The 530,189-nt window shown below is 32.9% G+C and overlaps 8 protein-coding genes and 2 long non-coding RNA genes across 12 annotated transcripts; 5 read left to right on the forward strand and 5 right to left on the reverse strand.

Moving 5' to 3' along the window:
- Nucleotides 1-538: 538 nt before the first annotated feature.
- Nucleotides 539-455,759, reverse strand: LOC126736891 (unc-112-related protein-like). Of its 2 annotated transcripts, none has more exons than XM_050441511.1 (10): nt 455,755-455,759; nt 43,792-43,954; nt 43,510-43,730; nt 43,333-43,451; nt 34,259-34,464; nt 33,791-34,207; nt 23,012-23,249; nt 22,740-22,952; nt 22,357-22,683; nt 539-1,140 (listed from the first exon to the last, which is right to left on the reverse strand). In XM_050441511.1, exons 2-10 carry the CDS (start codon nt 43,944-43,946, stop codon nt 1,030-1,032), a joined length of 2,007 nt encoding a protein of 668 aa, XP_050297468.1. In that variant the 5' UTR covers nt 43,947-43,954; nt 455,755-455,759; the 3' UTR covers nt 539-1,029. The 2 variants fall into 2 exon arrangements, with proteins under 2 accessions (XP_050297468.1, XP_050297467.1); XM_050441510.1 differs by lacking the exon at nt 455,755-455,759 and adding an exon at nt 159,867-160,199.
- On the forward strand, nt 169,807-170,740 carry LOC126736140 (uncharacterized). Its single transcript, XM_050440370.1, has 3 exons — nt 169,807-169,813; nt 169,891-170,031; nt 170,250-170,740. The coding sequence occupies exons 1-3, from the start codon at nt 169,807-169,809 to the stop codon at nt 170,738-170,740; spliced, it is 639 nt and encodes a 212-aa protein (XP_050296327.1).
- On the reverse strand, nt 187,185-243,260 carry LOC126736894 (protein farnesyltransferase subunit beta). Its single transcript, XM_050441516.1, has 9 exons — nt 243,071-243,260; nt 226,290-226,433; nt 226,119-226,231; nt 225,901-226,026; nt 203,355-203,525; nt 188,011-188,140; nt 187,829-187,958; nt 187,566-187,774; nt 187,185-187,509 (listed from the first exon to the last, which is right to left on the reverse strand). Exons 1-9 carry the CDS (start codon nt 243,239-243,241, stop codon nt 187,417-187,419), a joined length of 1,287 nt encoding a protein of 428 aa, XP_050297473.1. The 5' UTR covers nt 243,242-243,260; the 3' UTR covers nt 187,185-187,416.
- Nucleotides 188,133-210,246, forward strand: LOC126736912 (uncharacterized). The gene is made up of 2 exons (XR_007660827.1): nt 188,133-188,284; nt 209,960-210,246. It is a non-coding gene; the product is annotated as an uncharacterized LOC126736912 (long non-coding RNA).
- Nucleotides 251,610-369,882, forward strand: LOC126736889 (serine/threonine-protein kinase D3). Its single transcript, XM_050441507.1, has 15 exons — nt 251,610-251,657; nt 252,083-252,261; nt 252,315-252,459; nt 267,432-267,569; nt 267,628-267,821; nt 288,056-288,323; nt 288,381-288,561; nt 288,615-288,750; nt 301,104-301,431; nt 308,333-308,484; nt 310,580-310,810; nt 324,867-325,233; nt 325,294-325,379; nt 343,282-343,373; nt 355,279-369,882. Exons 2-15 carry the CDS (start codon nt 252,130-252,132, stop codon nt 355,295-355,297), a joined length of 2,469 nt encoding a protein of 822 aa, XP_050297464.1. The 5' UTR covers nt 251,610-251,657; nt 252,083-252,129; the 3' UTR covers nt 355,298-369,882.
- LOC126736904 (uncharacterized) lies at nt 256,055-257,605 on the reverse strand. The gene is made up of 2 exons (XM_050441535.1): nt 257,078-257,605; nt 256,055-257,010 (listed from the first exon to the last, which is right to left on the reverse strand). The coding sequence occupies exons 1-2, from the start codon at nt 257,442-257,444 to the stop codon at nt 256,511-256,513; spliced, it is 867 nt and encodes a 288-aa protein (XP_050297492.1). The 5' UTR covers nt 257,445-257,605; the 3' UTR covers nt 256,055-256,510.
- On the reverse strand, nt 370,330-449,712 carry LOC126736890 (cullin-1-like). The gene is made up of 17 exons (XM_050441508.1): nt 449,335-449,712; nt 448,563-448,924; nt 439,361-439,438; nt 439,153-439,293; nt 438,840-439,094; nt 431,560-431,770; nt 420,170-420,252; nt 420,008-420,115; nt 419,799-419,954; nt 419,678-419,734; nt 404,300-404,492; nt 404,159-404,238; nt 394,413-394,652; nt 379,262-379,362; nt 379,066-379,204; nt 378,927-379,007; nt 370,330-370,531 (listed from the first exon to the last, which is right to left on the reverse strand). The coding sequence occupies exons 2-17, from the start codon at nt 448,890-448,892 to the stop codon at nt 370,451-370,453; spliced, it is 2,334 nt and encodes a 777-aa protein (XP_050297465.1). The 5' UTR covers nt 448,893-448,924; nt 449,335-449,712; the 3' UTR covers nt 370,330-370,450.
- Nucleotides 423,167-424,304, forward strand: LOC126736910 (uncharacterized). The gene is made up of 2 exons (XR_007660825.1): nt 423,167-423,468; nt 423,555-424,304. It is a non-coding gene; the product is annotated as an uncharacterized LOC126736910 (long non-coding RNA).
- An 8,942-nt stretch (nt 455,760-464,701) lies between the features above and the next one.
- Nucleotides 464,702-465,919, reverse strand: LOC126736160 (endonuclease III-like protein 1). Its single transcript, XM_050440389.1, has one exon. The coding sequence runs from the start codon at nt 465,793-465,795 to the stop codon at nt 464,860-464,862; it is 936 nt and encodes a 311-aa protein (XP_050296346.1). The 5' UTR covers nt 465,796-465,919; the 3' UTR covers nt 464,702-464,859.
- A 14,373-nt stretch (nt 465,920-480,292) lies between these two features.
- On the forward strand, nt 480,293-506,782 carry LOC126736490 (flap endonuclease 1). 2 transcript variants are annotated; one of them, XM_050440865.1, is made up of 7 exons: nt 480,293-480,529; nt 492,847-493,091; nt 498,376-498,546; nt 498,602-498,769; nt 498,826-499,044; nt 506,265-506,349; nt 506,401-506,782. In XM_050440865.1, the coding sequence occupies exons 1-7, from the start codon at nt 480,448-480,450 to the stop codon at nt 506,580-506,582; spliced, it is 1,152 nt and encodes a 383-aa protein (XP_050296822.1). In that variant the 5' UTR covers nt 480,293-480,447; the 3' UTR covers nt 506,583-506,782. The 2 variants fall into 2 exon arrangements, with proteins under 2 accessions (XP_050296822.1, XP_050296824.1); XM_050440867.1 differs by lacking the exon at nt 480,293-480,529 and adding an exon at nt 480,716-480,834.
- The last annotated feature ends 23,407 nt before the right edge of the window (nt 506,783-530,189 follow it).

Consider the following 530,189-nt stretch of genomic DNA (forward strand, 5'->3'; position numbering starts at 1 on the left):
GTTTTAAATTCTTTCATAGACTAAATACTAATGATAGTGCTTGCATCTGCCATGCAATGATTCTTTTTTTTTTGGAAGTTTTTATATGGAATTATTTAGAAATATTTAGCTGTTTTGTTTGTTATGTATAGGATAGTTCAAATATGCTTTCCTTTGTAAGGAGCATGTGAAGCGGTTTTTTTATAATCGATGAACTGTCCTTTTTGTCATACTTTTTTTTTCATAAAATGTATTCTTTTTTTTTTATTTTGACAAATTAACGATTTTGTATTTTTATTTTATTTTTCTTTTGACAAGTATAGTCTTGACTTGCACGTTTCTTTTAGCAGTTTTAGGAGTTCTCTCAAATTCATTAGTAACTCGTGACTTTAACATGTTTCTTTAAATTAATTTGTAACATTGATTTATGCCTTTTTTATTTATTTATTCTAGCTTAAGTTGTATTAATATTAGTATCTTTTGTATAATTTTATTTTTGTAAAATTGGCGTATACGTTAATAAATAAATAAAAGATCAAAAATAATCAAACAACAGAAATTGTTAATAGTACATTTCTTTAATAATAAAACAATTTTACAATGACATAATATCAATAATTTTATAAAATATTTATATATAAATATAAGAAGGCATCTAATAGAAGTATAGTATTTTTAACAGAAGACACATTTAGTAAAAGTAATATTTCTTAAACGTGACAAAAATATAAAGAAGACATAAGATTGAAATATCAAAAAATATGAGGTAAATAGTTTAATATATAAAGCAATTTATCATTTAAGCGTTAATAATTATTAATAGTCTTAATAAGTTAAACATACATTTGTGCGACATAAATTTTCCTGTCTACAAACAAGACAAAAAAACACTTTATTAACAATATAAGTTCTATATACAAATAAACATTATCAATAAACCAAACACGATATTTGGTTAGTAAATCATCACTGTTACATATTTCGTCAGATTTTTCTTATACAATACTCAACAACAAATAAAGGCACTTTTATTGAAACAATTCCTTTAAATTATGACCATCCTCCTGTTAATTTATGGAAAAGCTCTTCATTTAATGTCTGGCTGGCATCTTTGGATCTGGTTGATAAAAAGATGTAACCACCGATAAATTCATGAACAACCTGCAAAAAAACATAAAATTAAAGGGTGTCACTTGTAGTAAGCTAATAATCAAGATGTAATTAATTCTTTGGGTTATTTTCTGAGAAAGAATGATTATAAATTGATTTTGATTTAATCAACGCGTTTTTTTTTTGTAATTTTCGGTCTATTGATGTTTTTAATTGAGCGAAACATGTAATATATATACACATCAAAATGGTCTAGGGAACACATACAAATATGTTAATATTTTTGAGAAGATTGGAAAAAAGTTAATTATTGCAATTTTTTTACATTATTCGAATAAAATAACAATAGAATTATTAACTTTTTTTGTAGATTATAATTTACTCATAATTTAGGGCCCAAATAAAAATAAAGAACAAGATCCCGTTTATTAAAAAAAATTATAAAAATAAAAATTTACCAAATACAAATTAAACTAGTAACCAGATGGTCCACCTCTATTATTAATAACACTTTGGCATCGCCTAGGCATACTTAAAATTAAATTATTAATTAATTCTTGGGGCAACTCCTCCCAAACATATGTCACAGCAAGACGAAGCTCCAGAGCGCTTTGAAAAAAGTCAAATCGTTGAAGAAGTTGCCTTTTTAACCAATCTCAAACATGCTCAATTGGATTAAGGTCCGATGAGGTAGAGGGCCAGGGTAGAAGATTGATTTGATTTTCCTCAATAGCGATTCGTACAAGCCGTGCTCGATGTGGTAGGTCATTATCTTGTTGTAGTAACGAATTTGGGGCCATTTCGCGTAAATATGGAACAATTACAAGTAGTAGTTTATTATCTCTATAACTTATTCCAGTCATGTATTTTCCACAAAAATGAGGTTCGTTTTTCCATCAAGTCTAATGCCACCCCAAAACATTAGTGATCCACCACGTTGCCTTACTACTTCCCGGGCATGACGCAAAAGACTTTCATTTCCTTCCTCTCTCCAGACGCGAATTCTACCAGAATCAGGATAAAATGAAAATCGAGACTCATCCGTAAAAAGAACTGTGGCCCATCTTTCTTGATTCCAATTAACATGTCTGGAGCTCTGCACCCAAGCATAGTTTAAAGCTGCTAGATTCTATACAGAAGAGAGCTATTCGTCTTATCGACAAACCAGAACTGACAAAGAGTCTGGATAGTCTGGAGCACAGGAGAAAGGTGGCTGATCTCTGTTTATTCTACCGTTATTATCACGGTAAGTGCTCCTCTGAGCTGGCAGGCCTGATTCCACCCAGGGCTGTTCCGGCAAGAAGGACGCGTCTAGCAGTTGCGGCTCATCAACATCGAGTCCACCTGCCTACCCCAAGGACGTCGCTGTATCGGGACTCATTCATCTGGAGAACATCTTCTTTGTGGAATGGGCTTCCACCTCACATATTTCCCGACGCATACAACCTGCAGCGATTTAAGATAAATGCCCACAAATATCTTCGCGCAAGCACCACTCCAAGAGTGACATAGGACTTTCCTCTTGTGCTTGTGTTTACCATAAAAAAAAAAAAAAAATGTTCTTGGCACCACGTTAATCTTGCACCTCGATTTTCTAAAGTTAACCGAGGAACCCTTAGGGGTCTTCTCGCATGAAGTCCTCTCTCATGCAAACGGTTTCTAATAGTTTGACCTGAAACTTCGACGTTATGCACTCGTGAGAGCTGCTGAACCAAAACAGAGGCTGTTACCGTGGGATTTCTTTGAGCTTGCAAAGTTATAAAACGGTCTTGGGCAGGTGTGGTAACTCGCGACGGGCCTTGATGCCGTTCTCTAACATCATTTGTCTCTCTATATCTCGTCCACAAACGGTTAATACGGTACACTGATTGATGTATCCAAAGCTCTTGCAACGTCTCTTTAACTTGTTCCTGCCTCAAGTATTCCGACTGCTCTTAGCATTTCCTCTCGAGTTAAATGTCGTCTTTCCTTTTTTATTGAATAAAAACTAAATCACAGTTGTTCGGTTGGAACCACAGAAAATGCGATATTGCATTAGAATTTAAAATTTATAATCTGCGTTATTTCGACAAAGTAGCAAAAAACGCTGTTCTGGCTTGAATTTTTGTACCCAAATATTTATTTTACTTCGTTGGTATCTTAATATGAAAGGTAGTATCTATTCCGTATGAAAATATAAATATATAAAAATTTATAAGACGATAAAAACTATTTTTCTAAGTATTCCTTAGACCATTTTGATGTGTATATATCTCTTTTTTTATATTGCTTTCTGAGACTATAGCTAACATCAATCATTCATCGTAGAGGCTTCGTAATAGGGCTTTAAATAAATTTATAAACTCGAAAGAACAAGCAGATTGGAATAGTTCTGGACGAATTTTAAATTGTGTTTGTTAAAAACAATTTATTATTATTACTTAACAAGAATAAATGAGACCAGTTGACTAACGTCCCTAGTAATTGAGATTCGACCTTCCACCCAATGGTGAGATGGTGCAAGCTGCGCCAGCATTGCAACTGCAAGCAAACACGGTACCCGACGCGGAAATACGACTCCAAATCTGATTTGCTCAGGTGGTGGAGAGCGCTTTTAACGGTACCTGAACTGGTGCTTCAAATGTTTGATGCTAAAAACATGATGACGGCCTGTGACTTTCGCGACGGAAGATATTTAACTGTAGCAACAATATTTAGAGGAAGAATGACCACAGTCCGAACTGTCATTATATCGGTGTAGTGTTTGCATGCCAATTGCCCTTTTTAGGTAATTTAAAAATCGCAAAAAAGCCCCTAAAAGACGCAATGTATTGTATTTTAGTACTATTATATGTTTTGAGGTTCATATAAGTTAATAACGCTACACGATGTAGATTTTTATTTTACATATTATATTTTTTTTTGTACATGAAGCTATTAATAATAAGTCACAAGTAAAATCTGTATTCTTGTGACGAATTCATATTGAGTTACTTATTTTATTGGGTATTACGTCACTTATAGCAAAAAACAATTTAGAAATTACTGTCTCACACGCTCAAACATTGAAAAAAAGAAAATAGACTTATTCACGTATTTAAAAGAAATATGAACTCAAATCTGTAATGATACCGTTCGATATACTTAATTTAATTTAAGTTCAATAAGTTTTAAATACAAGCATTTACTTGAGCTATAATAGATTTTTTTATATACCTAAGAGCTGAGGTTTGATCTATTAATCTCTGAGCTCGTTTCTTCTTTTCAATATCCTATCGAACTTTGTTATGAATATTAAAATTAAAAAACGATAAAAACAACGAGAAGACCTACTTTTTAAAAAGTACCTAATTTGAACCAACGTTTCGATAGTTGTATCTACTACCGTTATTAAGTAATTAAAGTATTTAAGTTATTAAGTAATTAACTCCTTCCTAATTCGACAATACTTTAAATATTTTTTTTTATACAGTGCATCCCAAAAGTTATGTCTAAATTCATTTAAAATTCAGGGGTGTGTTCGAAAAAAAAACGCTCGGACCCGTCGATTTTTATTTCAAGTTGCGCATTTTTGTACGTGAAGTTTGTATATACAGGGTTGCTCCAAAATAAATTACGACCATCAACTTCATTTTTTCAAATAAAAGCACCTTTTTTTATTTCATCTTTGAATTTCGCGTGGAATTCTACGTATGTGCATGCATCATGTCCTATACCTAAAGTCAACAGTTATCGAAAAATAGACGATTCATGTAACAAATAAAAAAAAAAAACAAAAATTAAGTTAAATGTTCAAAATGGTTGCCATTCACGGCTTGACAATATCGAAGGCGATCAATAAAGTCTCGTAGCACATTTTCAATCATTTCCGGAGTTATGGCGCGCACTTCTCTGCGAATTCTCTCTTTCAAGTCGTCTAGATTATTTGGCCTATTAACAAATACCTACGACTTGAGGTATCCCCACAAAAAAAGTCCACTGGTGTTAGGTCAGGCGACCTAGCAGGCCATTCTCCTTCCTATCCACCGATTGGGAAAGGTTTCATCCGAAAATGTACGTACAGTGGCAGCATAGTGCGGAGGAGCGTCATCTTGCTGGAAAATTAGTTCTTCGTCAGGATAGTCTGGGTCCAATGGATTTGGAAGTAATGCTGGAACTAATTCAAATTGGAGAAAATCGAAACACACTTGTCCCATTAAAGTCTGTTCAAAGAAAAAGGGACCTATTACTCTTCCACGCACTATTCCACATCACACATTTAGTTTTTGAGGGTACTGGGTGTTTACCTCCATCATCCAATGCGGATTTTCTGTTGCCCAATATCGACAATTTTGTCCGTTCACACTACCATTCAAACAGAACGTGGCTTCATCAGAAAAAATAATATTTGTTACTAAATTATTATTTAGATTGCACATGTTTTGTAAGCGATCACAAAACTCATTTCGCCTATCGAAATCGTCATCAAATAACTCTTGCACAGGAATAACTTTGTAGGGGTGATATTTGTGCTTTTTAACTATTCGGTGAACTATAGATTTCGCCATGTGTAAATTTGCTCCAATCTGCGACAGAGGAGTGCATGGATTTTCTTCCAAAGAAAGCAAAACGTCAAGTTGTTCATTTTCATCTCGAGCAGGACGACCAGTATTCGGCAGATCTCTAACATGACCGAATTCTCTAAATTTAGCCTCTATTCTACTCACCTTTTGAAATGTGGTTAAAAGTAAACATCGTCAAATGCATGTCAAATGCTCGCGCGACCGTAAAGTTAAAGTTTCTTACGTCTTGCTATTTAAAAAAACGGAAAAGTTGGTGATAGAATCGAGAATATTTTGGTGAAGCCCTGGAAGTGTTTGTGGCTTTGGTAATGCAGAACAAGTAACAACTGATAATATATGCCGATTTTTATTAACGAACGGCTTGCCGGTTTTTCATAACCTACAACAATAACCAGTGTCATTTATCAAGAGTGCATCTAACCACATAATTTTTAATTTTTATTTTTCTCTGTGCATTAAACCTTAAGTAGTGTTGGACTGCAATATCGACACAGTTTTTCCTCCCATGATCAAGTGGCGTTTTCCACTTGCCTTAGTGGTGTGAGTAGAGCTGGGCGAGGGTACCGATATCGCAATGTCTGGCTCTTGCACTAAGTGTAAAACTGCAGTTACTTGCGGAGAACCTAAAAGAAATGGGGAGGTTTTTGGTTACCCTTGCGACCATTGTAGAAGCATGGTCTGTCAAAGCTGCAGTGATTTGAGTGCTACTGAAATCAGGGCAGTGGTGTTAAGCAAGAGATCTATGCCCTTCTACTGTAAAGAGTGTAAGCACTAAGACGCTTCCTAAGGGAAGCGTCAAGCAGCTGCTGGGACTGATCGATCGTGTAGGAGTACTTGAAAGGGATGTTGGAGTGCTGAAGACTGAAATATCTAAACTGCCTGTTGTACTGGATAAACTTGAAAGGGTCAGGACAAAGTTGGATGCATTACAGGTGGAGGTTACCTCATCTAAGATGCCATTGGCTTCCAATGGCAAGTCTCAACAACCACCACTTACTCAATCAAACGCCGAGGCTAGTAATGTTGTGTTCCGGGAAATTATGGAGAGGCAAAAACGTAACTGCAATTTAATGCTTTTTAACCTTAAGTCCGAGTCGTCTGAAGATCCGACTTTCACAACAGACATCTCTACTCTGCTTAACGATGTGTGTGGCCGTAATATTCCTATATCCAAGGCGTCTAGATTTGGAAAACCCAACTGTAATGGCTGCAGACCAGTTAAGATCACACTGGTGAACCATGGGGATGTCGGATTGCTACTGAAGAACAGGAGTAAGTTCTCAGGAAGAAAGATATACATTGAGGCTGACCTTACCCCAGCTCAGTTGGAACATCTTAATAAAGTCAAGGAAGAACTAAGGCTGCGCAGGGACCGTGGTGAGGATAACTTCTTCATTAATTATAGCAATCGTATTCCCTTAATAGCGGCAAAAAACCAAGGGCAACCAGATCCCACTTCTTAAAAAATCTAGTTTCTTGCTATTACCAGAACACCCGCGGCCTGCGCTCCAAGACCAATCGTTCTTTAGTGCTGCGTCTACTTCAGGCTATGATATTATCTCCATCACAGAAACTTGGCTACAAAATGATATACTTGATGGTGAAATCCTTCCCAACTGATATACGTAATGTACCGTTCTGACAGAAGAACTGACCTTGTTGCTGCTTCAAGGGGTGGTGGTGTTCTACTGGGGATTCTGAACCACCTCTCCTCGGAAGCCCTCGACCTCTCTGCGATCAGCCAAGAAATACAGGAAATCGACCTGGTAAGATGTAGAGTCAAATTTAATCATTTCATACTGTATATTTTTGTATTGTACGTTCCTCCTACCATCGACTTCGTGCAATTAGAACGCTCTCTCGAAGCCTTTTCCATGGTTAATGTAATCTATTCTGAACATGTGATTATCCTGGGAGACTTTAATGTCCCCACTTATATTGAACACTCGGTATCTCCCAATAGTAAACGTCAACTTCTAAGTAATTTTTTTGATTTCCTAAACTATAAGAAATTCAATAACGTGGTAAATAACAATCTTCGCTGTTTGCTTATCTCTCTCAATACCCTACTTCTTAATAAAGCTGAAATAAAGGAAATTAATTTTAGAAAGGCTAATTTTCCGCTTTTGTATCAGCTGCTGCTAGATACTGATTGGTCGCCTGTCATGGTGCAGCAGGACATCAACTCTGCATGTGATATACTGAACAACACTTTCGCTAGAGCGGTACCCTTCAAGGTAAAACGTAAAAGACGTTTCCCTCCCTGGTTTTCGGGGGACATAATTCGTAATATATATAAAAAGGAAAGAGCATTTCGTGATTTTAAGATTTCTAAGAAGTCTAATCATCATCCAGAGATATTTAGATCTCTGCGCAAGGCAATTAAAGCTCTAACTGCATAAGCCTACAAAATGTCAATCTATAGTATTGAGAACAAAATAACCTCCGATCCGAGTGAATTTTGGTCTTTTATTCGAAGCAAACGTAATCAGTCTCAAATCCCCGGCTCAATGAAGCTTTCTAACCAATCATACAATACGCCTGACAGCATTGTGTCCGCTTTTGGAGATTATTTCAGGAGTGTATACACGAACTCACTTCCCAGCGATCATCCTGTCGTCTCTGAACCTCCCTTAACTTGCATAGACGTCGTCGCGCTCACGGCTACCGACATTATAATGGCGAGCAAGTGTCTCAAAAGCAAAATGACCTCTGGCCCAGATCTAATTCCTAGTTTTTTAGCTAAGGACTGCTCTGTTGCACTTACAGACCCTCTGCTCCACATTTTTAATCTGATCTTTAACACAGGTATTTTTCCCAATATCTGGAAGCAAACCAAAGTTTGCCCTATCTTTAAAAAGGGCGATGCTGGAACAATAGAGAATTACCGCCCTATATCCATTCTGTGCAATTTCTCAAATTTATTCGAGTTAGCTCTTTATAAATTAATTTTTCCCAAGGTTAGGTCCATGCTGGCCAACGATCAACATGGCTTTTGGCCAACACAGTTTCTGGCCGCTCATGTACTACAAACCTAGCATTCTTCTCTCAGTTTGTGTGCGAAGCATTTAATGTTGCGATTAGTTTAAGTGAGAGAGGTCAAATCGATGTTATCTAGACAGACTTTCAAAAGGCTTTTGACCAGATTGACCACTTCATCCTATTAAATAAGCTTGAACGCCAGTTTGGATTCTCCGATCGATTGATAAAGCTCCTTAACTCCTATTTAGTTGACCGCTCTCAGTTTGTAGTGGTTGAAGGCTTTAGATCTGCTTGTTTTTCACCCACCTCTGGAGTTCCTCAGGGCTCTAACTTGGGCCCCCTTCTTTTTAACGTTTTCGCTAATAACTTGATTTCCACCCTCAACTGCTCTCGGTTAGCATATGCTGATGACCTAAAGCTTTTCCATAGGATTGACTCTATAGCAGATTGTGGTCAACTGCAAGAGAACATCAATACTGTACACCATTGGTGCACTTTGAACCGGCTTAACCTTAATGTTTCCCAGTGTAATGTGGCCAGTTACTTTCGAATCAAAAGTCCAGTTGTCTTTAATTACTCAGTTAATGGAGAGTCTCTGGCAAGGTCTACCTGTTTAAAGGATCTTGGAGTCACCTTTGATTAAAAATTGTCTTTTATCCCTCACATCGAAGATACTGTTTCTAGAGCTACTCGCATGCTGGGCTTTATTATTAGAAATTGCAAACTTTTTTCGAACACTGCCACTGCCAAAACTCTCTACTATGCATTTGTTAGATCCAGGCTGGACTACAGCTCCCTCATTTGGTCTCCCATTTGCAACCAGCACATTCACCTATTAGAATCAGTCCAACGGCGATTCCTTAAATGTTTGGCATTTAAGGATGATGGAGTCTGTCCTCCAAGGGGTTTTGACCATAACCTGCTGCTCTCTAGATATACTGAACGGTCACTCGGCACGGCGAAGAGAAGAGAAATGCATTCGGTGAAATTCTTGTTTAATTTACTTAACCATAAAATTGACTGCCCATCCCTTTTGCAAAGGATTTGCTTTCATATACCACACATAGGATCTAGACAGTATCCAGGTTTTAACTTGGACACAGCCAGGTCCAACATTCTGTACCAGAGTCCTATTCACTTTATGTGTCAAAACTTTAACACTATTGCTGATTCCTGTGACATTCACCATGACAATTTGGCACTTATTTTGAGTCACCTGCGTATGGTCGGTGGGAGAGGCTAGGTTATTTAGTTTTTAGTTTGAATACATTTATTTACTCATTTTTTTTCTGCTCTTTTGATTCAAATTAATTCTTGATTCTTATCCTAATTTAGTGTTGATTTTTTATTATTTATTTTCTCAAACTCACAATTTTTTTTTTATTATATAGCAATTCCTTTATAATTTAGTTGCAGGAATCTAATACAGTTCATGCATTCGTACTTGTAAATTTATATATTTAATTGATTCTCCTGTAACTGGGTATATGTTATCTGTTGGAAATAAAGCTTATTATTATTATTATATCGGAGAACTATCAGGATGGATTTCATTAAATAATTGAGCAGCTTCTCTTTGAGTACGTGTTTTATCACCAAACCCAACCATGCACAGAATTTCTATTTTTTCTCGTTCCGTTAACTTTACCATTGTGAAAACCGCAACTTTGCTCGTACACTTCACACTTGACCATCTGTTTGGCGCACAACTGTCATACAGTTTCTATGAAAATACACGGTCACCAGCCAACGATAAAAAAACACGAATAAATGGAATTTTGCTCTGTATTAAAATTCTCAGAGATAAGGTGACTCGTAAGGTGAAAATCAATAATAATGTTTGGTCGTCTTTTTTTCGATAACTGTTGACTTTAGGTATAGGACATGATGCATGAAACATACGTAGAATTCCACGCGAAATTCAAAAATGAAATAAAAAAAAGGAGTTTCACGTACAAAAATGCGCAACTTGAAATAAAAATCGGCGGGTCCAAGCATTTTTTTTTCGAACACACCCCTGAATTTTAAATGAATTTAAACATAACTTTTAAGATGCATGACTGTATAATTTCACGGTTTATTAAGAGTTTGACAAACTGTTTTGAAAGATAACAAGAAATTCAAAGGCTACTTCTTTAAAATTAAAGGGGTGTGATCTTAATGTAAATTAATGATAGAAAATACATGAATATCAAATATTTTAAATTATTAATTAATTTTGAGAATACCCTGTTCTACCTCTCTTCTTAGCAAAGGAATCCATGTATTATTATAATTAACCGAATAAGTAGCTAAGCATTTATCCCTTTAATTTTAACCTTTAATTTTAAAGAAGTAACCTTTGAATTTTTTGTTATCTTTCAAAACAGTTTGTCAAACTATTAATGAACTTGAATTAGGAAGGAGGTATTATATAGCAGAAAATTTGAGAGATAAGTATATTTTGTTTATATTTTTAATTTAATTTTACTTTAAATACCTTGATAACGGTAGTAGATGTAACTACCGAAACGTTGGTTCAAATTAGGTATTTTTTTTAAAGTAGGTCTTGTCGTTGTTTTTATTGTTTTTTTTTTAAATTTTAATATTCATAACAAAGTTAGGTAGGATATTAAAAAGAAGAAACGAACTCAGAGATTAATAGATTAAACCTCAGCTCCAAGGTATATAAAAAAAATTAATCTATTATACCTCAAGTAAATTATTGTATTTAAAACTTATTGAACTTAAATTAAATTAAGTATATCAAACGGTATCATTATACAGATATGATCATTCTAACTTCGCCTATAGAAATTATATATCGCGGTAGGTCTGGCAACGTTGTGGCCACATGCTGGAAGACTGGCGGCTACCTCCACCAATTCCATTCTAAATCCGTGGCTTCCGCATGCGCCGAAAGTGAAGTTTCCTAACTTCGAAATGTATCGCATGTTTTTATTGTTTTTGGATTGTTTACGTTTTGACTTTGACTTGTGTGTGTTTATTTTTCATACCTTCGTTTTTTTTTCTCTATTTTTTATGTTGCATTTTCTAATTAAATTAAAATTAAAATTAATATTAACAACAATTTTTTAAATGATTTTTAAAATGTCTCAAATGTGTAAAATGTTTCTGACAATGATGACATTCATAGTTATACTGCTTGTGGCTAGTAAGTTCGTCCACTTGATCTAAAATAAACACATAGGTGTCAAATATAAATTAAATTTTAAATTAAGTTGATAAAAATATTTTATGAAATATTTTACCTGGATGGTAGTTTTTAACATGTTTCATTAGATTCGAATATTGAACAAATGTTTTACTGCAGGCGTTACATACGGCCGCACATTTAAATATTTTTTTAGGGGCCAAATTTTCCAATTGATCTAAAAGCACTCACTTATTTATAGATAGGCATAGAACAAATAAATGGTAGATTTTACCCGGATGAAATTTTTTAATGTGCTCTTAAATTAGCCATTTTACTATAGCTTCTATTGCAAATACTGCATATTATATTGTTGTCGGTATCTCATTTTGATATAAATTTAATCAAATTTAATTAGGATGCAGATGCACAAAAAGAAAAATAAAGGAAGGTAATATGAAAAATAAACACAAGTCAAAACGTAACGTAAACAATCCAAAAACATGCGATTTATTTCGAGGTTAGGAAACTTCACTTTCGGCGCATGCGGAAGCCACGGATTTAGAATGGAATTGGTGGAGGTAGCCGCCAGTTGCTGGAAGCAGCGGACCCCGCCGAAGCCCGAAAACAAGTGTCTACGTAATACGTAACAACTTTTCCGATGGAGCGCCCCGTCGCCTGATCGCCCCGTGGCCCCGTCGATTCATTTAAATATGTACTTGCACTTTATATTATCCTGTATTGATTGTATTTAGATATTAGGTTTTTGAAGCCGAACGGAATGGTTCTTTTGATTTTAATATATTTAATTATACTGATGACACGTTATTGAGTTATTTTACCAGGAGGATATACCAGGGTAGTAATAAAATATGTTTTGTTTTATTACTACATGCCTACCTTATAAGGGGTTTCAATTTTTTTTAAAGTCTAGTCGGACCCGTCGATTTTTGTTTTGAGAGTGTGGTATTTACCTTCATACTCTTTGGGACAGTATTTTGTCTTTTGAAAAATCTACAACTTCCTGAGAGGAAAAACAAACTTGTACTAAAATTCCAACAGTTTATTGAAAGCGCAGATACTGCCAAAGAAGTGGACGAAATAGAAAAAACATTGGTGGCATTGGATCCTACATTGCGAGCTATTAGTATTAAAGAGAGCCAAATAAGGAAAAGAAAAAATATTCCATTTAAATCTACTGCTCACCCTAATAAGAATATAAAGCCACAAAGCGGCTGTTTAAAACGAGCAAACCCAAAAAACGAAAGCCCGCAAATTTAGCTGCTCCCTTTACGGAGGATATGGATAATACGGCTTTGCATCAAGTTTCCCTTGTTAATTCCGCAGATAAAGATGTCAAAATTATGTTAGAACTCGAATTCATTTCAACTTAACATATCGAAAACAAGTGTTTTTTATTTTTGCATTTTTTAAAGTATTTTTTATTCAAAGTAAGTATTATTTATATTTGCATCTATTTTTTGACTTTGACGTTGTCATAATTTTAGGTTGGAATGATTGTTGAGTAAACCAAAAAGAAAACGAAAGTTGATCCAAAAAAAATCCTAAATAACATAAAAATTTCTATTATATTGCCTGTTGTTTACGTTGACTCTATATACTTATAGGTATCTGAACAAGATTTTTTCCGGGCATGAATTGTGCAGCGGCCTTAAGAGTGTAATCCAATTCAGCCAAGAAAATTTTAAAAATAGTACAGAAGGGTTCAAAGTAGTACAGAAGGGGTGACGTTTAGTACGATCGATTATCGATTAGCAATCACTCAACGATATTAGAATTAAGCCGGTAAAAACTGCGTTGAAAGCCTTTTCTGGATAGATGAGATCTAAGAAACTAGCGCTTTTTTAATATAATTTTTTTATAAAATTGTTAGTTAATGGATTAATCTAGACATCTGTAGAATCAATTTTTTTAAATTTAAATTCTAAACAGCTAAAATATAGCGTTGAAAATTACCTTAGTTTTCTGTATGTTTAAGCATTGTTTTTTATATGATTTTAGGCCTAATTAAAAAAAAAATAAAACTACAGAAGTCTAGTTTTGTCCTTTCTGAACAAATATTTTAAAACCCCATATCAAAAAACCTTTTAGATTCTTAGATCTCATCTATCCAGAAAAGCCCTTTTTTGGCCGATTTTCGCAGGCGTATGAAGCCTCTTTTTTTGGGCGACTCTCTGTTTGTAAGGTTGGCGCATCAGCTATAATTTTTTTTGGCGAATGTGCACCTCACGTTATTTTAATAAATTGTTAAAAGTTGATCCAGAGGTCATAATTTTATTTAGAAATACTACCTACATATTTAATGTATCAATACCAAAAGTAGATTAGTATACTTTATTTTCTGGTTTTCTGGCTTGTCTTTTAATTAGCATTTTATTACTTCTATGACTGCACAATTTCACCTGGCCGAATGAAACCTTTAAAACGAGGTATTTTATTAAATTTGTCCTTATTTTAATTTAAAATCGTAAAGCTATCTCCTCCCTCTATTAAGGTACCTACCTAGGGGTTGCTGGTTGCCGATGCCGGGTTAATTCCATAAGGTTGGTGAATATAATAATATTGTATTGTCATAAGACAAGAACCCAATGTTTGTGTAAAATTTTGGTACAATCGGTTAAGTAGAAGTAGTTCAAAAGTCAAAAAGTTAGTGCAATATTTGAAACAATCAAAATGTATATATATTTTAGATACGGGCCAAAGATGAATAAAACTCTTAAAAAACAGATTTTATTAATACTAATATACCTAAAATAACTCAAAACATGTCACCAGTAAATCTATCTAAATCAAAACAACCATTTCAGCTTTCACCCTCGAAAAACGTTTTATTTATTATACAGGTAATACAATTTCAGCGATGGCTTGACGGGGCCACGGGGCGATAAGGCCACGGGGCAATACCAGTGCGCTCTATCTGAAAAGTTGTTACGCAGACTCTTGTGCCCGAAACTCTTTCAGTATTCTTAAAGCGTTCAAGCGGTGATGCACTGCTCTGTGGCAAATAAAAAAAAAGTTTTGTTTCGTTTGTCCTAACAACAAAAAATAAACTAAAAACCGATTGCAATAATGTTGTAAACATAAATTAACTAAATATTGGACAGGAAATAAAAAAAATAATTCAAAATAAAGCAAAAAATTTATTTAATTTGATAATAATAAATAAAAATTAAAACTATCTTATGTCAGGTTCACCCTGTCAAAAGCCACCCTGTTTAGCAGTACACTGTGTCACATTTTGGATGAGACTGCAGGGTATCTCTGTCATTTTTTAAGATAGAGCTTTGCGGTTTTCGCGACCCTGTATCACTTTTTTGTAAAACTTTTAAAGCCACAAACAGAAATATTCTAACTACTTTTGTTCCTGAAATACAGGGCGAAAACGAAAATGTTCACTTTTGGAGATGTTATTATTTCTCAGGCCCTGTATAAGATAGAATAAAAATGAAAACTGCTTATAATAGATATTTTTACATAAAAGTCAGTGGCGTATTTAATTTTTTTTCCTAATGCACTGTTTTTAAGATTGGGCACAAACTTGGTATTTTTTAAATGGAATACCCTGTATATTTTAATGTCAAATTTTTGCATTTTTTTTTCTGAATACATTGATGTATCACAACCTATTCTTTAGTAAATTTTAGCTTCAAAAATCAGAAAAATCCATATTTATTTTTGTTTTTAATAGTAGGCCATGAATTCTTACACACATGCATTTTTAAAACGCCATGTGATTTAAACCTGTTTATTTAACTATATTTTAAACATTAACTTAAAATATTAATACAAACATAAAAATGTTAAAAACAAAAAAAATATATCGGACCAGGTTTAACATTAAAAACTAATTAGTAATTACAAGAATCAAATTAGAAAATTAATTACAAAAACCAAAAAAAAAAACAACAAATATAAATTTAATAAAACTGTTCAAACTGCTGTCCATTTTGTCTTATACAAAAACCACATACAGTCTGTATTCGTCTTAAGGCATTTAAAATTATAAAGGGTTGCCTTTGTAAGTTTATGAATGCTTCTTCAGTTGTCGCTCGGAGTTCAATTATATTATTATGCCGATTTGCATAAATTTTATTTTTTAAGTACGACCATACAAAAAAGTCCAAAACACTTAAGTCCGGTGACCTCGGGGGCCATCTGATTGGCCCGTGTGTGCCAATCCAACGTCTATCAAAATGGGCACTTAAATATTCTTTAACTACCCTTGAATTATGAGCGGGCGCTCCATCTTGCTGGAAATATATTTGATGTCGCTGGGCTAAAGGTATGTCCTTTAGCAACTCTGGCAAATTATTTTGCAATATATTCAGATATCGTTGGGCAGTTAAGCTACCCTCAAAAATTGTATATACAATTTTAGTGCCCAATACAAAACAGGAAACACTAAATCCAAATCGGCCTTGTTGCTGTCGTTCAAAAGTAATATGTTGGTTTTCTTGATACCAATGTCTGGTATTTTGCCTATTAAATATGCCACTACTGCTTATATGGGATTCGTCAGACCATATTACCTTTTTTACAAAATCCGGATCTTCATTAGTTTTGGTTAAAAACCAATTAGAAAATTCCAGTCGTTTAAACGGATCGTCAGGATGCAATTCTTGAATAATATTTATCTTATACGGTTTAAATTTATGCTTTTTAAAAATTTTTTGCACTTTTGTTTTGGAAACTCCTATCTCTTCCTCTATCTTTCTACAGGAAATTTGGGGTCTTGTTTCCACACACGCAAAAACATTAACTTCGCCAGCTTCATTTCTATCAACATGGGGTTGCCTAGGTTTTGAATAGCAGCCATAATTTAAAAGATTAGATTTTAACCGGAATACCGTAGCCCGAGATGGCTGACGTCTTTCTGGAAACCTAATAAGATCTTTTTTATTTTTTGAATTTTGTAACAAAATAAAATAAGCTAGAGCTTTACCTATTTAAATATAATTGCTGCGCCGCGTCGACATTTTCGTTAGAAAGGTTTAAACATTTTATAATATCATACTTTTCAAAATTTTGGAATTCCATATTTTCACCGTCAGCCATTATTATTGATATGTATTGAGTCTGTTTGTGACTTAGTTTCCATGAATGCAATAAACAAAACATTTTTTTATGCATGTGTCAAAGAATTCATGGCCTACTATTTATCAAAGATTAGGTTGTGATACATCAATGTATTCAGAAAAAAAAATGCAAAAATTTGACGTTAAAATATACAGGGTGTTCCATTTAAAAAATACCAAGTTTGTGCCCAATCTTAAAAACAGTGCATTGGGAAAAAAAAAATTAAATACGCCACTGACTTTTATGTAAAAATATCTATTATAAGCAGTTTTCATTTTTATTCTATCTTATACAGGGCCTGAGAAATAACATCTCCAAAAGTGAACATTTTCGTTTTCGCCCTGTATTTCAGGAACAAAAGTAGTTAGAATATTTCTGTTTGTGGCTTTAAAAGTTTTACAAAAAAGTGATACAGGGTCGCGAAAACCGCAAAGCTCTATCTTAAAAAATGACAGAGATACCCTGCAGTCTCATCTAAAATGGGACACAGATCGATCATAAAATGACCTTCTCGTGTTCGACAACATTTCAATGGAGATGCTATTAAATGCTTGCCAAATTTTAACACAAAGCTCTTCTAAATTAGTAGCCCGTTTATTTTCGTGCCTATAAATTTGTTCTTTTAGGTGTCCCCAAAGAAAAAAAAAACATTGGGGGCTAAATCGGGGCTTCTGGCGAGCCATTTAATAGTACCGTTTGCACTGACTGTTCAACCAGGGAAAGACATTTCGAGAAATTGACGTACAACTAATGCGTTATGAGCGGGACAACCATCCTGTTGAAACCAAACTTGTTCTAAATTGATATTAAGCCCTCGAATTCGAAGACCTTCATCCCTTAAAAGATTAAGGTATTTGTTGGCATTAAGGTTTCCATCAATAAAAAAGGGCCTCTAATTGAATCATCTAAAATGCCAGCTCATACATTAACCTTTTGAGGGTATTGTGTACGCGTTGGTATGCTTATGTGCTTATGTTCCCTCGAATAATCCACTGTAATGGACGGATTATGTTTACCACAAATAGAGAAAGAGGACTCATCTAAGAACAAAATGTTACTATACGACGAATGAAGACATGAACTCAGACGTTTTCGAGGACTATTTTGGTGAAATGATAAAATTTCTTCCGGCTAATTCGGTGGTGGTTATGGATAACGCAAGCTATCATTCACGGCGAATAGAGAAGACGCCAACTTCAAGTTGGTGAAAGCAAGAAATTATCGATTGGCTGACTGCAAAAGGTATTGCGTTTGAAGCAAATTTGATAAAAAAAGAACTGCTGGCAATAGCAAACTTACACAAAACTCGTTTCATGAAATACGCCGTGGAAGATATAGCCGAAAAATATAATATAACTCTACTGCGCTTACCGCCATATCATTGCGAACTAAATCCTATAGAACTGATATGGGCGCAGGTAAAAGGATTTGAAGCAAGACAAAACACGACTTTTAAAATGAAAGATGTTAAGCTACTGTTTGATCAAGCCATTACGGAAGCGACACCAGAGAATTGGCGAAAAGCAGTCCAGCATGTAATTAAGCAAGAGGACAAAATGTGGGATCTTGACAACATCATCGATCAGACAGTCGATCCTTTAATTATAATGTCAAGAGGTGATGACAGTTCGTCAGATGACGAAGAAGACTACAATCTATTATAATTTAAAATTGTTATACACTGTTCAAAAAGTGCCAGATCCAAAAGTGACATTTTTAACTGTTTTACTCTACATATTATGTTCAATAAATTTGTGAAAAAAATATATTATTCCATTTAAACAAAAGTAACTTTCTAAAATAAAATAGCATTTAAGTACATTAATTATAAGGTAAAAAACAAGTCCTAGTTGCACGCCTTTGGCGAACCGTTTTCAATGTTTATCAGTGGGTAACAATGGGCAAAACTCATAAATTGACCCAAAACCGGGTGGCACTACCTGCAATCAACGAAAAGAAAGAATTTTACATTGAAACTAATACCCAACTAAGGTAGTGGCATAAAATATTGGTGGATCACCAGGTACCACTTTTGCATACCTAATGAGGTTTTATTGCTCTACACACTTCTGAAATAGAGTATAATAACCAATTCGTCCCGATTTGCCCTTTCCAATACTTCATGGTAAAATTCCATCCTCATGGTCCTGTGGGAAAATTGCATGGGTTTTTTGCAACTTATAGCACTTGTACTTATTTCTTTTTTAAAATTCTTCTAACTCTTAAAGGCTCAATACGCGTTTCTTTGGCAATGGTTGTACTATTGCAAGGATAGTTCCGCAACAGCACAACCATTAACCTCTCGAAGCTCCCTTTCTTCGCCTAGCGGTCTAACAACAGGTGGTTGCTCATTTGCGAAGCATTTCCTGCAACTTTGCAAGCACCCAAAATTGTGCTGCGTACAGGAATGGGCCGATTTTCGAACGTGAATGCAATTCTGCCTGATATTTCATCGACAGAACTGCCGGCGTAATACCACTTAATAATTTGCTTTTTTTCCTCGAGAGAACACATTTTAACAAGAAAATAATGAGCGGTTTTAAACTTAATCTTTGCTGATTAAGCAGGAAGCTAGGAATAAAAATAACGTTAAACGTTTAAATTGCAATCTCATATTGGCGGTGCAGTGTGGTGGGGATAATAATTGTCTCGTTTTTCGATGAACGAGCGGAGAGCCGTGCGGCAGAAATATCAGTGTTGCCAAACGTATTAATTTGGAAACGGCATGTATTGTGCCCTCTGTCTGTCTCATGCGGACTCCATATGTCCCCTCTCGCTTACGCTCATAGACTATTTTCTATAGGCGAGGTTTGAATTATATAATTATATCTGTAGATTTAAAATCATATTTCTTTTAAATAGGTAAATAAGTCTATTTTCTTCTTCATTTCAATTTTTGAGCGTGTGAGATAGTAATTTCTAGATTGATTTTTGCTATAAGTGACGTAATACCCAATAAAATAAGTAACTCATTATGAATTCGTCACAATAATACAGATTTTACATGTGGTTTCAACAAGGCGGCTGCCCGGCCCACTATGTTCCTCCAGTTAGGGAATTTCTGGAAGGCGAATGCCTGAACTTGTGGATAGGGCGGGGTGGAACAATGGCGTGGCCGCCACGTTCACCCGATTTAAATCCTTTGGATCTCATTTATTGAGGAGCAATAAAAGACAAAGTCAACAACAATCCCATAGAAGACTGAACTGCGGCGAAAAATCGAGGCAGCCGCCTGAACAGACCAACAATGGAAGATTTGCCCGATTAATAACGTTATCTTTTCTAAAAAGGTGTAGAATGTGTATTAGGAATGAGGGCAAACAATTTGAGCATTTTTTGTGACTCTATAAAGTTTTATTTCATTTACTTCGATTTTTTTTCATTTATTTATTATGACTGTACAATTATTAACTTAGCTTAGAGTAGCGACGTATATTTGAGTATGTACTAAAAAAATACACCCCTATTCAACCAATATAGTTAGAAAAGTTTATAAAGAACCGGTGACATCAACAGGCGGCAAAATCCGCGCATCTCGTTATTCTATCGATCGGGTCAGATGACTATGTCGAGGTCTGAAGACAGTGGAGTCGCCACACTTGTTGAAATTATTAATATTTATTTGTACTAGAGTTTAAATAGCCCTAGATTTTTAGTAGGTATAGCTAGCGATATTATAAGTGCGTTTGATTTAGTTGAAATGCCAACAAATGATGCATATATTTGAATTTAATTGCTCCGAGATTCGTTTAAAAAAATGTAGATAAATTAAAATTATATTTTTTAGCATTGTGATGTGCCCATAAAAATCTATTAAAAAATAGTTTTACTTACAGAAGGATGCAGTTCGCTAATTATTTTTAAAACAGGACTTTAAATAGGTAGCTGAAAATTATTCTTTATTCACATTTTTTTTAAGGATTAGGTATTTTAAACGACTTGTGTAAAGAAACAAATTGGTATAAGCTTAAAGTTTTATTTAATTATTTTACATATCATATATTTTTATTCACTATCAGATAGTGTATTACAACCTAAATCAGATTCATCCGATGAAGACCATTCGATCTCTTCATCAGATGAGCCTGTATGCCTGCTGGAACAGGAAGGGATATTTTCTATATCTTCTGACTCTTGGACCACTCTTCTGTAAGTAAGAGACTGGGATACTCGAGTGGCAGCTAACGTACGTTGTCTAAAATAATTATATACTATTATTGTAAGTTATCAATACAATAAAAATAAAAAAATTTAAAAACACTCTAATATAATATATGAATTTATATTGTTCACTTACGTAACATTTTTCAAAGGAATAGTAATACCTTGCTCTGCTTCTTTTTTCATAAAAGCTGCCACGTTAGAAATAATCTCTCTCCCTTGGCAGTGAATTATTTGTCCTTGTTTGCCTACTTTCTTAGGTGACATCTAAAAAAAATAGAAAGTAAAAAAATTAATATACACATGCACACTCTAGGCTGTACATATATACCTACAAGTTAAATACCTATTATTTTGTCACTTAAAATCAAAGTATATTGTAAATAATATAATTTTTAACAGTAATTAATTTTTTTTTTAAATTACTAGACAATTGAATAATTTAAACCAATTTTACTTACCTTTTACAATAAAAATCGGATAGTCTAACTAAAAAAACTATAGTCTATTTCACTATTATCCTTTAAAAAAAACACACAACAGATTTTAAATGCCTTATAACACGATTAACTCACTTCCCGTACGAGACGACACTGAGTAGGCCTTCAGGCTACGTCATAGGCTTTAAATCCCCGGCAGGTACAAAGAAACGAAGTACGGCGGCTGCTTTGTTCTTGCGGTTTGTTTAATAAGAAGCGAGAGAAAATATATTGCGGTCGTCTTTTCTCTCTGCCACCGGATTTTCTATCGATTTTGTGTTGAAAAATGGGATTGTGCGCATATTGAGCAGCCGGTTCTTTATTAACTTTTCTACCTATAATCTAGCAAATTTCTTACGATTTTGAAATCATTAGATACGCCAACTTTTGAAATCACTTGCCAAATAGTGAAGTAATTTTCTTTTCCAGGACAGTTAGTTAAAGTTGGGAAATGATGGTCAAAAGATACAACTTGAGCAAAAATCTGATAAATTCTTAAAAATGTTGAACAGTTGTGTTTGAATTTACTTTTGTAATTTATCGAAAGATTATTCAGGGTTACATTAAAATTGTTAACCAATTAAAAAATATGTAACCATAGTACTAAAAAGATCAACAGGGAGTGTAAATTTTTTTCGGTTTTCTATACATGCCTATAATATTAAAAGTACTCAAGAGAATTTTTTAAATATTTTTTTGAATCCCTAAACATCTGGTCTATGGTCCGTTTTCGGCTTGTCATTGATTTTTGGGATACCCTGTATATTTATAATAAATCTTTAAAAAATGTTTGCATTTCACACTTTTTTTTTCTAATAACCCGACCAACGGTATCCTGAAATATTCGCATATAATTTTCAGTTCTTAAACATACCTTGCAATCAGCTGACAAACTGCTAAAAACAATATTGCCCTCTTCAAATTGCACCATCATATGCTTGATTTCCCAGTTGATATTCCAGGCCTTCATCGTGTTAAATCGCCACGTTTTTTGATGATCCCCGGTATGTATGTCCATTTTCATGATCCTGTTGTATGCCACACCTAACAACTCTTCTTTTTTACAATCCATAAACTTAACAACAAACAACGTTATGCCAAAATCAGGCAACAACTGCCACGCTTTTATATAATTTATTTTGGCTTCCATTAAGGGTAAGTCTTTAACGTTTGTGTGGGCCTCCAAAATCCTTTGGGTCAACTAAAAATATGTAACCGAATAATGTACAGTATAATAAACAAATTTTTTAAACCTACTTTGCCTTTTGATTTTTTTAAATACTTGGGCGAAATGTAGTCTTCCACTTGTATGTCCAAGCTACTCGGGTTAATTACTGGTTGCTCAGCCCGCCTTTGGAGATTCAAGAAATCCAAAATGGTTTGTTTCTCTGTTTCGTAAGAACTATCAGCCAATGATCTTCCTTTGGCTGCTAAACGACAACAAGCCATCCATCTGGAATATTGAGTTTCCTGAAAAAAGACCATATTTTATACAGACAATCATAATTGTCTCAACGTTAAAAACTTACATCGTCGCACCTTATATACATTTCAGTCATACCATCTGTAGATGGTACCTCCAGTTTAATAACGTACTTATTCTGACTTAAATGAACGTCCGGCGTAACCTCGCAACCCTTAAGGTTAATGTTCATAACGCAATTGATGTTATGAACCATATCCTCCCGAGTTTTAAACATGTACAAATGCAAGTCTCTACACGTAAACCAGTATTTTTTGTAGGCTTTCAGTGTGAACCGTTTTGGCCTAAAAATTTCAAATACATTATTTATGTATAAATCAGCGGCTTCAAATATCTTACATACTAAATTACTAATAAAGTAAAAGTAAAATAATATTACATAGAAAATATTTGATAACTCCTTCACACAGATTATTTATTTATTTAAGCCTTTATTGCCAACAGGCAACTTGCCCAATAATGAAAAATTGTTTACAAATCGTTTACATGTTAATGATGAAAATAATTAAACTAAACTTAACCAAAACACAAGGAAGAAAAGAAAAAACTCAGTATAAAAACCAACATTTGGGTCATTATCAAAGAAAAGCAACTTTGCTGTCCCTAACGATTTTTCGCGAACTCAATATAAATATTTTTTTAAGAGTTCAATTATAATTAAGAACTAATCGTAACAAAGCACTAAATCCAGAAAAAAATCGGATAAATAATATATTCTTAGTTTTTTTTTATCCCAAAGCACCAAAAAATTACCTCCGTTATCGTCCCTTTCCTAACCTAGAAATATGTTTTTATAACTTAAACACAATTAAAAAATAAATATACCACAATTATCATATACTTATACTACTCATGTTTATATCAATCAGAAATAATCAATAATTAAAATGTTTAGAAATTTTCAGGATTTTACTGTTGTTTAAATGTTTGTGCTTACTTTAACTGTCACCTCCATCATCAACAAAATAAAATCTCTTCTGTTTAGAAGAGATTAGATCTGAAAGTTCTGTTTAGTGTAGCCCTCCCCTATATATTTGTGTTCTGTAGTGTAGCCTAAGTCAAAGTTTACAGAATAGAATACAAGTTGGGTCACTCCGGTCGGCCGTCAAACCCGCAGTTTCCCGTCTGCCCGATGCACCAGGTCTGGTGCACATTTATTTATCGATGTATACCAAGCGCACCAAGCTCATTTCAGTATTACTCACGTTTCGGTGTATAGGGTGGCGTTTAAAGAAATAGCTGTGGATTTTATTGATTGTGTGGAGAATAAAATGTCTAATCGAAATATATTTTCAGTGGATGCTTGTGAAAGTCAAATGACAGATCAGATATCGTTTTTTAAGTGCCCTAAAGATGAAGGAAGGTATGTATCAAATATAGATTTTATTAAATAAGTTTTAATTATCTTTATATTACTTTAACTCAACCTTCTATTTAATCCTTTACAAGGCATTAATATTAGTAAATGAATATTGCAAATATAATAATTATTTATTTAACCACCCAACTAACATTTAAAGTAACTTGTATAAAAAAAATAATAAAAAATTATGATATATTATGCAGTCTTAAATGAAACAATTTTTTTTTTTTATTTTTTAAATTAAAAACTTTTTGGGTTTATGAATAGCCAAGATAATACTTGTCTTTTTTTATATGAAATTCATGCTTAATTTTTTTATATATTAAAATTTTGGAAAAAAATAGGTGGTAACGGAAGTGACAGGATTGATATCGAAGTGGACAATTAAGTAATTTATAAAAAAAAATACAAAACCTATTATGAGAAATAAACTGAAACTTCTATCAAACTTTGGAGATGATATTGATAAAAGCCTTTTAGTAAACCTTTTTACCAATTTTCCATTCACCAACCTAACTAGATCTCTTTTCTTCTTCGCCGATTTTATGGTTTTAAAATTTTCTTTAAGCTGTTTAGCTATGTCTTCCCCAAAAAATAATTTTCGCTAAACCTCTTTTATCGCATCTCGTGAATCTTTCAAAAGTTTATTGTATCTTTATCTTTGCGTATCTTTTTTTATATTTTTCTACTTTTTTTGTTAGCTCCTTCGCTTTTTCTTGCAATTCTCTGTTTTCTGTTTTAAGCTTCTTTCGATTTTTCGGGCTACAACTTTACTAGTTACATTTTGTCTACTTGGAGTAGCTTGCTGACCAGCTTCTACAATTCTAACGGCCCACAGTGGTCAATTTTTGGAAATTAGCAGGAAAAAAAGATTTGTGAGAATTATTTGGCATAAAATGATAATACATGATTGCAACAGGTTTTGTACGATAATTTAATAAAAATTAACATCCAAATAATAAAAAAAAAATCCTCCACAAGGTGTTTTAAAAAATAAAGCTAAAAATAAAATGTTTAATTTTTTAATTTTTACAAAATTAGTGTTTTTTTAGTTTCAAATTAATTTGAAAAACCTATACTTAACCTAAATAATTAACCTAAAGTCATAAACACAAGTACATAATATCTATATACAGGGTGATTCGTTATTTCATCAATGACTAACATTTTAATTTAAAGATATAGATCCTTCGTTTTAATCTAAAAGGTTTTTAATTTTCTATGCTGCCAAAAAATCCCGTAGCAAAAAATCAGTTGAACGACGCGATTTCAATTGTTCTTGTTTAAATTTGTCTTTTGTTATTATTTTGCATTTTGATAAGTTATTTTTGAAATTTTGATATGCAAACTCTATATATTTGAAATCAGGAATAATTTGCAGAAGTAACTGCATAATGTATTTCTAATTTTTTGATTAAAAAGACATTATGCAGGGTATTCCATTTAAAAAAAAACTTCATACTTTAATATATTGAAATCGTTACTATTATTACCTTACTTTATTATATTTATTACATCACTATTATTATCGATACTATTATTTCTCATAATAGGTTTTGTACTGTTTTTAAAAAAAAAAATTTTTTCGAGAATATGCCCCTAGTTTAATAATGGCTCATTTAAGTTTTAAACACAACCAACCATAATATGCCCTAATCAAATAAACTATATTGATTATAGCACCAACAATCAGGTAGCGTCTTTAACAGCTCCATTCCAAGTCCCAATTCCTTTTAAGACGTTATTGCAACAATTTGCAACAAAGTCATTTGCAACAAAAAAGTCGTATAACATTTTTTCGAAAAGTTGTTAGTTCTTCTGGCATTTAACATTTTTTGATTTTATCAAATTTCTTTGTTTTTTTCATATAAACAGGAATATCTCCGTTATTCTTACCACCACATAAAATTTAGATATGCCATCTGAAAGAGAATTACATTTGCTATAAGATGTGTATATTTAAGTTTTTGAGTAATTTTTTATACCGGGTGTAATCAGAAGTTAAATGTAACATTTGGGAAATGTGCAAAATTAGTGGTATCTTCTTCGTTGTCGTTTTTCTAAAATTTGGTAAACAGGGACATGTTTTTTTTCAGCAAAAACTACTGCATTTAATATGCTTTCCAATGATATACTTACTTTTGCGATAGCTAATTTTTTTTTTTGAGAACAAGCATATATTTTTGAAAATAAAGTTTACAATTCAATTTTACAAACTTAACTTTTTCACAGCAATATCATGGGCAAAAGAAAGAAAACCACAAAAATTGAAAATTTTCAAATTTTATACGAGGTCTGGCTATTAAATAACGAGACTGCGTGCTTAGAGGGCGCCCTAGACGGTTGGGAAAAAAACAAGTAGTGCGTTGGGTATCTAGATATCTTGTCTATGCACGTACCAAAACACGTTTTCGTCACTATTATAGTATTCGTGCAGTAGCGGTTTGAAACGAACGTGTTTTTTTTCTTGTGCCGAAAACCATGTGTGACGAAAAACAAGACCAACGCATCAATCTTAAATTTCTCATTAAATTGAAAAAAACTCCGACTGACTGCTATAAATTGTTGCAAGAGGCCTATGGAGAAAATTCTCTCTCTCGTGCGCGTGTTGTAAGCGCTTTAGTAAGGGCCGAGAGAGCACTGAAGATGACCAGCGCTCAGGTCGCCCTGTCACTGTTTCAACTCCGGAAACAGTGACCAAAATCAACCAAATTGTGCGTGCAGATCGTCGAATGAGCACCCGGATGATTGCCGAGGCTGTAAACGCCGATAAAGAAACGGTTAGAAAAATTTTACACGAGGAATTACACATGACAAAAGTCTGTGAAGAGAATAAAAAAAGCAAGGATGTCCAAATCAAAATTCAAGGCAATGTTGATCGTTTTTTTCGACATTAACGGTATCGTGATGACTGAATGGGTTCCAGAGGGTGAGACTGTCAACCAGACTTACTATTTGTCAGTTTTGGCAACACTGCGAGAACGAGTTCGTAAGAAACGGCCCGAGTTGTGGAAAAACAACTCGTGGATTTTGCACCAGGACAACGCACCTGCCCATAACGCGTTATCTGTGAAGCAGTATTTGGCCGGTAAGCGCACTCCAGTGCTCGAACACGCGCCGTATTCGCCAGATTTGGCCCCGTGTGACTATTTTTTGTTTCCGAAGATAAAATCTGCTTTGAAAGGAACCCGATTTGAGTCGATGGAAGCAGTAAAGCAAAAACCGGCAGAGCGCCTAAAGGCCCTCACCAAAGCAGACTTCCGTCATTGCTTCGATCAATGGAAAAAATGTATGAAAGATGTGTGGTGAGTGGAGTATATTAAAGGGGAGCATTCGAATGTATAATAATTTTTATAATAAAACCCTTTTTTGTAACCCGTCTCGTTATTTAATAGCCAGACCTCGTATTTCTTGATTGACCAAAATTAAAAAATCAACATTTCATTAAACAAACCTAAAATTATAACAACTGTTCAAAATGTCTTCCCTCTTATTCAATACATTTGATGCATCTTCTTCTGACACTAGCAACAACCCGTTCAAGTTCAACGCGTTTTTGTCACTGCATTTCATTGCAACACGCACTAATTCGATTAATTAGTTCGTCTCGAGTATTAATGTTAATACTATAAACATTAGATTTTAATGTGCCCCAGACATAAAAGTCAAGGGGCGTAAGGTCAGGGCTTCTGGGCGGCCATCTTACCGGACCGGATCTTCCGATCCATTTCTCCCCAAAGCACTGATTCAAGGAATTTTGCACAATTCTGACATTATGGGCTGGGCCTCCGTCCATTCAAAACCAAAGTTCCTGTCTAGTGGCTAAGGGGATTTCTTCCAGAAAGTCAACAAGGCCATTATTTAATAAATTTGAAAACTCATTGGAAATGATGAACAAATTACGAATACGAAACAAATTAATTAACATACCAACAAAATATAGTCAACAATCCTATTAAGAGATTTTGGAAAATCGGTATATATAACATCAACCTGAGACTGGGCATTAATGGATTTACAAGTATGATTGGAAAGGTAAGACAAATTAGTAATGCAAGATCGGCGTCACACGCTGATTAAAGGAATTAAGACTTTTGACATGGTCGAAGAAAAACAGATTCAATTTCAAATATTTTTGAAAAATTGCAGACAAAGGAAATTGGCCTGTAGTTGGGTACCTGGTCAGAATCTTCTTTTTTTTAATATAGAATGGAAATAATGGAATTTGTCCTGTAGATAGGATTAAGTTAAATCTGTGAGTCAATGGATTGGCCAGAACACAAAAATAATGCTTAGCTAAAAGACTATTCCATCGACCCGATGTTAACTTATTCTTAAGTCTTCTAGGTACCAACGGAAACTACCTGGGAAACTTTAATCCTGGATATATGTCTAAAAGTTATTACAAGTTCAAGAAATGCTATACAGGGTGATCCAGTTTAAACGTCATTAATTTAAATACGTGATAGAGAATTTAAAAAGAAATAGACTTTCATTATAAATTTTTTTTCAGAAATGTTTAATAACAAAGATGTAGGGCGTTAAAATTAAGAATAATTATTTGTTTTTTCAATTTTAATTAAATTTCGTATGCAGGTTATTGTAGTAAGTTGTCAATTACTGGATGAAGCCAATTTTTAAAAAAATTGCACTGTTGATGTTACATCATACTATTTTCTTACACAAGTTCTTCTTTTAAATTCATTGTAATTCCTCACTGTTCATATTTGTTATTAATTGTATATTCCTCATTGTTCCTAAGGAAAATGGTTTCAATTAACCATTAATTAAATCATTTAACAATTAACTAACTATTTTTTTAATGATTTTTTTTGGTATAACAATGCATGAGCATGGACTATTATTAAAATAAAATAATAGGTAATTATTATACGAAAATTATCTCTTATTTAGCCAATTTAAGTCAATTTAAAAGTCATAAGCCCATAGTGATATATGTATGAGCAATTTTTCTATTTAAAAATAGGTTTATCTTTTATCTGAAAATCCTAAATTATTACAACAAAACATAATATATATTCGTGTTCTACGGAAAATACCTCATTAAAACCATTTTTAACTTTTTCAATATATTAAATAATAACGGAGATACAAGAGGGCTCCCAAAATCCAAAATTTTCAAAATCATTCTGTAGATTCAAACCTATGACAGCTGTCAAATTTTTGATAATGGCATATTTCGTTTTATAAAAAAGTATTATAGTAAAGCGAAAACCGCAATGCTCTATCTCCTGTAGCAATCAAAATAAACTACAAAAGTGTCCAAATTTGGACAATTCCCTGTACACTGAGTCCTGAAACATCCTATTTAAATTAAATCTTCTTTTTAAATCGAGATACCTTTTTTTTTGTTACTTTGAGACTTTTTTACTTAGTTATAAACGTCAATATTTTGTGGATTTTAGAAATTATTTCGACTATACTCTATTTCAGAAATGTGTAGAGTAATAAACTGGGGAATCCCGTTCTGTTTGGCTAAATTTCGTGGTCGTTCATAGGGGTAGGTACTTATAATATTAATTATTAATTTAATTTTCATGGATTAAATGCCTTTATTTTGAAAGAGATTAAATACTAATTTAATACTTTTAATCCTTTTGTATAGGTACCTCTTAACGCTTTGTAGCATGCAAAAATGGGGACAGGTATATACGGAAATATATACGGAATATAAATACTTTTAAGTCATATTTTAAACGTCAGCATTCACTGCTACGCTGTAATGTAATCAGAATATTATTATAACAATATTTAAAAAAATTGAGGTATTCAGTCCAACGAAAACATGTTCTAATAATTCTCCACTATCACTGAGTGAAAAAGTTATTATTTTATATATACATGATTGCATAAAACACGATTATCCTAGTTTTACTGTGCAAGAAATTGTTGAAAGATGTTCTCGAATGACTGGAACTGGAAAGTCCACCATTTTCAAATTGTTGCAGGAAAGAAAAGTAGAAGGTCAAGTGGAATCTCCCAAGCAAAAGCCAGCAGACAACCAACAAAAGTCCTTGTTAATTCGAAGAAAAGTTCACTCTTTTTATTTTAAAAAGCAAATACCCACCCTAGACAAAAATTTGATGGAGCTTGGCCGAGATGACAGTATTCCGTTGATAAGTAGAAAACTTTAAAGAATATGGATTTTGCCTGGGAAAAGCATAACCGCAAAGCACTTTTACTGGAGAGCGACGAAATTGTTTGCTGGAGACGAAAATAGTTGAGAAGTATCAAGCAGTACCGCAGGGAGCAAAAGAAAGTTTTTTTTTATCTTGATGAGATGTGGAATTAACGAAGGTTATATAGTCCAAAATATGTGGAATTATAGAAAAATAATCAGCATCACTTAGGAGTCACATAGAGGTTATTTTGTTTAATGAAAAGTTGTCAAAACTTGAAGACTTCTGAGTCCTCAATTTTTTAATTGTGAAACACTTGGAGATTTGATGACTTTTTGATTTGATGAGATCTAATGTACAGGGTGACCCAATAAGACTGTTCCTCGGCCATATCTCGGGAACTGATCGTAAAAAAAATTAAAAAAAAAAAAATTATTAGGTAAATCGGTCATGAAAAATCGTTGGAAAATATTTTCAAGTTCTAAAAATTACCACCAGAGGGCGTAATTGCCATCTTAAATTTTAAAATTGCATTTTTCTTTAAATTTCGCATAACAACCAAATTTTTTTTTTACATTTTTAAAGAGAACCAGGTTATCTATGATTTTCGTAAAATAAAAAAATCAGCCATTTCAAAAACAAAGATGGTGGAGCGCGTTCAGTTGTTTTTGCAATAACTTGCTTTAACTTCTTAACGGTTTGACCGATTTTAACAAATTTGGTATCGTTGAAAAGAGCATTCCTTGGGCAATAAGAATCAACCAAAATATAGTTGATTTAGTTGAATCCTTTTCCGCCTGGGGGCTAGCTTTGACACCATCACCCAAAATCCTAAAAAAATCAAAAAAATCAAATGGAATGATATGACTTTTTCTTTATGAAAAAGTAGCCAAATAACATCCAAAGAGGCCAGTGAAAACCGTTTGTCAAAATGTCTTTCCTAACCGCAAATATTGGGAAAATAAGGAAAAAAACGCATCCCGAACGTAATAAGTCACTTTAATATTATAGGTAGGCCTTGGAAAATGAAACAAATGAAACATGATGCATTATAAAATAATAACAGCTGTCATTTGCTGTGTTGTTGTCATTGTTATTGTCATTATTCTGCTGTGTTACATTCAGAAAGTGTAGTTATTTGAATTTTGAATCTTTTCTGCAATGCCGATTTCTAACCAAGAAGCATTTAATATGCTGGCGATATATTTTGAGTGTTTGCAAAATGCGACCATCGCTGCCCGCGCCTTCTATTTGCGCTATCCGAATCGACCACGATACCATCGCCGCGTGTTTGTGCGTTTGGCCCAGCGCCTGTTAACAACAGGTAGCATCCATAGACCTGCCATGATTAGAAATAGGCAAAATAACGAACAAAATGTAGTTAATGTCCTGGCATCTGTAGAAATCAATCCCCAAATTAGTACTAGAGAGATTTCTCGAGACTTGGGTATTCCTCAAAGTACGGTTCACCGCATTCTTCGAACCCATAGGTATGTAACCTGCTAAATATCATATCTTAGGGTTTTTTTTTACATTTCTTGCTATTTTAGGCTACATCCCTACCATATCAACTTACACCAAGCCCTTTCTCCTCCGGATTTCGACCAAAGGCTAGATTTTTGCCACTGGCTATTAAGCATGATAGCAGAAAATCCTCAATTTCTTTCAACTGTGTTGTGGACTGACGAAGCCACCTTCAATAACAATAGGCACTTAAACTTACATAATATGCACTTTTGGGCCCGAAATAATCCGCGCTGGCTTGGACAAGTTCAGAATCAAGGGAGATATAGTGTAAATGTTTGGTGTGGGATAATTGGAGGGCGGGTTGTTGGTCCATATATTTTGGACGGCGCATTAAATGGTCTAACATACCTACATTTCTTAGAAAATGTTCTTCCAATTTTAATGGAAGATATTGCGCTGAACGTCCGCCAAAATATGTTTTTCCAGCATGATGGTTGCCCCGCCCATTATGCTCTTGCTGTTCGCCAGTATTTAGATGCCACCTTCCCTGACCGTTGGATCGGAAGAGGAAGCCTATCCCCTTGGGCGCCAAGGCAAGTATTTAACACAAGAATCTTTAGACGTTGCCTATTTGGAATGATTCTGTTTATAATTGCACACGTATTAAAACTTAATGAATATTTCTAGGTCTCCCGATTTAACCTGCCTTGATTTTTATCTCTGGGGAAGGTTTAAGGGAAGGATTAGGTGGATTGGAAGAGGAAGCCTGTTTCCATGGCCTCCGCGATCCCCAGACTTAAACTGTCTTGATTTCTATTTATGGGGGCGGTTAAAGGACATTGTATTTCATTTTCCTACGACTAGAGAAGATATGAAAAATCGCATTCGTAATGCAATACATACCATACCAAGAGCCGAAATTGAAGCTGCAGTTCTATCTACCCATGAGAGGCTTCAGCAATGCATAGAGCGTGATGGTCAGCATTTCGAGCATTTACGGGGGCATTAAAACCCTTTCTTTTTAAAATCGGTCCTTTATAGGGCCACAACTTACATTATAAAAGAAATTCGAAATAAATTATTTTGTAGTTTTTATAAATATTAAGGGATTTCCATATAAAATTTTCTTTGGCCTAAATTTTAGGTTAGGATGAAGATATTAAGATACGGTTTTCGCAAGCATATTTAGGCGTCATTAAGCTATTTTTTTGTATAAAAAAATTTATACCATTGCATTTAAGTTTTTTGAGAAAATTAGTCATTTGTGTCAGAAAGCCGAAAAAAGCCCTCTAGCGGCGAGATGTAAAACTAAAAAAACATGAAATATAATAATATTCGTAGCTTAATAATAACTCTTTTCAACTAGCCCAAGTTTGATAAAATCGGCTAAGGCGTTTTTAGTATACAGGGTGTATTTTAAGCCAACTTTTGAACACCCCCCACCACTTTATTTTTAGAGATACAGCAAAACTATTCAAATAAAAAAGGTTCGGATTAGTCTCTACTTTAATAATCAGCTATTTTTTTGTTAGGTTAATTCAGCAAAATTTACAGAAACATCAGTTTTCTAGATTCAAGATTGCAGTTGCGCCCCCTAGCGGCCATTTTAGAAACTTGAAAATATTTTCCAGGTCATTCTCTTGGCCATTTTAGTAATAAATTTTTTTATCGCAAGCTTCTACGATGAATAGTTTCCCAGATACAGTACCTCACATTCTTATTTGGCCACCCTGTACCTACTTAGATTATTATTATTTTCAACTCTTTATATTGTTTTTGATTTTTTTTTAAAATCTTATCAACCCTAACAATAAAGCCCATGTCACTGGACAATATTCTGAATATTACAACTTACTTCAAGAATCTCAGCTGGTCCTTAAGTTCAGGAACGGAGGTAATATCATTCGCATGAGTGCTAATAGTAGATCCTTCCAAGGTGGTTTGCAAGTTATTTAAGGCAGCATCAATGTCGTCATCTAGCGGCGAAACTGGTGTAGCTCCATTACTCTCTATCGACGATTGAAGCTGCTGAGGTTGACTAGCTTGAAGGTTTATTTGAAGCTGTAGCGCCGCAAACATTAACATTTCTTCCTCGGTACAATCGATTTCTTCGTTTAAAATTTGCCACTTTGCCTGCTCGTATATCTGATTTATCCTGATCGCGTCGTACTTGGGATTCAGATCGTAGAACGAGTAAAATTTGAATTTAAGGCATAGAGTGTCGTGCTCCCTTACTCCTTGTTCCATAATTGATAAGGAGGAATCTAACCATCTATAAAGATCAGCTATGAAGTTTAGGAAGGTGTTTAAAACTGTTACTTACCCAACATTCATTCTGGCTTTTTCAATCAAAGATTTTGGCCTAAGTAAATGTCTTCTGGCTTCTGGGGAAGGAGTCGGCGGAGTGTGGGCTAAACTGCTGTCAAATCCACTACCGTTTAAGTATTCTAAACTGAGGTTGGTCACGTTCGGCGAATAACTAGCAGAACCATTTAGGTCCGGGGTAAATCCGTTTTTCTTCCAAGTACCCTACACAAGATAATAATTTTGTTTAATAACAATTTGTTCAAATGGTAGGTAAAACATACAATACAATTAGAGTATAGAGTAAAAGTGTGATTAAGGAAACGGTAAGGTGATATAAACTAATTATAAAACTTAAATTTCGAGAGTCTCTCTACTGAGCACGACTGTGAAGTTATTTTAAGTTTTAAGGCATTTTGTTAAAGAAATCATCATCACTGTATATCGTACACCAGATGGTGATTTAGATAGATTCTTTAATGTAATGAGAAATATAAAAAAAAGTATGTACATAAATCTCTTATCGTAACAGGAGATTTTAATGTTCATCGTAATGAAAGAGATACTAGAGCAGTAAAACTTTGTAATTTTTTACAGGGTTTTAGACTTAAAAAACTAGTCACATGAGAGATGTCTGGATAATACCTTCTTTCCTTAATTTACTAATCCACTTGATGTCACTCATACCTCAGACTACAAAAGTATTTGTTTCAAACCCAATATTTATCCACAAATTCTCAAACCAAATCTGTTATAGACTAATAACAGAAGATGAAATCAATAATCTATAACAAAACATGCCAAACTTGTTTTATTAATACAATGTTCATTTAATCAATAGTAATCATAAGTATTTTGATAGTAATTTGAATAAAAGAGATCCTAGTGCTATGCCAAAGAGTAACGTAATAGAATATTTAAAAAAAAAACAGAAAATCTGTTGGACCTGCAAAAAAAGCAAACTTATAAACAAATTTACAAAAATCTCGTAACCCTCAACAAGCTAGGTGGAAGCTTATCGATAACAAAACAAAAAATGATACATTTAACCAAAATTCAAAACTTAATGTAAATAGTTTTAATAAACACTTTTGTTCAACCGCTGAAAATGTGACGAATAAACTTGATAATTCTCAAAAGACACTTACACACTACCTAAATTCTATTTCAATAAAAAACAGACTAAGAGATAAAAAATAGCAGCAGCAAAGATCCAGACGGTAAAAAATATAGTAGTTTAACCTCCTGCTGTATTAATAAACCAAGCCTGCAATACATTCCCAAAGTTTTCAAAACTGCAAAGAATCTCTTCAAGAATAAGGGCTTAGTTGATGACTGCAACCGTTATCGTCTCATATCTCTGTTGCCAATATTGTCAAATGTTTATGTACGTATTTAAAAAAAATCAAATTAACAAACATTTTGAGTCTAACAAACTGTTCCATAAATCAATTTGGATTCCGGAAAAACAACTGTATAACTCTTCTTGACTCGCATCTCTCTCATCAAGAGTGGATGAGGCGATTGATCTGGGAATTACTTATGATGCGAAATTTCGCGAAAGTTTCGCCAAGCATGTAGCAAAAATAGTTTCTGACTCTGCCAAATTGTTGGGTTTTATTTATCGAAACTATCGGCACTTTGAAAATATTAATACTTTAAAACTACTTTTCTTCTCTTACATACGCTCAAAAATAGAATATGGATCTCTAATTTGGTACCCAGCTACCTGATGATATTGAGCGCATTTAGCGCAATTTTATGAAGTATCTCTGGTTTAGAGAGAAAGCTGTCTTTCCAGCAAGAGGTTTGGATAGTCAATTATACTTAAATAAATTTAATATTATACTCTTAACAAAAAGAAGAGAAATTCTTTCCATAAAATTCTTATGTAACCTTATTCATAACAAGATTGACTGTCCCACCCTATTGGCTGGTTTAAATTTTTGGGTACCAAGAATAACTCTAGGCATTTTAGATTATTTTATGTAAATCCCGCTAGGACTAATATTTTGTTTAAATCACCTATTAATATAATGTGTTGTATGTATATAGATAGTCTGCTTAAGTACATAGAATGTTAAGCATTTTGATTTTTAATTTTTATACATATTTTAGTAATTTTTTTTTATTATTCTTTCCAGTAATTGGGTAACAAACCTGTTGGAAATGAATGCCTCTTTTCTTTTTTTTTTATCAAGATCAAGATGTCCATTTCAAGTTGATAAACTTAAATACACAACTTTAGGAAAATATCAATTTCAATGGCTTTTAGCAAATCAAAAGTGGGAAGTGGCTGTGTAGCTCGCAGGATAGTACTAAATAATCAAAGCAGATATATTCAGAGCAAAAGATTTCAAAAAGAGAAAATCTTTTGATCTAAATATATCTGGTTTTATTATTTCGTTTTAGCAAATAGCTTTCTTTTGTGATTTTGAACTGTTAGGAACAATGAAGTTGTACATGATTCCTTGCCTGAATGTCGAATGGGAGCTAAATTTTTGGTCGTAAATTTGGATGCTTTAATTTCTAAGACTATTTAATAAATTTTATTTATATTATTAAAATAACTAAAATAAAAAATTTTCATCACGACAAAATTAGAGCAAATTAATATTTTTTCCAAATTAAACTGTACACAGAACTACAAAAATCAATATTTTATCTACCAGTACCCATTGTTCCTAATGACTTCATCTCATCTTTTCGACATTGAAGTTTCCAGATTGCTTCATCTCTGGAATTCCATGCTAAAAGGAATTCTTCAAACAATTGATCAGCATTATGTATTTGTGATCGACGAACACGTTTTTCCAATATTTTCCATAGATTTTTTATGGAATTTAGGTCTGGGGATTGCGGTGACCGTTTTAAAACACTAATTTTTTGCTTAGTAAACCACTCTTTTACAATTTTAGCAGTATTATGCTCCTAATTCTGTAAATAGGACCTATTCCATAAGTCGAAAAGCAGCCCACACCATAATATTGCCGCCACCATGTTTTACAGTAGTAGCAACGTACAACCCTTTTTTCCTGCAGGACGTCTTACAAATTGTCTTTTGTCATTTGGAAATATAAAAAATTGAGATTCATCAGAAAAAAATACTTTTTTCCAATCGTGGGTTGTCCAGTTTTGATGAAACCTAGCAATAACATCCTTGCGTACCTATTTTTCTTAGATATGAAGGGTTTTTTGGGTGGTTTTCTCGCTGCTAATGCGAAATCCAATAAACGACTGAATAGTCCTGGAAGACACGTTAACGTCACCAACTAAAATCTGATTTGAAGACATTCCTGGTTCATTTATACTAAGTCGTTTAATGCGCCTGTCCATTTTCGTGGTTTTTCTTGGTCGACCACCACGCTTAAAGGTCGTCTTTTCGAACTCCAAATGTAGGAGATATATACAGTGAAACCTCTCTTGTGCGGACACTCATGGGACCTTCAAAAAGTGTCCGCTCAACGGAGGTATCCGTCCAGGGCAAAAAGGCCACACAGAAGCAAAATTAAACAGCATGTTATTTTTTTAAACAAGTTTAATATCAATTATTTAATGACAATAAGTATATAATTAGGGTTACAAAATAATTATAATTATGCACAAAAAATAAACTTAAAAAACAAAACAAAACAAAAACTTATGAAATAACAAACCGAAAATAAACTAAACTAGTACATACATACATATAAAGATTTTTGTAAGAAATAATATGTAAATATTTTGTAACACATGTACAAATTAAGATCATTGTTTATGTTTAAAATATTCTAATAAAGACGTTTGTCGATTTTTTTTGTTGAGCAAAGTATCTTGGAAATGAAGATCAAGCTTAGATAGTAAATCTAGAGCAGATAGGTCACCCCTAGCCTGAGTGAAGCATTTTAACTGTTGCGTCATATTAAAAGCCTGTTGATAGGTAGTCAATTCCTCTTCTTCCTCAACGTATTCCTCTTCTGACTCATCGGATACCACTACTTCCTCTTGATTCGAAACCTCGAGAGGAAGGTCATCAATTTGCTCCAATATTAAATCATTATCTACATTAAAAAACTCGTTGATATCCGTTTCTTGATTCATTGAACCGTTTTCTTCGTCACTTGGTCCTATGCAATGTTTATAAAGTAAATTGCATCTAGGACGTGTATTTTTATGGCTAATTCTTGGGCTGATTCAGCAGTATTTATGGCTAAGTTTTTTAATAATGATTGTCCTATAAAATGTTTTAAAACTCTTAATAATGCCCTGATTTTAAGGCTGTACAATAGAAGTGCAGTTTTGAGGCAAAAAAATCAATTTAATATTTTTCAATCTTATATCCTTTGGGTGACAACATGCATTGTCGAGAAATAATAAAATTTCTCGTTTTTGACGCATCATTTTTTTATCAAATTGATTTAACCATTCGGCCATTAGTTCACCGGTCATCCAAGCTTTTTTATTCCACCTATAAGTAACTGGCAATTATTTCACATTAATATTTTTTAAATGCTCTTGGTTTGGCCGTTTTTCCGATCACTAAAGGTTTTTCTTGTCTATAATGTCTATAATGCTGACGAGACTCAACTATTTTTCCGAGCAGTGCCAAACAGGACTCATTTGAAGCGAGAAAGATGTATTAGAGGTAAATTTGACATCGGCAGAGTTCACACTTGCGGCCTCCCCACTGATAGTTCTAAAAGCAATGTTGTGCCGGGTACGAAACTTTTGCAGCCAACCTTCTGATGCACTGAAAGTTCTATACCCCAAACCATCAGCGATTTCTTCAGCTTTCGTTCTAACAATTGTACCTAAAAAGATAATAGGCACATGTAAAATATACAGTAATATGTGTAATAATTGAAGTATGTTACCTGATAATGGAATATTTTTGCTTCGAGCTCTAATGAACCACTCATAGCACTGTCTGTCAATATTTCTGCCCTCTTCTCTTAGGAAGCTTCTTTTTTCATTCACATTTATATTTGAGTGGAACTTACTTAATAAAACATCCTTAATTTTAATAATCTCAGCTGCTTGTGTTTTTCCTATTCCAAACCGTTTTGCTAAGTCGCGTACGCTTAGTTTGTCTTTATTAAAAATCTCAATTATGTCAACTTTTTCTTTAAGAGTTAGCACTTTACGTTTCGATGACATATCGGTTGTTACGCTAATAACGCTAGAAGATACGACAATAAACTAAAGCCAAATGCATTAACAAAACAGTCAAAACACAAAAACATCCCGACAAACCGGCGCCATGCGAGGAGTGCCATCGTATCGGGGAAAACCCAGGCTCTGGCGCCAATGCAACCCCCGATTACGTGTTTAAATTTTTTCTGTGTCCGCTCAAGAGAAGGTTTAGCGGTTCTTCGGACTACTTTTAGGTGTCCGCGTCTGCCCGAGAGTGTCCGTTAAAGCATATGGGAATTTAGTGTATTTTCAATGGGACCCAAAAAAATGTCCGCTCAAGGGAGTTGTCCGTCTATTGGAGGTGTCCGTATCGGGAGGTTTCACTGTTTTTGCTTTTTCCCAGATAAATAGACATCAATAATTTTTTGTTTTAGATCCAGCTAATAATGCACACCACGCGACATATTTTAAATAAAAACCTCACACTTTACAGTTTCACATACAATACTAAAACCAGTTTGCTTTTAATTTGCTCTAAATTTGTCGCAGTTGTTTTTGTGATCTTTTTTTATCTCAATTTTGAAGCACCAAAAAAACTGTACAGTAAACAAACAACATTCTTGCCTGGCAAACAAACATATTTTTATAAAACATTTTGTAGGGAATTCAACATAAACAATTTATGCAAATATTTTAAAAGTTGTTTTAATTTTGTCCGATACTGTACGTCTAAGCTAGAACTAAAGCAAAAAATTTGATGTATGATGATTGATGAATTTTTAATCAATAAAGATATTGATTGATTAATTTGTAAGAAAATTATATTTACTGATTTTTTAGAATCGATTCAGAGGAATTTAGAGTTTAAATACTAAATGGTTTTTGTTAGGGAAATTAGAAATAAAAAAATACATCTTTAAAAAAATAATGGTAAAAATAATAGTTATATCAGGTTTATCTCGCTATGAATCCTCTGTCTGAAATACCGCTTGTTGAACAATGAAGTCGGAAGAGTTAACCACTTTTATTATACATGGATAAGTTTAATATTGGAGGGCTATACAAAGTGTAACTAGGACAAATGCAGAAGATCCTGAAAAATTCTCTGCTTTTATAGGCATGTAGAGTGAGGTTGACAAGAGAGATGAGAAACTAGAGCGAGTGACTTTAAATTAAGAGTCAAAGTACAAAAAAAATGTATGAAATGTTTACTTTTGAATTTACCGCCAAATTCAGTCTTAGCTTTGGACAACATCATGCCATAATGTACAAGTAAAAAAGAATATTACCTCAGGAAGTAAGAAACAACTCATGATTGATTGGCTTATGGAGCATAATTTAGAACCTGACGAAAAAGTGACAAAAATTGAACGTTATGAAATAATTCTTCGCCATTCCGCCCAGAATTGAACCCCATTGAAAAAATCTGCACCACTCTTAAAAACTTTGTGGGTAGCAGAAGTACAACTTTTAAGTTGTATAAGCTTTGACGAGGCAAAAATTTGTCTCGTCATAGTATCTATTATATATCTAGCATTTGTGAGCACATCAATAAAATTGAAGTAAAATATATAAAAGATCATAAGCTATTTGATGAAACTTTAAATTCCTTAAAATTTACTGTAAATAGTAGTTCATCAGATGAAGGTCTGGAAATGAGTTCCGACGAATCAATGACCAGCACTTTGGACATTTTATCGGATAGTGACTAATTTAATAATATGAGTATTGTTGTGGAAAATTCCACAACAAATAATTTAATTTTTAATTTAAAAGATTATTTTTAAACAGGCGGAATTCATCACTTTACTGAGAATAGAAGAATTTTTCTTTACTTCAGAGAATTTTCCCCCGGCACCAAATGCATTCGGATCGATGATCGATGATCAGAGTCAGAGAGAGTACAGGGTTCGCATTCTCCACTATTTTTTTGGCCCAACAGCGGCGTACTGGTATTTTTGAATGATTCTGAATTTGTGTTTGTTGAAATATCACTTATTACTAAAATAAATACAGTCCACTCATACAATAAATTGTGTGCCAACAACTGGCCCATGTATTATATCCCATATTATGTAGGATTTTATGAGCAATAAAATCTATATACCCGTAATATAACTCCAAATCAGGGAGTTATATTACGGGTTACAATTATTGCATTCGTTTAATAAGCCTAATGAATAAAATTGCAGCAATTGCTTTTCCTTATAAAATCAGTATTTGCTTGAAAAGCAATGAATAAAACCTAAAGTAATTAATTGCTTTTGCCTCCAGCAATTGCTGAAAAGGTCAGAAAATGATTCTAGTCAAAGCTTTTTCTTAAATATTAGAAGCAATTACTAGGGGTGCAAAAACTCTCAGGCAAATGCTTAATTTAAACAAAAACCGAACAAAAACTGTCAGAACAGTTTATTTATAAGATAATTAAAAAAACAATTGGCAAAGAAAATACTTTATATTGTAGATGTCCAGAAATATTTCTTCAAATTCATTGATTAGCTTTTTTAAATAGAATGTATGATCAATGACAATCACTATATCTACTACTTGATCACGAAGATATAAAAGAGCGCCACGACTTAAAAATTGAATTAGATTATAAGAATCTTCTACAATACAAGGTTGGTTAAAGGTAAGATTTTTTTTACAAAAATCGAACTTTTTTTAAAAGTGATATAGCAGCAATATCCACTCAAATAAGTTATACCTGCAACTCATGTTTTATAGTTTCTGAGTCTTCAATTACGATTTTGAATAACACACTATTAATCTGGTCAGAATAAGTAGAGAGAAGAAGAGTATCTGCGGACTGAAAATCACCCAGAGTCACACAATCAGGTTCAAAAAAATTGTTTGTGTCAATATTTCCTTAATGCTTAGATTTTAGTGATAATATAGATTGAATTCTAAGCCTCGTCTCTGATTCATGTAGCTGATAAACAGGGATATGTTAATGCCCACCAGCTAAATGCCTATGTTTTCCAAAACGCACTTCCAATGGATCTGATGTTTGAAATTTGCCTAATAATACATAATCCCAATCTAACTCAATTAAACAGTATTTAGCAACTTGTGAAGTCTGACTTAATGCTTTGTGTGTTTGTCAACTTAAGGTATTTGGAAAATTTTATGCACTCCAAGTATCTAGCCAATTTTGCATATTTTGTAAAAAACCAAATTTAGGATCATCATTCGAGGCTGTTAATATTATTTTGGTGAAAGGTTCTTGGTACTTATCTAATAAATATTTTCCCTTAATACATTTACATTTTCTACCATATAATTCCAATAAAATCTGCTGTATCTTATGAAAAAGACAGAGTCGTAGAAACAATTTTGATTTATAAAATTATTAATAATTTAATAGACAGCCCTTTCTGTCTGGAAAATTTACATATCAATGTTAATCCTTATATTTTGCGTAATAGATCGACCTTTAGCATCTCAAGATATTCTTCAAACTATTTGTCTTACTCTTCATTATATTTTGTGCTTTCCTGTTATTGGATTGATTAGTCTATCTGTAGGAGAGCCATGTACTTAAATAAATAAATAGTGCTTGCAACAGAGAAATCTTATTAGAAACGAACATAATTGCATTCATGATTTGGTAGCAACAATGAGGACTGTATAACTGTATATGCGATTGCCTTATTATCGCCAGATGTCAAACACCATCCTTAAAACTAAAATATTGTACTAAAGTGAGAAAATTTTAATTCAGTCAAACTTACTTAACATATACAAATACAAACTTTAAAAAGATTAATCTTCAAGCTACACCGAAATGAAAAAAATTTACAGGGACTCTGCCAAATGAAATTAATATTAATGCTCCTATGAAAAATTCTACTCCTATACGAGCTAATTGATAGATATATACCAAAAAATAAGTCGGCACCATCAAAAAAATAACCACTTGACATCGCTATGCATACATCAATGCTTACTGCCGGGTACATTTCATAAATTCAAACTTACATTTGTCGCTGGACTGCTAATCGGTGTAGATGAAGGTGGCATTCTAGATGGAGTCACAGGAGCACACATAATCGGTGTATGTTCTAAACTACCCGTACTACCTGCAGGGCTGCTATTTGCTAAGAAATAAATACCAATATTTAGGTGCAAGCCGAAACTTCATCAAATATTTATTACCTATAAATGTATTTGTATCTGCCGGCAAGTGTCCATTCTTATTCACACCATTCTCATGATGTTTCTTCTTGGGCATATCTTTGTAGTTGTACTTCAAATGATTCGGTTCTAGCGGTTTACAAAAAGATAGCTCTTCTGGATACCTTATCCCTAACTCTTTACATACGTGCACCACGGCCGAAAATGTTTTTATTGAAAAGTCTACTCGCATATCAAGGTACCTGCAAGAAACCAATATTAACGAAATTGAAGCTTGATTTACATCGAATGTGAATGACTTACCTTAAATCGGGAAGTTGCACCTTCAAATTTTTGTGCATTGGTGTGAAGTGAAGGAGGGCATCCGCGTGGACGCCACACTGGTCCAGAGTGGATCTGGTTCTGGTTAACCAAATGTTTTCTTTGGGCCACCATAGCGCATGGTCTGACCAGTCCATTGAAATTTCTGAATTAAACATCGGGAATTAGATTAGAATGAAATTGGAAAAGTTTATATTGAACAAGGTTTTAAAAGTTCGACGTACAAAAAGTTTTTGAATGCGTTTAAAGAGTAATAATCTTTTAAGGGCTAATAAGCTTTGTATAACAATAATATAAACATTACATAAAAACAAAGTCCATTTTTATAAGTGAAGTATTGTTTTTTGTCCTAAGAAAAGCTTGAGATTTTAGGAATAATTAATTGGGTTGTTTTGGATTTAAATTTACAGAAAAAAGGTTCAAATGATGTTCGCTTAAAAATGAATTGTGACATCAACAATTTTAAATCGCTGTCATGTAGGGTTGAGTTAAGTTGTTATGAAAAATGATCATCAATAAATGATAATCGTCGGCTCAACAACAAATTATACGAAGAACGATTAGATGCAATATCTACAAAAGAATTGCTCACAAAGTTTTGGCTCGTGACTACGCATTTTATAAATAAATAAATAAATAAATAAATAAAAACGACTTTTATTAACCTTTATAAGTTACAAAAAAATAAGATACTTAAGTACAATGGAAACAAAGAAAAAGTTTGTGTACACTTAAAGGGCGAAGTCTAGCAAGCTGCTATTCTCACTTAACCCATTTAAGATTCACCTAAGATAAAATATTAATGATTTTGACATTGTGAGGCTTAAGGGCGAAAGGGTATCACAAAAAGTGTAATTTGTTGCCAATATTCCTACGTTGCCAGAATGTTACGGTAGCAAGCATTACGATACTATTTACGATGTTTGTATAAACACAATGTATCTTGTAGATAAAAAATCTTTCAATATCGAGGACTTTTTTGTAAAAAAACTATTTTTCTCTTTTTATGATTTATTGTTTCGTAATTTAGTTATATCATACATAATGTAATTCGATTTCTACCTTGATGGGATAATTCAGATTAAAAATCAGATTGATATTTCGATTATAAAAATAATAGGTAGCATCCGATTAAGGAAAAATAATTCGATTATTTTGAACGAGTGATGGAAAAATTAAAAGATGCAATATAATGGTCATACGTCTTGTTTAGTCACAAGTCGGTAGTCAGTGCTTCGGTTTTCGGTGCAAACCTTCTTATTGGTCAATTTAGCTTTGTTATGGGAGTATGGACTAAATCTGCGGAAGCGAGAATTTCAACTGCGTTGCCATTTTTTTTCATTTTCACTCAATAGTATAAGATTTTTAATAATAAAAAAATTGTTTTTGTATGTTTAATAATAAATATTATGCTGGTTTATTTTTTTGTTATTAATTAAAGTAGGGCTTAGGACGAAGGTATGCGATTTTAGATTGTAATTTAACTGAAAGTAAATATTAAATAATTAATTCTTTTGGTTTCTTGAAGTCTGTTTTTTTAATAGAAATTAAAAACATGAATTCAGAAAAATTATGGAATCTATATTTTTTGGTAATAATAAAAATTTAACAAAAATATAAAAAATACAAAACTAATTATTTGTCACGAATTGATCAGCTGATAAAAGGTGTTATCTCTTGTGATTTGCGATGTTGCGCGATATACACACGAGTAATTTTTAATTCGAACTATAATTCGATTATTGGAATCATTCATAACCTAATAATCCGATTATCGAAATAATGCGATTTTTTCCATCACTAATTTTTCCTTCTCGTTCGTGCACTTATCTAAAGCAATACTTTTCCTTATACAACGGGCAAGAGGACAAAACGATGTGGTTGATTTTCGAATTTGGGTGTAATACTTACCGTAATTACTGTTATTTTTCTTAAATTTGTCTAAAACTATTTATGTGTTTTTAGTGTTTTTGTCTTTTCTAGCGGTAGCTTTACATCACAGCTACGAACTTGATATTTATACCTGAACTGCTAATACAAATGGCCACCATGACCAAAAATAACTGCTACTTGGTGGCCGCCATTTTTATATTGGTTGTGTCCTTTTGATGTTGGTCATTATGAACATTTTCAGTGTTGCCAACAAAAGATATATTAAATAAAGGTAATGAAGGTGACAACGCTGACGTTTGACAGTTGATTTGTCATGAACTTGAAGTATAAAAAGTCGTTACTGGTGCAGTGTCGTGCACTTTCTCCACTAGTAAATAATGAATCATAATATATATTATATAAAAATCATAGTTCAAAAATTAATGAAGGTGCCTTAGGTTTAAAATGCCTTAAATTTATATCTCTAAAACAGAACTGCAGAAGGATATTGTTCATGTTCTGGAAAGTTTTCAACTAAGGAGTTAGAAATAGAAATTTTGAAACATCTATACCACTTCTTTTCTATATTTACCTCTTCCCCGTCCAGTCCAGTTGTTCTATTGAGTTGTTGTTTATAACATTTAATAATAATATATAATAATTTAATAAACGTTTATTTAGCACTTGGCTAGCTTAAAGCTATTACATAGTAATGATACCTATATTTAATGTAATTATAATTAATAGTTAGTTCCTTAAATACACCATAAGATTTTTATTAAAACTCTTTAGTGAATCTGCGTTTTTCACCCACTCGGGCAAGGAATTATATGATTGAATTCCACTGTAAAACAATGATTTTTGTAAAGCTGTCGTCCTTATCCTGGGGATGTTAAATTGATTATTTGACCTCAAATTATGATCATGAAAGTTCTCTCTAGTTATTAGATCAGACTTTAAATAGGCTGGTTGTAAGTTGTTCACAATTTTACAGATTAAAATATAATTTGCCTTTTTAATGCATTGCTTAACATCTAGCCAGCCTAAAGTAGTCAATATGCTTTGAATAGATGTATATTTATTACAATTTACTAAAATGCCCATAACTTTATTTTATTGTAGTGGTAACCTATGAATATCTTCTTTTGTGCAAGAAATTAACAAAGAACTTGCATATGAAAAATGGGGAAAAATAATAGTGTTATAAACTAACATTTTGGTCCATGGAGACAGAGATTTTGAAATACGATAGAAAAATCCATTTTTTTTGCCAATTTTTTTACACGTATAATCAACATGATTACTGAATGTTAGTTGTGGGTCTAACATTACACCTACTTAATACCAAACACAAAAGCAATATCCTCTCCATTTATATTAATCTTGGTACCAAGTATTTCTTTAAATTGCCCCAGTTATTTATTGAAAAATCTAAAAATAAGGCCAAGTAAAGATGGCACGCTTAAAAATATTGATGAGAATTAGATTTGTCAAAAGCCCTTGAAATAAGCAACATTGCATTTAACAAGCATGAAAAAACCATTCATTTTGGACATTTTGAAGAGTTTTATGTCAAGTTTGCTTCATTTAAGCTTCCAAAAGATTGGTTGTCTATTAAAAGTTTGTGTCAAGGCAGTGGCAGTGAAAATTGACCATTGTTAAAATTGGATATAAACCTGGCCCATGCGTTAGTTGGACAATTGTTTTGAATTGATTGATACCTTCTTGTATAGCGAGTCAGTTTGCATTTTCAGTACATCAAACTTTAATACACCGTTTATTTCAAATAGCTTGAAAGATATGTACGGATAATACTTGATGCCATAGATTAAACTGATATTATTAACCCAGCTTTAGAGGAAAATATTACCGACAATGACAGCCCCAATTAAAATTTTCATAACAATGCCATTCCTGATTTTGATGACATATTTCGAGTTAGACCCTAAGATTGAGTTGAAAAATATTCCGGAGTTAAAACAGCCTCCCGTTCGGATCTGTAATTTATGAGGTCTGAACACGAACATAAACGCCGTGCACCAATGTTTGCAAACAAGCAGACCTCACATTTTAGCATTAGCAGAGACGGAAGTGAACTCGAAAACAACAAGGTTTATATGTATCCTGGATACAACCTCCACACCCGATGTAGGTACAACTTCGGACTCGTCGTCTTCATTAGGGGCGATATATCTTGTCAAAAAGGCGTTGGGAAAAAGCTCTGGAATCCCCAAAGTTCGATGTCCTATGATTCAAACTAACAACCGAAAGATTTACAAAGTAATTCTGCTTCCTCTACAGAAGTCTTTTCTCCGATGTCGTCCGAAAGTCGATGATCTGCAAGCAAATCATCCATGTGCAGACATTGTTATTGCGCAAGATTTTAACATTCACAATGTAACTGTGATTAACCGGAGGACTTTGCAATTAGTCACGGCCTAACGCAGCTTATACGGGAACCAACTAGAATCCCTGATAGACAGGGAAACTTTGCTAGCCTCGTGACGGATACTGACTCGTACAATATTATCGTACATGCAATAAAAGTAATAACTGAACTAGAAAAGAAAACTCAAAATCCACCAATGACACGTACTGCAACTGACAGCCAATGATCCTTCAGAACGTGCGAGCGAGATTTCAGAGGTGCTTTTGGAAGATATGGAGGCTATAGCTGAGTACCTTGAAAATCTCTTCAGCTGACACCCAGTGCCATAGGCGTCGCCAGGTAACAAGTATTAATGCCGAACTTAACATCATTTTGGAGTTTAAATCAATCTGATTTACTCAGCTGCTGTATTTACAAAGGCTGCTTCTGCCGCCGCAAGCCTCATTATGCTCGGACTTACTTTGCCGTTCGTTAGGTGTGGAGATTGGAAGCAATATGTCTTGGCATGAACATCTAGTGGGAATAGGTGAAGCAGCTTCTCGAAAACTTGGGACTCTCTTTAAAACGAAACCCTTTACACAACTCAGATTACGAAACTTAGATTCGTCCATCTATTGAGTATTGCTCTCACATAGAGAGCTCTACACCGAAACACGCCTTGAAGCTGTTGGATTCCATCCAGAAAAGGGCCATACGTCTTATAAGAGATCCAGAGATAACTGGAAGCTTAGACAGTTTGGCGCATAGAAGAAGGGTGGCGGACCTCACTGTTTTATATAGAAGTGTTTTCTGTAGAAGGCTCAATTGCGTCTGAAGCACTTACGAATAGTACACAGCGTCACCTAGCTTATGAATGATCACTTCTCTCATATATGATTATGGTTATTTGAATTTTAAAAACTGAGATTACTATTCTATGAATAACTTTTTGGCTCTATTCCCTGAGAACAGGAGTTTGATACAAAGAACGTTAATAATAATAATAATAATAATAATAATAATAATAATAATAATAATAATAATAATAATAATAATAATAATAATAATAATAATAATAATAATAATAATAACGTTTATTAATTCCCAATACAATTAACAATTCAATATTTACATTGCTGTATTTGTGCGGGATTAAATTGCCTAATTTTCAGCATCCCAACAATTACGTAAAGGCTGTTGAATGATGATTTAAAAATTTCCTTAAGATGTCTTGGAATGTCAACAAGATATCTTTGTCTTAGGTTTACATGATGTGCTAAAGTTCTTAGCTTAATTTTATTAAAGAGGTAGTGAGGGGTGCAATTTTTTAAAATTTTATAATAAAAAGAAACTGAATGTAGCTCTCTACGTGTTGCCATATCTAACCATTTTACATCTTTAAGCTTATAAGTAATACTGTTGCATCTTCGTATACCAAAAATAAATCTTAGAAGGAGTTTTGAACAACTTGAATTCGACGTTTTGTTTCATTATCCAGGCATGGGCCATAAATTGAGTCACAAAAGTTAAAGTGAGATAAGACTAAGAATTCGCATAATGTTTTTTTTGTTGTTTGATTTAAATAATGTCTGTGTGGATAAAGCATTTTTAGGGTTAAATAGGCTATTTTAAGTTTTGTAGTGATGTGTTCTTTAAATCGTAATTTATAATCTATAATTAGACCCACGTTTTTTGCACCATCTTTAATTGTTATCTTTTCACTTCCTATTTTTAAGTGTAGATCATTAACTATATTCTTTTGGTTAATGTCACTGGCAAACACAATTCCTACGGATTTGGCTGGATTAAGTTTAAGCTGCATATTTGTCGATATTTCGTATAAATACTGAAGATCACTATTTATTTTAAATAGGCTTCCTCAGTACCAGGAACAGTAAAGCTATAAATTAATTGGGTACCATCAGCATATACATATGGTGATCACAGTATTGAAGACATTTGTAGATGTTACAAGTGTAAATAGAATATAAGAGGGCCCAGAATGCTTCCTTGAGGAACACCAGCTGTTATTTTTGCACTACTTGAAACAGAGTCACCGATGCAAACTCTTTGAAACCTATCTGTTAAATATGATTTAATTAGCATTAATGCCATGTCAGACAACCCAATATACTGCAGTACTGCCTACAACAGTTCATAGTTTAAAGTGTCAACTATTTTTATAGTGTTATTTACTATGGTCTTGTAAGGTTTGTTCCAGTTAAGCATTATAAATCCTCTAAATTTCCTCCCTGCTTCAGTCGTGAATTACAAAAATTAATCGTAGAGAAAAAACAGCACATAAAAAATATAAGACTTCCAAACTTAAAATGGATTACATAGTATTTTCCATTTTAAGAAGTAGGTGCAAGGTTATAAGCGATAATTGCTATAGATCCTATATTATGACGTGACGCAAAATTCAAATAATTTTGAAAACATGTAAACAATTTACAAAATCAAACTCCTATCCCAATAGTATGCAGCTGAATGGCAGATTTGTTGAAGGCGGTCAGGATATAGTTAATTTGTTTGCTCTTCATTTTTCAGCAATATGAAGGGACAGTCCCATATTACAATTTTGGTTAAAATCTTAATTTTGATTCTATGAACATATATCTTACTGATGTTTTCAAAGTGATTGAAGGCCTCAAAACTAAATATTCTTATGGACCTGATGCCATACTATCACTCTTATTAAAAAATTGTATTCCCTAACCAAACTCCTACATTATCTGTTTTGCCTTTCGTTTGATTCAGGTTGTTTACGGGATTACTGGATAACAAGTTTCTTGACTCCGATATATGAGTGGGGATAGAAATGACATTGCCAACTACAGGGGTGTAAGCATTAAATCTGAAATCTCCAAAATTATTGACAGCCTTTTTACTAGAGAGCCCTGATGGCGTTGTCGGAACATAATTATACATCAGCAACCCGGTTTTTCTGGGCCTAAATCTAACATAACTAATTGGCTTACATATCAGCAGTACCTTTTGGATGATTTTGGGAACCGTAGTCAGGTGTATAGTATTTACACTGACTTCTCGAAGGCGTTTGCCATGAACATCTCATTCAGAAGTTGCGTGCGATGGGTCTGGGCGATAGTCTTTTGAAGTAGATTGATGGATTTTTGTCGAATCGTATTATAATTATATTTATTAATGACCTTTGTTTTGTTATACGTCACTCGGAATTTTTATTATTTGCCGACGACCTAAAATTGTACAGGGTGATAAAATCCGCAATTTATGCACAACTTTTGCAAGCTGATGTTGATAGTGGTTTTCTATGATCAGTAAATAATGGTTTGGACCTTTTAACGATTTCTTTTGGTCGTTTTCTAAGATTAGCTGTGCATCATCATTATAAAATAATGGCTTGGTTATCAAATCTGCTACTACTGTTAGAGACTTGGGTGTGTTACTGGACACTAAATTGACATTTGTGCCTCATTACGATAAGATTGTCAGTAAGGGTATGCGTAATCTTGGTTTTGTGGTGCGCACCTCTGGTAAAGTCTGTCTTTTGTTTCAAGATGCACTACTATTCAATTGTTCGTTCTGGGCTGGCCTCACATGTATGGTCACCTTTTTATTCTAACCATGTGGAAGCAATTGAAACCGTTCAAAAAGTTTTTCTTCGTTCCCTAGCCTTTAAGGCTGACATTAAAATTTACCAGAATTTTTATCTTAATTATAAGATAATAGAGGATATATTTAACATCGATAGTCGGTCAGATTTACTCACATTTTATAAAATATTAAATATAATTTTTTGTTGCGGATTACGGATTCTTTTCTCCAATCAGCAGAATGATGAGAGCATTTAATGAGCCTAATCTTGACCCCTTCGTAGGTAGGTCTGTTAATTCGTTTAAATTAAGACTTAAAAAACTAAAGGGCTGAAATTGTCTATAGGGTTATGTTTTAGGTTTTTTTTGCTTTTTTGTTTTTTATTTTTTTTTCGATAGTTACGTTTATTTTCATATTTTTGATTATTGTTATATTCTTTGCCACTTATTGTTATTGTTATGTATTTTAATATAGTCTTGTAAATTGGCTGTGCCATTAAAAAAATAAATAAATGCTCTTCCGAACTGGCCCATATCATTCCACCTCATGAATATCGAGTGCCTCCGCAGTCGCCTAGAATTTCGCTATACCGGAACCCCTTTTTCTGTGGAGAAGTACAAGTCTGGATAATGAACTCCTAATGCACGTATTTCTCGAACATTAAAACTTGCAGAACTTTAAGAAAAATATCCACAGACACCTTCGAAACACTGGTGCTGCTCGTGATACTCGAATAGCACCAGTGCTTGCACATAGGGTTTGCCCAGTGTATTTCGTAAACAAAAATTGAACGAAACACAGGTTTTGATGAATTTAACAATTGTTTATTTTCTTATAAATTTGATATATTAAGGATTTCGTAACCTTGGGTATATTCAAATTCTAATAGTAATTTTTATAATATACCGAAACTTGATACGAGAAGATCAAAATGGCATAGGAGGGGAAGGTGGATTTTATATAAAAAGTCTTTACAGTTTTCTCAAATAACATTTGACAGGGTCGATTCTTTTGAACATTGACATTTTGAACATATGGTTTGAATGGAATTCATTTGCATTAAAAGTAAGAAATCTTCAAAATGTTCTTAATATCTTCAACCTAAAACTACACACTAAAATTTTTTAACAAACAGTGCAAGTCTTATTGAGCTAATTGGGTCAAGAACTTTCTACATCATAACAATAAATTTCCCAAAAATACAAAAAGAAAGTACGATTTTTTAAATATTGTAGTTATAAAAATATTAATTTTAATTATTTTCGCAGGGATGCTGAGCAAATAGTGTGGAATAGCATTCATGTTACAATCAATATTGATACATCATCATCATATTATATTTAATAAACAAACATGCTCCACGACAAAAACTAGTTGAAGAGTATGCCCCGTATAACTGACAATATAAAACAGTGATAAAGGGATAAGGCACAATCCTAAGAAATAGTTAAAAGTATCCAATATATATATTTTTCTTAAGTAATTTAGAATATTATAGGCAGTTAAGAAATTTTACAAAACATGTATTGCGCGGGAAAAAATTACTTGTTTTATTCAATTTTATTCAAAAAAGGTAAATATTTCTGGAATAATGCTTAAAAAATTAATATTTCTTCTAAAGACAGTTGAACTTTCAGATGAATTATGTGATCTAAATAATATCACCATTTTTTTGTTTACTTTTCAAGCTTCTATAATAACTTCATTTGAAGATCATAATGAATTTCACTTTAAAACTACCCAAAAATTGTATTGTGTTGAAAGAAGATTTCTTGATTCTTCGAATAAAATAATGTGTCTTAAATATTTTCGAAACGGTGAAAAAAAGTAAAATTTGGAAATCAATTATTTAATTTCAAAAATTACCACGAGTATAGTTATGCGATAGTGTTAAAACTTTTGATTAGAGGAGTGAAGAATTATCGAAATATTACAGAAGTTTGGCATCACCCCACCTTTCTGAAACATCCTGTATAGGTATGTAACTTCAGTTCTCTAAATGCCGTTTGCAAAAACAAAACAAAAATCATGGCGCCATATTGTCACGGTCGCCTTTTTATCCGGTGCGGTGGTATAATGCACATTGCGTTTTATTCATTTATTGTTTATCCGAATAATCCGACCGTGCCTTGCATTTTTCGATTTACAATTATTGTTTGCCATTCAATTGCTCTGTTCATGAATAAATCCAATAAGGCACGTGCCATGTTTATTTAGGTTATGTTAATTGCTTTATTACATATCATATTTAATTTTTCCAATGATCTCTTTTATTTTAAAACCAATTTCTCATTTACATAATGTCCTTTAAACTAAGTAGGCTTGGCAAAAATGCAAGCAAGTAATGTTTATTAATAAATAACGCAGAAACAGCTGAAACAGATGGTTATTTCAGTTGTTTTACTTAGAAGTAGAGAGTTTTGGCATGTATAAGAAATAAATATTTTTTATTGAGTTTTAAGCATCTTTAATTAAAATGACATTGGTATTAAGTATTCTACAGGCGCCTATTCATTGAGTTTAACGAAATACGGTACTACTCATAATAGGTGATTGCCTTGATTTGAACTTGTACATTTTCGTTTAATATCAAAATGCAATTAATTAAAGTTTGAAAACAAGAGAGAAACTGTTGAGTCATACTTCGGAACTTAAAAAATTAGGTTAAACTAAAATAATCTCCTAATTTAGCATCGTCGATACTCACATAAACACGAATGTTTAAATTAGCTATTTTGAGATATTCAACTTTAAATGATTTATTTGACTGCGAAAAATCCGCTAATGGCTTTTATTGGTAGTATTTTAATATAGACTTATATTTTAATTTAAGAGTAATATAGAAAATCTAAAATATTAATTAATATTTTTTAAATAAAAGGTAAGTCACAGTGAATATGGAATTGACTTTTTTTTCAAATGTGCGCATCCCAAGCAATATATCATATATTATTATCGTTAAATATATACAATGTATTCAACGATTTTTTAGTAAATTTTTGGTTTTGCTATATTTACCAACCGTATATGGTCAAGGTATATTTATTAAGCTATCTCATATATCATATGCTTTTCTGTTTACAAAAGGGAGAAAATTTCAGTATTTAAAAAAATTGACACAAATTTTATATATCTAATTTTTAAACTCGATTTCTACACCTCAAATATTTGATGAAATGACCCCCATATCAGATATATGCCACTGTGTAGCATACTATATACTTTTCATACATGTACAGGGTGTCCCAAATTCGAGGGTGACCATTAGGATCTCGGAAACCGTAAGAGTTACGGGGTCGGTTAAATGGAGGCAAAGTTGCGCAATTTGAAGCTTAATAAAATGACGTTTAAAAATGTTAAAATTCCAGATACTTCCGGAGATATTCAAAATAAAAACGAAATTTGTCAAAATCGATTTTACCTTCTACCGACTTTATTTAAAGAGATATCGGCAAACTAAAAACAGTTTTTCATTGCCACTTTTTATGTCCTACAACATGACGCAAAAAAAAATTAATCCGACGTTTCGTTTTTTTTTTCGATCATCATCAACTTTATTTTTTCTTATAGGCGCCATATTGGATTTTCTCATTTTTAAAAAGTATTTTTAATTGCCTTTAAAATGAGGTATCGCACTTGCATGTCCGATTACTCCTAGTACTTCCCTTAAGAATTCCATGAGTGCAAGAGAGAAAGATATATCAATGGGATTTCCAAATAAATTGGTTTTATATAAATTGAAGCTATAAAAAATTCTGTATTTAATATAGTTTTTTTTAAACCAATTCAATGAAAATGTATGCTTTTATTTTATTAAGTTTAACCGGCTAATGTCATTTTGTCATGGCCTACTATATAAATAAAAAAAAACAAAATATTAGGTTAGGAAAGGATACATTTTCATTGAATTGGTTTAAAAAAAAATAAAGCCTATAAGAAAAAATAAAGTTGATGATCGAAAAAAAAAACGAAACGTCGGATTAATTTTTTTTTTGCGTCATGTTATAGGATATAAAAACTGGCAATGATAAACTGTTTTTAGTTTGCCGATGTCTCTTTAAATAAAGTCAGTAGAAAGTAAAAACGATTCTGACAATGTTCGATCTTTTTCGGATAACTCCAGAAGTATCCGGAATTTGAATTTTTTTTTAAATGTCATTTTATAAAGCTCCAAATTGCGCAAATTTGCCTCTATTTAATCGACCCTGTAATTAACTTACGGTTTCCGAGATTCCAATGGTCACCCTCAAATTTGGGACGCCCTGTACAGATAATGTATTACTTATAGTGTAATAATGGAATAACATACATAGGGAAATATAGAAAAAAGTGGGATATGCATTTATGTGTATGAAACACAATAATTATGCCAAATAAGATATACAAATAAAAAAACTCAAGAATGCAAGTTTCATCAAAACTAAACAAAGATTTAAAAAATAAAATTTATTTTAGAAAAATTCAGTGGTGTACTTTCTTTTTATTAAAAAATATTTTCAATAAACCCCTTATTATAGGACGTCACTGGTAAAAACTAATTTTTTTCTTATACGTCGGAAAATTCCTCCTGATGCATAAAACACATCAGCAAATTTCAAAAATATATATTTATAAAGGTAGTAAAGTTTAAAAAAAAAACTTTTTTTAAAATTTAAACACCCTGTATATTCGAAAGTAAGACGTTTAGAACATACATTCATACAAACATTTTTTCTTACTTTTTGTTAGAGAATCACCCTGTAAAGTTTGTCGGTAGAGTTCTTGGTTAAAGTTTAAAAGTTGTGTACTGATTTTCTATAACTAAATATTCAACGTTTTGTTGATGGTAAGTATGTTTGTTTAGAAGCTCATTCCATTAAACGCATTTTGTAAACGTCTTTAAATAGTATATAATATACGATCATTTACGTTTAACTTTTATGAAATAATAATTGTATTCTATCAAATGTACACATGGTGTAAACCAAAAATAAATGTTTACTTGACTATCGGGTGTTGCTTGGGATAGGTAAAATAAATAAAGACAGTTCTTTTGATTGAATTTGTTGTTTTAATTGATTTGATTGAATTTTATTTCAACAGTGATTTAAAAAGACATTAAAGTCTTGTGTTAAATGTTCGCTTTATTTGGGCTTTGGGAAATTATCTCAAAAACCCCTTGCCGACTTTTAAACATTAGTAAAAATAATGGTACATCTTCAAAATAATCCTTGCACATTTTTTAAAAATCTTTATTTAGCAATCGCAACTTGCTATCGCAAGTTTTTCTAAGCCAACCTCTGTTGGTCGTCCACGATATTTAAATTTGTAAATGTTTACATCATCGGTCCTTTTTGGGTTCGTGAAATTAAAATCTTTAAATATCCATCTGTACTTTTTACTGCGGACGAATATTCAGCATTGCACTCTTTGTTTGGAACAGTTTGTGCATAATAAAAATATTCAGTGTAGAATCAAGTACTTTTAGTTACTAGATGACTTAAAGAAATGATATTGGACGGTTGAGAATGAGAGAATATATTCACGAATAAAATTCGTATATTTTTTTCAGTTTGTTGTGTGGCACATGTTTTCCACCTTTACCAATATACCCCTTGAGGAAATCTTTTTTTTAACTCTCGCATAATGCATATATCACGTGCACATAAAAGAAAAAGCACAGCGAACTAACTTTTTTTCCGTTGAACGTAAAAGTGCAATTCATGGTAAATGATTTTGTAGAATTTCCAATCTGTCTGGTGTATTTAATAATCAATATGTGTATTTAAGGAAGTATGCGCATCATCAAGTGACATCATTTGATGAATTTTTCCATAAATTTTACCTTCGTCAGATAATAAATAATCCCTTAAAAGGCATTTAGAGAGTACGAAGAATCACTTTCATTTCAAACTATGTTACCATCGATCATTGGTTTGCCATCATTAGAAGAGCCTAAAATATCTATGAATAATTTTGAACAATGTAATAATATGACAAAATTAATTTGTACATATTGCGTTTCTTGTAGCTTCATCAGAAATAGAACATATACTCGGTACGTCCGGATCATTTGTATTACCTATGCCTCTTATATAATTGTGTTTGTGAAAGTGGTAGATATTGGAAATGAAGTAGTCTAATTTTCTATCTTCCATTGTCTTTATTTTGAATTATGTTTAATTAGTTGTGAAACCTGCCAAATTCATGTTGAGCATTATCCAGCCACTACTTATACTCTTTTCGTCAAGCGACTAACGTTCAAGCCACTAACGTTAGCTAACCGATAACTAGTAAGTTTTGATGTTGAGAGTCTTTATACAAATGTGCGAAGAATTGAAGAACCCCTTAAGATCAGCAGGGAAAGACTCACAGGAAAAACAGGACAACACACTCGCAGAACGAATTGGTTCTCCACTGGAGGAAAGGATGAGCCTTTTGGAAGTTTATTTTCGTAACTCCTACCTTTAATTCAAAGATAGATCTAACGCCCAGGATGAAGGATTTCCAACGGGCAATAAGACATTCATTTATGTTTTAAGCATTTTCCCAGATTTTTGCAATGTTACTTATCAATAATATTGGTCGATAATTAGTCGGATCCGTTCGATCGCATTTTTTAAATACAGGGGTTATAAGAAATGATTTCCACTCGTCTGAAATTTGACCAGAGGAAAAGGTATGTTTTAGCGGTTTCAGTGAGCATAAATGCGAGTTTTTTATTGATTAACTTATTATTATTGATCTTCTCCGGGACCCGAATAAGTTTTTTAGGAATGGATAGAATCAATGATTTCTGTATCGTTAATTGGGCTAAGAAAGAAAGAAGTACCATTTGTAGTGTTTTAATTTTTTTTAGAGGAGTTTTGTAATGAACCTCAGAGCCTTTCTTTAGAGCCCAAAAACGCGGAACGAATGTGACGAACCACTCCACGCCAAAATAACATATGTCTTATTGTGGAAAACCGGAAAATATGCAATTACATTCCATTACATTTCTTAAAACATACCCAGACCTAAGTGTATCACCCAACCCTACAACCTGAGGCTTCCTAATCAATCATGAATCCATATTCACTAAGGAAATCTGATAGGTTCACATTGATCACCACGAAACCAGTCTCCCACAGTTTTCCGAGCCTCCAATACAATTCTTCTCTACATCTTGCACAGCCTCACCACGAACTCCAACAGCTTGCATCGTCTGCGCAGAACACACATTTGGCACCCTGTAAGCTAAGCAGAAGAAAATCAGGAAAAGAATTGAGCCAAAGACCTAATCGAGGAGTTTTTGAGGTACAAGAAACATCCATATGAAATGAATAGCTAAATCTTTGTGTTCCGTCAAAGCGGAATGGTTACTTATTTATATATATATTTTTTTCTTTATTGGGTCTTGTGTTTAAATATAATTAACATGAGCTTTATTGGTTTTAAATTCTAATCTTATTCTAATTACTTTTGCGGCCTTTTATCGCGTCATAGTAAGACAGCCTTATTCTTTGACCGAGAAGAGTCGCACGCATCACCAGGTAGTACTGCACCGAATTTGATGCAGTCAGGAGAAGCGCATAAACCTTGAACAAAATAGGTTGCTCTCAATATACACACATATTTTTCGCGAGTGAATTCCAAAGACATTAAGTGCCGGCACGTCTTTAAGCAAAACAACCCTCCGGAGGTGAACCTGTGGGACAAGCAGTTTGAATTGGATAGAAAAAGAAGCGACAGCAAGGTAGGCCACCACTTTAATAGGGTTGTCTTAACCGTCGTTATATTTCATTCCACCTATAAAAATACAGTCCACTATTCTAATTTTATATTTCTCCAACATTTTTGGTCCTTCGAGCCGGATTTGGATTTAAGATTTATTGCATATATTTAGCTAAAAATTACATCCAAAACGTGTCGTCAATAAATAACTAATGCATAAAAAACTCATGGTCAAACTGCTATCTTATCGGTAAACCTCATGTTAGAACTTTTTTTGGTAAAAGATTGGAAATTCCGTTCTCGGGTCAATCTGATCATACCGTCTACCTGTCTCTCTCCTCACATCTAGCGTCTCGACGTTTCGCGTCGCGTTGCGCGTCAAGTACACCACGCACGGTGACGTCCGCTGTAGCGCCGCTGTCGATCGTCCGTCTTTTATATTGCTAGTGTCACGATTTTTATACAGAGTGAAATCAAGTCGGTTTCGTTGGCTTTACTTATTCATTTTCATACTCTTCGCGCGGACTTATAATTTGGTTTTCATTGTTGCCTCTTATAGTACTCTTACTTTATAGTTATACATCACCCTTTATTATATTTATATTAATATTTTATGACTTTTCGGTGAAAGATTTGGTAATTAATCTTATTACCCCCAAATATTAAGCCCCCTGGTTTGCCAAATCTTCTCTCTCTCTCTTTCTCTCTTTGTGATACTCATAGGCGATATTTGCCTCTCCCTTCTTATATATGGTATTATTTGTAATATTACTCATAATATCTCGCATAACTCCCTCAATTGTTTTGATTATATATTGTGACAGTTTCTCTCTATTTGCTATACCTTCTCAGAAATTTGTTGCAATTTAGTGTATCAAAACAATTTCCTTTATATGGTCTCATCCATCTCTCCTTCTCTTTAATGCTCATAATATCTCTTGATCTCTCTATATCTCTGCTCTTGCGTGAACAATTTTATAACTAATTTAATCAACTATACCCTTCACGCTTAACGTATAAAATAAATATACAAAAATAAATCCATTTTTTTTGAATCTCTGAGTTTATAGCTCTATATCAATAGGTATAAGTAGCTTGGTTAATTTCACCTCATTAAGCATTTTTTACTGTTTAATCAAAATAAGAAAAATAATAAAACCTCTTTCTCATTTTGTCTAAAACTTTGTTTTTTGCTCAGTATTGCTTTATCTCGGATTAAAATATTTAAATCCAAATTTAATTTTTCTTCTTTCGCTCAAGTTAATATGGCTGATAAAAAGCTAAGAGGCCTTATTGCTCAACGCGATAGTGCTGTTAGCCGCTTAGAAGAAATCAAAGTAGTTGCTGATAATGCCATTAATAATGTACGCCTTCATACACAGTTAAAAATTCGGGTCAAACACCTTGAAGGGATTGTTACTGAATTCAATAATCATCACGCCTCCATTTTAAATATTGTCGCTCAGGGTGATGATGATGATTTGGCGAATCAACAGGCTATTCGAAAACATTTTGATGAAAATTTTTATTCAATCCAAGCAACTTGCGCTGAATTGTTTGATAATACAGAGCAAGGGGCAGAAAGGGCAACCCCCAGTCATGTTAAATTACCTAAGCTGGAACTTAAAAAATTTAATGGCACTATAAAAAATTGGAAGACGTTTATTGACCTCTATGATTCTATTATTCACAATAATTCAAGTCTTTCCAATGTAGAAAAATTTACATATCTTTTAAATTCCTTAGAAGGACCCCCACTAAGCATTGTTCAGTGTACTCCTTTAACTGATAATAATTATAACATAGCTTATAATACATTGAAGGGTAGATATGAAAATAATCGATTAATTTCGGTTAGTCACTGGCGTGAGATTGAAAAGACTGTGAAGCTTTCTGATGAGCATGATGCAAAATCTCTTCAAACTCTATTAGATACATTTACTGAACACTTAACTGCAATTGAAAATATGGGTCACCCTGTCTCACAATGGGATTTCGTTTTATTTTACATGCTATTTGATCGCCTTGATTCAAGCACAGCCACAAGGTTCGAACTTGAGTGTGGTAAATCTCTAGACGAAATTCAAAATAAACACAAGCATTTTGAAATTTTATTAGACTTTCTTAAGAAGCAGTGTATCGCATTAGATACCGTCTCAAGCTCTTTTAAAGATGTAAAGCCTAGTACTTCTAAATATATAAAACAAACAGCAATGCCAAAGAGAACTTTTGTTGTTAGTGCTGCGTCATGTTACTTTTGCCACAAAAATAATCACTCAATTTATAAATGTTCAGAGTTCTTAAGTAAAAATTCCCACGAAAGATATAAAATTGCAAAAACTAATAAATGGTGCACCAATTGCTTAGGTTTAAAACATAACTCGTTTAATTGCTCATCTCGTCGCCGCTGCGAAAAATGCTCCAAGCCTCATCATACCCTTTTGCACCATGACTCCTTTGAAGCTTCTCAGCCACCTGCCGTTGAGCAGGAATCTTCTACAAACTGTGAAAACAGATCTCAACCTATTGCCTTGACCAATATCAAACCATACAAAAATACTGAAAGCTTTGTTTTATTGGCCACGGCACAGATTCGGGTTCTGGATTCCCAGGGTCAATTTATCAATGCGCGAATCTTGTTGGACAGCGCAAGTCAAGTGAATTTTATTACAAACAAATTATGTAAACGTTTGGGCCTAGTCAAACGACCTCTTTCTCTGTTTGTTAAGGGCTTAGGTGATACTGTCTCAAATGTCTCTCATGAAGTGACATGCACCTTCACTCCTAAAGGTTTCACGAACCACAGGTTTTCTCTCGAATTTGCTGTAATTCCTAAAATTTGCGAAAATCTCCCTTCTTCTGATTTACCCACAGACTGCTTTCCTCAGTTTTCTCATCTCGAGCTGGCAGATGAAAGTTTTAATGTTTCGGGTACTATTGACATGTTGGTTGGAGGTGATGTTTTTGGTTTTCTTGTTAAAGAAGGTCAAATATCGCAATCGATTAATAAACCTGTTGCTCTAAATACTCAACTAGGGTGGATAATTATGGGTCGTGTGTCTTACCAGGACTCTATTTCTCGTTCAACCCCTAATAGCCTTTGCGCTACTGTCAGCTCCACTCTTCTAGATATTGTTAAAAGGTTTTGGCAGCTGGAACAAGTCCCTAATTACCATGTTCATTCCCCTGATGAAGTTGCTGCAGAGGAATTTTTCCAGAGGACACATACTCGAAATTCCTCAGGAAGATATATTCTTCAACTTCCTTTCAAAAATTTGGAACTACCAGTTTTTGAAAATACTCGAGATATTGTTCTGCGCAGATTTTATTCTCTTGAGCGGCGTCTGGAGTCTAATCCCGAGCTCCATGATGAATATCGCGCTTTTATGCAGGATTTTCTTGACACTGGACATATGGAAATCCTACCCTTAAATATAGATATAAAAAACTCTTATTATATACCCCATCACTGTATTCTTCGTCCGGAAAGTTCAACCACAAAACTTCGTGTTGTTTTCGACGCCTCCGCGAAGGCTGCAAATAATATTTCTCTCAATGACACTTTGTTAGTCGGCCCCAAGCTTCAACAGGATATATTTCACTTGCTGTTAAAATTTCGCATCCATGCTGTTGCATTCACTGCTGATATTAAGCAGATGTTTCGACAAATTCTCATAGATCAACCCTGTAGAAACTTTCAAAGAATTTTATGGAGGTTTTCAAAGTCTGATCCTGTGAGAGACTATCAACTAAATACCGTAACCTACGGTGTAGCTTCTTCACCATACCAAGCTATTAGAACTCTCACTCAACTTGCTAGGGATTATAAGTTTAAATTTCCTAGGGCATCTGAAATCTTAGAAAATGAAATATTCGTGGATGACGTAGTTAGCGGTACTGATTCTATCGAATCAGCTCTTGCCCTTCAGCAAGAACTAATTTCGTTGCTTTCTCTTGGTGGCTTTGAATTGCGAAAATGGGCGAGTAATACGCCTTTATTAATATCTCATTTAGACACCTCTTTGACACAGTTGAACCCCCTTTCCTTTGATAAAGAGACTGATTCCATAGTCAAGATTTTAGGCTTGCAATGGAATCCTCTTAGTGATTCTTTTGTCTTTAAAATAGAATCTATAGTAAAACCATGTACAAAAAGAAACATTTTATCTGATTTGGCTCGTATTTTTGACCCTTTAGGATTTCTTTCCCCTGTTACTGTCTCTTTGAAAATAATTATTCAACAATTATGGTCATCTGGACTAGACTGGGACCAACCTGCTCCTAACTCTATTAAAGAATACTGGTCTTTATTTAAAGAAGGTATTTCTACCCTATCGAGCCTTTTATTACCTCGAAAGATTATCCCTTCCCAGATGAAATTGTGTGAGATGCACGGCTTCTGCGATAGCTCGGAAAAGGCGTATGCAGCTGTGGTCTATTTTCGCATAATTACTTATGATGATAACGTTCAGACGTATTTACTATGTTCTAAGAGTAGAGTAGCTCCTCTTAAGACAATCTCGATTCCAAGGCTAGAGTTGTGCTCGGCTGTCTTATTGGCAGATTTAATGTCTTCAGTTAAAGAAGCGTTTGCCGATTCTATAAATATTTCGTCATTGTTTGCATGGACTGATTCCACCGTAGCTTTAAGCTGGATAAAGTCTTCTCCCCATAAATGGACTACTTTTGTAAGTAACCGCGTATCGTATATTCAGGAAAAATTATCTGCGGATTGCTGGGCTCATGTTAGGTCGGAAAATAATCCTGCTGACTCTGCAACCAGAGGTCTTCTTCCCTCCGAGTTACTTCACCTCGAAAAATGGTGGACCGGACCCGGTTTTCTAACATCTTGTCTCACTAAATGGGTTAACGATTCTTACACGTCTGACGATAATATGGACCTTGAAAAAAGGAAGATTGTATTATTAGCCTCAACTCCAGTGGTTGACTTATGGAATAATTTTATCTCAAGATTCTCCTCTTTATCCAAAATTATTCGTGTTTTTGCATATGTTTTACGGTTTTGTGCATATGTAAAGGCTCCAAAACTCTTTAACAATAAAGGTCATGTAACATTGGCAGAATTGGATAGAGCTCTCTTACTTTTAATCCGAGAAGTTCAGAAAGTTTCATTTGCTCAAGAAATGGCAGAACTTTCGAAATCCAATCCTAATCTAAGAGTATTACCGAAATATATTCGAAAGCTATCTCCCTTTTTAGATAAGGATGGTGTCCTCAGGGTGGGCGGACGATTGAAACACGCTTCACTTTCTTATAATCATAAACACCCCTGTCTATTGCCCAGTGATCATCGAATTACCTCTCTCATCATTGAACAAACTCACATTAAATATATGCACCCTGGTTTACAAACTACCCAATTCCTACTCAGTCAACGCTTTTGGATTCCTTCTTCAAGAAGAATTATTAAAAAGGTTTTGTCTTCCTGCATGCGTTGCTTTAGGTGTAACCCTTCATCACAAATTCCTCTTATGGGTGATTTACCGTCCTTCAGAGTAAATCAAGTAAAATGTTTCACCAAAAGTGGTGTGGATTTTGGAGGGCCATACTTAATCACTATGGGCAAGCATCGTGGCAGCAAAACTTGTAAGGCTTATATTTGCCTTTTTGTCTGCTTGTGCACAAAGGCTCTTCACCTGGAACTGGTTACAGAGCTATCAAGCGATGCCTTTCTGGCCGCATTAAGGCGCTTTGTTTCTCGCCGAGGTCGTGTCACAGACATGTTTAGCGATTGTGGGACGAATTTTGTGGGTGCGTCAAAAGAGTTGATGCAAAATATGCGTAATGCATCGATCCACGAAGGCATAGTGTGGCATTTCAACCCCCCTTCAGCCCCAAATTTTGGTGGAATTTGGGAAGCTGGAATTAAGGCCGTAAAGGGCCACCTACATCGCGTAGTTGGTTCGCACATCCTCACCTATGAGGAGTTTAATACTGTCTTGACCTCAATAGAGGCAATCCTAAATTCTCGACCTCTCTGTTCATTGAGTAGCGACCCTAATGACTTAAACCCTTTGACCCCTAGTCATTTTTTGAATTTTGAACCCTTAAATACCTTCGTTGAATCCGACCTAACAGAGATTAAATTGGGTCGTCTTTCGCGCTGGCAACTTATTCAACGTATCCACCAGGATTTTTGGAAGAGGTGGCATAATGAATATTTACACACCCTTAATCAGAGGTCGAAGTGGTATGATACAAGTAAAGCCATTGAAGTTGATTCGTTGGTATTAATAAAGGAGGATAATGCTCCACCCCTTTCGTGGTTGTTGGGTCGTGTAATAGAATGTTTTCCAGGCAGGGATGGCATTACGCGTGTTGTAGCGGTAAAGACGCATAAGGGGATACTGCGCCGTCCTGTCTCGAAGTTATGTTCATTACCGAACAATTAGTTTTTCCTGCGGAAAATTTATATTTCGCGTTAGAATTCATGCTTTTTTTTATTTTTGCTCTTTTTTTTTACTTAAAATGTGGGACATTTTAGGTGGGCGGTATGTTCCGTCAAAGCGGAATGGTTACTTATTTATATATATATTTTTTTCTTTATTGGGTCTTGTGTTTAAATATAATTAACATGAGCTTTATTGGTTTTAAATTCTAATCTTATTCTAATTACTTTTGCGGCCTTTTATCGCGTCATAGTAAGACAGCCTTATTCTTTGACCGAGAAGAGTCGCACGCATCACCAGGTAGTACTGCACCGAATTTGATGCAGTCAGGAGAAGCGCATAAACCTTGAACAAAATAGGTTGCTCTCAATATACACACATATTTTTCGCGAGTGAATTCCAAAGACATTAAGTGCCGGCACGTCTTTAAGCAAAACAACCCTCCGGAGGTGAACCTGTGGGACAAGCAGTTTGAATTGGATAGAAAAAGAAGCGACAGCAAGGTAGGCCACCACTTTAATAGGGTTGTCTTAACCGTCGTTATATTTCATTCCACCTATAAAAATACAGTCCACTATTCTAATTTTATATTTCTCCAACACTTTGATTTAAATGTAAGGTAATAGTAGGGGATTTAAACATGATTGACATATACATCCCCTGCCATTGCAGATATGCAACTATGTTATGGTCGCCCCCTGACATAATTTATTTTGGATATCTGTCATGACTACGCTACTTATATTGTTTCTTACGTTCTGAGGCAGGTTCAAGCAGGTCTTGAGACATATGACCAAAATAAATTATGGCTGACGGTGCCTATATTATGGGCCTGAGACTAATATATCTAATACTAATTTTATCGATTTGACTGAGAATATTGATAATAGTTATATGACTGCTCTTAGTATACATAACACAAACGTTCCTTTAAATTTTCAAGAAATAAGCAATATAAACGAAAAAACCTAAATAAGCTAACAGTTTATTATAAAAATTGTAGGGGCATTAAAACCAAGTTACAAACATTAAAACTTAATTTACCGAATAATAATAGTGACATAATTACCCTGACTGAAACCTGGTTGAATGATTCTGTTCTGCCAGGACTTCAATACTGATAGAGTAATATTCAGAATTGACAGAAACCAAGTACTGAGAGGCAAAAGACAAGGTGGAGGGGTATTAATTGCATTAAGCAAAAAATTTACAGCACAGAAATATGATATATTTGAGAAAGATATTGAAGCACAGCCATTTACACATGAAGCTTTCGACCTGCTGGTTTCTGCTGAATCGCTGCCCTCCAAACTCTTCTTTCAGAGGCCCGAACAAGTAGAAATGACAGGGAGAAAGGTCCAGACTGTAGGGAGGGTGTTCCAAAGTAGTCTACCCCAATTTAAGTATATTTTGTTGTGTTATTTTGGCAGTGTGCGGTCTGGCGTTATCTTGGAGTAAGAGCACGTTTTTTACACTGCAACCACGTCTCTTTGTTCGGAAAGACTGTCGCATTTTTTCAAGAAGGTCGGAATAGTAGGCTGCATTGATCGTTTTCCGATCGTGAAGGAAGTCGATATGGAGGATTCCTGTATAATCCCAAAAGACGGTCGCCATTATCTTACCGGCCGAAGGTTGCGTTTTTGCTTTTACGGGACAAGGTTCATTTGTTCTCCGCCACTCCATTGCCACTCTTTTTGACTCTGGAGTGTAGTGATGGCACCAGATTTCATCGACAGTCATTACGCGTTGCAAAAAATCAACTTCTTCATTTTTGTATCGAGCCAAAAGACGCTCACATACTTGGAGCCGATAATTTTTCTTTTCCGCAGTAAACCTTGGAACCCACCTAGCAGAAATTTTTCAAAAACCCAAGGAATTTTTGATGATTGACTGGACGCTTTCATAACTGATTCCAAGATTTTGACAGATTTCCTGCACTGTAGTACGGCGGTTTTTCAAAATAAACTTCTCGACAGCGGCTACGTTCAAATTTGTGATGCTTGTCCGTGGGCGTCGTGGGTGGGAGCTGTTTTCAACGTTGAGACGGCCTTCCCGAATTTTTTTGTGCCATACTTTCACTTGAGTTTTTGAGAGAGTCGATTCCCCAAACTGAGAGTTCAATCTATTCCAAATTTTGGATGGGCCCGACATTTTCTTTCGCAAGAAACTTGACAATAATGCGTTGCGCAACACGCGGATGGACTTTCTGTTCACTCATCGCAAAGGAGACTAAATTACTGAGAAGTAACAGTAACAGTCGGTATTGCAGAAAAGTTCCTTAGGCTTCCAGCCAACACTACACGAGTTGGCATTTCAATCAATGACATACATAAATTATAGTGACTAAAGGTCGGTTAATATTTGATCCACCCTCGTAATTGCTTATTTTGTACCTCATTGAAGTGTGAATATTTACCAAAGATTTTATCATTTTGTTGAGAAAAACCTTTTAGACTGTAAGTGTATAATTTTAGGTGATTTTAATATTCGCGAACTTATCCATAATGTGAAAAATGTTTCTATATGTGATTTTAAAAGTTTTTTATCTTTTACTAATTTTACACAAATTAATAGGGTACGTAATATTTATAATGTACTACTAGATCTAGTTATTGTTAGCTCCCATTTACAGAGCTCTTTAGTAAACATTAATGATGACCCATTGTTGCCTATTAATAGGCATCATCCCGTTCTTTCAATTAAAGTAAATATCAATAATAATTTTGTAAACAAGTCAACAATACAAAATTTAATTTAAAAAAAGCGAATATTGACCTTATGTACACATTGTTTAAAAACAGAAATTGGGATAATGTGTATAAATGCTGTGATGTTACTAATGCTGTGAAGGAGTTTTATAGCATAATGAATGAAATTTTTGAAGAGTGTGTTCCTAAGTCAAGCCAAGTGGGAAAGACTTTACCTGTATGGTACAATGGCGAGATCATTAAAATGATCAAAACCAAGGAAAGGTTTTTAAACAAATTTAGAAAATCAAAAATAAGATTTTGGTGGGATAAGTACAGACAAAAAAGGCAAAAAATTAAAATTAAACTAAAAAATGTATATAATGATCATTTAAGTAGAGTAGTAGCAGGTTTATTTAGGGATCCCAGGTTTTTCTGGTCCCATGTTCGTAATCAAAGTAAAGAGTCTGATTTTCCATCTCAGGTCTCCTATAAGGATATGCCCATATTTGGCACAAAAAATATTGCTAATATCTTTGCAACATATTTTGGTTCAGTTTTTGAAAATGAATTACCTGTGCATCAGTGTAAAGTTCGTTCCAAAGCATACTTTTGTAGAAAGAAATTTTCTGCAGAAGAAGATAGGGATTCCATTAAAAAACTTAAAGGGAACCGATCTGTTGGTCCTGATGGACTGCCTGGTTATATAATAAAGGGCTGTGGTGATTTTTTGGTACTACCTTTTTTATTTATTTTTAACCTTAACAACATCAACTTATCCTGATGAGTGGCGTATCAGTAAGGTAATTCCATTGCACAAAAAAGGGGCTAAGCAGGAGGTGATAAACTATAGACCTGTTACCATTCTGAATGCTGTTTCTAAAGAATTTGAGATAAATTTATTTCATAGATTATATGCTGAAGTCAGTCATAATATATCCGAATACCAACATGGATTTTTGCCTAATAAATCAACATTAACTAATTTGATTACATTTTGTCAATTTGTTCATTTTGAATAATAAAAAAACAGGTTGATGTTATATATACCGACATGGAGAAAGCATTTGATAAGATTCGACATTCCATATTATTAACATATCTTTATGAAAATAATGTAACTACAGATTTAATTCAGTCAATTTCTTCCTATTTAGAAAATAGGCAACAGTATGTAGAGGTTTAGGGCGCCAGGTCTGATGTTTACACTATTACCTCAGGAGTTACCCAAGATTCCAATTGTCCAATTTGGGACCTCCGTTATTTTTGGTTGCCATACATAAAGTTGCTTCTGTTTCTAATGATTCAAAAAAACTACTTTTTGCAGATGATTTTAAGATTTACATGGAAATTACCTTTCTAGGTGATTGCATCTCTCTGCATGATTTAGATAGGGTTGTTGATTGGTGTAATGCAAATCATTTCATTTCAATAATAAAAAATGTTCAGCAATGTCGCTGACACATAAAGAACATATAATTAATTATAATTACAATATTAGCGGTACCCAGCTTGAACATTCCAGCAATGAATATGATTTATCAACACAGTTAATGAAGCACACAAAATAATGGGTTTCGTTATTAGAACTGCCAAAAATTTTAATGTTGAGTGTTGTTTAAAACTGTTTGATAGTCTGGTTTTACCAAGGTTAGAATATGGAAGCATAATTTGGTCTCTACAATATGACGTCTGGATTAAAACCATAGAGCGTGTACACCGCAAATTTTTAAAATATATGTTTTTTAAGAGATTTGGATATTATCCCGAACAAGGTTATAACCATAATTTGCTTCTGAAAATATTTAACAGATTATCCCTAGAAAATCGGCGCATTAAGACATTCCTAGTGTACATTTATAAAATTTTGACAAATAAGATTGATGCTCCTCAAATTATGGCAATGTTGCCATTCTTCATTAATGTTGGTAATATCAGATAAAGAAAAATGTTTCATCTTGATTGTATTAGAACAAATATATACAAGAACTCACCAATATATAGAATGTGTGATTATTTTAATATTTATACCTCTGCCTTGATATTGCTATTACAGATTTAGGACATTTTACAAAAATTATTGACATTAGACTTTTTAGTCTCAGGCCTGATATGTGATAATATGAATATGTATTTTTTTTCCTAAATGTGGGTAGTTGTAAATACTTAAATATATTATAGATTATAAGAAATATTTTAAACTTTTTATTAGGTGCATTGTACATTTATATGCTAATTTTATATTTCGATTTAATTTATAAGTACATATTATAGGTGGAATCTGTAATTAGCCTCTATGGCTGTTGATACTATAATTCAACAAATTAGAATTTAGATACCACCAAGTAGCAAAACAAAAGGCATATATGCCAGCAAACGTTAATCACAAAAGACTAATGTATTTTTTTTTGTCAGATTCAGTCGTCAGAATCAGCAGTGCAACTGGACAGCCTCAACTAAATCCCTTGAGAGTCTGTTGAATGTCTGGCCCTTGTACCTTGGCATACAATTCTAGCAGTATACATTCATGAGGACTGCGTGCAGGCTACATGTCCTTGGTGAACTATACTGTGAGTACTTCAAACAGAAATATCCTGCCCTTCATATATGGAAGTGGCAGGATTCTCAGCAGGGTCTACTCGCTAGGGAAGCATGCTACTGTTTTCCAAGCTGAAGTATTCGCTATGTGAAAATGCGGTCAAAAAATTGTGGACACGAAACATCAGCCCATAAGAGTCCAGTCATCTGCTCGGACACCAGATGCACACGCCATTAAGGCATCATGGAAAAACAGCCAGATATCACGTATAGGTCAATAAAGTTCCATTAATTTATTAATGCATTTCACGTTCACACCCATTCTGCAATATCATGAGATACCTTCAAGAAATTCTGTTCCATCTTAATCTTAAAAATTCCATTTTGCAAAAAAAAATTAGATAAAGCTAGGGATTGAGAGAATTTAAAATATTATTTCTTGAACTTAAAATAACCAACATGTAAGTAAAACGATTACTAAGAATAATTATTATTTACTGGAAATTCTATTTTTGTTGTCACTAAGTATTCCCAGCTATTTCTAGAATAATGGCAATGGATACTGCAAAATGTACCATATCAGTTGAAAAAAAACAAGGTCACCAGATCTATTAAAAATTTATGAAGAATGTAGATATTGTAAAGAAAAACATTATATTAATTTAATTGAGCAAAAACCATTTATGCTTATCAGATTTACATTAATATTAATAAAAATGTATTGTTGATTTTTTTGTGTTTAATGTATTTTTAATTATTTTATAAGCTACATCAGAGGCGGATACAGAGCGATCGGTATACACATAGTCAAAGATTCTTTATTATCTTTTTATTATAAGAACAATAGCAAGGTTGTTGTCTAAATGCATATGCAAAAAAAAACCAGACCAGTGAGTTTTTCTTTAGACATGCTAGCACGCAACCAAGTTATCAAACAAGGGAGTGTTCAAAAACTTCTTTTAGCAGAAGCATTACTTATTGGAAGCCTGACGAGAATTCTGATCAGCGCATTTGATGGAAAAGTACATAATCCTTTAAAACTTTAGCTACAGATTGAGGCATTAATTTTTTGTTATGCTGATCAGACCAGCATTCTGACCAACACTTCCTTTTATAAATGATTTACTCGTATACCACTCTGCAAGAGCTTTGACTAGTTTTTTGGACGTTTTTTTTCTTAGGAGAAATATCTTTAACAATACGCGATGGCATTATCAAATTAATATTAAAAACTCCTAATGTATTTTTCGGAAGATGGCCTTCAAGATCGAGAATGAAAGGAAAGAAATTAAAATTTAGTTAAATTAGTTCTCCGAAAGTACTAGCGTATGAAGTACTCAGCGTAATTTGCGGTTTTCTCGCAAAGCGAAGAAAAAAAAATGTCAAAGTCTAATTTTTCTAGTAAAAAAGTAGTTTTTGCAGATGAGAATACAATTTCTGCTTCAGACTATTCTTAACTAACTATTCTTCAATGCCTCAGAAGTCTGATTAAAATCGATCGATAGAGTTTGAAGAAGTAAAGTGAAAGATCGTGTCTCTGACAATACCTTGCGCAAACAAATTATCAAAATTGAAATTTCTGTGTCGCAAACAGATTTCAAAGTGGAACGAACTTCTGATCTCGTTTTTAGAATCTTGCCAGGTTGATCAGAGGTTGTTAGTTGTTTGAAAATGTCAACAATTTTTATTATATTATTTTAGAACTGTATGCTGCCATCATGTTTTTCACACTAAAGAGGTGTGAAATATGTTTATGTTTAAGTTATGTTTTTCACATAATCCAATTAATGACCCCTTGAGATGTTTTTGAAAAAGTTTAAATCAATCTCTCGTTCATGAAACCTTCAATGTTTTCGCGAGTGAGTTATTCAAAGCGTGGTTGAAGCAACGACAATGACTTGCATTAGTACATTTATAAGTTCCTTTACAGCTCCTTTGAATTCCGATACCAACGCAATATTCAAAACAAAGCTTGAATTTTTCAAGAACATCTAGTTTTATGTGAGCTAATGCTATTCCAGATACTCTTTTTCAATGTCTTCTTCTCGAAGAAATTCATAAGCATCAACAAAAGTTAAAAAAACGTCTTTTATTTCCATCATGCAAATACTCCATTGTTCTATATGACCAGAATCTGTAGTTTCGTCAAACCCGGTGGCAAAAAATTAGCTCTTTTGACACTTTTTATTACAATCCTGAATTTCGTTTCATTTTGAGATGTTTTGCTAATGTATGTTGCATTAAAGTGTGAACTATTCAAGAGTACTTCTAGCTCACGATTAGATTAGATTTCACCATCTAATTTAATAGTGACCGTTCCTGTCATCCCACAGGATTATTAAGTTCAAGCTGGATAGCATTAAATACAATCTAACTAATCACCCGGGAGGAGAGTCCCAGGAAAAGCAGACTGGGAACTAGACAACAACAATATAGAAAACAACTTAAACCATCTAAGCTTAAATGGGAAACACCATCTAGAGCAGGACTGATAAGCTGTCACACGTGCAATAAATGAGGCCTTTGACTGAAGCTGCCCAGTGACTATTGAAAGACCCCTCAAAGACACACCATGGTGGAATACACACCTGCCAAATTCAGTTCAAAAGTTCGTCAACTTTTCAATACAGCGAAAAAGACGGAAACTTGCATGTATATACTGAAGTGCTTAGTCTACATATCAAAGAAATAAGGAAAACAAAAAGACAACCTTTTGTGAGGAAATCACTCCAACTGCTGCTAGACTGCACAAAGCAATGGCTAAAGGAGGCACATACCCAATAATGGCCCTCCAAAAGCCAGATGGTACCTACACGAAGGGAGAAGAGAAGCAAGCCATCCTATTACTTCAAACACACTTTCCATAGTGCGAAGGAACGGTCCTAATAAATTACACCAATCCCAAAAAAGAGAACTGGGAAATTACAAGAACTATCTTTACAGCAGAAAGGATGAAATGGGCAATAAATACCTTTCAAGTGTAGCGGGGTTCGACGGCATTTGTGAAGCATATTGACAAACCATCGACAGACATTATAAAGTGTATTTTTTGTTGCCATTGGTATACAAGCATTTGGCATCCTTGCATCAGAGATGTTGCAAGGAAACAAATTGCCCATAGTTCCATGCCAATGCTAATTCTAGTTTTTCAATGTTCTAAGGCTGATAACATCGTCATTATCGTCAAAGGGATGTACGAGAGCACATTGTACGACCTCAAATAAAGAAGCCATTATGGAAAAATGGACTACCTTATGGGATGTGCATAAATTCGCCAAAAACTACCATTGTACCATTCACTCGTAAAAGGAAAATGCAACCCCATCAGCAATATCTACCTGGGCGGACAACTTGTACATACATTAAATGAAGTAAAATATCTGGAAGTGACACTGGATAGCAAACTTAGTTGGAATAAACATCTAGAAATTACAGTAAAGCCACTAAAGCCAGTGCGGAAAGACTGGGGATGTTCCCTAAAATACTGCGATGTATGCACAGAATGATGGTAAAACCCATAAACATTCATAAGACTCGCATGCGTATGCATCACAGGAGCTATAAAAACATGGCCCACAGCAGCACTGAAACTTATAGTTGACATAGAACCTCTTCATATGGCGTAGAGGACGCTGCTAAAATGTTTAGATTAGCCAGGGATAGAACGAACAGCAAGAAGATCGATCAGAGAGCCCGGATATCCCAAACAAGATCTATTCCCAAGGACGATATAACTACAGAATATCACTTTGTTAGGAATTTCACTACAAAAATAGTCAGCAAAAATAACTGGAAAAGTCACTCAATCACTTAAATCGAATACGATCAAATGATTTACAGATGGGTCAAAAACCAAAAAAGAAACAGGAGATGGAGTATGCGAGCCTGGCACCAAATACCCAAAGTCGCTGGGTAAACACCAGCGTCTTTCAAGCAGAAATACACCCTATAAAAAGGTGCGCTCGATTAATCCTGAACAGACACTATCTCAAGCAGAACATCGCAATCTTTACCGTCGGTCAAGTGGCCAAAGCATCATCGAGCTTACATGTCATCAGTTATACAAAGATAAGAGACTGTTTAGGGAAACTTAATGAGCTAGTAATGAAAAATATACAATATTTTGGGTACCTGGGCACACAGGCGTGCAGGGCAACGAAGAAACCAATATTTTGGCAAGAAAGGGTTTCCGGCCATCAGTATGTGGGACCGTAACCTTTATGCTTCCTAGTCAAAAGTACTTACCTATATGAGCTTTCAAAAATAGAAGAATAACTCAGAGACCTTCTCTGAGATGTTCATCCGGGGTTGAGACAATCCAAAATTTTCCTTGGAACTATCGGCCCAAAAAGATCTAAAGCTCTAGGAAGTTAAACCGGAAAGAAGGAAACTAAAACTAAACTACGTATTCTCACAGGTTTTTTAATGGGGCATTGTCACCTTTAAGAACGCCGCAGGTAATTAAAACTTGAACAGAAAAGTGAATATGGATTCAAATGGATTCAATATGGCGCACAATATATCTTATAGGTCGCAGTGTAACTTCACCCCTTTTTTAATCTAATCTAGCTCACATAAATATATATATGAATACATACATTTTTACATAAATATATATACGAGTACATATCAAGTCATTTTATACAAAGAAATGAAAAGAAATAGTAACGTCATGCGGTATTTTCTTGTTTTAATATTTGAATCGCACCTTCGTGCTACATTATAATTGGAGTCTATAAACTAATTAAAAATAAATCAAGTGTACTACGAACGCTTTTTTGACCTACTGTATGTTGAAAGCTCTCGCAGTTAAACCTTCGCTAGTTTATCGATTTTACGTTTATTTGAACAGCTTTATATTTGATTTTTATATCAATTCTCGCTGGTCCCATTTTCAGTGCTAAAAATACCTCTGTGGCGAATTCCAGATGTTGGGCGTAATCCCTCATAAACTAGGTCGATTATTAGATTAATGTTTTTTTTTGTAGCACATGTCAGTTTTGTGTCGTTACTTTTATAAAGCTTGAAATAGATTGAAAATTGATTATTTTATTTTTTAAATATACAAAAAAATTAAGCAAATACTTTTCAAATTGTGCATATAATCCTTAAGCATCTTATCGAATTTTATCCTGAAGTGTTTTGGTTTGAAATCAAATAGTTTACACATCAATGATTCAGAAAAAAAAATTATATCATGTCATATCGACAGGTAAAGTGTTGGCACTTCTAAATATCTATTTCCAGTCCTATTTTAACTACTTGCGGTGGTAAAAACTATTTTTAGGTCTAGTATGGTTTATAATTTTATTCTACAACTATTGCACGCACCGTCGCGGTTTCAATCGTTTTACAACAGATATATTGGTATTTTAAAAGCGTTTGTTCCAGAATTTATAAATAAACCGTACAAATTTTGCTTATTGTAATGAGCAGAAATATTGATGTCTCATGTTACAAACTTTTTTCAGTTTTGTGACTGTTAACTGTTTAACGTTGGTTATAAATGACAATTAAGACAGGTTTAAATTGCAAATTTTAAAAGTCAATAGTAAATATGTCAACTCAAGCATTAATTTATAGAGCTGTAAAATATTACAGTAATTATAACCTATTATTTAACTTATCCATTTAGACTTGTGTGGGAGTCTTGGAGTGACAGTCAGTCTGGCTTAATGGCGAGTCGAAAATTCGGCTTTATATGAGGTTGCTCTATTCGGGGGCCTTGAAGAATGTATAATTTAATACACTCTGATTTTTCCAAGCCTTCTGGCAGAAAAAAATTCACTATTCTGATAGCTAACTGGCAGCTCTAGGATTTCCTCCCAGTTTGGTGGCTTGGTTAAAAAGTTTTCTCAATGGAACCACTGTGTTAGGCCAATTTGATGTATCATTTGCACAAGAATTTCATTATGCTCCGTTTCTATTTATGAATGCTAGCCAAATTGCTGTTTGCATTTGGGTGGATTGTTTGTATCGCATTTGTTTGCTGTCTGCATTTGAGTGGATATTTTCTGGAATTTAGAAATACCAAAAGATCTAAAGAATAAAGGATTAAAGTTTTCTTCTGTATCCTTCAAATAAAGATATTTATTTTTATGGGACTGCTGTGGTTTGTTGTTTCCAGATCGCCACCAGGAATAAACTAAATCTAAATAAACAGTAAACATAACCTACGAATCTTCTGTCAGTTCACAAAACACTGTCATTATTATTCTTCACTTCTTTTTTAACGGTGGTCCTTTCTGTGATCTGAAGGCTGATTTACGGAATTTTGCATTTCAAGAAATTACGTCATGTCTAAATTTCAATGCGTTACTTGTACTCATATTTTATCTTTCCTGCAAGATGAAATATACATTTAAAAATAGTGAAATCTTTATAAATCTCAAGAAGGAAGTTTTTGACATTTGTTTACTACATTAACAGAAAAATCCGCTAACCAGCTTCAACAAAGAGCAATGGAGTGAACGAACCAAAGCCATTGATATAGAAACACGTATTACTGAGTTCAAGTGGTAAAGGGTAGGGCATGTGGCTCAACAGAATCAATCAAAATGGACGTGTAAATTGACACCGACGACCAAGACAGACAAAATAAAGCATGGCAAGAATAGACAGAAGATAGCTCGATGATATCAAGCAACAAACTGGCAATGGGTGGTTTTACTTGGCACAGGCAGAACAGCGTGGACAAAGATGAAGGAGGCTCACATCCAAGAATGGTCAGCAGAAAATGGCTAAGAGGAAGAATAACTTGTAATCAGACCAATGAAGGAGTGCCACTATTATGTGATATGTGCAAAGCACAATTAAGCAAAGAGTGCTTTGGCCTGTCTGCCCAAGAAGTAAGGTGTGCTTTTACAAAGATAGGTGCTACTATAAAAACTATATCAATAGTACGATATAAGGCTAGATATACAGGGTGTTTCAGGAGAAAAGGGAAATATTTCGGAAACATTCCTGTTTCCTGAGCATTTGCAAAAACTGTCTGAAAAACTTTTCGATTAGGAATTCTTCGATTTGAAAAACAACGTCGAAAATTGAAACACTCTAATCAATCAAACTGACAACCATGCTTGTCAAAACTACTAGTCAATAAAACAATGATGAAATACTCGCAACGTGAGTTAAAAATACAGAGAACGTAATTATTCCAAAAATGTACAAAAAAAAAACTTTAGAGCCGATTATTTCAGAAACGGTTAATTTATCTTATTTTGACCTTCTGAATATGTTCCCAAAATATTTCCATTTCCTCCCGAAACACCCTGTATAGGTCGACAAAGTTATCTGAAGCTTAGGGGATAGGTGAGACGGGATGTTAATATGGCCGCTCCATTGGCGTACTTTTTTTTATTTTGCAAAAAATATAAATAACCTCAATTTCATAGCCTCATAAACACGTCTAGCACAAAACAAATAATAAATATGACCACGGCAAACAGAGGGGCTTCCTAAAAAACCTGACGATGACGTAAAACACCTACGCCTCAAGCACATCTGGGCCACTCAGTTTAAAAATTGGCTCGGCGCGAAATGTCCCTGATTTTGTTGTTGTAGTAACCGAGCCACTCAGATAATCTGTGGATCGCGTGCCGCACCTCTACTATGCTATGTTGTCATATTGGGTTTATTTTAATAGATATGCGGAAATAGTTTTATGCAGCATTGGTTTAATCCAAATGATTGCCAATCTAATACTATATTTTTTTTATTCAAATTGAATAAGATTGAACCTACAAAAAGGTTGTTTTTTTTTTTAATTTTTAGAGAATTAATTAGCATATACAATGATAATTGTATTAAATTACTAAAATATGCAATTTTTAGGGGATTAATATGACAACTTTGCTGTAAAACTTTTAATAGATAAGTCACGCCCCATAAATTCCTTTTCGAGACACAGATAAATTTGTCGATGAATAGTTAGGCTAGAAAATAAAGTAAAACAAGGCGATTTGACCTCAGGTGCAGAAGGTTTGTGTGAGAAGCTTGTAAATGAAATGATATGATGCTTCATCTTTCACTTTTAAGAATTGATGAGGCACCAGTAAATTATCCATCTTTCATAGCAATTTGTTGGAGCAACTTGTTTTAAGGCTTAAACTATTAGTACAAAAACTCTTTTACGGACTTTTGTAGGATCGGATACTGCAACATTCCAGCTTTAGATACAGCTTACAAGATAGCCAACAACAAAAATCCTAATATGTCTACCAAATCTGACTCATATGCGTTAGAATGTGGAACAGAAGAGCCATCAAGTCAGTTTAAAGGAGTATCGTTTAAACGTCAAAACAAAAAAAATATGGTTTTATATTGGTAGGATAATAAACTCTGTTACAAGTGACATTATAGTTGACTTCATGAGGGAAAAAGCTAAGGTATTTGATCCTCAGGTGGTAGTTAAATCTTTGAAAGCCTTCGTATAAGTATACAGTGAGTGTCAGCCAATAATTTAGCTAATAAATAGATAAGAGCGTGTTGGAAAAAACGCTCGAACACGTCGATTGGTTTTTATAGTTGGGCATTTTTTTTCATAAAATTTTTTTATACAGGGTGTATCAGATAACGGTGGTCAATACCAACTTGCTTAGTTTAAACATAACACCCTGTATGTTAGATTACTAAGTTATGTTAGATTACTAGTATGTTTAGATTCCTCAGATCATTTTAGACATAGTTTGTATACAATGTCCTATACCTATCTTTGACTGTTTCGGAAATATTAAGTAAAATTCAAAAAATAACATTTAGAAAAGAAAATTATTTATTTTTCAAGATTCTTTACAACTCACTTAATACTTCTTGCCCATTTAGGTCTTGGTAATGATAAAGCAAGCAAAAACTATTTCAGCATTCCTTTTTATTGATATGAGAATAAAAAAAAACTAGAAATTGTTGTTTACTTTGGTTTAAAATTCCAGACTTAATGAAGACGATTTTGACAGGAGAATGTATTTTTGTGAACAAATGATGGCAATGTTAGACAGCAATGTGATCCAATTAGAACATGTTATGTTTTCTGATGAGTGCATCTTTACTCTTCACGGTCACGCTAATCGTCAAAATTGCCGCTATTGGTCCAGGGAAAATCCTCGCTGGACGAGAGAAGACAATACTCAATACCCTGAAAAGGTCAACGTGTGGTCAGGAATTATTGAAGATCAGATCATAGGTCCCTTTTTTATTGAGGGCAATTTGAATGGCGATAATTATTTAGAATTGCTTCAAAATAATGTAGTGCCAACGTTGGCCAATTTGTATTCTGATACAGGAAACCCACAAGTTCCAGCGAATATGATATGGGTTTAACAAGATGGAGCACCACCCCACTACCAAATAAATGTCCGGCAGTACCTTAACCAAATATTTCCAGATCGGTGGATAGGGAGGCGAGGATCGATGGAATGGCCAGCACGGTCTCCCGATCTGACGCCATTAGACTTTTTCTTATGGAGAGATGTGAAAACTATTGTATACAAAACTAAACCCACTGACTTAGCTGACTTACGAAGACGAATAACCCTGGCAATTAGATCGATCACATCTGAGATGTTGAGTAACGTTAGAAGAAATTTCTATTTATAGTAGGTAGGTATGGTAGGTAGGGTAGGGTGTTGCCAAGTCATTTGTGGCGAGCATTTTGAACATCTCCTACATTGACATTATTGTTTAGATTTGTATTATGCATAAGTTTTTGAATATGTTGTAACAATTTTCGGCAAATAAATAATTTTCTTTTCTAAATGTTATTTTTTGAATTTTACTTAATATTTCCGAAACAGTCAAAGATAGGTATAGGACATTGTATACAAAATATGTCTAAAATGATCTGAGGAATCTAAAAATTAATTAACATACAGGGTGTTATGTTTAAACTAAACAAGTTGGTATTGTACACCCTTATCTGATACTCCCTGTATAATAAGTTTTTATGAAAAAAAAGCGAAACTATAAAAACCAATCGACGTGTTCGAGCATTTTTTCCAACATGCTCCCGTCTATTTATTAGCAAATTTATTCCATTTGGCTGACACACACTGTATAGTTCCTCCATATAAGTAGTATAGTTCTTTTAGAGTTGGCGTTAGTGAACAACATGAACGCAAACTTAACTAAAGTAGTTTCTGGCCATCAAATGTTATATGTTTAGAAAATTTACTTTTGAAAGACCTACAAATTGGAATTGGAATACACAATCGTAGGGCTTGGAGAGGTCACTGAAGGTGATGCTGATATTTATTTTGTCACTAATATTTGTCTCACAAAAAAAATAAATTTCACTTTCACTTAGGATCGGAAGGAGAATAGGAAGTATGTTGATTCGCTATTTATAAATAAAATGAAACTGCAACAGTTGTGATCCAAAAAAATTTAATAATTGTAAAAACAACTATTATTCAATTCCATCTTTTCTCTCAGATACAAGTCAGTGTACAGGATGTCTTATTACAATTTGCTTTTTTTAGGAACAGCAATATATTTACTTTTCCTTTAACAAATACAAAGGAAGTTAACTAACGCGTTAGGTCCGGATAAAACTTCCTCAATAGGTCTGAAGTATTGAGCCCCGTTTATTGACTTGTAATTTAACACATAGTATAAATGGTTGTATCGAAGTAAGTTGTGCAAACCTTTTTAATTGGAGAATATATTCGGGTGTAGCTTCATAATGAAAGTGGACTGTATGTTTTAAGGATGCGCTGGAGTCCGTAGAAAAGACACTACATGGTTCAAGAAACTTTCTATTATACACGAGTTACACCTATAAATATTTAATGTACAGTAGTGGCCAAAATGATAGCAACAAATCTGAATTTTACTAATATTTAATAATAACTATTATATGTATGTTTTAATCGTAAAAGTACGCCACTGGTTTAGATGGCCTCTTAATATTTAAACAAAATTTCTCATTCAAATAAAAAAAAGCCTACCGGTTTTTTTGCTGACAATAAATATTTGTAATTGCAAATATTTCACCTGGTCATAATTATAGCAACATTTGAAATTTAGTGCTCTTTCAATCTGTTGAAGTGCAATATTGAAACAATTTATATTGTGATTTCTTGGTAGTTATTAACTTATTTAAATAACAGTATGAGTCGTGGTAAAACCGTGTCTGTTGAAGTGAGGCAACTTATAATTAATCAGTATAAGTCAGGCATCAAACAGTCATCCATTGCAAAAAATTTTGCTCTTCACAGATCAGTTGTATCACGTATAGTGAAAAGATACAATAACACAGGGCTGGTAGTACCCAAAAAAAAATCGGGACGTCCCCGGAAAACTTCAAAAAAAAGTGACAAAATGATTGTTCGGATTTCCAGGCAAAACCCATTTTTGTCCTCTTCAAAAATTAAAGGGCTTTTGGATGGCAGTGGGTGTTCCGATCTTAGTGAACGATCCATAAGGCGGCGTCTATTTGAAAATAAGTTGTTTGGACGCAGACCAGCAAAAAAGCCTCTTCTTTCCAAGAAGAACGTGAAGGCCCGACTTGAATTTGCTCGAGAACACCAGGGCTGGACTATTGATCAGTGGCGCAGAGTTATTTTTAGCGATGAATCAAAATTCAATTTATTTAAAAGTGATGGTGCTGCATACGTTCGACGTCCTGTAGGCAAAAGATTTAATACTCGGTACACTTCTCCTACAGTTAAGCATGGTGGTGGTTCAGTTTTAGTGTGGGGCTGTTTTTCGGGGTATGGTATGGGACCTCTTCACAGAATAGAAGGGATTATGGATCGATTTATGTACAAGGATATATTAAAGAATGTTATGTTACCCTATTCTGAAGAAAATATGCCGCTGTTATATCAATTTCAACATGACAATGATCCAAAACATTCTTCAAGGCTAATAAAAGAGTTTCTCCATGATGAAAAAATTAATGTTATGAAGTGGCCCTCCCAATCTCCGGATTTAAATCCAATAGAAAATCTTTGGGAAATTGTGGATAACAGGTGTAGAACCAGGAATTTCAAAAATGCTGGAGAACTTTTCGAAGCTCTTCAGGATACTTGGTTGTCAATCGATCATGATGTTATAAACAAACTTATTTTATCCATGCCAAAAAGATGCATTGCTGTTATAAGGGCTAAAGGGTACTATACTAAATACTGAAGAATATTATTGTATTGTAATCTTATTTTGACTTTGGAGAATAAATAAATTGATTTTTCTAAAATGTGTTGCTATAATTTTGTCCAACCCGTTTCCTAAAAAAAAATCCCATTTTTTATTTCTTTTATAAAGTAACAAAAAAATAAATATAAATAAAAAGCTTTGTAGAAAATACATCATAATATATACCAGTTTTTTTTCTAATCTACCACATCATATAATTTGAAGGAAAAATGTACTTGTTGCTATAATTATGGCCACTACTGTATGTACAATGAGTAACATTTTTGCTTTAAATTTAAAATTTGAGGAAACATGAAGTACACGCCTCACCGACTGTCAAAGATGCACTAACTGGAAAATTCTTCTCGAGCGGTTAACTCACGATTGTTGGTCAAAATGTCATTGTCTCATTCCACACTGTCAAAACACTGGCGTGGCGTTTTATCATAGGCGTGCATGAATATTACATTAAGTTAAATATGATATTTTAATTAAAATGTTACATACAACATTACACAAATAAAAGGTTGTTGGATTTCTTTCCAACATAATTTATGAAATGTTACGAAAACTTTAATAGGAAAAGCTCTGTCTAAAACTTTTACTCATGCTTCTCTCACTCTTAATGATCTTCTATAGTATTTCGCCTGCAGTCTCTAACATTTTTGAACGAATTCTTTATTATCAGATGTCGAATTGTTGTATATCTAATCATATAAAACCAAATACGCGATGTAGCATTAGAAAACATTCATACATTGCATAAAACTAATATATTTAGAGCCTGGAATAAATGCATGGCATATTGTTGTGATTGGATTTCTCTAAAACGTTTCACACCATCGAAAAAAATTAATTTTCGGTGAAAAAATTCGATACGGGGAGATATACCCGAAAAATGAAAAAAAAAAAACAAATTTCGAAGGCTGATATCTCGGCTTCTATAAGCACTATCATAAAAATTCCAACGGTTTTGTCTTAGTTTCGTCATTCTGAATTCAACGAGATCATCCGCGAGGTCGTAGCTCTTATATTAGCTAAGATATCGCATTTTTTTGAGCCCATTTTTGGCATCAAAAACGAGGTCGAAAAATGACTTTTTCCGAATTTTCAAAGTGCTCTCATTCGGTTAGTTCTGCTCGAGTCCCATTATAACCCCGTATTTCGTGATATGGGTGATAAGAGGAAGACGATGGTATAGTTAGTTCGATTTCGAAAAAAATCATTTTTTGGTGAAAAAATTATTTAATTATGATATTCAATTATTCAATTATGATAGACTAACTATACTCTATTTCAGAAGTGTGTAGAGCAATAAAACCTCATTAGGTATGCAAAAGTGGTACCTGGTGATCCACCAATATTTTATGCCACTACCTTAGTTGGGTATTAGTTTCAATGTAAAATTCTTTCTTTTCGTTGATTGCAGGTAGTGCCACCCGGTTTTGGGTCAATTTATGAGTTTTGCCCATTGTTACCCACTGATAAACATTGAAAACGGTTCGCCAAAGGCGTGCAACTGGGACTTGTTTTTTACCTTATAATTAATGTACTTAAATGCTATTTTATTTTAGAAAGTTACTTTTGTTTAAATGGAATAATATATTTTTTTCACAAATTTATTGAACATAATATGTAGAGTAAAACAGTTGAAAATGTCACTTTTGGATCTGGCACTTTTTGAACAGTGTATAACAATTTTAAATTATAATAGATTGTAGTCTTCTTCGTCATCTGACGAACTGTCATCACCTCTTGACATTATAATTAAAGGATCGACTGTCTGATCGATGAGGTTGTCAAGATCCCACATTTTGTCCTCTTGCTTAATTACATGCTAGACTGCTTTTCGCCAATTCTCTGGTGTCGCTTCCGTAATGGCTTGATCAAACAGTAGCTTAACATCTTTCATTTTAAAAGTCGTGTTTTGTCTTGCTACAAATCCTTTTACCTGCGCCCATATCAGTTCTATAGGATTTAGTTCGCAATGATATGGCGGTAAGCGCAGTACAGTTATATTATATTTTTCGGCTATATCTTCCACGGCGTATTTCATGAAACGAGTTTTGTGTAAGTTTGCTATTGTCAGCAGTTCTTTTTTTATCAAATTTGCTTCAAACGCAATACCTTTTGCAGTCAGCCAATCGATAATTTCTTGCTTTCTCCAACTTGAAGTTGGCGTCTTCTCTATTCGCCGTGAATGATAGCTTGCGTTATCCATAACTACCACCAAATTAGCCGGAAGAAATTTTATCATTTCACCAAAATAGTCCTCTGAGTTCATGTCTTCATGGTAATCTCCTGTGCGAGTCGACTCAAAGGTTAGCAGACCTTCTTTTAAAAATCCCTCTTCGCTTCCAATATGTGTGATTATAAGTCTTTTTCCTTTTCCCGAAGGTACTTTAATACCCGTAGACAGGCCTTCTATGAAAGCTTGGCGAGCACTGGTTATATTTTTGTCTTGCCACATTTTTTGGACTATATAACCTTCGTTAATCCACGTCTCAAGATAAAAAACTTTCTTTTGCTCCCTGCGGTACTGCTTGATACTTCTCAAGTATTGTCGTCTCCAACAAACAATTTCGTCGCTCTCCAGTAAAAGTGCTTTGCGGTTATGCTTTTCCCAGGCAAAATCCATATTTTTTAAAGTTTTCCATAAAAGTTTTCTACTTATTAACGGAATACTGTCATCTCGGCCAAGCTCCATTAAAATTTTGTCTAGGGTGGGTATTTCCTTTTTAAAATAAAAAGAGTGAACTTTTCTTCGAATTATACATTTAGCATTTTCATCAAGGACTTTTGTAGGTCGTCCTGGCTTTTGCTTGGGAGATTCCACTTGACCTGCTACTTTTCTTTCCCGCAACAATTTGAAAATGGTGGACTTTCCAATTCCACTCATTCGAGAACATTTTTCAACAATTTCTTACACAGTAAAACTAGGGTAATCGTGTTTTATGCAATCATGTACATTTAAAATAATAACTTTTTCACTCAGCGATAGTGGAGAATTTTTAGTACATCTTTTCGTTGAACTGAATACCTCCATTTTTTAAATATTGGGATAATAATATTGTGATTACACTACAGCGTAGCAGTGACTACTAACGTTTAAAATATGATTTAAAAGTATTTATAGTCTGTATATATTACCTGACCCCATTTTTGCATGTTACAAAGCGTTAAAAGTATTTATTTAGTATTTAATCTCTTTCAAAATAAAGGCATTTAATCCGTGAAAATTAAATTCATAAATATTATAAGTACCTGCGCCTATGAACTACCACGAAATGTAGCCAAACAGAACGGAATTCCCCAGTTTATTGCTCTATACACTTCTGAAATAGAGTATAGTAGAAACACTCTATATAGAGAATTAAATATACCAAAACTTAATGTGATTCTAGAATTAGAACAAACTAAATTAATATATAAAATATTAAACTGAAAACAAAGAACTAATGTAGATACAATTATAAAAACAAATGATGTACATAACTAATACTAGAGCTCAATTTAATATTTACCAAAGCACAGTGAGAACTAATGCAGGTCTAAGAAATCCTTTGTATCAGGCTTGCAAAGTATATAATGAAGTTCCAGAAGAAATTAAAAATATTAAGAGGTTTCAAAAAATTGTATACGAAATTAAGCTTTGTTTAGAAATAAGTAGGTCAGGTAATTTAGTATTGTAATGTTTATGTTTAAGGCGCTGTAATATAGATTAAGGTTCTTAAGACCAGTGCTTAAAGCACTGTTTAGAGAATATGTTTATTTAAGTTTAACAATGTAATTTATTGCCGAAATATATAACTGTTTTTTAAAAAAAAATCTGGTGAAAATATACTCGAAATATTTAATCTGGAAAGAAAGACAAAAAAACTGAATTACCCAATTGTATAATTGTATTGGTTGCGACCTCAATGTTCAAGGAACGACACATATAAAGCTCACGACAATGCCTGAAATTTAAGGAAAATTATTTCAATTTTCTGGAAAATTTTTGGGATATTCGAAAACCTATAAAATTAATTTTCATCCAAATAAAACGTCTATTTTTTATATCTTTTAGAAGTTTTATCGTACGTATTTTTTTGTCTTTAAGGCACTTTATGGTATCAGAGATTTTGGTGCAACACCCAATATCCCTGGAATATGCCATCTATATCTCATTTGACCAAATATATGGTAAAATGCCTGTAAAATACTCCAGTAAGTTATTAAAAATTAAAATATATTTTTTTTTATTTCAGATGAAGTATATATTTAATTTTCAAAATTTCATTTAAAACGTTGGGGTGGCGATGCTTAGGGATAATTCACTTCTTAATTATGGTAATTCTAGTTTTTTGTGCTGTATAGGTTAATGAATAATAAAGTCCTATTAAAAAATTACAACAATATAGTTGTGTTCAAGGCTTAAATACTACGGTTTTAATATTGGTTCATGTTTGCTTTTAAAATAATATTTATCAAATTTTAATAGATATCAAACAAATTTTTCCGATAACAGGCAGCCTGAACAACTAAGTATTGCTTGCGGTGTCCCGCAAGGTTCTATTTTGGAACCTTTACTCTTTAAAATTTATACTACAGATATTTTAAATTCGCTTAAATTAGTTAAGGTGATTGCTGACGATAGGCACTACTATTCTTTTGATTACCACGACTATAATAAAGCCGAATAACATATGAATGAGGATCTAGAAACACTGAGAATGAATTCAAAGAATCATACTTTAAAACTAAATCCTTCCAACAAGTCCCAGCTTATGATATTTGACAACAAAAATCAAAAAGTTTTGAAATCCAATATAAATTTAATATTGATTATACGAGATATGTAAGTTTTGCCAAAAACTTGAGATTTGTTTTAGAGATTTAAGGAAGGAAGAAATTTAGCAACCTTCGATCAATCTCTATCCTTCCTTGCTTATCTAAGATTTTAGAAAAAGTAATGGAGACTCAGATTAGCACTTTTGTAAATTCTAACAATATTTTACCCCATTAAACAATCCGGATTTAGACAGGGGCATAGTTGTGAGACAACTCTTGCTGAGGTCACTGATTCAATATTTAAATCATTAGATTTGAAAAATGCATCTGTTCTTATTATGCTCTAAAGCATTTGACACTTTAAACCATGAACTGTTGTTGGCAGTACTGCAGTATATTGGGTTGTCTGACATGACATTAAGACTAATTAAATCATATTTAACAGATAGGTTTCAAAGGATTTGCATCGGTGACTCTGTTTCAAGTAGTGTAAAAATAACTAGTGCTAAATAGCTAGTTCTCAGGCTTAGCTTAGCAGTTTCTCAAGGAAGCATTCTGGGCCCTCTCTTACATTCTATTTACACTTGTAACATCTACAAATGTCTTCAATACTGTGATCACCATATGTATGCTGATGATACCCAATTAATTTACAGCTTCACTGGTCCTAGTACTGAGGAAGCCAATTAAAAAATAAATAGTGACCTTCAGTATTTATACGAAAAATCGACAAATATGCAGCTTAAACTTAATCCAGCCAAATCCGTAGCAATTGTCTTTGCCAGCGACATTCACCGAACGAATATAGTTAATGAGTGTAGAACTTATAATAAGTGTAGAACTTAAAAATAGGAAATGAAAAGATAACAATTAAAGATAGTGCAAAAAACTTGGGTCTAATTATAGATCATAAATTACAATTTAAAGAACGCATCACTACAAAACTTAAAATAGCCTATTCAACCCTAAAAATGCTTTATCCACACAGACATTATTTAAATCAAACAACAAAAAAAAACATTATGCGAGTCCTTAGTCTTATCTCACTTTAACTTTTGTGACTCAATGTATGGTCCATGCCTGCATTGATTATGAAACAAAACGTCGAATTCAAGTTGTTCAAAACTCCTGTCTAAGATTTATTTTTGGTATACAAAGACGCAACAACATTACTCATAAGCTTAAAGATGTAAAATTGTTAGATATGGCAACACGTAGAGAGCTACATTCAGTTTCTTTATATTATAAAATTTTAAAAAATCGCACTCCTCACTATCTCTTTAATAAAATTAAACTAAGAACTTCAGCACATGTAAACCTAAGACAAAGATCTTGTTGACATTTCAAGACATCATGAAGAAATGTTTAAATAATCTTTTTCCTATAATGCTGCCAAGCTGATGTATAAAATTAGTGATTTAATATTATCAGTCCGCTCATTTAGAAATTCAATTTGGAAAAAAATGTTTGATTAATATGTAACCTATTTAATTATACAATATGTCACGTAGCGCTGCGTTTATAGAGTCATCTCTTCTTTACGCCTTCTTTTCTTTCGATCTCTCTCTCTTTCTCCCTCTTTATTTTGTAAATATATTCTTATACTTATATAATTATAAAAAAATAAATAAATAAATAAATAAACAGTTTACTTCGTGGCTTCAACAGCCCCTACGTAATTGTTAGGATGTTGAAAATTAGGCCATTTAATCCCGCACAATTATATTATTATTATTTCTTTTACAGCAATGTAAATATTGAATTGTTAATTGTATTGGGAATTAATAAACGTTATTATTATTATTATTTTTAAAGAACATATTAAGAAAATTTTTCAAAGAACTTTTGCCATTAGAAAATTTTATTTATGGAATTCGAAAACTTGATCATGTCTCATTATTACGAGGTTATTAAATGTATAAAAACGGACATGCACAGAATCTTTCATTTTGCTGTATTTTTAATAGCTTTTTTCGCGCTGACAGTTCTGAATGCATCCCGGATCAGTCAGAAACTCTTCATCCTTTAACAATATGCGCATGCGTGATTCAAAACCGGTTCGGAATTTATTTCAGCCACGAACTGCGTCTAAATTTGTGTGAGTCAGTATAGCTTAGATTTGTGTTTTGTGTAGTATACTTTATGTTTTTCGATTGTTTTGTTTAGGAAGGAGTTTTTTTTCCTTTAAACAGTAAATACTTAAAGCAGAGAAATGGCTCAGAAATTCTGTAATAAATTTTAATGGAGTTATTTTTTCTGAGTCTCCTTCCTGCTTTTTATAATATGGGGATAGAGCAAATCGATCTGCCAGTTCATCAGTCAAATACAAAACACAATAGTTATCAATTTGTGGAACAATGTTTTTCAAATATCCAACATTTTTGGGAACTTCGGTAACTTCTAAGACGTTCTCCAAGTCCTCATCACTGGAACTTAATCAATGACTTTTAATTTTACAAAAATCAACAACAATCTAGAGAGAAAAGACAACTAATCTAGATCAAAATCAATTTATTTAGAGCAGGAATTGCTACTTAAGCAATAAACTATCCATAAAACTAATAAAAAACAGTAGGGCAAGCAATAATTATTTGTAACAGAACTATTACTGGTTTTAAATTTAAAAATTAAATAAAATAAGCACCACTTATCAGAAAACACAAAAAAAATAAATAATGGATATACATGAAATATGTCATAAAAAATCTACTGCGCAAGTCCAGAACTCAAAATTCTAATGAGAGTCCAAGGACCGATTGAACTAGTTACAGATCGATCCTGAACAAGTAACAAAACATCCGCGAATGGCAGGATTTCGAACTAGAAGTTCAGGACTGGTCACCGCGAACGCTCTTTTTAACAATGCGCATGCGAAGTAATTCTGAACTTGTGCGGGACTGTTACCGCGAATAAAGCTAATAAAAATAGTTAGAGATCCTATTTTTTACAAGTTTTATCTTTTTTACAGCGCTGTTTTACATTTGTGTTGAAAATAAAAGGCATTATTTATTTCTTTATTTTTTTTTATTTACTTATGTATTTTCTTCCTAAAAGCACCAACCATGCACTCCATCCCCAAGACAACCAGAACTGATAAATAGGTTATTGTTTCAAAACATTCACAGACGTATGATTTAAAAAAAAAACGAGTTAAATTAAGAAAATATATAAATTGTTTGAAATCTTCCTGTTCATAAACTCCTAAAATTTTATTTATAAAATATTGCCTTTGTTAACAGGGATCTAAGTAAAAGCATACCTTCGACACGTGTTAATACTACATTAAAAAAACTAAAGTCATTATTTTCATATAAACATAAACGTCTCATATTGAAAAAGAGAAGGCACGCACCAAGTAATCTTTATAGCTTTCTGCTAAGATCAAAGAAAAGCACGCCGACGACGAAGGGGTCTTTGGAATTCGGTTTTAAAATATTTTATGTCTATTATTATAAAATAAGCATTGTAACTCGATTATAAATTGAAAATTGTACAGAATTTTTCAGCCAGATAAAATTGTGAGTTTTAAAAGAACTCAACTTTCAGTCGAGCTTAAACAATGAAAGATTATTAACTCACTGAATTGTGGAAAAACTACTCTGGGCATTTACTTTGACCTTAGTAAAGCTTTTAACCTGATGAACTATACAATTTTATTAACAAAACTTGTTAATAAAATTGGATGTTCTTGAAATATGTAAAATCTTTTCCTGAAAATTGAATCAGGCAGTTTACATAGGGAAGAGAAAGATAACTCATAATTCATACTAATTTCCTCAGAGATCACTACTATCGCCTTGTCTTATCTGGAAATTGCGATGGATGGTGCATATGGTTTATTGATTCAGTTTGCCGATGACACACCCATGATAGCATCAAACAAAGTAATAAAAATATGGTTGTGGATTTGACAAAATTCGGGTCTGCTTACTGCTCTACTGCTGATCGTGTTGTCATATATTAGAAAGAATTGGTGCATTCCTAGATACCCAACTACTCGGCTCGAAACAGATCCTCACTTTATGCCCATTAAGGTATTAATGCACTACCTCTGGACCTTAGAGAATCTCTATAGATTCTTTTTATTATAAATTCTTTTTCAAGAGTTATCCGTTTTATTTAACTGACGAATATTTTACGCATGGGTGGATTAGAAATAGTACTAGTAATAGTAGTAATGTTTGCGTTCACTGTAGGAGAGTTACTTAAGGATATTAAACATTGACCCATAAAATCAAAAAAAAAAAAAAAGTTTAAGGCTTAAGTTTTTTTCTTCTTTTATTATTAATGTATGCTTTTTTTTTTAAATCTTTTGTAGCATAGCATAATATTTTAATGTATCATAATAAACTTAGTGACGAACCAATGTAATGTAACATTTTATGATGTTATGGTAATATACATATAGTAATGTAATATAATATAATATACATGTAACATAGATGTGATTTTCTCGCGTTGGGCGCCAAAACTAAAAACGCGATTAAAGTTTAATTTATGTTTTAAACCCCCACGACAGAGTTGGTGTCTAGACGTCACAAAAATAGTGATTTACTAAATGGGAAATTTGCCAGAAACAACGCTGCACTTGACGCTAGTTTATTTATGAAAACCGTTTGAAATTTGAAAAATAAACATCTGAAAGTTAATTCACGTCGGCGCCAAGAGAAAACTCTCTTCCTGTGACTCACTGATGATGAGATGGTATGAGCTATAAATCTATTTGATCAATCAATAAATAAATCTGGGTATTCTTAAATCGATCGATAAATATATTTACCACTGTTTTCCATTATACGTAGTCTTTGATAAATATCTTTGAGCACACAATGAACCGTAACATAAATTAAACTTAGCAGACGAGAGAATCAAGAGTTTGAACAAACACTGTGAAATATAAATAAATATGAAATATAAATGGAATGTGAAATATAAAAGAAAGTATATAAGCTAATTTTTGTCAAAAAACGTAAAAACCATCTTATATTTTTACCTAAGTCACTTTTTCCCCCTTTGAAATTTCTTTTCACAGAAAACTACAAGGGGGTTAAGAAAATTTAAGAACTTTTTTAATTAAAGAACCTTAGAACATTAAATGCCTAGAATAAGTTTAACTTAATATATTTTTAATGTGTTGTATTTTGTAACAGCTAAAAAATATACCCTTTAAAATGTTATTTTTTTTGCTACCTAATAATATATACCCTGAAACTAATCAACAAACTTTTAAAAATAAAAAAATATTCTTAACAGAAAAGTTAATGAAAAAAAAAGCAACTTGGCAACATAGAATACCTCATATGTTTACAATGCAAGTATCCGTTGTTGCCACTTTGTGTTGTCTTTCTAGATATTTTTGCACGTGTGTAGCTAGTGTCCGATCGATATCCAGTAACCAAAATCGAGAACGAAGCATATGTCGTTTGCCAGCAACCTATTTATAGTCCGACCCCGCTGTTATTTAATCGATTTAATGTCCGTATCTCCTGAAATTCCCAAGGAATTTAATAATTTGTTGTCCAGATATTAATAATGAACAACTTAATTAATTTATGATGACTACAAACTAAGGTTCTTTTATAAAAATTAATTAAGTCAAATGTTAAAAAAATTAAAAAGGCTTTAACTCCCAAAACTCCTAAGGGATAAAACTTTTTTTTAGAATATACAGGGTGTCCCAAAAGTCGACGATCAAACTTAAAGGGGAGAAGGGGGCGGTCATTTTGAATTAAAATAACTATATATGTTGTTATCCAATTGTTGACAGTTAAAAAGTTATTTAATATTTTGTACTTTTTATTAAAATTAAATGCTGGCAACAATAAAAAAGTTATGCAAAATAAACGAATTATTCTACTGATTTGTTTTTAGTCGTGTTTAATTCTTAAGTGTCCTTTTAATTTTAAAATAGTTTCAAAAACTCTGTTCTCTTCTAGTCAAGAAAAATATGATCTTAAAAACAAGTTTTGTTTTCAAAAAATATGAATAATTTTTTTTAATGGATGCAGATTCAATGAAATTAACCTTTAAAAAACTGACCCGTCCTTAGAAAATCTTGAGAAATTAATGTACAACTCGCCCTTATCGAAATGGCCTTTGAGATGCGGGAAGAAAGAGTGAGAGAGTCAGTGTGCGATGAAGACAGAAAATGATCAACCAACGGCCTAAAATGGGCTTTCGAGGATTTTGCCACTGCGCACCCAAATTTCACTGGCCATTTCGATATTTCCGAGCTGTAGTTTCATAACATAATTAAAGACTTGAATACAGATTTGTCTTACCCAATTTCTAATGGAAAATACTTTATTTGTACCATTGCCACATTTTTCAAAAATACAAGAAATTGTAAAAATATTTTTTTATTTAATTATTAATAAGGTATTAACTACATTAAATCTTCAAAATGTCTGCCGCCTACCCTTACACATAATCTACATCGTCGAATAAAATTTCTTTTTAACCGTTGCAATCCCCGCTGGTTGTTATTGATCACTCTGATCGCTTCTTCTATTTTTTGACGCAATTCCTGTTCAGTGCGACTTTCTGTAGCGTAAACTAATTCTTTAAAATAACCCCACAAAAAGAAGTTCAATGGGTTAAGGTCGGGGGACCGCGGTGGCCAGCGGATAGTCCCACCCCTTCCAAACCAACGATTTGAAAACTGTTGGTTGATATAAACTCTCACTACTCGAGCGTAGTGTGGAGGAGCTCCATCATGCTGCAGCCACATGTTTCGACGTATTTCTAAGGATACGTCTTCTAGTAAGCCATTTAAATGATTTTGTAAAAAATTGAGGCAGCTTTCGCCATTGAATCGTCTTGGTAATTCAAAAGGGCCAATTAACTTACCCTCAATTATTCCAGCACACATGTTTATTCCAAATTGATGTTGGAAACGGGAAGCGCGCACAATTCTAGTGTTAACATATTCCCAATGATGTAAATTGTGAATATTAAATATTTCTATCCTTTGAATCAATGATTCGTCGCTCCACAAAATTCTTTGGAAAAACTGAGGGTCGGTTCTGTTGCGACGTAACATATCCCTGCGTACTCTTGTGGCGTAGTCTCCGGGTAACAATGCTTGCACTCGTTGCACATGATATGGATCTAACAGAGATCTTCTCAAAATACGATGCACCGATGAAGATGATAATCCCAAACGCCTTGCTATACGACGAATACTAATGGTCGGATTTTCTGCTACCATATTTATTATCTCATCTTCACCAATATCAACTCTAGGCCTTCCTTCTCTGGGCAAATGCTGGCCAGGAATTTGACCATTCACGTATATCCTATGAACATTTTGAAACACTCTGTAATCAGGATAATGTGCTCTGTTAGGAAATCGTGCCCTATACTCTCTAGCAGCAGCAGCATTTCTGCATATTCCTGTAGTGCATAAGGCATCTTTAATAGTTGAACTAAGAAATAAAAAAAAAGTAGGTACTTATTAATCGCAAAGGTCGAAATGTAATAGCCCAGTATGGAGGAAAGCGTACTGATTTGAAAAATACCAAATCGTTTGTTATTTTTATCTCAACAAAAAAGGACAATGCAAAATATTCAAAATATTTTTAAACTGAACTTTAACGTTTACCTTAAATTTAAGAATAGGTAAATGGTAAATTCCTACCTTAATAATATTGGTAATAAATAAAAACCTTTAAAAGTTTTTGTGATTTTTAAAAGAATGAAAAGTGGTACAAGTAAAGTATTTTCCATTAGAAATTGGGTAAAGCAAATCTGTTTTTATTATTTATTATTATGTTAAGAATCTACAATAATTTCAGTCGAGTCAGTTTTTTAAAGAGTAATTTCTTTTTATCACCATCCATTAAAAAAACTTACTAAGATTTTTTGAAATCAAAACTTGTTTTTAAACATTTTTTTTGGACTAGAAACATTAGAGTTTTTGAAACTATTTTAAAATTAAAAGGACATCTCTAAGAATTTAACATAATCAAAAATAAAACAGTAGTTTACCGCGTTTATTTTGCATAACTCTTTTATTGTTCGCAGTATTTAATTTTAATAAAAAATACAAAAAGGTGAATAACTTTTTACCCATCAATATTTTGATAACCACATATATAGATATTTAGATTCTAAATGACCTCCTCCTTCCCCTCCTTAAGTTTGATCGTCGACTTCTGGGACACCCTGTATATTTCTAAGTCGATTTGACATGATTGCAAACATCTACAAACAAAAGCTTTTTGGTAAAAAATGATTAAGTTGTTAGATGTTAAAAAATATAAACAGTATAACGAAAAGTTTTCGTTATAGCTGTTTATATTTTTTAACAATTCAATAATTTTTTACCAAAAAACTTACGTTTATAGAGGTTTGCTTGTTTTTTTAATCTGAAATCCGTTTAGATATTTATTATGTAGAATTGTAGAAAAAAGTTTTATCCAAATCGTTTGGGAGTCTATTTCACTTCTTTAACAGTTGACCTTTTAATTTTCACAAAAAAAACCTTAGTTTGTAGAGGTTTGTAATCACCATAAATTGATTTCGTTATTCATTGTTAATATCTGGACAAAAAATTATTAAAATCCCTTGGGAATTTCAGGAGATTACATTAAATCGAAAACAGCGGGCGCGGACTATAAATAGGTTGTTTGCAAACGACATATGCTGCATTCTCAATTTGATCGCTGGATACGATCGGACGCTACTTCACACGCATTGTTTTGCGGCGTTTACTGGTTAAAATAAGTGAAAAATTTGCCAGATTATAACAATATATTTAATTACACATTTTTATTAATATTTCCCTAAAAAATTGAACAGAAAAAGCTTAATTTCGGTGAGAGAATATCTCCTGGCGAAATTTACAGCGTTGCCGTTCTGTGTAGAAATTTGGCAATTTAAAGAAGCTAAATTAAAAAAAAAACTAATTATTATTGATAATTAGTATAAATATAGTACAAAATAGTTTTGGTTTATTAAACGGATTCCAATCATTCTTTTTTCCATTATAATAAAGAATGCCAGTCAGTTTCTGCAAATTACAATAATTTAATATCACTTTATTTCCTTCTGTAAAAATTAAGTAATCACTGGCAACATTGAATAGTAAGTATGTTTATCAACAAGGACACTGCAGATGGTGCGCTCAATACAAAAGCTCCAATGTTTATTCTAGCGTATTCAATGTTCTAAGTAAAGAACCCTTTGTCAGCACAGATCGTGGGATTGGAAGAGGTACCAAATGTAATCTCCTCGAAAAACATAATACATCAACTTACGCAGCAGTACTTCATGATTGAAACAACCAAAAGCCTGAGTCAGGCCACAAAACACTGCCGCGCCGACACCCCTCTCATTGAGACTGAAGTAAAGCTACCTTAAGAAAGAAAACATGGCATCATTTGTGTTTTTTTTTCCTTTGGAAGCCGAACTGACAACATCTTTGATGTTGAGATATTTATACAAATGTTCCCATCTTATAATTCCTTAAAATCAACAGGAAAAGACTCAGACTGGACGAGAACTTGCTTTGCTCCACTAGAGGAAGTGATGGACCTTTTGGAGGTTTGTCTTTGTAACTGCTAGTTTCCATTCAAAGATAGTTTTAGGTCCAAGACGAAGGACTTCCAATGGGCTCGGCGTTATCTCCAGTGGTAGCCAACATATGCATGGAGTGGTTCGAGGAGCTCGTTATAAGGGCAGTTCAATCCAAACCCAAAGTCCCAAAGTGTGGCTTTGTCGACACATTTATTATTTGGAACAAATGCGATACAGAGCTAGCAAACTTTAATGTACAGAAAGTTTGCTAGCTCTGTATCGCATTTGTCCCAAATAATAAATATGTCGACAAAGCCACACTTTGGGTTTGTCGTTGTTGGGTTGTCCAGCAGGAAACAACCAGGCTGACCTTAGCAGGGAAATAGAAAACATCATTAAAGACTTACAGCAGAACAGGTATCCAAGCAGACTAATAAAGACAACTATTAGGAAAGTAGTAGAGATAACAAGGAAAGAGCCACAACAACTGAAGGATCCTACAGAATTATTAACGATTCTGATAAAGCGACCACTGGAAGTCTGGACAAAAGAACACCGAAAGTGGACCCAAATAGGAGATATTTCCAGATCCGGAATAGCAGAACACGCTTGTCCAATGGCCGCAACATACATTGGACAGAAAAAAAGATTTTGTGCAAGGAGCAACATGAGATTTCTTGAAACAACTTACATAACGCAAAACAGGGTTGATATTCGCTTGATAGCTGGGACCTTCTACTGTCAGGATACTGCAAGATCTAATACGCTTCACGCATGATCAGACGTCATACACCTCTGCACACATACAGTTGATAACATATTTCTATTTTTCTACTTTACCAATGTCTACCACTTTCAAAAACAGATCAGACGACTCTTTACTAATCTTTTGATCATTTCGGGTTTCAGAAGGTTGAAAACAATACAGTCTGTATCTAAAATTATATTATGCCTCTGGCGATCTAAATGCAATTAAGAAGAGGCTCGGAACTACAGACACCAGAACCTCCAGTGTTGTGTCAGACAGAATAAGAAATTTTTGTACAGTGAATTAGTCATATTTAGGCGATTCTTTTGGAGATTCCAAATGCACTCTCGACTAGATAAAAAAAAAGTGAAACTAGGATACTACGTTTTCACTGTTTCAATTATCTTGATTCTTTAATTAAAATCCTGTGGCAATTAATTGAAGATCTTAAGAATGTTAAACTATTAACATTTCTAATGGTTTTTTGAAAAGTATGCGGTATTAGAACTAGGTCATCGCAATATAATCCTACAATCAAACACGTGTTATATCTTGTTTATTAGAATAGATCGTGCGCCAAGAATTGGCTTTTATTACAACAAACAACCTCCGGGTCTATTTTATAACGCATTTAAATGAAGCCTATTAAAATTAATTTTGTTTACACTTTTGAACTTGCCGTGGCCCCCTATAAATTAATTTTAATTATTCAGCGTTCAACCTCTGTTTGTGTTTCTATAGAAGAGATAATAATTTCAATTAGTTTTTTTTCTCGATAATCCTAATCATCAGACGAAAATTTGGGGATAAATGTTACGTGCTAATAGAACTATGTGGATATCAAAAATACACTGATAAAATCGAAAGGGGAACCACTAGCATGTTATTTAAAAAAAAACACAGTTCAACCGTAACAAAAAACGTGAATCATAGGAAGCAGATGCGACGAGGCAGAAAAAAATATGTATGCTCAAAACGTTTGCCATTATTGGTAACAAAACAATAAAATGTGTTTTATAATTCTTCTTGAACTTTGGCGTAAGCTTGTGTGATAATACCTCGGCGTTTGAAAATTTGTCGGTGGAGTTCTTGATACTTGATACATGTAATCGATAAGGGAAACGCTGAAGCGACTGTGTTAAAACTACACATAAAAAAATTCTACTACATTTAAAACTAAAGCCACTCTCGAAAAAATTATCTTGAAATAACTGTAATTATATTTAAATCTAATGTAACAACATTGAGATAAGAACACCTTAATCTTATTTTCAAACGTATATGCTTGTCTTAAAATTTAAAGCAAATTTTATTTTAAATCAAAATAAATTTGTAATGGTTCAAAAACAAGCTATATTAGAAAAAATATTGCAGTTAAATCAACTGTAAGTTCCTGTTATTATAATTACATATAATGTTCTCACACATATAATTTCTTGTGCCGTCATAGAAATATTTATTTTTCTTAAATCAAGAATTAAATTTTTTCTACTGTTCTTACTTGTTCTCTGTTTAAGCCGGGAACAATTTACCTTTCTTGAAATGCACAACAGATTAATTAAATTATATCTTCATTCGTTCGTTCGATATTTGCTATACCTGGATCCAGTTAAAGGTACCACGAAAACATCACGTGGTAACACTTGCTTCGAACTTCGACCAATAGCAGAAGCGAGTAAATTTCATTTAGGCTCGACTTGATAGCTTCTCATTTTTCTTTTCAAATTGTTTGTTTAATGATTTACCTTAAACGCAGTTTGTGAGTTCCACGAGTGTTATTTGATCCCATCAATGCAATTGATCGTTCAATGTACGTGATAAAAATTAACCCAGTTTTGATTTCTCCGTTTACATTATTCTGGTTCTCTGTGCAAAGTGCTTAGTGTTGCATCGCTGCAATTGCTCACAATCAAAATGGAGGATATTTTAATAGCAATTGTAAAGGTACTATTTTTTTGATAAAATCAGTTTGTTGGAAAAATACCGGGTGTTCTGGAATTTTAAATAATATTTGTTTTGGAATTTAAATTCTTTCTTAGTTGGAAAATTGTTAATTGGAAAAAATTGTTTATTTAATTTTTTTTTGTTGCATGTAAATGCCTCATTCTCAGAACCCTAGAATAGAATAACATTTTGTTTGTTAGAATTATTCGGTCCACATAAATTATATGGTATACCTACTGTATAAAAAAGAATAAATATTTTTTTTATGTTAATATGAGTTTTTGTTACCTAGACTTACGTTGTTATATGCTTTTATTCCATAATGAAATAAAAGCTTGACCTGTAGGTTATTATATTAATGTAACATATATAATTAATGTATATTAACGGATGGGGACCAAATTATAGGGTAAAATTATAAATTACGCCTAACGTTATCATTTGTATTAATAATCTGTTGACAAAAAAACTTAAATAAATGCCATAAGATTTGAGTTACTTTTACCTAACCTAATTCATTAATCAATTTATGGAAGAACTGTTGAAAATTAGCTAGTCGGCGAAAATATCTTTTCTTTTTTTAAATGATATCGCATTTTTCAACTTTGACGATACAGCAAATTTTATATTCTTATTAAAATATACAAGCGTAACTATTCTTTGTAATAAAAACCCTAGCGTTTTGTTTGAAGATGCGTATTTCAAATTCAAAATTGTAGTTCCATTCTACTTAAGAATAGCACATTATTAATAAAGTATAAGCTATACTTATTTCAAGTTTAGTTATTTTTCACTAACAATACAATTAAAAAATTGTATCAAAAGATTATTATTCTTAAATAAAGCTTTTATCTTATTGTAATAATATTGGCAAACGTGTTCTGCCGAGTATTGCTATACTAAGACAAAGATTATTAATATTTAAATAAAATGTAATTTTTGCATTGGATTAACACCAATACGTTTCATGGAATAAAATTAGTTGTCATTGCGGATATATGAATCTAAGCTTATCTTTAGTCAAAATTATTAGCCTTAGTTATAGTGGAGTTTTTTTTCCGTGTAAATAGGTGGTTAACAAATATTTTCGATTATGCGGTGAATAATGAGTTAAAAATTAACGCAAATAAGTCGCAGTTATGTATTTTAGACCAAAACGTGAGAGGGCTTCTACTAGTAACAATCTTCATATTAGAATTGATGGGAGTAAAATAAAAACTGTCAAGGAATTAAAAAATTTAGGCTTAATTCTAGATCAAGAACTTCGGTTTAGGTCCCAGATAGGTAAAACTATGCATAACTGTTACATGTCTTTGAGACATCTGTATAAAAGCAGACACTTCTTAAACATGAATTTAAAGATACAACTTTGTGAAACGCTGGTTTTATCTACCTGTATTTATTGTAATTTTATTTATTACCCGTTTTTGGACGTGATTGATAAAAAAAAGTATCAAAGAATTTAAAACTCTTGCATTCGTTTTGTGTATGGCTTAAGACTGCGTGACCACGTTAGCGACAAACTTTCGGAGCTGAAGTGGCTTAACATGGAAGGCAGGGTAAACCTTCACTTTGCGCCTACATATATTTATGAAAAACTAATAACTAGAACTATTATCCATGATCGCAGCACACGTTTTTGTGAAAATTTTCAAATTCCTCAACACAAAACCGCCTTGTTCCAGCGTACATTTAGCTCCGAAACTTTTAAACGCCATTTGTTTGGAAGATTTGGTTTGAACGTGTCTTTACAGACATTTAAAAAAATATATAAAAACATGCAGAAATGTTCTTAATTTAAACTTGTTTTCTTAATAATTAGGCTTCTAGGCTTTCTTCTTACCTTTCCTTTTAGCAGATTTTTTTAGTTATTAATGAATCTTGTTATACAATAGAAAATTATATTTTTGAGAATTTCGTAAATACTACATATAGATAATTTTTAGGTTCAACTGTGTTTACATAATATGTTACATCATAGGCCAAACAGCTATGCTGAACTTCGCCCAGTATAAAATAAAGGCCATTTATTATTATTATTAAAAATCCACAGAGGGAACAATAAATAAATGAATAAATAAATAAATATGTCTTTATTTGGTATCGAATGCACATTACATTACATTTGCCCAAAAAGGCGAAGATTAGCTAAAGCTACTTTTATTTGTTAACCCTAATAATAATAATAATTACAAATGTTTTGACAAACAAGCAGTAATGGTAATACAAAAATTAGCCAAAGAACAAATTGAGAGAAAAAAAAATTATTAAATACATTTGTAAATCCGCAGAGAACAAAAACTAATTGTGCAATTGTTCCTCCAAGAACAAAGTTTTATAATCATTTTTAAAGCGAGATATTGGAATTGAAAAATTAGGTCTAAATCGATTAAATTTTTACGGCAATGTAAGTATAACTAATACGTGAGAAAAGAGGAATTAATTTCTCTAACAGATATTTTGGCTTTTGGTTTTTATAGAGCCGATACATAAATGTAAGAAAATTAAACTTAAAAAGAAATGACATTTTTAGCCACTGCAATCGATAGATATAAATGGACACATGATCAAATTTTCTTAAATTACACACAAATTGACAACACGTATTTTGTACACGTTGCAGTTTCTGCTGGGTTATTTTATCAAGACAAGGATAGTAAACGATAAACAGTAATTTAAAATGGATAACACTAACGATACTGAGAGTTTTTTTCTTGTCTTAAAATTTATAGAGTAAACGGATACGCAAATAGCACCTCTGCAAGACGGCACTAATATGTCCTTGGCATCTTAAAGAAGAATCAATAGTTAAACCTAGAATCTTGACGCTCTCAGCAAAATGCCAAGGGGTTATTATCATATTGAATGTATATATTTTTTTCAACGTTAGCACGACGATTTTATTGGCAAAAAGTAAAACGTTAGTCTTATTGACATTTATATTAAGATTGTGTTCTTTCGAGTAGCTCAAGATTAAGTTTAGGTCTCTATTTATACTTTCAGAACCCTCTTCTATGTCATCTGGATCGAAATAATGAATTAACTGAGTATCGTCAGCGTACTGGTACACCTCAGAGCTCTTTACGACTAAAGGAAGATCCGAAGTATATAGCAAGAATAAAAGAGGTCCCAGAATCGATCCTTGAGGAACTCCAGAAATTTTGTGTTTCGAATCGGAGTAATACTAAATGGATCTATTTCTTTACAACAATGATCAATAAGTATGTAGTTAGTTCGAAATAGATGACTTGTATCTTTAACGGTGTCCAATCACTCCCATGTAAATTATTTTAAATTGGACACCCCGCATTTGATTTATTTACGAATTAAAATTAACAGAATATCAATATTAGATGCAGTGTAAATGGACTTAGACAGATTTTAAATTCATTTACAACCAACAAGAATTGCCACACTTGATGTATTTTTTCCAAGAAAAAAAATAAGAAAAGATAATTCCCCTCTTTTATTTTGATCACTATATATAATAAACCTACTAAACTAGAGCCTAAATCATAGTAGATAATTAAATCCTAATTTTATGGTACGACTTAAAATTTCATAAACGGATTTCCGGTATATGGTATGCATTTGTATCATCTTATAGCGTAACCGCCTAATAATGACTTTTAAAACATTTGCGTTCTCATACAGAAGATATTAAGGTATAATCTAAACAGTTAACTTTAATAAACGCCACCTTATTCATTTATTATGAGATGATGTTTTTCTTGATAATGTCCATTGCTTATTCCATCCCATTATAGTCGACCTTCAAACAGATGCTAAACAGTCATCGTGAATGTTTTTTGTTTCAGTTTCATTTTCATTGGGTTTTGGCCGGGCGGACGCTCATTTGTCTTAATTAATTGATTTGTTTAGCAGTCCATAAAGTCAGCCATAATAGCACTTGTTGACGTACCAGTCGACACGACAATATTCGAAATAAAAATTAAATACAATTAGACAATATTTAAATTATAGACAGATATAGTGGCGGGAAAAAGTATGGAAACTTTTTAGGACGACGAGTGTACGAGGGTCGTTCAATTCAATCCTTAGAAAAAGTTTAAGAAAATGTTTTTTTTTTGTAAATTTCATTATAATCTCTCCTTAGCTTTTTACATTTTCGAGCCGTTTTTCCAAATTTTGTATACCTTTCAAAAAATAGGTTCTATAGAACATTGAAAGGCTAAAATTAGTAAATAACAACTTTGTTTGAATTCAACATGTGCACAGGGGCAAGGGGCTGTTTTGTTTAAAAACATATTGATCGATTCTCTGTTGTCAAGTTTACACGAATTTTCAAAAGAGGAAATTTCAGCTATATACCAGCACATATAATAATGTTAATTTAACTTTGAAATTACTTAACATTTCAAATTTACTAAAGCAGCACTATGTCATGTTTTTGACATACGTGGGGCTTCTTATAGCCCCACATATCTAATAGAAAATGGTTTTTCGTACAGCCATTCATAGCCGTGAACTAAGGTGTCAAGGTCATCTCACCATGCCTCAACATTATACAGCATTATTTCAAAGATGTTTTACTTATAATTCTGTTATATTGTATAATTACTTAGATCAAAATTAAAAAAAAATTAGAGTGCTTTCTCTTTTTTTTTTAGCTTTCTTTCTTGTCTTAAAAGTTCTGCTTTTTTATTTATATGCTAGTTGGTAGAATCAAATGATTAAATGTAAGACTAGCCTAAGCAAACTTCGCCTTTTTCTTCTGGTTTATTACCAATGACTATTTATTATTTTTATTATTATTATTATTACATACAAACAAAAGTTGAATCGCCAATAAATGACACTACGTAACGATTGAAGGTGAAACTTCGACATCTTTCTAGATAATAGTGCTGTCAGCCAAGAGACAGTTACACTTATTGAACGACCCTCCTATACAGGCCCGGATGCATATTTGTAAACGACGTCCATGATCGCGATTCGGTTCTAGTCTGAACTTCTTTTGTAAACAGCATACGATATCGCAAATCCGTCTAGTAAATAGCATCCGTGATTACAAATTTTAAGGCTCTCGTAAACGGCGGACGATATATCGAAATTTGTTGATGGGCTGCTCGTAATCAGCATTTAGGATCGCAAAACTTGCAAGTAATGCAGTTATATTCGTTATCCTCGCTCCATAAGTACATTAAAGGTGTTGTGTCGTCGTTTTCAATATTGTAATTTTACAAAAAATAATGAATTTGCCCCCAAACTACAAGTATAAATTAATAGATGAAGATGGAAAAAGTATTAGAACACCATTCAGTAAAAAGAAAGAAATTGAAGTAAGTTATTAAAAAGTTATAATATTTGAGACACATAAAATAGGGTTATGTTTACAAAAATATTAGGATGGGGAAGTACATATAGGGGTGTCTTACTATGGTCGATAGTAAGACACCCCTTTAGACAAATACTATAATTAGACAAAAATTATAATTATCTTGACTTAAAACATTTGTTATTTTAGGTTTTGTAATGTATGATGCATGTACAAAAAGTGATGTCTAAACATTCCTGGGGGGGCTAATTACGCCCATTAGCCCTCCTCCCGTATTTGCGCCCCTGTTAAAAAAGTAAATTTATTTTTTGAAATTGTAGGCAAAGTATAGAGATTCAAAAATTAAATAAATTTTAGAAAAAAAACTAGCATTGCACAAATTTTGTAAAAAAATCAAATGGTGGTATTATTTGTTAAATCGGAAAGAGTAGTTGCTGTAGAGTAGTAGGAAGTAGTTTTGTGAATAATTTATTCGGGGTTGGTTTTTTCATATTTTAGGTATATTTTTCGAAAACACAGGTTCGGAAACTCTTGTTGTAAGTCGTGTTGTAGAGCAAGGGTTTTCAAAAAAATTGGAAAGGGATGACCCGATTGAACTCCTAGAAGGGGTGAAAAGGGTAGTTTTTGCATCTCGAAAATGGTAATATCTAGAGACATATGGTTTTCAGTGTTAGATAGCTAAGGAAAATCTAAAATAATTTGCCAAAAAAATATCATCCCTTAAGCAGGAGAAATGAGTAGTTTCTGTATTTTGAAGACCCTGTACCAAACGACCATTAAATATCAATTATAGTAAAGCAATTTTTATTTAAGACTAGCCTTAGGAAATTTCACATGCTACGGAATTTAGAAAAAAAATTATCAAAAACATTTTAAAAGCCATTTTTTTCTTGTATTTAAATAAATATTTTTTTACAGAAATGGATGTCAGATTAGCAAAGACTTACCAAAACGGCTTGGAGCATACAAAAAACCATTTAAAATCCATTAAAGACAGCAAAGAAGAATTTGGTTAAACGGTATTATTATTGCCGCTTTAACACCCGAGAAACCAAACTCTCCGAAACTGATCGAAAGAAGGCTCTCAGAAGGCATCGCGAAACACAAATTGTCCTGCTAAAATTATTGTCTCTGTTAATCGTGTTCCTCCCTAATATTCTCGAGCAAATCAGCCCAACACCATTGCAGAATCCTGGCCATGTTTAATTGTGTTTACAAATGATCACAATCATACAATTGACAGCGCGGCTGCTTTATCAAAGAGACCTATTGCAAATGAAACCATTCAAGAAATTCTTCAGTATTTTGACAGAGGCCACTCGGTGTCGTCGGCTTACCACAATTTCTGTTTCTCAAAAATGGAAATATTTGGCAATGGTTACCATGAAATGATGCCCGACAGGCATTATTTTCCAACAAAAAGTGATTTTTCCAATATATGGAAAAAGTATTTCAAAGAATCATTTGGTGCTCGATGCGTTGAATAAAAATTTATCCTCTACTGAAACTTTGTTTAAAATCCAAGAAGTTTCACAGCACTACACGGTTTCTCTATGTACACCCATGATGCAAAGAGCAGCCAACTTATTAACTCAAACCTCTGAAATATTATTTGTGGATGCCACCGGAAATTGTGATGTGGAAAATCACAAGATATTTTTTTTAACGCGGTCTTCGGTAGGAGGTATTCCGGTTGGGTGTGTCATTACGACTTCTGAAAAAACTGAGGTGTTTGATGTAGCAGTAAAGAATTTAATAGAAAGCATGCCAACGGAAATAAGTCCCTCTGTTATTATAACTGACGATGATTTAAAAGAGCGTAAAGTACTTCAGATATATTGGCCACAGGCAACGTTGCTACTCTGCACATTTCATGTGTTAAAATCGGTTTAGAAATGGATTTGTACAACTAGCAACAACATTACGCTTAGGCCCGGATTTACAAAAAATGCCGCCCTTTTTTTTAGGTGATTTTATCTTGCAAAGTTAGGGTAGGTAAAATCGTATCCTGAGGCTTGTTATTTGTTGCTGGTCAACTGATTTATTTTGTACATTTACGTTTATATCACAGATACATATTATTGTGTTTTGTGGAAAACAGGAATAGCAATAACCAGTAAAAAGTGACAAGATTATATTTGTGGCCTGTGAACTATGCCTTATCAATAACGATCTAGAACTAGCAAATTCTATTCAAGTTCCTACAGATAAAAATACTTGTATGTAAATAAACTTATATTTTATCGTTCGATATATCTCTTGCTTCATACGATCTGTAATAAGCTGAATGAATAATTTTTTTATTCCATCTTTTTTTTACACTTTTAAGAGTTAAACGTTCCTTTTTTAACCTAAGTTAACTTTGAGGAAAAACTAACATAACTTTTGAAGAACTTGAAAGAAGAACTCACAAATCTGTAACACTACTTATATAATAACGTGCCGTACTACTGTAGTTGAAGGAAAACTGTATCTGACTTTTATGGTAATACAACATCCTAGCTTATTATTCTTTTTTTTTAAGGTATTACATATAGGGTGTCCCAAAAGTGATGGATCAAACTCAAACAGGAGATAGAGGGAGTCATTTACAATCAAAATCACCCCCTATGTTGTTATGCAATTGTGAATAGGTTAAAAGTTATAGCCATATATGTGTATTTTTTTAATTCCAGCACCTTTGTCAAATAAAAGCTTTTAAAAAATTATACAGTTGATTAAACAATCTGTTTTTTTTTTATTGTACCTAGAAATGATGTGCCTCTCCAACAAAAATATGTTTCTTAAACATTACTTTTTAAGAGCACTAGAAAAACAATTTTTTTGGACTTTTTACAACTTTAAAAATAAGTACTTAACTTTGATGCCATTTTTTTGCCAAGAAAATATAAGACATGCGAGTGACCCTGAACCTTAAAAACTTCTTTAAATCATACTGATTCCAGCAAAGTACAACTTGAATAGATTATTAAAATTTCTTATTGTCTAATTAAATTTTTATTTTTTTAAGAAATAAGCAAAAAAAAATATTCCATGGCTAAATCAATATTTTGCTTTATTATTTTACGAAAAAATAATAAAATTGAGATAGTAAAGTGTCTCAAAAATGTTTAAAAATACATAAGTATGTCGACTTCTAATACTGATCAATTTATCTGCGGTTATTTTGAAGAATGTTGATTTGTCGTGTTTTTTGTCGTAAACAAAATTTAAAAATAATTTAAAATAGGTAGTGTTGTGTTATCCAGGTACTGGCTAAGTACATACAATTTTGTATTATTTATACAACTGAACACATAATGCCTTATACCATCCGTGAGTATGCAGAAATGCATTATGTTTATGGATTTTGTAATGGAAACGCTCGAGCGGCTGAAAGGGAATATCGTGAACGATTTCCTGATCGTGAACGATATCCTGACTACAGGGTGTTTCAACGAGTGCATAACGCATACGTGGAGGGGCAGATTCCTGGAAATCCTCGCAGAATAGGAAGACCTGATGAAAATGTTGAGGCAGAAGATGACATCATTGAAATGGCATTAGAGGAACCTTCAACTAGTGTTCGCCGCATATCAAGACGGTCTGGAATTCCGAATACAACAGTACCGCATTCTACGAAGAAACCAGTTGCATCCCTATCATGTACAACGGGTTCAAGATCTATTACCGGGTAATTATAATAATAATAATAATAAGCCTTTATTTCCAACAGGCAACTTGCCCAATAACAGGAAACAGTTGCAAAACAATGAAAAATATAGTTAAAAAAAAACACACAAACAAACCTAAAAGAATGAAAAGAAAAGAAAAAGAGTAAAGTAAAGTCACATTCTCAAAAGTTATCCAAAGAATTAGAACAAATAACTATTAATATGATATAAAAACCCAATTATAAAAGTTTAACAAGATAATCACATATTCAACAAAATTAAATTAAATTAAATTAACTGCAATATACCTACTAACTATAACTTAAACACATGGGTCTTAATCCCAAGAGTAATGATCCACCAAGATATCGACAATCACATGAACCGGAGAGAAATTTATATCGCACGTGACAGATCCGATTAAATATAGCGCATGACAAGAGGGTGGAATTTTGTAGAGAAATGCTTCATCGTAATAGGCAGGATCCACAATTTTTTAACAAAATTTTATGGTCAGACGAATCTAGTTTTCAGAGGGCGGGAATATTTAATATTCACAATTTACACCACTGGGCATATTTTAACCCCAGAATTGTTAGAAATGACCGCTTTCAACATCAATTTAGTGTGAACATGTGGAGTGGCTTTCTTAACGGTTCATTAATTGGGCCGTTTGAACTACCAGCCAGATTAAATGGTGAAATCTATAGGAGATTTTTGAAAGAAAACTTACCTGTTTTACTTCAGGATATTCCATTAAATATTCGTCAATCAATGTGGCCGCAGCACGATGGAGCGCCCGCCCATTACAGCCTTCGGGTGAGACAGTTTTTAAATGAGGCCTACCTTGGTCGTTGGATTGGACGGGGAGGTACAAATCGTTGGCCACCGCGCTCCCCCGACCTCAATCCAATTGATTTTTTTTATGGGGGTACTTTAGGGAGTTGGTATACGCCAGAGAAAATCGTAATGAGGAAGAGCTACGCCACCAAATAATTACAGCAACTAGATTAATTACCCAAAATGAACGTTCATTCAGAATGATTAAGAGAAATTTTATACGCCGATGATATGCATTAGATTTCGCGGCAGACATTTTGAACACTTATTGTAAATGTTAGCAAAACTATCATGTAAAACAATAAACCATTTTCTAATGTTTTTTGTACCTTATTGCAATCCACCAACCCAACAAAACACAATTATTTATTTTAAAAAATTGGTAAATATTGATTTAGCCATAAAATTCTTTTTTGAAAAACTCAGAATTTAATTAGCCAATAAGAAATAATGTATGTCATGCCTTGCTGGAATCGGTATGAAACGTAGAAGTTTTTAAGCTACAGGGTCACTCTTATGTCTTACATTTTTGAGAAAAAAATGGCATCAAAGTTGTAAATTATATATACTTATTTTTAAAGTTGTAAAAAGTCCAAAAAGAAATTTTTTTTAGCTCTTTCGAAAAGTAATATTTAAAAAAATATTTTTATTAGAAAGGTACATCACTTCTAGGTAAAAACAAACAAAAAAACGCATTGTTTAATCCACTGTATAATTTTTTTATAAGCTTTTATTTGACAGTGTGCTTGAATTTAAAAAATACATAAAAATGGCTATAACTTTTAAACTATTCACAATTGCATAACAACATAAGGGGTGATTTTGATTGAACATGACTCCCTCTATCCTCTGTTTGAGTTTGATCCATCAATTTAGGGACACCCTGTATATTGTAACGAAATTCGGGAACACACTTTTATTGTCAACGTCAAAAACACTAATCTAACTTAACTTGCCTTGACTGTCGTTTAATTGTTTCCAAGGTAAAAACTGACTAAACAATTAAAACTGAATGAATTGTCACGAAGCGCGTTCTTTTTTAAAACCCGATGGAACAGTTTCGAAATATTTAGAATTATCTTCATTGTTTTTGCCCAAAGAGACCAATAATTTTAGGAGAATACTGACAGTCAAAGCAAGCAAGTATACAAATTCTAGAAAATTAGAACTACAGGGATTTACAATAATATAACCTAAATAAACTAAATTGGGGCCAAAATGGGGCTCTCGAACAAGATGAACTACTTAAAAACTAAACACTATAGATAAAAGTAATAAACCAAACGGAAGTAGAACCCTAAAGAAACCCTACGAATCAACTTTAACTACAGAATACTAATAAAATTGTACAAAAACTAGGAGAATAATTAACGTATTTACATTTTCATAATAATATGTTTTATTGTCCTGACGAGTGCAGTTGCTAGATCAATTTGAATATTAGATTGCATATTATCTAAAACTATCATATTGAAATACTAGTAAAATCCTTATTTTAGAAATTAATTTGTATCCAATTAAATATAATTTGCTTTCGTCTTTTTTTTATGACGAAGGGAGGTTAAGACAAAAAATATATAAAATAACAGGACAAAAATACTTTTTATTAAGAATTGAAAGATGTAAAATATTCTGTTATTTAATACAATTGCAAAATGGAGACGAATTTACAGACTTGTTTGATCATGTAGACAATGAAAATATTATTAACTGTTTCGAAAAACGATCTGACAGCTATAGAAATCTAAAGATGTATATGAGCGTGTCGTTTTCATCGAAAGACGCCTCTGACTTTTTATGTTGCAAACTGTCCGATGATATCTTCGCAATTACTTTATTAAAGCAAATTTTACTCTTAATATTTGACATGTAAACATTCCCCATGGTAATTTATAAGTATAACCGTTGAAAATATTTTCTTTTCTTTCTTGAGATTTGCCGCCCCTCAAAATTCTGCCGCCCTGGGCACTTGCCTCCACTGCCCCTAGTGTAAATCTAGGACTGCTCCTATACGTACTGGTTCAATTAGCTTTATTTCCATTACCTTCTGATATTGCCTTCCAAAAAGTCGTCAAAGTAACAAACGAACAAATAGCATTCAGGAATTAGGAAACATAATAGTTTATTCCAAGCAACATTTTAATCTAATATACCAGCTTACAAACGTAAGTAAAACAGTTGGTTATATGGTTATATTATATTATAGCCCTATATTAATTAAAGCTAGCCGTAACATAAAAAGTCATTATCTACTATATGTATAGAAGCTCGTTATGTTGGACTCAATCAGGAAGTCAGGTCATGAAGGAAATGGCGATAGTTAAAATAGAAAACGGCTCTATAAATTTAAGACCTTTGCTGACCTCATTTTCACGATGTATTTTTAAATGTCAAAGATAATATTTAGTAGCGAATTTGTGAAGAAAGCATTGCATATACAGACTCAAAAAACATGTCATTAAATATATGATAATTATATGTTAAAAATTACAGGATATATAGGGTGTTAATAAAGTATGTAAAAAAAACTTTAACTTGGTCCTTGGTCAATTTGAAGCCGAAATGCGTTCATATGAACATGAGTCCGCACAGATTTGCTTTGAAGTAGGAACATATCAGCACAAAAAAAAATTTTGATATTGTTCGACAGAATTGTAAAAGAATGGAACGTATTTTATTTTAAATACGTATGCCATGTGATGAATACCCTAACACAACACACCTACAAACAAATTACACCTGAACAGGTGTAGTAAAGAAAATAAAAATGCGAAAAATAAGATTTTGAAAGGCTCCCAATGGGGATGAGCTAGGGGCCAAAAAGTAGTAGGTTAATTTAGGTCGCTAATGTGTGCAGGTGTGTAGGTTGATAATGTGCCAAATTTCAAATTTTTATGGGTGTCCGGAAGCTAGATGCAATCCTTTAAGGTGGTGATAGCTGAATTTTTGCATTTTTCTCAAGAAATACCAAAATTTCACACTTAAACGGTAATAGAGCGCAAGTTACAATTGCATCGGAGTTTCAAAGTTTATTTTGTTTTGTCTAATGTGTATTAATAAAAATACGATCAATTCCAAGCTTCTGTGTAAACTTATAGAAAAAATAGAGACATTGAAAATTTATTTTTAGATATCACTCATGCCGATGCCTGGCCAATTCTCAGAGTTATGGCCTCTTTTGTGCGGCATGTAAACAAAAATTATTAGACTGAGATCTCTCATAAGCCTACTAATCATTAGAGCCCCGATTGTGGGGTTATTTTAGGTTTTAATGTTAAATAACACACAATTTTGTTTAAACTATTTATTGTTCATGTTCAAAATGCAATCCATTATTTCTAATACAGGCACGAGCCTTTTTTGTTACTTCGGTGGTGGTTACTCTTATGGTCATATCTTCTTTCATCCTGTCAAATGCTTCATTTATTTTGCGAATCAACTCTTCTCTTGTTCTTATTTCGGTGGTGTATACAAGCTCCTTTGCCCGGCCCCATATGAAAAAATCCAACGGAGTTAGGTCAGTCGATCAAGGAGGCCAAGGAAAGGTTCCGCCTCTACCGATCCAACAGTCCAGAAAACAGTCGTCTAAGTAATTCCTGACAGCCAAGGACCAATGCGCTGGACAACCATCTTGCTGAAAGATTATTGGTCTTTCTCGTTCCAATAATCCAGCTTCGTCTAGAAGAACGGGGATATCATTTTGTAGAAAATCTAAATAGTTGGCACCATTTAAATTCTCTGGCAGAAAATGTGGCCCAATAATAGTCCTGCCTATTACTCCGGCCCACACATTGACCGAAAATCTGTTCTGAAATGATTTTTGTTTTTTCCAGGGCGGATTTGCATCTTTGGCAGCCCATTCGTGGAGGTTGTGGAAATTGGTAATACCCTCCCTGGAAAAATTGGACTCGTCTGTCCACAATATACTTCTTAAGAATAACGGGTCCTCGATGTCCATGTTCAATAAAAAGCGGCAGAACTAAATTCGTCTTGCAGGGTCTTCTTCTTGTAAGCCCTGCACCCCCGTACCATGAAAGGGATACTGTCCATCTTTCTTCATGGTCGTCCACACCTTCCATCTAGAAAGCCCAAGGTCTTCAGCTACTTTTCTGATGCTTACAGTAGGGTCTGCGGTAAAAGCTTCCAGTATTTGCTGCTCAATCTTTACATTATTATGGCCAGGGTTGACTCCACGTGCCGGATTATTCCCAATGCCAACTTCAGTAAGACGGCGAAAGCATTTTCATAACAATTATTTAAACATAAAACAAAGCATTTTTATTTTAACTCCATATTTATTTTTTACGTTTCAATATCTCTATTTTTTCTAATTTCTAAGACAAAACAAAAACTTTGTAACCTCTATACTAATTGTAACTTGCGCTCTATTACCGTTTAAGTGTGAAATTTTGGTATTTTTTGAGAAAAATGCAAAAATTGCCATAAAAAATTTATAAACAAATTTCGACCTACACATATTTAGCTTAAAATGTTTGAAATTAGGTCAGCTATCACCCCCTTAAAGGATTGCATCTAGCTTCCGGACACCCTTTATAAACGTATTTAGAAGATAAGAGAGCGGGGAAGACAATTATTCGTAGATCCGAAAGTTTCCTGTTAACTAGAGTTGAATTACGAGTTATAACGCACAATATGAAAAGCCATTCTTAAAATTGACAAGTGATATTAACCGTAAATTAAAGGTAATTAAAAACGCATAAAAGCAATTTAAGGTTAATAGGTAACGAGGAATTTTCTAATTACAATAATTACTAATAAAAGTAGGTAACGTAACGTCGAGTCAATTGAGTCGCATATCGGACTAATGAGAAAAACTGGAAAATAACCGTTGAAAGGCTTAAACCAATTGGAGAAAAAAACGGTTTAGGGCTATAGTATACAGTGTCCAAGAAAATCTTGAAAAATAAATTTATAAGCCAAAAACGGACGAATACAACAAATTTAAGGAGGACATTTATTGACAGAAATTGCGTTTCTGTGACGTCATTCCCTCAACCCCCAGAGCCTCTGTGTCACTTTTTCTAAATAGCAATAGGGGTCAAGTGATACCTTGACTTAAAGGTAATTTTATTCTCTACATACACCTATTTTTATTTTTCTATTTCATCAATTCGTTAAGAAATATAAATAAATGTGGGAAAAAAATAAACCTTTATTTTAAATCAAGAAAAAAATAAAAAGTATCTAACACCTAGTTTATTAAATGTTGAAAATGATCTCGATTGAGCTCCATACAAAAATACAATTGTGGTTTAAAACATTTTTTAAGTCCTTCTGACAATTTGACAGTTCTCTATTGGATGTTCGAAAAATATTGTCGTTATGTACAGTTACTTCCGAAAGGCTTTCATTGGGGGATGGTCAATATACTGTATACAAGCACTGAAATTGATAGCAAAATATTCATCACTCCTTGTACGTTTGAAGCATCATCAAAATTGTTTTTTACCAGCAATCAATTATTGTCATAGAGGGATAAGGCAACTTAGCAAAGATGTCGTTTAAAATGTAATACACGAAAATAAAAATATTAATTATGATCCCCAGGTTAGAGTTGAATTATGCATGAGAACTACTGCAAAATGACAAGAATAACCAATGCTGTGTATAATTTTACAGTTCCACCATTAGATTCAGAATAAGTTTACGGATTATCTCAAGTACAAATGCATACAATAATATTTTTAATAATTTGCATTAAAACAATTAGTTCAAACTCATCTACGTTTCAAAAATAGTTAAGTGCCTTCAGAAATTGGTAAGCAAATAAGAGCAAATGCAACGTTTTGCTCGCCTATGTTTAAGTTTCGCTGCTATTCGAATGACTTCAAGTATACCAAGATCTTTATGCCACAAGGGCACCGATCTTAAACCTAAGAGCCTCTGGTCGGAAGGCTACTTATCTATTAATTCAAAAGCATATGCGTACATCTATTAATATCTGGCAAATAGCGGTTATATCACATTAACTCATTATTGTATCTACAATATGACTATTACAGAATCCGAAAATTTCATTTAAATTTAAAATCTCTATTCAAACACTCAACCTAAAGCGTTAAAAAGTCAAAATACAGAATAGTTCTGACATTCTAAACGATATTGCAAGAAAACAATAGAAACGAAACAGAAATTATTATTATTGAAAAATTGAAAAACCTAATCTGGCTAAAAAAATTTCAGACAAATAAAATTATTATTGTTCATTGCTTAATTAAAGCAAGAGTCAACAAGATACCAACCAAAAAATTGTAAAGTTGTTTCTAGATTTTGCATATTCTAGTTACTGACCAGTACAGTTACTGTGTTAAGTTAGAAACCAGTTTTCGTACCTGGTACAAAAATATATAAAATATACGATTTACAATTGTTGGTGGAGGCAAAAAATTCATCAAACACCAAATAATTCATTAGCTGCATATTGCAGAAGGCAAAAAATGGATTCTTGTAACTAACCCTTCAATGGAGGCAGCTTTATCTAGGCGAGCACTATTTAGTATATTTGAGTACCGGCCATAGTGTTCTTTCTCTTTCCGCTGTAGTTAAAATGTTGAGAGAGAGTACTCTCAACACTGCTCGCAGCTATATTCTCCTTTGTTTAGTTTTAGCGATTTAGCGATGTAGGATTCTTATCTAAATTTTTAACTGCCTGGTGTAAGAGAGAGTGAATGCTTGATTGCATAAGTTCTATTTGCTTTTTTTGTCTAACTAGCATGTCTGTAATTCCTCTGCCTTCTCTGTTGCAAGGTAGGTGGAATCTCTTGTTACATGCTTCAGAATGGTATTTTCTATATTCGGCATACCCTAACCGTTCTGTTTACGTCTTTAAGCTCCGACCTGGACCAGTTAAGCACGCCAAACCTGTATGCTGAAATAGGAATAGTGTAGTATTTATTGCAATTGTAGTGTTTTGTAAATAGAGTATTGTTTTAAGTATAGCTGTAGTTTAGAGGGTTAGGAAGTGCGGAAAGACTTTTCTCCACAAATGAAAATGCCAATCTTTTTGTTATGAGTAATGCATTTCGATGAGTTCACTCACATAGGTCTAATATTTACATGAAAACAATGATTATAGCCACTCCACTCTAAGAATGGACTTCTACTTACAAATAGCTGTAATTCTATTTTTCAGCTTCTCTTTCAGTTGCTCTGTTACCTCCAGTTCCTCATACCACGTCGCGACTTCGAAAACCTCAGATATTTATAGGTATGATCCTTTTGTATGTAGGAGATCGTTCTACCGCCTGGTGCAAAGGTAAACTCATAGTCATCCATATCAATTTTGCTTTTCGGATGCTGTTAGTTTTGTATTCATCTATTCCAAACTTGATCCTAATTTGAGATGTTTTCAATGCAATGCAGTGCCCTGTTTAGACCTTTCTCCGTTGACCAGAATAAATTTATCACTCATGTAATCTGTAACGTAAATGTATCGTTGATTTCGTATTCGTTTTTCCTTGAGAGCAGTGGATAGTGTATTTATGGCAATGCAAAACAAGACCGCGCTTAAAGCGCCTCCCTGGAATATTCCCCGTAGTATTTTGACTTTAATGCTCTTACCACACTTAGCTTCAACTGTTACTTCAGTTTCCCATTGACTCATCATTTTCAGTCAATACACTTTGTACATGGATAGACAATGCATAAGTCAGAAGTAAGGGACACTGTTAAACGCCTTTTGGTAGTCAATAAAGCCCGTTTATAGATTGCTTTTTTTTTATAAGGAATGTTTTGTTACCGTGTTGTCTATTATAAGTTGTGCTCTACATTCTTGCGCTTTTTTCCTGCATCCCTTTTGTTCTTCTGCTAGAAGATTGTAGTATGTCATATGTTTGTAGATTTTATTACAAATAATATAACTTTTTTATAGTGTTGGGAGACAAGAGTATTAGAAGTAATTGGTCTATATTTGGATAGGATAATCTAATCTTATCTAATATTAGGTTGATTAATTTAGGATAATCTAATCTAATATTAGGTTGTTTAAAAGTTTCAGTTTAAAAGTCTTAGGTCTAATGCTGGTAGTAAGTAGTTTGTACAAAAAGTTCTGAATCTTATCAGGACCCGGAGCTTCTAGTTAAAGATACTATTAGCATTTCATATTATTATTATTATCCTTTTCCTTCCCAAAATGTTTCTGAATATTTCACCATTTAAACGGACTTATGTTGTCAAGTTAAAACATTTTTTATTGTCGTAGAAATGATCAAACAATATTACAAGTTTTTAGGATGACTGTCTTCTGAATTTGATGATGGATATATAGATTAAGTTTTAAATCTATTAGATGTCAAAACAAAGGTAAGAACACAAAGTCACGGTCTCATCAAATCCATATAATTTTTTTAAGCATCATCAGGCCTAAAAAGATATTTTTCACAAAAAGAACGCTTTTAAATTATGATAAAACTCATTACCTAGACCTACACAGATCACATTACAACTAACAACAAAAGAAAAGCTAGATTAAGTTAACAATTCCCACCATAGATGTATGCTTAAAAAAATTAAAAAGTAAAAATGTAAAATGTCACCAGTGGGGAACGATCCAGCAACCTTTAGAATCACAGGCGCGCGTCTAACCCATAGGCCACCAAGTAACATAATCAAACATGGGGAACAATCCAAAGTATATTAATAAGTGTGAATATAAGTAAACAATCTTAACAATAAAAACTAAAAATATATAAAATCGAAAAGGTAAAGACTTTTTAAAATTCTTTGAGAGAGGTTGTTATAAATGAGGTGAGGTTCAAACGTGAAAATATCGTTCACACACACATCACACAAGGACAGGCTCTTCTTAGCTTTAGTTATTTCCATTTTTTCCAACAAGTCCAGTTTTTTGCCTTTTGAGCACTCATGCAAAATATCCGCTCCCCGAGTTAAAGAAAAACCATGTGAGGAGGCCAATAAATGATTTGCAAACGCCGATTTATCTATCCCTATACCTGTCCACCAAACTTGTATGTTCCTTTATTCTGGTGGAAATTTTTCTCCCCGATTGCCCTATGTAAAAGGCATTACAGTCATTACATCTTAATGAATATACCCCTGATTTTGATGTTGAAAAGGCGATAGAAAAAGGGAATTAAAAGAGGCAAATTTGTAGGAATAAGGGGAGTTTGAGGAGTATTGGATGACATTGTCCGTAGTGGTGGGTTTGCGGTAAATCTCAAATTCAAGTTTGTTGGTATTTTTTGAAACAAGCACATCAAGAAAAGGCAACCTTCCATCTCTTTCTTATTCAATGGTAAACGAGATATTTGCGTGAAGGAAGTTTATAGAAGTGAGGAAATCCGCCAATTCTAGATCATTTCCATTCCATACCACAAAAATATCATCCACGTATCTCCTATATACAGTGAGAAAAGCACCAAACTTCCCATTGACAATCCTTTTCTCCAAATGGTGCATAAAAATCTCACTCAGAAGAGGAGAGAGGCAAGACCCCATTGCTAGTCCAGTAACTTGTCTAAAAAACCTGTTGTTGAAAACGAAAAAATTCTGATTAAGTACTAGCTTAAGGAGTGTTAAAAGATCATCAAAAATAAATCTGTCAAGCGGTGACATAAGCAAAAGGGACCTGACTAGATCAAGGCAATCACCAGGTGGAATGCTTGGAAATAAGTTCTTAACGTCCAGAGAAATTAGTTTTGAACCCTCTGGTATGCAGATATTTTTTTAAAAATTTGTAAACTCTACTGAATTTTTTGTGGAATAAGTACTTCTGAAACCAGTTACACCTCTGAGTGTGGTATTTAACCAGGCTGACAAGTTGTAAAGGTGAGTTTACAAACGATACTACTGGCCTAATAGGGATATTGGGTTTATGGATTTTAGGAAGGCCGTAGAGGAGAGGAGTTCTGGGATTCATAGGGCATAATTTTTCTTTCCTTTTTCCTCTTTTTTTTCCTAGTATGAAAAAATTCTAAAGTCAGATTACACCTATCAAGGGTTTGTTTAACCTCTTCTTTGCGTCTTTGTTAACAAAGTCACCGGAACCCAAAAAATCCAAAACCTTTATATTATATTTATTATTTATAATTTATTTTAAACTGATCTCAACGGTTTAGCTGATTGGTGCATTAAGAATTGTCTAAAGTTTAATATTGGGTGATTAAGAATTCCATCATTTTATTCTATTAACGATCTATAATTACAAACTAATGACGTTACAAAGGATCTGGCAATACTGTTTGATTCTCCGTTAACTTTCAATGATCAAATAGACCATATGGCTGTTAAGGTAAATAGAATATTGGGGGAATCATCAGGTTTCGTGGTGGAAAATTTTGAAATCAACATCCTATATAGGCATTCTATTACTCTCTTGTGGCTAAGGAATAAAATGCAATAGTGCATTAGCATGACATAAAAAAATTATCTGACTCCATCACTAAAAATCTGCTTATACGTTATCGTCTTTCTGATATCACCATAATTGCAAAAGTAAAAGCTCGCTGATAAACTGCTATAAAGACGTTCATTCATGCCTGAGGTCACTCACATTTACTATGAAAAAACGCAAACCCTCTAAAACAAATAATTACTAATATATTGCATTATTATTACTGTATATGGTATGATATTTATTTGAAAACTTGTGTTAATTTTTTAGGTTAAGTATACAAACATTAAAACTTATACATACCTTAGAACATTGAATACACTTAAATAAACATTGGCTGTTTTCGAGTAAGCGCAACATCTACACAGGAGATATTTTCTTGCCCGGAAATATTCTCTCGATAAAGGCATTTGGCAACTGCGCTAGTTGTTTACATTTAGATGGTGTACCTTTCGTATAGTATTAGAAGTTCTAGTATTAAAAGGATATTAATAATAAAATTAAAAACTTCCTTTTTGCTGAAAAATGATAACGAAATCTGAAGTGAGTCACATATATTGGGAAAAAGGAAATTCAAATCGTTCCTTCCACAGGTAAGTTACGTGTCATCCTTAAAGGTTATAATACCTTCTATAAAAGACGACATTTTGTGAACTATCTACTGAGTATTGGATACTAAAATTAAGCTGTTTCCCTTAATTTTTTTTAGGAAAATATTAATAAAAATGTGTAATTAAGTATATTGTTATAATCTGGAATAAGAACGCAGTATATGTCGTTTGCCAGCAACCTATTTATAGTCCGCGCCCGCTGTTATTTAATCAATATAATGCCCATATCTCCTGGAATTCCAAAAGAATTTTAATAATTCTTGGTCCAGATATTAACAATGAATAATAAATATAAAATACATGTATGGTGGTTACAAACCTCTACAAACTAAGGTTTTTCGTGAAAACTAATTAAAAAGTCAGTCAGAATAGGTGAGAATAATGTAACGATATTGACAACACCGCGAATACAGAGTTGTTCTACGTAATCATAGCGGTGGCGCAAGCGGGCACACTGCACGACTTGGACATCTCTGGAGACAATTGGCAAGTTAGAGAATATAAGGAGCCCTTGCCGCTAGCAAGCCTGTTTAAGTCGGAATATTGGCAGAACTTTTAAATCTACATAAATAATAGTAAATCTAGTAGTCTTACGTGATCTAGTGTATAAAAAATAGTTGTTGTGCATAGAGTGTTTTAATCTTAGAACATTGAAAGGCTAGAATTAGCATTGCCCTGGAACTTTGGGCAGTTTGTTTGCTTGCAACATCTCTGATGCAATGATGCCAAGTGCTTATGTAGAAATGGCAAAAAAACACACTTTATAATATCATCAAAATTTGTCACTTATTTTGACAGGCCCAAAACGATACTACTCCTCTTTAATAAAATATGAAGCATTTTTTTCCATAAAATATCATAAGATACTCTATAAAGAAGTGAACATTCAAAGTTAAATGAATATAGATAACGCATATTAGAGAAAAAGGCAACAACATCGCAACGCCGCTCGATCCCATGGTTGATTCCACCGACACAAGTAATCTTTACCAGTGACGTCGTCAAAAAATATTTACACGATAAGTACTTGTTTATTATTAATTTATTATGGCTTTAAATTATAAGCAATATTACCGTTTATGAACTCTTTATGCGTTTTTTTAACGTACTTGGTTAGAGTAAAGGTACTTATCTAATAAAAAGCATTTTTATGGAAATTTTATATTTATTATAGATTTCTTAATAAGTTTTTATTATTCTACGTTTATAACGACGGTTGTCCCTTGATATGATGTTATAACAATATCGGTATTTAATTGTGAAAAATTCGGTTAAATCGCATTTTTCCTATGGTGCGGAATAAACGGCACAAGTTTTTATTATCGTAACAGTTCACAAAAACACTGAAATGAATCAACCTTTTTCCTTTTTTAACCAAAAACTAAAGAAAAAACACAGAACTTCACAAATGCCGGATGTAAACACAAAGCAGTTTGTCAAGATGACATTTCGCAAGATGAAATCAGATTTTGCCTATGTGGAGTTGCCATTTCAAATTTTTTAGAAGGCGTTTTAAGAATAAGATTGTTAATACATTTTTGTAAATTTGTAAACAATAAAAAGGGCAACAGTGCAGTCCCTCAAGAGATATTGTACGAAAACGTTAAATAATGCTCTTCTGGTATTGATATTAGTCAATCTGTTCTCTAAGTATTCTTCTGAAATGTATAGCAATGCACTACCTAACTGGAACGATTCAGTATCTGTAAATCGAATTATACAAATAATAGTTACAAATAATTTGAATCATTCTAAGTTAAGCATAACAATCTCTGAAATTTATTCTGAGCTGACTACATTGGATGCTTGCAAGGGTCCTGGCTCCAATGGGTTGCCTCCTATCTTCTTAAAGCATTGCAGCTTTATTATCTCAAGAACTTTGTTTATATTATTCAATTTATTCCTAAAGACAGGTGTTTTTCCTGAAAATTTCCTGGAAATTAACCTTTGTGATGCCCATTTTAAAGTCTGGTCACAGCACTCAGGTCAAGAATTATAGACCAATAAGTATCCAAAGCTTTTTGAGAGGATTGCTTATGGCTTTTTGGTGCGTCATCTTGGTGTTGTAATTAATGACAGACAATTTGGTTTTATGTCAGGGCGGTCTACTGAGCTGAATGTTCTCACTTTTACTGAGTTTGTTATCCAGTCTTTTGAGGAGGGTTGTCATGTACATGCAGGAAGGAGGAGCATTGGAAGTTATTTCATAAATAGCTACTATCTGATATTTGCGGTGGTAGAGTCTCAAATTTGGATGATTGCCTCAAACTTCAGCTTGACTCAAATAGGCTTGCTGGTTGATACACCGCTAATAATATGCTATTGAATACCAGTAAATGTCATTGAATACTTTTCCCTCAAGGTACAAGCCAGCTTAATCATATTTATACTATTAATGGCACTCCTATCTAGTGTAAAAGACCTTGGTATAACTTTGGACTCCCAGTAAATTTTTTCTCTTCATTTCACAACAACTGTATTAAAGGCTATGCAAATGCTGGGTTTTATTAAGAGGTGCACCAGAGATTTCCAGGACATTGCGTCTATTAACCTTCTTTACTGTGCACTAGTTCGTCCTCACCTAGAGTATGGTTCATGTATTTGGTCACCTCATTATCACAATCACATTTAGATGCTTGAACAGGTTCAGCACAAATTTTTAAGATACATTGCGTCCAAAAGGAGTGTTCCTCTTCCTATTATCTACCACGGGTTTGAGTCTGAACCTAATATCCATACTGTCCAAACCCGTCGTAAACATCGTGACCTGTCAGTCTCCATTCTGGATCTTGCTGCCCAGATATAGTCGGTAAAATTGTCTACATGTTCCTTATAGGCAGACCCGTCAGACACCCTCATTCCCACCGAACCAATTATGGAAATAATTCCTTTGTTACCAGGGCAGGCAACCTGGCTAACCAGTACTCATATCAGTTGGATTGTTTCACTAATAGAATGGAATTTTTAAGACTGTTGAATGTTCTGTGAATTTGTTTTGTTATGTGAAAATATTTAAGTCAAATTATGCCCTATCTATTCTTAAGGTTTTTATCAGGTATTATTATGATTTTTGTGCAATGTGAAGTGTAGGTTAGGTTTTTCTTCTCTTGTAAAATATTTTATATTGTCCACACTCCCTTGCCTCTGTGCACATGTTAAACTCAAACAAAGTTGTTGTTTACTAATTCTAGCCTTTCAATGTTCTAAGGTTTTAATTCACAGCTTAACGAACAGTAAAAACGCAACAATAAATAACATCTTGAGTGACTCTCGAACGATCCATTTAGGCATCCCGCAGGGCACTGTTCTGGGTCCACTCCTATTCGTCTGTGTCATAGGTGTCATAATTGATTAAAACTTGAAATGGTCTAATTAATTGATAGTTTATTATTAGGTTACATAAACTGATGAACAAAAAACTGCTACTTCGTTGAATGTGGAACAAAATTATATTTTATTCCACATTCAGAGGTTCGATTCAGAGATTTTATTACCTACATATTTCAGAAAGATAACAGTTTTCCTACTGAACAGCTTTACGAGGATCTATACTTTTTTAACATTTGCTGTTTCTTTACAATAACAAGGACTGACAAAAGTTGAATATACATACCAAACTAGACAAGTATCCAACAAGAATGGAATTGTTTATTTTTATAGAAAGGCTGACAATTAATTAAAGATTTATTAAAAAGCTTGTCTCCGAAAATATACAATTCCTTTGAAAAATGCACAAAAATAATAGTGTAAATTAAAAATTTAGATAATAGCGTTTTAAAACTATTATAGTACTAAAGGTCAGTGAAAGATAAAGTGAGAGCTCATTATACTGATTGATTGTGACAAATTCCAAATTATAGTGGACAAAATATGTCCACTATACCTGAAAGTGCCAAAGAACCTGAATTGCGACAAATTATTAATTATCTATTATGTAACTGTTTCTTATCCCTTACAAGTATACTTACTTATTCTTCTGGGTAAGTTTTTTATTAATTAATTAGGAAGTTTATATTGTAACGAAATTCGGGAACACACTTTTCTTGGCAACGTCAAAAACACTAACTCAACTCGTTTTGACTGTCGTTTAATTGTTTCCAAGGTAAAAACTGACTAAACAATTAAAACTGAATAAAATGTCACGAAGCGCGTCCTTTTTAAAGCCCGATGGAACAGTTTCGAAATATTTAGAATTTCTTCATTGTTTTTGCCGAAAGAGACCAATAATTTTAGGACAATATTGACAGTCAAAGCAAGCAAGCATACAAATTCTAGAAAATTTAAAATACAAGGATTTACAATAATATAATTTAAGTAACCCAAATTGGGGGCCTCAAACAAGATGAACTATTTAAAAACTAGACACTATGATGAAAATGTTAAACCAAACGTAAGTAGAACCCTAAATAAACTCTACAAATCAACATTAACTACAAAATACGAATAAAATAGTACAAAAACTAGGAGAATAATTAACGTATTTACATTTTCATAATAATATTATAAGAAATTATTAAGTAAAACTAACTTAACTCTCTTAAATTTTGTTAATACTGCCAACATTGCTTACAAAAAATACGTAATATAAGTTACTGAATTAGCTCAAAATAACTTCAAATTTAAATTTACTGAAGCCTAGACCATAAATATAGAATAGAGAAAAATAAATAAGGATAAAAGATAAATTATTTGCTCGTTTTATTACTCGTCTGTATATTCTTCTATATTCAGGTAGTATGTGTTTTGTCATAAGGGTCTATTTGTTTAACAACACCAAAACCTGTGGGTTCTCCTGCTCAATAAGCTTTAATTTGCGAAAAAAATTACAATTTAATGCGTCTGTTAGTGAATTAATAACACATTTAAACTATTAAGTCTACATCAACATAAACAATATTGAGAGAGAGAAAGATTATAAGAGAAGGTTATTCCTATGTTTTTAATGGAGCAGTAGTTTACCCAATAGTTTTAGAGTTAGTGTGGGATACGGCATTTAATAAAATAACCCTTTGTGATCTTAATTTTTCGCGCCAATAAATAAAGTTTTAATTTAAAAATTGTGTCTTGCAAAACAACCGTCGTGTCGTCGGCATAAAACAAATGGCAGAAGGATATTTAAACACTCCTTTTAAGGTCTGTTTACATGTTACCGACCGCTTTCTATTGCCTGGTTGACAGCCTACGATACTCGTTGAATAGAATTTACGTTTTTCATGCATTTATAAAGTAATGTAAGGGTTAAATCCACCATAATTTAAATAAGTGGCACGCAGGTGTGGCTCATTAAATTCACCAATTGAGTAACTCCCGTTTATTTTTAGAGATTATTTTTGCGTCTGGCGTCTGCATCCTTAAAGACGAAATTACATACTTATTTATTTCTAAATTTACCCGTCCGTTATGAACCTCTTCTGTTGGTTCGAGTTTACGTTAATTTTCTTAGGAAAATTTGTCATGCGTTAAAACAATCCTGAGATTGGAAATTAAACAGAAAAAGTAGCCGCCAACGCACAATAACCTTTTCTGACAAACCTACTTAATATAAAACAAACCAGGACTCTCAAGTTGGTACCAAATATGAATAATGTATAAATATGGTTGCGCTGGTATACTTAAGCCAAATAAGGTAAAGTTTTATATCGGGCTTCGCATTTCTCCTACATGTTTACTCAACCAGTTTTCAATTTCTCTAGTGCAATGGAAATGTCTTGGTTTCATTTTAAAAACAAATATTGAAAGGTCAGTGCACTGTATGCGATTTTTATTATATAAGCTTAAAGTATATTTTAACTATTTCTTACAATAAAATTGCCCTAAACTACATAATAAATATCATTATTTAAGTGGGTAGGTTTTGGATCCATTTTAATATGAAAACTTTATGAAATAATAGAATTTTCTTAGTAATAATAATTTTTTTAGCACTCACTTTTAGATGCAAGTTTGATAAAGTTCCCATTAGTGAGTGAACCAAATATTTACTTCCAAATAAACCAATGCTGATAACTAACATATATAAGGTAAATTGAGATTCATTTGTTTCAATTGAGACTAATATAACAGATCATTACCCTATTTATCTAGAGATTTTCTCCAAGCTAGACTACCTTAATGATAATACTAAGAACCTAAAAACTCATTATACAATTTTGGAAAAGCAAAAGTTTATAAAACTTATACAAAATCAAACCTGGCAGGAAATATATGAAATAAAAAACTCAATCTTGGCATATCAAAACTTCATAAACATTTTTAGTTCCATAAAAAATAAATGTACAATAAATAAGATATACAACAAAAAAAACACAAAAATTAAACCCTGGACAACTGAAGGTATTATTACATCAATTAAAAAAAGAGACCAAATGAAGAAAAAGTTATTAAAAAATAAAAATAATGACACACTGAAACTTGAATAATAAACTTATAGAAATAATTTACAGAAATCAATAACTACTAAAAATAACTACATATTATACAGTGCTTTCATTTCAAAACGATCCATCCCTAATAACTTTCTTAAAAAAAAAAAAAAAAAAAAAAAAAAAAACACGTCAAATTAGATATACAGGGGGACGTTTAATTATGCATTTACTAAAGTTCTGTCAATCACCTCCTCCCTCCAGCTAACCTCACTTTAATATGTCAAATGGGAACCCCCATCGTGTGATACATCATAGTAAGCAGCGTAAAATTCTCTATTCAACGGTACCAAAAAAAATGAAATCGGTAAATGTGTAAGCAAATAGTTAGCGAAAATGTCTAGAAATAATGAATATTTTATTTACGCCAAACTTTGGTATGTCAAATGGCTACCCCATGGTGTGATATATTATTTTAAAGGGCATTCATTATGCTATCAATGGTTGTAAAAAAAAATAAAATTGATTGACCAAGAAGCAATTAAAGTGTAAATCGGTAGGAAATAATTTTCCTTTATGGAGCTCAAGATCGGTGTGCTCGCAGAACCGCGAGAGCATTTAATGAAAGGTATCAAGATAAAAACGTGAGCCATAAATACGTATTAGAATTCATTTATAGCTTTATTGAACCACATTTGAGGTACCTTATAGTATGTTGGGGAAATGTTCCAAATTATTTATTAAATAAAATACAACGAGTGCAAAATAAAGCAGTTAAATTAGTTTAATCTTTAGATTATTACACACCAAGTGATATAATTTATAAAAATACTGGTATTTTAAACATTAATCAATTAAGAACCTATGAACAAATTAAATTTATAAAATGTATACAGTTAAATAATATTAAGACTAGTTTAAAGGGAAAATTATTACAAATTAAAGACTGTCAAAAGTATCAGCTAAGAAATAAAAACATGTTGAGAAATGCATTGGTGCGAACAAAAAAATGTCAGGACTCTCCATTACATAGTGCAATAAGTGTCTTCAATAAAATTCCAGAAACTATTGTGAATCTAAAAAGCTACAAAAATATGTGTAAAAGACTAAAACAATACCTTAAGGTAAACTAAATAAATATATTAAATATGTAAGGCTGTAAGCCATAATCTCTATATTAATCAAGTAATATTGTACTAAATTTATTTAGAATTATGTTCCTAATTTTGTTGTATTTTTTTTTTTTGTTAAGTTTTAGGCCCTGGTGCCAGTTTGTAAACTGTTTTTGGGTCATAAATAAAGTTATTTAAAAAAAAAAAAAATACGAAAATTTGAAGAGACGGGATCGATTTGCAATAAGAAAAAATATGAAAATAGAGTTGTCGATGAAGCATGCCAAGTTGAAGTACTAGGACAATTTGCTATGGATCCAACTTTGTCTATACCAAAGGCCGCAAAACTAACAAATATTTCCACTGGTTCCGTACATAAAGTTTAAAAAAAAAAAGTTCTTTCCTTATAAAATTCATATTCTTCATGAACTCGGAGAAGATGATTTTGATAGGAGAATTCAATTTTGTGAAGTGATGTGCCAGCGAATTGACGACGATCCCCATTTATTGAAGAACATTTGCTTCAGTGACGAATCGACCTTTTTTTTAAATGGCCTGGTGAACAGACATAAGTGTAGATACTGGGATAATGAAAATCCGCATGTTTTTCGGGAAGGCCATACCCAATATCCCCAAAAAAATTAATGTTTGGGCAGGAATTTATGGGAATGAAATAATCGGGCCATTTTTTTGGAAGAAAATTTGACTGGCGAAATTTATTTAAACCTTTTAGAAAATATAATATACCCTTCCATCATCCAATCTATGGAAAATCAAGTAGATCAACATGGTGCTATATTATTGAATGAAAATAATATAAATTTTCAGCAGGATGGACCTCCCGCGCACTACACTTTGGTAGTTCGAGAGTGGCTTGATGAAAATTTTCGAGAAAAGTGGATTGGCAGACGTGGTGCAATCGAATGGCCTGCGCGGTCTCCGGACCTAACCCCACTAGACTTTTTTCTTTGTGGCTACTTAAAAAGCAAAGTTTATAAAACCTCACCTCAGAGTATTGAGAATTTAAAAAATAGAATATTTCAAGAATGCAGAGAAATTAGCAGGTAGACCCTTGCCAATGTTCGTAAGGAGTTTGAAAATAGGTTTTTTTATTGTCTTGCTAATAACGTCGCGCATTTTGAACATTTAATAAAATAAATTTGTTAAACTAATTAAATTTGTTTTTCTACCCTACCGATTTACACTTTAATTGCTTCTTGGTCAATCAATTTTATTTTTTTGTATAACCATTAATAGCATAATGAATGCCCTTTAAAATAATGTATCACACCATGGGGTAGCCATTTGACATACCAAAGTTTGATATGTCAAATATCCCCAAAACCAAAGTTTGGCGTAAGTAAAATATTCATTATTTCTAGACATTTTCGCTAACTATTTGCTTACACATTTACCGATCTAATTTTTTTTGGCACCGTTGAATAGAGAATTTTACGCTGTTTACTATGATGTATCACACGATGGGGGTTCCCATTTGACATATTAAAGTGAGGTTAGCTGGAGGTGAGGAGGTGATTGACAGAACTTCAGTAAATGCATAATTAAACGTCCCCCTGTATATATATCTAATTTGAGGTGTTTTTTTTTTTTTTTTTTTTTTTTTTTAAGAAAGTTATTAAGGGTGGATTGTTTTGAAATGAAAGCACTGTATAAACAAACTACAAGATAGAAAACATGATATTAAAAAGATGTATGAAATTCTGAGTGACGCTTCTAATGAACCTAAAGTTAAATCTAACCGAGACATTTATATAAAAGATCTAAATCAGTGTTACTCAAACTTTTTTCGTGACGGAACCCTTTTAAAAAACTAAATTTTTAACGAAACCCTACACTCTAAACTAAAAGCAAAAGCAGTTATACGTGAATTGTTTATTAATAATTATACAAAAAAGGTAGATACAGTAAGTAGTGAGTTAGTAAGCAAATGATAACACTAAGTTCATTTAATACGAGGCATGTAATTGTTTTTTATTCCTCATCAACTGGGTAATGTCAGGCTTGATAGAAGAAAGTTGAATTCTCATGTCAGGTTCGGCATCCAGTCTATTGCGGTATTTTGTTTTTATAGCTGTATATATGCTGAATATCCCGTTTCACACAAATACATTGTTGGGAACGGCAGAAGAACACTCAAAACTTCTGTGGCAAGTTGTGGATATTCATCACGAACCCTGCACCAAAAATCATTTAGGGAAATTGTTTTGAACAATGATTCCATGCTTGTATCCGATGTCATTTCTAGAAATGATTCATAGATCTGATAGATATAGATATAGATCTATATTTTCAGGCTTCTGCAATTTAGATGAAAAAGGGTTTTGAATCCATGAGTTTATTTTCAGTTTTGTATTCTGTTCTTCAGGAAAGTAAGATTCAAAAGTCCCTTGCAGATCATTGAGATATTGCACCAATTTAACAAATATTTTATTTTGAAATATTTCTGTATCACTAAGAATATGGTGACTAAGGAACTCACTTGGCAATAAGCTTAGCTTTCGATTTCTCTCTTACCAAAACAAGTAATCCAAAAATCTAATTTTCTTTTAAAGGCAGTTATTTTGTTGTTAGCATTGAAAACTGTTTTCTGTTTTCTTTGTAGTGATAGGTTTAATTCGTTAAGTTTTCCAAACATGTCTGCTAAAAATGCTAGTCTAAATAACAAGCTTTTATCGGACAAACGGTCTTTTAAATTAAAAGGAACATCTGTAACAAAAGCTTCTAATTCTGTTCTTGGTTAAAAAGCCTTGTCAAAGTTTTACCCCGAGACAACCATCTCACTTCAGTATGAAGCAATAGTGTTTTATGATCGCTACCATAATCTTCACATAATATTGAGAACAATCGGGATTATAGTGGACGTGACTTGACAAAATTTGCGTCTGTAAAATATAATTCCTTGTTGGGCTAAATGTAATCATGTCAGTTTTTTTCTCATTTAAAACTAAGTTGTATGTATCAGGCATAAGAGCAATTTCATTAAGGTCTCAATTTATTTTAAGAGCAGCATTTATATAATAATCTTTAGAAAAAGTATAGTAAATTTGAGCGTCGTCAACTTATTGATGTATTGGACAGACAACTCATTGAAAACAATGAAAACAATAAAAAAAGAAAAAAAAAAAAAAATAAAAGCATCATTTAAACCAATAAATTTAAACTTTTTACATAGAATATAATACTGAAGGGTGTCAAAAGCTTTGCTAAAATCAAGTAATATCAAACACTTACAACTAAAAAATAAGCAATAGGATTTGAACAAATCCCAAAACTGAATTTACATTAGTTATAATTCTGTCTATATCGTTTTGGAGATAAAGACGGATGGTATAGCCAACAGAAGGCACAGATCCAAGCACCTTTATGACGTCTGCAAACATAAGAAATTTGCATCATAATCATCCCCATCATATCATTGCCAGGCCATATAATATCTCATTTTACCATTAATAAAAACAAAATGATTTACTTCCTAGCATAAAATGAAGTTATTTTTGTATGGCGGTTTACGATAACTATGGCGCTTGTCATAGATAACAACACCCATTGTTCGATATTTTCCTGTTTTATGTTAAAAATACATTTTATTAAAAGCCGCGGCGCTACGACTGTTGATTTTCCACGGCATACATAATGTATGCTCATTACAATTCTTTGTCTTTCTCCCATTTTTTTAAAATTCCTCGTTTACAATAACAGTAGTGATACGGAGGCGCAATGTTTTATTATTTAAGCGTTACATTTTGCCGTCTTAAATAAACAAAACGCCTTTAAATAGATTTTTATATGAATTTTTATTTTTGCATGGGAAAGCTTTACCGATTAAATTTTGGAACAATATTCAACTTTCTCCGGCAGGCAAATACCCATCCCTCATTTTCTCTCCTAAAATAACAAGTTCGAATGTAAAAATAAATAGAAAAAACATCTGTAAAAATAGCCAGAAAGAGGAATTTATATGTATTTCCGAATACTTCTGTTAAGCATTGAAACGAAAAACGAAGTTGTTTATGCTTTCTGTTAATAAAATAAATAAGTGGGTTGTAGACCTTTTTTTTAAATAAATACCATCTAATTCACGGGCATAGTATATAGTAGGGGGAGAACATTGCCAAAGCAGATACAAAGGGAATATATACTTCACATTTTATGTCCTCACACAAAGACTTAACTTAATATAATTTTTTATAGGGGATGTTACTTTACACGTAGGTTCGCAGCAAAAAATCCATATTCCTTTTCGAAATTCCATAAATTTCAAGTATATGGCTTATAAGACTCTAATTAAACTTACTTCATCTTTAATTTTATTACAACGGACTCGCGTCTGTGTGACGGCCTAATACTGGTCTTGCCTTCCTATACGAATTTCTCTGAGCCTATTAGATTGGGTTGTGTGATTTCAGTGTAACAATTTTCCCTTCTGCTAGTTTGTCTGCCATTCCGTTGCCTCTGTTTTCTGTATGACTAGAAATCCAACTTAATTTTATATCCGTAGCTTGTCTGTTAAATAGTCCTTATTCTTGTTAACTCTAAGGTTTGTTAAGCACTGTATGCCGCTTAGGGGGTCGGGGTTAACTAATAATTAATTTGCTTGTCCTGTGAGACTTCTTACTGCCTCCCTGATTATAAGGATTTCTCCTGTGCAGATACAGTCGAAACAGAAAGTCTTCTGCCCCTTTTCATTTGTGGGTTTTTACAATATATTCCTATTCCATGTTTTTATTATTGGGTCAACTGAAGTATCAGCATTTACTATAGTGTGCTTATAGTATGTTTAGAAGGATGGTTTTTATAAATTCTATAGCTTTCATTTAGATGTCTGACCTGCGCATTTGAAGTTTTCCCTTAAACAAATTCGCTTTAGAATTAATTCTTAGAATATTGAAAGGCTTTCACTGTTCTAAGAGTGAATTTTATTCAAATGTATATTTTTCTTAATTCCAATAAGGTGTTCCATGCTTTTGAGAATAAAGCTCTTATTGGTATGGAGCTCATCAATCCAAGGGAAACCAAATTGCCATCTATTGGATTCTGTTTCGATGTCTTAATTCTATTCTCTTCTCTTCTAGTGATCCATAGTCTAAGTGAGTTCTTATAATAATTGCTTTATATGTTGTAAGGAGGGTTTTCGGATCATTACCCCACTAAACCCTTGTTAAGTTTTTCATCACATTAATGCCTTTTACGGTTTTGTTGGTTGTGCCTCGATATGTTTGTTCTATTTTAGTTTGTTGTCTAAAATTATACTTAGGTATTTGTAGTGTGTCGTCCATTATGTTTTTTCTATTAATTGTCAGTTCATTTAGTTGTCTTTCCTTTTCACAACCATCATTGGTTTCATTTTTTGTTTTGATGGCCTTCATGCCATAGACTTATCCAATTCAGGTGATTTTGTATCAGTTATAGATTCCATATTAAGTTCACTAAGGGTCTTCATGTGCGTGTTAAAAAGAAGGGGACTCATTGGTTCTCCTTGCATCAGACCTTTACAAGTGAATCTAAAGCCAATGAGTTTTGCTGTTGTTGATGATTTAATTGATATTTTCTTCTTCCTTCTAAGAGTTCTTCCATGAATTTTATTTTTTTCTTGATTTCTAACTGATCCGAAGACATTGTCGTATGCTGCTGACAGAGGCATGTTTAAGACCAAGAGGCATGATACTGGTGTTGCTCGAACCGTAAGAACGGTCGAATTTGAAGAAGAGGTGCTTCAGCGAGTTGCCGATGAACCATCAAATAGCACACATGACGTCGCTAAGAATATGAATACGAGCGACGCTTCTGTCTGGCGGGTACTACACGAGCAACAACTCCATCCTTGCACAACCAAATTTTTTACGATATGTTTTGTGGACCGATGAAGCTTCTTTCACAAGAGACGGTATTTTTAATAGTAGGAATAGCCATGTTTGGGACGAAAGAAAATCCTGCAATTTTTCCAAGAAAACATCAGAATCGTTGGTCTGTCAACGTATGGGCAGGCATTGTTGATGATTATTTAATTGGGCCATACCTTCTACCGGAACGGTTAACAGGACCTATTTATCTGCGTTTCTTGGAGGAAGTTCTCCCAGAACTCCTTGAAAATGTTCCACTAAACGTTAGACAGCAAATGTGGTTTCAACATGATGGAGCGCCAGCTCACTTTGCTGTACAAGTATACGCGAGTATTTGGCTCAGCGGTTTGGGCACCGTTGGATTGCCAGAGGTGGAGCAGTTTTTTGGCCTCCTAGGTCACCCGATTTAACGTCGCTCGATTTTTTCTTGTGGGGACATGTAAGGTCTTTAGTCTACGAAACTACAGTAGAATCAGAGCTAGACTTAATTGGACGAATAACAGCAGCATTTGAAATCATTCAAAACGAGGATCAAATTTTTAGTGTAGTCCGCCGAAATCATGTGCGGCGTTTAAATCGGTGTATTGCGGTTTGAGGAAGACATTTTGAACAATTGTTGTGATGGTATCATATACAAAAGGTAAAAATAAATGCATCAGATCCTATTTAGGTAATTAATATTTTTTCTAAATTTAAACGCGTCTTAGGGCCGTAGTGGCGTAGTGACACATTTCCGGACATGGGTTCCTATACTCAAATGGATTCTACTGTTGCACTGAACAACCCCTAGAAGTTTGAGCCCATAGTTCTGAAATACCCTGTATTTATAAACACTACTATAACTTTCTTATTCTTAGAGAATGCTTTGTACATTTCTGTGGTTAAGTAGACTCCATTGTCCATAGTCCCTATTCCTGTTCTAAAACCATTTTGTAATTGATGAAAGGGTTTTTTTGTTTCCAACATATAATCTAGTCTCATTAAAATTATGTATGTAATAAAATTATTCAATTAATTTATAATTACTCCATCCTAATATAAATGGTATGTAGCTGTGGCCTTTGTATAGTCTTTTCCTCCTTTATGAAAAGTATTATGATTTGAATTTTCCAATCCTCATGTATGTTAATATTCCCGTCCAATATTGAATATGGCTGTTAACATAGTTTATTTTATTCCCTATACTTGATAGTACTTAATTTTTTGTTATTGGTTAGGATTCTGTTATATTTTGGTAGTCATCTCTTCTTAGGATGTCCATCATATTGTCAGAGTCTGTATAATTTTGGATTAAGGCAATGTTACTCAATATGCTTTAGGAAGTGTAGGGAACCTTGGAATCACTCATATTTCATAAGTGATACTACGCTGGAATCTGTTAATCAAATCAGAGATCTGGGGGTTTTGCTTGACAGCAGTCTGAGCTTCATTCCACATATTTCAAATGTAGTAACTAAATGGTTCCAGGTGCTTGGCTCTATTGAGAGGTGTTTTCGGGATTTTCACGATATTACTTCCCTCCGTTTGCTATACTGTTCACTGGTACGTTCACATCTTGAATACAGTTCTTGTGTCCTCTTACTATAGGGAACATATTCATAAAATTGAAAGTGTGCAAAAAAGCTCTAAGATAAGATGGCTTTCAAACAGAATGGACTGCTTCTTAATTATCCAGGTGAGTTTAATTACCAACAATAATTATAGTTATCTCTAAATTTAAAATCTCGAAACGTTTTGATGATAGATGTGATATATTTTATGATATTCTTCATTGTATAAACTTTTGCCCTTTACTTTTACATAATATAGGTCTTCACTCTACTGTTACTGTTCTACATATCGCATGAACTCTGATCACAATTCTTTTTTAATAATTGTTGTATTATGTTGCCAAATCATCATTCTCATGAAGTGGACTGCTTTGGGAGTTGGGCAGACTTCAGGAAAGGTTTAAATTATATTATTACCTAAACTACTTTACCTCATCATTAACCCTGTCTAACTTTATAAACCTTATCTATGAATCTCTGTAATATTGTGATACTTATGTTTCTTTGTAAAGATTTAGTAATGTGATATATAAGTTATGGGTTAGGTTTAATGCATCTTGTATTTCTTTTATCTTTTTTGAACAATTCTTTTTGTAATATTGCGTTAAGCCCATTGATAAATAAATATTTGTTTTTTAATTACTGAATAATAAAGACTTTTATTTCAATAAATATACATTATAAATACAAGATTTTAAAGTAATGCCGAAGTCTAGCCCTAAGGGCTACTCTAACTTAACCACAAAAAGAAAAAATAACATGATTTTTTTTTTAATTACATAAACTAAGAATAAGAAAATTAAGATTCTATTTCTATTAATATATTTATAGAGTCTTGCCGAGAGTCAACAAAATAATACGTATTTTAATATAATATTAAGAACATATAAGGTTATAAATGCAGGAGCCCATTTAAAATTAAATATGATTAAACAATAAATTGTATAAAATAATAAGAATCTTGTTGGTTCAGATAAAATCTAAGTCTAAAGGACTGTATGTACAATGTACATGATGGCATGCTCTCCTACGGTTGTTTTTGAAATAGATATTCCCTAAATTTATTTACATTTAAAAGTTTAAACTCATTAGGTATATTATTATATAATCCAATAGCATTAAACAGAAAAGATCTTTTGTAAAAAGTAGATTTAAATGTAGGCATGGTGAAGAATCCTTTATTTCTTATGTTCAAATTATGTACTTTACCCCTAGGGATAAACTTATTTTTTAGTTTTATTATTGAAGAAGTTGATACTGGTACTGTAACAATCTTGTGTACAAAATTTGCTAAATGAAGCTTGCACCTATTTGACATATTAAGCCATTTAGTTTCTTTTATTTTATGTGATATATGGTCATTCCTTTTAATACCATATATTAATCTTTTAATACCATATATTAATCTGCAACAAGAATTTTGCATTTCTTGGATTCTTTCCTTTTCTAAAGGGTGATTCAAATTGAGTTTCCACATTACAATTTTTTTTTTTTGAAACGCTACTGAATTTGTCAACGGCAACGTGACATTTCTAACGTCAAAATATAAACAAAACAGTCATGGAGCAATATACGACCGAACAACGTGTTAAAATTATCCAAGCCTATTATGAAAACGGCCGATCAAGGAAAAATACATTTCGTGCTTTACGTGAATTTTTTGGCGCACAAAATCGGCCTTGTGAGAAGACAATTTGGAATTTGGTACAAAAATTCGAGCAAACTGGATCCGTCGCTAATATCAAAACTCCTAGGCATGCTCGTAGAGGTCGGTCGGAACACAATATTGCTATTGTTGCCGAAAGTGTGAACGGAAATCCAGAACGATTCATCATCGATCGCAGCAACTGGACCTTACATATTCCACTACACAGCGGATTTTAACAAAATATTTGCAGTTACACCCATACAGAGTCCAAATAACGCAGGAATTGAAGCCTAGGGACCATCAACAGCGCCGTGTATTTGCCGAATGGATAAGAGAACAAGGGGCAAATTTTCCAATGAAAATAATCTTTAGCGATGAGGCACATTTTCATCTTGGGGGCTTCGTAAATACTCACAATTGCCGTATTTGGGGATTAGAAAATCCAAGACAGATTGTTGAAGTGAAAATGCATCCTCAAAAGGTGACTGTTTGGTGTGCCTTTTGGTCCGGAGGCGTAATTGGTCCATTTTTCTTCGAGGATCATGCGGAGAACGCTGTTACGGTTAATGGCGTTCGCTAGCGGAACATCATAACAGAATTTTTCTGGGAACAGTTGGAAGATATGGACATCGAAGATCTCTGGTTTCAACAGCACGGTGCCACCTGTCACACATCAGGAGAAACGATCCAAGTACTGCGCGGCAAGTTTCCAGGTCGCGTTATTTCACGTAACGGTGATATCAATTGGCCGCCGCGATCCTGTGATTTAACTCCCTTAGATTATTTTCTATGGGGGTATCTTAAGAGCAAAGTCTACAAGAATAACCCGAACACTATTGCGGAGCTGAAACAAGAGATTAGACGCGAAATTACCAACATAGGTCCTGATTTGTGCCACAGAGTAGTCGAAAATTTCTCCAAACGGATTACATCATGCCACATGAGCCGCGGCGGTCATTTACATGATGTCATCTTTCATACATAATTGTAATTAACTACCTTCAAGGGGAAAATAAATATTTTTCTATAATTTTCAATTTCTTCTTTTTTTTTAAATATTTTTAATGTGGAAGCTGAATTTGAATCACCCATTACTAATCTAAGATATGGCATGTATATAAAATCACAGTACGAATAATGGCTCAGGACGAGACTATCACACGGTATTTTTTTTATTTAAATAAAGTTCTAGTAAAACATCCTAATTATCCAATCTTTTCTTGTAAAAAAAGTATTCTGAGTAAATGTCGAGCTGAGAATCCGTTTATTAGATATTATAAACGTAAATTGTTTTTTTTATAAACTAATGTTAAATTACTCATTATATAAATTACTCATTATAATAAAAATCATAGAATAATGACCCAAAATTATTTGTTCTATGTGACCTCCATTCATTTGTATACACATATGAGTCCTCTTTATTAAAGAAAATCTAAGGCTTTGAAAAATTTTTGGTTTCAACCTAAATTGCTCTCGAGCTGCAATGATTCTTTCCCTTAAATGATCCTCGTTTAAAATCGGAACCATATCACAAAGTCTTTCATACATCCCCAGACTGAGAAATCCAAAGGTGTAAGGTCAAGCAAACGGGGTGGCCACGGAACAGGAGCATTTCGACCCGGGGCAATCCAGCGATTATGAAATACTTGATGTAAATAGTTCCTAACATTTATAACAAACTGAGCCGGAACACCGTCAAAAAAACACCGTAAATTTAGAGGCAAAGCATCAAGCAAATCGGGCAGTATCGGAAATCCTTTCCAATCGACTTACCACGTTATACTGACGCATCACAGCCTTCTGCTTCTTCTGCAGTCCGTTACTTGCCGCACATAAAACGCATTTCCTGCACCAGTCCCTTACGACTCCCATGCTATTGACCTAGTAAAATCTTTTCCTCCCTTGCCTTTGGCCTTTGTTATTCCAAGGTGTCGTCTAACACACCTGTACAGATTGCCTCTTGCAACTTCGAAATCCGACATTTAGACATTTGCCTTCTTTTCTGTTCATCATCCAAAATTAAGGAGTTGTGCCCATAAAATATGACTTGACATTGGGAGAATACTTGGCAACTTCTTTGCAAGTTGGATTCCTCCCTTCCTTTATCCAGGTTAGAACTATCTGATATCGGGTCCCTCCTCTTGGTCTCTTATAATATTTCTATTAACCAAGTATCATCGACGATGATGGTTCTTAACACCTGAGCATCTTAACAACTGGCAGTATTTCTTATAGAAACAACAGAAATGAATCACCAGTCAAATTACCTGATAAATGACAGGTCTAAAAGAAAGTTATCTACAACACCTGCCCACACATTGACTTTAAAATTCACTTGATGGTGTGTCTCAACTATGGCTCTAGGAATCTCAGTCCATCTGTGTGCGTTATGGATATTTGTCATGCCGTGTCTCGTGAACGTGGCTTCGTCAGTACAGAATCGCTCTTATAAAATCCATATTTCTATTTATTTCACATAACCATCTACAAAAAGCAAGTCTTGCCTCGGGATCGTCGGGCAAAAGACCCTGACATTTTGAAGATGAAATGGGTAAAGTTGTTGACTCCGTAAAATATTATGTGTCTCGGTTTTCTCAATATTTGTGATCCGTTCAGCCAAAACCCTAGTACTTATGTTTGGTGATTCTTCAACAATTCTTAAAATTTCTTCCTCTTGCCCTGGTTGAACCGCACGAGGTCGGCCGCAATTACCCTTCCGTCTTTCGCTGAAACTTCCCTTAGGCGATTAATCAAATTTAAAAAATATTTTCTTTTGGGATGAAATCGGTTTGGAAATCTCTGAGCATAGCGTCTAACGGCTAAACTAGGATTGGAGTCACATTTTCCTAATTGAGAATTGACACGTATTTACTGTTTACAATAATATTTAAAACTTACCGCCATTTCGGAAAGGGGTACATTTCTTGGTCTATTAGCCATTATGGTTTTATAATTTGTAAGAAAACACTACATACAACTATGTAATTAAAAAATTTTGATTTATTTTAGGAGTTATTGAGAAGCTTGTTAAAACCGTCAGAAGCGTTTAAATTTGTCATTTTGACAGTACGTAAAAAGTTACTGGTGCCCGAGGTCAGCCAATTTGTTTAGAAAGAAGCATCTAAATTTTAAAATTAAGATATCTAATAAACGGTTTACAGTTTTTACAGTTTTCCATACTTGTGATATTGGAGTGTTACTATTTAAGTCATTATAAAAGTTTTTGAACTGTTTCTTTTTAAGAATCGCCTTAATTGGACTGCTATCTTTTTGTAGGTTTATTTCGTTTGGCAGGTTCTTGTATATTTTAAAAGCTTTTTTCTCTTTGCTACTTAGCCATCACAGCTTCTGTTCCCTCACATTGGATTACTATAAGTTAATTTATTTTTGTTTGCTTGTACATATTGTTTTCTTTGGAATGGTCGACTCTAGAATTGACGAAGATTCGAAGTGTTAGATTCTAGGGTTATGTTTTTGTAATAGATTTTTCGTAGTAATTTACTGAATTCACCATACTGTGACAATGTAATAGATTGCGTCACTTGTATGCTATAATTGATTATCAGTGCTAGCTATACATTCGCATCTTAATGCTCAGAGGGTGAGGTCTCTTGATTAGTATACAAATTTTCAAAAGAGGGCTATTTGTGTAAAGATGCTCTGCGGTTTTCCGTTGTTTCCGTTATAGTAGAGTTGTCCTTTTGACCAGTAAAAAAATTGTAATTTTGTTTTGGTTTATAATTTCTATATTTATGAAACTGTATGTATTATTGTAAAAAAATAATCTGGAATTTTAATTTTAATGATTTTAACCTGTTCGCGTTTTTTGTGGTCATAGTCCTAATGATGGCCTACGGCCGAAACACTAGGCAGATATTAGTATACTCCTTATGCTAAATACGTGTTTTTTATTTTATTTTGACTTTCTCGATAATTTTTTTATATTTAATCCAATCTGCATATTTATAGTGTTCCACTTTGTTTGTGGTTATGGCTGTTTATTGTTGAGTATTAATATTACTGGAATGTGGTTGCTATTAGCTTGATCCTCATACGAATCCAATTTGTATTTATTTGCTATATCCGCTAATCGTATAGATATATCTGGAGAACTATTTCCTTCTGCACTAATTAAACTTAAATTGTTTGTTGGGATTGGATGACTTTAAAGTCGTTGAGTAAAACTAAGACCATTTCAATGTCGTCATCAGCTCTGTCGTGATCTGCTCCTATTTTCTGCAGGGTTTGTCACATCCTTAAATGATGCTGGAGAAAAATGAAATCTATCTGATGGTGGTACCGTGAACTTAAGGTTCTATTAAAAAACCGTAAAGAATCATAAAATTACAAAGTTAATGAACTGAAAAACTCAATAAAACCCTTCCCACGTAACGATTCTTCGCCCACAGCGTTGCCTACTTACTTTGTCAATGCACGAAACCTGTCGTAATGCGCTAATTGAAAACGCCACTCTTGCTATCATAGGTTTTTCCGAATTTTCAATGTATCTGGGCCGTATTCCAATTTTCGACGCCCCCGTCCCTTTCGTCACAGAAGCAGAATGCATGCCGCGAATCGGATCGGGTATATCCCACGTATTGTGGGTTTGGCGAATTAGGAGAGTTTTTGCCCTGATATCATTTAATAGCGTCGATCTTCCCAAGCAAAAAAAAAAAATGACCACCCGTAACTGTCATGTCATAAATAAATGTAATCACAGTTTCGACCCTGACACTGACCTGCCTTAGGCCGCACCTGTCAAATTGTAAAAAAGAAAAACAGTTAAATTACGACCCTTAGGCACGGCAAGAGCTCAAAATCTCTGCTAGAAATCAAAGGGTGCGGTCGCCCACGTGAAAGTCAAGTGGCCCTTGAAGGTTAATTTTTATGAGAATTATCCTTTTTGTTCTCTGCAGTGGGTGAAAGTTCTTAGGGTTTAAATTATTTTTTATAAAGATTGTAAATTCAAATTTAAACAGTGTAGGTATATTCAATGTCAAATTCATGTCGTTATCGACTATTTTATCCATAGGTAAATAGTAGGTACTTATGTAACGTCGGTATCAATGTATTATGTTGTAAAAAAATAGTCTATTCATAAATTTTATGAATGGAAAATGGCCATTGATGAAGGAAGTTCATGTAGTTTAGCATTAATACTGCACCCTTTTTGTATTTAAACAGTTTAAAAAAAAAGTAGAATGATGATAGCAAAAGATAAGTGGAGAGGTTACCATGAATTGCAATATCTCAAATTGTATATTTTTCAATCTACTTTTTTCTATTAAAAAATCAGGGTTTTTTACCATTTAGTGGGTTGGTTACCTATTGTGCCTATTGTTAATTTAAATTTATAATAAAAAAATAATAATAAAAATTTTCTGATTATCGGCAGTCCAATTAAATGTTCTATTAATTTCTTTAGATCGCTGTAAGTATCTCAAAAATCATATACAAAAATCCGTGGTTATTTTCAATCCAACAAAATCTCCTTCAGAATATATTACAATTGATGAACAATTGGTTGGTTTTAGATGGCGATGTCCTTTTAAAATGTACATCTCTTCAAAGCCCAATAAATACGGAATCAAAATTGTGCTGTCCTGTGATGCCAAAACAGCTTTTGCACTTAATGCTGAAATTTATATAGGAAAAGGTTCCACACCAACTGATGTTCCTGTAGCTCAGTATTACTGTAATAAACTAACCAGTTCTATCCAAGGAACAAATAGGAACTTGAACTGGGTTTACTTCTATTAAGACCGCAAAACATCTTTTGGAGAGGAAAATTACCATTGTTGGTACTGTGAGAAGAAATAAAAAAGAAATTCCTGAGTCGTTTTTGGAACTCAAAGAAAGGAATCAAAATTCTGCCATGTTTTGCTACAGTGGACATCTGACACTATTATCATACTGTCCACCCAAGAGTGCTAAAAAAGCAGTAATTATACTTTCGACAATGCACGAAAAAGGTGATGAGCCATTTACGACCAAGTTACCAGAAATTATTCAATTTTATAATTCTACAAAAGGAGGAGTGGATACTTTAGACCAATTGTGCCACACTTATTCTACTGGTAGAAAAACACGTCGCTGGCCATTATGTCTGTTCCATAATTTGTTGGATATTCTGGGATATAATTCAATGATTCTCTTGCGTGGCTCTGGTGAAGTGAATAAAGAAATTGTAAAGCACAGGAGAGAATACCTCAAGAAGCTTGCCCTTGACCTGGTCAGACCGCACATGATGAGTCGTTTGGAAGCTCCAACTTTGAGGCGCGAACTCCGTGAAACTATATGTAGGGTCCTCAAGATAACCACTTCAAAAGAAGTACCTACTAGGCTTACAACAACAGTGGGTAGGTGTGTGCTTTGTCCCAGAAGAGAGGATCGAAAATCGAGAGTAAGCTGTGCTGTATGCAAAAAGTTCGTGTATTTGCAACATCAAAAAAAATATGCTCAGTGTGTGCCGCATGAACATTTTATTATGGATGTGCGTTAAAAGTGTTCTTAGAGACTCGGTTTAAGTTATTATTTTTCTATAAGTGAATAAATTTTTCGTTTTTCTGAAATACGACGTGTTTTATTTGGGGTACGGTTGTACCCATGTGTAGCAGATGCAGGCAGAGTCGGAAATAAGTGTAGCATTCCAGGGTTAACGGAGCCGTAAAAAGTTGTGCCATTTGTGCTCCCCCCCTGGGAAGAAGGCGATTTAAGCCGATGTTCTCACAAGTAAATAGTAAATACCGATATTGTCATAACATCATATCAAGGGACAACCGATGTCATAATCGTAGAATAATAAAAACTTATAAGAAATATAAAAGGAGTTATGGTTAAAATTAAAAATTAACCATAACTCCTCTTAGTTTTAATATACTTATTTAATTTGTTTTTAATGTATTTTAATTGGTGATAATTTTTTTTTTGACCACTGTATAATATACCGTTTTGTCTTGTCTATAAATGGTTTTACTATGTTTTTTTTGTTTTAATTTTGTAGTGCCCCGAAGAAGGCCTAATGTAGGCCAATTTGAAGAGCTTGGATTTTTTTTGACCATTTATCCAACTAAACCCTTAAAAATTAAAAAAATTGGACTGGGTCACTAAAACAACACACAAAATTATTTTTTTAGTTAAGTTTTGTTGTTTTTTTCTCTATTTCTGTTAATTGTTTAGTCTTGTTTTCTTTTCTTTGTATGTAGTTATGCTGCCAGGTTTTGGTGAATTATGTTAAATCAATAAATATTTATTTAGGTTGTATTATTAATTATATATAACATATTATAAACTTAATTTTTAAAACTGGTGTAGTGCCAAGTCATTTTAAAGTATCTGTGGTGAGTCCAGTTTTTAAGTCCGGAAGTAAGGAATTGATGGATAATTATAGACCAATAAGTGTCATCTCTAACCTGGGAAAAGTCTTCGAAAAATGCTTTAAGGATAGACTGTTATGTTATTTTGACCAAAATAATGTACTATCAAAAAATCAATTTGGTTTTACTCGAGGAGTCAGTACAATAGATGCTATATATGAGCTTGTTAGTGATATAACTAAAAGTATGGACAAAAATAAAAAGTGCCTTGCGGTGTTTCTCGACCTAACAAAAGCATTCGATACAGTGTCACACCAAATATTATTACAAACATTAGAAAAATATGGTATCAGAGGCAAAGTATTACAACTTTTACAGAGTTATCTATCAAACAGAATGCAATACACCAAGATAAAAAGTAACCTTAGCGATCCTGATATCATTAAAATTGGAATACCGCAGGGCACTGTACTAGGACCCCTACTTTTCAATGTTTATATAAATGCAGTGAATGATATAAAAACTCCTGGCAAAGTAATATCCTATGCAGATGATACAGGAATTATATTTATTGGAGACACATGGCAAGAGGCAAAAGTTAAGTTTCAAGAAGGTCTATCATTAATCAAAAATTTTTTCGACACCTTTAAATTGTCACTAAATCCAAAAAAATCTAAATATATAGCATTTTCCATAAACAGTTTAAATAGACCAAACTTTCAAAATATTATTGTAAACAATATTAATGAACCAATTGCACAGGTAAACTCTATAAAATATTTGGGAGTCCATATAGACAAACATCTAAAATGGGATATACACATTGATTATTTAACAAAAAAGATAAAGGCACTCTTACATAAATTTTATTTACTAAGGGAAATTTTGTGCAGAAAACTGATTGTGTTGATCTATAAAGCTCTCGTGGAACCCCTATTAAGGTATGGGATATTGATTTGGGGTGGGGCATATGAAAACAGTCTAAAAAATCTTAAAACAATACAAAACTCAATAGTAAAGATAATGTTAAAGAGACCTAGGTTGTTTTCAACAAAGCAATTATATAATTCTGAAATACAAGATTTTAAAACTCTTTTTATAACAACCTGTTGCTCTTATGTTCATAAATTCTATGGTAAACAAAGTATAATAAACCATAGACACCAAACCCGAGCTAATAAACACCAGCAAATTGTACTACCTTATATGATTCGAGATTTTGGTCAACATTCGGCAGTATTTTTAGCTCCAAAATTTTATAACCTTCTCCCAGAAAATGTCAAACAACAGAAATACTACAAAAAGTTTAATGAGCATGCCCTAAGTTATATATTAGGAAACAAAAGACAATTTTGTTGATTGATCATAAGTGCTTGTATCAATATTCTGCTTTTCACCAAACTTTTTATTTTCTTACTCGATAGCAATCACAACATAAATACATAAGGGAAAAAGAAAAAAATCTCAGTATGGACATTTATTCAATTATTTATTTTGTTTCAAATATTATAGGTTTTAGGTACCAAAGACTAGAAAATTCTGTAAAATACTACATAATACCTTTGTAGTTAAAATGTATATGTGTATATAGTATATGAATCTTTTTTTTTTCTCTTTTTCTCATTTTTATTGTCTGGTTTTTGATTTTTGTTATGTAGTTTTGGGTAAACTTATTTAAAATGTTAAATATTGTGAACTAATTTATATAACGGCTGGCCTGCTAAGGGTAACAACATTGATATATTAGAATTTTTAAATTGTTTCTACCATAGCACATACAGATACTCTGGTATCTAGGTGCTTTATATTCTTAGAATTGTAATATTTTATATTGAAGTTGAATATATTGAATTGAATTGAATTTATTTGCATGTATTGTAGCTTATACGAAAAAAGAGGAAGGCTAAGTCACTGATTCAAATACATTGTCAACTAAATTTTATATTTTTAAACAAACAAAAAGAACTTTTGAATTTATTTATTTATTGATGGGAAAACTCCATTAACTGTTATAAAAACAATAGTGCAATAATAGGTTAGATTGTTATATCTGTAACCAAACTAAAATAGGTATATTCTATTAAACTTAAAATTTCAAAAATCTCAGCTCATGTTTACCAAGTCAACAATTTAATGTTAATTAATAGTATTAATAATCAAAAATAGCAACAAAAATAAAAAAAAACAATTCTAAAGAGCTATCTTAAAACTAAGTAAAGGAGAGAAATATAATATTGATCACATCAGGTATCTCTATCTCAGGTATTCAGGTATCTCTTAAGTTGATTTAAACTTAAATTAAATAAATCGATCGACCTATATATTCCAAAAGATTAGGGAAATCTAACATACCATTTTATCAACTTATATAAATAAATTATTTCAAACCTCTCCCTATACCTAAATGCTAAGAGGAGTCAATGACAATTCCTGTTCAATTTCGCTATAATTATGGTTTGTTATTCTAATCTCACTCTTAAAAGCACTTACTCTTAGAAATTTGTGCTGTATCCTTTCTATATAAATCATGTGGTTTTAAAAATAAGGCAACCAAACTATTGAACAATACTCTAAGCATGACTTAACTAAAGAACAATAAACAATCCTTATAGCATCCACTGAAAAGTATTGGCAATTTCTCAGAACGAACCAAACATTTTGCTACTTTTAACTACAACTAAATTAATGTGATTTACAAAGGTTAATTTCTCATAAAAAATCACGCCAAATGGTAGTTACATATTGAAGTGATTCATTGTCAATATAATACATAGAATGGAATTTGTTTAATTTTCGTGTAAAACTAATAAAACAGCATTTCTTCACATTAAGTTCTAGCTTATTAACTTTACACCACTCAAATAGTTGGTTTAAATCCTCTTGTAAAAGCAGTTGATCAATGATGTTTTCCACAATTCTCTCCAAAATTTCAAATCATCCGCAAATTTTAAGCATTTACTATTTACCAATATCATTAACAATATCATCTTCACAATATCACCTCCACAATATCAGTAACAAATAAATTAAATAAAATTGGTGAAAAATTTCCACCTTGAAAGGACACAGATGTTACAAAAATTGTTTCAGAAAGATAACTACCGATTTTAATATATTGAATCCTTCTAGTCAAAGAACTGTGAAACTGTGAGACAGTTTGAAGATTAAAACCGACTCTTTGCAACCTACTCAACAGAATCCGATGGTCCACCCTATCAAAGGCCTTCGAAAAGACCACATTAGTAACTTACCAGGCCAAGCCTGATATTAAAGTGGATTTATTTTGACAAAACCCATGTTGTTGCTTGGACATTAAGCCTTTGCAGAGCCAACTAAGTTGTTTGCCAATTATAGAATCAAAAAGCTTCAGAATTGAGGACTCAATACACACACTACGATAGTTCCCAATATTCTCCCTTTGACCATTTTTAAAAATTGGAACAACAAAGCTAACTTTCCATGCATCAGGAAAAACCGCTTATTGAAGGGATTTATTAGACAGAATGGACAAAAGTAAAACTATTGTACATACACAGCGCTTAGAAAGTAATCAGGTATTCCATTGGGTCCCTTTGAAAGCTTATCTGGCAGTTTACTTATACTATAAAATATATCCCTCACAGTGATTTCCTGACAAATAATATTTTTACCAATATTTTCATCCACAACTGTATCAAGTGGAAAAGACAAAACATGGTCATTTGCATACACAGTTTGAAAAAACTCCTTAAATAAATTAGCAATAACCTGCTCATTTGATGCAGACTGACCATCATAATAAAGTGCGCTTGGAAGACTACGACTTGATCTTTTGTTTTGAATAAACCTCCAAAAAGACTTAGGATTGTTCTGCAGTTTCATATCAAAACACCTGATATAGTTCGAGAAGCAAATGTCAGAAAGCCTTTTACACTGTGCTCGAAAATCTGAGAACTTTTTGTAATTACTATACATACAATCATTCAGAAAAATTGAGTGCGCCTTTTTTTTCTCTAGAGTTAATTTCCTTAGATCAGCATTAAACCATTTTGGGAAAAAAGTTTTATATTTTTTTAATAAGCTACACTTGTGGCAAGCAGTTCATAAAAAATATTTATAGCTAAATTTACATCATTACTACTCAAAATGCTACACCACTCCCATGAAGCTAGGAAGTTATTAAGTTCCCTATAGTTTGCATTTCGGAAGTCATAATAATATTCATCATAGACTAAACTACTAGTTTTTGATGAAGTAACCACAGGCAAAGAACATTCCTACCCAAAATGATGAAGGCTGCTTTGAAACAGTTCGTCTGGCACCTTTCTAACTAATACATTTTTTATACTACTAAAGACTAAATCTAAAAATACATTTCTACTATTAGGAATACAATTAGTCTGAAAAAGCTTAAGGTATCCAAAAGTTTCTGCCACCTGAAGTGCTGAGTCCTCTATTGGACACTGTACCAATACTCCAAATTAATCATTTGACCATTCAGCATTCGGCAAATTATAGTCACCAAAAATTTAAATATTATCGGAAGCATAGTGTTGACATATATATTCTACTGAATCACGATATCAGTTATACAACTCTCTAGATGATTGGGGTGGTAAATAAACACCGGCAATTTTAAACTTTTTGCCATCTACTTGGCACAAAAAATAAAGAGTTGTTTCACCCTAGTTTCGGGAATATTAATTCTTTGTATGAGATGTTCTACCTTATTATTTTATATTTTTAAACAAATAAAGCACTTTTGAATTTGAAATAAATTTGTATGATGAGCCCTATGTATGTCATGTATTGTGACTAAATGAATTGAAGAGTCTTAGTGACTGCATTAACTAACTTAAGGGCTTGACTATATATATTATTCTTTATTCAGCCCAAAGACATAATATTACAATGTTACATACAATAATCGTAACATTACAAAACCCCAGATGGGATATGGACCCTGTCCTAAAATATTAGCTATAATAACTTAGAAAAATTTTAAACTTTGCAAAAAAAAAAAATACATTTAAATAAATAAAATAGATAATGACAATTACAATTTCAAAACATTATTGACAGCAATACAACCACAAACAGAACAGAATAAAAACTGAAACTGAATCTACAGTAAGCCTATTCTAGATCTATACTTAGTGCTTCATGCATGTTACCATCCTGAAAGAACTCATCAATACTGTAGTATGCCCCGGCCCCCCAAAAATGCCCTGAGCCTACAAACAAGCTTATTGGGAGGTAACTGCCTAAAGGAAGGAGGGAGTACATTCCAGATCTTTAGAATGTTAAAGACAATGTTTTTTTGTACAAATGTAAAGTTTGGTTTCTCAATTATTAGATTGCCCTTAAACCTGGTTTCATATTGATGTTGTCTTTTTCTATCAGAAAAAAAATGAAATGTTATTAATTAGAAACTTAATAGATTCCAGAATATAAAGACTGTACATTGTAAGAATGCCAGTATCTTTAAATACCCCTCTACAGTTATCATGATAGTCCATACCAAACACAATACGGATGCACCTCTTTTGCAAAATAAAAATTCTGTTCGAATCCACAGAGTTGCCCCAGAATATTATTCCATGTTCTTGTTTCCCACCATAATAGACAACAAGTAGTGGTAGACAGCAGCAGATCAGAAATTCAGGCTAATGAAATAGGTATACCACAAGGGAGTATTTTGGGGCCTTTTTTGTTCATTGTCTTTATAAATGACTTGCCTTTAAAAATTATTAATAATAGTCAAACAGTATGCAATACCCTAACAATATTTGCAGACACAAATTTATGAGTGGCGTCTTCGAACATCTCTGAGCTATGCCTGAATGGAGATCTACTGTTTAAAAAAACCAAAGATTGGTTTAATAAAAATAAGCTTATATTGAATGAACAAAAAACGCACATTCTAATTTTTAAAACAAAACAAGGAAGTAACCCCAAAAGAAGTAAACTTCAACAATATTGAGGTTGAAGTGCAGGCAACTAAATTTCTGGGTGTACATATTGATGAATTCTTGGGCTTTTCAGATCACATTGAATATTTACAAATTAAGCTGAATAGAGTTTGTTTTTGTTTCTGTACAGTTCTAAAATATCTAAATGAATGGGCTAGAAGAGCCTTGTATTTTGCGAACTTTGAGTCTTCAGCTAGGTATGGCATCATTTTCTGGGCGGCCAACTCTAAGATACAAAGTATATTTGTCATTCAAAAAAGGGTAATTAGAATAATGTTTGGGATGCAATACTTGGAATCATGTAGAGGTATTTTTAGATCTAAGAGAATACTAACTGTATATGCATTGTATATATTTGAAGCAGTGATGTTTTTATTTAAAAATAGAGATAAGTTTCCTAATTCTGTTCATCATAGGTTTAATACTCGCACATGTATTATTAACTGCCCTATACATAGGCTTTCATTGTTTGAAAAGAGTCTCTACTATATGTGCATAAAGTTATTTAATAAACTTCCGCATGAAATAAAAACTAGAATAGGAAATCAAAACAGATTTAAACAAAAGGTGAAAAACTTACTACTTACTTTAGAACCGTATAGTCTGAATGATTACTTAGGTATGTAAAGTTATATTCATACTATGAAACAAGTTAATTTTTTTAATAGTTAATACCTACAAGCTAACCAAAATAAAAACACATATTTTATTTATAAGTTCATCCAAATAAACATTAAATTGTCTACAGGGATCACCTTCCAAGTTCTTTTATAGACAATGCTTAGAAATTTGTGAAAAATTTTGAAAACACAGGGATATAGAGAATAAATTTATTCTACTCCTTTTTTTTATTTACTATCAAGTTTTTTAATAGCTAATATCAATTAAGTGATAGATCATTAAAGTATAGACAAATGTTTTCAATAATTTCTTTAAAAATAGAGCAAAGTGTATTTATAAAAATTTTGACATATATAGGTTATGTAATGTTATCTTTCTTTTCAGTATAGAACCACCGAACAATAACAAGACTGTTATTGTTCGGTGATAGAACAAAGCGGCAAAATTAAAGGCATAAAAAAAGTATTACTTAAAAATCTAAATTACAGAATAAAACAACGCATTTATGTGATTTGTGTGAATTCTGTACACTAAAATAACAAAATCAATTTAAAACAAATTAACTATATTTTATTTCACTTGTTACAAGTTGTTAAAAATAGACTGAAGTTAAGTCTGAACTCCTCAAGTGAGTATATTATATGTCCAAGATATCAGAAAATGTTGGGAAACTAGGAAATAGATAAGAAATAGAACATTATTAAAGAAGAAAAAGCAAAGTTTCCAAGTGCTATATCGTCAAATGCCTGGAGGATACATTATAGTGAGAAGGATAATGCTAAAAAAAAGAAAGGCGAAGAGGCAAAACTAAAAAAAGAAGAAAAATTAAAAGCGAAAACAGAAAAGGAAAAATTGAATGCAAAAAAAAAAGGACTACAAGTTAAAAGAAAAGACAAAAAACCTAAAAATGATGAAGAAATGAGTGATGATACCAAGACAAACAATGAAGCTGAACCAGTCAAATGTTCTGCTTGTAATAATGATCTCATTAGCGATGTCGAGGACAATGATGAAAAAATATTGGATGCGATGAATGTCCCAGATGGTACCATAACTACCATATGAAATGCACAGAATTCTATGCATCAACAAAAGACTATATTTGTTTTATTTGTTCCTAAATACCCAAGTTCGTTATTAATTTTATTTCTCTGTTTTAATACTTTTAAGCAAGTAAATTTTTATTATTATTTGTTTTGTGTAGGTACACTTACAGAATTATTTTTTATTATTTTATACCTATGTATATATAATTATATTTTTTTTTAAGTTTATTTTATTTTTTTTCTCATTGAGAAGATATGATAAGGTTTATTTGAAAAGGATAAAGATTTTCGACTTCCGTGGTCGAAAACAGATCCCTTTTTCGCCCATGCTGGTCGAAATCAGGAATACTTTGAATATATGGTCAAAAACAGGTAAAAAGTGACGTTTTCATTTACAGTAAAACTCCTCTAATTCGAACTTCTTTATCTCGAAATATTCCCTAATTCGAATATTTTATACTACCAAAAAAGGTATCAAGTTTATATTTCTAAGTTTATATTTTTTTTGAATTTCTCTATCTCGAATTTTTCTATAAGTCGAAATAACGTTTAACGCATTGCCGATGGCCGATCGAATTTTGCGGGGAAGTACAGACATTTTTCTAGGAAAAAATCTGTTTGTTACATGGATTTGCTATTGCATCATTTTTCTTTTTTTTTCTCTTTTTATCTTAGAAACAGCTACTCTTATTCATAAATGTCCTAAACCTCCCTCTAACACTGGTCATATGACTCGCCAGGTTAACGATTTTCCCTTACCAATCCCTACATCCTCCCTCAACAAGAACTCACTTATATATCTTAGCAAAAAAATTTACAACCATGTTCCTCTATGTATCAGACAAATTTTAGAAGTTAAGAGATTCAAAAAGGAATTAAAATCACTTTTATTATCCAGGGCATATTATAGCCTTGACGATTTTTTTAATGATAACTTTTAACCTGTGCTCTGACATCATTTTAGTGTTTTAGTTTTGTTTCCTGTTAAATAATTTAATTTACTTCTTCTAAATTCTGTTTTATTGACAGCTTTACTTATTTTTTAATGAAATTTATCAAAAAGAATCTTTTTTTTTTCTCAATCTGTTTTGTTATGATTAATTTTGGTAATGTGTGTAAATTTTATGGTAAAGTGTTTTAGATGTTATGTTTGTTTGAAATTTAAAGTGAATTTGGAATTTTTTAGTTTTTAGGATGCTTGTACACAAGATTTTGTTGTCTTACGTAATATAGCACATTTTCTTTCTTTTTATTAGTTCAAACGGAAAAAGGCTCTCATCGCGACGTGGCGGTTTTGTTGTTACAGTTTTTTGGTGTGTATGCGAATTAAGACAATTTGTTATTATTAAAAATAATTATGGCTAAGAGAAATTTAAATTGCTTACCATTATGTGAGAAATTGAAATTAATTGCTGAAGTGGAAAAAGGTGAAAAGAAAAAGAAGGATATTGCCGAACAGTTTGGGATACCACCCAATACTCTGTCAAAGATCCTAAAAAACAAGGATAGACTTTTAGAAAAAAAAGATGATTATGCTGCAAACTGTAAGAGGAGAACGCTTACACCTTGTGTGAATGAAGATATTGATGAAGCAATGCTTAAGTGGGTTACTACGGCACGAAGTAAAAATCTCCCTCTATCTGGAACTCTTATAAGAGAAAAAGCTAAGGAGTTTGCAACTGCTTTAGGGCGGGACGATTTTGCAGCTAGCATAGGATGGTTAGATAAGTTTAAAACTAGGCATAACATCGTTCAAATGTCTTTATGTGGTGAAAGTGCTTCTGCAGATTTGGCATCTTGTGAAGAATGGCAAAAGAATGTATTGCCCACTCTGATCGGTCAATATGATAAGGATGACATTTTTAATGCTGATGAAACAGGAGTTTTCTTTAAATGTTTACCCAACAAAACACTAGCATTTAAAGGACAAAAATGCCATGGTGGCAAAAACAGCAAGGAACAAATTACAGTTATGGTTGGAAGTAATATGAGTGGGACTGAAAAGCTTAGGTTGCAAACAATTTTTAAGTCAAAGAATCCACATTGTTTTAAGGGCATTAAATCATTTGCAGTGGACTATGAGTTTAATAAAAAAGCATGGATGACAAGTGAGATTTATGAAAAATGGCTATTAAAGCTTGATAAGAAATTTGCAGCCCAAAGAAGAAAAGTTTTACTATTCGTTGATGATTGTCCTGCACATCCCAAGTCTGTTGAATCTAAGTTAAAAAATATTAAACTTGAATATTTTCCGCCTAACCTTACGTCAATCTTACAACCCATGGATCAAGGAATTATAAAAAATTTGAAGCAACATTATAGGAAGCGGATTGTTATGAAAGTTTTAGCCCATATGGAAGTGGCAACTCCTACAACTGTGACGTTACTTGACGCAATTCAAGATCTTAATAAAATGTGGACTCTGGACGTAAAAGAACAAGCCATTGCTAATTGCTTTAGAAAAGCAGGATTTGTTAAAGATAAAGTTCAACAAGATGCTGATAACTGGAACGAGGATGACCTTGTTCCATTATCTGAATTAAAAACCCTGTGGACCTCATACAGAAGGGCGATAAACATGAGTGATGTTTCATTTGAAGACTATGTGACGATTGATGATAATATACAAACAACAGGTTTTCCAACTGATGAAGAGATCCTAGAAAGCGTAATAGAAAATCTTGTTCCAAATAAAAAAGGTAGGCTAGTCTAGATTATGCCTTTTTAGATTGTAAGAATTGTTTTGTATTGTTTCAGACCCTGAAGAAAATGAAGATGATGGCCAAAGTGAAGGTGAGACTGTACTGACACTTACAATTGACAAGACGATTTCTGCTATTGAAAAGATAAGATGTTTTATTTTATCCAGAGAAAATATTCCATATGAAATACACAATTCTTTAAATTTATTAGAAGATTTGATAGATAAGGAAAAATGGACCAATTTCACACAAAAAAAAAAACTGACTTCTTTAAAAAAAATTTATAAACATATTGATATGCATACATATTATGTAACACATATGACATACAAAATTTTAGTTTTATATGAAGAAAATACTTTTTTTGGTACTAATAAACAATAACCCCTTAATTAGGCATTTTTTTCTGTAAGTCGATTTTTCCATAAGTCGAATTTTTTAGTCTGTCCCTTGAAGATTCGAGTTAGAGAAGTTTCACTGTATTTCGATTAAATAAAATTTCCAGTAAATAAATCGAAAACCAATATATTAACTTATTATTAAATGAAAATCCAAAGTATTCTATTTAAAAAGATTCATTAGAAAAGAAAAAAAACATGTACAAATGATAGCTTCTCAAAATTGAAAAATCCGTTAAATGGTCGAAAACCGGCGCAGGTACCCTATTTTAGTTGTTTTGTTGTTTTTTTTTTTAATTGTGTAGTAATTTTTTTTCATTTCTTTACATGACCCTGTCAGGTGCTTGTATGTTAAAAAAATTATATTTATTTAGGTTGTACTATTAACTTTATTTACATGTATTGTATCTTATAGAGAATGATTCAAATGCATTGTCAATTAAATTTTATATTTTTAAACAAATAAAATACTTTTGAGTTTGAAATAAATTTGTATGATGAGCCCTATGTCACGTATTGTGACTAAATGAACTGAATCAAGAGCCATTAACTGACTGCATTATCGGGGACTAAAACCTGGACCTGACATTAATCATGCAACAAACTTAAGGGCTTCACTATATATTGATCTCAATCATAATATGAATGAAAACTATGAAAAAAACTATAGAAAAAAGTAGACTAAGAATACAAAACTAAGAACTAATCGAAGTGACGACACAGCTTTAGACAAGTAACTTAATGAGAAAATCGGATATCAACAACAATCGGATATATTACATATAAGCTTTTACAAAGTATGTGTAATAAAATCCAATAATTATAATCTATCTCAGTACATTTTTAGGTGCACCTAGGTAACCAAATACCTGTATGTGCAAAAAAATCAAAAACAATTTTATAAAAATAAATATGTAAACAAAATATGTCCCATCCACTAACTATTGCAAAGTTTCCATTTAACACCCAATAAATAATTAAACATTAGAAAACAAAAACCCTTCACGATCATGTATGAATGCCTAAAGCTATGAAATATGAAAATTAATTAACAGTAAGTAGTTTTTTAAATACATGTAAATGATCATAAATGTAATCCCCAGATATTTTACAAAATTTTTTGACAGCTTTTGTAATCTAATAATGGTGGTAATAAGTTGTACAGTTTGGGTGCGTGGTAAAAAATTGATTTTAATTTCATAGTAGTGGCAACAGTTGGAATTGATAAGTGTCTATTTACATTTAATCTAATAATAATAATAATATCCTTTATTTGCCAACAAAATCGTATACAGGACGACAAAGCAACGTCATACAAAGGAGGATCTAGCTCCCATGGGGTACATTAATTTTTCTTATCTAGAATTCATAGAGTCAATATACTTATATAAACAAAATAACAAAATTTAAAATAAATATTCTAAATATCTAACACAAGTTAAAATTATTATTCAAAAGTAAAATTATAAAAACATTTAATCTGCAACCAGTGGTAAACAGCTTTTTTAAATTGGACTGTAGATTCAATGCTTCTAATATCAGCAGGTAGCATTCTATAAGCCCTGATGGCCATATAATGAGAACCTCTTTCATAGTAAGCTGAATTATGCAATGGAATACGGAGATCGCTTCTATGTCGTGTAATCATAGTCACATCCTCAGCGTACGTTTCCCTATTCTCAACAAACAAATGATTGTGTCTCTTCACAAATAACACCAAGGAAGAAAAGTATAGGGAGGGAAGGGTGAGTATTTTTAGTTTGCAGAAGTAAGGCCTACAGGAAGTTCTACATCCCTTAATCTTCTAATCAATCCGCACAAGCTAGCTAATCTGGAATAAAGGTTTTTAATATGTTTCTCCCAATTTAAATTGGGGTCAATGTGTATTCCTAAGAATTTAATACTATTGGCCACAGGGATTGACTGCCCACCAGACCACACAAGTAGAGATTCTGAGACAATATTGGCCTTCGAAAAATTAATCAACCCCGTTTTACCAGAGTTCAAAGACAACTTACTGTCCAGACACCAGGTCCTCATGCGCTCCACTGCGGATGAGCAGCCCCGTGAAAGATCTGCCACTGTCTTCCTGGCAACTATAACTGATGTGTCGTCGGCGAATTGACAAATCATATCAGAAGGGAACAGCTCAGGCAAGCCATTGACATATAATAGGAAGAGCACAGGTCCCAAGATTGAGCCCTGAGGCACACCTCTTCCTATAATTTGGGGGCGGGAAAACGTTGGTGAGCCGGAATGTGTCACACAAACTATTTGTTCTCTTTGCTCTAGATATGAACTGAGTAATTTAGATGCTGCACCCCTGATGCCATACCGTTTCAGGATGTCCAGCAGTAAAGAATGGTCAACCGTGTCAAACGCCTTAGACAAATCGAAATACAGTCCAGCCACACTGGCCTTTCTCTCAAGATTCTCCATAATATATTGTATTGCACTATAAATGGCCATTTCCGTCGATCTTTTGGGAACGAATCCGTATTGGTGTTTATTTATTATTTGATGGTGAGTTAAATAATTCATAACTATTTGATAGATAACCTTTCAAATACCTTCGATATGGATGGTAATACGGATACTGGCCGATAGTTGGCAATATTCGTTTTTTCTCCCTTCTTAAAAACAGGCACACTTGCCCGCTTAAGAGCAGAAGGAAAAAATTTGGGTAGAAAGACTCTCATTGATCACATTGGAAATGGGTCCGGCTAAGTGAATTCCAACAAACTTTAAGACGAAAACCGGAATTTCATCCAAGCCAGAGGAAAATTTATTTGGAAGGTTCATCAATATCTTAAAGATATCCTGAGAATTAACAGGATTGAGAAATATGGTTGGATAATCATTATGCAAGTCATGTATATTGGAGTTACAGCTTTGTTGATGGTCAAGAGTAAAATGTTTAGCAAATAATTCGGTGATTAAAGCTGGGTTTTCAATGGACTGACCATCTTCCCTTAAAACAATATTGTTGTTAGTTTTATTTTTACCTGACTCAGATTTTATGATTGACCATGCTGATTTTATCTTGTTTTTTGAATTTTGGATTTTGTTATCATTTATAGACTTTTTATAAGAGGAGATGTAACGTTGATATTGTTTTCTTTCATGTTTGTATGTAACGTAGTGTTCCCTAGAATTAGTATATTTGTACCAAACATAGAGATCTTTTATGTAGTTTGAATATCTTTTTATCTCTGGTGTAATCCAGGTTGGCTTCTTATTTTTCAACCTAGTCGTACATATTGGAAAAGCCAAATCAAAATAATAGAAGAGAATACGAAAGAAAGTATTATATTTTCCTTCAACTCCTTCAGCAGAATAGACCTCCTCCCATGCCTCCGACATCAGCATATTGTAAAATCGATTCATGTTGTGTGTTGAGAAGTCTGATACTGATGATTAACAAAGTTCTTAAATTTATTCGACTTGTGAATATATATACAGAGCGACCAACAGTATAATGTGCGTACATCAAAAATATTTCTGGAATAAAGTAATGCAGTAGAAAATCTTTTGTTTTTTTTGAAAATAACTTTTAAAATGTAGTTTTGGGTTACATTTAAAGAAGTCAATGTGTTTTGGTATATCCCACCCCAAAGAATTAGACCATACCTTAGTAGTGATTCCACAATTGCTTTATAAATCGAAATCAAAAGTTGTTTATTTAATATTTCCCTGAGCACATAAAACTTGTATATTAGTTTTCGAATATTTTTTGATAGTCTAAGGATGTGGTGGTCCCACTTTAAGTGTTTGTCAATATAGATTCCAAGATGTTTTGTAGAGTGGACTTCATGAAGTTTATCCATAAGACTATCTATGTAAATACTATTAAATGATGGACGGTTTGCAGCTGTGAGGGAAAATGCTATATAAATAGTTTTAGTGATATTTAATGATAATTTAAATGAGTCTAGCCAGTGTTTTATTTTCTTTATACCGTTTATAGCATGATCCTTCACCAAATCCCATGTTTCCCCATAGAAAGTTACTGCTGTGTCGTCAGCATAAGAGATAGTACTACCATTTATATGAAAGGAGGTAATTTTTTCAATAATCTCTACAAGACAACCAAAATAAAAACAGATATTTTATTTATAAGATAATCCAAATAAACATTAGACCGCCCACACGGATCACCTTACAAGTTCCTTTATAGGTTAGAGCCACAGCTTTACCCATTTTACACCTTTTTTTATGACCAAATAATTCGTTTATTTTTAAGATGACGTCATTCGAAAGGTGACAACATCGTACATCGTAACATACTTGTTTTTCCATCCTCCTAATTACCAGAATTTTACGGCGATTGCTGTAAAAATTGCTCAGATACAGGAAATGATGTATGTATATGAAGTCCTGCCGTGCAGATGGCCGTATTTAACAGTAAAAACTGGTTTCCGAAAGGGTTATTTATAGATTAATAGACACTTACCAAGGTCTTCAACCAGCCGCAGCATAACTCCACCGATGTGAACATCTCCTTTTACCCTGATTTGCCTTTCAGTTTGTAAATCTGTAACGAAAACCCTTAGGTCCCAGCTTCCGTCGCCAACTACGTGCCCGTTCGCAATCATTTTTTTTTTTAATTTAATACACTGGTTTTACTGTTTTTAACACCAAAAATTGATAAAATCCCTTAAGCGGTTTAACTATTTATCACTAGACGGTCATCTTCCGGAAATTCGCGCGAACATTTACGTAGAAACTCCAAAGAAAACGGCACCGTGCGACGGCCTTTCCACAGCTAACACGATGACACAATAATAAGAAAAATAAGAATCGACGGTCGGCCGTGTGCCAGATTGTCGAAATGCACGCGGTACGATTGGTAGGATTCTTCGTGAAGAAGCGGCAACGTGGTGAATGTCGGTCATGAGACGTTTGTGTGTAAGAGAGAGATAGACGAAGAGCTTTAAGAATGTTTGTTATATTGAAGTGCCGATAAACTGCGCGCCGCAAATTAGGGACTCAAGATAAAGTCGAGTAAAATTAAAAATTACTAGGTATGATTTTTTTTTCATTTTTTATTCACATACCGGGTGGTGCGTCGCTGACCGGAACATAGGAAAACCCATGTAAATTTTAAGGGGATCAGAGGAAAAGCCAGATTTATTTTGTATTTCTGAACTCCAGCATAACTTTATGGAACTGTTTAGCCTAAATAATTATTTGATGCTAAATTACTCTTTAAGGACTGAGTCTAGGGGAGGAGGAACTGCAATTTTTATTAGAAATAAATTATCTCCTGTCTTAAAGATAAGCAAAATTCAAACGGAAATAAATATTGTAGAAAAAGATTTTGAGTACACAGGTTCACAGGTCTTAATTAAGGATAAGTTTTTTATAATTATATGTATCTATAGATCTCCAAATGGTAATTTTGAAGTTTTTTTGTCTAAACTAAATGATCTTTTGACAGTAACATACTCAGCAAAGAAACATTATTTAATTTGTGGTGATTTTAATGTAAACTTTTTGGTAAATAATGAAAATTCTTTTTTGCTATCACAATTAATGCTGAGCTTTGGCCTTAAATCGCAAGTTCATAGGGTAACTAGGCCTGACTCAGGTACACAGCTCGATAATATTTTTAGTAATTTGGATCAGTCAGTATCTGAAATTTTTGTAACTCATGTCTCAGATCACTATGGGCAAATCATGTCATATCAATATGATAAGCCTATTACAAAGGCTTTATATATTAAAAAACGATTTTTTACACCTTCTAATATACAAAGTTTTGTAGGTTATCTCAAAGAGGAAAAATGGGACGATATCCTAACTATAAACGATCCAAACAGGAAATATGAAAGTTTTTATAATACACTCTATTACTACTTTGATAAATAATTTCCTCTTTGTACTTCCAAAAAAAAGACAGAAGACAAATCTTGGATTAATTCTAATATAAAAAACTATGGTAAGTATATTAAAGATCTATATGTATGGTCAAAAATGACAAATTGTGAAAGGCATAAACAATTATTTAAAACTGAAAAGAAAAATTATCGCAAATATCTACAAAATTATAAAACCACAATAAATGAAAATAAAATTGCTATTTCTGTGATAAAACAAAAGTTGCTTGGACCATTTTTAATCAAGAGTGCAATAAAAACATAAAAAACAATAAAACAATTAAAATATCTCGTAATGGAAATATAACTGAAGATCCACAAACAATCGCGGATTTGTTTATAAATCAATTTGATATCCCAACTGTCTACCCTTCAAGTCATAAACCTTTAAAAAACCCCATAACTCAAACCATATTTTTAGATCCTGTAGATAGCTTGGAAACTTTTCGTATCATAATCAACTTGCCAAATAAATTTTCTGTAGGTCTAGATGAAATTCCAACTATAATTTTGAAACATTCAGCCAAATTCATAGCTAAACCAATATCAAGCATAGTAAACCTTTGTTTTCAAACAGGTACATTTCCCTATGCCCTTAAGGCTGCAAGAATTGTGCCGGTACATAAAAAGGGAGATGCCCAGGTACTAGAGAATTACAGACCTGTATCTCTTCTGTCTTCATTGTCCAAGGTTTTTGAAAGAGCTATATATAGCCGATTAATGACCTTCTTAGATCAGTATAATATACTTTCTGATAAACAGTATGGCTTTAGACCTAATCGATCAACACAATTGGCAATATTCACAACAATAAATCATATAATAAACAATGTTGACTGTAACAGGAGGGTGGCTGGGCTTTTTTTTTATCTTTCTAAGGCCTTTGACACCATTGATCATGGGATGTTGTTGCATAGATTGGAACACTATGGTTTGAGAGGATTGTCTGGTGCTTTACTGGGGTCTTATCTGGAGGAAAGAAAACAAATTGTGTGTATCTCAAAGGACAATAGAAATTATTATTCTAAGCCAGTTATTGTTTCGCAAGGTGTACCTCAGGGCTCGATTCTCGGTCCTGTGCTGTTTCTATTGTATGTGAATTCACTTTCAGATGAGGTGGCTGCGGGACTCCTCTGCCAGTATGCTGATGATACATCGGCTGTCGTGGTGGGGCAGGATTTTGGGAGCCTGGCTAACGAGTGCTCATGTGCAGCGGGGACAATGCAGGATTGGTGTGATGAGGCAGGATTAATTCTGAACTGCGAAAAGACTGGTCTAATGCTATTTCAGAAAAATCCCAAATTAACAGAGTCTGTTTATTTGAAAATGCGAGGCAAATCAGTGCCTGTGGAAAACACAGTTAAATTTTTAGGGGTCACCTTGGACACTGCTCTTGGCTGGGAGGAACATGTGAGGGTGCTCCAATCTAAACTAAATATCTTTTGTGCATTAGTGCGAAGACTAAAATATTCATTAACAGTAAATTCCATAAGACAGTTTTATTTTGCAGGGGTGCAGTCATTGATTGCCTATAGTGTGATGTTTTGGGGATCATCCTCTGTGGCTCCTCAAATTTTTGTAGTTCAGAAAAGGATCATCAGAGCTATGCTGGGGTTGCGCTCTGGAACATCATGCAAACCACATTTTGAATCATTGAACATAATGACTGTGCCTTCAATCTACTTTATGTCCTTAGTGATGTTTGTCAAAAGGCACCCACACCTTTTTTCAGTAAACAGTGACCATTATGGCACTGATATTGCAGTAATCACAAGGGGGAGGGAAGATCTTCGGGCACCAGCCCATGGTTCAGCGTTTTTTGAAAGGGGTCCTTATTATATGGCTGTTAAAGCATATGGGTTATTACCACCAGAAATAAAATCCATTAATAATAGTGTTAAATTTAGGAAAGCCACTAGTCAGTTTCTTTTAGATAAGTGCTTTTATGATTTTAAATTTAGATTTTGATGTGCCAGACCTGTGAACCTGTTACACATATGTACATATTCTATATATTTTGAACTTCATTTATTGATATTGTAATTTTAACTTTGTAGTTGCTGTTTTGACTTTTACTGTTTGTTAGTCTATCTCATTTTATTCTATATGTATTTGATTGTATCATGTTACTTATTATATGCAATATTCATCGTGAATCTATTTTAGGGAATTCACCATTTCTGCTTGACGTTGCTTTGTCAAATTTATTTTGATTTTGTTGGCAATAAAGGAAATATTATTATTATTATTATTATTATAATTATTGGCTTCCCTGTACATTTTATAGAAAAAATGTAAGATAACTTTTTGAAGAGACCAATCTGGCAAACCCTCGTGCAAAGTTTCAAAAAATTTTAATAAGCGAATCTTGAATTATTCAATTAAATGTAATTTCAAAATTAGCAAATTTTCGGTTCAGGTAAAACCTGAGCCCCAAACGGGCACCAGTAAAATGGATATTGTCACTGACGTGAGGAAAAGTGTCAGTAAATCAGTGACAGTCGATATTTGAAAAAAAGTATGGATTATTCAATCGACGAAAAAATAGCCATAATTAAGTGACATTATGCGGGAAACAGTTTTAGAGCAGTATCTGAAATATTTTCAGTTTATTTCCCCACCAAGTCCATCCGTCCATTTCAATTATTAAACGTATTGTCAATAAGTTCGAGTCCAAAGGTACCGTAATAAATAATTGTAAATGTTCAACTCACGATATTGTAAATAGAGCCAAAGAAACTAAGAAAGAGAGAATAGAGATCTTAACCCTACAATGCATCATGTAGCATATCTGCTACATATAAAATATTGAAGAATTCTATTTTCATTAAATGTTTTATAATACACCTAAATGCATAGTGTAGCATACTATATACACACTTTAAATCGGGTTTCGCTTTGCTGGCAATAGATGTCGCAGCAAGTACAGAATTTTAATTCTAATGTCAGCTGTGTTGTTTTGGCGGTTGGTGTGTGTGTCTGACGTAGTAAATGAACAGTTTTTATTTATATAATTAATTATGTTACGCCACTGTTATGTTTAATCGTCATCTATCGTAGATAGACATTGACATTTCGTAGCTTACTACGGCTCGGCACTCGAAGGGAGAAGCGACCGTCGTCACTTCAACAATCTCCACGCGCTCTATGTGTAAGAGTGAAAGAAAAAATAATATTGCGTTGTTCACGCGTTCAGCTCAACGGCGCCGTCGCGATTGGGAGGGTTTTCTACCTTCGATCTCTCTCTGTTACAGTCCACTATAACATAAACTTAACCATCACATTAAAGTTGTAAAATTGAACTTTTTGTGTTTTAATCCACCCGCAAGTAGAAAGATCCTGCCAAGCCTATTTGGAACAAAGGGAATTCTGCACTTTCATATGGTCCTTAAAGCCGGATATTACCCTATTTATCAAGCAAGCCGTTTGCAAGCCGCTACTTTGTATAACCGAAGCCGACGCCATCGCCACCTGGTGCGTTTTTATACGTTTAAATACGTGTTCTCGAGTACTTGAAGCTACCCATGCATTAGTGCCCATGGAGTGAACTGGATTTTGTATTGCACACCTACTGCAATGTCAGGTCAGTCCTTTCCAAATCATTTTATACTAATAAATCCTATGAGATTTTAATGCTGCTGTCACTTGAACAATTCCGGTGATATTTAATGATATTTCAAACCTTTATTAGCGTATTTTTAACCAATATTCTATATAATTTTCTTTATTATACCGATTGTTCAGCATTTAAAAAATTAATTTATGAGTGGCTAATAGTAAAATCACACAGTAAATTACTGCATGTTCTATTTTATTGCTATTTTGGTGTGATTTTTATGCATTTTTATGCAAATACTAACCAATTTTGTCATTTTAACATCATATATTTAAAATAAAAAACTGCCCTTGGGTGTGTTATTCGATTTTTTTATCCTTTAAACCCTATACGACTCCTTCAAAATGCCCAAACGAAACACTAAGCAGGTAAATGCTAACTCTAGTAAAAATGATTCTGAACAAGCCGAGCTCAAACGTCAAGTCGATCTTTATAATAATCTAGTGGCTCGCCGTGATGCCATAACTAACCAAATTAACCGTTTTCACAGTTTTTTGGAAACCAAGTGCTTAACCCTAAATGACCCACGTCTAAAAATTGACCTAAGCGCCCGACTTAACAGAATTGTATCTTTAAATACCGATTTTGAATCTATTCAGCTTGATATTGAGCAACTCTGCCTTAAAAATCAGTTTGACGAAGCGAATGAGCAGGGCCAGGAAAGAGAGGAATTTAAAAATTTATATTTTGACAATATTTCTCAAGGTAAATTAATTCTAGAGAAAATTATTGCCGCGCAAACACCAAATTCGGACGAATACGCGAATTCTAGTTCCCCTGTGCATTCACCATTTTTTCTATCTGGTACCCAGTATGGCCCACGCCTACCTCCTATCCCTTTACCAAAATTTAGTGGTTCATACGAAACGTGGACCAACTTTAAGGACACGTTTATCTCGCTTATCGAGAAAAATTCACAAATTAATAACATAGAAAAATTTTACTATTTTCAATCGAGTTTGCAGGGCGAGGCTGCTCAACTTATTAACTCTTTAGCTACCACCGAAAGTAATTACAACACCGCCTGGTCTCTATTACAAGAGCGCTTTGAAAATAAAAAGGCTATAATACATTCACATATTAAATGAATCTTTGATCTTAACCAAGTAAGGGACGAATCTCACGTAAGTCTTAGAAAACTCTTAGATGGTTTTTAAAGCAATTACAAATCCTTACAAAACTTGGGAGAACCTGTTGACCAGTGGTGTAGCCTAATAATTTATTTACTTACCATGAAACTAGACTTCAATAGTCGTAAGGAATGGGAATTATTTTCACGTAGTATTGACAAACCTAAAACTAGTGATTTCATAAACTTTTTATCACAACGTTGCCGATTCCTCGAATCTTTTGATTTTAAATTAAGCAATAAAAAACTCCAAAAACCTGAAAAATATGAATCTAAATACGAACGTAAAACTTTACTTATTTCAAATAATTACCCTACTTGTGTCTTATGTAAAGAAAATCATTTCATATACTCCTGCCGAAAATTTCATGACTTACCAGTAGCCAATAGATTTTCGGAAGCTAAGCGTGCCAACCTGTGCACCAACTGTCTACGTCCTGGACACCGTCAAGGTGACTGTAAGTCTTCATATTATTGTCGAGTCTGCAAAGGTAAGCACCATTCATTGCTACACATGCAAACTAAACTCGCACATTCTTAAGACACACAACCTACTGCTCAATGCAATACTCAACCTCAGTCTAATACTCAACCTAACACCGCCTACTCAAGACCTTCTACTTCTACAAATACCGCATTTACCCAGCCAATTGACGATGATCATATCGATTTAACTAATTCATCTATTACCACAAATAACTCTCAAAATCTTTATTGTTCAAATGCAAGCCAAACTCATTTATTCTGCTTTCTACAGCCCTCGTAGAAGTTTTCGATAAAAACAACGAACCTATAAAATGCAAGGCTATCCTAGATAATGGAAGTCAATCCAATTTATTAACTCAAAACCTATTTAATAAACTAAACTTACCTTATTATCCTATTAACATGTCCGTCACTGGAATAAGCCAAAACCAAACCACTATTTCTAAACGAACCCAAATTAAAATAAAGGCTCTTCCTAATAATTTTACTTTCAAGGTATCTGCCTTAGTTATACCTAAAATAACCCAACCAATCCCTCAATTATCAATCAATGCTTCCAACCTAAATATCCCAAGTGATCTTATTCTTGCTGATCAAGAATTTTTAAATCCTGCCTCTATTGACCTACTTTTAGGTGCAGAAATTTTCTATAGCCTACTTAAACCTAGCCAAATTAAACTGGGCAAATACAAACCTATCTTACAAGACACCAAACTTGGATGGGTTGTAAGTGGACCTATTCCTATATCATTATTTAACTTAAATCTTCAACCTCAGACTTCAAATGCTTTAACCTGCACCACCTCCGATAATGCTCTTCAGAAATGTCTAGAACTTTTTTGGAACTCTGAAGAAACCACCGAACAACTTCAAATCAATAATAAATATTCTCTGGAGGAAACAGAGTGTGAAAACCATTTTCAGTCTACCACACGCCGGGATCCTGCAGGAAGATTTATTTTAAATCTACCTCTTAACTCCAATGTGTTTATACGTGGAGACTCTTTACAAACCGCACTAAAGCGTTTTAACAGCCTAGAACAAAAACTTGCTAAAAACCCTGAAATAAAAAAATCTTACTCTGATTTTATCTCTGAATACGTTTCTCTCGGACATATGTCCGAAATTAACCCGATAAATGATACTCACCTTTCTTATCCAGCCTATTACTTACCTCACCACTGCGTTGAAAAGTCCGATAGCCTCACTACACGGCTCCGAGTTGTGTTTGATGGCTCATCTGCTTCTTCTTCCGGTTTCGCTATTAATGATTGCCTCAAAATTGGACCCACTGTTCAAAATGATCTATTTACCATCCTACTGCGTTTTCGAGAACACAACTATGTTTTAACTGGAGACATCGCCAAGATGTACCGGCAATTTTTAATTGATCCTAACCAACGATGCCTTCAACGCATTTTATGGCGCAATGAACCTCAAAAACCACTTCTCCATTATGAATTAAATACTATAACCTACGGCATGTCAAGCAGTGCCTTTCTAGCCACACGTTGCTTAAAGCAAATTTCATACGATATCTCTGAGTCATATCCAATTGAAAGCAACATCATTAAAAATGACTTTTACGTCGATGACGGAATAACCGGCTCATCTACTGAAGAATCCCTTTTAAATATCCGTAACAACCTTGTAAGTATTTTTAAATCCTATGGTCTAGATTTAAGGAAATTCTATTCAAACTCTAAGATAATCTTATCTGACATGGATGACCCTGTAAATAATGTAAATAAATCCCTTGCTTTAGATGCAACCCATCATCACAAAACTCTAGGCATATCCTGGAATCCAGAACAAGATACCTTTATCTATAATTCTACCATTAACCTAAATACCAATATTGTAACCAAGCGTGTGATCCTTTCACTGATTTCTCAAATATTTGACCCTCTCGGTCTCCTTGGACCTATGATCTTGCAAGTAAAACTTCTTTTGCAGAAGCTTTGGCTTCTTAAACTTGGCTGGGATGATCCCGTACCTGTAGACATTTTTAGAATATGGAAAAATTTTACTTACCACTTGTCACTCGTTGAGTATTTCAAAATTCCACGCCAAGTAACCATTAAAAATTATACTTACCTGGAACTCCATGGTTTCAGTGATTCTTCGATAAATGCCTTTGGCACATGTGTTTATGTCCGTACCCTGGACTCAGTAGGAAATATTTCCGTCAACTTACTTTCTGCCAAAAGTCGCGTAGCTCCTTTAAAGGCTGTATCATTGCCGCGCCTTGAGCTATACGGAGCTTTACTTCTCTCCAGGCTAATGGACAAAATCCTAAAATCTCTGAATTGTAAGCCAAACAAGGTGTACTACTACACTGACTCCGCAATTGTATTATGCTGGCTTTCCCTACAACCAAGGCAACTAAAAACATATTTTTGTAACCGTGTATCTGAACTTCAGAAAACTACTGATATAGATGATTGGCATCACATCACATCGAATCAAAACCCTGCTGATATAATATCAAGAGGTATGAGTCCTCAAGAGCTTAAATATTGTACTTTGTGGTGGCAAGGTCCATCATTTTTATGTCAACCCGCAGAATATTGGCCCACAGATACTCATATTTCCAACTACTCACGCAAGGTTTTCGACAATGACACCCTCGAAATGAATCCTAAGTCAATCATACTTGCTTCAACTGTGCCTAAATTTTCTATTTTTGAACTATTTTCGAATTATAATAAACTTATAAATGTAGTCGCTTATTGCTTTAGATTTTATCAGAACCTAACCCTACACGTCAGATAGGACAATTAACGTTATTTGAACGTAATCATGCCTTAACCATTTTAGTAATCATAACTCAAGAAGAAGAATTTGCTTCTGACCTACGAGATTTAAAGAATAAAAATCGTTTGCGTTCTCAAAGTAAATTAAAGGCTTTAAATCCATTTATTGATAAAAACGGAATACTAAGAGTAGGAGGACGGCTCGAATACTCTTCTCTCGACTATGAGTCCAAACATCCTATACTCTTACCAAAAAGACACCCATTTACTCGTTTAATCATCCTTCATACTCATGAGAAAAATTTCCATGCTGGTACACAGGCCACATTGTCTTTCGTGAGACAAACATTTTGGCCCATTCAAGGAAAATCTGCTGTGAAAACTGTAATTCACAAATGCATTACTTGTTATAAACAAAATCCTAAACCTTTAAGTACCCTGCTGGGAGACCTACCTAAACCTCGAGTAACTCCTTCTAGACCATTCACGCATACCGGCATGGATGGGTATGCGTGAATGGCAATACCATGCTGGGTATTTCATGATAAAAGATTCAAAATTTCGAAACCGAAAATTTATAAAAGCCTACTTATGTATATTTGTTTGTTTAGCCACCAAGGCTGTCCATCTAGAGTTGGTGTCAGATTTGACTACTCGCGGTTTTCTGGCCATGCTCAGGCGTTTCGTTTCTCGCCGTGGCTTATGTCAGCACCTGTATTGTGACAATGGCACAAATTTCGTTGGGGCTAATGGTGAGTTACAGGAAATTTATAAGCTTAGTCAATCCCCCGAGTTTGAAGAATATGCTAGAAATAATATGATTCAGTTTCATTTTAACCCTGCTGTTTCTCCGCATTTTGGGGGGTTATGGGAAAGTGTGGTGTAATCGTTTAAGCATCACCTCCGGCGGGTAATATAATAATATAAAATGACAATCCCCTCACTTATGAGGAGTTTTACACTTTCATAGTTCAGGTGGAAGCAGTGTTGAACTCACGTCCCCTTTTACCTCTTACTAATGATCCCAATGATTTTGAATCCCTGACTCCCGGACACTTCCTTGTCGGCCATCCTTTAAACCTAGTACCTGATATTGATTTGGAGACTACGCCAATCAACAGATTGAACCGGTACCACATGCTGCAATCTTTAGCGCAACATTTCTGGCGCAGATGGTCAGAGCAGTACTTACATACCCTCCACGAGCGATCAAAATGGCGCTTTAAGACCGACCCTGGAAGCCTCCAAGACTCTCTTGTTTTACTGAAGGAAGAGAACAGCCCACCTTCCAAATGGACCCTTGCAAGAATTGTCAATCTTCATCCCGGGAAGGACGGTATAACACGTGTTGTTAGTGTTCGTGTTGCAAACGGGAATATTTTTAAACGCAGTATCGTTAAGATCTGTCCTCTACCTATTTCAGATGAGCCTTGCGAATTCAAGGCTTTTAAAATGACTTAGAATTTTACTTGATTTTATAAGCAAATCAATGACACTTTATTTTTTATTTACTTAAGTTAATTAGTTAAAATATTTGTATCAATTTTTAATTACCTCACGGTAATTTTTTGTTAGTAATGTAAGTTATTTATTTTGTAACCTCTTTGTTTTAAGTTGCGTGACTTTTCTCCTTTCTTTAATCAACCAAGTTGTTGAAAGATACCTTAGTACTTGTTAGCGGCGGTATGAACAGTTTTTATTTATATAATTAATTGTGTTACGCCACTGTTATGTTTAATCGTCATCTATCGTAGATAGACATTGACATTTCGTAGCTTACTACGGCTCGGCACTCGAAGGGAGAAGCGACCGTCGTCACTTCAACAATCTCCACGCGCTCTATGTGTAAGAGTGAAAGAAAAAATAATATTGCGTTGTTCACGCGTTCAGCTCAACGGAGCCGTCGCGATTGGGAGGGTTTTCTACCTTCGATCTCTCTCTGTTACAGTCCACTATAACATAAACTTAACCATCACATTAAAGTTGTAAAATTGAACTTTTTGTGTTTTAATCGGGTGGCAAGTAGAAAGATCCTGCCAAGCCTATTTGGAACAAAGGGAATTCTGCACTTGATAAATTTGTGTTTTTTTGAACATTTGAAGCGGTTTTGGCAGACAAACTCGATAAATTTGGTAAATTAGGTAAGTATTCAAACTATTTGTTAAATCAGTGCGTATCCAGAATTCATAAAAATAAATTACAGGGTATTCTAATAAAATGTAGCAAATATGCTACAACATGCATTTTATGATTTTTTTTTAAATCTTAGGGCGATGGACAAAAAAAGGGATTTTCGAAAACCTTTGACAATCCAGGAGTTGGAAAAGTTGGCAGAACTTTTTTTTAAAAGTGACGATGATCTGGAAGAATTGGACGAAGATAATTTAAGTGAAAACGTTGATAATTGCTTAGAATTGGCTGCTCAAAAGTTTCAAGATCCTGTGGATTACGCCAATTTGGACGTTGAAAATACTCCAATTATTTTTGAGCATGAACTAGATGGTGTAGAACTAACCAATTCGAACGTTGAAAATAATAATGAGGCAGATATTGTCGACGAAATAATACCTGAGAATGAAGACGCGAACGGTACAGAAGAAAATATATTTACACTGAATAAAGATGTATTCAAATCTATTTGCTGGAAGCAAGCATCTTTTGAATAAAATGTTTAAGGTACAACATTTAGAGGTGATGAAAATCTTCCAACAAATATAATGGAGTTATCAACACCCTATCAGTTCTTCAGGTAAAACCTAATAAGTCAATTATTCTATGTTGTGAGCTATTGAGTTGAATATCTATTGAATATCTATTGATGAGCTATTTGAGAAAATCACTGAAGAATCGAACCTCTACAGCAATCAAAAAAATATTTCGAAACCGGCAAATATAACGACTGGAGAAATAAAGAAGTACATTGGTATCTGCATTTATATGTCGGTAATAAATATGTCAAATATCAGAAGATACTGGTCTGAGGAATATGGATTCGAAAAAATAAAAAACCATTCGTATCAATCGATTTGAAAAAATTCGTGAAATGCTACACTTCAATGATAACACGAAAATGCTTCCCAAAGATCATGCGGATCATGATCGTCTGCATAAATTGAGGCCAGTTATCGACTCTTTGAACAAAACGTTCCAAACTGTTCCATTTGAAAAGTGTCTATCTGTAGATGAGCAAATGTGTGCAACAAAGGCCCGACACTACATGAAACAGTACATGCCACTAAAGCCTCACAAGTGGGGCTATAAATTATATGTTTTATCTGGTGTTACAGGATATGCGTACCAATTTGAAATATACTCGGGCCAAGAAAATTCTGAGAAATACCGTTTTCCAAATGAGCCTGACCTTGGGGCTTCAGCAAACGTTGTTATACGCTTGTGCCGGTCAATTCCCAAAAACTGCAAGTACATTGTCTATTTTGATAATTATTATACAGGAATTTCTCTGATGTCATATTTATTCTCAAATGGCATTCTTTCGCTAGGAACAGTGAGAAGGAATCGTATGCCCAACTGCAAATTTTCTAGTGATACTGTTTTCAAAAAAAAAACGCGAGGTTCTTTCGAAGAATATGTAACTTCTTTTCAAAATACTCCTTTTGCCTCAGTTTTATGGCTGGATAATAAAGCAGTCACATTACTTTCTACATACATGGGTTCTTCTCCAGTTCAAGAAGTGAAAAGGTTTGATAAAAAAGAGAAAAAACGAGTGGAAGTACCATGTCCAAACTTAGTGTTAGAATATAACAAACATATGGGCGGAGTGGATCTTTTAGATAGTATTTTAGGGCGTTCCAAAATCTCAATGAGAACCAGAAAATGGTACTGCAGAATTTTTTATCATTTAGTTGACATTACCATCATCAACGCATGGCTTCTCTATCGGAGGGTAGAGAGGCAAATAGGAACCACAGCCACAATGTCAATGCAAAAATTTCGTGCTGAAATCGCCAATTGTCTGTGCAACGTTAGGCAGAATGATTCAAAAAAGAGGGGAAGGCCATCTTCTTCACTTGACCGAAATTTAGAACAGAAAAAGAAAAAATCATCTTCAACCGCAATTCCTCCAAAAGATGTAAGAACTGACAACTTTGGTCACATTCCGAACTGGAGTAATACCAGGCAACGATGTAAAATACCCGGCTGCAAAGGATTTTCTTTTATTTTTTGTGAAAAATGCAAAGTTCACCTATGTTTGAATAAAAATAAAAATTGTTTTGGTAACTTCCATCAATAAACTGTTAAGACCATTTTTCCTTTTTTTTATATCACAAGTGCGTGTTGTAGCATATGTGATACATTTAAACAAAATTAAAAAAATATATAATAAAAAAACAAAAGATTTTTTTAAATATTTTTTACCCATTCACAGGACTAATACCTAACCAAAAATATTTTTTTGAAATAAATTTAAAAAATCATGCATTGTAGGGTTAATATTCTACTGAGTGTGGAGGAAAAGAAGATGGTTAGTACGAGGGTTCTTGGACAAGAGGTAAATAAACATCATACAACGGTATTGCGCACTTTAAAAAAACACAAATATTATTCGTATAAATTCGAAAAACATCAAGAGCTGCAGGAAGGAGATAAAGAGCGAAGAATGGCATTTTGTTTTGAAATAATGGAAAGAGCAAATAATGATAGGATTTTTTTAAGAAATAATTGTTTTACCGATGAATGTACATTTACCCTCAACAATGAACCAAATGTTCAGAATTGGCGGTACTGAAGCCAAGAAAATAAACATCGCTTTGTTCATACTCGGACACAATATCCCCAAAAAACAAATGTATTCGTGGGAATTATCGGACACCATATCATTGGACCCTTTTTTATGGACTATAAGCTAACAGCTGAAACCTATTTGGACTTATTTCAAAATCAAATTGAACCCGCCTTGGAAGAAGTTCAGGAAGATCAAATGATCTGGTACCAAATGGATGGTTGCCCGGCCCATAATGCCCGTATGGTTAGAGAGTGCTTGGAAAACGCTTTTAACGGCAATATTATTGGTCCACGGTACCGGATACTTTGGCCAGCTAGGTCACCTGATCTTTCACCGAATGACTTTTTTTTGCTGGGGTCATTTAAAAGGTGTTATTTATCAAAGTGTATAATTTGAGAATCTAAACCAGTTACAAAACGCTATTTCGTTAGAATGTAATAAAATTTCCCAATATCAACTTAGTAACGTTAGAAATGAATTTTATGATCGGTTAGGATATTGTTTAGCTGTTAATGGAGGGTTTTTTAAACATTTGATTAATGGATGTTTTTATGTAATTCTCCATTATTTTTAAAAAAGTTATTGTATTTTATTTTGTTTTATTTTATTTTATTTTTCCACACTTAGTAAAATATTAGGAGTTCTGTTCTCTCTTTTTTCGGATCGATTTTCGATGTTCTGAGTTAAACATTTACAATTATTTATTGCAATGTCTTTGGACTCGAATTTACTAACAATAGGTTTAATGGTTGAAATAAACCAGATAGGCTTGATGGGAAAATAAATTGAAAATATTTCAGATACTGCTATTGGTTTAATTAAATTCTAAGTATGATAAAATTATTTTTTTAATAATCGATAATAATAATTGTCATTGGTTTAACTTCATCGTTATATTAAATAAAAGTTTAGATAAAAAAGTAATGTTAACGTGTCTTACTTTGAATGTATGGTTGTGAGATTGATAAAACGAAAGAAAAAACATTTCTTGTATTCGGCTGTACGTCAGATTTGACAAAGCCTTATAACAAATTATTTGCTGGTGGCTGAAATTTGGTAATTTTGCAATTACATTTAATTGAATAATTCAAGATTCGCTTATTCAAATTTTTTGAAACTTTGCACGAGGGTTTGCCAGATTGGTCTCTTCAAAAAGTTATCTTACATTTTTTCTGTAAAAAGTACAGGGAAGCCAATAATTGACCCTCTTAAAATTTACATGGAATTTCCTATGTTCCGCTCGGCAACGCACCACCCGGTATACAAAAATGTTAAACTTAATAAACACAATATTCTTTAAACAGTGCTTTTAAATCAATGATTAAAATTAGACTGGTCATAATTAAAATCTTAGCCTATATTAGTCAATACATTTAGTGCCCCCTAAATAAAAAATATATATGAGGGCAGGCCCGTTCCTGGGGTGTCAAGCGCCTGCGTGCATAATATAATTTGGCGCCCATTATATTTATTTTTAAAATAGTAATTAAAAATAATATGTATGCATATAGGTATTTAAAAATAATGTATTTTTATTAAAGTTAATTACATATGAGTAAACAGGTTATCAATTAATACTAATACAAAAAGTTATCAAATAAAAACAAATTCTAAGCAAAAATACCTATTAACTAATTTATAATATACATATAAAGCAAGGATATGAGAAACAAATATACATTACAATAAAATACGTCTGGCTTTTAAAGATGCAAACTCGTTTATCATTTCATTGTGATCAATGGCTTCACAAATCTAGTTTTCAATCGAGATAATTGCTAAATCCGATAATCGTTCTTGGGACATAGAAGTTCTTAAATAATTTTTTATAATTTTTAATTTTGAGAAACTTCTTTCTCCCGACGCCACCGATATAGATAAACACAAAAATATTCTGAGGGCTATAAATAAATTTGGAAACAAAGATATTAGATTATTTTTGGTAATATAATTTAAAACGTTTCTAGGTGAGTCTGCATATGTTTTAGATTTAGGGTTTAGAGTTTTGTAAGACACGGTTTCATTATGCAGATCGATTCCATCAACGTCTTTATATATCTTTTCTTCTTTTTGAATTTGCAAAGCTATCCCAACTAGCATTTATAGTGGGCAGGAACGATATTGCCACTCTAAAAGAAACTATAGAGGGGACGGCGACCTTAGGCGGCCACATCCCATATTTGTAAGATGCTACGAGGCTGCGACTAAAATGGGGAATGATTTTGGGTAGCTGGGTAGTGTTTTGGGTAGTTTTTGCCACTAAGGCATTTACTCTGTTGTGCTACTATAAAGTAAATAACTTCGTCCCAGATACGTAGATGCCACGAGGCTGCCTAGTTAGTGCGTGATCACAAGTTCGTGGCAAACTAATGCTTTTTCGAACGTCTTCACCAGCGCCACCTTTATGAAATTGTAAGATTGTTTTAAAATAGCATGATGACAAACGAATCATAAACAGCCATTTTACTTATTATATTATGATTTTTCATAATATTGATTTGAGTTTTTCTTAGGAATATGAATGTAAATTTATCGACGCAATTGAGTTTACTGGTTAAAACTATAGGTTTATATTAAAATAATTTAAAGCGCCGCACCAACTATCTGAATTAACCTTTTTATTTATGTTAAAAAATTATATAATATTACGAAATTTTTTTCAAATTTTTTTAATCATTGTTTGGTATCTTGCAAAAGTATTTTATGGTCAAAAATGGTTAACATATATAAGGTTTTAATGCATATTTTGAGAAAAAATGCATAATTTTTTAGTTAATCTTGGAGACTACCTCGTAAGCTTTCAAAAAATATGGCCGATACCATGAAAATTACTAAAAAGTTCCATACGCTACTATAAAGTAGTAAAAATTATGAATAATTAGGCCGAAACTACCCATTTGAAACCTTAAAGTATATAATTCAATAAAGTAACAATCGTAACTACCCAGAAGTGACTATATCGAAACAGGAACTCTTTTGGAACTGTATTGCCAAGGGTTTTTAGTGACTATAAAGTAACATTCTTCTATAAAGTTCCCCGTGCAACCAAAACGCCACCTTTCAGAAGCGCTCGCCTCGATATCAGAGAAAAACAAACTACCTTGGTGGTTTGTTTTTCTCTGTCGATATCGTGGAGACGCGTCGCGCCGCGTAATACCTTGACCACTATAACATCCTTATTATATATTATGCACCTAGCTACCCAGCTAGTTTTCATTGTTTATTTTAAATGTTCTTTGTGATTTTTTTAAATTGATTTATATGCCAAAAAGCAAGAATTTATTTAATTTTTTTTAAAGAATAATTATTGTTTTAGTTCCTGTTTAGTGTTAAGTGTTTATTTAGGGTAATCATAATAATAAATAAATATATATTTTTATGTACCCAAAAACAGAGTTTTTATTAGTTGTTAAAGTATGAAGCAAAGGAAAAAATACAAGCTTGTCTTTCCATTCGATTGCAAATAATTTACATTTTATCTGGTCTAAACGGTATGATTTAGGCAAACTAAAATCGTTTTTACTTTTATGCTTACATTCATAAATATTTATGTTAGACGATATAAATGGCAGAATAAAAAAATCTGCATAATTTTTTATACCAGCACCGTAAACGCAGTATATTTTTTTATCTTGCATTACATACATTAACTCAATAATAATATTATCACTCGTCATAAACCATTTATTTTTAATATTATTAGATAACATAATATTTTCTGACACACAAATGGTTTTGTATAACCTGTATCCTGCAAGTGCTAAAGACTCTGGTTTTTTCTTTAAAATTTCATTTGTCGCATAAGGAGTTACTAAACCAGGAAAAGCATCTATTTTTAGGCTTTGCATTTCTGTCAGCCGTTTGGCAATTTGTGCTAATGGCCTTTTACCAGTACGAACTAATGATTTTAAACTAAATAAAAAATTTTCAAAAGGATATGCTTTTATATGAGTTAGAGAACCAAACTTTTTAACGTCATTCACAACATGGCACAGATTGTGCACGTTGCTCCCAATAGCATCCTTGCCATATAAATTACTAAATGTTGTACTAAACTGAAATAACAATTTCTCAGCTACATTAATGTGTTTTAAAAAAGCTGAACAACTCAAAATAGTAGTAGCATAAAATAAATAAATATAATTTTGATATACTGGACCAGCTAAAATATCTTTAAGGAGTACTGGTCCCAAGTAAAGTAAAAACGTCCGATATTCAGATCCTTTCCAAAATTTTAAATTCTTTAGTCGTCTTATTGCTCTGTGAAGTTCAGTTGGCCTTCTGATGTTACATGATATTAACATTTCTGAGAGATATTCAATATCTCTGCCGGAGAATTTGGTTTTAAAATTGTAATTACCATAAACCCATCCATTAGGGCACTTCTTCATAATACCTAAAAAAAAATTAAAGATTTTTTAAGAAAAAATTAAAAAATTAAGAGATTATTAAATATTATATACATATTACCTAAGTCAAATAAATGTAGTGAATCAAATAAAATATTCTTGAATAGGGGGTTTCGTTGGTCCACAATAAACAGCAATAGCCATTGGCTTTAATTTAGGGTATTCATGTACTTTGAGTAATATTGGCTGAAATTGTAAAGGAGAAATATTAAACGGAGGCAGTCCATCAATATTAAAAATAAGAGAAATAGAAGAAATATCTTTATCCTTATTTAACTCGGTTAAAAATGATTGCTGATACAAGTTTTTTTGGATCCCATTATACCAGAAATGACTATCTCCCATTGGTACTATGGAACAGGAGCTTGGTGTTCCAATTAAAGTTCTACTGTCTCTAGGTAGTTCTTCAAGCTTAAGTTCATTTTTTAATAAAATTATCAAATCCGTTAAGGCTACGTGGGGAATTGAGTATTTTAAAGCCCATTGAATTAATTCTGATTTAAAGTTACTTCCAGGTTTTGAATTAATTTGATCTTCACAGATAGAGTCACCTGAAGGAAATTCTAAAATTTCATCAACGGGATTATGTTGATCTAACAGCATTACAGGATCATGTAAAAATTGATTTTCGGGTTCTTGAAATTCGCTTTCTAGCATATTCCGTTTTTGTTTCTCTCCGGTAAAAGGTACTGGAATGTCTGAACTTTTTTTTATTTACCTTTGGCATTTTACTGTACTCTAAAATAATAAAATTTTATAACAAGTGTAACACTATTAGAAAATTTTGATATTTTTGTGGTTCTGATCTATTATTTTGCTCTTTTAGTGGGGTGTATTAAGTAACGGCCACTTTAAAGTACCTATTTTTAATCCCGGTGACTTTTTAGTGGCAAGGCGTATGGGGCAGCCACTTCATAGTATCCTACCATAGTGAAAATAACTATCTTGGAACTATATGTGCGACTATGTTTTTAAAGATCCTAATTGTCGTAGCCGGAACCACCCTGGAATTTAAATTGCTACCACAAAGTAACAAAAACTATTTCGAGGCATTACAGTAACATTTATAAGTAACTGCTACCATAAAAAGTGACTATAAAGTTTCTGGTCTTTTATCGTGGCATTTGTAAAGATTCGGGTAGTTCCAAGATACTACTTGAAAGTGAACCGTTGCCACTTAATATATGGGTGCTTATCTTCCACGAATATTAGTGGCAGGAACCAGACAGTGACTTTTAAATTATACTTTAAAGTAACTATATTCTATAAAGTAACATTTTAAGTAGCAAAGTGGATTCAGGAACTATATTTTAGTAGCGAATACTTTTTAACAAGAATCAGGGACTATTATTGCTAGTTGGGATGTCTTTTGGATTGTCATAAATCCATGCACGATAATCTTATTACTTCTGAATCTAAATTTTGAAACTGCATAAAAACCCAAATAAATCATTAAGTTGAGAAATTCCCTCAAAACGTCTCTGTAAAGATTGAATTGTGGTATCTAAAATTTGATAATAAAAATTTATTTTAAACTGTTGTTTTGGATCGAAAACAGTTTCATCAGTACTTTCATATGAAAACTGATTTTTGTTTTTTTTTTGTCGTACTAACGGAAACACTGGCTCTACATCAATCTTCTGCTACAGCTTCACTGATAAAAACATCAATCCATTATCTGACCGTTTTTCAGTAAAATAACTAATAACATTTTTGACTCCTTTATAACCTTCACCAAAATTTAAATTTGGATTTTGGAGCATTGGAAAAGCCGAACCATTCCGATCGACCGTAGGACAAAATCTGAGTAGGACTAATTCCGCCTTCTCAAGATGCCGCTATCGACTTAAAACCGAGGCGGTTGCTTTTGATAATATTAATTTTTTCCCGTTCTTGCAACTTGCAATATTCAATGTCCCCTTAAACTTATAAACATTGATACTGTTTTTCTTTTGAGTTCGATTATACAGGGTGTCCGCTAATTAATGGTACATGGAAAAACCACAGACTCCTGATGTAAAAATATTACGATTTAACTATATTTACCTGTATCCAAAAGTTGATATTAACTGAGATACAGGGTGTTAAACTTAAAACTTTTTTTTTGTTTTTCCCCAATAACTCTAAAAAAAGTTAACTTTTTTTTACAAAAATTTGTAGTTAGGGGTTTTTTAGGTCGAGAAATTCATTTTTTCAACAAATTGAGTGTACAATGTAGGGGGCGCTGTCTGCGACGTCTTTTTCTCTTTCATAAGGTCATAACTTTTTTGTGCTTAACTGTATTTAAGTTTTTATTGAAAATAATACTTTTTTCATATTTTTTACGTAAAAAAGGTATACTAAGTTAAAGTCGCTCAGAGTTACCGTTTTGGAGATATTTGTATTTAAATTATTTAGTGCACCATGCACTCGACCCTCGCTGAATAATTAATATAATCGGGAAATAATTCGCTTTTTTAAAGTAATGGGTTGGTTGCTGCCACCATTTTCGTGATCATACCATATGTACTTCTCAACTGGTCTGCCCTATCAACTCCTCCCATGTGCTTATTGTAATCAGCTACAATGGATGGGCATTTCACATCTAATCGTGTTCCATCTTTCTAAGTCCTTTTATCGGTACCATGAAAATTAGATGCAAAGTGGACAATTTTATTGTCTCTCCACTTAAAAGCCCTAACTTGGGTGTTAGAGATCCGATAATCATAGTCATCCCGTTTATTTTTTTTTATTTTCTATCATTGCTGGTAAACCACTCCTTGTATTTCGAATGTGTGGCACCAAGGTTTTTTTTAAATATAATGTTTCCAAAAGGTTAATAGACGTAAAATAATTGTCCGCATATATAATTTTGAACTTGTCCCACTCAGGCTTACTCCAAGAATGTTCAATCCTTTCTCCAAGACCAAACTCTTTGTACTCTTCTTGGAGTTCTTCATTTTTTCCTTGATAGACTTCAAATGTTGAAACATAGGCATTTTGGTTGGCAACGCACCATAATTTGTAGCCTCTTTTGATTGGCTTTATCGGATTATACTGCTTCAATAAGCTTCGCCCTTTGAAAAGTATCATGCTTTCTTCTATACTAATTTGCCTTGTTGTTTTATAGCAATCTTTAAATCGTTTGTTAAGAGTTTTTGCTAAAGGCCCAATTTTGTAAATTTTATCCTTTGATATTAAACTGTTATCATTGCAATGAAGATATTTTAGAATTTCTTCAAAACGATTTCTTGACATTTAAGTCCTAAGTCTTCACTTGTATTCCAATAATGTTTCCATGCAGGTAAACGGTGATAGGCCATTAGAAAATTTATCCCATTACAAGCCAGGAGCTCTTCTCGTGTCAAATTTAAAGATTTATTTCTTGTATTGCATACATATTACTTTGAAAAACTATGTATTCAATAAATTCTCCCAACAACCGTAAATCTGTACAAGAATTACGATCTATTCGGTTACCACAGGACCTTCAGGAAGACTAAACTCTGGCATTCTTTCTTCTGTATCTTGATTGGTCCACTTTCTATTTATATTTTTTGTTTGATCTTCTGGATTTTCATTTTCTTTTTCACGTTCCAATATTTCGGCGGCATTGTTTTTTTGACGTAACTTTTTTTTTATTATCCCCTATACCTTTTCACTTTTTTGTTTACTTTGTTGTATTTTTGTATGTGATGATAGATGTAGAGACCTAAGCCAAATCTAAAGTTTTCTGACGATTGTTTCACGACGGTTGTGGCTCTGTAGTGCTTAGTGCAATATCGCTTTTCGCAGTTACATGTATAAAATCCATGAAATTATTTTCTGAATCAAATTCCACATCTTCAGAATCGCTTTCTTCTTCACCCGTTAAAATATCATTGTCCAAGGGTAAATATTCGGACAAAACGCTACTGCTTACATAGAACGTCGACAGTCAACTGTCTATATTTATTTGCACGATGAACACATTTGGATTCTTGATGCATTTGATTGGTCCACTAGGGGGACTCTCACGTTGGGCTTAAAATGTATCATTAGCATTTATGAGCTTCCGAAATAGGTGGTACTGTCGAGCACTAAAGGGTTAACCTGCGGGGTCGCCAAATACATTATTAATTTTTTTCTTATTACTTGTCTACTAAAAAGTTGCAAATGTTATCGTTTCATTTTTGATATAAGACTACCGCATTGCCAAATAATAAAGTTGAAGAAATTATTCCTTCTGGGTGTAACACTTCTTATGTCAGTGATTTTACATCAGTAATCGACCAGGTTTAAATCTCACAAATTTGGCACCTTACGGGCATAATATACCGTAGTGCACGGACTTATAAATATATTTTTTTAAACTGCGTTTTTATTACTTTTTATAAAGTGATATTTTATTACTAATGTTCATGCTTTTTATGTTAGAATATGGCATAATAAAGGCGTGACACGTCAAAATTCCTGTGCCTCTATTTATTATTCCCTCAAAGCCATTACTCACCTCCCGCTTTTCAATTTTTTAAATGTGGCAACCCGGATGGGTTTGCTATATAGTGTCCCAATCCAGAAACGGTCTAAGACATGGCGATGTTAAATATAGATCTATGGATGACTTTCCACCTCTTTACAAATTAAGATGTGTATATTGGCTTGTATTTAGTTAAATTGCATTTTTTCCATGGAATGCATTTAATAAAACAGTCAATATCTGAACATCCCTATGCAACGTGGTGAGCATTAAACTCTCCTCCAATCAAAAACAACCAAGCTAAAGAATTAGATTTTAAATTGTTATAATTGTTCTGTGAGTTGTTTTCTTAAATATATAATCATTCGACTGTCAATGGACTGTCGACTGTAAGACACAATATTTCATGGTAAGTTTTTAAAGTATAGCCCACTCCACTCATCCTAACATCAATACTGACAAGTTTTTTTTTGTAATGTTACTCCTATAGAGCTTGATAAAGTTTACAATATAGTAACGAAACGTTGCTGAGTGAATAGTAGTGTTTTGTTGCATCCATAAGCCACGATTTACGAACTAGAAGATTAGAACTTTTACTAAGATAATAGATACATATTAAGTTTTCCTCTGCGGTAACCAGACCCCTATTAAGGTAAACGTACCAATTATCGGCACCTTAAGGGTCTTATACAACGTTAACAAAATTTAAAATCACTAATTGAGTTAAATATAATAGAAGAAAATTTAATAATGGAGGATTTTTAAGCTCTAAACAATATATTTTAAAATAAAATAATTTATTTTTATCTAACACTAATATATATTTTTATAAAAAATAAAAATCAAAACTTATCAACTGCTCCTATTATCGGCATAGCGCAAATGGCCCAAGTTCTAATTATCGGCACTGTTCGGCACCATTCATCGGCACCCAAATAATACTCGTAAAGGATTTTAGGATTAGGAAATAAAAAGTTAAATTTTCGTTTCTCTGAGAAAGGCTTTATTTATAACAAAAATACTTATTCCTACTTTTAAATAACTACTTATTTATCACAAAAAACGCATTGAAATTCCTCTTTATTGTCTTTGGTAAGGCCGACACATTCCTCGTGATAATACATTAAACGCTTTGAACATAACCGCATATCAAGTTTGCGATCTGTGTCACAAATTGAACAATACCAAGAATCTTTAAAGGGTTTTGAAGAAGAGGGCACATTTTGTAATTTTTTTTCCTTTAAACTTCCTAAGTCGGCAGCCCTGCGGTTTGATTTTCGAATCACACTTGGTCCCGTAACATTTAGGGCTTTTTTAAGTTTAGTTTCTTTTTAGTATTTTTAATCGCCTAATTTCTCTCTCCATGTTCCAGTTTCTTTTTATTTGTTAGTTCTCTATCAATTTTCTTTTCTTCTTTTTTTTCAAGGTCTCGTTTCCTTTTTCTTTTGCTCTTCTTTTCTTTCGCGCTCCATTTTTCTCTGATTTTTCTGTTCATCTTCAGTTTTCTTTTTTTCTTCCTTTCTTTTATGGTAATCTTGCCATTGGGAGGAAGTAGCCACCGCAGGGATTTTTTCCCTTGTTTTTCTTTTGCTGTGATCAGGTTTAGGATCAGGCCAAAATAAAACCTTTTTGAAGGGAGTAGGGATAAACCACGAACCGGGAGATTTGTTTTTTGAAATTGATAATATTTCTTCATTACTAGCTAATGGGGGAACATTTTCATTTTGTGTTAAATCTGAGCAGCTCCTTATTGGCGTAATATGTTCTGGAATAACACATAAAGTTTTATCATTACTTCTTTCTTCCGTGCATATATTTTGTACTTTAATTAAAGGTATTATTCGGTGCGCAGAAGTATCTACTTGAGAGTCTTCTATTACGGAGATATTCACGTCCATATTGAGAAAAGAGTCCGTAAGTACCTTTTGATCGACTATTGGAACGTCAAAAGTTTGATCAAAATTTTCACTCTTGTCAAAGAGATCTGTGATATCAATTTCATTTTCTTCATCCATAGAGTAAAAATTTGTATTTTCCGCAATGATAAGAGGATTCTCAGTCAGGGTTTTAGCATTAGTTTGTATTTCTGTTTCCACGCTGGTTGATACTTTATTTCTTATTTTTTTCCACACATTAAATAAGTTTTTGTCTTCAATTGGCCCATTCCATATGCTTTCTGATTGGGTAAATAGGATAAGGGTGTCATTGGGTATCTCTTTTTCTAATATTTCTAAGCATGTTTTCAGCGAATCTCCTTATTAGTTGTGTCTGATATTTCTTCAACAATGTTTTCGTGTGAGGTCGGGACTTTAAAATATTCGGAATATCTAATATTTTCTGGATTAAATGGAACCAACCAACCAGGTTCTAAACCCATTTTTAACTATATCCGGAAAATTATTCATTTTTTTTAGAGTTATTTCCAAAATTGTACAAAAAACATCCTTGGTGATCTTTTGTCCGTTATTCTCCATTCTCCAGTGTTGGACACTTTTTTTCCACTCAACTTTCAAAGGTCGAAACACAGCCACGTCCAAAGGTTGGAGAATGTGTGTGGCGTTGGGACAAAGGGCAATTAAAATGATATTTGATTTCGTGCAAAATTCGCTCAAAGACATGGTTAAGTGGGAGGTGTGGCCGTCTAAAAATAGCACTACTGGAAACCGGATATTGTTAGCGACCAACCAGGGGTAGAAAATGTTTGCCACGTATTCGAAAAATGTCTCGCCTGTCATCCTGCCGTTTTCTGATTTTCCGATTCCCCATTCAGATGGAAACTTCTCAACAAGTGCTTTAGGAATGCGTTTGTAACTAAATAATACCATTGGTGGCAAAATTTTACCAGATGCACTACAGGTAATGAGGGTGGTCAAGCATTCTTTTTCATCGTTACTACCAAAGGAGTAGACTGTGCTCTCTCCCCTCTTAACCAATACTTTATCATTTTTGGGGCAAAGAAAAAATGCGGTCTCGTCGCAATTAAAAACCCTATTTGGACATAATAATATGTTTAAAAAATCGTTTTCCTTTAGGTAGCACTCAACTTCAACAAACCACTGTCGAATCCGATGTTCTGTTAGATTTGCCCTGGAAGATGTCAGGTTTTGAGCAATCCTAGTGGTTAGTTCTGGATGCCTTTTCAAAAAAAGCTCGTACCATTTTCTCCAGGCCTTCCGTTGGTAAAAGTGTTGGGTCTGTTTAGCTCCTTTACTAAAAGTTGAACACTGTCCAATAAAATTGTCTTTGTGGCAGGAAACCCGCGATTAGAAATGTGGAAAAGCCACTTAACCAGCATATCTTATTCATTTTGGGTTAGAACTGTTTCTGGGCCAGACTTCTTATTAAGTGGAACTCTACCCTTAATTTTATCTTGCAAGGTAGATCTGGGAATATTATAGATTTTGCTTGCCGTTTTAAAGGGCATTCCTATTTGGATTTCATCTAAAGCACTTTGTAGCACTTCTGGAGAATATTTTAGTCTTTTCTTTCTATCCATTTTTACCTAGAAAAATTTTAAACCTATTATCGGCATGAAAATGCTCGTATTATCGGCACCTTTCTTTGAATGGGAATAAAAATATTGGCTTAAGGAATTTTGGGTGCCGGAAATTGGACCTTTGCATTAACATATATTATTATACATTAATCCAAATAGATCTTGCCCTTACAGTTTTTCTACTAGCGAAAATAAACCTTAAAAACTGGCATGATAAAACACCAATTGTCGGCACTACTGCCGATAATTGGGTCAAAGTCATTTTTAGAGTTTCCTATTATCGGCACTCCTTAAAATAATAAATAAAGGCAAAAAAATTATTTTCTTTCACTAAATAACAATTAAACAATCTATGTTTAACAAGTTGTACTTACCAAAAAGCAAGTTCAATTCAGATGCAATTTTTAATCACGTCTTAAATCTGGCGTACTTCTTAACGCCAGGAACAAGCACCACTCGTTACAACGACTAGACGTCAACTGTCGGCATTAAAATAATTTTTCCTAGATTTATTGTCACGCGTCATCGGACTGGGTGGGGTTATTTATATAGTCAGATATTTCAAGAATATTTAAAAAATGTTAAAACTATAAATGCAAGTGGGAGAATCTTATTTTTTTGTAATTATGTTGTAAAAGTGCCGGTAATAGGGGCAGTGCCGATAATAGGTACGTTTACCTTAAGTGCAATTTTTTAAGGTGTATTCCAACGGAGTGCTGATAGGTCCTACAATAATCCCAAGTAAAAGTCGAAGGAAGCGTTTGTTTACAAAATTTTTACGGTATCAGAAACTAGTTAAAAAAAAACAAAAACAAAACTATTTTTTATAATCTCTTATTATAGAACTGTTCTGGACCACATCTTATAACAAAATATATTAAAACTTCGAATGGTTGGTATAGCTTAAAATACCTGAAACAATCTTAATTAAAAACACATCTGTATAAATAAAACTAATTCTTGGTAAGTACTTAGAACATATTATCAGCCTTTGCAAATTCACAAAAAACACAAGTGAATAATCTTTAAATAAAGTTTTTCCACGAAATATCATGATAAAACTTTTGATTTTAAGCTAAGAAAGTAGAGTATTGCTCTCCTCACAAAATCGGGTCTTACGTTGTATAAGGGGTGTGTAACAGCCTAAAAGTAGGAAGTTTTAATGGCAATACAATTATTACAATATCATATATTATTACCAATTCATTCCTATAACTTCCCAAGACACATTTCTTATTTATAAAGTGCTGTGCTATCGATAAGCCGCTTAATGCGTAACAAGTGTGATAGGCATCCTTCGGTTTCCCCGGCTTATCCACGATACCTCCCTGTGGGTGTTGACAACATATTAGGATGTACTCCTGAAGAGCACGGGCATCAAAAAGATGTTCCTTCGGTGTTCGTCCATCTAAAATTGTTACACAATAATGTACTGAGGCTTAAGATCACTTTAGATAACCACCTTTGGCAAGCAAGGAATATATAAGTGGAAAAGCACCGCCTTGCCAAAACGAATAACAACTGTCCACTAATTTATTCGTCCTCCCTTGAAAACCTCCTTCTAGTTTCATCTGTTTTTGTACTAACCATCTCTGCAAAAGAACTGATATATTTCAAATGTATGTCCGGCAATGATCTTTTTACCAATAAGGCTTGCTTATCACATAAATGTCCTTTATTTAAAATGACCAGACCTGCTAAGCCACAAAATGCATAGCCACCATGTGCCTCCAAGCTTGGACAGCCAGCAAAGCCACCTTCGTAGGTCTGACAACTGAAAAGATTTTTTAAATTTAATTAAAAATATACAGTAAGTACTTAACGTATTTTCTTTGTTAGGCAAAAAAAAGAGCAAGTACCAGATGGTCGAAATTCGAATAAGAACCGCGGTTACTCTTTTGGTTGACAACTTTGACAGGTAAGTGTGACGTATTGTTACCCCCACCACTTAAAAATTATGATCTAAAGAAACAGTCCCCGCAATGAATTAGTTATAGGGCCTTGAAAGCTTGGGCGATTTATGGAACACTAAAAAGCTTCGAGTTCTCAAAATTTAGATGGCGCCAAAACTACTTAAACTACCGCTTTTACCGAGGGTGCACGATGTGTCAAGCATCAAATTATGTCAGATAAAATGTGGCCTTTTTTCATAGTTATTTAGCCACACATGCTTTCTTTTCACTTCTGCCAGAAAACTAACTTTCATTAAACAAATTTTACGAAAAATCTTAACAAAATTGTTCTCATATTTCGCACAAATTTTTTCCAATTATTTAGTTAAGTGTGTTGTGTGTCAGCTGTGATTAATTTTTATTTGTTTGTGCTGACACGTGGGATACAGGAAAATTTTTAAAAAAAGCAGTGAATTACATTGTTGTAAAGAACAGTAAAAACTTTGAATCGAATATAGACATTGGTGACATTGCATTTGCATAAAAGTTTATTGCAATAAACTTTTTTTGTGAAAATCAGTCAGAAATGGATTCTGAAAAAGAAGCGGTATTAAATCTGTGGACAGCAAAAGACACAGATTGCTTGGTTTTTTAACAGGACCAATATGTCTAATATTTGGGTTCAGATTCTCAAGCCTTGAAACCATGAAAATAATAAACAATTCTATGCATGTGAAAATTTATTTACTCCTCGTTCATTCAAGCCCAATTTAAGGAGGGGCCTCAAACCAATATTATATTTAACTTAGTAATGTGTTTCTTAGACTGACACCACTGTTGTGTGGCCAAATATTTTCTATGATATATTTGAAATCAATAAAATAATATCTTTTTATTTCTTTGAGTCCAAAATGTATAGGACATTCCATTTAAAAGTGTCTTTTTTCTGATCACGGTTATAAAGAACTGACCACGTTTGATCACATAGAGCAGCATTCGACAACAGAATATGCTGATGGATTAAAAGTTACAAACTGCACTTATGTCTTTAGCAACATCATAGGATCCTAGGCAGACAATATAACAAAATTGGGTAACATTAAGGAAAAAGTCCATTCTGAAGTGGAGTCAATATAATATTGAAAAGTTAATTCTTGTTTAGAATTTGTGTTTGTGTTAAGTAACTCAAGTTTGATGATGGCAAGACCACTTGCCAAAATGCATCACTCCTGAAATTAGAGGATTAGCATTTTATTTGTCGAGAAAAGACTTCCCCGACTAACTTTTCAAAATTGGGTAAGATTTTATTCTTGTGAATGATTTTAAAAATATGATTCTTGTGAATGATTCAAAATATGATTTCTATTAAAACAAAGGTAAGAACACAAAGTCACGGTCTCATCAAATCCATATAATTTTTTAAAAGCTACACGTGCTTCGCTCCTATCGGAGCGTCATCAGGCCTAAAAAATACATTAAGATATTTTTCACAAAAAGAACGCTTATAAATTATGATAAAACTCATTACCTAGACCTACGCAGATCACATTACAACTAACAACAAAAGAAAAGCTAGGTTAAGTTAACAATTCCGACCATAGATAAAAATGTATGCTTAAAAAAATAAAAAACTAAAAATGTAAAATGTCACCAGTGGGGAACGATCCAGCAACCTTTAGATTCACAGGCGCGCGTCTAACCCATAGGCCACCAAGTAACATAATCAAACATGGGGAACAATCTGAACTATACTAATAAGTGTGAATATAAGTAAACAATCTTAACAATAAAAACTAAAAATATATAAAATTGAAAAGGAAAAGACTTTTTAAATTCTTTGAGAGAGGTTATTATAAATGAAGTGAGGTTCAAACGTGAAAATATCGTTCACACACACAAGGACAGGGCTCTTCTTAGCTTTAGTTATTTCCATTTTTTCCAAGTCCAGTTTTTTCCCTTTTGAGCACTCATGCAAAATATCCGCTCCCTGAGTTAAAAAAAAACCATGTGAGAAGGCCAATAAATGATTTGCAAACGCCGATTTAGTTTCAATCATGTCAGTATCCCTGTACCTGTCCACCAAACTTGTATGTTCCTTTATTCTCGTGGAAATTTTTCTCCCCGATTGCCCTATGTAAATGGCATTACAGTCATTACATTATAATGAATATACCTCTGATTTTGAAAAGAAATATGCCTTATCTATTATACTAACTAGCTGCCTTTTTAAACTGTTTGTAGTTTTAAAAGCAATTGTGAGATTTGTAGACTTTGCAAGCTGAAAAGAAATACTACCAACAAATGACATTTTTGTTTGTATTTATTCTAGAATTTAGAATAAAGGCAATTAATTATATCATCAAGAAAAGCTTCTCTAAAAGGCGATAGAAAAGGGAATTAAAAGAGGCAAATTTGTAGGAATAAGGGGAGTTTGTGGAGTATTGGATGACATTGTCCGTAGTGGTGGGTTTGCGGTAAATCTAAAATTCAAGTTTGTTGGTATTTTTTGAAACAAGCACATCAAGAAAAGGTAACCTTCCATCTCTTTCTTCTTTAATGGTAAACGAGATATTTGCGTGAAGAGAGTTTATAGAAATGAGGAAATCCGCCAATTCTAGATCATTTCCATTCCATACCACAAAAATATCATCCACGTATCTCCTATATACAGTGAGAAAAGCACCAAACTTCCCATTGACAATCCTTTTCTCCAAATGGTGCATAAAAATCTCACTCAGAAGAGGAGAAAGGCAAGACCTCATTGCTAGTCCAATAACTTGTCTAAAAAACCTGTTGTTAAAAACGGAAAAATTCTGATCAAGTACTAGCTTGAGGAGTGTTAAAAGATCATCAACAATAAATCTGTCAAGCGGTGACGTAAGCAAAAGGGACCTGACTAGATCAAGGTAATCATCAGGTGGAATGCTTGGAAATAAGTTCTTAACGTCCAGAGAAATTAGTTTTGAACCCTCTGGTATGCAGATATTTTTTTAAAAATGTGTCAGCTCTACTGAATTTTTTGTGGAATAAGTACTTCTGAAACCAGTTATATCTTTGAGTGTGGTATTTAACCAGGCTGACAAGTTGTAGCAAGGTGAGTTTACAAACGATACTACTGGCCTAATAGGGAGATTGGGTTTATGGATTTTAAAAAATTATATGGATTTGATTTGGATTTGACCGTGACTTTGTGTTCTTACCTTTGTTTTGTTTCGTTTGGTCTCTTAGAGAAAAATGGATGATACGTTTCTATATTATGATTTCTATTTCTAAATAATGGATTTCAAAATAAATGGCACAGTGAAGCTCAATATGGAGCAGAATTCATCTTGTTTCTCTATACTTTTGGACAGCCTCAATGTCAAAACTTACTTACAATTTGATGCCAAACCTGAGAGAAGAGTAGCTGCAATGCATGAGCAATTTTGGATCTTATACAAATCTTGGGAGTCTTGAAATTTTTAAAGGCAAATAGAAAAATGGTAACTATTTACTTGCCACGTTCATTACTAATTTGTTGGTAGTTATTTAATTTATAATATTTAGTAAGGAACACTACTGGTGAATTCAGTAGTAGTAATTCCTCAGTGGTTTTATAAAAAAATTTATAGCTTTTGTACATTTACCTTTTGCCACACCCTGTATAAAGTCTATTTTGCAAACTTTGCTCTTCATACAACAAAGTTTCTCATTAAACTAAGTGTATACATTATGAAATTTGGAAGAATTTTTATATTTTATTTAATATTTTAACAAGCATGTATATGTATAAGTGTTAATTTTTATTGTATAAATTGTGATTATTTTTCTCTATAATTTCTTTATGAAATATTAATGCATTTGTAAATTTTGTATCTTTTGTTTCTGGTGCTATAATGTTTACTTGTTCCTCTTTCGTTGCTAATTTGTTAAAATATTATTTAATTTATAATATTTACTAAGGAACATGTGTGAATTAAATATGCAGTTTTTTTTTGGTGATTTTATTACATTTTTATTGACCTTCAAACATTTACTATAACCTTTTGTAACACCCTGAATAAACCCTAACTTACAAAAGTTTGTTCTTCATACAACAAAGTTCATAATTAAAGTTATAAGTTTATACATTAAGGAATTTGGAAGAATTTTTATACTTTAATTAATGTTTTAACAAGGGTGTACAACGTTATTATTTTGTAAAATTATTATTGTAAAATAATTAACAGTTGAAACAGAATTTTTTGCTATAATCTTTTCTCATATTATAGTAGTAAATTTTGTAAATATTTGTTGTTTAATTTCTGAAACCCAGATCTATGCATCTAGTAGGAAATGTATGGGTCTTTCAGAAATTATAGTACGCAAACAGAAAAAGGGAAAAATAGAGGAATTTATTTAATATCGGTACAAAAAAAAAGACTTAATTTAACACTTTTTCAATCTGCCTGAAAAAGTGTTAAATTGGGACTTTTTTCTAGTTTCCTATCTAAGTAGTATTAATCTATGGTTGGTTATTAGCAATTAAATAGTTGATGTTTTTGTTTTTGCAATCACATTTTTTGATCCACTCTTTTTTCCCGAATAAATTGTTGTGCTTTTGTTGGGTCTAAAATAAATTATGAATAATGCCATGTAAATTCGCAAAGGTGAAGACAAAAACACCTTATTGCTGGAATTAACTTTCACACACTTTCTTTCCTTTAATTTAACTTTTCTTTATTAAGTAACGTAGCTTTATTAATACTTTACTATGCAATAATTGAAAAGAATATGAAATATGTATGCATAAAAAATATAACATAATATAAAATGTCTAACATATGTACCATCAAGCAAATTGCTTGCCATTTCCAGGTTTTCAACCTTAACTTCTACTTCTTCTCCTTGAAAGGGGTTTATCAGATCAGTTTTCTGCGATGATCATCACCCCTTCTTTTATTCCTAATACGAACCTGTCATATTTATTGCTTAATTTATTTAGCTTTAATATTCTAAAATATAGCATACAGTTTTTTTTTAAATCCTCAGATACATCGATTTTATTTTGGATTGGAATTGACCTTTTTTAAGCATTATTTACTGAATTATATTGATAAACCATTGACCAGTCAATGTTATTCATTTCTCTTTTAAATGAAAACATTTTGCATTTAGGAAAAACTATTTTGTAGTAATAATCATGATTAGAAGAAGGAGCTCTGGAAATAGAAGTGGCAAAGTTAAGAACTTTCTCGTGATGGTCAGAAATCGCATATTTATCAGAAAATTAGGTTTAGGTATGATTTTCATGATTATAAAACAATTTAATTTAGGAGGAGCTTCAGCGTTTATTCGCTATATAATAAAATTCATCCTTATTTAAGAAGTATTTGACCTCCGTTATTCATAAGAAAAATTAGCAGCCACATAACTGATCTCTGGGTGCCAAGTTTGCCCAAGGCAAGCCTTTCACAGATCAACTGTTTAATATTATTAAAAACTACAGGGTGATTTGAAAAGGTAACACCCTTTATATTTCTGCCCATGTATAAAATTTAAAAATTTCCAAAAACACGTAAAATTTATTTTAAGGCTAACATTTTTTAGGTTAGTTTACAAAATTGCAGCAGCTCTCTGGCGAGGGCGGACATAACCTCTAATATCTTAAATGCAAAGGAGGGTCGAGTGATACTTCATTTTAAAATTATCTTTTCAAAGATACCACATAATTTATCTTTTTGTTAATACTTTATAAGAAACAAATTAAAATCGTAAAGATATTTATTTTTTAAGTAATAACTATTGTAATGAAATAGAACATAAAAAAGTAATAAAACTTAATTCATAAAATGTTTAAAATGTTCATACTTATCCAAACAGTAATAAAGTCTGCTCTCAAACTCCTTTCTAACATTTTGAAAAACTTCTGCCTGGATTTCTCTACACGCAGCTGTGATCCTTATTTTTAAATCTTCCAAATTACTAGGTTGTGTTTTAAAAATAGTTGATTTGAAATGCCCCCATAAAAAAATCTAAAGCTGATAAGCCGGGTGATCGTGGTGGCCATTTAATTGCTCCCCGTCGACCAATGCATGTGCCAGGAAATCTATCATTTAACCACTCTCTAACCGGAAAAACATAGTGTGTGGGGTATCTCCATGTTGCTGGAAGTGTATTAAATTTTCTTGTAAAATCATATTACCAGTCTCCAGCAGATTAAGGTAGAATTTACCGGTTAGATTTTCTTCAATAAATAATGATCCTATAATAAAATTTGACTTTTGTTTGTTGACATTTCCTTGTAAAAAAAAAGAACATTCATCAGTATAGCAAATATTCTGAAAATATTTTGGTTTTCGTTTATAAAATTAGTAATTATTTCACGAAACTCAATTCTTTTATCAAAATCGTCATCAAAAAGTTGTGAATTTGCATTTTATACGGGTAAAATTCATGTAACTTTAGTGCTTTTCTTACTGTTTCGTGAGACATTCCTACCTGACGTGACACACTGCGAAATAGATCTAGAGGGCTCTGCATTAAAAGTGACTATAACTTGCAGTTGTGCAACTTCATCCACGAAGATTACTTATTTAATTGTTTGCGAGTCCAAATAGTTTCCATAAACTTAATTAATTAACGCAATTCATTTTAAAACATATTATTAGGATATCTTTCGTTAAACAATGTTGTTGTTCTTCTTGCACATCATTGCACACTTTCCCTGTAAATAAAAATAATTTCCGTTCTTTGCTTACGATTAAACACCATTTTTAAACAAATACTTAAGAGCGAATAACGCTTGACTTTTCGTGACAACTTTTCAACTAATTTGTCAATCGTTACTAAAGTGATTATTACGCAAGTACTTACGGCAACGCGGCAACAAATCGTAAAGTATTGTTTATAAATTTCTCCTGGTTAATATCATCGATTTACTGCTTTAATTGATGAATTTAATATTACCGACTGCATAATCTTCAAGAAACCATCATACGGCTGTGGAATTCGATGGTAAATAGGCAATGAACTAATCTTTTAACACATATTTTTACCTTATAACACACTGCATAATCCGCCGACTGAACTTTGTACTTGACGAGCTAAGAACTGCTGCCAGGAGCCTTGCGTCCGAACACCGGGCAGAGTTGCCGCTGTGCACAATTTTTCTTCTGCTCCAAATAATCGATCTACTCGAGCGGTAGAATACATGGACTGCGCAAACTGCACCAGCCGTGTTGAGGCACGCAACGCAATTCAGTGCGATGCCTGCAAAGGCACCATGCACGCGTCCTGCGCCGGGCTATCAACCGATGACTATACCCGCATTACGAGGAAAAGAGCACGGGCCTTGAAATTTGTCTGCGCTCGCTGTGAGACCCGAATGGAAAATCTGTCTAATTTTAAATCTCTCATTCAGGAAGAAACATCCAAACTTATGGCCAAAATTACTGAGCTCGAAAGTAAATTGCGAGAACTCAGTTCAACCAATAGTGGCGCTCCTACAAGCATTGTACCAGCCCAATTTGAGGAAATTATTTCGGAGGTCAACGAGCGTAATATCCGTAAGAGAAATTTGATCATATTTAATCTAAAGGAACCCTCGTCTAATGAAAATAAAGAACAAAGAATTCGCAAAGAGCGAGAGGATGTTAAGAATATAATGAAGACAATCACTCCCGACACTCAGATCAATGATTTCGATATGCACAGGTTGGGCAAATATGATCCTGGAAGAAACACACCGCGACCAATTAAAGTGTCACTCCCAGGAGAAGATACGATCCATAAACTAATAAAAAGCAGCAAAAAACTTCGTGATTCGCAATATTATAAAAATGTAACCATATCTTACGATAAAACTCCCAAACAAATTAGTTATTATAAAGATGTGAAGGCGCAACTTAATGCTAGGGTAGATCAGGGTGAACATGATCTTACAATTAAATATGTACTAGGAATTCCTAGAATTGTATCTTTAAACTCATAAGGTCACCCCCTTCCGATACGAATTTAAGCAAAGATCTTATATTATACTATCAAAACTCTAGAGGCTGTAATAGTAAAACTCATGAAATTTATAACTCATTATCTACGGGTTTTTGTGACATTGTGGGACTTACTGAAACGTGGTTAAAAGACGACATCTCAAGTTCTGAACTGTTTCCAACTTATTATGACGTCTATCGCGCCGACCGTAACTTCGAGTCTCATAGTGTCGCAAGGGGCGGGGGTGTACTCTTGGCCATCAAAGGGGAACTCAGGGCTGTGCCTATTGACTTTTCCCATATAAATCAACATTTTGCATTAATAGATATTGTAGGGTGTAGACTAAATATTAACTCTCATTTTCGTATTGGTGTAATTATAATTTATCTTATGCCGTCTTTATCCTATGATTATCTGGAAAATTATTGAGGCACTATGCCTGCATGATGCAGTTTTAAACCAGAAGTTGATTGTCTTGGGTGATTTCAACGTACCTCTCTTTGGTATTAGTGAACTTGATAATAAATGTGCACTTATTAATTATTTTCTAAATATTTTAGATCTAAAGCAATTAAACAATGTCAAAAATATTATTGACCGAACCCTGGATTTGGTAATTTCGAATGTTGACTGTACGGTCATAGAATCAGACATGCCGATTTCGAGGGTTGATCAATATCACCCCCCGCTACTCGTCTATGTTAATAACTTAAAAATCGAAAAATCACCATCATTTGAACTATGCAGAAATGCACCCAAGACGTTCAATTTTCGAAGGGCCAATTTTCCTTTGTTATACGATTCAATATTGCATGCAAATTGGGAACAATTGTTTAAGTGTCAACGAAGCCTGTGACCATTTATATAACTCTCTTAACGTTATGTTTCAGAACACTGTACCTTTGAGGAAGGATCGAAGGCGTCGGTATCCTCCCTGGTTTACCTCAGAGATCATACAGTTAATTAAAAGTAAAGAATCAGCCCACAAGAATTATAAAAGATATAATACAATCTACCATTATGATAAATTTAAAAACATACGAACTACTCTCAAAACATTAAAAACAAACGCATATAATAACTATTTACGTAATATAGAAACGAATATTTGCAGGGATAGTTCTGAGTTTTGGAGGTACATTCAAATGAGGAAGGGCGATTCTAGAATACCGGGTATTATAAGGGATGGTGCCGATGAGTTTTCGAATCCACAATCGATAGTTGATGCTTTCGCCAATTTTTTTCAGAATGTTTACATTGAGTCTGACGCTAACAACTTTACTTCATCTACACTAAAACATTGTCAAAGTGATGTAACTTTAAATTATTTAAATGAGTCTGATATTATTGAAGCCTCCAAAAAACTTAAAAACAAGTCAACTTGCGGTACAGACTTTATTCCGAGCTTCATAGTGAAAGACTGTATTGCGGCATTGGCGAAACCATTGACTTACATTTTTAATCTCTGCATACGCACAGGTATATTTCCTTCTTGCTGGAAGATAGCGCGAGTCATACCAATCTTTAAAAAGGGCCATAAGTCGGAGCTTCGAAATTATAGACCTATATCTATTTTATGCAATTTTTCCAAGCTCTTTGAAATTTGTATTCATAAACAACTGTACAATCAAGTTAAATCTTTCATCTCTATCGATCAGCACGGGTTTGTGGAGCAGATATCATGTGTCACAAACCTGAGCTGTCTTTCTGAATATGTGTGTCAGGCGCTTAATGCTAGAGGTCAGGTAGATGTCCTTTACATGGACTTTCTGAAGGCGTTTCATCAGGTAGATCTCAGAATTTTATTAAAGAAACTGGATTATCTGGGCTGTTCCACAGGTCTGTTAAGTTTTCTTTCCTCGTATCTCAATGGGCGTAGGCAGTTTGTCGAGATCGACGGCTTTCGTTCTTCTCAATATATAGTGAAATCTGGAGTTCCTCAGGGAGCAAATTTGGGTCCTTTGTTGTTTATATTGTTTATTAACGATCTCGCATCAATCATCTCTTGTTATAAATTGCTTTTTGCCGACGATCTGAAAATTTACACTAAAATTAACTGTTTAGCCGACTGCCAACATCTTCAAGAAGTATTAAATAGTATTAATAGCTGGTGTCAGAATAACAGACTTTTTCTTAATGTATCAAAATGTTTTCTTGTTTCCTATTGTAGAAATAAAACTTCTATACAATATGATTACCATATACAGAATCTCCCTTTAACAAGATGCCATGAAATCAAGGATTTGGGTGTAACGTTTGATGAAAATTTTGACTTTAAAAGCCACATTCAGAATATTGTACTATCATCATCCAGGTCTTTGGGGTTTATTATTAGAAATTGTCGTAATTTTAACGATACCAGCGTGGTACTATTATTATATCAATCTTTTGTACGCTCAAGACTCGAGTATGCGTCACTTATATGGCATCCAATATATGAAACTGAAATCAAAAACGTTGAATATATACAACGCAGGTTTATAAAGTATTTGCACTATAGGGAAGATGGCGTTTATCCAGCCAGAGGCACTTGCCAAAATGTCATGCTTGGACGGTTCAATATGAAAACCTTACTCGATCGTCGTGTGACAACGGCTATAACTTTCTTATATAAGCTAGTAAACAACAAAATAGACTGCATTTCACTCCTAAATCAGATTTGGTACATTGTCCCAAGGATAAACTCCAGAAATTCTCGCACTTTTTATTGCAACAGAGCATTAAATAATATTTTCAAGAGAGCTCCGATTTTTTACATATGTAATTTGTTTAACACGCTTTGTAACTACAACATAGATCTATTTGTTGATACCCTATCTTCTGTGCTGAGGCTACTCAATCAATAACCTAGTATTACAACCTGTAAGTACCTGTCTAATGCTGTTTGTTATTTAGAAGTGTGGCATAAAGGTATGTTGAGTTCTTTTTTTTTTATTTTTCTTTTCTTTTTGTTTATTCTTTAAATTAGTTTTAACTGTTTTACTTTACTACTTTGTTTTTTGCATTTAATTTTTATTCTGTTATTATTGTTTTGATTTGTATTTTTTTTCTGCACTTCCTGTAAGTGGGTGACCGTTGGAAATAAAGACTTATTTATTTATTTATTTAAGTACTAGTTGAGGAAATCTATCATGTTTGCTTGACTTTTCGCAAACTTCTCAATCAAAAGGTGTACTATATGTGATATTTTTGAAAAGGTAATTAAAAGACCTTTAAAATGAGGTATCACTCGATCCCCTTCCCATTTAAGATTTTAGAGGTTATATCCGCCCCACCAAAGGGCTGCTAGAATTTGATAGGAAACTAACCTAAAAAATTTCCCCCGCAAAAATAAATTTAACATGTTTTTCGAAATTTTTAAATTTAATACAGGAGCAGAAATACAGAGGGTTATATAGATTGTTTAATTATATTATAAGCATGTTGAAATTTGGTATACAAATAGCCAAACTGAGACAATGTTACTCTGTAAACTTAAAGCAATAAATTTTTTGTCGCTAATTATTTGAGACATATTTTAAAAATCTTTTGTAATTGCCTTAGTTTGATTTATTTTTTATATATATTAAGGCCTTTTTAAAAGTTTTGACATTATTAGATACTTATTTGTATGAGTCTATGGAAATAAATATTTGAGTATTAAGTATTGAGTATTTATATGGCTAAGATAGGAGTGAGATTTAACTTCACCATTTACAATTTACACATTGTAAAGTTTAATCAAGCCAATATTATTATTAGTCATTCATTCACGTCTGGACAAAAATTATTAAAATCCTTTAGGAATTTCAGGTACATTTTAGTACATAGTACAATTCTAGCTTTATTAGATTTCAGTAAAGCTTTTGACATGATCTCTCATAAGTTACTTCAAGCGAAATTAAAATTTTTTGGTTTTTCTGTCCAGGATTTAAGCCTAATGTCAAATTATCTAAGTAACAGAATGCATTGTGTCTCCGTTATTTAATGGAATCTTAGAGAAATAGACTTATTTAAATATTACCAACTGGTGTGCCACAAGGGTCTATTTTGGGGCCACTCTTGTTGTCTATATATGTTTCAGACATGAATGAAACCTTGCAATACTCTCAATTACAACAATATGCATATGACTCCCAGGTATACAACTTTTGCACTTTATTAAATTACAATACTATGCAAACTCAATTAAATAGTGACCTGCATAAATTAAATAAATATGCACAAAGTCATAACTTAAATTTAAACCCCACAAAATCTTGCATATTGCTGTTTGGTAATAATATTTATTATAATCATATTAAAAATAACATTAAAATTCAAATTCAAAATAATGTGTTGCCTATTGTTAGAGAATCAAAAAATCCTGGCCTAATTTTAGACTCATTTTTATCATTTGAGTCACATATTGCTGCTAACTTCGTATTGCTTACATGCGGTTAAAGAGTTTAAATAAATTTAAAAACTTCTTATCATCTAAACTAAAATATAGCGTATATCTAGTATACAGTGCGAACGTAAAGGTTGGAATAAATTCATTTAAAATTCAGGGTATGTTCAAAAAAAAACGCTCGGACATGTCGATTTTCATTTTTAACTGCGGGTTTTCTTACTATAATTTTATGTATACAGGGTGGCCCAAAAATAAGTTACGGTCATCAACGTAACTTTTTTAAATGTAAACACCTATTTTTTATTTTAGATTTAGGTTCTACATCAAATTCTAAGTACATTTCATGTACCATGTCCTATACCTAAACTCGACCGTTGACGATTGAACACAATAAAAGGCTATTTTTGGAAGAGTTATTTATATCAAGCAACCTATCAGTTATTGTTTGGTTATTTACATTTGTGGTTGGTGTTTTTGATTGTTAACTTGTCACAATTTGTTGACATCAAATAATTTTGAGTGAATTTAGTTTGATTTAGATGCCTAAGCAAAGTTTTGCTTGTGTTAAGTTTATCAAAAAATAAAATTAAAATTTCAAAAAATGGTACGTCTTAGTGAGCGAGAGCGAATAGAGATTTTGATGATGATTGGTTATGGAAACAGGATGCGCACTCAGATGGAAGTCTGTGAAATTTATCATGCCAAGTATCCTGATAGGCCACGTATATCTCAAAGTACTGTCAGTAAAATAGAACAGAAATATCGGGATTTGGGTCATGTCAGGGATAATTATACGAAAGGTCGGTCAAGTATATCAGAAGAGAAGCAACTAAATGTTTTGCTGGCAGTTGAAGAAGATTGCCATAAAACGACTCGCAATATTGCGTTAGAAAATCAGATATCCCAGACATCCGTCGTTAAGTATTTAGGTATAAATAAATGGCACCCTTACAAAGTTCAATTGGTTCATGAACTAAATGAAGATGACCCAGATAGGCGTTTAGAATTTTGTGAGAGACTTATGGACTTGTGCCATGCTAATCCACAATTTTCAAAAAAAATTGTATTTTCTGATGAGGCAACGTTTTGTCTTCATGGTAGTGTAAACCGGCAAAACTGCCGATATTGGGCTACTGAAAATCCGCACTGGATGATATAGTGCCACAGCCAAGTCCCTCAAAAAGTAAATGTTTGGGCGGGGGTGATTGAAAACAGGGTTATAGGGCCCTTTACCCTGAATGGTGAGAGGTATTTAGAGTTTTTAGAAAATGACTTGGTTCCATGCCTTGCCACTTTATACCCCGATCCAGAAGACCCGGATATATTAGATAATTCCTTATGGTATCAGCAAGATGGAGCTCCAGCCCATTACACTCGTCCCGTGCGCCAGTACCTGGATACCGTTTTCCCTGGACGTTGGATTGGCCGGAGGGGTGCAATTGAATGGCCGGCCAGATCGCCGGATCTGACTCCTTTAGATTTTTTTTTGTGGGGGTATCTTAAGTCCAAAGTTTATGTTAATCGGCCAAACAAGTTGAACAACAATTGAAGACTTAAAAATTAGAATAACGGAAGAAATAAGATTGATAGAACCTTTTGTTATCGATAACGTTTTACAAGAATTTCAGCATCGACTGGGATATTGCCAAGAGGTTCGTGGCAGCCATTTTCAACACTTAATAAATTAATTAAAATATTTTTATGTATTCTTGCTTGATATAAATAACTCTTCCAAAAATAGCCTTTTATTGTGTTCAATCGTCAACGGTCGAGTTTAGGTATAGGACATGGTACATGAAATGTACTTAGAATTTGATGTAGAACCTAAATCTAAAATAAAAAATAGGTGTTTACATTTTAAAAAATTACGTTGATGACCGTAACTTATTTTTGGGCCACCCTGTATACATAAAATTATAGTAAGAAAACCCGCAGTTAAAAATAAAAATCGACATGTCTGAGCGTTTTTTTTTTGAACATACCCCTGAATTTTAAATGAATTTATTCCAACCTTTACGTTCGCACTGTATATCTTATGCGAAAGTCTTGTGTTGTCATTGGTTATTATGGAGATATTGTTTATGGTGAATCACTCGCAGTATCATTGTAACATCCAAAATCCAAAAATTACAAAACTCTTGTATGAGGTTTGCTTATAATATTTCATATAGGTCCCACATTACTCCCTATTTTAATAATTTGATTTTAAACATGGAAAACAGCTGAAAGAGTCATCTGTTTAATTTTATTTATAGAATACTCAAAACATGTCAGCCAGTGTATTTAAAGGATTTATTTAATAGTTTTTATCATAATTATAATATACGACACATTGACTGTTTTAGACTACCACGGCATAGGTCAGCTAATTATCAGAAATCATTTGAGTACATTGCAACCCGGTTTTGGAATACCTTGCCAAAAGAGAATTTAAAGCAGCAAAAGTTCTCGTTGTATATTAAAACCATGTTGTTTAATGAGGAATTAGTTGGGGTATGAATTGAGCCTGTGAAATATGTCTAAGTATGTCTAAGTGTGCCTGGTGGTTTTATAATCGCTGCGCAGGTCGTTTTCACCATATGATAATTTTTATTTTTAATTGGTGAATAAAGTATTTTTGAATTTGAATGTAGATACAAACATTATAATGGTTAAATAACAGTGGGCGCGGACAATAAATAGGTTGTTAGCAAACGACATATGCTGCGCTTTCGATTTTGGTAGCTAGCTTCATACACATCAATATATGTGCATTTTGAAATAGGTATACATACCTTACTATCCATTCTGCAGTGCCATCCACTAATTCCGGAGTAATTATATTGGTCATACTAGCAACTGATAAAGCACAATAAGCTCCTCTAATATCTATTTCTCCGCCGACATGCATGGCAAAAGACCCGTCTGGTTGCCGAACACTTTGCAGAAATTTATAAAGCTTGTCCCTAAAAAATAGCATTCACCTATTAGTTTAGGTTTAAACTGAAGTGATGATATTTTGAAACATTAAATTGGCACCAAGATTATCAAATTTTGTCAAATTTCGTTTCAATTAATCTTGTTGTAAAACAATGAAATTATTACCGTAGCGACTGACAACCGGTTGTTTATAACCAGGTTTTATGGTGAAATGGCCTAAGTAGTTTAAGTTCGTAGAGTATGACATTATAAAAAAAAAGATGTCGGGTGCATTGAAAGTGTAATCTTTTTTAGTTATAAATTAAAACGTTTTGAACTGTCTCTTGTGACCTCTTAAGACCCCAATTTCCCAGTAAACACAGTGGTTCCAGAAATCTCTAATAGAACTTATTTTGGATATTATTTCACATAATTATCAATTATATTTCGGCGCCTCATCCTTGAGATAACTTATACCAATAGCCCCTTTAGAAAGGCCAGAGCGCTCACAATAATTTTGGCGCGACGTCATCATATGTAGGTCTCACAATTGGATCACATAGTAGCCGACCGACGCGTGATAGTCGGCTACAGGTTGTTTATCTTCCCGCTTTTGCTGCCGGTTCCGTTCATTGACCCTCCTCACTTTAAGTTCGAGGACTATCGAACAGTATTAAAGTTAATTAGACCCAACAGCTTTATGTCTACAGTTGATTTAAAAAATGCATTTTACCAAGTGCCAATGAATGCATAAATCATTTAGGAAATAGTTAAGATTTAAATTTAAAATTCCTTATATGACTTTACGTGTTTGCCTTTCGGTGTTTCAAAAGCCCCATATATTTTTACAAAAATAACTAAGCCAGTTATTACTAAATTTAGGCGCAAAGGTATTATAATATGTATTGTATGTAATATTTTTGGACGATATCTGGATATCGGCTCCTACAATCTTACAATGTTCTATACATGCACAGGCTCTCAATATTTTACAAGAATTGAGTTTCCAAATAAATTTTGATAAGTGTTCTTATACCTTCACAAACCTGCAAATTTGTAGGGTTTATTTTTAATTCAAGTCGTATATTTCATTTATCTGAACAAAAACGTCAAGAGAATTATTGATTAGTGTAATTTACTTTTAACGCTCAATGGAGCATTAGGAGTTTTGCGAAAATTGTTAGGTGTATTGTTTCTAGCTGTCCAGCTGTTAAATATGGTTGGCTATATTAAATATTTAGCACTAAACAAAGTGCTCATTAAAATAATGACGAGGCTCAGGGATGGTGGCCTCCAGAACTGCATAATAAGCATATTAACTTTTTTGAGCTCATGAGGCAGTCTATTATGCCCTTAAATCTTTCACAAGGAATAAAAGTTCATTAAACATTCTTATTCACGTTGATAATACAACTGCTTTGTCATACATAAACCGTATGGGCAGTATCAAGAATCCGGACTTGAGCACTTTCTCTCGTCTCCTCTGGCAATGGTGTGAACCAAAGGATTTATGGGTTCAAGCTTCTCATATTAGGTCAACAGACAATTTGCTTGCCGATAAATTATCTCAGAATTTGCCAGTAGAGACAGAATATGAACTAAAGAGAAATTATTTTATTGCTATTTATGAGAAATTTAGAAAACCAGAGGTTGACATTTTTGCATCAAAAAAGGAACAAAAAATGTCGTAAATATGTATCCTGGAAGTCTGATTCCGACGCTATACATGTAAACGCTTTCAATCTAGACTGGAAAAATATCTATTTTTATGCTTTTCCTCCTTTTTCCCTAATTTTGCAAGCCCTAAGTAAAATAGTCACTGATGCAGCAGTAGGAATAATAGTAGTCCCTAAATGGGAAGTACAGCCTTGGTTTTCTCTATTTAACTCAATGCTGGTGCAGGAACCACTTGTTTTAGATATTTCTAAAAATATTCTAATATCTCCTAGTGGAAATATTTTATTTTTACCAAATACTATTTTTCTTGCGGCTAAAGTTAGTGGAGCAAAAAATTTACACTAACTTCTTTTTTCTTCATTTCATAAACCAAAGGTAGAGTACCCAGGTGCTGTTGTGGTCTTGATGGAAGCTTTTTTGAGGAAAGGAGTTCCATTCAATTTAATTCCGATACTGTTAAAGTCTCTAACAATAGGTACTTTACAGCAATACAATTTTGCTTATCAGTAGCTATGGAATTTTTGTGTCCAACAGAAGTCACAATTTTATAACCTAGATGAGACTGTGGTATTATCCTTCTTACAAATTTTTTAAAAGGAAAGGAAGTTAAACATCACATATAGCACTTTTAATATATACAAATAAGCCCTGAACCTATGACTAAGTGGTGAAGTTCAAAATAGTCTAATTAAGTCTAAAAACTTCTAATTAAGAGACTTTTCAAGGGAACTTTTCGACTTAGACCCCCAAGGAGGAAGTACAACTCTATATGGAACCCCCAAAAAACAGTTTCCAAATGAGAAGTTAACAATCAGGGATTTATTAAGAAGGCTTGTTACTCTATTGGCTCTTTTTACAGGTCAACGAATTCAAACCTAATTGTTTCTCAAAGTGTCAAACTAATGTCCAAAATTAAGGTTCGTAATAATAATAATAATAATAATAACGTTTATTATTTACCATGGAAATTACATAGAATATAAACTTACAGGTGTATTGAATAATTGAGGTAAATAAAAGCTAATGTATCAGACTCCTGCATTGAAAATGCAGGTTCTGTTCTACCTACATAGCTACAACATAAAAAACTTTTTAAACTAAACTACTTTATAAATAAAACTAACGAATTAAACTAACAACTAATAAATTAAACTAACTACTAGATATAATGTACATACATTACATCTAGAGAGTTGATGATTTGGTACAGATTACAACAATACAACAATTAAATACGGAAGAATATATCTAATACTAGCCATTCAATTACAATTTATAAACAAGAAAAATTAAAAATAAATCTTCTAGTTCTAATATGCATGTCACTGATTATCCAATAAGATTTGCCTTACTTTTGTTTTGAATCTATAAATGGAATTCGAAATATCAGTTATATCGGGTGGTAGCGCATTAATGATATGAGAAATATTATAAGAGAATGATTTTTTGAAAAATTGATTTTTGTGTTTAGGAATAGTTAAAGATTTACTTCTTAAATTTAAGTGATGAATGTCTGTCCGAAATGTAATTTTGTTGTATAGGTAGGGAGGACTGCGGTATTTAATAATTTTATAAAATAGCACACTGGAATGTAGCTTACGTCTATTAAACATATTAAGCCACTTAAGATCATTAAGCTTATGTGATACATGACCTCGCCTATTAATGCCATAAATAAAACGAATACAAGAGTTTTGCATTTTTTGAACTCTATAGGAGTCTTGACCATCTAGGCAAGGTCCATAAACCACATCACAATGATTAAAATTTGACAACACAAGAGAGTCGCATAGCTCACGTTTAATATTCAGATCTAAGTAATGTCGATGAGGGTACATGGTTTTTAGAGCACAATACGACTTTTTAAGATTATTTGATATGTGTCCACTAAACTTTAGCTGTGAATCGAGTGTTAAACCCAAGCTCTTGGTGCTCTCAACTACTTGAAGTTTTTGATGTCCAACAAACAAAGAAAATTCTTCATAAATAGTCCTTATTTGAACGTTACTTCCAAAGAGAATAACTACACATTTTTTAGGGTTTAATTTTAACATATGCTTACTAGAGACTTTAACAAGTGCGTCAAGATCAGCATTTATATGGTTCAAAGCAGTTAAATAATCAGAAGGTGCAAAGGAGTGATACAACTGCGTATCATCTGCATAGAAGTGATACTTACAGTATTCAAGATATTGAGGAAAGCATGTTGTATAAATACTAAATAGTAGTGGCCCCAATATACTACCTTGAGGCACCCCATTAAGAACTGAAAGACGACTTGAAAAGGTTGCATCAATTTTTACCATTTGAGACCTATTACTTAGAAATGACTTTATTAAAGCTATAGCATGATTTGAGAATCCTATGTAGTGCAGTAAGGCTACCAATATTTGATGATTTAAAAAATCGAAGGCTTTAGTAAAATCTAGCAATACCAGAGCGGTGACTTTGTTATTATCTCGGGCACGAAAAATGTCATCGGTAATATCTGCCATTGCTGTTGCGCAACTATATCCACTGCGAAATCCAGATTGCTTAATGGGTAATATTGAAAATCTATTAATATGGTTCCTTATTTGTACATCCAATACGCGTTCTAATATTTTAGACATAGTTGGTAGCACACTAATGGATCGAAAATGTGTATAGTCAGTAGGGTTACTTATTTTTGAAAGGGGTAAGACAATGGCTTCCTTCCAACAATTGGGAAAATAGTTAGTTTCTAAGCATTTATTTATTATGTGTGTAATATATTCGCAAATATGAGGACAGCAAAGCTCAAGAAGAGTTATGTTAAGACCGTCTGATCCAAAGGCTTTACTTTTTATTTTTTTAATTATGTTAAATACATCATAATTTTCCACTGCTCTGAACTGCAAAGAGAAATCTATGTCACTTTTTTTATTGGTTAAATAAAAATTTAAAAGTTCCTGATCTAAAGGCTGGTTTGAGATAGTAGAGTTTATAAAAAAATTGTTAAATTGATCAACATCATTAAACTGCACCGGAATATCTTTTTTCTTAGACGGAGTTAGTTTATTAAGTTCCACCCATTTTTCTTGAGTACTGCAATTTTTAAATTTATGCTTATAATAGGCTTTGCGTTCCATTCTTATTGAAGCTGTTGTTAAGTTTCTTAATGATTTATAATATTCCCATAATATAATTATCTTACCAGAAGAGATACAAGTGTTTATTCCAGATGCAATTAAAACTACTAATTCGATAATTAGTCGTTTTAATCGCATCTGGACCAACCTTATCTGCATATTCCTTCTTTTAACAAAAATTTAAAAATATGCCCAGCGTCAGCTCTATTGACATATATTCAGAGGACAGTGGAACAACGGTCTGAACTAAATGAGGAATTGTTCCTGACTAGCAGGAGACCCTACAAAGCTGCTACGAGAGACACAATAAGTCCATGGTTGAAAGTCAAAGTCAAAATATACTTTATTTGCTAAGTTTACAAACTTGTGCTAAAAGCTTCCTAAGCCTAGAATTTATAATACTAGTATTTATTTGGTTATACAGGATAGACGATAAAAACAGAATGCAGAATCGATTTTAATTGTACATAGAAGCATATTTTATATAATCAAAGAAAAAACCAAAAAAGAAGAAAAGAAAAGGCAAGAACCAACATAAAACAAGAATAATAAAAAAAAATCTTATCAACAGATATATAATTAATTTTAAATATTAAAATGAGTCGTTAAAATACTCTTTAATGCTGTAGTAATCTTTTGGTAAGATTAATTTCTTTGGTTCTCTCCTAAACTTTTTAAGGTCTGTCCCAATCGAAAAAGGAACATGATTAAATATTTTACGACTAATAAATATAAGAGAGTTTCTCGTAAATGAAGAGGTGGGGATTAGAAGAGATAAGTTGTGTACTTGACGAGTGTTCCAAATTGTGTTTTTTCCTTTGAAGGACCAGTCTGCAGCAGCGTTATAATAAACCTCGGGCAAATAACACAGTTTGTATTTTCATACATTTATTAAAAATACCCAAATAAAACACTACTACAAACACATTTTAAATGAACTGTAATAAATTTAATTCTGGTTCAAACAAAGACAAATTATAGATTGCCAGAAGCATTCGAAAAGAACCTGCCGTTAATATGTAAATTACGCGTATGTAAAGGTGAATTTGTAAATTTTTTCATCACAGTTCGCAGGGATGTTAACCCGTTGAAAACCACGCACTTTTTTCTTCGACGCAGAAAACTCTACTACTTAAAACCTTAAAAACATAAAAATAAAAAATCTCTTCTCCTTAAAGGAAGTTTTTCAGAAACCTTCAAACCGGCCGCTTTCTCAGATTTTCTTTGGCGGTGCGCTATAGTACGCTTCACTTCTAAAATCTTGGGTTTTTAAATTAATATTCATATAATACAGTTCGATTCACTCATTACCTAACAACGAGTATTATGACTGGTGAAGGATGGTGGACTAACGGACTTATGTATGAGTGTTGCAGTTTCCAATATAAAGAGTGAGAAAACTGTTAAAATTCTTTCAGCTACAAAAAGAGGTTTACAAGAGACTCTCAGACCAACACCACATAGATACCTTAATGCTTTTTTCTGAATAGTAAAAATGATGTTACTGAGTCCCTTGGAGCACAAACCCCAAACTGGCAACCCATAACGGATATGAGAGTCTATTAAGGCGAAATAAACTAAACGAGCAAACAACCCCCCCCAATTCATGTCTGGCAACCCTGACTGCAAAACAACATTGTCAGCATTGAAAGAAACATTGTCAGCAGCAGGTATTGACATTACTCAGTTTTCAGGGTATTCCACACGACATGCGTCAACGTCTGGTGCCAAAAGGAGTTCATGTGGAAACTATTATGAAGACTGCACGGTGGTCGTCGAAATCACCGGATTTTTCCAACTTGAAACCCAAACAATTGTCCTCTGGTGGATTCTACTGTTTTTGCAAGAACAATCTTTAGCTGTATTAAATGAAAATGTATAATTTGTTTTTATAAGAGACATTTTTAAATGTTTCTCTTAAGGCCTCCTTTTGTTTCATTTTTTAGCAAAGAGCAACAATAAATATTACATATATACTGTTTTTATTTTTCTCTTATTTTTACAGATTAATGAAAATATTACGTTGATGGCATGAGATGTTAACTGTTTTTGCGAGAACTTTTTTATATAATCTAGTAAAAACCGTCCAATACAACATTAAACCTCTACAAGTATAAATGATCTCAAGGACGAGGCGCCGAAATAGAATTTAACGATTAAACGAACTTACCTGTGAAGTTCAATCGAAATTATATGAGGCGCATCGTCCGCATAGACCACTCCCACCCATAATAAATCCATCTTATAATCCCAACCCATCTTATAATAAATATAAAATGGCACAAAAAATACCAATAAATTGATAAACCCAATCCCTGTTGGACGATTTTCCTCATGCCGCCTAATCTTTAAATTTAGATGACAAATGACAGCCGATAATACAGGGACCTGAAACATTTCTTCTTCTTTTAAATTTGTGGCACAACGCCCAAAAAGCATTGCCCACAAGCACTACTACAAGTAGAAGTGATCTCAAAGACGAGGCCTCATATAATTTCGATTGAACTTCACAGATAAGTTCGTTAATTCGTTAAATTTTACTCCACTAAAAGTGCTGACTGCTGGAGAAAGACTAGTCAGTACCTTGGTTTGCGATTTATATAATAGTGGTTATATTTGTGACGAGATCAATAAAAAGAAACTATTCAGTGTAGATGGTATGGTTTGAGAAAAATTCATAAGCCAACTCTCAGATTGATTGAACCCAGTAGTAAGCTGTATAGCCTCTCCTAAGTACAATATTTCTGGATTAATGTGGTGTCTACTGCTTTCTTCACTTTATAATATACCAACACATAATGTTAAGTAATTAAGTCAACAACTGGTTGGCACTGTTGTAATTAATCCTGCAAGCCCTATTTCAGCATTTCTGATTATGGGAGATCTTAAATCTGAAGTTCTTAAATCTCAAAAAATTGTAAGCACTAGTGCGTAAAAAGTAATTTAACGTTATTTGACTTAACTTATTTAATTTATAATTTGCCAACAAATGTCTTGACGTATTTTTTTTACGGTAAAGTCGTTTAAGTGCCTAGGCCATTTAAAGCGATTTGGATTTTTTTTTATAAAATACGAAAATGCATTAAAGTATATTTTTAAACCATATATTTGTGAATGTCATTTAATTGTCATAAAAACTTATAAAAATATATAAAAAATAACATCCGAAAAAAATGGGACACTCATTACTTTCAGGTTTGTATTAGCAGGCTGTTTTAGGAAAAAAATAGTTAACTTTGTACAGTCTGCCATGGATTAAAACAAGTGATACATTGAGACGCTGTCATGGCAGAGTAAATGTCAGTGGTTTTTGTGGTGAATATTAATTTCGTAATCAAAGTAAGTAGATATATTTTTTAGTGTAATAATAAGGGTTTTTTGTCCCGTCCACAACGAAATTCTTAGAAAAGTAGGCATATCCCACTAAATAATAAAAAGTTTGAACTTTCAATTTTATTTTTTCTTGACTTGCATTTAGGGCAATATTATAGTAAAAGATTTTTTTTGTATCATGTTACTATTTTGCAAGAAAATTTTATAAATAAATTGTCCCTTCCGCAACCCATACATTAAAAAATATATAAAAATAAGATCCTATTAATATATATATCGAAAATATTTAATTTTTAATGCAAAACGGGCTGCAAAGTACTTATTTTAAGTAAGTTTATTTTTTATTTTGAGAAAATCCAATCATCAGATAATATCAGCTCATTTAAAACGCCACAATCGATGAGAAAGGTGGTAAAGAAAATTAAGTCTCTATTGCCGAAGTGTGCTGAGCAAAAAAAGGAAGTTTTAAAGAAATTTTTTTATGCCGAATTTCCAAAAGAAACGAGTTTCGTCTGTGCAGAAAAAGTAACACCTTGGAACAAATTGGAAAGCCAACTTAAGGAAAGTTTTGAACGGTTTTACACCAGGGATATGATAAGTAGACAGGCGCCAGGGAAAAGAGACGTTATCGCTTTAAAAAATGAATCAGGAATCAAAGAAAAAAAGCAAAAGCGGCACATGACTGTTACTGTAAAGGAAGCTTATCAGTTGTTTATACATGAAAATCCCGAATTAGATGTTAAACTAACAAAATTTTACGAATATCGACCCAAACATGTCTTGCTAAGTTCCCAAATGCCTCACGACGTTTGCGTTTGCAAGTATCATGCGAACTTTAATTTTTTGGTTGCGAGGCTATTTGCAAAAATGTACATGAATTTCCAAAATCTTCCAAGGAATTACGTTCAGCCATATGTTGCGATACAGATAATTTCGACTGTATGAATAATTTATGGTGATTTGGAGACCGAAATAAAGTGGAAAAGGTGGCACGTCAATCTTCATAAACCCCAAGTATTAGAAGTATCTGGTACTTTAAAAGCTGCTTTGGATCAACTGCAAGAATCTACGGAGAAATTTAAAGTTCATTGCTTTGTACAAAACACACAAGAACGCAATTTTGAGAAAAAAAATAATATAAATGAAGAAAAAGTGCGCACTGGAGCCACAGACAGGTCACAATATTTACGGCAGTAGCCTGGACTAAAAATCAGTGGCGGCTCCTTCTTAGGGTCAATTGGTCAATGACCTCCCTAAAATAATCTCATAAAAATACCAATTTTATTAAAAATATCTTTTATGTAAAACTTCATTGTGAATTATAAAATTCTCTAATATAAAATTCTCTAAGCAATCTGCATTGGCAAAACAAATAAATATATTACTAACGTCGCGCCTCGCGTTCATCACACAAGCCCGTGGCTGGGCCGTATTTTAAATTGTCCCTATACAGTTCTTATGGCTTATGGAGAAATGCATGTAAAATAGAACAAAGAGGGCAGATTCGTATTTCGTGAGCGGGAGTGAGAGTCACCTTTCAGTCCTATCTCGCTAACGTAGTCGACGGCCCGACCGGATGAATGTTTTGTTTTAGTTAGTTACTGTATATTTTAAACAAACTAATCGTCCGTGTAAAATTTTGCGGAGTTTTCGAAATTGCATTGCGCGGTCATGACGAAAGTAACAGCTCCAATAATCCTGGAATTTTTCTGGGCCTTATCGATTTTGTTTCTGAACTGGATTTAATGTTTAAAGAACATATTGAAAAAAGTACAGTATTTAAAGGAACATCAAAAACAATTCAGAACGACATTTTAGAATCGATGTTAGCCATTGTACATACTCATATAATTAAGGAGATTGGCCAGATAAATTTTGTGGCAATTCAAGTAGATGAGACCACAGACAGCTCCAATAAAACGCAGATGATTGTCATATTGCGATATGTATTAACTGGTATTGTACATGAAAGATTTTCGAAATTTGTTAACCCTCCAGGTACCACAGCACAACATTTAACTAATGTAATATTGGAAGAACTTCAATTATTAAAAATTAATGAAGCACCTGAAAAATTGATTGCCCAAAGTTACGTTTAAGTTAAGAAATATACCCAAATGCACACTTTATTCACTGCTATGCCCATCAACTTAATCTTATCCTGCAAAAAGCGGCGAGTCAACATAAACCGATAAAAATATTTTTTGCAAATTTACACGCATTTTCGTCCTTTTTCGGCCAATCTCTAAAATGTACGATGGTTCTGGATAGAGTGGTTAAAGTAAGGCTACCTAAAGCTGCACCCACTCGATGGGCTTTCAATACAAAATGTGTTGAAATTGTATATACTTATAAAGATGATTTAAAATCTTGCTTAGAGGAAATTATTGATGAGGAGCATGATGGTAACAATATAAATCAAGCAACTGGCTTAAAAAGATATTTGGAAGATGAGCTTTTTTTATTTTGGATAAATTTTTTCCATAAAATAATTCCCCATGTTGATATATTGTTTAAACAATTGCAAGTGCGAGATATTGATGTCATATCTGTCAAAAATTATATACTGTCTTTTAACAACAATATCCAAATAATTAGAAATACTATATTGAAATCAGAAGAACCAAGCACATCAACAGCAAAAAAAAGAAAAAGTACTACAGCTACAGAGGATCCAAAGCGACGAACTGCACTGGAAATTTGGGATATTATTATATCTGAAATAAATCACAGGTTTGGTTTCAATGATCATCTCATGATTTCACAGTTATTATACGCAGAGAAATTTGAAGCATACACTACCAACTTTCCGCAAAATATTTTAAATATGGTGAAGGCTCATTATCCCACAGTAAATATTTCCAAACTAAGATCGCAACTTGAAGTCATAATATATTGTCGTGAGGATTTTCGCAATAGTATCGGTGCAGTAGCCACACTTCAGCTTTTTTATTAACATGAATTTGTCTGAAACATTTTCTGAAGTAGTGAAATTTTTTAATATTTTGTGCACACTTCCTATGACAACCGTGGAAAGTGAGAGATCTACTTTAAAAAGAGTAAAAACATTCCTGCGTAATACGATGGGACAATCTAGACTTAGTGCCTTGTCTATGTCGAGCATCGAGAAAATACTTGTCAAAAGCATTCCAAATTTCAATGATAAGGTCATAGACTATTTTGCAGAACTAAAGGATAGGAGAATTCACTTAAAATATAAAAATATTTAAGGTAAATTTCATCTTAATAAATTTACAATTTATTATATAAATATACCTTTATATCAGTCGATAACCTGTTTATACCCTTTTTCCTATATTTTTATTTAAGTTAATTTTCGGAAAACGATTTAAGCATTTAAAGTTATTATTACCCGTTTAATAGGATAAAAATCTCGGTAAATATTATTGAGTTTTATCCAAGTCTGTATTTTTTATCTAAAATATAAATGCTAAAAGATCTTTCAAATACTTTAAAAAATCAATAGTTTGATTTGTTTTTTTTTATTAACTATAAGTTTTTTTTGTAAACTATAAGTTTTCAAAACGAAATGACCCCCTGAAGATTGACCCACGAGCCGCAACTGCTAAAAATACCCATCATTCGTTTGCTATCATAAGTGATGAGTTATCACATGATAAGTTTGCAGTCTGGGCATTTCTAAAAGAAATAATTCATTGGTTAACAAATGCCTATAGTACTTTGAGAACTGTATCGATATTTTCTGATGGCTGTGCAGCACAGTTTAAAAATAATTTTACTCTATCGAATTTATGTCATTTTCATGAAGATTTCGATATATCTGGCTTTTGGAATTTCTTTGCCACTTCTCACGGGAAGGGAGCTGTAGACGGAGTAGGAGGGAAGCTTAAAAGAGTAGCCTGGGAAATGGTGGAAAGTAGAAAACTACTTATTAATAATTCCAAAGACTTTTTTAATGCACTGACAAAAGATTCAGGACAACAAAAACATGTTAACCGCTCGATGGGAAAGTGTCCTGCCCATTGCAGGGCTCCAATCATGCCACTTTTTTAGGCCTGTATCCGAAAAAATATTGGAAATTGGTCAGACCCATCAAAACAATATAAGAAAGATATCTGTAACAAAACATTATAATCATTAATTATTTATTGTTGAACTAATTCTTTGTTATCATTCCCTTTAATTTAGTTGTATTACATAATATATTGTTATTTATACTAAAATAAATTATAAAAAAATATTCTAAAGTTATTAAGGTTTTTTGTCCGGTCCACAACCGTCCCGTCCACAACCGATAAATATCATTTTTTAGTTACGAATTCTTAAAGAAAAATTCTTTCTTAATCATTTAATGTGATTTACTAGTATTTTGTTGAAAATTAAAAACGATATCTTTTTTCTTAAAACAACCACTTCAGAAATTTTGGTTGTTTTTTTATGTAACATAAATGATACGGAATTTTCCGAACCCGTCCACAACAAAATTAGAAAGCCCTGAAAACAAATTGTATCATAATCTCTGTCATAGAGTCATAGAATAAACTATGTATATGAATATTTCTATAAATATTGATATATCATAAATATTGATTAATAAGTATTTTCCATAAGAACAACAAGTAACTATGCCCACTCAACTAAATTATTCTACGTGATAAAAAACGCTTATTTTACAAGTTTTATAGAATCTTCTTTGTACATTTTATAGTTTTGGTATGTTCAAAGCTTCGTTTCTACTATAATATCCATGTGTTGTTAAATATAAATGTAGGTAATATGTTTGTTGAATTCTATGTGTATTTAATGTTAAGTATTTTAACCAGTAATGTTGCTTCAAGTTATTGTGTATGACGTTTGATTATTTCTTTTTGCAATTGACGTTATATTTTGAAAGAATTTTGTCGCCCTATTATCATTCTTGTATATGATTTTTTTTTAAGTAATAAATTGCATTCTGTATGTAACTCAAAGAAATACATTAACCATTCAGTTACCATTTTTCTGCATACTGTATATTCAACTATACATAGCCGTTTTCCTATATTTGTAGCATCACGAATATATCGGCTGGTCGAAGACCTGGGAATTTATCATCACACAACCCGAAAAAGAACGTAGGTGAATCATTGTAGAACCGTGCCTGCTCAAGTAAAAACGATAGCATGCAGTCGTTGCGATTTTGGGGGGTAAACAAGTCGGCTCTTGACTCGATGTGGCTATTTATTCAAGTATTATAATATTAAAGTTTTTGATAATTATTAAGTGTTTTATGTTTAAAACCTTCGTGAGTTATTATAGTGCAGTAGTGGGATTAAAACGCTCTATCCGAAGCAGTTTTCGTGTAATTTTGTGACTATATGTATTGTTTTATTGTGTTTAAGTTTATTGTTATTTTTTTGGAGTTAATAATGTTTTGGCCTAGTTCGGTTGTGTAAGCTGTTGTTCGCTGTTGTTAGTTGTTGTTGTTGGATAAAGTTAGTTGTTGTTGCTGCACTCGTCCGTGCAGCTAAGAAACTAAATTGTTTGTCTTTATAACAAAACATGGGTAAAAAGCGTGGGCGTCCTAGTAGCTCTACTAGTTCTACGAGTAGCAGCTCTAGTACTTCATCTAGTAGTGATTGTGCAGGACGATACAAAAGAAGACGTAAACAAAGAAAAACTCATAGAAAAACAACTGTAAGTACTCCGGAACATAACTTAAATACCTCCAAATCAATTTCTACGAAAGATAGTGGTAATCAAACACTCTCCTCAGTGTCAGTACCTAGTAAAGTAGTAGATAACCGCTTACAGCGTCCTATAGAAAAAGTTTTTGTTCAAGTGAATAATACAAATAGGCCATTTGAAGAAAGTTTGTCCCACAACGAAAGGCGTAATATTCAATCGCAAAATAGTGATCGTTTGACACACGTACGTGATGTAGACGTTACACACAAACGTGATACGGTCAGGAGGTCACTAAATCAGGCAAATTGGGACAACATACAAACCATTCCTGAAGCGAACATCACAGAGAGTCCACGCTCTGATGTTTATGGTGCAAACGAAACTGAATCGAACAAACGAATTAAACAGCTGGGAGAATTGGTAAACCTGTTATTACAAAATAACAATAGGGGCGCTGTACGCTTATCTATTAAGCCCGACTGTATCCCAGAATTTTCGCCTGGAAATCATGGTGAGAACTGTAGTAAGTGGCTAGACAAAATTGATCAGCTGTCACAGATCAATAGGTGGGACGAGAAAACGACGATCTATCATATGCAGTCGAGATTATCAGGGCTAGCCAGAACTTGGTATAATAGTCTTGATGATTATAAACATACTTGGAGTGAATGGAAGCAACTACTGATTGAAGCATTTCCAGACTATCATGATTTTCCTATGGCTATAAGAAAACTAGTTCGCCGCATTAAGTTACCTGATGAGAGTTGGACTGAATACTACTTTGGAAAAATGCAGTTACTTCGCCAATGCGAAATATCAGGAAAAAATGATGTAGCTATGCTGATCGATGGAATCCAAGACACAGCTATCCAGTCAGATGCAAAAGTGGGCAGATATTTAACGCCAGAGGCACTTTATAAAGACTATTTAGCTGCTCTAACCGTTACAAGGGAACGTCATCGACAAGATATTTACAAAAAATTAGAACAACGTCCAGATAATCAAAAAAGAGTCGAACGGCCAGAACGTACTGCCAAAAGGGGAAAATGTTATAATTGCCAGCAATATGGCCATTACCAGACCGAATGTTCTAAGCCCCGTACCGAGTGCACAGTCTGCAAAAAATTGGGCCATACAGCAGAAAAATGTTTCAAAAAGAAATCTATGCCCCATAAAACTTTATTTTGTAACATACAAGATGATTCTGAGAACGGTGGTTATTACGTCACTTGTTCTATCAACGGTTATGACTTACATGGATTTGTAGACTCTGGATGCGAGGTTGTTCTTATACGAGAGTCCGACGCTCGTAATATTAGTTTAAAATGGTCCGAAAGCGAAGCATACTTAAAAACCTATGGTGGAGGAACATCAAAAGTTTTAGGAACTACAAATGCTAATATTAAAGTTGATTTGTTTGAAGCAGAAGTTCCCATTCTTATTGTGCAAGATCGCCTACAAGACATGCCTGTTTTGATTGGAAGATCAATATTAAATAAAACAGATGCTGTAATGGTTATTCGGGATGGAAATGCAAGACTCTTTAATGCTGAAATGGCAGAATTAACTCAGCTCGAAAGCTTGCCACCTAAAAAAAAATAATTTTGCGTGCAATAAAAAGTGTTAAAATACCACCCAATCACATTGGCTTGGTGCGATGTTCAAATTCGGATGGTTATGATGGTGACGTTTTTGTGGATCTTCGAAAGTCTTTTGAGCCTACAAAAGAATCCATTGTTCCAAGATGTGTGACTTCTACGTCAGATTTAAGACTTCCAATTCTGAACACGTCAGAAAATACTATTAGTATTTTGCAAGACCAAGTTGTTGCTAGAGGGATTCCATGCACTCAAAATGGTACACAGATGATCATCTCGAAGCACTTAAAGGCTGTAGGTATTTTACTACGCTTGATATGGCTAGTGGATATCACCAGATAAAAATAGCGGAGGACTCAATACAGAAAACAGCATTCGTTATGCCGGATGGTCAGTATGAATATGTCCGAATGCCGTTTGGCTTAGTCAACGCACCCGCAATGTTTCAAAGAACCATTAACCAGATTTTAGATGCAATGAGATTTTCAACAGCTCTGGCATACATGGATGACATACTTGTGCCATCCCCAAGTTTTGAATCTGGATTAATAGCCCTCGCTGATGTACTTGAAACTTTTAGGGATGCAGGAGTTACTTTACGCCTGTCAAAATGCCAGTTTTTTTTACATCATATAGATTATCTTGGTCACGAGATAAGTGCCAGTGGTATTCGACCGGGCACTATGAAAATCAAGACCGTTGATAATTTTCCTTTTCCTAAAAATGTCCACCAAATTCGTCAATTTGTTGGGCTATGCAGCTATTTTAGAAAATACGTAAAAGACTTTGCTCAAGTTGCACGCCCGTTGACTTCCTTAACGGAAAAGGATGTTAGTTTTGAATGGGGAGAAGCACAGAGTAACGCCTTTATTAAACTTAAACAAAAACTAATTGAGAGACCCGTTTTAGCAATCTATAATTCTTGCCTAAATACAGAGCTTCATACTGACGCTTCAAAGCTTGGTCTCGGCGGTATACTAATGCAGCAACAAGCCGACAATAGGCTAAGACCTGTAATGTATTATAGCTGACAAACTACCAAAGAAGAACAAAGATACCATTCGTTCGAGCTAGAAACTTTGGCTGTTGTGAATTCTTTGCAGAGGTTTCGAGTTTACTTGCTGGGACTACACTTTAAAATAGTCACCGATTGTAACGCTATAAGGACGGCCATGACGAAACGTGACCTTATCCCTAGAATTGGTAGATGGTGGCTCATTACGCAAGAGTATAATTTTACTATTGAGTACCGACCAGGGACGAAAATGGCTCACGTAGACGCACTGAGTCGTAACCCTGTGGAAGAACCCAAGGAAACACAGGAAACTATTGATATCTTTCAAGTAGACATAACAAATGATGATTGGGTTTTGGCAACTCAAATGAAAGATGAACGTTGTAAATATTTAATTGAAGTTCTCTCGTCCAAACCAAAAGATCATGAAGAACGACAGATACACAAAGATTTTAAGCTTAAGGATGGCAGATTATATAAAAATATGGAAAATGGACTAAGATGGTATGTACCTAAAACAGCTCGACGAGTTGTAACCATGTTCCATCATGATAATATGGGTCACTTTGCACTTGAGAGGACTCTAGAAAACATAGCAAATAAGTATTGGTTTCCTAGGATGAGGAAGTATGTAAGTCGATATATCTCAGCTTGTTTAGCTTGTGCATACAATAAGGTACCTAGTGGAAAGAAGGAGGGTCACTTACATCCAATCCCAAAGGCAACGATTCCAATGGATACCTTACACCTGGATCATTTAGGACCTTTTGTAACAAGTACAAAAGGAAATGCTTATTTGATAATGACAATAGATGCTTTTACAAAATTTTTATTTGTAAAGCCGGTGAAAAACACAAAGGCTGGACCAGTTAAAACTTTTTTGGAATATATTTTCCAGACATTTGGCGTACCTAGGCGAATAATATGTGACAGAGGCTCATGTTTTACGAGTGAGACTTTTAAAGAATTTACCAAAAATCTTGGTATACAGGTCATTTTAAATGCCACAGCAACACCACGTGCAAATGGCCAAATAGAACGTTACAACCGGACAATATTGTCATCAATAGCAGCTTCTCATGAAGATGAGAGGAAGTGGGATAACACAATTAGTTTTATTACGTTTAGTATGAACTCTTCGACTAATAAAGCGACAGGGAAAAGTCCCTACGAGTTGCTATTTGGGTACAAGCCTAGGAGAATGCACGATTCATTTCTAAGTGGGGCTGTATCTTACGAAAAAGTGGATAACGATATCCATAAAACTAGAGAAGAAGCTGGAAAATGAATCCAGGACGATCAGGATAGGCAAAAGGCTTATTTTGATAAAAAACGAAAGAAGTGTCACAAGTACCTAGTAGGGGATTTAGTAGTCCTACGACGGGCAAATCTTGCAAATGACGGTAAAAGTGCAAAGTTAGTGCCCAAGTATCAGGGTCCCTTTATAGTAAAAGAGGTACTTGAAAATGACAGATACTTAGTAGAAGACCTGCCAGGCTCAAAACGTTCAAAAAAGAAATACAGAGGTATTAGTTCGGTCGACCGTATGAAGCTTTTTACGGCTGCTTGTGAAAGCAGTAGTAGTAGTGACTCAGACACGAAAGCTGAGGAAAATGTTTTAGTTAATGACAAATGATATAGATAAATAAAGGAGACTGAGGAAATTTGTGATGTTAGTGGGATGTCTAGCTAGCATCTACGTTGACTCCAACGTTCCTGTCTCCAAAGTGTAATTTGTTTGATAATATGTATGTATTTGTTTTTACAGGTAACTATGGGAAAAGTTTTCCGGGACGGAAAAGATGGTAGCACGGCCGAGTGTAGCATCACGAATATATCGGCTGGTCGAAGACCTGGGAATTTATCATCACACAACCCGAAAAAGAACGTAGGTGAATCATTGTAGAACCGTGCCTGCTCAAGTAAAAACGATGGCATGCAGTCGTTGCGATTTTGGGGGGTAAACAAGTCGGCTCTTGACTCGATGTGGCTATTTATTCACGTATTATAATATTAAAGTTTTTGATAATTATTAAGTGTTTTATGTTTAAAACCTTCGTGAGATATTATATATTTAACCAATTTTTTTAGCTTGATGATCTAATAAAAATCGAAACGTCGCTAAATTAGTAAGAATGTTGTTTTTGCTGTCCTATTATCTGATAGTTATTTTACATTGTCATTGATCATTTAATTATTGTTTTTTAGGTGTAATATAAAGATGAAGGCTGAGCATATATACGAGGGCAGTTGATGATTGACAAATGCTGTAGATGGCGCGCATGTATGTTTTGAAGGTCGTGGCTCGAGTATGTGATAACTGAGTCCCTTACGAACAATGTAGTTTTAGTCGGGAGCTTAGTTTCACGCACGTGCTAACGACCTTCAGTGAACGTCAAGTGCCGACCGCTGTTGCGCAAGGTATTGTCATTCGTTTTTTAGTGTGGGAAGCTAGTAATGCTGGAACTAATTCAAATTGGAGAAAATCGAGATACACTTGTCCCGTTAAAGTCTGATCAAAGAAAAAGGGACCTATTACTCTTCCAAATCCATTATTTACTTTATTTCCAAATCCATTGGACCCAGACTATCCTGACGAAGAATTAATTTTCCAGCAAGATGGCGCTCCTCCGCACTATGTTGCCACTGTGCGTACATTTTTGGATGAAACCTTTCCCAGTCGGTGGATAGGAAGGAGAGGACCCGTCGAATGGCCTGCTAGGTCGCCTGACCTAAGGACACCAATGGACTTGCAGGGATACCTCAAGTCGAAGGTATTTGTTAATAGGCCAAATAATCTAGACGACTTGAAAGAGAGAATTCGCAGAGAAGTGCGCGCCATAACTCCGGAAATGATTGAAAATGTGCAACGAGACTTTATTGATCGCCTTGGATATTGTCAAGCCGTGAATGGCAACCATTTTGAACATTTAACTTAATTTTTGTTCTTTTTTTATTCGTTACATGAATCGTCTTTTTTTCGGTAACTGGTGACTTTAGGTATAGGACATGATTCATGAAATATACGTAGGATTCCACGCGAAATTCAAAGATGAAATAAAAAAAAGGTGCTTTCATTTGAAAAAATGAAGTTGATGGTCGTAATTTATTTTTGAGCAACCCTGTATATACAAACTTTACGTGCAAAAATGCGCAACTTGAAATAAAAATCGACGGGTCCGAGCGTTTTTTTTTCGAACACACCCCTGAATTTTAAATGAATTTAGACATAACTTTTGGGATGCACTGTATATTTATATGAACACAAATTTAAACAAAGAGAATGAACAAATTAAAATTAGAACTTAGAAAGGAAATGCCTTCTGAGCATCACCAGTGAATCTAATGTAGAATCCGCTAACCGAGATCTTATTCTTGTAGCATGTGACGACGCAGAAGAAAAAACTCGTTCTGATTCTACGCCGGTGGGTTGAACTTTAAGCAAGAGTTCATAGCATCGCTGCAAATGTAAACCACGCAATCCACCATTTTCAAATAGGACCATTTCCGTTTTCATCACCTTTAAAACATCATCAGATTTTTCCTTCAATTGTTGTTGTACCGGTTTCATCGCATTTGTTATGGTGTTATCGGGTTTGGTTTAAACACCCACATTTTCAGCTCGTTTCAGTCGGCTGAGTGGCAACTTATCTTCATAACCAGGGTCCTCGTCAAGATTTATTGTATATGGTTCATCTCGGCTGCTGAGACCGGTTCTTGCTAAGGTGTCCAAGATATTTTTAACAAAAGTCGCAATTTTGTTGGTCGGGCTCAAATTGCAAAAAGTATCCGCACTGTCTTGCTTGTTGGGATTTTGGAGGTAGTCCATGACACCAGACATTATGGTTCTTCGTTCTGATATTTACTTTCTTAAAGACTCTTCCAGGTCAATGCTAAATTTTGTTTTCAGATTATCTAACTCCTGAAACAGAAATTTGAAACTAGCATCTGCAGTAGCATCCCGTCGGCATATACCTTCAACAGTTAGTTTAACGGGTTTAAAGCAATAGATAATGTTCTGTGCGACTTCGAAATCTGTATTTGTGACTATTATTGGGCTCTCTAAATCAATCAAAGCTTTTCTAATGCAATCTGTAAGTTGAACAAATCTTTCTAGCATATCTACTAAGCTGTTCCACCTTGTTGGACAATCTAAAATTAACGAAAGTTCTTTGCCATGTTTGTCTTTAACATAATTTTGTAGGAGTAAGTTTTTCACAGGAGAACGTCTAAAGAGCTTTAGAACTTTTCGGATTTTTCCAACTATAACCACCAAATCATAGTTGTTGGTAAGGTTTACCTTGCCTACCTCTTCATTTTGTTTCTCTTCTTCAACACTTATTGAATCTTTAGGATACAAGACATCTAGTACTGCCAAATGAATGGCGTATGCAAAACATAATTGTTGTTGAGGTTTTATGAGCTTCCCAAATTTCTTCATTACACTTCATTACTGACGCACCATCATTACTGACGCACACTACATCATTATCTAAAGAAATATTAAACTCTTCAAGTTTCTTTTTAAGTAAATTGACACAGCTTTGGGCAGGTAAAGAGCCCTTTATTCGAGCTAAACCTAAATTCCAATATTTAGACTTTTCATCAAACTGTGTACATTAACATTTAAATGTCGCTTGTTCGCCAAAGATGTCCACTCGTCTAATGTCAAAAACAAATCTGTCTGAAACATCCATTGTTCTTTTTTATCGTCCGAAATTGGAATACATAATAATTTAAATTTTATGTGGTATGCCAATATTCGGTTTCGGATCGATGTTACAGGTTTGGGTATATCAGTAAATCCTCTAGCATCAAGACCTAATTTAAGGTCTACTAAAGTAATAAAAACCCTAAATGATAAACCATCGAGTGATGTCATTCGAGCTAATACAGCATCCATAGAATCATTATCGGGAGGAGAAATAAAATAGTCATTAATCTTTTTCTATCTTTTAGATGGAGTGCACACAGTTATCGTATGTTTCAGTCCCTTGAAGAAATTTGGCCACAGTACTTAAATTTGTTTCTTTATTTCTTTATAATGAACATGCATGCCTTTGGTAGAACCTCCTTTAATACCAATTATTTTTTTTACAGTGTTTACATTTCGATTTTTTACAGTGAAGTTTTGTTTATTTTTTGAAATTAAAAAATGTTGCCACATGGAAGATTTTTCATAATTTTTCTTAGGGTGATATATTCTTCATAATCAGCCATTTTCGTAAGGTGTATTTAACAAAAAAAATTAAAGGAAATCTAAAAAAAAATAAAAACAAAACATAATCTAGCAGTGTAATAAACTACCTTACTTTTAAAACTTTTGTTTCTTGTTATTAATTTTTCTCCTCTGTCAGCCAACCCAGGATTTAGTATGATGTATTTCAAAAGTAAATGCCAAATTCTACCTCCACAACCACAAATTACTAATGTAAAGTTTATTATATAACGCTGATTAGGATTACCAACAAAAAGCATAAAAACTAAAAACTTAACAAAAAAGATAAAACATAGCACACCTAACCAGACACGACTGAAAAATAATTAAATAGACAAGACTTCTGTCTTATAATTGGCGCGGTAAACTGCAAAAGTTCACGCTTTGGCGTAGCAAACTGCACGTACGCACTCTGTTAAATGTTGAAAGTCACAAATATCACGATCGCTATTCTATTTAAAAATCAAAATATTGCATGGACAGGTCCTATACCTGACTTCTTTTTAATAATTTTTGTCATATAAAGATGTAAAAATATCGGGATTTCGGTTTTTTTTTTCGGGATTTTGGGATGGAAACCCTGGAAACGACGAGGCAGAGGAGTAGAGAAGTTTGTTTGCGCACATGGCTGTCCAAGTTGCCCAAGAAATTCTTCGATACTGGCATTAAAAAACTTTTGAAAAGGTACACAAAATGTGTAACTAGTAAGGGAAAGTACCTAGAAAAATTGTAAATTTTTCCTATAGCAAATAAACGTGTCACAGCGTTTGTTATCAATCAGTTTTAAACCACCCTTGTATGTTTCAATATTAAAAGAAATACCTATTGATAAGCTTAAATGCTTCCTCTGTTCCTAAAATAACCAAAGCATTTACTGCGGCATAGGTGGGTGCCAAATGGGGATACTGGCCTGGACCACCTCCAAACCCACCCAAAGGGCTTTGGCATCTAAAAGTAAATTCGTTCTATTAGATATTTTAAATTCAGCAACTTAACACAATTCTATATGTTTTCATAATTATCTTTCTATTTATACTCACTTGCCCAAAAACTTAGCAATAGAACTTTTATGGTTTTCATCAATTCTTTCTCCTAGGAGCGTCAACGCATGTAAAATCCAATAGCATAGCCAAGGTCTACTTGCATCAAGACACTGCAAAGTGTTATAAATGTTGTGAAGTTTTAAATATATAGTTTGAAAAAAAAATTACCTCATAATTTGATGATAAATATATAAGGGAGTCTCGCAGAAACTTCCTGTGCCTTTCCATGGTGAGTTCAGGTAAATCTGGATTTAATCTTAAGAAATTTTGTATCTCTTCATATTTTCTTAGTACAGTGTTTTCTACTTGGATCTAGTAATAAAATATATCCATATACATTGTTCAATGAAATAGAAAGTTTATAGAATCTTTGCTTATGAGTGCAAACAACATAATAATCATAGCCACAATCATAAATATAAATTAATAGTATTGGTACTATCCTAACAGCAGTGAATATATCAGATATTCTCCGGCATTCGGGAATCATTTTGTCCGCCACCTAGATCCGAAGGTGCGATAAAGATGGAGCGAGCAGCGGATATACCTCGCGACATCTCGGAACACACGTTGGCGGATGTTCCGGAACAGTGATCTAACTAATATATAAGAAGCTCTCGCCGCTAGGAGCCCAGTTTATAAGTGTAAATATTGCGCGACTTTTAAATCGAAATAAATACGGTGTAAATAAATGTTTCTAGAAGTCTAAAGTCATTGTGTTTAGTGTGGAATAAGTATGTTATAAGTATGTAATAAATCGAGGCGATGCGGAAAGGTTGGTTACTTTGATTGTAGACACGTCGCCTTGAGCAGCCCAAGCCCAACACCAACTTTCCTTGGTCAACTATTCCATTATTAGGCCGTGTCGATAGTCCGAAAAGTTGCACCCTCGGCGCTATTAAGCTTTGCATTCTCCACCAGCACATGCTGTGCTCAGATAATGACCTAGAGGTCATCTTTGCTAGCATCCAGATCCTACAGAGCGAGTTTCAAATGGAGGTATCCTCTAATAAGGATATTACAAGAGTCGACCTGGTCAACCTCTTTGAAAATGACATTCCTATGCTAATTAGGGACGACTTTAACGCCAAACACTCAGAGGAGTAAGGGAGTGTAATGTCATCAACCAATATGAGGTTAACCTAAAAAGCAAGACAGAATTACTCCATTTAAGATCTTGGTTCCAGATCCACCCACTTGCCCATCGCATATCCTTGATCTTTTTGTTGTTAAAAACTGTCCAGCCACATCACAGGCTCAGGTCATTCATGAAATTACTTCTGATCACCTTTAGTTCAACCTTGAAGTCGGCAATGGCAATCAACAACCGCCACAAAAATTCAAAGAGTACATTTAATAGCGTAGTTACAAAGAATTCTTGAACTCCCAACCAGCTCCTAACATTACCAATCTACCAGTTGACTTTTTTGTGTATCAAGCACAGGCAGTGCGGCTAGTGCATAAGAGCTGCAGAGCTGCAGAACCCCCAACATTTTCATACAGATTAACTATTTTTGAAATTATTTAATATTTTTCTAAGTAAAATAAAATTAAAACCTAACAAAATAATAAAACTGTATATTTTCGGCCGAGAACGCCATATAGTAGGTCTCAATGCCTTCAATCCGCGCTCCAACGCGCCCCGAACGAACACCTGATTATTACAGTCGGCCAAGTAAAAACTGTTGGCATGCCAATCACTACAGTTGCAATGCCATTAACGCAACCTAGCTGGACCACATTCGAGTTCTGTGCTCCGCGTTGAGCCCTTTTCCTCGCCCCGCACCGCACTTCGCCATAAGTTTAGATAGCGAATTTTAAGTCGGAACGGAGCTGCAAACAGTTGCAGTAATTCTGCTGACTGTTGACGGTTTTGCATTTAGTTGTTAATTGTTTTTTTTGCGTTGTGTATTGTGCTGTGTCAGCTGATCTCTATACTCTAAAAATGAATGTGGTGTATAATTTGATTAATATAAAACAATTCTCCCAATTTACGTACGAAGAAAAAATAAAACTAAAAGAGGAAGAGCGGCCGTTGCCCGATATTTTAATAGAAAAGTGTGGTTCAAGCCGTGGAAAATCATATAAAAGAATTTTTACTCCAGATATTTATGCTAGAAATAACTGGATATGCGGATGTAATAAAAAAAATGCTCTTTTTTGTTTTCCGTGTCTTTTATTTGGTGGGGACAAATCTTGGACTGTAGTTGGTGTAACTGACCTGGTGCATCTAAGTGAAAAAATTAAACGCCACGAATCATCAAGAAATCATTTAAACAATGTAATGAATCTAGGTTTGTTGGGTAGTGTTAATATTCGTGAAAAGTTGGACAGTGCCTATTGGACAAATATTCGATTATATAACGAGAACGTAACAAAAAACAGGTATGTGTTATCTAAAATTATTGACTGCATAAAATTTTGTGGATTATTCGAGCTTGCGCTTAGGGGCCACGATGAAACTTTGACATCGGAAAACCCAGGTATTTTTCGTGGTCTGATAAATTTTACAGCTGAACTTGATAAAACAGTGGCGGAACATTTAAAAGACTCGAGTGTATTTAAAGGTATATCAAAAGATATTCAAAATGACATTTTGGATTGTATATTGGAAGTTTGCCACGAAAAAATTTTAGACGAGATTCGCACAGCTCCATATATTTCCGTTATAGCAGATGAAACAACGGATGTGTCAGCCAAATCTCAAATGGTTGTAATTTTTAGATATATCCAAAATGGGGATCCGGTTGAACGGTTCTGGACTTATTTGGAGCCACAAAATTTAAATGCAGAAAGTTTGACTGCTGATATTCGCAGTGTCTTAGACCCGATTTTAGAAAATTCTAAGGATAAGTTGATAGCTCAAAGCTACGATGGAGCAGCAGTAATGAGTGGCAGAAATACTGGTGTTCAGGCGCGAATTAAAGATCAGTACAAATTTGCTCATTTTGTACACTGCTATGCGCACCAGTTGAATTTAATAATGTCTAAGGCAGCATCTGAGAGCTCCCAAGTTCGAGTTTTTTTTGGCAATCTTCAGGAAATTCCCTTATTTTTTAAAAATTCTCCGCAGCGCGTAGCTGTGCTTAATAGAATTGTTGGGAAAAGAATTCCCCACGGAGCACCAACACGTTGGAATTTTAATATTAGAACAGTTAACATCGTATTTGAACATCGGGAATCTATGCTTGAATGCATGGAAGAAATAGAAAATTCATTTATTAACTCAATGGCATGTACCGCAGCTTCCTCAATAAGAAGAATGTTACAGGATTCAAAGTTTATTTTCTGGCTAACATTTTTTCACTGTATTATGCCACACACCGATATCCTGTACAACGAATTACAAAAACGAAAAATTGATCCTGTAGAAATCAACCACAAAATACAAGTTTTTGAGCAGAGCATTACGACAGTAAGAAGTTCAATTGACGAAATTATTAATGAAGCCAAAGATATTGCATCCTTGCTTGAATGTGAAGTAGGACCTCCTAAAAGAAAAAGAAAATATGACAGTCAATTCGATCACCGTATTGCTGCGTTGGAAGTTTGTGACATAATTATTAATTGCGCTAAGGATAGATTTCATTTTAAAAATCATTTATTAGCTGCTTCATTGCTGTATTCTGACCAGTTCGCTAGCTATATTAATTATTTTCCTGATGAAAAATTAAAAGTAACTTGCGATTCATACCCCAATTTTGATAAGGAGCGTTTAAAAACAGAGCTTTCAGTGATTTACTCCAGACCAGACTGCAGGGAGATACAAGGAGCAATACCTTTTTTAAAATTACTCATAGAAAATAATTTGACCGATTCATTTCCAGAAACTAAAAAGCTCTTGGAAATACTCATAACTATTCCGATGTCGACAGCTGAAGCCGAACGTTCTTTCTCCACTTTAAAGCGCATCAAAACATTTTTACGTAATTCTATGGTGGAAGAACGTCTGGTAGCACTATCGATGCTTTCAATGGAAAAGCAAATCGTCACGCAAACTGTAAACTTCAACGAGATGGTTATAGACAAATTTGCAGCCAAAAAAAATCGAAGAATAAACTTAATCTTCAAAAAATAACTATTATAGGTTACGATGTAATTATAAATATAAATTTAAATATATATATATACAAGGCAAAATTTTGGTTGGCAAAAGTTCGCAAGTTGCATGTTCTTTTTATGTTTATTTGATATATTTTTGGAAGGTAAAATGTCAAAAAGGGGCTGTTTTTAGACACATATCTGGACTTAATACTAGTTTTTTTAAATAAGAATACCTATATAAACACCATTTAATGAAAGCTATAAGGAAAAGTTTAATTTTGTCTAGTTTAAAAAAACATCTTTGATTTCTCCGCGTTTCTCCCCTTTTTTGCAATCTTTTATATTTTATCGATGAATGTGCAGAACGCATCTCTCACCTAACCACGAGCCGCCACTGATCAAGCATTTTAATTTATACCTAGGCAAACAGTAAAAACGCTACAGTGTAGAGAATAAATGTAGGTGATTTGAGTATTAGTTGTTAAGTTGTAAATTTTATCTTTTAAAATTGATTTAGTTATTTACGTCCAATTATTTAAGTATTTAACTATCAGTCTAGGTTCTAGTGCTTCAAATATTCAGAACATATGCAAACTAATGTATATTTACAGTATTCATTCCAAAATATTTGAATGCTTTGAAAAAAATAGTTCTGTTTCCATTTAAATTCCCATTTTAAATGGAGAATTATGGATAATGATGTAGTAACATAAATAATGACTATGTATGTATTGCATACAGCTTGATCCTGGACAAGGATATTACAGTGCACTCTCTGATAAGGTGGCAACCTTAGAACATTAAATTCACTACAATAAACATTGGCTGTTTGGGATTAAGCGCAACATCTACACAAGGGGCAGAGGGGATATTTTTTTGATAAACATCCTTAGTATTCCATGTTGTCAATGACTACTCAACTTTAACAGAAGAAAATAAAGTGATATAAAAAAATTATTGTAATTAGCAAAAACTGAACATCATTCTTTATTAAAATGCAAAAGGAAGAGTGAAATTCGTTTAATAACTAAAACTATTTTGTACTATATTTATACGAATCACTAATAATAAGTAATATATTTATTTTGGATTCTTTAAATTGCCAAATTTCCACACAGAATGGCAACGCTGTAAATTTCACCCGAAAATATTCCAACACCCACTCAAAGACAGTAGTTTGTAGAGGTGTTATTGGCTGTAGACGGTGTAGGAGGGAAGCTTAAAAGAGTAGCCTGGGAAATGGAGAAAAGTAGAAAACTACTTATTAATAATTCCAAAGACTTTTTTAATGCACTTAATGGTAAAACCAATATTAATCTTATCTACGTTTCAAGCCAAAAGATTCAGGATAACAAAAACATGTTAACCTCTCGATAGGAAAGTGTCCTGCCCATTGCAGGGCTCCAATCATGCCACTTTTTTTGGCCTGTGTCCAAAAAAATATTGGAAATTGGTCAAACCCATCAAAACAATATAAGAAAAATATCTGTAACAAAACATTATAATCATTAATTATTTATTGTTGAACTAATTCGTCGTTATCATTCCCTTTAGTTAATTTAGTTGTATTACATAGTATATTGTTATTTATACTAAAATAAATTATAAAAAAATATTCTAAAGTTATTAAGGTTTTTTGTCTGGTCCACAACCGTCCCGTCCACAACCAATAAATATCATTTATTAGTTACAAATTTTTAAAGAAAAATTCTTTCTTAATCATTTAATGTGATTTACTAGTATTTTGTTGAAAATTAAAAACGATATCTTTTTTCTTAAAACAACCATTTCAGAAATTTTGGTTGTTTTTTTATGTAACATAAATGATACGGAATTTTCCGGTCCCGTCCACAACCGTCGTTTATTGCTATTATCTCTACTATAAAAACATGTTGCTTGCATTTATATTTTTTAAAATATTGTCTAATTAATAAAGAATATATTTGCTAATTTTGGTGAAGAAATATTACCTAACTAATTGGCAACATTTTTTTTCGCATATCCTATTTTGTGATTTGTCCCATCCACATGCTTGAAATGTCCGTATAGCAGTTTCAAACAAAGAATTAAACTCTCCTTAAAAAACCAAGCCTTTTATAACTTTGGAAAACTTGTAATAAAATAGTAATAAGAATACCATCCTATAAAATCTTTTATCTGTCTTGGTTATTATGTTTTAAATGCTTGTTTAAAAAAAATTAAATAGTAATAGTATCAGTGTAGTTTCCAATTTTAATTATAATTTTAAGCTTTCTTTTGATATGACCTTTACTTTTGACTTGTAAAAATGCTTTTCATTCCTTACCAATAAACATTTGTATTTGAGTATACTTATAAGGATAATGCTGAAAGTTTAAAATGGTTTACGGTAAAACAATCATTATATTTTATTGATAAACTTAAAAAAGGTCTAATATAATGTAAAATTTTTAACATGATGTCACTGTTTTGCAAAGGTCTTAATGAATTTAATATAGTAGCTGATAATATAACAAATGCTAGGACCATCAATATCAGTGGTGGATTTGCCGCTCCTAGGCAATTTGCACCTCAAAGATGGCAAGTTTTTTAGCAGCTTATTTTTGAATTTCAACAAAAAATGTGATCAAACTATTTTTATATATTTTTTTTGTGAGTGCATAATCAATAGTATTATTGATTATTTTAAGATGATTACAAATATTAATACAAAAAACGATGCTTGTAATCTCATTTATTTTATTCAAAGTATTACAGCCAAGTCAAGAACCCCTTTTTCCAATTTTCACATTCACAGATTTTGCCTTGATTTTTCAGCTGCAAAAGCACAGATAATTTCTTCACAATCTATAGGCAGGAACAAATCTGACTACTGTCAACATTGCAAGAGCACTTAACTTGTCTTTTCCCTTACTTAGTTCCTAATTACTTTAGGATAAAGATTGTCTATGTAACTATGGGTGTAGGAGTGTATGTATTTGTTTCTAACTCTGTAAAGTTGTGGCGTTAACTTTACAGTGTTACTATTTTGCCAAGAGTTTGCAGACGGTAGCTCAGAATTATTGGAGGCTTGAGATTGTTCGAAGGTTCACTTATGACTGGCTATTAAAGAATATAAACTTGATTATAACTATTAAATAAGAGGGCGCCACTTAGTTTTTTTTTTTATAAATGAAAGAAAACTAAGAAAAAGACTTGGTATATAGGTTTCGATTAAGAATTAAATGACCTTGGATAAAGTAGATTTAAAGAGGCAAAAAAAAAATGTTAACAATACAACTAAATTATATTTACATCAAAGATATGTACACCTCATGTTCTAATCTGTCAAATGTTAATAATTTATTATGAATTAAAATATGAATAATGTTGATATGATTAAAATAAATTTGACAAAAGTAACATTTAAATTATGATTTCACTACTAGGTAGATTTCAGCACTTGAAAAATAAATTGTAATTATTAAAATTTTTAGTACATATTTGTATTACGCAGGGGAAAGTTTATGAACCTTTTTACCTAAGGCATATCAGCCTTAACCGAGTTATACCTACATTACACATATATTAACTACCAAAAAAGGTACTGAAAAATACTCAAAAAATAACTAAAATTATAGATAAAAAATTGACGTATTAAATCATGATATTGATTAAATATTTGTAGCAATAAATTAAAATTAAAGGTATATTAATAAAAGTTTAAATAAGTGAGAAATCTATGGTTAGTAATAATTATTTAAATAAATGGAATAAACTGGCCTGTATATTCCTCCAAGAAATGAACGGCTGGCCTTCAAAATCGAGGCTGTAAATGTATGCCATTTTTAGCTCAGCTATCTGGACTGGGGATCTCTAATACTAGCTCTAGCTCTGACTCCAGCTCCACCGCTTTCCGCAATTTCCCGGGGAAATCAAAAGCCTGCAGCCATCAACAATTGAAGAAGAATAAAGAGGAAAACGGAAAAGTAAAACCCTTGCTAAGTTTCATTATCTATCCATTAAAATCTTGGGCATCCTGCAACAGAATTATGAAATAAACGGTTCCCTAAAAGTACAAGATTAAGGACTATAAATTACAAACCATATTGGCCACTTCCTGCTTCAAAAACTTCGGAAATAAAAAACTGGCCTTTAACGTGTGCTTCTACCTGCAACACGGGAACATGTCCTCGAAAAATGGATGCAGTACCGACTAAATTAGTAACGACCCCACCTCTCGCCTGAATTGTCAATATCAGCCAATCAGAGAAAACCTTAATTAAGACCAACCAGAAGAGTGACGGACCGTCAACAGAAAGCATGATCAATTAAACCAGGAGAGTGATGCGTTACAGTAGTAATGTGTCATTGACAGTGTGAATTTAAAGTAATATGAATAAAAGAAGTTGACTGAAATTATTAATATAATTGTTGAAATTAATGAAATATCAATGGAGCGTTAGTGAAAATAAAAGTAGAAAAATAAAACGCTACATTTACCCCCTTGCTTGAAGAAAAAAAATTAGCTATGAAATTTTCTTTTTAACATCAAAAGTGTTTTAACAAAAAAGTTTAAACTATACATAATACCAAAGAAAAATTCACGGATAATTATTACCCCTTACTAAATAACAAACAATCTGTTAATTATCTGTTCCACAATTTAAATACACAAATTATTTCTAAAAGTGGCATCTTCTTATATTAACTCAATTCAGGATAACTACGTGTATCACCCGTTTCTTAAGGAAGACAAAATCGCTATGGACATAAATTAGGAAACTCCTAATATCGAGGAAGGACACAAGTTGGTAAGACAATAGAGATCTTGAGAATACAGAAGTACTATAAAACTTAAATCAAAACTTAAGCTAAAATTATGTACACTCACGATATTTAATTCTACCATAGAAATCAGTTACCATAGAACTGCAACCTAGGGGAACACTCATGGAAGTTGCAATCAAAGGAACAACTTCTCTCCAAGAGATGGTGTTGTGAGTAATAAACAAAAATCTACCCTTTTTAGATGGCGGATTCTAGCAACTAGAAAGAAAACTGGCTGAGATAACTCAAGCACCAGATAATAAACACATGGGCAAAATTTGTAACAGCAATATCGATTGCCACATTAGTTACCCACTACAAAATTCCGTGTGCCCCCAAATCCATTTCTGAACGGCACTAGAATATATCTTACAGCATACACAGCCATAATCTAAAGTTTTGATAGGATTTGTTTTTCAATTGACTCACCCACATAAATATCCAAATTAATTTGAGGTGAGGAAGGATACCTTCGTATAGTCCTCTAATAATCCGACCATGGTCGAGACCACACCAACAAAAAAACAAATCTACTATTGGTTTTTCATCACAGCATTCTGTGATAAAAAAAAATTGGACAAAATCCAATAATAAACAGACTGAACAGTAATATTCATCCTCTGTCAGGTTCACTGACTCTGACAAAAAAATTAGGCCAAAAATATAACCTCAAACAGTCAAAATTGACAATGGGTTTATAACCACCACTAGGTTATAACAACCCACAAAATACGGCCAAGAAAAAATGGTCAAAACTGACATAAAGTGTATACTCATTTATGGAGCATGACAACCATCAAAACATAGCCCTCGGCTATAAAAATTAAAATGTCAAGTTTATGACATACTGTACATAACCACTAACAGGTTATACCCAAAAAATAAAATATGGCCCAAATGACCAGATTATAACATCAAAAAAAAACAAATGGTAGGAATTGCGGAATGATGTCAATACTAGAAGCAGGAATCTAAGTGTCTGATGAGAGACTGTAAATGAGAGACTCTCATAAAGTCTCTCATAGACTTTATGAGAGAATGTGAAAGTATTAACAGCATCTTTTTGTGTCCACATTTAATGCCACTTTTTGCTAAGTTTAAATTAACCAATATAATCTATTTTTGTTATAGTATATATGAGTGATGTTAGCAACCTAGTAGTTCATCAGGACACCTTGTAGAACCTTTAATTATTGAATAAACAGTGATTTACTTTGAACAATAGCCTCTATTGTATACACAACAATAGATAAAAAGTAACAATACATTGGAATTTGTGGCTCGGACCTCGGCGATCGGACGCGAAATCGGGAGGCAGCAGACTATAGTCCAGTCAAATTGGAAGTAATATCGAATCTCCAACTGCTGGGAAAGGAACTTAGAGATGTCTGGAAATAAAAAGTGTGGAGCCTGCTCTTTGGCTTTGGGTGATGATGAAAAACTATTTATTGCATGCGACAGCTGTAGAACTAGAATCCACCTAGTAGAAAAATGCTCTGGTTTGTCTTCTTCTGAAATTCGAGCTGTTGTGTTGCAGAAAAGACTGCTTATGTATTTTTGTGACACATGCCGTGATGCTTTTAAAAGTGTTCCTATATTTGTCCGTAAATTTGCTCAGATGGAAGAAGAAATAAACTATCTTAAAAATAAGATTGTTACTTTGGAGAATAGTAAATCCTAAGACATTCCCAATTCAGTTTGTTATGAGGTCCAACAGCGTTTGGAAAGAGCAAATAATCTTATGATTTACAATGTTCCAGAATCTACATCGACTAATTTGAACGATCGTATATTACACGACAAAAATCTGGTTCAAGAGGTATTCCAGAAGCTAGGTCTGCAGCAAGAAGTTGCAACCATAAGTCGTGTACTTAGGGTAGGTAAAGTTTCTAATCGCACTAGACCGGTTAAACTGATATGCACTGCTACTACTGTTAAGACGGCCCTTAAATGTAAGGGTAAGCTTCGTGGGATGCCATACAAACTGTCTAATGACCAGACTAAGATGGAACAGGATGCATATAAGGAATCTAAGAAGTCTTTATTAGATAGAAAATCTGCTGGTGAGGAAAACCTGATTATTCAGTATCGTAGAGGTGTTCCAGTGGTTGTAGAGTCCAAACAAAAAAACTTGCTTCAACCCCATTAACTGTGTTTTACCAAAATGTTGGAGGTCTTCATACGAAGATTCAACCATTACTCAGTAGTATTATGTCCTGTTCTTATGATATAATTATATTGGTGGAGAGCAATTTGAATGACAGTATTGTAGATGCTGAACTGACGTGCAAGGGTTTCAGGGTCTTCAGATGTGACAGAAGCTGTCGAACTAGCAGTAAGTTGAGTGGAGGTGGTATTCTGATATTTGTCAGTGATAGTATACAATCACAGTGCATTTCTATTCAAGAGAACCGTATTGAGCAAATTCTGATTCTATGCCAGTGTAATGGGACTAAGTTCATTATTGGTGGTGTTTATATACCTCCACAATCACCTCGGGATACTTATATCTGCCATTGTCAAACCATGGAGTGTGTTACTACTCAATATGCCAACCTAAATGTATATCTGTTTGGAGATTACAACCTACCAAGGGCTGCATGGGGCAATGATGAGCATGGTCTCCTGGTTCAATGCCCAAGAGGTGACCCAGCTTTAGATGTTGCACAAAGATTTGGTTATTTAAAATTTTATCAATGTAACTTGATTCCTAATCATAGAAATGTATTTTTAGATTTGGTTTTTTCTAATGTTAAGGATTTAAATGTTCTTAAAGCTTCTGACCCTCTTTTCGAAGCTAATTTTCATCATATTGGATATGAGTGTCATTTGGATATTTCAACAGCAAATAACTCAATTTCTTCAAATCTAGCTTATGAAGAATTTTTTTATGATTTCCGAAGCGGTAACTACAATGAGCTTAATATCTTTCTCTCCTCAATTAATTGGAACGAGTGTTTACCTCATAGTGATCTTAACTTATCAATCAGCGTTTTTTATGAATATCTCTCTATGGGGATTGCATATTTTATTCCTTTAAAGAAATATAGAACTTCCTCATTTCCTAAGTGGTTCTCCCCTGAACTTAGAAAGTTAACTAGGAACAAAAGGAGTGCTCATTCATTATATATGAGAGATAATACAGACGAAAAGTATATAAAATTTTCTCGCCTTAGGTCTGAATGCAAACGTATGTCTGATTTGTGCTTCCGACAATATATTGAAGGGATAGATTCTGGCTTACAGAATGACCCTAAATCATTTTGGAAGTATATCAATGATAAGAGGTCCAATTATACCCTTCCCAATACGCTCTTTTATGGTGACAAGCAAGCGTCCAGTGGTTTGAATATTGCAAACATGTTTAAAGAATTTTTCCAAACTGTTTATTCTCCTGGTATTGATAATAATCAGCTGCAAAATGCTCCCGCTAATGGTTTAAATTTAAACATTACTAAGATCTTAACATATGATATATTTGAAGGTATTAGCTCACTCCCTAACAAGATTACTGCAGGCCCAGATGGGATTCCGAATTTTCTCTTGAGGAAGTGTGTATGTACTCTTGCCATTCCTTTATCTTTGTTATTTAATGCTTCCTTACAAACATCCACATTTCCAATTGCCTGGAGGGAAAGTTTTATTGTGCCGTTGTTTAAAGCTGGCCGTCGGGATGTCATAGATAATTATAGAAGTATTTGCATTCAATCTTCAATACCTAAACTTTTTGATAGCCTCATAGCTAATCAACTTTCTTGGTTATGCAAAGGCTTAATATCAGATTCACAGCATGGGTTTTGCAAGAATAAGTCTACTGCCACTAACTTGATCTGTTACCAATCTGATCTTATGAGTAAATTAGAGGATCATAAACAAATTGATTCTATATACACCGATTTTAGTAAGGCGTTTGATCGTGTTGATCATCAAATTCTTCTGTCAAAACTGATCTCCGTAGGGTTTCATGTTGATTTTGTGAGTTGGATTAAGAATTCTTTAACTGGCCGTATTCAAAGGGTCAGGGTAGGTGGACATCTTTCTGATCCTATCAGCGTAACATCAGGTCTCCCTCAGGGAGGGCATACATCACCCTTATTATTTAATTTATTTATTAATGATATAGTTAACTGTTTCCTGTATAGTCAGTGTTTGATGTTTGCAGACGACTTAAAATTTTGGAGGGTGGTTGGTAGTATTGTGGATCAAGAATTACTACAAGCAGATATGGATCGCCTAAATAATTGGTGTGAACAAAACAATCTTCATTTAAATGCTAGGAAATGTTGTGTTATTAGTTTCACTCGCAGGATCAACCGGTTTCAATCTAACTACTTCATTAATAATGAGCCACTGAATTATGTTGCATCTATTAAGGATTTAGGAGTTATTTTTGATGAGAAACTCACATTTATTGATCATATTAATTCAATTTCTATAAAAGCATCAAAATTGCTAGGGTTTGTTATGAGAAACCGTTCATATTTCTCAGTCTCTTCAACAAGAAGGGTTTATTGCTCCCTAGTAAGAACTATATTGGAGTACTGCTCTGTAGTTTGGTCTCCATACCACCAGATTCATATCGATGCTTTAGAAAGAGTTCAACATAAATTCCTGAGATATTGTGCTCATAGAACTTTAACTGTCATTGAGAACCATGACTATTCTTATATTGAAAATCAATTATCTATTCCGACACTGTCGCAACGCCGTAATATTTCTGGTGCTAGTTTTATATATAAGATCGTTAATAGGCTTATTGATTGCCCTGATCTGTTGGGTCGCATACGATTTAATGTTCCTCATCACGGGTTGCGCCATAATGTAACCTTTAACATTCCAATCCACAGAACATCCTATGGAATTAACAATCCTATGGATAGGTATATGAATTTGTTAAACAATTCGAATATTGATGTGTTTAACATAAGTTCCTTAATGCATCTAAAGAGGTCACTTACTTCATAATTGTGCATAAAGTTTTGTATTTACATTCTTGCATATAAATTTTTAAGGTTGTTTCTAGTATATGTAGTATAGGTGTTTTTTACTTTAGTATTAATTTTTTAAGTAGGTTTAGATTATGAAAGTTGTTTATGTAAATATTATTGCTTTGTAAAATTTACAGTTAATGGGGTTTTCCCGTATTATGAATAAATGAAATGAATAAATGAAGATAACAATATTCTATATATAATTTCCGAATACAACTACTCATTATTAAAAGGCTTTAAGTCTTTAATATGCCATTTACCGGCATTAGAACCATCTTCATTAGACAAAATATAAACCAGATTTGTACATACATGGGAACTAGTTTAGAGGTAAACTTATCAACAGTGCTAGATAAAACTTTATTCCTACGCCAAACATGATCACCTACATTAAATGAGACATCTCTCTTACGCAGGTTGTAAGCTTTAGAGTTTCTCTCATAGGCAGTATGAAGTTTATTTTTTACTTCTGTAAATATCTCTTTCAAACCTTTCAGGTTTTCAGCATAAGTGTTCCTATCTCCTGGGCAAATTTCCTGATCAATCTGAATATCCAAATTAATGTTCTTATAATAATTTCCTGATAAAGGAATATGCCTCCCATAAACTAAAAATGAAGGGGTAAAGCCAGTTACTTCATGCTTCGAAGTATTTATTGCTTGAAAACATCTTGTCGAACTTGCATTGTCTTATTTATTTAATGTAACACGACGTTTCGGTTGGTAAGTCGTTTTCGTGTTACATTCGTGTTACGTTTTCGTGTTACATTAAATAAATAAAACAATGCAAGTTCAACAAGATGTTTTCACGGTACCATTGTCTACCACCTTCAAAAAACGTATTTATTGCTTGTTGAATTCTTGGTATATGTTTGTCCCAATTATCATGTGAATCTATATAACTACATATAGCAGTTCCAGTTGTACGATTAGTTTTTTCAACAAAGTTACATTGTGGTGAATAAAAAGGATTAAATCTGATATTGAAATTATACATTCTACTAAGATTTGCAAAAGTTTTAGATGTAAACTGACTGCATTATCGCTAATTAGTAAAGATGGAGGACCATGCACTGAAAATACTCTATCTTTCAATATATGTTCAATATATTGTGATTTTGAACTTCGCAAAGGAAAAATCATAGTATATTTTGAAAACCAACAGGAAACCACAAAAATCCACTTATTCCCTTTCTTAGATCTGGGAAAAGGTCCCATAAGACCTACAGCAATAACCTGAAATGGATATGAAACATTTTTCTCCTTACCCATCAAACCCATAGTAAAAACATCTTGTCGGACTTGCATTGTCTTATTTATTTAATGTAACACGACGTTTCGGTTGGTAAGTATCTCCAACCGTTTTACACTTGATAACGGTTGGAGATACTTACCAACCGAAACGTCGTGTTACATTAAATAAATAAGACAATGCAAGTCCGACAAGATGTTTTCACTGTACCATTGTCTACCACCTTCAAAAACAAACCCATAGTAGCAGTATTACTAGTCTTTTGAGCACCACAAACGAAACAATTTTTAAAGAATTTCAAATCATCCTGGCGCATTTTTGCCATATAATAGTATTCCTGGATTCGATTTACGGTTTTTAGAAAACCAAAGTGTCCACATTCAGGGGGACTATGACAAGAATTTATTAACTCAGTCCTTTGAGGTTTTGGTACAAACATTTTCCATTCGGGAAGATTTACCTTCATAGGGAGTCGATTTGGAATAAATTTAAAAACATAGTCTTTTTCTACCTTCCAATGGGGATAATTTTCTGGCTGAGCTATAATCTTTTGACGCAAGTTATCAAAATAAATATCTATTCTGTCTATATCAACCTCTCCAATCACCATTTCATTACTTAAAGAGTTATGATTATCTTCTATTTCTTGAGAGTTATGTAATTGAGACAATGGATAACATTCTGAGAACCTTTCCTATGAACCAAATCAAAGGTATGTTGTCTCATATGGATAGACCAACGAGCTAATTTACCACTGGGATTCTTTAACGAACTTAACCACAACAAGCTATAGTGATCAGTGATAACTGTTAATTTGACTCCTTCAATATACGGACGAAACTTTTCAATATTAAGAAGGCCACCAAATGATGGTTGTTATAAACTGTATATGGTTATACACCATACATTATTTAGAAGACCATATGTTATGTCCCTATATATGTCCAAGATTTTAAATGCAGAGCTGGATGAAATGTTAAAACTGGGTGTTATGGAACCTTCTAAAAGTTCTTGGTGTTCACCAGTGCTTCTGGCCAAAAAACCACATGGAGAAATGCGGTTTTGTTTTGATGGTTGTCCTCTTAATGATAATACAAAATCTGATAGTTATCCATTGCCCAATATAGATAGAATTTTAACCTCGCTTCGAAATGCCAAATATATTACATCAATAGATCTCAGGAAAGCATTCTGGCAGATTCCTCTTGATGAGTCCTCTAAGGAAAAAACAGCATTTGCGGTGATTGGTAGGAGTCTTTTCCAGTTTGTTACTATGCCCTTTGGACTTGAGAATGCTGCTCAAACTCAACAGCATCTTGTGGATGCTATTTTTGGTCCTCAATATGAACCAGGTGGAGGAAACAAGGTGAACCAGGTGAATCAGGTGGAGGTATATAAGAGTTAGAAATATAAAAGTATTTTTGTGTAAATATGTAGCTTTTTTAAGTTGTAATTTTTAAATAAAGTGATCACTTTATTATCAATTTTTAGCTAAGTTAACATTATATTAGGATAGCTTCAATTGTATTGGGATTTCCTACTTGAATAAAAGAATAAATATTTTTTGCTTTTTTATTTTTGCTATAATTTTGTTAATTTCCTCATCATTGATTTGTTATATTCTTTATAATTGCCGCTTCTTATTATCATGTATTTGTCTGTAGCTGTATTTTATTTTACTCTTGTATGTTGGCTCTGTGGTTCAAATAAATAAATAAAATAAATATTTATATTTATGGAAATTTGTGTAATTGGTGGTACTTATACTCTCATATTATAAGTAGCACTTTAAAACTTTAACTATGATTGTGACCTTTTATAAAGCAGGCATAAAGCACATAATTACTTTAAAATAACAATTTTGAATTTTAGTACCTGTTCCTGTGTGGTTTTCGTCGAGTCTATCCCCTGTTCAGTCCGGTTATCTCTAATATCGTTAATGTTTCTCAGTTCCAAAGAACCTTCCATAATTTTAAATATGTAAAAACGTTGATAAAAAATAAAACTTAAAAATATTCGGATTTTCTTTCCAAAATTCGATAACATAACCCTAAATAAAAACAGGTCCTCTACCAACCGACATCTGTCATTTCACTTGCGATGTTGCCGTCTCATCCATTTTTTTTGTATAAGGGCTGTATGACTACGAAGGGCTAGTACGTATGCCAAAGAGCGCATATTTACGCAGAGATTTTGGTTAATGTTGTAACTATTTGTTTATTATTTATTTTAAGGATCTGCATCATTTTCTTGATACAAATCCGGTAGGGTATACCGGGTTTGTTAGAAAATACGGGTTGCTTGGTTAACGGGAAGAAATTATTATTCAAATTCAAAAATGCTTTATTGTATAAAGAGTGTATTACACCTTCATTTAATAAAAGAAAAGACGTCTATTTTTGTCAGCGAGGAACTTACCAACTAAGGAAAGTTATGCACCAATGACAAAACGGCGAAAAGTCTCAAGGAAAAAATTCTCTTTAAAAACTCTATTAGCGTTATTGCACATTACATACAGACTACAGAGGTGAATATAAGAGTATATTCGTATTTGCCTAGCTACAGTAAAAGGTTTTAGTATTCCTAGAATTTAATCGTGGTACACAAAAATTTAATTTATCTAGCAATTCAGAACAGTCAATACACTCCGAATTCTATGCAACAACACAACTGAGGCTTTGTTTCTCCTAAATTCAAGTGATTCCACGGAGAATCGAGTTAAAAGCAGATTATATGAAATGCCCTGTGTAGGGTAAAAACCATCAACTTGAAAGGATAGATACTTAAGAAACTTTCGTTGAATTTTTTTCATCGAATACTTATGAATACTTATGAATTTCATAGTAAGGGCTCCATATAACAGAAGCGTATTCAAGTTTAGAACGTACAAAGCTAAAAAATAATGTTTTTATTGTTTCTATATTATTAAAACCCCGACAGTTGCGTACTATAAAGCCCAGTGCCCTACCAGCGCTATCAAAGACAGACTCTACCTGATCCACAAAGGTTAATTTAGGGTCAAAGAGTACACACAAATCCGAAATGGATTCACACCGATTTAGATTTGTTGATGAACTATTTAAATTCAATTGGATTTTTTTTCCGTGAAAAAGTAAGCACTTTACATTTCGAGACATTAAGATTTAATTTGTTTTTAGTGCACCACAAACCAATACAATTCAAGTCGCTCTGCAAGGAATAACAATCATGTATGTTTACGATTCTGGAAAATATCTTGAGGCCATCGGCAAATAGGAGTTTCTTATTGATAAGGATTAATCATTAATAATAATTAAATCATTTATAAATACCAGAAAGAATAACGGTCCCAAGTTAGAGCCCTGTAGCACCCCCGAAGATGCAATATATTTAAGTAAACGAAAGCCCCTGTGAAAAACATATTGTTTTCTGCCTAACAAATAACTTTCAAATAAAAAGTTAAAGTCAGATGAAAAACCATAGCTTTGAAGTTTTTTTTAAAAGAAGACTATGATCCAATCGATCAAAAGTGTTAGAAAAATCCAGGTAAATTATGTCTACTTGGCTTTGTTTGTCCAATGCTTCCGCTATACAGTAACCGCCTAAAGTTCCGCATAAATTCGATAGAAATTAGAGACATGATTTTATGAAATATAGGCGAAATTCCAAGCAAGTTTCGTATAACACACTTTATCTCAAAACTCAACTGTTTCAGAAATATTTACATTTAACCAACAAGAAAGCAAGTAAGTACGTCTATTTAGAAATTAAGATAAAATGGAGGATAAAATGTTATAAACTGTGAAAACTCTTATTAATGTATCAAGTGTTCAAACTGATCCTCATTTACTTCTTGGCAGAAAGCAAGACGGTTTACAAACTCATGTAAAACACTACCAACTATTTCGGGTGATATACGTCTAATTTCATATCTAATTCCATTTTTCAAATCTTCTACGTTGTTTGGCTTCTCAATATTTTACTTTTCAGGTACCCCCATAGAAAATACTCGCAGGGATTTAGGTCTGGTGACCTGGCCGGCCACTCTATTGGCCCTCTTCGTCCTATCCATCTTCCTGGGAACACTGTATCCAAGTAATTACGGACATCTCGAAAGAAATGTGGCGGTGCGCCGTCTTGCTGAAACCACAAATTATCTGTCGGGACAGCAGGGTCTTGTTCGTCTGGGTATAGGGCAACCAAAGCAGGGATAAGATCTTCTTGAAGAGAATTCAAATAGCGTTGTCCTGTTCAGTTTTCTTCGAAATAGTATGGCCCTATTACTTTATTTTCCATGATATCAGCCCAAATAATAATAGATTTACGGTACTATGTATGAGCCTCTGTTGCCCAGTGTGGATTTAACACCGACCAGTACCGACAATTTTGCCGATTTACGACACCGTTTAAACAAAAAGTTGCTTCATCTGAAAACAAAACTCGGCTGACTGACGACTGAAAACTGACGGCTATTATTGCAAATGTTCATTATTTGCTCGCAAAATTGGTTTCTTCGATCAGGATCGTCGTCATTTAATTCGTGTATTAGTCTAATTTTGTAAGGGTGGTATTTATTTGCTTTTAAGATGGGTCTTACTGACGTTCCGGCTATATTATTATCAACTGAAATTTGTGAAGTTGCATTGTTTGGATTTTCTTCGACGGAGAGCAGAACGTTTAATTTTGTTTCTTCAGAAATTTTTGGACGACCTGATCTTGGCAAATCCCTAACATGACCTGAAGTTATGAATTTGTGCTCTATTCTACCAACTGTTGACTGAGAAATAGGATGGTTTGGGTATTTGGCATCAAACAGTTCACTTACTTCTTTTTGCGTGCGCACTCGATTCCCGTACCCTAGCATCATCAAAATTTCTATTCGTTGGGTGTCCGTTAAATTAGCTATAATTTATTCTGATAAAAAGTATTAATTTTCGAACTGACAGTGACATTCGAAAATGGAGATTCTTTACAAGTGCAACCATGGAAATAGAAACAATTGGCAGTATTTATTACATTATTTTTATCTTCGATTTTACCTTAATTTGTAAATAGACGTACTTATTTGTTTTCTTGTTATTTAAATGTAAATATTTCTGAAACAGTTGAGTTTTGAGATAAGGTGTGTTATACGAAACTTGCTTGAAATTTCGCCTATATTTCATAAATGCAATAAAAAATATAGCATTCCATTTAAAAAAATGACCGATGACGTCATATCTTTTTTTTTGTTCAAAAATTATACAAAATTTTATGTGAAATAATGCGCAACTTAAAATAAAAATCGACGGGTTCGAGCGTTTTCTCAAGAAATCATGTCTCTAATTTTTATCGAATTTATGCGGAGCTTTAGGCGGTCACTGTATACTGAGTTACAAGGGTCAAATTTGTAACCGCCGATCTTCCTTTTAAAAAACCATGTTGATATTCCGATAAATCTTTTGAGATAAATGGTTGAATGCGTAAGACAAGAATTTTTTTTAGTACTTTAGCAAAGTTACACAGAATGGAAATTGGTCTGTAGTTTTCAATAGACTCAATTCTATCTTTACCAGGGGCACAATTATTTGTTAAACTTTTAATTTGATTGATAAGCTCATTTGATGTGACTGGAGTGAGTGACATAGAATTAGGTATATATTGTAGGAGTTACCCCACATCAGATGAGCTGCATTTCAGCAGCCATTTTTCAGCAGCCATTTTTCCCCCAGATTTGCAAAGTACTTGTTACAGTAATTGGTTATTCCAGTTTTCTTCAATTATTACCTCATGTTCATTTGCTATGCATTTCAGCGTTAGACTAAGCCTTTTTTTCATTTGCAGCATCTTTTATTATTTTATAGATTTGTCTAGTATTGTTCATGTTCCCCAATATCTTTTTATAGTAATGAGTTTTAGCTTGATGAATTGTTTTGTTTAAAATGTTCCGATATGTGGAGTATTTTTGTCTGAGATTTTGGTTGTTTTTATTTTTAAGAGTTTGTTATTTTAATTTGTCTCTATGTTTGATTAAACATATAATACCATATGTAATCCAAGGTTTATTTTTTTTATATTTTTTATGATAACAAGTTTTTGTTGTTTTACAGTTCAGGTAAAGTACTAAAAGTTTTAAAAAACTTATTATAAGCCAACTCTGTGACCTAAGCAACTGTTACATGCTCCCAGGTTTCAATTTACAGTAATTTAACAAATTGATCATCGTTATATGAGATATAATTTTGATGGTCAAATGTTGGTATTTGTTGGTTTTCATCTATGTTAAGCCATATGTCCAAATAAAGGGGAAAGTGGTCCGTTAAATCAGTTTCCAGTACAATACCATTATAGTTAAGATGGTTAGTCCTTAACTTGTTTTTAATAGAAATATGGCCTATACCGGTTTGAGTGTCTGATGTTACTCTATTAAATGATTTAATATAAGGTTCAAATCTTACGGAAGACAATAGTGTTAAATATCTATTAACAGAGGGATTCGTTGGTTTGCGAATATTAAAATTTATGTTTCCTAGAAAAACACTAAAATTATCATTACTGTTATTTAAGTTTGATAATTATATCTCAACGTTAGACAAGAACAAGTCATCATTTGATGCTGGAGACCTATAACATGGCATAATTGCAAAATTTACCCCATTTAAAACAAAAGTAGTAGTACTAATGCATACTTTACTAAGGGGTAAAGTAGTATGTAAGACACTAAAATTAATACACCTATTTAAAAAAGCCAAAACTCCATCATTTTGATTAATTCGATAGTGTGTTTCTATATGTAGCTATTTACAAAATGCTTTATATTTAGGAAAGACAAAATAAAGTTTAATAGGCTGTATCAAATCAAATCTATAAAAAAAACATATTTTAATAAAACTCTTTTTATTTATATATTTTTTATTTGAATAAAATAAAAAAAATCTTATAATGACCCAGATTTTCGAAAAACATAAATAATAACTTATTTAAACAGGAAAAATGCAGATAGCCATATTTGGCACATAATACTTTCTCAAAGTTGTAGTGATGCGAAAAGCTATAAACTTAAAGAACTAATTCTAAACATAATAATGAAAGATTAAAATAATTATTAATAACATTATTGTAAGAAAAAGTCTTGGCCCTCAGGGTCATTTACATCTGGAACCACCGTTTCATCCTCATCAATGGTTTCGTCACTACCTAGCAAACTTGTAAAAAAGAGCCGACACACTTCCAAAATTGCAAATGTCTTTTAAATGTTTCAGCTTTAATGCTGAAATTTTCCACTTTTCCTCGTGTAAGGGTTTGAGACATTTTTCCATGGAAACAACTGTCACTCGTCTTCCTCGAATGCCTTTTCATACCTAATCCACTTAATTTGATGCCAATTAACCACATTCCCATCTTGATCCTTGTTTCGGTTGATCATAATTAGCTTTGCCAGGGTTTTCCAGTCAACAAAAGCTATGTCTTTTTTTTTGAAAAACTTCGTACTTAGGGTGATTTTTTTTTGCATTCCGAGCAATGGTTACCCATTCATGCGGCAAATAAACTGGGACATTTTTGGATGCAATTTCAATTCTTGCGTGCATTGAATCGCATTCCATCCATCGCATGGGCCACAAAATAATAAATTTGCAGCAAATTTACTTTGATTTCCGTGTTAGCAGATTCATACGCTGTACATGTTGGACATTGATCCTTTCGAGGCTTATGGAATGATAGATTAAAATGAGAATTAAAAATATGGAGATAGAATGACTCCTTTAAATATTCCATATTTTCTTTGGTACAATCTTCTTGGTATAACCTGTGCATCTGCTTTAGTCTCAATTTTGGATCCAAGTACATTTTTCTTAAGTCTTTTCTGCAGTAATGAGAAGAGACTGTAGGAAATTTCTGAATATGTTGTTTTAAAAAATTTACTGCATCTTCTGATATTTTAGAGGTACCATAACCGCCTCTCTTATCTTTTTTCTGTGGTGTTACTATTTGGGACACGTTTTTTAATGGCAAAATTCAGAAATCCCTTTTTAACACCAAGGGTATTACGTAGCATTGTTCTACATACATTTATTCTAGAATCCTGCAAGAATTGTTGCATGGTTCATCTAAGAACTTGCCTGGAACGTGATTTCCTTTTGAGTTTATATATGGAAGCCCCGAATTCTTATTGTCTCTGCGAACATTTTTTTTCCAAAAAGTAGGACATCTTTTCTTTTTATTTTTTGGTTCAACTGACGTATCTTTTGGTATTTGATTAGTAGTACTTTGATTATTAGTACTTTGATAGTATTTCTAAGTACTACGTAATTGTCTAAGCCACCATCAACTAAAAAAAATATAATTAACACCAAGAGTCATTACTGTTTTTTAACTTTCCTGATTGGTTACTGGGAAGATAGTCTGCATCTTTAATGAAGTCATCTGAACCAAACACAGTTTCAAAAGTAGCTATGTGATTTTAAACATATTTGGACCTCATAAAATAATTTGAAGAGTAGATAGACACTTTAAATGTTGTGTTATTAGTTTCACTCGCAGGATCAACCGGTTTCAATCCAATTACTTCATTAATAATGAGCCACTGAATTATGTTGCATCTATTAGGGATTTGGGAGTTATTTTTGATGAGAAACTCACATTTATTGATCATATTAATTCAATTTCTGTAAAAGCATCAAAATTGCTAGGGTTTGTTATGCGAAACTGTTCATATTTCTCAGTCTCTTCAACAAGAAGGGTTTATTGCTCCCTAGTAAGAACTATATTGGAGTACTGCTCTGTAGTTTGGTCTCCATACCACCAGATTCATATCGATGCTTTAGAAAGAGTTCAACATAAATTCCTGAGATATTGTGCTCATAGAACTTTAACTGTTATTGAGAACCATGACTATTCTTATATTGAAATTCAATTATTTATTCCAACACTGTCGCAACGCCGTAATATTTCTGGTGCTAGTTTTATATATAAGATCGTTAATAGGCTTATTGATTGCCCTGCTCTGTTGGGTCGCATACGATTTAATGTTCCTCATCACGGGTTGCGCCATAATGTAACCTTTAACATTCCATTCCACAGAACATCCTATGGAATTAATAATCCTATGGATAGGTATATGAATTTGTTAAACAATTCGAATATTGATGTGTTTAACATAAGTTCCTTAATGCATCTAAAGAAGTCACTTACTTCATAATTGTGCATAAAATTTTGTATTTACATTCTTGCATATAAATTATTAAGGTTGTTTCTAGTATATGTAGTATAGGTGTTTTTTACTTTAGTATTAATTTTTTAAGTAGGTTTAGATTATGACAGTTGTTTATGTAAATATTATTGCTTTGTAAAATTTACAGTTAATGGGGTTTTCCCGTATTATGAATAAATAAATGAATTAATAAATAAATAGATATAGCCCCTTTTGGAACTATTAGAAATCCTTATTTTCAACAAGGCTATGTAAATAGCTCAAAAATACAATTTTTGAAGATAGCCACATTTGGAACCAAACCATCGAATTCTACTATTGTTATAAACTCTTTTAAATCCCGGAATTGTAAAATTTTTAATATTTTCGATTTTACGTGTTTCTCCCATAACAATTAGATCCAAATTTTTGAGATTAAAACCCTCAAGAAAAATTTAAAACTGATCAAAATTTTTATGAACACTGCGGATATTTATATGACAACCCTAAGTAGATGTTTCTTCTACTTTATGACCATAAAAATTTCTTTAAATTGTTCCTTATTAAAGCGACTATTTATATTATATCCAATTTCATTCCTTTCTAAATCATTTAAAATACTTAATTCTGAAATATCCATAATATTAGTTAAGTTGTTGTTTACAAACTAAATATACCTATTTGCTATAATCTATCCTACTCTTTAAAATATTCAATTGATATTTATAAGGACACTCAAAGTCACTAGCAGCATGTGAAATATTATAATTTGTTTTAAATATGTTATTCGATTTTATACAATTTTTACACTTTTTATTCAATTAACTGACTTAAATGGTACAAGATTAAGTCTTGTTTAAATGTATAAAAGTGACATTTTATTACTAAAAGGGTAACTCTATGGTTAAAGTTAAAGTTAACTTTTGAAAAATATTTATAATACGGGTCCTAATTTTGAAACTTGGGTTTTTTTTGTACCGGTTAATTCTGAAACGTTTCGGTTACTGCCGGTACAATCTAGTGTATCCGCTGGTAAATTCTGAAAAGCGCCCTTTATAATCGTTGCATTAGACGTCACTAACTTCAGATGTTACTGTCAAAGTCAATTTATGAAATTTATGTTATCGTTTGTCAAGGTCATCAGGTTCTTAAAATTAGTGGTCAATATGCATAGGATTTCCTATGTTTTTTCAAAAGTTTAACCCAAAAAGACTTAAAACTAAAACTGAATAAACTGCAGGAGTTCTCTGAAGATATACTGCAGGAGTTCTATGGTATTACTTGAAATCCTTAACAATAGAAAACCCACATGAGGTAAGCAACTTAGCGAACCGCCTCTATTAAATCCCAGAGTTCAAATAACGGTACTGCAAATGCCCCAAATGTTTTTGTATTAAAATCACTTTTTATTGTTTTTGTTGTCGTTAATTTTGCTCGGATTTATAAGATTCTATTAGTGTTTTCATCTGAATAGAGCACATCTTTCAGTAGTGTTTAGTAAGGCATTAATATGACTTGATTTTGGTGCTCATTAGCTTAAACTTTCTCATTTGATTGATTTTTTTAAAAGAAAACTCGTTTTGTTTTCCCTATTTAATTATACCGCGTAACTCTTACTCCTTTCCAATAAATTTCCAACTGAATTATATTGTAATAGTTAAACCTAAAGGAAAAGAATAACTGCAATATTTGCCCTGTATCTAAAACAATATGTTGTGCAAAAATTAGTATATTTTTAGTCAGTAAGGTCATCTGAATCAGTTCAGTGACTAGGGCAACTGCTAATATGGAGGACCATGGACCAGAGGTTACCTTTTTGTTCCAGTTTGGGTTTATTAGAGATGCAGTCACTGTTCCACAAAATACTCTAAACTTAAAAACTATTAAGGATTTGGCTTGTGACTTCCTCAATTCTAAGGTAAATAAAACATGAACCAAAAGTTATCAGTTTTCAAACAAAGTTCTTTACAGGTTCCCGATCATGGCATCAATAAGTTAGAAGATAGAGTACTCTTGTTCAAACATGAATACAACTCAAGTAACATCCTACAGTTTATTAATTCTGCCTCTGAAATTGTTGATGAGACTCTTATTGAAATTGTTTTGACTGCTAAAGGTAAGATATGATATATAGAATCTATATTATTTAACACAGAGTAAATTATTTTACCCAAAGTTTTTCAAAAAGTTTAGAATACATTTAGTGTTACTCACAGAAATAAAATTTAAAAATTTAGGTATGGTTAAACAAAACTCTTAACACCACATTCACTAAAAGGGTTTGAGTTGAAATTTAATTTATTGAATTGAAACACTTTTATTGAATCTAAACGTGATTTTTTAAAAATGAAATTGAACTTTTTATTCTTACAAAATTTAAATAACTTAGGTATTTATTGAAACAAATCACAAAACAGTGTAAACCTAGAGTAAAACTAACATAAGAAAAAACAAGAAGAAAGAAATAAATAATAAGTAAAGTTTAGTTGTATTCTATTTGGTCATCATCCTCAATGTCTGGATTTTCTGTATTTTTATCCGTGGCTGCTTCTTGTGTGTCTATGATTTTTGTAAATTATTGACTCCAAGGTAGAGGTACATACGGCAATAAATCGAGAATATCCTTTATTTTTGGGAATGGTATTTTAATGGAGGTACTGTACAGTCGTCAATGCTTCATTGGCCAAATTAAAAGAATTAGGATTATAATTTTGTCCCTTGCCTTTTTGTAGTCAATCAATCAAATCCTTTATTAAATCCATAAAACATGTAGTTACAACAATACACATTTTTTATTACCTATGTGAGGTGTGGATTTTGTCAGTAAAAAAAAAATTCTAACTTAATTAAGTATACAATTAAAATATTTATAAAATTTAAAGCATTCAGTCACTTATCCATTCATGTCATGATTTATCAAAATATTAAATTTAAATATAAATAAAAAGGCAAAACGCGAGTACACAAAATTTAAATAACAAGAAAATATAACATTCATTAACAAACAAGTACATTAATCATGCACTAATACACAATACTAGATGAGAGTTTCATTTAAATTTTCAGCCATATACTTATGAAGAGAATAAAAGGCCTTTTCTTGCAGATATATTTTTAGATCTTTCTTTATCTCTTTATCTGATTTTTCTCTGAAGTTTATTGGGAGTTTATTCCAGACATCTAAGATACTATGTACCACATTTTTCTTAACAAATGTAAAATTTGGTTTACAAGTCTTGAAATTGTTTTTGAAGGTTGTAGGCAATGGTACAGTGAAAACATCTTGTCGGACTTGCATTGTCTTATTTATTTAATGTAACACGACGTTTCGGTTGGTAAGTATCTCCAACCATTATCATTTATTTTTTATTTTTTTCGTCAGTTTACACTTGATAACGGTTAGAGATACTTACCAACCGAAACGTCGTGTTACATTAAATAAATAAGACAATGCAAGTCAGACAAGATGTTTTCAAGTCTTGAAATTGTTTTTGAATCTAGTATTATGCGGATGTTGCCCTTTCAGATTCTCAAAAAAGATTTTATTGTCAAGGATAAACGAAACACATTCATAGATATAAATACAATAAAATGTTAGGATGTTATGATTAATAAAATATGGTTTACAGGATTCCTGATAGGGTAAATTGAATACAGTTCTCACTCACCTTTTTTGCAAGATAGGAACTCTTTCAGAGTCCCTCGAGTAGTTTGACTGCCGTTTTAACTTCCAAATTATAACCAGAATGAATATAGAAACCTTGCTTCAAGTTCTTTGTAAATTCAAAGATCTTTCCATCTTTAAACTTAGCTCCAAGCATCTGCACTTTAGTTATTTTCTTTTGAAGATTGGAAAAATTTAAAATCATATTCTGCGTAAGTTGAACAATGGTAAATCGGTTCTTTCAGCGGCATCCTTCAATCATTAACTTATTATTAGTGATCCATGGTATATACAGTGCTATTTCTTATTTCCAGCTCAATGTTCCCAAAATCCCTATCACAAGGAAGGTATGAGTGCCCAGGTATCATGAAGTAGTGTTTAATTTGTGTGAACCGGTCTTTGTGTATAAAGTATAGATTTGACAAAACAAGATTTAAATTTTTGTTTTGTCCAGAACAATTATCACTGAACATAAAAACCTTCTTAAAGTTAACATAAACTTTAGACAAATAATCATACAAGCAGCTGGCAATCTCACATTTCATCTTTCATCCCAAAGATACATCATTGAAGAACCAGTTTTGACATTGTGGATGCAAAATGCCAAAGTTATAGGTTCGTAGTTTCCTTTTGTAAAACTGAAGCCGGCGCGGCGCCGGTCGATTGCTCCGCGCGAGATTGTTGAGTTCGCCCTTACTACCCGCTCGGCTAACGCTGGATTGAAACTCATTTATTTGATAGTGGGTTTATTTTGAAGGCGAAACAAGGGCGAATTCAACATTTCGACCTTTCTATGAAGTAGAAAACGTAATTTAAAATGGTATGACCCAAAAAAAAATGTTGACCCAATGTTGAGTTCGCTCTTACTATCATAAAGGCTGTAATAGATAGTGTGTGGAAGAAATGAAGTGCCTTCTTTTTTGAGCTGAATGTTTTTAAAAACTACATACAACAAAACTACTGATGCAGGTGTGAATATACGCTCATCAGACAAAAGTAGAGAAACATTTAAAAATTAGATTTTATTTGCATATCCGAGAATAATTTAGTTCTATACATAAAGAAAATCAACAATATTTAAAGATTTTATTTCAGTAAAGTAATAAAATATATAATGAAAACCAAAGATTGTATTATAAACAAAATATTCTAGGGACAAAAGTAGAGAAACATAATTTTTTTAATAAAGATTTCAACATAAAACTTATTTCTAAATTAATAAAGTTAATAATATATCTCCTATTGGCAATAACCTCACAACATCAGTTTGGTATGTATTCCAAAAGTTTCATATATTCTAAAGACAAAGACAAAGAACTTTATTGGTGCTAACACAAAAGCTTACAAAGTCAATTAGTTACATATTGGCCAAAAACAAAGGCACACTTACACAAGCTTAACTCTAATGTGCATAGTTTGTAAGGTCAGTAAAGTTATTATTGATATATTCATTGACACTAAAAAAAACTCTTAGTGACAAGATATTTTTTTAACACTACTTTAAACTTATTGATAGGCAATATTCTAATTTGAAGTGGCAAGTTATTTTTTTTTACATTTATTTAGAAGGAACAGTATCCTGTTAACCTTCCCTTTTTATTATTTTTATACTTACACATTTACATAGTTTTAAAGAAGTAGACAAAGTTTATTTTAAGTTCCAAAAAACTGAATTGACAATATTGTAGCAGATTTGCTAGGTTGATACAAAGATAATAATGAACAGAATACACCTAGATAACCTGAATATCTGTAGGTGCAAAGGTCACAACACATACAGGGTGTTTGGGGAAGGGTTAGCCAAACTTGGTGGGCAGATAGATAGGCTCAGATAGAAGATATTTTCTTAATAAATTTGTGTTCTAAAAGTCTCGGGTTTTTTTATATCATTAATTTTGTGTTATTTTCAGGATTTACAAAAAATTATGCCTTTTGACATCTTTAAATTTTTTCAGCATATTTTTCACGTTTTTTTTACATTTGTATTTAGTCTGTAATGTATCCTGAATCTAAAAAAATCAATATCAAGTACAAATAATACCGAAATAATTCGTTTTGAGCTCAAAAAGTTAATACAAGTAGCAAAAAGGTATGAAAGGTAACTTTAACTTGACGCAAAAAAAAACTAAAATCTATCAAGATGTTCAGGCAGTTTTAAAAACATCTCCAGTTAATACTCTTTTCAATGATATACGATGTGTTACACAAAGCCGACTAACTTGCCACAATTCATGACTTTAAAGGAAAATAAAGTAAAAAAAAATATTTTTTAAATTTTATATATTTATTTCAAAATTACAAATGTTGTTAAAACTGCGCTCCCCTGGCTCTTATACATGCCCTACATCGCCGTCGCATTTCTACTGTCGTAAGGCGAAGTCGCATCACTTCTCTGACGGTTAGAAAAGCGGCATTGATTCTTTGAATTAAGTGGTCAGATTGTCAATTTCCACCTTGTACACGAGCTCTTTCGCACGTCCCTATACGTAAAAATCGAGAGGGGTTAAATCAGGGGACTGTGGAGACCATGCGATGGGACCTGCTCTTCCGATCCACGAATTGGAAAAAGTATTGTCCGGAAATTCTCTAACGGCGACCCGATAGTGTGCAGGACATCCGTCATTCTGGAAGACATTCTGGAGTCTTCTTTAAATATGGGTATATCAGCCAATAATTGTGGGAGATCATTTTGTAAAAAATGTAAGTAATTGTCCCCGTTGAGGTTTCTCGGCAAGTAGTGTGGACCGATGAGGTGTCTCCCAATCACACCTGCCCAAACATTAACACTGAATCTTGTTTGGAAAGACATGGCTCTGGTCAAATGCGGATTTACGTTTTTGTTTTCCCAATAATGTAAATTATGTTCATTAAATATCCCCGCACGTGTAAATGTTGATTCATCTGTCCATAAGATGCTTTTTAAAAAGAGTCCATTTTCAACGTCTGCGTGAAGCAAAAAGCGGCAAAATTGTACCCGTCGCTCATAGTCGGCTTGTAGAAGACCTAGAATAGAGTATCACGACGCCAGGAAAAATTGCGGAATTAAGTTGTTGATGTAGTATGAAATTACCTTGCACTGGGGTGTAATGAAAAGGATGCCTTCCTATTGCCTTGATATCTGACCATGCTTTCCATGTAGAAATGTTCAGATCAGTAGCTACTTTCCTTGTACTAGTGGTGGGATCCTCATCGAATGCGCGAATTAGGTTTTCATCTACAGCAACATCATACTGCCTTCGATTGATCCTCGGTTCTTGAAAATTTAGATTGCCTGTTTCCCTTAATCGACGAAAAGTGTTAGCAAAAGTGTTGTGGTGGGGCACACGCCTATTGGGGTATTGCTCCCCATAAATTCTTTGTGCTTCTCGCGTATTACCATTGGCTCTTCCATAAGCAAAGACAATATCGGCGTATTCTTCGGTAGTGTATGCAGCCATTGTGGCGATAATGATACAAAAATAAGGAAAGTCACAAAAACAATATAAAAACTCAATTAACAGTAACAATAACAACAGTATTAACAATAACAATAACAACTACAAAAACGATACAATACTAAATTAACGACTTGGGTACGTAAGAAAGCTAAAAAGTTACACCACGACAAATGACAAATGTCAAATAACAATAACAATATATAGCACATATTGTTGTTATCACAACAACAATCCCATAGCATGTTCCACGATCTCCTCATTTGACCATTCAAAGAATCGATGCCGCTTTTCAAACTGTATCAAACTACAGAAAAGTGATGCGGCTTCGTCTTACGACAGTGGAAATGCGACGGCGACGTAGGGCACGTATTAGAGCCAGGGGAGCGCAGTTTTAATAAAATTTGTAATTTTGAAATAAATACATAAAATTAAAAAAATATTTTTTTTTACTTTATTGTCCTTTAAAGTCATGAATTGTGGCAAGTTAGTCGGCTTTGTGTTATACATCGTATATCATTGAAACGAGTATTAACTGGAGATGTTTTTAAAACTACCTGAAGATCTTGATAGATTTTAGTTTTTTTTTGCGTCAAGTTAAAGTTACCTTTCATAACTTTTTTTGCTACTTGTATTAACTTTTTGAGCTCAAAACGAATTATTTCGGTATTATTTCAATAATACTTCAATAATTTTTTGAAAATCCTGAAAATACACAAAATCAATGATATAAAAAAACCCGAGACTTTTAGAACACAAGTTTATTAAGAAAATATCTTCTATCTGAGCCTATCTACAGTGTGACCCATTTGGTTTCGGGTCACCCTGATAAAAAGTTTATTTTTGGTGCGATTTTGCTCGGGTTTTTTTTAAATGTTAGATCCAGAAAAACTGCATCATTATTACAAAAAAAATTCTGCCATGCAAATTCCAAGGCCTACTAATGTCAGTTTTTAAGGGCCAAATTTTAAGAAACCATGCTAGCCTTTTTTTTAGCAAAAAATTGTGCACACCACTGGATTCGGCATCCCTCAAAACGGCCTTATACCAAATTTCACCAAAAAATATTAAGTAATAACAATTTTATAACAAAAAATAAAAAGGGAAATTATGCATTTATTTACATTTAAAAATGTGTAGATAGCCATAAAAAAAAAATTGAACAAAGATAATACAAGCAAATAATAATTCAAAACTAAATACAAATAAAAACAAGCAATAAACTAACAAAAATAAATACAAATAAAATAAAAACAACAAACAAAAAAATTAAAAATTAACCGCTACTAAATTTTTGAAATTTCTACTAATCCACCATTGTTTTCTATGCGTTTTACATTCCTTTTGCCTACATTTAAAATAACTTTACGGACTTGCTCTGGAGTAATTTCTGAACAAACCTGGATTATTCTGACTTGTAGATCTTGTAAATTTTGAGGTCTTGATTTGTACACTTTTTCTTTAAGTAAGCCCCAGAGAAAAAAATCGAGTGGCGTTAAGTCAGGGGATCTCGGTGGCCACTCAACGAAAGGACTGTTTCGTCCTATCCAACATTTTGCAAAATGTTGATTTAAACAGTCTCTTACTAAACGAGTATTATGGACAGGACAACCATCTAATTGAAACTTCAAATTAAGGTGATATCTTAAGGGTAAATCTTCTAATGCGTTCGAAAATTCATTCTCAGGACGATTCAAACATTCAATTGTCTTCAAATTACCATTAAAGAAAAAAGGGCCAATAATTTTGTCGCTTAGTATTCCACACCAAACGTTAATTTTTTGCGAATACCGTCTCCTTGCATTTATTATAAATTCTGGATTCTGCACGGAGCAGTGGCGGCAATTTTGACTGGAGACTACGCCATTTGTGGTAAAAGAGGCTTCATCGCTAAAAAGGATTTCATCTAGAAAGTTTCTGTTGTTTAAATATTCTCCCTGAAGCCAATAGCAAAACTCTAATCTTCTTGCCTGGTCACCATCCTCTAAGGTGTGCAAAAATTTTGGCTTAAATGCTTTTATGTTATTTTTTTGCAAACATCTTCTTATACTTTCTCTGGGGATGTTAAGGACCAAACTAGCCGTTCTGACACTAGTTTGGGGATTGCCGTTAAAATATTCCAAAATGTAATTTTCATTTCTTCTGAGCCCACGCCGTCCATTATGTCTATTTTTAAGTAGATTTTTCGAAACAGATCCTGTTTCATTGAAAATTTTATCAACACGTTGCACAGTACTTAGACTTACTGGTCTATCAGGATGCCTAATATTAAATTCTCTGGCAGCTTCTCTCATCGAACGCGTGTTACCACCAACAAGACGAACACTTTCAATTTTTTCTCTTAAATTTAAATTTTCCATGATTACTAATACTATCTAAACACGTTCTATTACCACTTTTGACAGTTAGATGTCAAATGTGACAATTCAATATTTCAATAATTTTTAGACACAATAGAGTTCAATATTTCAATAATTTTTAGAGACAATTTAGAAGTAAAGCGCTTTTTTTATCATAAAATTGTTATTATTTAATATTTTTTGGTGAAATTTGGTATAAGGCCGTTTTGGGAGATGCCGAATCCAGTGGTGTGCACAATTTTTTGCTAAAAAAAGCCTAGCATGGTTTCTTAAAATTTGGCCCTTATACACTGACATTAGTAGGCCTTGGAATTTGCATGGCAGAATTTTTTTTTGTTATAATGATGCAGTTTTTCTGGAGCATTTAAAAAAAACCCAAGCAAAATCGCACCAAAAATAAACTTTTTATCAGGGTGACCCGAAAACAAATGGGTCACACTGTATATGCCCACCAAGTTTGGCTAACCCTCCGCCAAACACCCTGTATACTCTCCAACATATACTGATAAGTTCCAAAAACCTTTGAAAAGACAAATAAACCATTAATCATAATCTAACAAATTGAAAAATTATGATTACATAATATAATACAGTAAAAACAAAAAATAAAAAAAGAAAAAAAAACAAAATACATGGTTAAAAAAGTGTCCCAATCAACAATAACAATCATTTACCAAAAAAAAAATCCTTATTAATAGCACTAGGCTAGAATTATATATTACATTCCCTTTTAAAGCTATTTATATTATTACAGCTCTTTACATAATCCGGCAATATCCTCATTGTATTGTTTTAAACCTTTAAAATGTAAACTATTTTGACCTGTACTAAATGACTTGGAACTAAGTGGTGTAACATTTTATAAGTAAATATCATTGTGTTTTTCAAGTGACAGTCTGTCTTACACTTAACACATTGGCACAGTTTAACATTTCTGTCCTCCTAGTATAATGACTGCAACCAAGAATAATTCTTAACACCCTATTTTGTTTTTTTTTGTAGTAAATCGATTCAGAGTTATTCATTAAAAATAAAAGAGTTAAACAAAAGTAAAGATAAGGAGCAATGATAGTCTTGTATACAGTTAATTTGGCCCACAAACTTAAATTTTTTGACAGACAACCTGAAAGATTGATTTTTTTTTGCTATTTTGTTTGTTATGTAGTTAAAATGGTCTGAGAAAGTTAGATTTTCATCAATCATACAACCTAAGTATTTAAACTTGTTGACATATTCTTAACTTGATTGCTAATTAACACATCATGTACTATGTTTATATTAGTATAATTATTTTTTATAATAGATTTTGTCTTTTGAATTTTAAGCTGTAGACCATTGTTGTTTAACCACTGATATGTTTTTAAGTTCATTATTTAAAGTTTCTATTATTTCTGCTGCACTGTCCCCAATACAATAAATAATTGTGTCTTCTCCAAAAAGTTGAATTTTACACTTACAAACTACCTTTACAATGTAATTTAGGTACAATATAAACAAAGTGGAGCCCAAGACTGAGTAGAGAAGAATTTTTCATTGAACTGGGTCACCTGTTGGCGATCCCTTAAGTAGTCCCCAAACCATTCAAATCCCCAACCAAGGATAGGCTCACCATACTTTTGTAATTTCAGTAGTAGCAACTGTCTATCAATGGTTTCAAAAGCACATTTGAAGTCCAAAAAGACAATTAGATAATTATTTCAAACTAAGGCTAGTTATTTAAAATTAAAATAAACTTTTAAATGTATTATTTTTTTTAAAAATAAAAGATTTGCATTGTTTCTTAAAAATATGTATTTTACTTATATTTCTAATTTCTAAGGGCAGCAGATTATATATTTTAGCCAAAAAGTAATTTAAGTATCTCAAATTAGCATTAGTGTTACTCTTAGGCACTTCAATATGGTCATTAGCTCCATTTCTAGTTAGGTAACTATGCTTAAGACAAGTTTTGATTTTATTATTCTTATACAGAAACACTAACATCTAAAACATACAATGATCTAACATCGAAAACCTCCCTCGAATAAAGCATTCTTATTGGATGAAGTTTGTGTTTATTATATATTATTTTCAATATATAGTTTTGTACTATGCTCAATGGATATAGAGCTCACCCACACAACAATGCCATATCTTATCAAAGACTCTACAATGGTTTTGTAAACAGATAATAATAGATGCTTATTCAAAATTTTTCTCATAAATATAATAATTTGTGAAGTGTTGATGTTAGTTTTAGAATCTGTTGGTCCCATTTAAGGTGTCTATCAATTATTAAAAAAAAAATTAGGCCATTAAAATATACCCCCGTTTTTATGCGATTAATTCTATGAAATTCTGTATGAATATTAGTGTTATTTCTAGTGACATGTGAATATACATCTTCAAAAGTTTCATAGTTATTAATATTGGCCCTGGCATGCGATAGACAATAGTAGATATACCGGGTGTCTTAGGAACGTGGTTCGCCCCTATAACTTTTTTAATTTTTAAGTTAAAATGAAATTTGGTAGATGGCTGTAGCACCCAAATTGGGATTGGCTGACGTATTCAGTTGTTTTCTGTGACTATTTTATTTTCAATAGGATCCCCTAATTTTTTTGACATATTTTGATAGAAAATGACATTCTGAGAAAAATTATACACCATATGTCAACTTTTGACACCTAACCTTTAAATTATGTAATTTTTTATATTTCAATCTAGAGTGTATAATATATTAATAACTCCTTTTTTTCAAATGAAACCAGGGTGGCTCATTACCAGACAATCGATATTTGGTAATTCCAATAAGTCTGAATTTTCAAAAAAACATTTTAGCCCCGCATACCTACCTAGTTTTTCCCAATTAAAAATTCAAAGATTGCTGTGAATTAATAAAATATTTGTTTCCGTTTTCAATAGATTTTGTAGCGACTTTTTAGGATTTAGTAGCATTTGCATAACATCTATTAAACATCCAAGGTTATTGATAAATTGGACTCTCACCCTTACCGTCTAATTATTAACGATAAATTGAAGAGCTTTTGAATTTTTTTTTGTCGGTATTTATAATACAATAGTGAGTTGGCCTTGGATTTGACATATCATTGTTACGAATTGTCACGGCAACCTGTCAGTTTCTGATATAATTCGAGTTATTCATAAATTTTTCAATAATAATAGTTATTCAGACAATTTTGCCAGCAACAAATGGGTGGGCATTTTGTGCCTTAATAAATTATTTGACATATCAACTGTCAAATAATTAACTTGTTTTTTCATTGGGTAAGTCACGCATCATTATAGTCGAATTTACACAGACGCGACGGCGGCGCTGCGATCAATCCAATATCAAGAGATAAATTTTCAGTTTCGTGTTTGTGACCCAATATCTTCAATACTGCGGAGGGTTGTTGGGTGGGGTCAGAAATAAAACAGAAACCTGTTTACCTAAATGTCGACGTTTCGACTTATATTAAGTCATCCTCAGGACACTGAAATGGATTCAATTTCAAATGACTTTAATCATTTCAAGTACATAAAAAACACTATTAAAATAAATGTTCTTTACGTGTACAAAAATTAAAACAACAAAAAACAAAAACCACGACACGGTTAAAATTACATTCAGGTACAATCCGTTAAAAATTTTTTTTATAAAAAAAAACAATATAAAATTAATTTTTTATACATTACATCTCTTACCTAAGTCTAGGTTTCTTTAGTTATAATTAAAACACATTTATAAAAGGAGCGTAGAATTATTTTCAACATGGGTTAAATTGTAGGTGTTATTGTGGGCAAACTAGAATCAACAATAAGCCAAGAAACAAATGTTTTTATTCTTCCGAGAGATTCATAATAAAATTATGTAATAATGCAATAATGCTGGTTTTTTGAAAGTACCTACTATCGATTGTCTTATACCAAATTATTTTTAAAAAAGTACACTTTTTAATTATGGTAATGAGCCACCCTGGTTTCATTTTAAATAAATTAGTTATAGTCGAAAATAGGATTTTGCAAACTTTAGACGCATCTAGCAAAGCTGTGAAAAACTTGGACTACTTGATGTAAAATTAACGATTTTAAATTAGTCATGGTACTCTAGATTGAAATATAATTTCTTCCAAGAAATGCGATTCATGATAGAGATATAAGACATAAGACTCTGACATTGCCACACCATAGCACAGCTCTTTTCTCACGTAATTTTACTTACATTGCCGTAACAATTTATAATCGATTTAGATCTAATTTTTTAATTCCAATATCTCGCTTTAAAAATGAATAAAACTTTGTTCTTGGAGGAACAATAGCACAATTAGTTTTGTTTTTCTCTGCGGATTTACAGATGTATTTAATTAGTTTTTTTTTCTATTTGTTCTTTGATAAATTTTTATATTACTATTACTGCTTGTTTGTCAAAATATTTGTAAGAGATAAAGGTAGCTTTTGCTAATCTTTGCCTTTTTGGGCAAATGTAATGTAATGTGAATTTGATGCCAAATAAAGATATATTTATTTATTATTTTAATAAATATTTATCATTTAAATATTTTTTGTGGAATCAACAATGGTTCGAGCGGCGTTGCGATGTTGTTGCCTTTTTCTCTAATATACGCTATCTACATTCTTGGTAGAGTATCTTATCATATTTTATTAAGAAGGAATAGTATTGTTTTGCGCCTGTCAAATTTTTATGATAATATAAAGTGTGTTTTTTCGCCATTTCTACATAAGCATTTGCCATCATTGCATCCGAGATGTTGCAAGCAAACAAACTACCCATAGTTCCACGGCAACGCTAATTCTAGACTTTCAATGTTCTAAGGTAGTGGCCTAGAGAACAAATAATAAAATTATTTTTAATTTTACCACTTACATCTTTAAGCATCTTTTTTTCATGGCCAACCATGGTTATAACGTGTCTTGCTTTTTTTTATAACTTGTTGATATTTCAAATCCGTACTATTATATGTTATTTTAGTCAGGAAAAACACACAACTTTGTTGCAACTAAAAAAACTCAAGGTGTTCCATTTAAATAAGGCCGAATTTGGGTTATATACAGTGGTGGCCAAAAGTATGGAAACTTTTTTAATTTGTATTTTAGAAACCAGGAACTATAATAAAGTTACTCATATTGTTATAAAGTTTATAACAATAATTTAATATTATATATAATATTTAATTATATATAATTATTTAATATTATATATAATATATTACCTAACTTAACATATTAATTTGAAATTAAATGTATTATAAAAAGAAAATGAAATAAAATTAATATTTTCTTGGCCAAATTTTGGAAACTGAAGAAAGTTATTTATATAAATTATCCGAATTTATTACTTCTGTACATCTTCGTGGCATAGAATCGACAAGTCTTGCACAGTCTTCACTGGAAATGGCAGCCCACTCAGTTTGCAGTATTTCCCACAGTTGAGCCTTGTTTGAAATCGAATTGTTTTGAATCTTTCTGTCCAAATGATCCCATAAATTCTCTATGGGATTCAGATCTGGGGACTGTGAAGGCCAATCCATTAAAGCAATGCTCTGTTCATTTAACCAGTTTTTCACAAATTGGGACTTTTTTTTTATGGTAAACACAAGCACAAGAGGAAAGTCGTTTATCTTGAATCGCTGTAGGTTGTATGCGTCGGGAAATATGTGAGGTGGAAGCCCGTTCCACAAAGAAGATGTTCTCCAGATGAATGAGTCCCGATAAAGCGACGTCCTTGGGGTAGGCAGGTGGACTCGATGTTGATGAGCCGCAACTGCTAGACGCGTCCTTCTTGCCGGAGCAGTCCTGGGTGGAATCAGGCCTGCCAGCTCAGAGGAGCACTTACCGTGATAATAACGGTAGAATAAACAGAGATCAGCCGCCTTTCTCCTGTGCTCCGGACTATCCAGACTCTTTGTCAGTTCTGGTTTGTCGATAAGACGAATAGCTCTCTTCTGTATAGAATCCAGCAGGTTTAAACTATGCTTGGGTGCAGAGTCTTGCTGAAACAACCATCTCAATGGCATTTCCTCCTCAGCATAAGGCAACATGTTGTTCTCCAATATGTCTTTGTATAGAAAACGGTCCATTATTCCATCAATTTTAACCAGGGGGCCAACACCTGATCGGGAGAAACAACCCCACACCATTACGCTTCCACCACCATGTTTTACCGTAGGCATTTGGTATTTGTGGCTGTACCTTGTACCTTTTGGTCGCTGGAGATAACGTCTCCCGTCACTCCCAAATAATTGAAACTTACTTTCGTCACTAAACAATAAAGTATTCCAATTTTGGTGAGACCAGGTAAGATGATCTCGTGCAAATTTTAAGCGATCCTTTCTATTTTTCTGATATTAGTGGTTTCTTTACAGCAACTCTTCCAAAAAGCCCCACTTCATTCAGCCTTCTTCTCACCGAGCAGACACAGAAATCCCCATTTCACTCATTTCTCCAGAAATATCTATAGAAGTTTTCTTTGGGTCGTTCATCGATATTCTTTTCTTTACCTTCATAGCCCTTTTGGACAACTTTCTTGGTCTTCCTTGCTTGTGGCCTACCGAAACATTTCCTCTCTCTTCAAATTTTTTAATTATTTTTGAAACAATGCCTTTTAAAATGTTTAATTTTTTTACTTATTTCAATTTGTTTATAACCCTTCTGGTATAGTTCAACTATTTTACTTTTTAAATCACTAGATAAGTATGTACACTTAGGCATGATGCCTGTCTTCACTCAAACAAAATCGTACCGTTAAACAGCTTGTAGTAATCAATTATTATGATTTTATTAAAGGTTTCCATACATTTGGCCACAGAGAAATAACTTCTCTTTCATCAAAACTAATAAACAACATTCTTTTGCTTTACCTCCATTGGAATTTCTTTATTTGCTGATATGCTGTATTTATATTTTGGAGAGTTTTCGCATTGCGATATTTTCTGCATTTTTTGAAAAAGTTTTTAAGTTTCCATACTTTTAACCACTACTGTATATCAGCAAGACCTAAATTTACAACTACGCCACTGAACTGTATGAAAAATATTAGTAGTTTTAATTTTTGTTAACTGATATAGGGCCTAAAATATCAGATCATGCGTAAAAGTGATATCTCATTTTTTTTCGCGACATAAAAAGTTCAGTAGGAATGTCAAAACCGTATCGGTGCTTTAGTAGTAAGGAAAATACCTTTATTCTAAGTAATTACAACTAAAATGGGACACAATGTACATATATAAGTTATAATAACAAATTTTGTAATCTTACAAGATTTCTTCTATCTATTTTAAATTGGGGTAGATTTTATAAAATTTTTAACATGTTGCTATAATTTGCATTGCCTACAAACAATAGTTTCAAGACTATGAATATGCTCTTAGTTTATATTACTGTTTTTTATTATGTGAATTATAAAATATAGAATAAATCTGCTTAAGAATAACTAATATGAAGGACTAAACGTGAAGTTTAACATATTAGAGTATTTCTAGCCTTAGTTGCTTAGCAATAAATATTTGTTTCACCACATCGAAAATGGCTACAAATAGGTATGGAAGGTCACAAATAACACTGTTAAACTTAAAATCTAAATGGGTGAATGAAATAAACCTAAATCACTTTAATATTTTTATTTTTTTAGTACCAAACATGCAACATTCAGATGTGACAATTGTAAGACCGCATGCTTTGTCAGTGCACTCCTATAAAACACCAACTTTCTGCGATTTTTGTGGAGAAATGCTGTTTGGGTTAGTGAGGCAAGGCTTAAAATGTGATGGTAAGTCCACAAAGCATTTACCAAATCAGAACAATTACGATTTTGAATTTGTTCATAGGTTGTGGCCAAAACTACCATAAAAGGTGCGTAGTTAAGGTGCCAAACAATTGCTCATTTGTTTTATATAATGACAACAAATCTGAGAGGCGAAGGTCAACAAATCTACAGGTTCCTCGGAGTCCTTCGGGAGGCAGTAATGCCTCACTGGCATCCACTGGGGGTAATTCTACGCAAACTGACGATTCTGGCTTGGTAAGATTAGCCAATTTTTTTACCGGAGTTAAGCTCGATGATTGAAAATTAAGAATTGTCAAATATTTATTAAAATAGTGATATTTGTGAACAAATCCGTCCATATTGTAAGATAAGAGTATGTGTGTGTGTGCTAATTGTATTTTATATTTTTATTATTGGTGAAGGTTTTTGGTATTTTATAAACTGCTGTATTTGTGACTAAAACCATTTTATCATGTTAGTTGTTTTAGTATTGTTTTTTTTTGTTGGAAATTTAATAAATCATTTTATTGATTATTTTTTTTTAATTTCATTTTTCTGTCCTTTTTCCTTTGTTTTCTGTTTTTTGGTAGTTTATAAAATATCAATAGCCTCTTTGGGGAGGTGACTATTTAAGATCAGTTTCTATCATGTGACGATTTAAACCTGCCCACATTAATTGAAAGTAGTTATCTATTTTTTCTTCAAGAGATTTATTAAAAAAATGTTTTTTTGGTCAAAAGTCTCGAATTTATATTTGAATCGTGAATTTCGAAAAGGACTCAACTCGGATTTTGATCAAATTTGACTTTTCCGCAAATTTTTCAGGTTCAATAGTAGGCCAACATTTTATGAAGGAAAAGGGCTCATATCTGATTTTGTTCTTACAAAAACGAACTCGTGGAAACCTCTTTATTTCTGTAAAACACGCTATTTTGAGGCTTATTCATATGACCTTCTAAGAGCCTTTGTTGTTATAAGACGTGAATTTTATTGGAGTATAGGCATCGTAAAGTTTGCTTGTTTCAGTCGCTTTACGACAGTTGCTTGGTGTACGTCAAGTTTGTCATTTGAATTAGTATACAATCAGAAATTTTGGGTACTGTTTTGTTCAACGTTACTAGTTTTTTCTAAACAATGAGTGAGTCTAGTAGTTCGGACGAGGCAGATACAGGAGTAGAGAAAAAGAAGCGAGGAGTAAGAAATAGTGAAATGTATAAAAATGTAATTATCAAAAAAGCCAAAGTTAAGGGACTTGCACACACAAACCACGTGGGTAAAAATATTCCTTGTAGGAAATCTGGGCCTAGTTGTAGGTAAGTGTATACCTATGTTCTATTACATAATTAGAAAATAATAGGAGATGTGGATAGAGGATAAATAATGTTATTTATTTAGTAGGTAAATATTATATTCAATATATAGTATATACAAAAATGGTTTTGTGTAAAAATAGTTTTATCTTTGTAGGTACATTCGAAAATGTTTCGATCTTTCCAATGATGCCAAAAAAGCAATATCGAATCGCATAAATGGTTTTAATACCAAAGATGAACAGGACATATATATTCAAGGATTGATGAAGGCGTTCCCTGTGAAGGATACTTCTAAACGTCAAGAAGATAAAATTAGTAAGTCAAAGAGTTACTCTTATAAGTATTTTATCGAAGCAGATGGAAATAGAAAAGAAGTATGTAAAGTAGCCTTTCTAAACTTGCATGGTGTTACCGACAAGAGAATAAAGAGAATTCGACTACTAAAAATTGCAAATAAAAGCCCCCACGATATGCGAGGAAAATCTGCCGGGTCTAGAAGCAAACATCAGAGGCCTAAACACCAATATTAATGCAGTACACCAACACCTGCAATCAAATAAGCCTCACATTCTGGCATTGGCAGAAACAAAGGTGAAACCTTCAACAACAAATGTTCACCTCACTTATCCTGGATACGATCTACACACCCGATTTCGACTAAACTTTGGATTGGCAGTATTTGTCAAGAACGATTTGAGTTGCCAGCGGGAGGAAACGCTTGAACCTGCGAATTTCGACGTCATGTGGTTCAAAATAATAGCCAGTGGTGCCACGAAATTTATCTGCTGTATGTACAGACCACAAAGCGACACCCAATATAGACGGCTCTTTTTGAACCTGGTTGATTGCATTAACCATCTGCAAATTGACTACCCAAGCGCAGAAATCATCGTCATGGGTGATTTTAACGTTCACAATATCAACTGGCTGCGCTTCTGCAACAAGAACGACGATCAAGGACGAGAAGCTGAGCTATTTGCCACCATATGCGGGCTTACGCAGCTTGTGAAGGAACCTACCAGAATCCCCGATCGAGACGGCGAGTTCGCAAGTCTCCTAGATCTGGTCTTGGCTTCAGACCCTGACTCGTACACTGTATCAGTACATACCCCCCTAGAAACATCGGACCACAAATTGATAACAGTCTCTTGCCAGTTGGAGGTTAAAACGCAGGATCCTCCGATGCCGCGGAAGGTATGGCACTATAAATCAGCAGAGTGGAACCATCTTCGGGAATTTTATCGCTCATTCCCTTGGAAAGAAGTCTGCTTTAGAACCAATAACATCTCAGAATGTGCAAACCAAATTACAGAGACGATCTTGGCAGGAATGGAAGCTTATATCCCTTTTTCTACTAAATGCGGATCAAACAACAAGCAATGGTTCAACCTAAATTGCAAAAAGGCAGTAAACACCAAAAACGGAGCATATCGCAAATGGCGTCAACATCCTTCCATTGAAAATCGGAGGAACTTTTTAGCCTCCAGAAATAGCTGCAAGCGAATTATTGATGAATGCAAAGAGAGTCACAACAACAGGGTCAAAAACAAACTGTTAAACTGCCCAAATAGAACAAGATATTTCTGGTCGGTATCGAAAGCCGTTAGTCAAGGATTTTCTAAGTCGGCGTTGCCACCCCTAACAGCAGATGATGGTTCTATCGCGGTAACAGCAAGGGAAAAAGCCAACTTACTGGGTAAACTCTTCGCGTCCAATTCTACTCTGCACTCGCAAGGCAAAACACCGCCATATTTGCCAAGGGTGAATTCATCGATGGGAGAAATTTCGTTTCCCCAACGAATTATAAATAAAATTCTTAAGAGCGTAGACACCAACAAAGCTTCTGGACCCGATGGAATTCCATCCCTAATACTAAAACGTTGTGCAGACGAATTGACTCCTCCCTTATGTAGACTGTTCACGGCATGGTATAAGCAGGGCTCATTTCCAACAAGCTGGAAAACTGCTTGAGTGCAAGCTGTACCCAAAAAGGGTAAGAAGACGATGCCCTCCAATTACCGCCCGATTGCACTAGTTCCAGTAATATTGAAGATTATGGAGAAAGCAGTCAACCAACAACTGTTAAGATATCTGGAATCATCCGGACTAATTAGCGATCGTCAATACGGCTTCCGAAAGCTTAGATCCACCGGCGATCTTCTGGCCTACGTCACACACTTGTGGACGGAGGCCATGGAGAAACACGGCGAGTCCCGCTCAGTCGCTCTTGACATTTCCAAGGCATTTGACAGAGTTTGGCATGAGGGACTACTAACCAAGCTCTCCTCAATCGGCATACAAAACTCATTATTGAATTGGATCAAAAGTTTTCTTGAACAACGAACAATCCAAGTAGCCGTCGATGGATACCTCTCCGACAAATTTAATATTAACGCTGGAGTCCCTCAAGGATGCATTCTATCCCCCACCCTTTTCTTAATATATATCAACGATTTGCTAGGAACCACTGTCAATCCAATCTACAGCTTTGCGGATGATAGCACAACTATTTCCACATTTAAGTCCGCCAAACCAACGACAGCCGCAAGTTCTCAGAATCTTAGGCAGCAACAAGTAGCTTCAAGCAACAACGATATTAGAACAATCTTGGAGTGGGGCGATAACAATTTGGTCAATTTTAACGCTAAAAAAACGCAGGCTGCAGTATTTACGATGAAGACTAACCTTGGTGGCCCGGAGCTGGTTATGACAGGGAAAACATTGCCAATCATCTTTACTTCTTCTAGGAGTCGAGGTCACCAACAGTGTGTCCTGGCATGACCACGTTGCCGAGGTCGCCAGGGCGGCTTCCAAAAAACTCGGAGTGCTTTTCAAAACGAAAAAACTGTATAAACCAGAACAGCTGCTGACTCTTTATAAGGCTCAAATACGCCCTTCCCTCGAGTATTGCTCGCATGTCTGCAGCTCTGCACCCAAGCATAGTTTAAACCTGCTGGATTCTATACAGAAGATGATAAGACGAATAGCTCCGTCTTATCGACAAACCAGAACTGACAAAGAGTCTGGATAGTCTGGAGCACAGGAGAAAGGTGGCTGATCTCTGTTTATTCTACTGTTATTATCACGGTAAGTGCTCCTCTGAGCTGGCAGGCCTGATTCCACCCAGGGCTGTTCCGGCAAGAAGAACGCGTCTAGCAGTTGCGGCTCATCAACATCGAGTCCACCTGCCTACCCCAAGGACGTCGCTGTATCGGGACTCATTCATCTGGAGAACATCTTCTTTGTGGAACGGGCTTCCACCTCACATATTTCCCGATGCATACAACCTACAGCGATAGATATTCAAGATAAATGCCTACAAATATCTTCGCGCAAGCACCACTCCAAGAGTGACATAGGACTTTCCTCTTGTGCTTGTGTTTACCATAAATTTTATTTTTTTTTTTTAAATGTAATGCCCGCAAAAACATGTGCTTTAACAACTTTATCGAGTCAATTCCTGTTAAAGAAATTCACTATTCATATAACATTGTAAAAAAATACTTACCATCTGTTTTGAATGTGACAATATTGCATGAGAGATTTTCGGCAAAATATCCAGAAAGCAAAGTAAATTATCAGTTTTATATAAATTATTTCAATGTAAATTTTGACTTGGCATTTGGTAGGCCACAAATTGATGTGTGCTCAAAATGTGAAGAAATTAGCGTTAAGCTGAAGAATCCCCATTTAAACGATAATGCCAGGAGGGTCGCCAGTGCGGAGTTAATCATACATAAGCGTCGGGCATCGAAGTTTTTTAATAAAGCCAAAGCTATTACAGAAAAATGTAACGAGAACGGCAGTACCATTTTCGGATTGTCTTTCGATTATATGCAGAATCTACCACTGCCAGTCCTTCCAGTCCAAGAAGTGTTCTATTACCGCCAACTTTGGGTATACGAATTCTGCGTACATAATATGAAAACGGGGAAGGCAACTTTGTATTCCTATCACGAGGGCCAAGCGTTGAAGGGACCAAACGAAGTAGCTTCGTTTTTAAATGACTTTATATGTAAAAATGTTCCTGAAAATATTACAGAATTACATTTATTCTGCGACGGATGTCCTGGGCAAAATAAAAATAATACCATAATAAAATATCTTATCGCTTTATCACTTACTCGAAATTTAAAAGTTTTTCTTTATTTTCCCCAAAGAGGTCATTCCTTTAATGACTGTGATAGAGATTTTGCAACCATAAAGCGTAAGATTAGAAGAGAAGATCGTTTATTTACTCACGAGCAGTATACGAATTTAATACTCAATAGCACTAAAAAAGACAAATTTTGTGTGAAAACGATAACTTATACCGATATCATTGATCTCAAGGCATGGTGCAAAGTACACTTTAAAGCAAAACCGATATCAGAAAGATGCTATGGAAAAAAAGGTGCTAAAGAAAACAAAGTATCTTTTCAAGTTTCAACTTTTTATGAATTTGACTTAAAACCAGAAAAGTTTTATGCCGCCTCTTCATTGACAGCGAAAGTAATACTGAAACTTTTAGCCTTTCAAAAACTAAAGGTATTTGTGCTAATCTTCCTACTGTTGAAGACTTTCCATGCTACTGCTCAAAACTGCCAATAAATAACTTAAAAATGACTGACTTGAAAAAGTTGAGGCAGTATATACCTGCAGAATATGAAGACTTTTACGATAGTATTTTGAGCTGGCCGAGTACTGACAGAGAAGCAGGAGCTGACATCGAACAAAACTTTTAGCAGAGTTACTTTTTATTTGTTATTATTTTCCAAATAAATTATCAAATTTTGATCTTTAAGGATTTTTTTTAGTTTTTTGTATCTTTCTTTAAAAAATAAAGTTGAAGTTTCTTTGTTAACGTTCTTGTGATTATATAACCTCTCAAGTGGTGCTTAAATTTCGAAAACGGCTCATCTCGGAAAATTCCATTTTCTCCATGTATACTTATTTGAAAAGAAAAAAATTTGGCAAGGTTAAGATGTCAAACAAAGGTTCTGAATATTTCATATTTTCGTAGTTCAAATCTGTCAGAAGCAATTCAGTTTTTAGCTTTTCCTGGAAAATTACGTTTTTGCGAGATAAGCCCTTTTCGAAATTCACGATTCATTTAGATTGAAAATAATAATAATAATAATAAAGTTTATTTGTCATCAGTTTCAATGGAAACATCGCAATTGTCAAATAATTAAAGCAGAAGTTTACATTATATCATATAATACTATGTCAACTATCCATCTACATAAGTTTATCAATTAAATAGACAAGAAACACAATACATACAAAGAAGCATAACAATAATTAACTCCCAACAGCTAATTTAAAACAGGCGTGAGTTTAGTGTCTGCGATATGTGGTTATAAAATTCACCAAGTGAATAAAAGGGATTTTCACACAATAATTGCTTAAGTCTAGATTTAAATACTTTATCACTTGACAAATTTTTAAAACTATCAGGTAAAGCATTATACACCCTAATGCAATTATTGTAGGAACATCTTTTAAACATTGCCGTTCGGTGTGAGGGAATTCTAAGACCATTGCATTGCCTTGTCGTCATTACATTATAGACATCTGAATTTTTTTGAAAGGACGTAAAATGATTTCTTGCTATCATGGAAATATTCAAAATGTACAAGCTCTGAAAGTTTGATCTACAAGAATCGGTATTTTTCAGTCCTAGCATGCATCTTATTACCCTTTTTTGGGCGTTTTAATGATAACGAAGTAGTTACAGACTCCAAAAAATATGTCCAGTTCTAGAAGCATTAATTAAAATTTTTCATGAAACCCTGGTCCCTTTCAGAGGTCGCCTAAAATTTAGGCAATATATTAAAAATCAACGGCACAAGTTTGGCCTAAAATTATATAAGATTTGTTTAGAGAAAGGATACACATACAATATGCAAGTGTACATTGTGGTCAAGATAAAGGTACAGTCGTCGTCCGAAAATATTGTCAGTTCCGTGTTTGTGACCCAATATATTCAATATTGCGGAGGCTTGTTGAAAGAAAGAAAGAAAGAAAATGTGCTATATTACGTAAGACAAAACAAAATCTTGTGTACAAGCATCCTAAAAACTAAAAAATTCCAAATTCACTTTAAATAACATCTAAAACATTTTACCATAAAATTTACACACCTTTACCAAAATTAATTATAATAAAACAGATTGAAAAAAAAAAAAAAGCATCTTTTTGGTAAATTTGATTAAAAAATAAGTAAAGCTGTCAATAAAACAGAATTTAGAGGAAGTAAATTAAAATATTTATTAGGAAACAAAACTAAAACACTAAAATGATGTCAGAGCACAAGTCAAAAGGTATCATTAAAAAAAATCGCCATGGGTATAATATGCCCTGGATAATAAAAGTGATTTTAATTTCTTTTTGAATCAAAAAGATTTTAATCTAAAATCAAAAAGAATTTAAAGATGTTGGGTGGGCTCAGAAATAAAACAGAAACCTGTTTACTTAAATGTCGACGTTTTGACTTATATTAAGTCATCCTCAGAACACTGAAATGGATAATGTTTTTTTTTTCAACAAAAAAAAAATTAAGTAATCACAGAGATTAAACAAAATAATTTCAAGTACATAAAAACATTATTAAAATAAATGTTCCCTTCGTGTACAAAAATTAAAACAACAAAAAAAAAAACAAAAACCACGATGAATGTAATTTTAATTGTGTCGTGGTTTTTGTTTTTTTTTTTATTTTAATTTTTGTAGACGAAGGGAACATTTATTTTAATAATATATTGTTAAAATAAACTGTGATTAATGTTTTTAATGTACTTGAAATTATTTTTTTTCATCTCTGTCATTACTTGAATGTTTTTTTGTTGAAAAAAAACATCCATTTCAGTGTTCTGATGATGGCTTAATATAACATTTCATAACAGGTCAACATTTAAGTAAAGGTTTCTGTTTTATTTCTGACCCTACCCAACAGGCCTCCGCAATATTGAATATATTGGGTCACAAACACGAAACTGACAATATTTTCGGACGACGACTGTCCCTTAACTTTATTGACCACAATGTACACTTGCATATTGTATGTGTATCCCTTCTCTAAACAAATCTTATATGATTTTAGGCCAAGCTTGTGCCGTTGATTTTTAATATATTGCCTCTGAAGTGTGGCACTGGCTTATAAACTTCTGGCGAAAAGTACCCATTTGGTTGGCACCTTGCGACCAAATCGCAAACTTAATCCTAAAGAAGATATAGATAAAAAAATAAAACAGTAGCTGCTGAATTAAATTCGGGCGTTGTAGTCCAAAAGTAATGGATGAAAGAGAGGTGCTACCTCTTAGGATAACTAATTAAATCATTCTTAAGTTATAAAACAAATTGTATAAAGTTATTTTGTATTCGCACAAATTTTCTTTTATCAATTTTTTGTAAATTAGGGTACATTTCGTTGAACTTTCGACATGCTCTTGCTACAATTTTGTCACATTGTCCATGAATAATAAATAGATTCATCAAAACTTTATTTGAATAAGTATGTCTTTCCATTTCAATTAATTTTTAGGTAACTATTTTAAAGGAACACCCACGTGTATTACTATTATTCATCAACTAAATGTAACTGTCAAACGCAGTGGCGGCTCGTGCTTTACAAATCTGGGGGTTGCAACTGTAGGGGGCCGTCGGTGATCGCGAATGAAAGATTAAAAAGATTATCGCTGGCGCTTTGGCGAAGGTGAAAACATTTTTCGGTGTCATACCCACTTTTAAACGGCCAAAATAAGCAAAAAAACTCGAACTTTTAATATAATGCAATAATTAAATAAAAAAAAACACATACGAAATATAAAAAAACTTTAATGACATAATACCCTAAAAATAGATAAAAAGCGTATGTCGTAATTATAAATTATTTAAAAAGAAAATCCATCCGACGTTATTTAGACTCGGCAAATTTATCAATTACTCTTTGATTGAAATCAGGAATGCTTTCGATAAGATCCCTTTCTTTGGAAAGCGTTGCCAAAGCAGAAAGTCTTCATGGTGTTTCGTAGAAATGTTTTTATCCTTTTGAGAGTAGAAAAACACCATTCTGCTTCAGCTGAAGCCATTGGAATGGTAATTAAAATTTTTAAAAGCTTAATAGCTTCACTAAATTTTTCACTAAGCTCACCATTCTGAGAAATATAGTCAAACAGCACAAGTAGTCCCGACATTGATCTAAATTCCTGTGTTTCATAAATAACTTTTAGTTCTGTTTGGAGCTTTTGTTCTATAAAAAATGGGTAACACTTTAATGTTTCTTTAAATTTTATTTCAGGAAAATTAATACTATATTGGTTATACTGCTCCGAAAAAAAAGACTAGCGGCGACTAAATGTCCGGTAAAACTGAATCGCTCCTTTCTTTGACAAATAATAATGTCACATACTTCTTTTGCTTCTCGACAAAATTCTGTAGAGTCATCCAGCCCACGTCGTTTGGACGTGGATGGCTCCGATGGAGATGGCTCAATAGCGTCCGTGATATGATTTCTTATTTCCATTAATTTATTTTCAAAAGATAATATGTAGGTATTTGCAAGAGCAGCGTCAATTTGCCTCGATTGAAATTTACTAAATAAAATATCCACATAAGGCATTATCTTATAAAATAGATTGAGCCAAAAAACAAAATTTCTACTTTGAAGAATTTTCACATACCCTGATGCCTGGTTTGTGGTGCTAATATTTCTGCTTTCATTTAAAATTTGTTTCATTGTCTCTAAAATGCCATCTTTGTATTCAAATACAGTACAAACGACTCTAGAATTAAAATTCCACCTGGTCGGGGCTGAGCGTGGTAAGCGTTTTTTCACAACCTGGTCCAGTACTAACGATCTCTGAGGACTATTGGAAAAAAATGAACAAATTCCTTGTAAATTGGCAAAGAAAATTCCAACGTTTTTGTTTGCAGAAGCAGCATTTAATAATATTAAATTAAGTTGATGTGCATAGCAATGCACAGCATGTTCATAAGATTTTTTAATTATTGCTTGCATCCCGTTAGACGACCCGCTCATAACTGATGCACCATCGTATGTTTGTGCAATGAGTTTGGTTTTGTTATCTTTAACATGTTTGTCAAGCTCTGCCAGAATAACCGAAGATAAAGTTTTGGCGTCATGATCACAAGACACCAAAAAATCCCAAAAACGTTCAACTGGCTTACCGTTTACGATGTACCGAAAGACAATTGCCATTTGAAATATATTTGATACGTCACTAGTTTCATCGGCTATTATGGACAAAAAATCTGCTGGTTTTATTTCCTTACAAATTTCTTCTTGACATACATTAAACATTGTTTGCAAAATCTCATTGTGCATTGTCTTCGATGTACCTTTAAATACTGATGCTTTTTGTAAATGTTGTTTTGGAGCACCGTCTAATTCAGCACTAAAATCAATCAAGCCTCGGAAAACCCCAGGATTAGAAGATGACATAGACTCATCATGTCCTCTTAACGAGAGTTCGAAAGCTCCACAAAAACGTACACAATTAATAATAATGTTTAAAATATATCGATTTTGTTTTACCTGTTCGTTATGCAGGTCAATATTTCGACGATATGCACCATTTAATTGGGCCGCTACATTGACACTTCCAAAAACTGAATATTGTACGACATTCTTCATATGTGTTGCCGATGATGAATGTTTTTTAATGCGGTCTGCTGAGTGATTAAGATCAGTAAAACCTACTTTTGTCCAAGAAACTTCGCCTCCAAACAAAAAACAAGGAAAACAAAACAAAACTTTTTTTATTGGACACACACAAAGCCACGTATGTTTATTGTACAAGTCAGGATTAAACGTTCTCATAAACATCCTTTTTTTGCTAGACACATATTGTTCTATTTTTAAAGGCGGAGTAGGCCTGCCAAGTCTTTTTATCTCAGCCTTATCATTTAATGATCGGCTACAGAACGGCTCTGCAATTAAACTTTGCACCGAATTCATTTTTACCACTAAAGCTTTAAATTAAAATTGATTTATATAAATTATGTTTACAGAACAGTAAATTAATTCAACACATAAAAACACAACAACGTACTGCGCCATAAACTAAATCAGTGATCGGATTTTATTAAATTTGTCGGTAAAATAAATAAGCTTTGCACTATTCTTGCAACCACACGCACTTAGAGAAAGAATATAGCCGCCTCCTCCGACGTAGGCAACTTTACAATACGCCGTAATATAATCGAGTGGTTTGCAGTTTGTGTGCGCACCACTGACCGTCCGTCAGCGATCTCGATGCGACGCGATGTAGTATAGGAAATGATTGTTTTTTTAAGGGTGTTTTGGTAAAGTTTTAAATTAATACTTGATTGCAATTTACAAAAGATGCTATAATATAAATAAAAATATGTTTCGTTTTTTTAAGTCTTTTGGGGGGTTGCGCAAACCTGCAAACCTAATGAGCAGCCGCCACTGGTCAAACGTCAATAGCATAGCATTATTTGGTCATGATCTTTCATGGCCACCTAAAGCAAATATGTCAAAATATTCCGATTTTTACAGACAGATCATGCTTTTATTTCAGAAACCCTTAGAACATTGAAAGGCTAGAAGTAGCATGCCGTGGAACTATGGGCAGGTTTGTTTGCTTGCAACATCTTTGATGCAATGATGCCAAGTGCTTATAGACAAATAGCAAAAATCACTTTATAATATCATAAAAATTTTCAGTTGTTTCCGAAGGCACAAAACAATACTACTGCTCCCCTTTAATAAAATATCAAGCATTTTTAAAAAATAAATTTGATAAAATACTCTATATCGAAGTCAATATAAGTTAAGTAAATGAAAATAAAGTACGAAGAAACGAGAAAACGGTAATGGCATCGCAACGCCGCTCGATCGCATTGTTGATGTCACAGATACAAGCACTCTTTACCAGTGACGTCGTCAACAAATATTTACCTGATAAATTTTTATTAATTAATAATTATAGAGTTTGAGTATAAGTAATATTACCATTTATGAGCTATTTATGTGTTTTTTTTAATGGACTTTATTAGAGGAAGGTCCTAATGAAAGGCAGCATTTTTGTCAAAGCATTTTTATGGAAATTAAATATTTTATTAATATAATATTATAGATTTCTTAATAAATCATGTTTTAAGACACCAATTTTTAACATTTTGCAAAATTTTATTGTTATTGTTTTATTGGACAAAACTCAGTTTTACATCACTTGCTTATATCACATAATATATACTTCTATGCTGCTGACTTTTTCAAAGGGGCAGTATTGCTTCAGCGGAAAAAGTTAAAACTACAAGGATGTTCAAATTGTGAAGGAGTTGCAGGTTTTTTGTAGGTTATAAGATTTTTATTATGAGTATTTAGCCTGTATAATGGTTTTGAGACATTTAATAGTGACCTATATAATACCTAAGACCAAATATTATAAAATATTAATTTATACTAAAAAACAAAGCTAAGAATAAAGACTATGTACAATAGATTAGATTAAGATTAGGCTTTTCCATAAAATCATGTTATTATTTCTTAAGTATTTTAATAATGACTTGAGACATCTAATTCAATTTCTTTGGCGCAAATTTGCTTGTTGCAATCTTCGAATTTTAATTTTTTGTTCTTTATTTTTTTTCCATAATCTGGTGACAAGTGATTAAGCTCTTGAAACGGTGGAATCATCAGTGCTTAGGTCCTCAGGATATCATTTTGATTTTACCCTAGAATAATATACATAAAAATATAGTATTACCAAAATTAAAAAAAAAATTAAAAAAATGTATTATGATAATCCAATTGATCAATAAAATGTATGTTATTATAGAGAATCTTTGTAATGTCATACATTTGATTAATTGCATTTAATTAAACAAATATAATACAATAAAATACCATATCACTTTTAAATAAGATATAGAGAATAGGATGATATATGGCATAAAACTAGTAGTCTATTTTGAGTGTATTTTTACCTTTTCCTTGGCAGAGTCAGGGAATGTGTAGCAGTTAAACAAAAACGGCTTGGATGAGAGTAATTGTTGACCTAGACTCCACGGTTACTGTAGAACTATAATTCTCAGATGCAGTTATTGTTGATGATGAATGATCAGATCTGTAATTATACAAAATTTGGTGTATCAAGAATATTAATCTATTTTAATTATCCATACGTGTCTATATTAGCTTCACTGTTTGTACTATATACCATTTTGAAAGCTAAAGAAGTTTTTGCACTCTTCAGGAAAGCTACCCCTGTAGCTTTGAAGGGTAAATCACTTGGTAAATTAACTGAATTATTGGCTGCTGTGTTTCTAACCAGTGCATCAGAAATCGTAGTAAAAAAATAGTTTTACACACTTACCTAATAAGTATTAGGTATAAATAAATCTTATATGAGTAACACTAATACTTTTTGTGAAGAAGCTGTATGTTTTACAACATAGCCCAAGCGCAAGTTTTAAAAGGTTGTTTTTTTAGCTTACATAATATAGTAAATAAAAGCACGCAAACCTTTATCAATAATTCTAAGGCAAAATATACTCATACTCTATAAATATACTAGAAAAATATATTTAAAAAAATTACCTTTGAGGTAGAGCTGATTTTTTTAATAAAGTCTGGCTACTGATAATATCTCCCTTATATCACTTCTAAGGATGTGATCTGAACAAACAAATATGTTCTTTTTAAATATGTTGATTTCCACTAATGAAACCCATTCCCTTTGGGCATAATCAATAGGCAATCTATAATAAGTATTTGATATTTAATCAAAAAGCAGAAAAAAATTACAGTAATAAATTAATATGTGGTGCCAATTACTATATATATTATTGTAAGTTGCAATAAGGTAAAACAAAAAAAAATTATGGAACAAATTTTAAAGAAAGACAAAATTAACTTTATACATAGATATCAAACTATATATAGATAGGTACATAGGTTTATGCGTTTTTTCTGCCAAAACAACAAAAAAAACATAAAATCCTGTAATAAAACCAGGGACAAAATTCTAGTTTTATATCTTTTATAGTCTATTAATAGATGAATATGTTCAAAAAAATATTTAGATTTAAAAATATAAATATGTTGGTATTTTACTCACACTTTCACATTCAAATTTTTATTAGGTTTATATCTATAAGATCCCCTATTCTACGTTTATGATGATGGTTACCCCATGATGTGATGTTATGAAAGTATCGGTACTTACTTGTGAAAAGATCGGCTTGAATCACCTTTTTATCATGATGTGGCACAAACGACACAAGTTTTTGCCATCCTAGCAATTTAAAAAAACACTAAAATGTGGCCTTTTTTCCTTTTTAAACCAAAAATTAAAGAAAATACACGAATCCCGAATATAAACAAAAAGCCGTTTGACAGATGACACAACGCGTATGGTTTAGGCGCTTAAGCTCCGGTGTTGTCGCTTTAAATTTTTTAGAAGCAGTTTTAGGGATAAGAATGTTAATAACTTTTGTTTTTTTTTTGCTTTTAGGATATTAGGCAATTAGGAAGGATATTATATTTATTCTTAAAATAGGTTAATTGTAGTATTTATACTTTTTATTTTAAATTTTCCTATAAAATATAACAGAAATAAGTTAAATTAACGTTATAATGTTTGTTAAAATATAGCTAAAAATTTCCTCCGTTGGAAATTTGTGTCGACTTGACAACAGAGAATCGGCACATATGTTTGTAAATAAAACACCCCTCTTGCCCCTGTGCACATGTTGGACTCATACAAAGTTGTTGTTTACTAATTCTAGCCTTTCAATGTTCTAAGCAGAAACCGAACTACTTATATATAGGAACATGATACCTCCTTAGAAAGAAATTTTAATTTCTTTTTAGACTATGTTATAACACACAGGGTGTTCCATTTAAAAAAATGCATTTTTCACAATTTTGTATCTAACAGTAAAATTACTAATTTTGACCAACCCTGTATAATGTAGAACAAATTTTCATAGTGAAGACTAATGTACAATACTTCCGTAAATTACGCTTATAATTTCAATTTTCTGCGCGTTCCAGTGCCATAGTAATAAAAATTTATTTGGAGTTATGTTTTGGTCAAAAAATAAAGGAAATAATTAATTTCTCGAAAACCATTAAAAATAGGTATAAGAACACCTTACACAAAAACAATCATAAAGCGATAGCGGATCAGAAAATAAAATAATATACAGAGTATTCCATTTAAAATAACAAAGTTGCTACTACTTTTGGTATAAGCGGCAACGCTGCATCGATAAAAATATTTTTAATCGTTAGGTCACTAGCTCGGTCAAGGGTTTCTTGATGCCAAATTTTCAGCAAAAAATCCATTTTCCGTTCTCCGTAAACGTCTAAGGTACCATCAACAATCAATCACCCTGTATAAGTCTCGTTTCACAAACCAAATATATAAACCGCCTCTTACAGCCATGCTGTTCGCGCCCATAAGAAATACACACAATAGAGTCGCCGCTGTGTTTACACGCGGCTGAAATATATTCTAGTACTTGAGACCCACCAAAGGTCTCGCGGCCAATATAAGCAATTACTTAAGACTCCACTGTGGGTACTCACGGCAGTAAACGAGTTAAATAAAAAAAATTACAGTGTGTTTGAGCAATGAAAAGGTAAGTTTTCGCCAAATTTCGTGATTTTTTTTTCGAAAGTGTCTGTGGTAACAAATTAGGAAAAAGTGGTGTATACAAGTTAAACTATGGCGAATGCGAAACATCGTATATTGGGAGAACTTGTAGATCATTAAATATTAGAATTGATGAACACCAAGAAATCCTAATTGTAAATAATTAAAAAGTCCCCATTTAGACAGCATATAAAATTCTCAAAACATAAATTTGATCCCGACAAAGATTCAAAAATTTTAGTCAATGTCAAGAGTAAAAGTTTTATGCGTTTGGATTTCTTGGAAAACCTAGAAATCAATAAAGAAATGTTCTCTAACGACAGGTGCTTAAATACACAAGCTGAAGTAAGAAAAAGTTTTGTCCCTCTGCACAGAAGATTAAATACACTTTATTCACTTTAATCATGAAATTTGCACATCCACGTTGGCTCATCTGATATATTACTTTGTTTATTTACCATCCATTCCTACAGATTAAGAAAAACAACAATTCCAAATAATGAATACCTTTTAACAGATTATCGTTAAAGATACATACACGACTCATTCTTATTACATGTTAAACACATAATTTTATAGTTGAATAGAAGTCCATATTTTGTAGAAGAATGTGCATACAGTATTGTGCAAAAAGATAGCAACATTGAACTTTCCTGTTATATATCTTTTAGTATCTATTTTATAAGTAAGGTATTGTTTATTCGTTATATTATTTCCAAAAATAGTTAGAGCCTTTTTATATTTTCATATTATCATATTTTTTGTATCATAATAAATAAAACACCAAATTGTTTTATGCAAATTTATTATTCAAAAATATAGCAACAATAAATATAAATATAATTCAATATTTCCTGTAGTACCCCTTCTCCTTTATAACATCTGCACATCGTCTTGGCATGGATTTAATTAATTTCATAATAGAGTCATTGTTCCCTTCTTTCCAAGCCTTTTTCACTATTTCAAAGAGAATATTTGTATTAGAGCATGTTAGGTGCCTGATTTTGGTGTCAATGTAATGCCATAAATTCTCTATAGGGTTTAGGTCTGGCGATTGAGATGGCCAGACCATTACATTTATTTTTTCATCGGATAGCCACCTCTTAACAAATTGAGAAGCATGTTTTGGATCGTGGTCATGCTGAAATATGGCTGTTACTGGCATGACTTCATCCATATATGGCACTAAATGTGTTTGCAGAATGTCTTTGTACATGAAACAATCCATTTTGTCCATTATTCATACTATGGGTCCCATGCTACGAGCCGAGAAACATTCCCATACAAGAATATTTCTCCCTCCATGTTTAACTGTGGGGCAAATGTACTTTTTGTTTAATCTTTGTTCACTGGGGCGTCTGACGTACATCACTCCATCAGTCCTGAATAAATTATTTTTATATTCATCACTAAATACGACTTTCTTCCAATCAGCTACAGACCAGTGGACAGAGAGAGCAGGTAAGTTGGCATCAAGTAATCTTCTCCTTACGGTACTGGAACTGAGGTTTACTCCTCCACCCTCTTTTAATTTTGCCAAAATTTGGGAAGAAGACAAAAAAGGATTTTCTTTGGAAATTCTTTTTTGAAATGGGCGCCGGTGAAGCAGTTCCAGTAAGAGCGAAATTTTTTGCAAACTCTGGATACGATTGACCTGTGAAGCCGTAAGCTTCTTGCAATGTCACTCTGCCTAACATCATTTTCGTAATGCTCCACAATAATTTTTCTTACATGACCAGAGACGGTTTTTGAGCGACCCATTTTAAGTTAATTCTGAGTTTCAAAAATAACAAATTTACAGCAGGTAAATCGATATTTAACTGATAAAATAAATGCGAAACAAGAATGTTGCTGTATTTATGCACATTGTCTAAATAAACAAACATGAAGTTCCTTACTCTGCATTGGCATTCTTATGATATCTCGGTATATTTATAAATAATACAGAGGCGTGTACTTAAAAGTAAAGAAATAATATGGAATAAATAAAGGAGCAAATAATATTTTTGAAAACATCGCTTGTTGCTATATTTATGCAATACTGTATATAGATTTCACAATGGGGAAGTCTTTATCTCCAAGAAAAAATGCATGTACGAAAACCCATGTAAATTTTAAGGGGGTCAATTATTGGTTTCCCTGTACATTTTATAGAAAAAATGTAAGATAACTTTTTGAAGAGACCAATCTGGCAAACCCTTGTGCAAAGTTTCAAAAAATTTTAATAAGCGAATCTTGAATTATTCAATTAAATGTAGTTATTAGTAATGTAGTTATTAGTTAAATGTAGTTATTATTCAATTAAATGTAGTATTCAATTAAATGTAGTTAAATGTAGTTATGTAGTTATTAGCAAAATTACCAAATTTTCGGTTCAGATAAAACCAAACGGGCACCAGTAAAATGAGTATTATCACTGACGTGAGGAAAAGTGTCAATAAATCAGTGACAGTCGATATTTGAAAACAAGTACGAATTATTCAATCGACGAAAAAATAGCCATAATTAAATGGCGTTATGCGGGAAACAGTTTTAGAGCAGTATCTGAAATATTTTCAGTTTATTTATTTCCCCACCAAGCCCATTCCGTCCATTTCAACTATTAAACGTATTGTCAATAAGTTCGAGTCCAAAGGTACCGTAATAAATAATTGTAAATGTTCAACTCAGGATATCAAAAATAGAGCCGAAGAAAGAGAGAACAGAGATCTTAATATTCTACTGAGTATGGAGGAAAACAAGATGGTTAGTTCTTGGGCAAGAGGTAAATAAACATCATACAACGGTATTGTGCACTTTAAAAAAAACACAAATATTATTCGTATAAATTCGATAAACATCAAGAGCTGCAGGAAGGAGATGAAGAGCGAAGAATGGCATTTTGTTTTGAAATGATGGAAAGAGCAAATATTGATAAGAATTTTTTAAGAAATATTTGTTTTACCGATGAATGTACATTTACCCTCAACAATGAACCAAATGTTCAGAATTGCCGGTATTGGAGCCAAGAAAATGAACATCGCTTTGTTCAAACTCGGACACAATATCCCCAAAAAATAAATGTATTCATGGGAATTATCGGACACCATATCATTGGACCCTTTTTATGGACTATGACCTAACAGATGAAACCTATTTGGACTTATTTCAAAACCAAATTGGACCCGCCTTGGAAGAAGTTGTTCAGGAAGAAAAAATGATCTGGGACCAAATGGATGGTTGCCCGTCCCATAATGCCCGTATGGTTAGAGAGTGCTTGGAAAATGCTTTTAACGTCAATATTATTGGTCCACGGTACCGGATACTTTGGCCAGCCAGGTCACCTGATCTTTCACCGAATGACTTCTTTTTGTGGGGTCATTTAAAAAGTTTCATATATAAAAGTGTAAAATTTGAGAATCTAAACCAATTACAAAACGCTATTTCGTTAGAATATAATAAAATTTGCCAATATCAACTTTGTAACGTTAGAAATGAATTTTATGATCAGTTAGGATATTGTTTAGCTGTAATGGGGGGTTGTTTGAACATTTGATTAATTGATGTTTTTATGTAATTCTCTATTATTTTTAAAAAAGTTATTGTATTTTATTTTATTTTTCCACACTAAGTAAAATATTAAGAGTTCTGTTCTCTCTTTTTTCAGATCTATTTTCGATCTTCTGAGTTAAAAATTTACAATTATTTATTGCAATGTCTTTGGACTCGAATTTACTAACAATAGGTTTAATGGTTAAAATGGACCAGATATCCATCACTTGCTGGGAAAATAAATTGAAAATATTTCAAATACTGCTATTGGTTTAATTAAATTCTTTGTATGATAAAATTATTTTTTTAATAATCGATAATAATAATTTTTATTGGTTTAACTTCATCGTTATATAAAATAAAAGTTTAGATAAAAAAATAATGTTAACGTGTCTTACTTTGAATGTATGGTTGTGAGATTGATAAAACGAAAAAAAAACATTTATTGTATTCGGCTGTACGTCAGATTTGACAAAGCCTTATAACAAATTGTTTGTTGGTGGCTGGTGTCTGGTTTTACCTGAACCGAAAATTTGGTAATTTTGCAATTACATTTAATTGAATAATTCAAGATTCGCTTATTAAAATCTTTTGAAACTTTGCACGAGGGTTTGCCAGATTGGTCTCTTCAAAAAGTTATCTTACATTTTTTCTGTAAAATGTACAGGGAAGCCAATAATTGACCCCCTTAAAATTTACATGGGATTTCCTATGTTCCGCTCGGCGACGCACCACCCGGTATACACATTCCTACAACATATGGACTTCTATTCAACTATAAAATTATGTGTTTAAAATGTAATAAGAATGAGTCCTGTATGTATCTTTAACGATAATCTGATAAAATCTATTGATATGCACTCAAAACCATATGATAATAAAAAACGCTTTGCTATGCAGGAACATTTAATTTAAGTATCTTCTAATAGAAAAAAAACCCATAGTATTTTTAAAGTACTATGTACAATTAGCAGTAAGAATTTCCTGCATATTACTTTGCTTTCTTTTCTAGCTGTCTCAAAATTATCCCTACAACCGCTCCCCATCAATAGGAGGCCGCTCGACTTGCCTAGAAAAGGACGCGAGATACCTACGAATCCCTCATACTTTCGTTATACATTCATACACTAGACCTACTGTGTGTCAGTACTGCAAAAAGCTCCTAAAAGGTTTATTCAAGCAGGGACTGCAGTGCAAGGACTGCAACTATAATGCACATAAAAAGTGCTTGGAGAAGGTACCGAAGGATTGTACAGGAGAATTACCAAGAGAATCTACTGGTAGGTTCAAAAAAGAAAAAAAAGTTTATCTAAGATTCATAATCTCCCATTTTTTAGTTCACTTTGAATACTCTGAAAGTTCGGGCAGCGACAGCCAAACGAATTTAACGTCTGTAGATGATGAAATTGACCAGGAAAAAAATTCATGTTATAGCCAAGGCAATGGTTTTAATGGGAGCAACAAGTTTATTGAGGTTATTCCGGTGCATGATGATGACAACGACTTTTCAAACTCAACGTAGTTGCTTTTATAATTTTTTAGTGGCAAGAGGTTTAATTTAAATATTTTAGGTGTAGTTCTTCTTCATCCCCCAGCGCAAACATTCCCTTACAACGAATAGTCCAGTCTGTAAAGCATACTAAGAGAAGAGGTTCCAAAGTTATCAAAGAAGGATGGCTCGTACATTTTACAAATAAGGATAAGACTGTAAGTACTTTTTTGCAGCATTTTTAGTTCTTTTCAAAAATTCTTTAGGAAAAGAATCAGAAAGAAAATTATTAAAGAAATAAATAAAAATAATTTGCTTTATTGCAAAACAAAGACATAGACATTTTGCAGAAAAAGCTAGTAAAATAACAAAAAACATATAAAAAAAAAACACAATTCAAAATACACATAAAAACATAAAATATAAATATATATACCTGGCAGACAATTGTGCATTTTTTGCATTGTAAAAAAATTTTGACAGAAGGTCCTCCATTTAATTGTGTTAAATATCAGAGGTGTTAATAAAACAACTATTTTAGTATAACTGCTTTGAATTTATTATTTGTAAGGAAATAACATATACGTTAAAAGGATAGTAGAATGCACACCTTAAGGGGATAGTTTAATATATTGTAATAAATAATAAATTAATTAAAATATACAGGGTTCATTTGAAAACTTCCCACCACGGATTTAACGAAAACCACTGTTTAAAAAAAAAACACCAAAATACGTCAAAAGATTTGTCAAGGGGGACAACTTTCTAACCTAAAATTACTTCACCTCTTTTACCCTCTGCCCCCCAGGGTCATCCCCTTAAAAATTTAAAATGACAAGGGATATCGAGTAATAGCTTGTTTAAAAAAGTTTTTTCGAAGTCTTTTATTTTGACGTTTGATTTTTTTAAATCGGTCGATTCGTTTTCGAGAAAATTAGAAAAATCTTTGTTTATCTTAATTTGTTCAGATAGAAAACAAAAACATGAAAATATAAGTTTTTATTTCAATAAGTGTTCAAAATGTTGCCCGTTAGGGTTTGCCAAATCTACAATTCGTTTATAATTTAAGACAGAAGCTACCAACATAAACAGTAATTCCGAAGATTAGACGTGGAAAAAACTAAATAACAACCTGAATTTTTTTCCGCATTCTTTTCATCAACACAGATATCCTGGGCGAACTGTATTTATTGTTATACCTGCTTAGTTATTTACAGTTGCTAAGATTGTTATACCTGCTTAGTTATTTATAGTTGCTAAGGAAAATAAAGAATTTATTTTGCCGTCAGTTACATTTGTGACAGTCTTGGAATAGTGAAAATTTATTTGTTGAATTGAAGATTTTAAATGGTTTATACACTAGCCGAAAGAGTGGAAATTATTCTAATTTATGGTGCTCAAAATCAATGTGCTCGGCAAACTGCCGTCACGTTTAACGCCAGACATCCGAAGAAGATAACTTCGCATAGGTATGTTTTGGACCGTGTTACTAAGTTTACTGAAACTGGATCTGTTGTAAATAAAAAACGTGATCATCGGCGAATTTTGGATGAAGCCGCTCAAGTTGAAGTTTTGGGTCATTTTGGAATAAATCCTAATACTTCATTACGCAAAATTGTTGCTGCCACTGGTATTTCATTAGGCTCTGTTCACACAGTTACCAAATTTCATCCATTCAAAATGAAAATATTGCAAGAGTTAACCGAAGACGAGTTGAGTTTTCGATAGGCGAGTTGAGTTTTGTGAAAAAATTACTGAAGCGATTAATGATAATACTATTCATGTAAAGAATATCTGCTTCAGCGGTAAATGCACATTTTATCTAAAAGGATTTGTTAATAAGCATAACTGTAGATATTGGAGCAATGAAAATCCTCATGCATTTGTAAAAGGGCATACCCAGTACCCTCAAAAAAATAATGTATGGGCAGGCATTTTAGGAAATAAAGTGATTGGGCCATTATTTATTAACGGAAATTTAAATGGAGACATTTATTTGGATATAATGGAAAATACCATCAATCCGCTTATCACTGAAACCATTGAAAACCAAATCGATGATGATGGAAACCCTATACTTGATGAGGCTGAAATATGTTTCCAGCAAGACGGCGCTCCTCCTCACTATGTTCTTCCCGTTCGGCAATGGCTAGACGATGAGTTCTCAGATAAATAGATAGGGCGAAGGGGGCCTATATAATGGCCTGCTAGATCTCCTGATATAACGCCGATGATGTTTTACACTGTACTTCCGGACTAGCTTGTACTGCTCTTTTGAGCTGCTCGTCGAGATTAGGCGCCTTCTTTTTATAATTCTGTGTCGCATCTAGGTGCTTGGACTTGTGAGTCTCTCGGAGAATAGGAACCGACTGGTCGGATTAAGGTTTGGTTGCATGTATTTATGAGGTCTGGGTGTTATGTTATAGGACACGAGCCTGCGGAGCAGACCACGGCCCTCAGACCACGGAACTTCACTCACGAGACTCACCTTGGCTGGTGAGAAAAGGTCAGGCGGAGGTGTGAACGTATCAATCTTTAACGGTGTTTTAAATGATGTTTGGGTTTTTGACGTTTGGTTTGGGTTTTATGTGGGGTTCTGTGGTTAGTACGGATGGGATTTAGGATTTGAGCACCCAAGAAGGAAATGAACGGAGGACACTGTGGGGACTTAGATCTCGGCACCTAATAATAGCTTAAACGCCGGGTTTGAATTTAATTTCTCGAGTTTTGCCATCAGGGTGTCGATTTTTTTTTCCAACATCCCTTCAGGCAAACTTAGAAGATTTAAGAGGCTCGTGTTATTAATTGAAAACTCGGGACGTTTCATATGCGATTTTGTAGTGCCATCCTTTGGCTCCGCCCTCCTGGTATTAGAGTCCGTGTTGGTCTTTCTTAAGGTTTCGGCGAAGCTTTTTTGTTTGTTTATGTTTATGTTTTTTATATTCGGATTTTTTGGGCAGCGCCAATAGCTCGCCGGATGGTCGCCACCGCAATTACAACACTCTGCCGGTGTTGCTCTGTCTTTTTCACAATCAGTTTTCACAATCAAATTTTTTCACAAAGAGTAGTGGTGTTCGCCCTTGCATCTGTGGCAACGCGGCTTTGCGTTGCAATTTCTCATGACGTGTCCGTATTCCTGGCAGCGATGACACTGCCAAATTTGCTTCTTGTTACAATTGTGTGAGTCCTTAAGCGCTGAACCCGGACTCTAATATTTAATATGTTTTCAATCTCAAACACGGCCTCTTGCTCTTTAGGGACGAGGAACCTGATGAGTCCGTGGGCCTTCGGCGACCTGGGTCGGTTTTAAACCAACCCAGTTCCTCAGGCTCGAACCCCATCATTCTAAGTTCCTCCTCCACTTCTTCTAGTTTGAAGTTTTGATCCAGTCTCCTCAGAATAACATTCAGTTTTCTGTCCTCTTCAAGGAAGAAGAAAATCTATATATATATCTAACCATTCCCTCTTCCTTGAGTAGTTCTGTAAGTGCTCTATGATCTTTGGGTGTTTTGGGGAAGAGCGCTAATCCCAATCTATCTTTTTGAACTTTTGCAATGTTAATTTTATTTTCACAAAATAATTTCTATTTTGTGGCCAAGTTTTTCGTGTCGCTTAACACTACCTTGGGTACTCTGTTTATGTTGGGATCAGCACTCTTCCCCTTACCCGCTAAGGAAAGGTTGTTAAGGGGCATGTATAATGGGTCTCTTTTGAGAGTGGGATTTGCAATGGGGATTTGGATAAGGTTTGGGTCTGCCGATGTTGAGGGGGCTGGCTCCCTGTTTGTTTTTTTTTTTCAGGGTTCACCGGTTCCGAGGCCGGCATGGCACCGTCTTGTGAAGGTGGAGACATGCCCGCGTCTTCCCTGGTTCTTTTCTTTTTCGGTTCGCTTTGGTTTTTGTACCTAGCCAGCCCCCCCTGCGCCGTCTGGAGCTCTTCGGCGTTTTTGTTAGTAAGGGCTTTGATTTCGTTCACCTTTCCCTCGAGTTTACAATTAAAGTCCGAGATCAGCTTGTTAAGAGAATGGTTTTCTGAGATCAACTTATCTATCTTATAGCCGGATAGTTGTAATCTCTCAGAGTTTTTAAGTTTTACCTCGTACATCTCTTTTACATTTCTCTCAATTAGCAAATCTCTTTCCCGAATTATTTCCTCAAGTTTGCGTACTCTTTCCTCACTTTGCCTCAACTCCGTACTCTGGGGTGGCGCTTTGCCAGCTCCTTGGTCGGGGTTTGGAGTGGTTTTGAGTGTTTTGGCTAACCTGGGATCGGTGCGGGATTTTGTTTGGGGTTTTAGCAACTTTGAGGAGTCGTCCGCAGTCTTACCCCGCTCTCTCTCTTGCCTGCTTCTTGATCTGTAGTCCTCGCTTTTCGTGGACCTGTCCGTCTGGTATCCATCAGATAGGTCCATTTTATTGTCGTCCTCTTTTCTCTTTCGGCGTGGGTTTTGCCCCTCACTGACGATGGGGGGCGAGTCGACGTTTTTCTCCGCCGTTTGTTCTTGGGGCTTCAAGGTTTTGTGGATAGATGGGTGATTCGCTGTGTGTGTAGCAATGTTTGTACTAATCAACTGCTGAACTGCTCAACTGCTAACTGCCCAACTGCAACTAACTAACTGCCAACTGCCAGCTAACTGCCAACTGCCAACTGACATCAATAGTTCAGACGGACAATATCCTAAACTATCAATTGGGATATTTCTGTAATCAAGATGACTTTAATTTATATCTCTTTTGTCTTCAATCGAAGTTTTTGAGGAATACCAAGTCTCGAAAAAGTTTTTTTTTACGATTCTATAACTATTACTGAAAGGGCATTATTATTAAATCGAATTAGTTCAACGCACTTCGAATAATACTGCACAACCAGTAGATACATATCTCTACCCATATACAGAATATCACAACCAATCTTACTCCAAGGCATTTCAGGATTATTGTGATTTGATTAGAGTTTCTTTTTGATTATTGTTCTGAAAACTCAGACAAATTCTATAGTTTGAAACAGTATCCTCTATCTGAGCAGACATTCCTGGCCAATAGAATTATTCTGATGCCATATTCTTACACTTTACTATACCCATATTAGAGTAATGAATTTTATCGATTATTTCTCTCCTTTTACTATATGGAATTATAAGTTTATTATATTTATATAATAGTCCGTTTGCTTCTACTATGTCTTTCTTAATAGTAGTTAGCCAGCCATTCTTAACAAAGTATAAAATGTTTCTTAGTATTCCATCATTAACACTTGCGTCTGATATTCTTTTAAGTTAGTATCAGTAAAATCAATGGACCTAAATCTAAATCCGCTATTTTTTAAATTACTTTTCTGAACTGCACGAGACAAGGCATCTGCAGTAAATAAATCTTTACCAGGCTTATAAATCAGATCAAAATCATACTTTTGTCAAGAATTCTTTATAAACGAGAAGGGCAATAATATAGTGGTTTTTTAAATATACCGGGTGGTGCGTCGACGAGCGGAACATAGGAAATCCCATGTAAATTATAAGGGGGTCAATTATTGGCTTCCCGGTACATTTTACAGAAAAAATGTAAGATAACTTTTTGAAGAGACCAATCTGGCACACCCTCGTGCAAAGTTTCAAAAAATGTTAACATGCGAATCTTGAATTATTCAATTAAATGTAATTGCAAAATTACCAAATTTTCGGTTCAGGTAAAACCAGACACCAGCCACCAGCAAAGAATTTTTTATAAGGCTTTATGAAATCTGACGTACAGCCGAATATAAGAAATGTTTTTTTTTTCGTTTTATCAATCTCACAACCATACATTCAAAGTAAGACACGTTAACATTACTTTTTTATCTAAACTTTTATTTAATATAACGATGAAGTTAAACCAATAACAATTATTATTATCGATTATTAAAAAAATAATTTTATCATACTTAGAATTTAATTAAACCAATAGCAGTATCTGAAATATTTTCAATTTATTTTCCCATCAAGCCTATCTGGTCCATTTCAACCATTAAACCTATTGTTAGTAAATTCGAGTCCAAAGACAATGCAATAAATAATTGTAAATGTTTAACTCAGAAGATCGAAAATAGATCCGAAAAAAGAGAAAACAGAACTCTTTATATTTTACTAAATGTGGAAAAATAAAATAATATACAATAGCTTTTTAAAAAAAAATAGAGAATTATATAAAAACATCAATTAATCAAATTGTTATGCTATAAATAATAGTCCGGCAAGACTAACCGGTTTACAGGGACTATTTCTAGGGAGTTGAGTTTGTTCGACAGTCTTGATTTAAAAGTTCTAAACAACAAAAACAACTCCCTAGATCTGATAGTTTCCAGAGACCCTGTTAAATTTAAATGATAAAAAAAGAACCTATCAGGCCGGCTTCGTGGGTTCTCTGTATGATCAGTTGCCTCAGTCACACTCACTCACTCAGTAGTAAAACACCTTTATTTAATTTAAATAGGGTGTTTATTAAGTTTAACATCTTACTTGGTCAGAGACAATGAGTTAAAGTTGTAAGGCAAACAAAGTCTACATGGTAAGTAAATACAAGTAAATATACATGATGGTCTTAAAAACGTGTAAACAAAAATAAATAAAAGATATATATAAGTTTATACCCAAAGGTACCTGAATTCGTCAGTGATCACTTCGGAAGCATTACATAATAAGGCGTAACGTTGAAGTGTTTTAATTTACATAATTATAAGATAAATATAGTTACTTAAGTTTTAAAGATTAAAATGAGAAGGTGATAAGATAATAAATTCATGTTAAATCATACAAAGAAATAAAAAGAATATGTTTAAGATCAATTAAAGAGGAAAAGAAAAAGACTAGTAACAACACCAAATAAAATGTCACCAACGGTGAAAAATGTTCGTAAGTACGAAGTTTCGAGAGGCATCAAATCACTAAAAACCAGTTAGCTGTCTCGTACTTATAAAGTTTTGAAAGAAAAATTTAGAACAAGGTCATTTTTAAATATTTTAACCAATAAAAGTTAGGATCCTCCAGATCCCGTCTAAAGCGTAATTAATCCTGTAACAAAATGTTCAAACAACCCCCCATTAACAGCTAAACAATATCCTAACCGATCATAAAATTCATTTCTTCAAGTTGATATTGGGAAATTTTATTACATTCTAACGAAATAGCGTTTTGTAACTAGTTTAGATTCTCAAATTTTACACTTTTATAAATGACACTTTTTAAATGACCTGATAAAAAAAAGTCATTCGATGAAAGTATCCGATACCGTGGACCAATAATATTGCCGTTAAAAGCATTTTCCAAGCACTCTCTAACCATACGGGCATTATGGGCCGGGCAACCATCCATTTGGTACCAGATCATTTGATCTTCCTGAACAACTTCTTCCAAGGCGGGTCCAATTTGATTTTGAAATAAGTCCAAATAGGTTTCAGCTGTTAGGTTATAGTCCATAAAAAAGGGTCCAATGATATGGTGTCCGATAATTTCCACGAATACATTTGTTTTTTGGGGATATTGTGTCCGAGTATGAACAAAGCGATGTTCATTTTCTTGGCTCCAGTACCGGCAATTCTGAACATTTGGTTCATTGTTGAGGGTAAATGTACATTAATCGGTAAAACAAATATTTCTTAAAAAAATTCTATCATTATTTACTCTTTCCATCATTTCAAAACAAAATGCCATTCTTCGCTCTTCATCTCCTTCCTGCAGCTGTTGATGTTTTTCGAGTTTATACCAATAATATTTGTGTTTTTTTAAAGTGCGCAATACCGTTGTATGGTGTACTGGTAATACTATGGTGGCCATCGTGGAAGCGGGCACCTCAGACGCTTCTGTGATGCGAGTTGGGTTGCCTACCCAAAACAATAACCTGCTATATCTTCCTAGCTTGCCTGATGGAATATTGGAAAAAAAATTGGAAATTTAATGGTCTTAAAACATTGAATGCCTAGAATAAGTCTAGCTGCAAATCATAGGCGAGGTGTTTGAGTTCACCATCTCTTAGACAATGAGGTCAAATCGATTTTCCAATTTTTCGTACAATATATATTTTTCTTAATCCACTGAACATTTTTTTTAATGTGTTTTTGTAATAGCTAAAGAAGATATTGGTTAAAATTTTCTTTTATTTGCTTTTTTTTCAAAATAAAATAATATTCTTAACAAAATTTAATTAAAGTTATTGAGAAAAAAATCAACGTAGAATACTAATAAGTTTACATTAAAAAAAAAGAGGCATTTATTTCCAACAGGTTTGTTACCCAATTACAGAAAAGAAGGAAAGAATTTAAAAAAAATTAACATTCTATGTACTTAAACAGACTATCTATTATACAGGGTGTTTCAGAACTATGGGATCAAACTTCTAGGGGTTGTTCAGTGCAACAGTAGAATCCATTTGAGTATAGGAACCCATGTCCGGAAATGTGTCACTACGCCACTACGGCCCAAAGACGCGTTTAAATTTAGAAAAAATATTAATTACCTAAATAGGATCTGATGCATTTATTTTTACCTTTTGTATATGATACCATCACAACAATTGTTCAAAATGTCTTCCTCAAACCTCAATACACCGATTTAAACGCCGCACATGATTTCGGAGGACTACACTAAAAATTTGATCCTCGTTGTGAATGATTTCAAATGCTGCTGTTATTATTCGTCCAATTAAGTCTAGTTCTGATTCTACTAGAGTTTCGTAGACTAAAGACTTTACATGTCCCCACAAGAAAAAAATCGAGCGACGTTAAATCGGGTGACCTAGGGGGCCAAGAAACTGCTCCACCTCTGGCAATCCAACGGTGCCCAAACCGCTGAGCCAAATACTCGCGTACTTGTAAGCCGGTGTGTGTGAGTGAGCCGGCCCTCCATCATGCTGAAACCACATTTGCTGTCTAACGTTTAGTGGAACATTTTCATGGAGTTCTGGGAGAACTTCCTCCAAGAAACGCAGATAAATAGGTCCTGTTAACCGTTCCGGCAGAAGGTATGGCCCAATTAAATAATCATCAACAATGCCTGCCCATACGTTGACAGACCAACGATTCTGATGTTTTCTTGGAAAAACTGCATAAGGATTTTCTTCGTCCCAAACATAACTATTCCTACTATTAAAAATACCGTCTCTTGTGAAAGAGGCTTCATCGGTCCATAAAACATACCGTAAAAAATTTGGTTGTGCAATGATGTGATTCAGAAGCCATCGACAAAATTGAACTCTAGGATGATAATCTAGTAAAGGCTGCAGTCATACCTTGAACTTTCTGGAAGTGGTAAGGATGGAGTTGTTGCTCGTGTAGTACCCGCCAGACAGAAGCGTTACTCGTATTCATATTCTTAGCGACGTCACGTGTGCTATTCATTGGTTCATCGGCAACTCGCTGAAGCACCTCTTCTTCAAATTCGACCGTTCTTACGGTTCGAGCAACACCAGTATCATGCATCTTGGTCTTAAACTTCCCTGTCTCAGCGAGCCGCCGATGAACCGCAATAAACTTTTTGTATCCAGGATGCTGTCGTTCAGGATAACGTTCATGATACAACCGCGATGCTGCTCGTGCATTGCAGTTTGTTGCTCCGTATGCCAAATGCATATCCGCCAATTCTTGATTGGTAAAGTTTTCCATTAGCAATGAATGTTTAAAAATTGTAAGCTATAAAATGTTTAAACATGACATGAAAATTGACATTGATAAACGTTGATTTTAAACAATTGTTGTTATGGTATCATGTACAAAAGGTAAAAATAAATGCAGCAGATCCTATTTAGGTAATTAATGTTTTTTATAAATTTTTACGCGTCTTAGGGTCGTAGTGGCGTAGTGACGCATTTCCGGACATGGGTTCCTATACTCAAATGGATTCTTCTGTTGCACTGAACAACCCCCAGAAGTTTGATCATATAGTTCTGAAACACCCTGTATACTAGAAAGACTCTGCATCACCTATTTACTTTATACTTTCTATAATGGACCTTAAACTATCAACAAAAATATCGTACCGTTCATGTAAATTATTATTAATATAATTCTGACACATCATATTAATAGGGGATTTAAACAAAATATTAGTCCTAGCGGGATTTACATAAAATAATTTAAAATGCCTAGAGTTTATTCTTGGTACCCGAAAATTTATTCCTACCAAAAGGGTGGGACAGTCAATCTTGTTATGAATAAAGTTATATAAAAATTTTATGGAAAGAATTTCTCTTCCAACCTCTTGCTGGAAAAACACCTTCCTCTCTAAACCAGAGATACTTCATAAACTTGCGCTGAATGCGCTGAACATCTATCAGAAAAGTAGTTTTAAAGTATTAATATTTTCAAAATGCCGACATTTTCGATAAATAAAACCCAACAATTTGACAGAATCATGAAACTATTTTTGGTACAGGCTTGGCGAAACTTAATTTCGCATCATAAGTAATTCCCAGATCGATTGCCTCATCCACTTTGGTTAACACATTATTTGCTCTATAGTTAAAATTGATCGGCAACAGTTTTCTAGAAAATGAGAGAATAGAGTATTTATTATATAACATTTAAATATAGTCTATTGACATTGCACCAATTCTCAACTTTATTAAGATTTACCTGAAGGAATTCGCAATCGTCTTCAGTATCTATTTTTGTGAACAATTTTATATCATCCGCAAATAGCAAACTCTGACAAGACAGTAATTTGGCGTAAAGATCGTTTATAAATTATAAAAAGAGAAGCGGGCCCAAGTTCAAGGGCCCAAGAGAAAGAAGATCCTTGCGGAACTTCCGAGCACACTTCATATACAGGAGACTTAAAACCTTCATATTCCACAAATTGTTTACCACCTCGTAAATAAGATTTTATTAAAGCAACTAAATCCTTAGAAAAACCAAAAGATGTTAGCTTATGAACAAGTACAAAGTGGTCAATTTGGTCAAAAGCTTTGCAGAAATAAAAGTAGATTATATCAACCTGACCTCTATTATCCAAATGCTGACACAAATAATCATTTAGGCAAGCCAGGTTTACTGTACAGGAGCAATTTTTAACGAATACAATGCAAGTATCTATTGTTTCTACTTTGTGTTATTTTTTTCCATGGCCTGTGCTCAGGCTCGTGTCTAATACCAGCCCACCTTGAACCTTATAAATATGATTATCCCATCCATATATCCCACCCAGTTAATTCCCATTTACCAAGGCATATCTAAAGTAATCTGATGTGACCCAGATATATAAAAAGATATGCACCTATACTCGACAGAATATCGATCAAAAAAAAAGCAAAAGGCAAGAACCTTCGCTGCTAGTTCGGAAGAAACCAAAGCATCAAAGTTTAGTTTAAATTTTCTCCTGAATGAACGTGTCGAGAATAAAATAAAGAGTTTTGGTTAGCGGTAAAACTGTTTTGTGGGTAAGGTTAAAAAAGTAAAGGTTCCAACCATAGGACTATTAATATAAAAATTTCAATCATTGAAATGCAAGGTGAATATCAGCATTACCTATATTTTATATTAACATATTCAATTCAATAATATAAACCGAACATGTAATTTTTTTTAGCGCTAACTCAAAAACAGGTGAAGATAGACATACAATATTCTTATTAGTATATTATTTTTCATGCAACTGTTTATTAGAAACTAAAATACATTTGGTTGGCTTGAAATTATCTTGAATTTATTGAAAAATATGGGGAAAGTAAAAAATGTAAAATTCAAATATCTACTCTTTCAAAGAGAAAATATGCATTTTGCCCATATGTCAAAAAATACCCATATGTATTGGTATTATATCAATTTAAAATTAAGGTATTCAAAGTGTACACCACAACAAACAAAAAAAACAAATTTCATCGATTTTTAATGAAAATTGTATTGCCCATGTATGTACAGAAGCTTTCTTTAGCAAACGAAAGAGATTTTGCAATTATTTTTCTTCATCCAATAACCTCGTTTTGCACGTCGAGTTTAGGCTCTAATATGATTATTGCTGCTTTTGTCATCTTGCAACTTATAGAAGCAACATGCATTCAACACAATCTGGCTTGGTTCTGGTGTCACGATTTCTTCAGGGAATGGAACTCGAATTAAATTGATTATTCTTCATTATTTAATTCAAGGACATCATGTTTAAAACTTCTTCCTATCCATTACGCCCATTCGCCCATTGTCGCCTTCGTCCATATTCCTTGAACGTATATTTCCACATTAGTGATTTAAAAAAAAGCTCAATAATTTCTTCTTTTTCTGGAATTGCTTACACTATAGTTCTGATAAATTTCATAGGTTCAACTGTTTTGAAGCTGTTCAATAACAAGACCAGTTAGTCTATCTGAATATAAAGCAAAGCAAAGGGATTTGGATTTTGAGATGACGATAGCAATTGCTGTTTTGCAAGGGGAAGGAGAATATGCTTGAATATTTAGCATGTAGAGGAGGTCAATGATTGTGTAGTTTTTTAATGGCTTGGTCTGAAATGTTGTCTAATCCGGAAGTACGTGTGTCCGAAAAGTTTTTTTCCACACTGCATCAAACCTAACAATAATTTTATTTCACAATTCTAATTTCCACAAAAATTCCAGGTAAGAAGACACTTTTGGCGCCTAGACACTAAATCCATAGTTCTCTTTCAATCGGACAAGAGTTCGAAGTACTATAAAGAAATCCCCTTGTCGGAAATATTGACCATTGATACAGCGAGGATCAAACAGGGCGAAGCCATGCACTGCTTCGAAATTCGCACGGCCAACGTGGATTATTTTGTTGGCCAGAATCCGCTCTATGATCTGGGCGAAGGTAATGGCGTTAATTTACCACCACCGGACAGTGGAGTCGGGGCATATTTGGCAAAAAGTTGGGAAACTAGTATACGGCAGGCATTGTTGCCTGTTACGGCCAGCGGTTCCGCAAGTAAGTATTAAATAATTAATAAAAAGTTTTATTAATCCAAAAAAAAATCATAAAAAGAATGAGATAAAAAGAATGAGAAAAAGATAATAACTAAATGGATTGAAAGGCAAATTTCAGCTTCTTAACAAGAAGTTAGAACAAAAAACTACAAGTTTGCACTTATATTGCGATAAATGATTACTTTGTAACACGTGTTTCGCCCCTAAAGGCATCATCAGGCCTAAATATAAAATTATGAAATACTATAACCTATTCAAATTAACATACACAGGGTGTCCCTTTAATAATAGTGAATAATTTAACAACAGATACCTCTTTAAAAAAAATAAGATTGAGTTAAATTTTCCTAGACCGAAACTCAAAGGCAACCAAGATACAGGGTGATAAAATTAATGTAATCTTTTTTGGAATTCTGGCCATAAATTTACCATTTATTCTTCGTTTTTAAAAACAAATTAGACAATGGTATTTTTATATGGAAAATATTAAAATTAACTTTAAAAAAATTATGTTGTAGACGGCGCCACCAGCAACATTTTGATTTTTTTTTAAAAACTCCGTTACTTTTTTAGGCTTGGTATAGTTTAATTTTTTATTTAAAATATGCGTTGTACAAACGGTTTTGCTTAAAAAAAGGTATATTTCAAATATCTCGCTACGAGTCACCCTTTTCGAGATATTTACACTTAAAATTTTCAATGCGCTCAAGATGAAATTGTATTCCTATATTCCTCAGGCTAAAATATTTTTAAGTGGGCTGTGCCTGACAAAATGAATTATTATAAATGTCACTGTCAGTTGGTTTGATGAGTTTGATTGTTAGTTCTGTTAGTTATTGTTAATCATTGCGTATGACGTGGAAGTCAAGGACCTTGGTTTACATTAAGTCCAGACTTTAATACATTAGATTTTTGCATATAAACTACCGCTCAAAAGTATTTGCCCACATTTGACTGTTTTAAAGTTATAACTAGCAATAATAAACTCATCAGTTATTCTTATGAAACGGTTTATTTATAACAAAATGAATATAAACAATTCATTTTTCAATTAATTAAATTTAAGAAAATCAAATTTCGGATTCATCTACATGTCCGCCTCGATTTTTAATAACAGCTTCACAGAGTTTCGGTAGTCTTCTGATTAATTTGTCTAGTTAAAAAGTTATTAAATTTCCTGAGGTATCTTGTGCGACTCTTCTTGGGTGATCCTCCACAAGTCTTCTTTTGATGTGGGGCATGATTTTCGCACTTGTCTATCCAGTTCATCCCCCAGTAATTCGATAGGATTGAGGTCCGGTGATTGTGGGGGCCATATCATAACTTTCAGAAGATGTTGCCTTTGTAATTGGCCTAAATATTGCTTGCACAATTTCGACATGTGCTTGGGGTCATTGTCATGTTGAAAGATGAAGTTTTCCCCAATTATTCGAGTACCAGAAGGAAGTACATTGTCACTTAAAATTGTTTTGTAACCCTCTTTTCGAAGAATTCCCTCTATTCTAAAGATCGCCCACTGCAGATCCTCCGAAACAACCCCACACCATCACCGAACCACCACCGTGTTTAACTGAGGCCACCGTACAGTTCTCAGCGACCCTTTCATTGGCATAACGGCGAACAAAAACTCGCCTCTTCGTTCCAAAAACCTCGAATTCCGACTCGTCACTCCAGAGAACTTTCTTCCAGTCATCAATGGTCCATTCTTTGTGTGATTGGGCCCACTCAAGTATTTTCTTCTTATTAACATCCTTCAGTAGCGGTTTTGATACAGCTAAACGTCCTTTAAGACCAGCATTATAAAGTCGCTGTTTTACTCACTTCTGCGCGCTCCTTGTTGATTTTTGCTGTGATTTCGGGGGCGGTAAGGCGTCTATTGCGTTTGCTTGTAATTATAATATTTAAATCCTCCTTTGAACTTGTTGCCTTTGGCCTTCCCGATCGAGGTTTGTTGCTAATAGTTCCTTCTCTGGTGAATTTCCTAACATTATAATGGACAGTCCGCCTTGGAATTCCCAAATCCGTCGAAATTTGACCGTTAGTCTTTCCAGCCTTATGAAGTCCAATGATAATACCTTTTGTTTCTACCGATAACTCTTTTGTTTTAGCCATTTTAAAGAATATTGAAAAACCAGCAGAGAAACGGTGATAATCGTCAATAAGCAAGCGAAATTATTTAACAATGTTACACAGAATCAATTCTTGAAGACTAAACACCTTTAAATGTTTTTTCAAATTTCATCGGAAACGAGCTGTAAACAGATTAGTTTTTTAGAAGAAGTGCATAATGCATAAGCATATATGCAATTTACAAAAGAGATACAATCTAAATATAGGTATAAAGAGAAGATTTTTGTATCTAATTTAAAATATTAAAAAGAATACATGGTGGGCAAATACTTTTAGCGGTAGTGTACATCAAATTAATTCATGAGTCATTTCGAAATAAGCAAATATTTTTTAAGATTTGGCGATCTTTCACTTAAAGAATTTTAATATGTATTAAGACAAGTGGAGGGCATGCCGATCATTTACTGGCAATTATTTATTCTAATTTTTATTTTTAATTTATCATTTGTATTTATTCACTTAATAGAAGTGTTATAAAGCAATTTAAGTAGTTTATGAATGTAATTTTTTTGAGTGCATTAAAAATCCTAAATGTAAATTCTTGAAGACAGAAAAATGTAAATCTTAGAAACTGTTGATCAGGTACTTCTTTTTATTATATACAGGGTAGCTAAACGAAAACAAAACGTCGGTCATGTCGGACTCGTAAAGATTTTAAATAATAAATTAATTTTAAATAGAAATTTCGATAGTTTGAAAAGCGCTAAAGTAAAATCCTTTAAACTAGGTATAGCCGTAAAGAAAATCGAAAGACCTTTCAAACAAGGTATAACTCGATCCACTATTCCATTTAAAATTTTTGAGGTTAGTTCCACCCTGGCTAAGGGATGACAGAGAGATAGCCCAACATGGCCTCCGTTTCGTTTCCGTTAATTGGAATAGATTGTAGTATTTTATTATTTAGGTCTGATGATGCCCTTAGGGGCGAAACTACGTTCAATTTCAAGAAGTTAGCAGCTATTGTAGTTTGGTAAATAAAATACTAAAATTTAAAGAACTAATCACAATCTTAAAGTAATTGATATAAATAGGTGAACTTAAGATGCGACCCAAATACATATAGTGCTTTCATTTCAAAACGAACTACCCTTAATAACTTCTTAAAAAAAATGAAAAAAAAACACGTCAATTTAGATATACGGGGGGACGTTTAATTTATATTTGATTTATTTAGTCAAAATGAAACTTGTACACCCCTTACATTTTATTTATTTGTTTACAAAAATATATTTATTACTTACATAAAAAAAATGATATATACATTTTATATGATGACCTTTGAAAGACAAAATAAAAGTAAAAATATATTTTTCACAAAAAGAAGTTTTAAGAAAAATGAGAAAATTAAATTTACATTCGATTTTACAACTCAAAATGAAACTCGTACCAACACCACCGAAATAAAGATCTTTATTTCGGTGGTGTTGCTCGTACACCATTAAAAATATACAGGAAAAAAAAATAAAAAAGAGATTAATATTTTGTTGGTAGTCCTTTATTTTTTATAACATCTGCCAAACGATTGGGCATTGATCGCACCAATTTTTCACAATATTCGGGTGATATTTTAGACCATTCTTCTTGAATCACTACTTTTAATTGCTCTTTGTTTGAAATTCCATGGTTTCTTATAGCAACTTTCAAATGTGACCATAAGTTTTCAATGACATTAATATCTGGACTTGTGGAGTTTTAAGTACTTTAAATTCTGCTTAAGTATGTCCAAATACATGTTCTGATCCATTATACCCTCTATAAAATGTAGATTTCCAGGACCTGCAGCTGACATACACCCCCAGACCATGACTGAACCACATCCGTGCTTTACTGTTCTCCACACCCGTCTGATCCGAAAATACAAAATTTATTTTCATCTGTAAAAATTATTTCCTGCCAAAATAAAAAATCTTTGTCTCTGTGTTCTTCAGCAAAGCTTAACCTCTTGATTTCATTTACCTCACTGATCCAAGGTTTTCTTCGAGCCACTCTACTATGAATATTATTTTTTTTTTAGAAAATTTCTGACTGTTTGAGGATTAACTGTTTTTCGCAAATATTTCTCAATTTCTTTTGCCAACTTCGGTGCAGATATTTTCGGGTTTTCCGCAACTTTCCTGAGGATCCAACGTTCGTCGTACGAATTAAACATTTTTCGAGGGTTTTTCCTTACTTTATTTGATATTCTATTTTCACTTTTATAACGATCCACAACTCCTTGCACGGTAGAGTGCGGCCTACAAACCATTTTGGAAATTTGTCGCAATGATTTTCCATCTTTCCTATGTTGTATAATTAATTTGCGTTCTACAACACTTGTTTGTCCACGCTGACGCCCCATATGGTAAAAGAAGGACAAAAAATTAATTAAACTCAATTAAAAATTACACAGAAGTGTTAAAAGTAACAGATGCTCTTAATACCAAATGCTAACTATAAATAATATTAATGTTATTGTAAAGTAAACATTTCTTATCTCTTATACTTTTTTATGCTCAGCATGCATTCTTTGCATATTTTTGCTCAACAACTTTAACATTTTATGCTGATTGCAGATATATATAGTTGGAAATATTTTGCACGTTATTTGTACAGAGTGTAAAAGAAACCTTAGGTGTACGAGTTTCATTTTGACTGACTGTATGTTAAATAGGAACCCACATCGTGTATCATTCATCATTGTAAGTAGCGTTAAAATGTCTAATCAACAGTACCAAAAAATATTAAATCGCTCGTATACGTACCAGCGAATAGTGACCAAAAATGTCTGGGACTAATGCATATTTTATCGACCTCAAATTTTTTTACTGTATCAAAGTTTTTAAAAAGTTTGATACATCATTTTAAAGGGCATACCATCTCTTATCCGAAAAAAACTAAATTGGTTGATGTATAAGCGAAAAATAAGCAAAAATGTGTGGTAGTAAAAAACATTTTATCAACTTAACCTTTGGTGGGTCAGATGGTTGCCTCATAGTGTCACACATTATTTTAAATGGCCACTTTTTCCTTTGGAGGTATTTAAAAAGCAAAGTTTTTAAAACCCCTACATGAAAATATTAATGATTTAAAAGATCGAATTACTCGCGAATGTAGAGATATTAGCGGACACACAACTTGCCAATGTTCGTGAGGAATTTCAAAACAGGCTTAATTATTGTCTCGGGAATAACGGAGCATATTTTGAGAACTTAATAAAATAAAGTCTATGAACTTATTAAATTGTTTATTTTTTGAACACCTTTTTACACCCTTACTGTTTATAAGTCTATAAACTTACATTTTTTATACACGGTAGGGTGGTAGATTATATGCCCTTTAAAATGATATATCTCACTATAGAATAGCCAGTTGACATACTAAAGTATGACGTCATTAAAATATTAATTATTAGATTTTATCGACATTTTAGATCACTTTTTGCTAGTACGTCAACCGATTTAATTTTTGGCATAGTTTTCAGTTAATTTTGATATGTAAAGAATTCTGTTATCTACCACTACTTGCACCATCGTTTGTAATGAAAAGAGACCAACATTTCAAAGGTGTCTTAGCATTTTTGCTGCAGTTTCTCACGGGTCACGTCTACCGCAACTCCAGGTAGACGGACTATCATATTCTCTTTCCTTGTTCTAACTGCTTTATTAGCGCAACTCTATTGCTATGTGGTGGACTTGTCTTTTCCTGTTTAAGTAGCCAACCTTCGTATTTTCACTGGCAAAGCTTAATTGTCACTTTCTTCTTGCCCCCGGTCTTCTTTTGATTCATATACGTATCTTGTATAATTTCTGAAGCCTACACTACCTCATCATCATCTGGTCCCTCGTCACTGTCTATTTCTTCCCATAGACAACGCAATTTTGCTTGTTTTTCTTCGTGATTCATTTCTAAAACCGTCAAAATATTAGGTTATTGAATAGACACTTTGCTACGGCTTACAATGATGTGATGTGGGTTCTCATTTGACATATCAGAGTGAGGTTAGCTGGAGGTGAGGAGGTGATTGATAGAACTTTGTTAAATATAAAATTAAATGTTCCCCTATTTATCTAAATTGACGTTTTTTTTTTTAAGTTATTAAGGGTGGTTCATTTTGAAATAAAAGCACTGTATAAGAGATTAATTTTCCAACTAAATTAGATCTTAGCCACAACATAACAAATGAGTCATTTGAGCAACACAGCATATTTGAGTTTATAAAAAATTTAGGGTTACTTATCATTAATAGCAGATTCCTACGAGGGCATATACGTATCTTTCTACTATAGCTAAAATTACAATTGATTTAGTTTCGGTAAATCTACTTTTAATTTTATTAAAATCTTTTATTCTTACGCTACGAATTAATCAATAAAATGTTATTAGTAGCGTTAGTATTTGGAGAAACTTACTTCAAAATTCTCAGTGCATTCTGTAAAACATAACATAAATTTGAAAAGTTAGTAGGGAAGTCTTTTCTCCACAAATAAAATGCTAATCCTCTAATTTCAGGAGTGATGCATTTCGGCAAGCGTTCTTGCCATCATCAGATGAGTTACTTAACACATACACAAATTCTAAACAATAACTGTTATTAACACTTCACACTCAGAGGATTAGCGTTTTATTTGTAGAGAAAAGACTACCCCTACTAACTTTTCAATATTATATTGACTCCACTTCAGAATGGACTTTAAGGAAAAAGTATATATGGCAATATAACATAAATGGCCAAAGGGGATCATTAATAAAACACCCCACTTTAGTTAAATTGTGTCTCAGTAACCTAATTTTAGAAGCCGATGATGGACCAATGCAAAGTGAGGAACAAATTACTGACATGAGCCAAATCTACCAAATTTATCCAGATGAAGTGTTGGGCTCTGGACAGTTTGGCATAGTTTATGGAGGGGTGCATCGAAGGACCGGACGTGCTGTAGCGATTAAGGTAAATATGGTTGTAATTGCTGAGAATCTCGTTATTTGGTACACTAGCGCAATGCGGTTTTATTGAACAATTGCTACTTTTTATAAAATAAAACATACGGTTAACAATTTTTCTTAACTACCTTTGTTTTTGATGTGCAAAACGGTTTTCAAATTTTGTTACGGTTTTTAAAGATATTTTGACGTAGATTTTTTTCCATTAATAATATCTTATTATAGACCTGACCTATTTTTTTTAAAACAAAACGCCCTCTATATTTTTGTTTTTTTTTTGAAGCTTTACAAAAATCTGAGAATTTTCACCATTTCAAAACAAATTTTATCAGTCGTCCTTAAAAAAACAATCTTTCATTATCATAGTATTTATTCAAGTTTATTTGGTTTTTGCTTTGTATCGAGTCTTGTTGGACAATAGTTTATTACTAATAAGTTTAAATAACGCCTGTTTAACTAAGCCGACGTTTCGGTGGTGTGGTTTCCACCTTCCCTAGGGCTAAGGCAAAAGAGTATCTTTAATGAGTTACTTATTTTGTTTGGGTATTACTCATTATGAATTCGTCACAGCAATACAGATTTTACTTAAAAGAGTACAAAAATAAAGCAATAAAATCAACCAAATCCATTAAATAGAATTCACTTATATCATGTATGAATATAATAAGCCCAGATACCTTAATTAAAGCACAAAACATTGGTTTTGTTGGAGTTGATGTAAGGATAAAGACTTTAATTGAATCACTCTTTTAAGCCCAGAAAATTATCCGATAAAGAGGAATACAGGGACTAACTACTAGAACCATGCTAGAAAATGGTGGTATCATCAGCGATTAAAGTGAATGTTAAGGTAAGTTTGGTCATTGGCATAAAGGAGAAACAGTATCGATTCCAAGACCAAGCTCTGTGGAATACCCCAAGATATTGAACCATATGCATCAACCATAAACCAAAGCAAGGCTATGCCGTTATACAGTTCTAGTTTTCGCAGCAGAATGTCATGGCTTAGAAGACAATCAAAAGTCTTTGATAAATCGCAAAAGACTGCTGGGAAAACCCAACCACCATTAATCTGGGTATACAGTTGGAAAATAAAGTTGTAAATGGCATCGTCTGTACATGAGTTTTTCTTGAAAACTAAATTGGGATGTATCCCTAATTTGGTACCCTCAGTACACTGAGGACGTTGTTTAATTTCGGAAAAGTTATCAAGCCAGATTTGACCAATTTCGTCAATAATTTTGGTAGTAGAAAACAAGCACATAAGTCTAAAGTAGAAAATAGGCAAATAAGTTCGGGGCTTCATAAGATAAATAAAAAAGTATTCGTACTGATAAACCATCCTCTCCAAAAGAGTTTTTGTTTTTAATGATGAGTTGTAAAAACGGTGAATTGAAAATACCAGAGGCGTCAAGTTTTTATAAAGGTACTCTATAAAAAAAGTAAAATGGCCCCCACCAATATTTAGTTTTTCTAATAACTTTTTTATAATTTATCTTCATCCTTTAGGATGAAGGTTAGTGATTATTCTCAAGAAGATTTTGTGTCATGTTTAATCTTACGAACCTTTTGAACTTTTTTATTTATAAAGGAAGATTAACCTATGATAAATATCTTTAAATATTAGAAAATGTAATCCCATAACTAATCGACGACATCCATTCTCGCATTTAAATAGTATTTATTATTAAGCTTATAATACGCAGATTGTGCGTGTGGAAATAGCCCACTAACGACAAATGATCCTGTAAGTAGGCCTGCTAGATTACCCGATCTGCCGGTTCTCAATTTTTTATATAATATACATACCATCACATACTATAGAAGATTTGCTTACTGTTATGGACATTCATACGAACGCAACCGCTAATAAGTCTATAATTCATAAACTTTTGATTTTGAAAATTAGTTGGTAATAAGAATAATCTGTTAATGGTATCTTTTGTTTAATAAGAAAGTAGCAACGATTCGAGAAAACCACATCTCGCTAATGGGTAAAAGTAACGAAGACTTAGAATATGTCCGGATTAGCTTTCCGGACACATTCTACAATACCGATTAAATATCTAGCTGGTTTGTCCTACTTATAAAATATCCGACAGGTTATTGACAAATTAAGGTTCCCGACCAAACAAGAGGCTCAACTGAAAAACGAGGTGGCGATTCTGCAGAACCTCTCACACCCTGGGGTCGTCAATTTGGAGCGAATGTTCGAAACTCCCGAGCGAATATTCGTAGTTATGGAAAAACTAAAAGGAGACATGCTGGAGATGATTTTATCCCACGAAAAAGGCCGGTTGACTGAACGTGTTACGAAATTTTTGATAACACAGGTGAGTTTCCAAATAGAATTATTAATAATAATAAATAAAAAACACTTGGTTTTTATGAAATTTGAAAACATCAAATACTGCCTTAAGATGAGAGATTTGATCTGTTAAAATAATTATCATAAATCATAATCATATTACTAACAAACGCATCAAGTCGATTTTTATTTTTAACCGCGGGTTTTCTTACTATAATTTTATGTATACAGAGTGGTCCAAAAATAAGTTACGACAATCAACTTCAATTTTTGAAATGGAAATACCTATTTTTTATTCTGTATTCTTAAAGAACAGAAAATTCTAGACATATTTCCTGTACAATGTCCTATACCTATCTTCATTTGTTTTTGAGTTATTGACAGTTGAAGATCGGCATATTTGCACTTTTGACATGTTATAAAATCTAAACTGTTGACACTAGCTAGTAAGTGTCAACAGGTACTGTACTATTTACGGTTGAATTTCTAAAAAAAACATTCAAAATATTAATGTATTTAATCAAAAGTATTGTATAAACGTTAAACAAAAAGAAACTATTCTAATCTAGACCGAATTAAATGTTCAAATTGAGCCCCATTAACTTCTTGACAGTAAGCGAGTCTTGATTCGAATTCTCTCAGAACGTTGCGTATCATTTCTTGAGGTATTCGTTGAATCTCATTTCTTATATTATTTCTCAATTCTTCTAAATTGTTGGGTTTATTTACATACACTCTATGCTTTAAATAACCCCACAAAAAGAAGTCCAAAGGAGTAAGTCGGGGGACCTAGCAGGCCACTCCAATTGACCCCTTTGCCCAATCCATCGACCCGGAAATACCTCACTTAAATATTGGCGCACGGCTCTGCTGAAATGTGGCGGCGCGCCATCTTGCCGGAACCAAATTGAAGCTTCTGGAATATTGGGATTATTTGTATTTCGAAACATCAAACATAAAGCGGGAATCAGTTCGTTCCTTAAGAATTCCAAATAACGTTGACCTGTTAAGGTACCTTCGAAGAAAAATGGACCTATGACTCTGTCATTGATAATGCCGGCCCAAACATTCACATATTGAGGATATTGGGTATGAGCTTCAATAACCCAATTTGGATTGGAGGAAGACCAGTAACGGCAGTTCTGTCTGTTTACTGTATCATTGAGGCAGAAGGTCGACTCGTCAGAAAAAATTATTCTACGAGTAAAAAGACGGTCGTTATGGCAGACATTCATTATAGTTTCGCAAAACTCTAATCGACGATCTGTATCATCTTCGTTAAGTTCGTGGATTAATTTTAATTTATAGGAATGATATTTTGCCTTTTTCAAAATCCTTCTTAAAGATGTTTTTCCAACATCATTATCTTGTGCTGCCTATCTAGTCGGTGTATGAGGATTTTCTTCAACGGACAAAATAACATTTAACTTCTTTTCCTCGGAAATTGAGGCACGACCCGATCTGGGTCGATCTCTGACGTGACCTAATTCCCTAAATTTTCTTTCTAGTTTGCTAACGGTAGACTGAGATATTGTCTTATCAGGATACTTGGTATTAAACATTTCACAAACCTGGTGTTGGGTCCTAATGCGATCACCACATCCTATCATAATTAGTATTTCTATTCTCTCAGTTTCACTTAACTTATTCATCTTTTCAGGCAATATTAATATTTTATACAATATTTTACAATAAACAAGGATAAGACTGCTTGATACCTGTCACTTCAAAAAATGATGACAACATCATTGCAAGAATGGATGAAAATACACAAAAAACAAGGTTACCTTAGTAAAGGTGTTACATAGTTGCATGAATTATTGTATGTTCAGAAATTCAACCGTAAATTTCTCAGTACCTGTTGACACTAACTAGCTAGTGTCAACAAATGGTTTTAAAAAAGCTTCGATAAAAAGTGCAAACCGCATTTGTCTATGTCTAACCGTTTGGATTTTATAACATGTCAAAAGTGCAAATATGCCGATCTTCAACTGTCAATAACTCAAAAACAAATGAAGATAGATATAGGACATTGTACATGAAATATGTCTAGAATTTTCTGTTCTTTAAGAATACAGAATAAAAAATAGGTATTTCCATTTCAAAAATTGAAGTTGATAGTCGTAACTTATTTTTGGACCACCCTGTATACGTAAAATTATAGTAAGAAAACCCGCAGTTAAAAATAAAAATCGACGTGTCCGAGCGTTTTTTTTTTGAACATACCCCTGAATTTTAAATGAATTTATTCCGGACTTTTGGCTCTCACTGTATATATAGAGACACAGTGTCCCGAAAGTAATGGGACATAGAACAACAGTAGATTCCTTACATCAAAATAATGTGATTGAGGTCAACTTGCCTTATCCTAACTTTAATAGTAACTGAAATACAGGGTGTCAAAGTATTATTTGATTTATCGTTTTTTTCTCATAGGTTCTGAACCAAATGACATACTGACATGAAATTTAGGATATACGGTCTTTTAAAAGTAAAAGATTTCTCTCCAAACCCTTATTATACGCTTCAAGAATATTACTTATCACCACAGTCAATCTGTTAAGCGGGCGAAAGAGCTTATCTGTTATAGTATAAAGAGCAGAAATTATATTATTAAAATCAGTTACAAGATTATTTAAATTAGTGCTCGGAGGTTTGTAAAATTTACAAAATATTACAGTTTTATTTTTATTATAATATTCAAAATAAACAAAATATTCCAGAGCAGGGTGTAAAGTAATGTCAAGACACTCTCAACAGAAAAAGTCTTTTTAATATATGCAGCAACTCCACCACCAATAAATTGCTCAGATCTATCACCCTCAGAGTCAAGTTTCTGTTAAAAACATCATATCAAAACCATAATTAATAACTAAATATATAATTTCATCAAAGCTAGTAAACACTGATTGTATATTCAAATGACCAACTCTACATTTATCCATTGCAAGCAATATAATTTAAAAAAAATCTAAATGAAATATAAGTTAAAAGAAAATAAAAATTATGCTATCTAAGCATAGAGCTGAACAGCCGCTCAATTAGTTGAAAAAGGAAAATTACACTTAAAAAAAATAATTTTTTGAGGGAATAGACCAAAAATATAAATACATATTAATATTAATAATTATTTTTATTACTTTTTTACTTTAAAATATAAAGTGACGATTGTTGTAGTTTGTAATAGTATATGCATGGTGGTCATTTTTAACATGATTACCATTGAGATATTCTAAACGGCGCAGTGTTGCAACCAATGGACAAAAATGCACAAATTAAGTATTTAATTTTTAAAACATTCTTGGTGTTATGTTTAGCAAAATACCCGAGTAAGATAAGGCAGGTACCTTTAACTTTTTTTATTCAGAAATTTTTGGATAATAAAAACATTTTATACCGATAAAGATTTGTGGTTATTTTTAGAAGTTTAGTTTAAAATAAAATTGTTGTAGTATGCACTAGTGTTTTAAAGTTAATATATTTTTAATTTGTACACTTAAGTATGAACAACATTTTCGAAGGTAAGTTATCATTTTCATGTTAAGCCTTTTGCAGATATATAATTAAAAGATAAGAAGTTATCTAATACAATCCTGTATGAAAAATGGCTAAATTGCGAAAAAAATAAAAAGTCATCAGAAATAATGGAAACAATTAAAACTTATTTTGCATTAGATAATTGTTCTATAAACTGACATTGAAGCAAAGCTGCTAAATAGCAGCAAGCTATTTTCTGTTTCGTTAGAAAAAATGTGGAACAATTGTGGAAGACGCCGAGATACTTTTCTTAAAAAAACATTCGACATGGTTACAAAGCACTCTTCATTTACCCTATCTTCAACCAAATATTCCAACTGAAGCAACTGATATGGAAGTGGATCCTCAACCAAGACCGCATGTGCCTTTTGAAGCTGCATCAAAAAGAACCAAATTGCGCAGAGTACAAGAGTTGTTGACAAATTATACGCCAGAAGAAATATGTTTTGCGGCAGAGAGAATTAATTCTCAACGAAAGGAAATTCCTTCAGAGGCAAAAAAATTAACATCTGAAGACGCCTTAGCACTTTACCACGACCTAAACCTTTCGGTTGAGAGATATAACATACTGCGTTCTAAGATTAATTCTTTGCATACAAACTGTTTTCCGAGCCATCGCACTCTATTTGAATGTAAAAAGACATTTTTACCCTCGCAAATTATTGTGACTGACACTTTAGCTGAAGTTAATCTTCAAGAGCTTCTAAATAAAACTGCAGAGAGTATTTTAAAAATTCAGGATATTATAATACATTCTGACCAAAATTTTAAATTAAATTTCATCATGCTCGGGGCATAGTCTTTATAAGCAAAAATTTGAAGATAGTTTGTCAACAGATGAGTACATGTTTCTTGTCGCATTAGTTCCTCTTAGATTAATTGATAATGAAAACGGAGAAAGTATATGGTCTAACCCACGTTCATCATCAACAATGTATTGTCGACCAATTGCATTTAAATTTACAAAAGAAACAGATGTTGTTCGAACCGTCCATGGCGAAATTGAGTCATTAATAACTAATCTTAATAATTACCATCTTTTTATTTCAGAAAAAAATGTAAATGTTTCTTACGAAATGTTATTCACTATGTTTGACGGTAGTGTGGCCAATATCCTTTCAGAAACCTGTTCTACATCCAGGTGCATTATTTGTGGAGCCACACCAAGGCAAATGAACCAGGACTCAGTGCTTCAAAGAACACCAAATGCTGAAAATTATCGCTTTGGCCTATCGACACTTCATTGCTGGATTCATTTTTTTTAAGTGTGTATTGCACATCACCTATCGCTTACAATTAAAAACGTGGTAAGTAAAAGGTGGTGAAAGTAAGGAAATTTTTGAAAATACAAAAAAAAGAATTCAGTTAGAATTTAAAGACAAATTGGGATTAATTGTCGATAAGCCAAAGCCCGGATATGGTTCCACAAATGATGGAAATACTGCCAAGACAAACTTTCAATTAATTTTAAGAGTACTTTCTTCAGGTACGTTAAGATTAACGTACCTAAATTTCAGTCCTTACTTATTGATACTAGGAGCATTTATTTAAATTTTTATGAATGGTACTACATGCCCAGTACTGTTCATAAAAATTTAACGCACTAATGCGAAATTATTAGCTTTTTTGAACTGCCTGCAGGGCAGCTGGCAGAAGATGCTCTCGAAGACACAAAGAATTTAGAAAAATTCGTTTACATCACACACGAAAAGTACCGAGAATTCAAAGCAATACAGACCTCATTTTGATAATAACTTCCGACCCTAGAACTTAGAACCCTTTTGATAACTTCCGACCCTAACTTGGCTTATCTTAGAAATCTGTCAAAAAAACAAAACACACCCATAACGTGGGATATGGATATTGTAGAATATTTAAATGACCATATAGAAACAGATTCGTTACTTTTAGAAAATGATAATGTACCCGAATACCACTCATAATATTCACCCTGTATAAAGACACCAATTTCTATTCAAACTATGTATAATTTGATAGGTTGTTGGTAAAAGTGTCCATGTATAAATAAAACCAAAAAAATGGTTACTTTAACTTATAGTTGAATAATGATTTTTGTCCTGATTTGTTTCACCCTGTATAGAGACACCAATGCACTGTTTTTTTTAAAATATGATTTAATGTTATTGGTTAAAGTGTCCATGTATAAATAAAAATTTAAAAGTGGTTAGTTTAACTTTTATCTAGTGATAATGATTTTTGTCCTGATTTCCCTATAAGTTGCAATACTGTGCGGCGTGAGCGCAAAGGTACAATTTTTAAAAAACTGGTTACATTTTGCGGTATAATGGAAAACCGGAAATACTTTATCAACCTTACTTGTTGTTTTCACAAAATTGATTAATTTTTGAGTTTTATGTTTAAAAAGTCCTAAAATACGTTCAAAATCAAAACATTTTGGTCAAAGAATTAACGTTTGTTAAATTTTTGCACTATTCCTATTTTTACAATGCATTCACGATGGAACATATTTATTTTAAATTCAGGTTTTTCTTCTTCATTTATTTTTTGCACACGTCTATTAGCATTATCACTTGCGCGTTTTTTTAAATAAAAATTTTCTTAACAGGGTACTTTAAGTAGAACTATGGCGTCAACATTAATTTTTTTAAATGGAACACCTATATCATGACATGTTACAATTCTACGATATATTCTGAATACTTTTTGTATAGCAAACCATATTGTGGTGCTACCTTTATGTAAACTATTTAGTATTTTATATAATCCAACGTCAAATCTAGGTCGCAACACTGATGTAGGTTAATAGATCAAGACCAATTAATATTATTGTTAACGAAATGTATATGTATTTTCTATCTGATCAATATAGTCAATTCTAAACCTGAGACGAGTCTACTTTCTTACATGGCGATCCTGCCAGTCCCGTAAAATGAAAAAAAAATTAATTTTTTTCTTTACCTAAAAGTAACGCGCTATTTCGGTAGAAAAGTGAGAATCCCTATTTTTTAAACTTCGTAAATATGGGAAAATCCGTTTCGAAGGAAAGTGACGTTACAAGTACGGGAGTGGTTAACTCGAACTTTATTGTTGAGGAAGATAAAATGAGCGTCCCTAATGACATCCGCATCGTACTGTACATCATAGCCGTGTGCGTAATAATACTGACTGTCCTTAATGTGCGAAAAATGTACCGAAGGAGTCTGAAACGAGATATAGGCAGAAGCATATATCTGAGGGCACCACAGGGACAAAGGACGTCTACGGAGGACGCCTAAAGCTTACAGCCAGATGTGTAAGAACGAGAATTTAAAAATATATAAGCAGGCGATATCTGGTATGTACCAATATTTGTTTTGTCAACCTTTTGGATCTCGGTTTCTGGGCACAAACTGTTATGGCAGTTTCCACGCAGTTTCCCATTTACTTCCGAGGAATAATAAACGGTAGTATTTTACCAAGTCGCTGACACAAGGACAATTTAATAGTTTCAAAAAAGGTGTAAACGTTAGATTCTATGAGGACATTCACTTAAATGACATTGCAAAGCATTTTAAAGTATACTATTTAGTTTAGCAGAGGTCAGTTTTTTTTTTTCTTAGACAGGCACATATTAGATTAGAGTAGTATTTCGTTACAGGCGTCAAACGACCATATTTTATATGCATTTTTTTTAATTAACATCAAAGAGATAATATACTATTTATTTTATGAGATAGGATCTTATTACTACCGAGTAGTGTTAGTGATATGGTAAATAATAGGTAGCTATTTATTTTCGTATAGAGTAACTAATTAAATTAACATATTTTAGGCTAATGTTAACGAAACAATATAGTTATTTATTTAATTTAAATTAAACATATGGGTTAATTCGAATGAATGAATTTTTTATATAAGACAGAGCAGAATTATTTAAGATTAAATTTTGTCTATGTCAACCGTAAAATTAAGTTTTGAGGACGTTTATGCCAAGCTATCAAACTTGAAAGATGATATTATAAAGGAATCAAAAAGAGTATTAAAGTCACAGGTGCCCAAATCAGAAAATGTCAGAAACCAGGTCAGGGATAGTTTATTAACATTATATAACGAATTTGTACAAACAGTAGCAGGAATTTATCCAAATTTAAACGAAAATCAATATAACTCTATTAAACCTATTTTTAACACTTCCCGAGATAGAGTTGTTAGATCGTACCAAGTTCTCGCTGTTGATTACAAGGTCCCTATATCGATAGTAAAGGTAATAAACCCCCAAATAAAGGACGAGCTAGTTGAAATAGATCTAACAGACGAAATTACTGACATTAACAATCAACAAACAGATACAGTGACGAACAAGACACAAAATTTGATCACTAAAATGCCTATGAACACGATGGAGTTTTTTAATCTCGCTAGCAAAATCTTGCCTGGCGAATTTGACGGTTCGGGAGATAAGCTAACCTCATTTCTTGATGCGTTAACACTGCTTAAAGCAAATGTTGAAACGCATGAGGTAAGTGCTGTGGCTTATGTCAAAACCAAACTGATTGGTAAGGCAAGAGATTTGGTAGGGGACAGCGACACATTGGATCTAATTCATGCGAAAATAAAAAACTCTATAAAACTGGAAAGTTCGCAGTCCGTGTCATCAAAACTTTTAGGGTTAAAGCAACGCCATAACGATGAGAAATACCTCTCTGAAATAGAGGGACTGGCTCAAAAGCTTAAAAGGGCGTATATAGGCGAAGGAGTTCCGGAGCAAGTCGCAGAGACTTATACAACCAATACAACGGTCAAAGCTCTAAGCACCAATGCAGCGTCGGAAAAAGTAAAAATTATCATGGAAGCCGGAAACTTCCAAACCACGCAAGAAGCTCTGGCGAAATTTGTGAATTGCAGCGCTGATAACCCGGCATCCCCCGGCGCATCAGTATTTTACACAAACAGACAAAACTTTAGGGGTAGATCAAGGAATAATTTTCCTAGAAGAGGCCACTACGATCAAAGACCCCCACACAGGCCGAATACCATGCGAAACGACCCCAATACATACCAACACAGTCAGTATGAGAGACATTACAACCAACGAAGGGGTAATAGCGGCTACAATAGTCGACCCAGCTACTTTAGACGGCCAAATAGGTATATTAGAGCGATGGATACGGGGAGTGACCATCAGGAAAACTCACAGGAACCCCAACAAGGTCCTTTGGGGCACTCCTAAAAATTTATAGTATGGACCTAGCACTATCAAATTTTGTAGCAGTCCAAACAGCAATGACAGGATATCAAACAGTTACCTTGCTGGTTGATACTGGAGCGGACGTTTCTATTTTCAAAAGAACGAAAATAGACCCTGAACAAATCGTTGATAGGTCTAACATTTGCAAAATAAAAGGCGTGACTGAAGGCTACACAAACTCTATTGGAACTACAAAAACAAATATTTTTATACAAGACTGTACTTTTACCAGCATGTTTCATATTGTAAGCCACGATTTTCCAATTCCAGCCGACGGAATTTTAGCGCGAGATTTTATCACAAAATACCAATGTCTACTGGACTATAGTAATTGGACCATGATGGTAAAAAGCAGAAGAGGCGATATTTTCATACCAATTTTAAATAGTCCGGAGGAAGATGTTTTAATAATACCACCTAGGTGCGAAGTGGTAAGAAAACTAAACTCGCTAAAAAATCTTAAAACCGACGCAGTCATTGTAAATAAAGAGATCGCTTCAGGAGTTTTTCTCGCCGGATCTATAGTGTCCAGTCAGAGCCCATTTATAAGGATTTTAAATACAAATTTTGATAGTGTAACCTTAAAAAACCCCAAAATAAGTCATTCAGATTTAACCAACTACAACATTCTTTGTGTTCAAAACAAAAATATTACAACTCAGCAAAACAGAAACGATCTATTATTAAGAGAATTAAATACACAAGGTATAGCGGAATATTTACAAAATGATGTGATTATTATGCCAAGAGTACTGTGATATTTTTGCACTAGAATCAGATTTACTGACAACTAATAATTTTTACGAACAAAAACTAAGACTTACTGATGACTCTCCAGTTTACATAAAAAATTACAGGACACCGTACTCACAGACAGACGAAGTTAATGCGCAGGTAAATAAAATGCTTAAAGACAATATTATTGAGCCATCGTATGCTGAATATAATAGCCCAATATTATTGGTTCCTAAAAAATCCAAAGACGGTGAGAAAAAATGGCGTCTGGTAGTCGATTTTCGCCAGATTAACAGAAAACTTTGTGCTGATAAATTTCCGATTAAGTCAATTTCTGAAATTTTAGATCAATTGGGAAGAGCCAAATATTTTTCTACATTAGATCTTAAATCGGGATTTCATCAAATACCCTTGGAAGAAAATTCCAGAGATATAACAACTTTTAGCACAAATCAAGGTTCTTATAGATTTACTAGGCTGCCATTCGGTTTGAAAGTTAGTCCAAATAGTTTTCAGCGAATGATGAGTATCGCTTTTGCGGGAATAACCCCCGAAAAGACATTTTTATATATGGATGACCTAATTGTTATTGGATGCTCAGTAGGTCACCACCTTGAAAATCTAAAAAGTGTGTTTAGTACCTGTCGTAAATTTAATCTAAAATTAAACCCAAACAAATGTGCATTTTTCCAAAACAATTGTTGTTACGTTGGTCATCAAATACGCGCGGATGGTATTTTACCTGACGAATCGAAATATGAGGCAATTCGTAAATATCCAATTCCAACAAACGGCGATGAAGTTAGGCGGTTTACTAGTTTCTGTAATTATTATAGAAGGTTTATACGAAATTTCGCAGAAATTGCTAAACCACTAACTAAGCTAACAAAAAAAAATGCACCATTTGTATGGACCAAAGAATGCCAAGATTCGTTTAACAGGCTGAAGCATATGCTTATTGATCCGCAAATATTACAACACCCAGATTTTTCAAAGCCTTTTATCTTGACAACCGACGCGTCAAAAGAGGCTTGCGGTGCAGTTCTATCTCAAAAATCAAATGGTCAAGATCTGCCTATAGCATATGCGTCAAGAAGTTTCACAAAAGGAGAAACTAATAAATCTGTCATAGAAAAGGAATTAGCAGCCATACATCGGGGCATTAATCACGTTAGACCTTATTTATATGCACACATTTTTTAGTTAAATCAGATCATAGACCCCTAGTTTATCTCTTTGCAATGAAAAATCCTTCTTCAAAGCTAATGCGCATGAGATTAGATTTAGAGGAATATGATTTTGAAATCGAATACATAAAAGGTAAGGATAACGTCGTAGCTGACGCGTTATCTAGAATTAATATGCAAGATCTTAAGAATATGACGTCAGAGTCTAAGCAAATTTTGGCAATAACTAGGTCTATGTCTAGAAAACAACAGGGAACATTCGTGTCCCAAAATAATTCAAAAACGCGTTCTCTCGAATCAGGTAAAGACTTAAAAATAATACAAACAAATGATAACTACGATTTAATTAAAATTCCTAGTATAAAATTTATTATTAAGCCAGATTATTTACGAATAATTTTGGAAAATCACGGTAAAAATAAAATCAGCGCTGAAAGCAAAATGAATTTCACTAATGGCAATTTTTCTTTAGGGAAAATATTGTCTCAGCTTCGAATAATGGCTAGTGAAAACAATTTGCAAAAATTAAAATTAAGATTAAATGATGAAATATTTAGTACGTGCACGTTTGAAGATTTTAAATTACTAGGACAAGACTATTTACACAATTTAAAAATATTTTTATACCACGACCCAAAACTTATAATAGACAAGGATGAAAAACAAAAACTTATTCAGAAGTATCATGATGACCCAATTTGCGGCGGTCACTGCGGTCAAAAGAGACTTTTGAAAAAACTAAGAACCAAATTTCGTTGGAAAAAGATGTCACGTGATGTTGCAAACTATGTAAAAACTTGTAAAAAATGCCAGGTAAACAAAAGCAAAATTAATCATCAGGAACCCATGGTCATTACGCCAACACCGCAACGAGCTTTCGATATTGTATGCATAGACACTATTGGCCCGTTTACAAAAAGTGATAACAATAATGTTTATGCCGTAACCATGCAATGCGAATTAACGAAATATCTTATCATCGCGCCTATACAAAATAAAGAAGCATTAACAGTAGCCAAGGCAATAGTAGATAACTTTATTTTGGTATATGGACCGATGAAAGAGATTCGTACTGACCTAGGGACTGAATTTAAGAATGAGGTTTTAGAAAAAGTGACCAATCTACTACAAATAAATCACAAATTTTCGACAGCCTACCACCACCAAAGCATCGGAGGTTGTGAGCGAAATCATAGAATTTTAAATGACTATTTAAGGTCGTACATTAATGATTCTTGGACAGATTGGGACAAGTATATTAAATATTTTTCATTTTGCTTTAATACAACCCCAGGAGTTTTGCATGATTATACGCCTTTTGAGCTAGTTTTTGGAAGAAATCCTGAGTTTACTTCTGACTTGACAAACAATATTGACCCAATTTACAATATTGATGCCTTTTATCAAGAAGTTCGTCATAAACTTCAAATTTCTTTACAGCGAGCGAGAGATTTTGTAATCAGAGCGAAAGATAAGCGCAAGTTAGAGTACGATAGAACTTCTCAAAGCCTTAGTCTGCACCCAGGTGACTTTGTAGTCATTAAAAAAGAAAATCGGACGAAGTTTGATCCTTGGTTTAACGGCCCTTTTGTAGTTATAAGTACAAGTGGGGTAAATTGTACAGTGAAAAGTGAAAAAGGGAAAGTAATTACTGTGCATAAAAACAGAGTACACAAATACTGTGCTAGTGAAAATTGACGTATTATGTATGTATATAAATCTAATGTCGCGACAAATTAAACAGAATTAGTATAGTAATATTATATGTTGACATATACTCACACATTGTGAATAACTTATTCGCAAACATTATTTTATAAAAGTATTTATCGTAGTAGTGTGACGTATAAGTGTAAGGATAATTATGGTAATAGTGATAATAATTTGTAAATATTTTAGGAGTAAGTCTTTATAGTAAAAAAAAAAAAAGGGGTAGGATAGACTAATAATTACGGTATTTCACAAAGCAACACAGCTTTCTCAAAATACGGGCAAATATTTTATTTAAAACGAATGTCTTTTATCTTTGCCCAAAATAAAAGCCATTCTTTTAAAAGGGGAAAGATGTGGTGCTACCTTTATGTAAACTATTTAGTATCAACAAATATAACCCAACGTCAAATCTAGGTCGCAACACTGATGTAGGTTAATAGATCAAGACCAATTAATATTATTGTTAACGAAATGTATATGTATTTTCTATCTGATCAATATAGTCAATTCTAAACCTGAGACGAGTCTACTTTCTTACAATATGCCTAAAGTCAGCGGTTTGGTTTGTCAAATTTGACGTAATAGACTAATGAAACATACTACATTATATTACAGTGTGGTGACTTTAACTGGAATAAATTCAGTTAAAACTAATCAAAATTTATCTCGCAAAATTCCTGAGACCCGTCGATTTTTGTTTATTTTTTTTCACCTACAGGGGAGGTCCAAATTAACCCCAACTTTTTTTTTCAAATGGAAAGCCACTTTTTTTAAACTCTCATTGAAAAGAGCCCTTTTTCTTGATTAAATTGCCCTATTTACTTTTGTGATTATCTAAAGGAGAAATACGCAAAAAAAATAAAAACCATTAAATTATTAAAAGTCTCGAAATATTTTGTGTTGGTAACATGTTTGTTTTTGAACTCAAAATTAGCGTAGACCCGAATATTATAGACAACGGAGTCAACACTAACCACAATTATTGCTGTGAGCACTCAAATAGTCGCGAAATCGATAAAAATAATAATTATCGGTGATAATTAAATCAGGAACAAAGCAAATAAAATCTGCAATCTAGGTTAGGAAAAACAAAACAAAATTAAAATGCCATTCGGGCGCAAAAGTTTACGGACGTAAAAGAAGGAATCAATCGGTTTTCCGTCCCGTTTTCAATTCTCATTAGCTGGGCATATTCGTCTTTTAACGTATGCTTACAAAAGGTACCCCATCCAAACGTAAGCAACGAGCGCAAATACCAAATACCTTTATCGAGAGAATATTTCCAGCCGAAATTTACAGCGTTGCCGTTTTGTGTGTAAATTTGGCGATTTAAAGTTTTTTCCAAATTAAAAATATTGATTATTATTAGTGTAAATATAGTACAAAATAGTTTTGGTTGTTAAACGAATTTCACTCTTTCTTTCACTGTATTTTCTTCTGTTGAGTAATCACTGGCAACATGGAATATTAAACATGTTTATCAACAAAATATACCCTCTGCCACTTGTGTAGATGCGCGCAATCCAAAACAGCCAATGTATATTCTAGTGTCTTTAATCTCCTAAGGTCACATACTTTTACGCTAAAATAAAAAAATATGAGAAAATATTCTAGAAACGAAAAAACTATAAAACTAGTCTAAGAACATAAACGCTTGTCTATATACACAATATTTTTTTACTAAAATTTTGATTTTTCAGATCTTAATAGCTCTTAAACACCTGCATAGCAAAAATATAGTGCATTGCGATTTGAAGCCGGAAAACGTGTTGCTCAACTCGGACGCCGAGTTTCCGCAAGTTAAACTATGTGATTTCGGTTTTGCTAGAATCATAGGTGAGAAATCGTTTAGGAGGTCCGTCGTAGGCACCCCAGCTTATTTAGCGCCAGAAGTTTTAAGAAATAAAGGATACAATCGATCATTGGATATGTGGAGCGTGGGGGTGATTGTATATGTAAGTTTAAGCGGGACCTTTCCGTTTAACGAGGATGAAGACATCAACGATCAGATTCAAAATGCCGCATTTATGTATCCGCCGAATCCTTGGAAAGAGATTTCCTCTGATGGTAGGTCAATCCATCCGTAGGTGATGTAATCAATAGTTAATGCACAGCCCTATTTTTTAGCTATCGATCTGATAAACAATCTTCTGCAGGTGAAGCAGAGGAAGAGGTATACAGTGGATAAGTCTCTCCAGCATATTTGGTTACAGGTAAGAATATTTAAATAGTAAAAGCGTTTTGGAAATTAACTCGACCTTGGCAATAAAGTAATATCTTTTGACTATCATGCAATATTGCTTAATGTGTGTCTTAAGCCAGACAACCAACATTGCTCAAATCTTAGTGATCCAAGTGGAAACCCACTGAATAGAAAAATCTGCTTTACGAAAGCCACTGACTCTCAGCAGTCGCATTTCTGATAAGTAGGACGGAAACATTTCCATATTTTAAAGAGACTTAGAAGAGGGTTAATCCCTAACCATGTTTGGATGTTTCTTGCGTAACAGTTTTTAAGTTTTTAAAATCGACGTATACTAGAATTTTTTACATCGTTTTTAAAAGTCATTAAGTTCTATCTAAAAATGTCTATATTAGAGTATAATTTATCATAGGTGTTACATGAAAGATAATAATAATAATAATAATAATATGTCTTTATTAAAAAAAAAGCAATATTAATCTTACAATATTACTTAATACTACATTGCCAAAGAAGGCGAAGATTAGCCTAAAGCTAGTCTTTAACTCTTAACCTTCCTAACATTCATAGTTTAAATGAAGGAAACGAGAAAAAAAAAGAAACAAGTATATATAAGTATTTATCTTCTAGAAAACTAGACTATATTTTGAATTGATTTAAAAACAAAAGTTTATAAAAAAATTATAAATAGGGGTAAGTCTTTATCTCCAAGAAAAATGCATGTAGGTCACTTAGGTAAATGTATTATGCATTTCGGCTGTGTAAACAGCCATCATCAGATACTAAAATAAAATACAGGTAACTCAAGACACTTTTTAAAAAAGAGCTTATTCGCTATAACAATAAAGATTTAGAACTTACCAGAACATTACAAAAAACATATACGTTCACCAAATAGAACAAAAATATAATAAAAACAACAATAAATAAAAGAATTAAAATTAAAAACATAGTACAATAAGGAGATCTACGATTCCAAATATAAAATTTATACTTAGGACGATACAGATTTCTACATATTAAAAAAAAGTACTATAAGGAACTATTGTATATTAGCGTTGCGTTAAAGAAAAGATTTTAAATTTTGATTAATACAAATGTTTATTTATTCATTTATTCATAATACGGGAAAACCCCATTAACTGTAAATTTTACAAAGCAATAATATTTACATAAACAACTGTCATAATCTAAACCTACTTAAAAAATTAATACTAAAGTAAAAAACACCTATACTACATATACTAGAAACAACCTTAATAATTTATATGCAAGAATGTAAATACAAAACTTTATGCACAATTATGAAGTAAGTGACCTCTTTAGATGAATTAAGGAACATATGTTAAACACATCAATATTCGAATTGTTTAACAAATTCATATACCTATCCATAAGATTATTAATTCCATAGGATGTTCTGTGGAATGGAATGTTAAAGGTTACATTATGGCGCAACCCGTGATGAGGAACATTAAATCGTATGCGACCCAACAGAGCAGGGCAATCAATAAGCCTATTAACGATCTTATATATAAAACTAGCACCAGAAATATTACGGCGTTGCGACAGTGTCGGAATAGATAATTGACTTTCAATATAAGAATAGTCATGGTTCTCAATGACAGTTAAAGTTCTATGAGCACAATATCTCAGGAATTTATGTTGAACTCTTTCTAAAGCATCGATATGAATCTGGTGGTATGGAGACCAAACTACAAAGCAGTACTCCAATATAGTTCTTACTAGGGAGCAATAAACCCTTCTCGTTGAAGAGACTGAGAAATATGAACAGTTTCTCATAACAAACCCTAGCAATTTTGATGCTTTTATAGAAATTGAATTAATATGATCAATAAATGTGAGTTTCTCATCAAAAATAACTCCTAAATCCCTAATAGATGCAACATAATTCAGTGGCTCATTATTAATGAAGTAGTTGGATTGAAACCGGTTGATCCTGCGAGTGAAACTAATAACACAACATTTCCTAGCATTTAAATGAAGTTTGTTTTGTTCACACCAATTATTTAGGCGATCCATATCTGCTTGTAGTAATTCTTGATCCACAATACTACCAACCACCCTCCAAAATTTTAAGTCGTCTGCAAACATCAAACACTGACTATACAGGAAACAGTTAACTATATCATTAATAAATAAATTAAATAATAAGGGTGATGTATGCCCTCCCTGAGGGAGACCTGATGTTACGCTGATAGGATCAGAAAGATGTCCACCTACCCTGACCCTTTGAATACGGCCAGTTAAAGAATTCTTAATCCAACTCACAAAATCAACATGAAACCCTATGGAAATCAGTTTTGACAGAAGAATTTGATGATCAATACGATCAAACGCCTTACTAAAATCGGTGTATATAGAATCAATTTATTTATGATCCTCTAATTTACTCATAAGATCAGATTGGTAACAGATCAAGTTAGTGGCAGTAGACTTATTCTTGCAAAACCCATGCTGTGAATCTGATATTAAGCCTTTGCATAACCAAGAAAGTTGATTAGCTATGAGGTTATCAAAAAGTTTAGGTATTGAAGATTGAATGCAAATACTTCTATAATTATCTATGACATCCCGACGGCCAGCTTTAAACAACGGCACAATAAAACTTTCCCTCCAGGCAATTGGAAATGTGGATGTTTGTAAGGAAGCATTAAATAACAAAGATAAAGGAATGGCAAGAGTACATACACACTTCCTCAAGAGAAAATTCGGAATCCCATCTGGGCCTGCAGTAATCTTGTTAGGGAGTGAGCTAATACCTTCAAATATATCATATGTTAAGATCTTAGTAATGTTTAAATTTAAACCATTAGCGGGAGCATTTTGCAGCTGATTATTATCAATACCAGGAGAATAAACAGTTTGGAAAAATTCTTTAAACATGTTTGCAATATCCAAACCACTGGACGCTTGCTTGTCACCATAAAAGAGCGTATTGGGAAGGGTATAATTGGACCTCTTATCATTGATATACTTCCAAAATGATTTAGGGTCATTCTGTAAGCCAGAATCTATCCCTTCAATATATTGTCGGAAGCACAAATCAGACATACGTTTGCATTCAGACCTAAGGCGAGAACATTTTATATACTTTTCGTCTGTATTATCTCTCATATATAATGAATGAGCACTCCTTTTGTTCCTAGTTAACTTTCTAAGTTCAGGGGAGAACCACTTAGGAAATGAGGAAGTTCTATATTTCTTTAAAGGAATAAAATATGCAATCCCCATAGAGAGATATTCATAAAAAACGCTGATTGATAAGTTAAGATCACTATGAGATAAACACTCGTTCCAATTAATTGAGGAGAGAAAGATATTAAGCTCATTGTAGTTACCGCTTCGGAAATCATAAAAAAATTCTTCATAAGCTAGATTTGAAGAAATTGAGTTATTTGCTGTTGAAATATCCAAATGACACTCATATCCAATATGATGAAATTTAGCTTCGAAAAGAGGGTCAGAAGCTTTAAGAACATTTAAATCCTTAACATTAGAAAAAACCAAATCTAAAAATACATTTCTATCATTAGGAATCAAGTTACATTGATAAAATTTTAAATAACCAAATCTTTGTGCAACATCTAAAGCTGGGTCACCTCTTGGGCATTGAACCAGGAGACCATGCTCATCATTGCCCCATGCAGCCCTTGGTAGGTTGTAATCTCCAAACAGATATACATTTAGGTTGGCATATTGAGTAGTAACACACTCCATGGTTTGACAATGCCAGATATAAGTATCCCGAGGTGATTGTGGAGGTATATAAACACCACCAATAATGAACTTAGTCCCATTACACTGGCATAGAATCAGAATTTGCTCAATACGGTTCTCTTGAATAGAAATGCACTGTGATTGCATACTATCACTGACAAATATCAGAATACCACCTCCACTCAACTTACTGCTAGTTCGACAGCTTCTTTCACATCTGAAGACCCTGAAACCCTTGCACGTCAGTTCAGCATCTACAATACTGTCATTCAAATTGCTCTCCACCAATATAATTATATCATAAGAACAGGACATAATACTACTGAGTAATGGTTGAATCTTCGTACGAAGACCTCCAACATTTTGGTAAAACACAGTTAATGGGGTTGAAGCAAGTTTTTTTGTTTGGACTCTACAACCACTGGAACACCTCTACGATACTGAATAATCAGGTTTTCCTCACCAGCAGATTTTCTATCTAATAAAGACTTCTTAGATTCCTTATATGCATCCTGTTCCATCTTAGTCTGGTCATTAGACAGTTTGTATGGCATCCCACGAAGCTTACCCTTACATTTAAGGGCCGTCTTAACAGTAGTAGCAGTGCATATCAGTTTAACCGGTCTAGTGCGATTAGAAACTTTACCTACCCTAAGTACACGACTTGTTGTTATAAGATGAAATGTTGGTATAAGTTGAAATGTTATAAGATGAAAGAGTTAAAAACAATAAACGTAAAAGGTATTTTCTAGGGCTAATTGAATCAAAAAAGCGTAAACGGTCAAACTTAGTTTGCTCATTAATGCATGTGCAGTCTGCGGAGTTTATGGCCCTATTTATTTCAAATACTTTTAACAAGTCCAATTGTAACCTTTTCTCACAAACATGCAGAACCTCAGTGTTAGGTCCCGGATCAAAATTATGGCCAGACTCTTAATATGTAGTTCGCAAAAGGAGAATTGGTATTGTTAATAAAAGTATTTTTATTTCGCGTGATAAGTCTTAAATGTTCGTTGACTCTGACTTCAATTTTCCTTCCGCTTTGGCCGACATAACAGATATCACATAACAAGTTAACCCGTTGAGTACTAACAATGCCTTAACCATTTCTATATTGCGGTACCGCAGTTGATAACTTGGCAAAGGATTGACATATTAGCATGAAACTTAGACAGAAATGACTAATAGGAATTAATAATGTGACCTTGTCACCTATGACCTTGAGCCACTATAGTGGCCACTGGTCTATTTTGAAAAAATGTAAGTCTGAGGTACCAATGGCCACTATATTGGCCATAAATAAACTAAGACTTTCTATATATTTAATAACACAAAAATATATTTTTAAGCAGTTTTTTTTAATATAGGAATACAAAAACTAAGCAAATACAAATTTTGTTAGATATTTTAACATTATTTTGTGTGCCATATCTTGAAACAAGGATGAATGCATAAGCCTGGACTTGTATCACACTTGGGACAGTGATATCTAGTCCTTTTTCTCATGTTATTTTTAGAACATTGTTGACAACGTTTAGAGGGCGTTGCATTTTGGTTTTCTTTCGGTATAAGTTCTAAATAATGGAACGAATTTGTATCAGAATCCACTTCAGCTGTGGCACGTTTTTCTGCTTTTTCATTCACTTTAAAACCAATTAGGCTTTTAATAATTAGTTCCCTGAAGGGCAAAAATTTATATTTGGAATAAATCAACTTCTTGTATAGATAATAGGCATTCCATACAGAAACATCTAATAAATGAAAAAAAAATCTTGCGGTACCATCTAATGGTTTTTCTTGGAGTTGAATAATAGCTCATCATTTGATCTGAGCGATCAATTCCGCTCATATGCTTATTATAACTTAGTACACATGCTGGTTTTTTCTTTGCTACTCCGCACTTTGTTAGAATCTCCTCCATTGCATGTTTATGCACACTGCTTATCATACGCACATCACGTCTATCTTTCCATTTTGTCACAACTACTTTCCCTTTTCTTCTCCATACAGCTTCGCCCTTTTTTAGCTTACTCTTAAGAAGATTCCTAGGATTTCCTGTACGCTGTTCCCTTAAAGTTCCGACAACATATGTTTTACGACGTAACAGTTTTTTAGCTAACGGAAAACTATTATAAAAATTGTCTAGATAAATAATGTAACCTTTATCAAGATAGTCCTTCAACAGTTCGAATACTACAGCTTCAGTGTGGGTTGCTTCTTCTGCTATGATAGTTCCTTTTCCTGTATACACTATTATATTTAGAACAAATCCATCATGAGTTGTAAGTTCATACAATTTAATACCATATTTGTTGGAAATATATTGACGAAATGCCAAACGCCCTCGCCATAATATCATTGATTCATCTATGGATAAATGCTGATCAGGGCATACAGCATTTTTAATGTTTTCTAAAACTTTTTCCAAAATGTTTTTGATTTTGTGAAGTTTATCATTGGTGTCAACAGTGTCGTGATTCACAAATGTAAGCATTCTTAAAATTTGAAATCTGAAAGCGAGATCTACCCATCGTTTTTCCAAAGATTGGGTGATAATATATCGAATCTTGACTCCATTCCTTAAACAGGGCGGGAAATTTTACTGTGCCACCTAACAGACACAAACCAAGGAATTTTTTTAATTCGACGATCGTCAAGTTCTTCCAGGTCTCTCGACGCTCTTTCCTTGTTCGAGGCTTAGCATAAAAAAAAAATTGCTCGGCGATTAGTCTTTGTGACAACCGTTTCCATGATATCATCATTAAAAAAAAATTCAAAATATTTTATAGGCTCTGAATCTTTCGGTAAATTTATATTGAAAGCAGGTTGTCCGCCAAAATCAACTTCATGGTCAAAGTCGGTATCTTCCCACCCTCGATCCGCCTCAATGACTTGATTAGGATTTCTTTTATTCTTAGCAACTTCAGCCTCACTTTTGCTGGCATCTGGTGTCATGCCGCTGTTAGAAGAATAATCGTTTTCGTCGTCAGAATCAACTTGATCCCCTTCTGGAGAGTAATTTTTATCTGCCACTGAATCATCACTTGAAAAGGGGTCTTCGATGCTCACACTATCATCACAACGGTTTGCTAATTCTTCAAGTTCATCCTGTCTAAGAGGCCTTTTTCTGTCACGTTTTTCAACATATATACCGCTGGGGCTGTAATAAATATTACCGTGTAAAAAAGTAGCAAGATAACATACCCGTTTTATACATTTATTACACAGTTACATAAATACAAACTTACAATTGAAGCTATTATAAACTGGTTAAAACAATAAATTTAATTTTATATAATGCAATAATACACCAGACGCCGACCGCATGAAAAAAATTAGCAAAATATTAAAAGTTTGTGTCTCCGAATATTTGAGGTTATGGGGTAACAAAACAATTAACAATACAATAATTATGTTATTTTGTTAAAATCATTGTAAATCGTACTCACCCTGGTTCATTTTTATCACCCATAATAATTTGTTAAGAGTTTGTCAGTCAAAAACAACTTAAACCAAACAAAAGACCTATTCAGCACGTGGTAAACAAACGACTAATTTACATAGTAACTCTACGTACTACTAGATAACTAGTCCAATATAGTGGCCATAGTAGTGGGGATATTTTCCCACTCCTTAGTAGCCGTATCCGATTTATTTTTCCATATCCGAAAGAAAACTCATTCCCATGAATCCCTCCACACCTCTCCTTTACTGCCTACCGAAAATACATAAAGCTAACTACCATGTTCGTCCAGTAGTTGCTTACATGAATTCTCCTGCTTCCAGACTTTCTTCTTGGTTTTTATCTTCTATTTTACCTTCTACGTTAAACTTCCTTTTTCATATCCTTTTTCTATAAAAAATTATTTTTAATTAACTGAACATTTATTTCCTATCCAGATACCACCCCAATCCTGGCTTATCTCTTTTGATGTTACTAACTTGTTTCCGAGCATACCTCCGAGTGATTGAAACTGGATTACCAATGGGCTCTAATTTGTCACTTTTTTTAGCCGAACTGTTTATGTATAAACTAGAACAACAAATTTCGGAACACCATTTATTTAAAAAACATAAAAACATAGGTTCGCTACGTAGACGACATTTTTACTATTTTTAATGGAACCAAAGACGACCTAGAAAACTTTGTTGATTTCATTAATTCTGTTCATCCCAACATACAGTTTACCTATGAGTTAGAGAAAGAATCAAGTTTGCCATTTTTAGACTTTTTAATCACTAATCACAATAACCATTTTGAATTTCAAATATATCGTAAACCCACAGCCACAGATACTAATACCGTAATACCCTTTACCTCTAATCATCCCTTTAGCCAAAAATTTGCCGCTTTTAATTGTTTTTTTCATAGATTGTTCAATATTCCACTAAACGATATTAATTTCAAAAAAGAATATAATATAATTTGACAAATCGCTCGAAGCAATGGATATCCTATAAATGTTATTAAGAAGCTATACAACAAACATTTTTTCAAAAAACTTACTAAACCATTACTCAGTAAACCCAACACCCTCGTATTTTACCGATCTATTACTTACTTTTGCAACGTCTCGTCTAGTGTCGCACAGTGTTTTAAGTCCAGTGAATTTGTCACTAAACCTAATATTTGTTTTAAAACCAAAAACAACTTGGCAAAACATTTAGTAAACACTAAAGATAAAATACCGATAACACACTTATCTGGAGTTTACAAGTTAACTTGTTCTCACCCATTATGTGATATCTGTTATGTGGGCCAAAGCGGAAGGAAAATTGAAGTCAGAGTCAACGTTTAAGATTTGTCACGCGAAATAAAAATACTTTTATTAACAATACCAATTCTCCTTTTGCGAACCACATATTAAGAGTCTGGCCATAATTTTGATCCGGGACCCAACACCGAGGTTCTGCATGTTTGTGAGAAAGGGTTACAATTGGACTTGTTAGAAGCATTTTAAATAAATAGGGCCATAAACTCCGCAGACTGTACATGCATTAATGAGCAAACTAAGTTTGACAGTTTACGCTTTTTTTATTCAATTAGCCCTAGAAAATAACTTTTACCTTTATTGTTTTTAACTCTTTCATCTTATAACATTTGTATTAATCAAAATTTAAAATATTTTCTTTAACGCAACGCTAATATACAATAGTTCCTTATAGTACTTTCTTTTAATATGTAGAAATCTGTATCGTCCTAAGTATAAATTTTATATTTGGAATCGTAGATGTCCTTATTGTACTATGTTTTTAATTTTAATTCTTTTATTTATTGTATTTTTGTTTTATTTGGTGAACGTATATGTTTTTTGTAATGTTCTGGTAAGTTCTAAATCTGTATTGTTATAGCGAATAAGTTCTTTTTTAAAAACTGTCTTGAATTACCTGTATTTTATTGTAGTATCTGATGATGGCTCTGGTTTACACAGCCGAAATGCATAATACATTTACCTAAGTGACCTACATGCATTTTTGTTGGAGATAAAGACTTCCCCTATTTGTAATCTTTATATACACATTCTCCTACAAAATATGGACTTCTATTCGACCAAAAGTTTATAATATTTCCTATACACATTTAACGAAGTATTAAATATTGGTTTATAAGTATTAAAGAACTTAACGGCATTATAAGTAAAAGATCGCTCGAACAAAGCCGTGGAATGGTGCGGCATGGTCAAGATATTGTATCTAATATTTCGAGTGTGAACCTGGTGTCTTGGCATTAACTTTTCAAAAAGATATTCAGGACTTTGACTAACATATAATTGATAAAGAAAAGTAGAAGTGAAGAATTTGAATAGGTAAGGTAGCGTTACCTGAACTGAACCACCTGAACTGAAATATAGAGTCTGATACTTAATCAAACTTTCCGAGGTTAAAAATAAATCTACAGCAACTATTCTGCACGCGCTGCAGGCGCTAAGATGTCGTCCATTTTCTCAAAGAGACCTAGATTCAATAATCTAAAGGGAACTACACAAAGTTTCGGTCTCAAAAGTATTTATTTTATAAACCCCTACACAATATGGCTTACCAAAAGTACACAAAGAAGGAATCCCAATAAGACCTGTGGTTTCATATGTCAATTCTACCTGTTATAAATTATCTTCCTGGTTAAATGACACCCTCAAAGATGTAACTGAATTTAACAATGAGTTTTTAATTAACAATTCTATAGACTTTGCGAACTACTTAAAGAATATCAACATCCCAATGCCATTTTGCTCTCCCTAGACGTTAAAAATCTTTTCTCAGTGCAAAGCTCTGGTAGAAGACCTTCTTAATCTAACTAGCCTTCAAAAATTGATAATTGAAAATCTTATTTCTCCCTTATCGTTAGTCTTAGATCAAAACTTTTTTAAATTCAACGAAAAGTTTAATAGACAAACTACAGGTCTCGCCACGGGCTCTTGTCTCTCTCCCTTTCTGAGCGAAGTGTTTATGGGAAAACTAGAAAAGAAAATAATGGCTAGTAAATTTTCTCAATTTATAACATTTATTAACTCCCTTCACAAAAATATTATATAACTTTTACGTTAGAAAGGAAGGTAAATCAATGTCTGCCATTATTGGACTTGCTTGTACGAAGAAAGGACAGTAGCATGTCCTTTGAAGTCTATAGAAAACCAACCGCAACGGACAATATCATTCAATTTGACTCTCTTTCACCTGGACATCATAAATCTGCTGCATTTAATTCTTTGCTATACAGATTATTTAAATTACCTATTGCTAAAGATAATAAATTCCCAATTTCAAGCTTAAATAAAATTTACTTCAAATATTATAATAAGTACAAACTATCTTATCATATTGTCCAAAAAAAGAAGAAATGTAACAAAAACTTTAGATGTTTAACGTACTTTGGAGGTATCTCATCAGCTGGCTAAGTTCTTTAAGCCCCTCGACATATGTTTTGCTTTTAAAACTTCAAATTCAATAAAAAGAAATTTGGTAAGACCAGTAGATGAACGAGACCCTCTATCTAAATCTGGGGTTTATAGCTTACAATGTGCCGATTGTCCGCTATTTACGTAAGTCAGTCAGGCAGGAGAATTTCCACTAGAATACAGGAACATTTAAGTCTGGTGAATAAGTTTAGAGACACTGATACTACTGAAACCAAGTGGGCGTTTGCTACACATTTATTGTCCTCGGGCCATAATTTTACTGTTCCTGATAATGTATCAGTCGTGCATGAATACCAAAAAAGCAGAAAACTGGACCTTCTGGAAAAATTAGAAATCACCAAAGCCATGAAAAGCCCGATTCTAGACTGGGTTAACGACTTTTTTAATTTTTTTTTACATTTTTAACAATATTGCCCGACATACTCCACTAGAAATACTTCTACTAGAAATATCTCCAAAGACCTGGTAGTGCAGTAGTTTACATTGCTTAACTGACGTGTTTTTCGAGACTAGCAGTATGTTCGAATCACACTTAGGACAATAATTTTATATTTTTGCATTTTAATCAATTTTAATTTAGTTTTTTTTGTTTTTTACAAACTTGTGGCGTATCACATTCCTAAAAATTTATTCTATTTAGTGTGTGTATTTAATGCGACCGTAAAGCATGTACTCGATTTTTAAGGTACAAATTTTACTAACTTTAAGGTTGTTATTGTATTTAGTTTCTTTGTATTTAATTTTTAGGTTTGATGATGCTCTTAATATGAGCGAAACACGTGTAGCCTACTTTTAGAATTCATAAATACTTTTGAGACCGAGATTTTGTGTAGTTCCCTTTAGATTATAGGTGTTAGTGTCAGATTGTGGCAAAATTCTTGTTGTCCATAGTTGGTTCACTGGTCGTTGTGGTAAAATAGTTGTTATGAGTATGGTAATTGCATTCAACTTGGACGTGTAAAGAAAAATAACAAGGGATTCTTCTCTTCGGACCTTGAGACTTTCGAGTTCAACCAATTGAATTATTATCTGATAAGAAGTGTCTTTGTACGGAATTTTCAGTTTATAGAATAGGAACTTAACCTGCTCTAAACGGTTAACGTAACATGTATACAACGGACACAATAGCATAGAATAATATTCCAAAACACTTCTGACAAGATATCAGAACAGGAACGAGGTAATAAACTCATTAATCGCGTCAATATGTCTATACTCCTAAATCATTAAAACTGTCAGCATTTTATAGAACATGATTTACGATTAAATAGTCCCATAAAATAGGTTCTTTAAGTTAAAATAGAACATAATTCTACATGTATTAACATTAATTTCCAAACAGCTATTTTTGCACCAGTTGACTAGAGTTAGGATCTGATTGACGTGCTAGACAGTCGTGTTTGTTTATTACCTAACATATAGTTTGAGACCGTCCGCGTATAATAGGCATTTACTGATAAAAAATGACGAAGCACACTGTCTACAAAAATTAAAAATAATATAGCATCCAGATGGAATCCTTGAGGCACACCCGTGCCTCACACATTAACTTCACGCGACATTACCAACTCTTACACCCTACCTGCGGTTGCGAAGATACGACCGAAAACCCGAAACACCAGATTTGGCGATCTTTTAGATGAGAAGCTGGTGCCACACTCGGTTGAAGGCCTTCGTTAACTCGGTATAAAATTCGGTAGAAAAATATTTGGCCTCTGCGGTCTCTTCAACATCGTTGGATTTTTCTAGTCGGCGTTCGAGAAGTAGTTGTTGTTCAAACAATGAAAGTCGACTTTAAAGACATGGTACTCCAAGCACTCCGGAACAGTGGCGGTCCGTGGTCAACAAAACTGGTGAGGCAAAGTCCGTTACTATAAATAAATGACGTGTAAAAAATCTCCTTTGTAAAGTTGTCAAGAAATCATAGTGACCAATAATTTTTAGAAATGTTTACAGGTAAACACAAAAAATTCTTAAAAAATAGTGAGAACATAAACACAGAAATAAAAATATAAAGTAACACATAAAATACGGCATTATGTTTTATATTTTAAATCAATTCTTCTATTTGATTTAGCTATGAAATTTTGTTTAGTAAAGAAAAGTAGAAGAAATTTTGTTTAGTAAGCTTTTTTCAATAGACATTAAAGCTAGCCTATTTAATCGTTCCTGTTTAATACTATTTCTTAAATAACTTTTGATTCTTTTTAACGCGGAAAAATTTCTTTCTACAGAAACAGAAGTTGACGGCATTGTAGCTATTAAACAAAGCAATTTATATACTTCCGATAAAATTTCATGTAAACCGCTTTTAAAAATGCTTGTAATAATTTCTTGCACAGATGACAGGGTTCGGAATTGTTCGTCAGCATAAAATATTTCCAATTCATTTTTTAACTTATCTTTTTGGAATAGATTTTTAAAATAGATTAGTGAACATTTTATTTGGAAATATTTTGCAAGATTCCTCAAAACGGGTATATTCTAATAAATCTAAGAATAACAATTTGTCATTATCAGCAAACCTGTCAGTAATTTGTTGGAGAATATTGTCAATAACCTCATAAAAAAGTGCTAAATATGTAAGAGTAATATTATTGATAAAATCTTTCTTGTTGGTTCGTACGCGCACACAAACATTAGACAGTTCTGCATCCATATCTTCAGCAATTTTTATCATGTTTTTAGCAATTTCATACAATCTATCAAAAGTTTCTCTATTTCGCAAAGAAAGCAATTTTTTTGACACAATCGTAATGTTTTTTGAAATATAAGCATAATCCAAACTTTTTTTGTTGTAAAACGTCAAATAATATATCTGTTAATCCAAAAATTTCTTTATAAATATTTAAAAGAAATGCAAAATCGAAACTTTTAAAATAATTTAAAAAGCCTTTAGCTTCACGAATGGAGTCAGAGCCAGAAGTTTTTGAATTAATAATGGTATAAAATACTTTAATAAATCCACCCCATTCGTTGTGTACTAAATTTATAATCTTAGATCTAGAAGACCATCGTGTTACAACTGCAGTAGGGATTCTTTTTCCCAAAACTGTATCCAGAATGTATGTTCTTTTTGCAGATTGGTGAAAGAACGTAGGAATTCCCATATTGTCTGCAAAAAATATTCTGGCCTTCTGTATGCAGTTGCTACCGTTTTGCAGAACCAGATTTAACCTATGAGCATTACAGTGCGAAAACAGAGCATTTGGAGCGACTGATTTTATTTTCGCCTGAAGTCCATTAATGTGGCCGCACTAATGTGCGTGTATGCACTAAGTGTAATCACTTGCACCATCATAACATTGTCTCACTGATTTATTTTTAAAATCAAATTTAAGAAAAGCAGCAGAAATAATAGAAAATAAATGTTTAGCTGTTCGATCTTCGAAAAATCCCAAAAATCGTTCAATTATTTCACCAAAATGCACAAACCTAACACTCATTGCACATTGAGATTTCTCTGTAATATCGGTCGTGTCATCAACTTGAACGGAAAAAATGGCACCTCTTGAATTTCCATGTCGATGGTTCCAGAAATTAAATCGGCAATACAATGTATTATGTCATTTTGTATGTGACTAGACTGGCCGGTAAATACTGTAGACATTTTTTGATACTGATTATAAATCTCTATATCCCTTTTAATATAAATGCTAAAAAATTCTCTGAAATTCCCCCGATTGCTGGAAAATTCATTCATCGTGACCACGAAATCCTAACTCCTGTTTCCCATGTAATACTGCAATGCCTATTAAATATTGTAGCACACACCGATTTTTTCTAACGTCTTCATAATATTTTATTATACAGGGTGTCCCGGTTCATGTGGGAAATCTCTCGGACCCCGGTAGAACATCGAAAAATCATACCGAACGTTCCTATAAAAAAAAAAATCCTACAAGCCTTCTTTACGAAGATACAGCCTCCTAAAGGACGCTGCTGGAAATTGGTTTTTCATAAATTACTTTTAAACTACACGGTAGAATTTAATAAAAATTTTAGGTGATGAACACTATTAGGGACCTCTTAAAATGACATCCTTAAAATACATTTACCTTGTTTACTTTACCAGGGGCGGACTAGGTTGTACACTTTAATGCGTATATTTTTAACACCCTGTATGTTAAAGTCTAAAAAAATAAATTTGGATACCTTGAACCCTAGGCTAAAAAAAAGGTACTCTTGTTCATTATCAATAAAATGAACCGTTTTGGAGAAAAAAAATAATAAACGAGTCAATGTTTATTTTTTTTTTTTTAAATGAGGTAAGTATTAGTATAGCGCCAGTTATTCAAAGACCAGGAAATTTCGATGTAAGTCATTTAATTTAAAAAAAATACATGTTCCTAAAAATACAGTGGTGTCCTAAAAAATACTTTTACAAAATATTTCTTATTTATTATACGTTTATATATTTTTTGTTAATCTTAAGATAAAAACTAAACATAAAAAAAAACAGAAAAAAATAATGTAAACCAATTGTATTGTACCTGACTTATTTATCGGAATTTTTGCATTTTTGAACGCATTATTGTAACAAACGTTGCTATACTCCAAATTTAGCAAATACCTATCATTTAAACCTAATGCTTGTCAACATATTCATCCCTTATTTGATAATATTTTTTTAATTTTTGTATTTTTTGGTAATTTTAATATAAATTACGTCAAAATATACTTATAGTTTACTTTTATTGAGTATGCAGATATGCATCTTATGTATGGTCTGGCGTGTTACAATGCATTGGAAGCAAAAAGATTGTACGAAGAAAGATTTCCCAATCGCATTATTCCGGATCAGAAAACATTTCAACGTGTTGATCAACGTCTAAGGGAAACTGGTAGGTTTCTGTTTTCCACTTAATTACCTCATTAAGTGGAAAACAGAAACCTATTAAATTTCCTTAATACAATTTTAGGATGATTTGAAAAAAAAAAGAATAATGGTGGTCGGAGGAGAACAGCACGTACAGTGCAATTGGAAGAAAATATTTTAGACGCTGTAGCTGACACTCCTACAACGAATACTCGAAAATTAGCCGCTCAGCTTCATTCGTCCAAAACAATTGTACATATGGTACTTTAAGAACAACTGTTGTACCCATATCACTTACAAAAAGTGCATGAACTACTGCCCAGAGATTTTGCTCCTAGAATACACTTCGCAAACTGGCTGTTAGATCAGCAGCGAAATAAAATTGGAGCATGATTCTTTTTACGGATGAAGCAGGGTTTACCAAAAATGGAATTGAAAACTTACATAACTCGCATGTATGGGCTGAGGAAAATCCCGGTGATACTATTATTTCTCATCATCAACATCAATTCCAATCAATAAATATCTGGGCAGGAATTATTGGCAATTTTTTGATTGGGGAATTTGAACTGCCACCGCGTTTAAACGGAGAACTTTATTTGAACCTCCAGAACAATCTTCCAGGTTTATTAGAAGATTTGCCCCTTGCAACCCGCTGAGATATGTATTTTATGTATGATGGAGCCCCACCCCATTTTGACCTTGCTGTAAGACACCACTTAAATAATACTTTTGAAAACCGTTGGATAGGTAGAGGGGGACCTGTTGCTTGGCCTCCTCGGTCTCCCGATCTAACGCCATTAGATTTTTATCTATGGGGTCACCTCAAAACCTTGGTGTATTCCACCCCAGTCGATACTCGGGAAGAACTGCTGCAAAGAATTACATTTCATTGTGATAATATAAAAAACAATCTTGGGCTATTGTGGCGAGTGCAGCAGTCCTCGATTCGTCGTGCCCGCGAATGTGTTAGAGTTCACGAAGCCCACGTCGAACCTACTTATGAAGTTTTTAATAATTAATTGTTTATTGCTCGTATTGAAGAATTTAACTTTTGTTTACATATTTGGTTTTTGGCATTTTTTTGTAAGTTGTTTTTTCTAATTTAAAAACATACACTCATAGGTTTTTTTTATTATTTTGTAATAGTATTTTTTAGGACACCACTGCATTTTTAGGAACATGTATTATTTTAAATTAAATGAGTTACATCGAAATTTTATTGTTCTTTAAATAACTAGCGTACTTATCTCATTTAAAAAAAAAAAAAAAAAAAAAAACATTGGCTCATTTATTTTTTTTTTTCTCCAAAACGGTTCATTTTATCGATAATGAACAAGAGTACTTTTTTTTAGCCTAGGGTTCAAGGTATCCAAATTTATTTTTTTTTAGACTTTAACATATAGGGTGTTAAAAATATACGCATTAAAGTGTACAACCTAGTTCGCCCCTGGTAAAGTAAACAGGGTAAATGTATTTTAAGGATGTCATTTTAAGAGGTCCACAATAGTGTTCATCACCTAAAATTTTTATTAAATTCTACCGGGTAGTTTAAAAGTAATTTATGAAAAACCAATTTCCAGCAGCGTCCTTTAGGAGGCTGTATCTTCGTAAAGAAGGTCTGTAGAAATTTTTTTATAGGAACGTTCGGTATTATTTTTCGATGTTCTACCTGAATCCGAGAGATTTCCCACATGAATCGAGACACCCTGTATATAAATTATGGGCTTTTTTCAACGCATCAGCAATAGTAGCAGCATTCGATTCAGACCGCCTAAGTGCGATCGAATTACTTATGTGTTCTTTTAAATTCAAGCTCCTACTTACATTATTTAGGTCACAATAACCTTCTCTTGTCCACACCGTCGAAGATGTTTTAAAAGTGTGCCAAGGCCAACAGAATAATTTTTCTTTATACACACTAGCACATAGCCATTTATGAATTTCGAATAATTTATGGCTAAAAGATCGATTGTATGTTTTTGATTTTTGGGTAAGCCCTAGTTTTGGAGTCGGCCTGCCATATCTAAAAATATTATCCATCTCCCTTTTGGAACGTTGCGAAAACGAAATTTCAATTAATGATAAAATAATGTCATGTTGCGGTTCCATTTCACAAATTAAACAATTTCTATAAGACCTTATAAAGCTAATAAACCGATACTGCCGCGACTGCAATTCAATACTTCCTTGAGGTTTGAGGCCAACTGAGATTTGGCAGAATAAAAGTGCAGTTAAAACCACAAAATACTGCAACCTTTCTCAAATTTGTACTCTCTACATATTACGCTAACTTTTTGCTTTTAGGTTAAAGTAATTTGTCGTAAAACATTGTGAAACGCCAGCTTTACCACATTTTAAGAATAACAACATTGTTTGTTATTCTTAAATGCATTCGTAATGCATTGTATGTTAATTTTTTATTTTATTTTCAGGACTATCAAACTTGGTGTGATTTACGCTCTCTAGAAAATCAAATGAATGTTAGATACCTTACACATGAATCGGATGATGCCCGGTGGGAAAAGTAAGTAAAATCTTGTAAAATTGAATACCTGATAACAGGAAGGTGGTTCTCATATAATAAAAAAACCGACAAATAATACTTTTTTAAACATTTTAAAATATATAATTTTTTGTTTGCAAGTTAAAAAATATAATCGCATAATTGTTATGAAAACTCGCAGTATATTTGCAAACTATTTATTTTTATTTATTTAATATTCATTTATTTAGACATTTTCTGGTATGGCTTCTTGACCATTGATTCGAAAAAATCTAATGGGCTCAAATCGGGCGATCTAGCTGGCCAATGGCCACAGATGGTCCTAAAATTTATTGTCTAACCATTTCCGGACTTAAATATATAATGATGAGAAGCTCTGCCCTCTTAAAAATGTACTCCAGCCGCATGAAGTAGGAAATTTTCATCCTTATTGTTATATTTTCCTTACCTACTGAATTTTCACATCGGGATTGCAGTAGCATTGCCTTGCATAGCAGTTTGCAACATCCAGATACATTTCGCCATTTAATCATTTATTTATAAACGATCTCCGAAAATGCCTGCCCATACACCATTTTTTGCAGAATACAGTGTATGTATTTCTACAAACACATGAGAATTTTGCTTACACTGATACCAATTTCACTAAAATCTAAAATTAATTGAAGTCAAAATGAGTTTGAAAATATTTGTGATATTTTTTAAAATTATTTTTTAGTATCAGTATCTTTATTTATATTTCTACAATGGAATTTACGTTTTAATTCTACATTAACATGCAACTAGTATATTGACTTGCATCATAATATATTGCTCTAGATGCCAATTGCTTTTATGAGGAGCGATTTCCGATTCGTAAAATTGTGGTAGGAAAACGTTTGAATGAATTGATGAATGAGTCGAAAGTTGGTAAAAATTACAATTCACTTTTTTTAAGGTGGTGAATGCCGTGCAGCAGGTGGAATGTATGGAAAATATATTGCTAAACATAATCACATTAATGGTAATGAGGGTGTCACAACAAAAATATTAACCCAAAATTTACGGTTCATCAGATTATTAAATTCATGCATTTTCTTGAGATTTTTAACAATGAATGGAGTTATTTCATTGGGTTTTGCAGGTCTATGTAAAAATCCAAACTTTTTGCATATAGCAAAATTTATAAATTTTATTTACTGATGAATACAAATTTTCAGCGGCTCGGGATTATTTAAATAGATATTTTGCAAAAGTTGGGTAAAATGACGGAGGACCCGTGTCTTGTCCTCCTCGATCATCTGATCTAAACATCTTAGATTCTTTTCTTATTAGAAATTATTAAATTTATTAGAAAAAAAAATTTCGCTGCGAAAAAGTAAGCCCCAATATTCGCCGATTGTGGAAGGTCCAACAATCTTTTATGCAGAGTTAATTTTGAAAGCGTACCTTCTTAAGAAACATCAGGTTGAATCTCAGTTGGAATTTACGTGTTTTTTTATGGTGCCAGCTTTTAACAGTTACTGATAGATTTCTTTCTAATGAACCTTAGTAGGGTTGAGGTGCCGCTAAAACCTGTAAAATTATAAATAATAATCATAAACTAACCTTAATGAGAAGGAAAAGAAATGTGTTGAGTTATTTCCTCACAATTGTGGTTCATCATGTATGAACCATCTATTTACGTATATTCTTCTTCGCTTCTCGTATCATCACAACTCTTCGTGGGTCTCAACTGCATCTAACACAATTGCACATTGCTCTTTTGTATTTTTGCTTTTATTTCGCTACTGATTTAGTTATCAGAGGTTATAACTGCTCCTAGGTACTGAAATTGGTTTATGCATTTTTAATTGTAAGTGTCCATGATTATATTTTATCATGTACTGCCCTCCCTGCTCTCCGTCTAACATGCACATATTCGGTTTTGTACTCGTTGATCGTAAGGTCTACCTTATTCGTCTCCTTCTCTATGTTCATGAACATTTTAAATTTTAATCGTACTGCTTCCTACTTTGGGCCCTTATTTGTAAATATTTTCAAACCAATATTCGTTTCTTTAATAGCCATAGCACTACGTTAAAGCCATTGCCCTATTTTAGGCCTATGTTAAACTTTGGCTTAAGAGTTTTCTACGTATATCTTGGTTAACTTTGTAATCTTTTCTAGTACCTCAATGCCTTTCTACGCTTTCAAGACATTTTCTCTGCTGATGCTCTGACATCGTATGCCTGGTGGAAATCTACAGCAGCAGTTAGTGAACCTCTCTGTTAAACTCCCAGCTTTTCTCTGGGAGTCTTTCTGTGTTATGGTAAATGATCTGTTTTCGCTTGGGTCGGAATCCGCATTGACAATCCCCTAAGTTCTCTGCATATGGGGATATGCGACTCCTTAGAATTTCCCTATAGTTTTTACTAGTGATGTGCGATATCGTTATTTTCGAGTATTGGTGACTACTAGTTATTTTTGGTCCAAGGACTAGGTACTGTTAGAACATTCCGGATTAGTGAATAAAGGTAAACTAAAGACAAAATAGTCTTTAATATGCTATGTCTTGTTTTATGAAACAAAGAAAACAAAAGTAAGCGAAATGTGTATATTTCAGAATTTACAAAAATGAATTTACGAAAACAAACCAAAAGGAACCTAAAATACGAATAAAGAAAAACAAAATGGTTTTTTGAATTAGGAAATAAAAAGTAATTTTTTGATTAGATAAATTTTTGATTAAGGAATAATGTCTTTGTTACAATTTAAAGACACAATTTGTTCAATATTTTTGGACTTTTAAGTCGATTTCGGCGTTCACTAGTTAGCTGTCCTGCTTTGGAGAAAACACGCTCGCATGTAACAGATGTATAGATAAATATGTTTTTGATAATGTAGTAAGCCAAGGATAAATGTTCTCCCTGTTTTTCTACCACAGGAGGGGATCCTGCTTCCAGTATAAAATATTTTTTTCGGAATACATTCTTATTTCAGTAATAGCAATAGCCCTTGGGCTTGTTATATTCTTAGTTAGTACTGATTTATCGAAATCGTGCCAAATTAAGTTTTCATCTTATTCTAGACATATTAGGTGTGCAATATTAGATTCCGCTCCTATGACCCTGTTTTCTCTCTCGTTTAGTTTTATTAGAGCCACAATTTTATCCTGCAACTTGTTTTACTCTTCTCAAACATTCTTCATTATTAAATGATTTATTTTTAAATCTTCGATCTAAAAATGATGCTTTTCCACTTAATAGATTATTTTCCGGATTTCCGAAACGCGCTTTTATAGATACAAGGAAGAGATTTAATATATTCCTCAATTTTCACTAAAGACGATATTAGTTCCTTTATGATAGAATTATTTTGGAGAGTGTTACCGGATTTTCTGAGCTCATTTCCACTGTGACAACCTCAAAGGGTTTGAGTATTTTGCAAAGCTCTTTCAAAATAATCCATTCTTCTTCTGCAGGTAGATTTACGGGATTATGCAGAAGAGCAATGGTCGCTACTATGGGTTCTGCTAATGCAGCTACTCTGTCAATCATTAAATATGTAGAGCTCCACCTTGTTTTCACCTTATTAATTAGTTTTAATGATGTTGCATTAAGATTCATTTGGATTTGTGTTAACATGAACTTGGAATTAGCATGGGAGCTTCTGTGAAAGTATTCGACTAGTTTTTTTATGTTATTTAACATCTGTTCAATATGAGAATTTTTTAGATCGTCTCTAACAACTAAATTAATAGTGTTTGCAAAACAAGCGATATGCGTCCATCCAGTTAACTTTGGTATCGCAACAATATTAGCAGCGTTATCTCTACTTATAGCGTACAGTTGACGACATTGACTGTTGAATGACATATTACTAATTCATTCATTAGTGACTCTTTTTAATTCACTGGCTAAATTTTCTGAAGTATGTTTATCATTGTACATGTTTACAAGCACCCATAAAATTGTCAGTCGTCAGTTATAAAGTGAGCTGTAATAGCTATATATCCTTTGGTGTTCAGTGACGTCCAGTTATCTGTACTCAAAGTAATATGCTTCGCGGAATTAATTAGAGCTTTCAGTTTCTCCACTTCCTCATTGGATTTCGCAGGCATCAAATATCTACTGACAGTTGAACGACTAGGTAAATTATAAAAAGGTTCTAACTCATGTAAAAGCTCACCACGAAAACCGCGATCTTCAACGATTGAAAATGGCTGTAGATCACTTATGATCATATTTAAAACTAAATTGCTTATATGTTTTTGGCGAGGTAGTGAAATAGGCAATTTCGGAAACTGGAACATTTTTTTTTGCCGTTTGCAAATGTGATGGATCTTTATATTCTGATTTGTCTAGGCTCGCATCTGCCTTTGATATTGATGGATCTATAGAAACATGTGATGTGTCTTTGTAAAATTTCCATTTGAAAGAATAATAGCAAATTTTATGTTATAAACGTTTAAAATTAACTTGTTATGTTAAGAAAATAGACAGTATATGTATACCTGCATCCATTAAATCAGAGGTAGATATTTCTATTTGGCAAGCACTACTAGCAGGTCATTTTTTGGGAGGATTTTCCAACAGTACCGATATATGTTTGGTTTTAAGATGTTTTTTTTTTAATTTGAGGCATTATCCCCTTTATAAGAGTAAATATTGTTACAAACATTGCACTTAGCTTTATCTTCTGAATGAACACTAAAATGTAATCCAATGGCACTTCTTTTTTTACTTTGATTTTCCGCCATTACATACGTATAACTAGGTAAATATTAAAAAAATAGTTGGAATTCGGAACAAAACTAAAAACACCACTTTCACCTAGCCCTAGTCACAAATGCAATAAAATTAAAACGAGACATCGTTCTTCCCTGTTACAAAAACAAGCTCTTCCCTGAAACAAAAATATATGATAGCTCTTCATATAAATGCCCGAAAATAAATTTAAACCCTGCTTTCTTTTATTTCATCAACGCCGAACGCCGACACGTGCGAGCAATCGCCTATGGCGCAAAAAAACCAGCAATCAAATTGTATTTTATCCCTTTATTTTGCTAAAAGCCACCGTCCGGCAGCCGCCTTGAGTCGATTTTCAACAATTGACACCGTACAGCATTTTACTCTGACCGTCTGATGCGTCTAATAACAACATTTCTTAGGAGCCAAGTAACTACTGGTTACCAAGTTATACCAATACCGAAAAGAAACGATATCTTGATTGGAGCCGAGTAGCTTGTAACTAAATGTAAAAGTAACTAATATTTTTGCCATTCAGTATTATAGTTACTTTAGTTACTAGATGAGTAACGCTTATTTTGTGACACTTAGTCACTTTTTTCACAACACTAGTTTTTACATGCCAATCTCCTCTCTTATGAATGGGTATGAAGATGCCCTCATTCCACTCCTTTGGTAGGATTTCTGCTTTCCAAATGTTTTTCAGTAGCTCTTATATGGCAGTATATACATTTTCTCTTCGAGTCTTCTCTCGGGGCCTTGTTATTCTTAAATTGGTTTATTGCTTTTTTAATGTCGTCTAGCGTGAGTTCTGGTACATACCCCTCCACTATTTGGTATACCTTCCTCGTGTACGTAGTTACTGCATCTATATTTATTTAACAGGTTTTCGAATAATTATTTCCATGCTTTCATTACTACTTTTATGTTAGTTATGAGCTCGTTATGTATGTAACCTTTCGTTATATCTTTTACTTGTTTGGAAAAATTTCGGCTGGGTGTGCTCATGTTTGCTACAACATGATCTATTTGGTTTTGTGTTTTCCTATTATTGGATATCCATGTCTCTTTGTGGATGTTTTTATGCAGGAGCATTATTAAGGCAATCCTCAGGCTATTAATTATCAGGTTTGCTAAGTTGACCAATCGTTGACTGTTGCTGTTTGATAGTTCATAGTCTTCCAATATGTGGTATAAATGCTTCTTCTCTTTGAACCTTGGCTTTAAGTTCTCCCAGAATGGTTAGCATGCCCTGTTTAGGTACCGAACTACGGTTTCTTGTAGTTCTTCGTAGTATTTGTTTTTAACCTCTTCATTTTCGGTTGGTGCATTCATCGAGATAGTGTTTACGGCACGAAAGTTCTTCACCTGTCCCATCTTTTCGCTTAGTGCAAAACTTGTTTTAAATTGGTTTTTCCCATCTCTTGTTTCGCCATTGAATCTGGTGTACTTTTCCATGGTCTAAGTGTGTTCATCCGGCCACCTTATTTTCTGAAATTATTGTAATCTGTAAATTTCAAAAATCCACAACGCGAAATCATGATTATCAACTTCGATTATCATCGAAGTCACGCGACAGTTTTCGTGTTATGTGTAATAAAGAATACCCATAAGAAGAAAAATATGTAGGTTCGTAAGTAATATGAAGAAATCAATCAAAAAATATTTAAAATAAAAATACTAGCACGTTTTTAAGATGTATTTATGAAATACACATTTTTTATAAAACTAATCTTTATTATTTATTCTTGCATGTTATTGATCCATGACATTTTGAGTTACACACATCAGTATTAATTTCAGAAACAATGGCTAACACATTTCTTGGAGTTAGTCGGCCTCTGTCAACATCTGGTACTCGGAACAAAATATTTGTACCAATTTCTAAAGGAGCATATCTTTTATTTGACTCACACAGCATTTTCGTTGCTTGAATTTTCATCATTTTATGTGATTCCTCTCTTTGATTCAAAATTCTTTTACCCCTTTATGTTATCTGATAATTGAAGCTGTTTTGAACTTTGTCTTCTGCCATACTATATTCATCATTATTGCCATTGTTGTTGTCCACCATTTCATTAGATTCATTTTCATTATTGTCTTGATTTTTCTGGTCGGCGTTGTTATTTTTATTTTCGACATTTTCTCTATTTGTTAAATTGTTATTATCATTGTTGATTTTTTACATTATTTTTACATTATTACATTTTGTTGATTTTCCATACTATTTCTTAATTCTTCTAAGTATTCTTCACTTTGCAATTTATTAATAACGTCTCGTGGAAGGTTGGCATCTCCTAAACCATTAACCTGTCTACTGCCAAACATAACCTCATAAGGACTTCTGCCAATTCCTCTATGAAAAGATCGGTTTTCTGTGACTGTATGAATTTCAACCCTTCTGACCATTTTGTGTTATTATCGTTTACCCAGGTAATCAGCATATCGCGAACATCTTGATTAGCTCTCTCTACCGAGCCTTGGCTCTGTGAGTGTCTTGGTCGGCCATGAACTATTTTAATACCAGGCCAGAGAGTGGTAAGTTTTGTAATCACCGAGTTGACAAACTCACGGCCGTTGTCATTCTGCAAAATATATGGTGAACCCACAAGACAGAAAATATCAACCAAGTGTTCAGCTACTTCGTGTGCGGTTTTGGTCTTCAGTGGTCTCAAAAATAAAAATTTTGTCAAATGATCTTGATAGCTAAGAATAAAATTATATGGGCCGTCTGGCTCTGTTTCGATCAGGTCAACCTACAATATAATAATTACAATTAGGTATTGCTTTTTAATGACTATTAAAGTGAATTGAAATTACCTGACATCTACAGTTCATGTATTTGGAAATAATAGGTTTCACAACTAAACCCTTCTTTGGAATCTTTTTCTTCAACTGACATTTACTAAGATACAAGTTTATAATGTTTCGAGTGATGTTAGTGTATTTTTTTTAATTCATGCTCCATTCCTAAAAATTAAAAATTATTTCAAAAGAAATATTTTTAAGAATTATCTTATATTTAAATCCACTAAAAGAATAATGCAATTCATTGTGATAAGAGGAAGTGGTTTTAATTCAGCTTACAAGATTTGACCCATACCCAGACAAAACACGCTAACACGGCAAGTTAAATAAAAGCTTGTAATAAACTCTTTTAAATGTTAATAGTGTTAAATATTTAAAAAAACTAACCTACCTTTTTCTCTTTTATGTCCTGTATTAATATGGGTTGCATGCACAATATCGAATAATAATTGTTCCCGATGAACATAAAGTTTAATATCTTCTTCGTTAGTGAATCTTCTGGCTATCAACTTTTCCTTCTTTCCAATACTTCAATTCAAGATTCACTTCAACAAGCGATTCAACCTTTGATAAAGTTTTGATGAAAGTGGTTTGCCCAATCTGCGTAATTCATCTGTTTCTTTAACTTCACTAATAATGTTTTTATAATCACTTTCTAAGAGGAGTGTAGCCTAATGTTTGATTCTATATAATGTTTATTTAAACCATCTTCGAGTTTTTTTTTAGAATTTTCGATTGATTCATTCATTTTTATCGAATTTTTACTTAAAACTTTGACAAAGGACAAACAAATAAACAAAATAAACAACTGCTGCCGATAAAAATAAGTAAGGTTATGAATTTTCGGGTTGTAAGTATTTATTATTACCCATAATACGAAAACCGTGATGTGTCTTATAAAATATATCCGTAACGCGATGTGGATAATTCGTAAAATCCACATCGCGTTGTGGGTATAAATTTTGGAAAGTGACGCGTTTTCGCCAATTGCGTACAACATACAGTAGTGGCCAAAAGTAGATAGACAAAGTATTATTTTCATATAATTGTTTAAAGATTTACCCACAGGTCCCCTAGATTTTAAATTATTGTTATTTGTAAGGCGGTCTATAAAAAGATACCCATAAATTTCAGTTAAATATTTTGCTTGCTATCAGATAAAGCAATAATATAAATATAGCTGGTCAAAAGTAGATAGACAAAAACAATTTTGGAATTATTTTTTTGTCTAGATATTTATAAAATAAAATTAGTATAGTATTGCTTTTCTTTAACTCAAGGTGCAACATGCCACGCGGAATTAGATTCTCTCTTGATTTAAGACAACGCATTATTAATGCATATCGCGCGGATCGTCAAATTGATATTGCTCATAGATTTAATGTTAAAAGAAAAGCTGTTTGGGCAATTGTCAAAAGATCTGAAAGGACAGGATCATTACAGCCAAAAAATTAATCTGGTCGACCAAAAAAATTGACATTAGAGCTGTACGCAAATTAACACAAATTAGCCAGAATAACCCTTTCATGACTTCTCGTCAAATTCAGATAGAATTACAGGCTCTAGGGATTTGTAATGTGTCCTCAAGGACTGTAGGGCGAAGGTTGGTAGAAGAGAATCTATTTGCACGTAGGCCAACAAAAAAACCATTGCTTTCAAAAAAGAGTCGCTTAGCCCAATTGGAATTTGCCCGTCAGCATATACACTGGACAAAGCATGAATGGAAACGTGTTTGCTGGAGCGACGAATCGAAGTTTAATTTGTTTAATTCCGATGAAATTTAATATGTTAGACGTCCTTCTGGCCAGCGTTTAAATCCCAAGTACACAAAACCCATAGTTAAGCATGGAGGTGGATCAGTGATGGTTTGGGGTTGCTTCTCAGGTTATGGAATGGGCCCGTTACATCGCATAGAGGGCATAATGGACAGGTTTATGTACAGGGATATTCTCAGAGAATGTATGTTGCCCTATGTCGAAGACAAACCATTGAGATTCCAATTCCAGCAAGATAATGACCCGAAGCATTCCTCCAAAATTATGAAGCAATTTTTCGAAGAAGAAAAAATACCAGTTTTAAAATGGCCATCCCAGTCACCCGATCTTAATCCTATCGAAAATGTATGGGAAATTGTAGATCGTAATATTAGGGATACAAACTATTCAAATAAAGGTGAATTATTCGAACGGTTGCAACAGAAATGGAAAAATATTGGTTTTAAACTCATAGACAATTTTATTGAATCAATGCCACGTAGATGTCAGGCTGTAATAGACAATAATGGGTATTTTACAAAATACTAATATTGTAGATGGTTTAGTTTGTAATTTAAAAAAAAACTTCGAAAAAAAAAAGAGTATTGGTTATTTTTTAAATTTGTCTATCTACTTTTGTCCAGCGTATATTTAGTTATTTCTTATTATTTACCAAATTAGGTGATTGTTTCTAAAGAATGTTTTATTATTTTTATACATGTTTATGTTGCCCATAATATACTTAAATATCTTTATTATAGAATTTTTATTTCCTTTGATTTTTTTAAAAAACCATTTGTCTATCTACTTTTGGCCATTACTGTATATATCTTTTGGCTGCACCTGATTTAAACCAACTCAGAACCATGTTCCAATTCGTTAGGATCGTTAGGCCTAAGCTTAACCCTGCTTCTTTATGCGTGCTTAGGACCGCCAACGTTATTTGCTGAGGTACTTCATCCACTTTTGCAGTTTCACCGCAGGCGGAGTTATTAGATGACTTACTATTAGGTGATTTACTATCAGCATATATTTCCAATAGTAAATCATCTTAAAATTCTGGAGAAAATCCAAGTGAAGTTATTCATTTAACCTTCTCAATAAGACAAAAAGTCTACTTAAATGCTTCTCTATGAATCCGGCTCAAACGTTAATGTTGATGTTGGTGAAGAGACACAAGAGGCCATGTATTTTCCTTTACCCATTAATGTAAATTGAAAGAGTTAATAATTTTATTGCTTAAATATGAAAAATATCAGTAAAGAGAATTGAGACCAATGATGTTAAAATTTTTTTATTGCAAAACCGAATTTGAGAACTTCATTTATCGTGCAGCTTGTTCAGTAGAGAGTATATGTACTTTTCGTAGATGTGATTGTATGGATACAATTTTTGTTATATAAGAATTCAATGAAGTATAGGTTTTTCTCAATCAAAATCCACTCCTAATTGTTACACATAGATGTAGAAAGCTCTTCCTCTAAGGCTTTTAAAATATCTTATTCGGCCTGCCAGATAATCTTGAAAATTAAATAAAAGAAAGATTATCGCAAAGAAGATCACAGTATATGTCTAAGAGATAATAACAAAAAATATTTATGACAGATTATAAATATTGTCGAATTCATTTCGACTCCAATTCATTTTTAATTCTGGTAAAAATGGTATTGACGTAAGGACACACACAGGATTCTGAAGGAATAAATGTAAATAAAAAAGTAATGCAATTTTCGAAGACCAAGTGAACATTGTCATTATGACACAGCAACTTTTTTACAAATTAAAACAATTTTTTTTTACTTTGAAGATAATGCAAATAAGGTATATAAGGTAAACGTCGCAATTTGAAAAACAAAATTTTGAATAAATAAAACAAAAAAAGGTCTTTTATTACGTGAGAACCATGTTTATGTTAATTAGGTTATTATGTGGTGTGTTACAGAATAAGATGCTGAACCTTAAGGGTGCTAATCCTAAGAAAAGTTTAAATAAAGCTATGTCCTAAACCCTTTTGAGCTACAGGGTGTTCTTAAATGTTAAATATTAATTAAAATCGTACTAGTTCCTAGATAATAATATGTTTATGGAATTTAGCACATACCCTTTGAGTATCAACAGCCATTTTTTGATGTAGGAGATTTTTTTAAACTTTAACTAGTGGCGTCCGCACAGAAACGTAGACTGAATATTTATTATTAAGAAATTGGCCATGCATAAAATTTTTATTTTTTTTTCAGTGGTAATCGCATGTTGGACGAAATAGAGAAAAGTCAAGATGTCAAATTTGCCCTAAAATTAATTGGAATTATAAAAAGAGTTTTTGTTTTTGGCAATGCAGTGCGTATGTACATAATATTTTTCAAAACTATTTAGTCTACATTCCTGTATGAAGGCCACTGGTTAAACATTAAAAAAATCTCTTACATCAAAAAATGGCTGTTGAAACTGCTAAATTTCATAAACATATCTAGGAAATTATTAAAGTGATGATGAAGATACGATTTTTTTTAAAGATTTTAACACCCTGTAGCTCAAAATTTATGGGGTTTAGGACACGTTCAGTTTACTTAAACTTTTCTCTTAAAATCACCTAAGGAATAACACCCTCAAGGATCAGCATATTGTTTAATGAGAACTTAACTAAATGCTTTATAGATATCGCACGGAACAATGACGAGACAAAAGGTGGCTATACAACGTAAAAAAATGCTTAATCGGCATAAAATCCTGATGAAAGGCCGTGAAAGTCTCTCAGGGATTCAAGGAATAGTAGCTGATAAGCTACGTTACGCCACTGGAATTTAATTACGTACTGGTTTAATTAGTTCTTTATAAACCGAAATAGGGGCTATTTTGGACGTGTGACATAGTTGATGATTATGATTTTAAAAGCAATATAAACATACGGTATACGTGCAATTGGTACATCGAAACAAGCAATAGGGTCAATCTGTGTGATTTTAATAACTATATCTGACTTTAGTAGATATATGTTGGACAAAATAGCCCTTTCATCAATTTCAAATTATATATTCATAAGATTGCTAATATTATTGGGAGACATATTCTAAGACCAGAATCTCGCCACCCTCTAATTTAAGGCAAGATCTACACACTTTATAAGGTTACGCGGATATTTTAGACAAGGGAGATCTACGAGTACTATGCTGCCTTGTGTTTTTACATTTAACTTTTGGGATAGTCGGGTCGTTTTGTGACACAGCCTTGAATGGATTAAGGCAAGTAAGTGTCAAATTCGATCGAATCAAGGTCATGGACTAAAGTATGGAAAGATTTGTTTATTATCCATATCCTTAATATTTTGTTATAAACACTTAAGTACGAGGGTAATTACAATTTATTTTAACATTTTTTACAAAACTACCAAATGCGGATATGGTGGTTCTAGGTACTCTTCCATTTTTTGTTTCTTTAAATCGTTTTTTGGCGTCTTTAATGTACTTAAATCAGCGTTCTTTTATGCAAAGACATAAGAAAAAAAAATTATCAATTTCAACCTGTTGTTTCAACTTTATGTTCTTTTCGATTGATAGTCAAAGCCGAGAAATAAATTGCTGTTAAGCAACCCAGCTCTAAGATAACAGATTGCTCTGTTATAGTCGATCACAAGCTCTAGAAATATTTTTTTTAAACCCAGCAAACCGGTCGTACACCTAACCTGATTAAAGAATATCACCATACGATTTAGATAAAGTATAAATCATAGCATCATCTTTGTAAGAATTTTAGTTTCAGTACTATTTTTATCGAGTGAACTAACGTAAAAAGATGAAACAACACAGCGCAACAACAGAGAACACTAGCAGTACATAGCTGCAAACAGTTACACGCCATTTCTTCAATTAAATTTTGCTTTAGTCTAAGTCTAAGCTCTACCTCTTCGCGCTGTTGGAACCAGCGTTCACAGAAGAACAGAGTGTGCTGTGGTGTGTCTCCAGCTCTGCAGTCTTTTTTATATGAAAAGTGTATAAAATGGTCCATAATCTGAGAACCGTGGAGTCAGATAATGATTTGTGGTGCGGTATTTGTATTTTATAATAAGATGTCCGAAATTTTGCCGTTTTTGGCTTTCAAGAATTTTACTGCGGTTTTGGTCTTTTTAGTTCTTTTCGGTTCCTTTTCAGTGCTCTCTTTGATTGTTTCTTCGATCGGGGGGTTTCTAGCGATAACCTGATCTGTAGCACTAAAAATGGCAATTTGCTCTATTACCAAAACAGATAATAGTTCTTTATTCTGTAACCAAATAAAAGAGTTCTTGTTTAGTATATTTTTTGGACCATCAGCGTTTGTCAATATTTTCGCAAGTTCATGTGTCTGCCTTAGTGCTCGCCATAGTATAATGTCTGGCTCAAATACATATTTTATCCGATCCTAACTCCTAAGTTATTTATGAAAGGTTTAGGTAGTACTGTGGAGTTTCTTATCTTGAATTGAAACCTTCCTCTACGATCCCTTTTTCGATTCAGAATAACGGCTTCAGTTTATTCCGGTGCCAATTCCAGCTCATGCTGCCTCACCTCTTTCTCCATTCTTTGTAAGGCCTAATTTATTTCTTCGATGAGTTTTGATCGGATGCTATACAAAGATCGACAGTAAAAGGTACAGTAGTGGCAAAAAGTTGAGTAACTTCTGCAAAATTAAAATATATTTCCTATTTATGATTGATTTAAACTATTAGTAACTATTTTTAATAAGTTTACCATTTAAAAACAAATTAAAAATATATATATATGTTAGCGTTTATTTAAAACAACACAAAATTTATACAAAAAAAAACTAGATTCTATTCGTTCTCCGGATTATAAAAGAAATACAGATTATGCAAGATACCGCGCGCTCTGGCAAAGAAAAGAAGACTGTTGTTTTCCTTCCAGCACCCGCTTCTCTACCTATTCCCCACCATCGATCGTAAATTGGCCGAATGGCGACGGAGTGGTTCGACGTCGCAGTCGGCCACAAGGACGACGATCGCCAAAAATAGCTGATGGTGCTGAATATCCTTTATCGCTAACACGGCCATCCTGCTTTGGAACGACCTCGTTCCACCGACTTCTGAAATTATAAATAAACAGACGTTATCCATTGCATAAAATAAAATAAATAAGCATAAGGGTACTCTCCTCTTAGTTGGTTTAAAAACAAATTGAAAACACAAGGGTACTCCCCTTTAATTTGGTACTTCCACCAAAATTTGAAACATAAGGGTGCTCCCCTTTAGGTTGGTACTCCCAACATACCTGTTTCTTAACATGTAGGCCATTTTCTTAACTGCTTATGAGCAGCTACAGTTGTGCGCTTTCCATTTCGACGCAAAACGTATCTCTCATTCGGCAACAGCTTTTGCACTGTATAGGGGCCATTATATTTTGCTCTTAATTTCCCCACTGCTGCAGATTGCGAGTCCTCAACGGCCACTAAATCTCCTTCACTGAATAACTCTGGTACGTATCTGCTTATATCAAATAGTGCGGCACTTTTTTCTTGGGCTTCAAACATCTTATTTTGAGCCGTTTCTCGAAGTTTCCCATGATCTGCCTGACATCTCTGTATAGGTAATACATCTTTTAAAAATAATTCTGTAGATTATAATCTCGGATTCTCTCCAAAATGTAATAAATTTGGTATCACACCTGTCGCACTATGCACTGTTGAATTTAAATCATCTTCAATCTTTGGTAGGATATTCACCCAATTTTTCTCCTTATCACTCGTGAGGGTCGCTCTTAACAAGTTAAATATTGTTCGCATTAATCGCTCCACTTGCCCGTTTCCACGAGGCATATCTGTTGCAATTAGATGCAACTCTACTTTTTGATCTTCTAAAAACGCCTTAAAAGTTAAAGCAGTAAATGCGGTCCCTCGGTCAGCTATTACTCTTTTAGGTTTACCCAGTTTGGCAAAAACTTCCGCTAATGCTTTAATTGACGCCTCAGCTGTCTTTTTGGCAATTGGCTTTAAGCAGCAATACTTTGAAAAAGCATCGGTTATCACTAATATCTGTGTACAACCATGTGATTTCACTAGAGGACCTGCATGATCTATATGCCAGGTATCTAAAATATCTGGTTTTCTAGAGTTCTGCCACAATCCTGCTCTACGCCCTGTACGTGATTTTCCCAATACACAACCACGACAGTTTTGAATGTATTTTTTAAAACATTTACCCATGTGTGGCCAAAACAATTTCTCTTTTAATTTTGCAATCCCTTTTTCCCAACCAATGTGTGCCGCTTCGTCATGAAATAAACACATTGTTTGTAAACGAGCCTCAATGGGAACGAAATATCGAGTCGGACTTTGTTTACAAACAACCATATTATTTATCACTGTAAACTGGGTCTGCTCCTTATCAGTACCGTTTATTATGCCTTGTCAAAATGAATCATCCTTTTGATATTCAGCCAAAGTTTTATCTGTGGTCATGGCTATGTTATCGTTCTTTTTCTTTCGGAGTAAACAGGTGTTCTCTGCCGGTTTCTTCTGCTTAGATAATCGACGTGAGCCATTTTATGACCAAGCCTATACTCGATACTAAAATAATCTTGCAACTTGATCCACCAACGTGCTACTCTGGGATGTAGTGTTTTCTTTATTGCCGTGGCTCTGACAGAATTAAAATCTGTGTATATTGTGAAATGCGTGCCGTACAAATATACTCGAAAATGTTCGACGGCATTCACAATTGCTAGCGTTTCTAAATCATAAGAATGATATTTTGCTTCGTATGGAGTAGTACGCCGAGTATAGTAAGCTACTGGTCTGATGATGTCATTTTCGCTTTGCAGCAAGGCCGCTCCAATGCCGACCGCACTTGCGTCTGTGTTTAACTCAATATCTAGGCTCGGGTCGAAAATTCTCAGAATCGGTGTTGGCTAATTTAGTGATAATGGATTGTCGTTTTTTTTTTCTGTTCAGCAGTCCAAGCAAATTCGGTGTTTTTACGTAATAACATGCTGATAGCAGATGTTATTATTGAGAATCCTTTTATGGATCGGCTGAAATATCCCGCTAAACCCATGAATTGACGAACATAGTTATAGTTACTGTAAGAGCCTCCACTTTTCTGGGACTTGGTCGTACACATCCTTGACCTACAATAACACACAAATATTCAGTCTCTCTGGTAAAAAACGTATACTTTGCATAATTTAAAGAGAATCCGGCGACTGATAAAGCTTGCAAAGTATTGCGTAAATGTTGGAATCCTTGTTCGATTGTTTTTGATGGCACTAATACATCATCCATGTACACAAAGGCTTGTTTTCCCTTTAGGTCACCCAAAGCCTTATCAATTGCCCTTTGATAGGCCGCAGGAGAGTTAATAAATCCAAACGGCATTCTATTGTATTCAAAATGGCCGTCAGGAGTTACAAAAGCTGTTATATGTCGTGAGGATTCCTCAACTTTCATTTGATGAAACCCGGCCTTTCATGTCTAGAGTAGTGTAAAAATTAGCGCCACAAAGAGCATCTATTTGATCTTGTATATTAGGGAGTGGGTACCTGTTTTTAACGACTTTCTTGTTAATGTCTCGATAGTCAACGCAAAGCCTTAGCTCACCATTTTTCTTTCTAACTAATACAATGGGACTGGCGTAAGATGAGAAACTCTCACGAATGATGTTATTATGCAACAAGTCTTGAACAATTTTTTGCACTTGTAATCTTTCTGCCTAAGCCAATCGTCTTGGCTTATAAGCAACGGGAATATCATCTTTAAGCGTAATACTAAGTTCACCTGTTTCTATGTGGTCTGGAGTATTTGCCCGGCTTTCTGTTAGCATTTGTTGTAACATTTCTTGTTTTTGCTCGTCCAATCCTGACACTTGTGTCAGACACATAATTGGTGGTAAATCGACCTTCCGTTGCACTGACATCACCTTTGGCACAGACATAACATCATGGTGAAATTCCAAGACATTATTTTTCTTTTCAACCCGCAAGTGCGGCAAACCAATAATATCCCATCCTATTAGCGCATCTAGACCATTCGGCAACACAGCATCCGGCACGATAGCGTAACATATTTCGAGTGTTATGGTTGGCATCGATACGATGACATCACACTTTCCAAGGCTTTTTACACTGCGAAGTTCTAGTCCCTCAAATATGCGATTGTCGTTAGTTATTTTTGCATTTACTTGTTGAGCTACTCGAGCACTAATTAATGATGACCGCCGCTGGCGATAAATATTTTATGGTTTGCGCCTGGTTACCTTCAAGCAAAGTTGCTATTGGAGAAGTTGCTAGTCCACGCCCTATTCTGACTAGCATCGCCTCACTAACCTTGCTATTTTTTCGCCAACACGACTCTTCTTTATGGCCCTTTTTATTACAATATCCGCACCCATCAATTTTTGTCCAGGAATCCTTTTTAATCTCAAATTGCATCGGTTTACTTTTTGGGGCACTTCGGCAGGCGGTTTGTCGGTGACCTTTTTCTCCACATTTATAACAATTGCCTTCAAATTCTCTTTTTTTGCTGGGAAGGTCGTCTGTTTAAAGAGCTGCCTTGCGAATATTGCTTGGGCCCTGCCTTCTGAGATGCCTCTAAGTAGCGATTAGTACGGGAGGCGCCATGTTTTTGGGCTTTAGCATCACATTCACCGAACAACTTCAATAACTCCCGTTCGGTCGACGGACGTTGGAGGCCTATAAACGTTTGCACCTCGGCATCGTTAAGCCCGTGTTCCACAATACTTAAAATTTTAAGCCAATCCGTATTGCTGTCGTATATTCGGATGCTTCTTATTTTTGCTACTCCATATTCCGTAAAAGTATGAAATTCACGACTTTGCATAGTAGCGGCTCGATGCACTAAGGTACCAGGAGTATCGCGGTCCGGTAAACCCACTATAATATCCTCACCAAAATTGTCCCATGTACGACTTGCGGTTCGCCACTCGCGAAAATATCGATAAGCCCGACCGCAAAGAGCTTCGCCGGCTTTTGCAATCATTAGACTGTCATTTATGCCCATGTCTGTTTTTAAAGTCGTAGCATCTTTTAGCCAATCCGTAATGCTATAAGTACTACTATCTGGGTCAAACTCTACAAGCCTAAATGACGTGTCTATATTTACGCGTCGCGAACTTAGCGCATTAACTTGATATCCGCTAGAGGTCGCCGTCGAACTAGGCGTTGTCCCGTTCACGTCACCGACCGCTCGCGCTTGTCTTAGCTCAGCAATAAATGCATTTTGGCTTCCAATCATAGCTGCTAAAAGTTCAGGCAAATCAATATTTGTTCGCTCATTCGAATGTCCTTTTGGTGTGTGAGACCCACTATCACTGTCACTACTGTCTAAATCATTGCACCGTTTACGCGACGTTCCCGCCATTTTTCGAGCAATTAAGATAAAAATCAAATAAAATTAAAAGAGAGAAAAAAAAAATTGTCCTAGAGCCACTGGTGGGCTTTAAAGGGCTGAATCCCACTTCTGATGTTAGCGTTTATTTAAAAAAAACACAAAATTTATACAAAAAAAACTAGATTCTATTCGTTCTCCGGATTATAAAAGAAATACAGATTATGCAAGAAACCGCGCGCTCTCGCAAAGAAAAGAAGACTGTTGTTTTCCTTCCAGCACCCGTTTCTCTACCTATTCCCCACCATCGATCGTAAATTGGCCGAATGGCGACGGAGTGGTTCGATGTCGCAGTCGGCCACAAGGACGACGATCGCCAAAAATAGCTGATGGTGCTGAATATTCTTTATCGCTAACGTATATATTAATTTTAATACACAACAAATATAGCCTAAACCTAATACTTTGTGAAAATACGCATTATTTTTCAATTTTCCTGCACCGGCATTGACCATATTAATTTGGTTATCATATTCTCATCTAGAGTAAAACACGGCTAGTTACGGGCACTGAATAATTCATGCTCAGGGCCGAGCTTAGAGTTTTGCAAGAACCAACAGTTTTGGAAAGATTATATAAGAAAACATCGCAAATTAGTGATAAATATTAATAAAAATACAATTTTGAACATTTAAATTATAAAAATATATTTATTAAGTCAACGAATAGATACATACTTACCTATAATATAAATATGAGCTTATTACCACACATTATGTACATAAATATAATTTATTACAATAATATTTATATAATTTGGTATAACCAAAATACAAAAAATCTACATAGTTATTTTAAGAAAAATAAACTAAAATAAAGAAAAAAGAAATACCAACACTTGGTCACACGTCTAAATACTAAAATCGACTTTTCTTGCATTTTTAAGAGTAAATTCCCTAACTAGGTTAGTCACATCTAAATTAAAACAAATATCTTCCTCGACATTTATTATGGCTAAATTTATTACTTTTTTCTTGTAAATAATAAATACGTTAAATATTGTAACGTCTAGTAAATGAAAAATGATTTTCTTATACCACCTTATTGTTTTTCGTGGGCATGAGTAGTAAGATACAAGCTGATCCAGTCTATCAACACCAGACATATATTTGTTATATTCTGCTACTTCAACTGGTTTTAATTTCACCTTAAAAAAATATATAATTATTATTAGTGTACCTATTTTAGAAAAACAAAAAATTTACCTTGCCAAAGCGATTTGAGACTTCAATTAATTTGGGATGATACTTGGTGGTTAAAAGTAAGACATCCCTGTTGTCTCTCCATTTAGAGACGTATACACCTCGACGTCTTCTCCATATGTATTCCCCCTTTTTCAACTTTTTCAAAGTCACAACTTTTGGATTGCCTTTCCTATTGCTCCTGAGGGTCCCTGTTGTGTGAGTTTTGTGTTTAAGAGGTTTTCTGAGAGCTTTGCACTATTATAAAAATTATCCATCACCAGATGGTGTCCTCTATTGAGATATGGACTCATTAGTCGCAAAACAAGCGAATCCACTTGATTCCGCTTCAATTTTTTCACTTTTTCCTTTGTATATTTCTATATTAAATAGGTACCCATTTGGCGCACATAACTTAAAAAATTTTATTCCATATCTTGCTCTTTCATTTTTTATGTACTGTCTGAAACTAAGCCTTCCTCGAAAAAGCAGTAGTGACTCATCTAAACTTAAGTGTTCCTCAGGGCTATAGGCATTTTGGAAGTTCTGAATAATAATGTTCAGAAGAGGTTGTACCTTGTACAGTTTATCTTGACCTACATTTTCGTCACAACATAGGTATCTTAGAATTTGCTCATATCTTCTTCCACACATAAAGTGAGAAAATATAGGGTGATAGTATAAGGGATCCACTGAAAAGACCTTCCTTAGCTCGGGATATCGTATTTGGGCTCTAAGAAGGGTCACAGCTATAAAAATATCAAATTCCCTTGGCTCAATTGAAACAAATTTGGATGACCTGGAATTTTTTTTGTGTGGTCGAGAAGTTCTGGACATGGTCTCACCATATTTATTAGAGCAATTTATTATTAAATTTTTGATTTCAGCTGTCCAAAGCATTTGAAATACTTCAAGGGAACTCATATCATCAGCAATGTCAATTTTTTTTCCCGCTGCATCATGATCAAAGTTAAAATTGGGGATATCTTACACAAATTCAACCCATTCATCTAAAAAAAATACAAACATGCAATAAACAAAGAAAAGTTCTCAACTCATTTTCTGTGTCAATATATTCACAATTGGTATCTGTTTCAATATTTTCTTTCTCTGACTTCTCAATTTCCGAACTGCTGCTTAAATCACTATCTCTGGGTTGATAAGTAGGGTCATTTATATCAAATTCACCGTCTCTGTCTACAAAAGGGTCCGACCTTTCCGTGTCCGTAGAATCACTCTCACAATATTCATCACTAGACACTTCATCATAAAGTTTTAACAATCTCTGTTGTTCTTTAGAATCCATTACTAATTATGCAGATCACAAAAACAAAAACACGTGCTACCTCTGGGACAGTTACGATACAACTGGGTAGTAAACAATGAGACGGTTACTGCTATAGCAGTAAGAGCGCCAAAATTACTCCCCACTCAACTAACAAACAGCTTGCCTATGCAAACTAGTTTCTCCTACTAGTAGGACAGTGCCCCAAATTTAAAAGAGTTGCGGTGGGACAGTATTAGTTGAACTACAGTAAATCTATATTCAAATTCCTACTGCTATGGCAGAAGTGAATTTTCATACGCGATTTATTTTACTGCCATAGCAGTAGGTGTCCCATGGCGTGAATTTTAGAATACTTCTATGGCAGTAACGTCCATCAACGTGTTAACCTAAGCACTTCTTTTAAAAGAATGTTCCATCGATATGTTGATGCAGAAAAAAAGATAGATTAGTTCCTGAATAATACTGAAAAAATTGGTCACTTCAAGCAAGCCTCTTGCTGTATCATTCACGACTAAATTAATGCTGTATGCCGCACAAGGGACAAAAAACGCTCTAGGATTAACATCTATAAGATTTTTTTGTAGGCCATTATGTTTGCCTTTCATATTGTCATAACCCTGGCCTCGCATATCGGCAATATTAATATAAGATTCCTTTAAAAAAATTTAATATGAAATCAGTTAAGCCTTGTTCAGTAGTGTTGGTAACTTAAAACTTGGTAACTAAAAAATGTTCTCGAATCTCTACAGTTTTAGAAAAATCATCAACAAAAACAAATCTAACAATAATTGTGATTTGTTCTTGATGACTAATGTCAGGTGTGCAATCAAGGATAATTGAAAAATATTTGCACATTTTTAAGGATTTAATTATATATTTTTTAAATTGTTTCACCTACTAAGGTAATTATTTCATTTTGGATTTTATCACCCAAATAATGTGGCTTTTTTGCCACCTTTTTGAATCCTGTTGTTATAGTCAGCCATTATACTTTCGAATCTTGCAATTATTTCAATTAATTTCATAAAATTGCTATTACCTTTTTCGAATAGTTTTTAACTATTGACCCTAAGAGCTGAATTTTGTCAAGCCAAAAATTGAATCACAAAAATAATTCGTTCTAAAACAGATGTCCATCTTTTTTTTTTTGAATAAAAAAATTTGAAATAAATTCTGATTCATATAATCGACAGTTAAACCTTTTTAAATTGAATATTTTTAATTGAAATTTCTTAATACTTTCTAAATGCCTCTTACTAGTTTAGTGTCTTTCTAAAGCCCGAGATAAGTGTTGCCAGTCTCTAAAACCATTATTATCGCTAAAACTATTAGAAGAAACTTCAAATAATTTGTAGGAAAAGCAGTAAGGGAGACCGAGGATACATGGGACAAATTTGATTAAATGATCTCTAACTTTTTTTCGAAGAAATCTCTATCCATAAGGTTTTATTAATGTAATAAACAAACTTTTGTCATAATATATTACTACATAGCATTATCCAAATAAATTTAAAAATATTTTTAAACCGGGATCAAAAATGTTTGGTCATTTGTCCAATGTATCCCCTGCTCTGGGGTAATAATGGACATGATATGGGGATATTTTGGACATTCATTTACTAATAAAGACAAAAAGTCTTAGAGTAAATATTTATGTAGGAAGCAACAAATTTTCAACTTTTATTTAAGTTAAACTAAATTCTGTCAAATCTGCGTTGAAATAAATCGAATCTTTGAAACGAGGACGCATGTCTTCAATACCTTTTGGAAGCACAGCTTTTACTTCTCCGAATGTTACAAAAGAAGATTCTTCTTCTGTAATTTTGAAGCGATTTGATGGAATCATTCTTTTAAAAAATCGAACCTGAAATCCGTCGAAAAGTTTTCGTTCTACCCGAGCAACATAATTTCTTCCAGAAAATGGTGTTTTTCCCGGAACTTTGACAACAATGAAACCGTCTTTTTCTACATCGTGGGTATCCTGAACTGTCTCTTCTTCTTCCTCCCACTCTGAGGAGGAATCTTTTGTTAGTTCTTCATTTATCTCTTCATCACTAGAGTCACTTTCTACTAGAACTTTTCTCTTAATCTCCTTAACCTTTTTTGGAGGAGGCTACTTTCTTGCCAATAATTCTTCTTTTTCTGGAGTGTCAGTAACTATCATACATTTTCCTCGTTTTCTTCCTTTTCTCATAGGTTTTCGGGGTTCCGCCTTTGGATAAGGACTTATTTTGTCTGGTGTAATAAAGTTAGATATATTTAAAGGACTTTTAGCAGTCCCAGTAACGCTAGTGCTAGGAATTGAGGTTTCATCGGCAGCGCGATTTCCGTCAGTGGCTGGAATTAGGTTTTCATCTAGGTTTTCTGTTTCGGCGAAAATACAGCTTCCACCAGATTGATTGGTAATGACATCTGGAGCAGGTCGATTTGAAACTGACGAACACAAAAACTCGTGTTCTTGAAATATGTCCCGATCAAAAGAAAAAATTCCACTTTTACGAAAACCAGACTTTATATTTTCTGGTGTAGCAGCACGATCCTAAGTCTTTGAGCATAGCTCCGCAAGTGAGTAAATAGAAAGAGTTTCATTTATGAATTATTATTAAATATAAAGCATACTCAACAAACGTATTATTCCACACATTTGTCCATGACTATATACTATTTTTTGGCCGTAGTACATTGTGTCCTAAAGCCTATCCTAAAGTACCTGCGGTTTACGAAAATCTCTTAAGTTACTGGAAAACTTTAATCGAGACCGAAGTGAAAGAAACACTGAATTTTGACTCGAACTTTGAGAGAACCTTATTAAGTTGTCAGATCTTGATTTAAAGTACTTAATTTTTATTAACTTATTTCGCTTTTTTATTATTTGTTGTAAAATTTTTTATATACTTTTTTATATTATATTACAGAGCTTTATTTTTATATTTTCTTTGTTATAACATAATTCGAATATTTTTTATCGCTTAGCTTACCAATACTCATTTTCTATTGATGTGAGATTATTATTTAGCACTAAGAATAAATTAGGTTAAGATTTTCTATTTCATACTTCCAATGTAGGAGTTATTTTAACACTGCGGTAGTTTTTAGGAATAAACGATGCAATTATAAAATATATTTGGGGCCCTAATTATGTTTTTGGGTCGCTAGACTTTTTAACAAATGACGTCATATTCTAAATATTTTAGACACAATTATATACAGAGTGACTGAGAGAAGCAGATTAAACGAAAAGAACATTGCGCATCTAGATATTTTAAAATATTATTGTCTAAAACATCCTGTACAGAGGGTGCCAAAATTGAGATCTTTGAGACCGAAAAAAAATCAAATTAGGTTAAATGATTGTGATGACTGTCGTAATTGGATGCTTATTTACTTAAATGCTGTTAAAAACTTCCAATCTTTTCTAGAAAAATCTGAAAATGTAAGAATTTTCTTTAAGAATACTTTATTTTAAGCACAAAAACAAAACTAAGCTCAAAACAATGTTCCATAAGATATATTTTTTCAATGCTAGGCACAGTAAAAAAAAAGAAGAAAAAATCCCTTTTCTTTAAAAAACAAATTAACAAAAAAATGTAAATGGGCCCCCTTAGGCAACCCGTCGTTCAAGAGTGCGTTTAAGATGCGGCTGACAGTATGCACTGTTTAGTAGCCACATAAGTCGCACAAAAAAAGGGCTCGATCTTTAATGTAGGTGCATTCCGAACAAAAGACCCAGTAATCTCCATTTTCACCCATGTAGCAGCTACCCTAGCTGCTACTTACTTCAACTGAACTGGCTACTTTCTTCTTTCCTTTCACTCTTTGTTGCTTTTCTTCAACTTTTGTCTTCTTACTGGTAGGTTTTTTACTTTTGTCACGTAACTTTTTGTTTCTTCTTCAATAATTCATATTTTTATGTAGACTCCGTCATAAGTTCAGGTTTCTGAGAGTGTTTTTTTTTTCATTTCTGAGTTTTAGGTAATGGGTAAATTTGCAATACAGAAACAATATTTGAATAACTTGTTGGGAGCTTTGGGCTGTCTGTCAAAAACCTTACACTAGGAGCTGTTGAGGGTTTTGATTTAGTCATCAGAACATTGAAACAAGTGCTTCTTGAAGTATCTAGCTGTTTTTCACTTTCACTGCTATTTTTGCTTTTGAATAACTTTTCTCAACTAACTGTAGAGGTTATGTTATCAAAACCCTGTCTATAATTTCTGAAGGTCTAAAATCATCATCAGTATATGGAAAAAACCCCGTGCTTTTAAATCCGTTTTGAGCTATAGAAATTGACGCTACTCTTAAATAAAGTTGGAAAATGAAATCAGTTCAAGAAACGCCATCTTTAAATTTTGAAAACATAGGCCGACTTGTTCCCCATTAAATCCCAAGCCTCTTCCTACGTTGTGCACTTTCCTGAAGAGGGCAAAGACAGGTCGTTTCTTTTACAAAATGCATACACCCGATTTTTACCTGCCATATTTTTCTCTTAGATAAAACAAAGTCGGTCACAACTCTACCACCAATATCAAGGGCATCAGGTACACAATTAGCTGGATTCAATTTCCCTGCCTTTTCCCCCAAAGATGTGCATATCTAGAGGAATGTCTTGAGGTGTGGTCATTACGAATACTTTCAATCCTACAGGGTGTGGCTTACCCCTCACAAATTCTCATTCTAACCTTGCCGTGGAAGGCAATCATTGGTTCATCTATGGAAAGTGGGGGCTATAGAAATAGTTTGTACTTGTAATTTTATTAAATTATTTAAATAGCATTTTGATAAGCATCAGAATTGCGCAACAATTGCCATAATTTAACGATTTTCGAGATCCCATTGATTACTCTCGAATTTGGGACATCCTCTACGCAACTCCAACTGGGAGGCACTCTGTATATAAAAAAATGCCTTAATTCCTAAAAGTTATTAATATTGTGGTTGTGTATAAGTATCGACCAAAAACGTCGATTTAGAATAGAATTTTCAAGAAATTCTGAAAGTCAAATGCAGCATAAGAGTTGCCATTGTTGTAGTGCACTATTGTAATTAAAATTACATAATTCAAATTTTGTCCCGGAAAAAGATGTAAATTCAATCTTTTTTAGGACAAAATCTATTTTCTGTGGCAAATAAATAATGAAACTTTTACCATTTAAATAAGTGCCAAGATATGCCAGTCTCCAGAATGATTTACAAATATAAACTAGTTCTAGGGACTGGACCGAGACTGGATGTCTATAGTAGAAATAAATTCCATTTTTGTCGAATATAACTGGAGATTTAAAAGAAATATACGCTTCACTTGTTAGTTAATAATGATACATTTTAATTACACAAAAAGTGGCCTAAATATTAAATGTATTTGAAGATCTTTTTTATATAATAAATAAAAAAATAATATTGTTGTGACTGTAGTGTTTTATTCGCTAAAAGAAACGCAATCCCTCTTAAAGTAATCGTTTATTAAATAGCATTATTTTCAAATATTTAAATTCAATTAATACAATCCTAAATTATTTACAATTATACAACATCCAGCTTTATCACCTCATATTTTGCACGGAAATTAAACACCATAGATTCACCATGTCATTTCATTCGTTTCACAATAATTCCGGGTGTTTGCGTAAAACTTGCGAATGATAGATGAAAGCCAAATAAAGTTAATACTGCTTCGACGAGAACATGCGTTTTCGAATTTAAGATTTTACTTACCGAGACGAACAATTTCGAGATTTTAACTTCAAATTCTATGGTTATACACACGTGGACTAAAACTGACAAAGTAAATGATTTCTATCCATGTCACAACATAATAAAGGGGAGATTTCGTTTGTTTTGCGGCAAACCTCCGGAACCGAAAATAAAATATATTTAAAAATCAAAACAAAAAAATTACACCGTCAGAGTCAAAAAGTAATAATAAATAAATGGAGTTCATGACGTAATAAATTAGTTTTATGGTCGTGGGAACCCATCATGCCAGGTATTTGTACTCGTCCTTTTGGCCCTCCGTCCGTTCTAGATATTCTTTTTCGATTAATATGTCTATACATTTCTGAAAAAAAAATACAATTATTAATACCTTCGTGGATTATCAAACTGGTAAACGAAAAAAACAAATAAATAGTAGAGAATAATAAAATGCGAAAAGCGATTTGTCCAACGAGTATATATTTTTCTCCACTAATAGCAAAGCGTTTTCGCCTAACAAATAGCCATCATCAGTGGTGCTACCTAAAAGGTGTAAGAAATATAACTTCAGAACTTCACTAGAATTATCACACTTACGGGTCAAAACATAAAATATCATAAAACTTTTTTTTTATAAACAAATTTAGACAAACGTACTTCACAATTTAGAATTAACAAAATCTATAAAATTTAAAAGTTCAGACATAGAAGACAATAACCATGATTTGAAAGACTATACAGGGTGTTTCGGGAGGAAAGGGAAATATTTTGGAAACATATTCAGAAGGTCAAAATAAGATAAATTGCCCATATGTTTTAATCCGATTCTTAACCGTTTCGGAAATAATCGGCTCTTGTAAATTTTTGGAATAATTGCATTCTCTGTATTTCTAACTGACGTTACAGGTATTTCATCATTGTTTGTTAATACCTATTTTTATTGACTGGTAGTTTTGACAAGCATGGTTGTCAGTATGATTGATTCTGAGCGTTTCAATTTGAAAAAAGCAAAGTTTCCATTACGTAATGCCTCACACATTCAGCCATAGGGAGTGTGCTGACATGATATTCGTGTATGGTTTCTGTCATGCTAGCGCATTACGTGCTGTTGATGAATAACGACGTCGTTTTCCAAATCGAAGAATTCCTAATCTAAGTTTTTTAGACAGTTTTTGCAAATGCTCAGGAAACAGGAATGTTTCCAAGCGTAAGAATTAATTCTGAACGAGAGGCGGGACTAAATGTGGAAAATGAAGAAATGTTCTGGATATGGCTGAAGAGAACCCGGGTGTTAGTAAGAGGCGGATTACAATAGAATCAAATCAAGTCGTTTATTTCCATCGACATCATAACAATGTATAGGAATTGTCAATAAAAAAACTACAAATGCTAGTAAAAAGAGTATAAAATTACAAGATATGAAAGGTAACAAATTTAATAAAATATAGTCAATAAATCTACAGTTAAAGGACTCTGTCAATGAGTAAAAAAGACAGTCAGCTAACATGGTCCTAAAAGCTTTCTTAAAAGTTGGAAAAGTCTTAGATCTCTTTATTCTACATGGGAGATAATTAAAAATTTTGAGAGATGTAATTTCCGGACCATCCTGTACCTTGTGATAACCGGGTAAAAGGGATGTATAATTTATCTGCATTTCTCTGCAGATCTCCAGATCTCATGTGGTTGGAAAGATTTTTATGTACTTGACATGCGCACTCCAAGATATAGATGTTCATTATAGTTAAATTTTTTTCTTTTTTAACAGTACCACGTCAAGTTTCTCTGAAGAAAAGTCTAAACATCGTACGTACAATGCGCTTTTGATTTATTAGCACTCTCCCAATACTGGAGGAATTACCCCAAGCTAATAAGGCATAGGATAGAGTGGAATGCACTGAGGCATAATAAAAACTTTTAAATGTATATCCACATAGTCTCGAAGCTGCAAGATGGCTTAATTGCTGCGAGATAATCTACTGCACACAGATTCCACCTGAGGATCCCACGATAGATGTCTATCAATTACAATTCCCAAAAACTTGGGAATGTTGTTGCAGTGTTGTTGGATGATGCTACTTGATGACTCCTCTCTAAGGAGTAAGCTCGCTCCGGTCCTGAATAGCTCGAATCGGAGTGAAAACAATTGGTTTTCAAACTATTCAAACAAAGACGATTTTTCTGGCACCACCTCGCAATATCAGCTATACACTTGGTGGCTTTTGAGTGGATAAACTGATAGTCAGTACCCGAGACAACTGCTGATGTATGGTCTGCAAAAAGTGTTATGTAGCTGTCATTAACCAGGAGAGGCAAGTCATTAATAAAGAGTAAAAACAAAATGGGCCCAAGAACACTACCCTGTGGAACCCCAGTGAGGACAGTTGCCCATTCAGATATGGTCACCTGACCACTAACTTTCAATCTAACAGCCTGGGTTCTACCTGTCAAATATGATTCAAGCCATTTATAAGCCGGACCTCTTATACCATAATGAAAGAGCTTGTTTAATAGTAAAGCATGTATTCGATTAGCATCACATGTGGACGTTTGGAAGACACTTAGGAAAAACGATTTTAAGCCTTTCCATATTTAACCGGTTGAACATCTTCAAGAAGGTGATTATGGCTTAAGGGTTCAATTTTGCGAATGGATCCAACAAAACCGAGGCCTACATATGTAAATACATTTTATTTAGCGATGAAGCTCATTTTACCCGCAACAGAATTAATAACCGACACAATGAACATCGGTGGTCAGATGAAAATCCTCGTGCCACGTTTGAACGAAACTTTCAACATCGATTCACTGTTAAGGTGTGGTGTGAAATGCGGAACGACCTTGACTTGGTCCTTTTGTATTAGATGAGCGTCTTACTGGAGAAGGATATTTACGCTTTTTGGAAGACCATTTAATACACATGGTGGATGATGATCCGCCAATTGTTCGACACCGAATGTATTTTCAACACGATGGAACTCCGCGTCATTTTAGTTGCCGGGTGCGTAATTTCTTAGACAATCGTTTTCCTGATCGTTGGATTGGCAGAGAAGGACCTCAAGTTTAGCCACCGAGGTCGCCAGACTTAAATCCACTGGATTATTGCCTCTGGGGGTGGATGAAAGCTCTAGTGTACGAAACACCAGTAGAAACTATAGAAGGACTCCACAATCAAATTTTGAATGCTTCAAATATTATTAAAAACAATCCTCAAGCAATTAAACGTGCAACACGAGCGTTTAACAAACGTTCTGCAGCTTGCCTTAAAGTTGGTGGGGGTATTTTCGAAAACTCATTAAATTAGTGGAATTTTGTTTTTTTAATAGTATTTGTTTGTGTTGCTTTTAAAATAAAAAATCTTACAAAAAAACTATAGAATCGATTATTTCAGAAACGATTGAGAATCGGATTAAAACATTTCCGGTCAAACCGGAAGTGACAGAAAACAACTGAATACGGCAGCCAATCCCAATTTGGGTGCTACACCCACGTACCAAATTTCATTTTTTTAACTTAATAATTTAAATAGTTATAGGAGTGAACCACTTTTCTAAGACACCCGGTATACAGAGACAAAACGGTTAATAAAATTATGTGTTTAAAATGTAATAAAAATTAGTCGTGTATGTATCTTTAACGATAATCTAATAAAAGGTATTTATTATTTGTAATTGTTTTTTTAAACTATAGAAATGGGTGGTAAATAAACAAAGTAATATACCAGATGAGCCTATGTGGGTGTGCAAATTTCATGATTAAAGTCAATAAAGCCTATTTAATATCCTGTGCAGAGGGACAAAACTTCTTCTTAGTTCAGTTTATGTATTTTAGCACTTGTCATTAGAGGACATTTCTTTATTGATTTTTATGTCTTCCAAGAAATCCAAATGCATAAAATTTTGACACTTTGACATTGACTAAAATTTTTGAATCTTTGTCGGAATCAAATTTGTGTTTAGAGCTTTTTATTTGGCGTCCAAATGAGGACTTATCAGGATTTTTTAGGTGTTTATGAATCCTAATATTTAATGATCTACAAGTTCTCCTAATATACGATGTTTCGCATTCACCACATTTTAACTGGTATTCACCACTTTTATCTAATTTTTTAACTTTTTTCTTACAATTGTTATTTATTTATTGTTATTTATTTTATGAGAGAATTTTATTACTAGGAAAATGTTCTTTAATTGCTTTGAAAATATTTTTAGTGAGAATATTATTTAAAAAAGCGATATAACGAGATAAGGGACTTTTTGCATTAAATAGACACTTTCCTGAGATTTCTTGTTTTAACTTTTTTAATCTTTTTATCAATAAAGTTTGGGTTATAACCATTATTATAAGCTATTTGTTGGTTGGATGAATTAAATTACATTTTTGGAGTAAATTATTTGCCCTATTTGTGTCTCCATCTAATATTAAAAAACAGTCATCAACGTATCTTAAAATATATATCTATAAAATTTAATTTCCTTATTTGAGAGTATATATATTTTCTGAATCATCCATAAAGACATATGCTAGGAAAGGAGATAAACAGCTTCCCATGGCAAGGCCTTCGGGTTGTCGATAAAAAGTTTTATAAGAAAGTAAAGAACTGAGCTAGACATAAGTTCAATAAAGACAAAACTTGGCTGATGGTATTATTAGAAAGTCGCTTGGATTTTAAAATATTACCTACTAGGACTACTATATTTTTTTTGGGATAGACGTAAACAAATTAGAAACATCGAGTGAAACCATTATAGAGTCAGATGATATAGGAATATCTTTAAGTTCTATTGTATTTTTTAATGCAATTTGGGGGTTAAATTGAAGATTATATAAGGTTAAGAAGAAATTTTAATAAAATGGACACTGCAGTATTAGTGAAACTGACTACCGGGCGAATAGTTTGTGAATTTTTGGTAACCTGTATAATCTCGGCATAGAGAGGTAACTAGAAACTAAAGTCTTGGGCGCCTTAAATTCTTCAAAAAAATCTTTGTAAGTATGAAAAGAAAAAAAAAGTCAACAGTTTAAGATCGTTAAAATCATTAAAAATTATTCAAATTAAAATTCAAGCTTGTTTCTTTACAGAATACAAAGTGTAAAAATTACAAAACTAAAGAAAATTAAATATTACTTAATCGTTTAAAAACACCTCTACTAGAACAAACATCAACGAAAACCGAAGACCATGGCCCTATACGTCTACCTCGCGTCTTCTTATTTTAAAAAAACTTAATCACTACTGATCAGAACGTACTTCGCCTACTGAGTGAAAAGATACGAATGCGGAGCTAACAATGTTTACATTCATTAGCAAAAAAAAAATGTAGTAAGTTTTGAGTGTATCTGAAGTAAATCCCGAATAGTGCAGTCAATTTAATTAATCACTACGAAATTTTCTTTTTAATTTTTATCAATAGGATTAGTAAAAGAGATTAAATTATAAAGAGGTGTTAGTATGAAATGTTAAGCCGTATAAGTTGCAGGATCAATAAAGTTCTTAGGGCAGAGGTATTCAAATATAATCATAAAAAGTTTCTATATATATTGGCTTATTGGTATTACTGTTGTAAGTGATTAAATTTAGGCATTTAGAATTTTAATTTATTTCCCTTTCAATTGCGAGCTCCTCCAGATAGGTCAATACCCTATGATTGTTGTTTTTAAATTTATGAATAATTTGACTATTATCTGCAATAGAAAAACTATGCCCACTAAGCTCTATATGTAAACCAAAAGAAGATTCGTTTGGTTAAGATGTACTTTTATTCTTGTTTCAAGTTTGCGTGTTGTTTTCCCAATATAGGTGGATGTACAACCAGGGCACCTAAGGTGGTAAACTTCACTAAGTTTTGTATGGGGATTTTTTTGTTTAGTATTAACTAAATGCATGCCAAGTGTATTATATGATTTAAAAGAAATAACGTTTGACAAAATATGATTTTGTATGTCACTTGAAAAAATTACGCAGGCTTGTCATTACAATGCTTCCTGTTCGTTAATTTTTGTGAATTCGTTTTTTTCTCCTTATGGGCTTATTTGTCAACCGATTTAAAAGATAATCATATCAAATTATTGGGAAAAAAACCGCATTTCAAAAGTGATTGTTCCCTATAATGTGCTATTTAAAAAAATAAAGTAAATGCCAAAATTAATGGTTTGGGCAGTTTAAATAGGCGTGTAGAAAATTTAAGTCATAAAATGCAATGAAAACTATTTTTCCTTGATTACTTACATTAAAACTTTGAACGCATTCATGGCACCCTATTTTAAAATTAAAAAAAATATTTTTTCTATGAGTATAAAACAAAAAGTAGAAAATACAGTATCATTGTTTTCAGAATATTATTTTTTACCGAAATGTGTAATAATCTACCAAGTGTCCCATTTGAAATAAGAAAGTTAGTGTCACTTCCTGTTAAACCGACAGGGATAAAAAACAATAAAATATATCAAAACATACTCTTATTTCTATCGATATACCAAATTTCATTTGCTTATCTTGAAAAACAACAAAGTTATTTAGTGTTCCCTTTTTTCTGTGTCACCCGGTATATGTTATTGAGTTACTGCAGTTGTTACCTAATGTTGGCATGGTGTGTTTTGCAGATGTTACCGCAATAATGATTAAGGAAAAGTCTTAGAAAGACAAAAGACTGTTGCAGGGTCTTCCATGAAAAAAATCAAAATTTGACTTGGTTTAAATTATTTAACACTAAACTCAGAAGTCAAGCTTTTTATGTTTTTCTGTAAATTCAAGAACATCTAGCGCATTAAAAGAGATCATATTGCATGAAAACGACTGTGGCACAACTGAATGTTCCTGCACCCAGCAAATCAAAAGAAAGTTGAGTATATTTCTACTCGAGTTCGGAAACTTATATTTTGTCAGTTAAGACAATTTATGCAAAAAAAGACCCTTACAACCATTTATCAAGATCTGGCTGAAACAATTGTAAATTGCTGCATAACATGGGGCGGAACAATTAAGACCATCCTACAACCTGTGATTACCCAAAAATATCTTCTGAAGGTAATGTTCAACAAACTATATTTTTGCAAATAAGTCAAATTTACTTGAAAGTTGTGGTTAGGCTCCTGTGTAAGAATCCGCACTACTTGCATTCTCACAATCAGAACACTAAACAAGCTCTAAACAAAAACGTAACTATCCTAAAGGCCTCAAAGACTAAATGTCAAAAAGTATTCTTTCTGCTTTTTTCTCTTTAATGTTAGTACATGTTAGTTCATTTTAATCTTTTTCTGTTCTTAAAAACACACAGCCGTAATTGCGCGCTTGGGTACAGCGCCGCACTTCCGGTTTTTGACCGCTAAAGACACTGCGAGAGTACTGGTAGTAGGGTACCACAATTCGCACCGAAAGTATTAAAATCAACAATTTCATGGCCATCTAGTTTTTACAACGTGACCGTGTTTAATTGGTGGAAGTATTCTGGGGATTCCCAACGACTGGCAGAAGAAGACTGAGGGTGAGTACCCAGCAATTTATTATAGTTGTGTGTTTCGCGCATTTATAAGATTATAATAATCGAAGGGTAATATGTGTGTAGGTTATTCCGTTCAGGAAAATTCCAAATCAGCTAAGCTTTACAGTCCACTTAGAAAACCAAATTTCAATACGCCGTGTACTAACACTTAATTTAATTTTATTGTATTGTTAATTTTTGAATCACATTTATTTATAATATTATTTTTTGTTTGTATTAAATTGTTTTATTTTTTTAATTAATTAATTTGGATAAGACACTTAAAAGTCATTTAAAAATCGTGTTCGTCTTCTGCTTTTTTAATTATTTAATTCAGAATAAACAAATTATATTGTGTGTGAACTTTTTAATTTCAATGATTAATAATAATTAAAATACTTGCATTTAAAATATAAAATAAATGCACTCCGTCACTTAAATGAGTGAATGTTAATAAAAGTTGCTAAACTGCAGAAGTACCCAAGCAATTAACTAACTGACGATTCCATGACAACCTTCAAATATTGTATAGCTCAACATATTGTAATAGCTTAGGTGAATAAACTTACCGAATGGTTGGAATAATTATTTATTTGTTTTATTGTGTGTTTAAATTAATAATTTTAGTCTATATATGAGACTGACAGTATTCTATTAATAAACTGTTAATGATAAAGTAATTGAAGATAGGTACAATGTACATAAGATGAATCTAGAATTTTCTCTAAAAATATAAGAAAAGAAGTTGATATTGAAACAGTTCTTCTTGGAGCACCATCTAGAAAAATTGAAGAAGTAGTCCATACTTGCAGTGGAGTTAATATGTCAATGGGTAACTAAAAATTATCGTACAAATTATGGACAAATATCGTAGTGTTGTAATCATGTGATTTTAATGTTTGTGTAGATCCAGTTTTAGTCCCATTCTCACGCATCTTAATATGTAATTTTTATTCATTGTTAATTGTTTTAACCTTTTGACCTTGCCGGAGGCACTATATCTTTAATATGTATTGACGAAAACCCTGAATTTGTATCCCTGATGATGGACATGTTATATGTCCGAAACATATAATATTAATAATTTTTAAATAAATTAAGGGGAGGATGACTCAAGCATTTTTAGTTACCCATTGATCTAGAAAAATGTTCTTTAAAAAATAATAATTTAATCATTATTGAATTTATGATTCTTGCACGGTCGTACTGTGTCTGTGAGGTTTTAGCGAAAATTACTCATCAATAATTTTGTCTAAAATCGCCTATAAAAGTGGGTCTTACCTTGATAGTTTGTACCCTAGGTTTAAACCTTGAAGAGAGCTGGTTTAGTACTTCCGCCACCAACTGTTGATGTTGATGAACCTAAAAGGAATGAACACCATAAGCCAAATTTAAAAATCCTCTTGACCTTACAACATACTTTTCTCATTTTCATAATCCTAACTATAGCTGCTTGAATGAGCAATTTTCGATCCTCTTCTATGTGCTTATGTGTAGTTTCTTGTTCCATCTTCAGTTCCGTCTTCATTGGTATGTTTATATTTACTCGAAGTTTTTTACTAAAAAGTTGATCGTTATTAAATCATTACACGTAACCGAAAAACTGAAAAACTCACTTTCTAAAGCCTACGTTTAACGAAACCGTTGAATTCGAAGTGATGTCGTTCTCATCCTCGTCGCAGTTGAGTAATTTGGCTTTTAGCAAAATTTGGATTACCTGTAAAATTTAATTTGAAATCACAATATATCGAGAATAATATAGAGTGACCCACGATGAATTGCAGCGATCGGATTTCTGGAAAAGTAGGATTTGGACTATTATCAAAACTTGGCATCATCATAACGTTGATTGGATTAATATACACTGAAAGCCAAAAGTCCAGTCCGAAATAAATTCATTTAAAATTCAGGGGTATGTTCAAAAAAAAAACGCTCGGACACGTCGATTTTTATTTTTAACTGCGGGTTTTCTTACTATAATTTTATGTATACAGGGTGGTCCAAAAATAAGTTACGACCATCAACTTCAATTTTTGAAACGGAAATACCTATTTTTTATTCTGTATTCTTAAAGAACAGAAAATTCTAGACATATTTCATGTACAATATCCTATACCTATCTTCATTTGTTTTTGAGTTATTGACAGTTGAAGATCGGCATATTTGCACTTTTGACATGTTATAAAATCCAAACGGTTAGACATAGACAAATGCCGTTTACACTTTTTATCGAAGCTTTTTTAAAACCATCTATTGACACTAGCTAGTTAGTGTCAACAGGTACTGAGAAATTTACGGTTGAATTTCTAAAAAAACATTCAAAATATTAATGTATTTAATCAAAAGTATTGTATAAACGTTGAACAAAAAGAAACTATTCTAATCTAGACCGAATTAAATGTTCAAATTGAGCCCCATTAACTTCTTGAGAGTAAGCGAGTCTTGATTCGAATTCTCTCAGAACGTTGCGTATCATTTCTTGAGGTATTCGTTGAATCTCATTTTTTATATTATTTCTCAATTCTTCTAAATTGTTGGGTTTATTTACATACACACTATGCTTTAAATAACCTCACAAAAAAAGTCCAAAGGAGTCAAGTCGGGGGACCTAGCAGGCCACTCCTATTGACCCCTTCGCCCAATCCATCGACCCGGAAATACCTCACTTAAATATTGGCGCACGGCTCTGCTGAAGTGTGGCGACGCGCCACACTTCGTCACAATCTTGCTGGAACCAAATTGAAGCTTCTGGAATATTGGGATTATTTGCATTTGGAAACATCAAACATAAAGCGGGAATCAGTTCGTTCATTAAGAATTCCATATAACATTGACCTGTTAAGGTACCTTCGAAGAAAAATGGACCTATGACTCTGTCATTGATAATGCCAGCGCAAACATTCACAGATTGAGGATATTGGGTATGAGCTTCAATGACGCAATTTGGATTGGAGGAAGACCAGTAACGGCAGTTCTGTCTGTTCACTGTACCATTGAAGCAGAAGGTCGACTCGTCAGAAAAAATTATTCTACGAGTAAAAAGACGGTCGTTATGGCAGACATTAATTACAGTTTCGCAAAACTCTAATCGACGATCTGTATCATCTTCGTTAAGTTCGTGGATTAATTTTAATTTATAGGGATGATATTTTGCCTTTTTCAAAATCCTTCTTAAAGATGTTTTTCCAACATCGTTATCTAGTGCTGCCTGTCTAGTCGGTGTATGAGGATTTTCTTCAATGGACAAAACAACATTTAACTTCTTTTCCTCGGAAATTGAGGGACGATCCGATCTGGGTCGATCTCTGACGTGACCTAATTCCCTAAATTTTCTTTCTAGTTTGCTAACGGTAGACTGAGATATTGTCTTATCAGGGTACTTGGTATTAAACATTTCACAAACCTGGTGTTGGGTCCTAATGCAATCACCACATCTTATCATAATTAATATTTCTATTCTCTCAGTCTCACTTAACTTATTCATCCTTTCAGGCAATATTAAATTTTACAATAAACAAGGATAAGACTGCTTAATACCTGTCACTTCAAAAAATGATGACAACATCATTGCAACAATGGACGAAAAAACACAAAAAACAAGGTTACCTTAGTAAGGGTGTTACATAGTTGCATGAATTATTGTATGTTCAGAAATTTACGGTTGAATTTACTTTAAAACCATCTGTTGACACTAGCTAGTTAGTGTCAACAGATGGTTTTAAAAATGCTTCGATAAAAAGTGCAAACCGCATTTGTCTATGTCTAACCGTTTGGATTTTATAACATGTCAAAAGTGCAAATATGCCGATCTTTAACTGTCAATAACTCAAAAACAAATGAAGATAGGTATAGGATATTGTACATGAAATATGTCTAAAATTTTCTGTTCTTTAAGAATACAGAATAAAAAATAGGTATTTCCATTTCAAAAATTGATGTTGATGGTCGTAACTTATTTTTGGACCACCCTGTATACATAAAATTATAGTAAGAAAACCCACAGTTAAAAATCGAAGTGTCCGAGCGTTTTTTTTTGAACATACCCCTGAATTTTAAATGAATTTATTCCGGACTTTTGGCTCTCACTGTATATTTGAAGATAATGGTACTTCAGGTCATAGCGGGAGTGGATGTCAGCTTGTTTATCAATTTTCAAAACATTAATACAGTCCACTAACGGGATTTTTATTCTACGAAGAAACCAACGCCAATAATACAGGCTGTCCGCCTATATCAAAGTTGCTTTGTTTCGCCGCTAAAGGGTGCCTACGTGAATACTACATGAATGATACTACCTGAATTGACATTGGCGCCATCTTGGTTTAATGGCCGGAACTTTTAAAAAGATGGGTTATTCATAAATAAATGGTTGTAATTGTGTTTCACCCCGCATCAATGACTTAAATTGCTTCTCAGAGATTAGCTGACTCAATATTGAAGCTTTTTTGTCTCTTGTAAAATTTTCGTCGGACGCCCACTTTAGCCATAAAAAATTAAATTAAATTAATTCTAAACCTACCCAAAAATTAGTAAAGGTTATGTAGATAATTTAATAGGTAAATCTTGAAAAAGAAAAGAATGTCACCAAAAATATTTACTGTCTAAATAATTCCGAGCAATCCAAGTTGTAAACTTGGATTAATGTATTAATCAATCAGGTAGGAGGTAATGTCATTAGGTATTCAGGTGGTATTTAATTATAAAATTTCGGCACCCTCTAGCAGCCAAAGGAAGCAACTTTGTAATAGGCGAGTTGGCCTAAATCGTTCTATTATAAGCGTTATACACTTATTTCGCAGAGAAAATTTGAAAATGAAGGACCTCATGCAATAAAATTTCCTCGGATTCGAATGCTGTACAGTGTTTATGATTAACATACAGGGTGTTCATTTGAAAACTTCCCACCACGGATTTATCGAAAACCACTGTTTAAAAAAAAACACGCCGAAATATGTCAAAAGGTTTGTCAAGGAGGACAACTTTCTAACCTAAAATTACTTCACCCCCTTTCACCATTGCCCCTCAGGGTCATCCCCTTAAAAATTTTAAATGGCAAGGGGTATCGAGTAATAGCTTGTTTAAAAGGTCTTTCGAAGTCTTTTATTTTGACGTTAATTATTATATTTTTCGAGAAAATTAGAAAAATCTTTGTTTATCTTATTTGTTCAGATAGAAACCAAAAACATGAAAATATCAGTTTTTATTTCAATAAGTGTTCAAAATGTTGCCCTTTTTGGCCAAACAATGATATAGGCGATGTTCAAATTCCTGACGGACATTTTCAAAAACATGTTGTGGGATATCATGGCAGCTGTCGATGATGCGTTGACGAACTTCATCCAAACTTTCAGGTTGGGAAGTAAACACAATAGATTTCAAATGACCCCATAGAAAAAAGTCTAACGACGTTATATCAGGAGATCTAACAGGCCATTCTATAGGCCCCCTTCGCCCTATCCATTTATCTGGAAACTCGTCGTCTAGCCATTGCCGAATGGGAAGAACATAGTGAGGAGGAGCGCCGTCTTGCTGGAAATATATTTCAACCTCATCAAGTATAGGGTTTCCATCATCATCGATTTGGTTTTCAATGGATTCAGTGATAAGCGGATTGATGGTATTTTCCAACATATCCAAATAAATGGCTCCATTTAAATTTCCGTTAATAAATAATGGCCCAATCACTTTATTTTCTAAAATGCCTGCCCATACATTAATTTTTTGAGGGTACTGGGTATGCCCTTCTTCAAATGCATGAGGATTTTCATTGCTCCAATATCTACAGTTATGCTTATTAACAAATCCATTGAGATAAAATGTGTATTCATCGCTGAAGTAGATATTCTTTACATGAATAGTATTATCATTAGGAAACTGTGTGAACAGAGCCTAATGAAATACCAGTGGCAGCAACAATTTTGCGTAATGAAGTATTAGGATTTATTCCAAAATGACCCAAAACTTCAACTTGAGCGGCTTCATCCAAAATTCGCCGATGATCACGTTTTTTATTTACAACAGATCCAGTTTCAGTAAACTTAGTAACAAGGTCCAAAACATACCTATGCAAAGTTATCTTCTTCGGATGTCTCGGCGTTAAACGTGACGGCAGTTTGCCGAGCACATTGATTTTGGGCACCATAAATTAGAATAATTTCCACTCTTTCGGCTAGTGTGTAAACCATTTTGGAAGTAAAATCTTCAATTCAACAAATAAATTTTCACTATTCCAAGGCTGTCACAAATGTAACTGACGGCAAAATAAATTCTTTATTTTCCTTAGCAACTATAAATAACTAAGCAGGTATAACAATAAATACAGTTAACCCAGGATATCTGTGTTGATGAAAAGAATGCGGGAAAAAATTCAGGCTGTTATTTAGTTATCTTCGGAATTGCTGTTTATGTTGGTAGTTTTCGTTTTAAATTATAAACGAATTGCAGATTTGGCAAACCCTAACGGGCAACATCTTGAACACTTATTAAAATAAAAACTGATATTTTCATGTTTTTGTTTTCTATCTGAACAAATAAGATAAACAAAGATTTTTCTAATTTTCTCGAAAACGAATCGACCGATTTAAAAAATCAAACGTCAAAATAAAAGATTTCGAAATACCTTTTAAACAAGCTATTACTCGATACCCCTTGCCATTTAAAATTTTTAAGGGGATGACCCTGGGGGGCAGACGGTGAAAGGGGGTTTAGTAATTTTAGGTTAGAAAGTTGTCCTCCTTGACAAACCTTTTGACGTATTTCGGCGTTTTTTTTTTAAACAGTGGTTTTTCGATAAATCCTTGGTGGGAAGTTTTCAAATGAACACCCTATATAGAATTCAGTAGCAAGAACTTCATATTGTTCTTTAAATGAGGTCCATATTCGTTATAGCATTTATTAAAGATAATGTTCCCAATATGCCTTCAATTTGTTTTGCAAAAGAGGGATGTTACGTTTTTCGTTCTTTAATTTGGAAAGTATTATCGTCCTTTATTCTTTGCAAAGCTCTTACCTCGTGTTGTATTTTTATTTTGGAAATAGTCTGCCTCATATCTTTAAAGGCGTTATATTTAGATGATCTGCCAAGGGGTTTTTGTTACGTTAGGGCTACTATAATCATACAGAATATTATTCTGGCAGCTTTTAGTGCTATACATTTAGTTTCAAATTAACTGCTTTAAATACTGAATGTGTATGTGCGTTGTTATGTATAACTTAATAGTTTTTATGTGGTACTATTTTAATTTTATGATAAATGTTTTGTATGCTTCATGTGACATTCTATTTTTAGCTTTAGGTTTTATCTGTAGGTTTTTTATTAGCAATCTTCTCTTTTTGTTAAGTTGTAAGGTTATTTGATTAGCACTTTTATTAACTTCTTTTTTATTTTAAATATTATTCCTTTAATCACAATAAAATGTTTGATGGTTCCAGATAAGTTTGGTATTTTCTTAAGCTTGTTAAGAATAATATAATTCCTACTAATTACACAGTAGTAGTAAAGCAACTTCCAAAAAAAATTAATTTTGGCTTTAATATTAAGTTTAAGTATAAGAAATACATAAGAAATATGCTTATGCAGTCACAGTATGATGCCTAATAATTAAATATGTATTGAGATGAATGTCAATTAAATTTTTTCCAGTCTCTTTTCAGGTTGTGTCATATTCATGTAGCTGTACTGGTTCAAGTCTACACTTACATTTTCGTTTCGCATTTAACAAGATATACCTGTATCATATTATTTATATTCATATAATTATATTGGATGTGTTTCCTTTCCTGCGCTTGCCCTGATTCAGTTGCTGCCTATCCCTGTCCTGTGTACATAAATATAAATAAATTGTATTTTTTTAAATTTTTTTCAAGCTCTCACTATCAAAATGTATCGAAAAAATATTCTTACGTAAGGTTTTTTTGTTTTCTTTTTATTTTGTTTCCTTTTTTGTTGCTTTTTCTTGAGGATGTATCACTTAAAAGTGCCTCTTGCAGAGGTACTTTTGAGAAACGGTTTTTGTAAATATTGCTTTTTATATATTGTTTAAAAAATATGTTGAAAAAGTGTAAAATAATTTTAATTAGAAAAAACTAATATTTAGTAAAATTCCGTTTATTTTTAATTAAAAAATTCAAATTTTGAAGCGAATTTTAAAGCTTCATAAGGTTCTAGCAAAATTTAAATTCGATTTTGTTCGTATTTTCTTATGTAATATTTTCCATAGATTTTCTATTGGTTAAATCCGGGTCTTGCCATGGCCACTTCAATACATCTATTTTGGGTTGGGATCATTATTTTGTTGGGAATAATGTTTTAAAGGCATTATTTCTTCAGAATATACGAGTAGTCCCATGTGTTCCTTTAAAATGTCTCTATAAACAAAGCGATCCCTAGCCATCACATCACATCGAATAGTCCTGCCAACTATTCAATGTAATAAATACCTATACCGAATCCCGAAAAACAGTCCCAAACCATAACAAAGCCACTCCCATGTTTTACAGTTGGAAGAGTATACTTTAGATTAAGCCTTTAATTCTTCGGTCTTTTAAAAAACATAAGTTTATATATATCAGAACATAAGATTTTAGTCATCACTCCAAATGACTCTTTTCCAATTAGTACGAAGTCCTGGAAAATTTCTGTTTTTCTCTGAGAGCAATAGTTTTTTGACGGGTCTCGTCTAGCATGTAATCCAGCATTCAACATTCTCTTTCTGACACATTAATGTGCAGATCTTTAACAATTTTGACCTAAATTTTACAGGATGATAAAAATTGGTTTATATTTGTTAATAGTTGAAAATTTGCTTGTCTTCATACCGGATAGTTTTTTTGGTCTGCCTATTTTTATTATTAACTCTTTTCGGCAGTGTACATAAATCGTACCACAAATAAATAGCTAAAAGATGCATAGTGGTACAAAAAATAAACCACCTTTCAAATTCATTTTCCTGTTCGGCACAGCGACATATATTCTGTACCACATATCCCTACCATATATTAAATTTAATGAACATGGATGCAATTTTTACTATACTGCATAAATATTTCCTGTCTTGACTGGTCAAACGCATTAGATGTTGCAAGAAGCACGTGTTTTTGTTTATAAATATTTAGTGTTGTTTTTATTTTGATAAGGTAAGCATTTCGGATTATTCTGTATTTTATTTGCGTTTTATGATGTATATATTTATGTAAAAAACATGAATGCAATGAAAATTAAGGATTATGGTTTGAAAAAAACATAATTTTAATGAGTCCCTAATTTGTACCACTATGCAATAAGGGTATTTTCTTTTTTCAGGCTATGGCTTTCGCTGGCAGCAGTAAATATCCTATGGACTTAAAATTGGTCGATATGACTGAAAAAGAGTTCTACGACGAATTAGAAATGACAGATAAAGTTCCAAGTGATCAGGAATCAATTATTTCAGAGTCCGACAATAAAAATGATTTCTGTGAAATACAGCCTAATGATATTATGACCAGTAGTGATGATGACTCCAGCGATGATGACGTCCCACTTTCAAAGTATTTACAAAAATCAAATAATCAACCACCTAAAGTTTCATGGTCTACTCAAAATTTACATCTAATAAACCCGGCCCAGCCGTTTACTGAGACTGAGAATCAAGGTTTATGTCTTGAGTTACTACAAAAGGAAGATCACCTGTTGTCACTTTACTTTTTTTTTAATCTGTTTATAAGTGACGAGCTTATAGAAGACATTGTTTTTCAAACAAACCTCTATGCTGAACAAGAATTTCAAAAAAATAACAAAAAATATAATCCTACAAATACAAAAGAAATGAAGGTTTTCCTTGGTCTTAATAGTTCTCATGGGAATCAAACCACTACCTAGTTATAGAGACTATTGGAGTGTCGACGAAGACATGCACGATAATTACATTTCCCAGTTTATGGCTGTAAATAGATTCGGTTGGTTGCTTAGCCACGTTCACCTCAATGACAATAGCGTAATGCCAAAAAAAGGGGATGCAGGATTCGATAAACTGTATAAAGTTAGGCTCTTTATAGATAAAATTAAGGAGAATTTTAAAAAATATTATGATTGTACAAAAAACATCGCAATCGATGAATCAATGGTAAAATTTAAGGAGCGAAGTACGTTAAAGCAATATATGCCGAAAAAGCCTATAAAACGAAGCTACAAAATTTGGACTTTGGCTGACTCAAATGCATATATATATATGACTTTGATATTTATACCGGTAAAATCGATGACTACGTGGAACATTCGTTAGGGGAAAAGGTAATACTTAGACTTGCCGACGATCTCCAACAAAAAAATCACCTGCTTTTCTTCGATAACTTTTTCAACTCGTATATGTTATTGAAAATTCTCAAAGAACGGAGCATTCATGCATGTGGTACAGTTCAGTCGAACAGAAAACATCTTCCATAAATCACTGAAGATAAACTTTTGAAGCAAGGTGAATATGATTATTCAATAAGATCTGATGGGATCAGTTTGATTAAATGGAAAGACAAAAAAGCAGTCCATATTTTGACCAATTATCATGATCCAGGATAAGGATAAGGATGGTAGTAAAATCCATGTTCCTTGTCCTATGGCACTGGTGGACTACAATAATAACATGAACTTTGTGGACCGTTTCGACCAAATGAAATCATCTTATGAGCTAGATCGTAAAAGTAAAAAATGGTGGATGAGAATTTTTTTCCATTTCATTGATTGCTGCATCGTCAATTCGTTCACTCTCTACCGACTAAGAGGTCTAAAAAGGTTACCCCTAAAAGATTTTCGTCGAAGAGTTGTTGATGGGTTATTGGCAGAACGATACGTCCAAATTAGTGCAGAAGTGCGTTTCACGTCATCAGATCATCAGCCTGTAAGGACTACAAGACGAAGATGTGCCAGATGCAGTACCAGAATCCACCAAGTTCGTACTGAATGGTCTTGTACAGTGTGTAAAGTTCCGTTATGCTGAGGGAAATCTAAAGACTGTTTTCAAGAAATTCACAAAACAAAGTAGATATTGTTAATTTTAATTATCAATTAGTAAAATACTTCTGGTTTTCTGTAGAATAATCGTTTTTTTATTTTTCATAATTGCCTCCTAGCCTTAGTTCAAGTTGCACGGTGGTACACATTTCGTACCACCAATTATCTGTCAAACTGACATTTCATTTTAAAAAAATATATGTAAATCTTTAAATTTTTATGAATTAGTTCAATTATGATTGAGAAAATTTTGAAAATCAGAACTTTTAGTATCTGTGCAACATGGGACTAGAAACGGGGAAAAATCTTGTGCCCGAAAGAGTTAAAAGACACGTGGATTTCCTTGTAAAATTGGTGCAGAATTCGGGGTATAGGAATTGATTTATGAATCTTTTTTAGGTAATGCGAACGAACTATTTACTGCAGAGTTTTAAAATATTATTCGACTATTCTGTTTTTCCAGCATATTTGACTAGCCTGGCCTGATCTAAAACTTGCTTTACTTTTTTCAAGGTAGTAAAAAAAGTTTTTTTTCTACTACCGTGTGTAAAGTACTCACTTTACACACTTCCCAGGGTGTATAAAGTTTCACTTTTTACGCACTAGTGCGTAAGACTTTTACGCATCATATACCGGGTGTCTTAGGAAAGTGATTCGCCCCTATAACATTTTTAATTTTTAAGTTAAAAAAAAATGAAATTTGGTACGTGGGTGTAACACTCAAATTGGTATTGGCTGACGTATTTAGTTATTTTCTATAACTTCCGGTTTAACCGAAAATGACCCTAACTTCCTTATTTTAAATAGGATCACCCAATTTTTTTGACATATTTTGATAGAAAATGACATTCTAAGAAAAATTATACCCCATATGTCAACTTTTGACACATAACCTTTAAATTATTTAATTTTTTATATTTCAATCTAGGGTGCCATGAATAATTTAAAATTTTTATTTTTACACAGTTTTTACAAGAGGTCCTAAAAAAATATAATTGACTGTCTTATTTTTCACAGCTTTCCTAGATGCATGTGATTGTGTTATACCAAATTATTTGTAAAAAAATACACTTTTTAACTATGGTAATGAGCCACACTAGTTCCGTTTGAAAAAACTTTAGACCCATCTAGGAAAGCTGTGAAAAACAAAAGAGAGTCAATTATATTTTTCTAGGACTACTTGATGTAAAATTAACGATTTTAAATTATTCATGGCACTCTAGAATAAAAATTAAATAATTTAAAGGTTAGATGTCAAAAGTTGACATATGGGTGTCACTTTTCTTAGATTGTAATTTTGTATCAAAATATGTTAAAAAAGTTGGTGGGTCCCATTTAAAATAAGAAAGTTATCATTTCCGGTTAAACCGGAAGTGACAGAAAACAACTGAATACGTCAGCCAATCCCAATTTGGATGCTACACCCACTTACCAAATTTCATTTTTTTAACTTAAAAATTAAAAAAATTAAAGGGGCGAACCACTTTCCTAAGACACCCGGTATACTGCCGTGGTTATTAAAAAGAGCGAATGTTACAATTTTTCGATTTTTGACTTTTTTATATTTTTAAAATCTACATCAATAAAGGATAATTTTTTTGTATTTTTTTTATTTTTTAAAAAAAATTTTATGTGAAAAAAATAAATGTGAAAAAAAGCGAATGTGACTTACTGCCCATTTTTAGCCCATAAACTCAAGAAAGAACAGCGAACGTAACAAAATTTGGTGAATGTCTGACTTTAAAAGATCTAATGTTTAGATAAAAGAGCGAATGTAACAAAAAATTGCACTTTCGCTGTTTTTTTTTAACATTATACCACCCGGAAATGAGACATTCGCTTAACACCTTTTTTTCTGTGGACATTCGCTCTTCTTTCCTAATATTGTAGAGTACTGCGCCTTTTTACCCTAAAGCGAATGTTTTTGTGGCTTGTTTATTATTAGTTAGTAGTAGCTATTCATCACTCTTACGAAAAGGATGTTTTTTTATATTCAGTTTGTGTTAAGGTGATTTTTTGATAATTTAGTTTACAAAATGGCAAAAAGGGTAAATACCATTTATTAGTAAATAAGTTATACATAATTTAGTAAAAATATTGTTATAGTTATTTTATTTCCCTACCAGCGAGTTTTGACCTGTCCAGGCTTGTTCCTAATAATTAGACAGCTCCTGGTGGCTTTGGTATATAAGATGGAAAAAAAGTTTAAATGCAAAAGTTATAAAGTTTTTCCTAAACCGTCCGAATATGTACTAAAATATTGTCCGGGGTGTCCAAAAATTGCTGGACACACCCAAAACATTTAAATTTTAAATGGGACACACTGCATATTATTATTTTTTTAGATTCTACACAAAATTTCATGATTTTTATTGTATTACATGTTATACTTTACATTATTATTGTTGTTAATATACAGGGTGTTCAAAATTTCACTTTTTATTACTTTAAGAGGCTCTAGAGCTAATTCTGTTAAAGATAGAGAAAACGGATTTCACTTTCCTATATTAACTTTTTAATACTTTTAATTTGAAGATAGATGTCAAATATGACACCTGTCAAAAAAAAAGTCACAAATTTTGACATGCTTCATCATATTTGATATGTATCTCAAATTAAAGGTCTTAAAAAGTTAAGACGAAAAAGTGAAATCCGTTTTTCCCTATCTTTAATAGAATTGGCTCTAGAGCCTCTAAAAGTAATGAAAAGTGCAAATTTGAACACCCTGTATATTAGAAACAATTATAATATAAAGTGTGACATGTAATACATTAAAGTTTTTGGTATTTTGCGTAGAATCCAATAAAGTAATAATATACAAAATTAAAAATAAATTTATATTTAACTTTTTTTTTGCTTTTATTTTAGATTTCAATTCCATCTGGCAGTAAAAGATCCTTAGCCATTTTGGAAATGGTGCCAGTGAAAAACCAAGCTAACAACCCCAATTTTGCTGCCCAAAAATCATTCGTCAAAACAAATCAAAACTTTTCGATTCGAGATCAGTCTACGGAAAATGATAAGAACATGCAAAATGTATCATCTCTGGACCATTTTGATCAATCCCTCATGAAGGATATGCCTGACGAACTTCTCGACACGTCTTTAAATAATCTAAATACTTCAATTTTTGATAAAAGTAGTCACTTTTACAAAAAAAACTTTTGAAAAAGAAACTAACTGCAGAAGCTTTTTTAATAAGGGTATAAATATTATTACAAATTAATATTAATATACAATCATATTATTACATTAATTATATTAAATTACAGATGATGGTTTAATAAATATGGAAAGTGACCAAGATCAATATCACGACCGAGACCACCGAACAATCAGCTCCAATCAGTCCAACAACTGCTTCGACCGCAAAACTCCAGACTACAATTTAACCACCTTAAGTACCGTCGAAAATAATTTCCAAAAAAATTTCAGCAGCACTGATGAGAGAACTACAACAGATCATGGTTTGTTAATAAATCAGGAAAGAAACGTCGAATACTACTATAATAGTAAATCTGAAAATATCCCCGAAAACAACTTAACAGATTCTTCTTTCTTAGACCCTGAAACACATCTGAATATGACCTGAAAATAACTTAAGTGATGAAGATTCTTCTCTTTCTGAAACCGATTTCTTTGCCATTAAACCAGGGACAAGGAAGAGAAAAATGTATTTGCATTCAAAAGAGGAAAGGGACAAAATTTAAAAAAAAAAACAAAAAATTCAGTCATATAAAGTTCAAGAGTCATCTAAATGTCTTGAGGTCATGATGTCAAACGTCAAATGTCTAAATCTTGGTCAAGAGGAATGTGAAATGTGTGCCGAGAACGAAATACACAAAAAAACACATTCTAATGAAGAATCTCCTGGTTGTGCAAATTGCCAGAAATACGCAGTTCATATTAAAAACGCATCTCAATCGCGACAATTATATAAGGAAAGCGAAAAAAGCGCAAATAAAGAAAACGAGTTACATGTTGCTGTTGATTTGCAGAAGGTTATCATGCTTCCGAGGCTGGATATGGACAAAGAAGTAATTTTTACACCTCGAATAATCGCTTTTCATGAGAGCTTTGTACCTGTGGGAAAATTTTGTCAAAATAAACCTCCCTTCGCTACGGTTTGGCATGAGGCCGTGTCAGGTCGCAAAAAGGAGGATATAATCAGCACCTACAATGCCTTTTTTACCGAATATGCCAGAGATTATAAGAACATTGTTATATGGTGTGATAACTGCCAGTCACAGAACAAAAACTGGTGTCTGTTTTCCTATCTAATCTATTTAATTAATAGTACCGAGATAAATGCTGAGACCATATCTTTTTGGTATTTTGAAAAGGGTCATACTTTTATGGCTGCGGATGCTTTTCACCATCTGGTTGAAAAAAAACTAAGAGAAAAAAAGTATGTTTACGATTTTAAAGATTTTTGCGATTGTGTTCAATTTGCATCAAAGATGCAACCTGTACTTAAAACAATGACTCACAATGATTTTAGGAAATGGCCGGTCCATATTTCTAATTACCAAATACAAAAAATAAATAAAAACAACGCTCAAATTTTAATAAAGGATATGAAAGTGGTTACAGTAAAAAGAGGGTCCAAAAATGTGTTTTTTAAAACAAGTTACAATAATGGTAATAAAGAATCACTGATGTGCCTTGCAAAAAAATTACAACCTCAAAATGTTGTAATTACTAAGCCTCCAGCCGCTGAAAACGATAAGGGTATATTTTTTGATCGAAAGGAGAAACTAAATAAAAACGCGCATTTTGGCTCAATTTGCCAGTCCATAATCAAGTTCACGATTATATTATTGAAAGTGATGACGAATAAATAGTAGAGATAAGGTTTGCTTATATTTAAGGTTAAGTAACCAAAGTTTTTAAGTTTATATACATACTATGTACTCACACGTTTAAAATAATTACAGTTAGTAATTATCTTAAAATGTAGTTTTTGTTATTTTTTTTTATGTGACGTACTAGTTAAATATACATTAATGTTTGTTTTTTTTTTCTAAATATATACGTGCTTTGTATTTTTCTATGTTAATTTTATTAGCAAAAATATTTGTCAAATATTAATAAAAGTTAAAACTTTCTTTTTTTTGAGTTTTTATTCCGTTAATGCATACTAATTTAAAATTAATAAATTTAACATTCGCTCTTTTTTCATAAAACGGTGAAATTAATTCCACCAATATACTGTTTAATAAAAAGGGCGAATGTGCTTTGTATGTTATATTCGCTCTTTTTGCTAAGAACGTTGGCTTAAATATAAAAACGAGGAAACAGTCGCTTTGCTTTTTTTGATATTATTATTTAAATAAAGGAGTTAATTAACTTTCATTTAAACAAAGGGTAAGATACGTTTGGGGGAAAACATTTTTAAAAAAATCAGGCCAAAATATTACTTAATAAATAAGTTAATTATTAAATATTAGTTGAATTATTAAATATGCAAAAACTTTAAGTGCGTTTTTCTCAAAACTGTAATTTGTAACATTCGCTCTTTTTAATAACCACGGCAGTATAGGCTACAATGTAAATACTAAAATAACTTTGATAGCGTAAGATGTGCCTATAATTACCAAAATTTCAGAAAAATTACCCGTTTTCAATATATGAAGTGTCGCTATCTTTTAAGATATTTTAGCGAAACTGATCCCATCAAACTAAATATTTCCCAAAAGCCACTTTTCGAGAAATTGATCTGCAAATTTCGTCGTAGGACAACCTGCATATTGAGACAACCTGTATTTGTATCTTACACTTACTTGAATAAGAAAATCCTGCTTAATTTGCGTATTTTCTTCTAACTGCGCGATCGTCCACGTGTCGGACACGTTAAACTGAAGTAACACAGCCATTTGAAAAGTACTAGCCTGTAGCGTATACCTATTTTTAAAGCAATTTGTGTTCAGCTCACCCTTGGACATTTGGTAGAGCCAGTTTAGTTTTCTACCAGAATGTTGGCTTGCATAGAAGTTTGTGAATCTACTAACGCTACGTTCCAACTAAAATAAAAAAAGGTCAATTTTTCATTTGAAATTAAGCAATAAAGACTTTCATATAGGGAAAAATAGTTATGTTCTTTTTTCATAAAATTTTAAATACGTTAAAACCTGTGGCATGTCGCAACTTTCTCAAAATTTGCAAAAAAAAACTATTATAGAAGACGAAGAAAATGATGTCTATAATAGGTAACCCACTTGCCGGGCTGTCACTTTGCCTAACTCGAAACCGGTAAGAGATATGATGTCGGTTAAATAAGAAAAAAGTTGTGCATTTGCAATGTTGCGTTTATAGAGTTATCAAATTAGCAAATTTTGATTCCAGTATACGGAGAAAATTATAACAAAATATTTTGCTTACTTATGTTTATAGTTTCTTCTTTACAAAATGGTCTACTTGTTACTAATTTTTCCAAAATTTTTCGTTTTTTACAATTCGATAACAATTTTATTTCTTTTTAATTACATATTTTCATATTTGAAAAGATATTTTTATTCCCTTTAAAGTAATATACGAATTAAGGATTTTTACCGACGTTTCGTACAAAAACCCATAATCAGGGTTTTTGTATGGAAATGGTTTACACATTTAAAGAAGAAACCCCTTTGGGAAAGCTCACTCAGTATTCTTTCTTTTAGGCTTCCAATAGCGCACTTGCAGCTAGTTGACAATTGCTTTTCATATGAATCCAGAGAGCTTTTTAATAATTATCAATATTTTAACACGTTAACTGCCGTGAGATAGTTAGGGCACCAACATAAATGTGGTGTCTCATGCTATTTTTAATAATAGCCGCGTGACATATCTGTGGTGTCTCTGAAGTAATTGTGTACTATAGCCGTGTGAGCCTTGATCGGCGTCGCAATCCTATATAAGTTATATGGAACTGAAAGAGGGCGACTGTAACTGTCTGATACTAGTTTTGGTTTTTGAATTTGAGACTCGAAAGTGGATCTTCATGGTTTCAAAAATAAGTCATTCATAAAATCAAAATGTATGGAAAATAAACATTTTTATTGATTAAAATACAGCATAAATGCAAGCTAAAAAAATAAACGAAATACATCCAAATTCAAACATTTAAAAAATATTTGGTACAGTTATCTATCTGAAAAAAGCGTTCAGATTCTCTTTTGATAACAAATAACGCATCGACGTCTGTTACCAACATCTTCCAAGGAATGTTGACACCTTAGAAAATTGAAAGGCTTTCAATGTTCTAAGGTTGACGCTCTTCCAAAGGAACATTTTGCCTCAGGGTTGTTCAATATCAAGACCTAAGAGACTGTTTACGATCTCCTGCTTGAACTTTGTGATGGACAGTTTTTCATTCGCTACTTCTTGATGCAAAATATGTGCATTTACCAAAGCACTGCCAATAAGAAGTTTAATAGCAAGCTTGCGGTACCACTTCACCCCTCTGCATAATGAAGTGGTGTAAGACTTTATTTGATCCGAAAGATCAATGTAGGCTTTATGTTTGTTGTAGTCAGCAACCGCAGCAGGTTTTCGAAATTCTTTGTCATGGTTACTAACTCATCAGTGTGTTTTGTGGATAAGGTAAGCACATCTCTTTTGTCCTCCCACTTTTGAACAATTACACCTGAGGTGCTTTCAGCTGCCTTGGTTTCTCCTTTCCTGGGCTTTTTGTTAATAATTTGCTAAGGATTCATTTTTCGATTTGATCGAAGAGTGCCAACTATAGTTAGAAAAGTTTATAAAGAACCGGTGACATCAACAGGCGGCAAAATCCGCGCATTTCGTTATTCTATCGATCGGGTCAGATGACTATGTCGAGGTCTGAAGACAGTAGACGCGGCACAATTGTTGAAATTATTAATATTTATTTGTACTAGAGTTTAAATAGCCCTAGATTTTTAGTAGGTATAGATAACGATATTATAAGTGCGTTTGATTTAGTTGAAATACCAGTTCTTAACAGTTGCCCAAATTTTTTCTATCGGATTAAGCTCTGGGTGGTATGGAGGCAAACGTAACACAATGTGTCCATGCTTTTCCATTAGGTCGTCCAACTTGGTTCTTACAGGATACTTTTTTTTATTTTCAGACACTATTTCATATAACTCTGTGTTGGTGAGTTTTGCATCAAATGTAAAATTATGTTCCTTGAGCCAGTCAACTATTTCCTGCTTTTTACTTCCAGATGTAACATTCTTGACTAGAGGCACATTGTGATAAGTTGCATTGTCTAATACTAGGACGGAATTAGGTAGTAAATTTGGAATTAACTGATTTTCGGCCCATTTCATTGGGCCGAAAATCGTTGTGATGGTTCATGTTATCATTATAGTCTCCGCTTTTTGACCCTAAAAAGAGAAGAATAAAAGATTTTAAAATAATCGTATAAAGTTGTCAGTGTGGTATTAATTATCAAAATATCAATATTGATAATGGTAAAAGGTTGACTAAATATTATAGGTGAAAATATGGGTAGGGAACTGGGACTGAATAGTGTAAGTACCCGCTTATCCAATCAACCAACTAAGAGTATCATTTCTGCGTATTACACTTTAATATCATTTTTGGTATTACTTTATATAGAAATAACTAAAAAAATTTAATTTTTAAAAATAATTAATTTTCATTTATTTTTTTAAATTATTAGACAATTGAATAATTTAAACCAATTTTACTTACCTTTTACAATAAAAATCGGATAGTCTAACTAAAAAATCTATAGTCTATTTCACTATTATACTTAAAAAAAAAACACACAACAGATTTTAAATGCCTTATAACACGATTAACTCACTTCCCGTACGAGACGACACTGAGTAGGCCTTCAGGCTACGTCATAGGCTTTAAATCCCCGGCAGATACAAAGAAACGATGTACGGCGGCTGCTTTGTTCTTGCGGTTTCTTTAATAAGAAGCAAGAGAAAATATATTGCGGTCGTCTTTTCTCTCTGCCACCGGATTTTCTATCGATTTTCTGTTGAAAAATGGGTTTGTGCGCATATTGAGCAGCCGGTTCTTTATAAACTTTTCTACCTATAAGTGAGTGTTCCTGGCAAGTGAAGTATGTGCCAAAATCACACTTGTATAATAATTATCTGTAAATATAATACGTCCTTTGTCAAGTAAGTCATTTGCAAGAGCGAGTACTACTTTTTGTGATGAACATTGGCCCTCTACCCCATCTTGCCCACAATAAATCAACATACTGTAAGTATATCTCTTTTCGATGCACAGCTTATAAAGTTTTGTTCCGAACTTGTGCATTCGGAGGAAAAAAGGATGCCTAAAACGGAAGCTACGTACAACTCTGCTTCAAGAAATGACAGGTTCAGGACGCAACATCTGTTGCACACGGCCATTGATTTAAGTTTTATGTGTTGAGGCCGCGTGACCATACGAAAAGCCGCATAAAAAAATTACCAAAAAGTTTGTAATTAAATTTTTTTTGTAAAACAAAATAATCATGAGTGTTCTAGAACACCACAATTAACTTTTGAAAGAGAAAAAAAAATTACGGCAGTCAACGTGTTAATTATGAGTTTTTGTGTTTTTAACTACAAGTAAAATAATTTTGTAGTAAGTGCGATACATTGTTAGACAGGCAAAAAAGGATTGGATCTTTATGGATAAAAAAAATTCAATATGCCATCCATAAAAAAGTTTTGTCAATAGAATTTGAGCACAAAATCGCTTTCAACACAAATTGTTAATTTAAAACACATCTTACAGGTTTTAAAAATTTGCATAAATAAAGAAACTATAGCGTATTTACAAAAATGTATTATTTTAGTTTTTTGTAAAACTATCCCAAAAAGAATACAAGAAATTGCAAAGTAAATGGCATTTATTTGCAAACACAATTGCCTAAAACCTTTCCCGTTTAATAGTTTTTATCTCTTTACCAGTTTACGAGTTTGCAATAAATGCATCACTAATTTGGGACACACTGTATATTATATATTTTATAACTATTTATTAAACAAATAAACTTGCGTACATAGAAATCGGTCCATTGTAAACTTTTGACTTTAACTATATAAACTCCTGGACAAAATTATCGCATTACTAATTATTTTGTCAAGAAAATTTAAATAAAAATAAATATCAGTTAAAACAGTTATAATATCTTTTCTCGTATAAAAAGCAGAACTGGACAAAAACTATGTTTATGCTTTATCATGGAACATTCTGCTCGTGAGGAGTGAGAATGCATCCGCAGGAAAGTATAATAAGTCATAATTTGATACGAGAAATGCTGCGAAGACTTCAAGCGGTCACTGCAGCTAGAGGTGGCAATACACGTTATTAAGAATTCATTATGGGTCTATTGTTTTATTTTTGTATCAAAATTGAAGTTAGTGAAAATCGATGCTTTTCCTTGTATTGAATTTAGTTACTTAAATCTCATTTTGTTAAATAGAATATAATTGTTTTTGTTAATTAATAATGCATAGTTAACAATGCTTATAAGTTTGCTTATTTTTTTATCTTTATTAAAAAAAAAATCTCTAAAAATCAAGTGGTGCGATAATTTTGTCCAGGAGTTTATTTTTTTAAATTATTCATCAGAAAAAGAAATATGCTGTTTAAAAGATTATTTAATATTCATTGTGAGTATAAATTTATCAAGAAGGTTTATCGTTAATATTTTATTTATTTATTCTTCATACAAAGATTTCACAAAAAACACATCGTGCGTCAAAAAAAAACCGATAGGTAAACCTAAACTATGTACAACAAAAATTATAATAAAATCAAACATGTATCTATAAGAATCAAAGACATACAATAACAGCCTAAAATCAAACACGTAATATTCCAATTCACAATCATTAAAATTTGGTTACATACATTATCACTGGCTGTGCCCTGAATTTGAAAATATATGGGATTTTCGACAAATACGTTCTTTACTACACCCTTAAAGTATGAGAATTTTTCTTAGAACATTGAATACACTAGAATAAACATTGGCTGCTTTGGATTGAGCGCAACATCTACACAGGCGGCAGAGGGGATATTTTGTTGATAAACATGCTTAGTATTCCATGTTGCCAGTGATTACTCAATTTTAACAGAAAAAAATAAAATTATATAATAAATTATAATAATTAGCAGAAACTAAAATGCATTCTTTATTATAAAGCAAAAGAAAGAGTGAAACTCGTTTAATAACCAAAACTATTTTGTACTACATTTACACTAAACACTAATAATTAATATTTTAAATTTGGATTCTTTAAATCACCAAATTTCCACACACAGCGGTAAGGCTGTAGATTTTGCCCAGAAATATTCTCGCGATACCTAAAGGTAGTTGTCAACTGCGCTCGTTGTTTGCTTTTGGATGGTGCACCTTTCGTACAGTATTAGTATTAAAATGATATTTTGAGTGGTTTCAGTGCGTTTTTAAATTAATATTAAGACTAACTAAAACTCCCTTTTTGCTGAAAAATGATAAGGAAGTCTGAAGTGGGTCACATATATTGGAAAAAAGGAAATTCAAATCGTTTCTTTCACAGGCGAGTTAGGTATCAATAGTGTAACCCTTCTAGATTAGATAATATAAAAGACGGCATATTTGTGAAATATCTATTAAGTATTGGATAGCAAAACATTAGTAAAAATATGTAATTAAGTATATTACTATAATCTAGCAAATTTATTGCTTATTCGAACCCAAAATGCCGCAAAATTATGTGTGCAAAAATGAAGGTAGTATTTGGTTGATATCCAGCCACCAAAATTGAGAACGCAGCATATGTATAGGATTTACATTAAACTTTTTTCTGTAATATACAGGGTGGCCATTTGAAAACGAAACAGAGCCTATTTTGGGTCCCTCAGAACATTTGCGAAAAAATCCTCAGACCCGTCAATCTTTGATTCAAGGGGGAAACATTTTTTTGCTAGTTTCGCCCCCCTGAGGGCAAAGCCCTAGCGGGGGTGACAAGGGCCCCCAGAATTTTAAATGGAACGGGGAGTCGAGTGATACCTTATTTTGAAGGTATTTTTATGTGGATTATAACCCTAAAGTTTTAAATCGTTAAAAAGTTTTAAATCGTTACTATTTGCCTAGTCGATACAGGGGCTAATAAAAGTTACAAAAAAATTTTAAAAAGTATAATTTTAAATAAAGGGCTTAAAGATAAAATCAATCAAGTAAATGTTCAAAATGTTGGCCTTTGACTTCCATACAATAATACAGGTTTTGTTCAAACCTTTCCCGTACATTTTCCAAATTTCTGGGGTGATTTGACGACATTCATTAATTATTCTTTGTCGCAAATGGTCTAGCGATGTTGGTTGACTAGTATAAATTTTAGTTTTTAAATGGCCCCATAAAAAAAATCCAACGGGCTTAAGTCCGGGGAACGAGGAGGCCATTCAATAGCTTCTCTTCTTCCAATCCATTGTCCTGAAAACGTTTGGTCCAAATATTGACGAACCCTTGCAGCATAGTAGGGTGGGGCCCCATCTTGCTGAAATACTAGACGATTTTCCAAGTACTCGTTGTTATTTTCTAATATTTCCACTAATGCTGGATGAATTGTATTTTCTAATAACTCCAGGTACATCTCTCCTGTTAAATTGCCAGGTAAAAAAAGGGGCTTACGATATGTTTACCAAAAATGCCAGCCCAAATATTTAATTTTTCAGGATGTTGTGTATGCACCTCACGAAATATTCTGGGATTTGAATCTGGGGCCCAATAGCGACAGTTGTGACGATTCACAATACCGTTTAGGAAAAAGGACCATTCGTCAGAAAACCATACATTAAATAGAAAGTGTGGATCATTGGCGGCTTTTTCAGATATAGTTTCACAAAATTGTACTCGCATCAAAATCGTCTTCGTTTAGTTCTTGTACGAGATGTATTTTGTACATATGAAACTTGTTTTTTTTAATATCTTCTGAATGCTGCTTCTCTTAATACCAGACACGGTTGATAACTTCCTTGTGCTCAGTGTAGGATCTTGCACAATATGGCCTAAAATAGCTACTGAAGCTTCATTCACCACTGGATTATCCATTTCGCGCTTTTTATTAGCCACAGACCCAGTTTCCCTAAATTTTTGAACCAATTCCAAAATGTACTTGCGATGGATCTGTCGATTAGGGTGTTGTACTGTGTTAAAGAGGTGGGCAGTTCTATTAGCATTTTCATTGTTCGCAAAGGAAACAGAAATAATTTCAACTCTTTCAGCAAGTGAATAAACCATTATCACACTCAATGTTGTAACTAACTAACTTTAAAGAGCTATTTGTTTAACACACTATAATCTGACAGCAGTAATTGACAACCACTATTAAACTTCAAAATGTTACTATAATAACAGTCTCAACAATAACCAAGAGTTCCCTTGCAGAATTGGCATAGATACCTACGGGTATTAAAAAAAAACAACAGAAAGTACGGTTGACAATGTAGGAGAAAAAATTTTTTTGTATTTATTTAACTGCTAAATTTACAAGCATTTTTTTTTCATAAAAAATTTTGACATGTTTTTGTAACTTTTATTAGCCCCTGTATCGACTAGGCAAATAGTAATGATTTAAAACTTTAGGGTTATAATCCACATAAAAATACCTTCAAAATAAGGTATCACTCGACCCCCCGTTCCATTTAAAATTTTGGGGGCCCTTGTCACCCCCGCTAGGGCTTTGCCCTCAGGGGGGCGAAACTAGCAAAAAAATGGTTCCCCCTTGAATCAAAAATTGACGGGTCCGACGATTTTTTCGCAAATGTTCTGAGGGACCCAAAATAGACTCTGTTTCGTTTTCAAATGGCCACCCTGTATAATAAATATTTAAACGGATTTGAGATGGTTGAAAAACCTCTACAAATTAAAGTTTTTTAATAAAATTATTAAGTTAGGTGTTATAAATGGTTATAACTGCCAAAGGATATGGATGAAACTTTTAGCCGTTAGGAGTTACATAGCCCTTTACATTTTTTAACATCTAGCAATTCAATAATTTTTTTACCAAAAAACTTTTGTTTGTAGAGGTTTGCAACCATCTCAAATGCGTTTAGATATTTATTATAGAAAAAAGCTTAATTCAAATCCTTTGGGAGCCTTTTTCATTTCTTTATTATTCGAGTTTTAAGTAATTTTGATAAAAAAAAACTTTAGTTTGTTGAGGTCTATAACTAGAGAGACTATGATTTAGTTATTGATTGTTAATATCCGGACAACAAAATATTAACATTCCTTCGGAATTTTAAGAGATACGGACACTATATCGATTAAATAACAGTGGGCGCGGACTATAAATAGGTTGTTGGCAAACGACATATGCTGCGTTCTATATTTTTGGTTGCTAGATATCGATCGGGCGCTAGCTTCACAGATATGAAAAAATACATAGAAAAACAACACAAAGTGGCAACATCGGATACGTGCATTGTAAACATAGAGGTATTCTACGTTGCTAAGTTGCTTTTTTTCATTATCTTTTTTGTCAGGAATCTTATTCTTATTCTGAAAAATTTGTTGATTACTCTCAAAGTATATGTTATTTGTCAGCAAATAAACGAAACTTTTAAATAGTACACTTTTTACCTGTTAAAAAATATAACATATTAAAAAAATATTTAGTGAAGTGAATTGAGAAAATTGTATATTGAATGAAAAATTGGAAAGTCGATTTGACATCATTGTCTGAGAGATGGTGAACTCAAACAACCTCGCCTTTGGTTTGCAGCTAGGCTTAATTTCATTCAGTCTTCTAAGGGGAACGTTCGATAGAATGTGTAACAAAAATTAAATACTTAGGCATATAGATAGATTGGGACTTTTAACGGTCTTTATTTAAGAAGATTTCATATAAGATTTATTATTTATCTAAATGTTCACCTTACTTAAGCTTATGGACAAAAAAACTATTTACAATATACTTATCCTGCCTCACTTTAATTATTGTTCTAGTGTATTATTTTTATTAAAACAAAATGAGTTTTTTTACTTCAAAAGTTGCAAAATAGGGCCATGCGTATAATACTAGGTAAATCAAGATTGAACCCAATAAAAGATATATTACAGGCCTTAGAATGGTTACCAGTCAGAGAGCATTTTCTACTTAATACGCTGACATTTGTCCATATAAGATTAAAATTGGTCATGTTCCGCAGTATCTGTTGAGTAGTCACATTCTCTGCCGAAATACATAATCATAACACGCGATCGAGAAGCAATTTTTATATACCTAGAGTTTCTCAAGAACGTGCACAAAATTAATTATTTTTTAATGGTCTAACGTCTAAACAAATAAAATATGTTGCCAATAGAAATTAAATTTCAAAATTTGTGTCTCGTTTTTTGTTTGTTAGTTATTCAATTATTTAAAAAAAATGTAATATGGTAATGATTAAGTAACCTTATTGTATAACCTGTATTAGTTTTTGACTAAATAAACGATTTAAACAAACAATCATGTCAGCCTAAAATAGCCACCAATTTATTAGTAGCGTGAAAAAAATGAATTAACCTACAATCTCTTATATAAAAAAAAATATGACATACCTCTGATGGCAAGCTAAACGTGAAAGACTGTTGAAACGGCCAGGAACCAGAAGATAAAACTTGAATACTAAAATCTATACCTGCAAATCAATACTCAATGAATAAAACTATAAAAACTATCAACATTGCAAGGACGCCTACCTAAAGATTCATTGGAATTATTCATATGATTTCTAAACTGTTCATTGAGGTCCTTCGATACCCCAATATCTTGGAACATTCGCTGTAACTTCGAGGTGTACTCAAACCCACAGGCCTGTTTCAGTTTCGAGATCATTGAGGCTTCTGCGTCGTCGCTGGCCGACATATGTTGCACCAAACGTTTGGCTAACATCTGAAAAGTCAGAAATAAAAACTTTATATTCAAATAAATTATATTACAGAAATTGATTTCAGATAGGTTTATAATGTGTTATTAGTGTATACAGGGTGTGCCAACAAGGTGTACGGCTAAGATAGCGCCTTAACTATACAAGGTAGAGCAAAAAGTTCTACAGCAAAGTTGTAGGGTTGACAAAAACCTACGAACTAAAAATATGTTTAAGTACACTGGGTGTGTCACAAAAAAGTTACTATAAAATATGATTTTTTTAAATGGTACGCCCTGTATATTATTGTACTAATGTGAAGGCAAAAAGAGTACTTTACTTTGGTATAACTTTTTTTAAATTTCTTTATAATTAATTTTTTTATGTTGTTTTTTGCCTTTTAGAGGGTTCGTTTAAAAAATCATAATTAACTTAAAATTTATTCTGCGCCTATGAAACTTGTACCACAGTTAGTCTAGGGTACCTCCTCTAGGCTGACTATGATAATTTGTAATTTTTTAATACAGGGTGTTTTTAAACAACTTTCAAACTTGCTGAAATTAAATACGCAATATCTCAAATTTTTCAAGTGGAACACCCTGTATATTTTTAACTAATTAAGTTTGTCCCTCAAATACCTTAATTTTTTATTTAATATGTCCTATAGCTAAACCAAGTACTTTTTGAGATATTTTAACTTTTCTGTAAAATACTATCCATAAAACGGGTATTCTTTAAGTTCTGATCAAGATTTCTTAGAAACATTGGTTTAAACGTCAAATAATAATTGTCAGATTATTAGTTTTATGACAGCAGTAGACAAGATCAATGTTTTTCCTTCAAAAACCATTTTAGAAATTATTATCAGTTAGTTAATCGATTTTTAATTTTTATTGTTCATTTTGTAATCATTATGAATTTTCCTCGTGAGGAATTTGTTGATATGATATATGCCCTTGGAGCTGCTGAAAGAAATAGCCTTTTGGCATCTAGAATTTATGCGCAACTTTATCCTGAAAGAAAACATCCCCAAGCACAGGTGTACACAAGATGACAGTAGCTTTAAGTGTCGTTGAAGATCCTCATAAAAGCGTTAGGCAGCTTGCTAAAGAATTACCCTTTAGTGCAACATCAATATCTCGCATGCTTCGAAGCGAAAAATTTCATCCTTACCATATTCAATTGTTGCAGGAATTACTTCCGCAGGATTATGAAAGAAGAATGGCTTTCTGTCAGTGGGCGCAAAATAAAATTCGTCAGCCTGATTTTTTTAATTTTATGCTTTTTTCGGATGAAGCTACATTCCATAATAATGGCAGTGTTAATAAACATAATTTTCATTATACGACACCAGCAATCCATTCTTCACCCGAGAAATTCATCATCAACATAGATGGTCGCTTAATGTTTGGGCAGGAATAATAGGACATTACGTTATTGGACCGCACTTTTTTAATGGACATCTTACAGGTGAAATGTATTTAAACTTTTTACAAAACGATTTTAATGTCCTTCTACAAACGTTGCCTGACCATGTTCGAGATAGGATTTGGCTTCAACATAACGGCGCTCCAGCTCATTATAGCCATGCTGTTAGAAATTTTTTAAATGAGCATTTTGATGACCGGTGGATAGGGAGAGGTGGGCCGGTCCCTTGGCCCGCAAGGTCCCCAGATTTGACCAAACTGGATTTTTTCTTGTGGGGATATGTGAAGGAAAAAGTCTATCAAACAACTCCTACCACAAGTGAAAATATGAAAAATAAAATTCGGAAGATTTTTCAAACAGTCACGCCAATTATGTTGGAAAAGGTTAATGACTCATTCTCCAAAAAAGGGTAATCGCTTGCGTACAAAATTTAGGAGGTCATACTGAACACAATTTATAATAATTGTAATTGATCTTTAAAATTAGTGTAACGATGTACATTTATGCAAAAATACGTAAGTACGTACCTAGTATGTAATTTAATTTTGCTGTTTTTTTTAGCAGTTTAGGTGAATAATTGTGTTGGTTAATTTTTCAAATATGTAATAATAATAATAATTGTAGGAAAAGTACTAATTATAATTCTTCAATAATTTTTTCTAAGCAATCTTGATACCTTGAAAACTTAAAGAATACCCGTTTTATGCATAATATTTTACAGAAGAGTTACAATATCTCAAAAAGTACTTGGTTTAGCTATAGGACATATTAAATAAAAAATTAAGGTATTTGAGGAACAAACTTAATTAGATAAAAATATACAGGGTGTTCCACTTGAAAATTTTGAGATACTGCGTATTTAATTTCAGCAAGTTTGAAAGTTCTTTAAAAACACCCTGTATTAAAAAATTACAAATTATCATAGTCAGCCTAGAGGAGGTACCCTAGACTAACTGTGGTACAAGTTTCATAGGCGCAGAATAAATTTTAAGTTAATTATGATTTTTTAAACGAACCCTTTAAAAGGCAAAAAATAATATACAAAAATTAATTACGTTGTAACGCCGCACGGAAATTTCAAAAACGTTATACCAAAGTAAACTACTCTTTTTGCCTCACATTTTAGTACAATAATATACAGGGCGTACCATTTAAAAAAGAAAATCATATTTTATAGTAACTTTTTTGTGACACACCCAGTATACATAAAAATATTTTTAATTTGTAGGTTTTTGTCAACCCTACAACTTTGCTGTAGACCTTTTTGCTCTACCTCGTATAGTTAAGGCGCTATCTTAGCCGTACACCTTGTTGGCACACCCTGTATAAAGTATGCAGACTGCTATATTAATGCGTACCTAGAAAACTTGATTTTTATTTATTTTATTTAAGGACGAATCGGGCGGCCATCTACGAGACAGTGGGTCGCTATGGCTTATGAGAGAGAGAATTTAGGTTTTTTAAAGGCGCATCAGCATCTGAGGCCATTTAGCGCCCTGTATATTTTTTTTTAAATATTTTATTATATAGATTTACTTCATTTAAGAATTCTAATCTTAACTCTTTTTATATATTCTTATGAATTATATTATTTATATTTTCTTTGTTTGGTTCAAGTATACGTTTTAGGTTAGTGGTGATTGGTAAATTGTGTTTTATTTTAAATCTATGTAGTCTATTGCAATGTGCAAAAATATGTTTTATAGCGAGATTATAGTCATTGCAAAAGGGGCATATTGGTTGATTTTCTTTCATTAAGATATATTCATGAGTGGTTTTCGTGTGGCCTATCAGGATTCTAAAAATAATTGGTTGGTCGTTTCTGTTTAAATTTACATCTGGGTAAGGCGAAGGTTGTATTTTGATTATCTCAAGAAGCTTATTGTCGGTTTCGTCTAAATGTAGGTTGAGTTGAGTTAAATTTTGTATTTTGTTATTTATTTGTAGGAATAGATCTCTGTAGTAAAAGCTATTTGATAGTCTAGAGCAAATATTAGTTGGATTTTTTGCCATGTTATCAGCTGTTTCATTCCCGTCTATTCCTATGTGACTGGGTCCAGATAAAACTAATATTTTTATCATTTCTATTGCATTTGGTTATGTCATTTTGAATATTTATGATTGCTGGGTATTCGCAACTATACCTTTTAAGAGTATGTAATGAGCTGAGAGAGTCTGTAGCAATTAAGAATTTATTGAAAGATGATGTTTTTATGAAAGTAATTGCTTCTTCAATAGCATGTAGTTCTGCTGTAAGTATACTGCTATTTAAATTTATTTCACAACTTTGTGAAAAATGTTTTGAGAAAAAAGCTGAGCTGGTACGTAAATTTGTCTTTGATCCGTCTGTGTCCACATCATAAAATTATGATGTGGTCGCAGTAATTATTCTTAATAATGGTGTAAAATTCATTTCTTATAATTTTATGATGTGTGGATTCTTTATTGAATTTAGTTAGATTTAAGTTTATATCTATATTAAGGTATATCCAGGGTGGAAAGTTATAGTTGGTATGATGGCCTATTTCAGGGAGTTTTATACGAGTATTATACATTTTGAGTGATTTCGTTAGTATTATGTTAGGTGGAATAGTTTGATTGCTTCGAGTGTATAAATCTTCTGGTATACGTGTTTGAATTTTTTTTTATATAATGGATGATTTGGTTGACACCATAGTTTAGTTGAATATTTTAGGAGTAGTTGTGTGCGTTTGATGTCAAGAGGGGTGATTCCTGTTATACAATTTAAGCTGGTAATTGACTAGTTGGGAACGTTCCAGTACACACTCTAAGGCATAGATTTTGTATTGGATTTATTGTATTTACATATGATTTCCTTGCAGATGTATAAACTATACTTCCATAGTCTATTTTTGGTCTAATAATGGTAGTGTATATTTTTAGGAGGGTCTTGTAATCACTCCCCCATTTTGAGTTTGCTAAAATCTTTAGTAGGTTTATATCAGCAGTGCATTTGATTTTTAGGTATTTGAAATGGTCTTTCCAGGTCATATTATTATCTAAAATTAATCCTAGGAATTTGTTTGATATTACATTAGGAATTTCGGAATTTTGTATTTCAATAATGTTTGTCTTAGGGCAGGTTTTTTTTCTACAGAAATGCATTGTATTAGATTTATTTGGTGAGAAAGTGAATCCATTTTTATGTGCCCAAGATGTAATGTTATTGAAGCTTTTTTTGCAATTTTCGTTGACCTATTTAGCACTCAGCATCTGAAGATGAGTGATATATTACTATGTCGGTATCAGCGAATATTCTGCAATTTATACAGTGTGTCCAAGATAAGGATGTCTATCATGGAGATCTCGGCACCTATAGGAGATACGAGGTTGATTAAATTAGAGAAAAGTGGCGCATTTTAGAGCCTAACAATACGCCGTTTAAAAAGTTTTAAAATTTTGAGTAGATCCGGAGACATTCGAGAAAAACCGAAATTTGCCGATTTCGTTTTTATTTTTTTCTGGCGTTATTTAAAGAGATATGGAAAAACAAAAGACACTTTCTCATGGCCACTGTGTAAGCTCTAAAAAATAACATTGCGAGATTTTTCGTACGACGTTTCGTTTCGAAAAAACCATCAACTTAATTACAACAAGATGTATGACACAATATGTTTCTACAATATTTAAATTGTAAAAAATGATTTTTTATTAAATTCCGATAGTTTTGATGTAGTAGGCTGTGAAATAATGACATTGAGAAAATGTCAAAATAAAATGTCCAAGTATTTTTTATTATAACCATTATTTTTTATTCTTTTTATCTTAAGTGAAGTAAATAGTTTTAATTATTTGATAAATTTAGTTGACATTGTGTTTTTGAACTCTGTTTTTGCGTCTTGTTGCTAGTTTTTTTTGTTTCAAAATGGAAGACGTTTTTTTACCTGAGGAAAAGTTTGATACGTTGAAATGTTATATCCTATGGCTAGACATCAGGTTGGCATTTTTGGAACAGATTTAATAGGCCCCTTTTTTACAACAATTCCCTTACCTCGGAGCGGTATCGCAACTTATTGGAACGCGATTTGGAAGAATCCTTGGACAACTTACCGCTTGCCAAGGTTAGAAACTGTTGGTTTCATTTAATCGTGCGAGAGTATCTATCAAACAGATTTCCGGAAAATGGATAGGAACACATTCAACAATTCCGTGGCCTCCTCGTTCCCCAGACATAACTCCGCTCGACTTTTTTCTCTGGGGCTATTGCAAAAATTATGTTTACAGTCATGTTTTTGAATCTGAGGATCAGCTGAGGAGAACAGTTCTTAAAGCATTTGAGAGCATTACACCTGATAAGTTAAGAAGTGTTTTAAACTCGACTGTTAAAAGTTGTTATGTGTGATTGGAAAATAATGGTAATTTGTTTGAACATTTATTACTATGATTTAAATTAGTATTTTTGGGTTTCTAGTAGGTAGTTTTTTAATTTAATAATGTTTTTAATTCTTTAAAATAATCACGTGACCTAGCTACGTAACGGTATATGAATAAAGTTTTTAAGTTGTCAATAACATAATTTTTATTTAGTATTTCAAAATATGAGTAATAGCAGCCTACTACACCATACTCAGCGTCTTTATTTCACCGCCTACTACATCAAAACCATCGGAATTTAATAAAAATCCAACTTTTAATATTTAAATATTGTAGGAACATATTGTGTCATACATCGTTATAAACGTGATAAAATATGCAATTTTATAGAGGGTGTACTTTTTTTACGTGCCATATAAAAAAATTAAGTTGATGATGGTTTCTTCGATTTCGTTTCTTCGATTTTCGTCATACGAAAAACCTCGCAATGTTATTTTTTAGAGCTTAAAAAGTGGCCATGAGAAAGTGTTTTTTGTTTTTCCATATCTCTTTAAATAACGCCAAAAAAAAATTAAAACGAAATCGGCAAATTTCGGTTTTTCTCGAATATCTCCGGAACTACTCAAAATTTTAAAACTTTCTAAACGGCGTATTGTTAGGCTCTAAAATGCGCAATTTTTCTCTAATTTAATCAACCTCGTATCTCCTATAGCTGCCCAGATCCCCATGATAGACATCCTTATCTTGGACACACTGTATATGGATAAATAGCTGATCTTATACTGTTTATAGCTATTATAAATAAGGTTGGGCTGAGTGCAGATCCTTGAGGAATACCATTTTCTAGTATAAATTTTGAAGAGAGGGTATTTGCTATTCTTACGCAGAAGGTTCTGTTTGTCAAGAATTTTTTTATGAAACTTGGTAGATGACCTCTTATTCCCCTAGAAAATAGAGTTTTAATAATATTGTATTTCCACGTACCACATGAGTCTAAAATTTACTATTTTTTCTAAAATTTTGCTTAAATGTAAGGGTTATAGGTCGGTAGCTTTCTATATTGGTATGTGGTTTCGCGGGTTTTACAATTGGAATTAGAGTTGAATGTCTCCATGGATCAGGGAAGAAATCTGTGAACCAGATGTAATTGTAGTACTACTTTAATAGTTTATGTAGTACTTCATTTGGGAGATTTGCAATCATTGGGACCAAAACCTCGTCTGGCCCAGGTGAGCGATTTTTGCTACACTTTATTGCAAATTCTAGTTCTTTAATGGTTATGGGCAGATTATATGAAAATTCAGTATTACTATTGAAGTTTATTTCTGTTTTTTCAATGTTTGATTTTATCGTTAAAAATTTGTCGTCATAGTTATGAGATGCTGATATTCTGAAAATATTCTCCAAATCAATTTGTTTCGACTAAATTTCGAGAGAATCTTCTAGCCATTCATTATTATGCATTATCCCATTTATAGTATTTGAGGGTTTGCCCTTTAGCCTATTAGTTTTTGACCGAAGTTCTTTGTTTGTCATTGATGAGTTTATGGAGGATACATATTGCTTCCAGGAAGATCTCTTTGCGCTTTTTGTGACCCTTTTGCTATGGCTTATGAGAACGAAACGAATGAGGCAACAGATTAACACAATTTGATACTGATAATAATCTACCTATAATGATTACTATGTTCAAACACCACCCACGACGTTTGTATACGTGGACATCTCCCAATGGAAAAATGGAAAACCAAATCGACTATATCCTCGCCGACAAAAGATGGAGGACCTCCTTTCGCAACGTCAAAATAAAACCAAGCGCTGGATGCGGATACGATGATAATTTACTCTAGGCAATTTTTTATATGAAATTGAGCAAACCAATAACTAAAGTAGAGAACCAATAATCCTTCAAGAAGCCCTCAAAAACGGTGGAATCCTCCAACGAAAAAAGGCTCGAATCAGAAATGGAGTGTTGAGAAATGATTTGAAGCAGCTGACAGCATACCAAAAAGCTCAAACAAAGCAAAACATCAACATTGGAGGTCAAATGATGAAACACTGGCATTAATAGAAAAACGACGGACTATTCGACGATCAAGGACACACTCAGAAAAAGAACAGCTAATAAAAATCATGAATATTAAAATAAAATCTTCCTGTAGAAGAGACAAAATAATCACACATACAGACTATGTGTAGAACTAGAGAGACATGCAACAGAAAACCGCTCCACTGAGCTTTATGGTAAACCTGGTCTGGTAAAACTAACCTAATACCTGGCAAACTCAGGATACTAAATCATCAGGGACAGTAATCACGGATGCAAAAGGCATTACTAGTGTGTGAAGGACGTATTGCAGAGGGACCTCTTCCAAAATGATCTGCAGTACGATCCCAGAGACCTAAGCGAAGAACTCGAACCAACCATACTTAGGAAAGAAGTGGAACAAGCAGTGAAAAAACTGCGAAATCCGAAAGCACCAGATTGTGATGGAAGTACCGGTAAAGTACTAAAAAACAGGTAAATTGAGAACATGCATCATATGTCAGAAGATCCGGACGACTCAGAGCCGCCCAGAACAATGGTGCCATTCATGCCTTTATATAAGAAATGTTCCTCTCTCGACTGTGGAAACTATCGTAGGATTGTCCTAATTTCGCAAGCTAGCAAAATCATGCTCGCGATACTGAACAAGAGGCTGAAAAATTTCCTCCTCAGACAAATACTTGACGAACCGACTGGATTTGTTCCAGGGAAAGAAACTCGCGAACAGATGTTAAACGTACGACAGATCATCGAAATAACCAGGAAATTTAATGTTAAAATGGTCATTTGTTTCGTGGACTGCAGGAAGACTTTTGAAAAGGTAAAATGGTCAAAGCTCTGGAACATTCTTGCTGCGATGGGAACACCTAATACACCTAGAAGTACTATATACATGGGTCGAACACAGCGATGGTACGAATCAAATATACTCTCTGTGACACCTTCTCGACTGCTGTTGGATTGAGACAAGGCTGCATTTTATCTCCCCTTCTCTGCAATGTGAATAGTAAATACATTATTACGTATATTCTTGAAGAGTGGAAGGGTGGTGAACGACATGATCTCATAATAGCAAAAGACGAGTATAAACTCATTAATATAATGCAGAAGCTAGATGAACAGAGTAGACGTTACGGACTGGAAACCAATAATTCAAAGACTAAAGTAATGATTGTTGATCGTGCTAATAAGAGCCCTAACATTACAAATGTCGTCGGTTGTCAAGTGGTCTATCACTTTAAATACCTTGGATTTGTCATCACCAATATCGGAGATTGCGAAAGTTAAATCCATAGGCGTATCGCCGTGTCACGAAACGCAACAGTGAGTTTAACTGTTGAGTTATTGAAACTCACTCGTATCTGGAAGGACCTCCAAAGACAGCACCCGCACCAACGAATCAATACTGAGACAAATGCGAATCAAAACCAGACTATCCACTTATGTCAACAAGCAGTATTTTGAAATAATTTGTACACATTACCAGGAGATCAGAGGCAATGGAGAAGCTTATCATATATATATATATATATATATATATATTCTATGTTGATTACTATTTTATTAATATTTTGATAAATGAGAAATGCTGACAACTAAATATTGGAACAAGTGATGCGTTGTCACAAGAATAATTTTCACACGTCATTTGAATATTAATAATTAACAATTGTCAGTTCTATTACGAGTAAAATACAATAATGGCACGCGGAAATCCGACTGATCCAAAAGTGCGAGATATTATTATCCATCAGTACTATAAAGGGAAAAGAATGCGTGAAATTTCCATTTAATTAACTGTAGCAACAGCTATTGTGTTTAATATAATTAAGAAATATGGTGAGATTGCTAGTATTGATTGAGGCCGTCCAAAGGTCTGCCTTTTGAACAATATTTGTGATTAAAAAAAAATTAGGTTGCTATAAATTTTTTCTTCATAATTTTATACTTATATATATATTTTTTGTTATTATTTTAACAAATTTGTTAAACAATCTTAGCCAATTGTTTTTTGTAATGTATTAACGATTTTCCAAAATCAAATACCTAAGTAATGGCAGAATGTTAATCATTTAGCCTTTTTGCATTACCATGATTACGCACGGCTATTTTCTATTATCAATGTAAATTATAGAAAAAAAACCATTTGGTCGCGTTATTTATAAAAATAAACATAGACTATGCTATATTTTTGTGTGGATGTGCCATAAAATATAGCATAGCATAAATGTAATGTCAATATCTCAAAAACTCTGACCTCTAAAGAAGATTTCAGTATGCCACTGTATTCTACGCAACAAAATCTACAAATCGTCGGCTTACTTTCAAAACCTGCTAAGTCATTTTGGATACATTTTACAGGAGGCACAAAAAACGTGTTTAAAATCATATACACTATTTTCGTGAATTGATATTATATCAAATCCTAATTACAATTGATTTTTGATAAATCAACACTATTTTTTTGTTAAAATATTACCAACACAATTTTTAAGGAGACTTCGAAGGTTTTGAAACAAAAAAACAAGTAATGCTGGAGACTTAGTAGGTTTTATTTATTTTGAATTCTGCTTAATTATGTTTTAAATGTTATCATTAGCTACTGAACAAAAGAAAAGTATACATTATACATTATATAAATTATTTTGAAAAATTAACAAAAAATTAAAAATTAGTCCGCTTCAAATGGTAGGGTGTCATAAAAAAGATGATAGTCCGCAGGTGTAACTTCTTTTAATTGTTGCAAATGATCGTATTTGTTTTTTTTTTTAATTGGAAGTGGGTTTTCATAAAGAGGAACTATTTCTCCAACCCCTTGACTTTTCCTGCTAAGTCTCTTTTCAAATACCGTCCAATCATCGTCAAAATTTAATTTGAAGTATAATTTTCCATTAGGCCTATACTGAATGGCGCAAAAATCATTAACAGTCGGATCTCCTGTTTTATAGCCAGGACGAATGGAAGTGTGGTACTTAAGTGCCGAAAAGTTTTTAAAATATTTATGATTTAAATATTTTACTTGGTAGGGTTTTGGATTTGACCGAGCCGATTTACATGCAGCAATATATCCAGCAGGTGAATAAATTTCTCTATTGCGGAGTTTTCGCTCAATTGTAGAGTGCATGCTGTCGCACTCCATCTGGGTATGGCCACTTACCAAATATTTTTGCATAATAATGATACCCTTTTTTATTGATAGATGCAAAAGAGCATTTGACAAAGTTACGTTTTTATCTTGGGCAGTGCATCCATCACTATAGAAAATTATTTCTTCACCTTCGCACATACTAGATTCTTCTAGGAAATTATACAGAATTGTTGCAAATTCATTTGAGGTAACTTTTCCTTCTGCCTCATGCCAAAGAAAGCAATTTGCATCTTTTGTTCTTAAATTATATAAAGAAAAATTATGAACTACCAACTTTTTTTTGTAATAAATTTTCGAAGCCTTTAGCGTTGGACAAAGAAGAACCGATTGAAGATCCATTGTAAAAACACGATGAGCTGTGCTTTTATCTGTAGATTTTTCATCGCGTGCTCTATTTTTTCTGTCACATTGATCCTTCTTGGGTGCGTATAAGCTTAAGTTATTTAAAGCAAACTCTTCATGAAACGTCTTTATGGAGAGAGGTTTAATAGACCTAGTTTCACAGTATTGAATATAACTTCTGTATAATGCAGCCTTAGTCTGCCAAATGGGCTCCAAATATTTTTTACTCGATGAAGCTCTACAATAATGAGACTCCATTTTCGGTAATTCCATAAAAAAGTTCTTTAATCCAATTTTCTCTAATTCATTTTTAGTGTTAATTTTATTAGTCTGAGTTAAATTAACATTAGTATTAGGAAAATCGGTATTATGATCTATACCTAATGTTACCCAGTCGTGCAAAGACCAAGTTTCCAGACTAAGAGTGTTAATAAACATGACCTGACACACTCTTTCGCGAACACCATTTTTCTGTAAATGACAAATAAAAGTATTAGAGCATCTTGAAATTTCATTGATTTGATTTTTTAAATCTTTGGGAGCTGTGCTGTCTACAAGGCTTGAAATGTAAGTTTTTTTTCGAGGCCAAATCATATTTTGCCAGAATTGATTAAAAATTTGTTGTCTGTCCTCTTCTGTGAATTTTCGGCATTTTAGTTTCTTAGATTTTTCCGACATTTTACAGTTACAGAAAGGTTTCATTTGACGAGGCAGTTTTGCTACGTCAAATATCCACTTTCCCTCTCATTTTCTTATTCACTATCTTCGATTTCAAAATCTGTCCTTTCTAGTTTTTTATTGACCTCAAGGTGTTCATCTTTGCTTTCACTTGGTGAGTACTCATCATCGTCATCGCATTGCACTACTTGGTTTGTCGTAAATATTCGTGACGTTCCAGGCTCCGCAACATCAATATCACTTTGGATGGTCTTACACCCTATTTCCCCCGTCAGTTTCTAGGTTGAGGTCCGAAAATGCATTTTCTGAAGCGCCTACGGTAAATTCATAATAATAAAGTATCTTTAGAAGTTAAGTAAGAACACTTACCATTTATCTCGCCTAATAACATTAATTCATCATGTCCTCCACAGTCATCTATTAATGTTTTAATAGCTTCATCTATTTCCGTCTGAAGTTCAAAACAATTTTCACTTTCGATCTCGTTAGTTGTCGCATTTAATGCCAGATCGTCATGGTTTTTAACTATTTTATCATTTTCCAAAAATAAAGTCGATGTATTATCCATTATTGAGGAAGTTTCACCGTGAATTTCATTGAAATTTGTAGCTAGAGCTACCATAAACTTATTTCTGCCCAAACCCCCGTACATCTTAAACAGAATAAAAAACCTATAATAGTCAGTTTTACTGAGTTATTGATTCTAAATTAATAATAAACCCCTTAACTCGTTTATTTTTTTATCGATTTTTTTCAAATCTGGCAACGTTGTTATTCTCATTCGGAAAGTAATTTTCACACATTTTTGAAAACATTATACAAATTACGGTTTCACCGGAAATGAACCCAACTTTTGATTTTTAAAGGGACATACCATATATTTTTGATTTTTTGGATTCTGCACATTGATTTACACTTTTTAAGTAAATCGATGTGAAGAATTAAAATAACCGAAAATTTATGGGGTGTCTCATTTAAAAATCAAAAGTTGGGTTCATTTTTGGTGACCCCAAAAGTAGTAAAATATTTTTAAAAATGTTTGAAAGTAGCTTTTTATGAGAATAACAACGTTGCGAAATTTCAAAAAAATCGTTAAGAAAATAAACGAGTTAACGGGGTGGTCAATATGTAACCATCAATAACCCTGTACATCCAAACAAAAAAGGATTTAAAAGGTAAAAAATAATAATAATTGTAATTCAACTCTCCTAATCAAAACCATCTATATCTCCTTTGAAACGATGTTTGCCATAAGACAGGGTTAATCAAAACCTCATAAGTCGTTTTTAAACAACTTAAGGAAATTTATCAAAACAAACCCCAATAATTAATATTATATAGTTAATAACTAATTACTTACCTTCTGTTCTAGTAAATAAACGCACTTTCTTTTTTATTTATTCGTATTTCACTGTGAAATCAACTAAAAATGAATGAGCAAAATGAGCAACTAAAATGAGCACACTTTGAGAAACAATAGCCATTATGTCAAAATGCAGACTTGGAAGCTTTTGAGTAATGTTACGCGTTTTAACGACATAGAAGGTTTAATTATTGTTCGATAGATGGCGCTGTAATAAATTAAAGACTTGAGAGCTTTTACGGGATGCTAAATGATAATATTACATTTTTTTTGTAGAAAATGTTAAAAATTAGATTTAGGTGGTTTTAAAAGTAAACCGACGAAATACTAGTTCTTACTTGTTTAATATGTCTGACAATAACCAGAGTTATAGGGATGACTGGAAATGCATTTTGTCCAAAATCACCCTGTAGTACAAAAATTAAGATAGGTATGACAAATTTGACTAATGCATCTTTGGTTTCATTAAAAGGTAGCGCGGTGTCGCGAAAAAGAGCATCTCTCTATCTTTTTTCATAAGCGAGAAACCCCATAAGATATACGAAAATGGGATACCCTGTACTAAAAAAAAACATTAATTTACGCTGTAAACTTTTTTCCAGATTTTTGGAATATTGATCAATAATTATTCGGATCTATTCGATCGCCTTTTTTAAATACAGGGGTTATAAGAGATGATTTCCACGTGTTTGGAATTTTACTGGTGAGGTTCAAAGTATGTTTTAGGGGGTTCAGTAAGTATAAATGCGAGTTATTTAATACTGTTGCTGTTATTGTTATTAATACAAACATATTGAGACGAGCTGAATGCCCGCGGCGTTGCTCGCGTGAAAATAAAAGAAAAGTCGAAGAAAACCTCCAATAATAGTAAATGCAACCCACAATACACAAAAATAAAATCCGAAGCCTCGCCTCATTGATAGTACATGCAACCCACAATTGCCACGCCGTTTTTCTTGAGGTCAAGGGGCGCGATTAATATAATTATTATAAAACCAAGACACAAATAATCTTAAAAATGATTCGTTGGATGCAGAGCGAGCAGTAAGACTGAGTCGAGTCACCTCTCGGGTATCAGTCTCGCATGGACCCGCCTTGTTGTTATGTCTACCAAAATATAAATAATATAGAGGCACTTTTTCAATCGTATTTATTAATAAGTTTTATGCCGCTATGCGATATTTATCATATCCCTAACACCCCTTATCGGTGGAATTTCAAAAACTTCGTTCGTATCCGGGGCCTACATTATAAAAAAACATTGTTGCAGTTAATTTTTTTTTCTTAAGTTGATGCCTGCGACTCGTTGGTGCGGGCAGTCTCCGTTCAAACTCCGAAGCCACGCCCCCTTAGTTCTCGAGGTCACGGGTAACAATTTTCCCATTTTTTACCCCTTATCGGTGGAATTTCGAAAAATCCGTTCTTATCCGGTGCCTACATTATAAAAGGAACCCGTTGGCAAAATTTCACGTTTCTAGTTATTGTAGTTTGGGCTCTGCGATGATGAGTCAGTCAGTCAGGACAAACTCTTTTATATATATAGATTAGAATCATCAAGTTTTATTTAACTAAGAAATTCACTTAAAAAACGTTTTGAATTTATTTTTCTTCTTTCTTTAGAACTATGTTAAATGCTATTACATATGTTAGGAACATTTAACTTAACCCTTATATATCCCTTTTAATGTATCGTTCAAATCTGTCGTTCAAAAAATTATTCCTATTCATAAAACGCAGGACAAGAATCAAAATTGAAAAATATATATATTAAAAAAATATAAACATTCAAAAAGTTTTTCGTCGGATATAAGATTTGAACAGAACAATATCTAAGTGATTTAAAGTAGTAGTACCAAGAAGTCATGCTTACCTTGCTATAAAACTTTTGGAACACATCTTTGTCTTCTATATACTTAAATACAACCATCTAAAAAAGACGAGAATGTTCAGAGTAAAAGTCAATAAAGCAAAAATAAATCTTAAAAGCTTACCACTTGATTTAATGTATCCTCCAGCTCCGCTTCCTCGGCATTTTTATTAGATTTCTTAAGAAGCAAATCGCAATATTTAGCTAACAATTCCGGCGACCTGCTCGAGGAATTTGCCGATTTCGTTACGGCATTTGTGTTTATAAATTTTCCACAAGCCTAAACATATATTATTAAGAATGGAGCATTTTAAACATCAAGAATATAATTACCTTATCCAAAGCTGCGACAAATCCACTGTCATTTCCGAAAGCGACTAATACGAGCGCGTTATATTTCTTATGCACTTCTAAGATTGTGTTTACGTAGATTTTAGAATCCTAAAATGGGTTAAAATTTAAAAAAAGGACTAAAATTAAGTAAATGACTCTTACGTTGTGTGCTGCTTCTCCACACTTTTCAATTGCGGCAAGTCCCTGAGAGGCGATATGTTGTTCGAGAAGTCCACGTAGCTCTCCTTGAAAAGAAGTATTTTTTTTTAATTATTTATTCATTTATGGCAAATCATTTACAAACAGATAACATATATATAACACACTTATAATTAAAGCTCAAATACATAAAACTAATAAATCGAAAAATATGCTTTAAATTTTAGAAGTGAAGATATTAATTTGTTTGCCTAAAGTATTAGCAGTAAAGACACACTGGCCCGCAAAATTAATCGGACAACGAAAGGTTCAAATTCAATCCTTAATAACTTTTTCAGTATTGTATCCATTTTGATAATTTTTTGCCGAGTTTTAGGCCGTTTTATTATCATTATTTTTTCATATCGAAGCTACAAAAATATCCAACGGATTTGATATTATACTGGGGTTAATAAAAAGTCGAATTTTACTCTAAACTTTTAAACACCCTGTGGAAAAAATTCACAACCAAATAATGATTAATTTTCAAGCCCGATCTTTTCTTAACAATTTTTTTTTAACCCTTTCGCTCAATGTGTACACATTTGTGTACATGAATTTATCATCATATTATATAAATTCAGAAAGGAATTTATTGTTTTGCTCATAGTATTAAACATTTGTGTACATTAGGATCTTACATGTAGTATAGATGCCGCCCTCTAGGGGCTTTCAATAAAAGTTTGTTACTGTAATTTTAACAGCTGGCGAGCAATATTTGAGTAACGCGTGCAAGGTTATTTGGTAGATTATTGTGGTGTTTTGTTTGTGGTGAAAATAGTAAAAAATAAATAAAAACAAATTAATAAAAGGTGGTATTGTGAGTGCTAACAGTGATCCATTCAGTTTTTTTCGCGGAAGTACATTTTTTTTGTCTTTGAAGAGACGTAAACATTTGTGTACACTGTGAATTAGAGAAGTAAAATTACAAGGTAAATTTAATCGTACTTTTTTCTTTTTTATATTAGTAAATAGTTAAATATTATAAAATTCTCGTTTATAATGAGCCGAATTCGCCCGCTAACAGATAAAGAACTATTAGATTTAATAGAAGCCGGATTATCATACATTGAAGGACTCAGTGACGGCGAATTCAATGAAGATGATGGCTTTGATTTTGATCCTGAAGGTACATTACTTGAAACTAGTATATATGCTAGATACTAGTTGTATTAGATACTAGTTGGAATTATATAAAGTGCGTAGCATATATACTTTTTATCTTGTAGAATTACAAGCAATGAGTGATGAGGAGGAAAAGGGTGAACCTGTTCCCACCACACCTGTAACTCAACAACGTGAAGAGACTGAGCAGCTAGAACAAGCAGAACCTAAACCTGTTCCCAACATAATGGCAAAAACTCCACAAAAGTCGAAGAAATCCAATATAGAAGACTATTTGGAAAACAATGGTCTTTCAAAGAAAAAGGATATATTCTGGCGAAAAAATGTGCAGTATATCACTCCACCGATAGAGTGGTTAGAGAAGAAGAACCAGTAGTTCAGCTAGAAAGCCCAGCGTTTTTTTTCTGTAATTATTTTGCAGATATTTTCCAACGCATGATGGAATATACAAATCTTTACGCTGTTCAGCAGAAACCCGCTTTGTTCCTACGACGGTTGAAGAACTAAAAACGTTTGTAGGAATACATATCATCATGGGTAATCTACATTACCCAAGAATACTGGAATCATAAATTACAAATTCCGCTGATTTCCAATAATATGACTCAGTTACTTACAGGTTTAACAGGTACTAAACAGGTTTTATAAATTGCGACAACATATTCGACGACAGATTTTGGAAGGTGCGTCCATTATATGATGCAATTAGGAGAAGATGCCTTTCCCTTTCATTGGAATCAAAATTGTGTGTGGACGAGCAAATGGTGCCGTTCAAAGGCAGTTTGAACAACCATTCTTATATACTCTTGCCTTCAAAAATAATAATCAGTTAGAATTTGATATTTATACAAAAGAAACAAATACTTTTAGATACAGAACTAGTGACTCAAACCATTGTTTTCAACATAAAATGACCAGCATGCATTTCTTGGTATTTTGTTTAGTCTATTTCCTCTAAGTAATAACAGATTTAATAAAGAAAAAGCAACAATTAAAATAATTTGTTAGGGTCAAATTTTATAACGATAGGATTATTGATATATGCTGATTAGAGGTCATAGGTTTAACGTTAATCTTAAACACTCTACCACATTTCAAAAAGATGAAAATCAGCAAACTTTCGTTGCAATACAGTATGATCCTATCTTGACAAGAGGCTTTGATAAGGTTTTCAAAAAGTTAGGTCTAAGAATGGTCTATCAAAATTCGGCCAAGTTACAAAACCTTTTACGCAACCCAAAAGATAAAATAAAGCCCAATAAAAAATCCGGGATCTATAACATTAATGGCAACGATTGTGATAAAAAGTACATAGGACAAACAAGAAGATCAATTAATGTCAGATTTAAAGAACATGTAGTTCATGTGAAATATGGAAGAATTGAAAATTCAAGTTTGGCTGAAAATGTTTTAAATACTGGTCACTTTGTAGAGATAGACAACTTAAAATGACTTAAACCAGTTAATAACAATAGCAAATTAGATGCATACGAAAGTCTAAATATTCACAAATCAGAAAACCATTCTTAACAGGGATAAAGGTCCAATCTTGTAGCGTTTTATTTATTTTTGGTTGCTTTAATAATGTAACAATTTAATATTGTTTGATAGTACCGATCGCGACATCTAATGTCTAGTTAATGGCATTGTAAAAATAAGAACTCCTAGATGGCGTTAGCTGAGCTTTGATTTTTGAGCGGTTTTCTGTAATCATGTTGTTTTTCTCTCTCTCTCTCACTAACGTGATTTTTCGGTCTGTCTTTGTCATTGGTCACGTACGCCATGCTCAAGGATCAACTTTTTACGTATCGGCATTTTCGATACTGGGTTGCCATTGTTTTTCCTGTAATTTGAATACTTTGCCTTTTGGGATTAGATTGATTTCCGTACTCGCTGCAACTTGAAGCTAAGGAAGGCAACATTGTATTGGCAATTCTTGTAAAACTCGGCCTACGCGAGATTATCCATCGAAGAGGTACCCAGAAATTGCGTTTGGGCTTTTTTTCCAAAGGGTAGGGTCTTCAAGATAACAAGTTCAATTTCTCGAGGTTGAGGTTCGACTTCGTGGTTACCTAACGGCAACACTAGCCATGTAATGTGAAAGATACACTTTATAAAACACCCTCCAACATCTTCAGGTAAGCTTGATTCCTATTCTTTGTTAAATGATTTCTCATGGTTTTAAAACCGTCATTTTTGAAGTTTCACATGTCAATTATTTTAGGGTCTTATGCCGGGTCCCAAACCAGATCTTAAGTAAGGTCTTCAGCGAAGTATTAAGTCTTCAGAGCCATCCCAAGACCATCCCGAGCCACCTCAGGTGATATTCCTATTTCCCATCATAAATTAGAGTTTTATCAGGATTCCTTACTTCTTCATGACGTTATTGATTGGACCTTAGTCAGCTGCTGTTCTTGAATCTGCATATTGGGTTACCAGGTCAAGAAAACAAGAGGATAAGAGAAACGTGTAAGCAATGTTACGAATTCTGATTTGTTATTGTTATTTCAATTTTGGGACTGATCATATTGGCTTAATTATACTATTTGATGGCTCCTTAATGTATTAATTATTGTCTAGTGTTTAAAGTTTTTTCTTGGCAATTTACAATGTAATGTAATTTGCATAACTACCTAAATAATAATTCATTTAATACCCTTTTAATGTAAGCAACCGCACTGAAATATATTTAGTATATTTATTTTACTTGATTTACTACATACATGTTGTACAGTGTAATGTGCGGTAGGTTACTGACTTTGGCCAAAGGGTAGTTACATACTAGCGGGTTATTGTTTTTTATTTTTTATATGTTTTATAACTTTGGTGCATAAAATTTGGAGTTAGGGGTTGCATTGTTAACAAGAAACTGTTTTATAATTTTTACGATGGTTTATTTAATCGAAAGGTTAAACAATGAACATTGACCAGTATTTGCATATTTTTATAATATAGTGATAATTATTAAAGCTTATTTTGTGTTTTACTATGTGTTATATTTTTTAACATCATCACTTTAAATAAACACATCAAACTGGAAGGCGCCCACAATTTAAAAGGTAAGAACTTTTAACATCAGTCGATTTTTATTAAAAGCAAAAATCTAAATAAAAGTGGTCACAATCTCTTACAGTTAATTATATAGTTTAGTTAGTGTTTAAGATTTGTTCGACCATGCTTCATTGGATTTTCCACTCTACTAGTTACATCTTTAGCCACTTGTAAGTAGTTTTACTTTAGTTTCAATCTTCTTCCGAAGATGCTAACATCGTTAGTAAAACACGTATCGAGAGTAAAATAAAGAGTTTTGGTTAGTGGTAAAACCGTCTCGTGATTTATCTATCTATAGTTAATATGTATTTTTAATAAAGACATTAGATAGATTAGTTTCTTTAGTTAAGAAGTCGGCACTCTGTATGCAGGGTGATAATTTAAAAACTTGAAATGGCCATATATTAGGAACGAAAAACTGAATAAAAAAAACGTTGAAAATAGTTTCTATAAAACGAAGTGGGAACAAAAACAAGCTTATTAATCTTACCCTTATCTGCATTACATTGGACAGACTGAGATATACCCATATAATCTTAAATAGAAAGGAAGGTCGAGTGATCAGAAAATTATTTTATGTTTATCAAGGAAAAGAATAAATAAAAATACATTTTTGAAATTTTTTATTATTATTTCATTAAATTTTCAAAATCATGGCTACCGATATACTGTCTCTTAAGAATTCTAAACATGTCAAGGCCATAGGTATTTTGTATTGGTTTATTTGCTATGGTTTTTTTGTCGAAAAAAAGCGTTGTTTATAAATATTCGCATTAAGTTTTTAAGAGAATGTGTTTGTTGAGTATTTTTATTTAGTCAGAATTAAAAAATGCAACCGTATTATCAATATTATATAAAGAATATATGTTATTAATTAACAACACATAGATCATACCTACAGAAAGTAGTTATGGTTAAAGTTCTTAACTCTTTAAGTATTCATGGTCGAAAATTTAAACCACCCTGACTAATGGTTTAAAGGCTCGGTGGTTCAAAAAATAGACCATATTTTGATGTTGCTTTGCAATGCGCTGCCGAAGCACAAAATTTAAACCACCTATTGGAGCTCGCTCCGTGGACATTTTAACGTTTTTTTTTACTTTGGCGGTTAGATTTCTTATTCAGTGAATAGCAGCATTGATGAAACACCTGTTACGAATTAAATTTGAGGTTAAAATAAACAAAAGTTAGTTATCTGTGTCTAAATTGATAAATACTATTAGATCCTACAAAAAGTGATAGCTTACATCATTCCAGTAAGTATAGATATTTAATTTACATATATTTATTAGTATGTTGTAAAAAAAACATCGTTTTTATGTGGTCTTTTTTTACTACCACCGCTCCACTTAGAATATTGAGTTTCACTAATTATAAAACACCTATAATATTTTCTTGCAGGTATGGAGCCATTGCCATTTAAGACGGTAGGAGGTTTGACTTACGATGAAGTCAACACACAAATCGACACATTTTATGTCGATACACTGCCTTCGGGGTCTGAGTCAGAAATTGATATGGACTCCTCCGATATGGAGGACGAACCTTTAGTTCCTACAGTTATTACAGATATGGAAAAAGATCTGCCGGTTTATGAGGAGGAAGATCCAAGTGATAATATCCCCCTTTTCGAACTACAACAGTGGTCAAAAGGTAAAATTCCTGTTTGGTCTAATGTTCATAGACCTGATCCTCTTCCTCAATTTACCGAACCTTCTGGAATTCCTCAGTTTATCAAAGACATTAATGATCCAACACCGTATATGATTTTTGAACTGTTTGTTACTAAGGAATTTATTGATACTTTAGTGTTTTAAACAAATCTTTATGCCGAGCAGGAAAAACTTTCAACTGGGAAAAGCTATGTCCCTACAAATCGGTGTGAAATTAATGCTTTTCTGGGCATAAATTTGTTAATGGGTATCAAACGTAGTCCCAGCTATAAGGATTATTGGTCAACTGCTCCCGAATTGCATGATGCTTTTATCAGCTCTGTAATAACCGAAAAAAGATTTGGATGGCTCTTGAGTCATCTCCATCTGAATAATAATTCTCTGATGCCTCCAAAATCTTCCCCAGACTATGATAAGCTCTATAAAATTCGCCCTATGCTAGAACTGTTGACTCATAACTTTGAAAAATGCCTAATTTCTAATCAAGTAGTTGTAGTTGATGAGTCAATGATTAAATTTAAGGGCCGTAGTAGCCTTAAGCAGTACATGCCAAAAAAAACCAATCAAAAGGGGGTATAAGATGTGGATGTTAGCTGATAAATCTGGTTATTGCCTAAAATTTGATTTGTACCGGGTGATCAGTTAAGGGTAGCGAGCGGCCATATCTCATAAGATATTGGTCGTATAGATTTGAGAAAAAAAATCATGATAAAAGTCGCCAAGAGAAATTGCTGGAAATTATTTTCGAGTTTGTCAAACGTCCGCTAGAGGGCGTAACAGCCAACACCGAGTAGAAAAATTGTATTTTCATAGAATTTTGTCTAATGAAAGAATATCGGTAATATCATTCTCATATTTACTGACCATTTCCCTATATTTTTTGTCTAAAACGTTTTATTCTATCTATCAAAATAAAGTGGTGAGGCAAGTTCAATTGTTTTTTTAAATAAACCAAGATTTCTCCCGTTTCTTTTGACCGATTTTAGCAGACTTAGGCTCATATAAAAGAGCATAATTTGCACTACAAAATGCTTATTTGGTTTTGAATTTTTGACTTTTGCTGTCGCCGCTAGATGGCGATAACTCAAATGGTAGCACATTTTTGAGTTTTTTTCAGAAAAAATAAATGTAATGGTATATTAATTTTTATATATTTTAAAAGAGGATACATTTCTCTATAATGTAGTGAAAATAATTTATTGTCTACCTTTTTTTAAACCGTTGATATTGATCTAAATATAATTTTATTACATTAAAAAATGGCACGCCACTGTTTTTTATCAAAATAGAAATCAGTTTTGTAATCTCTTATAGGTTACTAAGAAAAAGAACCTCTTGAGTTTTTTCGTTAGACAAACGGTTTTGGATTAAAAAAATAAAATAGGTTTACATACTGATAATTATTATAAGGTTCAAAATTATTTTTAAATATTACATCTCACCATAATAAAATAATTATCTATTATTTTTATCATTAATAATTATTTAATTAGCGAGAGAATGCATTAGTTCATAATTTATTAATAATTATTATTATTATTTCATAAATTAAATTAAAAATCAAACATCGCATTTAAGCGAAGCAGGCTACAAAACTGAAAAAAAATGAAAGAAAACACCAAATTGTCAATCACGCTATTTTAACAGTTCCTGCCATTAACATCTAATTTAATGTTATGTTAAAAGTATTTTTACAACAAATCATGCCTTTTACGAATGAAGAAGCCTTTGATATGTTGAGAATTTATGTTCAATGTTTTGAAAATGAGGCGATTGCTTCTAGGCACTATGCACTGCGTTATCCCCTCCGAAGACGGCATTCCAGAATGGTTTTTCGACGTTTAAGGCAACATGGCCAAGTGCAACCAACTTCAACTTTGAGAAGAAATCGTAGGGTAAGAAGAGAAGATAACATTATAAATGTGTTGGCTTATATTCATGCACACCCCCATATAAGCATAAGAGAGATCTCCAGAGATTTAGGAATATCCTATGGCTCAGTGCAAAAAATATAAATGGATTTTAAAATGCATCCGTATTACTTGTACGTTATTATGCATACGTATTACGCTCGGTTACTGCTACTGGCTTAGAGACTACATTAGTGAAAACCATCCTATTTTGTCACAAATATTGTGGACAGATGAAGCATCGTTTAGCAGTAATGGCAAGGTAAATCTTCATAATGCATTACTGGTCGGACACTAATCCACACTGGTTACGTGAAGATTATCAGCAGAGTCGATGGAGCGTTAACGTCTAGTGCGGTATTATTAATGGTGCTATTATCGGTCCGCACATATTTAATGGCAATCTAACCAGTGACATGTATTTGAACTTTTTATTGAACGATTTACCAGTACTCTTGGAAAATGTACCTTTAGAAGTAAGAAGAAACATGTGGTTTCAACAAGACGGATGCCCGGCACATTATTCTCGAAATGTGCGAGATTTTATGAACAGGCATTTTCCTAACCGTTGGATTGGTAGAGGCAGTCTATTTTTCTGGCCACCACGGTCCTCCGATTTAACCTGCCTTGATTTTTATGTGTGGGGCCGAATAAAGGATTTAGTATATAAAACTCGACCAACTACTCGAGAAGACATGATAGTCCGAATTCAAAATGCGATAAATAGTATACCAAGAGCGGAAACTGAGTCAGCTGTCAACTCCACCCAGAAGAGATTAAACCAGTGCATTCAAAATAACGGACAACATTTTGAACATTTACGATAAAACTATTAATTTATTTTTAACGTTTATTTTTAAGTTCTGTGTTCTTGTTTTTAGTGTTATTGCTCCTGCTGTTGTTGGACAGTTTTATTAAGAAAATTTTTTCTGAAAATTTTTTTTTTTTAATGATTGAATTTGTTTGAAAATTTTTTTTGAAAAAAAGTCAGGAGGTTCTTTTTCTTAGTAACCTATAAGAGATTACAAAACTGATTTTTATTTTGATAAAAAACAGTGGCGTGCCATTTTTTAATGTAATAAAATTATATTTTGATCAATATCAACGGTAAAAAAAGGTAGACAATAAATTATTTTCACTAAATTATAGAGAAATTTATCCTCTTTTAAAATATATAAAAATTAATATACCATTACTTTTATTTTTTTTTTTTTTAAACTCAAAAATGTGCTACCATTTGAGTTATCGCCATCTAGCAGCGACAGCAAAAGTTAAAAATTCAAAACCAAATAAGCATTTTGTAGCGCAAATTATGCTCTTCTATATGAGCCTAAGTCTGCTAAAATCGGTCAAAAGAAACGGGAGAAATCTTGGTTTATTTAAAAAAACAATTGAACTTGCTCCACCACTTTATTTTGATAGATAGAATAAAACGTTTTAGACAAAAAATGTAGGGAAATGGTCAGTAAATATGAGAATGATATTACCGATATACTTTCATTAGACAAAATTCTATAAAAATACAATTTTTCTACTTGGTGTTGGCTGTTACGCCCTCTAGCGGACGTTTGACAAACTCGAAAATAATTTCCAGCAATTTCTCTTGGCGACTTTTATCATGATTTTTTTTTCTCCAATCTATACGACCAATATCTTATGAGATATGGCCGCTCGCTACCCTTAACTGATCACCCGGTACACTGGAAAATCACCTACTGGTGAGATAGAAAAGTGCCTTGGTTCAAGAGTCGTCACAAATTTGATAAAACACTTAGAAAATAAAGACCACGTGTTATATGTTGATAATTTTTTTACTACGTCGATCTATTTCAACAATTGAAAGAAAGAAAAATCCATGCTGTTGGAACCGTAAATGTTATGTGATGTGCAATGGTTTACAAACAGTACCGGATTATTAGCTGCAAAATGGAAAGACCGTCGATGTGTTCACATGTTATCAAATTTTCATCAGCCAAAAGATGTAGGAACAGTAAAAAGAAAAGAAAGAAGTGGACAAATCACTCAAATTCCATGTCCTCAATCTATAATGGATTACAATTCTAATATGAATGGAGTCGACATATTTGACCAAAGACTTTCTAACTACAAGATTGACCGTCGCAGTAAAAAGTGGCATCGAATATTTTTTTACTTATTAGATGCATCAATTGTAAATTCCAATATTATTTATAATAGGTTGGAGTTACCAAAAATGTCTGCTAAAGATTTTAGGCGAAGTGTCATTAACGGTTTAATCTCAGAAATGCTTGTAAATCGAAAGAGAAATTTGGTTGCACCATCAGATGTTCAAATAAAAAAATACAAACCTTACGTACCCTTAGAGATAAGACAGCAGTCATCTGCTCATCAACCTACAAGGAGTACCAGAAGAAGATGCGCGCTTTGTAGCACTAACGCTAACCCAGTAAGGACGGATTGGGTATGTTCCATATGTAAAGTCCCTTTGTGCTTGGGAAAGAATATTTCCAAAGTTATCATGCAACGTAATTTTTAGTACCCAAGTTTGTATGAGTTTTTAAATAAATTTGTTATCTTACTCTTAGTTTTTTTATTTTTTTATTATTACTAATGTATTAAATTACTACAATTTTACAAAAAATATAAAAATTCATAAAAAAATATTTTGGCTCCACTAGGTATTTTTTTACCAACTAAATTAGGCGCCGCTAAGAGTTAAAATGAAATTGACACCAACATGTGGTCAGATATTTCGTCCACATCTAAAGTAGTGGCAGGGGTAACAATTGAAGCAATCGCTACTTACCAGAAGATCTAAAGATTGAATGCCATAGTTTGAGAAATGTATAGAGTTTGGCATTCGGTTTATTAAAAAAAATATGTGTTTTCATCAATGTTTTAATTTAATTCATATTCTAATGTTTCCTTGAAGTTGATGAGTTATTTCAATCTTCAGGCATTTAAATCCTTTTCTAGCAGTTATTTTTTAATTTCAGGCAGAATTAGTTTCTAAAACCTGCCAGATATTTTTGATTCCTTCCAAGCATGTGAGGTCATTCTTTCAAGCATTTGGTGTTAATTGTCCCTGGACATTTTAAAAGTTTTCCGGATAGTTGAAATGATTTTTCGTTATTTTAAGCAATATTTGATCTTCCTAAATAAGATCCCTAAGTAATTATCGACTATTCCCAAGCAGTTTTCCAACTTTTCTAGATATTTTAATCCACTTTAAGTAGTTAATTTTTTTTCTTTCCAGGCCTTTAGCGTTAGTTTTCGAAGCCTTCCAGGTAGTTGAAGTTTTCTTTTAAAAGTTGAAAATTCTTTTTTACTTTTTCCAGACATTTGAATTAAATATCAACTTTATACCAGGTGAGTAGCCTACTTGTTTAAGGCCAATTCTGATTACCTAAAGGCAATTCAAAAAAGATTTTTTCCAGAAAGTTGAATATATTTTTTAATTTTAAAAATTTAAAGGGTAAAAATACATATTTATCTTTACCATGAGGCTCCACCCAAAACCACTTGCACACAAAAATAAGAAAAAAAGGTTTTTAAAGTGTAGAACGAACGATAGAATTATTTTAACTTTTGATATTTTACACCAAAATCCACTTACCTAAACCATCAGGAATCCTAGCTACCAAACTGTACATCCTACCGAGATCATCATCCTTATCGGCATCCAACAATTGCTTAAATTCAGAATGCAGCAGCTCTAAATGCTTCTGTATCAAAACTCTTTCACAAGTCTTTGCTAGCCTCTCACTTGTGGTCTCATGCAGGTAAACTTGCACACGTTTTTGTTCCTCGATTAACCGTTGTTCAGCCTACATTAATAATAAAACATACTATACTGGCTGTTACAAATTAAAATTTCACTATTGAGATTTCGGTATCAATCTTATATCTATGTTTAAAATGTATAAATAAATTTAAAATATCATAAGTTAAATTTATTAATATATAAGGGTAAATGGTATTCTTGATTACACTTGAGTGTAAGGCAAAATACTAGATATAATATAATATAATAATAATATTAATACTAAAATTTGAAAAAGAAAATATATATATATATATATATCCGGATAAAACCTCAAAACAAATAAACATTAACAAAGTTAAAAACTTAACACTATACAAGGGACGTAGGTTAGAATCTAAGATTGACTATTTTTGATCTAAATGACCGTAGGCCGCTGAAAAAGGAATACAAGCTATTTTCATTATAGAAACGCAAAATCCTAGTGATTAAAGAAAAAATTCCATAGATAATAATAATAATAATAATAATAATAATAAGACTTTTATTTCAATAAATATACATTATAAATACAAGATTTTAAAGTAATGGCGAAGTCTAGCCCTAAAGGCTACTCTAACTTAACCACAAAAAGAAAAAATAGCATATGGTTTTTTTTTAATTACATAAACTAACAATAATAAAATTAAGATTCTATTTCATAAAACTATAATATAATACTTATAGGTTAAACATAACAATAACGAGGTTTATAGAGCCTTGCCGGGAGAGATCAACAAAGTAATACGTATTTTAATTTAATATTAAGAATATATAAGATTATAGATGCAGGAGCCCATTTAAAATCAAATATGATTAAACAATCAATTTTATAAAATAATAAGAATCTTGTTTGTTCATATAAAATCTGAGGCCAAAGGACTGTATGTACAATGTACATGATGGCATGCCCTCCTACGATTGTTTTTAAAATAGATATTCCCTAAATTAATATTTACATTTAAAAGTTTAAACTCATTAGGTATAATATTATATAATTCAATAGCATTAAACAGAAAAGATCTTTTGTAAAAAGTAGATTTAAATGTAGGCATGGTGAAGAATCCTTTATTTCTTATGTTCAAATTATGTACTTTACCCCTAGGGATAAACTTATTTTTTAGTTTTATTATTGAAGAAGTTGATACTGGTACTGTAACAATCTTGTGTACAAATTTGCTTAATGAATTTTCTTTTAGTTTCTTTTATTTTATGTGATATATGTTCATTCCTTTTAATACCATATATTAATCTGCAACAAGAATTTTGCATTTTTTGGATTCTTTCTTTTTCTACTAATCGAAGACATTGTACATATATAAAATCACAGTACGAATAATGGCTGAGGACGAGACTATCACACAGTATTTTTTTTAATCTAAAATTAAGCGAATGTCGAAGTCTTTGGCTTTATATTAATTTAAGAGAAAGGAAAGATTTTTTATTTAAATGCTTAACGTGCTCGCTGTAACGTAAATTTTGATCGAAGATTAGTTCAAGATTTTTAGCTGAAGTAACATAGGGGAGTTTTGAGCCATCTAACACAATTACAACGTTTTTCTTAATAATGTTGCTGTTTTTATTATTGGCAATTCATAAAAATTTTGACTTGCTTGAATTAAGTTGCAGATTATGCTGATAAGATAATGTTCTAATAGTTTCCAAGTCCAGATTGACCTTCTGCGCCGCATCGACATAGTTAGATGTGTCAAAATTGTATACAAGCTGGGTGTCGTCAGCAAAAGCAGTGACTGTGCAGTAACTAGTAGATTGAAGAATATCAGCAGTATATAATATAAAAAGTAGCGGAGACGTATTATAATATAAAAGTAGAGAATTAATCCTTGGGGCACACCAGATCGAATTTTTATAGTTTCAGAGCAACGTGTATTGTACGAAACTTTTTGGGATCGATCACTCAGAAAAGAAGAAATAATGTTTACAGACTCATCCCTAAACCCGTAATAGTGAAGTTTGGCGCAAGGAAGTGAATGGTCCAAAGTGTCGAAAGCCTTTGAATAGTCTAATAAGACCAAAAGACTGGCCAGTCCCTTATCGTTTGACTCGATAATGCTATTTGTAACCGATGCTAGGGCAGTAGATGTATTAGAGTTTTTTAAGAAGCCACATTGGTTATCCGGAATAATATGATGATCGGTCACAAACGCATACATCTATTCGTATAAGATTTTTTTTAATGGTTTGCCAATTGTTGTTTTCCAAGAATTGGGAAAATATTGTTCAATACAGCGATTGACTATATGTAGAATATATGTATCTAAGAAGGGGCTACATAACTTTAACATGGAAACAGGTATGTTATCCGTACCTTGCGCATTTGTTTTTATTGAGTGTATAGCTTTATTGATAGCTTCTGTAGCGGAAAGAGTAAAATTAAAAGATAAGTTTTCGTTCCATGTATTATTTTTGTAAAAGTTGATTTTTTCAGTACCTTTGGTAGAAACATTCTGTAGAAATGATCCAAAATAATTATTTATAGAATCAGGGTTGGATAGATGAGAAGGCAAGTTGTAGCTCTTGGAAGTCGTAACGCCAATATTGGATAGAGATTTCCAGATTTTAGATGGATTATTTTGAGCACAGATGTATTCAATGTATTGTTTTTTAGCCTTTTTTACTATTTTTAACTAGGTTGTTACGAAATTGGTTGTATAAGAGGCGATTTTCATTTGAACGGTTTTGTATTTTAATTTGTTCGTTGATATTATGAATTTGCAAAATTTTAAACCAATTTGCTCTATGTAAGTCATGTTCAAATGCGCGTATATCGAAATCTTTATAACACCTATATTTAATAAATTTTGGTGGCGACTTACATGTTTTCAAAGTAATTTCTAAAAATACCAACTCATGGTCTGACAAATTATTGGTAGACAATGTACCGCAGGAAGTGACGATATCGGGTTGGCTGATAAAAATTGGATCAATAAGGGTACTACTATGTTCTGTAGTCCGCGTAGGTTCATTAAGTATTTGTGTAAGTGAATATTATTCGAAACATACAGATAATGGATAGAGATGGCTGAATGAAGAGGTAAACGAAATATAGAGGAGTTAACCCTTCTCTGACAAGTGTTCAAAATAATTGATATAAAGTCCAAAATAATTTACCTAACAACGGAACTTGATAAGCTTTTATTCTTCGAGATTGTGCACAATGTTTCACAGCTCCCCTGCTCCTCAAATTCAATCTTGCTATAAAAACTTCCACTTTTCCCGATGTTTGGAAGTTTTTTCAAATGCTTTCGATAGGTTGCACCATGGTTTTATCATTGAAAAAATGATATCTATAGGTTTCCATCATGGCCTTGTAAAACTCTTGGTCTCCTATCTGAAAGAGCCTTCCTAGTTTATTGAATTCAATGGCTTTAACTAAAATTGTTATTCCAGACTGAGTGATGCCCCTCAAGGAATCAATCTTGCCCCATTAGTTTTGTCTGTATTTGTCAATGACTTTAAAAATTTCGCATAATAGAATCTAAAGAGGATTGTCATCTATTGCAAAGAGACATTGATGCTTTAGCACACTGGTGTACAATAAATATATTACCTCTGAATATTAAAAAGTCCAATTGTCAATCTCAAATATTCTCAATGAAATTAAGCACAGTTATGGGTTAGGTAATACTCCCCTAAAAATGTCGAGTCTATGAGGGATCAACAAACACATCGATGAAGTTGTTAAATCTTCCCTGAAAACTCGTGGTTTCATAATCAAATCAACAAGAGAATTTAAAAGGTTGGGCAGTCTTGTTAATTTGTATGGCCTAAATTACTATAATGTCCATATAGACAGACTAGAATATGTGCAGCGCAGGTTTTCGAAGTATCTTCAAAATTGATGGAATATACCCTCATACCCTCCAAGGGGTTATGACTATAAACAACTTCTACAAAGATTTAATTTTTTATCTCTGAGGACTGCGCTATTCTGAGCAGCCAGCTTTTTTAATATAAACTATGCAACTATAAAATTGATGCACCTCATCTTTTAAGGGACTTAAACTTTTTTGTGCCCCCTTTACACATTAGAAAACACTTTCGCTTTTATTTAGAAAATAGACCTACTAACTTAGGAAGAATATGCATCTTTCAATCGAGCTTGCTAATCGTTTCATATTTTACACAAAAATAATGATATTGACCTGTTTATTGGCACTATAGCTACATTCAAATGCAAAATTGCTGCAATGTTTATGACCTTATAACCATTAAATATTTTTATATCTATAAACTCTCTGTTTAATTCTCTCTTGCCTGTAGTATACTCTGTTCTAAGTTCTGAGCTTAAAATTTCGGCTATTTTTGAGTCAAATCAATTTTTGTAGACTTTTAAGTTTTATATGCTGTTTACCTAAGCTGCCTAAAGTATTTAGTTTTTTCAGTATATTGGTTTACTTACTTTTCATCTCATCTTACTTACTTTTCATTTGTTAACCATATGTTGTCTTATTCTTAGGAATTTCCTGTTAGGCAATGTTTGGTAAACAAATAAATAACTTACAAAAAAGTTCTCCCAAAATGATTCAACCAAGATGTATTCAACAAATAAAAATTTCTGTTAAAACTTTGTAAGAACTGACAATAACTTTGCCTATATACAACAGACTTAAACCCAACAAATGAGTTTACAATTTTTTCAGCATATTAATATGTAACTAAAATAAATTTGATCGATCAGCCCGTATATCAAGAAAAAGATGACTGCGTAATTGATAATAAACTAAAAACTAACTTGAAAAATATAAATTTAGAGCATTGAAATAGTGAAGAGAAAAACCGATTTTACCGATACCGCAAACTTTGCTTTATTTTAGAGGTATGTTTCACTGTGAAGATGTAGGTACCTTTATCTTTTTCCAATGCTACAAAACAGGAAAATAAATTAACTGATGAAACCACTTTATTTACAAAAACATATAGATATCCTAAAATTCATCGCAATTACAAATAAATTGCCACATCTTTATTTAATTTGAAACATTGCGGTATTCGAGTTATAACCGATTTATAGTCAGCATTATAGTCGATGTAATAATTACGAAAAATATTACCTTCAGCTCTATAAGCAAGGAATCTCAAGAATTTTCTCTGTACAGCCTCAAGGCGTTTAATATGACAATCATAATAAGGAAAAGCAATCTGTTTTTGAAGGTGAGGTTTTGGAGGTTGTGAAGGTTTTTTTTTTCAAGGGAAAGCAAGTTACAGACGCAGACTCAAGCAAAGAACGAACCAAAGAGTACTAAAGTAATTTGAAACAGTAAGGCGAGAGATGTAGAGGGTTGTTCTTTATATTAGATAGAGCCTAGATCGGTTATTAGTATACGGAATGGAAAAAAAATTAAATATTAAAGTTGTAGAGCTTACCTTAAATCGCCAGGAAATGCGCTAAAACATGATACAGGGGTATCGCTAAATTAATAAAAAAACAAAGTTTGTATTTTTTAAATGAAACACCTTGTATATTTGTGTATTAAATGAAAGACGTTTTCTTCTGATTTCAAAAATATATGATATGTTAATTAATATTTGCAAATTAATCAAACTAGATGTATTCAGAGCAATTTACTTTTAAAAGCTTAGCAGAGCGCTTTCGGCGTATGAGCCATCATCAGTGCCAACTGAAATAAGTTGGGTGTTATATGCGTAAAAACATTATAGTTAAAGGTGAACGAATGGAATGTACTCACTTGTCAGTTAAGCCCAGAAGTTTTCCGTAGTGGGAACACATTTGATAGTATTAAAATTATACATAACATTTAGACACACTTAAGACTATACATAACACTAAACAGGACGAACAGTATTTAAAAAGGGGAGCACGTTAGTCTCCTTTGTGTTTTGTTTACATTTTATTGTGGTTTCTTAGATGGCGGGAAATACTATGTCAAATTAAGTTAACCTACAGTTAACTTCACTTTAAAATTATTATTTATATTATGCGAACCTAAGAGAGTGGTAGTAGCGACAGATCGGTCTAGATGTCATTATAGTAAATGATGTGCGGTAGTGCGAGTTGCTTATAAATTGGTGGCACAAATTAGACTACAACAGTGAATTTTTGTTCGGATAAGAAAATTGTTATCCTTTAACGATGTAAAAGCAAACTTTTAAATTAGAAAATTTGCCAATGCTTATAAAAAATTTTAATTGTGGAGTCTCCTATGTAATGGAATGTAAGGTCTGTTAAGGTTTACTTGTATATCTAAACAACAGGGATTTTTTATGAGCTTGTTGGTGATATAAATGTCCTCAAGAAAATCTAGTCGGTTGTAGTTTTTAGAGGTAACCTGTTGGAAAATTTTAGAATTGGACTTTGGACTAAAATTATGGTTATTAGATTTTATATGTTCACCAAATGCAGAAGAGGGTCTACTTAAGTGCTCGGCTATGCGTGTTTTTATGGGTCTACAAGTTCGTCCCACATACGAACAATCACAAGAATCTCACTGCAATCTGTAAATACCACTCTTTGATAATGTGTCAAGTTTATCCTTGGTATTATACAAATTTAATTTTAATTTATAAAATAGAGCACGGATTTATGCCATCATATCTGCAACATTTTTTAGAGAAAAGATCCAACGTTCAACAATATAAGGTCAAGAAATAATTATCATATTTCAAGAGTTAGATCAACTTTATTGCAGAAACCATTGTTTTTTGAAGAAATCAAAAACTCAAGTAATCTAAGGTTTTATAAGAATGTTGAAAATCATTTATTTAGAAATAGCGTTATGTGATGTACAATATTTGTATTTTAATATAGGTTTTACTTATTTTTTTATACTACTAAATTTAGCAGAAAATTAAATGTATAAAGGTAGGAAATTTCTTTTTAAGATCGGATTGAAAATAATTCCAGAAAAAAAAATAACCCAATAACTAAGAAACTTGCCAAAATTTTGACGTTTTTTAACGCTGTATTTCTTTTTATAAAATTGCTCAACTTTGCCTCAAACTTTTTTGTATTTCCGATAGTTACCGAGATCCCAATAGCTTTGAATTTGAAATTGAATTTGAATTTGAAAGCCAGTATGAGTGGAAAAATATGGTTTAGTAACATTACTTACCCTTTTCATATACTCGGTTACCGGGTTTTCAGCCAAAAAAGCGTTGCTTTCCCGAGTATAAAACCTTTCAGTGTCTTCAAGGAAGACATTTTCAAAGCTTTCTTTGTAAACACTTAAATTGGGGCCCTTAGCGCAAGGTTCTTCCTCGTTTAGGCCCAATTCAACGTAGCAATTAATAACGCCGGAAACTAAACGAGTGTTTATTGGCTCTCCATTGCGTTCCTTTTCTATTAGTTTAAGAACAGCATTGGTTACCTATAAAATTATGTATACCTATAGCGTTAGAACATACTCAATTCGAGTTAGACCTTACTGGTTTATTAAGCTGCTTAAACAAATGATCTCGCCAAGTAACTAAGGCGAGCTGATAAATCTCATATATGTATTTGCGTCCTTCTTCACACTCCCTTTTTACCCAGTGACGATTGAGGTAGGCGCAAACACCATTCAGCACCTGTGAATAGACGGGTAGGTAGATACATTATTTTGAAAATGTTACGATCTAAAGAAATGTAACTTACCTTGCTGCAGAACTGATAATCTTCCCACTGAATGGTGTAAAATTTTAGGACGTCTTCGTCCATTCGATGGATACCATCCTAAAAAAAATTCAAAAATAAAATAAAGTTTTTTTCTCAAACTGAGGAATGTAGAGATGAACTAAACCAATTTATGTAATTACGTAACTCATAAAGGGATAATATATTATAAATTGTATTTATAATTTTAAAAAGGAAATCATTCCAGAGCTGGGTAATTCCAACTTAAAATCATTGGGTAACCAGACCTCCATTTTTTACCGGAAATCCGTTTTTTCAGATTTGGCTCCGTTTTTTGTATGCAATCTCTATTATTCTCACAGTTTTACTGATCAATATTTTGTATAATTTTTCAAAAACTGTCAAATCTCATAGGTGACTGACTTGAACTTAAAACATTGGAAGACTAGAATCAGTAAACAACAATTTTGTTTGAGTTCAACATGTGCTCAGAGCCAAGGGGGTATTTTCGTTACAGAAATATTTGCTGATTCTCTGTTGTCAAGTTTACAGACATTTCTAAAAGAGGAAATTTTCAGCTATATACAGTAGTGGAAAAATGTATGGAAACTCTTAATAATACTTGTATTATTTATTAATTTTTCTGAGGCGTTTCAAATTTCGGTATATTTCAGATGCGCCACTGACAAATTGTTGTGCCTAATAATTCAACAAGGTATTTTGTTTGTTTTCTCGGCGATAAGGAATTTCTTTTTGGAAAAAAGTATGGAAACTATTTTTATTCTGTGTTTAAGTATTCAGTCTTAGTTCTTCAGTGCAAATATTTGTGAAAAATATTAATTTATCATGCCAAAAACACCGTTATTTTTCATGTGATCTCATTTATTTAAAATGGGTGGAAAAGAGTCATTTATTGCAAATTTTTTAAATATTTCTAATAGTGCTGTAACAAATAATACAAAAATTCGATAGCCGTGGTGATGTAAGGAATGCGCCGAAGTCGTGAAGACGTGGTAAAACTACTCGTCGAATGGATAAAACTATTTTAAGGATCTCCAAACTTGATCCTAGAAAAACCTCCACACAAATTAGACATGAAATCTCGGAGCAATTTGGTGTTAACGTGACAAGTAGAACCATAAGAAACCGTCTACTTGATGAAGGTCTTTTTGGGAGAGGTGCTGTTAAAAAGCCACTTCTATCAAAGAAAAATAGAAAAATTGTTATTAAAAGAAGTATAAGGTCAAAGCAAATTACTTAAAAAAAATACACTTAAAATTGAGGCTCAGGAAAAAAGCCTTAAAAGGCCGGACCACCGTCCGGCAAGGTGTTATTGTCAGACAAGGTGATACATATGATTTAACGGAGAGATTAACTCTTCTAGAAGAAAGTTACTGGCAGTCACTGGCAAGTTACCAAAAACGAAACTCTCGAAAATGATAAATCTCAAACAGGTCTAGTGGCATTAATATCAAATAGCCTTAAGATCCAATCAGATGAAATTAGTTGTAAATTAGAGAACATCATTAGGGCAATAAAAAGCGCCAATACCGAATTAGTGAGTTTTTTAACCCAGCCATCTTCAACATTAGAGGAACCACCAATAAAAACCTATTTCAGTTGCCCGTATACCTCAACTACCACCAGCTAGACAGCCTTTTGTTGTCAGGAGCAAATTCTGGACCATCAGACATTTTAGCTGCCATTCATAAATGGTTTTATATCAGAAAGTTAAACTCTGACTGCACCTAGGATAGCATAATTAAATATCTGGATTCCCGTAACCTTAAGCCTTTAAGCTCTGAAAAGTTACACGGAAATGATGAACGTACGGTTTCCTTCAAGATATCTGTAACTCCAGAAGTTCCATATTGAATGGAGATAATTGGCCTACTAACATTATTATTAAGCCATTTATGTTCCGTAAAATATTTAAGAGAAATTTCAATACTTATGACAACTAAATTTTAATCACAGCAACAACTACAATCGAGGCCGGAACAGGCGATTCCAATAAACTCAGTAAGTAATTTGGTAACAGTTTACAAAACGGTTTTTTGCTATTTTACTGCTATAAGAAAATGTTTCTATATAGCCTTTTTCTAGTGTCTGTATAGACAGAGCTGTCGGTGCTGCTTTAAACAGTGTATTTTTTTTACCATAGAAGCTTCCGGGACCCGGGATTGAATAGGGGTACTGGATAGGGTAAATTAACTATAACATAGAGTGAAACAGCATCTGCACTACATACCTAAATACAAAAAGCAGCTGCAGGGTGTTTTTGAACAAAATAAAGGTCAAAAAACTCTAAAAAAACAAAATCTGCACATTTTTTCAAAACATACAATGCAAAAACTCTACAACAAATGAAACTTGTTTTCTGCTTATTCACTGTTCTAGGACGATGTTGCCATATTGACATACAAATAAGCAAAATACTGAAAATTATTTTTATATGGGAAAAAGGGTTGAGCCTATCCAGGTTATATTTGTTTAAATTTTGGATAACTATTTTATTGAAATATACTTACAAGCTCAATCAAACCCAAGCTCTTGCAGTGCTCGACGTGTTTTATAGGCTCGTTATTGACATGAATTAAGTCCCTATAATACTGTAAAAAACTTTTACGGCTATCCTTGCCCCCAAACAGCATAAATGCTGATTTCATAGAATTTAATTGTAAGCAATGATTTTTAGAAAACTCTAGCAACAACATTAGCAAGGTCATAATTAATGGCAGCCACTGCTTGGGAACTTTCACCTAGTTCAAATGAAAGATATATTTGAGTATCATCAGCATAATAGTGCTGCTTAGATGATATAAATATTTTTGCCATGTTTGATACATTGAAAAAAAGATGGAGCCCTGGGGCACGCCAGAAGAAATCTCTAAAAAACCATAATCTACCCCATTATAAGAAACAGCCTGATACCTATCTCTAAGATAATTAGCAATCAATGCGCATGCCTCCTCCCCTAAACCAACAAATGACAAAATATTTATTAAAAGATCATGGCTCAAAGTATCAAAAGCCTTGCTATAGTCAAGCATTACCAGTAATGTTAGTTTATTGGAATCAAATGCTGATAAAATATCATCAGTTACAGAGGCCAATGCCGTACAACAGCTGTGGTTCGATCTAAACCGTGATTGTGTCACTGGTAAAATTGAGTTGTCTTTAACATATTTCTGAAGCTGCATGTCCATTACTTTCTAATATTTTTGATAGCGTTGGAAGAATGCTTATTGATCTCAGATCACTTAATGTAAGTGGATTTAATGTCTTGGGTAAATGGCTCACTTTTGCTTTTATCCACATTGAAGGAAAAACAGACTTTTCGAGACTTAGAAGTTTATGACATGGGCAATATAAGGTAATAGAAAAGGCAGGCATAGTCACATGGTAAGTATATTAATTTCATCAATGCTTGTGGCAGTAGTTTTAATGTTATTAATAACCTTTACAATATTATACTCCGACACGGCCAAAAACTTAAAACTCATTCGAAATAAGTTATTTTTAACACTTTTATAATAATTTAGAGTATTTTTATTTAAATTAATTTTTGGAACAGAATTAATAAAAAACTGATTAATTTTTTCAACATTTTCAAAATTTTAATTATTTCAAGATTTTTAGGAATATTATTTCTATTTTGTTTATTTTTTAGGTTAAGTAATTTTATTAAAGACCAAACATCTTTTGTAGCAGTTAATTCTAAGTTAAAATATGATTTTTTTCATTACGTATTGCAAGAGTGGTCAAGATTCCAGTCATCAATACTTTTATTTTGTTTGTATTTTGCTAGCATTCTATCTTTATCCTGCATTATAGCCCTTACAGCGTCAGTCAACCATGGAGCGTACGGCTTGGTAATGCGAAATTTTATAGGTGGTGCATGTAAATTAAGCAAGGCAACTATGTTGTCGGTTATAAAAGAATTTTTTTGATAAGAAGAAGATGTGAATTAGAATAATACATAATGATGAAATGTTAATAAGAACGTTTTACAAAATTTTGCCGATTTTATTGGAACTTTCTATTTTTCTACATTTTTGAGAGAGATTTTGTAAAATTAGAGAGTATTTGTGAAAGTAATACCTAATATTTAAAAAAAAACGAGAAAATATGTAGTCATTTAGTGAATTAGTGCCCAAAAGTGTGATTTTAAGCCAGCCAACAGTACCATTTAGTTTAAATATTGTAAGTTGGTTGCTTTTTGCATTTACAAAAAATAGGCTTTCATTTACAAAAAAAAAAGGACAAATTCGTGTTTCCGCCAGCACATCTATAAACTTTATAATCAACACAAAGTGCCTAAACAAGAAAGATCCCCGTTTATTGGTAAAAAAGCAAAAAACCGTTTTGTAAATAATTACCAGTAATTTTTTTTCTGTGTTCGAACTTGTTCGACGATTTAAAAACTAATATTATTTACCAGAATGTGCGCAGAACTCTAAGTTTAGGCAATTTAATATAATAGTTAATGGGCTACATATGGCAAGTATAATATTTTTGTAATAACAGAAATTAAAACATTATTGTGATAAGGATTGTGAGTTGTGCCCTGTAAATATTTTTTTTTATGTATCGGAAAGATCGAAATTATCGAAACACTGGTAAAACTAGAGGAGGCGGTGTTTTAATAGGAGCCAAATCCCATTTTAATATGTCTAATGTGAAAATCACATTTAGTGATAATGATATTGATATATTAATGGCAAAACTATCTTTGAATAAACATTTTTCTTTCTATGTTATAGCTATACTGCATGCACCAACTTGTAATTTACGTTCATACGAAAAACTGTATTACTTTATAGAGGAGCAATATTATCTCTATGACTCTAAATTTTTGTTAATAGGTGATTTCAATATTTCCCAACTTAAAAGCTACTATAATAGTCAAAGATCTGATCCTTTAGTTTAAAGGTTTATTGAGGTATCAGTTATTCATGCGAGTCAGTATGATAATATAACAATGCGATTTTCAAAATCGCATATTAGATGTAGTTGTTGGCCAAGAGCAAGGCATTATATCTAAAAGTGATTTTAGCCTAGTTAATGAACATGCCTTCCATCCCACATTAAATATTTCTGTTTCACTTCAGAAAAGGAACCATGAAAAAGAACTACAAAATAATAATGTTAAGTTTAACTTAAAAGAGGCAATTATATATTAGTATTTTAAATTTGTAGGCATACCAATTGAAGCTTTTTAAATGTATATAAAGAAATTAATACTGCCATTGAATGTTTTTAAGATAAATTGTATGAAATTCTTTACTTGTATATACCAAAAAATAAAACTTATACAAAAAAATATCCAGTTTGGTTTAATAGCTCATACTCCAAGTAATTTGAATGTTACGGTTGAAAAATACAGAGAAAAGCTATCAGGGTCTTGGCAGGTCTAAACTATAGGGACGGTTCTGTAAAAAAGGGAAGCTTTCAGACTTCTTGGTATACTATCCCTTCTCTCTATACCTATACTTGAAAACTTACTGTTTGTCCATAAAAATAGACAGTATGTGATAATAATAGATAGTTATGTGACTCATGCAGAGGTTCAAGATTATAATACCAGGTCCAAACATGAATTGGTTCCCACTTACCAATGTTGGGTGAGGTGTCAAAGTGGTCCAGGGGTTTTAAGTTTTTCAATAGAATACCTTTAGAGATGCAGAAACTGCATCATTTTGAGTTTAAAAATAAAATTAAAAGTAAAGTTCTAGTTCAGGAATCCTTTTATTCATTTGAAGAATTTTTGCTTTTATATACTTTTACTTTAAACAACACAATTTTAAATAATATAGACAGATTTTTTATTGTACTTTGTACCTTTTTTATTGTGACTTGTGTAAGTACTACTTTGTGCATTTACATTAATAAAAAATTTGAATTTGAATAGCTCCATAATTAAAAAGTTAAAAAATAAAAATAGGTTACGCAAAAGATATAAAAAATATAAATTAAATAATATTTACTTTTAAATTAAAAACATAGGATGTGAAATTAAAAATGAGATTAAAAAAATGCATACAAAAATTACATATCTACCATTCAATGCAACATAACTGTTGATTCCAAGACGTTTGGGATCTTTTTTAATTCCAAGAAAATCTCGATTCATATCCCCAACTCAATGTATCTTTCTAATAAAGTATTTAAATTTGTGATGCTTTTGCCAGATACTTTGGTAGTGTTTACTTAAATGATGTTGGTACCAACCCCAATATTCTATACATGAAGTGGAATCAGGTTCAGATGGATGATGTATTAATTTCATTAAGAGACATAAAAGATGGTAAAGCAGTGGGATTGGACTCTATATCATCCTTTTTTTTTAAGGGCTTTTCTGATTTCCTTTATTTCCCTTTATTAACCCTATTTCATTTAAGCTTCAGCACTAACATTTTCCTATCTTACCAGAAACGAGTCAGAATATATGCAGTTTTTAAAAAAGGAGAGAAATCAAATGTACAAAATTATCGGCCAACTGCGATATTCTCAACCCCTGCCAATGTGTTTCAACTAATTTTATTAAAAATAATATAGAGTAAAGTGAAAACAGCATTTCCATTTTTCAGCATGACTTTCTTAAAACTAAGTCTACTTTAAGTAATTTAACAAATGCTAGCCTATTTCTGATGCTTTAAATCTTCAAGATCAAATAGATTTTATATACTCTGACTTTGAAAAAGCTTTTAACAGAGTTTCTTCTGGAATATTATTAGACAAACTAAGATATGAATTTGGATTTCATGAAAATTTAATAGAGTTTTTTAAGGGATATCTTTGTGGGAGGTAGAATTTAGTGAATATTAAAGGATATAAATTTCAGCCATTTATTCCAACATCTGGTGTACCTCAGGATCCAAATTGGGTCCTTTGTAATTTTTTTAATTTTTAAATAGTATTACAAAAAATTTTAAAAAAATCAACAGGTTGATTGTTTGTGGATGACTTAAAAATTTACAAGACCCTTGAATTTACATAGATGAAAAACTAAAGTTTACGAGTCCCATTCTAAATTTAAATAAAAAGATTGCTATGGGTGGATATGCTGTAAGGCAAACCTACTCGGAATTGGTTACATCCATGGCAAATAAGAATTGCACTGGTGGAATCACATCTTCACTATGGAATAGCTTCTTTAGGCAACTGCAGTCAGTTTCTGTTTCGATCTGTGTTTGTCATTCAAAAATGATCTGTGCAATATGTGTGTGGTGCTCCTTTAAGAGAGCATTGCAGGTCAATTTTTAGAAAGGAGAAAATTCTGATTTGTTTATTTATTTTTTAGATGCTTATATTGAATTACTACTCTTTAAATGTTGAGAATTTGTATGTTTGTGCTAGTAAACTTTTTATGTTTCTATCAGTCTAATATTATGCCGTTTAAAATTTTGTATGTTAAGTGTTAATTATATTCGGCTCTTCATTGTTTTGTTTGCTTTTTTTTTAAATTATTACCTTGATATGTATAAAATGTTTCACAATTTAAAACTAGTTTAGTAGATTTGTTAAAATATAGCTAATTTTCATTTGACATACCAAATAAGCGTTGATGTATTTCACATGGGAAGTAATTAAGTTCTCTATCTAACAAATTTTCAGAGAGGTCAAGTGACTGTATATAAGTTTAAATTTTTGGGACACATGACTAAATGTGCCAAGCACAAGGCCAAAAAAAGAAAAAAAACTAAAAATTTCTAAATAAAAATATGGATTTATATTTGCTTTTAAGTTCCATTTGTTTACTTGTATTTGTCTGTGATTACTTGATTAAAAATTAAAACTTTCAACCCATTCATGGCACCCTATTTGAAAATTTAAAAAAATTGATTTTTTCTATATGTATAAGACAAAAAGTAGCAAATGCAGTATCATTATTCTCAGACTATTATTTTCTATTAAAATATGTAATAATATACCAATTGTCCCATTTAAAATAAAAAAGTTAGTCCCACTAGCTACATTTACAACGAGTGGATCTATTAGGTCCATGGATCAAATGATAGACTATTTTTATTTAGTACATCCCTGTTTACAAGGATTGATTTTGAGGGTTAAATTAGTGCAGGATTATGTCAAATGTCAGTTCAAGTCAGTTTAGAATTATACAGTTACAGTTTAGAATTATAGACAGAACCTCTAAATCTTTAAAAGTGTTGTTTAAAGATAATAAAAATAAACTAGTAATTTCTTTTTCAAGGCTTAAACTTGTCCTGTATTTTCTTCTATATTTTTTTGTACAAAAATAAAAACCTTGTAAGCTAAAATCCAATAAAATGTCAAATTTGTGCTTTTGTCTCTTCAGAAGAAGGTGTTAAAAACCGAAAAAAACTAAATTTAATCTACCCTGTTTGGGAAGCATCAAATTTGTGTATCAAATTTTAGTGCACTGCTATAAGCTTTAATTTTTTTTTAAATTTGATGGAAATTGAATATAATTTTTTTGAAAATCCTACAGTCACCATCCACTTATTTATTAAATGTCATTCAGTTCTTCAGAATTCCCGACATGTTTCAGACACAGCGGAGTCCTTCATCAGAAGATTTTTTTTTCATTTTATTTATTTACATTCTATTGTTGACAAGGATGAAAAGAGAGAGATCTCTTATACCAGCATTTAAAACAATTTTAAACTTTTTATCCCCTGATGATGGACACTGCTGTGTCTGAAACATGTTCGGAATCACAAAGAACTGAATAATGTTTAATAAATTAGTGGAGGAAGCCTGTAGGATTTTCATTTTACCTAAGTTTTTTTTAAGTTATTGTTAACCCATTTGTTAATTGGTTTTGTACTGTTAGTATCATTTTTGTTAACTTAAATCATAGTACATAAATCATATAAATTTTTTATTTTAGATATGGAGCAATAAAACTTGTGTGATTTATTATTGTGACATATATACATTAGTTATGTGATTTTGACAGGAATAAATGATTTGAACTTGAACATTTCTCTTCACAAAGTTATCAGAATTTTGAAAAAAATCACATTTGTAGTCTTGCACATTGCAAAATATAGATGTTAATGATGTTGGAAATTTTTCCTTTATAAAAGTTTCATAGCATAATATTCTAAATCCTAGACATACAATGAATAATGTATTTTTGATATATTAGTAGTCTCTCAATATTGTGAGAATTGCCTGAATCAGACACCCCAAATAGTTTGACCTAGTTTATAATTAAGTCATGATAATTTACCTCCAAAAGTTTGATCAAATAACTTTTAAGAAACTCCTTAAGTCTCTTGTACAGCTCCATGCCAACTAACTGAGCTCCACCAACACCCTGGTTTTTCTTCCCTTTAGTTGTTGAGTTTGAAGCACCCCTACCATTGTTTTGTTGATGCACTGATGTACAATAGTTATATACGTGAGTGTACAATTCCATATATCTCTTTTTAGACATATTTTCCCGGTTATAAACTTGACGAATGCCAAGGTTGAGGTCCCCCCATATATGGTCCAAATCAATAACTGATTTGAGGCCTCCACTGTTGTTCATGGCGTTAATTGTGTTTTTATTTGACATTGCCCCTTAGGTCCAATTACAAAGTGTGAGATCTAAAAAGAGATGTTATTATTTTTAAGGAAATGCTATTTTAAGGTCATTCTTTGTTAGATGCTTTTAAGGTGAGGCTACATGAAAGTTAATGGTGAATTAAAAGTATTTATTAAAGAAATATACTTTTGGTATACTTGTTAAATGTTGGGAAAGTTGCTAATTGTGAAATTATTAATAAAAAATACAAAGGGGGTACATTGAACCAGATATAAATTTTAAGACCCAGTAGTGCAGTGATGAGGATGCAAAAATGATGATTTAGTTGAATGTATGCATAAAAAATGCGTTTCAGGTCTAATTTCAGCCAATATTGTTATAAAATAAAATGATGTTTTGATAGACAATCATTCACCTTTTGTCCCTCACAGAAACTTTCTTTTTTTTGCAAGCAAGTAAATTGGGCACTTACCAGTCTTATTATAACATAACAGAAATTTATACACTATTTACAACACTCAAGGAACCCGAAGAACTCAAAATTTACGAAGAAATTGCAAAAATTGAAATATTTTATTTGTTTGACTATTTTCAGAATTGAGAAAATTTGACAGCTACTGACTGGCACTGAAGTTGGTTACAAATCTGGGGATTTTATTTTTGCCACCGAGAAGTTTTCGATTTAATTTTTGCTGGAATATTTGTATGAAGTATGCCTGTGCAACATAAATTATGACTTTGTTTTGAAATAACTATATAACTATAACACAAATTTCGTTTTTATTGCAAAATCTGCTTAAAATTTATGAAATTCTAAAATTAAAAATTATATTTTTTACGAGTCAGCTTTGACAGATAATAATTTTGACAAATGACGGATACTATTGCCAAGGAGCGTAAAGGAGAAGAGGCGAGAGTCGAGCCGTATTTTTTTGCGGTCCAATCGGTTTTTCAGCATTTATGACGTCATTCACTAATGTAATAACTTTTTTATGTTAATCGTTTCTAAAAATCGGTCGGACAATGATTTAAAAATGATGCTTGTATTCCTTGACAACAAACAAAAAAGTGTAAGGAGATAAGGAATAGAAGTAGGGCAAAGTAGCACGAGTTGATCGCTTGGGGTAAGATTATAATTTCCGATTGTACCGAAACCACTAGCGCCGTCTAGTCGGTTCAGCTGGTCAAATCGTAATGGCATCGTGAGCAAATAGATCGATTTTGACGAGAAAAAATAAAAATTCTGTACCGCTGATATTTGAGCTTATCGTCGGTTAAGAGTGTTAACCTGCAAACTTCCATAATCCAAATTTTACAGGCACAAAGAAAAACATCTAAACAGATTCCAAGCGGTCTATCGGTAATAACCGTTCCTAAATGGTATTAACCAAACACGTCCAAGCGGTTATAGTTATAACCACAGAACACAAATATAGAGAAATGCGTGTCGCCTAATAAACAGACAGAAATTCTGTTGACATAGACGGGGGCGACCATCTTGGGTGGCATATGGCGGGAAATTTAAGCATGATTTATTGGGCGATATTTACATTTAAAGTAATTTGCAGAATTACAGAAGTTGATGCGTTAACTGATGAGTGATGAGATATATTTAAATAGAATTTTATTTTAAAATTAACAATACGTTTATCAGTTTGTTTCAATGTGGATATTTTATTAAAAACAATTTTAATAAAATACCCACATTTTATTAAAATTATACCCATTTTTTTTTTTTTAATTATAAAATTTAATACCCATTTTTAATTAAAAAGTGTTTTTTTAAAATTTAAGTTGGAAAAAAATAAATATTGTTCATCAGACATCCCTCATCACTTTATTCAAGAATTAACACATCAACTAAAATACTATTTGATTGAAATTTAATTCTCAAGATATTGTTTATTTAGGACATTTAAGATTTTTAGATATAGATACTTACCAAGAATTATAAATTGGCACTATATGGGAGCAAATTTCAAATTAAAAAAAAAAGCTAAATTGTCTTTTAAATATTTTATTTTAAGATGAATTAAAATAAATTTAACAAAGGGTTTTAAAATGCATAAAAATAGTTATAATAAATTATAAATTAAATACAGTAAACTGTAAGTACTGTATTAATAAGACCTTTTATGTAAAAAATTGAATTGTTGCAGGTATAAAGTATGTTTTAACTAAATATCCTAATAATTTTTGGATTTTCAGAAAAAAGTACCTGCTTTTTTTTTTGTCTCCTTAAGTGTTTAAAACATTATAAGAAACATGTATAATATAACAAACATACCTAAATAAAAAATTAAACATATATATATATTTTTTAACCATCTATACAATTGTAACAAAATAATATATATCCACATATTATGGAAAACAAAATATAAACTCTTATAACAACAGAAACTGTACCTATTTCTTCAAATAAATCTGGCTTCTTATTATGAATAAATTATTAATGACTAGATATAACACAAATTCATATGTACAAGTTAATATGCATGTTTTTTTAATTTTTTTGAGTATAAGCAAATATAAACAAAATATAAACTGTAATAAAAAACTTAACTTAATCCGTGACATGATATAACTATGTACATGATATAAATACCATAATATGTTTTTTTTTTATTTTTCTTTTTTTTTACCACAAATCAATAACAACAAAATATAAATTCTAACAAAAAAAATAAATAAAATAAAAATGTCTAAATGCAACTTCAAAGGTTTCCATTGTTGCCAAATACCTTAAGCTTGATTTTGGTTAGTCACAATCGGGTAAAGATGTCAAAAGTCAGTGGGGTTGTTTCTAGTAAGTATGGAACATGAAATATAATAAAACAGATTAAGGCAGTATGTTCTGTATAAAATATTATATCCTTATATCCTAATCGGGTTAATTAATTATCCTAATTAGTATTTCATCCTAATGATCCAAAATATGAAAGTCTTTATTATTAGTAAGTATTTATTATCACAGTAGTTATGATCACAATTAAGGTTCTAAATAATACTTTAAAGGGTTTTATATTAGTCTATAATTTAGTTTTAAACAAATATTATGATTTTAATTAATCGTTCAATAAATAAAATAGTACTATAAAAAGCAAAGCATTTACGATTCTGATAGTGTATCATGACAATATTTAAGATTTTTGTTTTTTTGAAGGCATTTTAGATTGTTGAAACTTTTTCTGTTTTTTAGAATGACCAACACTTAAAAATTGTGGTTGTGAAGTTGGCTTTTGATTTTTATCCTTTAAATATTTATTAATTATTAAGGAAAAGTTACCTTGAACAATTTGTTTAACAATGTCATGCTGGTCACAAAAAGAGAAGTCCTTAAAAAAATGTTTATAAACCAACCAAAACTTTTTCTCTAAATTGACTAAATGACCATGGTTATCCAAAAATTTGTATAACTAAAGGTGCATTAAGTCAATTAGGGAAATCAGTTTTTGAGAAGGATATGTCAATCTGGATGTGTCATCATTTTCCTTAAACTGAACAAATAGGTGATGTGTTTCTACTTTAGGTGAATATACATTTTTATAACAAGTGGCACAATTGTCTAGATCCAACTTTTTCAGTATATAACCAGCCACATATGCAGTAGCATAATTATTCTCTAACAAAATTTCCTCCTCATTGGCAATATCTGGATCTTCAAAGATACATGGCTGATTATTGCAATTAGACACTGGGTACATAGAATTATCAGCACAAGAACTTTCAGAATACTTTTGTAGAAAATCCCCAAAGTTACCCAGAGATTGACAAAAGTCATCTTCACAATTAGAGTTTTTTGAAATAGGTGAACTTAAGTTATTTATGACCAATGTTTTTAAAGCTCCAACAAATTGTAAACAGGTTGGATTTAAATTGCATATACCATGTTGCCTAATTTGTCCAAACAAGTTTTCAATTGGGTCTTGATTTAGGTTCCTTAAATTGAGATATTTTAGACCCATCTTACTTAAGTTTTCCCATAGAAGCATTACTGCCCTTATTGTAGTTTGCCAGCCCTTTACAAATTTATGTTTATTACTCTCTTTCCCCTTTTCCTTATCAATAATTTTCCAATTCCTCATTTTAAGCAACATGGCTGACCAAAATTCCCAATGAGGAGAATCAGCTGACAATGCACAAAGGTACTTTTTGCCACTACTGTTTTTAAACTGCAAGCTATTGAGTGAGTCAAAAAGATTGTCAATCATATGACAAAATTCAGCAGTATAAATTGCTTCTGATGTTAAAGCACCAACAGAACAAAAAGTTTCAATTGCTGCTGCCATTGACTGACTCAATTGACAAGCAGCTACACTAACTTTCATAACTAAAAAACTGTCCTTAAAATTGAAATGATGTTGCTTCAGCTTGGGAAGACATTTATATGTTCTCATGGTATTATCTAACTCAAATGCTCGATGGATATAGTCCATAGTGGCAAATTTCCCTTCTTCAAATTCAATCCTATTTTTTATGAGTGAATTTCTTGTATTTTTTAATAAATGTGGTACATCAAAAATGGTAGTGATGCACTGTCCATTTACAACAATGGTAGGGAGTTGGCTTATCATCAGAATATTCTATAGTTAATTCCCTTAAGGCCGCAATATTTGTGCTACCCTGATCACAAATGGTTGTGCAGACTTTCAAACCAATTGATTGTAAATCTTTTATACAAGATAATATAGGTTTTTTTAAAGCCTCAGTTTTAATAGTGTCCTTAGTAAAAAAATAAGAAACAGGCATCTTGTAAGGTTTTCTTAGGCCCCTTACCATAAAAACCAAAGCATGATTTGCCCGATTACGGGTCCTGCCAAGCTCACCCAAATCCTCAAAACCAGAGATTCTTTGCTTAGATTTTTCATAAAAAAGCCCAGAAGTTAAGGAAATTTCATCAAACATGAGAGCACGGCAGCGGTCTAGGTCACTCATAGACTCTGCCTGCAACTTAAGATGTTCAAGAATAGGCTTAATGTGTCCACATTCAAAGGGAATATTAGAAAGTATCGATTGAAGAATACGAGGTGATGGTAATTGAAAAAAATGTCTTAAATACTTGTACAGTCTGGGACTACGTTTAAAGATGGAGAGGGAAAAAGCTTTATCCTTAAAAGACCATCTACGACCAGAAGGAGGACGGTTTGCATTTAAAATTTGGCAGTTTATAAAGTGCTTTGTTACCTCATTAAGATTTTCCTCAATAAACTGGAACCTACCATCATTATATAGTGATTTTAGAGATGCAACATGAGCTCTTTCATTCTTGAGAAGAAACTTAAGCTTAGATAACTTACACATCACAGACTTATGTACATTATACATAATTTCTTGCTCATTTGTAAGATTATCCTTAGACAGTCCTGCCTTGGCAAGAATGCCCCTCTTTTTCTCAAGAAGAAAAGAGTATTTGTCACTATGGTCTCTCTTAGTTTTCAAACTGGAGAAATCAGAGCTGGACAATATGGGAGTATTATCCAGATTCACAGTGTCTAAAGAGTTGTTTGGTAAATTAGAACCTGTAAGATTTGGAACCATGATTTTTAAGGATTTTTGCTCTTGAAATGAACTTAGATCTTCTTTACTAACTGAGTAAAGATGTTCTCTGTCAATCTGAGCAACATCAATGAATACATCTTGAGACACACTTTGGGACTGTGTTGCAAATAGGACTTTTTTTTCATTAGGGACCTTTGAATAATTATGATCACTTCGCATTTCAATCTTATGTGGTACAGCATCCCATCTAAGTCGCACAGGATTATTCGGGTTATTAAAATCAGAACCAAAAAAGTGATTGGAGCAAACTCGATAATTGGTGACACTTTTAGTTGGACTTACATGACAGATCTCCCTCCAAGATTTTTGTAAGGATGAATTCAATGGAAATTTAAAGAATCTATGATTTCTGTGACTTTCTGAATTCTGGGCAATTACTAATATACAAACTACTGCATAAAGGATATTTGCACGAATATTTTAATCTAGATGAAGACAATGAAAAGGAAATACTAGACATTTTCCCCCTGGAGGACCAAGAATTAAAACTGAATTGTAAAAAAAAATTTTAATTGAGAATACTGACATTGATATGTCCAAAATAGGATTGAATCTATAATTATACCCTGGAAAATGATAATACATCCAAAATGCACCTTAACATTATGAGAAAACACTTAGGTACCTATGTCATAATTAAAATTTACCTGTCTCCTGCACTATGTAGTTGCACGATGATTGGATGTTGGCACGATTGTGAAATAATTTATTAACCCATTACTTAAGAAAACTAAAAAAAGGTATAAAATTACTTAAAAAACTTTACATTGGAAAAAAACCATGAGGCTTGGCTTGTTTTCCATCCAAAAGAAACTGAAAATAAACGGTCGTCAAATACGACAGTTAAAAAATGTCACTATTGTCATGTTTGATGTACGTCAAAATCAAAAATTAGAATCAATCGGCCATCTTGGGTGGCAAACTATTCCGCCCCGCCACATTCAACTTTCATACCGGTTATAACCGTGTTGAGATACGTGACGTCACCAATTAGCCCTTTATTCGTCATCAATTTGGAACAGTAATTACCCACGTCCGGAGCTGTTTTCTAAACGTCAAATGTCAAAGATATTGCGGCAAAAAATAAAAAACAAACAACAAATTATTTCCTTTTTAAAGATGACACAAAAGTTATTATGGCTAATAAGTTTTCTTTTTTGATATTTATGCTTAAGAACTAATTACATATAACATTACTGGCGTCTGGGGTATTATTTACAAACAAACAAAATGATAACAGCGACAGGTGACAAGTTACGAAGTTACTTCAACCAAACACGTCCAAGCGGACACGATTGGTTATGTTATAAAGGGACTGTTCAAGGTTAACCAAGGTCTTCACCGCGGTTAAAACCGATAGATCGCTTGGAATCGGTTCTTATTTATTCAAAAGCGAGATATTTTATGTGAGACACATTCTTCATAAAACATATATAGAGAAGTGGTGGTTGCGTACAAACTATAGAAATTCCTCTGACAAATCAGCTAGCGTCCTCTCGCTTGGCAACGGAAACTGTTCTGACTAACTTGACAGTTTGACGTGCCAAATTAAACCAATCAAAATAGTAGAAAGGCGCGGGCAAATTAAGGCGGAAAATCAAATTTCATTTTATCTTTAAATAATAGCTAAAGCAAACGCCTAATTAAAAAGGTTACTTATAGAAAAAAGGCCTTTTTCATTAGGTGCTAGCATCAGATATTGATTAGAATAAAAATAAAACTCTTTAAAGCTTTATTTTATATATCTAAATGAGTTATATGATGTTAATAATGAAAATGCAACAAGAGTAACAGTAAATAGTAAGAGCATAATTGATCATGTTTTATCGGACCTGGGTTCAAAGATATTAACTGAAGGTGTTGACATTCACTACACCTCTCTTACTGATCATAATCGCCTCTTGTTTAAAATAAATTATAATAGTAAAATATATAAATTTTAATGGGAAAAATGGCTGTCTCAAATGTTCCACAGTAGGAGAATATTCTCATGTTTCCCACACTGTTTGTTTTCCAAGATCTGGATGTGAAAAAAGAATTGATAAAGGTTTTCGACTTAAGTTATATGGTTCACATCATAAACAGGACTGTCCTTTGTTAAAACTGCCGAATGACATGATAGAAGATTTTCCAGTGTCAGATTCTCTTCACCTAATTGATTTAGGTAGAATGAAAAGATGTTTAATAGGATGGAGAGATGGCAACTTTGGAACATATAAAACGAAATGGTGTTCTCGCGATATTCAGATAGTTACAGAATTCTTGCAATCATGTAAAATGCCATTAGAAATACACAGGGCTATAAGAGGCCTTGACGTACTTCCGTATTGGAAAGGCAGCGAGTATCACACTTTTCTGCATTATATAAGCATAGTAGTTTTAAAAGAAGTTTTAGAATGTAATGTATATCAGCATTTTTTACTATTTTTTTGTGCATTAACAATATGTTCGTCTGAGAAATAATTTAACTATCTTAAAATAGCTGATGCACTTTTCAATAATTATGTAGAATATTATCGAGACTTTTATGGTGTTGATTACATTACTAGCAACGTTCATAACCTTACACATGTAGTTGATAAAGTTTCAAAATTCGGAAAGTTTTCAACTTTTAATGCATACCCATTTGAAACTAGATTATATCAAATAAAAAACCTATGAAGAAATGGAAATGTTCCACTTGCTCAAGCTGCTCAAAGATTAAGTGAAATTACTCAAGTCGAAACATGGTCAATTACAGAAAAAAAAAATCCTTTCCAAGATTAAAAAATCAAAATTCAGAAGGAAATTTTTTAAAAGTAGTTTTACCTACTTTTACTCTAACATATCAAACACCTAATCAATGGTTCTTAACAACTAAAAATGAAATAGTGCAAATGCGATACGCAAATAGAGTGCAAAGTAGTGAAATATGTGTATATGGTTATGCGTTAAAAAAAAACTGAAAACTTTTTTGAAACACCAATCAGGTCGTCTTTTTTAAACATATATAAATCTACCTGTTCAGAATTTAACCCACATGTTTGCTGTATAAGTAATATAAAATGTAAGATGGTTGCAGTATCTAGCAATAAGAAAAATGAAGTAATTTTTATTCCATTAATTCATACTTTGTAATAAATATTACGTAGCAATAAAACACTTTTTTCAAGATACTTTTTATTAACAACTCAGATAACTAATCACTGTTTTCAACAATTTCTTCGTTTCCTACATTTTCCACTACGACGCAGTGTTGCTCATCAGTCGGCGTCAGTTGTTGTTCTTCGAGCAATGTCGGTTGTTCTTCGGTCGGCGTTTGTCCTTCCGAGTTTTTCCTTTCTTTTGCTTTATAGTCCATTTTTTTTGGTCGATTTTTGCTTCTAGATTGCCGACATATTGTTTTGCCATCAGCCTCATTTCTTCTTGTCGAGTTTTTAATTATAAGTATTTTAAAACAAAATTTCACATTCATTCATATTAAATGTGTCATCTGATAAATATATTATTTGGAAAAACAGGTTAATAATGTTTTTGTAAATTTTAAATGGGATCTTTTCCATGTTATTTTGTCTAGAGCCGCCTGCCCATGAACACTTTGTTATAAAGGATCTTGTAAAAAACCTGTCAATTAAAATATAGCAATTGTCTATTGCCTTATTTCTTCCATGTGGGTTTCGACCACAGACAAAGCTCATTTTTGCCATATATTCATCCATAAAAATATGATCAGATAATTTTTCTTCCAATTTACGAAGATTTTTAAGTGTGTTAACTGGCTCAAAAGGCTCATCAGCTCGAATTACAACGTTTATTCCTTCTTTTGAAGATGTAACCCGTGACTTTTCCCCAAAGGATTTAAAAAAATCGTCATCCTCAATTTTGGCAATTTTTTGGAGTATAATTTCTTGATTGTTCAGGATTTTATCTACGTCTTTTTTTAATTCGTCGTTTTTCTGGCTCAACTTCGAAATATCTTCTTTTAATTCAGAAACTTCGTGAGTCGGAAAAGATGATACGTTTATGCTATTTTCACTTGTAAGTGGAATTATAAATTGTTCAAGACTTGACGTTACGGGTACTGTAAATGTCTCCAGTCCATTGTTGGATTGTTCAGTTAAAATAAACTCGGGCGAAATTTGTTGACTGGGTCTAAAAAAATATGTTGTAAGAGACTAGTGGTAAAAATACATAAAGGCATACAATTCAGAGCTATTTTAGCTGTTACAAAAATTCAAGACATCATTAATATGTAAGGTCAGGGTATAATATAAGTGATGACTTTAATTTTACGAGACGATTCCTTGGCATTTTTTAAGCAAAAAAATTTATATAAACATATGTCCGACGAAGCTTCTCGTTTTCGAGAAGGGTGTTAAAGTTTTAACAAAAAAAAAGTCTTTTAATTATAATATTTTTCTCCCTATAGATATTCTGCATTATAAAACTCCATTATTCCATTTTTTCGAGACACCCTGTATGTATGTACGTGAATAACATATTTTTCATATCAATTGTATAAATGCATTGGATTTTTGTAAAAAAAAATAGTTAAAATAAATCCGATGTTGTTTGTTGCTTTAGAGACCAAACAATAAAAGAACTTACCAAAGACTCTGCTAGATTGTTAAAATTGTTTATTTCATCCATTAAATTAGTCTTGGAAAAGCGTGCCCTTTTTTTAGGTGGCGATGTTTCAATAGGTTTAGCAGGTTTAAGCTTGAGAGTATCTATTGTTGCTCCTTCCTCCTGTTCCGTTTCATCTGTTTCATGCATCCTTACTAGCTCCTCTTCGGCAATTAGTTTGTTTATTAAATAATTTCTTTTCATCTTGCATTTTAAAACCAGCCAGTTATCTTCTGGGTATGAGTTAGCATCTTCTATTAGTTTTTCTGTCCTACTTTTGGGCCAGTACAGTACGCCCTTATTTTCCCAGTTTGAAGGAACAATTGTTAACTGTTTTTTACCCTTCTCGATGGTCTCCACAATTTTAAACATTTTTTCTAAACAATTCAAAAAGTTAATAACTATTACTTCTTTACTTTAGAAACACGCTGTTAAATATTAATAAATTTAGGTTAGTTATTACTGTTAGCACTTTTAAAGTTGTATGATTACTGTCTAAGGAGCTTTACTACTCTATAAAGGTATTATTTGAAGGCTGTATACGGCAATTTTGATTTATAAGTAGCTTTTATAGTGCTTTATTTCTGCATAAGGGGTCTGATGGAAGACTTTATAATATTATATGCTGCCAAATCTATTTATAAATATTTGCTTAGCGAGAAAAATATCTTATAGAAAGCATTAAAAAAAAACAAATTGCTCCTAACTTACAGTACCCTGGGTATGGGTATCTATAAGAAATCATAACAAGGGAATTTTTTTATAGAAAAATATACACAGAAAAAAAGTTTATCCGATCTTATTTTTTTGTACTTTTTTAATCAAACGTTTTTTCTCTTCACAGAAGATTAAATAAGTGGTTAATAAACACAAAATAAATTGATTATTTTATTAAGCTCATAATAAAATAAAAAATAATATAGGTATACTTACATTAAGTTTTGATCACCTACCACGATGCTAATAACAGCAATAACTGAAGAATAAAATAAAACCCTAAATAAAACCGATTATTTTCCCGAAATTGTGCGTATTCACCTGTGTCGGTATCTCTCTTATAACTCAGTGAACTGCCATAAAATTCATAAGAACAGCAGTTGCAAATTCACAGAAATTATGCCGCCAAAGGACGCTAGCACTTATAGACTTCTTATAATAGGTGTAAGAATGTTCTATAGAGTAAATGTTACAGATTTTTAATTTTAGCTGTAAGAATATTCTTACAACCTTTATAAATAATGAAAGTATATATTATATAGTACATATAGAGTGGGATCGTGCAGGAACTGATCAAAAAAGGCAGTGGAAATTTGTCAATACTTTTTTTAATAGCAAACCTAACAATACTCAAATAGACTTTTTAAATATAAACGGCAAAATAATCAAAGAGCAAAAGGATATTGCTGATAACTTAAACTTACATTTTTCGCAGGTTGGTGAGAATATTGTCAAGGAGTTAAACAATGAAATTCAAATTTTAAATAATGATAACATAGGTTTTGAAGACGTAAGTAGCAGTGACACTCTCAGAGCCGTTCCTAGGGGTGAGGGCGCCTTCGTGCCAGATAATTATTGGCGCCCCTCGCCACCACTAAAATAATGACATTTTTTTTCGTATAACAGTTTATTGCACACTGCATATATAGCGTTTATTTTAATAAGCGCACATTAACATAGCATAAACAAAAAAACAACATTCAGTCATAATACATTAACATAAAATATTACAAAACTAAATAAAAATAAAATTCTAGGAACACGTATTATTAATAAATGCAGTAAAAAAATAACAGTCCCTATAACATAAAAGAAAATAAGGAAACATACGCAGACATATATAGGTTTTAAAAAATATTAAAAAATACTCAATTAAAATGTTGCCTTTCTTGCCTTTTTCCATGCAAAATCCGATATTAATTCACAATAGCTAATTTTTTGCCTATGTCTTGTTCAATTGCGATTGTTGCAAGACTACTCAATCTTTCCTGTGACATAGTTGAGCGCAAATAGTTTTTTATTAATTTTAACCTTGAAAAGCTATGCTCTCCTGATGCCACAGTTAAAGGTAAAGTCAGAAATAATCTTATAACAATTGCAATATTGGGAAATAATGAAACAAGATTATTCTTGCAAATATAATTCAAAATTTGTAATGTTGTTAATTTTTCTGTCAAAAATGGTTTTAAAGCTATAATTTCGTTATATAATTCAACACCACCAAAATCACAAGATTGATCTGTCGCATTAACATATAATGCATATAGATCATTTACATAGGCTTGCAGAATATTGTCATCTAGTGATTGTATATTAAATAAAAAACGAAAGTTGCTGTACTGTTCTCTTAAACTTACAAATCGCTCATCTACAGAATTTATACAAACATCTAGTACAGAGTAATAAAAATTAATTTTAAATTGTTCCTTACGGTCGATAATTGCTTCATCATTATTGTTCAAACGAGAACTATTTTTTACTTTTGTTTGACGAACTTGGGGAAATGCTATATTAATGCTTAGGTCGTTTGATAAGTTGGCCGCAAAGCTATAAAACCTATTAAAATTTTCTTCGTCGTGTAAGTCTTTAAAAAACTAAGCAACTTCTCTAAAGCGTCAATACCCGAATTTAAGTCCACATTTGAAGTTTGTAAGACTTTACTTACAACACTGACTTTAGAAAGAATTTCATGCCAGATGACAGTAGAAATAATAAAATGGAAAGTTTGAATTTTACCAAGTAAAGCAGCAGCTTGATATTTTGTGTTTAAATCTCTTGAGTTATCATTTTGTAGAAAAGAGAGGGACTCTAATATTTCCTTTAAATTAAACCTTAGGAGTTTTATTGCATTAATTCGGCTCTCCCATCATGTTTCGCTAACAGATTTCAGAACTAATTTTTTGACATAATTTTTTAAAACATCCCATCTATAAGTAGAGCTTGAAAAAAAAACAAACAACTCCTGAATTAAGCCAAAATAATTAATAGATTCATGATTAATTTTTGCCGCATCGTTGATAACCAAATTTAATGTATGTGTGGCGCAGGGCACAAAAAAAGCTTTAGGGTAAATATCTAAAATTCTTTTTTGGAGACCGATGTGCTTTCCTTTCATATTTGCGCCATTATCATAACTTTGGCCACGTAAATCTCGTAAATCTAATCCCAGTTTAGGTATTTCTGCTTGGATTAAGTAAAAAAATCTAGCCTATATCAAAAAAATTTATGAGTTGTCTAGCTATGCTATGCAAAATGCAATATCCGGTATAATAAATTTTACCTATAACTAAAATAAATAAAAATAAACATACCTTATATCAGATCAGACTAGGAGGAGAGGCGTTTTTATTTATTTAACATTTAACAGTTTTGTAACAAACAAATAAACCAAATTAACAAACAGTAAGTAAAAAACTACCGAATATTAATAAATGATAATGAAGTCATAGCCTGGATCGATCCAATTGCCAACCAAGTCGGGAATCGGGATAAAACACTAGACAGCAAAAATCAAAACAAACAGAAAACAGCCGAGCCGGAATACGCCTAAACGCCAACTAACTGCAGCATACCGTACCGGACACTGTCCGGCGGACAGTAATCAGGAGGGAGAAGGTCCGCGCTCTATTTTGGCTAATCCGTTATCAATTTATACCAAAGATAATAGACAGCAAGGATAGCTCACTGTCATCTTGTCGGAACGCTAGCGCCCAAATAGAAAAAGTCATTGTCAGCAACTGTATAGTGTATAAAAAGCAAAATAATTTTTAAAATAAATTTAAACTTAATTTATAATTACCAATATTGGAATAATTGTTTTGCGAACGATTTGCTTGTATTTTGGATAATATATGTATTCGCAAATGTTATGTTGCATGTGTCGTTTTTTTTTGTTTTTTTTTATAATTTTTTATTTTTGATTCTTCATTTTGGCGCCTCTATCGCATGGCGCCTTCGTGCGGGGCACGAACCAGCCACCCCCTAAGCACGGCCCTGGACACTCTTATTAATATTGAACCAACCAACCCAAATGAGATCTGTGAGATTTTGTTGGAGTTAAAACGTAAATTCTCCGGGTGAAGATGGAGTGACGGTCTTAGACTTAATTAATTTAAAGGATCATGTTATAGGTATTATTTCAAATTTAATAAATAAAGTGTGTACTACTGGCGTGTTTCCTCGAGAATTAAAAAAAAATTAAATTATTCCAATTTTTAAATCTGGTAAAAAGGAACAAATGAACTACTACCAACCTATTACTGTTATAAACACTTTATCTAAAGTCCTGGAAAAAGTTATTAAGAAAAGGTTAATGAATTTTGTTGATAAAAATTCACTGCTTGATCAGTATCAATATGGTTTTAATAAAAATAGTAGCACCCTTGCTGCTACTGTTGATTTTATTAGTACCATTTCAAAGGCATTTGATCAGGGAAAAATTGTGGTGGTAATATTTATTGATTTGAAAAAGGCTTTTGACGTGGTTAGTCACGATTTGTTGATGAGAAAACTGCAGGATTTGGGTCTGGGGGCACTTTTCTTAAATCTTATGAATACTTATTTGGCGTATAGAAGGCAGTATGTAGATTTGAACGGTATTAGCAGCGAATTATTAACAAACAACTATGGTGTACCACAGACACAGGGGTCGGTACTCGGGCGGCTATTGTATGTATTATATGTTTTAAACCTAAAATCTGCAAAACTAAATGCACGATATTTTACATTTGCTGACGATACGGCTCAATTATACAAGCAAGCAAGAGCATGAGCAAGAACTTACAACTACACAAAAAATTCTCTCACTCATACCATGCATATATAAAAGTAGGAGCTATTTAACACATAAAACCAAAATGAATGTATATAATGCCTTTTTCTTATTACATATAAGATATCTTTTACCTATATGGGGCACATGTTGTAAAACAAAATTAAGTGATGTTCAAATAACACAAAATAAGGTACTTAAAATAATGTTTAATTATGAGATAACTACACATACAGAAACCCTGTATAGTGAACTAGGCATTTTTAATTTGGAAAAACTGTTGATTCTTGAACAATGTAAATTAATGTATAAAATCTTAAATAAACAATTAAAATATAATTCCAGTATAACATTCTCCAACGAAATTCACCGCTACAACACCAGATCTCAATCCAACTTATATGTAGTATATAGAACTAATATAGGAATGAACAGCCCAATTGACCACGCATCTAAGACATATAATAAACTGCCCAATAATTTAAAAAAAATAAAAATAAATAAATTATTTGTAAATAAATTAAAATATTTCCTTTCTACATAGTATATTAGTTTTATATAGTTTATTAGAAGAATTAATATCGTATAATAATGGTAATAGTAATAGTGCTACTAATGGTAATATAATGTATATTTAGGGTTCTATATATACTAATGGTAATATAATGTATATTATTTATCTTGGGAATAACACTAATTTTTGTTGAATATTCTACAATTCTCGAGGCCAGAGCTATATGCACTGTTTAGAGTTGTTAAGTTTGTAAAATTGAATTGTAAACTTTATTTTTAGAAATATATGCTTGTTTTCAAAAAAAAGTTAATTTACTGTAATAATCAATTAACAATAGTGTACTACATATTTGTATTTTGTGCCCACAATACTATAGCGAGTACCACCATACCAAATTTCATTACTTTTTATTAAGAGATTTTATAAATAAATCCAACTAGTCTTTATTCTTGTAAACATATATGTTTGACAAAAAAAGGCATTTTATTTTATAAAAAATTAAATACTTATTTGATAACAAATAAAACAACAAAATTCTAAAAAATCAGCTACTTTTTTCCATTAATGTTCTGTCCAAAAGGACAAACCTCCTTGTTCAAACAGCTTACACATTGTGGCTTTGTGGGTAAACATGTCTGCTGCCCAAACCCAACCAATAAATGATTAACTTCACTCCAAAGATTATAAGGAAGCCATTCTTCTAAAGATTTTCTTGTTTCTTCTGGGGTTTTACTACTAACCCAACCTAATCTATTAGAAATTCTGTGTACATGAGTGTCTACACCTATCCCAGTTGTCTCCCCCCAAGCAGTTTTCATACAAATATGAGCCATTTTGGGGCCTACCCCTGGCAATTTACATAAATCTTCTACAGTATTAGGAATGTCATTATTGTATTGTTCTTTTAATATCTCAGTGGTTCTTTTAATGTATTTCACTTTACTTTTCCAAAAGCCAACAGGAATTATAAGCTTCCCAAGCTGTTCATCTGTGGTGGCCAAAATGTTGTCTACAGTACACCCGTGCTCTCTTAACCTCATCATTGCTGCATGAGTGACTTGGTCTTTGGTTTGGCTGCTGAGCATTAATGAGAGCAGAGACTGATACCTCATTACCTCAGGGCTGGCATTTTCGTCTGAGCATTTATGACACCCCATAGAATCTACCGGGGCATCAAACTTCTTTCTCATTTCCCTTATGTTATCCAGTACAAGTTCCCAGTTTTCTGGCATAGCTTTTGCAGTCTTATTTGGGACAGTTTCAGGATCTACTGGGATATGTTTTCTTTTTGATCGATCGGGTTTTTTCGTCGGTGATTCAGGTTTAGTAATTTCTTCCCTTGGGGCTGAGGATGAAGGTTGAAGAGTTTTTTTAGGTTTTGCTTTAAATTCTGTTAAATCAACTGCTTTTGTGCCATCTTTTGTCGATTTTCTTGTGGATCTTTTAGGTTGAGTACGCGATTCTGCTTTCGTAAGGGCCTTCATGGTTAAGTTTAAAATCCGAGACGGTCTGAATAAGAGCCCCAGGGCCGAATAGAGTTATGAACCTGCTGTAATGGCAATCCGTAATTTAAATTTCAAATAAAAATAAACAAATATGGAGTGTCACTGTCAAATTTGTTATGTCTCTGTCAAACTTGACGTTAGTTTGCAACGTTGCCAGCGCGGTTTAAGCCGAACATATACTTATAAGCTCCTTATACAGGTTGTTTCAGAACTATGGGATGAAACTTCTAGGGGTTATTCAGCGCAACAGTAAAAAATATTTGAGTATAGGGACCCATGTCCGGAAAAATGCCATTATGGCACTAAGGCCCTAAGCCGTGCTAAAATTTAGAAAGACGATGAATTACCTAAATAGGATTTAATGCATTTAATTTTTGCCTTTTATACATGACATAATCACAATAATTGTTCAAAATCCTTCTCCAACCTGAATACACTGATTTAAAAGTCGCATATGATTTCGGCGGACTTGACTAAAAATTTGATACTCGTTTTGAATTATTTCAAATGCTGCTATAAAGTCTTCTTTTATGGTCTTTATGAGATGTTTTCATTTTCTGTCACGATTTTATTCCTTCGGGTCATCTTACATAATAAATCTTCGTGTTTCTTTTCTCTTTCTTCTTGATTACGGTCTCGTTTTTCTTGTTCTACTTTCTGCTCGTCAAACTTTCTTAATAGCAGCTCCTTCAATTTCTCGGTCTCCATCCTGACCTGACTTTTTGTTAAAGGCATCCATTAAAATGTGATTCCAAATATCCTTTACTTCTGACACCAATTCACAAAATTCAGGAACACACTTTTATTGGCAACGTCAAAAACTATAACCTGACTCACGTTGACTGTCGGTTAATTGTTTCCAAGGTAAAAACTGACAAAACAATTAAAACTGAATAAGAAGTCACGAAACGCGTTCCTTGGAACATGGAACAATTTAGACGCATGAAACAATTTAGAAATGTTTATAATTTTCTTTATTGTTTTTGCCGAAAGAGTCATTTTGCCAATAATTTTGAAAGAATACTGACAGTCAAAGCAAGCAAGTGTCTGGCACATTCTAGAAAATTTAAAATACAGGGATTTACAATAATATAATCTAAATTGGAGCCAAAATCGAATTCTGAAACAAGACTGTTACTTACTCTACTTAAAAACTAGACACTATAAATAAAAATATTAAGTTAAACGGAAATAGAACCCTAAATAAATCGTACTCATCAACTTTAACTATAAAATACGAATAAAATAGTACAAAAACTAGGAGAATTATTAACGTATTTACATTTTCATACATTTGTTGAGTGTCCATTTGTAATGATTTGGTTGTCATAAATATGCTTTATGTTTTAATACGCAATACGCTAAATAAATACATAAAAATTTATTGTAATTTAGTGAGTAACGTTTTGTTTTTTCTTTGGTAAACTTTTTTTTTCAATTTGAGTTATAGCCGATTTTGAGCGTAGAATGATTGTTATGCGTTTTTGCGATTCTGGTTTGAACTAGTACTATCTTGGATCTTGTACTATCTAATATGCAAATAACTAATTTAGAACACTGTGGTAATCCAATTCTTGATGAAGATCAGTACCATCCTGCTTTAAGTATGGTTTTACCGATATCTTCTGACTCACATAAAAAATCATCATTACATTAACTATGAATATATTTATGACTATTCAATGGGCGACTTTTTTAGGTTGTATACATTATTAAGGGGAGGTTAATTGGGCAGAACTTGAAAGGGCTGACAATGTTGACATGTGCACTCATGTGTTCTATCAAAAGGTTTATGAATGCTTAGACCTGGCAATACCCAGAAAGAAAGTTAAAATAGGCACTCGAAAACTCAAAAGTTTTCCAAAATACTTCTCTCAAGAACTAAAGAAAAATATTAAGTTAAAGACACATCTGCATAAACATATTAAAAAAGGCACTGCCAATTTTCAAATTAGGAATGAATATAGCAAAATTAGAAGTACAGTGAAATATCAAACTGCACATGAGCTTCGAACTTATCATGAGAATATCGAGAGAAATGTCAAAACTAACCCAAATAGCTTTTGGGATTTTGTCAGGTCTGGGCGTTCAAGACCTGGTGTTCCGGCTGAGGTATGCTATGGGGAGTGTACTGTTAGCGGTGCTCAGGAAATAGCTGACACATTTGCATTATATTTTAGCTCAGTATTTCAACAGTCTGAAAAACCTAACTTTGATAAATCTAGTGGCAACTTTTCATTCTCCAAGATCTCTGAAATGCAAATTCAAGCAGCCATTAAGAGATTAAAATCAAAAAAGGCCACTGGCAATGATAGTATCCCCTCATACATTTATAAAGGTTGTTCTAATATCTTGTGCACTCCATTAAAAACCATTTTTAATTTGTATCTAAAAACAAACACATTTCCAGAAGTGCTTAAATATGCTTTGGTTACTCCAATCCTCAAATCAGGAGATAATTCTTTGGTTGACAACTACAGACCAATTAGCGTTCTTAATTCTCTCGCAAAAATTTTTGAAAACATTTTATACCAAGATATTTTGAGCTCTTTCATGAATAAATTCTCTCAGCAACAACATGGATTTCTACCAGATGCCTCAACTGTCACCAACCTCAGCACTTTGACTGAGGCAGCTGCCAATGCAGTAGATAGCCAAGAGCAGCTAGATGTTGTCTTGACAGATTGTGCAAAGGCTTTTGATCGGGTTGACCATGGGCTGTTGGTGAATAAGTTGGGTAAATTTGGTTTCTCGCTGAAAACATGTAGGTTTATGGTATCTTATCTTACCGGAAGGCCTCAGCAAGTTAAAGTTGGTAAAAAATTTTCAAAAATATATATAGTAACATCTGGGGTGCGTCACGGCAGTAACCTTGGGCCTCTCTTATTTCTAATTTTTCTGAACGATTTGCCTAACTGTATAAAGCATGCTAGATGTCTCGTGTTCGCTGATGATTTTAAATTATTTATGCACATAACATCTCTTATTGATTGTCTTGAGCTGCAAATTGATTTTAACTCGGTGGCCCAGTGGTTCAGAGGAAATAAAATGTCATTAAACATAGATAAGTGTCAAATTTTAACCTTCACAAGAAAAATGCAATTTATAAATTTTGATTACAAAATCGTTAACTAGGAAAAGTAAATTTAGGGATCTTGGAGTCTCTTTTCAAACAAATCTCAAATTTAAGCAACACTATGAAACTATTGTAAACAAAGCATATAAGCTTCTTGGTTTTGTAATAAGAAATACAAAACACTTTAAAGAAATAAAATCAATAATAATTCTGTACAACTCACTGGTCAGACCGATCTTGGAGTATGCCTCAGTTATCTGGGCACCTAAAGCAATGGTGCATATTAATATGATTGAGGGTCCAAAAAAGATTTCTAAGATACCTGTACTTAAGAACACATAATGCATATCCTTATATGATCTCCTATAATAGTATGCTAATTGAATTTAAAATGGTACGATTGAGTGTTAGGCGTAATATGAATGATGTCTTATTTATTTACTACATAACTAACAACTTAAAATATAAGAACTGTTCTTTAATTAATCACCTATCATTTGCTGTTCCTAAAATCAATTTGAGAATAAGAAATAATAATCTATTCCAGTGTTCACCCTCAAGTTGTTCGCCATTTAATAGAATGATGCAAGAATGTAATAATTATATACACAAGTATGATATAGATCTCTTTAATATTAGTATTCGCCAAACGAAGACTAATTTTGTATCCTTATCTGATTAATCATTTACTTGTTAATCTGTTCTTATTGTTTTTGATTTTTAATTGTAAGTAGGTGTATTTTATTAAATGTTATTAGTTTTAGTGTAGGTTTAGTTTCATCATTATTATTGGTTTTCCTTTTTCTTTCTGCAAGCCAGTAAGCACTCCCACATATAATTACATTTCAAATGTGTTTGTAAGAGTATAAATAAATAAATAAATAAAATAGGGAAAAACGTGACATCACGAATCAGCTGTTTGGCGTTTGGTATTTACCAATTATTACTGGGGTTTGGACACGATAGCCGATTTTCAGCGTGGAATCAGCTTGGAAATGATAATTCGATTATTTTTTAGTAAAAAAGAGCAGGCTCCAACTTAAATTTAGCAATTTAATTTAGTTCTCTAGCATTTATAGTTACTTCACAATTAATTTTCAAAGTTCGAATAAATACGCCATGTTTAACTTTTTCCTTGTACCAGCGCGGCCGTGATGATCCGTCACAGGCGCCCAATTGGACGCGACGACCGACGCTAGTATGTCGACCGCGCACGCTGCTTTGTTAATATTATTATGCATGTTTTTGCTGTTGTTTGTGTTTTTCAAAATGTCTGCTCCACATACCTTATTGTATTATATTTAAATAAGTTCATATGTGCATATGTTCTATGTCGAAAAACGCCTTAGGCAAGGAATATGGTTGGACCGGAATTACCCTATATTTACAATGTTAACGAAGTGAGCCGAATTTTTCTCGCATTATGGTGACACGCTTACTTGTTTTTGAGTGTATTTTAAGAGATTCTTGGTTTTTTTTAAGTAAAATTTTTGGTTAAATCTATACTTTTTGGATATTACATTAAAGTGGGATGTTCAGTGTTTTGATTTAAATTTCGTAGGAAAAATAATTGCCAAATGACATTTTTGCAGATTTGGTGGCAAGCAGCTCGTTTCAGGTGTCATTTACCTTGTCTAAGAAAAATGCTTAGTTTTTGAAAAACAGGGTGTCAAAGTAAAAGTTTATTTTTAATTATTTTTGAATAGAGTTTATAGTTTTTAAATATTAACGTTTATATAATGGGTAAGTTGTCTGACTGACCACGAACAAATCCCTGCTCCATTGTAATTAGTCAACAAGCAAAATACGTCAATAATAAAAGTTTAAAAGTCACCAAACAAAACCACCCTGTCAAAATAACGCGGGCACTAGGCTGTGGCTGGCTGACTAGCGAGCGCTCTAACACCGTCGCGTCGGTGTCTATGACGTAGCGCGTAATTGGGACGGAATCTCGGGAGGTATAAAAAACCCCAGACTAGCAGCCTTATAACTTTGCAAATACTTACCCTAACAACTTGAAATAAACGTTATTATTCTTATAAACTTATGTTGTATTTATTTTTAGGAAAATATACATATTTTTTTTTTAATTTTCTAAGCCCATTGGTAAGAACCGCAGTTACTCTTTTGGTTGACAATTTTGACATGTAAGTGTGACGTATTGTTTCCCCATACCACTTATAAATTATGATCTAAAAAAACAGTTGCTAAAATGAACTGGTTATTAGCCATTAAAAAGTTGATGATTTTGTTTCTAAAAAATAAAGTCCAATTTTTTGTTTGTGCCACTCTCTTTTCCCGAAGAAACTGTTGTGCTTTTATTGGATCTAAAATAAATAATTCCATTCCATTTATCCCAATAATGCCATAAATAATGGTGGGTTCATGCACCAAATAAAATAACATAATATATAATAAGAAATAAGTCAATGAAGTTCAGTATGTGTTACGGTATAGTTCATGCGTCAAATAAAAATAAGAAATAAAATAAAATAAGAGTTGCACAACTTTTAACTTTTGGACTTATTTTATGTGAAAATCGATTTGCGCATGACTAAATCTCAAACCTCATTAATTTTAAATTGTTGCTGTATATCTTAGGTTAGGGGATATTTTTAAATTTTTTCTAAAAACTATTTAAAAATACCTGCCTACTCGTATGTTGTTTTTTCAATAAAAAAGGTTGTCAGAGGAGGATATGACGCTTTTTGCATTATTTTTTACACAAAGGCATCATCAACCCTATTGTTGGGTGAGGGTTTTTTTAAAAGGAAAACCCAAAGAATGTATTCTGTGAGGTCTATGGATGAATGCCGTAATATGTGCAGTGTATACGAACGTATTGTAAGTTTTTTCTTAAGGCACGACATAGTGCAATTTTTTAAACAAATCCGAATGACACCAGAGATGTGAAACTATTTTAAATATAGTTAAACCCCACTTGTCTAGGACAGACTCGAGAAACCCTATTTCATCGGGTCAGCGTCTTGCACACAAAAAATAATTTTATTAGTAATTATTTTATTTCTTTGCATGAACCCACCATAAATTTGCATTGATGCAGCCATAAACCTCCTATTGCCGGAATTAACATTACATTTTCTTTTCCTTAATTCAACTTTTCTTTAATAGGTAACACACTTTTATTAATACTTTCCTGCATCCCCGAGCGGAACATAGGAAATCCCTGTACATTTTACAGAAAAAATATTAGATAACTTTTTGAAGAGACTAATCTGGCAAACCCTCGTGCAAAGTTTCCAAAAATTTTAATAAGCGAATCTTGAATTGTTCAGTTAAATGTAATTGCAAAATTACCAAATTTTCGGTTCAGGTAAAACCAGACACCAGCTACCAGCAAAAAATTTATTATAAGGCTTCGTCAAATCTGACGTACAGACGAATACAAGAAATGTTTTTTTTTTTCGTTTTATTTATCTCACAACCATACATTCAAAGTAAGACACGTTAACATTACTTTTTTATCTAAGCTTAATTTAACTCAGAAGATCGAAAATAGATCCGAAAAAAGAGGTTCTCTCTTTAGAACTCTTAATATTTTACTAAGTATGGAAAAATAAAATAAAATAAAATAAAATACAATTACTTTTTTAAAAATAATAGAGAATTAATAAAATAAATAATAATTAATAAATAAATAACATCAATTAATCAAATGTTCAAACAACCCCCCATTAACTGCTAAACAATATCCTAACCGATCATAAAATTCATTTCTAACGTTACTAAGTTGATATTGGGAAATTTTATTACATTCTAAGAAAATTGCGTTTTGTAACTGGTTAGATTCTCAAATTTTACACTTTTATAAATGACACTTTTTAAATGACCCCACAAAAAGAAGTCATTCGGTGAAAGATGGCTGGCGAAAGTATCCGGTACCGTGGACCAATAATATTGCCGTTAAAAGCATTTTCCAAGCACTCTTTAACCATACGGGCATTATGGGTCGGGCAACCATCCATTTGGTACCAGATCATTTGATCTTCCTGAACAACTTCCAAGGCGGGTCCAATTTGATTTTGAACTAAGTCCAAATAGGTTTCAGCTGTAAGGTTATAGTCCATAAAAAAGGGTCCAATGATATGGTGTCCGATAATTCTCACGAATATATTGGTTTTTTGGTGATGTTGTGTCCGAGTATGAACAAAGCGATGTTTATTTTCTTGGCTCCAATACCGGCAATTCTGAACATTTGGTTCATTGTTGAGGATAAATGTACATTCATCGGTAAAACAAAAATTTCTTAATTTGCTCTTTCCATCATTTCAAAACCAAATGCCATTCTTCGCTCTTCATCTCCTTCCTACAACTCTTGATGTTTTTCGAATTTATACGAATAATATTTGTGTTTTTTTGTGCGCAATACCGTTGTATGATGTTTATTTACCCCTTGCCCAAGAACCCTCGTACTAACCATCTTGTTTTCCTCCACACTCAGTAGAATATTAAGATCTCTGTTCTCTCTTTCTTCGGCTCTATTTTCGATATCCTGAGTTGAACATTTACAATTATTTATTACGGTACCTTTGGACTCGAACTTATTGACAATACGTTTAATAGTTGAAATGGACGGAATGGGCTTGGTGGGGAAATAAACTGAAAACATTTCAGACACTGCTCTAAAACTGTTTCCCGCATAATGCCACTTAATTATGGCTATTTTTTCGTCGATTGAATAATTTATACTTGTTTTCAAATATCGACTGTCACTTTATTGACAGTCGACTGTAACATTTATTGACACTTTCCTCACGTCAGTGACAATATTCATTTTACTGGTGCCCGTTTTGTTTTACCTGACCCGAAAATTTGCTAATTTTGCAAATGCATTTAATTGAATAATTCAATATTCGCTTATTAAAAATTTTTGAAACTTTGCACAAGGGTTTGCCAGATTAGTCTCTTCAAAATGTTATCTTACATTTTTTCTACAAAATGTACAGGGAAGCCAATAATTGACCCCCCTAAAATTTACATGGGTTTTCCTATGTTCCGCTCGGTGCCGCACCACCCGGTATATTTACGAAAAACCAAAAGTGGACAAGGCACATCCAATTTAAAGCCACCCAAGTATGAAAAAGATTTAGCGTTTCTAGCACCATATTTAAATGATGAACAAGAGAGACGATTTAACCTATCACAGTTTTTACCCACTGATGTTTCTGATGCGTGTGTGATCGAAAATGTACGGATGGTCATAGACCTAGTCGTGGTCTATGACCATCCCGATCCCTTTGCCTTTCCCTACCACATCAGATACAGATCAGATGCTTCTAGTTCATCTACAACGGCAATATCTAGTACTCAAGGAAAAAAAAATACTTAAAAAAATCTGTTTCGCAGAGTGCAACTGAGTCGGCAACTCAGTTTTACAAAAATATCTTGCAGAAAAAGAAGTAAAGCCACCAGAAGAGTAGTATAGAAGAGTAGTGATTGGGTTTTTTGTAAATATGGCAAAAACTGTAAAAACTTTTCCAAAACGGGATCAACTTCTTATCAAAAATCGATTATTTGAAATGGTTAACAATATCGAGAACAATAAGATTACTAGATGAAACAACCACACAAGTATCGATTAACCTTTTCCCCCATTTCTAAGAGCAGCAGTGTGTCAAACATAATCCACCCAATCTACTCAGACACGAGGAACAGTTGATGACCATCTTTCTAAATTTATATTCCTAGTTTTTTGTTATAAATAAACGTAGTATATACTGTAAAAATTATTATTTTAAATCCTAAGCCGGTTTTTGCATCTGCAGCTAAACATAGATACCTTAAATAGACTACTAACCTCTGTTCTGGTCCTATACATTCTCTAAATGGCGTATTCTGTTTCAATAAACGTGATTTTAATATCTAATAAAACTTGAAATCTATCGTGTGAAATTAAAAAATATTGAAATATTGAAAGAAGTCATCATCTTGAACTAAATCACAAAATAAACTGCAATATGCTTCGAATCTTGGTTTTTTAGAGTTATATCATACATCAAGCGTTTCTTTTTCTTTTTGTTTTATTTTTTAAACAAAAAACAAATTATAATAACATCTTTTTCATTAAGTGACAACATATTTAACGTCTACTCCTCAATGTCAACTTGTTTGAGAAGGCAAAATACCGATACCGATTCCTGATAATACGTAACAGTTAACGCGTTACTTATGCATTAGTTTATTATGTATTACAATAAAAATCCGATCCGTGCGATGCCGATCAGTGGACACGTACCTTTACCAAGTAAAGATCCTGAAGTTTCGTACGTAATTGTATTAAGATGTACCTGAGGAGGCCATACCCAGGACTACAACTGGATTACTTCAAACGAATTTTTAATTATCGTTTGTGTAAGACAAGGAGAATTGTGAAAAATACGTTCGGCATTTCAACCCAAAAATTTAGAATATACTTTAGAGTCCAAGAGTCCAAGCCTCTCCAAGGAGGGAAGATAAAATTATATTAACGACGTGTATTTTACACAATTTTATTAAACAACATAGCACAGTGACATACAATTATGAAAAAACAAACACAGTTACGAATTATGTTTCAAAACGAATGGCAGTGTTGGAACATTTGCCTATGATAGGTGGGGGGGAATGCGTCAACACATGCTTTTAAAGTTTAAAGAAAGAGATGGGTTCAAATAATTTTGTTTTAAGCGCTATGGAAGTGTTTCATGACAATACGATAGAATTTGAATTAAATGTTACCTATATTATAATATACCATATTATGTATCTATGTCTAATACATTTTATGAAAATTGCTTACAGTTTTGTTTCGCTTCTTTTGCAATCCTAATCCAAATATTGTTTTTAAATCCTGAGTCAGTAGAACAGGATATTCTCAAAAAAATCGATTAATTTTTTATCATTCATATTTCTACATATTTAAAAAACAACAAACCTTTTAGGAAAACTCAAAACACGTCAGTCAAAATAAGAAAATATGGTTACCGAGGAATTTAAATTGTGTCTGGAACGAAACTGTTATTTACATTTTACGAAATTAAAATATCAATATTGTGTTATTTTATACTTTACATTAAAAAAAATGCTTGACAAGTAATTAATATTAATAGTCTTCATTTTTGTTCGTAATTAAACTTGTCAACATTTGCCATTGCAAATTATATTGCCCTTTTCGTCTTTTAGACTTATATAGTCTTGTATATTTTGAAGGTCCATTTTGTTATTCAGTAAACCCGTTTTGAAAATCATATCTTTAAATATGAAATCTTTAATTTCAAATAAATAATCGCCCATAAAAGCCAAAGCAACGTAATTACAAACACGTAATAAAAACGTAAACAAAAATAAATCGTAAAAGCATATGTATGTCTACTAAATATTACCTATATATTTTGGACGGGTCATCTGGGAACACCTAAGTGATTTCCCTTTTCATTTCTGAATGGATTATAGTAACAACATAATCAACATGTTTTTGAACGACTTTTGAATCACCCTGGTATAACCTTATGGTAAAGTAATGACTTCTGAACGCACCCCTACTAAAGTCATATTTTAGCGAATAAGCGCCTTACTCTGTTACCTTACGATGTCTTAAGGTGGGTCCAGACTTGAACATTTTAACCCGAACGAACAGAACGAGCTGAGCGTGCGGAAATAAGCAGAGCGAACAGACAAAGCATAGGTCGATCCGTTCGCGCAAGCATTAAAAGTTCCAACTGCTCGAAGTGTTTATGTATTTGCTATTGTTATTTTTTTCCGCAAAGATATACGAAAGTGCTGGTAAAAGTGAGATAGTGAATTTCAAGATTGAATATGAATACTGAGTTAGCGGTAGCATTTAGCTCTTTTTTTCTTATTTGTAAAATTGCTGCCAAAAAGAAGAAAAAAGCGCGGAGCCAATGGGTACGAAAATTGTATCGACAGCGCAACAATAACTTGTTATTAGAAATGGACCACATTCATTTAAAAAATTTTACCAGAATGACTTCAGAAGATTTTGAGGAGTTGATAAATTTAATTGGACCTGTAATTCAAAAGACGGATACAAAGTTACGCAAAGCAATACCAGTTAAATATCGTTTAGCCTTAACATTGAGGTTTTTAGCTTCTGGCGATTCTTTCACCAGCCTTCAGTATTTGTTTAAAATGTCAAAACAAAGTATTAGCATCATAGTGGCAGAAACATGTAAAGCGCTAACCTTGAGTTTGAAGAACCAGATAAAGGTAAGAAATAATACATATGCATTATAAGTGATATTAGAACCTATATTAATTAACGAACACAAAAATAAAGCAGAAAAAAATAGAAAATAATGAACTCTTTTTCCAATAATTGGTAGGTAGTTAGTAATGTTCAATTTGCCAGTTGCTTAAGAAATTAGCGGCTGTTCCAAGTGAACCTGTTTCTTCTTGAGCATTAACTTCGCTGATCGGAGTTGACAAATCAGTATATGAAACTTCACTTTGTGACGTTTCTTGTGGAAAAGGTGTTGGAATGGGTGTCGTAAAGTGACCAGTGGGCAAAGTTATGGACGAATTCTGATAGTTTGCAGCAACATTCATAGCTGCTGCATTTCTATTTATTTCAAAATTACCCATGTCAGCTTGAAATAATATATTATTAAAATGGTACTGTACTATCGCTTTAGTCCTCTCCGAATAATTTCTCAGCTTATTTGCCACATGCTTTCCATAATGAGTACAACTATCGGATATTTCTGCGGGCTTTTCCTTTGCTACTACGCTTTTTAGCATTCCAAAGGCTTCGGCAATAGTGCTATCTTCCCGAGATATGTTCTGTTTTGTTCCTTTTTTTAAGTTTACACGACATGTTCTTTTCACTTGAGGAAGTTCGGTTTGGCTTTCATCAAGATTGCCTCTGTCGTTTTGTGAATGATCATCATTTATATCTGTAGATTGATCAAGAAAATCCTCAATATCTTCTTGCGAAGCAGCCTCCATCGTTTCTGTGTCATCCTAGAAAAAAAAACATTTCCGCATTAAAATAACATAACCAAAAATTTCGTCAACAACTCCTAATTAAAAAATAAGGTATAGGTTTAAACCGACAAGTGCACGAACCGTTTTCAAGAATATTTTTTGATATATAAAATATATCAAAAAATAATTGTATATCTATATTTTTTTTTTAAATTTAGTCCTAAACTTAGGCCATTTTTTATTTTATTTCAGATTCCATCAACTGCCGAAGAATGCTTCAAATTTCCAAGATTTTTTACGAACAATGGCAATTTCCACATTGTGTGGGCTCCATGGATGGGAAACATATTATAATAACGAGCCCTTTCAATACTGGAAGTGAATATTATAATATAAATCAAATTTTAGTATTGTGTTATTTGCAGTTGTGGATGCGGCATACAATTTTATTTTTGTGGACATTGGTTCTCAAGGTAGAATTTCAGACGGCGGTGTTTTTAAACATACTTCACTACATAGAAAAATCACAGAAGACAGGCTACACCTTCCTATGGACAAGTTACTGCCCGAAATAGGCAATAATATGCCATATGTTTTCTTAGCAGATGAGGCATTTCCCTTGACAAAGAGGATAATGAAACCGTACTCGGGGATTCACGAAAAAGGTACAACGCAAAGAAAATTCAACTACCACCTAAGTCGTGCAAGAAGAGTTGTAGAGAATGTTTTCGGCATTGTTTCTGCAGTTTTTCGAGTTTTACGAAAACCCATGCTATTGGAACCAGAAAAGGCAAAATACGTAGTCATGACAGCAGTATGCCTACATAACTTTCTACGAAAAAGTAAATCTCGAAATACTTATACTCCCCCTAGAACATTTGACCAAGAAGACAGCATGGGAAATATAATTCCTGGTAACTGGAGAAGTGAAGGCAACAATGATTTGTCATCATTCATACCCATCAGGCAAATTCCACGTAAAACATCATTGGAAGCAAAAGAAGTGCGGGATAAATTTGCAACTTACTTTTACAATAAATAAATATAATTAATACCTATGTAAATATTACTTCAGTTTCTGCCTATTATTATTTATGAGTCAAATATACTTACATTGAGAGAAGTTAATGTTTCTGTTGGTTCATCTCTGTCTAATAAAAAGGCCATTCGGGTGAAAGCAAACCATTTGGATATATACACTTCTTGCCTACCTATAAAAGAAATTGTTTTTAAAATATAACACCTAATTTGGTCCACAGTGCTGTATAAATTACCTTTACCGGTACCAACAGATTTTTTGCCTTTGGATTTTTCCCGCCTGAAACTTGCCAACATGCTCTCCATTTTCTTTTTTACCTCTTCACTACCACACTGCATGTTTTGACCAATATTCACCCAGGCGTCATGCTTTTTTATTTTATAGTAATACAATCCGTGTTTGGGATTCCACAACACAGGGTTTTGTTCATAAATGTCAATTAATTTTAAACATGCTTCCCTATTTCACTCCATTATCAAATTATTATTTAAATAATAAAACTAAATAACTCTTTCTTATTTTTTCCGTACCTTCAAAACACACAGACAACTCGAATGCTGCGAACCGCGCGAACTATATTAATTCCGTCAACTGAATAATTCGGCGAACAATAAACCTCTTTGAGCATTTCCGATTTACCGACAAGCTCCGGAAAACGTTCCGGCTCGTTAGATTCGGCTCGGGCGCAAGTCCACACTTAGCGAATTCGGCTTTGCTCGCTCAGCTCTTTCTGTTCGTTCGGGCTAAAATGTTCAAGTCTGGACCCACCTTTAAGCGTTACGTCATCATATGGTTGCGCTCGAATGACGTCATCGGTATTGTATTCGTTTTGAAGACTGACCTTAACCATGAAAACACCTATTTGAGTCTAAATCCAATCTTATAGATTTTTAAAATCAGATCTAGATCGTAACAAAATACAAATTAATTTTGCCCTGAAAACGTTTATAAAAAGCAGACATTTGCCCAAGAGGAAATACAATAAACAAAAAAGTTACTGGCGTAAACATAACCTCACTAATATTATTTTTCCACAAAAATAAACACAAACTAATCAAAAATCAATTTAAAAAAATATCCGTGCAACCTCAACTTTACGTTCTTCACTGTATTTTTTGAAAATATATTCCCTCTCTTAATTTATTCTTTTCTGCATTTTTATTTGGTTTGGATGTCTTAAGTGTCTCATATACACCAATAGTAAATAAATTAAAACTGATACTAAGAAATATAATGCTTCTCAAATCTACAAAAATATAAGAAAATTGATCAAACACTTAAAGCGCCTTTTACGGTGAAGTCATGACTTGATCGCTCGAATGAGATGTCTTAAAGTCGCTTATAGCCTTTTTTTTGCTAAAATATGGCTTAAATCTTCAACTGTCAATTAAAAATCATGTCAACATCATGTATGTCAAATGTCACTTATTTAATTTAGGCGCCAAACCCAAATAGAACCAAAACACCGTGCAAACCGAAAGTTGTGGTCATCGGGCTTTCGAATTTTTTCCTCTTTTGAAAGATATATTTCTTTTTTTTTTCTTAAAAAATCGGATAGTTAATTAAAGCCGTCATGGGAATTTTAAATTTAACAAAACTGCTTGCTGATATCGCCCCGCAGTGCATCAAAGAAACAGATATAAAGAGTTACTTTGGTAAGTAAGGAACTGGATAAGCTCTAGAAAAATAAGACCTGGAGTGTCAGTTGTTAACAACAGTATGATGCTCTCAGTTAATCTTGGATCCAATTGAGAAATTATTACTTCTATTGACAGTAAAATCACATATCAGCGCACTCGTCTAGGTGGCACTGTTTTATCTAAAGGACACAGCAGACAACACTTTAACACTCAAGAAATGTATGTTTTTGTGTTGTGCATAGTCCCTCACAAACAATTTTTTAGAACTTCTTGACTTTCTGTTTGCATCACCCCTAGTGTACCAATTGGTTTCCTGATAGGTATTTCCACAATTTTTGTAATTTTTAGCAGTTTTTTTTATCAACATACAAAAGGAAAACCATATTATCCTTTAAGTACAATTTATTATGTATTATAATAAATTTGACCCAGGAGGCACATGTGAAGGAACTTTCATACAAATTATTAAGATGTTTATGACTGTTAGGAAATACTACAAACTTTTCATAGTCTCGCTACTAAGTGCACAAACCAAAACTGAAAAAACACCCAAGTTTTTTGGTTGGTGCACTACAGTTTTTCAATGTGTCTGAATGTGCCTGTCTCTGTTATGAATCTGCCATTATTGCATTTAAGGTCAAGATTAAGCAGTACCCAATAAAGAAAGCCTTTCTCATTTGAAGATTTGCTCCACTTCAGCTTTCTTAACCTCCTGTAGTTTACTTATTTTATGTTTTATGTTGTGTGTTATTTCTAGTTGTATTATTAATTTTGAGTAATTATAGACTTAAATAATTTTTGTCAGTCATAGTTTTCTTACATTTTTTATGTATTTGCCATTTTTATCTCTTAATTTTGGTAATATGTAGTACTTAACTTGTTGACACTAATGATGAATAAATATATAAATGTTCTAGGATGAGACTGAATAACCAATAATTCAAAAAACATCTTGAACTCATCATTATGGTCAATAGTCACACTAGATGAGCTTTCTTGTTCACCCCTGTAGCAGAGGAGTTTAAAAAACAAATACATGATGGGTTTATCTATTCATATATTAGTGTCAACAAACAAAGCACTCTTACACAAGTCAAGTTTATTTAAATTATGACTTAAAATTATACACAATTTGTGTCATTTGCTTTTGCAGTATTTTTTAATACTTTAAGATTTTCGACAGCTTTAGCATTTTTTTAGGAGATCTGCTCATACCCTAATACACACTAAAACATGTGTAATCCATATATTAGACTTCCTTTTTGTGACTTTAACATTGTGCTTTTATTTTTATTTTGAATTTTATCTGTCAATTTGCTTCGAGAACATGAACTATTTTAGCAAGTTACTCCTAAAAATCTATAAAGTAAGATTAATCCAGTTGAAATTCAAAACATACTTTATTATCATAAATATGTATTATTTGTAGATAAAGCCTAGTAAATATACAACACTGATTAAAAAGTAACAATACAAAGTTAAAAATTTGAAACTACATATACACACATCATCAAAATAAGAAGTTCAAAGTACACAAAATTTTCTTTAATATGTTACAACATAAATGTAACATATATGTAAAAAGAGGAAGAAAGTTTACTTCCAGCCATCTTCAAAATACCCATACAAGCTATAAAATTCTTTGCTTTTTAAGAGTTTTCTGATTAATCATTTAAAACTTCTAAAGGTGTTAGCACTCTTCATAGGCACTGCAAGATCTTTAAATATTTAATTTCTTAGATAAATTAATTTAGGAACTTTCTTATTAATATCCTTCTTAGAAGGGGCAATGGGATATTATTTTGTTGTTAATTCAAATGTCACAACATCCTAGTTCTTTAGTTGAGTTCTGTGATGAGCAAGCTTTATGACATTAGCAATTGGGGAAATTGCAATAGATAGGTCTTTATTTATTTTACTTATTTTTTAAGTTTCACAATAATCCACAGAGTACTAATTACATGTAAAGGCTGTAACACTAGTATTTTTAAAACAGAATTGCAAAGGTAAGTAAAAATAAAAATTAGATAACAAACAAAACTAAAATTGAAACCAAAAGACATTTTCTAAAATTGCAGATGCAGGGAAGTAAGTAAATCTAGCTCCAAATGCAGCATCATACATTCTCACTCTTAGATATAATTTTGGAATATAAGAGGAACTCAATATAAAAATATTAAAAAATAGGTAATATTTGTTGTTGTATTATCTTATTTTAAATATTTTAGAAAACTTAACATTGAATAAATTTATTGTAGGACAGTTTTTTATTATTAAAGCTAACATACTATTAGAATTGAGATCTTTACTAGAAATATAGGGAAGAGAGCCTAGGGTATTTGCCGCCCGGGTGCAAGAGCTAATTTTGCCGCCCCTTCTGCAGTGATTTTTATAAAAAGTGTTTTAAAAAATGCTCTTACCAAAGTACAACATTTAAAAAAAAGGATGTAATAAAAAAATCATATTGAATTAAATTCCAAACACACATATATTAATCAATATATCAATATTATCTATACAAAAAATATACATAAAAGCATATATTATTTACTTATATAAGTATTTCTATGTTAATATGTAATTACATCAATCTAAACACCTAAAGTAAATATATTTTACTTACATACTAATTTAAAGAAATTAAAAAAAAGTAATTAGAACCCTGGATTAAATGCTAACATTTACTTTTCTTGCCTTTTTATATGGGCAGATTCCCTAATTAGGTAGGTAACATCTAGAAACAATTAGAAACAATGTCTTCCTCAATACTTATTATTGATAAATTTGATAGTCTTGATTCACTCATTGTGGATCTTAAGTAGTTTTTTATTAATTTTAGTTTGGAAAATGAGAGTTCATGAGCTCATGAGCTTCAGTGACTGGCATTGTTAAAAATATTCTTAAAGCTACGAATAAATTTGGAAATATGCCTTTCAAATCGTTAGCAACCAGATATATTAATATTTCTTTGGCCGAGAAAATATTTCTATCATTAATGTAAATTGATAAGATGTCGATTTCATTATAGAGGTCCAATCCATTTATGTCCATATTTTTTGTTTCAGGGTCAGTTAATTTAGCTTCTAAATTCTTACAATAGGTCATTATTTCGGGTCATTATTATTAGAAAAACCCGTTTTCCGATCTCATTTGTGTCAAAAATAATTTGATTTCTTTTAGCATCTGTACAGCTTCTGGTAAAATAACATTAGACTCTTGCAGTGTTTTGCTTACTATATTAATTTTTGCCAAAATGTTGTACCAAATAACTAACGAACAAATAAATTCAAATGATTTTATTTTATTTATTAGGGACATTGCAATATTCTTTGTTTCATTATCTCTGCTTTCATCATTAAAAAGCGTAAACAGAGAATCATACTCTTTTTCTAACTCAAATCTAAGAGTTTTTATTGCCTCAATACTGTTTTCCCAGCGGGTATCCGATAAGGCCTTTGGTGTTAGCCTGGGCAGCTCTTTTAAGAGAGCATTCCATCTGTAACTTGAGGCCGAAAAAGAGACATATATTTCCTGAATAATGCTAAAAAAAATTAGTTACTTCTAGAGAGCTTTTTGCTGCATCATTAACTACTAAATTTAAACTATGGGCGGCACAGGGTACAAAAAAGGCTCTAGGATTAATATTGAAATTTTTTTTTTGTAGGCCATTGTGCTTGCCTTTCATGTTTGCTCCGTTGTCATTGCCCTGACCTCTCATATCGGCAATATCAATATCCAGTTCTTTTAAATAATTTAATAAAAAATCTGTTAACTCCTGACCAGTAGTGTTTGTAACTTTACAAAATCCTAAAAAATGTTCTCGAATTTCTATACTTTTAGAACAATCATCAATAAAAACGAATCTAACAATAATGGAAATTGGTTCTTGGTGACTAACGTCAGGTGTACAGTCAAGAATGATTGAGAAATATTTGCATAATTTTAAACATTCAACAATACACTTTTTTACTTTTTCTCCTATTAAAAAAATCAATTCATTTTGTATTTTATCTTCCAAATAATGCAGCATTTTGTTCCCGTCTTTTTGGACTCTATCAATATGTTCGGCCATTACAGAATCAAATTTTGCAATAGTCTCAATTAATTTCAGAAAATTACCGTTACCCTTATCAAATAGTTTTTGACTATTACCCCTAAAAGCTAAATTTTGTCCAGCTAAAAACTGGATAACAAATATTATTCTCTCTAAAATCGAAGTCCATCTTTTTTTTCCATTTGAAATAGATTTTGATTGATAGAGTCCACAGTTAAACCTTTTTCTATTGATTTTTTCAATTCAAATCATTTCTTAACACTTTCAAAATGCCCCTTACTGGTTTCGTGTCTTTCTAAAGTCCGAGATAAATATCGCCAGTCACTATAGCCATTCCCCTCATTAAAACTATTATCAGAAACTTGAAATAATTTACAAGGAAAACAGTACACTGAATCTTTAGATTTTGAGTAAAAAGGCCAGGTTCTAGGAACTTTTTCATTTAACACCTATTTAAATGATTAATGGAATAATTAATATTTTTAATTTGAACAGGTCCTATTCCTAAAATCAATAATCTAATATTATCCGTTAATATTTCGGGCCGATATGCTGGATCTTTAAATCGTTCTTCATTTACCTGAATAGCTTCAATGTTCTCAGTTTGCGTATTTGCTGGCTGTATTTCGTCGAGTGATCATCTTGTTTTAGTTCATCTCCTGATTATTGTTGATCTCCATCATTTGGTTCTACATCGGCATCGGCTTCAGTTGACGTCAAAGGTTGAACATCCGGCCTTTGGCTTGTTGAAGGTTGAGGTTGTGCTGGTTGTGGGTTCGTTGATGACGCAAAAAACTTTTTTAACGAACCTGCTAACCGCCTGTCATATTCCTCCTTTTCTAGCTTCCTTTTTCGGTATTGGGAACCAGAAAGCCCCTTCCGACCATCAGCCATCTAAATCAACAAATATTTTTTTTAGAATTGGCACAAAAATCAGACATTACTTTATTCAATGAAAAATTGCTTAATACCTTGCACCCCCGGCACGGCTCGGCCCTAAAATTGGGTATAAGAATAAGGATTTTTCTATAGTGTTTAGTATTTCTGGTAATGAAACCTATTAATTACATGAAGATAAATGTCTGGACACTGCAGTAACTACAAGATCCAAACAGTTCACTCTAATTGCAAGTTGATTATTTTCTATGTGGTAAACATAGCATATTGGGTTCTCAAGACTAGTTATATAAAAAAAACATTTTTAATTTTAATGATTTTTTTTTAAACATTCTACCTAATTTTTTTTATGTTGTCATTTTCAAACGAATTCATCGTAAAAATCTTGAAACTGTTTGCAAAGAAACATTTCAACTTTTAATGAAGTTGGGTAGATCAGGAAGTGAGCTTCAACTTTGCGATTGATTATTTACTCATTGTAAATTTTACTTAAAAGATATTATGGTTATTATTATTAATTACAAATGCAATTTTTATAATTTCTTTTCAAAGGTTGCAGTTACTTCCAACAATGAGTACCCCCACACAGAAAGTTTTGAATGAAGTTTGAATGAATTTATTAATAAAGTTGATGACAGATTATATGTTAAATAAAGATAAATGCATAGCTACTTGGAGGTTGATTTTAATAAACATCAAGTACATTGCTAAAAAGAGAGGTACCAGGGCATTCTTAAAATTAATTGATGATTTCAAATATATGACTTAAAATTCTACAGTATTGTTACAAAGTTAGTGTTTGTGTCCATAACTCACAAGTGACTTGTCAGGACACAGCAATTTAGAATACAATAATAATTTAGCAATAAATTCGAGAGCCCATTATTAAAACCCAAATTAAATTAACTTAGATTAAATTTGTAAAAGTAATATTAAAATTAATGTATTCTTCTATTCTATCAATAAATAATATTACCAAATATACTAGTAATTATAACCGGACTACACCAAAATCTGTTTAGGTTTAAAATATTTGTTTACGGTAAAAAAGGCAACTTTAACAGAACATTTTCATAGTTAAACATTATCCATTCAGTTCTGAGTACATTAAATAGTTCTTTTGTCAGAAGCCAAAAAATATAAGTAGTTTTACATATTTAATTTAATTTAATTTAATTTAGCTTTTGATAACGATAGTAGATTTAACTGCCGAAATGTTGGTTAAAAAAAAACGTTGCTCCTTTTATTTAATAAATAGCTTTATTCTCGTTCTTTTCAATTACAATAAAAGGAAAAATAAAGTTAGGTAGGATATTGAAAACAAGAAATGAGCTCAGAGGTCGATAGATAAAACCTCAGCTCCTTGGTACATAAAATTTTTTTTGTTATACCTCAAGTAAATTATTGATTGTATTTAAGATTTATTGGGCTTAGATTAAATTAAATATAATGAAAAGTATCGTTAAAGATTTCATTTTGAAGTTCATATTTCTTCTTAATATGAACTTCTAAGCCGATTTTTTTTGTGTTCAATAATAAAGTGTATGAAATTTTATGTTCTTAATTGATATTTACTATAATAGTGATGTGATACCCAACAAAATATAATCTTTATTGATTTTTGACAGTCTTACATGTAGATACAAGATCTTAATATTAAATTCTTAGGAATACACATTGACCCCAATTTAAATTGGGAGAAACATACTATAAACCCTTATTCCAGATTAGCTAGCTTGTGTGGATTAGTTAGAAGATTGGATGTAGTGTCTGAGATATCTCTTCGCCTAGGTATTTTATTTTGGACAGATACAGTCAATCTTACAATATGGTATCTGTTTTTGGTAATCAGCAAGAGGACCTCTAGATATATTTAAAATGCGAAAGCGTATCATTCGTTGTTTATTGGGCCTGACCTACAGAACTTCCTGTAGACCTTACTTCAGCAGACTAAAAATACTCACTCTTCCCTCCTTTATACTTTTCTTCCTTGGTGTTATTCGTGAAAAAACACAATAATTTGTTTGTTAAGAATAGGCCAATGTACTCTGAGGATGTGACTATGATTACACAACATAGAAACGGTCTGCATATTCCATTGCATAATCTAGTCTATTATGGAAGGGGTTCTCATTATATGGCCATCAGGTCTTATAGAATGCTACCTGCTGATATTAGGAGCATTGAATCTACAGTCCAATTTAAAAAAGCTGTTTACCACTGATTGCAGATTAAATGTTTTTATAATTTTACTTTTAGATAATAATTGTCACTTATGTTAGATGTTTATATTTATTTTAAATTTTGTTATTTTGTTTATATATGGCTATTGCCTCTATCAATTCTATCCCATAGGAGCTAGATCCTCCATTGTACGACGTTGCTTTGTCCTCCTGTATACGAATTTGCTGGCAAATAGAGGATATTATTATTATCAGATTTCATGCCAAACGGCAATCGCACTCCCCCCTGGGGAACGGTGATCGTTCACTTTTCCCAGATATCTCAGATATCAGAAGGATGAAGCTCTGGTGGAGTCCTTTCCATGTTATCAGACTCTGTTTTTTAGTTTTATTTACAAATAATAAACTTAGACTAAAAGTACATGATATGTTTTTTAAACTAGTTGATGTTATCTGCGTTTCCAATGAACTTTCTGACGATTCGAGATGTGGATAATAGCGTCGACTGCATCAGCTTATAGATGCTTTTCTTAAGGTTGAGCAATTTCATGTTTTCCATCAGGATCTTTGGTTATTATTCCTGTTGTTGACACAATAATTGGAACTGTCCGCACTTCTCTCATTTCCCATTGTCTTCGTATCTGGTGTTCTAGATCCCTGTACTTAACAATCGTTTCATTATGTTTTGCTCTTAGGTTGTTATTATTGGGAATAGCTACATCAATAAGGGTTGTCTTCCTAGAAATTTTATCGATTAGGATTAGGTCAGGCCTATTGTTACTTACTCGTCGGTCTGTACAGTGCGATCCCAATACAATTTGTGTTGCTCATTTTTAAAAACTGGTTTCGGCTTATAATCATTATATAGTACCTTGGCTGTCAATAAGAGGTTTAGTTTTTCTGCGAGCTATTAATGCAGTATCTTTGCAATTAGATCATGTCGTTCTTTATATTCGGTTGGTGCAAAAGTTTGACATCCACCGGTGACATGCTGAATAGACTCCGTTGTCTCACATCCATACCTACATCTGTCACTTTGTACCGTTGGGTCACCTACGACAAACTTTAAATAATTTCTTGTTGGTATTACTTGATCTTGGATAGCCACAAGGAACCCTTCAGTTTCCGGGAAAAGCTGTCCCGCAGTCAACCAGTAGTTCGACGCCGCTATGTTGACATACTCTTGTTGAACCTCGTGAACATGCCTTCCATGTAGTGCTTTCTATTGTTCCTTCCATTGTTGCGATGGTATATGGGTACCTCAAGCTCCTGTAGTTTAAGTGGTGTTGAGTCGTCTGCTTCACATACGGATACGGCACGATGAATATGTGATGTTTCAGCCTTTCTTAAGAAAAAGGAACGCAAGTTACTAATTTGCTAAGTTAGCTGCTGCTCTATGTTGGTCATTCCTCTTCCTCCCATATGTCAAGGTAGCCTAGTTCGTTCAACGGCACTCCGCGGATGATGCTTGTTGGCTTTCGTTAGGAGTGTTCTAGCTTTTCTTTGCAAATTTTCGATGTCCATTTTACGCAATCCTATAATACCAAAAAAGTAGGTTAATGAACTGACTCCATATTATTAATAGCTTTAAATAAGTTTCTGCTGTTAAGACTTGTTTTAAGAAGTCGTCGCATTCTTGTAGTGAACTTAGTAGTCAGCTCGTTCTTTATAGTTCTGTCTATTCTTTGCGCCTGTTTTATTCCTAGATATTTGTAGGATTCTTCTTCGTCCATAGCATTAATTATGTGACCGTTTTCTGTTTGAAAGTCACCTGGTTGTAGTTTACCCTTAATAATGTTTACAGTTCGGTATTTATCCAGTCCAAAGGTCATTCCTATATCATATCAGAGAATTTCCTATATCATATCAGAGAATTTTTCCACTATTTTAAGCATCTGATCTAGTTGATTTCGTGTTGCTGCAAGAATTTTTAAGTCATCCATATAAAGTAGATGATTTACTCTTGTTAGTTCTCTATTATCCTTTTTTAGGCCAAATCCGTACCTAGTTGAATTAAGTTGGCTAGATAGCGGGTTCATGGCAAGGCAGAACCAAAGTGGACTTAAGGAATCTCCCTGGAATATACCCCTACAAATAGGAATCATATTAGTTCCAATGCAGTTACCATTAGGCACCTGAAGTTTTATTGATGTTCGCCACGATGCCATAGCAAATTCTAAAAAGGAAATTATGTGGTTATCTATTTTATACAATTTAAGTACATTGATAACCCATTTATGTGGAACTGCATCAAAAGCTTTTCGGTAGTCAATGTGTGCTGCGAAAAGGTTTCTCTTGTTGTTAAATGCCTGGTTGCAAAATAATAACAGTCGATAATTAGCTGTTCTTTACACCCCATGGCACCTCCGGTACATCCTGTCTGTTGAGTCGCTATGATACTATTTTGGTCACAATGTCTGTAAATACCTTCTGTAATGCAAGATGTATTAGTTGATAGAGTGTGGGTAAGCATGTTATTGGCGGATATTTAGCCGGATCTTGAGTATTTTGGCAATCCTTGGATAACAGGTAAGTGGTACCTTCTGTTAAAAATTGGAGAATCTCTGAGGAGTCATAAACACGTCGTTTAGAAGGTTGGTTGATTGTTGATGTGTTGACCACAATTTCTTAATCCAGTAATTTTGGTCGTGATCTGGCCTGGAGCTTTCCAGTTATGTAGTTTTTTTTATGACGTTAGTCACTTCGTCAACTGAAAATGGTAAAAATGTCATTGGATTATATGCTTGGCTCGCAAAAGATCGTAAAAGTTCGGTAAAGTTGACTCCCTTTAAAGTCATGGGGTAATTTCTAATTGCCTGCGGCTCGATACCAACGATCGAAACCACACGGAGATCTCCGAGCACTTTTCAAGTAATTGATCAACGAGTTTATATGCTTAAAATAAATAATAATAAAAAGAAATTAAATTTAGAGGAAAATGATAAAAATATACATTATATTTATGTTTCTGGAAATATTTGTTAGTTGACATTGACCAAATAACCTAATGCAGGAGATGACACTGCTTATTAGGCCTTGTTTCATGAGATTCGACTTTTGACAGTCACTATAATTTAATACTAATATTTCTACTTTTTATACTATTTTAATAGTTGGAAATATACCAACACATTTTTCAAAAAACTTCGATAAATTGATTAGTGATAAATAATAACTATTTTATGAAGTTTGCTTTTATCCTGCCCTAAAAAAGTTTTAATTGTTTGCCTTCAGAGTCAGATTAATAAAAAATTTACTTAAATTTAGGTCTGAGATAAAAAAAAATATTTTATTGAAAACCACACTTTATGGCATTAATGAACTGCTTTTACCAGATGTTAGTATATTATTTTATTTTTTCTTTGTACTTATTGTTAAAACAACAAGCTCTATATCGTGCATTGTGACCAAATGGCGAATAAATGAATTCAATTGAATTACAGAATGGGTGTTTTTATATAGAAATATTTGTAATTAATGAAATAGCTCTAAGGCTAACTTTTTCTTGTCTTCTCTTGTACTTTATTATATCTAAACTTCTGTGTTGATATTCTACAAGTCTTTGAGTTAATATATAAATCAAATAGCTTTGCTTTTAAGACTCAATTTTCTTGTAAAGTCAATTTCTTGTTGTCTAACATTTATTTTTCACACAAAATCTTCTAAAACATTTTACTTCAAATTAGTGTATTGACCTTAAAAAAATCACTTATTTCTGTAGAGTACTGATGCATTTAATCAGCCACTGCCAGTGGTTTGTGTTCAGAGTTTGATGAGGGGGATATACAGATATAAGATGTTATAGATCAACAAAAAACGAAAACAAAACCGAAAAATTAAGCAGCATTTCTAAAATTATTTATTAACAGTACAATAGTCACTTTTATTATAGGCGCCTTTAATTTAAAATATATTAGTGTTTACTTTAAAATGCTATAATTTCTGTTTGAATAGATCTTAGAAAATTAAAAGGCTCGAATTAGTAAATAACATCTTTGTTTGAGTTCAACATGTGCGCAGGGGCAACGGGGGTGTTTTCTTTATAAACATATTCATCGATTTTCTGTTCTCAAGTTTAGATACAATTTCAAAAGAGGAAATTTTCAGCTATATATCAACACATATATCAATTTTAATTTAACTTATTGATGTTACATTTTGGATTAAAAATAAAGAAATAGATATATGTTATTCTACGCGCAAAAATAACATCTTCAAAGTAAAAAAAATATATTACCATTCTTATTCCTAAAACCGCTTATAAAAAATTTGAAATGGCAACACCGCAGGCAAAAGCTGATGTCATCTTGACAAACAGGTTGAAAAAGGAAAAAAGGTTGAGTCATTTCAGTGTTTTTGTGAATTGTTAACGATAGTAAAAACTTGTGCTGTTTGTGCCGCATCATGGGAAAAAGGCGATTTAAGCCGATCTTTTTACAATTAAATACCGATATTGTCATAACATTATATCAAGGGACAACCGTCGTCATAAACGTAGAATAATAAAACTTTTTAAGAAATCTATAATAGTATCAATATAATATAATAGAATCAATAAAGTATTTAATTTTCATAAAAATGCTTTTTATTAGATAAGTACTTTTACTCTAATGAAGTACGGTAAAAAACGCATAAATAGTTCATAAACGGTAATATTGTTTATAATTTAACGCATAATCTATTATTAATAAATATTTATCATGTAAATATTTTTTGACGACGTCACTGGTAAAGATTACTTGTGTCGGTGGAATCAACAATGAGATCGAGCGGCGTTGCGATATTGTTGCCTTTTTCTCTAATATAGGGACGTTATCTATATTCATTTAACTTTGAATATTGACTTCTTTATTGAGTATCTGATCATACTTTATGAAAAAAAATTATTCATATTTTATTAAACAGGAATAGTATTATTTTGCTCCTGTCAAAATAAGTGACAATTTTTTATGATATTATAAAGTGTTTTTTTCCATTTCTACATAAGCATTTGGCATCATTGCATCAGAGATGTTGCAAGCAAATAAACGGCCCATAGTTCCATCGCAAGGCTAATTCTAGCCTTTCAAGATATTTAATATTATCAAAAACATTAATATTTTTCATAGCCACAATAGTTAGAGTAAAATTTGGTTAGTAAAATAATGTGTTAATTTTCTTTTCTTTGTTGTACTTTTTTTAACAGCACATATTTTCAGGACGAAAAGTCGCTATTGATGCCTCTATGTCCCTTTACCAGTTCCTCATAGCTGTCAGAGCAGAAGGGGCACAACTAACAACAGAGGATGGTGAGACAACCTCTCACTTAGTTGGAACTTTTTACCGCACAATCAGACTACTGGAACACGGCATTAAACCTGTATACGTCTTTGACGGTAAGCCACCAGAGTTAAAAGGTGGCGAATTGAATAAGAGAATGGAAAGGAGAGCTGAAGCTCAAAAGGTATGAAATATTAGTGTATGTATGCTCTTTCTACATATAGAGATAGAAACAGAACAAAAATTAGTTCAAAAATATCCTCCTGATTTTACAATGATACTTAAGCTTTATTCCACAGAACTGTGTATATCCCTAATAAGAACTTAAGTGTAAATGTTTATTTCATTAGTAATAACTATAATTTAGATAGATTCAAATCACAGTCAGTAAAATATCTAGTGACAGCGAAAAAGCTAAAGAAGTTTTTGACAATTAATAAGAGGTACATTGTCAAAAACCTGAATTTATTTAAATCAAAATCGTCATTTTTATTATGTTTAATATCGCGTTTGAAGCGTATTCTAACAATAATTAATATTTTTCGAAATATTGAGAATTTCACACACGTTGCGGAAATTTCAAAAATTTATAAAAACCACTTTCATAAAGGAATCGCCACAGTTCGCGGGACATCTTGTCGAATTTGATATACCGTGTGTTAAAAAAGTCCCAGACCCCTTTAATAAGGTTGGTGCGAACGTCTCTTGGCAAAGATGTATTTCAGCTATACCGGGTGGTGCGTCGCCGAGCGGAACATAGGAAAACTTATGTAAATTTTAAGGGGGTCAATGATTGGCTTCCCTGTACATTTTATAGAAAAAATGTAAGATAACTTTTTGAAGAGACCAATCTGGCAAACTCTTGTACAAAGTTTCAAAAAATTTTAATAAGCGAATCTTGAATTATTCAATTCAATGTAATTGCAAAATTAGCAAATTTTCGGTTCAGGTAAAACCAAGCGGGAACCAGTAAAATAAATATTGTCACTGACGTGAGGAAAAGTGTCAATAAATCAGTGACAGTCGATATTTGAAAACAAGTATGAATTATTCAATCGACGAAAAAATAGCCATAATAGTGGCATTATGCGGGAAACAGTTTTAGAGCAGTATCTGAAATGTTTTCAGTTTATTTCCCCATCAAGCCCATTCCGTCCATTTCAACTATTAAACGTATTGTCAATAAGTTCGAGTCCAAAGGTACCGTAATAAATAACCGTAAATGTTCAACTCAGGATATCGAAAATAGAGCCGAAGAAAGAGAGAACAGATATCTTAATATTCGACTGAGTGTGGAGGAAAACAAGAGGGTTAGTACGAGGGTTCTTGGACAAGAGGTAAATAAACATCATACAACGGTATTGCGCACTTTAAAAAACACAAATATTATTCGTATAAATTCGAAAAACATCAAGAGCTGCAGGAAGGAGATGAAGAGCGAAGAATGGCATTTTGTTTTGAAGTGATGGAAAGAGCAAATAATGATAGGAATTTTTTAAGAAATATTTGTTTTACTGGTGAATGAACAATGAACCAAATGTTCAGAATTGCCGGTATTGGAGCCAAGAAAATGAACAGCCCATATTGTTCATAGTCGGACACAATATCCCCAAAAAACAAATGTACTCGTGGGAATTATCGGACACCATTTCATTGGACCTTTTTTTATGGACTATAACCTAACAGCTGAAACCTATTTGGACCTATTTCAAAATCAAATTGGACCCGCCTTGGAAGAAGTTGTTCAGGAAGATCAAATGATCTGGTACCAAATGGATGGTTGCCCGGCCCATAATGCCCGTATGGTTAGAGAGTGCTTGGAAAATGCTTCTAACGGCAATATTATTGGTCCACGGTACCGGATACTTTGGCCAGCCAGGTCACCTGATCTTTCACCGAATGACTTCTTTTTGTGGGGTAATTTAAAAAGTGTCATTTATAAAAGTGTAAAATTTGAGAATCTAAACCAGTTACAAAACGCAATTTCGTTAGAATGTAATAAAATTTCCCAATATCAACTTGTAACGTTAGAAATGAATTTTATGATCGGTTAGGATATTGTTTAGCTGTTAATGGGGGGTTGTTTGAACATTTGATTAATTGATGTTTTTATGTAATTCTCTATTATTTTTAAAAAAGTTATTGTATTTTATTTTATTTTATTTTATTTTTCCACACTTAGTAAAATATTAAGAGTACTGTTCTATCTTTTTTCGGATCTATTTTCGATCTTCTGCGTTAAACATTTACAATTATTTATTGCAATGTCTTTGGACTCGAATTTACTAACAATAGGTTTAATGGTTGAAATGGACCAGATAGGCTTGATGGGAAAATAAATTGAAAATATTTCAGATACTGCTATTGGTTTAATTAAGTTCTAAGTATGATAAAATTATTTTTTTAATAATCGATAATAATACTTGTTATTGGTTTAACTTCATCGTTATATTAAATAAAAGTTTAGATAAAAAAGTAATGTTAATGTCTTACTTTGAATGTATGGTTGTGAGATTGATAAAATGAAAAAAAAACATTTCTTGTATTCGGCTGTACGTCAGATTTGACAAAGCCTTATAACAAATTGTTTGCTGGTGTCTGGTTTGACCTGAACCGAAAATTTGGTAATTTTGCAATTACATTTAATTGAATAATTCAAGATTCGCTTATTAACATTTTTTTTAACTTTGCACGAGGGTTTGCCCGGTTGGTCTCTTCAAAAATCCTACATTTTTTCAGTGGCGAAGCGTACGAGTAGACAAGGTAGACACTGTCTACCCAAAATTATCAAGTTGTTTGTCATTAATTTATCATGTAATTTATTTCATGTAATTGTTGAATTAAAATTAATAAAAAATTAACACAGGACGTAGTCGCTCTCCTTACTATTATTATATAGTATCTAAACATGATTAATCCAAGGCGCGCCCCGCCTGCCGCACCGATGAAAGTAAAAATGCAGGGCTGACACTAAATTATTGTATACGAGCCCCAGGAAGACACATTGATATTTGTCTTTCGAAATTCGGAGCATCTAATCGAACCAAAAACGCATCAAGCAGGCGACAGAGGTCCGGCCGCATCAGAATTCAGCCTATAACGTCTGCGAAATTTACTCGCGGGAAAGACATTCGAGCTTTTGTCTATCGAAGTCGACCAGCTATTTTATTATGCTATTGAAGGTTATTGTTTACGGACACGCTTAATCTGGTCGGCTACAATACATCTTCAGTTTTGTTTTGTTGAATCTGAAATGAAAAATTTTGATGAAACTGAATTTTGATGAATTGCATTTGGCATTTGGTGCGGGCGCGTACTATTATAATTTAATAATTAGTAGTATTTTTATTTTTGGGTGTATAGAAATTTAGAAAAGAGTTTTTTTAGTGGATATTTTAGTGGTTATTTATGAACGACTGTTCGATATTAGCAATTGTATTTTAGTTATGTATTTTGTAAGTAGTATTTATTTTTATGCTATCTATTATTTTTTTTTTCTGTTTTATATCACTGCATAATTTTTTTCTCTGAATTAATATTTCATGCGCTTTCTTTCCCTATTTCATTAAAGTGAATAATATTGAATACACAATTTTTTCTAATTAACGAGTTTTATTGTTTGTCTTCCCGAAAAAAAAATTCACGCTTCGCCACTGCATTTTTTTTGTAAAATGTACATGGAAGCCAATAATTGATCCCCTTAAAATTTACATGGGATTTCCTATGTTCCGCTCGGCGACGCACCACCCGGTATATGACATGATGTGGCAACTTTTACGTAAAACGCCTCAAAGCATTCTGCACTTAACAATTTTAGAAAGTGATTTATTTTTATTTAGACAGAGATTTTTAATTTTTGTTTTAATAACTAATTTTGTACAAACTACAGGTTGAAAAAAATTGTGAGAACAACCTGCATATTTCAGCACCATCCTCTGTTACTTTTTTCCTTCCTACTATTGATGATATTTAATTAGAATATCATGCTCAATATCATTAATTTCAGATTGATAGTGAGTACCATCAATAATCTTTTGGTTTGTGACTGGAATTATTTAAAAGTATTATAGTCTTCTGTATTTTTTAGTAACCAACTGATATGGGTATATCGGCAAAGACGCCGATTATCGAAATCTATAACGCGATTTATTATCGGAAAAATCGGTTTTCCAACAACGATTTTAAAAAAACATATTTTATTCAAAATTGAGTTTAATAAGAGCGTAATCTATTTCTAGCTTTGAATATTTTTTCATACGTTTACCTACCGAGGATCTTCCCAATTTTAGGTATGCCTTAAAAAACTTAATGCAAATTATGTAGTTTAAGCTTATCATGTAAAAAATAAAGCTCTTTGGAATCTGGGTTAAGACTATTTCTTTTGACTGATATAACATTTCTGAAAATAACAGCTTCTGCAAAGATCTTAAAAGTTCACTTGAAAGACTGCCAACTGGTGCTGAAGTATGTAGCCGCCTGGGAATCAGATAGATTTTTTGCTTACCGGGAAATTGTATTTACGTCTCTCGGGAGCAACGGATGTTTTAATAATCAATTCTACTTTTTTAAAAGAAGTACTGGTTGAAGCTTATTAAGTGAGATTTCTGGAGATCTGCACTTTTCACGCAAAGTTTTTGTATTTTTTCTAAAGTTTAATTTTCCTTCTCATCTTAATTACAATCGAAAATGTCACAGGAGCCTTCTAGTATTGCTTTTTTTGATTAGACTCTGATGTTTTGTTAGAGAATTTTCATAAAATCTTGTTTTTCGGTTACAGCCTCGTCTGCTCAACCATATCTCCTGAGCATTTTGTTTTATGGTTCATGTCAAAATATGCCTTGGTTCATTTAACACAATTCACTACTTTTTCAATTACTCTATCCTATTATCCTATATATCCAATATTTTCTATATCAGAATATTTTGCAAATATCCTATTTAATAACACACAAAGTTCTGCTTGACTTCTTATTTTATCATCATATCCAAGCATCATTAAAATTTCAATCTGATGTCATTTCAACAAAACCATTTTTTTACAAAATAAAGTAACACCAAACTTCTGACTGATACCACCTTAACACTTGAACTATTAATAGTGAATGCTACAGTGGAATTACTAAGGAGATAAGAAATTTAAAAAAAATGGACAGATCTGGTATGCCTATTTTGTGTTTACTTTAAATTACTACCTCTCTTAATAAGAAAACTAGTCTCGAGGTCATTAGAACTTGCCGATTTACGATTCAAATAATATGAATACGTAATCAAAATTTATACATTATTTAGTAATTTTAATAGGCTTTACGGCACAAACTTTAAAAGTGTTTTTCGTGTTGCACCGTTTTGCTAAAATAAAAAACCGTTAAAGAAATATGAATTTTATGCGGGACTTTTGAGTAACCTTATATTTATAATCATAAAAATGTTTGTGTGGTAAGTAGTTTTGTTTTAAATGATTAATTTAGTCCTTAGATAAAGCCATGGAGGCAGGGGACCAAACAGAAATTGACAAGTTTAATAAGAGGTTAGTCAAAGTTACAAGGCAACATGCAGATGAAGCAAAGGATCTGTTAAAGTTAATGGGAGTCCCATATATTGAGGCTCCTTGTGAAGCTGAAGCCCAGTGTGCTGCCATGGTAAAAATTTAACACTCCGTTTTTGTATAATTTTATTTCAATTAGAATGTATTAGGTAAAAGCAGGAAAAATCTTTGCAACAGCAACAGAGGATATGGATTCCTTAACTTTTGGTTCCGATGTAGTTTTGCGCCACTTGACCTTTAGCGAAGCTAGAAAAATGCCTATTCAAGAAATACACCTTAAGACTGTCTTACAGGAACTAAATCTTTCGCAAAAAGAAGTATGCTTGTGCGAAATAATCTATAATTAGATAGCTTCTAATTTCTAAATTTTCAGTTTATAGATCTGTGTATATTAATGGGATGCGATTACACAGACTCCATTAGAGGCATCGGTCCCAAAAAGTCAATAGAGTTAATAACTAAACACAGAAGTATAGAAAAGATCCTAGAGAATGTTGATAAGGAGAAGTATCCCCCTCCAGAGAACTGGAATTTTCAAGGAGCCAGAGATTTGTTTGAGAATCCTGATGTGACAGATCCTGAGACCATAGAGGTAATAATTTTATTTATATGTTCATCTATTTTAGTTACAAGTAAAATGTAAAGGTATTTGGATAATTTGCAAAAAGAAGTGTTTTAATTTTAAAAAAATACTCCTTTCAGAGTTATTACAGATACCTTCGAAAAATAATGTTTTTTTTTTTTAAAGAACTTCGCATAATTCTATCGCTTTTTAGTATGTTGATAAGTAGTACAAATGAAATACAGGGTGTCCAAGATAAGGATCCTAAGCATGGGGATCTCGGTACCTGTTGGAGATACAGCTTCGGTTAAATTAGGAAAAAGTTGTGCACTTTGAAGCGTATTTACATGCCGTTGAGAAACTTCAAAAATTTCCATGGCCTGCTGAGATATTTGGAAAAAACGGAAATTTGCCAATATCGATTTTATTTTTTCCTGGCTGTATTTTAAAAGATATCAAAAAACTATTGACACTTTCTCATTGACACTTTTGATGTAGTACGTGATGGCGCTTTTAAATTTTATATCCGACGTTTCGTTTTCGAGAAACCATCATCAACTTAATTTTTTTATATGGCGCGAAAAGAAAGTACACCCTGTATCTGATTCCATTTTTTATTACAAATTCAATGATGTATCACATGTCACATTTTTTTTGTTAGTTGAAAGGAAAAATGCAATTTTTCTTTTTTTTTTAACATATTATTAAGTAGGCTTTGGAAACAAATGCTTTGACACTTTGACGTAAATACCTTTTACCCTGTCACATATTTTTTATTAAATATTAATTGTCGTTGTTGTTACCGTGATTGTCGAGGTGTTGTTTGTTGAGTAATTATTGTTATTATTATTTACTGTTGTCATTATTATTGCTAAAATTGTGTTATTATCTTCAATATGGTGGTCATTATAGTCATGAAGACATGAATCATATGACATGCTGTCGTGTTTTCAAATTTTTTTTTACATTTTTTTAATGCAAAAATTGGCAATACCAACTTTCTTATTTTACACACAACAATTTGTATATTGTCTATGCAATATTTAATCGAAAATGAACTGGTTTCTTTTTCCCGTATTTATACAGTAAAAACTCGTTTATTGCAATATCCCCGAATCCGATCTTTTTCAGTTATCGCAACTCGAGAGGGACTCCCCACTCTGCCTCTCATTAAAACGCTACAGCGCATCTGTCGCACTTGATTGGTCGACGCATCACTTTAACAGCGCCAAAACTAGCGAAACCTAATCCGTATTAATTTTAATAAATTTAATGAAATAAAGCGATAATATAACATGCATATTTCTGTATTGTTAAAAATATATATGAATTTGCACGGGATATTTCATATGACCTGCATTAATTTACATAATGTAAATCTTGGTTTAATTCAAACAATTCAAACTCGCTCCACTCCGACTTTGGTGTTAGATTTGTCGGAGTTACTCTACACTGCAGGTTGGTGGGGATGAAGCAAGTAAGGGGAAATTGCAATAAACAGAAGTGTTGCGTTGCATTTGGCGAGAGTTGTAATAAATGAGAGTTTGCTGTATCATATTTCAAGGACCAAATGTCAGTTTCACAATACACACAAACTGCCACATTCATTAGGCTTCTTAACAAGCCAGCAAACGTAGACTAAATCTTTACTTAGAGAACTTCCTGGAACATAATCCTGACCCGACAGTGTATTTCGTTAACGGAATATTTCGGTGCTATATGTATTGAAATTACGGAACTTTATTAAACATTCATTGCAAAATTTTACATTATAAAAAAATTACCTATAGAGATATTCAGTACAACATACTTATTTTAGATTTAGGACTAGTTAATGAGAATTTAAGCAAAAATCATTTCAACACAACTTTTTAACCTCAGTTTAGAATGCCTGGTCGCTGTAAATTGTTGACTGAAGAAGTTTAACAGTCGTTATAATTGTTTGAATAGCGGTAAGTGAACATAAAAAATGGAATGACCATCACGATCCCCCGATCTTACGCCATTAGACTTATACCAAATAAAACCCCTTAGTTTAGCTGTCCTAAGAAGACGATCGGTCACGGCTAATGTGCTTCGCAGAAATGTTTATTTAAAAATATCAAAAAAAAAAACAGTAATACTTATTAGTTTTTGAGTATGTTTCAAATAAAATAATTTTAATATTTTACATTATGCATAACGTGTGCCTAGAATTTTCCTAAGATTTCATTTTCAAAAAAAGTCGGTATTGGCTAATGTTACATCAGACACTTCTAGAAGACGGTTTTGATGAAAAAATTACCCTACTAAAAATACCAATCGATGTGTCCGATCTTTGTTCGAGGTCATCGTTTACGCTTTATTAAATTTATAAGAATTGTTTATTTAATCAATCAATCAATTCGATATTAATTTACAATTATTATGGGATGAATGAATAAATCATCGCTTTATTGTCAAAAAATCTTACAATTTATAGTCAAAGCTGATAACTAAAGTAAAACACAAAAACAAACAAAACACAGAAAAATAAAACTAATAGAACAAATATACAAACTTATACAAATCAATAATTGTATGTGGTCAAAAGTATGAATAAATAAACAAAACACTACATAGCTACTAGCTACATAAAACAGTACATATAAAAACAATAAATCAGTCTGTGTGTGTGAAGTTAAAATTAAGTATTAAAAAAATCGTTTACCGAGTAAAAGACCCTCTCCAGTAGGAATGATTTTTATGCCTTACGGAAAGTAGGAAAAGATGTGATGGACTTGATGTTCAATGGCAAATGATTGTGCATTTTTTTTGTTTGTACAATATAGAGTTTTTTACCAATTCTTAATGTGGAGTAGGCAGATATAAATCATACTCCGCGTTTCTGAGATGATAATTATGGGACGGCCTATCTGAATTTGATGAAACGTGCTTGCGAATTAGACAAACGGGCTCATATATAAGTAGTGACGGCAAAGTTAGGATATTAAATTTGTTAAAGAAATCCTGGCAATGAGCTCTATAATTAAGTCTAAGTGTATAACGCAAAGCTCTCTTTTGAAGTCTGAAAATTTTGTCAAATTGAGTGACACTATACACACCCCAAAAAGGAAGGTCGTAACGAAGGTGTGATTCAAAGAGGGAAAAATACACTGTTATAGAAGTTGAGAGGCTAAGCTTCTTGGAAATTGATCTTAGCGCAAAACAAGCGGAGCTTAATTTTCTTGTTAAAGGGTTAATGTGCATGTTCCCACGACTTGTCAACAGTAAGCCCCAAAAATTTCACTGAGTCGGCTTCGTCAATGGTTGCGTTATCTAGTACAAAAGATTGAAAATTATTTTTATAGGACAAAAATTTAGTGTTGGAGATGTTAAGGCAAATAAGATTAGAGTCGCACCATGCTTTGATAGAAGTTATATGATTTTATGAAGTTCGGCAATATCCGGATTGCTCCAGGTAAAACTAGTATCATCCGCGAATAGGCAGGTTCTTACTTTAATATTCAGACTAGCGATATCATTGATAAATATGAGAAACAAAATAGGGCCAAGCACTGAACCTTGAGGCACTCCACATTCTACAATGTACAATGTACAAAATACAAATCTCTACAATGTCTTCTTGCAAGCCAATAGGCTTGCAAGAAGACATTGTAGTATCAATTCTTACAAACTGACTCCTGTTATTGAGATATGACTTAAACCATTCGAGGGGCGTACCTCTAAACCCGTAGTGTTGCAACTTTTTTATTAAGATATCATGGTATACGCAATCAAAAGCTTTAGAAAAATCACAGAAGATTGTTGCCGTAGGATGTTGGTCGTTTAAGCTACAGTATACATTATTAAAAAGGGAAAACATATCAACATTTGTGCATTTGTTATTTAAAAATCCAAATTGTTGAGGAGTGAGTATTTTAAATTTAAGTGGAAATGATAGGAGCCTTTTTTTCACTAATCTTTCAATAATTTTTGATAGTGTGATGAATATGATGATATAATATGTACGCAATGGACATAATGTGTCTGTGTGTATGCACATTCAGCTAATCAATAATAAGTTCATAATGAATTTCAACCTAAGACTAATAATAGTAACATACCTGCTTAAATAATATTATCAAATTCAGAAATATTAAATTGATTAAATACTAGCTAGTTATAATTTAATGGAAGTTAATGGCACGCTTGATGGAATTTATGTTATTTTTAATCCATGAGTACATATTTTTAACATATTTACAAACATTTAAATAAGCCACATATATACAAAACCGATGTCATTTACAGAAGCATATCATATTTTGGAAACATATCCCATCAAGTTGCCAAGAGTTTGTCAAGGTACTCCAATGAGCGATTGCGTGTTTGTTTCAGGACTTCGAATAATTTTTCTAAATCTCTAGTCAACACCAAAGATAAAATTCTCAACACCAAAGATTTATAACCAATACCTCTTCCCCTTTCGTCAATCATATTATTGGGACTGGACGTATAATCATATTATTGGTTCAAGCCTGGGGCGGATACCAAGGTGCTCCACTTTTGTCAGAAGGGGTTAAGGTTCGATCTTTTGGAAATCCTGGAAATAAATAAAGCCATCAAATCATCGGTTTACATTTACATTAATGAGCAAACTCAATTTGAGAGCAACACTTTCTTTAATTCCTTAAATCCTAACAGTAACACTAACATTTGATTTGATTTATTAACATATTTAACACACATTTAGTTTATTTACACCCTATAATACTACAGTCCGATTGTTCTCTCTCACTCACTCCCAGTACTAAGTAGAAATCTGCTAATCTCAGATTGTTCAATTTTGTTGTAATTTTAACTGTTCACTAGATGTCGTGCAATGTACCATTCAAGTATCATTTGTTATTATTTAGAATTTGTGTGTGTGTTAAGTAACTCTGTAAGTATTTTATAATTTTATAATTTTTTCTGTATTTTTTTATGTCACCTGTCAGGAAAAAATGTTCGTATATGTTTTTAAACTGTTTGTAATTTATTTAAGAGTCTGATGATGGCAAGAACACTTGCCGAAATGCATCACTCCTGAAATTAGAGGATTAGCATTTTATTTGTGGAGAAAAGACTTCCGCTACTAACTTTTCAATATTATATTGACCCCACTTCAGAATGGACTTTTTCCTTAATATAATATTTTTTGTTTTTAAATTGTTCCGGCAACATATTTAATAATTTGGGAACTATATTATATCATAACTATACTAAAATGGGGGATGGGTATTATTAGATGTTGATGTGTATTTGCTCTAGTATTAACATTATGACTAATAAAATTTTTTAAAAGGTTACTACAAATTAAGAATGTAAGTACATTTTTAAAATAAAGTTGGGTAAGAGTAAGTATTCCAGATTGTTCAAATAAAAGATTGGAGGGAAACAGTCTGGATTTAAATAAAATAACTTTTAAAAGATATTTCTGTACAATATTAATATTCTTTAAAGATTCATTGTAGGCAGCTCCCCAACATCTTATACCATACCTTAGGCATGAATCAGCTAGTGCTTTGTACAAATTTATTATTTTTTTACTGAGTATACTACGTAACTCATAAAATTTATGTATTGGTTTTTTAGTTAGTTTTGAACATAATCACTATGATGCTGCCATAAATAATTGTCAAAATACACCTAAGTATTTAATTTTGTTTGTTGATTTGATGCTGCCAAAACAAGCACAGTCAATATTGATTTTACGATCTGGGGTATGAATCCTAAGAACATGCTTACTTGGTAATCCCACTATACTCATTGAAAAACACATAAAGTTAGTTTTTTTGACATTTACTGTCAGTTAGTTAATATCCATCCATGTTTGAACACTACACATTCCACTTTCAGCCTTTAAGAAAGCTTCATCCCAACAATCCCCTTTACCACTTTTTTAAACATACCACTTTTACTTTCGGAACTACATGTGGAAAATCGTTCTACTCCTCCCCTAATACTGATATTATATAATTTATTTAGTCGGATGCGATGATCCACAGTGTCAAAAACCTTGGTAAGATTCAAAAAGACAGCCAGAGGCTTCCAACGGTTATTAAAACAGTCTGTAATAAAATTGCATCCTTCATTCAGAGCATTATAAAAAACTGCATAACCGTTTTTTATAAATTTCTCGATTACTTTGCAGATAGGACTAGTTAGTGCAATGGGTCTATAATTACCCGGTTCTCTCCTATCTCCACCTTTATGCAAGGGAACAATTACCGCTCTTTTAAATATAGTAGAAAAAACGCCACTGGTAAATATCAAATTCACAATATGTACCAAGGGCACAATCAAAAATTCTATATTTCATTTCACAACATGGTTGGAAACACCAAAGTCATCTGGAGAAGATTTTGCTTTCAAAGTTGCAAGAGCATTAGCAATTTCATTTTCGGTGACAGGGGACAAAAACATGGATAGACGTTATTAGGCCTATGTATCTTATTGGCTAGCGTAGAACCAACAGAACTAAAATACATATTAAGTTCATTGGCTACCTCTTTCTGGTCAGTGATTTCTTGATTATTAGTATTTTTAATACAAGGAATATTAGATTTTATCTTTCATTTATTGGTAGCTAATTTGCTAATGTCCTCCCAGGTTTTCACCCCCTAGCACTTTCTAATTGTTGCTTATAGTAGTTAACCTTGGTAGTTCTAATAAGTTTATTTTATTTCTATAACTTTTGTAACTAACGAAATTTTTCATCTAGGAGATCGATCAAGGATTTCGAATGCATAATTTCTGAACATCATTTCTTTTTCTAATTGATATTAGCAGGCTCGGAGTGATCCAGGGTTTAAGGCGAATTTTTTTATTTCAAATTGCTTTTACATTTGTTGCTGCAGGTATGTGTTTTTTTATGGTATTCATAAACATTTCAGAGGCGGTATCCGAGACTCGACATGATAGAATTTCATCCCTATTCTGAGATTGTATTGAGTTTTTAAGCTGTTCATGGTTAATTTCATTAAAAGATCTAATAATATTTGTTTCGTTGCATGCGTTGTTTAACTTATTTTGTAAGTTAACATTAAATAATAAAAAATGATGGCCGGAAAGCGAGCTGGTTAGTATAATCAAATTATTTTCAAACCTTGTTTTGCTTTTCATGAAAATATGGTCTATACACGTCTTATTGGCTATTACACATTCCACAACTTTACATTATCTGGCAATATTAGGAAATTAGGCCTGGTTAAATAAGTTATATACTCATTAAGTTATACCTGTTTCAGTTAAAATGGGGAGAACCTGATGAGGAAGGCATGATCAAGTTCCTGTGCGGTTTCAGGCGCTTCAGTGAAGAAAGAGTGAGAAATGGTAAATATTTTGTTTAAAAAATAATATGATCTTGTATAAGTATGCTTTCAGGTATAAAAAAGCTTCAAAAAGCACGAGGTACTAGTACGCAGGCTCGTCTAGACGGTTTCTTCACAGTGCTAGGCACTACGCCTGCCAAACGTAAAATCGAAGATAAAAAGGGAAAAAACACGCCGAATAAACGTGGAAAAACTAGTGGAGGTGGAGGTCGAGGGCGTGGAAGAGCTAAATAACTGAAAATAAGTGTTGTGTGTATATTATTAAGTTTCAAGAATGAATAACTATTGATGGCTAATATTTAAGATTATTTTTTTTTAGGAAATGTTCATGAAAAAAAATTAGTCCGTAATTTGTCCTAATATTTTTTTTAAACAGTGAATATTGCAAGTACGATTATTTTTATTATTAAAAAAATTGATTTTAAAAATTAAAAGACCTTTTTTCAATAGCCTCTCCCATAACCGAAATCAAACTGAATAAATTATAATACGTTAAAATATGGATGAGTAAAATTCACTCAGAATGATACGGGGTATGATGTCACTTGTTAGTTAACCTATATTTTTGTTGTGGCAAGTGTAATGCAAATGTATTGGTAATCGTGATGTTTTCACGACAATCCACGTGTTTTATTTAAACAAACGTTTAAATTATTTGTCCGTTAAACTTGCCAGTGGATATACAATTAAAATGAGAATTATTGAAATATAGTGCCCCAATTTATCTCTAGATCTATAGGAAGAGCTGCCAAACCTTTTATTTAAGTAACTCGAAAAATGCATCCATTATCACAACGATGCTGGTCATACACTTTTATAAAAGGTAAAAACACGAAATCTACAGCATCACAAATACATTTAATAAAATTACAAATGTTTCGCTCGACTAGAGCATCATCAGACCTAAACAATAATTAAAATTATGTAACCGGAAAAAAGGAAAATTCAACAAAGAGTTACCATAACATACACAAAACACCTAACATATGAATAAATAAAACTTACAATAAAGTGGTACTATCTATGTACAAAGAACTCAACTAAACAATCAAATCACTTTATACATTTTAGAAATCTAACCATCATTTAAGAGTCTAGAACTATTTAAGGTTATTAAAAACTAGGTGGCCATCAAAATCAAACCTTTCATTAACACAGGACAGATCTGGGCTTTTAAAAGCTTTACTAATTTCCATTGTCTCCAACAAGTCTAGTTTTTTACTTTTGTTGCACTGGTGAAGTATTTTTGTATTTTGGCTGTCAGGAAAATTATGTTTGGAGTCGAGGAGGTGATTAGCAAAAGCCGATCTGGTGACTGTGATATCGGTATTTTTAAATTTATTATATTGGGCCTTGTGTTCACTAATCCTAGTAGAAATCTTCCTACCAGACTGACCGACGAACACTGGAGGGCACTCTTTACACCTAATCTCATAAACTCCCGGAGAAGATAGCGGGGGTAGTTTATCTTTAGTTTTAATTAGATGTCTTTTTAATGTATTATTAGTTTTAAGAGCTGGGGTTATGCCAAAGGGAGAAAAAAAGCGGGATAGTTGTGACGAAATTGGTCCAAAATAAGTAAACGACCTAAAAGTTTTGATATAGTTTGTTTGTTGTCTGATAAAATTAAATGATAATTTATACTTGTTCACATATTGAAAATACATTTTATATATATGTTTAAGAGGGAAAAAGTTACTGACTGCTAGTTGTTTAATGGTAAGGATTTTTTTTTTAAAAGCTTCACGAGAAAGTGGGATGTTAAAAAGTCTGTAAAATAAAGAATGGAAAGCAGCAAATTTATGTGAGGATGGTGATGTTGAATTATATTGTATAACATTATCTGTTGTTGCTTGTTTACCAAATATTTCAAAGGATATCTTATTTTTTTCCCTCTTAAGTAATAAATCTAAGAATGGTAAGGTGTTGTTCTGTTCCCGTTCGATTGTGAACTCAATTTTAGAGTGAAGAGAGTTGACATAATTATGGAAATTTGTAAGTTCTAACTCACTTCTATTCCAAATCATACATATATTTTCCACATACCGTTTATAAAAGATGATGTTATTTTTAAAATTACTGCTCATTATTTTTGTTTTTAAGTCACTAAAAAATACTTCACTAGGAAATGGCTATAAACAAGAGCCCATTGCTGGTCCCTCTTTTTGTTTGAAAAAACGGTTGTTAAATTGGAAAAAATTTTGATCTAACACAGTAGAAAGGAGCAAAAGTAGATTTTCCACCAAGAGTGAATCAAGTTTCCCCCTGAGAAGATCTTTGACTAAGACCAGACAATCAGCGGGTGGAATGCTTGGAAATAAGTTTTTCAGGTCTAGCGATATAAGCTGGGCAGTATCTGGAACGTGAACATTCTGAATGCTTTTGGCAAAATTCACTGAATTTGTTACAGAATATGGCGCTTTGAAGTTTGAGACATTTCTAAGAACGTTATTAAGCCAAGATGATAATAGCCCGGGAGCCAGTGACAGATTTTTGTCAACCATCGCAACCCTAGCCAAACTTTGTGGAGTGTTAGATTTAGTTGTCCTCTAAAGCAAAATGACCGTCAGCTGGTCCACTAGCGGTGGGTGGGCCAATGGGAGGGCCGAAAACACGTAAAAAAAATCTCAACTTTCAGTCATTTCAACCCTGCCGAAATTTTTGTAGATGGTAGTTTATATAATTATTTAAATAAAAAAAATCGTCAGCCGGCTGTATGTTGGTGGAAAGCCCGTCAGCTGACTATGAAAACATGTAAAAAAATTTTTAAATTTCAGTCATTTCAACCCTGCTGAAATTTATAGAGATAATAGTTTATATAATTATTTAAATAAAAAAAATCGTCAGCCGATTGTATGTCGGTGGAAAAGGCGTCAGCTAGCGCTGTGAAAGGTGTAGCGCGTAAATCACATATGCCACCCACCCGCGTTGTTAAGTGTATCAGCTGACGGGCTTTCCACCGACATGCAGCCGGCTGACGATTTTTTTTATTTAAATAATTACATAAACTACCATCTATAAAAATTTCAGCAGGGTTGAAATGACTGAAATTAAAAAAATTTTACATGTTTTCATGGTCAGCTGACGGGCTTTCCACCAACATACAGCCGGCTGACGATTTTTTTTATTTAAATAATTATATAAACTACCATCTACAAAAATTTCGGCAGGGTTGAAATGACTGAAAGTTGAAATTTTTTTTACGTGTTTTCGGCCCTCCCATTGGCCTACCCACCGCTGGTGCGCTAGCTGATGGTCATTTTGCCTTAAAGCACAACGAAATTTAGTACTCCACAAAGTTTGGTGAGGGTTGAAATTGGTCAAAAAAATCTGTCACTGGCTCCCGGGCTATAACTGGTAACAAGGGGAGTCAACAAAGGAAACCGCAGGTCTAATTGGCATGCTAGTTTTATGGACTTTTGGCAACTCATATAATAGAGGTGTTTTAGGGTTCATGGGATATAGTTTTTGTTTTGTGGAATTAAAATATTCTAACGTTACCAAGGTCATGTCTAAGACTTTTTTTAATTTATTAAAGAATGAACCTGTCGGATCTCTGTCGACCTTTTCAAAGTCATCTGTGTTTAGAAAATCCATTACTTTATTTATGTAATCGTCTCTTTTTAAGGCAAGTAAGCATGATCCCTTATCGGCTTTTGTGAAAACTATATCGTTGTCCCTCATTTTCTTTTTATTTGATCTTAATATTTTGTTGATGTTTTGATTTATTCTCTATTTATTGTTAAGGAAACAATTTTGATTTAAAAAGGAAATTATTCTTGCTCTTAAAATGGTCTTATTTGATATATCCGTTGACTGTAGAGCATTTTCAGCCTCCACAGCCAATGTTTCCCTAACACATCGGTCGGTTCTAGTAGGAAAATTAAATTTTAAATTGTTGTTAAGAAATTTTAATTCGACTTCAGAAAAAGAAACACCACTAAGGTTCATAAATCTATCGTGAAAAACATGACTAAAATTACTTTTCCGATATTCGTGAAAATCATTGAGTCTAAGTGAAGTTATATATTTGTTTTTAAGGTTACTAAGGTTCTTGTGTAATCTATTAAAAAAATTTAAAAATTCTCCCTTTGGCATAACCCCAGCTTTTAAAACTAATAATACAATCAAAAGACATCTAATTAAAACTAAAGATAAACTACCCCCGCTATCTTCTCCGGGAGTTTATGAGATTAGGTGTAAAGAGTGCCCTCCAGTGTACGTCGGTCAGTCTGGTAGGAAGATTTCTACTAGGATTAGTGAACACAAGGCCCAATATAAAATGGCGTCAAATAAATTTTAATGAAAATGAGAATGAAAAGAAGTCTTACGAGCAGAAGATTCATGAATTATTGATTGAACTAAAAGAGAAGGATAGGCATATAGAAAGAATGAGAAGAAACAGTTTGGTGTTTGAAGATGAAGTGTCAGAGGCCGAAAAGAAGTTTTCTTCCTCCCTAGATAATCTACACAAACTTAATGATGAACTTAAAATTGAATTAATAAATTTAAAAACTAAAGAATGTGAGTTATTATCACTATTAAAAGTATGTTAAGAGGAAAAAATAAATTTCAATATAGAAATCAATGAGTTAAATACCTTAAATAAAAATTTAATTGTAACAATAAAAACATTAAAAAATGAATCTGCAACCTATAAGACGCAAATAAATATGTTACAAATGGAAGTTAATGATTTAACTAAGATGAATAAGAATATGATCCAGTCGATAAAGGTGTTGGAAGTTTAAAAAGATACTTGCTATTCCGATATTTGTGCATTAAAGGAACAGCAAAACATATCTAAATTCGTTAATATAAATTATCCAACACAGTTGCCATGTAGGCCAAATTCACCCGTTGATAATCGACCTAGGCTTCTTTTTGTGTGTGGAAACTGTAGTAGAGTATTCCTGAAGAAATTGCGTCTGAAGTTTGAAGCTAACTACAAAGTCCAGTGTTTCCTGAAGCCAGGAAGTACAAACAATGGACTGATTTATACTGCATCATCTATGGTTAATGAATTTACAGAAAATGATGTGTTGATTTTAATGTTAAATGGTATTTGCTCATCATTCGATATTTTAAAAAAATTTATACATTTACACAGCAATAGTTTAGTGATGACAAGCCCTTACATGTATCCAAACCATAATGTAATTTATAATAGCAATAAGGCTCTCTATAGAATATTTCACGCAAATAATATTAATCTAAATAGAATTTTAGAGTCTAATCATGCCAGCAACTTTGGATCAGATTTGGCATCATTACTGTATACCCATATTTTAAAACATTTCAAAAGTAGCATTTCATCAAAAAATGTGTCCACAATAAAACCAAGTAATCAATCTGGACTTCTAGATACTCACTGTGATAGGGATTCTTTTTTATAGATAAATACACAGAAGATGAAGCTCACTCACATTCTATAAATAACATTGAAAATAAGCATGCGAAAAGTTTCAGTAGGTTTATTTTAAATATACAGTCTCTAAGAAATAAAATGGACGAGCTTCATCTTTTACTTGATTCATGTGGTTTTCCTGATATTGTATTATTGAGCTATTGTATAACTGAGCACTGGTTAAAGCCTAACGAATGTTTCTTAATATCTGATTATATTCCTATATCAATTTTTTGTCGGCAACACTTCATACATGGAGGAACAGCTATTTTAGTTAAACAAATAATTGAAGCTTTTTTCTGTAAAAATAATAAGTATGATAGCTTTCTGTTGGAGAAGGTTTTTGAATTCTCCCTTTGTTTTTGTAAGCGATTTAATTTATATGTTCTTTGTGTTTATAGACCACCCACCCACCCACAGGAGATATTGGTATGTTCCTGGACAAACTTGATTCTCTATTATCCCAATTGTCTCTACACTCCATAGTTATATTGGCTGGTGACTTTAATATTAACTTCACTGATGTAAGCTTGCCATCATATCATATATCCCTTTTAAGTATATTGGAATCTTATGACTTGAAGATGCATGTTCTTTCACCCACACATATAACATCCTCATCTGCAACTACTATTGATTATTTGTGTACAAATTTAAATGATGTGTCATGTAGAGTACTCTCATCTGGTATTTCTGACCATGAAGCCATTCTCGCTAGGATTCCATGCAACACTGTATTTCCTTCATCTCATTATATAGAATTTTCAGAAGAATTTCATATAAGAATTTTCAGCAGAGCAAATTTTAATGCTTTTTCTTCTACTACAGCTTTGGTTAATTGGAATGCAGTTGAAATGGCTCCTGACCCGTTTACTTTGTTATTTCATATGCTATGTGACAAGATCAATCAGTGTTTTCCTAAAAAGAGGCTTAAAATGAAAAATAGAAAACCATGGATCACAGCAGGCCTCAGAACTTCAGCTAAAAACCTCCGTTTTTTGGCTAAGCTGTGCAAGTTTACAACTAATGCAAACATTATTCTTTATCATCAGAAATATCGTAGTCTATATAGAAAGACGATAAAAGCAGCTAAGGTTAAATATTATAGTGACCGCTTGAATATGTCCTCAAATAGGCAGAGAGAATGTTGGTCAATTATAAATGACTTCAGGCATTCTCACAAGAAAGTTTCAGAACCAGAAGTAAGACCAAATAGTTTAAATGATTATTACTGTAATATTCCTCATTTATTGCTCAAGGATGTGAATACTAATATTGATCCTTTGCATTATATTCAACAAGTGTCAGTTCAAAATTCTTTTTTCTTTTATCCTGTTAGCCTTACTGATGTTAGAGATGCAATTAAAAGCTTAAAAAACCATAAATCAGCTGGAGCTGATGGAATATCATCAAAATTACTACTCCTTTTGCCTGACTCAGCATTGAAAGCCTTAGCTTCTGCCATAAACAATTCCTTTCATAATGGCATCTTTCCAGCATGTTTGAAGGAGGCAGTAGTTATCCCTCTTTATAAGGGTGGAGATTTGAGTGAGCCTTGTAATTTCCGTCCAATTTCTATATTATCCACCCTCTCCAAGATACTTGAAAAACTTGCAAAAATCAGAATTTTATCTTTTTTGCAACATAATTGCATTTTATCTGCAAATCAGTTTGGATTTCAAACGGGAAAAGGGACTCATGACGCTGTTTTCGGCTTTTTGGAGAGTGTCTATGTGTCCTTGAATTCTGGAGAGTCCGCGGCGGCAGTGTTTTGCGATTTATCCAAGGCATTTGATTGTGTAGATCATGGAATACTGCTGTCTAAGCTCAATAATTATGGCTTTAGAGGTGTGGCATTGCAATGGCTGGAATCCTATCTGTCTAATCGTACCCAAAGAGTTACAGTATCTGGATGTTTATCCGATTCCAGATCCCTTAAAACTGGAGTACCTCAGGGTTCAGTGTTAGGACCACTATTATTTTTGCTCTATGTAAATGATTTGGGTTCATTAAAACTGCAGGGCAAAGTGGTTCAGTTTGCTGATGATACCACTATTTTATGGAATCATAGAGATTCTGGTAATGTTAGAGCCCAGGTTTTTAAGGATCTTAAGATTTTATCGGAGTGCTGCAAACAGGCTTGTATTTAATGTGGGCAAAACCTTTATTATGGGATTTAAGTGTGACGTTCAGGGCCTTATGTTTAGTGAAAACTCCCCCTTGCAAAACAAAGAAAGCTGTAAGTTCCTTGGTATTACCATTGATGGTCGCCTTCGCTTCGAAGATCATATCCTCAATCTTGCATCAAAATTATCCTCTGGATGCTTTGCAGTAAGAATGGCAGGGCATGAGTTGGGAGGGGTAGTTGCACTTTCAGTGTACTTTTCTCTTATTGAGTCCCACCTTCGTTATAGCTTGCCTTTTTGGGGTTTAAGCAACAAGGGATTATTAAACATAATTTTTGTGATTCAAAAAAAGGCAGTTAGATACCTATGTTCCGCTGGGTTAAGAGATTCTTGTAAAGCTCTCTTTATATCTCAAAAAATCCTAACTCTTTTTTCTCTTTTTATCTTAGAAACAGCTACTCTTAATCATAAATGTCCTAAACCTCCCTCTAACACTGGTCAAATAACTCGCCAGGTTAACGATTTTCCCTTACCAATCCCTACATCCTCCCTCACCAAGAACTCACTTATATACCTTAGCAAAAAAATTTACAACCATGTTCCTCTATGTATCAGACAAATTTTAGAAGATAAGAGATTCAAAAAGGAATTAAAATCACTTTTATTATCCAGGGCATATTATAGCCTTGACGATTTTTTTAATGATACCTTTTAACCTGTGCTCTGACATCATTTTAGTGTTTTAGTTTTGTTTCCTGTTAAATAATTTAATTTACTTCTTCTAAATTCTGTTTTATTGACAGCTTTACTTATTTTTTAATGAAATTTATCAAAAAGATGTTTTTTTTTTCTCAATCTGTTTTGTTATGATTAATTTTGGTAATGTGTGTAAATTTTATGGTAAAGTGTTTTAGATGTTATGTTTGTTTGAAATTTGAAATTTAAAGTGAATTTGGAATTTTTTAGTTTTTAGGATGCTTGTACACAAGATTTTGTTGTCTTAGTAATATAGCACATTTTCTTTCTTTCTTTCTTTCTTTCTTCTATAATAAATTTAAAAATACCGATATCGCAGTCACCAGACACTCGGCTTTTGCTAATCACCTCCTCGACTCCAAACATAATTTTCCTGACAGCCAAAATATAAAAATACTTCACCAGTGCAACAAAAGTAAAAAACTAGACTTGTTGGAGACAATGGAAATTAGTAAAGCTTTTAAAAGCCCAGATATAAAGTGATTTGATTGTTTAGTTGAGTTCTTTGTACATAGATAGTGCCACTTTATTGTAAGCTTTGTTTACTTATATGTCAGGTGTTTTGTGTATGTTCTCTTTGTTGCATTTATTTTCATACAATGTAAGGTAGTAAAAAATTATTAAAAAAATTAAGTTAAAAATCAGTTTATTTTTTGGAAACTAGAAACTAATAAAATTTATTCAAACAAATTTTTTGAAATAAAAAAGATGTATTATTTTTATTATGTATATATTTTAAGTAAATAAAACTGAAAGTAAGAGAAAAGCTTTAACCAAGTATAATATGCCGGAAAATTATATGTGGCTGAGAAATAGTGTATCAATAATGATCGAAAGTGAAAAAAAAACTTTACCTTCAAACGAATCTGCCTATTGACAACGTAAAAAATAATTGGAAAATCCTTAAACAAATGAAAATTTATTTTAGGGAGACGAATCACATTTCATTGGATACTGATAGTCCCGACGAAATAAACAATTATTTTATAAATGCAGCTGCTGCTGAAACTCCGGTCCCTACCACCCACAACTTTTATACGCATAACAAAAAATACTTGGATACTTTTGAATTAAGTTTAGCATCCATCGATGAACTTCCAGCATCCAGCCGCGTATAAATCTATAAAATCGAAGGCTATTGAAACTGATTTAATGGGACTCTTTATGCTAAATAACGGCTTTTCTGACCTTAACGTTACATAGAAACCGCTACATTCCTTACTGCGTCTTTTGCGGTGCCTGAAATTTCTCAGAAGAGGGAAGTGGCTGTGTTGCTCAAAGGATAATACAAATTAATCAAACCAGATATATTCAAAGCAATTTCTTTTGAAAATTAGTTGGTTGTTTATGCGTAAAAAAATATTATAGCTGAAGATGCATAAATGGAATGTACTGACTTTTCAGTTAAGCCCAGAAGTTTTCGATGGTGGGAACACATTTGATAGTATCAAAATTATTCTAAGGAACGATAGTACATTTAAAAGCACTTATAGAACCATACAGAACACTAAACAGGTCGAAAAGTATTTAAACAGGGGGGGGCACGTTAGTGTCCTTGTTTACATTTTATTGTATGTTCTTAGATGGCGGGAAATACTATGTTAAAATAGGTTAACCTATATTAACTTCACTTTAAAATCAATATTATGCGAAGCTGTAAAAGTGGTAGTAACGACAGATCGATCTAGATGTCATTATCATAAATCATGGATGCACAGACCGCGGGCCGCATGTGGCCCGCCGACAGATATAACTCTCTATACAGACAAAATATAACTCTCGTACATTCGAAAAATATTGAATTCTATCCCAGATAAAACAAAAAAAAATTGTTCCAAAAGTAATTTGAATCCCGCGCGCGCTATTTGAATCTAGCACCCAAAAGTAACATAGCTAAGTCAAGTAACATCGCTTGCCGGCTTTATATAAAGTTCAAAATAGTAGAGAAATCAAGAATTTTCTAGCGCGATGTGTCTGGCAGCCATGGCAGGCAGCCGACTGCCAGCCGCTACGCTTCATTGTTTTCACTGTAATTTCCTGGCAGTGGGTATTTATCTTTAAAACCACGCGGTTTATTCCAAAAATGAGTGTTAACAATAATAAAAAAAGTCTATTATCTAGAGGAGGAAGAAGAATATCTGTTAGATTTTCTTACTTTTAAACGGGCAAAAATTTCCGATTTATATTTATCAAGACCCGAAGAGGGATATTATAATTTATTAGTAAAATCCCATTAGAAAGGCAATGAAAAGAAATTCAGGGAATTTTTTCGTCTAAATGAAGATCAATTTGAATTTGTTTTAAGCCTTATAAAGGATGATCTTACCAAATCAGCTACATATTTTGTCCAAACTATGATATCGCCAGAGGAAAAGTGGGCAGTAACACTAAGGTAAGTGCGAATTTCAATAAAAGTTATATTACAAATTAGTTAAAGTGTACATGATAGAATCAGAGGTATTGTAGTAATCGTTTGTCATTTGTAAATCGTTTACAATTTGCAAAATACTCATTTTGGCTTTGGCAATTTTATGTTCAGGCATTTTTTTTACAGTCATTGCCGATACTTTTTAACGGCAGGCTCTGATTCTGATAAATGAGATGAATCTGACAACGTCATGGGCGAATTTGCCTGAAGAAGAAACTGATTATCATGAGAATCATCTTCATGGTCACTTGTGTGTGCATCGTTTTCAGTGTTAGTAATAGAACCGTAAATAACTTACGTTAAATTTAAAAATATCTTTATATTTTACCACTTACGATCTCTCGTAGGCTACGGTATTCAAAAATCCCAAATATTTATATAAATGCCATTTTGGTTGCTTAGTAAGAGTAGAGCTGCCAGTAGGCATTTTCCGCTTGTGCTTCAAATAATTGTCTCTTATATTCTTCCAACGACTTGCATAATTCACCTTCAATACAAAAAATGCATCAATTTTACTAGACACAATATTGTTACATGGTTTATAATATATGTATATACAGGGTATGTATGTCAGCAACAGCTAAAATAACGCCTATGCGATACAAGCTAAAGTAAAGTTGACAAAACTAAAAATACTTTATATCTAAAGTATCTACTGTATATCTAAAAGTATTTTTAGTTTGCAAATTTTTATCAATCAACTTTTTTCTTGAACTTTTTCTTCTACCTGTTAGACGCCTGTTACCGCTTAGACGCTTTTTTAGCCATACGCCTTGCTGACACACCCTGCATAAGCATAATCACATAACTTCCCAAAATCATTTTTTTTGTTTAATAATATATTATTAGCACAATATTTTTTTCAGGTACTTGTCAACCGGAGAGACATTTCGATCACTGTCATTTTCATTTCAAATTTCCTACAGTTATATTAGCATTATAGTACAAGAAACCCTAGATGCACTTTGCAAGAGATTAAGGCCAATTTTTTTAAAACCACCAACATGTTTTGATTTAGAAGAAAAATCAATAGAGTTTTTGAAAAAATTGAACTTTCCTAATTGCGCTGCCACTATTGATGAAAAACATATTCGTATGTTTTGCCCAAATAAAATTGGTTCGTTGTATTTTAATTATAAATATTATTTTTCTGTTGTGCTACTGGCAATGGTCGATGCTAACAACAAATTTCTTTTTGTTGATATTGGATCCTATGGGAAAGAAGGAGCAGTATTTTTACAAAATCTGAAATGGGAAATCTTGTATATTCTGGTCGATTATTTCCTGCTGATAAAGCACTTCCAGGAACTAACAAAGTGTTGCCCTATGTAGTTATAGCAGATGAAGCCTTTCGCCTACATAAGCATTTGCTGAAACCATTTAGTAAACATTCTACGAGGTCTGACCATAATAAAACAGTTTTTAATTATAGGCTATGTAGAGCTCGATGAGTAACTAAAAATGCTTTTCATCGATCTTTTCTTATAGCATCACTAATGTTCTTCCAAATATTTTCTCGAATATCTATATTCCTAGAAATCCTTATTTCCGTGGTCATATAGTTGTGGATATTTACTAACCTCTTCAATCAACATTTCGTCTTCTTCATTGGATATTGTTTTACTCATTTTGTATTAAAAGCAACAACTAATTATTATTTATTATTTATTAAAAATCAAAATACAAAAAGCTAATTGAGAACAAGTGCATTTTAATAGTGTTTTGGGGAGGCAATAGTTCTAGTGTAGATTTTAACTCGACTAGCCGGTGTCATATATTTTGATCCACAATCAACGTAGATTTTCTGTTGCAGTGTTAACCCGTCAAGTGCCGTGTATATTTGAATTGTAAAATCGTAAGTAAAATTCTGTTATTAATAAGTGCTTCACTACCTATTTAATTGATTTTAATCAAATTTAGCTTTAATGTTGGCCAAATATTAAAATAAAACAAATAAATTACTATTTTTTTTTGGAATTTCTCTAACTGTAATAACTACGTCATTATTTCAGATATAAAATCTGTATTAAAATATTGACATTTCTAAGGAATACTGTTTAATCAATTATTTTTGATAAATTAAAAGAGGATGGGTAATGTAAGTAGGTACTGTAATTGTTTTTAGGTGCTGTGTTCTCTATCCCCCCAAAATTAGACTGTTGCGATTGAAAAGGAATATAATGTACTTAAAAGGCACTATGAAACGCAGCATCCTTCTTTTACCAAGTTTACAGGCGAATTAAGAAAGAAAAAATGTTGGCTTTAAAACGGGAGGTTATTGGTTAGCAAGCTATGTTTGCAAAACCCATTCAAGATTCAGAACCAGCTACAGAAGTTAGTTATGAAATTTCTCGAATGATAGCAAAGCGAAGTCGCCCCTTCAATGACGGCGGTTTTGTGAAAGAATGCTTAGAAATTGCCGCTAAGAAAATGTGTCCATAAGCAGCAAAAAAGTTTGAGAAAATTCAACTGACTCGTATGACTATCCAAAGAGGAATTATGTCTTTGTCAGGGAATATTGCGGAACAATTAATTGAAAAAACTAAGATCATTGAATTTTTTCATTAGCACTCGACGAATCCACTGATATTAGATCCACAGCTCGACTTCTCTTATTCATATGAGGTGTTAATCAAGATTTTGAAATCTTAGAAGAGTTATTAAGAATGTGTTCATTGAAACGTCAAACCAAACGAGTTGATATACTCAATGTACTTTTGGATGAGTGTTCAAAAACTGATTTGGACTTATCAAATTTATCGGGAGTTGCGACTGACGGTGCTCCTTTGATGATTGGTGTCAATTCCGGGCTAGTTACTTTGCTGAAAAAGCATCTGCAAGAAAAAAACATAAACGCTGAAGATCTCATGCAGTTTCACTGCATTATACACCAAGAAGCCCTTTGTTCTAAAAAAATTGAATTTCAAAATGTCATGAAAGTGGTAAATTCGACTGTCAATTTTATAAAATCACTAGGACTCAATTACAGACCATTTAAACAATTCCTTGATGGCATTGAAAGCGAATACGGAAGTTTACTGTATTATACAGAAATAAGGTGGCTAAGTAGTGACATTGGAACGATTTCTAAATTTAATAGAAGAAATTGGAATATTTCTGGCGGAAAAGCAAAGGGATGTTCCGGAACTTAAAAATCCTGATTGGTTGTGTGATTTGACTCTTTTAGTGGACATTACAAATCATTTAAATGTCTTGGACACACGGCTTCAAGGCAAAAATCAACTGATATCCCAGCTCTACGCTCATGTATCATCATGAATTCTGGAAATTACAATCATTTTCCGAACTATAAGAAAATGGCTGAAAAATTCAAAAAAACTGCGATTAATTTCAGTTATGTAGAAATGCTAGATATTCTGATTCTTTGCCAAACAGATTTTCGGAGTTAAAAAAAAAGAAACCTCTGTTGGACATATTCAGCAATCCTTTCACAATTTCAGTTGAAAATGTGCCAGAGTCAATGCAGTTAGAAATTATCGACATTCAAAATGACCAAGATTTAAGCAACAAATTCAACGAAGCAGACTTGCTGAACTTTTACCGCTGCATTGATAAAAATCGGTACAAAGAAGAGTTGCGCATAAACGCTCTAAAATGTGCCAGCTTATTTGGTTCTACCTATATATGTGATCGAAACCGCCTTAAAAATGAAAGTTTGGAAGCAGTTTTACGTGTTGCTACAAGTAAATTTGAGCCAAATGTAAAAAAGATTGTAAGCACTATGTAGTGCCACACTTCAAATTAAGAGTTTTTTTTTTCAATTTTAATAAATTATTATCATTTCTTTATTGTCTTTATTTACCTTTGCTTCTGGCGGCCGGCCCGCCATCAGCTCATGATTTGCTCGAGTGGCCCCTAGTCTTAATAAGTCTGTGCAATCATGTCATAAATGGTGTGCGGTAGTATATGTTGGTTATAAATTGGTTACACCAATTAGACTACAACAGTAAATTTTTGTTCGGGTAAGGAAATTGTTATTTATTTAAAGATGTAAAAGCAAACTTGTTAATTAGAAAATTTGCCATTGCTTATATTTTTTTTGTAATGGAACGTAAGGTCTGTTAAGGTTTACTTATTACTTTGTCTTTTTGTTACTTTGTTCAGAACTATTCCCTTTTAGTATCACCTGATGATGGATACCACTGTGTCTGAAACTTGTCGGAAATTTAAAAATACTTTTTCATGTTTAATAAATAATTGGAGGAAGACTGCAGGATTTTCATTTTACCTTAATCTACAACGCCACTGCACGTATGGACTATTTCTTCATTAAATTGTTGTAGTTTCGGCTCAGCGTGTTCTGCCAGAGTTGTTTTAGCGTTAATAGTATTTCAGATTTATTGCTTCTTTTGTGCTCCCTTATCCTAGTTTTTAAATAACGACCTGTTTGACCCATATAGACCCTTTGACAGTCAGAGCAGGAGATGAGTTGTTTTACTGTATTTTCACTTTTGAAAAGTTGATTATTAAGAGTAACGGCTAACCTTTCACACATTTTTGACGTATGGAGTTTTAAAAAATCTTTTTTGGTGTTCGGTGGTGGAAGTGAAGTTGTTATGGGTGGTTGGTTCTTGTTTTAGAATTCTATTGATTAGTTTAGCCTCTTTTAAACAGGATGGGTACTCGCCCTGAAGCAATGACTAATTGATTGCCCAAACCAAAGCACTTAAAGCGCTCGCAGGCAGAAGTGACAGCAGACCCGAAGAGATACCATCGGAACCCGAAGAACTATGATTCTTTAAACACTGAATTGTTTCAAAAACCTCGGTGGCATCTACAGGCTGAAAGAACAATGGTTGGTTGAGAGCAATCCGTCAATCCGATTAAGATACTGCAATGGATCGCCGTCACTGGAAACTGCTTCCAATAAATTCTCAGTAATATTAGTAAAATATGCATTGAAATCATCGGGCCCCAAGTCTAGTTCAACCAACCGCTGACGAGAAGATTGTCTGCATTCGTTAATGATTGACCGACTTTCCTTCTGTCTGATGTTAGCCGAGTCTAAGCGCTCATTGTAATATAATTTTTTTCTCACTTTTATCAGACGCCTATACATTTTTTGATAATCCTGAAAATAAGACCTGATGAATTGATTGTCAATAGATTTGCGAAATCTTGCTAAGAATCGCAGATTTTGGGCAGATTTTTTTAGACCCTCGGTGATCCGTGGTTTTCGTCTCTTGGATTTAAGTCTAAAGAAGGGAAAGCACATTTTAATTTATCCCGCAATATATAAAAGGAAGAAAATGATTGTGAAGCAGCCTGAATTGTATTCCAGTTAACAGACGAAATGGATTGAGAAAATAAATTCAAATTGTTCCCACTAAATACTCTCCCAAGGCGGCGGTTAGATTTGTTTTTAAAATCACCCGGGAATTGGGCATACACACCCTAATGATCCGATATACCCACTGAGTATACTGAACAGGTATAACACTATCCAAATTACTGCAGAAATAATCAATAGTGGTTGATGAAGAGGACGAAATACGAGTGGGTGCGTTAACATGCATGGTGAATGCATATGATTTGAAGATTCCATCAAGAGAAATTATTTGCGGTAAGGAAATCTCTGAATAATTAGTATTAAAATCTCCAGCTAAGATAACACGCGAGTGATTAGGGAGCTGGGACAGAAATATTATAACCTGTCAAGAAACACACTAATATCCCCAGAGGGCGGGCGGTAAATATAAATAAAGTACATATTAAACAATTTACAAAAACACACCGAACACTCAAAAACCCTCTCAATTAAAGCATCACCAAACTTATCAACAGTACAGAAAAAGTTTTGAAAACGTCTCCTAATTAGAACAGCAGTCCCTCCAAGCAGAGAGTTTTGTCTAAAAATAAACTGACAGTGGTACATACTCAACAATACAAAAACATTCATTAGGTCTAAGCCAGTTTTTATATAATATTTAGTAAGATATCTAGAAATGAAATTTTGTTGTATGTTTGAACTTCAGCGGTAAACTGTAATTTATGATGGAAACTGTTAAATGTGTTTATAACTGGTCGAACCTCATTCATTGGAACGCAAGTATAATAATATTGTCGGCGTATCTTTTAAAAAATGGGGTTTCGAAATTAAGATCTGATAAATATTTCTTTTGTAGTTCCGACATGATTGTATCTGCATATATTGGTGACAGACAGTTTCCCAGCCCTAAACTGAAATGAGATGTTGTTAAAAGCGATTCTAAACCAAAATCGCTTAATGCAACTCACAAAAAATTCACACCAGAATAGAAATATAATAAGAACATTGCATTAAGTATAATTTATTTGCTATAAGGAATAAATAAAATTTGTTTAAATATTATGTTTAAGATTAATTTAAGCCTTGCATACATTTAGAAAACAAATTAAAATTGCTCTAATGACATTTTCCCATATAATTGTTGGTTCAAGAAATTTTAAGAAGAAATAAAACTGAATTCAATTTCTTTTTTTTTTGGTATACAGGGTGTTGTTAATGCACAACCATGAAAGTATAACAATAAAATTTAATATAATATATTAAATTATTATATATAATATATTATAGTGGACTGTATTCTTAGTAAGTGATATGGGTCAAACGTATGTATGTATGTTACATAGACACATGGTTTTAAATGTTTGATGGTCTTCAGTCCTCACTGTAGATAGAGACGTCCCTTTATATAACTATCAACTTCATAAGCCTTGCTCTCACGACCATATACAAATTAAAGGTCTTTATTTTAGGTTCCGTAAAATTGTTGGAGCCAGCACCACGAACTTAATAAATATACCTGGACTGCTAATGCATATAGCCACCATACCCAAAAATGACCACTGCCTGGTGGACGCCATTTTTATACTGGTTGTGTCCTTTTGATGTTGGTCACTCTGAACATTTTTAGTGTTGCCAAAAAAAATATATAATAACGGTAATGGAGTTGACGTTTGACGTCTGACCTGTCACGAACCTCATTGACATTGTTTTTAATAAACCATCATTATGATTCTAAAATCACGATTCGACACGATCACTTAATATGACCGATTCCAAATAAGATTCTCAATTGTGAGTATAGCGGATTACCTAGTTTTTGGCGATTTGTAAACGACGCTTGGGTATATCGTCTACAACAGGCGATGTAGCTTCCTCCTTATTTAATACTTGGACAATGTATCACTATCCTTATTTAAACGTACTTGGTTCACTGTTTCTCAAAACCGAATTATTGTGAATTGTCCGTCTGTGTTGTTTATGATAGAATAATATATAGAGTTGTTTATTTTTACTATATAAACTCTTGCTAATTACAAACCCTCATAAAATCATCTTTATTTTGATTTTTATAGATGGTTGTACCTATTAATGTAGAAACACTGTACATAGAAATAAGTAAAAGTCGTAATCAGGGCCGTTCCGACCCGGGGGTGCAGGGGGTGCGGGGCACCCGGGCGGTAGGTCAGAGGTCAGAGGAACAAAAAAAAGTAAATAAATATTTTTAAAATTTAATAATTTGTTTCAAAAACTATTATACACATATTATTTTAAAATATTATACATATGTAAATATTATTAATTATTAATTAATGTATTAAAGTTACTTTATAACATTCTAAATATTATTAGTTATATTTCCGATTCAAATTTAATAGGTATACCTAGATATACCCTTCAGGCCGCAACGAGTTGGAAAAAATATGTCGCGACGAAGATTTTTCAGGAAAATACTTGTCTGTGGTCAAGGCATATAAATGCGTGCAGTGCGTGCACTTGTTTCATTTTAAATTTTAAGCGTGTAGCCTGTAGTCGTGTAAATCGCAACGTTATTAAAAGCTTTTGTTTAATATTGTGGTAAAACAGACAGTAAAAATTAAAAAGGTAAGTATCTCTACACATACGTTAATTTGATTACATTTTTTTTGAGCTGTCATATAAAATTTAAATATCGTTTTTATATTTTTGAGATATATAGGATGTTTGGAAAATGGGTAGCCAAACGGAAATGGTGGATGATTGAACCTACTGCCTATTTATAATGCATAATATTTTTTTATTTTTCCTGAAATTTAAGGAGTTTTTTTTTCCTTTTTTTAGATACCTATTACTCCTATTAGAAATCTCCCAATTTATTTACTCTTGAGATTTTTTAAAATTTTGTTAGCACAATTAATTATATTTTAAAAAGTAATGTTGACTTATTTAGAGTCAAATAATATAATAACTAAAAAAAAAATAATTAATTTTGAACTTGAGGAAAAAATGAAAAAATGGTATGGGTTATGAATAGCCAGTAGTCGCACTCATCCACTTATTCCGTTTGGCTACTCACCTTTCAAATATTAGTTATTTGCTTAATAAAAAAGTAGCATTTAATCTTAATATTAATTTTTTTTTTATTTGAAACGTTAAAAATATATCTCTTTATTCATTCAGGCAAAATATAGGATAACTTGGATTTATTTTAATTTTGGATTTGTTTTATTATAGATGTCTGATAATCGAAAAAAGCTTTCTGAAGAACAGTACAGAAAACGAAAGCGTGAAAAAGAAGAATTAACTAAAAAGGCTTGCAGTTCACTCCAAGCGTTTTTAATCCCAACAAGATCACATGACAAACCATCAAGTTCCCAAGCCCGAGATGAAAATGTGACGGAGACTATATGTATAATGGTCAATAGCGGAGAAGAGAAGGAGAACTCTTCGAATACCAAAACTATAGTGGAAGGTGATGTTTTATTAGCAGATGTCTATAAGGATCCTGGCTACTGGCCAAATGTTTTAATGGATAAAATTAAATTAACTCTGATAGAGTTAGGGCCTACGCAACTAACGGGGGCTGATATGACGTTTCCTTTAAATAAAGACAATAGAGGATTCTCATCTATTTATTATTAAAAAAAAATGTGTAATGGAGAAATAATTCCGAATGTTTGGCTAGTATTTTCTGAATCAAAAGATTGTGTATATTGTTTTCCTTGCAAAATATTTAAAACTTTTTCTGGTGGTAGTGGTTTGGTTGAGGGTTATAACGATTGGAGACATTTAAGTCAACTTATAGAAAGACATAAAAAGTCAAAGGGGCATATTTGTAATACAAAATCTTGGCTTGATTTAAAACAATCAATTTCTTCTAAAACGACAACTGATTCACTAAACGGGAAATTAACAGGATTAAAAGAACTCCATCAAATATGCCTCATTATTTAGGTGTTCATATTCAAAATGAATTAATTTTCCTTCTGGGAGAGCAAATAAGACATGACATTATATCTATGTTAAATGCTAGTAAATATTTTTCAATTATTTTGGATACGACTCCTGACGTGAGTCATCAAGATCAACTAACTATTGTAATAAGGTTTGTTTTATTAAATAATACATCAAAGCAAATCGAAATTAGAGAGCATTTTTTGGGATTAATTTCAATATCAGATTCGACAGGAAAAGGCTTAACTAATGTTTTATTGGATTTTTTCAAGACTCACAACATTTTTTTAGGCGATTTAAGGGGTCAGGGATATGATAATGGAGCGAATATGAAGGGTCGCAATAGTGGTTTACAAAAAAAAATTATTGAATTGAACCCTAGAGCTTTTTACGTGCCTTGTGCAGCCCATAGCTTAAATTTAGTTGTTAATGACGCTGCAAAAGCATCTTTAGAAATTGCAAGTTTCTTTGCCATTGTGCAGGAACTTTAAGTTTTTTTCTCCGCATCAACTAAACGTTGGCAAGTTTTAAAAGATGAAATCCCAACGTTAACACTTAAACCTCTTTCTAGTACTAGATGGGAAAGCAGAAAAGATGCTCTGAAAGTTCTTAGGCATAATTTAGGAAAAATATATGACGCTTTATTTGCACTTTACTCTGATAATAACAGGGACTCCGATACCAAAACTATGGCTAATTCATTACTCTTAAAAATTAAGTCGTTTAAATTTATTTGTTCTATTATTATATGGTATAATGTGTTAACAAAAATTAATATTGCAAGCAAGTTATGCAGGAATCCGATGTTGCCCTACCTAATATTATTTTAATCTTAAAACAGACTAAAACATATATATCTAGTATTAAATCAGATGAAGGTTTCACTGATATTTTAGAGGAGGCCAAAAAAGTTGCCGAAGATATTGATTGCGACCCTTCGTTTCCTCGGATTAATATTGTTAGACCCCGAACAAAAAAGCGTTTATTTGACTATGAGTGTGTAGACGAGGCTCCTAAAAATCCAGTTGATCAGTTTAAAATTAATTTTTATTTTGTTATATTAGATACTACATTATTAAAATTAGAAGAAAGATTCGAGTAAATGAAGCAACATGATACGTTGTTTAATTTTCTTAACAACCTACATAGCTTTCTCCAAACAGAAAAATCAATTAGGTTTGCAAAATGTGAAGCTCTTGAGAAAATTTTATATGATCCATCAAAAAATGAAAAAGATAATTTAGCTCAAGATTTATCTGATGAAATTGATATTGTAGCACCCTATATTTCCCCTGAAATGAATGCCTTAAATGTTCTTACCCACCTATTTGTAAATAACCTCATCTATGTTTTTCCCAATTTAGTAATTTCCATTAGAATTTTCTTAACATTACCTGTCACAGTAGCTAGTGGACAAAGAAGCTTTTCTAAATTCAAAATAATAAAAAATTATTTACGATTCACAATGGGTCAAGAGAGGCTTTCTGACTTATCAATAATAAGTATTGAAAAAGAAATTGCAGAAAATATAGATGTGTCTAACATTGTTAAAACATTTGCATTAAAAAAAGCGAGAAAAGCAAACTTTGTATAATCATTGGATATGTTAGCTACCTGCCCCTTTATGTATACATATACATATTATAAAGTACATGTTGCGTATGTAAATAATATGTATGTATGTATTTAATTACAACTTATTTGTAAATACATTACATTACAAATAAATTGTAAATAAAATTATGATTTAATATAAAATAAAGTGTTTATGTTTCTAAAATGTTGTTTTTTTTAAAGTTAAATTATTTCAAGTTATTTATTTACAAATGTTTATCAAAGGCCGGATTCGGTGGGGTAAAGGCGGGGCGGCAAAATTTTTTTCGCACCCGGGCGGCAGATACCCTAGGAACGGCCTGGTCGTAATAGTAAAAATAGAAAGAAAATAAAAGTGTTTTTAACTAAATTTGTTAAGTAAATACAAGCAAAAATTTAAATGAAGATCATCATATACATGGTATTAGGATTTATGAGATTCAAGATTATCAGAATAATAAAACAAATATTTTAAACTGCATGCATCTATCCCAAGTTAATTGAAACTTTGTCTCATTTAAGGTGAGGATTTCTTTCATAAATTTTAACGAAATTCTTAAAGAAGTACAAGAAAAATCACTGATCTAACGCAACTATCTTAAATTGTTAACTTTCGATTTTGTATTTTTGTAAACATAACCTCTCAAAAACTTGAATTGTTTTGTTTCCCTACAATTGCCACAACTGAAATTTGTCAGAGTGACCAACATCAAAATGACACAATCAGGAAAAATGGCGGCCCCTTAGTAGTGGTCATTTATTTTTCATTGAATTGGCAGTCCAGGTATATTTATTAAGTTCGTGCCCGGCACGTCCTTCTTGACCTTATTGCTAGTCAATTGTCTCTGACCTCTATCTCTTGCGCCGGTAAAACGCCCAGAATATACCAAATGTGTGAATGACATGCGCGATTAATAGATTATGACAATTATGTTTTAGCCCTGCGCTAACAGGTGTTACAGAATGAGATACTGATCTTTAAGTGTTCATCCTTAGGTAATTTTAAGAAGAAAAGTTTAAATAAAGCTATGTCCTAAACCACTTAACTTTTGTGCTACAGACTGTTAAAACCTTAAGAAAAAAAATCGTTTCTTCATCATAACTTTAGTAACTTCCTAGATATGTTTATGATATTTAGCATACAACCTCTGAGTATCAACAGAAATTTTTTCATATAGGAGACTTTTTTAAAGTTTAACCAGTGGCGTCCGAACAGGAACGAAGACTAAATATTTTTTTTTAAATATTTTGTAGGCCACTGCTATTCCATAAAATAGAAACTATTTTTATAATCCCCATTCATTTTAGGGCAAATTTGATTTCTTGACTTTTTTTCGTCCGGCTTGCAATTACCCCGGAAAAAAAATTAAAACATTATTATGTATGTTCAATTTATATTAATAAATAAATTTATTTATTTTATAAACATATGTAAAAGATAAACATATGTACACTATTTTATCAACAGTGGGCTGCCAAGGCAGTTGTGCATAGACCTATCATACCTATATAGACCTATGCATAGATCCTGATGGACCCGTCATGCCCCACCGGGAATTACCAGAGCCCAACGGCCTTAGAGAAACCTATAAGGCTCTCTGGTCTGAAGGACTTAAAGTCGCTTGGTACACTGAAAGTGTTACCCAAGTATTTGAACCTGGCGCGCGTGAGTGCTGGGCACTCCCCGACTACATGGTCAACGGTTTCATCCTCCTCACAGCACCATCGGCATTCCGGGTTGTCCGCAATACCGATAGTGAGATGGCTTCTTAAGTGCCAGTGACCGGTTAAAAGACCTGTTACTAGCCGAATTTCGCGTCTTTTTAGGCGTAGTAGATTTTTGGTGAGACAGGCAGAGGGCCCACCTATGTGCGCTTTGGCCTCATACCAGGGGACTCAGTCCATCTTCGGTGGGTCCACTTGTCCAGCAGACCCTTCATTGACGTGACCGCAACGCATTTGGCGATACCAACTATGGGTTCCGGCCCCATCGGCACATTCGCGGATCCCAGTCTGGCAAGAGAGTCCGCTTCCTCATTATCTGCATGGCCTGCATGGCCAGGTATCCAGACGAGCTGGACCCTGCATCCAATCCGTACCAGGTTTTTCAGGACTTTTATGCACTCTAGTACAAGCTTGGAGCTTACCTTTGCGGCCGTGATAGCCTTAATGGCAGCTCTGCTGTCCGAGCATATTGATACGACTGTACTGCGTGTCCGCAGCTTAGGATTTTTTGTCCAGATTTTAATACAGCGAATACTTCGGCCTGGAAGACAGTGGCGTGCTCCCCCAGCGAGTATGCCCTACTGGT

The sequence above is a fragment of the Anthonomus grandis genome, chromosome 5, assembly GCF_022605725.1.
Source record: "Anthonomus grandis grandis chromosome 5, icAntGran1.3, whole genome shotgun sequence".
NCBI lineage: Eukaryota > Metazoa > Arthropoda > Insecta > Coleoptera > Curculionidae > Anthonomus > Anthonomus grandis.

Bases quoted from the DNA above. Each gene is read 5' to 3' on its own strand.
- LOC126736890 (XM_050441508.1), bottom strand. From the start codon at position 448,892: ATGTCAAATAAAAACACAATTAACGCCATGAACAACAGTGGAGGCCTC. The intron at 419,735-419,798 runs GTAAGCTTTTAA...CGTCTTTTTTAG, and splicing joins AGGATACATTAAATCAAGTG to ATGGTTGTATTTAAGTATAT. The intron at 379,205-379,261 runs GTGAGTTTTTCA...TCAACTTTTTAG, and splicing joins TTAAACGTAGGCTTTAGAAA to TAAAAAACTTCGAGTAAATA.
- LOC126736140 (XM_050440370.1), top strand. The intron at 170,032-170,249 runs GTGAGTTACAGG...ACACTTTCATAG, and splicing joins AAATTTCGTTGGGGCTAATG to TTCAGGTGGAAGCAGTGTTG.
- LOC126736490 (XM_050440865.1), top strand. From the start codon at position 480,448: ATGGGAATTTTAAATTTAACAAAACTGCTTGCTGATATCGCCCCGCAG. The intron at 493,092-498,375 runs GTATGAAATATT...TGATTAATTTAG, and splicing joins GGAGAGCTGAAGCTCAAAAG to TCCTTAGATAAAGCCATGGA. The intron at 498,547-498,601 runs GTAAAAATTTAA...AGAATGTATTAG, and splicing joins AAGCCCAGTGTGCTGCCATG to GTAAAAGCAGGAAAAATCTT.
- LOC126736160 (XM_050440389.1), bottom strand. From the start codon at position 465,795: ATGAAGGCCCTTACGAAAGCAGAATCGCGTACTCAACCTAAAAGATCC.
- LOC126736889 (XM_050441507.1), top strand. From the start codon at position 252,130: ATGGAGGACCATGGACCAGAGGTTACCTTTTTGTTCCAGTTTGGGTTT. The intron at 267,822-288,055 runs GTAAGATTAGCC...TTTCTTTTCTAG, and splicing joins AAACTGACGATTCTGGCTTG to CTGTCTCAAAATTATCCCTA. The intron at 308,485-310,579 runs GTAAATATGGTT...AATATCCGACAG, and splicing joins GACGTGCTGTAGCGATTAAG to GTTATTGACAAATTAAGGTT.
- LOC126736894 (XM_050441516.1), bottom strand. From the start codon at position 243,241: ATGTTATCGAATTTTGGAAAGAAAATCCGAATATTTTTAAGTTTTATT. The intron at 226,232-226,289 runs GTAATTTTTTTT...AACACTTTGCAG, and splicing joins ATTTATCATCAAATTATGAG to TGTCTTGATGCAAGTAGACC. The intron at 203,526-225,900 runs GTATTTCTTTTA...GCTATTTTTTAG, and splicing joins GCATTTAAGCTTATCAATAG to GGACAAGCTTTATAAATTTC.
- LOC126736891 (XM_050441510.1), bottom strand. From the start codon at position 160,008: ATGATTGCGAACGGGCACGTAGTTGGCGACGGAAGCTGGGACCTAAGG. The intron at 43,955-159,866 runs GTAAGTGTCTAT...TGTTTAATTCAG, and splicing joins GCGGCTGGTTGAAGACCTTG to AAATTTCAATGGACTGGTCA. The intron at 22,684-22,739 runs GTAGGTTTAAAA...ACATATTTTTAG, and splicing joins TAAAAAAATCAAAAGGCAAA to TTGACCCAAAGGATTTTGGA.
- LOC126736904 (XM_050441535.1), bottom strand. From the start codon at position 257,444: ATGGCTGCATACACTACCGAAGAATACGCCGATATTGTCTTTGCTTAT. The intron at 257,011-257,077 runs GTAATTTCATAC...ACTCTATTCTAG, and splicing joins TCATTACACCCCAGTGCAAG to GTCTTCTACAAGCCGACTAT.